This window comes from Bubalus bubalis, chromosome 19 (genome assembly GCF_019923935.1).
Source record: "Bubalus bubalis isolate 160015118507 breed Murrah chromosome 19, NDDB_SH_1, whole genome shotgun sequence".
In the NCBI taxonomy this organism is placed as follows: domain Eukaryota; kingdom Metazoa; phylum Chordata; class Mammalia; order Artiodactyla; family Bovidae; genus Bubalus; species Bubalus bubalis.
Window position 1 is genome coordinate 3,419,554 of NC_059175.1, and position 477,513 is coordinate 3,897,066.

A 477,513-nucleotide genomic window follows, 5' to 3' on the forward strand; every position below is an offset into this window, starting at 1 on the left:
TGCTTGGGGGCCGTTTGAAATAGAAAAATCGCCGTCAAAAATGGGACAAGTGAAAGTAAAGTCAAAGTCGCTCAGTCGTGTCTGACTCTTTGTGACCCACAGATTGCAGCACACCAGACCTCCCTGTCCATCACCAACTCCTGGAGCTTGCTCAAACTCTTGTCCATTGAGTTGGTGATGCCATCCAACCATCTTATCCTCTGTTGTCCCCTTCTCCTCCTGCCTTCAGCCTTTCCCAGCATCAGGGTCTTTTCCAATGAGTCAGTTCTTCACATCAGGTAGCCAAAGTATTGGAGTTTCAGCTTCAACATCAGTCCTTCCAATGAATATTCAGGACTGATCTCCTTTAGGATTGACTGGTTTGATCTCCTTGCAGTCCAAGGGACTCTTGAGAGTCTTCTCCAACACCACAGTTCAAAAACATCAATACTTGGCAGTCAGCTTTCTTTATGGTCCAACTGTCACATCCATACATGATTACTGGAAAAACCATAGCTTTGACTAGACTAATGTCTCTGCTTTTCAATATGCTGTCTAGGTTGGTCATAGCTTTTCTTCCAAGGAGCAGGTGTCTTTTAATTTCTTGGCTGCAGTCACCATCTGCAGTGATTTTGGAGTCCCCCCAAAAAAGTGAAGTCAAAATCATTTACTCGTATCCAACTCTTTGGGACCCTACGGAGTGTAGCCCACCAGGCTCCTCTGTCTGTGGAATTCTCCAGGCATGAATACTGGAGTGGGCAGCCAGTCCCTTTTCCAGGGGATCTTCCTGACCCAGGGATCGAACCTGGGTCTCCTGCATTGCAGGCTGTTTCTTTACCATCTGAGCCACCAGGGAAGCCCTCAAAATGGGACTAACATGGCACTAAATAGACCAAAGAAAGAATACTTATTTATAGTGTGAGAGCTGAAACCACAAGGCAGAGGGCTGCCTTATTAGTTCTCAGCCATGAATGTGACCAGTGGACGACTCACATTTTTCATTGCTCTCTACATGTCCATAAATGCCACAGAAGCGCTGTGAGTATTAATTTTGAGGTTGCAAATAAATTTTGAGTAAGTAAATTTGCAAATATGAAATCTGCAAATAATGGAGATGAATTGCATTTTTTACCATTGCTTGCTCAACATCTCTTTGTCCTGTTTCCATCTGCAGCAGAGTGAACATTAAGGATGAGCATACAACTACACATCCAGTCCCAATGTCCTGGGGGCTTGGCTGCAGTGACCAGTCCAGAGAACAGCACGTGGCCGGAGCACAGTCAGTCAGAGCCCTCTCCTGGGATTTTTCTACTGGAAGTGGGAGGGAAGAGTCTTGGATTTGGGGGAAAGACTTGGAAGGATGTGACTCTGGGCTGCTGATGACCATGTTCCTTGTTATGTTGGCCTCCTGTGGTGGGGAAGCATGTAACTGAGGTAGGGAGAGCATGAGAGAAAGAGACCAGGAATTGTCAAGTCTGGTTTTCCTTTACCTCTGCCCTCAAGTCCCCAGAATCCTTCAACAAACCCTCTTTCTTGCCTCTTACAACAAAGAGTCCAGAGTAACACTGAGCAGGAGCGTCTACCTGGGCTGGTCCCATCCCCCTTCCTTTCTATCATGCTCTTATTTCAGAAGTGACATCCCATGACACAGAAATGCTTAGAGTTCCCTGCACATGCTCTGCAGCTCCTTACCCCCACATTGGCTCAAGCTCTTCCCTCTGCCTGGAACCCACTTCCTTCACTCCTGAGCTCCGTCATCTGGTCCTTCTCTGCCCTCTCAGGCCAGGCTGTCAGCCTCTCTCTTCAGGGGCTCTGTTGTACCCAGAACAGAGTTCCATCTCCTTGGGTTTCCTGCAAAGCCCAGACCCAGCTCCTCTCTTAGTTCAACACATGACCTTGAACTTACCGATTTATAGAACTTGAGCTCCCTGAGGGCAAAACTAGTTCATTCATCATGCAGCTTGGGCCCAGTGCCCTGAGGGTACCCAGTGGAAGTGTGGCAAACTGTTGAATTTGGGGCCTGAAGTGCCAAATCCAAGACTCTGTTGCTCCTTCTTTCCTGAGGCTAAGTGAATGCTGCCGAGTTAGGGCCCTCGCAAAACCCCTCATATCTGAATGACAACTTGCAGCTCAAAAAGCCCTTCGCACGCGCATGATTTCATAGAAGGCTCATGAGAGCCCTGGGAGGCAGCTGTATCGTGTGTGCTCTCCCTTTGAAGAAACAGGCTCACGGAAGGAAAGTACTGCTGTCCAGCACACGCAACTAACCGGTAACGGGGCAAGACATGGAGTGCAGCCTCCGGCTTTAAGGCCAGTGAGCTCTGGACCACGAGGAGCAGTCGGACCCTTCTTTGAGTGACTGTTTGTTTGACTGACTGATTGATGAAGAATTGGGGGGAAAGTGCCACATGTGGGAGAGGAGAGTGGCCTGTCCTATGCTAGGGGAACTCATGGTGTCTTGCAGAAAGAAACACCTCTTTTTCACTAGCCCCAGTCAACAGGTACTTGGTCAAAAACTCAACAGAAAAAAATATATTCAACCTTCAGGAAATATTTTCCACATGTCTTAAATACCTGTAGGCCCTGTCCCATTTAGTCCTCACCACCTAGGTGACCAGCTCATGGTTTTGCCAAGAATGTCCCAGGTTTAAAACTGAAAGTCCTGGTAGTTCCCTAGTGATCCAACAGTTAAGAATTTGCCTGCCAGTGCAGGGAACACGGGTTTGATCCAGGAAGATCCCACATGCCACAGGGCAACTAAGGCTATGGGCCACAGCCACTGAGCCCATCCGCCAGAGCCCAGGAGCCACAACTACTGAAGCCCGCGTGCCTAGAGCCCAAGCTCCGCAACAAGAGACATTCCTGCAGTAAGAAGCGCACACACGGCAGCAACAAGTAGCTCCTGCTCACAGCAACTAGAGAAAGCCCCCACAATGCAACAAAGACCCAGCACAGCCAAAAAACATTTTGTAATACAAAAACTAAAAGCCCTACATCTCAGGAACTCCTTCATTCATGGACAACCCAGGAGGGTTAGGTGGTCCTCACACCTCGTGACAACGACCTCCAGGGCAGGTATTGCTCCCGTGTTACAGATGAGGCAACTGAGGCTCAGAAAGGGAAATCGGCGGGCAAAGGTCACACAAGTAATGAGCAGAGGAGCCAAGGTACAAGCCAACATCCCTCTGATTCTAGAGCACTTCCCAACCCTCAGCAAGGCCTCTCCTATCAACCATGTAACCAACCAGTCAGTCATCCGGAATGGATTAGCAAAATTGAGGCGTCATGCAGGAAGAGTGGGTGTCAGGCCACAAACACGACACAGCGTCTAAAAAGGGAAACAGTGCATCTAACCACCATTCCTTGGGCGTACATTTCTCAACTGATCTTCACTACAGTTGTGTCTCCATGGGGCTTCCAGATCAGCTAGAGGAACAACAAGCTTGACAGATGTTTTCCCCACTGAATTGGCCCATGATTTGACTGTAACTGTGTCTGTACCCGATGCCAAAACAACAGGCCAATTAACCCAACTCCATTGGCCAATACGATGGAAAGAGAAAATAAACAAAGATGGTCGTCTCAGTGAGATGACCCAGTTGAGAACTGAATCTGGCTCGTTAATTCACCACACTGACAAGCAGACTTGGTTGTATCAGGTCACCTTAAGGCCCTTGGCAGACTCAGCCTGAATTAATTAATTGAACTAATTCAAATTAATCAGTCTTATTGGCAAGATCTATCAGTGGCCCCTACCTTTTCAACTGTAAAAGACTAGATCAGCTTGATGATGGGAGTTGTACACTTTCCACGTTATGTAAGGACTGCCCATGCTAAATGCTTGCTGGGAATCATTACTCTCAAAGTTCATTATGTAAGAGGCACTAGCTCATGCATTATGAGCAGACCAGGGCAAAAATGACATTTAAGATATTACACAAGTTTTAGAACTAGTGGCTCTACAAATAAACAGTGATTTTTAAAAGAAATGGGAAAAAAGAATTTATAAACCCAATAAAGATGCAACAGGGGCCAGTGAAGATGAAAGGAAAAAATTTAAAGCTGTGGTGAGCCACCTTCTCAAGCCCTCGGAACACTCAAATCCGGAATAATTCCTCACACAGAAGAATGAAGGGGTATATTCTTAGAAATGCCAACCAACAACTTACCCTCCCCTCCTGCCCCACCCATCACCACCACTGAGCTGTTTGGATTCCATGCGTGAAGTAAGATGAAGCCAGCAAAGAATTTGACCAAAGAGGAACCCAACTGTCCATTCCTTCTCTGGCCTTTTAAGCAGACTCAACCCAGATACTTATCCCAGCTGCCCGGGGCATATTATATACCTTCCTTGCTTGCTGCACACCCAGATCACACCAGCTTACCCATTAGAATGGCCAACGATGGGTAAGGTGTATTAAGCACTGACCATATACCAAGCCCTGTTCTAAGCACTTTGTATACATTATCCTACATAATCCTCACCAAATTTAAAGAGAACTCAATTTAAAATTGAGGCACAGAGAAATAAAATGACTTTTCCCCTGGTCTCACAGTGGCGAAGTTGGGATTTGAAACCCAAGGTCTGATTCTGGAATGTTTTGTTTTGAATACCCGTTCTCCACCCTCCTGGACTTTCCAGTCACTGGGGCCACATCTGGCTTCCAGTTTCTGCCCCAGGTTCTCCTTATTTGGGGAGCCCCAGTTGGGAGACTGAGCTGGGACTGAGTGTGCTAGTGTGACCACACGGTCAACTGGGTGTGTATAGCTGCAAGAGAGAGGAAGTTTTTGTAAACAGCAAAGAATCAAGGCTCAGGGGTTTGCATCTGTTTCCTTTCAAGAGAGAAGCTAAAGACAGAAGCCAAAAAGAGCTAGGTGTATATGTCAAATGCTTCAGAGAGCAAATAAAAGAAAACCCAATTCAAATCAGCTTGAGATAGTCATTTTATCATTTCATATAAGAGCTTTCTCCTTGGAAGGTAAGTTATGACAAACCTAGACAGTGTACCAAAAAGCAGAGACATCACTTTGCCAACCAAGGTCTCTACAGTCAAGGCTGTGGTTTTTCCAGTAGTCATGTATGGATGTGAGTTGGACCATAAAGAAGGCTGAGCACCGAAGAATTGATGCTTTAGAATTGTGGTGCTGGAGAAGACTCTTGAGAGTCTCTGGGACTGCAAGGTGATCCAACCAGTCGATTCTAAAGGAAATCAACTCTGAGTATTCACTGGAAGGACTGATGCTGAACCTGAGATGGCTCCAATACTTTGGCCACCTGATGCGAAGAACAAACTCACTGGAAAAGACCATGATGCTGGGAAAGATTAAAGCAGAAGGAGAAGGAGATGATACACAATGGAGTATTACTCATTAAAAAGAATACATTTGAATCAGTTCTAATGAGGTGGATGAAACTGGAGCCTATTATACAGAGTGAAGTAAGCCAGAAAGAAAAACACCAATACAGTATACTAACGCATATATATGGAATTTAGAAAGATGGTAACAATAACCCTGTGTACGAGACAGCAAAAGAGACACTGATGTATAGAATAGTCTTATGGACTCTGTGAGAGAGGGAGAGGGTGGGAAGATTTGGGAGAATGGCATTGAAACATGTAAAATATCATGTATGAAACGAGTTGCCAGGTCAGGTTCAATGCACAATACTGGATGCTTGGGGCTGGTGCACTGGGATGACCCAGAGGGATGGAATGGGGAGGGAGGAGGGAGGAGGGTTCAGGATGGGGAACACATGTATACCTGTGGCAGATTCATTTTGATATTTGGCAAAACTAATACAATTATGTAAAGTTTAAAAATAAAATAAAATTTAAAAAATATATATATATTAAAAAAAAGAAAAAAAATGAGATGGTTAGATAGCATCACCAACTCAATGGATGTGAGTTTGAGCAAATCCAGGAGATAGTGAAGGACAGAGGAGCCTGGCGAGCCACAGTCCATAAGGTCACAAAGACTTGGACTCAACAACTGAATAACAAGAACAAATAAGAGCAAGTGTTGTGGAGGGTGTGGGGTAGGTATTTCAAGTTCAATTGATTCAGTGACTCAACATATCATCAAGGACTTGGGGTCTTTCAGTCTTTCCATCCACCATCCACAGTGTCAACTTCATCCCCAGGCTGGCTCTCCTGTGTCTATGAGAAGACTGTCAGCAGCAGGCAAAGCTATCATAGCCTCACAAGGTTTGCTGGGAGAAGAAGAGAGCCTGGCTCCCTATGGCCCTCTCAAAACAGTAAGAAACCTTTTTTCTCAGAACACACTCTCCCCACTCTGCCTGGAACTCATCCTGGCCCAAACACAGAGTGAACCCCCAAGGAACATTGACTGGATTGGCCCCTTGAAGGTCTTTGGCTATGGGAGCTCACAAGACATTAGGTCATCATTCAAACATCTTGATCTCACAGAGGTCATCAGTGGCACTGATGCCGGCCATGCACTTGCTCGATAGGATTTTGGGACAACAAATATTACTAAAGGAACAAAAGAATCATCTAAAAGAACTGCTTGTGGGTTCACACAAGACACCCCAGGGGATTCCCAGAAATAAACAGGGAGACATTGAGGAGCCCAATGTCCTACACTATGTGATTGTAATAAAAGTCTATAAAAGTTGAATGCATTTGCACCATGAAACTGGAAAACCCCAGAGAAAAATTAGGTTCCATTTGCTTTAATGACCCTTTGGGATCTGCTTGTACCCTTCTACCTGACCCTCAGCCCTCTCCCAGATGTATCTGTCCCCTCTGGCTCTTTGCATCAGAGCACTTGGCAAGAGACACCCTCCACTGGCATGACCTGTTCCAGATGGTCAATTATGCTGGCTGCCCAGTCAGGGGAGAGGCTCAGACATCAATCAACCCAATTTATTCATTAACTTGAACAGCCCAAGTCGTGTAAAAGGAAGTTGGCTTAAGTAAATAAGTTTCTAGTCTGGCTCCAATCATTCCAATAACCCCATTTCCTCTCCCTTCAGCCTAATAGTCCTCTGCTTGGATCTACTCAGGTAGCACTTATTAGGGAAAAGTGAAGCCCAGAAAATGACACTTGTCCTCAAAACAGGTCAGCCTCCCTGCATATTTCTTGACAATCATTCAACAGGTAAGGAGAACCTCAGCATCAGACATTGGTAGATCTGATGCTATCTGCAATGCTAAGGCACTCACTCCTATGCTTGCTGATGGCTCACAACTGAGACCCACCCTGGGAGTTTCCCTTGACAAAGACTATTTTTGACCAAACTTTAATTAGCTCCCCTAAACCCCCCTCTAGACTAGACCTAGGCTTTGGGCCTCCATGTACATCCATGCTGAGTCTAGTCTCAGCAACAATTCTGCTAAATCAGTTAGCAAGAATCTGCCCCCCAACCCGGCACTCAATATCTGATCACCCTTGATATCTGCTCAAGTTCTTCATCCTTCACTTTGGTGTATATAAGTCTTTGGCCTGCTTTAGTAAGAATCCTTCTAGGCCAGTTTAGCAAGAATCTTCTTACCCTTGATGTCTCCTCTCAGTCACTTCCCATCCACTAACCTCCTTACCTTCTCCTGGGCTATAAACCCTCATTTGTCCTTATATTCAGACCTAAGCCTGATCTCTCTCCTATTGCAATAGTCTTGAAAGTCTTCTTTGCCTTATAAAAAATTTCAGAATAATGTTTTTCTTTACCACATTCAGCTAAAGGAGACTGTCTCATCCAGTTACACCCCCTCTGCACAGAAGCCCACATTAAATGGTTGGTAGATGCAGGGTTGCCAAGGCCCCAACACCCATGCCTCAATTCAGGATGCCTCTGAAGGGCCATCTCAGCTTCAGAGTCCCCAGAGGGATCAGCTGAATCCTCTTTTGCACATGCATCAAAGTTCATCTTTTCATCCATCCAGTCCTGCTTCCCTCTCTACAGGTGCCTACTAAGGGTAGAAAGGGACTGTATTCTGAAGGACCCAACATGGGCAAGAAGGGATCACACACTGGATGAAGGGGACAGGATATAGTTGAAAAGGGAAGAGTTTATCAGTATGGTCACACGCCCTTCGTACACTGGATCTGACACCCTGGCAAGGACCCAGGAGAAAGCACTAAACGTGCTGCTCAGCTGCTTTTAGAATGTCTGACTCTTAGCAAAGTAGAAACGCTAGGGCTGCCATCGTAGATGACGGGAAAGGGGATCAAAGGACTTGGAAACATGGGCTGGATACGTTGTCCAATCTCTTCTGCAGGTGAGCCTAGAGGATGCATCTACCGATGCAAGAAATAATGTACTGGTGACAGGGAGCACAGTATCACTGAAGTCCAGGGTGGCGTTCTCCCCAGGGCCAGGGCTGATGGGAGACACTGTTGCAGGGCTCCGTGAGAGCAAGTGGTTCACGAAGTAATCAAGGCCAGGTTGTGGTGCTAAACCCACAGAAGCCAGGTTGGAGCAACATAGTAATGAGTAGCAGGGTGGGGTGGCAGCCACAGGGGCCGGCCTCCAGAGATCTCAGGAAGATGGGAAATAGAATACAGTGCCCCAGGGGCAAAACAGATGGATCCCTAAAAGGATGTTTCTCAGACTATATACTTAAAAGAAATTAAGGAGGATTGATCAGGAAACCAAGGGAAGCTACATCAATAAAAAGTCACAAGCTACTGCCCAGTATTCAGACCTGAAAGCTGTCAACTAAAGGAGAGTCCTCATCCTCAGGAGGAAGGACCCAGGCACATGGCAGCAAGCACAGAAGTAATGAATTCCCCAACCATTCCCCAAAGGGAACTGTAACCATTAACTCAGTAAAATATCCAGACATTCCGAAGACCATGAGACACCAGATCGGAGTTGCAGCCACATCATAGTCCCCAGTGACAGTGGGGGGCAGAAGGGAGCCAGGTCACCAGAGGAGGCTCGGTCCAGGTCAGGTCTACAGTGAACCCACCTGGTGGTCATCTTCCTGGTCCTCAAGTGTTAAGTGGAATTTTGGTTCCCTAATGTGTGGAGCCATCCTAGAGAAGAAATACGCTAAAATTGCCCCCATCCCTTTGCCAAGATATTAAATCACAAACAATATTATATCTCAAGCAGAGTCTTTCAGAAGACACCCTTAATGACCTAAAAGAGCAGGCATGGTGGTCCCTAAAATACTTCCATTTAATTTACCAATCTGACCCCACTCCTGCAGAAACCAGATAGATTCTAGAGGATGACAGTGGACCAAACTCAATCAAGAAGTAGCTACCATTGTTGCTGGCCCAGGTGTGGTATCCCTGCTAGAGAAGACTAACACAGTTCTGATTCATAGTATACAACCCGGCTCTGGTAAATGTATTCTCTTCTCTCCCTGTCAAGAAAGAGTACCAAAAACAGACTGCATTCCCATGGAACAGTCAACAGTAGAAATTTACAGTCTTACTCTAGGGACATATTAACTCTCTCATCCTTTTTCATAAAACAGTCCAAAGGGACCTGGACACTCTACAGAGCATCCCGCTTATCAACGACAAACATGGCAGATATCATTATATCAGTGACATCGTGTTAGTCAAACTGGATGAGCAAGAAGTGATACGTATGTTGGAGGCCTTGACATGACCCTTAAGCTCCAGAGTGTGGGAAAGAAAACTTGCAAAAATTCAGAGATCCTCTACATCATTGAACTTTGAGTTTTGCGGCTTAAAGCAGGCAAGAATAGATACACTACATAAGGGATCATCCCATCCAAAATAAAGAACGGCTGCTAAGCTCACCTGAGCCCCTTACAGTGAGCAGAAAGATGCACCAAGGAAATGCAACCAGCCTTCCACTCATTCATTTATTTATTCATTCGTCCACCAAAAACTTGTTGACAACTACTCTGGGTGACCTGGCTGGGCCTGAGGTTGAGATGGGGTGAATTGGGAATTTCTGATGGTGTCCCGACCTGGGCCCCAAAATGCTTGGATCCTGCCTTTACTACCACCACTATCCTCCCCCAGAGGGAACGCAAAGGAGCAGAAGCGGATGAGAAACAGAGGAATCATTTGAGAAACAGCATCCCAGGTGACTCTATGAAATGCAGAGCATGCTCAAGTTCAAGGTCAAAATAAGGCCACCTCTCCTTCTCCAGATTCTTTTAGTTACCTACGCTCTTCAAAATGCCCTCCTGAAAACACAGGGAACACTCAATAAAAATCCAGACTGTCTTGCAGGACAGAGGGTTTCCTCAGGGATCATGAGAGTTCATGAAGGCAGGTTGGGGTTTTCCCCTGAATGGTGGATATTTTTGAAGCTGCTGTGTGGTGTGCACACGCCCTATCCTCTCAGGGTGCTCGGCCCCCAAGCGCTCCACGCCCTCTCCACGCGTTCTGCTCGGCGGTCACTGAAACAACAAACATCCCCCTGTTGTACACAGGCTGCCTCCCACAGAGCTCTGCCACTTCCAAAACCATCCAGCAAGGCTAGTGGCACTGGTCCACGTGCTTCCAGGTTTCAGTGGGGACAGAGGCTGAAAATTGGTCTCTTGAAGCACCCTTGGCTGAACTGAGTGAGTTCATGAAAAGAAAAGAAAAAAAAATTCCCATTGGGCAGCAGTGTGTCAGTTCAGCCGACCTTTTCCAAAGTAGGGTAACCGTCCTTATGGAGTAAAATGGCCCAAAGCAAGGGAACACCAGGTGGTATAATGGAAAGTACAGAGGATTTGGTGTCAGAAGGAGCCAAATTCAAATCCTAGCTCTGTCTCTGTGTGGTCTTAAGCTATAAGAGCCTCGGTTCCCACATCTGTAAAGCAGGAATACTAATTGACTTCTCTGATGGATCAGAGGAGAGTACAGCCATGAGGTGCCTGGAACTCAGCGGACTGTCTTGGAGTCCCTTAACCATAACTGGATCGGCTTTCATAGGATCAGAGCTTGTCAGAGTTGGCGAGGACCACGCAGAGCTTCAGTTGAATATTTAATTCTTACAGCCCCTGAGGCTTCTGTCTTATGGCTGACCTCATCCAGAATGGGTAAAGAGGTCTCAAGAAGAGAAACCAAGATAATATTTTATTCAAAAGAAAAATGTGAGAAGGTGTCTTCTCCCACCCCAGTTTCTGAGATTTTGCCATCATCTGTGCTTGCTGTAGGAGTCTGATATATGGACCATGGCAGGAGAGTGTGACAGAGGAAGGATGGAGAGGCTGGCCCTTGGCAGCCAAGCAGGGATCCATGACCTCCCCCATATGTTGTCCCCCTGAGCCCAGTGCAGGGGTATAACTCAGAGGCTGCATCTGCAAGATGGTCTGGAAATGCTTCCAAGGAGAAGAACACGGTGGAAGCAGTAGCTCTCTAAATCACTTAGGAACAGCTCATTCCCAAGTAATACAAAACTAATGAATTAAGAGAGCATGTCGGCCCCTGAAACTGAGAAGTCCAGAGGCAGGATAAGTTTCAGCAAAATTAGTTAGTGAAACTTACTAACTTACAGTGGTGAATCCAAGAGGTTTGTTTCTTTCCGTCTCTTCCCTCTGCCTTCTGCCCAGGCTGCCTGCGCTCAAGGCTGCCTCCCCTCTCGGCCACAGGGTGGCTGCTAGTAGCGGTAGCAAGGACATCCTAGTCCACTGAAAAAAGAGAGCTCCTTCAAGACAGCCTCTGTGCAAAAACAAACAACCAAAGAAAAAAAGTGGGGGAGAAGCTTCCTTCTCAGAAGCCCCCAGCAAATGCTTCCCTGGGACACTCGCCAATCACAAAGTCCAGGGTATTGAGCTGTGAGCACAAGCCAGGGTCCACCTCTGGGAGTGAGGACTAGGGCTGCTTTCCCCTGAAGTGCAAGAGATACGTGTGGACAGCACCCAGTTGAAACCTGGTGAAAACAAGATAAAAGGGGAGTGAAAGCTGGGAAGCCAATAGCAGCCAATGCGAAGCCAACACCACCAAAAGCTTTGCCTACCCCGGATATGGGCTTTCCAGGTGGCGTAATGGTGAAGAATCCACTTGCCAATGCAGGAGACTCAAGAGATGTGGGTTTGATCCCTGGGTTGGGAAATTCCATTGGAGAAGAAAATGGCAACCCTCTCCAGTATTCTTGCCTGGAAAATCCCATGGACAGAGGAGCCTAGTGGGCTACGGTCCATGGGGTCACGAAGAGTTGGACACGACTGAGCACAGCACAAGAGCAGCAGCCCAGATAGGCATCAGTTCTGATTCTTCCAACACGTCTGCTGCTCTCCATTCTCCTGATGGTAGACGAGTGAATCTGATAAGATCATCTTTCTCCAGTGTAAACATGGCTCCTTAACTGACTAATGTCTTAGTTGAAAAAGTCTGTGGTCACCCAACTCCCTGGAATCACTGGTTTCCAAACTTTTTACCAAAGAGCACTTTTGTCCGTGGAGCAGTCAAGGAGGGTGTTTTAATTGCAGCAGGAAGAGAGTGCCTAGGGAAGGAGAATGCTGAACAAGCTAGGCTCTGGATCACCCTCTTCTAGTCTAAGCTCACACATATAACCCTGGCACCACCTTAAAATGAGTTTCTAATACCTGTTATTATTTGCAGACTTGACCTTGGGCTTTGACCCTGCCCCACATCCTACATAGATGTCAAAGCCTTCAACCTCTGCCTTCAAGAGTTCAGTTTCCTTGAACTTTCTTGTGGTCCAGTGGTTAAGAATCCACCTTGTAATACTTCGATCCCTGGTTAGGGAACTAAGATCCCACAGCCCCTGGGGCAACTACTGAGCCTGCGAGTCACAAAAAGAGGGAAGCCCCCATGCCATAAATAAGACCCAGTGCCTGCCTCTGCCATATCCCAGCTGTGTAACCTTGGGGAGATCACTTTATCTCTCCTAGCCTCAGTTTTCTTCTCTAGTAAATTGCAAGAACAAGCCACAGTTTGGACCAACAAAAATGCAGCCTATTAGGGCACTGGGTTGACTGTTGCATTTGTAGACTCTCTCTATTTACTATCCATAATGGCTGGAAATGCTTGACCTGCTCAACACCCATGTTAACTATATCCAGGCTCCATTTTTTTTTTTTAAAAGCTCTTTATAAAGGGAATTAGAGGCCTCTAAAGACAACACTTGCACTAAGTGGACTATGAGTGGCCCCAGGCTGGTTCCCCAGAGCTCTGTAATTTTCTACAAACTCTCCAAATAGGATGCTTAAAGCTAAGTTCCTACTCCAAAGCTGGGTCTGCTTACAAACATGCCTGCCCCTTGGAACTGCATTCTGGGACTGCTGCTGAAAGCAGCTTTAAAAGCTGACTAAGCTGTGCAGGCCTGGGTCTTCTCACTGCTCCTTCAACCTCCTGCCTTTGGAAGCCGGGCTGGAAGACTCCACCAAGGCCCTGACAATGAGCAGAAAGCGACCTTAAGAAAATGTATCCAGCCATTCTCTCACTCACTCATTCATTCACCAAAAACTGTTGAAAGGCACTCTGGGCAGCCTCCCCTGGGCCTGAGGTTGGTGTGGGGTGGAGGGGTGTAAATTGGAAACTGTTTGATGGTATCACCATAGGGGACCCTAGGAATGCCTGGATCCTTCCTTTTACCACCACCATCACCACCCTCCCCCTGAGGAAACCCAAGGAGCAAGAACAGAAGAGAAACCAAGGAAGCATTTCAGAAACAGTATCTCAGATGACTTTTATAGGCAGAGCACTCTAGACAAAATCTGAGCTCCAAGTAAGGCCACTGATCTCTACTCCAAATCTTCTTGTTGTTGTTGTTGTTGTCAATTTTTGGAATGCTCTAATCAACAGGATGGAAGTATACAAATGAATTTCAAAATTAAATCAAGGCACCCAAGAGGGAGATCTAATATGAGAGTACCTACAGCTCACAATGAGAAACCGGTCAGATGGAAGAAGGCCAGAGTCCAAAGCAGAGAGTGCGGAGGGATGTGTAAGAGAGGACAGGCCCTGGGACCGGAATATCAAGACGTGCTCAGCTGACGTCTTCAACTTCCAGATGCCCCAAGGCCTCAGTTGGTGGTTTGGGACAAACATGGTATTTGGTCACAGAGAGCAGCAATAGAGATCGGCTGTATCTGGAGTGGGGAGGGAGGTGAGACATCTGGGGAGACTGCAGACAGTCTGTGATAAAGCAGATGGAAGTATGAGGGCACGGGCACTAATAAGGCTCTGTGTCCCCTTACAACAGGCGCCAAACCGCAGCAATGCACTATGAAAAATAACTCAAGTCACTACTTGAGTGGAAGATATGAGGTAGCTACGGGAAACTTCTGCGGGAAAGGTCCAGCTTATATGGAGAAAAATACGCATTCAAGCACTGGATCATCTATAGCGCCACGTTCAGAGCTGGTGGAGGAAAGGAGCTCTTTCTGGGTGACTTGCAGAAGGCCATCTTTTCTTTACGGAGAGGACTGAAGCATTCAGCTCTTTACAAAGTTCTGTTAGCCTTCATCTTGTCCTGTTTCGCCTTGTATTTGGAAGCGTCCCTGGGCTCCCCGCTGGGATTGCTCCAGTCGTCAGCCTCAGCTGTGCTCTTGTAATGGCACCACGTGGACTTGTTAAAAACCGGAAGTCTCTCAAATGCTTCACGTGGAAGGGCCTTCAGATAAATGACAGCATCAGTAACCACGCCTTCCATAGAATAGACTTTTAGATCTCCTTGGAAATATCTAGCATACAGACGAGAAATTGGCAAGCTACAACCAAATCCAGCCAACCGGGCGGCTTGGGTAAGCTCCAGCTCGGTCTCAGAGTAGTTGAATACATGCAGTGAAAATGGCAATCTATTTTTCGGACTGGAACCCACCACCTAGGTCACTTATCTTAGTGGATAAGTCTTCTTTACCAGAGTAACCAGGGTTTTAACAGCTGGGTACCCTCTTTTCTCTCTTCATATGGTTCGACTGTTGTTCTCACTGAGTTCTTGAACAACTCAAACAGCACGAGAAAGAGGTGTGAGGGCACATAAACTACCTGATTAGATTTGTTTGGAGCTTTGGCACTGAATTCTTCAACTTCCAACTCTGGAGCTACCAGATAATATAGCTCACAAAGCATTTTGGCAGTTTCATACACATCTTTCACAAGGCCAGTGACGTTGCACGTGGGATCAATATTCCCAATGTGTTTCAGATGTGCAGGGTTGGTGTCACTGCCAAATGGAAGTGTGTGCTGGTTAATAAGCACGTGGAAAGAGATGTGGTTGGTATTAAATTGGTCCAGAAAATACTGGGTGTTACTGCTAATGAATGGCTCAAACCCAAACTTCTCCTTGTACTCAATCACTCCTTGGACCATTGTAGGGGCCACATCATTGTGTTTATTTCTGACTTTAATTAGGACTTGTAGAAAGTTATCCAAGACCTGTGGATCTTCAGGGCTCTGATTTTCATATTCTAGAAGTTCAAGAAAACTCTGCATATACCAGCTCTGAACCAATTCCACTGAAGGGTGGTTAAGCAAGTCCTCCAGCAGAAGATTAACTTCTCTCATTGTGTTAGCCAGGCGCACAGGAAGCTCCTTTTGTAGGAACATGTATGAAGTTTTCTCACACACATTATCTCTCCCTTGGGGATGCTAGCTCCAGAGCACCAGCAGCAGAAATCTCCTGGAACCTCCTGATCGGCAGGATGTGGACCTCTTACCATTCCTAAGCCCAGGCTGTCCTGGAAACCCAGCCAGGCTGCACAGAGCTACCCAAGGCCTCAGAGTCCACAGCTGAGGGATGAGGACCCCCAGACCAACAAGCCCACCTAACGCCAACTTTGGGGTGGGTGGGAGTGTGGGCAGGTAACTGTCCTTGTCACCAGATTAACCATACCCAGCCACCCTGGCCCACAGGATAGGTGTCTTGCCCTACTCCAAATCTTAATATTAAAACCATCATACTGGGGACTTCCCTGGCAGTCCAGTGGTTAAGACTTTGCCTTCCAATACAGAGGGTGAGGGTTTCAATCCCTTCTCAGGGAGCTAAGACCCCACATGTCTAATGGACTAAAAACATATATATATATATATATATATATATATATATATATATATACACACACACATATGTATATACACATATGTGTATATATATGTATATATATATACACATATGTATATATCAGTTCAGTTCAGTTTGGTCGCTCAGTCATGTCCAACTCTTTGCAACACTCTTTGCGCAGCACGCCAGGCCTCCCTGTCCATCACCAACTCCCGCAGTTCACTCAGACTCACGTCCATCGAGTCAGTGATGCCATCCAGCCATCTCATCCTCTGTCGTCCCCTTCTCCTCTTGCCCCCAATCCCTCCCAGCATCAGAGTCTTTTCCAATGAGTCAACTCTTTGCATGAGGTGGCCAAAGTACTGGAGTTTCAGCTTTAGCATCATTCCTTCCAAAGAAATCCTAGGGCTGATCTCCTTTAGGATGGACTGGTTGGATTTCCTTGCAGTCCAAGGGACTCTCAAGAGTCTTCTCCAACACCACAGTTCAAAAGGATCAATTTTTTGGCGCTCAGCCTTCTTCACAGTCCAATTCTCACATCCATACATGACCACAGGAAAAACCATAGCCTTGACTAGACGAACCTTTGTTGGCAAAGTAATGTCTCTGCTTTGGAATATGCTATCTAGGTTGGTCATAACTTTCCTTCCAAGGACTAAGTGTCTTTTAATTTCATGGCTGCAGTCACCATCTGCAGTGATTTTGGAGCCCCAAAAAATAAAGTCTGACACTGTTTCCACTGTTTGCCCATCTATTTCCCATGAAGTGGTGGGACCACATGCCATGATCTTTGTTTTCTGAATGTTGAGCTTTAAGCCAACTTTTTCACTGTCCTCTTTCACTTTCATCAAGAGGCTTTTTAATTCCTCTTCACTTTCTGCCATAGGGTGCTATCCTCTGCATATCTGAGGTCATTGATATTTCTCCCGGCAATCTTGATTCCAGCTTGTGTTTCTTCCAGCCCAGCGTTTCTCATGATGTACTCTGCATAGAAGTTAAATAAGCAGGGTGACAATATACAGCCTTGACATACTCCTTTTCCTATTTGGAACTAGTCTGTTGTTCCAAGTCCAGTTCTAACTGTTGCTTCCTGACCTGCATACAGATTTCTCAAGAGGCAGATCAGGTGGTCTGGTATTCCCATCTCTTTCAGAATTTTCCACAGTTTATTGTCATCCACACAGTCAAAGGCTTTGGCATTGTCAATAAAGCAGAAATAGATGTTTTTCTGGAACTCTCTTGCTTTTTCCGTGATCCAGCAGATGTTGGCAATTTGATCTCTGGTTCCTCTGCCTTTTCTAAAACCAGCTTGAACATCAGGAAGTTCACGGTTCACATATTGCTGAAGCCTGGCTTGGAGAATTTTGAGCATTACTTTACTAGCGTGTGAGATGAGTGTAATTGTGCGGTAGTTTGAGCATTCTTTGGCATTGCCTTTCTTTGGGATTGGAATGAAAAATGACCTTTTCCAGTCCTGTGGCCACTGCTGAGTTTTCCAAATTTGCTGGCATATGGAGTGCAGCACTTTCACAGCATCATCTTTCAGGATTTGAAATAGCTCAACTGGAATTCCATCACCTCCACTAGCTTTGTTCATAGTGATGCTTTCTATGGCCCACTTGACTTCACATTCCAGGATGTCTGGCTCTACATCAGTGATCACACCATCATGATTATCTGGGTCATGAAGATCTTTTTTGTACAGTTCTTCTGTGTATTCTTGCCACCTCTTCTTAATATCTTCTGCTTCTGTTAGGTCCATACCATTTTTGTCCTTTATCGAGCTCATCTTTGCATGAAATGTTCCCTTGGTATCTCTAATTTTCTTGAAGAGATCTCTAGTCTTTCCCATTCTGTTGTTTTCCTCTATTTCTTTGCATTGATCGCTGAGGAAGGCTTTCTCATCTCTTCTTGCTATTCTTTGGAACTCTGCATTCAGATGCTTATATCTTTCCTTTTCTCCTTTGCTTTTCACTTCTCTTCTTTTCACAGCTATTTGTAAGGCCTCCTCAGACAGCCATTTTGCTTTTTTGCATTTCTTTTCCATGGGGATGGTCTTGATCCTTGTCTCCTGTACAATGTCACGAACCTCATTCCATAGTTCATCAGGCACTCTATCTATCAGATCTAGGCCCTTAAATCTATTGCTCACTTCCACTGTATAATCATAAGGGATTTGATTTAGGTCATACCTGAATGGTCTAGTGGTTTTCCCTACTTTCTTCAATTTAAGTCTGAATTTGGCAATAAGGAGTTCATGACCTGAGCCACAGTCAGCTCCTGGTCTTGTTTTTGTTGACTGTGTAGAGCTTCTCTATCTTTGGCTGCAAAGATATAATCAATCTGATTTCGGTGTTGACCATCTGGTGATGTCCATGTGTCGAGTCTTCTCTTGTGGTGTTGGAAGACGGTGTTTGTTATGACCAGTGCATTTTCTTGGCAAAATGCTATTAGTCTTTGCCCTGCTTCATTCCCTATTCCAAGGCCAAATTTGCCTGTTACTCCAGGTGTTTCTTGACTTCCTACTTTTGCATTCCAGTCCCCTATAATGAAAAGGACATCTTTTTGGGGTATTAGTTTTAACAGGTCTTGTAGGTCTTCATAGAACCGTTCGACTTCAGCTTCTTCAGCGTTACTGGTTAGGGCATAGACTTGGATTACTGTGATATTGCATGGTTTGCCTTGGAAACGAACAGAGATCATTCTGTCGTTTTTGAGATTGCATCCAAGTACTGCATTTCAGACTCCTTTGTTAACCATGATGGCTACTCCATTTCTTCTGAGGGATTCCTGCCCGCAGTAGTAGATATAATTGTCATCTGAGTTAAATTCACCCATTCCAGTCCATTTGAGTTCGCTGATTCCTCGAATGTCGACATTCACTCTTGCCATCTCTTGTTTGACCACTTCCAATTTGTCTTGATTCATGGACCTGACATTCCAGGTTCCTATGCAATATTGCTCTTTACAGCATCGGACCTTGCTTCTATCACCAGTCACATCCACAGCTGGGTATTGTTTTTGCTTTGGCTCCATCCCTTCATTCTTTCTGGAGTTATTTCTCCACTGATCTCCAGGAGCATATTGGGCACCTACTGACCTGGGAGGTCCTCTTTCAGTATCCTATCATTTTGCCTTTTCATACTGTTCATGGGGTTCTCAAGGCAAGAATACTGAAGTGGTTTGCCATTCCCTTCTCCAGTGGACCACATTCTGTCAGATCTCTCCACCATGACCCGCCCATCTTGGGTTGCCTCACGGGCATGGCTTAGTTTCATTGAGTTAGACAAGGCTGTGGTCCTAGTGTGATTACATTGTCTAGTTCTTTGTGAGTATGATTTCAGTGTGTCTGCCCTCTGATGCCCTCTTGCAACACCGACCATCTTACTTGGGTTTCTCTTACCTTGGGCGTGGGGTATCTCGTCACAGCTGCTGCAGCAAAGTGCAGCCGCTGCCCCTTACCTTGGACGAGGAGTATCTCCTCACCGCCCTTCCTGACCTTCAATGTGGGATAGCTCCTCTAGGCCCTCCTGCACCCGATACACACATACACACACACACACACACACACATATATACAGAAGCAATATTGTAATGAATTCAATGAAAACCTCAAAAAATTTCCACATCAAAAAATCTTAAGATAAAATAAAATCATCTTTCCAGGCAAGAGTACTGGAGTGGGGTGCCATTGCCTTCTCCGTATCAATGTATACTGAGAATAAATAGAAGAAAGAGAGGGGAAGATGGCAGGAGGGAGAAAAAGAGAGAAACCATGAGAGAGAACCAGGCACCAAGTGAGGCCCCAAAGCATCCTTACCACGCATAGGGATGGAGAGGAAAATAAAGAAAAATAAGAACACCCCTGATCCTGAGAGCCAAGCCTTGCTTATTCAGAAAGGAAGTGATGGAATTGACCTGGTGGACAGGCAAAGAAGAGCATTCTAGGCTCACAGAATAGCATGTGTAAAGATACCATGGGTGAAAAATCAAGGCAGGTCCAGGAGACTCAAAAGGTCTGGGGTGGCTACAGCAGAGGTGCCAGAGAGAAGAAGAGATAAGAAGAGGAGGTCTACAGGGGCCAGATTGCAGAGGATGTATCATAAACCCTACTTCTGCTATGGTCCTCGGAGCATGCTTTCCTGTCTCTACACTTTGGGTTTAGCCATGTGACTTGCTTTGACCTGTGGATGCTAGCGGACATGAAGAGAGCCAAGGCAAGACGTGTGCTTCCAAGATTAGGACTGCCCCCCTTATACTCTGGCCTGTCACCATATCAAGAATATGCTCTAAGCAATGGGTGATCTAAGAAGGCAGAGACATATGGAACAGACCTGGGACTCAACACACAGCCTGGAGTCAAGCCCAGTTGGGCCCAGGCAACATCTGCTACATCCCAGCCAGCCCACAGATGCATGAGCAAGACCAATAAATGCTTACTGTGGTACACCACTGAGAATTTGTGGTTATTTGTCACACAGCAAATGCTACCCAAATAAGCCTTGTGTACTTAGGGAAGACACTTGGAATTTACCCTACCTGCAGAAGTCATTTAATAATCTTATGCAGACGATCCTCTCACAACCTTCCCTGCTAAAATACGGAGTATGAAACTTATCCCCCTCAGTTCCTAGGGCAGTGCTAGACCTGTGGAACATACACACTGAATCCTTGCTGATAAGCTGACAGGATCATGTGCTTTGGTGAATGCAGGTTCCTCTGTCTGAGAAAACTTCGCCCATCTCAGCCACTTAACCAATACATTTTTTAATATTACAAGAACTTTGCTCACAACCTTCACGGAACCTTCCCCAAGCTGGATTAGAAGCTCCAGAAGACAAGTGCACATGGACAAGCTCTAGAATAGACCATATACTAGGACACAAAGCAAGTCTCAATCAATCTAAGAGTATAGAAATTATTCCAAGCATCTTTTCTGATCACAGTGGCATGAAACTCAAAATCAACCACAAAAAAAATAAATGAGAAGAAAAAGATCCAGCAGATATTACATTATTGATTTGGCTTCTCCTTTTCTAGACTGAAAGCCCCTTTAGAGTGGGGATGATGTCTTTTCTCTTAGGTCCCCAGAGTCTAGGACATGGTCTGGATGGAGTTGGTGACTGGTCAGTGTGTATTGAGTGAACAAACAAATGAACTTCCTAACAGCTCCCAGCACAAAGCCAGGCCAGTGGCCCCCATGCAATGAATACTCAGTTGCCTGGCTGCCAATGTTTGTCCTACTTAATTCCCTCACCTGTTATTTCCTTCTTTTCTCATTTAGAATCACAAACTCCCTCCTGTGTGCCACTCAGTTTCTCTTACAGTAACCTCTTTATTCCATCTTAATAATACTTAGACTATGGACAGAGTGACATAAAGGAAACCCGTGAGTCAAAACATCTATGGTAGGAAAAATACAGGTGACCTATAAAGTACTTCACCAACTTTCCTGAAGACTTCATGTTTGGACCTTATAAATCATGGGCGCCTGTCCCACACAGGCTAAGCCAGCCGTACTGCAGCAAGCTGCCATCTTTAAGAGGCCTGGTGACACAACGCCTTGTTGATGCAGAGTATTTATACAGAATTTCCCACATCAATCTTGGTGTAAAAAAGGAGGTGATGTCATCAAGCTGTGAAACAACTATCATCTGTAGAAAATCCTAGGCAGTCTCTCGGACAGAGTCATGGTTGCTTATTTCTTCAAGAGTGTATGAATTGTAAGATGAACACTGAAGCTATGCTATAAAGACCAGGCGCTGCATAAATAGTCCTCCCCTATGACCCAGGAACCATTCCCCTTCTAGGAATCTGTCCTAATAAAATCATCAGGGAGGTGCAGAGAAAGATGCACAAAAATTTATGTTCATAGTTTGATTCCTGGAAAAAAAATAAAAATAGCCTCTATTTAATACTATAGGGAGGTGGTTAAGCACACTAGATCACAGCCACAAACATAGTCTTTTGCAGCCATTAAAAATGGTCACTGGTTCCTCTCCCTTTTTCCTCTGTCCTTGATTAATTCTGTCTAGAAGCCATTAGCTGCAGCTGAACAAGGCAGGCAGCTTCAGAAGGTGAGAGTGGGGAGCTCCAGAATCCGAGTGAGGTGAGAGGTGTCTACAGAGTGGTGGCAGTAGCAGGAGTGGGCCTGCCCAGCATGGTGAAGCATGTAGGGGGTGGTCTGGCACAGGTTGCAGGTGAGATGTGGGAGCAGCGTGGCATGGGCTTCAGAGCTCGGGTGAGTGGAGGAGAATGTCCTCAGAAGCAGTGGCAGGGGCTGTGGGCCAGCACAGGGCATCAGAGCCTGACAGAGTGGCAGGGGAGGGGACACGTACCCCAGCACACCAGGTTAGAGCCAGAGTGATCAGGAGGTCGCCCACATGATTGGAGGGTGAGTAGCAGCGTCAGGGACAAGACTGCAGGAGCATGAAGAAAATAAGCTAAAATAAAATATTTTAGGTTTCTGATTACTAGAGAAGAACATTATAAATATGGAAAGGCAGAAATCTGGAATCAACCTGTGGTATTGGATTAGAGCAATCAGTGTGAACTTATGGAGAAAGAAAGGTAGATAGATGACAGATGATTAGATAGGTAGATGACAGATAATTAAGCATAAGTGTGTGTGTGTACATATATTCCCAACTCTGTCTTCTGAGAGCACCTAAGAGTAAAATAGCTCAAGACAATGAGCACACCCAGCAAGCAGATCTTGGTTTCTAAACATCACTTTCCATTAAAAGGAACAAGGGGTCTGTGCAGAAATGGCTGTTCGAAGACATAATTTGCTATAGGCCTGAGCATTGCTGGATATTCTTAACTTGCTATGCTAAGAATGAATGGATCCGACCTGACCACTCCTTTCCAGGCCCATCTCAGAGTTGTGTTTGCAGTGAACAATCTCCAGAATGAATAATGTCTCCCTCCAGGATGAAAAGAAGTCTTGCTTAGTACTTGCTATAAAAGCAGTGGATTTTTCCTAAGCTCAGTGTTCTTCAGCTGTAATGCAAATGCCATGCATCTATCTGGGCCATTTCACGTTGCTTCAGTTGGACTTGGGGGGCAGGAAAACAGATTCAACTATGCTGGTGCTCATGTTACTTCCTGTGTCGTGAGTAATAAAGTCCTTTGTCTCTGACTCAGGCGTCTCATGTACTCTGCCAGTATCCATGAAAGAGAAACAGGCTGTTATTACTTGAAAGTAAGGTAAAATCAAATCCCAGACCCAGTGATTACTGATTCCAAGGCTGGGCCAGGGAAAGTATGAGACACGCCTGGAATATCTTTTACCGATGAAAATGAGAGACTACTCAGAGAAAGATGGCAACATCAAAAGGACACAAAATGCAGCTCGAAGGAGTTCTTATTGGTCAAATCTGGGACAATTTAAACGTCAAAATAAATAATGATAGTAACAGATTATAACCTATTGAACAAGATAGGAACCCATGACTTTATACTAATATAAGTAAACAAAACAGACAAAAGATGTACAGAAGTGTTAGAGGACTTGTGCAAAATGCTCCTCCCTTTATAAAGGATAGAAGATAGGAACTCTTTGGTTTGCTTGCTTTTAAGAAACTATTCTCCACTTCCCAATATTTTGAGGGAAAATACATAGCCTCTTTCCTTAGGCCCTGAGGTCTGGATGAGAATCTCTGTTTCAGGTGTGGAGCACATGATGCTTTCCTGGCAAAGCAGGCCATGCTTTTGCCCATTGGAACCAATTCAGAAATGGGCACTTGACCTAGCCTGTTCAATCAAGGCGAACCTCAAAAAGGTTTGTGAGAACAAAAAAATTCTTGCTTTTCCCCACTGGGCTTGAATTTGAAACAGTGTGATTTTGGAGCTTCTCAGCCATCTGGTCACCATAAGGGAAGACACTGGAACTCTTGGGGAAACCATTCTGAACCTGTGAATGAACACTGGTGCCATGTCTGGAGGCCCAGTAACTGGTGAGCATCCTTGATATGTATGGATGTTTTTTTTCCATGCCACCAAGCAATCAACTACATTCAATCCTGACACTACAAACCTGGTGAGAGCATCTGATCCCACAGAGAAAGGGCTCAGCCCTACAAAACTGCTCCAATTCTCATGCCATTTTCAAGTCCGGGCTGTTACCTGTGTTTCCGATTAACTGGCTATAAACTGGAGTTTCCCATGATGCCCTCCTCAGGTTCCAATGATTGGCTAGAGTGGTTCACAAAACTCAAAGGAATATTCACTTGCATTTACCAGTTTATTATTAAAGGACACAACTCAGTAACAGTCAGATGGAAGAAATGCACAGGACAAAGTGTGTATGTGGGAAGGGCACTGTCCTTCCATAGCCTCTCCAAGTGCACCGCTCTCCCAGCACCTCCACAAATTCACTGACCTAGAAGCTCTCCAAACCATCCTGTAGAGTTTTTATGGAGGCTTCATTATACAGGAATTTGATTAAATTATATAGGTTTGTAAATCATTGGTCATTTGGTAACTGAACTGAATCTTCATCCCCTCTCTATTCTTTGGAGGTCATGGGATAGGAAAGTTCTAACCCTTTAATCTGCTGGTTGGTTCCCCTGGGCAACCTGCCTCCAACCTTATTTGACCTAAGTGCCTTGTACTCAGTCATGTCCAGTTCCATGGACTGTACCCTGGCAGGCTCCTCTGTCCATTGAATTCTCCAGGCAAGAATACTGGAGTGGGTTACCATTTCCTCATCTGAGGGAACTTCCCACTCAGGGATCAAACTGCCATTAGCACCTTTCCACAAGTCACTCATAACATAACAAAAGGCACCTTTCCAGTTTCTCCTTTAGGAAATTTCAAGGGTTTTAGAAGCTCCATGCCAGAAATGGGGAGGAAGATCAAAAACATATTTCTTATTATGAATCACAATATCCCAATATGTTTACAGTCTCTTCATCCTTATGAAGTCTTCCTACAGGAGAACTCAGAAAACTTGCTTCTCTAGCCTCTTTGCACCTAGTCACAGGCCTGTATTCTGCATACCACCAATAAAATGTATTTATGCAGATTTTGAATATAAAGTAGCCAACCTAGGCAAAGAGAGGGTTGCTCAAAACACACTTTCCTGGTAAAGGTAGCAGTAGAGGCCTCTGGTTGCCTGACGGTTGAAAGGCCACGTTACTGGCACTGTTTGAGCCTCAGCACTGGTAGAGGCATTAGCTGCACCGAATTTGAAATCCTGACAGCAACGCACGCTACAGCACCCAGCGCCCGGTCATCCCAATGGCAGCAGTTTTCCCATCTTACTGATTCCCCAGAACTTTGAGGACATTACTTCTGCCAACTTAGCCTTGACCCCAACTCTTCCTCCTTGCGACAATTCTAAATTTCCCAGTATCCTTTAGTTAATCTCCTTTTCTGCTTAAGAAGATGCATTCAATCTCTGTTGTACACAGCTGAAAGTCCTGCCTGATTCTTTTTAAAAATATTGTTACCAGGAGTGGGGTAATGGTAGTAACAGAACTTGTAACTTAGGAGACGAAGGACCTGCTCGTTAGTGACTGAAGCAGATGACTTTTTACGCAGTGGCTAACATCTGGTCAAATTGTCTGCTCTACCATAAGACTTCATGCCAATTGAGGTTATAGAGACAGAAGAAATAGTAGGAAAATTCCAGAATAGTCATCCATACTGACTGCTTCTTGCCGTTTTTAATAAAATCCTAAAAGAGAGAGATGATCTCAGGCAAGGGCGAGCCAGTCTGCAAGCAGGTGGAAGGGATACAGCTCTGCTGAGAGAGGCACTGTCTGACTGTGACCCAAAATCTCAACTGACCAAGAATCCCATAATTTGAAGCTTTATAAGTGGAAAAGCCCAAGTAACAACAATGAAGCTACAGCATTAGCAGAAAATTAGATCAACATCTCAGGTTATTGTCTAGGGCTTCCCTGGTGGCTCAGCTGGTAAAGAATCTTCTTGCGATACAGGACACCTGGGTTCAATCCCTGGGTTGGGAAGATCCCCTGGAGAAGGGAACAGCGGCCCACTCCAGTGTTCTGGCCTGGAGAATTCCATGGACTGTATAGTCCGTGGGGTCACAATGAGTCAGACACAACTGAGCAACTTTCACTTCCAGGTTATTGTCCAGAACCTTCCCTTAACAGTTCTCTGTCAAATAAAGATGTGTGTGTGTGTTTGTGTGTGCATGTAGACTCACTCAATTGTGCCCAGCTCTTTGCAACCCCATGAACTGTATCCCATCAGGTTCCTCGGTCCATGGCAAGAATACTGGAGTGGGTTGCCATTTCCTACTTGAGGAAATCTTTCCCACCCAGACACTGAACCTGCATCTCTTGTATCTCCTGCATTGGCAGGCAGATTCTTTACCAGGCACCACCTGGGAAGCCCTTGAAGGAGGAGCATCAACCAACATGCAAAGATCAAACAAGAGGAGGTGTCTCTCCACCCAAGATTACTATTTTTAATATTGATATATTTGGCTGCACCAGGTCCTAGTTGCAAAATGTGGGATGTTCATTGCCTCGTGTGGGACCTTTGGGTATGGCATGTGAACCCTTAGTTGTGGCATGTGGGATCTAGTTCCCTGACAAGCGATACGACTCTGGGCCCCCTGCATTAGAAGCAGAGTCTTCGCCACTGGACAACCAGAGAAGTCCCAAGATTACTACTTTTAATGGCCCCAAAGAATCACCCAATGAACTTAGGACTAGAGGGTTAGTCAGAACACAGAGAAAGAATGGGTAAGAGACGGGACTATTTAGGCTTAAATTGATGCTTTTGAACTGTGGTGTTGGAGAAGACTCTTGAGAGTCCCTTGGACTGCAAGCAGATCCAACCAGTCCATTCTAAAGGAGATCAGCCCTGGGTGTTCTTTGGAAGGAATGATGCTAAAGCTGAAAGTCCAGTACTTTGGCCACCTCATGCGAAGAGTTGACTCATTGGAAAAGACTCTGATGCTGGGAGGGATTGGGGACAGGAGGAGAAGGGGACGACAGAGGATGAGATGGCTGGATGGCATCACCGACTCAATGGACGTGAGTCTGAGTGAACTCCGGGAGTTGGTGATGGACAGGGAGGCCTGGCGTGCTGCCATTCATGGGGTCGCAAAGAGTCAGACACGACTGAGTGACTGAACTGAACTGACTACACATGTAAGCCTTACATGCTGTGGTTACTCACACATAAAAGTCCCTGAAATTAAAGACTGGATTTCTATCACATTTTTAAAAATTAATTTCTTTTAATTGGAGGCTAATTACTTTACAATATTGTAGTGGTTTTGCCATACATTGACATGGATCATCCATGGGTGCACATGTTCCTCATCCTGAACCCCCTCCCACCTCCCTCCCCATCCCATCCCTCAGGGTCATCCCAGTGCACCAGCCCTGAGCACCCTGTCTCATGCATCGAACCTGGACTGGCGATCTGTTCACATATGATAATATACATGTTTCAATGCTTTTCTCTCAAATCATCCCACCCTTGCCTTCTCCCGCAGAGTCCAAGAGATTGTTCTTTACATCTGTGTCTCTTTTGCTGTCTCGCGTATAGGGTCATCGTTACCATCTTTCTAAATTCCATATATATGCGTTAGTATACTGTATTGGTGTTTTTCTTTCTGACATTTTTGAGGGATACATATTTTCAAAACAATCTGAGCCTGGCCCTATGATAACCTGGAACTGTTAAACCCTAAAAATAATCTTTGGAAGTCAAACTCTCACAAGAAGAAATAAGCCACTAAAGCTGTGAAGTCCCCAGAAAAGACCGCACCTCAATACCTGCCTCAGATGTAACTGAGATAATAGGCAGCATCCTCTCACAACTGGACCAGATGAGTGGGTTGCACATAATCACTTGGATTCCTGGACTTCGAGATGGATGCAGTAATTGACTTTAGACTTTGGATAGAGTATATGTCCAGAAAGAAAGGTATGTGTGGAGGTTGGGTAACTAAAAGGATGAGCTACAGCAGACATTTTTAATTGGCCACTCAACAGCCGCTGACAACTCTCTTCCTCTTCATGTCCCCCTAGGGGCACAGCTAAAAACTATTTGCCTTTCCAATCTCCTTTGTAGTTAAGGGTGTAGTGACCCAGCTCTGACCACTACAATGTAAGGGAAATCATTGGGTGGGGATTCCAGTAATGATTTTTTAAAAGAGACAGGCTCAGCTGATATAAGTAAGGCAATTTAACTTAAAAAAATACATATCAAAAATATTACATACAACATTAAAGTCTCCTTTGACCATCCCTCAACTTTTGCCTCTTACCCTCCCCTCCTCTCTTGTTATCAGGTTGGTAAACCCCCTGCCAGACCATCCTCATGCATTTGAATATATTTGTATTTGTATACATTCAATATATATGTATGTAATTATGTGTATGTTGTTGTTGTTTAATCCCTAAATTGTGTCTGACTCTTTTGCAATCCCATGGACTGTAGCCTCCCAGGCTCCTCTGTGCATGGGATTTCCCAGGCAAGGATACTGGAGCGGGTTGCCATTTCCTTCTCCAGGGGATCTTCATGACCGAGGGATTGAACCTGCATCTCCTGCATTGGCAAATGGATTCTTTACTCCGAGCCACCTGGGAAGTCCCTTAATAGTGCATAAATAAAATATAATATTGCTGGGGTTACATGTATGGAATTATATTGACAGTATCATTGTATATCTTGCCTTTTTCATTCAACAATATGCCTTATAGATATTTTCTTGCCATACTTATAGATCTACCTCATGCTCTTTACCTGCTTCATAATTTTCCATAGTACAGATGCTCCACAATTTAGCCTTTTTTTTTTTAACTGATGGACAGTGAAACCATTGAGACCATTTCCAATGTCACTATTTACTTCTTAGAAACAACACTGAAATGAAAATTCTTGTCCAAGGCTCTTCGTGCACATGTGCAAGTATTTCTCTAGGGTAGATACTCAGAAGTGTAATTGCGGGGTCATAGGCTATGCACATTTTTTATTTTTATGTCCTTTTAAAATTTTAATAGATCCTGCCAAATTTCCCTCCAAAGTGGCAGTACAAATTTATAGTCTCTCAGCAGTGCATGAGAATTCCCCACACTCTCAACAACTTTTTTTTTCCTAATCTGATGGGTAAGAAATGGCTTCTGGTGTGTTCCCTTGCAATTTTCTGATGAGTAGCGAATTCAGCTTTGTTTTCCTGATTCTTATCACAACAGGGACTTGTTTTGGCCCCAGAAGCTCAGTGGGTGCAGGTCAAGGATCTGCATTATGTAAAGGAAGGGTATTTGGAGTGGAAAGCACCAGTCAGGTTCTCGTGTCTTTGCTGCAGGAACTCAGGGAAGTTCATGTATCTTCCTGGTTCACAGAGCGTGCATGCAGGCTAAGTGGCTCCAGTCATGTCCGACTCTTTGCGACCCTATGGACTGTAGATCGCCAGGCTCCTCTGTCCAGGCAAGAATACCGGATTCTCCAGGCAAGAATACTGGAGTGGGTTGGCATTCCGTTCTCCAGGTTCAAAGAGCAGTGTGACAATTAAATGAGACAACACACAGAAGGGATTTAGCCCAGGGTCTGGCACAGCAGAAGCACCCACTAAATGGCAGCTATCATTATTATTATCATGACCTCCATCTCCACTCTGCTGAGGCGTGATAGGTGGCTACTGACATGGCTTCTGGTGACCCCACACCTCCTGGCATTTAGCTCCCCCACCTCCACCCCATGTAATCGCTTCGTCTTGAATGTGGGCTGAACCTAGTGAATCTTTGCACTTACTGCAAAGATTACAGCGGAACTGATGATCCATCACATCCATGACTAGATTATGAAGGACTATGGTTTCCATCTTGCTAACATGTTCCTACTGCCTTCTTCCTTTGTACAATTCGATGAAGCAAGCATCCGCACAGGAGGGACCACATGACAAGGACGGAGGGCACCCTCCAGCTCTCAGCCAGTGAGACAGAAACCAACAGCCCTTGGGGAACTAAAAGCTGCCAACGACCATGTCAGCCAGCTTGAAAGGAGACTGTTTCCCAGCCATTCCTTCTGGTGACTTCAGTCATCGCTGACACCTTGACTGCTAGTCTGTAAGGGACCCCGAGCTAGAGGACCCTGCTAAGTCACACCCAGACTCCTGAACTGTAGAAACTATGAGGTAGTAGATGCTGTGCTTTTAAGACACTGAGTTTGGGGGTAATTTGTTACACAGCAGCAGATAAGTGATACGTGGCATTAGTTTCTTGAGGACCACCTTTCTTGGTCAGTAGCCTCTCTCCTAAAGACATGAGAGTCATGCACATTTAACTGCAAATAAACCTGCCCAATAGTTCTCTAAAGCAGGAAGATGTTACGAGCCATTTCAAAGACAAAGCTTCCGGGCACGTTCACAGCTGGTAGCTTGGTTTGCCACTCCATGCTTTCCAAGGCGGGAGGTGATACACTGTGACAGGAAGAGCAAGACAGTCAGATGGACCTGGCTTCAAGGTCAACTCTGCTGCTCCCTTGCTGGGCCACCTCGGGCATGTCACTTCTCCTCTCTAAGCCTCCATTTCCTCAACCATTAAGAGGTTTCAAAAAGAAACCTCTTTTACCATAGGGATGCAGAGATACATGATATTACCAAGCAGCCAACACGCAGTAGGCATAGAATTATTACCCTTTTGTCCCGAGACTTTTGACCTTGAAATGTTTGCCCCTTCACACCCAGAGAACACACTGGAACCTATGTCACTGTAATGGTCAAATCCCAGCTCTGCTGAGAAGGGAAGCCCAGGTTTTTCATCACAGGATTAAGAATAAAAGTGGATGTGGTGTGGGAATCCATTCGAGAATGGACAGTATTGTAAGACAGTGTTATCAAAATGTTCAGCCCAAAAGGGAAAAAGAGAGAGAAAAAGAGAAGGATTTGGAGTGTTACCTACAAGGCCAAGAGTTTATTTTTTCTTTTAACTTTCCAGTTAATCTTTTCACTCACCTTCTAGGTAATTAAAGGCTGAAAAGTAAAAGCCTGCTGGCCTTGGAGGGACCCTATCTGGGGCACTTTCCTTTATTTTTTTCCAAAAGAAATACTCTCTCTAAAACCACAAACCTGCACCTGTTTCCCCTGATTTAAAGGCCCCCAAAGTGATGTTTTCAATTAGTAGATGCCTTTCTTTCTAAACTTGATCTCAGGCCAACGCTTTATAACTAAAACCTTTATTTTCTCTCACAGCCCTCCTCCAGACAAACAGATAAGAAAGAGAAGGAAGCATCCGATGTTTCTTCTCTTTTGTTAGCTTTCTAACTGTGAAAGTTGAAGCTTCTCCTTCAGTGGAAGCATGAATCCTTTGAAACGAGAGCAAGCGACAGCCCCAAGCCAATTCCGGCCAGGGTTCAGACAGCCTGGTCTCAGGATGGCTTGGGAAGGACTGGCGGCGAAGCCTTGAGTTTCAGCTCTGGCCAAAGCCCGCTTCTGCCTGCTCCCCTCCCCAGCCAGAGCCCTGTCTAGACAGTCAGCCCCGTAGATTATTTCTGTTTCAGCCCAGTTCCTCCCTTCACCTGCACTGCAGTGATGGGGACTCACTGGAAAGGACTAGGGCCCTTCCAAAAAGATTCTTGCGTTCTCTGCCCTCAGGATGTTTCAGCAGGGGGAGGGGAGGAAAGAGGCATTCTCTGTGTTATGAAAAATGGGTACAGAAGAGGAATGCCCATGGGGGTCATACCTACCAGCTCCTCTGTGGGTGAAGGCAGCTTTGAAAACAATTAAGGCAGGTAACTTTTTCATAAAGAGAGTTTTTTGAGAAGTGGCAGTTGATATTTGCTTTTTTGGCTATTCTGCATTCAATAATGTGATCAGTCCAATGCCCCAAGGTTGGCATTCTTGCCACAGAGGTGGAAGGGGCAGAAGTCCCCTCCCACCAACCGGAAGCAGAGCACAGCCCTCTGGATATGGAGTGACCAGAGTTAGCAAGTAATAGGATGCCCAGTTACATTTGAATCTCAGATAAACAACCATTTTTTGTTTGCTAAAAAAATATTTATTATCTAAAATTCAAACTAACTAGGCATCCTTTGTTTTCTCTCCAACGCCTCCTGGAAGGAATGGCCCAAAGGCACAGAGTAACAGATGGCTCATCGCGGCTCTAGCAGGGTTAAGAGTCCAGGAGGGCACGGAAGACCCAGAGCTGGCAGCACCGTTGGTGATGACAAGTGTGCCATGGCGATAGTGCCAGCGGCACTGTGTGACGGGAGCCACCACAGGGTGGGGTCTTGTCTCTGCCTCAGTTTCCTCCTTCCTGCTAAGGCACATCCTCCCACCTTCCTCCTGATTCTCAGAGCTAGCTGATAATCAACCAAGGAATTCCTTTTCTGATCATGCGTTTTTAACTATAATTTTCCAAAAGGTATCTCCTGAGCTTAAAAAAAAAAAAAAGAAGTTCATGCTCTTATACTGTCTCCAGGCAAAATCAGGCTGGGGGCAGGGGCTGAGACCCCACCCTATGTGACCCCAGCCCCTCAGGACGGGCTCACCTTGTCTCTCAGGTGGGCTGGTGTCCCACTCCACCGCCCCTGACTTGGAGAGCTGGGCCAGGCTGCAGAAAGGCTTGGGGCTGGCTCTAGCCACCTTCTTCACCACTGTTTGTGAGTTCACAGGAAAGGGGTCATTTATGGGGTTGGTTTGAGTGCAATTGGGCACAGCCGTCCCAACTCTGGCTGCACTTTATTCACCTCCGAAGGCCAGGTCTGGCAGGGCCAGGGCAGTTTCTGCACTCAATCCTCTGCCAGTAAAGAGCCCCTCAGGCCCTCTTTTGACTGACAGCTGGTCCATCAAGCCACTTGGTAAAGAATTCAGCAGGGCATAGTACCTACCCAAAGGGAGGGGATCGTGCCCCTGCTGCTCATTGCTGGATTATTCCTGGAGGCCCCCTGCAGCCACTGGGGACCTGTCCTCCACCCACAGACTGTCACCCCTCCTCTCCTTCAGCCCTTTCCTCCCTGCATCCCCCTGTTTAAGCAAGAGGTTTGGAGTGGCACAAATTCTGGTTTAGCCCTGGATGTTTCACTCTTTTAGTATGATCTATCACTGTCTCTCTCTGAGCCTCAGTTTCATCATGTGTAAAATGGGGGTAATAAATGGACCTAGCTTACGGGCCACCTTAAAGATGCAGTGAAATGATGCAAGCGAGGTGCTGAAGCAACACCAGGACATCCCCTAGTCTCTGCTCAGCTCTGGCCAAAGCCCGCTTCTGCCTGCTCCCCTCCCCAGCCAGAGCCCTGTCTAGACAGTCAACCCTGTAGATTATTTCTGTTTCAGCTCAGTTCCTTCCTTTACCCGCTCTGGAGCAAAGGGAACTTACCCACCCTGGGAGGCAGCGTTAGTTACACAAGCCAGCTGTGATGGACTTGTCTTCCTCACCTGGACCACAAGCCCACAGACTCGCCCCTGTAGGAGCCACAGAGGAAAGTCTCAACCAGTGCTGGACAGCCATGAACTGTGATAACAGTGATCATTGCTCCCATTTATTTAGTGACCTATGTCCCAAGAACTGCAGTGGGGATCAAAATAAAATAAAATGATGGAAAATAAAAGAAGTTCACGAGGGTCAGTGCTTCCTCTCAGTCAGTGCTCATGCTCATCCCATGAGGTAAGTACTACTGTTATGCCCAATTTACAGATTAGGAAATTGAGGCTCAGAGAAGGTAAGTGACATGTGCAAGATCACTCAGCTTAGCCCATAGTCAAACTAAGAATCAAACCTGACTCCAGAGCCCCTCCCTTTATCACTATTTGGTTTCACTCAAGCTTCATGAGAAGGCTGTGCAGTACAGGTTATCTGGCACCGTCTTGCCAATGATGAGGATAAAGGAGGCTGAGTTAGGAGAAGTCACTCACTACAAGTCACCAGGTTGACTGGACCCACAGCTCCAAGGAAATCCTGGTATTTATGAATCCACAGGCGGTGGTGCCCTCATCTTGCTGCCAGCAAGAACACCTCTGAACACCCCTGGAGAAGGCCAAGGACTAGTACGTGGCAGGTGCCTCAAAAACCCTCTTTCATAGAAAGAGACTCCAAGCTTGACTCAGCTGTAATGAGAATGGGAGCGACAGAAACCACGGGAAAGTCAGGGCATCCACTTCAGGGTCAAAAAGAAAAAGTGCTGAACTGGTCCTCACCTTATTCTATTCCTTTCTCCTCATTTTTTGGATGTCTGGTGGGGCCTGCCTGAGCCACAGCCCCTCTTGGTTCAGTCCCCACCATGAGAGTTCAGGAAGCCAAACTCAGAAGTGGCTTCCACCTGAAATCTGCTGCTCCTTTGAGTTCTTGTCTGAGCATCCTATGAAGAGACAGTCAGGCTCATTCTTCACAGCTCCATCAAGGGCTTTTTAAAATGATTTCTTCCTTCTTGAAAGCCTTTAAACCCAAACTACTTTGTTTTTGCCTGCCAGCACCACGGCCTCCTCTACACATTAGGAATGCTGCTGGTAAAGGCACTTTCTCCAGCTCTGTCCTACGTGGCTTTGGAGACAAGGTGAATTCCTGCCTGACTAGGAAGAAGCTGATGCCTACTCACCTCATTGTATTTCTGTATTTGCTACCTCTAGATACTGGAATGGGTGCAAATACAAGCACTCTCCTTGCAAGCTGTAATTTAATTAAGGGTAGAGGAGAAGGCAATGGCACCCCACTCCAGTACTCTTGCCTGGAAAATCCCATAGATGGAGGAGCCTGGTAGGCTGCAGTCCATGGGGTCGCTAAGAGTCGGGCACGACTGAGCAACTTCACTTTCACTTTTCACTTTCATGCATTGGAGAAGGAAATGGCAACCCACTCCAGTGTTCTTGCCTGGAGAATCCCAGGGACGGGGGAGCCTGGTGGGCTGCCATCTCTGGGGTCGCACAGAGTCGGACATGACTGAAGCGACGCAGCAGCAGCAGACTATCTTCATAGTTTACTTGCTGGTCCCCCTGTGTATTACTCAGGAATTAACAGAAAGTAACAGAAAATCAATTCAACAAGTTTAAGAAAACAAAGGAGGGGGATGGGGTTAGGTATCATTGGTTCATGAAACTCAACAGTCCAGGATAGTATCAGTGCAGTTTCAGGCACAGCTGGATCCAGGACCTCAAACAAGGTAGGACTCAGTCTCTCTCTCTGCATTTTTTTTTTTTTTTTTTTTTTTTGGTCTAAAGCCACCCAGAGTTGGGCAAACTCTGGGAGATGACGAGGGACAGGGAAGCCGGACGTGCTATAGTCCATGGGGTTCCAAAGAGTCGCACACGACTAAGTGACTGAAAAACAACAAAAAGCCGCCTGGTCTATGGCACTTTGTTAAGACAGCTCTACCAAGCTAAATACAACCCTGTTCTCAGGTGGAATCCTCTCGCAGTGACAGTATGGCCTCTGCAGCTCCGGTTTACATGCCCAACTCCACAACCTGAAAGAATCTCTTCCCCCTAGCAGATCTAAAATAACAAACCAACAAAACAAAACCCAGAATTGAATCTCATTGGCCTGACTGGCATCACGTGTACCCTCCTGAGCCAATCCCTGTGGCCAGGGAGACAGAAGAGGCTGCCTGGTCAGTTCTGAATCTTGTGCCCACTTGGCCTGAGAACAGGGGGAGGGGGGCACTGCCCTGGGGAAGGGGAAGGCAAAGGGGAGAAGACTGCTATTGCAGGAGGTGCCAAAACAGCAGGCGTCGACTCTAATCTACCGCCACCCACAATCCATCCTCCACAGAGCTGCCTGAGTGCTTTCTTCATATCTGATCTGACCATCTTACTCTCCTCCTTCAATAAAGTGCCATTATTTTTCCCTGCCTGCCTTTTCCATTTGCTGCCTTGGGATGGACCTCTCCAGATGCACCAGAGTACTTGATAGGCACCCTCATTTTTGGAGGCCTGTGTCACCGCTTCCTCTACCTCAAAAAATCCTCACTCCATCCTGAAGACCCAGATTTTAAAAATCACTCTCTCTGGGAATCCTTCCCTTTTAAGCAGACCCACTTCATTTCCAAAGCAGAGCTGGATTCCCAAGTTACATGAAGCTAGCAATGTTTACATGCTTTGTCTACTGATGTTTCCCAGTTAGTGCAAGTGATAGTCACTCAGTCGTGTCCAACTCTTTGCAACCCCATGGACTGTATTTCTACCAGGCTCCTCTGTCCATGGAATTCTCCAGGCAAGAATACTGGAGTGGGTTGTCATGCCCTTCTCCAGGGGATCTTCCCAACCCAGGGATCAAACTGGGTCTCCTGCAGTGCAAGCAGATTCTTCGCTATCTGAACCACCTGGGAACATCCCCAGAGCTGGGTAGGATGATGGTAAAAGTCTGGACAGATTGCTGAGGTGCAAATCCATTTGCTATGTGACCTTGGCTAAGTTAATTTATATTTGTGTGCTTCCATTTTCTCAGGACCTAGCTCCCAGGACTGCTGACAGAAATGAGTGAGTTAAGACATGAAAGATACTTGGAACAGTATCTGCTACTAAGCCTAAGAAGCTTGATCACATTACCTCCTGTTGTTAAAACATATCCCTGTTGGGAATGACCTGTCCGTTCTCCCCACAGAGCCTCTGGAGGAGGGATGTCTGTGCAACACACTGGACCCCTGGCGCTCTGTAGGTGTGCTGTTTCCCCAGCACAGAGAAGGTGCTCGGAACTTCAAAACTCAAATGCAGAAATGAGAGAGTGAGCAAGCAAGTGCCCACACACAGAGCAGGAGAGACTCCATCGGCGACAGTGAGTGGACCAGCATTCCACCTCGATCAGCAGTCTGTACAGATCCCCCCCTGCCCCTGCAAGGGCTCACCTCCGAGCAACCCCAGCCCGCTCCTCCAAGCCACTTTCCTCCCACCCTCTTCCCCCTACTTCATTCAGCCCAAGTTCAAGTGCAAACCACCAGGACAACCCAAAGAACGTTCATGGATAAATCACCTGATTACTAACCAGGTCCACCCACCACACCGTTAACCACTATTTTCCCTAAGAAAAGTAAATAGCACCTCCTCCCCACCACCTGACCGTGAAGCCATTAAACCCAGGAAGGGCGTGTCGCCACAGCTGCCCAGAAACAACTTGAAAGTGGAAAAATACGGTGGATTTGGTGATTCAGTGGTCGTGAAGATAGCCAAAATGTTTGGTTTCAGCCCGGACGGAACCTATCCTCGTCCCTACTTGGTCCCTTCTAGGATCAGAGCAGGCAGAGCCTCAGAAGATACCTGGACAGGTTGGAAGCTCTGAGCCCCCTGCCTCCCCACGCCTCAAGTTTACCCAGCATTTGAGCCCCATACTCCTGGGACTGGCCCTGGAAGTGCCCAAAGGTTCTGACCCAGGCAGGCGAACTTGAACAGCGCCCCCTAGAGGAAGTCAAAGCTGGGCTTGAGAAACCAGGGAGCAAGGCCCCCAGCCCTTGGGCGACACATTTGGCTCCGGCTTCTGGCAGCTCAGGCAGAAAGAGAAACACATCGGGCTTGCATAGTTTTCATTTTCCAACAACAGAAAGCATGTTCAAACCTCGGCAGAGACAACATTTTTACTGGAACCAGGCTGCAGAAGGAATGTCTTGGGGCACTGTGGTTTACAGGACAGTGGGTGACAGGGCCGTGGGCTCTGCGACCGCAGCTGCATTGCCTTCGTGTTGGCTCTTCTACTCTTAGAGCAGACACCTGCTGAGGTGGCATGTTGTGCCTCCCTGGGCTGGGGCCGGGCCACTGAGAGGGCAGGGCACACTTCCTGCTGCCCAAGGCTGCCGGGTCATCCTCCTTTAGCACTGAGGATGCCCGTCCTCAGGTTAGCACCTCCATCAGTGGCAGGAAGGTGGCCCCCTTCCAGGGCCCGAGGGTGGGCTCCAGTCTAACACTCAGAAATGCACTGTCAGAGGAGATGCACGTGCTGACAAAGCAGGAGACCTTACCGGGAAGGGTGGCCCCGGCAGACAGCAGCAGAGTAGGGGAACCCAGGAGAACTCTCTGCCACGTGGCTCGCAGTCTCGGGTTTTATGGTGATAGAATTTGTTTCTGGGCTGTCTCTGGCCAATCATCTGACTCAGAGTCCTTCCTGGCGGCGCACGCAGGGCTCGGCCAACATGGATGCCAGAGAGAAGGATTGTGGGAGGCGGCAGGACGCGTGGCCTCTCCTTTTGACCTTTCCACGTTCTTCCGCTTGGTGGCGCCCTGGTAGTTCTGTGTTCCTTACTGGGACCTCCTCTAGGAAAATACCGCACACAGAAGGTCACTGTGGGGTCTGGCTGGGGTGGGTGGTTTCAGTCAGTGTGCTTCCCCAAACACATCCACCCATCAGTGACGCCGAGACAGCAGTGTTCCTCTGAGGGCTGCGGGGGTCTTCCTTCCTCACTTCTGCAAAGTCATGGTTTGGAGAGAAGCTGTTGCCCACTGTCTCCCAGCAGCCAGCCTGCCACTTCATCATCTCTGCTAACAGAGTCCTGGTTTGGTGGGGTGTACCCAGCCCTAGGGGACACATGATGGATCTAAGAAGCCATGACACCTCCATTCCCCTATCAGATCAGATCAGATCAGTCGCTTAGTCGTGTCCGACTCTTTGCAACCCCATGAATCGCACACGCCAGCCCTCCCTGTCCATCACCAACTCCCGCAGTTCACCCAGACTCACGTCCATCGAGTCAGTGATGCCATCCAGCCATCTCATCCTCTGTCATCCCCTTCTCCTCTTGCCCCCAATCCCTCCCAGCATCAGAGTCTTTTCCAATGAGTCAACTCTTTGCATGAGGTGGCCAAAGTACTGGAGTTTCAGCTTTAGCATCATTCCTTCCAAAGAAATCCCAGGGCTGATCTCCTTCAGAATGGACTGGTTGGATCTCCTTGCAGTCCAAGGGACTCTCAAGAGTCTTCTCCAACACCACAGTTCAAAAGCATCAATTCTTCAGTGCTCAGCCTTCTTCACAGTCCAACTCTCACATCCATACATGACCACAGGAAAAACCATAGCCTTGACTAGACGAACCTTTGTTGGCAAAGTAATGTCTCTGCTTTTGAATATGCTATCTAGGTTGGTCATAACTTTCCTTCCAAGGACTAAGCGTCTTTTAATTTCATGGCTGTAGTCACCATCTGCAGTGATTTTGGAGCCCAGAAAAATAAAGTCTGCCACTGTTTCCACTGTTTCCCCATTTATTTCCCATGAAGTGGTGGGACCAGATGCCATGATCTTCGTTTTCTGAATGTTGAGCTTTAAGTCAACTTTTTCACTCTCCACTTTCACTTTCATCAAGAGGCTTTTGAGTTCCTCTTCACTTTCTGCCATAAGGGTGGTGTCATCTGCATATCTGAGGTTATTGATATTTCTCCCAGCAATCTTGATTCCAGCTTGTGTTTCTTCCAGTCCAGCGTTTCTCATGATGTACTCTGCATAGAAGTTAAATAAACAGGGTGACAAAATACAGCCTTGATGAGCTCCTTTTCCTATTTGGAACCAGTCTGTTGTTCCCTGTCCAGTTCTAACTGTTGCTTCCTGACCTGCATACAAATGTCTCAAGAGGCAGATCAGGTGGTCTGGTATTCCCATCTCTTTCAGAATTTTCCACAGTTGATTGTGATCCACACAGTCAAAGGCTTTGGCATAGTCAATAAAGCAGAAATAGATGTTTTTCTGGAACTCTCTTGCTTTTTCCATGATCCAGCGGATTTTGGCAATTTGATCTCTGGTTCCTCTGTCTTTTCTAAAACCAGCTTGAACATCAGGAAGTTCACGGTTCACATCTTGCTGAAGCCTGGCTTGGAGAATTTTGAGCATTACTTTACTAGTGTGTGAGATGAGTGCAATTGTGCGGTAGTTTGAGCATTTCTTTGGCATTGCCTTTCTTTGGGATTGGAATGAAAACTGACCTTTTCCAGTCCTGTGGCCACTGCTGAGCTTTCCAAATGTGCTGGCATATTGAGTGCAGCACTTTCACAGCATCATCTTTCAGGATTTGAAATAGCTCAACTGGAATTCCATCACCTCCACTAGCTTTGTTCATAGTGATGCTTTTTAAGGCCCACTTGACTTCACGTTCCAGGATGTCTGGCTCTAGGTCAGTGATCACACCATCGTGATTATCTGGGTCGTGAAGATCTTTTTTGTATAGTTCTTCTGTGTATTCTTGCCATCTCTTCTTAATATCTTCTGCTTCTGTTAGGTCCATACCATTTTTGTCCTTTATCGAGCTCATCTTTGCATGAAATGTTCCTTTGGTATCTCTGATTTTCTTGAAGAGATCCCTAGTCTTTCCCATTCTGTTGTTTTCCTCTATTTCTTTACATTGATCGCTGAAGAAGGCTTTCTTATCTCTTCTTGCTATTCTTTGGAACTCTGCATTCAGATGTTTATATCTTTCCTTTTCTCCTTTGCTTTTCACTTCTCTTCTTTTCACAGCTATTTGTAAGGCCTCCTCAGACAGCCATTTTGCTTTTTTGCATTTCTTTTCCATGGGAATGGTCTTGATCCTTCCTGTACAATGTCACGAACCTCATTCCATAGTTCATCAGGCACTCTATCTATCAGATCTAGGCCCTTAAATCTATTGCTCACTTCCACTGTATAATCATAAGGGATTTGATTTAGGTCATACCTGAATGGTCTAGTGGTTTTCCCTACTTTCTTCAATTTAAGTCTGAATTTGGCAATAAGGAGTTCATGACCTGAGCCACAGTCAGCTCCTGGTCTTGTTTTTGTTGACTGTGTAGAGCTTCTCCATCTTTGGCTGCAAAGAATGTAATCAATCTGATTTCGGTGTTGACCATCTGGTGATGTCCATGTGTAGAGTCTTCTCTTGTGGTGTTGGAAGACAGTGTTTGTTATGACCAGTGCATTTTCTTGGCAAAATTCCATCAGTCTTTGCCCTGCTTCATTCTGTAATCCAAGGCCAAATTTGCCTGTTACTCCAGGTGTTTCTTGACTTCCTACTTTTGCATTCCAGTCCCCTATAATGAAAAGGACATCTTTTTTGGGTGTTAGTTGTAAAAGGTCTTGTAGGTCTTCATAGAACCGTTCAACTTCAGCTTTTTCAGCGTTACTGGTTAGGGCATAGACTTGGATTAGTGTGATATTGAATGGTTTGCCTTGGAAACAAACAGAGATCATTCTGTCGTTTCTGAGATTGTATCCAAGTACTGCATTTCAGACTCTTTTGTTGACCATGATGGCTACTCCATTTCTTCTGAGGGATTCCTGCCCGCAGTAGTAGATATAATGGTCATCTGAGTTAAATTCACCCATTCCAGTCCATTTCAGTTCGCTGATTCCTCGAATGTCGACATTCACTCTTGCCATCTCTTGTTTGACCACTTCCAATTTGTCTTGATTCATGGACCTGACATTCCAGGTTCCTATGCAATGCATCGGACCTTGCTTCTATCACCAGTCACATCTACAGCTGGGTATTGTTTTTGCTTTGGCTCCATCCCTTCATTCTTTCTGGAGTTATTTCTCCACTGATCTCCAGGAGCATATTGGGCACCTACTGACCTGGGGAGGTCCTCTTTCAGTATCCTATCATTTTGCCTTTTCATACTGTTCATGGGTTCTCAAGGCAAGAATATTCCCCTATATTATATACTTATTTTCCCATCTCTTGTAACTAAGGCTGAACCTGTTTACCTAGTGCTGGTCAGAGAGATGTCTGCTATGCCTCTGGGAAAACTCTTTCCTCCCTAATAGGTGGAAAGCCCCTATTTTCAGCCTTGAACACCACCTGTGAAGACACGCGCTATGAGCTGTGGCAGCCGTCTTTGGACTATGAGGAAAGAAGGCTGGACTCTTAAAGGAAATACATGGAAGATGGCAACATAAAGAGAGAGAGTCCTTAACTCTACTCAGTACTCGTAATCATCTATAGGGGAAAAGAATCTTTAAAAAAACAGTGGTATATCCCCATGTATAACTGATTCACCTAGCTGTGCACCTGAGGCTAACACTACATTGTAAATGAACTATACTCCAACAAAAACATTTTTTTTTAAACAAAGAGAGTGTCCAGATGTTAACCTGGCATCATCGAACCCACTTGGGACCAATTGTCTCGCTGAAGGTATCTAGTATAAGATGTCTTTATTGCTTATTACTGCTACTAGTTGAGTATTCTCTCACCTGCAGCCAAATATATCCTAATTAGTACAACAGGTATACATATAACACAGGAAAATTCAGTCCTGGGAAGACCACAAGGGGTCTTGAAAATAAAACCTGCTTTGGAATAAAGTGATTCTGGCTTTCATCTTTCCTTTTTTTTCTAATTTGCTGTGTGTTCTTAGAAAGTCATTTTTACCTCTCTAGCCCCTGTTTCCACACGGGACTGGTGTAAAGACGACAGGGGAACACTCATGAGAAAGTGCTGGAGCCACTTTCTTCCTGGTTACCAAGTTGCTGCAAGTCTCTCTTGTTCACTACACTCCCTCTGGCTTCTAAAAGCAGGCTTAGAAGAACATGCGAGGCATCTGATGAAAAGGCATCCTTTTCTTCTCTCCTATAAAATGAGGTTTCAGTGGTATATTGGTTTACTAGGGCTGCAAAAAAAAAAAAAAAAAAGCACAGACTGGGTGACTTAAACAACAGCAATGTATTGTTTTGTAATTCTGGAGGCTGGAAGGCCAAGATCAGGTGATGCAATGGCTTCTTCTGAGGCCTCTCTTCTTGGCTTGCAGATGGCCAAGAACTTCTTCCTCTGCCTTCACATGCTTTTCCCTGTGTCCTCACATTCCTGGGGTCTTTCTGTGTCCAGATTGCCTTATAAGGACATCAGCCTGATTGGATTAGGTCCTGTCCTAATGACCCCATTCTAACTTAACTGCCTCTTAAAAAGCCCTGTCTCCAAAGACAGTCCAATTCTGAGGTCCAGGGGGTTGGGACTTTAATGTAGGAGTTTGAGGTGGGCACAATCCATCCCATAACCATTGGTTACTGCCAAATAACCCCTCATGGTTTCTTTCAGATCTTCCCCTCATTTGCGCTCTTCAATCTGGGAATGTCTCATGAAGATTATTTTGATAAATATTATCATAATATTTCTTTGACAAACACTGGAATAACCCTTTTGGACTTTTTTTTTTTTTTTTTTTTTTTTTGCAAAGCACTTTCCATACCTCTGATCCCACTGTCTCCTGGGTGGTTCTCGTTTTGCATATGACAAAACAAAAGCCTAGAGAGGTCAACTGACTTTCCCAAGGTTATTGGCTAGTAGTTGGATTGAACGATAAGGAGCCAGGTCTGCCTGACGCTGAGCGCTGGCCTCGTTCCGCTCTGTCTGGTGTATGTGTGTATGGTGGGGGTGGTGTCTTAAGGCAGTGTGGGTGATGGCAGGGACCCTGGGCCTCTTTGGAGGAAGCTCTGCTTTGAGACAGCCCCTGCCATCTCCCCCCCACCCACCCACCTTTCACTTCATGGCCCATCACACGCCCACTTTCCCTCACACGTGTGCTCTGGTTTTGACAGGCTGTGCCTCTGCCAAGAACACCCTCCTGTACATCGTCCCCGCCCTCAAGATTCCCCCAGAAATGCCTACACCCCTTTGCCTCTAATCTCACTGCATAGCCCCGACCTCGACTGGGTACAATAGTCCAGCCAGTGACGGGCGCCCTGGAGCCAGGAGCCTCTCCTGTGACTGCTGGATCTACCCTCGGCATCGCGCAGCCCAGCGCAGGCTGAGCAACCCTGCCCAGCGAGTAGGCTCTGAACTGAGAGAGGGCTGTGAGAGATGGCAGCCTGTTCCCCCTGGAAGGAAGGTTTGGGAGGAATATTTATTTTAGAAATCGGGGAAGGCAGAGTCAGCTGAGGGGCTGAAGCTTTGGGGAAGGGCTGCAGGGGATGAAGACCAGCCTCGGCGGTCACAGTTATCTGAGGGGCGGGTGGGGTTCAGCTTTTCAGAGACCTTCTTCCTTATCCTAGAAAAAGAAGAAGCCAGCTTCACCTCCTGTCTTTGAGCCAAAAGGAGAGAGAATCCACACCTGAGCATCCCACATGCTATGTTCTTGCCCAAGGAAGGGGGAAAGTCCTATTTTCCTGCCAAGAAGAAGGCCTCGCTCACTTTTGGTAGAGAAATAATGACATCCAGTGGACATCCAGGTCATCCTCAGGCTCTGGTGATGGCTTCCCCAGCCGGAAGGCCTTCCAGGGCTGGGTCGACAGGAGCAGTGAGTTAAGCACTAGAAAGCTGAGCTCAGATCCTGATACTACCTCTCAAGCTGTGTGACCTTGGGTAAGTCACGTTCCCTCTCTGGGCCTCTCTGTTTCCTCCATGAAAAAGAAGGGACTCTGAAAGTCCTTTTTGTAAGAGTTTAGCAAGCATGGGTCGCTTGTTATCATTAGGTTCAAGGCTGTACCACAAACTAGCCGGGCAAGCTTTGGAATCAGACAGCCCTGGATTCAAATGCCGAATCCGTGACTGAATGACCCGAAGCAACTCACCATATCCCTGAGCACTTATTTCTGCAAAACAGGTTCCCAGCTGTTTTCAGGGTTGTTGCCAGTATGAGGTCGTGCTGTGGGTGCACAGGCCACAGCATTCCTAGAATATGAGAAAGCAAACAGGCCCCCACCCAGGGGCACAGGAGGGCCGTGCAGATGGCATCACCAGCTCTTAGTGCCTGAGGAAAGCTGACGAGAGCTTCAGGTGCCTTCAGTCCTTGAGTGGGCTCCAGCTGAAGTTCAGAGAAGTTACATGACTCACCTAAGGATGCTCAGCCAGTTAGTGGTTACCTGCCTGAACTTTGGCATGCCCTAATGCTGCAGTATAAAATATTTCTTTTCTCTTCCCTTCTAACTAGCTCTGTGACAGGGGACAAGCGCCTCTACCTCTCTGAGCCTCAGTATTCTCATGCATGAATTAGGGCTGCGGGTCTCAGTTCTAAAAGTACCGCGAGCTGTGGTTTTCACCCCTGAGCACACCTGTGAGGTACGCACCATCCACACCGCCCCCCACCGCCTGGATTCCAGCCACCTGCCCTCCTGTCCTGGCTCTTACGGCAGCCCCTGCAGCAAGCCAGCACATCTGCCTGAGAACACCACGGAACCCTGCTCCGGAGCCGGGGTCCTGCCAGCAAAGAGTTTAAACAAACAGAACTGCGCAGAAACGAAATGGTCCGTTGGTTGTAAAGGGCTGCGCCTCACGCTTGCGCTCTCAGGTTTCATGATAATCCAAGTGATGGTTCTCCTGAGGAGGATTAGGAAGAAAATGGTTGGGGGTTTGGAGGGGAGCAGAGAAAAACAGTTGTGGACCCAAGGCAAGCCCTGCCAAGAAAGTGGCCTCAGAGGGTCACTAAATCAAAGATGGGGGGCGGTGGCTGAGGCGGAGGAGGAAAGGAAAAGTAGGGCTCTTTCCAACTCTTCTAGTACCTAAGTCAGACCTTCACCGGTGAGAGAGCTTTCCACTACATTCGAGAAGGACTACCAGCCCCCCACAGCTCAAACCCCACTGGGGTCAGAAGCTGGGAGGGGCACTTCCATAGGGAGGGGGGCAGCGAGCTCAAAGGCATTCCAAGGCCACGCAGGTAAAGCATGAAGAGTGTAAAGAGAACAGCAGACGCAGGATGGCCCTCACAAAGGATGCTCAGCCTTGGTTTGGGGAAGACAACAGCGAGAGATGGGGACTGGGGCGCTGGTCCCAGCTGGGACCGAGCTGTCAGCTCTGGCCAGTTTCTATCAGATGGGAACACAGGCCCAGCATTGCCAGTCTTCTAATTTTTTTGCAAGAGAAATAGGAAAGAATAAATTTTGTTTTTTAATGTGCAGGTTCTCAATTTTAAAACACTGGCAGCAAATTCAAGTTTGTTTTTTTTTTAAATACTACGTGGGCCAAACAAAATATATCTGTAAGCCAAATTTGACTCAGACCATGGGTTTGCAATTTCTGAAGTTTTGTGTCATGGTAAAGGCAATGGAATCTGTCTGGGTTCAAACCCCAGTTCTCCCATCTGCTGTGGGGTGAACTTGGGCAAGCGATCTAGCCTTTCCAAGTCTCAGTTACCTCATCTGTAAAATGGGTATAATAGCAGCATCTACTAAGATGGTATTTGAGAAAATTATATGAATTGATGTCACGGAAATTCCTTGGCACAATGCCCAGCACATGGTAAGCCCTCTAGAAATGTTAGCTATTATTCATAATGCACCCAGAGGGATAAAGATAGAACAGGAGGAGTGGGCCAAGAAAACCGATCAAGCAGGTGAACAGGGCCAAGTCTGAAAAAGCCAATCAACCATTTCCTGTCTTGCTGTGTCAGGAATGGCCCTTAAGAGATTATTGTCACAAACTGACAAGAGGATTTTAAATAGGTTGGGCAGTGACCCGAAAGGCGGTGGCCCTTCACTATTCCTCCTCGTCCTTCCAGAATATCATCACAGTGATCTCATGAAACCTTCTAGAGTGTTGTAGAGCAAAAGAAGGTTAGGAGGGTAATCTACAGAAGGCAAACCGGTGCCCCTGTCTGTGGCTCGGTCGCGGCCCAGTTTTGTGATTTTAGCTGTGTCATGGCTTCTCCCTCTGAGACTCCACTTACCCATCTGTAAAATAGGCTATAAGAGCTGCTCAGGATACCGGTGGGGATTAGGAACAACGCAGTGTAGCATCTGATGTGGCGCTCATGTACCGCCGATGGGGGCTGCATTATTGGCTGCTGTTGTGATAGTCTGTATGATTAATGGGGGAACAGAAGTGCTTGCCTGACCAGCATCCACTGACCCCTTTTCAGGTAACAGTCTTGGTTTTCCCGTGGGGAACCGTATGTTCCTCATTCCCAACTTAATGGTTCAACTGGTGCTGGCTCCATCTAAGGCTGCAGGGACAGGCGTGTGATTTGGGCGTAGCTGATAAGAGCTGCATAGTCACCTGGGCTGATGGGAACCAGACCCAGGCTTTCAAACTCTGAGGAAAGAGAAGCTCCCTTTACCCCCAAACTTGCTGTAGTGAGGAGCAGGCCCGAGCTGGGGTCAGCCATCTATCGCCACGTGGGGAGAGCCTGAGAATGCAGCCAACATCGAGGAAATCAGAGCAAAGAGTTGGAAAAATTCTTGATTCTTGATAACATTGCTTAAGCACCTGGGTCCAGCTGTGCCTGAGGCTTGCACTATGCTGGGTTATTCCATTACAGGAGCCAAAAAAAATTTTCCCATTTTTGTTTAGACCATTATGAATGGGGTCTTCTGTAACTTGCAGCCAAGAACCTCAACAGATACATGAGACTTAAAGATGAGTTAAGAAAATGCCCCAGAGGAAATTTAATTAGTTGGTAGTTCTTATAGGCTCTCAGATCATGCTCTGAGTCTGACAACACTATTCTCCTTCTGAGAGTGTGCTAATAAACTCTGAAAGCCTTTGGTCAAGCATTCCTTAAAGCAATGGTTCTTAGCTGGGACGATTTTGCCCCAAGAGGACATCTGGCATGTCTGGAGATGTTCCTGGTTGTCACAGTGGGGCAAAGGGGAGGAAATCTGCTTCTGACGTCTAGAGAGTAGAGGTCAGGTATGCTGCCCCAAATCCTGCAATGCACAGGCTAGCTCCCCTCCCCCAGCCAAGTGTGATCCCTTCCAAACATCAACAGTGCTGAGCTTGAGAAACCCAGAAGTAGTACATCATCCAATATTTTACTCCCACCGATTCTCCTCTATAACCATACCTTCCCTGGGGTCTTAAAGTACAACATACTTGAAGACAAAACCCAGGCTGGGAGGAAGCTTTATATATTTCATGATGTTCTCTGGAGTAGGTAAATGTGACTCAAACCCAATTCAGAGAAGCTGCCCAGAGTTTACACACAGGTTATACATCATCCCCTCCTAGGTCTGCAGCTGCCCTCCCATCACCATAACAACCACAGCTCACAACTAGCAGATCAACAGAATGAGCCGGCACCCTCTCTGAAGACAGAGCGTCTCATCCAGTGATACCTGCATGGCCTCCCACATCCAGCAGTAATGATCAAACAAATAAGCAATAATATAAATCTCACAAATCCAATAAAGAGGAAAGATAGCATTCCCTTTCTATCTGAGGAATATTTCTCAGAGTGCTACTCCTCTTGATCTGTTTTCTGGGTAAAAAAAAAAAAGATTTCAAAATCAAACCAGTATGGGAAACACGAAAGCCTTCATTACCTTCTGGGTAATAATAGCATGTGTTAGCATATTAAAGGCATATTAAGTCCTGCAGTTTAAAAAAACCTGTTTATCTTTCTTCAACATGGTATTCCCCAAATTCACATGAACACAGAATCCCCATTCACTTTACAATACTTGTTTAATAATTCACAGAATTACTGCCCCACAGGACACACATTGAGAGACAGTTCAAGGGAACTACAGAGAAAAGGAAATATGAATGAGATGTACAAGCAGAGCTGGGGAAACCAAGTCATGGTGGAAATAGACCAAGACCCCCTGTCCAGAGGACTGTGCCTTCAAACTTCTTTCTCAGTGTGGCTCATCCGAACCACATCTGCACGTCCCTACATTTTTATGGCTCTTCCAAAAGAGGCTTGAGGGCTGATCGATTGTGCTAGAAAGCACAGGACTGAGAGAAAAGTCAGACTCCAGTAGGTCCTGCAATGATGGGTGGGATTTGAAGAAACTACCATGGAAGAGATGATGTTGCTGTGTGAATGCCAGCCTTCCTGGAGAGCCTTCTCATGTGAAGGAAGATGGAGGGATTGGCCCCTTGTATCTTAAAATCTCCAAGTAATTTCAGGAACACATGATTCCTACATAACAGTCAGTTATATTGACCTGTCGAAATTTAACAAGGAGCAGGGCAGACACGGGGGAGTCAGGGAAGAGAGCATGGTGACCTGTGAGTGGTGATGGCAGCCACAACTAAGTGTCCTCCTAAAGGGAACCACCCACCCAAGACTGGGGCAGCCAATCACTTCACAGAGAGTGCTTGAGCAAGGGATGGCCACGGACTGGACAGAAGACGGGCGCCTGACCCAAGGGGAGCCCTCCATTGGCTGGATGGTGACCTATGAGGCAGCCAGTGTGAAAAACCCTGCCCAGTACTTTCAAGTAATTGAGCTGACAGACTCTGTCCTTCTGAGTTTTAAACAGGAAAAATATGGAGTGAGTTAAGAAGTTGGTGGCAGAAGAAAAAGATACAGACACAGCCCCGATAGAGTAAAGATGTGTGAGTTCCTGCTCTGAAGGGATCAAACAGCAAAGAGCCTGCCCCAAATCCTGACCTCAGAGACTTACATGCAGAGCCAGGAGCCCAAGCCCCAGGCTGCCGACCCAGAGTCCTGGCTCCTAATCAGTAGGGCAGCACAGGGAGCCCGAAGCCTGCTATTCCTCGAAGAGCCAGTGCCAGCCTCAGGCTGATGTCACCCAGGAAAAGGCACTGTTTTAGAGCCTGCAGTCAGGAGAACTGGGACCCTAATAGTGACGGTCAGTGTCCAAAGGCTGGCTGGGACCAGTCCTCGGCCAGAAGCCCCTTCGCCTCCCAAGGCATCTTGGGAGGACCATTGGGACTTCACAGATTCTGCAGTCCTGACACATTACAGCTAATGTCACAGCCAGGGGCTTGCACGGCTGTCCCCGAAATCACACGGAAGGCACTGCAAAAACACAATACAAAACCTTGTGCATAGAATAACAAGGTCACAGCGCTCTTGATGTGAAGGATGGGTGACTATTTGTAGGGGAAGGAGGTGGTCAAGGTTATATATTTGTCTTAATGAAGTCATGCCAACCATGATGCAGAGAAAAACTGACTTCACTTGCCTGAATTCTGCTGCCAACAACAGCGTCCTGGAGGCAGCAGGAGCAGCAGAATTAGATCACACGGCACTCAATTTCACCCCGGACTCTAGGACCTAAGCGTCAGTGACCAGTGTCTCGGCGGGAGTGTGAGAGCCAGCGAGACACACAGGCAGCCGGCAGGACCTCCTTGGCAACAACCCAGGAGGTCGCCTGTATGTCAGGCCGCCAAGCAAGGCTGGGGTTCAATTCCATCATACTCACTGAACCCCCTATTTGTGTTACACTGTCCACCACGCCCTTACATGTGTGACCCCATCTGTTCCCTCTGCAACAAACAAGTCTCTCGGCACGTATTAAAGCTACAGGATAAGGCTGCCTGTTAAGCCAGAATGGAGTGAACCTTGCAGGAAATTTAAAATTCAGGAATGAGACTTCCTGGTGGTGCAGTGGTTAAGACTCTGTGATACCACTGCAGGGGGTGTGGGTTCGATCCCTGGTCTGGGAACCAAGATCTCACATGCCGTGTGGCACAGCCAAAAAATAAAATGAAATTTGGGATTTACCATTTTCTTTATTCTTTTTTCCCTCTTACCTCCTGAAAGTTACTTTAAGAGCAGCATCATTTGAATGATGGAGTCTCTGCATTTAGACTTTTCTCTTGCCTCCTTCCTGGTGGCTCAGACAGTAAAGAATCTACCTGCAATGCGGGACACCCAGGTTTGATTCCTGGGCTGAGAAGATCCCCTGGAGAGGGGAAAGGCAACCCGTTCCAGTATTCTTGCCTGGAGAATCCCATGGACAGAGGAGCCTGGCGGGAACAGTCATGGGGTCTCAAAGAGCCGGACACTGACACTGAGTGACTGACACTCGCCTCCTTCGACCAGCTTGGTGGTTCTCAGACTCTGACTGGATGTCAGAGTCACTGCCCTGGGTCAGAGAGCACACGCTCTGCATCCTACACTGAATTCACATTTTAAAAGTTTTTAAGAGTCTTTGACGCTATGGTTTTTCACCTAAAGTGCTCACTTTGGAATCCAAGGACTGTGCAAAGGGAGGCACTATTGTACACCCTGAGAATTTTGGAATCCACAAGTTTGTTCATTCAACACACCTTTATCAGTACCTGTGATCAGGACTGGGATCACAGCGATGGCCAAGGATGGATCCTGGTGTGAAGGAAATCAAAAGCCCTCTGAACCCAGGCTGGGCTGGTTCATCTCGCTGAGCGCTCAGAACGGGCCTGAGAAGGAGGAGGGCTTAGACAGAAGAATCTGGTTCTTGATCATCCAATCACTGAAGAGCAAATAGGAGAATTGAATCCAAACCCTCTGATCTCCAAAGAGGACTCTTCTACCCTCTCCACTCTCCAGTCCTCAAACGTGCACAGTTTCTACATCTTAACATTTATTTTTGGCTGCACTGGGTCACTGTTGCCATGTGTGGGGTCTTCACCAGCTGTACCTAGGAAGGGCTACTCTGCTGAGGTGTGCAGCCTTCTCATGACGGCGGCTTCTTTTGTTACGGAGCTTGGGCTCTAGGTGCATGGGCTTCAGCAGATATGTCCGGCACTGGCTCGGTTGCTCCAGGACATGTAGAATCTTCCCTCACCAAGGATGGAACCCATGTCCCCTGCCTTGCAAGGTAGCTTCTTAACCACTGGACCACTAGGGAAGTCCCTTACGCGCACATTAATAGCTACACCACCAAGGAGAAAGTGACAAGGCAGGAAATGAGTCCAGGCATAGAGGAATTAGCTCACTCAGTGGATCAGGAAGGAGGTTATTGAAGAGCATGCAAAATTAGTCACATTCCCTGGGGAAAATGCAGGCACAGTGGCAGGAACAGTGGGCACTGGGTTTTGTCAGCCCAGCCTCCAATGTCCTTTGTTTGTGGACCTCAGCACCTAGGCTTTCTTTGAGCGTCAGCCTCCCTTCCCGTCTCAGGCTATGTGGTTTGCATGAGGCAGACCCCACCCCCTGGCTAAGGGTGGCTCTGTGATCCAGGGCTGGCCAGTCAAGAGCATCTCATTCCTCTGACCACAGCGAGGGGTTTCAGGGTGGGCACATGACCCAATCTGAGCCAAGGAGAGGAATTCTAGGGCCCTCGAGGAAGAGAGAGTTTGCCCCACCAGAGATATTAAGAGACTAGGATGTCCTCCAGCGGTTGCTAGGAGCCACTCGGCCACCTTACAGGGAGACAGCCTGTCTTCCAGTGAGACCATGAGAGAAGAGAGCCAGGCAGGCAGGGAGAGTCCCCAGAGCAGGGGGGCCTTGGAGGCCACGCCTAAAGGGACCTCATCCCTGGGCTTACGTGTGCACACTTAGTCCCTCAGTCGTGTTGACTCTCTGCGGCCCCATGGACTATAACCCGCCCGGTTCTCTGTGCATGGAATTGTCCAGGCAAGAATACTGGAGTGGGTTGCCATTTCCTATTCCAGGGGATCTATCTTCCTGACCCAGGGATCGAACCCATACCTCTTGTGTCCCCTGCCTCAGCAGGCGGATTCTTTACCACTAGTACTACCTGGTAAGCCAAGAAATCCCCTTCTGTGAGGAGGCCGGTTTGAATTGGGCTTCTATCCTCAGATCAATAGAGTGAGCAGAGTAGAATAGTCCTAGAAGAGGTGGCCATTGAAATTATGTTGGACCTTGACATTAATATTCGGCTGGAGATACAGAAATCAAATCTACTTTGTAAACTTTTCTTGAATACAATTTCCAGGTTGGTTGATCAGAAAGCAGGATAATAGACTCTTAAGAGCTTCCGCAGATGGACTGTTTCCATTCTCATTTTGACAAGGAAACGGAGAGCGGAAGGACAGGGGCCACAGAGCTGCGAGGAGCCCCGCAGAGGGTGCGGTGCTGAGGAAGCAGTCACGGATGGGGGCTGGGCGTGTGGAGGGCAGTGCCTAGATACGGGCCAGAAGGAAGAAGTGGGCAAGGCACCCGGCAAGGGGCCTCGGGCTGGGCAGGACTTGAGGAGACCCACTTTCAGGATGAGAGAGGACTGGGCTCACATCCTTGCTCTGCTGTTTCACTAGCAGGGTGATCTTGAAAGCCACTTCCTATTCTGTGCCTGAATGCCCAGGTTTATAAAAGGGGGTTCAGTCCTGCGCTGAACTGTAAGTCACTAAGCCCTCTGATTACTAAACCCCAGAACAGTCTCTGAAGAGAACAAACCGAGTTCCTGATGGGCCTCAGGAAGGTTACGTTTCCAGTCAGGGAAGTCAGGAAACACACAATTTGTTCATTATCAGCCTTCCTAAGTCATCTGGTAGGCTCCAGGGGGCAAGGAGATTTGTTTCACTACTGCCTAGCTCAGTACCCACCACAAGGTAGGCCTTCAAAAAATAAGTCTTGAATGAATACGAGTAAACTAATAAAACGGCAGTTACTATAGAGTAAATAGAATGAATACATGCTGTGGTAGAAAGTGACAAGGGATAGTTTATGACATGCAGAGGAGGCTTCCAGGAGAAGTGGGTGTTTGAGCTGGCTCCTGAATGGTGAGCAGAGAGTCATAGGAATAGCTGGGGGAAATGCATACCAGGGAGAGGGACCAGCACGTGCAAAGGCCCTGGGCTGAACTCATGACTGGAGAAAAAGCCACGCAGCTCGGCGGGAAGCTGACGGAGAGGCAGGCAGGGGCGGGATCACTGCCGATAACAAGGCATTTGACCCTGAACTGAACCCAGTGGGCAGCCATCAGAGTGCTCGGCAGGGCAGGGGTGTGAACCAACCTGTGCGCTCAAGAGCTCCTTCTGCCCACTGTGTGGTAGACAGATTTCAGCAGGAAAGACAATAATATACGTCACACATCTGGCGCATAATAGGTTCTCAGTGAACAAGATGCACCCTTCACTACCCCCAGTGCCACATCCACAAAGGCTGGATGTATCTGCTTATTCACTCAGTGGTGTCTGACTCTTGAAACCCCATGGACTGTAGCCCACCAAGCTCCTCTGCCATGGGATTATCCAGGCAAGCATACTGGACTGGGTTGTCATTTCCTCCTCCAGGGGATCTTCCTGACCCAGGGATCAAACCCCCATCTCCTGCATCGACAGGCAGATTCTTAACCCCGGAGCCTTCCCAATGTCCATTCCAAGCCAAGACTGTGCTCTTTATCCTCTGGGTTCAGGCTGTCTCTAGCTACCCTGTGTGTACTCTTGATGGTCACAGTAAAGCCAACAGACAGATTTGGAGGAAAATCCTCTCCCCTTTTTGGTTACAGTAACAGCCCAGGAGCCAGGGAGGGGAGGTGCAGGGTGGGGGCGGGGAGTGGGAGCCTTCTGTTCAGTGTTGAGCCGTTCCCAGCATACTTTTCAAACATTCGTTTGCTTTTGCCCAGTCTCCTCCGTAAGAGACATGCTTTCGGATGTGTTTTGAAAAATATTCCATATGCTAATGGAATGTCACCATCTGCCAAAGAAGGCAGAGCTGTTTTTAAAGGAAAAACTATTACAGAAATGAGGTATTCACAGAGGGGCACTAAAGAGCCCGAACGTCGCTGACCTGAGGCTGACCTGGGCCGCCTCGTGTTACCAACATGAAAAGGGAGTGAGAGAATCTGAGGCCAATTAACTTCTCTCTCTCCCCCTCCCACCCTCTTTTTCTCCCCTCCCCTTCTTGGAGACATGATGAAATTTCCTGAAACAAAAACTCGCAGTCCGTTCTATAAAACGCTTTCGCCTCTGGTGGAAAAAGCCCCGATGGTCCCTTTTATCTCCTCATTCCTGAGGTGCAGACCTGGCCCCGGCTGTACGTGCAGACGGGGCCGCGGGGAACGCTCCCAAGGCGCGAGAGAAGCGGGGCTGGGTGCGAGCGAGGCTCTCCCGGGCGCCCCGAGCCCTTGCCATCGGGTCCGGAGAGCGTGGCCTCATCTTGGAAGGAGAGGGAAGCGGGATTAGGTGTCCTGCGGCATGATTAGCGGACAGGCATTGTTGCCCGGAAGGCCTGGGCCGCTCGGAAGGAGGCAAGTGTTTGGAAAAGGTTTTCCAAGTTCTGGGCGCGTCCTCCTGTCCCGCCAGGCCCGCTGGTTGTCACACCCCTACCTTTCCGGCGGCTGCTTCTCCCTCGCGGTAGCTGCCTGTCCTCCTGGGCCCTCTTCTCAGGGCCCTGTGCTTCTGGGCTCTGCCACAGGCCTCTCTCTCCTCCACGGCCCGAGGCCCCGCGGCTTGAGTATCTCCCAGGCACCTGCAGTATGCCTCCAGCCGCTCTTCCACCCCCTCAGCCGGACGCCTCCTCCCCTTACCTGGGGGACCAAGTACCCCACCAGCTAGTTTGGGGCAGGGGGTGTGAGGGTCTCAAGGCCTTTGCACTTCCGCCCGCCCAGCCCGGAGCCTTGTATGGCAGACTCCCACCACCTATCATTGAGGTCCTGGGTCAGATGTCTCCCAGGCCACTGCGCCCTGTGTAATCTCTTCAGAGCATTTATCACGATCTGAATTTATCTTGTGAATTCATGAATGTATGGGCAGTGTAGCCATTGCTGTGTGTAGTCCATTTCTTCTTGGTGAATGTAAGCTTCCTGAGAGCAGGGACCACATCTTCTTACATCTGTTAGAGCGTCACCTAGTGGCGCTCCGGAGACACACCCACACAGAACAACCGGTGCCGTCGTCAGCTCCAGCTGCTCTTCCAATCAAGGTTTCTATCTCCTCGATACCATGCCAGGGCTTCCCCGGCGACTCCGCGGTAAAGGGTCTACCTGCGACTCAGGAGATGCAGATTCGATCCCTGGATTGGGAAGATCCCCTGGAGGAGGGCATGGCAACCCACTCCAGTATGCTTGTCTGGGAAATCCCGTGGACAGAGGAGCCTGACAAGACTACAGTCCACAAGGTCGCAGGGTCAGACAGGACTGAAGCGGCTGAGCACACGTAAGCAATACCCCTCAACACTGCTCTCAGCGTTCTGCCCCTAGTCCAGACCTCAATCCGTCTCTGGAATCTTGATGCTGGCCTTCTACCTGGACGTGTACAGCTCCAAACCCCACCAGGGGCTGCTGCCCACTGCCCCCAGGATACGGCCCCCACCCCACCCCGCTCCACGCACTCCCCGCATACTGCATTGCTGAAGGCACACCACGCGCATCTGCTAGTGACCACGGGAGAAATGCCAGGGACACACCAGTGAGCGGGGAGAGAGGTGTGCAGAGGGCCTGTTACTTCAAGGGGACTGCACGGCATGACGCCTGGCTCCTCAGGGCGACTGCTGGCATCACGGTGCCCACCAAGAGGAAGAGGCTAGGCAGTGTGCTAAGAGGTCAGTCGAGAGAGTCCAGCCAAGGCAGACTGGAATCAAGCCCAGGGCTCACCAGTGAGACACACCTGAGCTTCAGTTTCTTCAGCTGTGAAATGGTAATGGTATAATCACGCAGGTTACTGTCCAGATGAAAGCGCTTACCAGCAGGCCTGGTGCTCACCACTGGCGGTGATTTTTATTTGAGCTGTGGTTGGTATTAATCACTCTCTCCCCTCCACCACCCACTCCCCTCAGTCCCACACCTACAGGTACACTGAGGACATAACGCTGTCTGTCTACTTGGAGACGCTGCAACGAGCTGAGGATACTGGCATGTTGAGGTCTCCTTCTTTTTCCAGAAATATCCCTGGCAGATAGGACAGGCTTTTAAAGCTGAGTTATTCTTAATTAAAAAAAAAATTAACAAAAATAACTTGGTAGAAATATGATTCGGTTGGTCCATCTCCCTCTGTTCCATCCACTGAACAGCCCGAGTCCTCACCGGGGCCAGTCAGCGTACTTCCTAGTCTTTCCCCCTCAAGAGGCCCAGATAGGCCTCAGTCTGCTTGTGCACGTTTAAATTTGTCTCATATCACACCTTCCTAAACTCTAACCCTTATACTTTGCTCTGGAAATTCTGCACCATCTGTTTAAATGCCACAGTTGAAGCTACCAAAAAAAGCTGGCATCAAAAACCTGTTATGTACCAGGCACTGTGTTAGGCAGTGTAGATTATGTCATGTGACCCATAGCGATCTTAAAATACTGTCTCCACTTCCTAGATGAGGCAGCTCATGTTCACAGCAGGAAATGCCCTGGCCCAGGGGGCCTGCTGTCAATTAGCTACCAGAGGCCTGGTTTTGAACAAGGTCTGCCAGCCCCAAAGCTCATTTCTTTCCTCCCTGCCATCCAGTAGACCAGTGACCCCCCCTGGATGGTCTTCATCAAGATCCAAAGGCCGTGGTGTTCTAAGAGCATTTCTTCCCAATCATCAGAACTGAGGGGTATTTGGGAGAACAAACACAGCCCATAAGCACAAAAAGGTCCCTTGGATCCGGAAAGGGTGGAGGGAGTTTGAGTTGTAGTCACTGAGGTCTTCTCCCCCAGAACATCGGCTTTGAGCTGTTCCTAAGGCATGCCCACCACAGATTGTCTTTGGTGTGGTTACTTCCCGGTTCTGCCAGGCCAACCCACCAACAGCGTCTACTCTAAGAAATATAATCAGGCAATTCCTGGAGACAGGACAAGCAGACGGCCACAACCTGAAAGCCATGGAACAAGACAAATCCATTTACAGGACAGCCTGCTTTCCAGGTTGCCCTGGGTGCACAGAGGAAATGATTACTTCTTGAGCTGCACCACACTTCTACCACATGGCTTCACACAACCGATAAAAATTTTACAACACTGAATGAGGATTTCAGTGCATCTGCGCAAGTAAACACCTGAAGATGGCCCTGTTCTGTTATCCCACAGATGCTGACGGTCTATGAGGTGTTAGACCCAGCTCTGTGCAACAGAGTTGGCAGATGTTGGAGCTCCCAGAGGCTTCCCCAGTTAGAAGACCAAGTCGACCTTAGACCCAAGTCCTGCCTTGCTTTAGCACAAGCTCAATTCCAACACAAAAGCAGGCAGCTGGTGTGCCATGAAGCGTAGCAAGTACAAGCATGCCACCTCTGATGTTAAATGTGACTGAAGACAGTGGCTGCCAGCTCTTGGCTCCTTCCTCCTCCTGTCTTTTCAAACACTTCCCCCTTTTGGTCATTTTTCATTAACCAACCTGTATTGATACTGTGTGCCAAAAAGCTTATCATTAATTTGTTCCTTTTCCCTGGAATCTCTTTCATCCTTCCAGAGTTGTTGCCCTCTTGGATGCAATGCCTCAACAGGTCACTGCTAAAAGTGCTTCAGTTCAGTTCAGTCACTCAGTCATGTCCGACTCTGTGGGACCCCATGAATCGCAGCACGCCAGGCCTCCCTGTCCATCACCAACTCCCAGAGTTCACTCAGACTCACGTCCAGCGAGTCAGTGATGCCATCCAGCCATCTCATCCTCTGTCGTCCCCTTCTCCTCCTGCCCTCAATCCCTCCCAGCATCAGAGTCTTTTCCAATGAGTCAACTCTTCGCATGAGGTGGCCAAAGGACTGGAGTTTCAGCTTTAGCATCATTCCTTCCAAAGAAATCCCAGGGCTGATCTCCTTCAGAATGGACTGGTTGGATCTCCTTGCAGTCCAAGGGACTCTCAAGAGTCTTCTCCAACACCACAGTTCAAAAGCATCAATTCTTCAGCGCTCAGCTTTCTTCACAGTCCAACTCTCACATCCATACGTGACCACGGGAAAAACCATAGCCTTGACTAGACAGACCTTTGTTGGCAAAGTAATGTCTCTGCTTTTGAATATGCTATCTAGGTTGGTCATAACTTTTCTTCCAAGGAGTAAGCGTCTTTTAATTTCATGGCTGCAGTCACCATCTGCAGTGATTTTGGAGCCCAGAAAAATAAAGTCTGCCACTGTTTCCCCATCTATTTCCCATGAAGTGATGGGACCAGATGCCATGATCTTCGTTTTCTGAATGTTGAGCTTTAAGCCAACTTTTTCACTCTCCACTTTCACTTTCATCAAGAGGCTTTTGAGTTCCTCTTCACTTTCTGCCATAAGGGTGGAGTCATCTGCATATCTGAGGTTATTGATATTTCTCCCGGCAATCTTGATTCCAGCTTGTGCTTCTTCCAGCCCAGCGTTTTTCATGATGTACTCTGCATAGAAGTTAAATAAGCAGGGTGACAATATACAGCCTTGATGTACTCCTTTTCCTATTTGGAACCAGTCTGTTGTTCCATGTCCAGTTCTAACTGTTGCTTCCCGACCTGCATATAGGTTTCTCAAGAGGCAGGTCAGGTGGTCTGGTATTCCCATCTCTTTCAGAATTAAGATGGTGTTAATTCAGAGATAGCAAACTGGTGCTTGAGCAATTGACTTATGGGTCTCTTCATAATCTGGATTTTCAGTTCTTAAAAATTCAGATGAGGCATCACTATGTCTGCGTTCCAGCAACAGGTCATCCGGAACTGGAGCACGTTGTGTCCTCTAGGAATTGAGCTAGTGAAGCCTTCCTTTATCGATGAGGAAATGGAGATCCAAAAGGGGTATTGCCACACAGCTAATTAGTAACAGGATGATCAGCCAGATGGCCCAACCTCCTTTTTCCTTGTTAACTAGAAAACAAATAGGCTGAGATGGCAAAGCACCACTTAACCTGACTGTATATCCAAGGAGTTCTATGAAACTTGAGAATGTCCACTCATTCACAGAGTGAATTTCTTGCAGTAACATTGCCCATCAAGGATAAAAGAAAACTAGTGTTCGCTGTCTTGCGCTGACTGAGCACCAATATGTGATGGCAGAAGACAGCTAGAGGGGTGAGGGTCAGCTCTGGCACCGGAGCCTCTGCCCACTCCGCAGCACGGCTTGGGTTCAACATCTGCTGTTCGCAATGACTAGCCCAAATCACCAAGAACAGTTTATCCTGTTTAGTGTTTAGTACAAGCAGGGACATACAGACCTGTGATAAACAAGAGTCATTACAGGGAAAGTCAAGAAACCACATCAACCTCAAGGAACTAAGTGACTTGTAGAATATCATTATAACCAAATACTATGCAACCATCAGCAAGAATGAGGTAGAATTACATGTACTGACACAGGCTAATCCCAAGACTAGATGAAATAGGTGAAGTACAGCAGGCTACCCCAACTATTTCAGGGCACGGGGACAGCAGCTATGAAGCAGGTAGGAAGGCATTTGCGCGCGCACGCACACACACAGCCTTCTATGCACAGACTACTATCTGTCAGAGGCTATGCAAAAAACTGGCCAATAAGGATTGGAGGACTGAGAGTCAAGAGTGAAAGGGAAAACCACTGTGTACACCATCTCTCTATGGCTTGTAAATTGGCTTTCTTTAACCACAGGCATAGGCTTCCCTGGTGGCTCAGAGGTAAAGAATCCACCTGCTAATGCAGGAGACGTGGGTTCAACCCCTTTGTCGGGAAGATTCCCTTGGAGAAGGAAATGGCAACCCACTCCAGTATTCTTGCCTGGGAAATCCCATGTACAGCACTGTAGCGGGCTACAGTCCACAGGGTCGCATAAGAGTCAGACATGACTTAGCGACTAAACCACAACAATCATATGTGTGCTACCTATTCTTAAAAAAATTTTTACAAGAAAAATGAGTGGGAGCCAAGCTGTGTAGAATTACTCTAATTTCATCTCAAAAAAGTCCAAATAAACTGAGCTGACTAAAGGCTGGTGTGAATCTGGTTATCAGGAAAGCTCTGCAACTACTCAGGACTTCTGAACAGAATCCTGAAGATACTAACTGTATTCCTTCTGCTTTAATCCTCAGTAATGTGTCAATCTGCCAAAAGGAAAGACAATTTCATGTCCCTTAAAGGGCTGCAATTTAACTGTACATGCCCCCCAACCCCCTGGATTCAGAGGATTCACTCCCACTCTGAGCCCTTGGGCACATTTAAGGGACCATTCTCACAGTAAATTTTGAAGCAATTAAGCATTTGTGGGAAGCGAAGTAGCTGGGGAGGAGATCTGAACCAGCCTCCAGCTCCTGAGGTTAAAGTTGGCTTTCAGGAAAAGGTCCCTAGGCAGAGATAGGCATTATCTCATACCAGTTCTCACAGGCCAAAAACGAGTACTTTGCCTTTAACCTCATGGTACAGAGCAGATGTTTCTTTCTTTTTTTTAATCTACAAACTTTAATTGTATGTCACTGAATTACTGACAGCATGTTAACAGTTTTTTTGTGGGGGGGAGGGCGGGAATTTCTTAACAGAACATCATAGCATCGCAACCCTTTATCAATCCAGTACTGGCTTTGAATCAGTGGCTGCAAGAACAATCGCACGAAGCCAGATCAGGTGTACTGCATAATACTCATACTTGATTTATTGACATTACTTAGCAATTTATTGGACAAAGGTCAAACTTTTTGTTTTTTATTAAGCACATTCCACAGTACAAAGCTGTCATGAATAATATCTGTACAATTTAACAGTTTTAATAGCTGTTCAGACACAAATTTATTTCAAACAGATAATTGGCAAACATAATTAATTACAAGTTAGAATTCGACTATCCCAGTGCTTTAAAACATTAATATAGCAGTAATTTACAGTTGCTCAATTATGGTTAGCAAAATAAAGTCCAGAGTACGGCTGGGAATTACTACTATAATCCCAGAAAGTCGGAATTCCTTGGGTGCCAAAGTCCCCTGCTATAATTTAGTAGGCACAATTCAAAGGTTGTGTGCATATTCAAAGGCCATGATCTCCCAAGGAACAGGAACTTCTATATTAAACATGCAAAACAACAGAAAGTCCATCCGTTCAGAAGCACCGCCTCCTCCCCTCCCCCCTGGCCCGCCCCGGGCTCTCCTGCCCAGCCTGCTGTTAAAGCTGCAGGATGAAGAGCGGGTCAGTGAAGACAACTCGCATAACCACCCTCAGGCTCACACATCCACCGGATGAATGGAGATGTATTTTTTTATACTTTGAGACTCCTCAAAAATAGAAATTAACTTAATAATATGTACGAGAGAAGGATGTTATTTTTTAAAAGGACAAAGGAAAACAAAAAAACCAACCAACCCAATAAGCAATCACAGACACACACGTTGATCCCCACACCGTTCTTAATGCAAAAGGACAAAGCAGAGCCCAGGTACCTTCCCCTCTGGGGAGAGTGTGCTCTCACGGGAAGAGGTTTAGTTAACAGGAGGTTCTCATTGGTCCTTGAAAATGTTCGCGACCTTCCTTGATCTTTGGAAACAGTGGCAAAGGGCAAATCAAAACCTAATACTGGACAAGGGAAAAGGAGGGCCAACTGGACACCAGCATCCTTTCCATGCGGGCCATCGTGACAGTGCCATTCACACATTTCCGGCTGCGGAGCGCCTGGGGGCCAGGGGAGCTTGCTGGGGCCACGGCAGCAGGCACCAGGGACGACAGGGACGGGGTCTGTGGGCCTGAGGCCTCACACCTCCTGGGAGGACTCTTCCACTCAAGACGGGCCCCTGAACCAGCCTGACCTGGAACCCCGGGCTCCAACACACAAATGGGCCCTGCCACCAACCCGATCCGGGCAGGACGCACAAACGCCGGAGGTGGGACCGTCAGTGAGTAGGGCTGTCTCGCCCTTCCCTTTCCAGGGTTACTAACACACAGAGCGTGACCTGGGATGAGAAATCAGATGAATGAATGCCATAGGAAGTATCCACAAATACAGAGGAGTACTGATGAGGAAAAGAACAACAAAAACATTTAAGGTACCTCTCTTATTGTATATACTGCATGACAAACAAAACATTTCGTGTTCAACTTCAGAAATTACATCTTAAAACAAGATTCCCATTAAAGCACACACACTCACCCCACACACGCACAATGACAATGACGAAATGAAAACACTGTATGAATACTGCAGGAAGGGTTCCAGGTCATCCACATCGACCCCGGGAGCGGGTTCTTGAGCCCAGCCCATGGTGAAGTGCGAACACACTGTGGATTAGTGTCTCAGGCACAGGGGCCCCGACTCGAGCAACCTTGAGGTTAAACTGTTATGTACATTATATCTACATGCGACACAGTATTTTAAATTAGGAGGCAAGCACACGTGTGAAGGTGTTACTCTACTGAATACCAGGAGATGGTGGCGGGTACGGAGAACAGTTAACAGAAGAAGAGGAGCTGTATCACCTGTTGGGAGAGAATATAACCTGGCTTATAGTTCTTTAAATTAAAAGAAATTGGTACAGAAAGGAAGTATAATCCAAAAAAATATCAATCGATCCAGAGAAATGTTTCCATTGTCCAACATGTTCCTAATACAAGTCAGAATTCATCATGACTTGGACAGTCAAAAGGAGAATGCTAACTTCTGAAAAGGGAAGCCCTGGACATTCTGGGTAGGTGTTTGGCACCCAAATTTCACCGAAGAATGCTGTTCCTTAATATCAGACCAAAGTGCAAAGCAATATAAATTAGAGGCCAAGTCTTCTCTTGACGGTCGATTTACTTCTGCAAAACAGACTTTACGTTCCTCTCATATGAACAATTTACATTTGAAGCGTTAGATTTGTTTTCACTGGTAGGGGGAGGAAGTGGGCTTCTGTATTACTACTGAAAGTCGGTGAGGCTAAGGTATCCTTCTCAAAGCAGAGGCCGGAATCGGAGGTGAGAAATATCGGTACTTGAAGAGTTAGGCTGCTTTGCATCTACCCAGCATCTAGAACCAATTCCAGCTTCTTAACTCAGCTGTGAAGAACTCCCTTAGGCATTTGGTAGCCGCGTAGCCAGTAGTTCAAGACTAGGAAACCCTGAAAAAAAAAACACAAACAAACAAAAAAAAACAAAGGGAGCATGGATGGATATTCTGGTTAGATGTGAAGATATATATCACAGCCTATTCATCTCCACAAAGACACGTACATTGCTGTGCACACGTTAACACTGACTGTCAAATAACCAGCATCAAAACAGAGGCTGCAAACTGTTTTGAGCATACTACGTACCAGGGGTCACATTTATTTAAACCTCACAACAAACTTATGAGGGAGCAACTATTATACTCACTTAACAAAAGAGAGAACTGAGGCTCAGAAACATTATTTAGTTTAAAGCATTAGCCCTTATATCCTGGGATAAACCATAACGGAAAAGAATATATAAAAAAGAGTATGTTTATGTGTATAACTCAGTCACTTTTCTGTACAGCACAAATTATCACAACACTGCAAATAAACTAGAATTCAAGGGGGGGAAAAAGCATTAGCTTAAGTGACAGAGGGGGGATTCAAAGAGATGACTGACCCTATACCCTATCATTTTTCACACTGCTAAAAGTTATGCATGTAATATATGCTTAAAGTTACATTTTGTAATTAGCATCATCTTAAATTTATGCCACCCACAGCCCACCAGGCCTCTCTTATGAAAGATCAAGAGCCTTTATCTGTCACTGTAAAACAAAAAATATGTAAAGGCTAGTAAATAAAGTATTCCTTCTTTAAAAAAAAAAAATGCTGTGCTGGGATCTCAGCTGCAGCATGCAAGATCTAGTTCTCCAACCAGGGATTGAACCCAGGCCCCCTGCATTGGCAGTGTGGAGTCTTAACCACTGGATCACCAAGGAAGCCCCTAAAGTATTCATTCTAAATAGAATGCTAATAGTCAGGAATTACTCCTTTTTGAAATAAATCATTTATAAGAGGAAAACACAATGCAGAGGGGGAGGCAACTGAATGGTCTCTATTTTTTTTGACCATGAACTTGAGTGAGCTACCCAGGTGGCGCTAGTGATAAAGAGCCTGCCTGCCGATGCAGATGTATGAGACATGGGTTCAGTCCCTGAGTTGGGAGGATTCCCTGGAGGAGGAAATGGCAACCCACTCCAGTATTCTTGCCTAGAGAATCGCATGGACAGAGCAGCCTGGCGGGCTACAGTCCAAGGGGTTGCAAAGAGTTGGACACAACTGAAGCAACTGAGCACACATGACCTTGCGTGAGGAACATGTTTTAATCACAATCTCTACATGTACACAAACACACACACACTCCTAAGCAAAACATTCATGAAACAATACTTATCATTACTATGAACAATGCAGGTTCACACTTTAAATCCTAAATTTCACCCAAAGTCAAAATCCATTGAAATGATTTCACAACCACTAATTAGTTACAATCCTTTCCAAACACTGCACTAAACCATTGGCCTGGAAGATCTAAGTTGCCTTTAGGTCTAAAACTCTACGGTGTAAAATAGAAAGAAAGAAAAAGGGGTGGGGGTTGTTTTTTAAAGCGTTTGATTTGTTTTTAAAGCTTATATCCTATTTAAAGGCAATTTTCCTAAAAGGTTGGTAATTTTCACTAAGACCAAGAATCCTACTGTTTCTCAATAAATTCAAGACAGATTCAACTTCATCTGCCACTATTTTCCCCATGAAGGATACGAAGAGTACTTGAATTATTTAAAAAATATTAACACTCAGAGATTAGAAGTCAGCACTCTCAAATGCTACTAGTGGGAATGTCACGAGATGTAGCTCTTCTGCAGGGTAACCCCAAGTATCAAAGTCTTTAAATGTCATACTTTTCAACCTAGACACTGCAGACATTTCTAGAGTTCTATCCAAAGGTAATAAAGGGTTGGGCAAAGACTAAGCTGAAAGATTCATGGCAACGTGTTTTATAATAGCTAAAAGCTGGGAGGAAAATATAAATATATAACAGGGCCATATCCAAACAATCAAATTTTATTTTGCCATTAGGAACAATAATTTAGATAAACAGTGACCTTGCTAACAGGCAATAATTTCACAATAAAGGAGGCAGGGAGAAGCACAGTTATCAACCACAATTTTTAAAAGCCTGAAAGGCTACGTACAAAGGAGTTAATAATAGCAAACCGAGGAATTTATTCTCTTCTTTTGGCTTACCAACTTTTACTAATTTCCAAATAATGATCCTATATTGTCTTCTAATAAAAAAGAGAGCTACTGTATACATAGCTCTTAGAAGTCAGTAATTTTTTAAAAAATGACTCAGCGAATAAATCTACTGCTTTAATTTCCTGACATAGAAATACTCTTACCTTATATTTTAGGAGTAAATATCTTACTGCAAGGTTAAATCATCATTATGGTAGTGCTTTTTATTATGCATAAATCTTAGAGTATCACATGGTAATAATTTTTCCTTGTTACAATAAATGAAAAGAACTTGGAAAAGAGCAATGAAATTTATAAAGTTGACTGCCAAAGTTGTCAAAAGTAGTTCACTTTGAAGAGACAAACACATTTAAGGTTTCAATGCTTGTGCTGCTTAAAAAGCAGATAAGATTTTTCCACTGATTTGTAATTGTGGATCACAACGCAGTTGTTCTTAGGCTCCCAACAAGGGGGTGAGAGGATGGACTGGAAGAAGTAACACCTCAGTTTTCTTTCCACCAGAGCCAATGAGAGAGCGAGCCCTGGTGATCATTATTCCATCTCTCAGTCAAAGGAACCATGTTTCAGGGCAGTTTCACGAAGTCTATAAAAGTTGTCCAATTTGTGAATGTTTACTATGCTCTATAAGTCATCTATCAAATATGCCAGAGGGGAAAAAACACACTACAGACGTCTTAGATTTTACCATGTGCTTCTCTAGTAGAGTGGCACATTTCAAAACCACCAAAGAGATACATTTAAGTTGCTATATGATACACCTCCTCCTCTGACCCCATCCATCTCAGGTCGGTCACAGTTGGAGCTGTCCATGTTCTGTTTTGCGCACATCTCCAACACAGGAAAAATAAAAGCAGAGACACTGGGATACAACAAAAGCAATGCAGAGAGAGAAATGTATAGCTTAGAATGGAAGTTAAGAACGGAATCAACTTAACAAAAGATGTGCAAGACTTCGACACTAAGAACTGCCAAGACACTGCTCAAGAGAAACAAGAAGATTTAAATAATCAAGAGATATACTGGGTTCATGGATTAGAAGACTTAACATTTGTTAAAGATGGAAATTCTCCTCAAAATGATCTTTAGACTCAATGCGGTTCTGATCATAATCCTATAATCTTCATAGAATTTGACAATTTCATTCAACAATGAGTATGAAAACCAAAAGGACCTAAAAGAATCAAAACAATGTTTTTAAAGTTGACTTATTATACAGTGTGGTATTGGCAAAAGGATAGCTATAGATCACAGAACAGAAGAGAGGCCAGAAAAACAACTACAAACAAGTGGGAAACTGAGTTTTTGACAGAGTACTAAGACAATTCAATGGAAGAGGACAGTCTCTTAACCCAATAGAGTTGGAATGCCCAGATGGGTGTATACAAAACAAGAACAATGATATTCTTACCTCACGCTATATACAGAAATTAACTCTAAAGAGATCAAAGACCTAAATGTCAAAGCTAAGCTCTTACAATGATGCTCGTCCAAATATGGTAGTCACTAGCTACATGTAGTTGTTTTAAGTTTAAATGAAGTATAATTAAATATAATTAAAAATCCAATTCAATTCAATTTAAATGTAATTAAAAACTCAGTTCCTAAATCAAACTGGACACATTTCATGAGCTTAACAGCTACATACAGCTCATGACTACCAAAGTGGATAGTGCAACCGTGGAAAACTGACATCAATCTAGTGAAAGAAAGGTCAGTGTTCGCTAAGGCTGCGGTGGGTCCGGTTCTGACTCAAGGGCACAAGGGAACTTCGGGGGTGACAGAAACGTTCTTATCTGGACTGGGGAGGAAGCTGCAGGGGAATGTAAATTTGTCACACAGTATACTTTAAGTGGGTACAATCTGTTTTATAAAAATCACACCTCAATAAAAATGATTCAAAAAAAAAAATGGAGATTAGCAAAGGGAAAGGGAAAGGGCAGAGGGAGACGTGTACATATAGGCACCTGTGTATATGAAGACTATATCTAGTACTTTGACTATGCTAGTTTGGACAATTTATTCCAATTTCTTACTGAGTTACTCTCTTTATGTTTGCGGAAGGTGACTGTATGAATACACTGCAGTTTCTTATGCACACTTAATTATTTACGGTCAGATTCTGGTTGGCTGAGGAGGAAGGGCACAACGATGTCATGCTGGCCCCAGGAGCCACTTGGACAACCAATGCCAGTGAGCGCTCACGGTGCACTGTGTGGGGTCAGACACTGGGGCTCCAGAACAAGGAGGAGAGCCACAGCCTTGTAAGAGAGACAGGCGTGCACACCATTTCAATGCCAAAGAATAAACCAAGTCAGATCAGGTGAAGGAGAGAAGGTGGGGTGCTGGTCTCTACAAAGCCCTGACAACGCAAGCAAGGGGAGCAAGGGGCCAGAGGTCTGAGGAGTAATGAGGGAAAAGGAACAGAATTCAGTCTGGTTGGAGCACTGGGTTTTTGAGAGGGAAGAATGAGAGGCTGAGGTGGGGGAGGGTAGAAAGGACAGCAGGTAAGAGCTAGAGGGTGAAAGTCCTGGTAGCTGGTCCTAGCTAAGCCTTGTTCCTAAAGGCAGCAGGGCGCTAGTGCAGGGCAGAGGCAGGGCGCTAGTGCAGGGCGGAGGCAGGGCGCTAGTGCAGGGCGGAGGCAGGGCGCTAGTGCAGGGCGGAGGCAGGGCGCTAGTGCAGGGCGGAGGCAGGGCGCTAGTGCAGGGCGGAGGCAGGGCGAAGACAACCACAGGTGTCAGCAGGATCAAGGGTGGCCGGAAGAGGGAGAAGAAAATCCCATGAAGGAAGGAAGAAACTAGTTTTCATTCAGGTCCATTCCTCCTTCCTCATGTATTTCTTTTTCTTTGGGGGAAGGAAGGCTGAGCCGGGGATGAGCAAGCATTCAAGAGATCCTTGCCTTCTTCCTCTGTAATTTCCTGTAATTTAATAAATGTAAAAGAGTGTGGCATGTGAATTTCTCAACTGACTTGTAAGGAATCTATCCAGAGAGAAAAAAGCGAGGGAGATGGCCATTATCACAAGAGACAGCAGGAACACACTTGAGACCAGGATCAGCAATGATGTATGTGACTTAAGGGTCACTACTGTGGCTCAGCTCCTACAGCCAAGGAGGCACAGCCAACCCGTGGTGGCACTGAGTCCTCCTGGGTCCACGTGCGGTCCCGTCATCCTTCCTACTGACCGGCAGTACTCCAGCCACGCACTGCTGCTCAAACTGAGTTGGCATGAAGAAAAAACACACTGGCCATTCCTGATGCAGACCCCTGGCTTCTCACTAATAGATGGAATGGGGCAAGACCAGAGGTCAGCATACTTTTCTTAAAAGGTCAGAATGTGTACAGATTTTAGATGCTGTCAGCCACATGGTCTCTGTTGCAACTACTACTTAATACTGCTACTGAAGCACGAAAAAAGCCACAGACAACAGCTATGGCTGGGGAGGGAGAGCATATAGAGGACAGAAGGTAAGAGCTAGATGTTGAAACTCCTGGTTTCACAGGCACAGACATGACTGTTTCCAATAAAACTATTTATGGGCACTGGAATTTGAATTTTATGTAATTTTCACATGTCTTAAAATAATACTGTTAAGTTTTTCAAAGTATTTAAACTACAAAACACTATTCTTAAAGTGCTGTGCTAAGGATAAAGAAGACTGGCAGAGGGTCAAATCTGGCCTCTCGCTGTAGTTTGCTGACCCTTGAGTAAGTCAAATTTCCTGGAGCAGAAATAAGGAGTATTTGAAAAGATGTCAACTTAGTGATCTATAAACCAGTGATTCCCTATCTTTTCACCAACAAATGTCACAATTCTACACATGGACTTTCTTTACATTTCTAATATTCAATAAATAGAAAAATATACAATGATAAAAAGCTACTAAGCACTAAGTAATGTACATAAATATGAATTTCATTAACACAGTCTTTACATACGTGGTAGTACAATATGCACAACATTATTTCTTCAATCTACAAAGTTTAATGTGCACAGAATGCACAGGCCTCCTTGCGGAATTCTCAGTTGGGATTACTGGTCCAGATGAACATGATCATCAGTTCCAAGGACACAGCCAAGGAAGGCTTCTCATCCCCTATTAATGGATAACCTTTGTAATCAAAACATGCCATCATCCATGGTTAAAATGGCTCTAAGTCTGCCTGTAACCAGGGCAAAGAACTCTCCAGGGTACCTGCTGAGTCTAATGGATAAAAAGTGAGTTTTAGGGGCTCCCTCAACAAACACCCTTCTCTGACTCCTCCTTCAGGGAATGGTGGTGGTGGGTGGACTGTAATGGGAGGAAGGAGAGGTAGTTTTAAGAGTTTGGTTGATGGTGATTTTTTTTTTTTTAAACATAGAACTGAAAGACAGGAAAGAAAGAGAAAAAGAAGATCCTTATATTGCAAAACAGATTGGGGGATTTTTACTGGTATTACATTGATATGACCTGGGAAACAGTTTTAAAAACAGGAACCATAGTTTCTGGCAATATGAAAACTCACAATAATCAGGATTCTGATTCAGACCTTATTTTGATGTGACCATAAAGATACTAGAACTATACTAGAGTTCTATACTAGAACTCTGCAAAGCTGATGCCTCTAATAAAGACTAACCACCTTGGTTCCTATTACTTCCCCAAAGGGAAGGTGGACTCAATCAGCCAAGTTAAAAGTGGGGAAGTACTCACCTGAAATGGGCAAAGTGCAGACTGTTATCTGGAGATGTAAGTGTATGTTCTGGAGGGAGAACGGGTCTCATTCTGGGCACTGGGAGGCACATTTAAGAAATCCCAAATCAAAATTGTGTCATCGTGCGAGCTGCTGATGATCTGAAATTCATCAAACTGTAGCCGAAACACACGTCCAGAGTGTTCCTGGGAAACATATCAGCTTGATGAATAAAACGAGACCTTGACAATCCCTCCTATCTCACTACCAGGGAGCTGGCACAGCCAAAAATACAGCTCCTTATCCAGGTTTCCTAAATAAGTCTCCAGAGCTTACTGAGCTTTGCCCTTCACCCAAGGAACACATATTCTGCTTCTACTTCAAGGGTTTTCTTTAATTTAACTTTGTATTCTAGATTCTGGCCTATTAATATGTCAAAGAAGAAAAACTGCCTGATCATCTCGCAACAATATTTAATACCTATTCTTGATACATTGTAAAAACTAGGCCCAGAAGGGTAGTGTTTTTAACATGACCAAGCATACCTATCTCCAACCACAGCCAACATCGAAATCAATGGTGAAATACCAGAAGTATTCCTATTAATATCAAGAAGGAAACAAGAATGGCCCTGACTAAAGTTCTGCATGTTCTAGTCAATGCAAGGAGGGAAGAAATAGAAGCTAAAACTATTAAAAATAAGAAAAATCAATCCATATTTTCAGACAACTGTCTCCTCAAAAATACAACAAAAGCAAACAGATTATTAGAAATAATGAGCTTGGTGAAGTAAGCTTGCTAATGAGCTTGCTAAAATAAAATTAACATATAAAAACAAGTATTCCTGTATGCCAGCAATAATGCCTAGAATACAGATTGAGGGGAAAGTTCACCATAACATACAAAACGTGCTGTGTTGTAAAACACAACCCAGCCACAGACACCCATATTAGGAAATCTCCCAAACCTGCAGACAGGAAATACTCCACGCTCCAGGAGGAAGCCAGGCCATCTACAAATGAGGAGGCCTGCTTTCATATTTTAAGCTGTGGTAACACTCCCGAGGAAAGAGCTCACAGTGATATGAATGTACAATAGTCTCTGATTTTGACTAAACTAATGGAAGAGTCCACTTCGCAGAAGGAACGCTGTGAGATGTAGAAGCTTTCCCGTGATGGGCTCAGGGAGGTCTATCTGCAGGGGGCCAACTGCCAACACAGGGAAGCACTTCCCATTCCAACAGATCACATACCACCAATGTGCGCAGACACAACGTGCTTGCTGGGGCTCGGGGGTCGAGAGCAGCTTGCAAGTCCCAAACTTTGATTTTCCTAGAAAGGAGAATGAGATCACAATGGGTGGGAAAGTTAACGTTTTACACACTGTCAAGCATTTCCTTGACAAAAAGGAGTGCATTTGAACTGCCTATTTTAAAAGCTAGTGGGGAATCTGCTGATGTTTTGACAAGGTATTTAAACCAACTACACTTGCTTTGGAAGAAATAAGGGCCTACACATTCTCAGAATTGCTGAAATGGTGAAGAACTATTATTTGAGGGGATACAAGAAAACAACTTCATGTTATCTCAATTCAATTCCTGACTTGATAATCTGTGTCACCAAATTCATTCATCAGGGGGCTCTCTAGGGCTGAGTAGGTGCCGCTGACAGAAGCTAGGGCTCTTGGTGAAATTCCAAGGATACCTTTCTCCAAACTAAGCAAACGCTGAAAGTTAATAATAGGAGTATGAACAGACCAACTAACTCAGTGAAGTATATATAAGGTCATCTTGAAAGGTTTATGGTTGCCATTTGCTCATTTTAAAAGTCATGAGGCTTTTTAAAGAGGATGTGTTCAATCTACCAAAAGGGGAAAAATAAATTTATCATTGAACTCACCATACACATACAAAAAAGCCTGGTTTAATTTAGGGCTGGGACAAAGAACTGAATTTCCGCACAGCCTAAGCTACTCCCTTCAGTTTATGACAATGGTTAAAAGCATAAGCTCAGTTCATCCTTCTGGGCCTGAGTGGCCCCACACATCAAGTGGTGCCGCACCCGCCACCCACCATCACGAAGGAAACAGAACACCCAGCACGGGCCCCGCCAATACATGGCCGCTCATCAGCAGTACTTCCTGTTCCTCTTCATATAGTTGTGGCTGCGCCATTTGAAAATCTGAAACACATACCCATCATAGGCCCCGCTGACAATCCTCTTGTTATCAAACCGGATGCATCGGACCAATTCTTCATGTCCCTCAAGGACTCTCAAACAGGCGCCACATTCAATGTCCCACAGCCTTCAGTGAAAAACAGAGCTCTGTGAGCCAGCCTCGCACATGACCACACTATCCACACATCTTCGCCATCCTGGGAGCACTTATTTCTGTTTCACTCCTGCCACATTACACACATTCAAAGACGCATGTGTGTATCTTAGTCAGGTATTTTTTAAGAACTTGGGAAGAGGCCTTACTTTTCACTTGAAACTTTTAAAAACCATGTTGTTATTATTTAAATAAGACCAACAAACAAGAAATTTCAATTATATTTAGTTCCTAGGCATTCTAGTAAAGTCTGAATTGATGAAACCAAGGAGTCAAATGATCTGTGAAGGATTTTTCTGGGGGAGATGAGGATTGTAGGCTGTAAAGAAGAAGCATATGGGTGTAGGGGAGATGAGAGAGACAGCCCAGGGGGTAGGCTTCCAAGCCAGGTACTTGGAGCCTGGAGGCCATGAGGCCCGCTGTGATTAGGACCAGTGGACCAGCTGGTGGTCTCGTCTCCCGATTAGCTTAGGGACATCCCCTTCCTAAGACAGGCTGCAACCTCGGGCTACCCAGAGCACAGCAGGGATCTCTTACTGGGTGCATGTCTTAGAAACACGAACCCACTGACTACATACAGCCCTTTTCTCTATACGATTTATGTAGCAATTCTGGAAATAGAGTTTTTTTCCTATTATCATTGATATGTCTACATTATTTGCAAAAAAGAAATCACAGTAAACTAATATGCACAAACAAAGCTAGCAAATCTATACTGATGTTTTCTTAGCCTCCAGCAGCAGAGCCCAGTAGCTCCTGTCACACATCCAATGACTACTCTATTCTAAGCAACAGCTCTCAGCAATCAGTGAGGGTGGCTTCCTAATCTACTGTGAAGACAGCCAGTCAGCACTGCCCCTATGACTCCAGAGGTTCCCTTCCTTAAACTGAACAGCAATGCGCATTATTATTTTGCAAAAGCTAAGAGATTCCAATGAGGAAGTTATAGATTGTTTATTGCTGAAACATTACATAATGCAAAGCACAGAGAATGCAACAGAAAGAAGATTCAAATTCTCAATGGACTTTTATGATATCGTCACACTTAAAATGGTAAAGAAAACTCTTGGCAGTTATAGCTATATTGTATCTGCTTTCATTCTTTTTTTAAAAAAATAATCTTGAACCGAATCTGTATTTTGCTCAAACAGCCAGTTTGTTTATAAAAGTTACTAGCAGATGTTGGGATGGTGGAAAAAAGACCTGGGATAATTAAGTAGATATTTGAGGAAAGTTTTTAATACAATAAAAAGTATTTAAGGATAGGCATATTTATTAGAAAGCAAGGACAACGAGCGTTGGGGAGAAAAAAGGGAGATAAACGACTAAGCAGGAATTGATGACACTCCCATCTGCTGGGGAGAGAGGCAGGAGCTCACAGGTGAGGGAAGCAGAGCATCAGGTGGGAGCATGCTCTGTTCTGAGGCATTTGGGCAGTAAGCGATTCTGGGTGGAGGTGAGGTTGTAAAACCCTGTGCACTGGGGAGTCTTGGAGGAACACCCAGGACATACACAATCCGCCCACTTTAGTATGCAGAGCCAGATACACATAGAAAAATTACCTGAAGCTTGCTTATCAGAAGCAGCCCCCAAACCAAGTCTGCTGAGCATTAGGACTGAGAGACGTGAGCCCACCGGCTCGGCACAGCTGCTTCCACCCACCTTATGGTATTGTCTGATGACCCGCTGACAACCAGCCGGTCCCGGTACTGGAGGCAGGCAATGCCGCGCTTGTGCCCGTTCAGAGTGCGGACAAACTCACAGGTGCTCGTGCTCCAGACCTGAAGGCAATTAGCAATACTGTCAAGAATGGATGCGGAAAAGCTCTCGACAAGATACCTTAAAACACAAGCAGAGCTGCTAAGAACAACCAAAACACTTGATTAGGAAATATGCTGCGGGGGCTGGGGAACAGACTGGACAGCATAACATTCTCTCAGCTGTGGAGTGACAGAACTGGAATGAGGGAGCTGTGGAGCCTCCAAACCTTGAGATCTTCTCAAAGAGAACTTCTCCTGGAGGCTTCCAACATCCATTTGCCTAGAGGGAAGGGTTTGGGCCAGATTTTATGTTTTTACGCCAGCTGACATGTCAAACCCAATGTAACTGATGTGAAAAGGCTTCACCTTTCACATTCTCCTCTTTTCCAGCAGTTTCTCAAACAGCTCCATTTGTTTTGACACACCACTGCTAATATTATGTATGTGAAATAAACAATCCCCCTTTTGTGAAGCTGTCTGCAAGACTCAGATGTCCACAAACACACTTAACACAGGCCAAATGAGACGCAAAGCAGCCAATGTGCCCTGAACTATTTTATTAGCTGCATCTGTAGTTGAACGGGACGACTAGCTATCTAGAGGCAAAAGGGTGAAGTGGAATCCCCATGTCACACCTTATCCAAAAATTTACTTCATCATGGATCAACGACCTAAATGAAGGAACTGAAACTATAACCCTCAGAAGAAACAAGAGTAAATCTCTGTGGCCTTGTGCTAGGCAACTTCTCAGACATGACATTAAAAGTACAAGTAACAACAACAAATCGGTACACTGAATTTCATCAAAGTTAAAATTTCATCAAAGTTAAAAGTGTTTCAAAGGACGCTATCAAGAAAGTGAAAACATGGGCTTCCCTGTTTTCACTTTCTTCCAGTGGTTAAGAATCCACCTTGCAATGCAAGGGACACCGCCTTGATCGTTGGTTGGGGAAGATCCCATGGCCCACGGAGCAACACAGCCCGTGCACCAGACCCTGTGCTCTGCAACGAGAGAAGCCGCCACAAGAAGAAGCCTGTGCAACGCAACCAAGAGTAGCTCCTGCTTATGGCAACTAGAGAAACTCCACGTGCAGCAACCAAGACTGCCCCCATAGCCAAAAAATAAAATAAATTTAAAAATTTTAAACTTTATCTGATAAGGGACTTGTAACCAGAATATGCAAAGAACTTTTGCAACTGAATAATAAAAAGACAAATAATCTAAGCTTTGAAATGAGCAAAAGATTTAAGTAGATGTTTCTTCAAAGAACTTATAAAAATGGTCAATAAGTCCATGAACAGATGCTCAACATCATTAGTCATTAGGAAAATGGAAAGCAAAACTGCAGATATACTACTACTAAACACCTTCTAGGATGGCTATCATAAAAAGACACACACATACACACACACAAGTGTTAGTGAGGACGTGGAGAAATATCTGGGCTGATATTATGCAATCTGTTTTATAATAGGGCCCAAACCCTCTTGGCTTGCAGACACGGGTCTTGCACAAATTGGTCTGATTGAGTGATGAGTGAGTTGCCACAAATCCTAGTTTTTCAGCTTCCAGGCTATCCAATCTGAAGTTTGATGCAATCTAGTCTTGATGTGTGGAACTAGATACTAGAATGCTGGCCAGTATAGGTCATAAAAGGAAGGTTTCTGATGAAGTCATTTTGGAAAACAGTTTGACAGTTCCTCAAAATGTTCAACACCGAGTTACCATCCCAAGACAATTAAAAATATATGTACTTGCAAAAAATCTGTACACAAATATTTATGGCAGCATTATTTATAATAGATAGAATGCGTAAACAATCAAAATATTCATGAACCAATGAATGAATAAAAATGTGGACCATCCACACACAGAATTTCATTTAGTCATCACAAGGAGTGAAGCACTGTTGCATGCTACAAAGTACACGGATGAACCTTGAAAATACTACACTCAGTGAAAGAGACCAGGCACAAAAAGCCACACGTAATATACGATGACATTTACCTTAAACATCTAAAATAGGCAGATCTACAGACAGAAAGTAGATTACCAGTTGTAGTTGAATAGAGGAAGAGAATAGCAGTTGTCTGTTAACAGGCATGAGGTTTTTATGGAGGGTGATGAAAATATTCTGAAACTAGTGAGAGTCAAACACCACTATGAATATACTAAATCACTGAATGGTATGCTTTAAAATAATAAATCTTATGGTATGTGAATTATATCTCAATAAGGCTGCTGTAAGAATAAAAGGAAAGCTAAACGTTTTAAAGGTTCACAAGGATACTGGAATCAGCACTGCATTCACCGTGTCTGATGGATCACCCGGGACCACAACTGCTTATCACATGTCTGCCTCACACCACATGCTGAGCTCCTTGGAGGCAGGGGCGTGTCTTGCCCAACACTGCATCTTCAGCACCGAGCCCAGGGTCGATGATACGTCAGGCTCTCAAGGTTAGGTGAATAAATCAAACTTCAGCTCTGCCACTGACTAGCTGTGTGGTGGTCTCCAGCCCAGCCCATCTGTAACACGTGGCTCAACAAGAGTGCTAACAGGGCGGAGTGAGGCAGTGATGGGAGGCATCCACGCATGACACACGTCCCGCAGGGAGTTCTCTTCCCATGAAAAGGCCATCAGCAGTAACAATCTCCTTTCATGAGGCAGAGGACTGCCCGTGACCCTCTTCTCAGACCTTGCCTATGACTCTAGAAACAAAGACTGAGCATGCCTTGATGTCTCACAAGCACAAATGGAGAAGAATCGAGATCTTGCCAGATGTGAGGCTGGTATAAGTCACAGCGGCTTTCTCTATGTGCAGAAGGGATGGGAATAAACAGAGTTCTGACTGTGGACACACTCACTTTGATGGTCCTGTCCCCAGAGGCGGACACTATGTACTTGTCGTCAAAGTCCACGACGTTGACAGCAGCCCGGTGGCCGACAAGGACCCGGCGCAGAGTGATGTCGGTGGCAGAGGCCATGTCCCACACGGCGATGGAGCGGTCCTTGGAGCAGGTCACCATCAGCCCGTTGCTGAAGCGCAAGTGGAGCACAGCCTCGTTGTGGTGGATCAACGTGTTCAGAACTTCGCCTGTGTTCACATCCCAGACTCTAGAGCAGAACAGAAGAGCACAATGCTTAATTACTGAGACAACCAGGAAAAGACTCCAGAGTCTGTGCTCTGGGCCCACTGTTGGTACTAACCCTGACAGCAGGCTGGGGAAGTGTGGACTTCACACGTACTTGGTGACTGGGACCTGCTTAAAAGGAGCCCCCAGAAGCAATTTTTCTATCTGCAAAGAAATGTTCAGATGGTTTCAAAAAGGTCAATTCTGCCCAGGTATTCAGGGATGGTGTTTGCAGGCTTGTGCTGGTGACAAAAAAAATGATTCAAGAAATCACTGGGCTTTGCAATGAGCCCAAGATGACAGGGAAGATGGCTTGGTAGCTGGCTTTCAAGCATGAGGTTCTTTATGACCTTTGGCAAGCTTCTGAGTCTATTATTTATCCACTGCAAACTGGAGACTGTAAGTCATGGTGTCTCCTCAATCACCACACCAGTCTATTTACCCGACTGCTTTATGGACAAAGTCAGTGTCTCCAGCTCCTTGGGTTCTTAGGGGCAATCCGTCACGTCATAACTTTTCTGTAACCCCAAACTCCTAAGGATACAAGGTCATGTGGAGGAGAGGAGGAAGATTCACACTTCTGGGGCTGAGACATGATCTGTGTCAGCAGGAGTAGCCTGAAGCCCTGAGTCAGGCAAAGGATACAGGCGTGATGGTGACTATCTCTATCTCTTAGGTGTGCCTGTAAAACAACCCTCTTCAAGTCTCTGACTCACCCTAGGAGAGGCATTTCCTTTCCTCCACACAGCAGGCCTTTCTCCGGCTACCAGCAGTCCAGCTGAGGCTGTACTGTATTATCTCTAGGCTCTGGTGAACTCACTACACCAAAATCCAAAACTATCTGGAGTGAAAAATGTCCTTGTCCCAGGGGTTTAGGAGTAGATCCAAGTAAGGTTTCCTTTCTACTCTCAATCCCAACCAGCAATCTTAGCATCCCTTCTACTACAGAACACTGCCACTTCTGTCTTCATCACCTGGGCCTTGTGATGGCATCTGAGAACTGGAGTCTCCACTACTGGAAAAGCTACATATCAACAGTCTTGAATGACAAAACACAAGGCTCAAAATTAACTATATGAGTAAATTATTTGCCTCTCTGGCCTCAGTTTCCCAAAACTACACCTATATAAAAGAAGATACTATTTACCTATTTGGAAAGGTTTCTGTGAGAATTCAACAGGAAAACATCATACAAAATATCTGGCACATTATTTGGCACATTATTAAAAGTGCTGCAAATAGCTGCCTCCGATTCTTTCTAGTATCCATAGCTTACTCCCCATCACACTCCTACAATACCCCACCTCCTTCCTTACCCTCTGGAGCATGGTCTCCGGGGAAAAGCTAGCTTGATATGAGGTAATGTGCTTTTACAGGAAAGCAGGTGCCATCTCTGTAACGTCTGGTAGTGGGAATAGGACCTGCTTAACAAAGTTAGCTCTCCTGTCTATTTTGCTCTAATGCAGCTACACCAAAAGTGGTTTTTAAATAGAGCATACAAAAACATATACACGGTATGTGTGTACTTTATTGCAGAAGAGGGTATGAACCTCAATCTTCTCATGGAAGGTATACAAGTTCAGACTAGTGAAGCCATATCCTCACCTCACTGTGGAGTCTGAAGAGCCAGTCACAATGACACGTTCATCATACTGGAGACAAAGGACAGAGCCAGTGTGGCCCGTTAACACTTTCAAACATTCCAAGCTGGTTTTATCCCAAATCTATTGAGACAAGATCAACCACAAACAGTAATTTAGTATATCACATTCTGATACATGTTTTTATCTCACCTTATTTTCTGAATCATAAAACAAAACAAAGCCGTGTTCCAGTAAATAAGAGCAATGAACATCAAACAGGTGGTAAGTGACTAGGGGGAAGAGGCAATACTGAACAACTTCCACAACAGACGGACCATTCTGTTTACTTTGTCCCTGTTACTACTGTGTCCATTATACTCAGCAGCCTTATAAAGAGAATTTTTAGATAAACTCTGTGAAAAGAGTTGGCTCACCCTCTGGAAAACAATATGATAGTATCTATTAAGAGTCTTTAAGAACGCATACCCTTTAACCCATGACATTGTTTACGAAAAATTTAAAATGAAAAATGTTCAGCATCTTACAAAAAATTTCACAGTAAATTATGGAGAGTTTTTAATGAGAAAATACACTGCTTTATTAAGTTATGTTTTTCGAAAACCCAGAGTAAAAGTCACCCATGTAGTGACATAAACACTAAGTATGTTTTAAAGCAAAGATTAAAAGGAAGTAAAATGGTGACAGTTGGCTCTATACTCTGAGTGTTGTTTTTCTCCCTTCTTTTGATCTTTCCAGTGGTTTCCAAGTTTTTGAGACTGTTCACAAATAATGGGGACGATGGGAAGTGATTTTCTTTGAAGACTGTATTGTTAAAAATAGATTCTTGTAGACCTGTTTCTTGGGGCTTCCCTGGTGGTTCAGATTGTAAAGAATCTGCCTGCAATGCAGGAGACCTGGGTTCGATTCCTGGGTCAGGAAGATCTCCTGGAAAAGGGAATGGCTACCCATTCCCTTACCTGGGCAATTCCATGGATGGAGGAGCCTGGCGGGCTACAATCCACGAGGTCACAAAGAGTCACACACGACTGAGTAACTGACTAGCACTTTCACCTCTTTCTTCCCTTGTAAAAATACTATCATAATTTGCAGTGTTCCTAAAGTTAACTACAAATGGCCAATGCAAATTATGACAGTATGTTCTCACAAAAAACATGCATGCATATGTTTATAGTGGCTCTCTCTATTCATAATTGTGAAAAACTATAAACACAAATGCCCTTCAATAGGTAAACAGATAAACACACTGTGGTGTAACCATAAAGAGGAATGCTACCCAGCAATAATAAGGAATCAACTATTGTTAAATGTGACAATGTAGCAGAATCTCAAATGCACAATGCTAAGTATAGAAACCTAGACTCCAAAGGTTTTACTATGTGAGTCCATTTATAGGACATTCTCAAGAAGGCAAAATTATAGGGACAGAAAAAAAGATCAGTAGCTGTCAGCACCTGAGGAACCAAACAGGTAAACACGAAGCAGCAGGGCAAAAAGCCTGGGGGACGGCAGAGCCGTTCTGGGTCCTGGTCACTGTTACGGCTGCACAACTGTCTGTGCTTATCAAAACTCACAGAACTTTACACCGAAAGAGCATATGTAAATTGTAACCAAAAGTTTAAAAATCACACATTTTCTTAAATATGAGAAAATAAGCTACAAACCATATGAAAAAAAATGTTAGCGCCATTAAACATTAAACAGAAATTATCCAGTTTATCTACTGCTGAAAAGTGGATAAAAACAACACAAATTGCTCTTTCTTTTGTGTTATCAACTTAGCCTTTCACAGAATCCATAAAAGGTAATGACTCTTGATTTATGTGCAAGTTAGCAACACTTTCACCAGCTAGCAAAGTACCCAGGAGCCCTGTGATACTGAGGTATTCCCCACTTGCACCTACATACAGAATACAGAAGTGAATGTGCTTCGGGAAGGGAAGGACGTGAGAGGATCCAGGGGTCTGCCGTTAGTAGAGCGCAGACAGCTGCCAAGGTTGAGTGAAACAGACAAAAACCAATCAGGAGGAAATGGAGAGACTGTTACATCTAGTGTCTAACATGTAACCACAGTTCTAAAAATAACACACACAAAATACAGTCATTTACCTTAATGGAATTGTCTCGCAGGCCGCTGATAATTTTCTCGTCGTCATACTGTAAGCAGTAGACGCCTTTGCTGTTCTCAGAACGACACTGAATCCGCTGCAGGTTGTGCCGCCCACACCGCCAGTTAGACTCTATAGTCTGGGGAAAGGGGGCGAAAGGTGAGCTTCCGTCAATCAACTGTTCTATCAGGGTGCAGTCTTTGCATTTCAGAAACAGCACACCAGGGATACTCCATCTTGGTCTGATAGCTGTCTGTGGATAGGAATTAAACTCTTTTCCAAGTAAGACATTAGCCCAACAATATTTTTCCTCAAACGTTCACTGCTCATCTGGCAACTATCACAAGATTTCCAATGAGTGTGGGTTGGGCTTGGAAAAAATGGCCTAGATACAATTCAATATGCTTAAACAATGCTATTTGCACCCAAAACATACAAACAAATAGTAACTCACTGGATCATTCTTTAATGCCACTTAAAATATTTGGCAGAAGACCACCACTAACATAAGTATATACTAACAACCTGTGTATCTATGCAAAACACTGACTGTCTTGATCAGTGAGAAAATACACTGAAAATACCACATGCTGACTACTACAGAAAGAACTGTGTCATCCATTTCTAATCTTCCACAGATTGAAGCTCCTTCAGAGGAAGAATGGCACATTCCAGTCCTGATTTTCATTCTTTCATCATTCATTCAACACTTAGTGAGATGTTGGATACTCCAGGTACTGACTGACCGACTGTGCCAGGCAAGGGGATGAAAAGATTGACAGGAAGCATAGCTGGATACACACTAAATCATGTTTATTTGGTTCAATGATCCATGCATCTACCTTGGAAGGAAGTTCTCATTACTTCCCTTTTACAAACAAGGAGTTTAACTTGCCTGGGGCCACAAAACTAGTAACTGGATGAGCTGGAAACCACACCCAGTTCCTTCCTGACTCTGAGCCTATGGTTTTTCTTTTAAAATATGCTGTGTCCACAAAGTATAGAGGCAATGAACACAGAACTTAGATCAGTAACGACTCCACATAAAATATCAGTGTCAAACAAGATTAAAAACTGTAAGTGCTGCAGGACTTAACGGGTCTTATATAGTGCTATGGCCCGAGACCAGTGGGCAAAGTTTAATGAGGAGGTGGGCCATGCCCAGAACACTAGGCCTATCCCTGGCCGTGGATGTCAGGGATTTTCAGGATCAAAAGACACAATGTTTCCACTAAGGACAACCAAAGTATAAATTCCTGATTCTTGAAATTAGGGACAATAGGGACTACAATAATTGGTTATACTAGTTCAAAATACTTATCTGAGTAGTTAAAAGATTAATTAATTGCTTAAGTGAAGAAAGGAGATAAATCTCATGGTTATTCACAAAGTTAAGCACTTAATTACTGGTTCTTCTGACATCTAATAAACCACATTTCTTATTTTGAAGGCAACAGCTTCTGTATGCTCTAAAATGTTACAATTTACTGAATGTTATATGCAGGTGACATGTTTCCATAATCCTATGCCACGTGTTTTATACAGCTTATAATATTCATTTGATCATCATGAGTCTGAAGCCAAAATTATTATTCTCATTTTACAGAAAAAGAAATTGAGCATTGGCGATACGGATACATATATACTTAAAAAGAAAACGCCTTCTCATTTTTGGCCTCCGTACTTAGCACAGGAAGCCTGGAAATGCATGCCCTGTTCTCAGAGTTCCCATACATGGCCTTGAGAGAGGGCAGGATCACGTATTTCCAACAACCAGGGGGATGCAAAGAGGTGCCATGGAGGTCCCAAGAGCAAGAAATAGTTCATCTGTCCATCTTTTACCAAATGAGAGCTTCTTAGCCACCATCATCATCTCTAGTGCGTCTATAAAATGCCAAGACATAAAGCCACATTTCAAAAACAAACAAACAAAAATTTATTGCACTATGGCTACTGCTATCAAGGTAGACGAAAGACCTGTCTGTATAAGCAACTTTATAAAAAGGGATCCAGACAATAAAGAATCTCTGAAATTGAACTCAGTGCTGGGAACCATTTAGAGAAATGCTGTATTTTTAGAGTGACTAAGCCACTTCAGCATGCTAAGCACACCAGGAAAATTCTGACTTAGAAGGCAGATCTACTGGTAACAAGTCTTATTCATGACCAATGACTCCTGGCAGTGGTTACCAGTATTCAGGCTACACTCTTGGGGCCCAGAAAGTTGCTACTGAATGTGACTCCATATAAACCCAAAGTATTTCAAAGATGAATACATAACCTGTCTTCTCAATATATTTGGTATTATTTTTAAAATTCAAATCACCATTCTTAGTTTTAAAACATACACAATTGCTTTAAAATATTATTGAATCAGTAAATAGCTTTGCTACCCTATATTTCAATGAATAGAAAAAGCACATTTACTATCACTATTTTTGGGGGGAAAAAATGTTTTTTTAACTTTGGTATGGGAATCCTCAAAAGAATTTCCTACATGCCCTCCCACTACTCTAAAATGTTTTCTAGAACCCAGTGACTTGGTTATAGACTATTACTGTACTTCAAGTCCTGAGGACACAGCAGAGAGAAGCTGGGTATGGTAACACGATCAGCCGCGGTACCCCCATCCCCTGAGATGTCTGGACGAAGAACACTACCCAACATAAAGGGCCAAGCCAGACCTCTAGCTCCAACTCTCAAACAAGAGCCAGAGGCCAGAATCTCTCAAAAGCTCTGCTAGAATCTCTCAAAAGCTCTGCTTTCATTCTAAGTCAAGTAGATATTAGGAAATAGCTTAGCTTCTCAAACTGAGGAGGAGCCTAATTTTCTAGAATATATTTCCAAATTTTAAAAGAAAAATCTTACCAAATAATTTTTGATGGTCATTTTAGGAAGTTCCCATCTAGGGCTATTTTAAAAATTATTAGGTTCCTGAATCCCAAAACAAAAGCAGCTTGTTTCAAAATGCCAGGAAAGGGACACGACAGCAGAGCCGGGAGCGGACTGCTCCGCTGCACACCAACTCGGTGTGACTCCTAAGACCTCACTCTTCTCAAGTCTCAAGGCCACCCACAAAAGAAAGCAACACTCCCTGCTGACTGTGCCTGCCCCAAAATACTACCTACCACTATATGTGACGACCTCAACTCTTATTAGAATGCTTATATAAGCCAGGTCTTTTTCAGAAAAAACAGACCTTTTAAAATGGAAGGCAGCCCATTGTGGCAGAAAATACCTAGGTCAATTAGCAGTTCTGGCAAATGACCTGGGACTATTTGAGCTGTAGTTTTTCCTCTTCTGTAAAAATGGAAACTGTATACTTCCTCAAATCTACTGGGAGGAGCAAATGAGATTACGTGTGTAAGGTGTTTATCACAGTGCTACAGATGGCACCGGCGATGCTCTTCTGAGTGTGTAGAGAACAATGACCAAAGGAGTGGGCGGTGACCAGAAAAAGTCTCACCAAAGTGCTAGGAACTGCTGTCTCGGTCTAGGTTGATCTTCAACGCTGATCAGCCGGAGCCCTCCCAAACCATTCCCAGGAAGGGGTTCAGCCTTCAAATGCAATTCAACAATTACCTTAATGTCAGCAGCAGGAATACAGGGCATACACAGGTGCACCTTTTTAATGATACAGATACCTGCCTTTCACTTGGACATCCTGTAGTATGGCTACTGTAGAGGAATATTTCATGTTTTTGAGAACTTTTAAAATCCCCTTACCCTGTGCAAATTTTCAAAATAACTGGGAAAGTAGCCATGATACACAGAGTATACAGCAGCATTTAAATTGGCAATAGAGTGAAAACAGATGTCTGAGTATGAAGGAATAACATTATTTTTAGAAGCCTAAACACAACTGGGTGGGTGGGCAAGTTTCGGCATTTTCTGGTTAGGACAATGTTAATATCAAGTCTGCAAACCACAAAAAAGCTCCCCACTTTCCCTGAATAAAATGTGGTTTATTAAAAGGTGCGATACAACACACCATCATTTTACTAGTGGTCTGTTCCAAGGAGAGGGCTTCAAAGGCTTTAATCCAGAGAATTTAAAAAAAAAAAGGAAAAAAGGCATTCTACATGAGAGAGTTTGTCACTACTCTGAGATGACAAAGAGAAAAATCCAAGTTTAGGACATCAGAACTCTGACTGATTGAGCCTACTATAACAACTCCCATCTCCCTGTCGAGGAACGCCTAAGGGCATGGAAGGACAAAAGGGGTTTTGGACTAAAAATTTTGGTTCTGACAATTTGAGAAATGAATTAAATCACTGTGGCAAAGTACCTAACAGTAAGCTCACTATTAATAATGATGATGATGGTAACAATTAAGACTCTAGAAAGCAATGGCGATATGGTTGTTTCTTTTAGGACTGTGCCTCAGGTTTTCCAGGAATTCCTTCTCAATTCAGAGGCTCTCTAAACTCTCTCCCTCCCACCCTACCCCCTTCCCCTTTTCCCTTCTACCCGTGTGTGTGTGTGTGTGTGTGTGCGCGCGTGCGCGCGCGCGTTCACGTGCATGTGTGTGGCAAGAATACCCATGAGAGATCAAACTTTGCAAAAAGCTAAGAATTCTTATTCTCTCCAGGCTTCATTTCTTATATTCTCATTTCCTGAATAATAAGGCTTGGCTACACTAAGCCAGGTTCCCTACTCTTCTTAAAAATTAGCCAATTCCTCTTGGGTCAGTGCGGAAGGGCAAGGTCATCTGCTTGTCAGAGCCAAATATGGGGATGTATAGATGACAGGAGCCAGCACATGAGCTAGAACTGTCAAGGCAGAGCAAGAAGGAGAGAAAGCAGAAGGAGAGAAAGCAAAAGGGGCTGTGAACTGGCAACCCTGCAGAGTATGTGGGAAAAAAACCGACTCTAAGGTTGTGTGTGGATGGTATCTTGTGAGAATTACAAGCAATCAATAATCTATATAAATCACACAACACAGTTCATGAGTATACTGCAAGGGCTCAGAAGAGAGTACCTATAATTATTATAGTTTGCTTGTGAGGGCTTTATACCAGCCACGTGGTAACAGCCAAGCCTGTGAGTCTCCCATTTGTTTGATCCAGGCATCACTGAAACAACTCTTTACTTTGCGTGTCCACCCAGGAGAAGATAAAACACACTTATAAAGGAGAGGTAAAGAACTCTACTTTGATGAAGTACCAGTGATCTCTAGTGTAAAAAAAGCCGTACTGAGTGCAGAAGAACGTAAGGTTGATCAAACTCAACTACCCACTGCCTGTGTGATCATGGGCAAGCTATTTAATCTGGGTAAGCCTCAGATTCCTCAGCTTTAAATCAAGACAGGGCTTACCCTTTCAAGCACTGTCCAGAGTGTAAAATGAGAAAATGCATTATATAACGCTTAAAGTATCTATGACAAGTAATCACTCCATACGTAGTACATTATTTTTATTATTATTACTATGAGTGAATGTACCAAAGTATAAAACACCAACCCTTACACTAAGAGATCTAGCCCACAAAAATCTGGAGGAGACTCTTGTGGCCTACCAGTGGGTTTCCCTCAACCACACTCTAAGAACCACTGGGTAGACCACCGTGATGTAGGGGTTTTGCCCTATAGCTCCGTTTTCCCTCACATCTGCCTCCTCCACTAACTTTAAAATGTTATTTTAGCCTGAGGAAATGGTTATGTTAGGTGGTGTCACATACTGTCATGCCACAGAAAACTGAATTCATACTGTAGGTTATGACAGTACTCATGAGAATTAAAATAATCTATGTCACCAAATCTTCAACCTGATCAAAGTCCTTGCAGAGTTCCTATTTATTAATGATTGATCTTAGACATCACCCTTCTTATAATGAAGGACTTGCTAAAAATTATTCAAGGAAATTTGGAGATATGTTATAAAGAATAGTTGGGAGGAAAAAAGTAAAAAGTAATAGTTTCTAAGATATATGCATAAGCAGTCTTAGTAAAACTCCATAGGGGTAAAAGACAATCCCTCTTACCTGAAACACACACACCAATTTAAGGTCCAAGCTAACACTATGTCTCAGTTACTAACACTGTTGGAGCAATTTATTCTAAGCTTTGAACTGTCAGTAAATCAATTAATTCCTATATTTTAGGATGTGTCTGGCAAAAGCTTTAACTCACTTAAAGCTTTTACTTCCCTAAAAGGTTACTTTACAGCTCATTTTAGGGAACAGAATACTCAAGACAACAGCTTGCATTTGAAATAATGATATTCCAGTCACATTCAGATTTACCATTAACCAAACAGTTCCATTAGTTCACATCACATCTGCCTTAAAAAGAAGTGGGCGGCTACAAAAAGCACATGCTTCTCTATTAATGAATTCTGGCACGATAACTTTTATGCCTATCACCTGGGGGTGAGGATTACTTCACATGTGGGAAGCCGAGTGTAACTTTAGGGGTGATACAGCGCTGCCTAGCCAAGGCTGAACTCGCCAAGGAGGAAATAGTGAAGGAACCAAGACCTGCCAAAAACACATGTGAAAGAGTTAATGAGAAATGCCTGTGCATGTCTTTCCTGGTTCAAGGAAAAGGGCTAAATAATAAAACCGAACTAATTAGAACACATGAACAATATCAAACATCTCCAATGTCTCTCATCAAGTTCACAGAGTTTTACTGGTCTGGGGAAGTTGCACTCAAATCCAAAATGGTCCACGAGTGTAATTTGCTCTATAAAAACCACTTAACTATTGCTTAGAATCATATTTGAATCCTTTTAATGAAAAAGCATGGGAAATTTACAGAGGAAACTGAGGCTGTGCCTTCCCTGGTTCTCTAGAGGTGGCTCAAAAAGGTGAAACCACGTTTACCTGAAAAACTGGGCCTTGGATTTTGGAAATTTCATCAAATTAAAAAGGTAATTTTGGATTAAGGTTTCAATTAACTGGCAGCCTTGCAAAAGCATTTCACATTTTAGAAAAGTTAAGACTTTTTTTTAATACAAAAAGGGACTATCCAACCTGAAGAATTACACACTGTAATGAGCAGATCACACATTGTAACATATTTGCTCTAAGACTTCACCTTAAAAAAAAAAAGACCCATTCTATGATTTTTAGATCAACTGAACACTAAGCCCATAAAAAAGATAAATCATAAAATTACCTCTATATCCTGGATAATCTTTGGGTATAATGACCTATAAAATGAATTGGGAGGGCCATCTGTTGGTCTGTTTTTAAACAGGTACTGATCCCTGGCAAATAAAAACAAACAGATGTTACATTTTTGCACATAAAAGGGTGAATTTTATTTAAACATGGTGCTTACAAAGTTGTATCTTTCAAGTCTTTTGATTTGCATTGAGCTTTAACAGTTCAAAAGCAGGATTTCTGACAATTAAAAGTGCATGTTTGACATAAGTTCAACTTACAGTTCTTTACATGATCCCAACTTTTTATTTTCTGAATACCCAACACGATAATCTAGCCTTTCATTCTACAGTTCAATAAAAAGGGCTAATGTAGCTTTGTGAAAAATCTAACTTAGTACATATCAAATCTCTTCCTATAAAGGAAACACAGCCTAGCCACCACTCAGGCCACCGCCTGTGTGTCCTGGCTGTGGCACTTTCTCTGCGCCAACTGGGCCAGGCTACTGACATGTACGGAGCTAGAAGGCTGGATTTCAGAGACGGTGGGTTGTCTCTGAAAAATCCTGCCTGTTGTATACCTCCCGTCTTCAACCAGGATCGATATCTAACAGCAAAATGGCATGATCTGACTTTCTCATGACTCTCCCTTTTCTGTATCTATCTCTTGGTAATGGTATCAACGCCTTAGGAAAATGTGAAAGGAAAAGCATAAACATATAGCTTTGAAAAGTCAAACTGCTCAAACTGTAGAATACATCCAACACTTAATAAATATAAAGGAAATATGCATTTCAGAAGAAGTTATTCTAACAGCTTTAACTTTCCTCCTCTCAACTCTTGACCATGCATCTTTCTCTACTTGTTTAAAATAGGCCAACACATTAAGCCAGTATTTATAACTACATTTTTTAGTACTCAAACTGACCCTAGGTCAAAGAAACTGTCTTTCAAGGGAACAAGCAACCTGAATACTTACCACCCTCTTCTTTCTGAAAGTCCCTTCCACAGAGGATCAGTGCGCACCATTCGTTCAATCAGCTTCTTCCAAAGCATTCCTTCAGAGATCACTCGCTGCCATTCTTTACACACCAGCTCTGCTGCACACAGAGATCTGGCATCCAGGTAGGAAAGAATGTTTTCCGCTATGTGATCTAAGCCTTGCTCTACAAAATACAAAAAGCAATGAAGGAATAGAAAGGGAGACGGAAATGTACCAGCTACCATTTCCTTAAAGCTAAGAGAATAAAGAAATCCTGAACCAGGAAACATACTTGAGTAATATCAGAAGTTCCGCAGATACACATGTACATGAGTACCTAAACATACACACTTCTTTTTGGTTCTGATTTTTCAAGAAAAAATAACTGATATTATCAGTTGCTGGGTCTAAAAGTCAACCCTGGGCAGTTCTATATTTGTCAGATATTCTAACAGAATATTTATTTTCATTTTCTTTTACAGAACTTTATGGGGCAATGACACCCCAAATTTTACAGATGAGGCAGAGAGAGGTAAAAAGATTCATGGTTTCACAACTAGAGGACAGTGAAGTCACGAGTGGAACTCTGATCTCTTCCTCCGAAGTTTGCATTCTTTCCCCATTGATTTACTGCTTCTCATAACAAATCATCCCATTAATTCATGACCTATGTGAATCCCCTGGGGCTAAGGACACAGAAAGGTGGAACACTAACTTATATGAAAAAGCTTATGAAAAAAACACAACAATCTAAGAATTAAGTCAAGAGTACTCAGTTGTACTTTTGTCAGTCACTTTTCTCCACCTCTTTCTTATACAGGTAAAATCCTCAAAACCATGAACCACATCCTAAAAATTCTAACCCTTAGGAGATTTAATCCTACACAATGCAAGTATCCTTTCAAAGACAACCAAGATTCAGCCTTTGCCTGACACTCAAAGGCCAGACGAGCCCTGCGGTCAACAGTGTCGCCGCCTACACACCCCATCCAGTGGTTCTGGACACGTCCTTCTGCAGCCCCAAGAAATAAAGCTTTCCCCAGGTCTCCTCTGCGTTGCAGTGGGAACACTAAACATACAGTCGGAAAATTCCAATTTCAAGTCTAGGTTCACCACCAAGAAGTTCTATGACATGAAACAAATACTTAAAGAATACTGAAACATCCCTGCCCCTTGTCTTCTTTACCATGTAACATGGCAATGGCCAGTAACTATCCTTTCTCATATTACCTGTATGAATCAACAAAACTTTGTGATAAGATTTTAAAGATAACAAAGCATCATTCAAGGTTAATATTTTCTTTTTTCACCATAAACAGAAGCAGTATAGTCACACTAACTTGACAGGGTCTAGGTAAATCATTAAACTTTCAGAGCCTCAATTTCCTCATCTGTATAAAATGAGGATAATAATTTCCCTTATTTTGAAAATATAATGAGATGATGTATAAAAAATGCTTTACAAACTAAGGTTTTTTCCCCACTCTTGAGTATTTACACTGTTGATTATGGTTTACAGCCCTTCACATACTGGTTCCACTCTACACTAGATCTAATACTCGAGTCATGATCTGATAACAAAGACTAGCTACACTGGGGTCCCTGTATTTTCTTGTGCCTGTCATTATATCAAGAGATAAGGCAATCAAAGGTTACACTGCCTTCATCTAACAGCCATGTCACAGCAGACTCCTAAGATGTTAGTAAGCTGAACTGAAACCTTACGCATCTCCCCATAAAATGTCTATTAAAAACAATTCCCCCTAATTCTGCATTGGTATGGCCAGGTTAAAAGGGGAGGGCAGATTCACACAGAAGTCTACAGTTATCCTCACTATAGTTCACTTTCTAAGACCCTTGAATTCAGCCTCTACAATTCTGATTCCATCACCCAGAAGTGTGGACATTCCACACCAGATCTGCATGACGGGCAAATGTAGTCTTATTCCAAGCTGTTGGCAAACATGCTAAATGGGTCAGAACCAAGGACAGCACCCGTGATTCTCTATTTCCCTTCAGGCTATTATACATCCATTCACTAAATACAAAGGACCAACCCTGAGCCACCAGTTCCATAATCATCTGGATTGTAGACTATTTTCCAGCCCACATCTCTCTATTCAGTCCTCAAAGATACTTGGGGAAACTGCCCCATGAAGACACTGCCATCTTTACATTATCAGGTGAATCTGGTATGGTTACTCTTTGTGTTCCCTTGCTGGTGCTTACTACATAAAGTTGGCATTGCAATTTTTTGTTTACAAGTTGGCACTACCTGCTTTGTGTCCCTTTTTAAACATACACAACCCATGTTCACTTTGGAAAAACTTTGCCTATAAGAAAATATCTTTAAATCCCCAAACCTCACTGCTCAAGAGATAATGACCTTTGACATTCTGTACACTATATCCTTCTAGGCTTACATAATACTACATAGTCTTTTCAACAGCTAATTAACTTTTGATAACCCATTTGAGAATTTGGCCAGAATGAAACATCAAATTCAAAATCCAGTATCTCCCCAATACGCCGTCTCCCAGTTCTCTAGTTCTTAAAAACCAGGAAACTGGCTCCTCAGTCATCTCTGGGTCCTGTCACGCAGGAGACGACCAAACACAGCTGTACGAGGTGTATGTGCGCAAGCGCACCCAGCAGCTCTGCCCACTGGTTTGCAATTATTTCTCAATGTTTCACAATTCTGAAAAAAACCACCTCAGGTTCTGTCACTATCCTGGCACACAACATCTCTAGGTCTACTTGTTACAGGGGCTGTGTGTTTCCTAAATATCTTCTTTCTTTCTTGGACAATTTTTCTACCCTTCTAGTTTTAAAGCCATGGTTCTTAGTGGCAAAAGAAAATGGGATAAGTTAAATGAGGAGCGAAAACATGCTGTTTCTTCCTATCACCACTTCACCATGTATTCCAAGTACAGTATCCCTTCATTCTTCTCACTCTTGCTCCAAATAGTGGATTATTTTATTTTGTTTTTAACTCTCCCAAATTATGTAACCATTTTAGACAATTTCACATTATTCAGGGCTTGGACTATTTGATACCATTCTCAAAGATTCAGGCTACCATTCTGTTATCTCCAGGCCCCTTTCTTCCATCTAAGTGTATTTAAAGTGAGGAAAATTCACGGAGAATCACAGGGGGTTCTACTTGTGTCTCTCCACTGACAAGACTGACAAACTATTAATCTGAACTTCAAATTTCAGAATCTCTCTACCCTCTTTGACCGTATTTATTTTCACAGTCTCCACCCATGGCCTAATAAACTTAACTCTTCTCAATTTTCCTAATTCTGGGGTACTTCTCTGTCTGTCTTCTAGTTTCTACACTTAACATTAGCACACAGTCACTAAGGTTTATGCTAATTCCAATTATAAACCAAACTCTACTAATTGGTTATAAACACACCCCTAACCAACACACCTCTCAAATCCTCTGCTGAGAGAGAAAACAAATAGATAAGAACACATTATATGCTGTCTTTTCAGGCCTCAATGGCTGCCACATCTTCATGGTCTGAATATTAACTGGGAACGCTGCATCCAATCCTTCCACCTGGCTGGGTAGTCTATGAGCTGGTTCTAGGAAGCCTGTGTGGTTATACTTGAACCATTTAGGGCTAGTGATTTGAGAAACAATAGTAGCAAAAATAATTTCTGAATATTCTCATCAACTGAGTCAGAATATGTAGATGGTAGGCCCAGGAATCTATCTTCTTAAGAATTCAGTTCAGTTTAGTTGCTCAGTCATGTCCAACTCTTTGTGACCCCATGGACTGCAGCAAGCCAGGCCTCCCTGTCCATCACCAACTCCCGGAGCTCGCTCAAACCCATGTCCATCGAGTCGGTGATGCCATCCAACCATCTTAGCCTCTGTCGTCCCTGTCTCCTCCTGCCTTCAATCTTTCCCAGCATCAGGGTTTTTTCCAATGAGTCAGTTCTTAAGAATTATCACCAGATAATTCCTACATGCTGGGAACTTCTGCTTTATAGCAACAATATCCCTTTTAGTCCTCACTGATGTTCCCCTGCCTATGGGCGATCAGCAAGATTCTGCATAAGGAAACTCATTATTAGACACATACCTCCTACTCCTTCAAATGCCACTGGTCCAGTCTAGCAACGGCTCAGTGAAATCGGGGGATTTATTTCCTTTTGCTAATACTTTAAATTCACTCCATCTTTTTAGGGTGCAGCATGTTTCAGTCTCTTGGAAAATATACTGGCTATAGAGCCATATAACCTCGTGGAAGCAAATCAGTTTTCCTTTTTGGATCTCAGTCTTCCATAAAAGAAGAGTAATATTAAATGCTTAAAATGGATTATCTCCTATAATCAGCATGATAACCCTCTGAGATAGGCTATCAATAGCCTCATTTTATAGAGAAGGATCTTCCTAACCCTGTTGGGAAGGTTAATAAGAAGAGGTTATTCAGGAGTCAGATACAGAGCAGACATTTGGTAAACACCAGTCTCTCTTCTTCCCTCTTGCAGAAACTGCCTTAGCTGGTATCAGTGGTTAAGGAAGCTAAGCAGTACTCCCTTCCCTTGTTATTTTCTGTGGAGAAAACATGACATGCCTTCCCTGGCAAGTCGCTAAGTCTTCCCTAATAGCTTGGAGTAAATCTCATATTCCTTAAATACTGAAAGAACAGGAATCACACAACCTCTATTTGGGCACCTGGGAGTAGCCACTCCCAGGAGCCATGAAGACTTTATAACTTTCTGGTTTCAAGACTATTCAGAACAAAGAGGTTACTGACTAAGGTGGCCCATTTGCCTAAGCTAAAAAGTGCTCTGAGGTGTTACAACTAAGCATTTTCTTAAAGTATCAATGTCTGGCTCTCATTTACTCTACAGTGCTGAGACTCCCCCATCTCCCACAGCAACCCCCTCCCCAAGGCAATAAGAGGACACATTATGGCCTCGGAAAATGAGTCCAGAATACTGCACACACAGTGCTGAAGACGTGCTGCTGGTGCTAATTATACGCACCAGATGAAGGTCTGGAAATTTTTCAATAATAAATTAAAACAATTAAAAGGCAAAATTTCAAAGCTCAGTATGTAAATAACACTGCACCAAAATGAAACTCAAATGTGTAATGTCAGTTCAATGCCCTTGACTATAGCCAGTTTCAAGACAGCTGCTTAGATCATACAATTACAGAAACTTTTATTATTTTAGAAACGCATTTCAAAGAGCAGCTGCAAAGAAATTTTCTTCCCCACCCAGCCCTGCTGTCCCTCCCCCTCCCTAGTCACAAACCTAGTTGTAAAACCTGAAGTCAGAGACTTTCTTTCCTGACAGCAACAGCATGTCACTGGATTTCTTTAACTTGGAATATACTGACCTAAAGATTCGGACTAAAATGAAGTAAAATAATGCTCAGGTCACAAAGTCCAACATTTTGTTATGCCAACAGAGTGGCACACACACCTACCTAAATGATGTCAGGATGAATCAATTCGGAAATCAGTGGGTGAATAATTAAAACTTCCTGGCAGTAAATCGCATTGCCCCTGGAGAAGCAGGTGTTTCCTGCCTCTCTGGACTTTTTTTTTTCCCCCTTAAACTGTCATCCTCAGACTACCTACCAGATGCCAGGCATATTATGTACATTATCTTTAATCCTCACAATATCCTATTAAGTATTAGTATTATTCCCATACTGATAAGGAAACTCCAAAACGTGAGCCCACGTATCAGGTGCAGATGATGGGATTCAAACGCAGGGGCCGTAACATGCAACAATCGGCCTCTCCACTGCGTCACACTGGAAATCTGGTCCTGCATATTCTGGTACTTCCACAGCTCCCAAGACCGCTGATCTAATCTCTGTCCCATTTACAGTCTGTAATGGTTTATCATCCTTACTTGGGGGACAAAGGAATAAGCCATGGCCACAAAGCTAAGTGTTTTTAAAATTCTTAATTGCTCAGACACCTCACCAATACTTATCATCCTTCTTGAAGTACAATCTGTCTCTACTTCAAATGGTATAAATTTTCCCTTTAACAACAGTTCTTACAAACCACAAACTTAGCCTGCAGAAATTGACATTGCAGACTAAACATTTACCATGATTTTTAAAAAAGCATATCATAATTATCACTTTTTCCACTGAACCAAAAGGAGCCAGAGACCACAAACATTTTCCATTTTCCCTATACTGACAGGTACGATATTCACAGCAAGTATTAAAAAGTGAAAACTATAGACCATTTTTATAGAATTAATGGTTTTTACAATCAAAAGAAGTCTTAAGTTGACTGTCAATTTCAACAAAGTAAAAATTCAAACTCAGGATCATCTACAGTAAAAGCTAAACATCAAACTAGAATAACGATTAGTAAGTACTCCACACGTTATTAAATCTAAGCATGAACAAACACATGGACCTGTTTCTTCCCTAAAGCTCTTTTCTTGAGGCATGGTCTGTGCTAAGGAACTAATGCCAGATTTACTCCAAGTCTACGAGACAGCAACTAACACAATCAACTCGGCCAGCTTGTCCCCAGCTATTAGATTCATATGTATGATATATACTGACACATGTATATATGTTCAGATCAAATCCTGCTAAAACAAATAGCATTTTAACAAAAATATTTCCATGTCCCAGCCAATGGTCCATTCATTTCATATAATATTCAGCACCACAAAATTCCACTTTAACAGAGATATGGACAGTGCCTTAAAATTCGCTGTAATGAAAACTGAATTGTGTACAATTATACTAACCATATTTATATACATAACACATGTTCATCTGCTCTGTCTCTTCTCCAACTCTGCACACTCCCCAAGAGAAGGGGCTGCCTCTGAACTACACTCTGCATATCAAGAGAACTTCAACAGTGCCACCTCGTGGATGTTCTGTAAACACAAGCTGGGTTCTCTGCTATTCTAAAATGTTTGAGAAGCAAATTATAGACAAAAACAAAACAATCGAAAGCAAACAAGCAAACAGAACAGATCTGCTTGGAAAAATGGAAGCACAGCTTCATTTACTTAAAAGCACTTAAGAGGAACAAGTCCAGGGGTCAACCTGGGCTAAAGGGAAGTTGCTATATAAAGGGAACTCAACTCGGGGCTGTGATGACCTAGAGGGGTGGGATGAGGGCTGGGGCAGGTTCAAAAGGGAGGGGACACAGGTATACTTTTGGCTGATTCACACTTTTGTATGGCAGAAGCCAACACAGTACTATAAAGAAACCAACCTCCAGTTTAAAGTAAATTTATATATATATGAAGTGAAGTGAAGCTGCCCAGTCATGTCCGACTCTTTTGCAATCCCACGGAGTGTAGCCTGCCAGGCTCCTCTGTCCATGGGATTTTCCAGGCAAGAACACTGGAGTGGGTTGCCATTTCCTTCTCCAGGGAATCTTCCAACCCAGGGATCGACCCCGGGTCTCTGGCATTGTAGGCAGATGCTTTTACCGTCTGAGCCACCAGGGAAGTCATACATACATAAAACAAAAACGAGCCTGTCTCTTCTTGGTTTGGGTGCAGGCTGGGTCAGTAGAAGAGCCTGGATGACGGGGCTCTGCGTTCGAACGACACACACAGAGGAGCTGCAGCACACGCGCGCCCGCCTGGCTTACACGCACCCACGCTTCTCTCATGCGACTACAAGCGTCTCTCTCCTCGTCCATGCGCTTTCTCTTTAATTAAAAGTACAAGTCACTGAAATGGATTGTAAGCCATGTAGTCTATACAGAGTAATCTTAACTGCAAGTGATTTCAGCTTTCACACTAACTTTGAACCAACCCCCATCATCATCACACAATCACAATAACCAAGATGTATGATCTTAGGCATTTCATCCAATTTCTCTGATCCTTGGCTTTATAACCTATCTAATGAAAAAACAGCACGAAATGACACCCAAAGTCCCTTTCAGCAATTAAATACTATGATTCTAGAAAAAAGAGGGTTCCCAGAAATACTAATTCAAGAAATGAGGAAAAAAAGGCTATTATTTTCAGCACAAAAAGAACAGCAGGCTCAAATTTTCCTAAGCTAACTCTCAAATATCCTTCAATACTACCGCTGTAGAAAGTGAACTCACAAGTTCTGGAAGCAAGGTTAGAAACCACAGGCTGGCATGTCCCTTGCAGCCCCAGGTCTCAGGCCTGGAACACGAGCCCAGGGCCTGTTCACTGTGGGAGATGCTTAGACCATGGAGCTGTGATGCATTGCGCACGTGTGCCTGCTGAGTCTCCTCAGTCGTGTCCAACTCTCTGCAACTCGATGGACTGTAGCCCGCCAGGCTCCTGTCCGTGGGATTCTCTGTGGGCTGCCATCTCCTCCTCCAGGGGCTCTTCCTGGCCCGGGGCTGGAGCCCACATCTCTTATGTCTCCTGCACCAGCGGGCAGGTTCTTTACCACTAGGGCCAGCAATGCGCTGTAAATCAATCAGGCTAAGCGAGAAGCTACTCTTTGAGGAGCCATCCAGAAGCTCTCACAAAGGGGAGGGCTGGGAGCAATGCTACTGGTTTTTCCTTGGCTCTTTCTAGGCCAATCCTGGCATGGCAGCTGTTACTTCCAGGCTACCCTGACAATGTCAGAGGAAAGTTTTCTGGCCAGCATTCTCAAATTCTCTTCAAGAGTAAAACCTCTCTATTCTACCTGAACAAATTTAAAACCAAAAAATTTTAAAACGAGGGAAAAGAATTAACAAGTGATCAAAAAATCAAAGGGGGACGAACAGGCAGAGCACAGAGGGTTTTCAGATCCATGAAACAATTATATAGGACACTATAATGACAGATACATGTCATTATATATTTGTCAAAAGCCAGAGAATGGACAACATCAAGAGTGAACCTTAAAGTATGTATTCTGGGTGATCCTGACATGTCAAATGTCCCACTCGGATGCAGGATGTTGACAGTGGGGAGGCTGTGGGGAGGCGGGTGGTGAAAACTACTTTCTGCTCAGTTCTGCTGTGACCCTAAAGTGCTGTGAAAGTAGTCTATTCAAAGAAAACAATGAGGGGGTGAGGAGGGAGAGACCAGGGGGGTGAAGCACACATTCAAGCAGGGGTAAGGCAGTGAGGGAGAAGATGCAGAAGTGAGTTTCAAGAAAGTTACTGAGACACGCTATCAACTTCCCCAATGCTTTGCTGCCATTCCCTAAAAGTCACTTCAGATGTAAGTGAACATCTTAGATTTGAGGGCACTTTCCAAACACTGTAGGAAAAACTGTCCCGTATTAAAAAACAAATACTGTATTACAAAGGCAAAATGCAGACGGTATAGAGATCACATCAAAAAAATATATATAGCAACAGTACTAACTAGTAGTCAACACTATTAATCACAGAAACTGCCTACAGTTCCTAGATAGATGCTAAATTATAACTCCTCTTCTAGTACCACATATCAAAATACAGTGTGTATCCCAAAGAAAGGCTGTCTCACACTATATTCATTCACTCATTCACTTTGCAAACACCTACTTGGCTCCATCTAGGCTCTTGGGATGGGCATTCTTCCACTTTTCAGCTTTTTTTACAGACAAACATGGTTACCTGGTAAAGCGGTAATAAAGTCCCGCTGCAACATGGGCTTCAGGTAAGAGTTAATATGTCCATGCTGGTAATGACACATTCGTGAAATAAGGTGTTCCACAAATTCCACTTGATCTGATTCAGACCACTGGTCAAAATATTTAATACACAAGTCTTTTTCTTTTTGATAGTTTCCTTCTGATGGCCTCTTTCTGGAGACGATCACTGATGATGTTCCATTACTTATCTATTTTAGAAAAACAAAAGAGTAATTAGTTTGACAAGGAAAATGAATCTAAATAGTCTTCTCATCAGAAACATATTTTTGCCATGTGTATTTATACTTAAAATGCCAGTTTTATCCTAAAGCCAAACTCATTCCTTTATTAATTCAGGCAATAATTAAAAATGTATTCAGAGATCATGTACTCAGATTAGTCACTAAAGTAAATGACAAAGTCAGAATTCTTTGTAAAGTTAAATGGTGTCCTAAATTATCCTCCTCCAATGCTTATTCCCAAACCATGTTGTTATCAGTTAATTGATGCTGGAGAAGGCCATCTTAGAAAACCTGTTCAACTTGACTATTGACTATTAATGGTATTTTCCTTCCTCAGAGTTGAAAGGTAAAGATACACGCATTTACGCAAACAGCTCTCATACTTGTGCATGCATCAGATAACAAAAGAGTGTATTAACAGAGACCGCCAGGGGCCACTCTGGAATAGAGCCCTGAGCTAACGTCTAACAAGTTCCTGGATGCTGCTGCTGCTGCTGCTCTAAAGACTGCACTTCAGGGACCTCACACTCTCTGTAACAGAGAAACCAGAAAGCAGTTCAGTCTAAACAGCTTCATTTTACCTAACAGTTTCAATCGCCTCTGTATTATTTCCAGGGCTGCTAAACTGCTGACAAAATAAGTTTATAGACTTTCATTCCCTCTTTCTGATCACCGACTCTGAAAGTTACCCCAGGCAAACCACATATGCCTGAAAACGTCCTCATCTTATTTAGTCTGTTTGTGGATATCCCACAGACTCCTATACTAATGGCTGCATCTCTCATCAAATCTACACGGCCCGTGCATACAACCAGTACATTTTTTTAAAAACTGAAACTGCATACACTGCATCTGGACAACAATATCCAAAAAAATCTAAATCCCTAGACTGAAGCCACAACTGCTTCTGATAAGGCTCAGCAACTTCCCTGTTTACAAACAAAATAACCTCAATACTTTGGTCAAACACTGTCAGGCCATGTGTCCATCACTATTCTGACAGCCTCTTCATGTGTAACTAGAAGGAATACAGACAAGAGAATTGTGAAAACCAAAGAGTTGTGTCACAAACGTTCGTTAGTTCCATTAGGAGCTTGTCTCAGAAGTCTTGCATGGGAAGAACCAAGAGCTTCTGTTATCAGCATATCCCCTAACAAAGTAGACTGAACCCATCCCAGAAAGAAAACATCCTTTGTAAGTATCCAACAGAGTCTTTGACCGTCCTAAAAATCTTTCCTATCTGATGCAAGTTCTTTTCTCGACATTTATAGGTATAAACCTGGAAGGTCTTTATGTCCCTCCTCCTTCGTCTCACCACTTCCTCATCTAGTTTTCTCCCTTGCATTCTTTGGGTGGTGGAGAGCTCACTGACACCGGGCACCACCAGGGGGCAGCACTGGGCGGAGATTTTTGACGCTTGTACAACATTTGTATCAAACAGGACCAAAACAGCAGCATTCAAAACAGTCAGATGAAATGAAAATTATTTGCTGTGGTGAAAATCAGCTAGCATAGGAGCATCTTTGCTACTTTTACGCATACTAATGTTCACCATAATGTTATATTAAAGAAAATTTAGAAAAAAAACTACCCAGTTACAGGCAACTGGTTCAAGTGAATTATAATACATCTACACAAAGTACTATAAAGCGGCCATTAAAATTAGGTTTATAAAGTAAGATTTTAATAAGAAGAGAACATGTTTATGAAGTATCAGGAACAAAAGAATTTTATATAGCATATGATCACAATAATCTGCGTTAAGGGGTACACGCCAAGACAGAGTAAAGAATAAATATGAAAATGGTAAAAGTGCCTCATTTTGCGAGAGAAAGCTGTGTATTTTTTCCTTCCCCTTTTCTTCCTATATTTTTTCATAATAATTAGCCAAAATAACTACGTCCCTCACAGGTTAAATATAAGTATACGTCCCTAACAGGTTAAATATAAGTACAGTAGCAACTACCATTTGTGTACTGCTTTGTAATTCACAAAATATTTCCACACTCATTATCTCACTGGATAAGCAAAAGGGTTATTACTTCATTTTCAGAACGGTTCCTAGCCCTCTAGCCTCCCTAGAGCACTGGTATACCATTAACTAGTCTATTGAAAGACAGATGAAAAAAAAGCCTGAAAACTAAAGTGTTAAGAACCACTGTGAGTTGAAAAATCAATAGTAAAGTAAGAGAATCCTGTTGCAAAATACCAAACGTGAAGGAGGGAACAGAAGTCAGTCTGCGCACAGTTCCCCCTGAAACGACAGCATGTGCTGAACTCCACAGCACACTCTCCATTTCTACTTCTAGCCACCTGCTTGACCCAGAGATCTTCCTAGAATTGCTCCACTTTGGTACTTTTCATCTTAAATTTGTTGGGGACACTTAATTCTTGTTAATAACTAAATTACTCCTTTGCTTCAACTCAAATGAACCCAGAGAATATTTTCTTTATTAATCATTATTGTTTTCGGATTTAGATTTGTTTTGCCTGCAACTGTATCTTCATGAAAGGAAAATTATGGGTACCATAATGGTTGATGAAAAACATCAAATCATGAAATGTATATGCTCTCTATCTCCCACCTTACCAAAAAACTGGGGGATGGGGAGCGCCACTGGCAAACTAAAATAGAGCCAGGAGAAAAGGAAACTGAATTTAAAAGGAAAAGACAAACATTAAGAATGAAGTGGGGGGAAGGGTGGTGGCTGGGAGAAAAGGCCAGTGCGTACACTGGTGCGTGGCAAGGTTCCACTCTGGTGACAAAGGACACCACCACATTCGTGGCTTAGACAGTGGCCCCAAAGACTGAATATCTCTGGGCTGCAACCAACTTCAGAACCTTGGTGTAAACTCCCAAAATCTTGATAATGACACTTCCCTAAGGAGCAGACGATAAATTAGGGTGGATTCTGAAACTAGCAAAATTGCACAAAAGAAAAAAGTCCTTGGCTCTACGCTTCACTGAGGACAGGAGCTGAGGGAGCATCTTATCTGCAGTAAGTCAGGTGCTATCTTCTCTGTGCGCCGCCATTCCTACCTGCCAAAGAGTACTTTTCTTTGGGGACTCATCTTCATTTTGATCCTCCATAACTGAAGTGTTCTAAGGGGGGAAAAACAGGTTATTTGAATTATGCCGAGTTTTGCAAATCCTAAATAACTACACCAAAATGTAATTTTGAAAACCCAAATTAGAGTGTACCAATCAATACCAACCCAAAAGCTGTTTGACTTACGGCTAACACATGCCATTTTGGGTCAACAGGGGTGTTTTTATCTTTCATAAATAAATACAGTTAGTGGTTGGACAAAAGCAAGCATAAACCTATTTATGAAGGTAGGGTATACTGAGAAAACAGGCTGAATTGAATTATGGGAGTGGGGTGAAACTACCTCAATCATTGCTGTTACTCTTGTAACTCACGGAAAGAAGCCCCAGAGACCCACTAAGCTCCTGATGACTGCACAAAACATTTACTAGCATGTCTGCTATTCAGTAACCCACCCCAGCCATCAGCAATTAGAAGTGACAAAGCCCTGGAAGCCCCCTGCCTCTCTCTTTCCTCCCCTGATAGTCCTGTTTTTCAGGAATGGCTTTGCAGTCTCCCCTAGCAAGCATGGTGGGTGCCCAGCCTTTGCCCTTAAGAGGAGGATGCTGTTAGCCGGTAACAATCTGGCTTGCCTTGGGAATGCATTAGCTTTTGATTTTTGTGTTTACTGCACAAAGAGGCACTGTGTAATTATTCTTTCTGGTGACCCAGTCGTTCAATAGATGCCCATTAACTAGAGATTATACATGATTGGATTTTCCCTTTTGAAGCTCCCACCTAATAGCTAAATGGAAACTTAATGAGAAGGGGAAGTGGGAGAGTTGTACTCTGAAAGGAAGAGCAACTCATTTATGGATGGCAGTCTCTCTCTTCCCAAATCTAAAATTTCAAGATTGGGGTATATAATTTAAACTACAACATTTGTCCACAGTATTAGTCAAAAAGATCCTGTAGTTCTGTTGAGGTTAAGTGTTTACAAGACCCTGTTTATTGCCTATAGAGGATAAACCTCTCTCTTAAATTTTCCCTCTTTTTCCTTTACATTCTTCAAGTTGTAAAATGTTAAAAGACACATACAGTATTTCCAAACAATCCATCTGAAAACACCCAACGCAGGCGGTGGCAGAAGAATCACCGCGTGACACCAGTGGCCTCACAGCAGGGTCTGATCTCACAGCAGGTCTGATTAGAGATGCGGAATGGTGGAGTAGGAAAGTCAAAGGCTTTGCAAGAAAAGAGAGGCTAGAATGGGTGGTGGGGGAGGAAGGGGGGGAGGGGGAGAGGGAGAGGGGGAGGGAGAGAGAGAGAGAGAGAGAGAGTGAGTGTGTGTGTGTGTGTGTGTGTGTGTGTGTGTGTGTAAGAGAGAGAGAGAGACATCCTAAGCAGGTTGTTCCACGCATGGACAAAACAAACCACACAAAGTCATGGGCATCGAGAGTAGCAGTACAGTGGCTGGTGTGTATGGGTATTCAAAACCTGTTCACACTCTGCTACTTTCCCTTAAGTGTTATCTTCTCACGATTTTCTGACCTCAGACTCTGAAAGAAAGATTCCAGACACTTGCTTGCTGGATAGGGAAAAGCCATTGGCTTCCTCGGTAAAACCTTACAGATCACAGAACACCAAGGTCTGCAATGCAGAAGGAGGGCAGGAGGGCAGGGCTCCATATGTTCAAGTTGACTGTGAGTTAGAAAGGAAGGCAGTGTGCCCAAGTCGACTGTCAGTTAGAAAGGAAGGCAGTGTGTCCAAGTCGACTGTGAGTTAGAAAGGAAGGCAGTGTGTCCAAGTCGACGGTGAGTTAGAAAGGAAGGCAGTGTGCCCAAGTCGACTGTCAGTTAGAAAGGAAGGCCAGTGTGTCCAAGTCGAAGGTGAGTTAGAAAGGAAGGCAGTGTGCCCAAGTCGACGGCGAATTAGAAAGGAAGGCAGTGTGCCCAAGAGTCCCAAGCAGGTCTAGAGTGGTGGCAGTGAAAAATGATCCTGAATGGAAAAAGTGGGATGAAGAATATGGAAACAGAAGTAGTATTCCTCTCTCCAAGTATTTCCCTTTTACTGCTATCTTGAAGGACTTGTGGATTAATAAAGCTGGCAGGTTTCCACAGGGGAACAAAGCAAGTGGAAGCAGCGGGAAACGGGGAACAGTGTCTCAGTAGACCACGGGGGTGTGCCAGGTAGTCACAGAGGCATGGCAACGCGCGATGCCACCACGGCCTGGGTTCTGCAAGAGTGGTAAGAAGGAACATGAAGAGACAAGCAAGCCGAGCGGAAGATGGATGGAAAGAGACGTGCAGTGTTCTGAACTCAAAACTTTAAAAATATGGGAGCCTGAATCCGCCAGAGCTATTCTGACATAAGCTACCTTCCTCACTCTTTCATAAGTACTTTCCTCACTCAAGGAGGAAAAAAAAGACAGGCAGACCATACAAGAAACAACTATCTTTCCACTAAGAAAATTTAGTTCTTCCTTTCAGTCACTCCAAAACAGAGAAATAGTGTTTACCGAGTTGAGAAGGAAACCACCCCCCCCCATAAAAATAGCAACTATTCTCTTAAGGCTTGACAAAAGTGGATAAAGTCATACATACAATTTAGTAAAACCGTATTTAAGAGAGTACTGTGGGGGCTAGAATACACATTTTTTCAATTTCTCTTATAAGTCTTCAGCAGAAGATGTCAAAGGGAAGAATGCTGCAACACTGATCAGAGGATCTTTTCCAAAGAGCAGTCCAGGTGATACAAGAGATGCTCAGAGTGAAAAGGGCCCTGGGGTCTTGTGAAGCTTGAGAAACGCTGCAGGCTCCTGTGCAGGCTCTCCCCGCGCCACCACCTCCTTCTCCCTCCCTCTCACCCCACCACAGACACACACAGACCACAACGCCTTCAGCAAGACAGCCTTCAGCAAGACACTAACCCTTCACCAAGATACTAACGTGCTGTTAGTCACTCAGAAGTGTCCAACTCTGCGACCGCATGTACTGTAGCCCACCAGGCTCCTCTGCCCATGGGACTCACCAAGGCGAGATTCCTGGAGTGGGGTGCCATTTCCTTCTCCAAAGATATTAAAGGCTCTGTACATCTCACAATTTAAAAAAATCAGGTTAGATTAGTTTAATCCAGCTCCCCCTAATTTACTGGATATGGCCACCCACCTCCCTGCTCTGCTGTTCAATCCCTAACTAAGAGCTCCACGCACGGGCACACACTGGACTGGGCCGACAGCATGGCATGGTTCCTTCCTCCTCCCACATCGCCACATGAAGACTCTGGGAGACAAAGGAAATGCCCACTTTTGGTAAACACGACATATACCTTTCCTAGTCCCCATTATCTTTTGCCACCTGCTATATGTGGGAATTGGAGAAGGCCCTAGCACCCCACTCCAGTACTCTTGCCTGGAAACTTCCATGGACGGAGGAGCCTGGTGGGCTACAGTCCATGGGGTCACTAAGAGTCGGACATGACTGAGCGACTTCCCTTTCACGTTTCACTTTCATGCACTGGAGAAGGAAATGGCAACCCACTCCAGTGTTCTTGCCTGGAGAGTCCCAGGGACGGCGGAGCCTAGTGGGCTGCCGTCTATGGGGTCGCACAGAGTCGGACACAACTGAAGTGACTTAGCAATATGTGGGAATAAGAATGGATGGCAAGAGTAGAATTTTCTCAGAGCCACAGTTATTTTTTTCTTTTTAAATCACTTTGACTTTTATTTCTTAAAGGTTTAATAGATGAAAGGTCACAAGTTCAAGGATGAGGTAAGAATAAACAATGAGCCTTCCTTCCAGGAGAAAATAAAGGTGGCTTCCTATATCCAGCTCTCAGATTAAACCACGAGGTAAACCAATCTGAGACTTGAAATCCTCTTTAAGCCTCCGACACTTCTGGGAAAAGAAAGTTCTTGGAAATACCAACATGGCTTAATCACTTCCTACCCTCTCATCATCTCTTTCCTCCTACACCTACCAAGAAGCACCACATGCATATAAAACATGTCGACCTTCCTACTACCAACAGAAGATACAATCTAGTAAGAATCAGCTAGACTCTAAGGCAGTTCAACCTTAGTACTAGTGACATTTGGAGCCAGATTAATTTCCTGTTGCGGGGGGGCTGTCATGTACAATATAAGATGTTAAGTAGCGTTCCTGGTTTCTCCCTACTAGAGCCCAGTAGCAAATCCTCCCCAGCCCTAACTGTGATAGCCAGAAAGCATCTCCGAATGACTGCACATGTCAGGGGCTGGGGACAGGGGATGAGGGGCAACAGAACTGGCCCCTCCACGTGAGAGCCACTGCTCTAGGGCTATGAGCTCCTAAACTCACCTTCCTGGGAAAACACACTAAAAACACTGCCACCTCAGATCTGGCCTTTCTCTTCAGGCTTCTTTCCTTTGACCCCTGTGACAATATGTGATTTCTTTAAACACAGTTTAATCTATGATCAAGTAATTTATGGAGTACACACGTATCTAAATTCTGGGATAAATCCTGCTTGCCATTCAATTCCTATTCAGGAAAACTGATATTAGAAGTTCTTTATACTAGAGATTCTTGGGCTTCAGAGTATGCATGAGGGTGATAAATATCATGAAAGTGAAAGTGAAGTCGCTCAGTGTGTCCGACTCTGTGCGACCCCATGGACTGTAGCCTACCAGGCTCCTCCCTCCATGGGATTCTCCAGGCAACAGCACTGGAGTGGGGTGCCATTTCCTTCTCCAGGGGATCTTCCCAACCCAGGGATCGAACCCGGGTCTTCCACATCCCAGGCAGACGTTTTAACCTCTGAGCCACCAGGATGGCTTCATGAAGTCATACACAAAAGTATGTATACATTCCTCCAGAAAGATCCAGAGTTTTCATTAGATCTTGAAGGTATCTCAAATGTGATAAAATAAAGCATGTCTTTGACCAAACAGGAGGCCAGGGTGAATGGAGCCTAGCTTTATGTGTTTTGCTTTGATTTAAAGTTCTCCCAGGAATTTTTATGTCTGTCTCTGCTTTAAAATTACCGCTGAGGCACAATGCTGTAGTCCATGTAGTACCACCATCCTAGGGAAACGGCACCGATGCCACTGGAACAGACTCTGTCCCAACACGTGGTATTTCCAAACTACCAAACACCATGAGATCTAATGTCTGTTCCTTCCCTTATAAAACTTTCAGGAGAAGATGCCAAAATGAAAATGCTGCTCTCAAGCTACACTAGCCAGAGGATCATTTCCAAAGAGTATTCCAGGTTAACACAAGAGATGCTCAGAGAAAAAAGGATCCTGTGGCCTAATTATGTTTGACAAATGTGGTGTGTTACGTGAGTGATGCCGCACTCCACTCCAGAGATGAGGACACACCTCCCTAAGACACTGAGGTGAGCTCTGTGAAGCGACTGTCCTTCAACAAAAATAAGGGAATTAAGAAAAAGAGATGCTAAAGGTGCTGTAATATCTCTTAGTTAAAAAATGAGGCTAGGTTAGTTTAACCTAGCTTTCCCAAAGTTGTTGGATATGGCCACCCCCTTTCACAAAGCTCTTAATAAGAGCGCCACACAACCCTGACTAGGGCAGTAACACGGCATGACTCCCCTCCTCCCATTTCACCAGACAAACCCTTTCTGGGGGCAAAGGGAATGTCCACTTCGCTACACACAACACATTCCTCTCCTATTCCCAGTCATCTTCCCCAGTCTGCCACATGGGGTTGGTCTCTGTAAAGGCAAAGCAGGCTCTAAGCAGTGATTTATCTTTGCCAGTAGGTGCCACCAACTAACACAGAATATACTTCAGTTGGAAAATTCTCTACTTTAAAGAGTTACATAAGAGGAATCAACTTCCTACTTTAAAAATGCTACAAATTCTGCATTTTGGCTTCCTGATAAATGCTTATCAGTGTAAGATTCATATCAAAAACATCTTTACTCCTGAGGCGAAGCAAAAACAAAAACCAAAGCAAAACTAAAAATCTTACAAAAGACCTTAGAAAACATGGGGGCATTCTACCGTTTTTTCCTGTGTTTTTAAATTTTTGGATTTAAGAAATTAAGGGCAACAGATACATGGTGCAAAATGCTATCAGATAGCTTTATTTAGTCCCTGCAACAGGCTTGTTTCCTACATTATCTTTTGCTCTTCAGAAAAAATATGAAAGTAGATATTCCAATTTTACAGAAAAAATTGAAGGTCAGAGAAAGAAGTAACTGGTTAAGAGTTACCCAGTAAATAAGAAATGTGGGGCTCAGATCTAGGTCTGCTGTGCTCAGAAATAAATGAACTTTCTACACAGAAAAGTACTTCTCTCAGGTGTTTTCCAACTGCTGGCTGCAGCCTATGAAATCAATTTAATGGGCTGTAACCAGCATTTTTTAAATAAAATGAAATTGAATCCGGGCATTCCCCTGCCCACAACGGTAAGCATAACAAAAATCACACAAAAAGGCTAAAAGCAATAAGCAAAAACATTAACAGGAAAATTCAAATTAAAAGGAATGCAAAAGTCATTACTGCAAGGAGAGCAATATTCAAGTCAAACCAGTAAATCACACACAGGGCTTTAAACCTCTCTAAAAGGCAAAAATCTATAAAGAGGATAATGTGTACTTTTATATAATGAATAAAATTCCAAAAAGTACAAAACAATTACAAATATTGAAAAAAAAATTTAAACACCTTTTCATCTTCGACACATCAAACAGACCAACCAACAAACAACACTTGATTTTCCACAGAACATTTAAAAAAAAAAAATGATAGAGCGTCAAGCCAGAGAAGAAATCTCAAATACAGTCAGGAAGCAGGAAGAGATTATATGTTTGAGATCAGACCAAGCAGTAAAGTCTAGATTTAGTCTGCCAATTACTACTTGCGTAAACCAAAGATAAATACATGGAACAATGACTGTCACAGGCATATCAAACACCTTTGAGTTGTTACTGTTAATGCCAGGTTGGCCCCTAACCTAGCCTACACTTCTTCCCCTTAGTGTTAACCAACACATTGCTGGAAAATGAGGTCAGTGGAAAGCCAGAAGCATTCATCTGGAAAAAAGAGGGGACAAACTTGTCCAAAAAAGCAGCCCCTATCTTTCATACTACTCTTGCAACTCAGAAGGAAGTTCTATGCACCATGTATCTATCTACGCACTCATGTCTTTTTAATACAATGATTCCAGCCACCAATAAGTCCAGCTTAATCAGAAATGTTCTCCTCCCTCCACACAAACATTACAATGCAGGAACAAACTAGTGGTTTTCTTTCTACAATAAAAAGTAGTAATAAATTGTAAATGCATTGGGAGCCTGACATTACTGTTCACGATGTTACCAGTGTAGTACGCTTCCTCCCACCTTGCCAGACTACAGTTCCACTCAAGTTTTTAATGGCTGTTAGTAACATTACAGGACAAGATTATACTAAGGTATCTGGCAGAATAAATAAAGGCGATGTTTCTTCCTTTCCTCATAAACTTTATTTCTTAGGCCTATGTTATTAGATTTTAAATTTTTTCTTAAAAGTTACAGTAATTAAAGTAGTGTGGTACTGACAAAGTAAGACCAATGAAACAAAACAGAAAGTCAAGAAACAGATTCATTTACACTTACAATTTGCATATGATGAAGTCAGAATTTCAAATAAGGGGAAGAGGGATCTTTCAAGAAAGAGTATTAAAAATAAAAGTTAGGGACTTTTCTGGCGGTCCAGTAGTTAAGACTCCTCCTAATGCAAGGGGTGTCACAGGTTCTATCCCTGGGGAACTAGGGTCCCACATGCCACTGTGTGCGGCCAAAAAAATTTTTTAAACAAATAATAATAAAAAATATTAAATGCTACCTCATTTCATATACCAATATATACTATTGATAAAAAGAATCAAATGCAAAAAACTCTACAACCATTCCTAAGAGCAGCTACCAAACAGAAATAAAATTTAGATTTGACTTAAAAAAAATTTTAACTCAGGAATGTTCATTATCAAATTTTAAAGACAAATACATTGGGAGGAACATTTTGATATATAGTAAATAACTTACTATATATAAAGATCTCTTGGTTAGGAAACCAAAATTAATACTTTAATAGGCAAATAAAGAGTAACTACCAATATCACAAAATAAGAAATTTAAATGGCTGTCAAAAATGAACAAGTACAATAACAAAAAAAGATGCAATTTTTCACCTATCTTAAATTTGCAACTTTAATTCTTATATACTTTAATCTTTGGTAGGATTATAAATTGTTACCTTTCAGAAAGAGAGTATTTATCAACATGTAACTTCAAAAATTACTACATAACACTGGACATAACTTATAGCAATTTATCCTAAAAATTGTAAACCTACACAAAATTGTAGCTACAACAATTTATAACATGGAAAAATAGAAAGTAATGTAAATGTTCAACACTATGGTGTCATTTAAAAATATGATACAACAGGAGAAAATTTAAGTTCTTTCAAAACTTAACTAGTTAGGCTTTATTATGCTTAACTAGTTCAGCATAACATAGTGAAGAGCTTAATTCTCAAATGTAACCAGTACTCAGAACAACATAAAGTACATTACTAGGACCCCAAACACTGCCCAGTCATTAACGTGCTAAGGGTAACCTCTATTTTTTAAATATCATCATAGATCCATTTTGCCTGTTTTTTAGTTTTACATAAATGGAATCATATTGTATACTATTTTGAGTCTGGCTTCTTTTGCTTATGATTGTGATTTTGAGATCTTTAAGTAGTAGTTCATTCTCTTTCACTGCTGTATAGTATTTCAAAAAAATGTACTCATTCTACTGTAAATGAATGTGTGGGTCACTTCCACTTTTGGAATTTAAAATAACTGTCATGTCTTTTGGTGTATATAGATACATATTTCATTAGGTCTATACTAGGATAGAACAGCTAGGTTATAAAATATACACTACCACTTTTCTAAAGTAATATTACCCAGTAATCTATACCATCAGCAGTTTATGTGAGTTCTATTGCTCTTTACCAGCTATGGGTTTTGGGTTGTTTTTTTTTTTTTCCTGTTTACTTAATTTTAACATTCTGTTGGGTATATAGTAGTATCTCTCTGTAGTTTTAATCTGCATTTTCCTGGTGACTAATGAGGTTGAGGACCTTTTGTAAACTTAGTCATTTGGATAACGTCTTTTGTAAAGCGGAAGTTAAAGCTTTTCACCATTTTTTGGTGAAAAAAATGTCCCTTTAGTGGCAGTCTTTTCTTACTGATTTCTAGAAACTTTATGTATTTCAGAATGGAGTCCTTTTTTCAAATGTATTATTACAAAGATCTTCTCCTAATCTGTGAGTTAATTTTCCATTCTCTTTACAGTGTCTTTTGATAAACAGAAGTAATTAATTTTAATGAAAAGTAACTTATCATTGTTTCCTTGATTATAATTTGTGCTTTTTATGCCTTGCTTAAGAAATATTTCTTTTCCTAAGGTCAAAAAGCTATTCTCTCGCGTAGTAGCCTAGAAGTTTAATTTTAATTTTTATACTTATATCTAAAACTCATCTACACTGGCTTTTATGTACAGTAGGAGTCAGGGCTCATATTCTAAAACTTGAATGCAATGTTTTTCAAACTGCAGGTTGGAGCTCACAGTATCAATTTAAAGGATAACCAGCATTTTAAAAAAAACTGAAATATCTAAGAACAAAACACAGAGTATATCTGCTATTTCATCAATTACAATTAACATCTCTGAAATTGGGCTATTTCTTATAATAATGGCAACTTACAATTAAAAATGGTAGCACTTTTTCTGTATATTATTGGGTTGGGCCAAAATGTCTATTTGGGTTTCTCTTAAGCTCTCATATAAGATCATTCAGTGATGGAATACAATAGACTGGGGGCCGCTGTGTGAAAGCATATCTATGTGATACAGACACAAATACAGAAGGCAATAGCACCCCACTCCAGTACTCTCGCCTGGAGAATCCCAGGGACGGAGGAGCCTCGTGGCTGCAGTCCATGGGGTTGCGAAGAGTCAGACACGACTGAGAGACTTCACTTTCACGTTTCACTTTCATGCACTGGAGAAGGAAATGGCAACCCACTCCAGTGTTCTTGCCTGGAGAATCCCAGGGACGGGGAAGCCTGGTGGGCTGCCGTCTATGGGGTTGCACAGAGTCGGACACGACTGAAGCGACTTAGCAGCAGCAGCAGCAACACGTACACACATGCATATAGCATACAGACATAAAGACACATGCTCACATACATTAGGTCTAAATATAATTCTTGCTTCTGTGAAACACTGGAAACCCCTGAGTAAGGTGTTAGAGCGCACGGAGCTCACACTGCATGCTGCCACTACCTTTTCAGTTGTCTTTCAATTCTCCCAATTATATCAAAAGTATTTTCATTCTCTTTCACTGCTGTACAGTACTTCAAAAATTACATACTCATTCTAGTGTAGATAAATGTGTGGGTCACTTACACTTTTGGAATTTAAAATCATTCCGTCATGTCTTTGGTGTGTATGGGTATATATTTTGTTGTTTGTTTTTAACACAAAGAACTGGTCTCTTGTTCAGGTTACTGTAACAGTGTTTAGCTAGAATTTCATTATACATTTTGTTTCTATGGTATTTTTTTTTTTACAGTAACCAATCTCTACATAGTTTCCTTTTCTGATTTTTTTAAAGGAAAAATATTTTTAAAATATACAACAAAAGAACAAATGGTATGCAGATTTGTCCAAAACTGTGAAGGCTGTAATCTCCTGTCTAAAATTTGTGAAATACTATCTGAAAAGAATAGCGACATAAAAAAACCATGTAAACTATATTAAATGGGGAAAAAGGCAAGTCAAAATAAGTCTGTATGACCCATCTTTACAATGTTTTACCTATCAGTCTTTATTTAAAGAAGCACTAGAACAGTGCTAGAATGCTGACAACGCTACCCCTGTAACCCTCTGTTTTGCTTGTATACCCCATCTAAAGTTTCCTTAAGGGAGACACATTTCTTTTTAAAATAACAATGAACAGTGACTTTTTAAAAACGGAAACTGAAAAAGGCAAATGAGCCACACCAAGACCCCAGATACATATGCTCTAACTTTAAAAAACAGAAACTAGTCAGTCACTGAAACTTCCAGCAGAGTCAGATCCTGCAGACACACGTGACCTGTGTCTGCTTCCTGATCTATAAAGCTGAAGTGAAAACAGGTTCTCCCCGAGAGAGTGAGAAAACTTTAAAAGATAATCCTGGCACTTAATATGGGCTCCTTTAGTCAAATTTAAACTCCAAAGGACAGAAGTGTTTGGCTGTTTTATTCATTCTGTACTCTCAGCATTTAGAATAATTCCTGACACACACGCAGGGTAGTATAATAAGTATATACTGACAATGAATACTACCTAGAATTATTATAGGTATATCTTCCTATTACTTGTAATGACCAAACTGGTAATCTTGTTTCTGCTTAACTCACTTCCCATATTTTCCAAACTGTCTACAATGAGCAAGATTTCAACATGTAGGGCAAGAAACCATGAAACACCATTTCTGGCTGTCACAGGAAAGAAGCAAAAAATAAAATCTATTTTCAGAAAGGCAGTCACCCTTATCACCTCCATAGTATTCATTTACCTAGATAAAAGAAGAACACCTCATTAATTATTTGACTGTTTAAAAAGGTCCAAAACAAGCACAGATACAAGTCTGCTAGAATTTCCCTAAGAAAGCAGACAATGGGTGGCAGAATGTGCACTTTAATGCTTCCTAGGGCTCAGGAAGAGACTGTGAAGAGAACTTTAAAGCAAAACTTGTAAGGTGTTTCATGTTTACTAAAGAAAACCAGAAAAAGAATGTGCTTTAGAAGCAGGAACAGAAGAACAGGCAACAGACACTGAGTCATGAAGCACAGCGCCACGGAGGCAGTCCGTCCGCTGAAAGGTAAGGAGCAGGCCTTTAGAGCCAGGAGTCCCCACTGCAAACCCCAGGCTTTGCCAATTACTAACTGTGGGACTTTCGGTACGTCACTTGCCTTCTCTCTGGGACCTGGTTCCCTCTTTTATAGGGCAGGGATAACTCTGCCTACCTTGAAGGAAAAGAAATAACATGGGCAAACGACCTACAACGTAACGTTGCTCAGAGAAGGAAAAGGACAAACCAGAAAAACCTTTTTACTCTTTTGCTTCTACTATAAATTATTTTAAAAGAAACATGAAAGTATCTATTAATGATGTGAAGGGAAGTTAGAGAAATGCCATACCACATCACAATCATTTCTCATATTACTGTGTTAAGGGGTAACCTGGCAGACTCAGCAAAGATTTCAAACATAAAATCTACCCAAGAAATTGTAAAGCAACGAATTATAGTAACAGTAGCTACCACTTATTGAGCACACATTAGAAATTATATCAACTAAAACTAGGGAAACAAAACCAAAACCACCAAAAACTTAAGAGTAAGATGATGAATTTAACATAATATCCATCAAATTTCCAGCAGGTTTCATTCTACTCCCCTCCCCACCCCACCAATTGAGCTGATTTTAAAATTTTTATGAAAATATATAGAGTGAAGGCAATCTGGAAGAACTAAGTGAGAGAATTTACACTATGAAATATCAAGATCTACTATATAGCTCTTGTAACAAAGAGAGTATTATATAGGAATAAAGGTAGACAAAGGGCTTCCCTCCTAGCTCAGCCGGTAAAGAATCTGCCTGCAATGCAGGAGACCCAGGTTTGATTCCTGGGTTGGGAAGATCCCCTGAAGAAGGAAATGGCAACCCACTTCAGTATTCTTGCCTGCAGAGTCCCATGGACAGGGGAGCCTGGTGGGCTACAGTCCAAGGGGTCGCAAGACTCAGACACAACTTAGCAACTAAGCCACCACCAAATACTGTATCCAAACTCAAATCCACACATTATGAGTTCCCTTCACTAATTACCAAGGTAACACTTCAGTGCAGTGGAGGAAAAAAAATGCTCTTTCCAGTAAAAGACTATCAACTGGATATTCTTATTTTGAGCCCTACCTACCCTCTCAACAAGGGGAAAAAGTATATTCTACATAGACTGCAGATTTAAATGTCAAAGGTAAGCTTCTAGAAGAAACCATAGATCATCTCCATGACCATGGAATAGGTAAAGCTTTCCTAAACAGGATAAAGCATCTGCTAACAAGAAAGAAAAATCTGATAAACTGGATTATAATGAGAAATTTCTGTTCACTGAAAGCATCAATAAGAGACTGAAGATTAAAATGCTCTAAAACTGATTTATGGTGACAGAACAACACTGAACTGCATACCTGAAATGGCTGGATTTTACAACATACACAATACATCAATTTTTAAGGAATTAAACTTAAAAGAAAAAAAGGCAACCCACAAAGTGAGAAAAGATTGATAAAACATCCAGAACATTAAAAAAAAACCAACCCTCACTTCAAATCAATAAGGAATGCAAACACATACACTCAACCCCTCCTCCCCCAAAATAGGTAAAACACTTATATAGGCACTTCACAAAAGAAAATACCCAAATAAAGTTGTAACATGAAAATTCAACCCAAGGGCTATCATCCAGAAACAATAACTTGCATTTTGGTTACAAAGGTTGAAAACTATAGATTTATATATATATATATATTTTTTTTTTTTTGAAGCATGCTCTCTAGTAAATTGCTTTTCACATGTGTCAAGGATATCTTTTCATATCACTGTAGACCTTCATTTTCATTTTTAATGCCAACAGTTTACTTCATCCCATAATTTACTCAGCACAGGTAAGTAGTAGACATTAAACTTTTTACTGTCACATACAACTACAATTAACCTTTATGCTTACTTTGAATAATTGCCTCTTTTGATCAAATTCCTAGAAATGCTGGATCCATAAGAACTTGTATTTAATAAATGAATGTCTAAACTGAATTTCATTTCCTTTGTTTAATCATTTCTATTCATCAGAATAGAGTTCATATTATAAGTTATAAAATCTAATGGTCAATTCTCATTGCTTACATTTCAGAACCTATCAAAAAGACTTGAGCATTCTCTCCTCCCGGATATGCTTCAGTCACTTGGCTTCCAGGACTCTGCACTCATCTACTTCTCAGATCTCTAACACAAGAAATATTAGAGGTTTTCAGACACAAGGAAAACCAGAAGAAAACCTGAATCCAGTGAGGGAATGCAGAGATAAATGAAGAGGAAATGGTAAAAATGACAGTATATATAAAATAATATTTCTAGTTTTTAATTTCTTTAAAATGTGACTGACTACCTGAGGAGTTCAAAATGTTGAACCACCACAAATAAATGGAAAGTGATCTTTTAGCCATGAACTACAAGACTCAATATTGTTATGATGTCAGTACTACCCAAAGATTCTATAGATTCAATGCAATCCTTATCAAATTTCAAGAGTTTTTTGCATATACAGAAAAACCCATCCTAAAATTCATACAGAATCTCAAGGGACCCTGAATAGCCAAAATAATCTTAGAAACAACAGCAATACCATCTCACATTTCCTGATTTCAAAACTTATTACAAAGCTACAGTAATCAAAATAGCATGGTACTGGCATAAAGACCGATATAGAGACCAACTGGAGTAGACAGCCCAGAAATAAATCCTCACATACACAGTCAAATGATTTTTGATAAAGGTACCAGGATTATTCTACGGGAAAATAACATTTTTCTCAACAAAGGCTACTGGAAAAACTAGATATCCACATATCAAAGAATGAAGTTGGGCCCTTACCTGATAGCACATATAAAAATTAGCTCAAAATGGGTCAAAGATCCAAACATAACAGCTAAAACTCTAAACTTCTTAGAAGAAAAGATAAAGGAAAAACTTCACTACATTGGATTTAGCAATGATTCCTTGTATATGATACCAAAAGCTAAGACAACAAAAATAAAAATATATAAATCAGACTATATCCAAAACTTAAAACTGCTGTGCAAAGAATACAATCAACAGAGTGAAAATTCAACCTATGAAATGGGAAAACATGTTTGCAAAGCATACATCTGATAAGGGATTAATATTCAGAATCTATAAAGAACTAAAACTAAACAGCAAAAACAAATTAATTCAAAATGGGCAAGGGGCTTGAACAGACACTTCTCCGAAAAGATATACATACCAGCGGCCAAAAAGCTTATGGAAAGCTACTCAGCCTCATTAATCATTCAGTTCAGTCCAGTCGCTCGGTCGTGTCCAACTCTTTGCGACCTCATGAACTGCAGCACACCAGGCCTCCCTCTCCATCACCAACTCCTGGAGTTTACTCTAACTCATGTCCATCGAGTTGGTGATGCCATCCAGCCATCTCATCCTCTGTTGTCCCTTTCTCCTCCTGCCCCCAATTAGGGAAATGCAAATCAAAACCACTGTGAGATACCACATCTATCAGAACGACTAGCACCAAAGCAACAGAAAGTAGCCAGTGTTGGCAAGAACGTGGACAAACTTGACCCCCACACACGCTGACAGAGGTGTGAAAGGGGGCAGCTGCCATGGGACAGTGGACGGCAGTTCATCAAAAGAGTAAAGATAGAGTTACCATACGATCCAGCAAGACCAATTCTGCATCTATGTCCAAAAGAATTAAAAGAATCTCAAAGAAATATTTACACAATTGTGTCCATATACCAGCATTATTCACAATAACCAAAAGGTGGAAACAACCCAAACGCTCATTGAAGGATGAAATGCTAGACAAAGATGGTATTAACATGCAAAGGAATATTATTCAGCCTTTAAAAAGAAAAGGAAATTCTTATACGTGCTGTAACATGGATGAACACTGAGGACACTAAGCTAAGTGAAATAAGTCAGTTATAAAAAGAAATACTGTACAATTCCACTTATGTGAGGTATCTAGACCATCCAAATTCATAGAAACAGAAAATAGAATGGTTGTTCTTGCTCCGCCAGGGGAAATGAGGAGTGGTTAATGCACTGTATAACATAGAGCAATGTTAACTTTGTTAATCATGTTGTAATTATATTCCTAATACTTATTTATCTAATAACTTTGTATTAGTCTTTATAGCTTTTGACAACTTTAATCTTTTTTTTTTTACTTTAGAATATTTTAATTTTTTTAAACTTTTTATTTCTATTGGGGTATAGCCAATTAAGTGTTGTGAACAGTTTCACGTGAACGCCAAAGGGACTTAGCCATACATACACATGCATCCATTCTCCACCAAACTCCTCTCCACGTAACACTGAGCAGAGTTCTGGTGCTATACCGTAGGTCCTTGTTGGGTATCCATTTTAAATACAGCAATATTGACCACTTTAAGTCCCCCAGGCCGTACCTCCTGACTCTGTAACTACAAACCTGACGTTTTCTAAAAGTCTGTTTGTTGTGAAGTATAACTGACCTACAACACTAGAAAAATAAACAGCTTTTGAAATTATGTATTTACTCACATAAATATGACACAGTAGCAAAAATAGCAACAATATATCATGGACTCTATATCCTTTATAGAAATCAAATGTAAGACAACAAACAGAACAAGCAGCACCAAGGATGGAAGGAGGGAAGGGGAGGTATACGCTGTAAGGTCTTTCTTCCATGTACATGAAGCAGCATCTATCCCTTCAGGACAGGCTGTGGTAAGTTAAAGACGTGAATTGTAAATGCTACAACAAACATGAGGGGAAAATATTAACCAAACAAGGTTTAACTAATCAACCAATGGTAGAGATGAAAACGGAATCACCCCAAAACTAAATTAATCCAAAAGAGAGCATAAAAGAGTAAAAGAGGGGAAAAGAGCAGATGGAACAAGTAGAAAACAAATAACAAAGGGGTAGATTTAAAACTAAAATCTTCAATTCAGTCACTCAGTCGTGTCCAACTCTGTGACCCCATGGAATGCAGCACACCAAGCTTCCCTGTCCATCACCAACTCCTGGAGCTTACTCAAAATCATGCCCATAGCATCAGTGATGCCATCCAACCATCTCATCCTCTGTCATCCCCTTCTCCTCCCGCCTTCAATCTTTCCCATCATCAGGGTCTTTCCCAATGAGTCAGTTATTTGCATCAAGTGGCCAAAGTACTGGAGTTTCAGCTTCAGCATCAGTCCTTCAAATGAATATTCAGGATTCATTTAGGATTGACTGGTTGGATCTCCTTGCTGTCCAAGAGACTCAAGAGTCTTCTCCAACACCACAGTTCAAAATTTCTCCTGGCAATGTTGATTCCAGCTTGTGCTTCATCCAGCCCAGCATTTCACATGATGTACTCTGCACAGAAGTTGAATAAGCAGGGTGACAATATACAGCCTTGACGTACTCCTTTCCCGATTTGGAACCAGTCTGTTGTGCCATGTCCAGTTCTAACTGTTGCTTCCTGACCTGCATACAGATTTCTCAGGAGGCAGGTCAAGCAGTCTGGTATTCCCATCTCTTGAAGAAATTTCCACAGTTTCTTGTGATCCACACAGTCAAAGGCTTTGGCATAGTCAATAAAGCAGAAATAGATGTTTTTCTGGAACTCTCTTGCTTTATCAATGATCCAATCAATGGATGTTGGCAATTTGACCTCTGGTTCCTCTGCCTCTTCTAAATCCAGCTTGAACATCTGGAAGTTCATGGTTCATGTACTGTTGAACCCTGGCTTGGAGAATTTTGAGCATTACTTTACTAGCATGTGAGATGAGTGTGACTTGTGTGGTAGTTTGAGCATTTTTGGCATTGCCTTTCTCTGGGATTGGAATGAAAACTGACCTTTTCCAGTCCTGTGGCCACTGCTGAGTTTTCCAAATTTGATGGCAACATCATCTTTAAGGATATGAACTAGCTCAACTGGAATTCTATCACCTCCACTAGCTTTGTTCGTAGTGATGATTCCTAAGGCCCAGCTGAATTCACATTCCAGGATGTCTGGCTCTAGGTGAGTGATCACACCATTGTGATTATCTGAGTCATGAAGATCTTTTTTGCATGAATCTTTTGTGTATTCTTGCCACCTCTTCTTAATACCTTCTGCTTCTGTTAGGTCCATACCATTTCTGTCCTTTATTGGGCCCATCTTTGCATGAAATGTTCCTTTGGTATCTCTAATTTTCTTGAAGAGAGCTCTTATCTTTCCCATTCTATTATTTCCCTCTATTTCTTTGCATTGATCACTGAGGAAATGATCCATCTTCCAGAGGAGATGATCAAACACTGAGGAGATGATCATCTTCCCGAGGAGATGGTGGAGTAGAAGAACATGCACTCATCTTCTCCTGTGAGAACTCCAAAACTACAACTTGCTGCTGAACAACAGTCAACTGGAGAATGTTGGATCCTACCAAAAAAAGATACCCACGTCCAAGGGCAAAGGAGAAGCCCCAGCAAGACGGTGAGAGAGGCGAAATAGTGTTTAGAATTAAACCTCTTACCCACCAGAGACACTCAGAGGGCTCAAACAAACCTTGTGCACACCAGGACCCAGAGATCCCACAGAGACTGAGCCAGAACTGTGTTTCATTGTCTCCTAGGAAGGTACAGGTCAAGAGTGGCCTGCCACAGGGGTAGGGGCTCTGGGTGCAGCAGACCTGGGTATGGCATCAGCCTTCTTGAAGGAGGAGGTCGCCATTAACCCCACCACAAAGCCACCAGAACACAGGACTGGGAAACAGACTCTTGGAGGGCACAAACAAAACCTTGTGTGCACCAGGACCCAGAAGAATGGAGCAGTGATCCCACAAGAGACTGACCCAGACCTGCCCATGAGTGTCCAGAGTCTCCAGCAGAGGTGTGGGTCAGTGGTGGCCTGCTGCAGGGTCGGGGGCACTGAGTGCAGCAGTGCATGCATGGACCTGTTGAAGGAGGTGACATTATCTTCATTACCTCCACCATAGTTTGGCCTCAGGTCAAACAACAGGGAGGGAACACAGCTCCACCCATCAACGGAAAATTGGATTCAAGATTTACTGAGCACGGCCCCGCCCATCAGAGCAAGACCCAGTTTCCCCCTCAGTCAGTCTCTCCCATCAGGAAGCTTCCATAAGCCTCTTATCCTTATCCATCCTAGGGCAGACAGAATGAAAACCACAGTCACAGAAAACTAACCAATCTGATCACATGGACCACAGCCTTGTCTAACTCAGTGAAACTATGATCCATGACATGTAGGGCCACCCAAGATGCACGAGTCATGGTGGAGAGTTCTGACAAAACACGGCCCACTGGAGAAGGGAATGGCAAACCACTTCAGTATTCTTGCCTTGAGAACCCCAGGAATAGCATGAAATGGCAAAAAGATAGGCCACTGAAAGATGAATCCCCCAGGTCGGTAGATGCTCAGTATGCTACGGGATGTAAGTGGAAAAATAATTCCAGAAAGAATGAAGAGATAGAGCCAAAGCAAAAACAACACCCAGTTGTGGATGAAACTGGTGATGGAAGTAAAGTCCGATGCTGTAAAGAGCAATACTGCATAGGAACATGGAATGTTAGGTCCATGAATCAAGGCAAATTGGAAGTGGTCAAACAGGAGATGGCAAGAGTGAACATCGACATTTTAGGAATCAGTGAACTAAAATGGACTGGAATGGGTGAATTTAACTCAGATGACCATTATATCTACTACGGTGGACAAGAATCCGTTAGAAGAAATGAAGTAGCCATCATAGTCAACAAAAGAGTCTGAAATGCCGTACGTGGATGCAATCTCAAAAACGACAGAATGATCTCATTTCCAAGGCAAACCATTCAATATCACAGTGATCCAAGTCTGAAGTTGAATGGTTCTTAATAGCAACATAAAACCTTCTAGAACTAACACCCCAAAAAGATGTCCTTTTCATTATTGGGGACTGGAATGCAAAAGTAGGAAGTTAAGAGATACCTGGAGTAACAGGCAAGTTTGGCCTTGGAGTACAAAACAAAGCAGGTCAAAGGCTAACAGAATTTTGCCAAGAGAACACACTGGTCATAGCAAAGATCCTCTTCTAATAACACAAGAGAAGACTCTACACATGGACACCACCAGATATTCAATACCGAAATCAGATTGATTATATTCTTTGCAGCTAAAGCGGGAGAAGCTCTATACAGTCAGTAAAAACAAGACCAGGAGCTGACTGTGGCTCAGATCATGAACTCCTTACTGTCAAATTCAGACTTAAATTGAAGGAAGTAGGGAAAACCAGTAGACCATTCAGGTATGACCTAAATCAAATCCTTTATTATTCAACAGTGTAAGTGAGAAATAGATTCAAGGGATTAAATCTGATAGACAGAGTGCCTGAAGAACTATGGACGGAGGTTCATGACATTGTACAGGAGACACGGATCAAGACCATCCCCAAGGAAAAAGAAATGCAAAAAAGGCAAAATGGCTGTCTGAGGAGGCCTTACAAATAGCTGAGAAAAGAAGAGAAGCAAAAGGCGAAGGAGGAAAAGAAAGATATACCTGTTTGAAGGCAGAGTTCCAAAGAATAGCAAGGAGAGATAAGAAAACTAAAATCTTAGTAATTGGTTAAATGTAAATGGTCAAAATATTTCAATTAAAAGACAGAGACTGTGAAATTGGGTAACTACATATAAGAAATCCACTTTAAACACAAAGGCACACTGGTTAAATGTAAACGGACAGAAAAAGAAACATAACATCTCATGACTAATCAAAGGACACATCCAGAGTAGCTATGCTATCACTGGACAAAGCAGATTTTAGAACAAAGAATGTAACCAGGGATAAAGTGAGACACTTTCATACTGTTAATGGGATCAATTTATCAAAATGATACAGTAATCCTATATGCATATGCCCTTGAGTAACAGAGCTTTAAAATACATGTGTAAGAGAAAATAATAACATACTCAAAGGAGGAAAAAAAAATCCAAAGTTAGATGTGAACATTTTAACACTCCTCTCTTAGTTATGCATAGAACAAGCAGACAGAAAAGAGTACAGATGTGGAGGACATGAATAACACTATCAGATGACTTACCCTGACATCTATAGAACACTCTACCCAACAAGGGAGCACATTCTTTCCAAGTACAGATCAAACATTCACCAAGATAAATGCTATTCTAGGCCATAAAATAGGTTTCAATAAATTTAAAAGGGCTGAGAATATGTCCTGGATGACAAAGAATTAATCCAAAATTAACCTAATAGAAACACCCTGAAATCTGAAGATTAAACAATGCATCATTAAACAACAGGAGTCAAAAAAGAAATCACAAGGAAAATTAGAAAATACCATGAACTATATGAAAATGAAAACTGAACATATTAAACATTGTGGGATATAACTAAAGAGGTGCTTAGAGAGAAACTGATGTCACTGAATGCATTAGAAAATTAGAAAAGAAAGAAAATGGTCTTCAAAGCAATAATCTAAGCTTTCACCATAAAAAAAAAAAAATAGAAAATTAGCAAATTAAACCCAAAATAAGCAGAGGAAGGAAATAAGATGAGATCCAAAATTAGTAGAACAAAAAATAGAAAAACAATAAGGAAAAAAATTAATGAAACCAAAAGTCCTGTCTTTGAAACAGTCAATAAAACTGATAAACTTCTAGTCAAACTGCTAAGGAAAAAATTATACAAAAAAAACAAATTTTCAGTCTCAGAAATAAAAGTGGGATCATGAAAACTGATGCTGGTTCAGATGGTAAAGAATCTACCTACAATGTGGAATTTGACCCCCGGGTTGGGAAGATCTCCTGCAAAAGGTAATGGCAACCCACCCCAGTATTCCTGCCTGGAGAAGTCCATGGACAGAGGAGCCTGGCAGGCTACATCCATGGGTTCGCAAGAGTTGGACACGACTGAGTGACTAACACTTTGACTTTTGACAAACATTAAAGGAAAATAAGGGAATATTACAGACTTACAGTAATCTATTCCACAACTCAGATAAGAGGGACAAATTCTTTAGAAGATACAAGAATACTCATACAAGAAGAAATGGATAACCTCAACAGCTATTAAAGAAACTGGTTTCAGTGGTGAATTTTATTTAGTATTTAAGGAAGAAACATATCAATGCTACAAACTATTCCAAAAAGTAGATGAAAAGGGAACATCACCAACAATATTCTGAGGTCAGTATTACCTTGATAACAAAAATCTATCAACAATATCACGAGAAAAAAAAAAAAAAAGACCAATATGTGACTGTTGTGATCACACTGCATTCGTCTGCCACCTAAACACACTGTGCTTAAAACTGCTGAACTTTATCATAGATAAACTACAAACCAAAAAGTTAGCTTTTGAAAAAATTTAAGTGCTACAGAAAAACAAAGACTTTCCCACAAAGAAAACTCAAGGCCTAACTGGCTTCATAAAGAAATAGTTTCAACCATTTGAGGAAAAAATAGCAGCAATCCTTCCCAAACTTTTTTTGGATATAGAGAGGGTAATTCATTTTATTTCACTGGAGCTTCCCTGGTGGCTCACAGCCAGTGCAATAAGGCAAGAAAAAGAAATAAAAAGCATAAATACCAGGAAGGATCTGGATGTGTCATGATTGTCTAGAAAGAAAACCCTAGGGAATGTATAAAACAAGTAGAATTTATATGTGATGTTGGCAAAATCACAGGATAAAAAAAAAGAACAAAGCTACACAAAACTCAAGTACTCAGCATAGGAATATAACATAGGGAGAAAAATGAATACTTAGATCCCAGGACGCCCATATGTTCCTCCCATAAGCCTTCACGAAGAGCAAAAGTAATACAAGATGACTGCAAAAAGAAATGCAGGTAAACAACCAGCAGACTGAAGACTGACAAAAAACACTGAGAAAGAGTTCTGAATACAAACGAATTCAAAGAGGATTCAAGAGGCAAAGAAACAGTCTTCCAGGGTCACTCTTTAAGGAAATGGAAAGGCAAATGCAAGAAGCTATTCAACTTGATAAAGAACATCTCCCACTCCAGTACTCTTGCCTGTAAAATCCCATGGGCAGAGGAGCCTAGAAGGGTCGCTGAGGGTCTGACACGACTGAGCGACTTCCCTTTCACTTTTCACTTTCATGCACTTGAGAAGGAAATGGCAACCCACTCCAGTGTTCTTGCCTGGAGAATCCCAGGGATGGGGAAGCCTGGTGGGCTGCCGTCTATGGGGTCACACAGAGTCGGACACGACTGAAGTGACTTAGCAACAGCAATAGCAATGATAAAAAAATCTGATGCTTTCGTGCTAAGGAACAATGTCAAGATGTCCCCTTTCACCACTGCTTTTCAACATTATGGTAAGAGTCCTAGTTAATGTGTCATATTTGAGACAAAAGGAAATTAAAAAGTATACACATCAGAAAGAAATACAACTATCTTTGTTCACAGGTTACATGATCACTTATGTAGGGGGAAAAAAAATGACCAACAAATTCCTGGAACTAAAAAGCAATTACCGCAAGACTGATATAAAATCAACCACATTTATATATATCAGCAATGTACAAGTGGAAGTTAAAATTAAGATACGTTATTACCATTCATTTTGTTGTTCTCTGGTCACTAAGTCACATCCAACTCTTTATGACTCCATGGACGGTAGCCTGCCAGGCTCCTCTGTCCATGATATTTTCCAGGCAAGAATACTGGAGTGGGTTGCCATTTCCTTCTCCAAGGGATCTTCCCAACTTCATTTTTTTTTTTTTACTTTTTACTTTTATTTTATTTTTAAACTTTACAAAATTGTATTAGTTTTGCCAAATATCAAAATGAATCCGCCACAGGTATACATGTGTTCCCCATCCTGAACCCTCCTCCCTCCTCCCTCCCCATACCAGCCCTCTGGGTCGTCCCAGTGCACTAGCCCCAAGCATCCAGTATCGTGCATTGAACCTGGACTGGCAACTCATTTCATACGTGATATTTTACATGTTTCAATGCCATTCTCCCAAATCTTCCCACCCTCTCCTTCTCCCACAGAGTCCATAAGACTGTTCTATATGTCAGTGTCTCTTTTGCTGTCTCGAACACAGGGTTATTGTTACCATCTTTCTAAATTCCATATATATGCGTTAGTATACTGTATTGGTGTTTTTCTTTCTGGCTTACTTCACTCTGTATATTAGGTTCCAGTTTCATCCACCTCATTAGAAATCCACCTCATTAGAACTGATTCAAATGTATTCTTTTTAATGGCTGAGTAATACTCCATTGTGTGTATGTACCATAGCTTTCTTATCCATTCATCTGCTGATAGACATCTAGGTTGCTTCCATGTCCTGGCTATTATAAACAGTGCTGCGATGAACAATGGGGTACACGTGTCTCTTTCCCTTCTGGTTTCCTCAGTGTGTATGCCCAGCAGTGGGATTGCTGGATCATAAGGCAGTTCTATTTCCAGTTTTTTAAGGAATCTCCACACTGTTCTCCATAGTGGCTGTACTAGTTTGCATTCCCACCAACAGTGTAAGAGGGTTCCCTTTTCTCCACACCCTCTCCAGCATTTATTACTTGTAGACTTTTGGATCGCAGCCATTCTGACTGGTTCTTTCCAACTTCAGATCAGATCAGTCGCTCAGTCGTGTCCGACTCTTTGCGACCCCATTAATTGCAGCACGCCAGGCCTCCCTGTCCATCACCAACTCCCGGAGTTCACTCAGACTCACGTCCAGCGAGTCAGTGATGCCATCCAGCCATCTCATCCTCTGGCGTCCCCTTCTCCTCTTGCCCCCAATCCCTCCCAGCATCAGAGTCTTTTCCAATGAGTCAACTCTTCTCATGAGGTGGCCAAAGTACTGGAGTTTTAGCTTTAGCATCATTCCTTCCAAAGAAATCCCAGGGCTGATCTCCTTCAGAATGGACTGGTTGGATCTCCTTGCAGTCCAAGGGACTCTCAAGAGTCTTCTCCAACACCACAGTTCAAAAGCATCAATTTTTCGGCGCTCAGCTTTCTTCATAGTCCAACTCTCACATCCATACATGACCACTGGGAAAACCATAGCCTTGACTAGACGGACCTTTGTTGGCAAAGTAATGTCTCTGCTTTTGAATATGCTATCTAGGTTGGTCATAACTTTCCTTCCAAGGAGTAAGCGTCTTTTAATTTCATGGCTGCAATCATCATCTGTAGTGATTTTGGAGCCCTCAAAATAAAGTCTGACACTGTTTCCCCATGTATTTCCCATGAAGTGGTGGGACCAGATGCCATGATCTTCGTAATTGTGTCTCCTGCACTGGCAGGCAGATTCTTTACCACTGAGCCACCAGGGAAGCCCACCATTTACATTAGGATGACCCAAAATGAGATATTTAGGTATAAAGGTAACAAAAACTGTACAAAGTCTGTATGAGGAAAAACTATAAAACTGATGAAAGATATTAACAAACTAGAGAGTGATATTCCATATTCACAAATGGTAAGACTCATTATTATCAAGATATCAATTCTTCCCAACTTGATCCAAATGTTCTATGTAATCCCAACTGAAACCTGAGAGTTATTTTATGGATAACAACAAACTAATTCTCAAGTTTACATGAAGAAGTAAAAGACCTAGAATAGTCAAACAATTAAAGGAACAGAAGACTTCAAGAACCACTATTAGGTTGGTGTAAAAGCAACAACAGCTCTGCACTGCTGAGCTTTGCTGTTTGATACTGGAATACGTTCTTAAGTGAATGTGGTTATGTTATACAGCATTCTAATGCACACTTCTCGCTTTCTTTGCTAATGACTTGTTCAGTTCAGTTCAGTAGCTCAGTCGTGTCCGAGTCTTTGCGACCCCATGAACCACAGCACACCAGGCCTCCCTGTCCATCACCAACTCCCAGAGTCCACCCAAACCCATGTCCATTGAGTCAGTGATGCCATCCAACCATCTCATCCTCTGTCGTCCCCTTCTCCTCCTGCCCTCAATCTCTCCCAGCATTAGGGTCTTTTCAAATGAGTCAGTTCTTTGCATCAGGTGGCCAAAGTATTGGAATGACTTATTACTTGGTGTTTATTTTATATTTATTTTAGACTAGGGAAATGATGTTAAGAGAAAAAGCAAATTTGAGCAATTTTTTAATTCAAGTTCAAAGTGGATTGTAAAGCAGCAGAGACAACTCACAATATCGACAACGCACGTGGCCTAGGAACTGGGACACACGGTGCAGAGGTCAGCCAAGAAGTTTGGCAAAGGAGACGAGAGCTGTGAAGATGGAGGGTGCAGTGGCCAGCCATCAGAAGCTGCCACCAACCAACCAAGAGCAATCATCAAAGCTGATCCTCCTACAACTACACGAGACGCTGACGAAGAACTCAATGCTGACCATTCTAGTCGTTCGGCATTTGAAGCGAATTAGGAAAGTGAAAAAGCTCAGTAAGTGGGTGCCTCATGAGCCGACCGCAAATTAAAAAAAAAAAAAAAAAAAACATTTTCAAGTGTCATCTTCTCTTATTTTATGCAACAACGACCCATTTCTCGATCAGATTGTGACATGTAACAAAAAATGGACAACTGGCAAGGACTGAGAAGAAGCTCCAAAGCACTTTCCAAAGCCAAACTTGCACCAAAGAAAGGTCATGGTCATTGGTGGTCTGCTGCCCGTCTGATCCACTACAGCTCTCTGAATCCCAGCGAAACCATTACATCTGAGAAGTATGCTCAGTAAGTCAATGCGATGCACCAAACTTGCCTGCAGCTGGCACTGGTCAACAGAATGGGCCCAATCCTTCTCCACCAAAACGCTCGACCACTCACTGCACAACCAATGCTTCAAAAATTGAACAAACTGAGCTACGAAGTTTTACCTCATCCACAGTATTCACCTGACCTCTCGCCAAATGACTACCACTTCAGGCATCTCGACAACTTCTTTCAGGGAAAATGCTTCTACAACAAGGAGGCGGCGGAAAATGCTCTCCAAGCGTGCTGACGTCACTGAATCCCAAGGCAAGGCTTTTTATGCTACAGGAATAAAGCTATTTCTCATGGGCAAAATGTGCTGATTGTAATTGTTCCTATTTTGATTAATAAAGATATGTTTGAGCCTGGTTAAAATGATTTAAAATTCTCAGTCCAAAACTGCGATTACTTTTGCACTAACCTAATAAGAGAGCTACATTAATCGAGGCAGTATGTGGTACTGCTGAAAGAACACACAAATAGATCAAAGAAACAGAGAAAGAGTCCAGAAGCAAACATATTGTAATCAGCTGATCTTTGCAAGAAGACCAAAGACAATACAATGGAGCAAAGATTATCTTTTCAACAAGTGTTACTGCAGTATCATAGGAGAAAATCCAGATAACCTTGGATATAGTGATAACTTTTTAGATACAACACCAAAGGCACAATACATGAAGGAAGAATTGATAAGCTGCACTTCATTAAAATAAAAAACTCTGCTCTGTGAAAAACAACATCAAAAAAGAATGAAAAAAGAGAGAAGCCAGAGACTTGGAGAAAATATTTTCAAAAGACAAATCTGATAAAGAGACTGTTAGCCAAAAACACCCCAAAAAACTCTAAAACTTAATAAGACCTAGAGTCTGTCATCATAGTGAAGGCAGAAAGAGAAAAATAAATATCACATACTATATGGACTCTAGAAGAATGGACATGAGTTTGCGCAAACTCCAGGAGATGGTGAGGGCCAGGGAAACCTGACCTGCTGCAGCCCATGGGGTCACAAAGAGTCAGACACGACCGAGCAACCGAACCACAAGGAAAATGGCACGATGAACACATCTGAAGGGCAGGACACAGAGAAACACCTGTGGACACGGGGCGGGGGAAAGAGAAGGCAGGGACCAACCGAGAGAGCGCTGACATAAAGGCACCGCCGTGCTGAAACAGCCCGCTGGCGGGCAGCTGCTGCTAACACGGGCTCAGCTCAGCGCTCTGCGACAGCCTGCACGGGAGGGAGGGATGCCGCCAGGGCGGAGGCTCAGCGGGAAGGGGACACACACGCACTTCCAGCTGATTCACACTGTACAACAGAAGCCAGCACAGCATCGCAAGGCAATTTATCCTCCAATTAAATGAACTTTAAAGAACAACTTAATTTTAAAAATGGGCAAGACATTAACAGACACCTCACCAAAGAATATATACGAATGGCAGTAAGCATATGAAAAGATGTTCAACAGCATATGTCATATTTGATATAAAACAATGAGGTACCACTACACACCTATCAGAATGGCCAAAATCCAAAACAAGGACAACACCAAATGCTCTTGAGGATGTGGAGCAATAGGAATTCTCATTTACTACTGATGGAAAAGCAGAATGACGGCCACTTGAAAGTTCAGCAGTTTCTTAGGAAACTAAACATACTCATCATCTGATCCAGCAATCACGTCCTTCAGTATTTACCCAAATATAAACTGAAAACTTATGTCCACACAAAAAGTTGCTCACTCATGTTTACAACAGCTTTACTGATAACTGCCGAAAGTTGGAAGCAACCAGGATGTCCTTCAGTAGCTGAACAGATAAACAGAAACAATGAAATATTATTTGGCACTAAATAGAAATAAGCCATCAAGTTATAAAATGACATGAAGGAAATTCAAATGCATATCACTATGTGAAATAAGCCAATGTGAAATGGCTATGTATTATATACTAAATGATTCCAGTTACATGACATTCTGGAAAAGGTAAAACTATGGAGACAGCAAAAATAACAGAGGTTGCCAGCGGTTAGGAGGAGAAAGGGATGAAAAGGCAGAGCACACAGGATTTCTAGGGCAAAGAAACTATTCTGTATGCCACTATAATGGTAGACTCATGTCACTGAATATTTGTCAAAACCCGGAAAATGAACAAGAGTGAACCCTAATGTAAACCATGGACTCTCGATGGTGATGTTCGTCCATGGTGGTGGTGGTGGTTTAGTCACTAAGTCGTGTCCAACTCCTGCGACCCCATAGACTGTAGCCTGCCAGGCTCCTCCTTCCATGGGATTCTCCAGGCAAGAATACTCTAAGGCAGGATGTCAACAGTAGGGGAGACTGTGCCTGTGTAAGAACAAGCAATACATGGGAATTGGGAACTCTCTATACCTTCCACTCAGTTTTAGGCTAAAACTGCTCTAAAAATTATTATTCGGGAATTCCCTAGCAGTTCAGCGGTTAAGAGTCTGAGCTTTAAATGCTAGGGGCATGGGTTTGGTCCCAAGATCTTGTCAGTTGCACAGTGTGGCCAAACTAAAATAGAATTAAAAGTTTATTAATTAAAAAAAGGAAAGGAAAAGCTAAGCATCTTTTGCAAACTGTATGATCAACGGAAAAAGAAATGGCAGGGGAGAGATTTTAAGATCCTCTAGGATCAAAGAATGTTCTAAAACATTCAAAGGATGCAAAGCCCCTGTTCCTCAATCTCCTGCTCCCCACCCCAAAACAAGCCATCCAGTAAAAAAAAAAAAAAAAAAAAAAAATTTTATTACACTAGCAAAAGATGTCCTTAAATTAGGAATCTTATAAAATTAACCTCAAACTGCCAGTCCTGCCCCTCAAAATGCAGTGACATAGCAAATCTTCATCTACACATAAAAAAAGAAAATTCAGCTAATGAAAACCCCACACATGAAAAAAGAGAGGGCAGGAAGGAGAAGAGAACTAAACCCTCAAATCAACCTTTCTTAACTGGGGATCGTCAAGATAATTAAGCTCTAATGAGTGATTTTGGGTAATTGTTTTCTTAATTTTCCTAAGAATGGTACATAGATACTATCATTATAGTTAAGCACAAGAAAGTTAAATTTATTATATACCATGACTGTCTTAGTGCATTATGGCATACTGTACTTACAGAATGTGACTGACAAGAGTACTCCAAACTGAACTAAACATGCTCAAACAAACATTTGATGTTATTTCTTAAATGCCTTGAATATGAATTGAATGAATTTCTTAAATGCCTTAAATGTCTTGAGTCAAAACTCAAGAAAGAAAATGTACCAAAAGCAGAAATAAAATTTAACTCAGAAAAGAAATAAAAACAAGTCTATAACAGAAATGAAAGTAAATTATAATGCCCCCCAAATGATAAATTGAAATGAAAAATGTAGTAAGAGTCATTAAAGAAAAGCAGAAAAATAACCTAAGAGAATGACAGTAAGACAAAGAAAACACGACCGACAGTAGAGGCTGATATGGAAAAACGGGTGAGCAAGGTGCTGTAAAGGGTGAGAGAGTGAGTATCTCAAGCCTTGCAAGCCTCACACTTTGTACAACCGCTTGACTCTTCTGTTGCAGCGCAAATGCAGCCATAGACCATAGGTAAATAAGTGAGTGCGGCTGCGATCCAATGTAACATTATTTACAAAAACAGGGCTGGGTTGGGCCAGAGGGCCATGTGGCTAACCACATCCTGGCCTAATGGAGTAGAATGTCCAGAAATAGACCCAGGTACAGACAGAAATTTAGTACATGATAAAGTGGCATCTCAAATCACTGAGGAACTTCTTTTAAAAATTGAAGTATAGTAGATTTATAATGCTGTGTTAGTTTCTGCTAGACAGCAAAGTGATTCAGTTATACCTGTGCATACATTCTTTTTTATATTCTTTTCCATTATGGTTTAACTGAATACAGTTCCCTGTGGTAAGTATATATATACACACACGCAGCAGGACCTTGTTCTTTATCCACTGTGCATTAGTTTGCATCTGCTAAACTGAGGGAATTTTTAATAAATTTAGTAACTGGGCCAACTGCTCAGCGATTTGGAAAAAGGTAAAATTAGAACACTGGAAAAAATATTTACAATGTATGTCACAGGTAAAAGGACTTATATACCTAAATTTTTCTTTTAAATTGAGGAGGAAAAAAGTTATCAAAATCCCAATGGGAAAATGAGGAAAAGACACAAACAGACTTTTTAAAAGATATAAAAATGGCCCTTTAAGAATAGCTGTTAAGGCTTACTCATACTTAAAGAGATGCAAATGAAGGCTGCACATTTCTCACCTAACACTGAAAAATACTCCCAAGTATGAAAAGACATTCTGTTAGTAACTGAGTGGACCACAGGCACTCTTCTATACTTTGGGGGAGAAGACAAATGTGTGTGCAACCCTATTAGAGGAGAATTTGGAAACATGTAACAACACTACATAAGCAGCTTTACGTTTTCATCCAGCATTACCCTTGATCCTACACCAACCTTTTTCTCCAACAACCCCATTTCCAGGAATCTTCCCTGAAGATACACTATAATGAAATAGTATGAAAATACATAAGCAGCACAAGATAAACACATGCACTGGAGGACTGCTTGTTACTTCAAAACAAAAAAGCAACTACCTACAAGGCCATATATGAAATTTTGTATCAACACATGGCATGCAGCCTTAAGCAAGAGAAAGAAAGGCTTCCATGGGCTGATACAGAGTAATTTTCAGGGTACATTTTTAGGTGAAAAAAGCAAAGTGCAAAATAGCATCTACCCCTATGGTACTCTTTGTGTAAGAAATAAGCAGAAATAAGAAAATATGAATGTGTGTATCTATACCTTAGTGAATAAAGAAACCCAGGGAGGATAAACCAGAAACTAGTGACATCAGTTACCCAACGGAAATGGGATGGGAAGAATGGAGGAATGGGAACAGGACAGAAAGCATGACAATACCTTTTCGGTTTTACTCTTAGAACTACATTAAATGCTTTACATACTCAAAAAAGTTAAAACAAAATCAACAAGGATTGGGAACGAGTTGGAGTATCCACAGAAACAAATGTACCTAAACACATTTCAAATGAGTAACATAATCATTCTTAATGACGAGGAAAAAATTAAGTGACTTTGGAACTCAGCAGCTAGAATATAGATCCAAAAACAAAAGTTAATGGTAAAGAAATATTCAGTATGGTTAGTAATTTATTTTTCCATGATATAGGTAAGCAATTCTAAAACTACTGTTCATTCTAGAACTGACCACGTAAGTAAATATACCGTGGAAAACAGGAGTCACTGTTTCTCACCGTTAGAGAAAGGAGTTAGAAATATGAAAAGGGCTACCTTAGAATACTAGAATGAAATCTGTAAGACAGGACTAGAATTGAAGATATCACTGTGAGCTCATGGTTTTTAATACACAGAAAAAGAGGTATATTTTTCACAAGAGACATAATTATATATATATTACCTAACCCTGCTGGCTGAGAGCTTACAGAAGCAGTGATATCCCAATAGCACTAAGCACACTTACTGTGTGTGTGTGTGTGTGTGTGTGTGTGTGCACGCACGCGCACACCCGAACACTCAATCGCTCAGCTGTGTCGACTCTTTGCAACCCCATGGGTTGCTTCTCTGTCCATGGAATTTTCCAAGCAAATATACTGGAAGGGGTTGCCATTTTCTACCAGGAGACTGTCCCAGGGATTGACCCATATCTCCTGCGCCTCCAGCACCGGCAGGCGGGCCCTTGACCACTGTGTCCTTCTTCACTGAGAGAAACCAAGGCTCCTTACAGCACCGACTCACGTCAGGGCTGACCATGAGAAAACACAAGACGAGAAAAACGTTGTTGCAGCACAAAGTAAGGACGTGCTTAAAGAACTATGAGGACAGATCAAAAGGACACAGGACCCAGCTTGCAAGTGCAGTGACCAAACTGAGTAATCTAACCATCAAAATAAATAATCATAACAACAGATTAAAACCCACTGAATAAAACAAGAAACCACAAGTCTATACCAATAAGTAAATAAACTGAAATTCTAATGAAAAGAGGACATTTATACAGTTCAGTATGGCATCACCGACTCAATGGACATGACTTTGAGCAAGCTCCGGGAGCTGGTGATGGACAGGGAAGCCTGGTGGCCCAACCTGGTGTCGCAGTCAGACAAGACTGAGCAACTGAACTGATAGTTTCAAAGTATCTCTCCACAAAATATTTAGTAACAAAGAGAAAAAGGGTGACTTTATAGTGAGGAAAGCTCCTTATTATTACTTATTCAATAATCAAGATGGCCACCATTAGTAATGAAACAAATCAGAATCATAAAGAAAGCATCACTTTTGTGATTTCAAAGATTTCCTGCTGCTGCTGCTAAGTCGCGTCAGTCGTGTCCAACTCTATGCAACCCCACAGACGGCAGCCCACCAGGCTCCCCTGTCCCTGGGATTCTCCAGGCAAGAACACTGGAGTGGGTTGCCATTTCCTTCTCCAGTGCATGAAAGTGAAAAGTGAAAGGGAAGTCGCTCAGTCGTGTCCGACTCTTAGCGACCCCATGGACTGCAGCCCACCAGGCTCCTCTGTCCATGGGATTCTCCAGGCAAGAGTTCTGGAGTGGGGTGCCATTGCCTTCTCCGAAAGACTTCCTAGTATAAACTAAATCTAATCATAAGGAAACACATCCAAACTGACAGACATACTACAAAATGATTGATCTGTAATCTTCAAAAGTGCCAAGGATACAGAAGTCCAGAAAAAGCCTGACAATCTGTTTCCGACTGAAATAAATTAAAGTACAGCAATTCAAGGCAGTTCATTACTCTGAAGTAGATGCCTTTGCTACAAAGGACAGAACTGGACCTCTGATGAAACTCAGACACCAAGGACCAGATGGCAGAAACGTGTCAAATGCTAATTTGCTGATTTGACTCAATTAGGATTATGTAAAACATCTTCCTTTGTAAGAAATATACACCAAAACACTAGAACATGACAAACCATAAAGTCAGCTTTATTTTCATACAGTTTGAGAAGCAAAAGGTTCTTAGTATTGTATACTTATAACTAAGCTCAACACTGGCTCAAAATAAATAAAAATATAGTTTTCAATGGCTGGTTTGTAATAATTAATACCCAACACTTCAAGCTATGGGATTCCCCAGGAAAAAATATGTGCTGAAATCTTTTGTGCCCTTTTTCACCACTACCATCAGATGGCCTCAGTAAAGAACTCAATCTAGTGCTGACTGAGGACATTACAGACTCAGCATCTTCCCCAGGCCATCACTACCAGTTGACAATTAGGGGTTAATCCATCTCTTTCCTTGTGAACTCCACAGATCCCTCTGTGCAATGCTTCTGGCAAAGTTTTTACTTTGAAATTAATGAGGTGATAGTTTCTTCTGGTTCAGTTCAGTTCAGTCCAGTTGCTCAGTCGTGTCTGACTCTCTGTGACCCCATGAATCACAGCACGCCAGGCCTCCCTGTCCATCACCAACACCCGGAGTTCACCCAGACTCAAGTCCATTGAGTCAGTGATGCCATCCAGCCATCTCATCCTCTGTCCTCCCCTTCTCCTCCTGCCCCCAATCCCTCCCAGCATCAGAGTCTTTTCCAATGAGTCCAGTTCTTCGCATGAGGTGGCCAAGGTACCGCAGTTTCAGCTTTAGCATCTTTCCTTCCAAAGAAATCCCAGGGCTCATCTCCTTCAGAATGGACTGGTTGGATCTCCTTGCAGTCCAAGGGACTCTCAAGAGTCTTCTCCAACACCACAGTTCAAAAGCATCAATTCTTTGGCGCTCAGCCTTCTTTACAGTCCAACTCTCACATCCATACATGACCACAGGAAAAACCATAGCCTTGACTAGACGGACCTTTGTTGGCAAAGTAATGTCTCTGCTTTTGAATATGCTATCTAGGTTGGTCATAACTTTCCTTCCAAGGAGTAAGCGTCTTTTAATTCTTCTGGTTACCATTACTTTAATCCTTAATTTTTCATCTCTTGTTGTCTCCACAGATGAAGGATTTAACATTTGCCTTTTACTCTGAATTTAAAAAGGAAGCAAGCTCTAAGAGATTTTACAAGGACTTCAGTAAGCGACTCCTGGTTTTTTAGAGGGAGGGAGGAAGGAATAGAAAGCTCTTCCTTATAAAGAGTTTTCATATGCCACCCATCTACAAAAACTGGCAGCGGGTTCTGTGCTACCAGGTCACAGTACAGTGCATGGCACACAGCAGACAGCAAAAAATGTACAAAATGTATGGGCGATATGTTTAATACTATGTTCTAAGTATTTTCTAAATAATCCCATCCAAACTGCATGATCTCATTTTTCAATTACTATCAGAGCACCCAAGTAATTCAGTAAGAAGGCGCAGACTGGCACAGGTGTTCTGTGTTTGAAAATGTCTCTCAAATTCTTTCTCTTGGCCAAGTATATCCAGTATTATTAGCTCTTCTTTTAGTAGGCCATGGCTTAGCTGACTCAACATATACTCAAATTGCTCAGAGAAGAGTTGCCATTTGTGAAAAGGCCTGTGATTTTAAGAGTATACTACTGAGTTATACAAATTAGGCTAGTTAAACTTATTCAGAATAGCAATGTTCAATCCTAGTGAGGGTACAGTGAGATGCAAACCCTCTGGAAAGCAGTATGACAAGATATATACAGTATATCTCCTAGGAATATATCCTAAGTAATTGAAAAGGAAGGCAAAGATTTGTGCAAAAAGATGGCGATTCATTTTTAATAAATAAAAGTGAAGAGTCTAGCATTCCGGGAAAATGTCAAATTATAGGATGTTCATGGAATGTGGTCATTTCAAATCATGAGAAATTTTTAATAATATTAAAATATAAACACAATAAGCCTGAATAAGTGTACAAAGTATGTAAAGTAAAATAAAGCATATAATGTTATATAATTATATAGATATAATTCTCAAGGATGTAAAGCAATGCACAGATTAAAAACTCAAAGAAAATATGTCAAATTATTAAGAATGATATTCCCTAAATTATTCCTCATTTTTCTTTCTAATTTTATTCCAACATTCTACAATATGCATGCATTACTTTTATAATCAGAAAAGATTATTTTTTAAGCAAAACAACAATACAACAAGCTAGTCTTCAACGCAAAATCAATTTTTCCTCAAGAAACTCCTTCAATTCACATGAATACTTGAGTTCAAAGAACTCAGCGAACTAAGTCCGAAGTAGTTCTGGCTATGACAGCAAATACTACTACACCATATAATCGCAACAGTCCCTAGCGGAGACAGCCACTTCTTCTTCTCCAGTTTATTCTGCCTGTTCAGAAACTATTTTACAAACAGGTGAATTTATCACGCAGACTAAAACATGACCCTTTTCTTATGGAACTTGGGGTTTCGATGGGGAGAAAGACAATGGGGAGGGAAAAAAAACAAACACAGAATGTAATTTCAGGCAGTGCTAAGTGCCATGAAGAAAAAATAAAGTAGGGTAAAGAACAGAGTGAAAAGCAGTAAGCTATTTTAGACTGGGTGGCCAGAGAAGGGCTCTAAAGAAGAGATATTTGATCATGTAAGCTACTGGTGTAACAACATAAATAGCATTCCTATTACGTAATTGTCCTAGAAAACTCTATTTACAACTTAAAATGCACATAATCGTCTCTATGAAAATAGTTTCTACTTTGAGAGGCAGTAAGGTGTATTGGAGGGGCTTCCCACATGGCTCTACGGTAAAGAATCTACCTGACAAGCAAGAGACCTGGGTTCAATCCCTGGGTCAGGAAGATCCCCTGGAAATGGAAATAGCTACCCCACGCCAGCATTCTTGCCTGGGAAATTCCATGGACAGAGGAGCCTGGCAGGCTCCATGACGTCGCAAAGAGTTGGATATGACTTAAGAGACTAAAACCACTGAGAGACGAATACCACCAAACCAAAGCATACAGGAACCAAAGAGACTGTTTAAATTCTGGTTTTGCCCCTTACTTTTATGTGCCCTTAGGCAAATCACAAGCTTTCTTTCTCTCTGAATCTCCATTTCCTCATGTATAAAACAGACATAACGAAACCTAGTTCATAAAACTGTTCAGAGGATTAAAAAAAAAGTACGGGAAAAGGCTTAGTAATGTGACTGGCTAAGTGTTAACTGTGAGATCCCTACACACGTATGGTTCTTCTACAAAATGAGTCCTATGTACTGAATGATTCTTTGTGAAGAGTCAATACTAAAGCACTTCACTGTCACAAGTAGACATATACCATATTTTTATCTTCCCATACTGGGGACTCAAAAGTCCAAATCACCTCTGACTGTGATTATTAGATACTGGTGATACAAATGGTACTGGCTTGGTAAGATTGGTATGACGCTTACTCATGTCACACTCACTTTTCTTCATTTGGTCACGGGCTGCTTCTGTTTCCATTTGTATCCCTAACTCCAAAGTTGGCCTCTTTTCAGTCACAGTTGTAATGGTTAATTTTATGTGTCAACTCAGCCAGTTTGGTCAAGCCTTAATCTATATGTTGCTGTGAAGGTTATTTTGTAGATCTGATCGCATACTACCTTCCAAAATGTACACAGGGCTTATTTAGGAAGTTGAGGGCCATAGAGAAAACATTCTGCCTCCAGACAGTAACATCGAAATCTTGCCTGCATTTCTAAGCTGCTTGGCCACACAAATTTCAACTTTGCCAGTCCCCACAATCATGTGAGCCAATTCTCTAAAATAACTTATCTATCCATCTACCTACCTAGCACTAACTGGTTCAATCTCTCTGGGGAACCATGACTAATACACTGGTCAACCTTAGAGTTGCCCCCCTTGTTTCCTCTCTTCATTCTATACAGAAGACAGAGATCCAATAATATTAACATGTTAGCAGGATAAACTGCTCCTCTGGCGGTGGTCTCGTCGCTAAGTCGGGTCTGACTCGTGCAACCTCATGGCCTGTCACCCACCACGCTCCTCGGTCTACAGGATTTTCCAAGCAAGAATACTGGAGTGAGTTGCCATTTCCTTCTCCAGGGGCTCTTCCCAACCCAGGGGTCAAAGCCGGGCCTCCTGCACTGCAGGCAGTTTTCTCTAATGACTTCCCATCTCTTGTAAAACAAAAGCCTCCTTGGAGTGCCCTATCTCCCCCTTTCTCCATAGCACTTCTTACTACCTAAAATACCATGTGATTTACTTATTTCCTTTCTGTCCCCACTAAAATTTAAGTTCCAAGACAGAGTGGCTTTTTGTGCACTCCTGTATTTCCAGCCCCTACAATAATCCCTGGTACACAGTAGAAGCATCATAAATATTTGCTGCTTGAAGAATAAACAAATGAGTAAACAAAGTATGACTTTCTTTTAATGCATTCTTTGTGTTTTCCTATGCTTTCCAGTTTTCCACATTGGGTATTTATTTCTACTATCATATACTGCTGAGAATAATGTACATCAGAATAACTTTTTGGTGGTGGATTGGTCAATGTTAGAAAACCTTAAAAAGTTTATACCCTTTGATTTAGAATTTTTCCAATGAATACAACCTAAGAAATAAGTACAGACTAAAACTTAATAACTTTAATGTCCACCAGTAGGAGAGTGATTACGTTATTGTACATACAACCTAATAAGTATAGACTAAAATTTAATAACCTTAATGTCCATCAGTAGGAGAGTGATTAGATTACTATACATCCAGACAATTAAAACTCTATATAATTATTAAAAATGAAGACCTAGGTTTATTAATGTGAACCATATTGGTTAAAAATGGGGTTATAATTCAGTATATATAGAGTATAAGCCTATCTATAAACAAAATACACACACACACACAGAGAAATAAAATGTCAAGGGAAAAAAACAAAAGAATGGACACTAAAAGTGAGAATATGGTTGAATGATTAATTTCTTCTTTATACTTTTCTACTACCCATAATTTTTGCAATGAAAAAATGTTACTTTCATAGACAGAACAATAAGTATAAATCAACAGAAGTACATAAACCAGAATTCTTACAAACAATATAATAAAAAACTTTAGTATGAGGCATATTGTGTCATTTTTGTTGAAAAACTAAAAAGGCATTTTCTGATGTGGTCTGAATTTCATTTATCTACCTACCTATCCTTAAATTATGTATACTGTTAAACCTTATCCATCACATACACTGTTTTGGAAACCATAAATTAAAACTGTCAGTAAGACAAGGTGTCATTTTCACTTTGCCATAGCAGAAGCTCTCAACCATGGCAAATGTATGTGACTCCTTAAGTGCTGAAACGTATGTGCATGGTCCATGAGGTAATCAAGTGCTACTTGTTGGTGTTAGTGCTATATGCTAACCACTGTGCTGCCATTAGGACTTTCTCCAAAACATGAATTTACTGGCTACTGCTTCTGCTGCTTCAAATTCTGAGATCACCAAGTCACTCTGTTTTCAGAAAATATGACATGGAAATGATTTTTAAAAATACCCAACAATTTCAATTCATAGTAAAAAACAGAGGAAAAATCACTTCTTTAGAAAAATGCTAAAATAAATCGTTCTGTTTGGCACTTTGAAATTTTGAACTTTCAAGTTTATCATCACTAACAAGACACTTTGAAACCAGCATTATCTGTATAAAAGACAGCATGATATACTGCAGATCATGGCAACCCCACAGAAGTTAAAAACTGATGATGATACTAGGGAAGTGAAGAAAAACAAAATCTTGAAAGAGATTTGTATGAGTGGGCATTATCAGATTTAAGGAAATAAAATAATCATATGATTTCAAAGCAATGGAGAAAAGCTGGATCAGCAAATAGTATGCAGAAAACAGAGTGGCCATTTGGAAAGAATGTGGATCCCTGATTCAAAGAATTTACCAAAGTAAATTGCAGAAGGAACAGAAAGATTTAAATGTAAAACAAAGCCAAAGACCCCTGGAAGAATGGCAAAGGAAAAGAATGACTACGGTGGCCAATAGGTACATGAAAGGATGCTGCTAATTATTAGAGAAATGCCAAGGAAAACGACAATGTAAACCACCTCACACTAACCAGAAGGCCATCGTAAAAAGTCTACAGCAACAGGGTATGAGAATCTGCCTGCCAACACAGGGAACATGGGTGCAGTCTCTGGCCCAGGAAGATTCCTCCCGCCACAGAGCAACTAAACCCGTACGCTACTGAGCCCGCGCGCTGCGGCACCTAGAGCCCGTGCTCTGCAACGAGGCGCCACCGCAGCGAGAAGCCCGTGCACTGCAACGAGGAGCAGCCCTGACTCTACAGCTGGAGAGAGCCTGCAGGCAGCAGCCAAGACCCAGCACAACCAGAAATTAGATTATTTTCTTACAGTCTATAAATAACAAATGCTGGAGAGGGTATTGAGAAAAGGGGACCCTCCCACACTGCTGGTGGGAATGTAAGTTGGTGCAGCCATTATGGAACACAGTATGATAGGCTCCTCAGAAAATTAAAGTCAGCATACGATCTAGCAATCCCACTCCTGGGCGTATATCCCTACAAAACTATAATTCAAAAAGCCACATGCACCCCTATGTTCACAGCGTGCTATTCGCAACAGCCACACAAGGAAACAATCTAAATGTCCACTGACAGAGGAATGGATAAAAAAAGATGCGGTGCACACACAGAAGAGAATGCCACTCAACCATGCAAAAGAACAAAGTGCCATTTCTGGCAACGTGGAAGAACCTGGAGATTACACCAGGTAAAGCAACTCACAAAGAAAAAGACAAATGCCGCATGAAAACGCTTCTATGTGGAATCTAAAACACGACACACATGCCCCGATCTACGAAACAGACGCACACACAGAGCACAGACACGCGGCTGCCGGGGGAGGCGGGCGTGGAGGACACACTGGAGTGCGGGGAGGCGAAGGCGGGCCCTCACACAGAGGGACAAGCAAGGCCCCTACAGTGTAGGGGACCAGAGTCAACGTCTGGGACAAGCCATGACGGCAAGGAAGGTGAAAAAGCTGTGTGTGTGTGTGTGTGTGTGTGTGTGTGTGCGCGCGCGCGCATAACTGAATTACTCTGTACAGCAGAAATTAACACACTGTAAATCAACTATACTTCAATAAAAAATAAATTAATAAAAAGAAAAATATGACTATATTTAAAGTAAAAATCTCTAAGCATTATCAACCAAACTGAAAGGCCAAAGTCAGGGGAAAACATCTGCAATAAATGACAGGAGTTACCACATTTAATATATAGAGAGTTCCTAAACTCAGATTTTTTTTTAAAAAGTCATTTTAGAAAAATACAAAGTAGGCATGAAGAGATAAGTCATAGAAGACAAGTAGAAATGGCCAGTAAATACATACGTATTTTAACATTTTCATTCACAGGAATGGAAAAAAAAAAATTAAAATTAAACTATCCAATGCCAGCAAAGACATATAAAAAGGGAATCTCTCATCCACTGCTCTAAGGAGTGGAAACTGACCCAACTTGTCAAAAGTACAATTTAGCAACCTAAAGTGTTTCAATGTGCACACTCTTTAACTAAGGAAATAATCAAAGAAGTATCCAAAGACTTATCTACAATGACCTTCTACTCAACATGGATGTCTCAAAAACTTGAAAAAGTCTTGACAAAGAAGGAGGGTTTCTTAAAATCAGCAATATGTATATTAAATGGAATGTTATTCAGTGATTTAAAATGATGATAGAAAGTCTTAATTCACCATGTTACTATTTGTCATTTTTTATTATTAGTTTAATTTTGAGCAAGTATAGGTTATTTTTAATAATATTTTAAAAGTAAACCGTAAATATTTCTAAATGATATCCAGAGCTTATAGAAATAAACTAGATTATACAGTGGCCCACCCTCCATGGAAACAATTTAGCCACTTCTATCAAAATAAATCACTGTTCATTTGGTGACAGGTCACTGAGGCATAATCAGCAATTAAGACTCTATATTTATATCCATTGTATTGTAATTCAGAAAAAAACTGCTCCTCTCAAATCTATGGATGACAAAAGTTGGTGACATTTCCACTGGTAAAAAGAGTTAGGCTTTACAAAATCTGCAGACATGTCTGTAATATGATGATAAGTAAATAAAGGAGACTGTACTGTGGTTTTTCTACAGTGAGCCCATTTTCCCTATTTTAAAAAAATAAGAAAATCCCTATAATTGTACAGTAACAAATCCTATGAATGAAAAAACTGAAATATGCAATGCTAAACATTAACTGTTAACATTTGTTGGGGGGATGGATAGGAGAGATTATTACTTTTCTGTACATGGACGATTTAATAAAAAAACACTGATATTCATTGACCAAGCAACTGTACTTCTAGGAACTTATTCTACATACATAATTATTCAAGCCTAAAAATATACATTCATTCAAATACAGTGCCATGATAGAAAAAAATTGAGCCCCAAAATTACTTTAATAGGGAACTGGATATATATTTTTTTAAATGATAAAACCAACATAATGAAATATTTTTGTGTCTATTCAAAAGAACAGGGTTCACATGGTCTTATATGCTGATATGGAAAGATGGGCAACGTATCTTACTAATTTGAAAAAGCTATTAATTGAAAAGTAATATGTATAATATGGTCCATATTTGTAGTTTTTTAAGCTTCTATCTAAAGGATAACAGGAGAAACTCCTAAGTAACACTTTGGGAAGTGAGACCTGGGTTCAAAGGAAACATATGTCTTTTATAACTTTCTATATTAGTTGTACTATTTTTAATTCTTTGAGCCTTTTTTATGATTCTTTTTTTGCTAACATAAAACACTGATTTGTCATGCTCCTTTTTTTAAAGCTATCTCAGATTTGTTTAAAAATGCTCCAGAAAAAAACAAAGTTCAAGAAAGAGAAAGTTGGACTAAGAATAGCTTCATTTTGAAAACTGTTCACAGTTGAGTTGAAAGGGTCTCTTTACTTTTGTGTGTCTGGAAATTTCCATAGAATTTTTCACATAAAATCTTGCTAAGAGTCTTGCTATCTAGTACAGCTAAATCCAGAGCTATTCCAGGTGAGTAGAAGTGTGAGCGGCATTATGCTAAACCCTCTTTCATCCTTCTCATGATTCCAGTCACACTGTGGGGTTCCATAGGACATTAAAACACCACTCTTATAATCATTTTCATCACCACAATAATGAAGAGAACCTGCACAATTTGATGAATTCCTTCCTGCCCAACAGGCAGGAGGAAGAGAGACCTTAAAAGAGCAACAAATGTTCACTGAGTAGTGAGGTTACCAATGGATTTTTTTTTTAAAATAAACTATATTGAGTAAATTTTCTTATAAAGAGAGAAAAAAAAGGTTTTTAATGTTCATAAAATACTACACTTTACCATTGAAAGGTTATGTCAAGCCTTCCCATTATTGGCCCTAGAGTTCAACAGAATAATGAACAAGAAATAATAAAGCCCCAACACTTACTAGAAAAAAAAAGACACTGAGCTGGAACAGCCACATCTGACCTAAGGAGACAGCCCTGGACAAAACAAGAACCCCTGACAGCAGGGGCCATATCACACACCCAACCTTTTATCTTACTCTGATCCTGCCCTGGGCTCTGAGGCTGTCAGGCCAGACAGGGCACCAGGGGCAAGCAATGAAAGAAACCAATTTTCATTCCCTCAATAGCCAACCAATGGCAGGGTGTAGATGCTATCTCCCTCTACTTCATAAAACTTTGTGGGCAGATATAACCATCTTCATGTAAAGGATGAGGAAACTGGGGGTCAGGAGAATAGGAAACTTGACCAGTGAGCATCATATACCTATTCGGCACCAGACAGAAGACTAGAATTGAGGTTTGTCTGCTCCAGAATCACGATTCTTTCTACCAAGCTATGTCCCTTCTCTAAAAAATATTCTCTTATGTTGGCAGCTGTAAGTTCCAACTGTAGTGTCCTCCATTCAGTGTGGATCACTATACATAGTGAACAGAAAAGAAACAAGAAAGGCAGCTGTCAAAAGTTCTATTCATTGCTGCATAGCACTATCCACAGTGGGGCTTCCCTGGTGGCTCAGTGGTCAAGAATTCACCTGCCAATGCAGGAGATGTGGGTTCAACCCCTGGGTGGGGAAGATCCCCTGGGATAGGAAATGGCAACCCACTCCCTGGGAAATTCCTCTTCCCTGGGAAATTCCATGAACAGAGGAGCCTGGCAGGCTACAGACCACAGGGTTGCAAAAGAGTCGGACGCCACTTAGTGACTAACAACTACCCAAATGGAACTAGGAGTGAGGCACTGAAACTCGATTCTCACGATCCCTTCTGTCACTCCAAGTCATCATCATCAGTCCAACTCTTCAAAAAGGCGCATCCCTAGCTGAGAACTTGTACGTCAGTTCACTGCACAGAACCTCTACATCCAGGTGCATCAGCCTTCAACTTTTAATGATAAAAATAAAAGGGAATTTTTTTCAACCCCAAAATGGCGGTTGTCAGGTTAAGGTCACCACAGCATGCTGACCAGAACACTGGTTTTGCAGTTACCCACATCTAGGTTTTTTGGTTGTTAATATTTATTTACTTCTTGGCTGTCTAGGGTCTCAATTATGGGAACTCTTAGTTGGGGCACGAGGGATCTAGCTCCCCAACCGGTGACCGAACTCCAGTTCCCTGCATTGGGGTGCAGTGTCCCAACCATGGACCACCAGGGAAGTGCCCAGATCCAGCTCTTAACCTAGTTCTGCCACTTAAATAAATGTGTAACCTTAGGCAAGTCAATTAAGTTCCATAACTTCAGAAACAAAGAAGCCAAACTAGGTAACTTCTCCATAAAGAATTCAATGAGATAACCTAGTACCCAGAGCCCAACACTTAAAAACAAGGCGGGTATTTTACGACACCTGTAGTACATATATAGTCATAAATGATACTTAAATGATAATTATACAATCATATATAACACGTGATACACAGATACATGGTCTGAACTCCTGATTATATGATGTAACAATCAACTGGTTGAATCTGAATAACTGAACCAACTGAAATATTGATTTAGTTCAGCTTAGTTCAGAGGCATTCAGATATTCTAGTTCAACTGTTCCAAAAAAATGTTGAGGGTTAGTCACAGTTTTTAAAAGTATGTATGTATGTGTATATATGTAAGTGTGTGTATGTGTGCGTATATTTGGCTAACATCAGAATTTCATTACACACACATACACACCTGGACTTTGTGGTTCAGGCTGAATTTTTGTCAACAGGTCTGCTTATTACAATGAACTCCAAGACAGCAGGGACTAAATCTGCATTGCTCATCTTTATATACCCAGCACCAATATAGGCCCTGGCACATACCAATTGCTCAGTAAATATTCATAGAATTGAATTTTCAGAAAAGCCACTCAGCAACCTCACTAACTTTAAGATTCAGGAGGGCTCAGCTTGGTAAGGGGAATGTAATTTCCTCCCTCCAGAGATATTTGGCAGGTTTTTCTTTTTTTATTTTCAAATAATGACTAAATAAGCCATACACTGGATATCTCAGTAGCAAAGTTTTAACAAACAAAACTAAAATGGAAAACTCTAGAAATAGTAGCATTCCAGTGTAGAGGAAAGAAAATCAATTTTGGAATCACGCAAATCTTGAATTCAAATGCTAGCTCTACCACTTGACAGATTAACTTGAGTTGAATCATACATATCACCTCTGAGTCCCAGTTCCTACATCTGAAAAAATGGGAATAATACCTACCTCATAGGGTTGTCACAAAGCTAATATATATGAAGCCCTGAGTACAACTGGTGGTGAGTGGAGTTTTCTTTAAAACAGTTTTATTGAGGCAAATGAATGGTTTTTATTTGTTTAAGTGTTTCCTATTCCTTTTCCTCTCTCACAGCAGAAACTACAGGAACACATTATGCCTAGAGGCAACTACAGTACTAACTTTACCCCTGCTTTTCAAATGTTATGATAAATCAGCCAACAGGCAGGCTAGTTGGCTCAAGTTGCAACTGCTCCCTGGTGCATGCGGTCATTTTAAGGGGGCCCTTTCATGCAATTCCAGAGCTCTAGCATAGTCAACCAGGCTCTTCGGGTAGCCTGTTTCTGCTTTTCTAAGGCCTTCTTAAAATGGGCTTGCTGAGAATATGAATGCAGAAGTCATCTTTGTAACAAAAATAAGATGTAGCTTATAAGCAACAGGCATTCTTTGAAAAAGCCCCTATTCAAATTAAGTCACTAACTTTTAGTATTTGTTTTGGATACTGGAGGTAGACAATTAAAATAATATATAAAACCAAAGAACAGACAGAAGCAAAGTCTTCGAAGTTCATTTATATATGTTTACTTTCCTTTCACAAATGGAACAAAATAGAATGATCTAACTCCAATCAGCTGAGTGCATATTTCACTTTACTGTGCTGCATATTCTTCCATAAACTAAAGAAAATAAAAATCTAAATGAACAAAATTCCCCAATGCACCTCTGAAGATACTATTTGTTCCATTAACATTTCAGTGAATATCACTCAATATTTCACCTTATTTTAAGGTCTATTCAAGGCAACGTTTATATTTTTTCTCTTAAATGATTTTCACTGGGAGAAATGAGTCAAAGAATTAACTTATCTGGGTTTCCATTTTCAAGGTAGAAACCCTATTTGCTCCCTCCCACTCACCCCAACTCCAGAGAATTCACAATACTGCTACTAAAATATACTGAATAATGCCTTCCATTGGTCAATTACTTTTAACTGAATGCAATAAAAATAATCTGCACTTCCAGATGTCATTAACAACTACAATTCTTCGCCTGCTTAAATTTCTGGATAGAAACTGTATCAATCCACTAAAAAGCAACTATAACATTCAAGTAAGCATTTTCAGAAAAATAGAAGACAAAGATGTACACACTATTACTATAATGCAAATATCCGTTATTTAGCACCAAGGAGAGCACATGCAATAATCTCAGTCTGCTATTTCAAAAACATTTTTGTTAAAGTTATATCACATGCAGAGAAGCTGCTTTTCCAAGAGTAAATATGCATTACACTGGCGCATTACTGAAACACCCAATCCCTGGACCCCAAGAGTGCTAACTCAACTTTTCATATAGACTCTAAGACAACTGGATCTTATATTGACTTCACTCTCAAGTTAACTGTTTTCTAAAGAAAGCAATCTGAATCAATAACCACACTAGCGCAGCTCAGAATGTTCACAATCCCAACATGAAGGAAATTTTCCCCCTTTCTGGCTCCCCAATTCCATTTAAAGACTGTAAACATGAATAGAGAGATTACCTTGAGAACAGTAAAGTAAACTCATTCCATCAATAAGATCCCTCTAAATCATTTCCTGATTCTACAGTGTTTTCCTAAAACAGGGCAGTCTCAACAGGATGCCAGGAATTCAATACTGCTTTTTAAAGATATATCAAACTGTCTGGAATATACAGTGATGAAAACTGAATACTGCTACTGAAACCATACTAAATTAAACACATGCTTTCTCTAAACAGAGCTTTCCCAATAAAGTCACAATGTTTTCCGCCTTGACTCTCTTAGAATCCATCCCAACATGTGAGGTTAGCCCAGCTGCACTCCTGCTAATAGCTTTTATCGGAGCAACCCCTCCCACACCCCCAAAGAGTTTTACTTTTATCTGTGGAATTCTCTGCCAGCCTCGGCCTGGAAAACTGGGTGGACCCTAAGGACAGGTGTCAGCTCTGGTCTTTGGGAGGTGGCCCAAACTGACAGTTATTGCCAGCATAAAGCTGTGATCTTTATAAACTTCAATTTGAGGCTTTATACTGTTAGTGATTCCCTCTCCACTCCTTTATGGAAGGAGGGAGAGAAAGCAAGCCAAAAGGATGAGTTTCAAAATAGAAAAATCACCACTTTAATTATGAAACCCTCCCAACTCAAGAAAGAACTGTTAAAGGTAGCCAAATGGAAAATGTCAAGGTTTTGGGGGTACATGCACAACTATTAAACATGAGAATCACAGATTCAAGGTGGGGGTTGGGAGGATAAAAAGCAGGAGTGGAAAAAGAGGAGCAGAATAGGGCCCAGCCAAAGACCCATTTGCTCAGAAGGGCCCCTCTAGGTATGAACTCCTCCACGTAGGGCACCCAGGCTGGAGGAAAGCAGAGGGTTACACAGAACATTTAGCAGACTTAACATTGGATTAAACACACTACTGCAAGTTTCAACAAATGTTCATGGTATACGTAAAAAACACATTTACAACAAGAAAGAAGAGAGGCACCTGGAGACATCTGACACTGGGCATGCTCTGCAGGCAACTCAGTGCGCACATGCTCTCTACCAGGTTGGCGCAGCCTAGCCACAAAGACCTTGGCACAGAACACTGCAGGATGACAAAAAGGAAGGAAGAGAAGAAGCAGTTAGAGGCCGCAACAAATCACTCCTTCACACAGGCAACTTGAATGTTAGTCGGGCAGGGGGTGCACCCATGGCAGCTTGGAGGTCAGGGGTGGTAGTCCAGCAAAACTTACGGAAACCTGGGAGAGGGCCCACTTTCTGTCCTACGGAAAGGAGGTTTCTGCTGCCAACCACTAACTCCTCAGGGTACAGTGAGCAGAATCAAGAGGGAGAGAAAGATGTTTCAGTGGAAACCCGTTAAAGGGAACTGTAAAGTCTGAGGGCAAAACAAGATTAGTGGTGAGACTGCGACTCTATCATGTGCTTAGTAGCTCTGTTGTGTCCAGCTCTTTGTGACCCCATGGACTGTAGCCCGCCAGGCTCCTTTGTCCATGGAATTCTCCAGGCAAGAATACTGGAGTGGGTTGCCATGCCCTCCTCCAGGGGATCTTCCCAACCCAGGGATCGAACCCTCCAGCACTGCAGGCAGATTTACCCTCTGAGCCACCAGGGAAGCCTCAATGGTTTTTGGTCTATGTTGTATAATCACAATTGCCATCATTACATTACCTACTATGGGGCCGGCACTTTAAAAGTGTTCTCTAATTACCACACCACAGTGTCAAGAAACTGAGGTTCAAAGGTACGTCATTTGCACAAAGACAGCAAAGGAGGGGAAAGTCAGAATTTCAAACTTTGGTTGCCGCTATTAAGACCCACATTCATTCCACAAGACTATGATGCCTCTATTATAAAAGCTTTGATCACCTGAAACTTGATCATCTGGGCAGTTTCTGCACTTCCCTAGATAAAATCACAGGGCACCTAAAGACACAAGGCAAAAAGAGCAAGAAAGATGAGCGACAGATTGATAGATAAAGGAGACAAAAGAGCTGGTAAAAACACATCTGATTTTGAGTGTCACCCAGATCTCTGCCTTCGCAAAGGCAAAAAAAAAAAAAAACTTTAGAATAATCATGACTTTCATTTTGGACTTTGCTTACAATATTCATTTAACACAAGTAAGAATTAAAAGCTTATTTCATTTACCCATTCCCATTATTCTTTAAGAACTTGCTGGTTTTAAGGGAATTAAGTAAAAAAGTAAAATATAAACAAATACAATATAGCTAGTATTTTTAAACCATTAGATTATTTGTGGTATTCAATAAGTACTTTTTCAAACCTAAGGTCAATTAATTTACTCTGGCAAAATGAATAATCAAAAAAAAAACAGAACTGAAGCTGGGTGTTTGGGTTCAACCAAAATACTCCAGAAGTCTCAGACCCAACCTCATAAACTTGTTTATTCTAGCTATAATTAGGATGGTTAAATATACCCACTTTCCTGGGACAGTCCAAGTTTACACTGGTCTCAGCATAACTTTGACTCTCAAAAGTGTTCTGGTTTGGGAGGTAAATTCTATGGTTACCCCAACTACAATATAAACAAAGGGCACTATGCTTGAACTCAGGTAAGCCTGGGCTCCTTCCTATCCGCCATCTGTACTTTCAAGTTAAATCCCACCAATAATGTAATGGAGTATTGAGATTATTTGGAAAAGGCATTTAAAGAATACGAAACCAGTGGACTCAATGGAATAAAAAACTAAGCAGGTTTTTGGTAATGAAGAAAATACCATGTATTTCCAATAGTATGCTTCTTTTTCAAAGCTTCCCATAGCCAATATGGTAGAATTATATCGCTGATACTCAAGGCATACATATGTCATCACCCCAACACTTTCAAAGAGTGCCATAAAAGATGCTGAACAAATGTTTGGATAATATAATGACAATAGCTGCCATTTATCAAGCTCTTGTTATATGCCAGACAGCTGACATAGTAAACCCTCACAAAAACCCTTGTAAGACAAGTATGATTCCATTTTACAGATGAGGAAACCAAAGATCAGGAAAGCAGAGCTTGATCTGCTTAAACAGCAACTTATTGAAAGTGCAAGGAAACAAGGGCTAATTGATGTCAGAACTAGATCAAGAGGTTAATCCCGTCTGACTCTAAGCAAACATGTTTTCTTTCCACTACAACAAACTATCCAGAGATGCCTAGCGAAACATTTAGGGCATAGAAAATGCCCAAGCACATTACATGTGTATATATATATATGTGGATTGCATACATTATTTAATTTAAATGTCCAACATCCTCATAGTTCAATTTAAGTTCCCTTTTTGGAATCTCTGTAGTTATCCAAATCACAGAACCACTTATACCTGAGAACAGACTTCAAGGATTACACCTGTATTCAGCAACTAATACCAAATTAACACCAAAACTCATCTGCAAATCAACTTTCATTGATTCAGTAAAAACAGGTTCCTGCTGCAGAGTTCAGTATGTATTTACCTCAAAGGGTAAAAACCATGAAGGCATAAGGTAGGTAATGTATTCTGATTAGGTTCTGCTAATAACCTGAGATTCAAAACTTTAAAAAAAAGAGAGAGAGAGAGAGACCAATTTTCACATTCACTAAATCAAAGAATTTACAGTTTGTGAGATTTAGATTATGAGAACTGGACCAATTAGTTCAAACTTTCCCCCCACCCCACGACTTCAGAAGTAAAGAAACTAAATAAAGCCCAAAGAAGAAAAGTAGTGAGTAGTTTCCTAATCATCTAATGATCTAATTAATACTTATAAAAATATGGAAAACAACATAAAATAAACCTGAGAACCTAATTTCAAAATATTAAGTATTTATTACAGGTATTTTTTAAAGCTTGACATTGAACTTGTATATTCAGAAAAAGACTTTTAAAGACAGTTTCTAAGAACTTATCTTTATAACACCCATGGAAGACATTCTGGGGTAAAGAGAGTGATGCCAGTGTTTATAACAAATATTAGAACTTTCACAGTCAATTACCTTGAAGCTAAATAACCAACCACAGTGCTGAAAAATAGTTTTTACTCAACAGAAAATGCCACTCTAGGAAATACATCCATCTTTTTATAAAGATGCCTATGCCTGCTAGTCTAAATAAGGCTACTCTTAGGGCTAACAGTCCAAGAGGACACTGATCTATTTGTAAAGCATGGCTAAACATAAAAGTTCCATATTTATCAACCTAAGAGCATTAAAATGCAGCTTTGACCACAAGCAGTGATTGATTCTTGAAGCTGCTGATTCTAAATCTAGGGACCTGGGTGAAGACCCATGTTGACTACCGTGCAGTAACTTATTGTCTATCATTCTTATAGTGCAAAGGTCTCTTCCTTTGAGCTCCACAGAGGCACAACGCACACCATTGTCGCTCTCTTTTTCTTTTTTTAAAAAGCTTACAGTGGTCATATCTTTAAACTTTTGGAACACTACCTCATTGTTAAAATATGAGTACCATGGTACTTATCCATGTACCATGGGTATTTATCAATTTTAAGAAACACTTATTGACCTACTTATTAAGCTAACAACAATACAAACTAAGCCTCTTTCCTCCTGAGATTTCAGCCTGGAGCTCAAGAGAAGCACACTGGGATCACAATGAAGATGCTTACAGGGTACAAAACCCCTAAGAAATGTTCGTTTTAATGTTCACATTTAGCAACCAATACTCTAATTTAGGGTTGTCCACAAAGAACAGGAACTAATTCAAATGGGGTTCTAACAGTAAGAGCAAATAACCAATTAGATTGATTTATATTTATATGTTGTATAGCCAAAGAAAAGAACATTAATCAAGGAAACTGACAGTGTTTATTAATTTTGTCATACACACTGTATAATCAAAAACCAAAATCAGGGCCACCATGCTGAGAGACACTGTAATTCTGAAAGGACAAAAAGAATAATAGCTTTTGGCATTTTTCAAAAGCAAAGTTATTAACAGAGGTAGGAGAGAAATGTCCTAGGCTCTCTTCCTATTGCCATAGGAACCACAAATCAAAAGGGAAAAGTGGCTGCAGGCACCTTGCCTCTGATTGGCCGGCTTTTAGAAGAACTCACAAAAGCTAACTTTGGTCTGTGTCTAGATGGAATAGTTTTTGAATATCTTGCCCTGATTCCTTCTCAAAGAGGCAATTCTTTCACATGCTACTCAAAGGGGTATTTTATGTTAATTGTCTCTCTGATGTCACTCTGATCTATTTTCCATAGATCTGATTTAGGTTTTCCATAAATCTCTCCAATTTTTTTCTTTAAACTACTTTCCACAGAACCATTACCCACCTCTTCTGCCTCCTATCATCACGCTTGAGATAACTGAGTTGAGGCGCTTAAATTCTACTCCATTCAACAAAAAACTTATCTGAATTTATATCTACAGACAGAAACACAATTAAGACCTTCTCTCTCCTCTGGGAACTCATAGAAGGGAAATTTGAGAATATGCCATGTAAATACAACACACACACATGCACACATACACACAGTCTTAACACACTCAAAGGAGGAAGATGCCTGAACTAACCATAAAGGATGAGTAGGAAGCCGCCAAGGGAAAAAAAAAAGAGAGAAAGAGATACTCCAGGCAGAATGAATAACATAAGCAAAGCCGAATAAGAAATGACAGTCCTATGCAAGGAACTGGAATTAATCTAGCATGCCTAAAGTTTCTAGTTCAGTTCAGTTGCTCAGTTGTGTTCAACTCTTTGCGACCCCATGAATCGCAGCACTCCAGGCCTCCCTGTCCATCACCAACTCCCGGAGTTCACTCAAACTCATGTCCAACGAGTCGGTGATGCCATCCAGCCATCTCATGTTCTGTTGTTCCCTTCTCCTCCTGCCCCCAATCCCTCCCAGCATCAGAGTCTTTTCCAATGAGTCAACTCTTCGCATGAGGTGGCCAAAGTACTGGAGTTTCAGCTTTATCATTCCTTCCAAAGAACACCCAGGACTGACCTCCTTTAGAATGGACTGGTTGGATCTCTTTGCAGTCCAAGGGACTCTCAGGAGTCTTCTCCAACACCACAGTTCAAAAGCGTCAATTCTTCGGCACTCAGCTGTCTTCACAGTCCGATTCTCACACCCATATATGACCACTGGAAAAACCATAGCCTTGACGAGACAGTCCTTTGTTGGCAAAGTAATGTCTCTGCTTTTCAATATGCTATCTAGGTTGGTCATAACTTTTCTTCCAAGGAGTAAGCATCTTTTAATTTCATGGCTGCAGTCACCATCCGCAGTGATTTTGGAGCCCAAAAAAATAAAGTCTGACACTGTTTCCACTGTTTCCCCATCTATTTCCCATGAAGTGATGGGACCAGATGCCATGATCTTTTGTCTTCTGAATGTTGAGCTTTAAGCCAACTTTTTCCACTCTCCTCTTTCACTTTCATCAAGAGGCTTTGTAGTTCCTCTTGACTTTCTGCCATAAGGGTGGTGTCATCTGTGTATCTGAGGTTCTTCATATTTCTCCCAGCAATCTTGATTCCAGCTTGTGCTTCTACCAGTCCAGCGTTTCTCATGATGTACTCTGCATATAAGTTAAATAAGCAGGGTGACAACAGACAGCCTTGACATACTCCTTTTCCTATATGGAACCAGTCTGTTGTTCCATGTCCAGTTCTAACTGTTGCTTCCTGACCTGCATATAGGTTTCTCAAGAGGCAGGTCAGGTGGTCTGGTATTCCCATCTCTTTCAGAATTTTCCACAGTTTATTGTGATCCACACGGTCAAAGGCTTTGGCATAGTCAATAAAGCAGAAATAGATGTTTTTCTGGAACTCTCTTGCTTTTTCTATGATCCAGCAGATGTCGGCAATTTGATCTCTGGTTCCTCTGCCTTTTCTAAAACCAGCTTGAACATCTGGAAGTTCATGGTTCACGTATTGCTGAAGCCTGGTTTGGAGAATTTTGAGCATTACTTTACTAGCGTGTGAGATGAGTGCAATCGTGTGGTAGTTTGAGCATTCTTTGGCATTGCCTTTCTTTGGGATTGGAATGAAAACTGCCCTTTTCCAGTCCTGTGGCCACTGCTGAGTTTTCCAAATTTGCTGGCATACTGAGTGCAGCACTTTCACAGCATCATCTTTCAGGATTTGAAATAGCTCAACTGGAAGTTTCTAAGTGTGAGCTAAAGAAAGTTTAGAGAGATAGAGAGGGGCCAAATCACAGAGGTCTCCCCATACCTTTCTATCGAACTTGAGACTTCATCCTGTAGGACAACAGCTCTTACACTGTGTGCGGCAGCTCACCAGTTAACAGCCAATCCTTCCCAGGACCAAAAAAAATGGTGCAATTTTTTTTTTATTAAATTAACAGTGACTCAGTGGTAAAGAATTCGCCTGCCAGTGAAGGAGATGAAGGATACAAGAGTTCTATCTCCGGGTGGGGAAGATCCCCTAGAGAAGAGAATGGTAACCCACCCACTCCAGTATTCTTACCTGGAAAATCCCATGGACAGAGGAGCCCAGAGGGTTACAGTCCATAGGGTCACAAAGAGGTAGACATGACTGAGCATGTACAAGATTTTAATTTCCTGCAACTCAGTATACATACTGCTTCAACAATATGTGTCAGAGGAATAGAAGCAGGTCATGCAACACACTGGCAAGGGTTGGGTGAGGTTCTTAGGCTAAAAGGTAGGAGATAAAGTATAATATCAAATATCAAATCAACACCAAGCTAATTCAAGCAAGCATCAAAGAAAGATGCTGTTTTCTAGACCATGTGGGGAACATTTTCCACATGCAAGACAAGAAAGCAAAGAAGTCTGCTCAAGAGTAACTTAATGATAAATATAGGAAACTCAGAAATAAAGATATATCCATTTGAATGCAGAGTTCCAAAGAATAGCAAGGAAAGATAAGAAAGCCTTCCTTTCTCAGTGATCAATGCAAAGAAATAGAGGGAAATAATAGAATGGGAAAGACTAGAGATCTCTTCAAGAAAATTAGAGATATCAAGGGAACATTTCATGCAAAGATGGACCCAATAAAGGACAGAAATGGTATGGACCTAACAGAAGCAGAAAATATTAAGAAGAGGTGGCAAGAATACATAGAAGAACCATACAAAAAGATCTTCATGACTAAGATAATCACAATGGTGTGATCACTCACCTAGAGCCAGACATCCTGGAATATGAATTCAACTGGGCCTTAGGAAGCATCACTACAAACAAAGCTAGTGGAGGTGATGGAATTCCAGTTGAGCTAGTTCATATCCTAAAAGATGATGTTGTGAAAGTGCTACACTCAATATGCCAGCAAATTTGGAAAACTCAGCAGTGGCCACAGGACTAGAAAAGTTCAGTTTTCATTCCAATCCCAGAGAAAGGCAATGCCTAAGAATGCTCAAACTACCGCACAACTGCACTCATCTCACACGCTAGCCAAGTAATGTTCAAAGTTCTCCAAGCCAGGCTTCAAACTTGCAGATGTTCAAGCTGGATTTAGAAAAGGCAGAGAAACCAGAGATCAAATTGCCAACATCCTTTGGATCATCAATAAAGCAAGCGAGTTCCAGAAAAATATCTACTTTACTAACTTCACCAAAGTCTTTGACTGTGTGGATCACAATAAACTGTGGAAAATTCTGAGAGATGGGAATACCAGATCACCTGACTGCCTCCTGCGAAATCTGTATGCAGGTCAGGAAGCAACAGTTAGAACTGGACATGGAAAAACAGACTGGTTCCCAATAGGAAAAGGAGTACACCAAGGCTGTATATTGTCACCCTGCTTATTTAACTTCTATGCAGAGTACATCATGCGAAATGCCGGGCTGGATGAAGCACAAGCTAGAATCAAGATTGCCAAGAGAAATATCAATAACCTCAGATATGCAGATGACATCACCCTTATGGCAGAAAGAGAAGAACTAAAGAGCCTCTTGATGAAAGTGAAAGAGGAGAGTGAAAAAGTTGGCTTAAATTCAACATTCAGAAAACTAAGATCATGACATCCCGTCCCATCACTTCATGGCAAATAGATGGGGAAATGATGGAAACAGTGACAGACTTTATTTTTTTGGGCTCCAAAATCACTGCAGATGGTGATTGCAGCCATGATATTAAAAGATGCTTGCTCCTTAGAAGAAAAGCTATGACCAACTATTAAAAAGCAGAGACATTACTTTGCCAACAAAGATCTGTATAGTTAAAGCTGTGGTTTTTCCAGTAGTCATGTATGGATGTGAGAGTTGGGCTATAAAGAAAGATGAGCGCCAAAGAATTGATGCTTTTGAACTGTGGTGTTGGAGAACACTCTTGAGTCTCTTGGACAGCAAGGAGATCCAACCAGTCAACCCTAAAGGAAATGAGCCTTGAATATTCATTGGAAGGACTGATGCTGAAAGTGAAACTCCAATACTTTGGCCACTTGATGCGAAGAACTGACTCACTGGAAAAGACCCTGATGCTAGGAAAGATTGAAGGCAGGTGGAGAAGGGGATGACAGAGGATGAGATGGTTGGATGGCATCACTGACGACTTGATGGACATGAGTTTGAGTAAGCTCTGGGAGTTGGTGATGGACAGGGAAGCCTAGCATGCTGCAGTCCATGGGGTCGCAAAGAGTTAGAGATGACTGAGGGACTGAACTGAACTGAATGATAAAGATATGAAGTAAACAGCATAAAAGCCATATATGTTTTTATAAATATTATGAAATAACAGAGCTTAAAATCATGTAATTCCTTCAAATGAGACATCAAAAGCTTTTAATATTGAAACCATTGCTAGAGACAATGATAAGACAACTAATAAACTTTTAATCAGAGAAGTGACCATTAGCAGCTGGAGTGAAGCGTGTTGAAGAGAAGAAAGATAGGTCTATTACAGAGCCTAAGGACAGTCTCTTATTTTTATTTTACAACTAATGCAAATTTCTTTCAGCTAAGCTACAAAGAGTAGACTCAAGGGCGAATACTTACCTTCAGAAATACTTGCCTCAAGTCAATTTTTTTCCAGTAGAACTCCCACCATACCCTACCAACTGAATATAAAAGAGTAATGAAAATATAAAACAGGTAATGAAACGGTAGAATAAAGGAGTGGGAGCAAAGATCTATTTCACGGTAATCACTTGGTGATAACACACTCTCCATTGAAATCTCTATCCAGGAGTGGGAATTTGTCCTGAAGAATGATACAGAAAGTGGGCTCAAACAGATTATATAACTCCAGCTCTCTAAACCTGGATGTGAAAGCTACAGAGCATCCATTCAATTTCTGATGGAGGCGGTCCTCAACTCAAAACAAATAAAGCAAGAATTAAAATTAATCCAAATTAGGAACTATCCTATTGTCTGAATTCTCAGACTGTTGCTTTCCAAGAAGCTATAGTAGTTGTAATGAAAATAAGGCCACAGAGCTTTTAAGAGCCTACAACACAGACTTCTGCTCTGTATTATAATGTTTGATGGTAATCTATAAGAAATAGCAAACTCTCACCAAGTAATTATACTGTTTTTAAAACCAAGAATCATAATAATCAGGTCAGAGGATAAATGTTAATTCATAGTTCAAAGGTATTTTCCAAACCATTTTAAAGAACTGAACACTTATAATTTTTCTTTTATAATTTCTATTCATCCACATCTTCTAATGACCACCTAGTTCTAGTTTTTCTCTGACGAACACCTAGTATTCATAATATTGAGGTCCAAGCCTCAATATGTGAAAGGCTTTCTTCTCCTTATAGTGGTATTTTATTATAACAGAATTTGACAGTAACCATGTGACATATAACCAAGAATGTTAATGCTTTAACTGTACTGTAGAACCACGTATTTATAGATAATACAACATACTGTATTTTCAGGCTGGGATATATGTTAAGGGAAGAAAAGGGCATGGGGAGAAGAGGGCAATTAAATGAGAAAAGAAAAAGGGATAAGAATGTGGAAAACTGAAATTTACTTTCTGCCAAGTTTTAGAGGTTCAAACCCAACCAACTTATCATGGAATCAGAATTCAAAGCCAGAGCTCAAACTTTCCTTAAATTCTACTATTAAAACAAACACTTTTAATATCCAGACAATTCTCATCAGTCCATGTGGTCACAAAGAGTCGGCCACAACTGAGTGACATCGTGGACACACATACAACTATCTAAAGTAAGATGCTGTTTAGTCGCTAAATTATGTCTGACTCTTTGCAACCCCATGGACTGTAGCCTGCCAGGTTCCTCTGTCCATGGGATTTCCCAGGCAACAATACTAGAGTGGGTTGCCATTTCCTCCTTCAGGGAATCTTCCTAACCCAGTGATCAAACCCTCATTTCCTGCATTAGCCTGTGGATTCTTTATCTGAGTCACCAGGGAAGCCCCTAAAGTTAAGATACCAGAACCCAAAACTAAAATGGATCTTCACAGTAAAATGGATCTTTGGTAGGGAGATGAAGGGTAAATTTTCTTTTATAGCTTCTATTCATGCGTATTTTCTAACTTTTTCTCCAATGAACACCTAGTACTTATAATATTTTAAAACTACATTGTATAATTTAAAGTAATGCTTTTTGTTTAATTATATAATGAATAATGTAAATTATTATAAGTTACAAGTAGTAACTTGACAATTTAAATAAAAACAAATTCTCTTCCCAAGAATTAATTCAGTCTGTCTCAAATACCTGTGGTTTAAAATGTGTTAAAATGCTGAGTGCCAGAAAATCATTTTACCTAGTGACTTTCAGAAACAGCAGTGAGCAGCAAAATGATAACAGCTTATTTCCAAGTAATTTCAAAGGAAAAAAAAATCACTGTTGTCCACTTCACAACTACCACCCATAATTCAAAACTGTCACCAGGGTTTTTCAGAGCTCTTACAGAAGCTAGAGAGAGGAAGGATTAGATGAGGGGGAAGCAGAATCGCTATTCTAAGCAGCAAGACAAGAACAGGACGTAACAAAATAATCTATTTCCGGCATAGCCACATGGGTCCTCAGTTGTACCAGGACCAGTCTGAGGTTCAGTTGCCAAGAAAGAACAGATTTCCCCTAGCAAGTTCCAGGTCAGATCAGTTTGAACCCAATCCCAGTGGGGTTTATCCAAGATCCACAAAACCTGAGACAGGTGAGAACCAAATGACAATTAAATTAAGTACATCTGAGCCTTGTCAGTTAGCACCTTTGGTCCAATTAAGAACATTTTTCAGGACTAGGGGAGACGATTAAACTATAAATCTAACATTTCCAATTTGAAAATGTTAAATGGAAATGAAATTTACAAAAAAAGAATAACTTGGGAAGGAGATGCAAATTTGTATTTTCAGAGTACCTACTATGTGCCAGACAGGTATAGTTACCTTGATCTCATTAACTGTCACACCACCTCTGGCCAGACTGGTATTTTGGTTTTAAAGAGGAAGAAACTAAGGATCAGAGACATCAAACCACATGCCAGAGGTCAAAAGCAGCAGACGTGCAGTACTATCTGACTCCAAAATCCCCACTTCCTTTGCTGGACATTAAACTCCCTAAAGCAGCAATTTCCTCTGATTTATGTTCAAATATTATCTACTTGTTACTCATTTGTACTGCTTACAGGAGTGTAATTTGTATAACTCCCCGGTGGCAACTTATCAATACACATTTAAGACTTGGAAAACATGCACGTCATTGATTCAGCAATTTCATATGTGGGGAGTTACACTACAGGAAAAACTAAAGATATGCCCAAAAATACAGCTAAGAAAATGTTCACCACATCCCTGTCATAAGAGCAAAGGAAAGAATGCCTAAAAACAGACAATAGACTGGTTATATAAATTACACATCATCCAGAAGACAGAACATGATGTATCCACCAAATAAAAATCATTTTTATAGGAGTACGTTTATTGACCTAGAAGTAAGTTATATATGAAAAGAAAGTTATAAAACATTGAAGAAGTTTAAGAAATCTTAAGTAAATAAAGACTACAAAATCAGGACTTTCATTACATTATGATCTTATTTTATTTGATAACATATAACGCATATGGAGAAGGCAATGGCACCCCACTCCAGTACTCTTGCCTGGAAAATTTCATGCACGGAGGAGCCTGATAGGCTGCAGTCCATAGGGTCGCGAAGAGTCGGACACGACTGAGCGACTTCCCTTTCCTTTTCCCTTTCATGCATTGGAGAAGGAAATGGCAACCCACTCCAGTGTTCTTGCCTGGAGAATCCCAGGGACAGACGAGCCTAGTGGGCTGCCGTCTATGGGGTCGCACAGAGTCGGACACGACTGAAGCAACTTAGCAGCAGCAGCAGCAGCAACACATATAAAACATAGGATTAAATACAGGAGATTCTTATTTTACTCTTTTTGTCTGCCATAGTTTTTCAGATGCAGTCAATATACAACTGACAATGCAGTACTTAAGCTTCTCACACCTTTCTCCTCCACCTTTCTCTTCTCATACCTTTCTCCTCCAGAATAACTAGCATTTCCGCACTGTTAACTTAGGGTTCTGGTCCTAGCAACTTTTCCCTTGGGTCAAGCCCTTTCTCCAATGAAGGTGAAGAACAGGTGGGGTTAAGCTAGCTATCAGAGTTTGGTTACACTCTGAGGTAACAAAGACACAACCCTAATCTCTGAGGCTACCTAGCCAGAGAAAACTCTTCAGTAACAATGCTCTGTTTTACAAGGCTACAACTTCTGCTGCTGCTAAGTTGCTTCAGTCATGTCCGACTCTGTGCAACCCCATAGACAGCAGCCCACCAGGCTCCCGTCCCTGGGATTCTCCAGGCAAGAACACTGGAGTGGGTTGCCATTTCCTTCTCCAGCGCATGAAAGTGAAAAGCGAAAGTGAAGTCGCTCAGTCCTGTCCGACTCTTCACGACCCCATGGACTGCAGCACACCAGGCTCCTCCATCCATGGGATTCTCCAGGCGAGAGTACTGGAGTGGGGTGCCATTGCCTTCTCTGCTACAACTTCTAAATATCTGATAATCCAAACTTCATGACACCAGAGAGGACTTCCAGGTGAGATAACTAAAAGCTTGCCTTGTTTCGTAGTCACCATCTGAGAACCGAGAGGCACCTGGTCTTACCACACGCACCAGGGCACCAGCCTCCCCTTCCTCACCACTCCAACCCAGGTGCTCATGTTCCCCCTCCTTGTCCTTCCATCAACTCTCAGAAGCCAAAAAGCTGTAATCAGAGAATTTATGCAAGTACCCAGACAGCAAGATCTGACTGCCCTATAATATTAGTACTGAGCCAAAATCCTTACCCTACTTTCATGTAAGGGAGAGTGCAAAGTTTATTGTGTTTTAAAAAGAACATTAGAGGGAATTCCCTGGCAGTCCAGTGGTTAGGACTCCACGATTCCACTGCAGGGGGCACAGGTTCAATCTCTGGTCTAGGAACTAGATCCCAAAAGCCACATGGCACAGCCAAAAACCAAACAAACCAAAAAGAAAGTGGAAAATTATTCCCCCTGATATAATGAACAATCTCATTCTTTCTAGGAAGAAGTATCACTTTCAGAAACATGACTTAAGGAATGTTATTGCACCTACTCTCAAAGGGTCTGACTTCATTATAGTCAGATCACATGTTAATTCTATTTTAACTTTTTCACTTTAAACTGATTATTCATTCAAAAAGTTTACTGAACATGTCAATATACTAAATGCTTCAACAGACAACACAAGAATTCTTAAAACCAAATATTCTGGTATCAAAAGTATTTCTGGAAATAAAGCGGTTTCATTTCCTAGTTCACTAAAGGGAGAAAGAGGGCTAAATTTCTAAAGTATCAAATATTTTAAAGAAATACAGTTTCACTGCTTTCAAGAGTATTAAAACTTAAACTCCACCTATTATAATAGTATTTTAAAAGTCACTTTCAAAGATTTGCAAAGCTTCCACTATCTAAACTGCTTCCCATCTCATTACACCTACTGAAAGCTGGAATCAAACATTACACCATAAACAACCCCTCTAATACTTTCTAAACACTGCTCATTTCTCAAATACATACTTATTTTTAGAGACCTAACCATCCTCTATCCCAAAGAAATACATATTCCAAGTTGGTAGAGTCTCATGTTTAAAGTTTTATACACACTTGGACTGATTTAGAAAACTGTAACCAAAATTTTGCCTCAGAACAAAATGAACAGCATGAAAAAAGCTGTCCAAGCTGATACATATAAAGGGATTTATCAGCCTTTAAACATACAGTAAACTTTGCACTTGCTCTACTTTCTCATATAGTCCCCACTGTTCTCATATCCTAAGCTGACCTTGGTTTCAAATAAGAATGAAGTTCTGTGCCTCACAATCCACTGGGCTCTAAGAACAAATGAATGTGTCTTTCAGCCAGGGGCTAGGACTGCCTTAGTAAGGATTCCTGCTGCTTGCTGTAGAGCGGGGATGTCTTTGATTCCCTTCACGTTGTCTCTTTCCTGCAGGCAACTGGGTAAGGGGAGTTCTTACCGCTTTAAGTCAGAGATATCATTAAATTCTGGAGGTGAAAGGGACCTTATAGAGATCATTTTATTCATCTTCTTAAACTGTTATTCTAGCCCAGGTCCTCTAAATGTCTCATGAGATACTTTTGGTACTTGGCCCCTTGAAAGCACCCAGTCTCAAAAGCAGGTAACTGCTGTAAAACACATGATGCGGTAAGATTAACGTACACCTTACAGACTCTCTGTGCAGAAGTAGAGATGAACACAGGTGGACTACAAGACTCTGGAAGTTCCTACACAAAGGAAGTAATGATTTAAAGGCCCAATATCAGTTTAAGAAATACTGGACTTCTTTGTCAAAAACCATGTTCAGCGCCACTGCTTTAACTTCACGCATGACTCAGCTATATGCAGTTGGTCAAGATGTTCTATAAGGAACAGAACACAGATGTCACCATAATAATAAATTTTTAATTAACTGAGAAAATATAGAATTGAGAGGAGGATCAGAAGACAAATCTCATACAAGCATTTCTTGCTGCATTTAAAACAACCCATGATCCACATTTCTTTTAATCGATGAATTAAGTCTAAAGAAAAACAATGAAAGAGCCACTAAGATTGGGATATGAGCAAAAAAGGTTGAAAGGTGATATCACTTATACTTTGAAAATAATCAAATCCAAAAACCAAAAACTGGTCTATAAACCACAGGAAAACGCTTAAAGTAATATATTTTCCTGTTGAAATTGTACTTTATTTCCAAATAAACTAGGTGTTATAGTTCTAAAACAATTAAAGTAATACAACCAGTTGGTAAGATGATTTACCAATTTACAATGTAATGCTTTCAGGTCCTCACAGCACCTGTACAGAGTAGGAATTCAATAAATATTTGTTAAATTATCAAATAATTAATATGTAAAGTCCTGAAAGTTTACACACAGGGCAAAAATATGATTCAGAGGCTAGAGAAGAATGATGTTGTAATTTTACACTTGTTTTTTGGCCACATCACCTAATCACAGTAACTGATTCAGGAATAAGCACATATTCTAAGTTGAATCCAGGACTTCTGTGGAAGCCACAAGAACTCTCTTTCCCCTCTGAGTCTGAACTTGAGAAGAAAGCGGGAGCTGCCCTCAGCCTACCACAAAGCAGAGTACGGAGCTGGTTCAAGGAGGGACCACATTCTCTCTAGGGAAGAAACCTGAATCCACATCCACCTCTGGATTTTTCAAATTTTAAATTCTTCGCTTTGGCTTAACTCAGCCTTGAGTTTTCTACCACTTTCAACTAGAAAAAAGTCATAACAAACCTTAAATACTTAGTTAAATAAAACAGCAAAAGCCAAAAAGGTATGTGACATGGTCAAGATCTTAAGAGATAAGGAATACCCTGCCAATGAAGCATTCTTACAATTTATATTTATTTTCCTAGGAGGTCATCTTATTCTACTGCTGCTGCTGCATCGCTTCAGTCATGTCCGACTCTGTGCAACCCCATAGACGGCAGCCCAATAGGCTCCCCCGTCCCTGGGATTCTCCAGGCAAGAACACTGGAGTGGGTTGCCATTTCCTTCTCCAATGCATGAAAGTGAAAAGTGAAAGTGAAGTGAAGTCATGTCCGACTCTAGCGACCCCATGAACTGCAGCCTACCAGGCTCCTCCGTCCATGGGATTTTCTAGGCAAAAGTACTGGAGTGGGGTGCCATTGCCTTCTCCGTCTTATTCTACTAAAAATATTCAAAACGAAATGTTCCAAGAATATCTCATTCCTGCTATAATACAGATACTAGAGAAAGAAAAAAAAAAAAGTTACAGGATAAACTGAACACTAAGAAGAATGCAGAAAGAAAGCACAAGAGAAAAAAATGTGTCCTGATTTTCCAAGGAGGTCTGAAATCCAATACTGAGAAACTCAACCCTCCTCTTTATAGGCACTTCCTTCCAAATAAGCAGTGAGGTTGGCAGTATCAAATATAAGCACCAATTAAATAAATGGGCTTCCCCTGTGGCAATGCAGGAGAACTGGGTTTGATCCCTGGGTTGGGAAGATCTCCTGGAGAAGGGAATGGCTACCCACTCCAGCATTCTTGCCTAGAGAATTCCATATACTGAGGAGCCTGGCAGGCTACAATCCACGGGGTGACAAAGAAAGTGACCAACACTTTCACCTATTTCTTCCCTTGTAAAAATATAATTTGCAGAGTCAACACGATCGAGCCACTGAACAACAGAGGATGAGTTCTGACTGTTGTTTTACTTTAATTGATAGAGAAGCATACTAAAATCCTACAAATCTCTGGATGTGATTACCAATTTACAAGAAATTTAAGAACAAAATTATGTAGACCTATTAAGAACATAATTAGCAAAATCCAAATCCGGGGAACTTATACAGAACAAATGACCAGTCCGGTTTCTTCAATAAATACGTGGCAAGAAAAAAGATGGGAGAGGCAATTTTTATATATTAAAAGAGATTTGAGAGACTATTAACTATAAACAATGAGTGAACCAAGTCTGTCTCCAGAAGTGAAAAAACAAACTACTAAAAAAATGTATGAGAAAAATAAGACAAATTTCAATACAGGACAAAACGATATACCTGACCAGTCCCGGAAAAACTGTCACGATCACCAAAAGCGAAGTCTGAGAAACTGACATAGCCAAGAGGAGCCTAAGAACACATGACAACTGAATGTAAGGTATGATCCTGAGTGAAATCCAGCAGCAGAAAAAGGATATGAAATAAAAACTAAGGACAGCTGAATACGCTATGGACTATCGTTAATAATAATGCATCAGGATCAGCTCACGACCACACTAATGTAAGACGCTACCTGCTCAATTGTTCAGCAAATCTAAAACTTCTAAAAAATAAAGACAATTAATTTAAAAATTATTTGAGACAAGCAAATATAAACAGACTATTTGATATTAAAGAATTATTAATTTTAGGTATAATAATGGAATTGTGTGCTCTGTATGTGCATGTTTTTATCAGTCTTTTGTTTTTAAGTCTGTATCTTTAAAACAGATACATACTGAACTATTCATGGACAGATGAATGAATAAAGTTAAAAGGGTATTTTATAGCAGTGTTTCCCAAGGTTTAGTCTTCAAGGTGATTTCTGGAGACATGTAAAGGTGTTTTAATGTTCTAATAGCGACACACTTAATTTAAATACATATTGTAAAAATATACAACTAGCACATCGAACATGATTTCATAGATTTTAATTGCTTCAGTTTTCCTTAGGAAAAAAAAAAGTAAATGTAAGGCTAAAAAAAAAGCCTAGACAGAGGCAGGTTAAGATCCCAGGTTCACAAAATAGGACATTAAGCAAGCCACCCGTTCCAAGGTGTACAGCACCTGCTACCTCCAAAGTAGACACTAAATAAATGTTAACTATATCCTATTGATAAACAGCCAATCTAGAACTCCCACCAAACAGAAAAGACTGGAATTGAGGAGAATGAGTTAAGTGCAGAATGAGGGAGGGAAGGAAGCATGAGGGCTTGCAAAGGCAATCAGGGCAGGGGCAGGCAAGGCTTCCCCTCTCCTGCTCAGTCTCTCCAATACTGATAACCTGCAGCTGCCCACCTACAACCTGGAAACCCTGTTGCCTCAGAGTCTCTGGAGCTCTTTAGAGTTCCAAGCTGCCACCTAACACTCTTCAACTAAGGTGATGATAGCTAGAGGTGCAGAATCTAAGAAAGAGCACAAGGCTTTGCACAGATAGGAAGGGAGAGGAGAGAGGGACAGAGCAAAGAAGGTCCGAGAAAGAAACACTCACTCATTACGTGACCTCGAGCAAAAAATAATTACCTTCACCAGACTCCATTTCCTCACATGCTAAAATGTGGAAGCAAGTCTATCTTTCAAGGTTATAGTGATTAAAAAAGATTAAAAGATACAGTAGATGTAAATCTGCCATTTAACCAGTGTTAGTTCCCTCCCTCTTTACTTTGGCAGGGTGAAGGAAACCCTTGATGAATAAAAGCTGTTAGGATGAAATACAGAAAAATAGTAAAGAACAGCCTCGGGTTCTATCAGTTTTGAGCCAAAATAAAGGAGAGGAATCCTGGGGTCAGAAAATGTGGGATATGTTGGGAAACATATTATTAAAATGGCAATTATCAAATGAATTTCCTAGAGGAGATTACACGCAGCATTTACTAAAATTACCAGACCTAAGGAAGCAACTCTCAGTAAGAATGATCCTATTGATTTCTCTCTCTCTCTCTCTCTCTCTCTCTCTCTCTCTCTCTCTCTCTCACACACACACACACACACACACACACACAAGGAAACGGAGGGCGGGGGAGGAAAGGTTAGCAGTTTATAGCAGTTGGCAAATCCTTCAAAATGACAGCTGAAGTATTACTGAAATAAGACTTTCTGGATAGATTAGAAGTCAATGACAAGTCAATGACAGGTTTTAAAATCTGGTTTAGAGTCAGAGAGGGAAAGAAGGGAAGCTTTCTAATCTTCTGAAAGGAATTTCTGATGCCAAGAGCTTAATTTTCATGATCAAGTCACTTAAAACTACGATGATATTGAAACAGAAAACACCAAGCATTAAATGGAGTAAATGTATTCATTTTAAAAGTACATATCAACTTCTGATACAAGAGAGTAATTCTCATTTGCCCTCCTAAATTTATTTCTTCAATCAACGGGGCAACTAGTTGTACGGTACGCACTATGTGCTAGAGTCTGGGAACATGTTATGAACTGTATGACGTAACAGACACGATCCTTGTCCCCACAGAGATACCTTCTTAATAAAGGAGCTGACTGTCTAGTGGGGGATTATGCAATACATTCATCAATTATAATTATGTGAACAGCTGTGAAGAAAAAGAACTGAGTGCTACAGGAATATGACAAAGGGAATCTAACCCGTAGGAGTATATAGGGAGCCCAGACACAGTCCCTGAAGAAATAATGCTTGAACTCAGCTCTAAAAGACTAGCAGAGGTTAAACGGGCAAGAAAGGAATTAAGGATGACGCATCCCTGATAACAAATAACAGAAGTTAACACTTGTTAGGTCAAGACAGAACCTGGCGCACTGGAGGAAGGGGTGGGGGAAAATCACTGTGGCTGAAGCATGGAAAGACAGAGTGAAAAGGAGCACAGACAGACAAGACGCAGGAGGAAAATGGATGTCACGGCTGCAGTTTCTGACTATGCAGCTGAAATCACCAAAGAAATATACAAGTAAAAGACAATGGTGTCAGGACCGTAGCTATAGTGCTCTCCACAAATATAAGATGCTTCAAGGAATTTCCATTCAATAGAGAAAAACTGGACTGGAAAATAGGGTTTACTGCATGTAAACAAAGAAAATCTACCTGAAAAGTGCAAGAAATTCCCAGCAGAACCTCACTTCCTAGCTACAGCAGCAAAGGCTAGTAGAAGCGAGTGTCCCTGAAGCTGTCAGTGAGGCCAGAATGACGGGTCCTGAAGTGCTTCATAAAGGCACCTGCAGCCAGGGCAAGCCAGAGCAGGGACCTGGCGTAAGCCAGCTGCAGACAGTGTGCTGAGTAAGGCAAACGCTCCTGCAGCTGGCTTCCCATGAAAATGGCCATTTCAATCACAGAAGAGCAGCACTGGCCCGGCCACAACAAACTCAGAAGCTCCTCCTGGCGACTTCCTTCCGCCACTCCCCAAATGCACCTGGATGGAGAATCAGCAGAATAGAACTACAGCTCAACCTCAACAGTTCTTTCTTCACAAAGAAACTAATAGCCACAAACATAAGAAAAATGTGCAATATCACTAGTAATTAAAGAAAATTTTAAATTCTTTAAACCAAATTGGGATTTTAAACAATTATTAATACCTTAAAACAACATAAACATGAAGAAAACAGCACTTTCATAGAACATGGTCGGTGTGACATGTCATGTTCATATAAATAGGAGAAAGTGGGTAAAACTTTTGACTGTATAAAATGCACTTGCTCTTAAAAATGTGTACACTCTTTGATCCAACAACTCCACCTCTTAGAACTTACCCCAACGTAACACAGATTTGTTCAAAGATTAAACTACAAGAAAGAGCACCAGTTTTAAGTTGCTATAAATTAAAAATAACTTAAATGTCTAATAAATGAGTAGTTTAACTAGTTATCCACTTGAATATTCATGCATATTAGGCACCCCTTCAAATTATAAAGAAATACATGATGGTTCTGAAAGATGTCACAAATATTGTTGAGCTTTAAAAGTAGTTTGCAAATTAATTTTAATGTGAAAAACAAATGTTTGAAACATACGTTTGTATGTTTCAAAACATACAGATACGTATATGAAGGAAAAAAATACATATATGAAGGCAAAGAAGTATACCAAATACTAACAGTAGTTATAAGGGGAACTTTTAATTCTTTTTATTTCTTATTTTATATAATTTTTATTTTCAACTTTCTTATAATAAATATGGATTACTTCTGTAAAAAGAAAATAGATTTCTTATTCAACAGTTTTTCAACAGTTTTGTAATGTATGTGTAAATAACGGTACTAGGCTAATTGGATAACCATGGGAAGTAAAAATGAATCTTTATCTCAACTACAGAAAACAATCATTTGAGATAGTAGAACCATTACAAGTCTAGAAGACACAGTATCTTTAAGACTTTAGAGTAGGCAAAATTTTCATAAACAGGAAGTTACAAAAACCAGTAACAATGAAAGAAAAAAATGATTAACTGTGCTTAGTCGCTTCAGTCATGTCTGACTCTTTGCAACCCCATGGGCTGCAGCCTGCCAGGCTCCTCTGTCCATGGGGATTCTCCAAGCAAGAATACTGGAGTGGGTTGCCATACCCTCCTCCAGGGGATCTTTTCAACCCAGGGATCTAACCCAAGTCTCCTGTATTGCAGGCAGATTCTTTACCATCTGAGCCACCATAGAAGCCCAACTACGAAAGAAAAAAATAATTAGGCTTCATCAGTATTAAGTTGCCCATCAAAAGACACTGGAAAAGCCACAGAACAAGAGGTGTCTGCAATATGTGTATCTGATAAAGAACTCATTTCCACACTGTTATAAAGAACTCCCACAAATCAATAAGAAAAAGACAACTCAATTTTTATTTAAGGGTCAAAAGATTTGAACAGGCATGTCTCTAGACAAAATAGCTAACTGGTTGACAGGCAGGTGAAAAAATGCTCAATATCATTAGTCATTGAGGAAACTGTCGTGCTCTGGGAGCAGGCTGGAAAAGAATTTCCAGACATGAGACAGAATGAGAGGGAAATAAAGTTTATTAGAGTGGGAGACGCTGTTAGAACAGCAGGCCAGCTCAAAGGAGAACTGACGTTGAACAGGGGTCCTTACTCCACTTTTATACCCAGGGTACAAAGAGCAGGATGGGGTCTTGCAGGTCATTTGCTGATTGGATGAGGCACACATACTGGGTGGAGGAAAGAGTAAGGCAAATACCTTCTCCCTATGGGGTAGGAGTGGACACAGGTATACTGGTCAGGAGGGCCTGAAATCCATTAAAAGTTACAACTTGGGGTAGGGAAGGACGAGGGTCTGGTTTTTCTATTTCTGCATTCCAAGACCCTCCTTGGTTTTATCTGCTCTTTCATCCTTGGGTCACCACACAAGTGTAAATTAAAACCACTATGAGATACTATTTCTCACCTATCAGCATGGCTAAAATTGAGTGACAGTATCAAGTGCTGACGAGGATATAGAGCAACTAGAATTCTGATACACTGTCAGAGGAACTCTAAGAATGCACAGCCACTTTAGGAAAAGATCTGGCAGTTCCTTGAAAAACTAAACATACATCTACACTATGCCAGCAATTCCACTCTTAGGTATACCCAAGAGAAAAGAAATGTCCAAACAAAACTTTGAACACAAATGTTCATGTAAGCTTTATTACTAACAGCCAAAGACTGGAAACAACCCAAATATTCATCAGCAGGAGAATGGATAAACAAAACTGTTGTATACTCTTAAAATGGAACAATACTAAGCAATGAAAAAGAACAAACAACTGATATAACAAGAAAGAATCCCAAAAAATATGTTGGGCAAAATAAGCCAATCACAGTCAGAATACACGTAGTATATGCATGCTGTACCTGTCTCACCTATATGAAATTCTGAAACACACACAAGTAACCGACAGTTACAGAAATCAGGCGACCTGCAGCCAAGGATGCTGCTGAGGAGACAATGGCAATGAGGGAAGTTCTTTGGGGATATAAATGTTCTATCTTGACTGTGGTAGTAGTTATGTAAGTGTATACAGTTTTCAAAACTCAAAGAGTGTACCTGAAATGAGTACAGATTAACGGAGAAGGCAATGGCACCCCACTCCAGTACTCTTGCCTGGAAAACCCCATGGACAGAGGAGCCTGGTAGGCTGCAGTCCATGGGGTCGCTGAGGGTCAGACATGACTAAGTGACTTCACTTTCACTTTTCACTTTCATGCATTGGAGAAGGAAATGGCAACCCACTCCAGTGTTCTTGCCTGGAGAATCCCAGGGACGGGGGAGCCTGGTGGGCTGCCGTCTATGGGGTCGCACAGAGTCGGACACGACTGAAGCGACTTAGCAGCAGCAGTAGCAGCAGCAAGCTGATTAAAAAAAAAAACAAAAAACAGAAAAAAAACCACTACAATGTAGACATCCATACACACTCAACAGAATGGCTAAACTGAAAAGGACTGGCAAAGCCAAGGGGATATCTGGAGCGCTCCACGTTAGAGAGGGCATCTAAATGGACAGAAGGGCTTGGGAAACAGCTCCACAGATCTACTGAAACGGAATACAAGCCTATCCTCTGACCTAGTAATTTCACTCCAGGCATTTTATAACTGAGAGACCCAAGTGCTTATGTTCACCTTAGAAATGTTATTCATAATAAAAGCCAAAAATTGGCAACAAGCCAAGTAATGTGTCAACAATAAAATAAACATGAACTATATACACAATGGATTAATGGACCAAGGGGGGGGGGAAACTGTTATATACAACAAAATGGGGAGTTTCACAGATACAGACATGATGGGGGTGGGGGCAGAAATATAAGAGTATATATTAATACATGCTGTATAACTCAATCTATGTAAAATCCAAAAACAGCCATAAGTAAACAATAGTAAAAGAAAGAAAAAAAAAAAAAAAAAGGCCAGAATAGACATCTGGGAGGGTTTATTTCAAGGGCCTCTAGCATCTTCTCTATCTTGATCTGGGTAGTGGTTACACAATGCAGTACATACCTATGTTAAAAAGAAAATCATTGAGCTGTGCACTTAAGACTGGTGTTCTATACTATTTGTAAGTTAAATACTCACACGTGTGTGTGTGTATACACACACACACACACACACACACACACAGCTGCCCTGTAACCAATCTTTGTTCATCCCCTGAAGCTGGAAGCCTTTTACACAGTACCCAGGCGTGGTTCCCATTGGTGTACGTCACTCTCACTCCCGGGCTCCTCAAGCCCATGCTCTTCGTGCCCACCTCCCTCAGGTTATCTGAGCTGGCAGCGCCACTAAGTATCTGGGGCAGTGGCACTGCCAAGAGGACTGGATAGAGTCGCGCCCTAACCAGACAGGGGAGACGCCCAAATACTTATTAACAGTATGTAAGATTGTAATAAAGGTGCAACTTTAAGTCTACGGTGCAATCCCTTATTGACTCACTATCCTGTTGATTAAATTCTTGCTGAGATTGTGAAGAAAACTAAATACAAGCAGACAGCATTTGAAAAAAAGTTCCAGCATCACTAATACTTTGCTTGGAAGTTTAGTTCCCTAAAGTTTACAAACAACTTTCAGGAATAACGCCGTATCACAGGCTTTGTTGAAGCATGTTATTGTGCATATTACGAAACTCAACACAGTGACAATGGATGAAACTATTACTACTGTCTTCCAAAATTAACCAATAGATTAAAAAATATGTGGCTAACTTCCAGAAACCTCCAGATACTGATTTATGTGTACAAAGCTTTTTACAAACTGGACTTCATGTTTTAAGAGTCTGATTTACATTCTTTTCAGTACATAGACAGAAAGTCATATCAACACCCTCTACCCGTTCTGCATTTACAGTGTCTTACTTCCTCCTCTTCTGCGCCATCTGTTACTATCTTGTGAGTTCTTCCCTGAAACATTACAACAGTCTATTAATTGGTCTCCCTGCTCCACTGCATCCTCCAAGCTGACTGCCAGAGTGATCTTCCTAAAGCCCGGATGTTGCTCAAACTCTTCAAGTCACCTCTCATCTCCCATTACACCCACTACTCTCATCCTTCCTTTCCTACAGGGAGGACAAGTTCAAAAGAAAGTCTTACAGGAGCTGTGGTGAACTGGAAAGGACGAGCCTTGGCTCAAAAAAGCAGCCACGACTCAGCTCCAGTTTTCAGATAAACCAGTGTTTTGATGGGAAATGTCTCAATTTTTAAAAATCTATGTGGATCAAATAAATTACATCTGTGGATCTCTATCTACAGGCTACTTGTCTGTAACTTCTGACCTAAAGGATAACCCCAGATCTGATTATAATCTCTTTGCATCTGCAATCTACCTCAATTCCTTCACACAAACTACACCCCAACAGTCCACATAACCACTTACTCGTACCTCCTGACAGACAACACACACTACAGCCCACCAGCGACGACTGTTCACTCACTCGCCTTTGCTATGAAATCCCTCTTCCAACCCAGTACATCCACATCCACTCTGCTCAGGCCTCAAAGGATAACTTTTAAAATTGTCCTTTATAGAATCTCCTTTTTTTTCTAGCTTCCACAAATTGTATATCCACCTTTCATGATCCTTGGCAGTTTTCACATTGTACTACAGTTTTTAACATAAAAAAATTGCAAGATTCTGGAAACAAGATATACACCTGATGCTCTTCTGTATTCCCTACATGATCAAACAGAACCTGTTGATTATGTGCTTAATAATTAATGAATAGAGCTATTTATCTGCCTATATGCATGGCAATTAGTACTTCAACTAGATGGCCATTACACAGTATGATCCCTAGGATTCTGAAAATTAAAAGGCTAACAAGTTCAGAAAAACATCCCTGTAATATTAACTTTGACTCAGAACTAACATGAACCCATGATTCTTTCAAATACATATTTTAGTTCTGTCTATTGAAAAGATCTAGAAGCAACAAAACCCAATAGTATTGATTTTGGTTTCTAAACACCGTTCTCCACTAAAAGGAATCAGAGCTTCTTGGAGAAATGGTTGATTCTTGATATGTAGGCAAAGCAGAAGACCAAGGAGCACACCAAAACTGATGGACTCACATTGAAAAGGAAGCAGGAGCTACCCTGAGGGGCTCTTATTAGCCAAATCTGAACACCCATAAAGACTGTAATTGACTGTTAACACACTGAATAAATAAACATCTACGAAGAGTACAGTGATACACAAAAAGGAAGGAGGAGAAACAGGGATGGCCTCAGTGAATGCTAGCTAATAAATACAGACGAAATGACAGAAAGCCAAAATTTTGTAACTTATATTGTAATAAATGATTTCAGGCTCAGGAAGCTGAAACCACAGGGTGAAAAGCTATAATGTAACAGGTTATTTACAAGGTACCGAAATATTATTCCATAGAGTCCTTTCTAATAACAGATGATAAAACTGTACCTTAATGGAGAGATCTGAATGCTGCCACCTTAGACAAAGCATCAAATTTAGCACAGCTCATAATGGGATAACTTGTCATTTGAGGTGCCTCCCGACATGACTCAACCCAAAGTACACTTCACCTGTGATGAAGCACTCTTGTCAAAATGAGCTGCAATCAAGCCTCTCATATAACTTCCCGTTTACAGGAAGTCAGGAGCTAGAGAAGCAAGCTCAATAACACCATGAGGAAATGTTCAAACAAGTGAAGAATGTTGCACATCCTACAGGACAACTGAACTGGACTTAAAAAAAAAGTCAATCGCAGAAGACAGAAAAGGGCAGAGAGACTGTTAAAATGAAAAGAAATTAAAAAGACACCATAACTAAATACAAAGGGGTTATTTTGTTTGGAACCTGGTTTTTGTTTTTTTAAAGAAGGTGTGCTCGAAAAGACATTCTTGGGACAAGTGGAAAAATTTAACTGAATATTATATTACTGAATTACTTTCATTTTCTCAGATAAAAATAGTTTTTTGTGGTTTTTATTTTATGTATAAAATGCATATGACTGTATTTAATATTTGGTTATAATATGGAGATATATACTATATACATGGTACATGTATTATGTGTGTGTTGGCTTTCAGAGAGGAGAGGTTATTTTTATTCTTAAAAGGTACATGCTGAAATATTTAGAGTGAGGTATAGTGTCCGCAAGGTACTTTCAAATTGTTTAACATAAAAGAGTGCTTACTTGGGGAGAGGACACCAAAGGGAGGAGGGTGGGAAGGGAAGACCAAGGTGGGAGCAGAGAAGTGATTCAAATAAGGCAAAATGTTAGTAACTGTTGAGCCTAGGTGGAGAGAGTATACAGGGGTTTGTTGTACTGCTTTTTCCTCAACTCTCATATAAATTAAATTCTTCATAATAAGAAGCTATGAGAAAAATAAAAGAACAATTTAAAAAGCAACCAGTTTAGAAACAGTGTAATGCCGTTATACCGGTTACATCTGTCCTCCACTACCTTCAGGAGTTTGTCCAAATTCATGTCCACTGAGTCAGTGATGCCCTCCAACCAGCATCCTTTGCCGCCCCTTCTCCTTCTGCCTTCCATCTTTCCCAGCATCAAGGTCTTTTCCAATGAGTCAGCTCTTTCCGTAAGGTGGCCAAAGTGTTGGGAGTTTCAGCTTCAGCCCTTCTAATAAATATTCAGCATTACCCTTTAGGATTTTAAATAGCTCAGCTGGAATCCCATCACCTCCACTGGCTTTGTTCCTAGTAATGCTTCCTAAGGCCTGCCACTAAGTCACTTCAGTCCTGTCGACTCTGTGCGACCCCACAGACGGCAGCCCACCAGGCTCCCCCGTCCCTGGGATTCTCCAGGCAAGAACATTGGAGTGGGTTGCCATTTCCTTCTCCAGTGCATGAAAGTAAAAAGTCAAAGTGAAGCCGCTCAGTCGTGTCCAACTCTTAGCGACCCCATGGACTGCAGCCTACCAGGCTCCTCCGTCCATGGGATTTTCCAGGCAAGAGTACTGGAGTGGGGTGCCATTGCCTTCTCCTCCTAAGGCCTACTTGACCTCATATTCCAGGTTGTCCAGCTCTAGGTGAGTGACCACACCTTCATGGTTATCCGGGTCATTAAAACCCTTTCTGTAAAGTTCTTCTGTGTATTCTTGCCATTTCTTCTCAATCTCTTCTGCTGTTAGGTCCTCACCATTTCTGTCCTTTACTGTGCCCATCCTTGCACGAAATGTTCCTCTGATACCTCCAATTTCCTTGAAGAGATTCCAAGTCTTTCCCATTCTACTGTTTTCCTCGATTTCTTTGCACTGTTCATCTAAGGCCTTCTTATCACTCCTTGCTATTCTCTGGAACTCTGCATTCAGTTGGATATATCTTTCCCTTTCTCCCTTATCTTTCCCTTCTCTTCTTTCCGTGGCTATCTGTAAAGCCTCTTCAGACAACCACTTGCCTTCCTGCATTTTTTTCCCTTGGGATGGTGGAGACGCTGACACTAAAGAGAATGGGAAACTTTTCTTCTTACTGAATACTCCTTTTTGCACCTTATAACACAGACATATACGATGTATTCAAAAAAGTTTTTTGATAAGTATTGATTGTAGCTATGATGAAATCATCATATCTTCATGCTTTCATGATCAAAGCCTAATTACAGTGGAGTTACAGCTCACCTGAGAATTACAGTCTGAAGTCTGTGCATAAGGTGAAAATAGCATATAGTAAAAATCCGCCTTAAAAATCTCTTAAATATATGCCACACTGGACCAACACATCATCTCAATTATTTCTACACAGCTAATTTTCACACAAGCACTTGAACAGTTTGCTGTTTCTTCGACTGACTGACTAGTAGACGCTGAATAGCTGGTTTCTACTCAGGCCTCCTGCTGTGATGTTAGAAATGTGTCTTATCACAGTCAGATGAGAAGCACTCAGGAACTGAGACAGGTTGAGAGAAGAGCAAATTTCCATTTCCCATTTCACACTTAATCCAGAACATTCACTGTTTAGGTTAATTTCCCCTTGTTTTTGTCATTGGATGTAAAAAATGAATTTGACAAATCTACGAATGGACAGAGGAGTCCATTGGGTTGCAGAGTGGGACACGACTTAGTGACTAACACACAGGTAAGATGTGTAATGACAAAATGGCTCTTTAAAAATACATTTCAAAAACTGTATCCTTTTGAATGAAATAAATCATTACAGTGGAAAAAATATCACAATCCAAACATAATGGACTAATGTGAAGATTGGGAATAGGCTGTCAGAATTCCCAGATCAGTGTGAAAAAGAGAGAGTAGTAACACCTCTTGTTCAACATCATAACCTCAGCTGTAGCCCGTTTCTTTATATTAGCATTTCCAGGCACAGATATAGATTCCTCAAATCTTTATTTACTCTTATTAACCTTCAGTTCAGTTCAGTTGCTCAGTCGTGTCCGATTCTTTGCAACCTAGTGGACTGCAGTACGCCAGGATTCCCTGTCCATCACCAACTCCCAGAGCTTTCTCAAATTCACGTCCACTGAGTCGGTGATGTGATCCAACCATCTCATCCTCTGCCATCCCCTTCTCCCACCTTCAATCATTCCCAGCATCAGGGTCTTTTCCAGTGAGTCAGCTCTTTGCATCAGGTGATCAATGTATTAGAGCTTCAGCATCAGTTTTTCCAATGAATATTCAGGATTATTTCCTTTAGGATGGACTGGTCTGATCTGCTTACAGTCCACACTCTCAAGAGTCTTCTCCAATACCACAGTTCAAAAGCATCAATTCTTTGACAATCAGCTTTCTTCACAGTCCAACTCTCACATCCATCCATCGCTACTAGAAAAACCAAAGCTTTGACTAGATGGACCTTGGTTGGCAAAGTAATGTCTCTGCTTTGTAATATGCTGTCTAGGTTGGTCATAACTTTTCTTCCAAGGAGCAAGCGTCTTTTAATTTCATGGCTGCAGTCACCATCTGCAGTGATTTTGGAGCCCAGAAAAATAAAGTCTGTCACTGTTTCCATTGTTTCCCCATCTATTTGTTTCCCCATCTATTAATCTTCTAATTCCACTAAATAAAGTTAGCCACCACTTGAGGCTAAATAAAAATTCCCAAACCTTTCTTTCTCTGCTCTCTCTGGTGAGTTCCCAATCAATATTCTTACTAGATACTTCTCCTTTTAGAGGATTCACCCACAGGCAACTCAAATTCATTAACTGAACTCACTCCTTTCTCCTCCCTCCACACTCTCCAGTCTATTCTTCTAGTCTTCCCTATCTTGAAAAAGAGAACAAATATCCATTCTGGCGCCCAAAGCAAAAATCTAAAATTCCTGTTACATCCATCTTTTACTCCTATAGCCAACCCCCAAGTCTGTAGGTCCTACCACCTACATCTCTTTTAAGTCCACCCCACCTCATGCCCATTGTCAACACTTTGGTTTACCTAATCATTGCTTACTTGAACTAACTAGTCCCCTTGCCTTGAGTCTCTTCAATCCACCTTGCAGACACCTGAAAAGTTAACTTCTTAAATGCAAATTTGGTTACACCACTCTTTCTACTTAAGGAACAAAGGGCTCAAGAACAAGTCCCAAAACAATGATACAGTGAGCTAAAAACAAGCTCATTTAATAACATGAAGTAATACAAAGAGAATGTATCAGGCATTTTTACATGAGTATGTTCCTATTCTACCCCCACACTATAGGACCAAATTAAATAAGCTAATAAGTGTATTTCAGTAAAAAGAGGCCTCAGGGAAGCAAGGAAAATTCAACTGCCTTCTTAGAGACAAAAATGAACACAAAATGGATCCTAACAGTGATAAAAGTGCCTTAAGGAAAACAAAGAGCTTCCCAGATCTGTAAGACAAGACTGCATTCAAGCTGAATGTATTAACATGCCTAAAATGAATGCCATAATCAGAAAAAGATATGGGAAGTAAAAGCAAGCACAGAAGCTGCAAGAAGACAGAAAAATCATCCATCCTTAAAGTAAAAGATGGATGAGGTCATCTCAGTCTCAGGTCAGCAAATATATAACTTCCCTGGTCAAGTCCATGCTAACTAAACCACTTGATTGGCTTGAGTCTTCAGGTCCTTCTAACTAGTGTTTCTTACTTGAAAAACTTAAACTGGCATGTTGAGTAGGACCTAATAAGCAAATCTACCAATCAGAAAAGTTTACATTAATCACACCAACATGCACATATTATAAATTAATAAACTGGAATTCTGATTTTACATTATCAGTCTTGTAAGTCCAACCATGGGATGATAAGGAGCTGGCTTTCAGCAAGCTGACAAGATTAGATTTCTAAGAGTTAAGTTCAGAATCAGACATAAGATGAAGTTAAATTCTAAACTGTATTTGTGGCTATTTAAATTAAAATTTTAAATCCAGTTCCTCAGTTACAGAGCGTCACATGCAGCTGGTGGCTATCATATTGAACAGCACAGATAATGAACATTTCCACGATCCAGAGAGTTCTAACTGAACAGCACTGTTCTGGAAGATAACCTTAAACTCACCCTATTGTGAGTCCTCTCAGGAAACAGCCTGGTAGACAGTCTTGGATGACTGACACAGAATCCTAGAGCTAGACTATCTTCTACAGAAGGTACAAAATAGATACTCAACAACAATTGTTTCCTTTCCCTTTGTAATGATTTCATGGAATCAGAATACACAATTTTAGTCTTCAGGATTTCCACCCCTCTTTTTATCACTAGATGATACTCCACAAACTTGAGGCACAGACATTAGAAGCACATTCTCTAAGCCAAACTGCCTAGATTCATATCTCATCTTTGGCGCTTACTAGATATGAGGCCTTGAACATGTTATTTAAGTACTCTAGCCTTCAGATTCCACATATGCAAAGTAGAAATAAGGGTACCGACTTCACCAGGTTCCCATGAAAATGAGTTTATACATGCACAATGTTCAGAACTGCGCTCAATACAGAGTAAGTGCCCAGTGTTAGCTGCTCCTGCTTTTACTATCAGCATCAGCATCCTGAAAGCTCTTCACTTTCCATGTGGAAATGTGAAAAATGCTCACCCAGAAGAAATATCAACAAATATAAAGGAATAAAATAAAAGAAGGATCACAAAGCCATAGGGTCAGTCTATGATAAAGAATTTTTTTAAGATTAAAGGAAATGAGTACTCTGGAGTGCTTAAACACCAGAAAAAGTCATGAGTTTCCTGAAAATGTCTTACTTGTAAGACTGACAAACCTCAGGTCAAAACTAGTCTATATAATAAGCTACCGAGCTATTTAAATAACCAATGAAAACTAAGGAGGAACTGAGAAGATACAGGTTTGAGTTCACTAGACCAAATGATACTTCCCTGTATAAAGCACATTTTGACATTTAAATGTACAGCCTCTCCTAAGTTAGCTTTAGGTTCACTTGATAAACTGACCAAAGATCTTCTAATCTTTTCATTAAGAAGAGAGAGCATCAGATGTAAGTAAAATATCATGCCCAACAGCGACCCGTCAGGTGGTCTCCGAGTGGAACCCCACAGGAGAAAACCACACCTTGCTCTAACGGTATACAGACGACATGAAAATCCTGACATTAAGTGCAAACCTCAGCAAATGTAGCCAGATGGCAAGAGCCAGCGCTCTGGAGACACACAGGCTCCAGCTCCGAGCCTGGCTCTGCCACTCACTAGCTGCAAGTGGCTCTGCCACTCTACTTACTGTGCTTCCTTAAACTCAAGAGCTTCATCTTACTGTCTGTAAAATACACACGAAGCACAGGCCATCTAAATACGAAAAACGTGCAAAGAGCCTACAGTAGTGGCTGGTACTTAGTAGATGCTCTGTAAACAGTAGCTAAGTAGAGAAGACTCTCCAGGAGTCTTAAGAATAAAAGACCACTACTTTACATAGTAAAGACAAAAATTATTTTGACCAGGTAATAACTATAAATCATGAGATAATACAAAATAATCATCTGTTTCCCTTATCTTCCAACTTATTCCTCAAACAAAAGTCCCTTGTTCACTGAACTGAATTTCCTGTTAGGCTGTGACTACAAACTTTTTGGGCCTATTTAATAAAAATAACTACATTTCTTACACTGAAACAAAGTTTTGACCAGCAAATACCCAACTAATCCACACCAAAACAAAAACACTAAACATAAATATCTAACTTTTTTTCCTTTCTCTATTATATTGGAAAAAGAAGTAAAGGAATTTTAAGTTTCTCTCAATGAGTCGAGTTCTACATAAGAAAACAATACAAGGTAATTGCTTACCTGGACAATATTTTGTACTTCAGATCCACCAATCCAGAATGAATGGGGGTATTCCCTTTGAGACTAGTCTGAGAAAAGACAGCAGTCAAGCAGCTTCCAAGATTCTGTCCGTCTACTGTATCCAGCTTTCTTCAACAAAATCCCAAACATGCACTTCGGTAACTGTTGAAAGACAGAAAGCAATCCATACACCCACCATGGCACCAGCGGCAAAGGACAGCCACCAAGAAATGAAAGGAGGGGTCGATGGAGTGGCGGATCTGAAGCACAGAAAAAAGGTACAAGCCCTGAGTCTGCGGGTTCATACGAGAGGGTGTGCAGGAGCACTGCTCACCTCTGTGCTGAGAGATGGACAAGAAATTCCACAAAACAAAGAAGGAAGCATCCCTAACATTAATACTCAGTCATGACAAGTATGTAATTTCCAAATACATGATAAAAATTTCCTCTACTATCCATATAAATTGTCCCAGATCATTCAGCTACAATGAATTTTATCCATTTCCTAAAACCGTTCCTCTACAATTACAGAAACTTTGTCAGTCATAATTAATAGGGGAAGAGGCTCAAATATTTCCTAATAAAAATTTATTTAAGCACCTAACAAAAAATTTTTAAGTTTGCTACACATAAGACATCTACACATCACTCAAATCTTAAACTCTCAGCTACAATACAGGACATTTCAAAACATGTGACATAACTTTAAAAGTGAACTTCTGACTCAGTAAAGGCCAATCCCCCACAATGGCCAGTCACTGGGTACACCAAGGAAAAGAAAGAACATAATAAACAATTTACTAGATAACACCTTTAAACACATCAGCCCGGTCCACATTATATCAACATTCTTTTATTACCATACCAACTCTTACAATTAGACTATAAATTCTAAGCAAACTACAAGGAGGACAGGAAAAGGTATTCAACAGGATGCCACAGATAAAAAGTTAAAAATCCAAAGACTGTGAAGCTGCTTGCACATACATTTGCTACTTCCTCAACTGCCACACTACTGCCAAAATGCTCCTGAAGTGACCATGATGCCTGAAGGGCTGCTACTGGACCAGGCCTTATACATTCACTACTCATATTTAAAAATATGAGAAGAAAGAACTTGCTCAAGTCCCACATCCACTAGGGGGTAGAGCCCATGCCCTTTTCATAGAATACGGTGGCCTCCAAAGTCCAAGGACCAAAAAGACCACGATTCCTGGGGCAGAAGAAACCAAGCTCTAAGCTAACTGACGTCAGAACAGAGAACCACAAAAATACAAAACAGTAAGTATTTCAGCCTAGCTGAACTAAAATACAACTGAACTTGTTCAGCCATCCTGAGAGGGCTAACTCCCTTAATCTTGCCACTTAAAAGCACTTCAATATCAAAAACTCATTCAATTCTAAGGCCACAACATGAATTTTATACCCTTGCCCACACAGCCTGTGTGCCTAGTGGCAAAGATGTGTCTGTGACAAAGAACCCCAAACTCAGCTGAAACCAAAGAATTCCTGAATTCCAAGATTGGTCAATAAATAGTCCATAGGCAAAGACTAAAGATGTTCTGGTTTTTCATGTATAGGCAAAGCACTGAAGTGACTGAAGTACCAGTCTAAGAGTAACCTCTTCATAGCAAACAGGTGGAAATACCTTAAAACCCTCAACTTAAATCACAAAGAATAAGCGCTCAAGCTCTTCTCATTAGTCTAGAGCCTAATAAACTACAAACCCAATTTTGACAAAAAATGCTAGTGGGCTATGGCTAGTAGTCACCTGCTAGAGCAGTACAGTCTGATCTTCAAAGCATGTAACTCACTGCTACAACCAAAACACAGCCACAAACAATTTGACTAACAGACTCATTTCTGAGCCTCCTGCACCATCAGGCCTTTTCTTCCATTAGCGAGTTAACTTCCCCCCTCTTTCCTTCAAATAAACATTTACTGAATGCCTAATTGGTGGCAGGCCTTCCGCCAGAGAAACAAAGATTAACAGATGCCAGACCAGGATAGTAAGGATTAAGTTCTTCATGTCCTCTGCCCCTTCCTCTTTGAGTCTCCCAAGCAATCATTTCACAGAACCAAAACACATTTTATCATTAGTTCCCAAAACTGGTTAAGAGTTCTCAATTTAACTCTGAAATAATAATTACTTGGGTTCTTTTTTCTTAACAGAGTTCTCACTTAATTTTTTTTCTTCTGTGGACCAGTGGTTTGCTCTTAGAGAACAGTTTTCGATATTCATAGTACTTAGGTATTTGCACATCTCTCTATTCACAAACTTTTTTTCCACCTACATGTTAATGTCCCACAGTTTCTACTTCACAGCTTTCCATTCTGTGAAGGTCTTCATTGCTGACTAACCCTGAGAGGGAATCTCCTAAAAATGCTTCCTGCTGACATAATTGGACTCAGCAATCTTTGACTTTTGTTAATAAAATCCAGAGTAGATACGCTACTGGACTGTCAGGTCTACCTGGCTGGTGTCTCATTTGCCTACAAACTTCCTGTTAGGCAATTGTGATCAGCAGAAACTGAACTGAGGGTAACAAGCACATTCTTGACCAACAGGTTTTTCCCCTTTTGTCAACTAATTCAATGAACAACAATAGAACTCAGGAGGAAATCTTGTATCCAGTCACCGCTTACTCTGTTAAAGGTCAAAATCACCAGCAAACAAGAATAAGAATTTAAAAATTCTAATTTCCTTGGCTAAACTAAATTGATCAAACATAAATCACTATGCTCAGTGTTAGTATGAACAATTACCAGTCTCCTTCTACCAGGATACGTAAAACAGGGTTAAAGTGGGTTCTCTCCGTAACAGTACAGGTCTAATTATGTCTAATTGGTAGTTCTTAGTAATTGAGAGAGTATTTCCCAGATTTCCAAGGCAGTATTGACTCTGTATGATTTCATCATTTTCCCCAAAGAAGCCTCATTAAATGCATGGCTAAAAGCAACTGAATTTTAGGCCTCTGCAAAGCTTCACAATTAAGTACATGCACACATCAGGGACAAAAACTAAAACTTTTCTCACACCATCTGTCTTGACTGTACTTGACAAAATACGGTCCCTGTACTTGCGGGGAGAGTTAGCTTGGCAGACAGTTGCTGAGAGACAAGTCTTTGCAAGGTCCTTTCATACACATCTCTCATAATCCTCCCAACACTGAAGCGATACCTGCATTTTTTTTTAATTTTTACACACAGTGAAATCTTACCAGAGAAAGGTTAACTTTCTTCAGGTCACACAGCCAGCAAGTGAGAGTTACGATACAAACTCAGGTGTTTCACCCTAGAGCCCATGCCCTTTATGTTAAATCATGTGTCTCTAAGGTCACAGATCCTTAGAACTTATCACCATTTGGCAAGTTCACATCAACAGATATAAAAGGAATTTGGTTTCCTCAATATTCTGCTATCACCCACACTCTGGGATGTACATAAATCAATTTGTATATGTTTAAGAGTCTGTAAATAATGGTTAAAATGTCCATGAACAGAAGTTTGTGCTACACATACCACCCTTCTTTTCCCTTTAGCAGTCTTTCTCCCCTATCCATCCCCACTTGTCTTAAGAATTATCAAACAGAAATGTTAAAAAGGTTTCATAGCATGAAAAAAAAATCTAACATTAATTTAAATCAATATCTATTGCACACCCAAGCGCTAAACATAATGAAGGATTCAAAGGACAATCAGCTTTAGACATGATCAAACTTCCATGATACACAGGAAGGTCTGGTAAGTCCCATATGCATTAGGAACAAGTTATTATGAGAATTAGTGATATAGGTGAGAATTTCCAGAAAAGAGGATGGCTAAGATATAGGCAGACAGCAATAATACATGTAAGCAACCAACAGGAAAGCTCAACTCAACATTTACTGAACACCTACTACAAGAAGGCGCTGTTGAGGAGTTTATCATTTAACAGGGGGCACAAACAGGAAACTCTTAATACAAGCACAGAAGATGCCAAGTGCCACAGGATAAATACAAAGTTCCAGCACTCATTCATTTAACAATGATTATCATGTAGGCATTGCTATCGATATAAAAACAAAATTATATCTGCCACCATAATATAAATTGACATCAAGAAGAGGTATCTAAATTGTGTTCTGAGAGGAGAGAAGAGGACGGGTGTTCCATCAACATGGGTGGAAGAGAGGATTGCTGAGATCTCACCTAAATCAATTTGGCTGGAGAGCTATTAGGTCCTTCCCATTAATATCAGTAGCCTGAGACATGGGCTTAGGTCAGTTCATATCAGTGCTGACAAAGGAAATATGAAGAACAATGGTCCTCCACACTTTGGCTGGAATATAGAATAAGTGAGGAATGTGAGAAGAAAAAGCTGGAAGGGAGGCAGGAATCTGAATTGTGAGGACTTCAAATGCTTTCTTTCCCTTAAACTGTAAATATCACCAGGTGGAACCCAAGATCCCAGGCTCCTCACAGCTCAGGAAAGTCTGTTTCTAAAATTCATAGGACCAAACATAACAACTCAGAGGAATACACGTGCTGTTCTGTAAACCTATGAAATGGGCTAGCAATCCTCCTGTGCTACAGAGCTCTCTCAGTTTCCAGGAGACAGCAGTCAGGGGCCAAGAGTGCCAAGACGTGCGAGCAGGTTCAGGTTTATCCTTATCAAATCTGAAAGGACATCTAACCTACTCCAAAATCAGGACTAAAAATTGATAATATTTGAGCCACAAGCCTCTTGAGGCCAGTCAGTGAGGTCTATAAATAGCGTGTGATTTATTTCATTTGGACCCTACTTAAGCCTTTGTCTATTTAATCTGCATTTGGTAAAGCAGCACATGGCTAGAGGCAATGAGGATAAGTGATGGTGACAAAGACCCAATTTTTTAAAGGCGCCACTGAACAATCCCACTATTTCACTTAGAAAGCCAAAGGCTAGAAGGCGGCAGGGGGAGAGATGTAAAAAGAACAAAAGATAATTACTTCCAATAATGTCATTTAGTTTCTTTCATCTCTTTGGTCTTGTGGCCTGTCTGTACTTCAACAGCTCTAAAAATAGATTTGATATTATAAGTTCTTAATGAGATCCAATGTATTTTACCCATGTTACTACATTCAACAAGTAATATAGCCATTCAGAGGTAACCAGAAGGGAAATGATTCACTTAAGGTCACTTAGCCAAGAAGTGAACCAAGCAGCTAACAACAAAGGATAAACTGCCCATTACTTGAGTAAAGGGGGTAAAGGGTACTCTCACACCCACAGAGGAGGCAGGATTATCTTTCCCAAACCTTTAACATTAACTTTTGCTATTTTCTAACAGGCAGGCCTAATGATCATTTCTTCCAATTAGCAGGTCTGAGAATGCTTTCTAGTAATAAGGGCCTGAGCACAACATATACTTCCCATTCAAGCATTAAATATCATGTGATACATAATGCAGCTTTCATTCTTCCCAGTGAAGTCCACCACACTAGACAAAGCCTGGTGAACTTCTGTGTATTTCCAAATGGTTTACTCCTTTTCTAGCTCAGTAATATTAAGGCTAATTAAAACCAAAGTTGGTGACGGAGAGAGAAGCCTGGAGTGCTGCAGTCCGTGGTGTTGCAAAGACTCGGACATGACTGAGCAACTGAACTGAAAACCAAAGTCAGAAGTTTAAGAAGCAGTCCCACAAACTAGGTATGTATTGGGCCAATATAAGGCCATGAAAGTCATCTGATGGTTAAATTATTCACCATCAGGAATTATAAATTCAGTTGTCTCGATCAAGAGTTTACAGTCTATATTAAAGACTGAGTTCTACCTACGAGGTAGGTCAGCTGGAGAGGCACTTTTTGTGAACCTGGTCACAGGCAGGCGTATGAGTAACAACAGGGGTTATATTTTGAATATTTAATTATTCTATCACCAGTTTTATTTCCTAGGAAACTCAGAAAGTGCAAGAAAAAAAGGAAGGAGGAATCAAAATCAAAGAAAGTAGAGGGATGAAGATTAAGAAATTGGTGAAACCCTGTTTCCTTTCTTTGATAGAGCACACTCTGGAATATCAATTTAAAGTTATCCTGTTAACCATTAAGTACCGAACTGGTACAGGCAGCACAATCACAAATATTTGAGTACTGAAGCTGACTCATAAAAATCTAAAAATATTTCATGCTTTAGGCTTTCAAAATACCATCAGTTTAACCCCTTCCCCTCCTTTCATCATGTTATTTTGAAACCAGTGTAAAAAGTGTTTTTAATCTAGTTCTGGAAACTGTAATTAAAATGCAGTGAATACAGAAAGCCACGTGCAATTAGATTTTAAGGCATTATCATTCCTATTCCTGATACTGGATTTATTAAATCAGTTGTTAAGTATCTGTGCTATCTATAACACTAAAATAAATACATATATGTTTACGAAACAGATGCGTAAGAGTCTTAACTGGTAGCCCTTTGAGAGAATATCACAATCCGTATATGAAAAGCAACTTTTAAAACTGATCCAGATGATTACCTTATTAAGTGTTCTCTGTTAAATTTTCTAAGAATTCCACTTAATAATGTCCCTGAAAAGTCTGAAATATCTTTTCAGATCAGACAAGTACAATCATGTAAAATCAAAACACACAGAAAGCCAGTTATATTTAGGAAGAATTTTTTTTCCATATCCATTCAAAGACATTAAATGGATTACACTGTACTTTAATTCTTTTGAAAAAAAATTCTAGTTATTTTATTTTAGGCTGCGCCATGCAGCTTGTGGATTCTTAGTTTCCTGACCAGGGATAGAACCAGGGCCCTCCACAGTGAGTTCTACCCACTGGACCACCAGGGAAGTCCCTAGTTATTTTTTAAATGAATGAAAATGGAAGGAGAATTTAACAGCCAATTTCAAAGAGATACCAAATTACAATTTTTTGCTATGTCCTACTTCTCCTGTTGTAAGTAAGTACAGGTATTGTACATATGTAAGAATATGTACTATATGTGTCATTCCATTAGGATATTTTACCAAAATAACCCCTACAAAATTTGCAGAATATCAAAAGCTTGATTACAAAAGTTTGATAAGTTGTACTGACAAGTTACCTAATAAGTGAAAACCAAATAAAAACTCGTATCAGTATCCCTTAGAAAGCAACCACACGTGTGCTCGCTCGCGCGCGCGCACACACACACACACACACACACACAAATCAGAAACTACCAGAGCTTTTTTTTGCCCTCTAATTTCCAAGACTGCTAGAGAAGTGCAGTGAATTATGCAAAGGACAGCAAATATTAAGCTGCCTCTGTATTTACGCTACTGTACTTCCATTTTTAAAACATGCATATCAACTCCCCAGACACCGTCATCCACAGAAGCATGCGGCTATCCAGCAGACTTTCAGTATCACCATTTATTATTTATAGCATTAAATGGGGGAAGTAGCTCTGATGTCACCGACCCTACCCAGTGGAATCACTGACTCAATAAACATTTTCACACTGGAGAAAATCTGGCTAGGAAAACATTTTGCTGTGTTAAGTAGATTCTTTCATCTTTCTTCTCAACCCTAGGGTAGAAGAGGTTACTGTTTGGAGAGATACAAAGGCACTGTCAAGGTTTCCACAGGAAGAAAACCTGGGCATGTTCACTTGCTGAGGCAAAGACTTCCCCCTCCCAACTCTCCAGAGCCCAGTTTGATTTCCCTAATGTTCAAACTGGCAGTAACAGCTGCCATATTCTACTTTTTGCGCCAAATCATCCACCAAGTAGCAAATTTTTCGTTTCCACTAGCCACTCTCTCGTGGTCCTGTTTCTAAAAACCCATTCTGGATCCAAGTCCTAAGGCGGAAGGGGGCTGGGGTGTTGGTGGGTTCAGGGAGTCTGGCCTGGCTACCAAAGGTTTCTAAACAGAAGAGAGATCGCTTCCCCTGGGCCGTAGGCTCCCCCTCTCCTTTTTTTTCTAGAAGAAAGAACTGGCGGCAGTGAAGAGGACAGCCCCTCCCCCCTCCTCCCCAATTTCCCAAAGCAGCTGAGGAAAACGTGAAGTTACAGTTTCTCTTAACAGGGAGATGGAATCCAGAGTACCTAGGGCCTTGCTCTGCAAACATCTCTCTCGGCCGAGTAGGAAACCCTTTGTCCGAGAAGCCGGACACCACAGGGGGCCGGGAAAGAGGCCCCTTTCGGTCACAGCCTCCAACCCCAGAGCTCTCCACCTCCTCCCCCATAGGGCCGATGCCGGCACCATACAGCCCTAGGTCGAGACGAGGGTGCTGAGACCCCTTCCGGGATGCGGAGGCCACGGCCCTGTCGATCTACTCTGTACCCTCTCCCATCACCATCTCACTCGGCCTGAGTGGGGCTGGCAAGAGCGATGCAGGCCTGGGCTGGAGAAACAGGGAAGAATTAAAAAAATACCTTCTAAAGGGGGAACGGGATGCTAGAGTGAGTGTGAGCTAAGGCCACAGCCTGAGCGAGCGAGGGTAGTTCGAGGGACGGGCCCGGAGATAGAAGGGAGGGAGGGTGGGAGGAAAACCGAGTGGCATGGAGGGGGCCGGGCCAGCTCCGGCCTGCGAGCTCAAGGGATCCGGAGGAACCGCGCCGGGCCAGAGGCCAGGCAAGTCGGGGGGCCCAGGTCCGGGCCGAGGCAGCAGGGAAGGGCCAGGGCTGGCCTCGCGCCGGACGTTGAGGTGGGCAGGCCCGCCCGGGGCCGGTCGGACGGAAGAACGGACGGTCCAGCGGGCCGCACTCACCATGAGCTCGATGGTCTTGTCCTCAATCACCGAGTCGGGCTCCATGGCGGCCCCGGCGGCCCCGCCTCGCTCTCCCCGCGCAGCAGCGAACGGCCCGGGCGGAGGAGGCGACGGCGGAGGCGGCAGAGGCGGAGGCGGCTCTCGCACCCACTCTCGCTGCCAGCCCGCCCGGGCCGCCGGCAGCTCCGCCCTCCCCTTCGGCGAACGCAGTACGCAGAGCGAGGACTACAGCTCCCGGCAGGCGCCGCGGGCCCCGCAGAGCGTTGTGGGGACGAGAGTCCGACAGCAGGCCACTCTCTCCCAGCTGCTCGAAGCGGAATTCGGAGCGGAAAGCAGCATTGGACTGTGAATGCGAGACTTGCAAACCTGAAGACTTAAGGGCTCTCTCAAAGTAGGGCCTGGGCAGCGCCCCAACTACATGTCCCAGAAAGCCCTGCTCTCGGGTTCTCCTTCCGGCTACCTTCCCCCGACTTCCTGGCAGCCCGAGGCTACCCGGACCGGCACCGAAACTCCAAGGCAACTCTTCACTTGTCAGAGATAGTGCGACCGATTTCCGCACATGCGCGTTCGATGTCTGCAGCGCCCACTCGACGCTGAAGTAGCGGCGCTGCTAGTCCGCTAGCGTTTAGGATAGGGTGAGGTGTGGGCGACAGGTGGGTTCGACGTGCGACAGGAGGGGGTGGTCTTGGGGCTCAGGCGTGGGAGAGCGGCCAACGAACGGGAGAATCTCAGGCAGATGGGTAGACTCGGACAGTAGAGGCGTCCTAGAAGTGAGTGTTAGGAAAGTTAGTAGGGGAAGAGAAGGTTTATGGTCTATATGCACCACGTACCGGGAGGAACTGAGAAATGAAAGGGGATCTGTGTATATTCAGCCCCTTTAATTCATTTGTTCAGAAATTTTTAAACTTCCAGCCTCTGCTGGGTACCAGTGTGGGCACTGGAAATTCAACTCTGAACCTTACAGACAAGGCCTCTCTGCTCAAGGAGTTTAATTCCAGTGAGGGGAAGACAGGCATTAATCGCAGGAGTGACAGGTGCTAAGAAGGAATACAGCTGGAGACGCCTTCCAGTGAATTCGGCCTTCAGCTCTGTGTGAACTTTGTCAAGTCTGTCCGTACCCTCTAACCAAAGGGGAGCAAGGGCACACCAATAGCTGAACAAGTTGAGTTTACTACTGGGTGCAGGAAGGGAGGACACACACCGTCAAGAACTGTAGAGCATCTCAGAAGGAGTTGTCAGGTGGTTTGGAAGAGGGTTTAAGGAAGTGGGGCTTTATTCTGGATAAGATGATGTCAGGAAGTGGGGAAATTCTCTGATTGGGTATCCCAATAAACCTTACCTAGAAAGAAGGAATGCTAGAATGAGTCTAAAACTCTAATTGGTAGAGAAGCAGGAGTCCCTCATTAGCCAGGTTGGGGGATGTTTGGTCATTTTTTATGGTTTGGACAATGTATATGTTTTACCTGTATTCAAATGTAATTAAGGAGTGGTATTGCTTTTGTATTGATCTGTCATGATCACAGAATGGCTTTGTCTAACGTTATTGTTCTGTGAGATTATATTTAACAGAGGAACACAAAGCCTAGCTAAGACGGCCAGGTTTATCATCTAATTGCATTACTACCCGTCCAATTGTATCAGGCTGGCTTCCAAATGTCAGCCTTTCTCAAGTGTTTTGCATTCTCTGCACCTGTAAAGTGAAGGAACTAGATGACCTAGAAATCGTTCCATTTCCAAGGATTAAGTTATTAGAGTAATTTATATGCAGGCAGGACACAGTGTAAAGTTCTGTGCAGGTAGATTTTGAGTTTCATAGTCCTTTTCTGCTGCTTTCCACTGAAGGAACTGAAAGAGCACAGAATTAGAAAGTTATTGCTGCTAACCTGGTGTCTTATTTTCACCATACCCTTTGCCTCTCTGAGCCTTGAGACGTTCATTAGTAGAATAAAGGGGTTAAAATAAATGACCTCTGTTTCAGTTACATATTGCATCTTACAAACCACCTCCAAGACATAGTAGTTTTTTTTTTAACTTTACAATATTGTATTGGTTTTGCCATATATCGAAATGAATCCGCCACAGGTATACATGTGCTCCCCATCCTGAACCCTCCTCCCTCCTCCCTCCCCATACCATCCCTCTGAGTCGTCCCAGTGCACCAGCCCCAAGCATCCAGTATCACGCATCGAACCTGGATTGGCGACTCGTTTCATATATATTATACATATTTCAATGCCATTCTCCCAAATCATCCCACCCTCTCCCTCTCCCACAGAGTCCAAAAGACTGTTCTATACATCAGTGTCTCTTTTGCTGTCTCGTATACAGGGTTATTGTTACCATCTTTCTAAATTCCATATATATGCGTTAGTATACTGTATTGGTGTTTTTCTTTCTGGCTTCCTTCACTCTATATAATAGGCTCAAGTTTCATCCACCTCATTAGAACTGATTCAAATGTATTCTTTTTAATGGCTGAGTAATACTCCATTGTGTATATGTACCACAGCTTTCTTATCCATTCATCTGCTGGACATCTAGGTTGCTTCCATAAGACATAGTAGTTTAAAATAACAGCGCTTTATTATTATTTACATTGTGTGGGTTAACTGGACTCAGCTGGGCCTACGTAGTTTAAGCTGAGGTTACTCATGGGAACGCAATCGCTGAGAGCTCATTAAAACAGTTTCTCATCCTCCAGGGCCTCTCTTTACCAGTTTCTTACCATTCAGGCTTTTGTATGGTGACTAGCTTCCAAGAGGACAAGCCCCAGTGAGCAAATGCTTACCAAGATTTGGTTGCCCATATTCCATTGGCTAAGATCAGCCAGATGGCCAAGCCCACAGTCAGCATGGAAAGGGCCTATACAAGGTTGTGAATTCAGAGGCATGGTTCACTGGGGCCCACTAATGTAACAGCCAATCAAGACCTTTAAAGTATCAGCACTTGCCACAGGAACTAGCAAAGGGCTAGGGTCGGAATCACAAACTAAATACGAACCTCCATTATATATGTTTGTCCTGCACTTTTTTTATTGTTTCAAGTTGACAGTTACACATTTTCAAATCTGAATTTCTAACTTGTCTTAAAAAATTAGATTATCTGGTTGTATTGGATCTGCATGGCAGCAATATGCAGGGGTTATATAGAATTGGGGCTTCCTAGGAAGGAAAGTTAGAGAAGGCAATGGCAACCCACTCCAGTATTCTTGTCTGGAGAATCCCAGGGACAGGGGAGCCTGGTGGGCTGCCGTCTATGGGGTTGCACAGAGTCGGACACGACTGAAGTGACTTAGCAGCAGCAGCAGGAAGGAAAGTTATGACCAACCTAGATAGCATATTGAAAAGCAGAGACATTACTTTCCCAACAAAGGTACATCTAGTCAAGGCTATGGTTTTTCCAGTGGTCATGTTTGGATGTGAGAGTTGAACTATAGAGAAAGCTGAGCGCCGAAGAATTGATGCTTTTGAACTGTGGTGTTGGAGAAGACTCTTGAGAGTCCCTTGGACTGAAGGAGACCCAACCAGTCCAACCTAAAGGAGATCAGTCCTGGGTGCTCACTGGAAGGACTGATGCTAAAGCTGAAACTCCAATACTTTGCTACCTCATGCAAAGAGTTGACTCATTGGAAAAGACCCTGATGCTGGGAGGGATTGGGGACAGGAGGAGAAGGGGACGACAGAGGATGAGATGGCTGGATGGCATCACCGACTTGATGGTAATGAGTTTGGGTAAACTCCAGGAGTTGGTGATGGACAGGGAGGCCTGGCATGCTACGATTCATGGGGTCACAGAGAGTCGGACACGACTGAGCAACTGAACTGAACTGAGGCGGCTCTAGTGGTAAACAGCCTTCTTGCCAATGCAGGGGACCTACAAGATGCAGTTTCCATCCCTGGGTCGGGAAGATCCCCTGGGAAATGGCAACCGACTCCAGTATTCTTGCCTGGGAAATCCTATAGACAGAGGAGCTTGGCAGGCTATAGTCCATAGGGTTGCAAAGAGTCAGACACGACTGAAGCAGCTTAGCACACTGGCACGTGAATAGCAATTACCTTCTTTATGTAAAGCATGCACTCTATAGATTGCCAGTGTTCCCACTGCTCCCTGTTGCCTTATATCTGCATGCTTTACTTGTTTAAGTTGTACACTTAACCTGTATAGATATTTGATTTGAACCCTGGGCGTTGGAACTGTAATGGAGATAACTCAAGGTTTCTATCCTTTTATGAAAACCATATCCCACCTTAAGAGGAAAAAAATACTAATATTATTGGGTCAGATTCTAGGAGCTCAGTGAGATGAAAAAGTTGTGTATATGATAGAAATCATTCCCAAGCTGTATAAGAGGCAAGCTGAGCCAAGACCTATCATTGTGCTCTTTCCTCAAACAAGAACTCAGGTACTTACATATTTTTTTATTTCTTCAGGCTTGATGGCAACTGGCAATTAGATTTGTCATAGACAATGGCAGAAGACCTTGGGGTTTATATGACATGCCAAAAACAAACTTATACAGGTCCATGATCCCTCAGCCAAAACCTTGAGGTCCAGATATGCTTCAATATTCAGAATTGTTCAGATTGTACAAAGGCAGTGTGATTTACATACTGTATATATAACGTGATACTCCCAAGGGGTCTCGGACAGCATTTCATAATCAAATACATGCATTTTTCTGTAGCAGAGCCTGGAAGTGCCTATTAGCAATTTATAGCCTCTCAGTTCCAAATCCACCCTTCCTTTCCATGATTTGAAATACTGGAGTGGGACCTTGTAAATATTTGCCAGCTGACAGTGCTTAACTTTGTCAATAGAGAGCCCTAGAGGGAAACAGCCAAATGAAGGGTCATCTCTTCCCTGTTCCAGAATAGTCTTTTCCTTCTTGTCTTTATGGCACAGCAGCAAATGGCTTGCAGAACCCACGCACACGCGTGTGGTGGGAACATTCCAGAGAATGCTTGCAGTGAGTTCAGGGGCACCTTAGCAGGCACTTTCCTACTTACCAGCCCCAACGTGTAGCACCTCAGCAAACTTCACCATCCAGCGGGCCATAACTGTCCTCTCTCTAGTAAGGTTTGAATCTCATCCGAGCAGTGGGGGTGGGAGGATTCTTCCAAGTCTCTTCCTTCCCTTGAGTACTCTGCCTCAGTCTCAAAGGTAGTGGCTTCTCCCTGTAACTGCTACTTCTGTATTTTTCGGAGTTGTCTTTACTCCAATACCCTGTTACTAGTTAATTATTTTTTACATTAAATTTACCCAAAAGAGAGTATGGCAGATGTGAGGGTGTGTGATTTCCAAGACTAGGTCATGAGAGTTGTGGGTTCTTCCTTGCTCCCTCTATCTTGGATTACTCACTGTGGAGGAAGCAAGCTGCTGTGTCATGATGTCACTTAAGCAGCCTTCCGTAACATCCGTGTGGTAAGGAACTGAGGCCACCTGCCAACAGCCAGCTCTACCTTTCCAGACCTGTGAGTAAGCCGTCTTGGAAGCTGTCTCCTCCCACCCCAGTTGGTTCTTTAGATGACTAGTCCCATTCGAAACTTGACCTTGTGAGAGACCCTGAGCCAAGACCCACCCATCCAAGCCATTCCTCAACTTCTGCCCTGCAGAGGCTGTGTGAGATAATAAATGTTTATTATTTAAGCTGCTAAATTTTTAGATAATTTGATATGCAGCAACAGAAAGCTGAGAGTTACCCCCCCCCAAAAAAAAAGAGTTGGTTCAAATACTGAACTTGGCGAGTTCTCTTGTAATCAAGGCATCATAAACCCTTGGTAGGGCTTTGTGTCTTGCCTTTTCTTATAAATACTTTTGAAGGTAAAGAGTGGTACTTTAAAATGGTATATTTTGATCTGTGCTGACTTTTCTGAATTCAAATACATTGTAAAGGATAGTACAGTGAAATTTTGACTTAACTCATTCCCGACTAATGTAAAGAACAAAATTTTCTTGAATCTTGTGAAACCAAAGGAAAAAGAATGTTGGGAAGTATTGAAGGTAGGAGCCCCTTATTTTATCCACATGACAAAGTTCCATGCCTTATCCATCTATGTATAGAATCTAGAAAAAAAGATAGTTGCCATGATATCCATGCTGCTGCTGCTAAGTCGCTTCAGATGTGTCTGACTCTGTGCGACCCCATATGAGTACATTTATTTGAGCAGGAAAGACAAAGCCATACTTTTTCTAACTTGGCTGACTGGTTTGATAGCACCACTAACAGATGTTACTAATAGAGAGGTAAATCTTTAGTTCTGTAATTTTTATGAATATACATTTAAAGCACATAAGGAAAAATACTTCATCAATTAATTTACTGGCACATGTATTGAAATTAACATTTGTATCTTCCCCACCAATTTTTTTAACTTATCAAGTTACATAAGACCTCCAAGTGAAAGGGTGAGAAAAGGTGTAGAGTGGAGTACACTGTGCCACCATGGCAAATTAACTGTGTGTAATTCAGAATTCAATCAGGGAAACAGAACCAGTAAGATGATTACTAAGGCGCTTTTTGTACAAGATGGCCTCACATAATTGTCCAGTTTAGTTCAGCAGTCTCTGTAAGGTTGCAGTTTTTGTGTCGATGCTGGATTTTCAAGTCCACAGGGCAGGCAGTCAAGACAAGAAGACAGATATAAGGGTTGGGGAGAGCTGGCATAAAAGTCAGACAAAACCTGTGTCAGTTCTCACTGCCCTGACCTTGGTGGTATATATGTCTTGCAGAGCCTGGAGCCGTTTGTCAGGGAACTGAACACGCACATCTGCCCAGGAATTGGAGAAACTGGAGGAGTCTCTAGAGGAAGGTAGAGTGATTGCAGACCCAGCTATTCCTCACATGAAGGAGGTGAGTGAGCAAGCAGATCAGTGACAGTGTATGTGGGCTACAAAATGACTACAGTTTCACTTCCACCTTCCAATTCCTGGCATCTGGTGGCTCACCCTGATCAGAACCATATAGGAACAGAATTTGGAGAAATGTAGTTTGGCTTAGTCAAACTGAGATGTTACTCAGCTTCCACACCCTGGAAACATAGTGGCATCATATATATGTCTTGTTCATACAAGGTCTAATGGAGTCAGCTAGCCTTGCATCCTGTATTACTGTACGCCATCTAGAATCCATGGTCTCTGGTATTGCTAGGATAGAGGAAAAGCTCACCAGTTTATTCAGAAGCACATTATTCCTGCTCACTATTCATTAGTACCTAATCATGTGGCCCTAAGAAGTGGCAAAGGAAGCTGAATTTGATGAACACAAAGGAATTTTGGTAGAGGATCTGTGCTATACCAGCAAAATTAATATTCATTTCATAAATCTTGGTTAAGATTTTTTAGTATATTTCCCAGAAATTGAGAAAAGGAATTGAATATACAAAAAAATGAGTGAATATACAAAAAAAATCATTTTACTAGTCAGGTGGTTTCCAATACTTTGCTATCAAAAAATTGGAGGATTGAATTGAGTTTTAATGATAATTTAAGATAATTTTCCTAACAGACCACTATGTAGTATTTGGCATGACAACTTGGAAATAATCTTTAAAGTTGCATGCTATTTCTGTGAGAAATGTTCATTCTTCTATGAACAAGTCTTCTTAGTACTAACATCAGTAAAAATAAAATCTAAAAATGTATTTATATTTGACACTGAACCCTGTCTCATTCTAACAACAAGTAATATTCATACTTGGATATGCACGTTCAGTTCAGTCGCCCTGTCATGTCCAACTCTTTGCGACCCCATGAACTGCAGCACGCCAGGCCTCCCTGTCCAACACCAACTCCCAGAGTCCACGCAAACCCATGTCCATTTGAGTCGGTGATGCCATCCAACCAACTCATCCTCTGTCATCCCCTTCTTCTGCTGCCCTCAATCTTTCCCAGCATCAGTGTCTTTTCAAATGAGTCAGCTCTTCGCATCAGGTGGCCAAAGTATTGGTGTTTCAGCTTCATCATCAGTCCTTCCAATGAACACCCAGGTCTGATCTCCTTTAGGATGGACTGGTTGGATCTCCTTGCAGTCCAAGGGACTCTCAAGAGTCTTCTCCAAAACCACAGTTCAAAACCATTGATTCTTCTGTGCTCAGCTTTCTTTATAGTCCAACTCTCACATCCATACAAGACTACTGGAAAAACCATACCCTTGACTAGACCTTTGTCAGCAAAGTAATGTCTCTGCTTTTTAATATGCTGTCTAGGTTGGTCATAACTTTCCTTCCAAGGAGCAAGCATCTTTTAATTTCATGGCTGCAGTTGCCATCTGCAGTGATTTTGGAGCCCAGAAAAATAAAGTCGGCCGCTGTTTCCACTGTTTCACGATCTATTTACCATGAAGTGATGGGACCGGATGCCATGATCTTAGTTTTCTGAATGTTGAGCTTTAAGCCAACTTTTTCACTGTCCTCTTTCACTTTCATCAAGAGGCTCTTTAGTTCTTCTTCACTTTCTGCCATAAGGGTGGTGTCATCTGCATATCTGAGGTTATTGATATTTCTCCCAGCAATCTCAATTGTGCTTCATCCAGCCCAGCATTTCTCAGGATGTACTCTGCATATAAGTTAAATAAGTAGGGTGACAATATACAGCCTTGACGTACTCCTTTTCCTATTTGGAACCAGTCTGTTGTTCCATGTCCAGTTCTAACTGTTGCTTCCTGACCTGCATACAGATTTCTCAAGAGGCAGGTCAGATGGTCTGGTATTCCCATCTCTTTCAGAATTTTCCACAGTTTATTGTGATCCACACAGTCAAAGGCTTTGGCATAGTCAATAAAGCAGAAGTAGATGTTTTTCTGGAACTCTCTTGCTTTTTCTATGATCCAGCGGATGTTGGCAATTTGATCTCTGGTTCCTCTGCCTTTTCTAAAACCAGCTTGAACATCTGGAAGTTCACGGTTCACATATTGCTGAAGCCTGGCTTGGAGAATTTTGAGCATTACTTTACTAGCATGTGAGATGAGTGCAATTGTGCGGTAGTTTGAGCATTCTTTGGCATTGCCTTTCTTTGGAATTGGAATGAAAACTGCCCTTTTCCAGTCCTGTGGCCACTGCTAAGTTTTCCAAATTTGCTAGCATATTGAGAGCAGCACTTTCACAGCATCATCTTTCAGGATTTGAAATAGCTCTACTGGAATTCCATTACCTCCACTAGCTTTGTTCATAGTGATGCTTCCTAAGGCCCACTTGACTTCACATTCCAGGATGTCTGGCTGTAGGTGAGTGATCACACCATCGTGATTATCTGGGTCATGAAGATCTTTTTTGTACAGTTCTTCTGTGTAGTCTTGCTACCTCTTCCTAATATCTTCTGCTTTTGTTAGGTACATACCATTTCTGTCTTTTATTCAGTCCATCTTTGCATGAAATGTTCCCTTGGTATATCTAATTTTCTTGAAGAGATCTCTAGTCTTTCCCATTCTATTGTTTTCCTCTATTTGCATTGATCGCTGAGGAAGGCTTTCTTATCTCTCCTTGCTATTCTTTGGAACTCTGCATTCAATGGATGTATCTTTCCTTTTCTCCTTTGCTTTTCACTTCCCTTCTTTTCACAGCTATTTGTAAGGCCTCCTTAGACAGCCATTTTGCAGCGCAGGCGGCTGCGACGCTGCACAAGCGTGGCCAGGAGGAGCTACCCCACGTCTGAGGTAAGGAGCAGCAGCTGCGCTTTGCTGGAGCAGCCGTGAAGAGAGACCCCACGTCCAAGGTAAGAGAAAACCAATTGAGACGGTAGGCACTGAGGGAGGACATCAGAGGGCAGACAGATCGAAACCACAATCACAGACAACAAGCCAAGCTGATCACATGGACCACAGCCCTGTCTAACTCAGTTGAAACCAAGCCATGCTGTGTGGAGCCACCTAAGACGGACCAGTCATGGTGGAGAGGTCTGACAGAATGTGGTCCACTGGAGAAGGGAATGGCAAACCACTTCAGTATTCTTGCCTTGAGAACCCCATGAACAGTATGAAAAGGCAAAAAGATAGGACACTGAAAGATGAACTCCCCAGGTCAGTAGGTGCCCAATATGCTACTGGAGATCAGTGGAGAAATAACTCCTGAAAGAATGAAGGGATGGAGCCAAAGCAAAAACAACTCCCAGATGTGGATGTGACTGGTGATAGGAGCAAGGTTTGATGCAGTAAAGAGCAATATTGCATAGGAACCTGGAATGTTAGGTCCATGAATCAAGGCAAATTGGAAGTGGTCAAACAGGAGATGGCAAGAGTGAACATCGACATTCTAGGAATCAGCAAACTAAGATGGACTGAAATGGGTGAATTTAACTCAGATGACCATTATATCTACTACTGTGGGCAGGAATCCCTTAGAAGAAATGGAGTAGCCATCATAGTCAACAAAAGAGTCCTAAATGCAGTACTTGGATGCAATCTCAAAAATGACAAAATGATCTCTATTCATTTCCAAGGCAAACCATTCAATATTACAGTAATCCAAGTCTATACCCCAACCAGTAACGCTGAAGAAGCTGAAGTTGAATAGTTCTATGAAGACCTACAAGACCTTCTAGAACTAACACCCAAAAAAGATGTCCTTTTCATTATAGGGGACTGGAATGCAAAAGTAGGAAGTCAAGAAACACCTGGAGTAACAGGCAAATTGGCTTTGGGGTACAGGATGAAGCAGGGCAAAGGCTAATAGGGTTCTGCCAAGAGAATGCACTGGTCATGACAAACACCCTCTTCCAACAACACAAGAGAAGACTACACATGGACATCACCAGATGGTCAACACTGAAATCAGATTGATCATATTCTTTGCAGCCAAAGATGGAAAAGCTCTATACAGTCAGCAAAAACAAGACTGGGAGCTGACTGTGGCTCAGATCATGAACTCCTTATTGCCAAATTCAGACTGAAATTGAAGAAAGTGGAGAAAACCACTAGACCATTCAGGTATGACCTAAATCAAATCCCTTATGACTATACAGTGGAAGTGAGAAATAGATTTAAGGGACTAGATCTGATAGATAGAGTGCCTGATGAACGATGGACAGAGGTTTGTGACATTGTACAGGAGACAGGAATCAAGACCATCCCCAAGAAAAAGAAATGCAAAAAAAAAAAAAAGGTAAAATGGATATGCAAACTACTTTTTAAATTATTTGTTGATTTAAAAGATATAATTCTAATAAAATTCTATGTTTATCTTTAATCATTATTAAACTTCGAATGTACTTATTGTTTAATCAATTGTATTTAATAATAATTATCATGTTATTTTAACCCAGAAAGGTTTTTTTCTACTAATAGGTTGACCCTGTGGCCACAGAAAATACAAATTAGAGCATATAGAAGTATGATAGGATGATCAATAAAACACTTTTAAGCATTAGAACATGTTTGGGATAAAATTAGGATAAAATTATCTGGTGAAAATGGAATGGAAATACAAGTTCAGGGAGGAAAAGAAAAGAATATTAAATTTCCTCCTATTGAAAAAGAGCTTATTCGTGTGTATTTTTAAAGGTTGATGGTATAAAATTCTTATTTAAATTTCATTGAGAAGAGTATTGAAACAATTTTTCACTATCAACACACTGAAAATTCTTTTCATCTATTTATACTGAAAATTTTAGATACCAGTTTCAGTTCAGTTCAGTCTCTCAGTCGTATCCAACTCTTTGCGACCCCATGAATTGCAGCACGCCAGGCCTCCCTGGAGTTCACTCAAGTTGGAGTTCACCAACTCCCGGCGTTCACTCAAACTCATGTCCATCAAGTTGGTGATGCCATCCAGCCATCTCATCCTCTGTTGTCCCCTTTTCCTCCTGCCTTCAATCCCTCCCAGCATCAGAGTCTTTTCCCATGAGTCAACTCTTTGCATGAGGTGGCCAAAATATTGGGAGTTTCAGCTTCAGCATCAGTCCTTCCAGTGAACACCCAGGACTGATCTCCTTTAGGATGAACTGGTTGGATCTCCTTGCAGTCCAAGGGACTCTCAAGAGTCTTCTCCAACACCACAGTTCAAAAGCATCAATTCTTCAGCGCTCAACTTTCTTTGCAGTCCAACTCTCACATCCATACATGACCAATGGAAAAACCATAGCCTTGACTAGACGGACCTTTGTTGGCAAAGTAATGTCTCTGCTTTTCAATATGCTATCTAGGTTGGTCATAACTTTTCTTGCAAGGAATAAGCGTCTTTTAATTTCATGGCTGCAATCACCATCTGCAGTGATTTTGGAGCCCAGAAAAATAAAGTCTGACACTGTTTCCACTGTTTCCCCATCTATTTCCCATGAAGTGATGGGACCAGATGCCATGATCTTAGTTTAAGAAATGTGTAACTGCATAATGTTTGAAGATTTGAAGGGGGTGGTGATGTAAGCAAAAAGGGTTAAAGATTACTACTGAATATCACTGTGGTGACTAAAGAAAGGGTCTTGCTACTCTGAGTGCCAGAATCTGAAGCCTTCAATCTTGAATAAGACTAGACATCTGCCAAGAAGTCCTTGACCTAAATGTGAAAGAATTGGATTAGGATAATATACCTCCTCAGTAATAATGGGGGACTCCCCTGGTGGTCCAGTGACTAAGACTCCTTGCTCCCAATGCTGGGGTTCAGTCCCTGGTCAGAGAACTAGATCTCACATGCTGCAACTAACTAAAGATCCCACAACTAAGACCGTGTGCAGCCAAATAAATAAAAATAAATGTTTAAAAAAATTTAATAACCAAAGACATACCTGTTGAAATAACCATCAGATAGTCAATCCTTTTGTCCCACTTCTGGCTACCTACCCTACCACTGAAGACTGTTAAGAGTCTAACACCTTTTCAAAATCATTCAAAATCACTTTCCCCACCTGTGTTCTGGCTCTTCGCATTTCCCTCACAGCTCCATACTTGCTGGGATCACTCTTTCTGGCATTTCTTCTCCCATGCTGGGGAGGATGAGGTGGGTACTAGCAAACGAGGTGAGAAATGAGAACTGACAAGAGCAAAATTCAGCAAGTTTGATAAGAGTCTTTTTTTTACCAAAGCCTATCCCAGGCCTTTCTGGAGGCTCTGAACAGCTTCGAGTGTTCCAGGTATTAAATTTATCCTAAGGAATATCCTAAATTCTGAAGATAGATATAGATAAGATATAGAGTATAGATACAGAGGGATGAAGTTATATAGGGATTTCCTGATGAACTAAATTCTAGCTGGAAGAACAGAATTTATATGACTGAGGTTTCAGGCATGAATCCCAATGAGTTGTGCTTGTATATTCAAGTTTGGTCCGTTGCTGGCCTTATTCTGTCCCTACCACCTGAATGGAAGTGTTGTGTGTCTGCCTTTTGCCTTTTTTCTGTCTGCTAGAAGAACTTTGTAACCAGTTGGGGCTCAGAATTACCAAACTTGGAGTGAAGTGTCTGCACCAGGACCATTATCCATGTAACAGGATGTTAAAATACAACTCTTTCAGTCCAGAATTTCAGTTGTGGCCTCAAAGCCGAAAACAATAGGTGTCATTTTAATGCAAAGTCTTACATGAAGTTTGGAAGACCTGTGAAGAGATTGTTGGGAAAAAAAAAAAAAAGAAAACCCTAGGAAATGCCCTGGTGGTCCAATGGTTAGGACTCTGTGCTTTCACTGCTGAGGGCCCAGATTCATTCCCTGGTTGGAGAACTACACTTTCACAAACCTCACAGTGCAGGGGAAGAAAGACCAGTTCTGCAGCTAGTAGGCCCATCCCTGACTTTGAGGGTGTACAGGAGAGCTGTGGAGACTGATTGGCAGAGGTGTGAGAGGATTTAGAGACTTTTTCCCTCCCAGTTCTGCACAAGTACACCGATATGTGTTCCCTGAAGTTGCAAGATATGGGCACTGGTTCCTCATTCATGTGCGGAAAAGTAAGTACATAGGCCAGAGGCTGAGTGGGAGCAGCCTGTGGCCACAGAGGGAAATACCTGTCTTGGGAAGGCTCATACTTCCTGAGTTCTGAGGGACAAAAATGCGTGGTTTGTGGGGGCCAGCTGTAGATTTTGCGAAAAGATTGTCTTGAAATATTTGCTGACCAAGAGGACCATCTGAGGGGCCAGTGTGATCTCAACAGATGTGCCTTGTTGGGGGAGTACCCCACAGAAAGTCAGAGATTAAGAGAGGAGGGGGTTCAGGTATCTGACCAGAGGAGGTATCTCTCATCTGAGAATAACAGGAACCCCATGGTGGCCCATGAGAGCACTCTGCCATGAAACACCTAGGGCATACAGGTGCCAGATTACAACTGTGCGAGTCAAGACATCTTTTCCCCTGCCTCAGATAGGGTTCCTCAGATGCAGACCATGAGGCAAGGATCCTGTAAAGGGCTTTATTCAGGAGTGGTCCCAGCACTCTCCAACCCGTTAGAGAGGAAAATAAGAAGGGGAAGTTGTGCTTTCAGGCGGAGTTCCATGGAGAAGAGTTTGAGCTGCAGACTGATCCTGGTGTGGTGCTCCAGAATGTCAGTGACCCTCAGAGTCTCATGACTGGCAGGAAGGGAACTCGGCTTTCCTAGTCATGGATCAGCAGGCTGCCCCTCGGCGCTTCTGGCCTGTGCAGAGCGTCACCAGCACAGGGGGCTATCCTCCAGAGAGCAGCTGCATGGCCTTTGGAAAGAAAAGCACAGGAGGCCAGAGGAGGAGGTTAAGGGATTCTGGGTCTGAGCACTCACAGCACTTGCTGCAGATCACCCCACACACTCTTCTGATCCACTTGTTTTTTACATTAAGTTTACCTCATCACAACTTCAAGATTTGAATTGGTCACAGTTTCTAGGAGAAAGATTAGAAGAAGGATGTTAGAGGGATGAGCAACAGCTCTCACTGCTGCTGTTGGTACCAAGGCTGTAAATAGTAATTTGTCATCTTCCTCTCTCTGTTCTGGATTTCCTCCTTTATACTGCTAAAAAGTATAGCAGTATACTTAAATATATATATATATATATATATATATATATATATATATATATGCTGCTGCTGCTAAGTCGCTTCAGTCATGTCCAACTCTGTGTGACCCCATGGACTGTAGCCCACCAGGCTCCTCTGTCCATAGGATTCTCGAGGCAAGAATACTGGAGTGGGTTGCCATTTCCCTCTCCAATGCATGTATGCATGCATGCTAAGTTGCTTCTGTTGTGTCCGACTCTGTGCGGCCCTATGGACAGCAGCCCACCAGGCTCCTCTGTCACAGGATTCTCTAGGCAAGAATATACTTTATATATATACAGTATACTTTTTTGACTATACTGCTTCTGCTGTTCGAGGTGGCTTGCCTTGAAGGGTGTCCTAGATCTTCATCCATGAGAGGTCTGAGGCCCTGGATACTCATACCTTTATGAAGCTGGGCTTGCTGGGATTGGCCATTCACCATTACAGCTGGCCTGGGGGAGAGCACAGGCTGAGCTAGGACCTCTAAGGGACCATATTCGGCCCCCAGTTCTCACCCTTACTCACAGGAGAACCAAACAAAGTCCGGCTCTAGCTCTTCTTCAAAGTGATGTGTCACATCTGCCTGGTCTTTGCGTCTTCTGGCTCCGTCTCCGTCTTATTTTACTCCTATAATCTCAGTGTGTCCATATTAGCTTCCTGCGCTGCCACAACAAATGAGCACAAACCTAGTGGCTTCAGACAGCAGAAGCGTGTCCTCTCACCATTCTGGAAGCCAGAATTCTGCAGTCGAGGTGTGGGCAGGACCATATTCCCTCAAGGGCTCTAAGTGAGATTCGTGTCTTCCTCCCACTTTATTTCCCATCTGTCTTTTAGTTGTGGTACATAGGTGTGCATGACCGTTTTCGCCATCTGTAAGTGTGCAGCTCAGGGGCACTAAGTGCGCTCACACAGCTGTGCCACCATCCGTCACCAGAAATGTTTCCCAAACTGAAACTCCATGCCCATTAAATAACAGCTCCCTGTTTCCCCTCCCCGAGCCCCTGGAAACCACTATCCTACTTTTCCATCTCCGTGAATTTGACAACTCAAGGTACCTCATGAAATAGAATTATACATCATTTGTCCTTTGAGATGGGCTCTGTTCACTTAGTATATTCTCAAGGCTCATCCATGTTGTAGTATGAGTCCAAAGTCCTTCTCTTTTAAGGCAGGACTTAACATATAAGAAAGGAGTAAGTTGTATTCCCCTGGATTTGTGTGCCACATTTTTGTTTCTTTGTCCTCCCATCGATGGACACTTGGGCTGCCTCCACCTTTGGGCTTTTGTGAATGATCTTGCTATGAGCCTGTGTGTATAATATCTTAAGTCCCTGCTTTCGGTTCTTTTGGGTATATACTCAGAAGTGGAACTGTTGGATCACATGATAATTTTATTTTTAATTGTTTGAAGAACTGCTGTACAGTTTTCTGTAGCAGCTGTACCATTTTACTTTCCCACCAGCAATGTAAAGGGTTTCAGTCTCTCCACACTCGCACCAACAACTGTTATTTTCTGCTTTTTGATGATAGCTATCTAATGAGTGTGAAGTGGTGTATCTCCTGGTTTTGATTCGTATTTCCCTTATGATTAGTGAGTGACGTTGAGTATCATTTCATATTGCCATTTGCATATCATCTCTGGAGAAATATCTGTTCAATTCCTTTACTCATTTTTCAACCCAATTATTCTTTGTTTTGTTGGTGTTATTCTTGAGTTGTAGAAGTTCTTCATATATTCTGGATTTTAATTTCTTATCAAATATATGATTTAAAAATATTTCCTCCAATATTTTCACTCTGTTGATAGTGTCCGATGCACATAAATTATACATTTTATGTAAATATTTTTCATCTGCTGCCTGTACTTTTGGTGTCAAAGCCAAGGCATAACTGCCAAATCCAGTGTTTTGAAGCTTTTCCCATTTCCTTCTAAGTTTTATAGTTTTAGCTCTTACATTTAGGTCTTTGATCTATTTTGAGTTCATTTTTGTGTATGGTGTAAAGTAAGGGTTCAACTTCATTCTTTTGCCTTTTTTGCCTCTTCCAGTTGCTGGTGGTTCCTGGTTCCTTTTATTGTGGAAACATAATTCCAATTTCTGTCTCTGTCTTCACATGGCCTTCTTCTCTTTGTCTCCATGTTTCTCCTCTGTGCCTGTATCTTATAAGAAGTCCATCATTGGCCCACGTTAATCTGAGATGATCTTAACTTGAGATCTTTAACTTAGTGGTGTCTGCAAAAACACTTATTCCAAATAAGGTCACATTCTGAAATTGTGTGTAGAAATATTTTGGGGAGGTCACCATTCAGCCCACTACAGTGTCCATTCTAATCTCCTTTGCTACAAGCAATTTTATTAGCAATGCTTTTGTTCCTTTTCCTTAGAAGAATCTTTGACATCCTCTGCCACATCCCACCTAAAGCACTCCGTTCAATGCAGTTAGCTCCGGGTCCTGATCTACTGGCTTTTTATTTTTTTTATTTTTTTATTTTTCTACTGGCTTTTTAGCTGTATCTGTTCATTATTTTCTTAGTGGTTGTTCCAGGGTTTGCATTATACCTCCTTAACTTTTCAGTGTATTTAGAATTAATATTTTAACACCACCTAAAATATGGAAACCTGGCAACTGTATGGATGCATTTATCCCTTCCCATCTTTTATGCCATGCTTAGTCACTTCAGTCGTGCCCAACTCTCTGTGGCCCTGTGGACCATGGCCTGCCAGACTCCTCTGTCACAGGGCTTTCCAGGCAAGAATACCGGGGGGCCTTTATGCCATACGTGTCGTATTTACTAATACTATGTCTAAATACATTATAAACCTCACAAGGCAAAGCTCTACATTTTACCTTAAATAGTATTTCTTTTAAAAGTCAGAAGAAAAAACAATCTTTTATGTTTACCCAGTTATTTACCGTTTGTGATTCTCTTTATTCTTTTGTGCATATCCAATTTTCCATCTGGTGTCATTTCTTTTCAGTCTTCCTTTAGCATTTTTTTCAGTACCTCCCTGCTGACAATGAATTGCTTTGTTTTTTCTTTTATCTGAAAATGCCTTTATTCATTCTTGAAGGATATTTTGGCTAGATTTAGAATTCTTGGTTAAGAAGTTTTTTCTTTCCACACTTAAAGATGTTGGCTTTCTATTATATTAACTTCTTGGGAATCCTATAAGTAACTACCACAAATGTCATGGCTGAGAGCAACAAAATTTATTCTCTTGAAGCTTCTAATTAAAATGGTTTGATTTCCACCACCCCCCACCAAAAAAAAAAAACAAAACAAAAACCCACCTGCAGACAGAGAGTTTCACTTCTTCCTTCTTCCTTTGTTTCTGATACCTTTTTTAATTTTTCTTGCCTGATTGCTCAAGTAGGACTTCAGTGCTATGTTGAATATGGGATGCTGAGATTAGGCACCCTTATCTTGTTCCTGATCTTCAGACGAGAGGCTTTCACCACTGAGTATATTAGCTGTACACTTATCATATATGACCTTTATTATGTTTAGGTACATTCTTTCCATATGTAATCTGTTAAGAGTGTTTATCATGAACAGATGTTAAATTTCATCAAATGCTTTTTCTGTGTCTATAGAAATGGTGTGATTTTTTTCTTTAATGCTATTGATGTGATGTGTCATGTTAATTCGTTTGTGTTGAAGCAGCCTTACATCCCAGGTGTAAATCTCATTTGATAACAATGAATGAACCTAATATGCTGCTGAATTTGACTTGCTAGTATTTTATTGAGAGTTTTTGCATCTGTATCCATTAGGGATACTGAACCTAATGTATCTTTGTGTACTAATGTAACTTAATGTACCTAATGTGGTTTTCTTTTCTGATAGTGTCCTTTTCTGGTTTTGGTCAGTGTGATGCTGGCCTTTTAAATGAGTTTGGAAGTGTTTCCCCCTCTTCAGTTTTTTTAATAGGACTTTGAACATTTGGTAGAACTCACTGCTGCTGCTGCTGCTGCTGCTGCTGCTAAGTCGCTTCAGTCGTGTCCGACTCTGTGCGACCCCGTAGACGGCAGCCCACCAGGCTCCCTTATCCCTGGGATTCTCCAGGCAAGAACACTGGAGTGGGTTGCCATTTCCTTCTCCAATGCGTGAAAGTGAAAAGTGAAAATGAAGTCGCTCAGTCATGTCCGACTTCTAGGGACCCCATGGACTGCAGCCCACCAGGCTTCTCCGTCCATGGGATTCTCCAGGCAAGAGTACTGGAGTGGTGTGCCATTGAAGTTATCTGACTTTATCTGGTTGTGAACTTGGTTTTTGGGAGGTTTTTGATTACTGATTCCATTTCTGTTGAGATTTTGTGTTTTTTCCTGATTCAGTTTTATTAGGTTGCATGTTTCTAGCAATTTATCCATTTCATCTAGGTTGTATAATTTTTTGCTATGTAATTGTTCATACTAGTCTCTAATGATCCTTTGTATTTCTGTGGTATCAGTTGTAATGTCTTTTCTTTTATTCCTTTTTTTAAAACCTGTTGTTTGCGGGGGAGGTTGTTTTTATTTATTTTTTGGTTGTGATGGGTCTTTGTTGCTGCATGTGGGATTTTAGGCTTCTCATTGAGCTGGCTTCTCTTGTTGCAGAGCACAGACTCTAGGAAACGGGCTTCAGTATTGCAGAGCACAGGCTAGGGAGTTGGGGCGTGCGGGCTCAGTGGTTGTGGCTAACGGGTCCTCGAGCACTCAGGCTTCAGTAGTTGTGGCACAGGCTCCATAATTGCAATTCTTGAGCTCTAGATGGCAGGTTCAGTAACTGTGGCACATGGACTTCAGTTGCTGGTGAGCATGTGGAATCTTCCCAGACAAGGGACTGAACGCATGTCCCTGGCATCGGAAGGCATATCCCCATCCACTGCACCACCAGGGAAGTCTCTTTTCTTTTATTTCTGATTTTATTTGAGTTCTCTCTTGTTGCTGAGTCTAACTAAAGACTTACCACTTTTGTTTAGTGTTAAGAACAAAAAACATCTCTTCAGTTAGTTCAGTTCAGTTGCTCAGTCGTGTCCAACTCTTTGCGACCCCATGAATCGCAGCACACCAGGCCTCCCTGTCCATCACCAACTCCCGGAGTTCACTCAGACTCACGTCCAGCGAGTCAGTGATGCCATCCAGCCATCTCATCCTCTGTCGTCCCCTTCTCCTCCTGCCCTCAATCCCTCCCAGCATCAGAGTCTTTTCCAATGAGTCAACTCTTCGCACAAGATGGCCAAAGTACTGGAGTTTCAGCTTTAGCATCATTCCTTCCAAAGAAATCCCAGGGCTGATCTCCTTCAGAATGGACTAGTTGGATCTTCTTGAGTCCAAGGGACTCTCAAGAGTCTTCTCCAACACCACAGTTCAAAAGCATCAATTCTTTGGTGCTCAGCTTTCTTCATAGTCCAACTCTCACATCCATACATGACCACTGGAAAAACCACAGCCTTGACTAGATGGACCTTTGTTGGCAAAGTAATGTCTCTGCTTTTGAATATGCTATCTAGGTTGGTCATAACTTTTCTTCCAAGGAGTAAGCGTCTTTTAATTTCATGGCTGCAGTCGCCATCTGCAGTGATTTTGGAGCCCCAAAAAATAAAGTCTGACACTGTTTCCCCATCTATTTCCCATGAAGTGATGGGACCAGATGCCATGATCTTAGTTTTCTGAATGTTGAGCTTTAAGCCAACTTTTTCCACTCTCCTCTTTCACTTTCATCAAGAGGCTCTTTAGTTCTACTTTACTTTCTGCCATAAGGGTGGTGTCATCTGCATATCTGAGGTTATTGATATTTCTCCCAGCAATCTTGATTCTAGCTTATGCTTCTTCCAGCCCAGTGTTTCTCATGATGTACTCTGCATATAAGTTAAATAAGCAGGGTGACAATATACAGCCTTGTCGTACTCCTTTTCCTATTTGGAACCAGTCTGTTGTTCCATGTCCAGTTCTAACTGTTGCTTCCTGACCTGCATACAGATTTCTCAAGAGGCAGGTCAGGTGGTCTGGTATTCCCATCTCTTTCAGAATTTTCCACAGTTTATTGTGATGCACACAGTCAAAGGCTTTGGCATAGTCAATAAAGCAGAAGTAGATGTTTTTCTGGAACTCTCTTGCTTTTCTGATGATCCAGCAGATGTCGGCAATTTGATCTCTGGTTCCTCTGCCTTTTCTAAAACCAGCTTGAACATCTGGAAGTTCACGGTTCACGTATTGCTGAAGCCTGGCTTGGAGAATTTTAAGCATTACTTTGCTAGTATGTGAGATGAGTGCAATTGTGAGGTAGTTTGAGCATTCTTTGGCATTGCCTTTCTTTGGGATTGGAATGAAAACTGACCTTTTCCAGTCCTGTGGCCACTGCTGAGTTTTCCAAATTTGCTAGCATATTGAGAGCAGCACTTTCACAGCATCATCTTTTAGGATTTGAGATAGCTCCATTGAAATTCCTTCACCTCCACTAGCTTTGTTTGTAGTGATGCTTCCTAAGGCCCACTTGACTTCACATTCCAGGATGTCTGGCTCTAGGTGAGTGATCACACCATCATGATTATCTGGGTCATGAAGATCTTTTTTGTACAGTTCTTCTGTGTAGTCTTGCTACCTCTTCCTAATATCTTCTGCTTTTGTTAGGTACATACCATTTGTGTCCTTTATTGAGCCCATTTTTGCATGAAATGTTCCCTTGGTATCTCTAATTTTCTTGAAGAGATCTCTAGTCTTTCCCATTCTGTTGTTTTCCTCTATTTCTTTGCATTGATCACTGAGGAAGGCTTTCTTATCTCTCCTTGCTATTCTTTGGAACCCTGCATTCAAATGGATATATCTTTCCTTTTCTCCTTTGCTTTTTGCTTCTCTTCTTTTCACAGCTATTTGTAAGACCTCCTCAGACAGCCATTTTGCTTAAAGCATAGAGCTACGTTGTTTATTTGAGCACTTTCTTGCTGCTTCATGCAGGCATTTATTGCTTCTAAGAACTTCCCTCTTAAAACTGCTTTTTCTGTATCCCATAAAGTTTGGTATGTTGTATTTCCATTTTTGTTTGTCTCAAGATGCTTTTTAATTTCCCCTTTAATTCCTTCTTTGATCCATTGCTTGTTGAGGAAAGCATTGTTTAACTTCCATGTGTCATGAATTTTTCAGTTTTCACTTGTTATTGTTTTCTGCTCTCATGCCATTGTGGTCAGAGAAGATACCTGGTGTGATTTCAGTCTTCTTGAATATAGATAAGACTTATTTTTTTTGCCTAACATATGGTCTGTCCTAGAAAATGTTCTGAGAAGTGTTTGTATTCTGCTGTTGTCAGATAGAATGTTCTTTCTCTCTAATACATATGTGTGTATAATGTATTAGAGATATGTAAGATATAATGTATATAATATACATATGCTGCTGCTGCTAAGTCACTTCAGTCGTGTCCGACTCTGTGCGACCTCATAGACGGCAGCCCACCAGGCTCCCCTGTCCCTGGGATTCTCCAGGCAAGAATACTGGAGTGGGTTGCCATTTCCTTCTCCAATGCATGCATGCATGCTAAGTCGCTTCAGGCATGTCTGACTCTGTGCGACCCTATGAACAGCAGCCCACCAGGCTCCTCTGTCCACAGGATTCTCCAGGAAGAGTACTGGAGTGGGTTGCCATTTCCTTCTCCCTATATATAAGATATAATATATAATTATATGTAATATATAAATAATATATATAAGAGATATAATGTATAATGTATATATATAATACACACACACATATATATATATAATATAATTAGGCAGGTTCATTTGATCCTATTCAAATCTACTGTCTCCTTATTGATTCTGTCTGGATGATCCATCCAATAATGAAAGTGGAGTATTAAAGTCCCCTGCTATTATCATATTGCTTTCCATTTTTTCCTTTTAGATCTGTTAATATTTGCTTTATATATTTAGGTACTCCAATTTTGGGTGCATCAGTTCAGTACAATCACTCAGTCATGTCTGACTCTCTGCAACCCCATGGACTGAAGCATGCCAGGCTTCTCTGTCCATCACCAACTCCTGGAGCTTGCTCAAACTCATGTCCATCGAGTCAGTGATGCCATCCAACCATCTCATACTCTGTCATCCCCTTCTCCTCCTGCCTTCAGTCTTTCCCAGCATCAGGGTCTTTTCCAGTGAGTCAGCTCTTCGCATCAGGTGACCAATGTATTGGAGCTTCAGCATCAGTTCTTCCAATGAATATTCAGGACTGATTTCCTTTAGGATTGACTAATTTGATCTCCTTGAGATCCAAGAGACTCTCAAGAGTTTTCTCCAACACCACAGTTCAAAAGCATCAATTCTTTGGCACTCAGATTTCTTTATGGTCCAAATCTCACATCCATACATGACTACTGGAGAAACCATAGCTTTGACTAGACGGACCTTTGTTGGCAAAGTAATTTCTCTGCTTTTAAATATGCTGTCTAGGTTGGTCATAGGTTTTCTTCCAAGGACAGATGTATTTTAATTTCATGGCTGCAGTCGCCATCTGCAAGCCCAAGAAAATAAAGTCTGTCACTGTTTCCATTGTTTCCCCATCTATTTGCCATAAAGTGATGGAATGGAGGCCATCATCTTAGGTTTTTGAATGTTGAGTTTTAAGCCAGGTTTTTCATTCTCCTCTTTCACGTTCATCAAAAGACTCTTTAGTACCTCTTCAGTTTTGCCATAAAGGGTAGTGTCATCTGCATATATGAAGTTATTGATATTTCTCCCAGCAATCTTGATTCCACCTTGTGCTTCATCCAGCCTGGCATTTTGCATAATGTACTCTGCGTATAAATTAAATAAACAAGGTGACAATATACAGCCTTGATGTACTCCTTTCTCAATTTAGAACCAGGCTGTTGTTCCATGTGCAGTTCTAACTGTTGCTTCTTGACCTGCATACAGATTTCCCAGGAGGCAGGTAAGGTGGTCTGGTATTCCCATCTCTTGAAAAATTTTCCACAGTTTGTTGTAATCCCACAGTCAAAGACTTTAGCATAGTCAATGAAGCAGAAGTAGATGTTCTTCTGGAATTCTCTTGCTTTTTCTGTGATCCAGCAGATGTTGTTAATTTGATCTCTGGTTCCTCTACCTTTTCTAAATCCAGCTTGAACATCTGCAAGTTCTCAGTTCACATACTGTTGAAGCCTAGCTTGGAGAATTTTCAACATTACTTTGCTAGCGTGTGAGATGAGTGCGGTTGTGCAGTAGTTTTTGAACATTCTTTGGCATTGCCTTTCTTTGGGCTTGAAATGAATTTTGGGTGCTTAAATATTTACAAATGTTGTGTCTTCTTTTGGATCAACCCCTTTATCATTATGCAGTGACCTTCTTTGTCTCATTACAGACTTTGTTTTGAAAGTTACCTTGTCAGATTTAAGTATAGCTGTCCTCTCTTTCTTTTGGTTTCCATTTGCAAGGAGCATCTTTTTCCATCCATTCACTTTCAGTTTGTGTGTGTCCTTAAATCTGAAGAGAGTCTCTTATAGGCTGCTTAGATTGGTGTTGCTTTTTTATCTAATCAGCCACTGTCTGTTCTTTAGTTGGAAAATTTGGTTCATTTACATTCAAAGTAATTATTGATAGATATGTACTTAATGCCATTGTGTTAATTACTTTCTGTCTTTTTAAAAAATTCTTCATTTTTTTCTTCTTCTCATGCTCTCTTTTGTGATTGGATGGTTTTCTGTAGTAGTGTGCTTAGATTCCTTTATCTTTGGTGTATCTACTGTGGATTTTTGCTTCCTGGTTATCATTACTCTTACATAAAATAACTAATTTTATTAATGACAGTCTGTTTCAAGTTGATAGCAACTTACATTTGAATGTATTCTAAAGATCTACATTTTTATTCCCCCGTGATTTATGTTTTTGATGTCACAATTTGCACCTTTTTTATTGTGTATCCCTTGGCAAGTTATTGTAGTTATAGTTCTTTTTACTGCTTTTGTCTTTTAACCTATACTAGCTTTATAAGTCGGAGAAGGCAATGGCACCCCACTCCAGTACTCTTGCCTAGAAAATCCCACGGATGGAGGAGCCTGGTAGGCTGCAGTCCATGGGGTCGCTACAAGTCGGACGTGACTGAGCGACTTCACTTTCACTTTTCACTTTCACACAATGGAGAAGGCAATGGCAACCCACTCCAGTGTTCTTGCCTGGAGAATCCCAGGGTCCGCAGAGCCTGGTGGGCTGCCATCTATGGGGTCGCACAGAGTCGGACACGACTGAAGTGACTTAACAGCTGCAGCTTTATAAGTGATTAACCAACCACCTTTACAAGAATAAGTTATTTTAAATTTTACTGAATATTTACCTTTGAGGTGAGGTTTATACTTTCTTATGTTTTCTTATTATTAATTATACTCTTTCATTTCAGCTTAAAGAAGTCCCTTTAATATTTCTTATAAAGTCAGTTTGGCGATTATGAATTCTTTTAACTTCTGCATATCTGGAAAACTCTTTCTCTCTTCAGTTCTAAATGAAGACTTTGCTGAGTAGAGTATTCTTGGTTTGGCAGGGTTTTTTTTGTTTTTTTTTTTCCTTTCACACCTTTGAATGTAATGTGCCACTGCTTTCTGGCTTACAAGGTTTGTGCTGGAAAATCTAGTCATAGTCTTATGAGGATTCTGTTGTATGTAGCAAGTTTTTCTCTTGCTGCTTTTAAGATTCTTTCATTGTCTTTAGCTTTTCATACTAATTACGTGTCTTGATGTGAGTCTTTTTGGGTTGATCTTTGAAACTCTCTGGTCTTCTCGGAACTTGATGTCTGTTTCCTTCCCCAGGTTAGAAAAGTTCTTGGTCAATATTTCTTCAAATAAGTTTTCGCCTCCTTTCTCTCTTCTCCCTCTGAGATCCTTATAAGGCAAATGCTGATCTGCTTGATGTTGTCATGTTAGTCCCTTAACAACTTCTTAAAAGTTGTCTTCACTCCATTCTTTTTCCCCCTGCTCTTACTAGGTAGGTTCTACTGCCCTATCTTCAGGCTCACTGATCCTTTCTTCTGCTTCATCTGGTCTGTTGTTGGTCTCCTCTAGTATGTTTTTCAGTTTAGTTATTGTATTCTTCAGCTCTGCAACTTCCATTTGATATCTTCTTATATTTTCTACCTCTTTGGTGAAATTCTTACTTTGTTCATCCATTCTTCTCCTGAGATCAGTGAGAATCTTTGTGACCATTACTTTGAACTCTTTATCAGGGAAATCACTTGTCTCCACTTCCTTAAGATCTTTTTCTAATGTTGTGATCTTATTCTTTTGCTTGGAATATAATATATTCCTCTGAATCTTCATTTTTATTTACCCTCTGTGTTTTTTTCCCTTATGCATTAGATAAAACAGCTACCTCTGCCAGTCTTGAAGGAGTGGCCTTATGGAGAGATGAAATTCATTGTTCAACATTTTGCTCAAGTTCTTGGCTATCTCCCCAAACATTTGTGGTTGTCCAAGCAACCTACATTATTTTTAGTGGCTTCCTGTAGTTGAGGGACCTGCCAAGACCTATAACTGTCTCAGATGGTAAGATCTCAGCACTTGATTCAAGTTGATTGGAAGTCAGGTCCTCAGGCAGCAGCTTTTAAAGTATGCAAATATATGCCATCCTTTGGGACTGTGATTATTAAACCCCACTTGCCTCCAGAGCCAGCTGATCTAGACATGTCCCTGGGCATGTAAAAGTTAGGGCGCCAGACAAGTGTACAAGCTCCTTTCTGAGAGATACTGGTGACCTAAAGTGAGGGAGAGGGAGGACATAAAGATACTGCCAGGTCTTCTCTGGTGGTTCAGTGGTAAAGAATCCACCTGACAATGCAGGAGACATGGGCTTGATTCCTGATCCGGGAAGATCCCACACGCCACAGAGCAACTAAGCCTGTGCACCATAACCATTGAGCCTGTGCTGTAGAGCCCGGGAACTGCAGCTGCTGAGCCTACATGCCACAACTGTTCCCGCACACCCTGGAGCCCATGCTCAGCAACATGAGGAGCCACTGCGATGAGAAGCCCTTGCCCTGCAACTAGAGCGTATCCCTTGCTTACCACAGCTAGAGAAAAGCCTGTGCAGCAGTGAAGACCCAGCATAGCCATAAATAAATAAATAAAATAAAATACATAAAAAGATACTATCAGACTTCCCTGGTGGTCCAGTGATTAAGAATCTGCCTGCCAATGCAGGGGGCAAAAGTTTGATCCCTGGTCTGGGAAGATTCCACATGCCGCAGAGCGTGTTGGCCAGATCCTGTAATTTTCAAGGAATACCAGGAATCAGACTTTTATATGGGGTTTTCCAGTTTTTAAAAGTTGGTGGTGGACTCCTTTTGCTTCCCAGCTTGCTCCCCATCGTGACGCACATACAGAATGAGGATGTGTGTAGCACACGGTGGGCTCAGTGCACGGAAAGGCTGCCTGTGATCAGAGGCTTCAAGCACCCCAGACCCCGTCTGGCCATCGCGAGGGCCCAGGGGACCCATGTCTTGGCACCCTTGTAACCCATCTGCAGCTTCAGCGCTTGGCTGAGTGTAAATTTAAGTTAAAGCTAATTTAAACTTTTGATAAAACATTTGTGTTAGCCACTCAGTCATGTGTGACTCTTTGCAACACTATGGACTGTAGCCCACCAGGCTTCTCTGTCCGTGGGGGTTCTCCAAGCAAAGATACTGGAGTGGGTTGCCATGCCCTTCTCCAGGGGATCTTCCCAAACCAGGGATCAAACCCTGGTCCCCCGCATTGCAGGCAGATTCTTTACTATCTGAGCCACTGGGGAAACACATAAAAAGAGGAGCCACTGCAGTGAAAAGCCCACGCACCACAACTTGGGAGTGTCCCCCACCTGCTGCAACTAGAGAAAGCCTGCATACAGCAACAAAGACCCAACACAGCCCCCAAATAAATAATTTTTAAAATACTGTCCACCAGTCTTCACCCCAAGAGAGTACCTCAGCCAGCTCGTAGACGTTTGCCAAACCAGAAGCTGTCCCTCAGGCCAAAGCTTCAGGAGAAGCAAATAGGCCTCTCTTCACAGACTGAAACTGGAGGACTGTTTCATTCTGCTGTCTGCACTGTGCCCTGGAAATGGTAGCTGCTCAAGAACTGTGTCTGATTGTTACAGTCCCGTGGGACCCAGAAGCACAAGCCCCACTCCACTGGCCACCACAGTCAGATGATCCAGGCAGCAGCACAAAAACAGGGCACCCAGTATAAAACCGGGGTCACCAGATGCATGTACAAGCTCTCCTCTAGGAAATACTGGCCCTCTGGGCATGGCAGAGGGAGAGCAGGAAGATAGTGCCCACACTTTATGGTCTCTGGAGAAAACTGCAGCCAACCCTTAGATGTGTGTTTAATAAGAAACTTGTCTCTCAGGCTATGAAGATAAACTAATAGACCTCTTTCACAGAAGGACTAAGTGCCTCAGTCTGTTGCCTCTCTCCTATGCCCTGGGGTATAGCTGGTTAAGAACTCTTTAATCTGTTGTTACAGTCCTGTGGGATCCATGAGCATAAATCCCACTGGCCATCAGAGCCAGGCAACCTAGAGGTAACGCCTGGGTGGCAGCAGCAAAAATCATAGCAGCAAATGAGGACAAAAGCTGCTTTCTGGGAGTTACAGGCAGGCTGGAGCAAGGCAGGGGGAGATTGCAGACATGGCGCCCACCAGCCTCTCTCTTTAGAGAATGTCTCGGTAAACCCCTCCATGTGTGTGCAATTAGATGCCTTTCTCTCCAGCCAGTGCTTTAAGATAAGCAAATAAGCCTCTCTCACAGAGTGTCTGGGTACTTTTCAATCAGCTGCCTCTATTAGGCCCTGGGGTGGGGGAGTCTGTGAATGTGAGCCCTTCGGGAACAATTTCTCAGTTTGCTAAAGACTTGTGAGTCTCATGAAGGCAGGCCCAGTTGGCTTTCAAAGCCAGATTTTTGAAGGGCTCATCTGTCAGGTGCAGGTGTTAAATAGCGGGGGTGTTAGATGAGGGCTTCAAACCCTTCACTCCTCAGGGCAAAAATTGGCATTTTGAAATGCCTCCCAATTGTGGATCTCCAAGCCAAGGGCGAGGTTATGGTAAGATTGTGTCTGAGCCCCCTATCTGCTTTAATGTGGGTTTTTCCTGTTCACTTGATGTGTAGCCATTGCTCAGCTAGTTTCGGCTTTTTCCGGAGGAAACTGTTCTTTGTGTAGCTGTAGACTTGGTATATCTGTGGGAAGACGCGAGGTCCAGACCCTCCTGCATTGCTGTCTTTTTAATATTTACTCTATTATCTGGCTGCGCCGAGTCTTAGTTGTGGCACACGGGTCTTCATTGCAGCATGTGGGACCTTTCGTTGCTGAATGCTAGCTCAGTAGTTGCGGTGCCCAGGCTTAGTTGGCCTGTGGCCTGTGGGATCTTAGTTCCCCAGCCAGGCATCCAACCTGCATCCCCTGCATTGGAAAGCAGATTCTTAACTGCTGGACCACCAGCGAAGTCCCCTGCATCGCCATCTGGAACCCAACTCCAGTCAGATCTTTTTTGGAGCTTCACTTCAACCCACTCTGTGTTCTGGCCTCTACCTTTTCTGACGAGGTTAGTACTCATTCAAGTTGTTGTTCTCCTGTATGTAATTTGTCACTTTTTCTCTGACTGCGTTCAAGAATTTTTTTTATCTTTATTCTCAGTAATTTGGCTATGATATGCCTGGGGATGGTTTTCTTCATATTTATTTTGCTTAAGATCTGCTGGCCTTGAATCTTTAAATTTATATCCTTCCCCAAATTTAGGGCAATATCAATCATTTCTGCAAATATTTTTCTGCCCCCTCTCTGTCACCTCCATCTGGATATTGTCCTACTGGTCCCTGAGTCTCTGTTCATTTTTTTCCCTCATCTGTTTTCTCTCTGTCTTATTGGGTCATTTCTTTTACTGAGTCTTTCCTCTGTCACCTCCACTCTATCTAGTGAATTTTTTTACCTCAAATATTGTATTTTTTAAATTCTAGAATTTCTTTTTTAAAAATGCACATATAGTTATATATCAAAATATACATATATAAGTATATGTAGCTTCTTATTTTCTGCTATGTTCTCCTAACTTTTCATTCATTGCAAATCTGTTTTACTTTATACCATTAAATATTATTATAATAAACACTTTAAAAATCTCTGCTTGCAAATTTCAACATCTGGTCATCTTAAAATTGATCTCAATGGACTGTCTTTTCTCCAGAGAGTGGGTCACATTTCCCTGTTTCTTTGTATGTTAAGTAATTGAGAGAAGTATCCTGGATGTTCTGAAGGTCATATTGTAGAGACTAGATTCTGTTATATTCTTCTGAAGGGTGGTAGTGGTGGTTTTAAGCAGACAATTAATTTGGTTGAATTCAAACTGTGAATTCTGTCTCCTGGACATCAGCTTACATCTCAGTTCAGTTTTTTTTATTCTTAGCTGGGCTGCTATTGGTTGGCCCTGTGCGTGCATGGTTCAGGGGTCAGCTAGAGTTTGGGCAAAGCTTACACACACAATCTGGGGCTTCCCCTCTCTCACAGACTCCTTTCTGGGATACCCCCCCCTCCACTTTGCAGTCCAAAGTTTGTTCCCTGGTTTTTAAAGCCAAAAGACAGAATTTTCTTTCAGAGTTTGAGCTGGCTTACATAGCACCAGCTGCACCCTACCATCAGGCTGAAAGTCAGAAAAATTGGAAACTCACCTCATGCTGTTCGCTTCTTTCAAGTTTCAACTCCCCTCCAATATATACCAGCTTTTATTTACTCTCCAGTGTCTTCTATTTTTCAAATTGGTCCATTGTCTCCATGGTGACAGTTGTTACCTGTGGGAACTTATCATTCAGGTATATCAGCATACCCAGATGTTTTCCTCCTCCATCAGCTGGTGCAGAGATCCCCCTCTCCCCATGAAGCCCTAGGTATCAATTGAAGGAGCAGCATTAATGGGGCACAAAACTCATAGCCAAATTACTCAATAATAGATTGGACCAATATTCTCAAGTACAGCACGTGCCATCTCTGACCATGGAAGAGGACTGGCAAACACAGTGCTTGTTTCTTAGTATTAGGAGTCGCAATGACAAGGTGTAATAAATAACGATTCCTGTACCCTAAAGGGGATGTCCTGGCATAACATGCCCTGGATCATTAAGTACTAAAGAACTGTACTGGCAGAGTAAGATTCTTATCTCGCAGCCTCTTGGAGCACATGGTCTTACTGGGACATCTAGAGTAATCGCCTTTCTTGCTCACAGGGTACAGTTAACACTATGTATCCACATAATGCACCAGTGTGATGATATATGCAAGGTCCCGAAAATCAGGGTTCATTTGGATTGTGTTTTGACAGAGAACAGAGTTCACAGGAGAGCCCTGAGTAAGATGTCAATGTATACTGTTGTCCATCCTAGGCAGATGCTTAATTCTTTCTAATCTTTCATTCTGTTGGAATGTTAGGTCAGTAATGACACGCTATGTAAGAGAGGCCATGTTGCTTCCTTCCAGTATAGGTACCATGTCTAGCATAGGTGCAGTGTGGCTGCCACTTAGTTAAGTTTGCAGTAGTCCACTGTCATCTGCCAAATCTGTCTGGTTTTTGAAGAAAGCTGAGCACCGAAGAATTGATGCTTTTGAACTGTGGTGTTGGAGAAGACTCTTGAGAGTCCCTTGGACAGCATGGAGATCAAACCAGTCAATCCTAAAGGAAATCAAGGATATTGATTTCCTCAATGAATATTGATTCCTGAATATTCATTGGAAGGGCTGAAGCTGAAACTTCAATACTTTGGCCACCTGATGTGAAGAGCTGGCTCATTAGAAAAGACCCTGATGCTAGGAGGGGACAACAGAGGATGAGATGGTTGGATGGCATCACTGAATCAATGGACAGGAATTTGAGCAAACTCCAAGAGATAGTGGAAGATAAAGGAGGCTGGCATGCTACAGTCCATGGAGTTGCAAAGAGTTGGACATGACTGAGCAACTGAACACCAGTTACCACCCTTGCATCCTTTAAGTTTTCTAGGTTAGCACAGCATTCCACCCAAGAAGCAATATTGTTTGCTTGTTTTTTTAATTTTTAGTGGAGTGTAGTTGATTTACAATGTTGTGTTAGGTATACAACATAGTAATTCAGTTACACATATACATAAATCTACTCTTTTTAGCTTCTTTTCCCCTGTAGGCCATTACAGAGTATTGGGTAGAGTTCCCTGGTCCTTATTAGTTATCTGTTTTTCATATAGTAGTGTAAAGGCTCCCCTTCTGAACACGGACTGTGTCACATCTTTTAACCAATAGCAGGAATTCTACTAACTTGAACAAAAGTTTTTTATGCCGTAAGAGAATGCTTAAACATTCTTCTAAACAAAGGCAAATCACTAACTTGGGAGTTTGTCCGTTCTGATTGTAAACCCAAGTTTCGAGCATGTTGAGTTAGAGATGTTGAATGAACATTAGGACCTGTGAGCAATAGTAACAACGTTGGCTATTGTGGATTCTCTGCTGAGGCTGTATTGTTTGTGATTTATTATCTTAGCTGGGCTTCCCTGGTGGCTCAAATGGTAAAGAACCTGCCCGCAATGTGGGAGACCTGGGTTCGATCCCTGGGTTGGGAAGATTCCCTGGAGGAGGGCATGGCAACCCACTCCAGTATTCTTGCCTGGAGAACCCCCATGGACGGAGGGCCCTGGTGGGCTACAGTCCATGGGGTCACAAAGAGTCAGACATGACATAGTGACTAAGCACAGCTCATCTTAGCCAGATTTGAGGCGGCGGGGAGGAAGATAGCAGTTCAGGGGCTTTCATTTGGCCTTTTCTACTACAATAGTCATTGTTACGTAGGTCAAAGAACTAGTATGAGGGTTCTTCCAGGTGCTGAGTATATACAGCCTGATTATACATTTAGATGTCAAGGAAATGATTACCAGGTATGCCAGTGAAGACTTGGGGCCCACTGTAAGAAAGTCCAGAGCCAGGACTACATATATTACCTGACTTCCAGAATCCCTGCTCTAATGATGAGTCTTTGATGTGCTTTAGTTTGGGAACTTTTCATTCCTTCCTGATCTGTCACGGTCGTTCCATCATAGTTCCTCATGTAATGTGGATTGGCTTCTCCAAGTATCTAAAACACTATCTTACTATTAGGATCAGTTCCAAGGCCTCTTGTCAGGATATTACATATTGAGTCTTGGAAGAGTATCTCCATGTCAACAAGCACTCCGTTAACCACAGTAATATTCCATTACCCCTGACCCTGGTTCAGCAACCTCAGGGTGCATTTGCAAGCAAGCACTCCTGGCTTTTGCTGCTCTGTATGAGCCTGGTCCTGTCACTCCTTTGGTGAAAATTCTCCTCCATCCTTAACTGGCCAGAACTTCCTGTGTGGGTTGTGCCGAGACATAACCCTAGTTATTGGCCTAGTGTCCAGGAGGGGATATGGAGGAAGATTTTGAGTCAGGCAGGTATTGTTTTGCAGAAGGACATCTTACTCAGTTCAGGTCTTTGTGTAGTTTCTGCAAGGAGGGGGGCTGTTGTTTTCTTGCAAGGGGAAGGGGTTCAATCTTGCATGCCCAAAATGTTCAAATGGGTCTTATGGTTAAATATTCTCAAGTGCATCTTTCTGGATGTTTCTATCCCAAGTCTCAGGGTCCCACTCCTTCCCTATCGGGGGCCTGACATTGGTGTAGGAGACTTATAAAGGCTGTAAGCTTAGCTGTTGCTGAAGTTCTCCTATTCTTACAGTAGTCTTGTGCCTGGCCTTTAGCACAATAAACATTACAGTCTTTTTTAAAAGCTCCTAGAGAGACTTTTTGACTTTTACATCTCGCCTAAATCGGTAACTGTCTGCTCTGAGCTTGTCATTTTCTCTCTTCCATTCATCAATAACATCCAGCAATAATGAACTAATTCCATAGTCTGCTCTGTATTGCACAAGACCACGCAACCCCTTTCAGCTGTTTCTGATTCCAGTTTACCACAGGTACATATTTTAGTAATAGTAATGTTAGGGTGTACCAGCTGCTAATCACACTGTACTTAGCATTAGTGATAGCATCTGTATTGTCCCCTAACCAGCAAGTGATCAGATTCCAAACTCTCGACTTTAGAGTCTGTTTCCTATGACCACTACCAATTCCAAATGTCTTAGGGTTTTTCAGAAGTAACTATGAAATGGGACTTTGCATGTAAGTAATCTATTTAGGAAATGCTCCCAGGAAAAACTGGAAATGAGTAAGAGAAGCAGGATACAGGAGGAGAAAAGCAAAGCGAAAGTGTGACTTCAAACGAAGTCCCATGGAGGATAGCTTCAGTCTGGGCCACAGGAAAGCTTTGGAATATAAACTGTGCCTCAGAGTTTGTCCAGACTTGTTGCCAGGGAGCTGGCTTTCATACTGCCACGCCAGTCACTGGCTAAGGCCCATCTCTGGGTGGGACGATGTTAATTCCTGAGCACTTCTGACTCTGCTGTGGGCACAGTGGCTCCAGTAGCCCTTGAATAGGCCTTTGAAAAGTCTCAGATATGGCCTGGTAGAAGGCAAAGACACAGAAGCTGGGGAAGGAGCAAAGAGGGGCCTTTAAGGGCATCTTAGTGGAGCGCCAAGAGTATCCACTGTGAGTGTCTTACCTCTCCTTCCCTCCTTAACTCCCTCTTCTCTCCTCCAACCCTGGAGTGAGTGGGGAAGAAGAGAACAGAGTGGCAGAAATGAGGAGGCAGCAGATAAATTGGAATAGGCTAGTTATACTATAGTAATAAACACCCCTCAAATCTCAGCTGCTTATCACGGTAAGTAATCTATTTAGCGGCTTATGCCCCCTGGCCTGTGTGGATTGACAGAAGGCTGTGCTCCACATGGTCATTGGAGGCTACCATCTTGTTCTGCAGTATCTTAAACACACAGCTTCCTGGGTGGATTTTTTTTCTCTTTTAATTGAAGCATAGTTGATGTATAATATTGTATAGTTACAAGTGTATAAATAGTGACTCACAGTTTTTAAAGGTTATACTCCATTTATAGTTATTATAAAATATTTGCTATATTCTCCATGTTGTATGAGCTTCCCAGGTGTGCTAGTGGTAAAGAACCCACCTGCCAACGCAGGAGACCTAAGAGATGCATGTTCAGTCCCTGGGTAAGATTCCCCTGGAAGAGGGCACGGCAACCCACCCCAGTATTCTTGCCTGGAGAATCCCATGGACAGAGGAGCCTGGTGGGCTACAGTCCGTGAGGTCACAGAGTTGGACACGACTGAAGCGACTGAGCACACACACACCGTGTTGTACAGTATATCCTCAGAGCTTATTTTATTCCTAATAGTTTGTACCTGTTAATCCCCTGACCCAATGTTGCCCCTCCCCCGTTCCTTCTCCCCACTGGTAACTCCTGGTTTGTTTTCTATGCCTGTGAGTCTGCCTCTTTTGTTATATTCTCTAGTTTGTTGTATTTTTTTAATTCCATATGCTAAGTTTGTCTTCCTCTGTCTGACTTACTTCACTTTAGCATTGTGCCCTCCAAGTCCCTCCATGTTACTGCAAATGACAGAATTTAATTATTTTCCATTATGTGTGTGTGTATATATATAATTATACATATTTATGTAATTATATTTGCTTACTATATATAATTATACACACACACATTTTCCTTATCCATTTTCTTTAGCCACTCTGACAGGTGTGAGGTGATATTTCATTGTGGTTTTGATTTGCATTTCCATGATCGTCACTAGTGTTAAGCATCTTTTCATGTGCCTATTGGTCATCTACATTTCCTCTTTGGAAAAATGTCTATTCAGTTCTTCTGCCCATTTTTCAATCAGGTTGGGTTTTTTTTTGACATTTCATTAGCTGTTTACATATGTTGGCGAATAACCCCTATTGGTCATATCACTTGAAAATATTTGAAATATAGAGAATCAAATGATGCAGTTGGTGAGTATCATCCCAGTCATGCCTGTCTTTTTCACTACACGCGTCTTAGTCTAGTTCAAGGTTGATTTGGCTGAAAAAAGTTTCAATTAAATGTGAAAGTAAAACGTAGTAACTAGATTTGCCCCCAAAATTTTAGGACTTCCCTCATAGCTTGGTCGGTAAAGAATCTGCCTGCAATGCAGGAGACTCGGGTTTGATTCCTGGGTTGGGAAGATCCCCTGGAAAAGGAAATGGCATCCCACTCCAGTATTGTTGCCTGGAGAATCCCATGGACAGAGGAGCCTGGCAGGCTACAGTCCATGAGGTCGCAAGAGTCATATGTGACTTAACAACTAAACCACCGCCAAATAATTTTAGAAAATCATTGATATTTCCCAGAGATTTTTATCATCAAGGCAGGGGGAAGTGGTTTTACGTAGTACAGAAGATAAACATTTATGTGAAAGAATTAAGGTTCCTAACATAAAACTGAAAAAAAGCCAAAATGCCAAACTGTATAATAGTGGTTAAGTGGATTATGTATTGATACATTCACAGGTGGGTAGGTTATTTAGCCATCTAAAGCTATATTTACAGAGACCTTTCAGTTGTTAAAATGCTCATGATACAAGGGGGAAAGTCAGGATATACAGCTGTATATGAGAGGTTGCCCCCCTACCTGGGCTACCATAAAGACCCTGCCCACCACCCTCTGCTCCAGTACGTTTAGTTGCAGCAGTCACCTGTCTCCAGCACGGAGCTGCTGTCACACATGGCCTTCAGGATGAAACCGCTGTTTCTTTTTTATAGTTTACATATATCTTTTGGGGCTTCCCAGATGGCTCAGCGGTAAAGAATCTGCTTGCCAATGCAGGAGACTGCAAGAGATGGAAGTTCAATGCCTGGGTCAGGAACAACCCCTGGAGAAAGAAATGGCAACCCACCCCAGTATTCTTGCCTGGAAAATTCCATGGATCACGGAGCCTGGTGAGCTACAGCTCATGGGGTTGCAAACAGTCAGACATGACTGAATGAGCCCTTTGGTCATACCTGTCTCTCCTACTTAATTTCTCTCAGCTACCCACTTCATACTCAAATTTATATCCCCAGCCCAGACATTTCCTCTGAACTCCAGACCCCAAGGACTGCAGCCTGCCAGGCTCCTCTGTCCATGGAATTTCACAGGTAAGAATACTAGAGTAGCTTGCCATTTCCTCCTCCAGGGGACCTTCCTAACCCAAGAATTGAACCTATATCTCCTGCATTGGCAGGTGGATTCTTTACATCTGAGCTACCTGAGAAGCCCCCTCAGAATATACTAGCTCCTAATTTATTTAGCAAGTCTCTTCTGAGGAGCAGCACAGGGCATTCTGGCATATACAAAAAGGAATGTGTAATAATAACGGACCCGATTCCACAGGCAGGAGGAGATGTAAATCACCTTACCTTTGGCTGTCCATCAACTATTGTCATAGTACAGTCACGGTTGGAGAGGCCAGCTGGCCAAGTCAGAGTAGAACAGGCGGCACCGGTGTCTACAAGAAATTCAGTTCTCCTGCCTGCCACATTCAGGGTAACCTGAGGCTCCGTTTGAGAAAGGAGGATGAATCCAGTAGCATCCGGAGCCAGGGAGGCTCTTGGGCCTCACGAGTCAGTATGCAGATGTTCACGAGGAACTGGGGCTGGTCGAGGTTGCCCCTCCAGCGTCCCATAGGAAGGCAGTCAGGCCATTCCCCTTGCAGTAACCCTCCTTCTGATAAAAGGCACACTCGTTCAGGCCCAGTCGACTTCTTGTCATTCTATCTAGCCTCCTCAGCCCTCCAGGGTCCCCTTGAGGTGGTGGGTGTATCAGAGCAGCCGAAAGCTGTGTTTTATTAGCCTCTTATCCCTGGTGGCTCAGTTGGTAAAGAGTCCGCCTGCAATGCGGGAAACCTGGATTCGATCCCTGGGTTGGGAAGATCCCCTAGAGGAGGGCATGGCAACCCACTTCAGTATTCGTGCCTGGAGAATCCCATGGACAGAGGAGCCTGGTGGGCTACAGTCCGTGGGGTTGCAGAGTTGGACACAACTGAGCAGCTAAGCACATATCCTTATTGGCCTCTTCCATTTAAGTCTTGGTGGTTATAGACCTTGAAGGCCCCCTCTACCAAGGTTGACAATGGGGTTTGAGCCCAGCCTCTAGCTTTTGTAATTTTCTCCTGACATCATGAGTAACCTGGGTTCTAAAATGCATGGCCAGTAGTGTCTTTCCTTCTGCAGGCTCAGGGTCTGAACTGGTGTACTTCCTGACTGCCTGTCACCTGGCTCAGGAAGCCTGCCTGAAACAAGAGGTGGCCACTTGTCACCCATGGGGAAGCTGCATTTGGTGGTCCTGGAGGCACTCAGGTCCCCTCCCAGGAAGGGGACTACCGCCCCACACTGGGCACCGTGCATCTGTCACCAACCCTGGTTCTTGGCCTTCCTTAATCAACAGAAACTAAGAGGCCAAACAAATGCAGGCAAGGCTTTATTGGTGGAGGAAGGAGAACAAGTAACAGGTTCCCGTGCTCACTCCCTGGGGCGGAGGGGCGGGTTTGTGATCTGTGGTGAGGGTAGGAGTGTGTCCCGAGATCAGGTCAGAGGGATGGTTTGCATGCTCCTTAGCTGCTGGTGTGCGCAGGGGGCATGCTCATTGCCCTGCTTTTGCTCCCATCTCTTGAGAAGTGAGAATTGGGGGTTTTGTTTTGTTTTTTACCTTTTTGAATCTTGTTGTCCACGATTTGCCTCAACTGCTCCTGCATAGTTATTTTTAGTTCCTTACAGTTTCTCTGTATTCTGTTGCTGGAGGAGAGGTTTGTCCAGAAACAAGCACTGCAGCAGAGGCTTCCAGGCCCCAGCCTGCCTCATGTTTAGTTCTATCAGTGTCATTTTTAACTGAAGACATACTTGTTAATCAGACCTAGTGAAAACCCATGGTAGCAGAGTGAATGTACATCCGGTCTATAGCCTACAACCCTGCTGCACACTTTTTAAACGCTTTATCACATCTAAAGCCCAGACTGAAGTCTCTGGGTATCTAGGGGTCAGCTAAAGTCTTCCTCCCTGCCCTTATGAAGCCTACAGTATGCCCTTTCCTTCCTAAAGCCTCCAAGCTTCATGGGCCGATATTCCCATTTGATATTGTCTCTGTTCTTGGCTGATCTCTTGAGTTGCCACACTCATGATGTCATGTCCTTCCTCTGAGAAAACTCTTCCTTATCCTTCTTCCTGCTCTCAGGAAGCAAAGGTCCCTGAGCCTGGCTTGCAAGTCTGGCCCTGTTCTTCAGTCAGCCTCATGGCCCCACAAATCATTCACCCTCAACTACAGCCCAATCTCTGAATGTGTGTGTTTTGACTACATACAAGCTTGTTTTCCTAGATACAGCATCACCTCCACTGGAAAGTCTTCCCTGATTCTCCCAGGCTACCTCAGCCTGAGCGAACCTTCTGCCTCACCAGGACTGTTTCTCGGCAGGACGAACATTTTGAAGCCAGTGTCAGCGTCTTATTCATTTCAGCATCTCTAGTTCATGGTGCTTAAGAGGTGTCAGTTAATGTGGAATGATCTCATGGGAACTTGGGGAAATTCCCACGCATCCCTAATGCATCGTCTCCTCCACCAGTCTCATGAATGTTTTTTCCTAGGAACCTCAGTCATTTTCCCAGCCCTTAACGATCCCCCAGACACGTCAGGTTGACAGGCCTGTGGGGCACTGTGACAAGGGACCGCCACCTGCTGGTGAGAGTTTCCAGGCCAGTGACAACTCAGGACTGCAGACAGGAAGGGCCAAGGCATTCCACAGAGAGTAGAAACCCTGTCTCAGGGTAACATTCGCAAATGCACAGTGTAAAGCACATAGATTACAAGTGAAACTGACCATCATGAAGCAGAGGTGTCAAAATATTAGAAAATGTGTGTATTATGTAGATATATATATAATATGTATATTTGTATCTCGTTAAATAACAAAATCTAGTGATAGGTCCAGTAACTACTATAATTTCAAAATGATGAACAAAAATGATAACTGAAGATGTCTGCAACATCTCTAATGTGAGATGAAGTATCTGTGATTTCTACTGCTGACACACTCACAAGTCCTGCTGATGGTAGTGGTTTGTTGCCTATACCCATAAAGAAAGGAAATGCTGAAATTCAGTTAGAGCTTGAAACTACCTATCTTTCTCATTCAGGTACAATGATACCCTGAATTTTACCCATGGATCCCTTGTATGCGTACAACAGGGGTCCATGGACTCCAGGTTAAGAACTCTGAATGAGGCTTTAGAAGCATGGCCGTCGCTTTCTATATGGCAGAGAAGCCAGTGGTTAATTGTGTGTGTCTCTTGCTTGAGTGTAATGCGTGCGGTTGGTGGGAGAGGAGCTGTGGAGACGACCGTGGAGTTCAAGCTTTTGAATTCCATGGCATCACCAGGGCTGTGAGCTTTCACCCGACCTCCCCCTGACCCAGCATGCTTCCTCATCTATAAAATGACAATGCCTTCCTCACAGGTTCTTGAAAGGATTCAGTAAGTTAATGTGTGAAAAACTCTTAGGGGCCAAATGTTTGCTGTTAAATGAGAATGATATAAATGTCTGTAGAGAAAATACATCAAATGTAACTTTTTCAAGAACAGAAACCCCGAAGTCTGACCTGCTGTACACCCTGGGACGCACTCGGTGTACTCAGACAATAGTAAACCATGTCCTGGATAAGTCTGCCCTGCTTTCCCCACCCCAATCCAAGAGAACAAACCCAGATGCAAAGAGTTTCTCACCTTGTTATTTTATTAGAAGCATATTTACATTCTTGCAGTTAACTTTGCAGAGAACACTTCACAAAAGTTTTTTATATAAAGTTTGGAAACTACATAAAAATAACTTCTCCATAAAAGGGAAAATATAAGTTAGTTCTATTTACTCTGCTAAAAACTGCCTGAAAATGAGAAACAGTTCAGTCTGTCCCTTCCAGAGAAAACGTTAGCACAGAACACGAAGAATACTGCATGGGCTTCCTCAGTGAGGGGCCGCATGCTGGCTTAACGGTGAGCCTGGGAGACCCAAGCGGACCCCATCCAGAAAGGAAGGGGGAGCTAGTAGGGCTCAGGCGGTGCTGAGCAGAGGGCGGCAACTCCTTGAATGAGATTCCAACGTGAAGGACTTCCTCCTAAACCATGAGACCAGCCTCCCTCCTAACACTCTCTCTCATACCCCAGGCTACAGAAGGCAGTGTTGTAAACAAAGCCCAAATCAGCCCTGCCATCGGCCAACGCGAGACCCTTCGCCACTGCTGGCCTCGCCCGGTGGGGCCGCATCCGTGTCCTGCCGTTACACTGCCGCTAGTTCCTGTTTCCCCAGCACCCGTGCCCCAGAGAGAGGCAGAGGGGATCAGCACTTCCCTTATCTCACCTGTGGGAGGCCTGAACCCTGTCCTGGGTCAAATACTGAAGCAGGCAAGCCGAGCGCTCACTAACCTAAGAGGACCAGCACCTTCCCACGGGCCTCGGGCATCTTCACCGTGTGTGTTGTCTGTGGAACCACAAGTCCCTTTTTCTATTGAGTGATTACCCTCCTTTCCCAAAATCCAGTTACAAGAGTACCCAGAAAACTCCAGGGACTTGCTGTAGAAAGACAGAACATCTAACCTTAACCTATAGGGGAGGAAGAAAGAGGAACTCTTCCCAGAGTGTTAACCACTCATCACCAGCAAACTCATGCCCAGAATCAGTATGCCCATTTGACTCGTCTCAGTCACCTTCATATTTTTTTTTTTTTTAAAAAGCAGATGTTTTCCTAAGGAAGACATTCATTTATATCAAGTTAGACATAAAGGTGGGAAAAAAAAAGGTTTTCTTTGTAGATGAGTCAAATGCTGGGTTGAGGATTTGCTTTACCAGGTTATATACGCTCTAGCCTGTGGGGAGTGGAACCTCTTGGGGGCCGGCTGAGGCATCAAGGCCCAGGACTCCATCTGAGAGACAGAAGCTTTGCTTCTGTCTGGTTCCTGGGGGCAAGAAGCACTCCATATTTCTCCCTGATGTTTTTTCTCCCTGAACAGAAGGTGCAGTGCCTGTGAGCCTCTGTCTGAAGTGTGAGGCTGGACCCTGAAGTAGGAGGGGCACAGCGCAGAGGGAAGCGGCCTTCCCGGATCACCTGCAGACAGGATGGGCAACGCGAGACAGAGTGACTGGGCTGGGGAAGTCTATCCCTGAACATAGGATCCCTCTGTGGGACCAAAAAGGCATCACAGACTGGCAACTCAGCCAGTACCATCTGTGCCTTTGGGGCCAACACCCAGCACCCCCACCCCATACCAATGGCTCGCCCTAACATGCTCTGTGGCATGGGCTCAGCCGGCAAGTACCTTCCAACACACCCAGCACAAGAGGCCCAGGGCAGAGGCAAGCCTGCGTAGCACCAGCGGGCCCTATTCTGTGTGCATGGGAAGGGGGCGTGGACGTGTGTGCAGAAAGGGGGACTACAAGATGGCATGAAACCCCTGAGATCAAAATAAAGTGTTCAGGTTCTTCCCGTTCCACCACTGTGGAGGTGGTCTCAAGAGGAAAGCAAACTGGGGGAGCTGGGGGAACGGGGGTACCCCAAGCATCCGGCTGCAGACCAGGCTCTGCTGGAGCCAAAATGGCCATTAAGAGCCCTGGTTCTTGTCTTCCACCGCAGGGAACGGCTGAAAAGCCCCCGAGAATTACAGGATGAATGAACCCACGGGGACCTCGGCGGCAGTGCTTTGAGCTCACAGACAGCACAAGTGCTTGTTTGGCAACAGGAGGGGGCCTCACAGCCACAGAACACCTATTCCTCCTGGTCTGCGGCCCCACCGACAGCCCAGCTCACTGGGGCCCAAATGGAGCATGTACAAGGGTCAGGCAGCCCGTCACGAAACCTCGCCCTCCACAGTAAGCGAGCAGTCAGGGATGCCAGGGCCGTCAGGCACAGCCGAGGCGGCCCTCAGCAAGGGGCTGGATTCAAGTGGCATGGAAGCAAGAAGGAAGGGGGTCCTGAGTTACTTGTTCACAGAGCGGCCCTGGGGGGCTGTTAAGAAGCAGCATCCGCAGAGCTGTAGGGGAAGAACTTGGTGACCTTATTTGGGGAGGTGGGATTCGCACACTCTGACTCCTCGTTCATCTTGAAGAACATCTCCTGCTCTCGCTTTTTCTGGTTCAGATCTTCTTCCAGAGCCTAGGACAGAGGGCAGATGGAGCTCAGTCATATCACTTACTTAGGACACAAGTCTCCCCCAACCACTGGACCACCAAAATGGTCTTCTCTGGAAATTTCCACCCCCCGCCCCCCAGGCCTCAGTGCTCAGGTAACTTGGTCTTCCCTCTTTCCTTTCCCAGAGCCCACCACCCAGAAGGTAAGTACCACCTCCTCCTTCCTACTGCCCCAATCATGCAGGAGTTGCCTGTGGGCCAAGAGTTCTGCTTTGGGGAAATGCAAGTCTAGACAGGGCGCAAGGGAACAGCAGAAGTGAGTCTGCTGGCAGGGAGCAGCCAGATGACTGGAGAAAAACCTGAGGCACTAATAGAAGATGGAGGAAGACCTTTAACAAGAGCTGTCTGAGCTACACAGTGTTCCTAACCAGACTGCTGTCCTGCCAAGGCAGGGGGCTTTTCAAAATCTAAGCGCAGTCGTGCCACCCCCTGAGATTCTGATTCTGAAACTCCACTGTAGGACAGGGCTTCTTGACCCTGTAAAAGCATATCATGTAGCTCCGAGGGGAGCATCAGGCAGCCGGACACACGCAAGCTTAACAAGATAAATGGTGTCCTACCAGAAAAATGTCTTAAGTTCTCCAAAAATACACATCCAATTAAGAAAGGAAGCATGGAAACATATACACTAACATATGTAAAATAGGGGAGAAGGCGGTGGCACCCCACTCCAGTACTCTTGCCTGGAAAATCCCATGGATGGAGGAGCCTGGAAGGCTGCAGTCCATGGGTCGCTAAGAGTAGGACACAACTGAGTGACTTCACTTTCACTTTTCACTTTCATGCATTGGAGAAGGAAATGGCAACCCACTCCAGTGTTCTTGCCTGGAGAATCCCAGGGACGGGGGAGCCTGGTGGGCTGCCATCTATGGGGTCGCACAGAGTCGGACACAACTGAAGCAACTTAGCAGCAGCAGCATGTAAAACAGATAAAATAGACAGCCAGTGGGGATTTGCTGTATGACTCAGGGAACTCACACTGGGGCTCTGTGACAAGCTAGAGGGGTGGCATGAGGTGGGATGTGGGAGGGAGGCTCCAGAGGGAGGGGACATGTGTATACCTATGGCTGATTCATGTTGATCTATGGCAGAAACCAACACAACATTGTAATTATCCTTCCATTAAAAATTTTAAAAAGTTCCTCTAAAACTATTCAAGTATAACATTGAAATAATATTGCCGGGAGAAATATCAATGACCTCAGACATGCAGATGACACCACCCTTACGGCAGAAAGTAAAGAAGAACTAAAGAGCCTCTTGATGAAAGTGACAGAGGAGAGTGAAAAAGTTGGCTTAAAGCTCAACATTCAGAAAACTAAGATCATGGCATCTGGACCCATCACTTCCTGGCAAATAGATGGGGAAACAGTGGCTGACTTTATTTTTTGGGGCTCCAAAATCACTGCAGATGATGATCGCAGCCATGAAATTAAAAGATGCTTACTCCTTGGAAGGAAAGTTATGGCCAACCTAGACAGCATATTAAAAAGCAGGGACATTACTTTGCCAACAAAGGTCTATCTAGTCAAGGCTGTGGTTTTTCCAATAGTCACATATGGATGTGAGGGTTCAACTATAAAGAAAGCTGAGCACCAAAGAACTGATGCTTTTGAAATGTGGTGTTGGAGAAGACTCTTGAGAGTCCCTTGGACTGCAAGGAGATCCAACCAGTCCATCCTAAAGGAGATCAGTCCTGGGTGTTCATTGGAAGGACTGATGTTGAAGCTGAAATTCCAATACTTTGGCCACCTGATGCGAAGAACTGACTCATTTGAAAAGACCCTGATGCTGGGAAAGATTGAGGGCAGGAGGAGAAGGGGATGACAGAGGATGAGATGGTTGGATGGCATCACTGACTCAGTGGACATGGGTTTGGGTATACTCCGGGAGTTGGTGATGGACAGGGAGGCCTGGCGTGCTGTGGTTCATGGGGTCGCAAAGAGTCGGACACAACTGAATGACTGAACTGAACTGATTTACAAATAAAGGAAATCATACCAGAAGACCAAAAAAAGAAAAAAAAGGAAGAGTGCAGAGGAAAAAAGCAGGGGCTTTACAGTCAAATGGGATTCAGCTCCATTAGCAGCTGGGTGGGCCTCTGCGTGTTCCGTTTCCTCCCCAGGTCTGTTTCCTCTAGTGTAAAATGGCAATCTCACTGTCTTCCTGGCAGGGCACTTGCAAAGACTAAATTAGAAACCAATGGGCTGGGATTTCCCCCTCATCGTCCAGTGGTTAGGACTTCGTCTTCCAATGCGGTGGGTGCAGGTCCAATCCCTGGTTGGACTTGCACGAGATCTTATGTGCCTTGAGGCCAAAAAACCAAAGCATACAACAGAAGCAATACTGTAACAGATTCAGTAAAGACTTTAAAAATGGTACACATCAAAAATATATATATATATATATATATTTTAAAAAACGAATGGGCTGTAACTACTGAGTACTTCTTGCGTGTCACACACTATGCTAAGTGTATTACAGCTTATTTAATCTTCACTCTGTGAGATAGATACTATTATCCCCATCTTATAGATGGAGAAACTGAGGCTCAGAGAGTTTAGGTCACTTGCCCAAGGTCATTCAGCTACGTGGGGGCAGAAGCAAGACGGGTCTAACTTTAGAGTTCAGGTGCTGAAACTCTCCGCAAAGTCAGGCACACATGGGTTACTCAGTAAATGTGGCTTCATTATTACCTGCTTTCATTACAGAAGTAACCATTCACAGGAATGGACCAGCATTCTGTCTCTTAAAACTATTCTCTGATGCCCTGAAATAGTCTCAGCAAACTTACCCCCTTAAGCTCACATTCCTTCAACAGAACTAAATTCTAGTGAGTTCTACCTTAAAGGAAAGATGGGGAAAGGACAGTGTCTTCCCAGCTCCAGCTGATGGCCGTCATGTGGTATGATGGGCCCAGTGTTGCTAGAGCTCCTAAGGTTTCAAAAGAAACTGGAAATCCAGGTTTTTATGTAAAATTTCCTTAAACTTAAAAAATTGGTAACTCAAAAAAGTCTTTAAATTGCTGTCTGTTGGCCAAACCTCTCTGTAAGCCAGTTTCAGCCTGTAAGCTGTCAGCTACCACTTTTATTTTAGCACAGAAAGGGTTAGTAACTGCCTAGGGTCTCACAGCTAGTAATGGGGAAGCAAAGACTTTCTCCCATGTTTGTCTTACTTCAGAACCTATCCTCTCAAGCACTCCTCTCTTTTACCCCTACAGAACCTCTATGTCCTCTATATAACCCAGGGCAGTCGGCAATCCTTCTGTAAAGGGCCAGACTGTAAATATTCCAGCTTTGCAAACATTAAGGCTTCTGGTGAAACTGCTCAATCGCTGCTGTAGTATAAAGTCAGCCATAGAGGATATGTAAATGAATACGCATGGCTGTGCTCCAGTAAAACTTTATTTACAAATACAGGTGGTGGGCCACATTTGGCCCGTGGGAATAGGCCTTAAAACACCTGTTTTAAGGGAAGAAATGTTATCTTCATCTTATAGCCATAAAAAGCAAGGTTCAGGAGGAAAGGCTTGTCTGAGGCCACATTCTATGTTAACTATGACCCAAGCAACACCTTATTGAATTCACCAGACATTCTATACTTACTGAAAGAAAAAAATCTGAATTTTTCTAAAAATATTCCACAAGGTACCGTCATCTCCCCTGGCTCCCCCAACATGGGCCACAGCTCAAAGCTGCTGATGGAAATCCAAGAGTGTAAAAACATTTATTCTAGAATGAAAATCATCACCTCTGGGTCAGTGTTCCACCAACAACCCAGGTAAATGAAAAAAAATAAAAATGAAAAAAAAGGAGAGAATGCATCTACAAAGAATTCAGGAAAAGAGGCAGCCACCACCAGCAAAACCCAATACCAGCTCACCAAACACACACTTGGAATACCTCCCTAAGTCCAGGCACCCCCCTGAAGCAGTCTGGGAACTCATGCAGTTGCTGGAGGCAATGTCACCATTCACTTTCAGATTCTCTCAGGATGTGCAAAGCATACAGAACCACTGGGTAAGAGAACCAGGCAAACATTTACTTCTGATACCAGAGGGAACCTATGTCAGCAGTATTATTGATCTGAGTGTCAAGTATCACAAGTCCCAGCAGACCACATGTGGTTACAAGTAAGTGTGGACCTTTTAATCGGAAGGTCTGGGGCCTTGGCCAGCTTCCAGCCAGAAATCTCCATTAGCACAGGGAGGGAGGCCTCAACTCAAGGACTTCCAAGGCCACTCTGAGGCAGAGGTGGGCGGCCGCCTCCTGGCCAGACCTCAATTAGCGCATGTAGAGCTGAAGATGCCTGCAGAACAGACCTCAGGGCTTAAGGACAGAGAATCAAGGACAGTTAGGGCAGCTTCATCCTCAGAGTTTAGAATGGAAGGAAATGAGTCTGTCCCTGGCCTATACTGTGGGACTTTCCACGTAACACTGTATGATATTCCTATCTTCACTTTACAGATAACCACACTGAGGCCCTGTAGAGATTAATTTATCTGTCAACCTGCCAAAGCCATGGTAACCAGCTGTTTGGTCAAACACCAGTCCAGATGGCACTGTGAAGGAATTTTTTAGATGTGATTAACATGTAACTCAGTAGACTCTGAACAGAGCAGCTTAGCTGCCATAATGAGGGTGGGCCTCGGTCAGTCAGCTGCAGGCCTTAAGAGGCAAGCCTGAAGCCCCACTGAGGAGAGGACTGTGCTCTGGACTGCCCTGGTGCTCAGGACCACAGCATCAACTCTCTCTGGCTCTCCAGCCTGCAGTCTGCCCTGCAGGTTTCAGACTGACCAGCCCCAACCATCGGGTGAGCCAGTTCCTTAAAATGAACCCCCAAGTCTGTATCTCATCCATATCTGTATCTCCACCCGCACCCTAGGCAGGTACCGGTGGTCCAATGAAGCAGAGCCCTCCACAGGCCCACCAGCCCAGACACGGTTACCTTTTTGCGCGGCCGGAGCTTGTCCCGCCATTCCTTCAGGTTCTGGTTATGGCTTTCGTCCAGGGCCTTCAGCTTCTGGGTTTCGTGCTCTATCAGGAGGTGACACTTTTCATTCTGGAACACATTCCAGGCAGGACAGGTAAGAGGCGCAGAGGGCTGAGACATACCATGAGGCACGAGCACCGTGCGCTTACGTCTTCTTGATTATAAACCCCATTTATACAAAACTATACACATGAATACAAATGCACCAAAAGGTGCCTGGAAGAATAGTCCAGAATATTAACATTAATAGATTTTATTGTGTAATAGGATCTGTAGCAGTTTTGCAGCTTTCTTTGTGTTTCCTGCATTGTTTGAATTTTTCAGCGTGAACATATATGTCGTTTTAACAAAACAATAAAACCATTAACAATAAATATGTGCCCTAATTGTACCACACAGAGGCAACCACTACAGAATTTTAGATATATTTCCTGTCAGGCTCTGTGCTGTGTGGTGTTCGGCTCACCCTGTATATAAAATTCTGAAACGTGCCTCCCTCTTAACATTAGAATGTAAACAGTTCTACAAAGAATTAACATTTTTTATAATCATGATATTTGATTCCTGGTATCTTACAGTATGGCTTTATCTAATTTAAACATTCCCGTATTTTTGGCCAGCTTGGGTTGCTCTTAATCTTCACTGTTATAAATAGCATTGTCTTAAACATCTGTGCTGTATACTGAATAGTTTCTCCCTAAAATTCATTATGTTGAATCTGTAATGTCCAATGTGATGGTATCTGGAGATATGGGGCCTCTGGGAGAGAAGGAGGTTTAGTGAGGCCAGGAGGACAGGGCCCTCGTGGTGGGGTGGTTAGGAAGAGACCAGAGAGCTCACATGCCAAGTGCTCCATCCTGTCTCCGTCCCTCCTTTCCCCTCTCCTCTCTCCCTCCTTTTCTCTCCTGTCTCTCTGCCACGTGAGGACACAGCAAGAAGGCATCCACTCCCCCGGAACCCAACCATGCTGCCAAAGCTGATCTCTGGATCCCAGGCTCCAAAACTGTAAGAAAATAAGCTCCTGTTGTTTAAGCCAGCCGGTCTCTGGTATTTTGTTACGGCAGCATGAGATAAGATAACCTGTATGTATAAACATTTTGTATCTACGTAAGTCATATAACTTTCTGTGTCACATACCATCCCTCCAGGAGAGATCTGTGACAAGGGATAAGGGCCGTGGACCTGCCTGAGGCTTGCCAACATCACTGCTCTCTCTCTGAGGCAAGTTACCTGCCTCACAAAACTGAACCTGGAACCTCCCACAGGGACAATTCCCTGTTGGCTCCTCACAGAGAATCAACCCTGCGGTTTATCACGCATTTATAAAGCAGGGGGAAGGTGCCTTATCCAGACACCGCCACCCTCCTGGACTGGAGGAGAACTGCTGGGGGATTTTTACCTGGGGTTTCAAGCTCTAGGGTTCTAGGAATTTAGAAACCGCCTTGTGGGAACAATACTCATAGCCGCCCTGAGTACTTGTGGCCTGCCCAGAGCTGGCTGCTGCTCTCTACAGCTTCTCTCAGTTGATCCTCACAGTAACCCCATGAGGCAGGGGTGGGAACATAAATACAGAAGGTGAGCAGGCTGGCTAAAATTCACACGGCAACACGCAGCAGAGCCCCTGCCTGCCAGGCTTCAACACCTGCAGTGTTTCCTCCACACCCCTCTGCCCTTCCAGAAATTGCCGGGTGGATCTCACAGCCTCAAGAGTTTCCTGAGGTCACAGATGCGTGTGTCAGTGCATGTCAGGCAGAGCGATGCCTCGCTCCACCACAAGGGGGCTCCCAAGTACCAACTCCTGGGCAAGGGCCCTTAGGGTGAGGCGAACTTGATTGGGATTGGAGAAACTTAAAGAGGTCAAGGATCTCCCCAGGGAAGGGGTCACAGTGGGGCTTGGCAATATCGGGATTCCTTTTCCTGACTTTATGGGAAAATTTTGAGCTTCTTACCATCAAGGATAATGGTAGCTGTAGGTTTCTGTAGATACTCTTTATCAAGTTAAGGAAGTTCCCTTCTGCTAATTAACATAAAAAGGTGTCAGCCTCTGTCAAATGTGTTTTCTGTATCTACTGATGATATGATCATGTGATTTTTCTTCTTTAGCCTGCTGATGTCATGGATTACATTAACTCATTTTTGTATACTGCACCAACCCTGGGGGGTAAATCCCACCTGGTCATGGTATATACTTCTTTTTATGTATTTTTAAATTCTGTTTGCTAACATTTCATGGGGGATTTGTGTATCTGTGCTCATGAGAGATACTGATCTGTAGTTTCCCTCCTTGTAATGTCTGGTTTTGGTATTACGATTATTGGGACACCTTTTCCAAAGACACAGTGATGACCAAGAAGGCCAGCAGCATGCCCAATGCCAGGTCCTGGGCGTAGCACTTTTGGCTCAGCTCTGCCATCTCATTCACGAAGCCTCATTCCAGTTCTACAAAATAGGAGTGATCACCTTGCCCCACGCCTGTTTTATAAATGTGGAGCCTATGGCACGGGAGGGGGACATGATGTGACCAACATCACAGAGAAGAGCAGGATGGAAACAGCTCCACCCGGAGCTCCCCTGTCTGTAGGGTCCCCCCAGACAGCTGCGCGCCCCCGGGGAGACGGGGGGAGCACAGCGGGGCAGGGGGCGGTACCTGCAGCTGCTGCAGCTCATTCATGTTGCTCTCACACTGGGCCAACATGTCCCGCATCTGGTTCTCATGTTTCTGCTGCTGCTGCAGCCGCTCTGCCTTCTGCCTCTTTTCTTCCTGCTGGGAGAACTGCAACCAAAAACAAGTGAGGTCGCTCCCTCAGGGAGACGCCCCGAGGGGCCAGGGTGTACACAGGCACAGTGTCCTGCGCCACTCAGGCAGGGCCCCCTGTGCGAAGTCCTCCCAGCCCCCGCCTTCAAGGAGCCCACAGACAGGCGGGACACTGAGACGTGCTAGGACAGTGTGTGGAGGAGGCAGGAAGCACAGGAGCCCAGGGTCACCGACTCCACGCGCCCGAGCCACCTGGGTGACTCGTGAGTGGGGGTCTCAGGAGATGAAAAGGGTAGAAGCAGCTGCAGGGTAGAAGCCCAGGAGTGACGGGGAGCGTGCACCAGAAAGCAACGCCAAGCCTCCTTCCTACCCACCAGAGGGGGTCAAGTGAGGCTTCCAGTCCACTCCTCTCTCCAAGACTCGGCTGCATCTTATATTTTATATTCCTCTGAATGTGTAAGATTCAGGCCCCACCACACCTGGGTCTGGCCCCACTCCAGGACACCCCAGGCCCCCGACCTGCTTGATCTTCTCGCGCTGCTCAGCGGCGCTGCCCCCTCCGTTGATGTGGAGGCTCTTCTTGTACATGGCCATGCGCGTCTTGCCCTCGCTTCTCTGAATCTTGGGCAGCCGCGCCTTCTCCTGCTGCTGCCGCACCTTCAGCTGCTCGATCATGCGCTGGTTGTAGCGCTGCATCTGCTCGCGCTCCTGAGAGGGGCACCCAGAGGGGACAAGGTCAGCTGCTGCTCCACACACACAGGTGTAGGCAGAGGTCAGGGCCGCCACACGCCCCTCAGGAGCCCAGGACCTGCGTGGTCCAGAATGCTCAGAACGAGGCTCGCGTCATTTGACTTCTCTCTTAACTAACATTTTCTATTTTCACTTTTAAAATTACCATTAACAATGTTTTAGAGTCTTACCTTCTGAACGCCTTCTCATTTAACCAATTGGTAGCATGCTATCCTGAGCTATTATCTCAGAGCAAAATGTACATTAATGGGATGGTTCCTCATTATTGATAGGTGTCAATTCATATTTTTTAAAGTCTTGATAAATTTGAATATTTTCCTTCACCTAACACTTGTATTTCAAAACTTAGTACAGGCATCCCTTCTCCCAAGAAGCCTCCCCTGACTTTCTAGCCAGGTAGGGCATGCCACAGCCTTGGGCTGACTTCCAACACTGTACTTAGGTTAGGAGCTGTAATAACCCACACCAGATCTCAGTTTAACCTGTCTCTGTCCCCACTAAAGGGACTGAACCAAGACAATTGCACAGAAGTAGAGTGCTCCAGCCACACAGAAGGGGCCCTTCTCTGGGCTGGGGAGGTTAGGGAAAGCTTCCTGGCAGTAGCGGTATTTAAGTTGAGACTTAAACGTATTTTGAAAGACTTCAGACAACAGTAGAAAGCTACAGTAATCAAAACTGCATGGTACTGGGAAATCTATGGCAGTCCAGTGGTTAGGACTCCTGAGATTTCACTGCCAAGGGCCCGGTTTGATCCTTGGTCAGGAAACTAAGATCCCACAGGCTGTGAGATAAATAATAAAATAAATAAATAAATAAAAACAAGTCTATCCAAAAAATAAAATAAAAAGGCCAGTGTGGTATTGGTACAAAAACAGATATATGGATCAATGGAACAGAACAGAGCCCAGAAATAAACCTACACACCTACAATCAATCTTCAGCAATGCAAATCAAAACTACCATGACGTACTACCTCACATTTGTCAGAATGGCTGTCATTAAAATGTCCACAAATAACAAATGCTAGACAGGGTATGGAGGAAAGGGAGCAGTCCTGCACTGCTGGGGGGAATGTAAGTCAGTATAGCCACTACGGAGATCAGTACGGAAGTTCCTCAAAAAACTAAGAGCTACCGTATGATCCGTCAATCCCACTGTTGGGGAGACACTATGATTCGAAAAGATACATGCACCCCTATGTTCATAGCAGCACTATTCCAATAGTGAAGACATGGAAGCAGCCTAAGTGTCCACTGACAGAGGAACGGATAAAGAAGATGTGCACACGTACCCAGTGGAATACTACTCAGCCATAAAAACACAAAGGAATGCCTTTTGCAGCAGCATGGATAGACCTAGAGATTACCACACTAAGTGGAGTGAAAGACAAATACCAAAGGATATCACTTACATGTGGAATCTAAAATAATGGCACAAATGAACCTGTCTGCAAAACAGAAATGAACTCACAGAGACTAGACTAGCTGCCAAGAGCAGGGAGGGGGGTGGGGGGATGGAGAGGGATTGACTGGGGTGTGGGGGTAGCAGACGCAAGCTCTCACATTTAGAACGTATAAACAACAAGGTCCTGCTGTACAGCACACGGATCTATATCCAATCTCCTGGGAGAAGCCATAATGGGGAAGACTATAAAAAAAGACTATATGTGTGTATATGTGTGTGAGTCACTTTGCTGTACAGCAGAAATTAACATTGTAAATCAATTATAACAAAAAAAATTAAAAGTATTCTGAAAGAATGCATGGGAAAGATAAAGTGAAAATGGAAAGGAGGGCAGGACAAAAGAAAGGAAAAAGGGGGTAAGAGTGAGACATATACGTCAGGCGTCAGGGTCAGGGAGGGAGCTTCCATGATTCCTGGCCCCTGGATCTGAGGCAGGACGTTGCCGAGAACCTCTCGAGCCTCCCTGTGGCCAACCGGCTCCTCTCAGAGACGCGCAGGGTGGCCCCCCGGCCCCCCAGTGGCAGCCTGGGAACCGCGGGCTCGGAGCCTCACCTTCTCATGCTTGCGCAGCAGCTCGTGCCGCTGGAGGAAGTACTGGTCTTTGAGCTGCTGCTTCACCAGCTGGTGCCTCTCCTGCAGGTGATGCTCCTCCATCTCCCACAGCGCCGCCTCCCGGTCTGCAGCGGACACAGCACCCAGTGAGGTGCAGATGGCCAGAGCCCCCAGGCCCTCCCCTCCACTCCCGAGCCGGTCTCCACACCGCAGCTGGCGATGGCGCCGCCTCCTCAGACTATGCTGGCTGAGCCACCAGCTAGGAATTTCCTCAGCACCTCAGGGATGAGAGCCCCCCGAAGCATGGTACAGCAGGAGGTGTTTGGAGTGTCAGGACGTCAGGAGCCAGAGAAACCAGAGACCTAGGCTAGAACCCAGCCAAAAAGTCGGCTCCAGGCCCCATCTTCCACCTCTGCCAAATGGCATACCATGGAGGGAGGAATACCCTTGGAAGACACTATTACATTCTATCTGCACTGCGCCTGCGCTTCCCTAAGGGGCAGATGGGAAGCGCTCATGTGGAAACCCTATGGAGAAGGTATGACACTCTTGTCACTATATCCTACTTTTTTGGGGGGGAGGTCATTTTATTTTATTTTATTTTTTAATTTTATTTTATTTTTAAACTTTACATAATTGTATTAGTTTTGCCAAACATCAAAATGAATCCGCCACACGTACACATGTGTTCCCCATCCTGAACCCTCCTCCCTCCTCCCTCCCCATTCCATCCCTCTGGGTCGTCCCAGTGTTGGATGGGACCCTCCGCATCCCATCTATGCATTTTGGAACAATACCTGGCATTTTATCACTGGAAGTCCATTAGTGCTACAGGGCAGGGAGGTGGGGTCAGATGGAGAACCTCACGCCCTGCGAGACGTAGCTGGTCCTGCTCAGCCCACTGTGAAAGTTCCGTTTATTTTGCTTCCCTCCCATCCCATGAAAGCCAACATCTACCCACAGGACATCGAAACAGTGATTTGGCTTCCAAACCAATCAGAACCACAGTCCCACAAGTAGGATGGTTCTTACAGACCATCACGTGATAAGCAAAGGAAACAAGGGAAACGAACTTTTCCGAAACACCCGTGGCTCTGTTCAGGATGTCGGAATACCAAGGACTCCGTTTTGCTTGGTCCACATTAAGTACTGGGCTCACACCGTTTAACTGCCCTGACCATCGGAGTCCTGGCTGCAGTCCCCGGTATAATAATGAGCCAGAAACAGTACTTGGGTATCAGTCCTGTTTACATCTTTACGACAGACAGGGACCATTAGGTCCACAGGCACCAAAGTCCAGTTTTCACTCAGCCAGCTGCTGTAAATGGAGTTCAGACCACAGAGTTCTAGCCATTTGGAGCCTGCTTGCTTTCCATACCCCATAAAATTGTGCCCAACATCTGCTGCTGCTGCTGCTAAGTCGCTTCAGTCGTGTCCGACTCTATGCGACCCCATAGACGGCAGCGCACCAGGATTCTCCAGGCAAGAACACTGGAGTGGGTTGCCAAGTCCTTCTCCAATGCATGAAAGTGAAAAGTGAAAGTGAAGTCGCTCAGTCGTGTCCGACTCTAGCGACCCCATGGACTGCAGCCTACCAGGCTCCTCTGTCCGTGGGATTTTCCAGGCAAGAGTACTGGAGTGGGGTGCCATTGCCTTCTCTGGCCATAAATAAGACAGCCTGGGGGCTATATAAAGACCCCAAGCCCTGCGTCCTCCAGAGCACCCTACCCAGAGCCTCCCCAGCGGAGCTCCCCACGCTGAAGGCCGTCGCCCAGACACGCGAGCTCGCCCCGCCGAGGCCCGTCGCCCCGCACTGTTGTCTCTGGACAGTCCCGAGCTGGGAGGGGCCTGCCAGCACCAAACCTGCCCAAACCCCACCCCTCCGGGGACTGAAGGGCGTGGCTTCCAGAGAAGGTCTGCATCCGAGGCCCACTCGGCCGCTCGAGAGCGGTGCAACTCTGGCCAAAGCACAGCCGCCCTCCAAGCCTCGGCTTCCTCATCTCTAAAAACGGGCGTGATGAAGATACAAGATGAAGGCACACGGCTTGGCAGAGGAGACGTTCAACATGTGATATGGCTGCTCTGAGGGGCTCTGGATTCTGTCCGCACCTCACCACCCCACTGACCGGCTCACTGATTCTTTAATACAGTTTCCACCCATTCTACGTTGCTTCTTTTTCTCCTTCCTTCCTTGACGTGTGCCAGCATGTTAAATCGTGTTATTGATAATGGTATCTCTGCCTCAGTCTTGACTTCAGTGGGGGTTTTCCTGCTGTTTCGCCACGAGGCTGATGTCTGGTCTTAGGGTGGGGAAGTCTCAGCGTCCGTCCCGCCCAGGGCTGGGCCGTCCACTCAGGCCCGACGTGCACCCCCGCTCTCAGGCACCCACCTCGAAGGAGCTCCTGCTTCCTCGTGAGGCATTCGCGCTCCTTGTCGCAGATCTCCCGCCTGTTGTCGGCGGTGATCCTCTTCATGGCCAGCTCCAGGTCTTCCTTCTGCTTGGCCACGAACTCCCGGTCCTGTTAAGGTTGAGTATTTACAATTTTAGGGGTGAGAATTCCCTGGCGGTCCAGTGGCTAGGACTCCACTCTTCTCTCTGCCCAGGGCCAGGGTTCAATCCTGCTCAGGGAACTGAAATCCCACAAGACACATGGCACAGCCAAAAAAAAAAAAAATGTTTCAATAAAAAATTTATAAAATTTTAAGTGTGTTTTTGGTTTTGTTGTTATTTTCTTAGAGATACATATTGAGGTACTTACAGATGAAATGATATGAGGTCTGGGATTCAATTCAAAATAATACAGTAGAGTGGGGAAGTGAGCAGATAGGGGTTGATAATTGCTGAGGTCAGGTGATCTGTATATGGGGTGGTTGTTCAGCCACACAGTCATATCCAACTCTTTACGGTTATTATATTATTATACCTATTTGTGCCAATGTTTTTAATTTTCCTTAATAGTAAAAGTTAAAATTTAAATTTAAAATTTTAGCCAACAAAGGTTCGTCTAGTTAAGGCTATGGCTTTTTCTGTGGTCATGTATGGATGTGAGAGTTGGACTGTGAAGAAGGCTGAGCGCCAAAGAATTGATGCTTTTGAACTGTGGTGTTGGAGAAGACTCTTGAGAGTCCCTTGGACTGCAAGGAGATCCAACCAGTCCATTCTGAAGGAGATCAGCCCTGGGATTTCTTTGGAAGGAATGATGCTAAAGCTGAAACTCCAGTACTTTGGCCACCTCATGTGAAGAGTTGACTCATTGGAAAAGACTCTGATGCTGGGAGGGATTGGGGGCAGGAGGAGAAGGGGACGACAGAGGATGAGATGGCTGGATGGCATCACTGACTCGATGGACATGAGTCTCAGTGAACTCCGGGAGTTGGTGATGGACAGGGAGGCCTGGTGTGCTGCGATTCATGGGGTCGCAAAGAGTTGGACACGACTGAGCGACTGATCTGATCTGATATATGACGTAGATAACCAACAAGGACCCACTGTCTAGCACAGAGAATGATACTCAATATTTTGTAATAACCTGCAAGGGAAAAGAATCTGAAAACGAATATATATATACACACACACATATATATCTGAATCACTATGCTGTATACCTAAAACCAATACAACATTGTATACTTCAATGAAAAATACTAAATTAAAAAATTTAAAACTTTAGGAAACATGTTAAGAAACTAAAATTTGCACTAATCTTATCACTCATTGCTAGCAGCTGGTTTTGGTACATTTAAACAAATGTATCTACACCTGTTGTTTCAAAAGTTACTTTTAAAGACTTGAAGAGATATTTATACACCCATATTCATGGCCCTATTGTTCACAACAGCCAAGGGATTGGAAACAACTCAAGTGTCCATAAACAAATACACAGATAAACACAGTGTGGTGTACACATACAGTGAGATCTTATTCAGGCTTTAAATGGCAGGAAATCCTTATACACGCTACAATGCGGATGAACCTTGAGGACGCGGTAAGTGAAGTAAACCAGACACAAAAGGATAGGTAATGTATAATTCCATTTGTATGAGGTCAAATTTGTAGAGACAGAAAGTAGAATGGTGATCGTCAGGGACTGGAGGGAGGGTATCATGGGGAGTTCTTGTTTAATGGGTACAGAGCTTCTGTTGTGAAAGATAAAGAGTTCCGGAGATGGATCGTGGTGATGGTAATGCACAATGATGTTAATGTACTTAGAATCATTTAAACATGGGAAAGATATCAAATTTTATGTCAATTTTACCACAATTTGTAAAATTAAAAAGACCTTTCCATGTCATAATGTAACCTTCTATCAAAAATATATTTTAATGGCTGAATATATTTCATGGTATAACTACACCCTAACTTATCAAACCAATACATAACAGGTTGCTTATAGATTTTCTTTTAGATACTGCTGCTCTTCACATTCTGGTAGCTAAATGTCCTTAAGCCTCTGTGATAACTCATCTGTAAGATGAGCCCTCGAAGCAAAAAATCTAGGCCAAAGGATGGATTTGGGGGGCTGTTAATACATTTTTGAGGATCTTGATGCAATTGCCAGGTTTCCAAGGGCCAATCTGCTCTTGCTCTCAGGGGAGGAGGGCCTGTCTTCCCACCACTCCCCAGCACTGCATTCTTCCTCTAGTCACAGCATCGAGGACAGGTTGTAGGAAAGCAGGAGAGTCTGGAGTAAGATTCAGTCTGAGGCCTGGGACCCCACTGTTAACTGTGTACTGTCAACTCTCCAAGCCCTAGTTTCTTCCTCTCTGAAGGGAAAAACAAGTAGCACCTTTCCTGGTAAGCTGTGAACACTGAACTAGATAATATATTAACACAAATACATTTGTAATGGCAGACTCTAATGTTCTTTGCATTTGGGGACAGAGGAAGTGGGAGAAGATGGGAGCGTGAAGTGGGAAGAAGGCTGGTGAGGCTGGAGCAGAGGGGACTGTGTTCGGCTGGGAGAGGCGGACAGGAACCAGACCTCCAGGGCCTTGAAAGCACATGAGAAGGCTGATCTGTTCAGATGGGTAAAATGAAGGTTTATCCGTACAAAGGGCTTAAAGGCCAGGGCTTTGGAGGGAGGGTGTCATGATCAGATCTGGATCAGATTTGGAATTCGTGTTGATCACACCAACTGGTGTGCGAGAAAGGGCTGCAAGAGCTTCAGGGAAACCAGCTGGGAGGTTACTGAAGTAGTCCAGGCAAAAGACGACAGGCTTAGGGGTCACAGAGATGTTGACAACTTGATGGATCCAGAGAGAGTTTGGAGATTAAAAAAAAAAAAATCCAAACTCTGAGAAGCAGTGACGAACTAAGGGAAAAGAGGCACCAGGAATGACAAGGCCTCTGGTCTCACAACACAATGGAGGACAGTGACCCCTCAGAGCGTGAGAACAGGCCAAGGTCTGGGGGATCTGGGCCTGATATCTTTGATACTCCAAGCAGGCAGATGGATATACTGGGTTGGTCAAGGAGATGTGATGTACAAACAACCATAAAACAAGGCAGGAAGTGCTAAAGGCTTTGGGAGAGATGGAAATAAATGTCTGTGGTGTCTCGCAGAGATAGGAGAGCTCACTTCCAGCTGGAGTGAGGGCTATCAAGGAAGGCTGCGTGGGAGAGGTGATAAAGGATAACCAGGATGATCTGGTTTAGATATTCAGAATAAGGGATGGGGGGGTCTCCCTAGTGGCTCAGTGGTTAAGAATCTGCCTGCCAAAGCTGGAGACCCAGGTTCAATCCCTGGATCGGAAAGATCCCCTGCGAAGGAAATGGCAACCCACTCCAGCATTCTGGGAAATCCCATGAACAGAGGAGCCTGGCGGGCTACAGTCTATGGGGTTGCAAAAAAGTTGGACATGACTGAGCACAAGCAAGAATAAGAGATAGGTGAATATTCAAGGGGCAGGGCACGGACACAGACAGAGAAGTACTTGGGGCACCATTCAGGGTCTCAAACCTGGGACTCCCCAACCCCTCCAACCCCCCAACTCAGGGACAAGGACTCACGAGAAGCTGCTTTTTCTGAGTGTGCTCCTCCATCTTCTGCTTCATGCTCTCCTTCCGCTGCTGCCTGGGGAGCTTCTCCACCTCATTCTTCACCTGCACCAGCAACAGCAGAGAATTGCGGGGTCAGGGTACCTCCTCACACTTCATATCAAACAACCCTTCAATCCCAGAACTCCTGGGCCAGGGAGACTGAAGACAAGGCTCAGCTTTCTAGGCACTAGACCCCACCCTGCTCTCCACCCAGTGACAGAGGGCACCCCCTGGCCACCAGTCTGCTGCTGGCTCCAGTTTCCAAGACTCCGCCAGAGCAGGTAAGTGCTGTTTTTGCTGTTTGGTATCCATGCCCCTTCTTTTGACGACAGTACCTCAGTTTCATTTAGGGCAGTGTTTCTCAACCTCCTTTTAAACTGTTGTCCCCTCAGAAGCCCTTCTCAACATTTTTTCATAGTTACCAACCTCCATGAAATGTTAATCCCACAAATAACACTGTCAATCTGTTAAACTATATATTATCTAAGATGTTTTTAATTCCTTGGGGGTGATATCACCCTGGCTGAGAATGCATGTCTTAAGTAGCTCCCATTCAGTGTCTGAGGTTCAGGTATAACTGATGTCTCAACTCCAACTGACCCCAGGCTGAGCATAAGATCGAGGCTGTCTGTCAGCATGTTCCATGCCTTGGCATCAGAGACTGGTTCAGAGATGAACAAGCGGTCCTTGCCGGGCTAGTGAGAGCTTCAGGATGTTTGCTAAACTACTGGGGAAAGCCACTCTCTGCCCTTCGGGGTTGCTGATCTGGGAGGATGTAGGTCATGGTGGGCCACTCTGGAGGGATCTGCCCAAGACAGAATCAACTCAGGGAAGCAATGTTAAGAGATGAGGAAGGTGACATTTCTGGCTTCCTGGTCAGAGGCTAACAGTATTCTCAAGCCAACCAGAAGTGGGTTTCTGTCTTTGATAACACAAGAAAGAGAAGCAATTCATGACACTTCTCTGTAAGGAACCTAGATTTACTCAGACAGTTTTCTGTGAATAACTTATATCTTTATAGGCACCTGATATCTCAAAACATACACTCACTGACAGGTTCCTTAGGAGCAGCAAGTGAGGGTAAAAATACTGTGATTAAAAAAAGAGCATTCCAGGAGAGTTCTGCTTCTGACATAATGAGGTAAGTCAATACAACCTCTCTTTCCTGCTGAATACAGTGAAAAAATCTGGATAAAATACAAAAAGCAACTACCTGAGGACTGAAAAGTAAACAAAAGAAGGTGACTATATGACAGGGAGTCAAGACGTAGAGAAGGGCTGGTACTGGGGGTGAGTTTCCCTTTTTTCTTTTTCCTTTTGCTCTCCTAGCTTTGCCCCAATCCTGGACAGTGATGCTGTGAAAAAGTAGGTAAAACCCTAACAAACCTCATGTTTCTGGCCAGAGAACCAGGCAACAGTCAGTAAAATTAACAAACCTTTAGCCAGATTGACAAAGGAGGAGGAGGACGAGGAGAGGGAAAAGGAGGCAGGAGAGAAAGAGGCTACAACACAAACCACCACATGAGGAGCGAAGAGCAACCACCACAGACCCCACGGCCACAGAAAGGGCGCCAAGGGAGCAGCAGCAGCAGCCCAGCCCATTCGGCGAAACAGACAAATCCCTTGAAGGAAAGCACCAAAGCACATTCAAGAAGAAATGAAGAAAACCACAGCAACATTAAAATAAAACCACAGACCGATATATTTTCAATGAATACAGACTCAAAAATCCTCACCAAAATAATAGCAAATTCAATCTAGTAATATATCTAAAGGAAAATACATAATGACCAAATGGGCTTTATCCCAGGAATGTAAAGCTCATTCAATATGTGAGAATCAGTCAATATAATTCACAATATCAGTACTCTAAAGAAGAAAAACTATATGATCATATCAATATAGGAAAACCGTTTGCTAAAATTCAACATCCACTCATGACAAAATCTATTAGCGAACTAGAAATAGAAGGGAACGTCCTTAATCTGAAAGACAGCATCTACAAAAACCCTAATGCTAACATCATACTTTACTAATGTTTCCCCCTGAAGACTGGGAAAAGGCAAAGACGTCCACTGCACTGCTCCTGTTTAACATCCCACTACAGGTCCTTGCCAGTACGATAAAGCAAGAAAAATAAACAAAAAATATATAGATTAGAAAGAAAGAAATATGATAAACAATAAGGTCCCACTGCACAGCACAGGGAACTACATTCAATATCCTGTGATAAACCGTGATAGAAAAGAATATGGGCTTCCCTGGTGGCTCGGCTGGTAAAGAATCCGCCTGCAATGCGGGAGACCTGGATTTGACCCCTGGGTTGGGAAGATCCCCTGGAGAAGGGAAAGGCTACCCACTCCAGTATTCTGGCCTGGAGAATTCCATGGACTGTATAGGCCATGGGGTTGCAAAGAACATGAAAGAGAATATATATTTATGTAAAACTGAGTCACTTTTCTGTACAGCAGAAATTAACACAACATGCTAAATAAGTCAACTATACTTTAATAAAAAATTGTAAAATAAAATAGGAAGAAATAAAACTGTTTGCAAAATTGTTGTCTATGTAGAAAAATCCCAAGTCTATTTTTTTCAAAAGTCCTAGAACTGATGAGTTTAAGCGAGATCAATATATGGGGCTCAATATACCAATATTTTCCTATACTCTAGCTTTGACATTAGAAATTGACATTAAAAAATAGTATCTTGTACAATAGCACAAATGAACTAAATATAATTCTTACAAAATATATGCTGAATTTGTATGCTGAAAACTATAAAACACTAAGGAAGGATGTTAAAGAAGACCTAAATTAATGGATATATTATGTTCATAGAAAATAAGCTTCAATATTGTTCTGATTCCATTCTCCCTAAATTGATCCATGAGTTCAACTCAATCTCAATCAAGAATTCCAGCAGATATTTTTACAGAAATCAATAAGCTGATTCTAAGATATATATAGATGGGCAAAGGAACTAGAATAACCAAACTAATTTTGGAAAAAAGGAATAAAGTTGGAGGACTCACACCACCTGATTTACTGTAAAAATATATTTATCAAGACATTGTAGAATTGGTGAAAGGTAGACAAACAGATCAATGGAACTGCATATAGTCCAGTTATAGACACACACAAATATATGGTCAATTGATTTTGCATAAAGATGCAAAGGCAGATCAATGGAGAAAGGACAGTCCTTTCAGCAAATGGTGCTAGAAAAGTGGACATCCATAGGCAAAAACCACACTAGAAATGGTGAACCTCACCCACACGTTACACATCTAACGTAAAACTTAAAACTGTAAAACAGCTGAAAGAAAGCACGACCTTGAGCTATGCAAAGATATCTCAGATATGCCACTAAACACACAATCCGTAAAAGAAACAATGGTCAAGTAGACTTCATCAGAGTAAGTGCTTCTGCCTCATGCAAGACACCGTTAGAGGAACCAGAAGACAGGCCACAGAGGGGCAGCAAACATCTGCAAAATATGTAACTGACAAAGGACTGTATCCAGGATGTAAAAAGAACTGTCAGAATTCAGTAATACAAAAACAAAGAAATCACCCAGCTAATAAATGAGCAAAGGATTTAAACAGGTACCTTGTCAAAAAAGATATACAGACAGCAAATAAACACATGAAAAGATATTCAACATTAGTCATTAATGAAATGCAAATAAAAGTTACAATGCAATTTCACTTCCTATCAGAATGGCAAAAATAGAAAACATCAAACTGATGATACCAAGTGCTGGTGATGATGTGGAGTTGAGCAACTGGAACTCACGCATTGTTCTGGAGATGTAGAATAATACAGACTGTTTTGGAAAAGGTTGGCAGCCTCTCCTGAAGTTAAACATACACTTAACATATGACCCCAAAACCTACCAGCTATCCTTTATCGTCTCTTCTTTCAGTTTTCGGGTGTTTTCTTTCATGGCTTTAGGTTTGTAATCCAAATCCTGCCCCTGTATTCTTTAGCCTTCTTTAGTCTTAGATTAGGGTTTCTCAACCTTGGCACTATTGACTTTTGGAGCCAAATAATTCTTTGTTGTGGGGGTTTCCTATGCACTATAGAATGTTAATAGCATCTCTGACCCCTACCTACTAGATGCTATAACTAGTCCTTCTCCCCAGTCATGACAACCAAAAATGTTTCTAGATATTGCCAAATATCTACATGGGGATGGACAAAAAGAGTCCCTGCTTGAGAACTACTGTCTTAGACATCCTCATAAGATATCTCAAAAATTGCATTTGTGCCACTTCACCTTCCATATCCAAGGGCTCCCCTAGATATATGGTACATAATGATAATTTAGCACCTGTCTAGAGTTTGTCAAAATGCCATTGCCAGCCCCATTCAAGGCATCATACAGTTGAAAAGACCCACTAGCTTAGAAGGGTGCTTTTCAAGCTTGATGAAGTAGTTTTCCAGGACAGATGAGAAGCAGCAGTTTAGAAAGGGTCTGGAGGTTTCTGCTAAAGGCAGTGAACACTGTGAGAAGTGTTACGCCGCTCAATGGAGGGAGAGAGGAAAAGGCCATCCAGAGTCGAGCCGCATGGGGCTTGGCAAAGGGGCACTTGGACCTCCTTGTAAGAAGCTGCTGAGGGCAGGGATGTACCAGCACCACTCTGACTGAGGGCTATAAAGACAGGCTCCCTACTCAGTGTCAGAAATCCTGCTTTCTCATCCAACTGCCCATCTTTGGAACAGTCCCTGGACTTGTTTCCCATTCTCTCATCAGAAAAACTTATCTGGCTTTTAACTAAAATTTCCAGGGTCCTTCCAGGAGTATAATTCTGTGGAATTATAGAGATCCAGACTATTTAAGAAGTAGTTAAATCATGTTTAATGAGTTTTGCCTAGGAAGGCAAGGAAACAGGGTTCTGGAAAGATTCCCTTTAAGACTGAATCTGTTTTCACATTTAGGGGATCTAAGAAGCAAACTACAATCGTCAACTGAGTTTCTCACAGGTATTAAATGTACCGTGTGTATGGGCAATGAGAAGCAGACCATCAATTCCATCCTCACAAAATATATTTATTATATTTCTATGTGCAGACATGCACAGTACTGGGTTTAATTATGTGAAACAAAAACTAAGAATAAATATGTCCCCATTCAACTAGCTTACTAATAATGATTTTTCCTATATGCATACCTTCTAAGTGCAGGAAGGTCATTAGCATGATAAATATTTCATAATAATTGCTGTAACCTTGAGAGTCCCTTGGACTGCAAGGAGATCCAACCAGTCCATCCTAAAGGAGACCAGTCCTGAGTGTTCATTGGAAGGACTGATGCTGAAGCTGAAACTCCAATACTTTGGCCACCTCATGCAAAGAGTTGACTCATTGGAAAAGACTCTGATGCTGGGAGGGATTGGGGGCAGGAGGAGAAGGGGACGACAGAGGATGAGATGGCTGGATGGCATCACCGACTCGATGGACGTGAGTTTGGGTGAACTCCGGGAGTTGATGATGGACAGGGAGGCCTGGTGTGCTGCGATTCATGGGGTCGCAAAGAGTTGGACACGACTGAGCAACTGAACTGAACTGAACCATGAAAGAGGCCCCAGGAGGCATCTCAAGTTTTACCCTCTGTTATTTTTGTATGTTTTCTATGCCTGAGATCAAATCATGACCAGCTTTCTCACATTCGATAGGTGGTAGGGAAATGGACAGGGTGAACCCTGCCTTGCTCTGAACTGGTTAAAGAAAACTCCACACTGGGACTTCTCTTGTGGTCCAGTGATAAAGAATCCACATGCCAATGCAGATTTGATCCCCAGTCTGGGAAGACTCCACATGCCATGGGGCAACTAAGCTCATGTGCCACAACTATGGAGTTGGTCATCTAGAGCCGTGAGCCACAGCCGCTGAGCCCACAGTGCAACCATGGACGCCCACGCACCTGGACCCTGTGCTCTGCAACCGAAAGCCCACCACGAAGAGAAGCCCATGCACCGCAACGAGAGAGGAGCCCCCCCTCGCTGCAACTACAGAAAGCCCACGCACAGCAGCAAAGACCCAGCACGGCCAAAAAGAAAAGAAAGATATAAACTTCTTTAAAAAGTCCACACAGATCTGTGTATGGTGCCCCTCGCCAGCACCCACGTGTGGATTTCTCTGGTGCAGCGCTGGGCTGGCTAATGCACCTGCCGATATTGCAGTCTGCTCACCTGGGCATCCTACCCATTCCCACTTTCGTCCCTCACCCCTGCTAGTGCATCCTAACACCAATCCAAGGGCCACAGGCAGGCGGTCTCTACCCAAGCCGGCCATTCCTACTGGGCTTCACCTGCACAGAGGTGACCTTAGCAGTCAAAGAAGGCCTCTGACTATGAAGTAGGCCATGGCAGGATACGGAATCTTCGGACACTTTGGGGGGGTGTTCCATGAAGCAGAGCCTTTCACTGGTCCCACCAGCAGGAATCCTTAGACATAACAAGGATAATGGTAAGCATGACCCAAGGGGCCACCGTGCAGTAAGTGCTTACGAGGTGCCAGGTGCCTGGCGGGCACTCTGTCATTTAGTCTGCATCTAGAACAGCCTCCCGGGCGATCCTGTCATTACCTGCTTTCACATGTAATGACAGAGGCTTGGTGAGTTTAAGCAGCTTGCCTGAGGTCAGAGTCAGCATTCAAACTTGGGTCTCTGACCCCAGGCTCCACATAAGCACTCCTTATAACGCCATTCTAACAGGACTTGCTTTTCTCTTTACAAGCTGAAGAAACCATCACTCTCCTTTACGCACTCGGATAGACATGTAGCACATTCTCAAACTTCTTAGAACCATGTAACTCTTCCCATGTTGACAGCCTCTTACAACAAGGGCAAGTCCGAGGACAGGGGCTGTACATGATTTGCTCATCATTGCCAACGAGTAGAAGCTTTAAAGATATACACGGATGAACAAAACCCCAGCAATTAGCTCTGGGAACCAGAAGCAAACGCCAGCCTACGCTTTGCCTGGCTCCACCATGAAGCCAATTGAAGCCAGCAGCTCTGTTCCTGCAGGCCAGGTCCTGTCCACAAGAGCGCGTCATGGAAGGACAGGGATAGGATCACAGTCTTACTAAACAGCAGAGGCCAAAGGCACAAAGACATCAAGCTTTTTCTTTCTGTGAAACCTTTTTGAAGAAAAACACCCAGGAAATAAGAAAATTAAAAAAACTGAACCTGAGCAGAAGTGCAAGTATCAGACCCCACACACGGCCTCAGAATTTACCGACATACTGCAGGGAGCTCAGCTCGGTGCGCCTAGAGAGGTGGGTGGGGCGATGGCGGTGGGAGGGAGGGGATAAATGTACATGTACAGCTGAGCCCCCTCGATGTACAGCAGAAACTAAAACAGCATTGGAAAGCAACTCTACCTTGATTTAGAAAAGAAGAAAGAATTCACTGACAGGCTGAGACCGCACCCCACCCCCTCCACCAAAATCCTGCCAGCAACAAGAATTTTCAACTTTGTTAAACATCAGTGCCAGCAAAGGGAAGAAACTGTGGCAACCTCCCACTCCTTCCCATCCCAGGCCCTGCCTCCGCAGCCAGCTCTTTTTCCCACTCTTAAATCCCCATGACTCCTTCCCCACCCACATACACAAAGGGTGTGCATACGGGGCAGGGTGAGGAGCCAGGAGGAAACTGGAATTTACCTACTTCTCACCGAATGCTCACAGCATCTGTGAGAAATGCACAGTTAATAGCAATGAATCAAATGCAAACTCCTGCTTAGGAGTCACGTCTGTGCATGATTTGGCCCCTACCTGATTTTATCCCACAGTCATCTCCCCAGCACTTCCAAATCTCCTACCACTCTGACCATTTTTCAGCTCTTTGCACACCCCAAGCTCTTTCCCATACCTCAGGGTCTTTGCATATACTATTCTACCCTCCTCGAAGCATCCTCTTAACCAGAGGATGCTGGTTAACCAGCCTATTTGCTCTAACAGCAAGTATTACTATGTAACGGGCAACGGTTTTATTTATTTAATATTGTACTTTGTTTCTCTAGCTTCCCTGGAAATTAACAAACTCCTTGAGGGACCCTATCTATTTCGTTCATCACAGTGTCCCTGGTCAGTGCCACACAGGTAGGTACTCAACACAACCGTCCCTGAATAACTCTCACAATGACAGAAGACAGCCAGAACCAGGCCAGAACTCGAGAATATCATTGGTTTGGTTCCAGACACCCACAATAAGGTGAAGATTGCAATGAAGCAAGTCCCATGAATTTTCCTATGTACTGAGAGTACATAGGAAAAGTTACATTTACACTATATTGTAGTCTGTTAAAGTGTGTGAAAGTGAAAGTGAAGTCGTGTCCGACTCTTTGCGTCCCAATGGACTGTAGCCTACCAGGCTCCTCCATCCATGGGATTTCCAGGCAAGAATACTGGAGTGGGTTGCCATTTGCTTCTCCAGGAGATCTTCCCAACCCAGGGATTGAACCCGGGTCTCCCACATTGTAGGCAGATGCTTTACCGTCTGAGCCACCAGGGAAGTCTTGAAGTGTGTTACTACATGCATGTCTTAAAAAACTGTATATAACGTAAACATGTTTTATTGCTAAAAAATGCTAGTCATCATCTCAGCCTTCAGCGAATTGTAGTCCTCCTGCAAAAATAACCATCACCGATCACCATGGCAAATATAAAGTCTGAAATATTCAAGCATTACCAAAATGTGACAGAGACAGGAAGTGAGCAAATGCTGTTGGAAAAAATGGTACAGAAAGACTTGCTCATGGGAGGTTTGCTACAAACCTTCAACTTGTAAAAAGAAAACACAACATCTGCTAAGTGCAATAAAACAAGGGCTGCCTGTAGCTTGCCCAAAGCCTGGCAGTTAGCTTTGAGCCACAGTGCCCAAGACTGGGAAACAAGCCTGCCTCCCGAGCCTGTGCTCCCAGCACTGGAGCTGCGGCTGTGTTAGTACCAGCCCCTCCCCTCCCAACCCCACATATCTCAGCCCACGAGCCCGCCTCTCAGCAGGAGGTTCAGGACCAGGGTAAGTCAAGGCCTTTGGAAGGAAAGCTATGACAAACCTAGACAGTGTGTTAAAAAGCAGAGACATCACCTTGCCGACAAAGGCCCATATAGTTAAAGCTGTGGTTTTTCTAGTAGTCATGCATGGGTGTGAGAATTAGACCATAAAGAAGGCTGAGCACTGAAGAACTGATGCTTTCATACTGCAGCGCTGGAGAAGACTCTTGAGAGTCCTTGGACAGCAAGGAAACCAAACCAGTCCATCCTAAAGGAAATCAGTCTCGAATATTCACTGGAAGGACGGATGCTGAAGCTGAAGCTCCAATACTTTGGCCAACTGATGTAAAGAACCGACTCACTGGAAAAGACCCTGATGCTAGGCAAGACTGAAGGCAGGAGAAGGGGACAATAAAGGATGAGATGGTTGGATGGCATCACCTACTCAATGGACATGAATTTGAACAAACTCCGCGAGATTGTGGAGGACAGAGAAGACTGGTGTGCTACAGTCCATGGAGTTGCAAAGAGTCGGACATGACTTAGTGACTAAACAACACAAAAAGTGGAGGCACTCACCTCAGGCACAAAGGAGCATATATACAATTTTAGAAACTCAAAATTCATGCCAAAGAAACCATGAACAAAATAGCAAATACAGACAGGATCAAGTCCTATACTTGCAGGGCTCAGCCTCATCGCCTCACACTAATCCTGGCTCTATCGGATCCTGCCTTTATTTTAAATAGCTGATAATCTGTTCATCATGAATTTTTTTTATTTTTGACCCACCATGTGGCTTATGGGACCTTAGTTCTCCAACCAGGGATTGAACCTGGGCCCTCAGCAGTAAAAGTGCAGAATCTCACCGCTGGACTCCCAGGGAGTAACCCGTGATTAATATTTTACACTAATTTCCATTTTAAAACATTGCATCAGAATATTATTTATCTTGATTTAGGAGTTTTACTGTACCTCCTTAAATTTTGTGCCCTAGGCAAGTTGTCTCATCACAGCCAGTGGCCCCGATTCCCACAGGCAGCCACTGGATTCAGCACACGTCATGTCCGACACAGTCAAGTCTGGGCCCTGGGCTCTGCAGGCCCCGAAAAGCACCATGGGCTGCCCCTAGAAGCTGCTCCTACCATTCCCACCTGGAGATCGGGAGCAGCCTGGATTGGTATGCCCTGCCCTAGGTTCTACCCTCCTCGCTCCCATCCTTTCTTCTGAGGGCTCAGGAAAGAAAGTCTGGCCCAGCCTCCAAGTGTCTGGCTCCACGGGGGAGGCGTGGGCTGCTCTCTAGGACTCAGATGCCCTGCCCTGGGGCAGGCCTCCCTTCCCTTGTCTCAGGACCGTTACTTCTTTGCCACTTCCCTTTCCAGCTGGGGAAAGAGGGAGAAGAGGCACGTGTGTCCAAGCAAGGGAGCTACTCTTCTAGGAGAAGGGAGAGTCAGGCATGGAGGATGCGTGTGCACCCACCCAGCACTCAGCTCCCCCCCCGGGTGACAGCATCTCAGGTTTCCCTAAGCCGCCATCCCTTTCCTCCTCTCTGCTCTCTTCCAGCTCAGGCTGCTAAGCTCGGGGGAATATAGAGGAAGTTGCCTGAGGCCACAAGACAAGGGCCTGCCTGGAGCCAAGTGCACGCAGAGGAAGGCAGAGCCCAAAAGACGGAGAAGGGGCTCCTGATGGCACGGCTGGGGGATGCAGATCCAGACATCCCTGGACATGCACTTTTCAGGTACATAAGCTCCTCCAAATTCCCTCTATTGCTGAGGCAAGGCTGAGCTGGAGTTTTGGTCATTTGCAACTGAGAGGGCCCTCATCCTCCCAGGACACCCTGCTTCCACCCAGCACGTGTTCACCTCCTTCTTCATCAGCTTGAGCTGCTCCTGGAACTTGGCATAGTCCCGCTCCTGCTCCAGGCGAATCCGCTTGGCCTCCTCCCGGCGGCGCACCGCATGGTCTTGCTCCATCTTCTCTACTTGTTGCTTTTGCTGACGCTCCAGGTTCTCCAGCTCTATGTCAAAGAACTTCTTCTTGGCCTAGAAAGAGCAGAAAGGGAAAGTTAGGAAAGTCACCTGGGAGGGAGGTGGGGAAAGCCCAGAGGCTGTGCTCACACCTGGGCTTGAATCCCAGCTCCACTACCTCGCTGTGTGACCTGAGACAAGTCACCTAACCTCTCTGTTTCCTCAGGTGCAAAAGAAAGACCAGACCCCCGGCCTCGCAGTGTTGCCGCGTGGGGCTCAATAAAGGCTATGTCCGCTCCAGAGGTCCTCCCGTGTGTGAGCGCAGCACTGTGACCCAATGCCTAATGGCATCAGGAAACCAGAGGAACTGGGAAACTGTTGTGAATCATTCTCCATGCCCAATCATCCTCACTCAGCAACTTCTGCTTAAAGAAAATAAGGAGGCAGGAAGCCCTCTGGGGGCCCATCTTTCCTCACACTCACGTTGATTTCTTGTTCAAAACGCTTATGCATTTGCTCCAGCTGCAGCTCATGCTTGCTGCTCAGTTGGGTTTGATTCCGATGTTCTTCTTTCTGGAGCAGCCGAAGCTCTCGGAGTTCCTGGCGCCTGAAGGGTAGAAGGATGTGGACATTCCAGTCAGAAAGTATCCTCAGTGGTCACATACGTCATAGCTAAGGGCGTGGAAGGTGGGGGCATGGTGAGGCATCACATGGTCCGGGACAGAGGCGAGACGAGAACTTAGAACTCACACTTTATTTGACATTGATTGACAGGCAAAACATTAATAATCTTAGTATATAAAGAGTGCTTACAAATCAATAAGAAAAACAGGAATATCCTAATTTTAAAAAGCGGCACAGAGCATGAACAGACATGAAGCAAAAGACAAAAAGAACATTTTAAATCATCTATATGGGTATGAAATTCAAATGAAAAACAAATACATTTTCATGAAATAGGTAAGAATATAGGGGAAATTGATATCTTCCTACATTGCTGATATGTACAAATTGACACATTTCTGGAAGGCAATTTGTCAGTAAGGTTATGTCTTTTGACATAGGTCCACTTCTGGATACTGATTCTAAAGACAGATTCATAGATATACAGCAAAACTGAATAAGGATATTCACCCACTCCAATATCCTTGCCAGGAAAATCCCATGGACAGAGGAGCCTGGCAGGCTACAGTCCATGGGGTCACAAGAGTCGGACACAACAGTGACTAAACCACCACCCCCACCATTCATAACAATGCTATTTATAATAGTACAAAATTGGAAACAACTTCTATGTCTGTCAATATAGATGTAATTAAATAAAATGTCTATCTGATATAATTTTATTCAATCATTAAAAATGAATTTCTAGAAGGTATCAAATTACATGGGGGAAAAAAATCTATGAAAAATGCAGCAGTTCTTTATAAACAGATAGCGACTGATCTCTAAGTGAAAAAAGCAAGCTATTAAAGAGTGGGTCTATTATGCTACTGACCATCTGCTTGAAAAACAAAAAGGACCATATATGTGTGTGCACATGGGTCTGTGCAAGTTTACTTTCCTATTTAAACACTGTTTCTGGAAGGACTGCACTGTGAAATATTAACACAAGGAAGGGAGCCGGCGGCCAGCAGAGAGTGGGTGAGGGAGGCGTTGTACTTTCACCCTCTTTTCCGTTTCGAGTCTTGAACCGTGGCATTATATTACCTACTCAAAAGGTAAATACAATAAAAATTTGACCCAAACCACACAGTGTACCTTAACTTTGGAACACATTTATTGTCAACATGTGTATGAGTGTACACCCAAAAATATACTGGTGGCATGCACGCATGCTCAGTCGTGTCTGACTTTTTGCAATCCCATGCACTAGAGCCCACCAGGCTCCTCTCTCCATGGGATTTTCCCAGCAAGAAAACTAGAGTGCGTTGCCATTTCCTCCTCCAGGGGATCTTCCTGACCTAGGGATCGAACCTGAGTCTCCTGTGTTTCCTTCACTGGCAGGCAGATTCTTTACTACTGAGTCACCTGGGAAGCCCCCTGGTAGGATAAAGCCCAACTACCATGTTTCTTTCTGGGCAAGTCCATTAAAAATTGGTATGTATCCTTTATATAATCAGAAAAGAGATTAAAATGATGGCAGAAAGAACGTGGGCCTCCTGGCAGGGAATGGGGATCCCTTGGCAGCCTGTGCTCTGCTCTGGTCCAGCATCTGCGGGCGCATCATGGTCACCCCCACTGCGGGCCTGCCTCCCAGCTCTGAGCAGGCAGAGGTCCCCAGGAACTGCCCACAGCAGCTGCTGGAGGGGAGGCCTCCTGCTCTCAGAGGTCAGAGAGGCCTTGTCTGAATCTTAGCTCAGCTTGTTTTCCAGCCGGGTGCCCTCAGGCAGTCGCTCAGTCTTTGCACGCTCTTTCCCTGCATCTGTAAAATGGGGAGATAATCTCTTCCTCACAGGTTCTTTAAGGTTAAATGAGGTGATACCTGCAGTGTCAGGTGATGCTGTCTGACACATGGCAACCACTCCCCAAGTGGCAACTTCTCGAATGATAACGAGGAAGAAGAGGCAAAGGCCACCCAATCTCTGGGAAAAGCCAGAGACACTTTTTACAGCTGTGTAAGGAAGTGTCTCTGGGAGCCTCTGCATTTCAGGAAGAGAGGAGGCAGGAGGCGATTTCTGAGACGTGGAAATCCCGACACAAGAGGAGCTAAGGCTTAGAGAGCAATGACAAAAAACAAACAGAGTAAGGTAAGCAGCCAGCTTCTGACATCACCTCCTTGACCCACCAGAGTTCTCACAAGGGAGAGGCAGGCAGAGACAGGTCAAGAACCAGCTCCAGGAACTTTAGGGGAAACCAGAAAGAACTCTGACCCAGCAGCCGCCACCTGCGCGAGTGACTATCCGGTGATACTGCTCAAAACCCTACGTGGGACCCAAGCCTCCGGAAACGCTAGGACCCAGGTTCAACTAGGGACGCGTCAGAGTCTGACAGCCCGCAGCCCGGCTGGACTCACAGGGCCTTCAGACACGGCAGGCAAACAAGGGAAGTCTCGTTCTTTGCGAGCACCTCTTCTCCACCTCGGCTAAATCTCACCTTTCAAACCTGGGCAGCACCCGCTCCTGCGCTGAGGATGCAGGTGGGGGTCCCGCCTTGGGGCCACTTTAAGATGTGGTGTGGTGGAGCTGGAATTTCACCCCCAGGAACCTGAACTGCCCAGAGGGGAGAGGACAGAAAGGAAACCCAGCCCCGGAGTCTGAAGCTCGAGGAGTGACCGTGAGAACAGAAGGCCGTGTCTTCAGCCGAGAACAACCACGACCACCCCTCCCCAGACCCGAGCCTCCCCAGCACACACGGAGGACACGTGTGTGTGTGTGTGTGCGTGCACCCATACGCGTGTACACAGAAACTGCGGCCACCTGACACAAACAGCTGACTCACTAGAAAAGACTCTGATGCTGGGAAAGACTGAAGGCAACAGGAGGAGGGGGTGGCAGAGGATGAGATGATTAGATGGTATTACTGACTCAATAGACATGAATTTAAGCAAACTCTGAGAGACAGTGAAAGACAGGGAAGGCTGGCGTGCTGCAGTCCATGGGGTCGCAAAGAGTCGGACACAACTGAGCGACTGAACAACTGAACAAGTAACGTCACCAGTGCAAAGTCTGCCTGTCATCCCCCTGGCTTCGAGAGGGGAGACGCGCCCCGAGACATCCAAAACTCCTTCTATCGGGCTTTGGAATGTCTGTGCTTTTTTAAGATAAGAATGTGTTTGATGTTTCAGAAGTGTCCTCCAAGCCTGGTCTCACAGCAGCTTCGTGGCTCTGGGGCCTCTCTCCCTAGCTGCTAAGCCCCCACCTCCACCCCTGGGGAGCCCCCCAGAAAGCTTCTGGGTCCAGTGGAAGCTGGTAGAATTCTCACACAGACAGATCTTCTCACCTGGGTGACCTGAGGCAAGTAAGTTCCCACCAGGAAACACTGTTTCCTCATCAACAGAATGGCCGAAATAGGGTCTCCCGAGACCCTTGGACTGCACGGAGATCCAGCCAGTCCATCCTAAAGGAGACCAGTCCTGGGTGTTCATTGGAAGGACTGATGCTGAGGCTAAAACTCCAATACTTTGGCCACCTCATGTGAAGAGTTGACTCATTGGAAAAGACTCTGATGCTGGGAGGGATTGGGGGCAGGAGGAGAAGGGAACGACAGAGGATGAGATGGCTGGATGGCATCACCGACTCGATGGACGTGAGTCTGGGTGAACTCCAGGAGTTGGTGATGGACAGGGAGGCCTGGTGTGCTGTGATTCATGGGGTCACAAAGAGTCAGACACGACTGAGCCACTGAACTGACTGGGGAGGGCTGTCAGGGCGCCTGGGTGCCTTAAGAATGCAAAGATGACTCCATGCAAACAACTCTGCCACACACCCTCCTGCCCACACCAACCCCTCCCGTCTTCAGCTTTGCCTCCAGAATGCATGCTGAACCCAACCTGTCCGGCCACGCCTTCCCTCTGTCTGGCCACTGTCCCGGCCAGGGTGTCCCTGCATCCCTGCTTCAGTCCTGCCCCCTCTATAGCCCAGACTCGGATGACAATGGAGTCGGCTTTTAAAAGGGACATTACAGCTGGTCACTCTCCAGATGCTTCATTCCAGTTGTTTTTTGTTGTTGAATAGCTAAGTCATGTCTGACTCTTTGCAACCCCATGGACTGCAGCACACCAGGCTTCCCTGTCCTTAACCATTTTCCAGAGTTTGCTCAAACTTGTCCATTAAGTCGGTGATGCCATCCAACCGTCTCATCCTCTGTCGTCCCCTTCTCCTCCTGCCCTCAATCTTTCCCAGCATCAGGGTCTTTTCCAATGAGTCAGATCTTCGCATCAGGTGGCCAAAGTATTGGAGCTTCAGCATCAGTCCCTCCACTGGGGATGAAAACTACGTTTCTCCACCCCTGCACATGGACTGACGTGACCTGGACCCTGTGGGCCCTGGGGATGACTCCACATCCTCTCCCTCCAACTCCACACTCCAGCTCCACCCTCTCAGGTCCCTAAACAAGCCTTAGCTTTGCAGTTCCTGCCATGCTCTCCCGGCTCTGCCAGTGGCTGGCTCCTCTGAACCCTCTGCTCTGCTCAGGGGATTTCCTGCCAGGCAAGGCCCCCCACCCCTAGCCCAGTGGCCACTCTCCCATCTCCCATTATTCCCTCCACAGCATGAACTACAGTTGGGAATTATCTTGAGTGCTGTTTGCGAGCCTATGAGGTGTAAGTTCTACAATAGCCACAGCCTCCATTATCTGGGTCATCAATGTGTCCCCCAACCTGGTGAGGGGGTGTGAATACATCAGTGAACGGATGGCTGGAGGAATGAGTGGACAGGGAGCTGAGTGGGTGCGTAGGTGATGGGTGGGTGGGTGACTAGAAGGATGTGTTAGAGGATGGAGGGACGGGTGTGTGGATGGATGGATGAATGAATGAGTGGGTAGAGGGGTGGGCTGATGAGTGGACAAGTAAATGGAAGGGGAGGGAAGTGGATGAAGAGGTGGGTGGGTATATGGAGGAGGGAGGTGAGTTAGGGAATACAGGGTCTCGGGCAAAGCCAGCTTCTTTTAGTGTCCCTGATTCCACACTTAATGCTATAGACAGACAGATAGGTCTATTTTTTGGCAGCGTAGCAGGTGAGATCTTAGCTCCCTGACTATGGACTGAATCTGTGCCCGTACAGTTGGAGCACAGAGCCCGAAACACTGGACTGCCAGGGAAGTCTCAGACAGACAGTTCTTGCACCAGGAAGACCCAAATCTCCCGTCTCATCCCTACCCTGTTACGGCCGTCAGCAGCCCCTCCCAGCCTCACCTGAGGAATCGCATCTCCTCGTCCTTCTTCTCATCCTCGCTGATGATCTTGGAGGTGGTAATGCTCACCTCCACGCCGTCCACCACAAACTTGCGTGTCCTCTTCAGGGTCTTATTGTGCAGCCTTGAGTCCTGGCCAGGGAAGATCATTAGGCAAAGCTCAGCATTACAGCCATGAATCCATGGGTGGCCCAGTCTCAGCCCAGTCCAGGAAGGAGGTAACTGTCCATGGTTCCCAGCATGCCTCAAGCTTCTCAACCTGGAGGCCTGAGTCTCTGAGGTTAGGCCTCTTCCTCTCCCTGACCTCACCCTTCGGACACTGCTCAGGCTCTGCCTGCTGACCGCCAGCATTCTCTCACACACAGGGCACAGCAGCCAAGCGAACTGGGTTTCGACTCTCCTTCTGCACCTCCGGGCCCTGTGACCCTGGGCAAGCCCCTGGTCCTGCCCAAGCCTCAGCTTCCTCAACCTGTCAGAGGAGACGGGCAGTGCTTGCCTCCCAGGTTGTTCTGAAGATGCAATGAAGCAGGGGCGGGTGGAATTCAACAGCACCTGGGTCATGACAAGGGCTCAACACTTGATATTTATTTCTGACGGTTGCTATTGCAGACCACAATCTCCTATCTTCAATGCCAAAATCCAAGGAGCCTGGAAAACCAGAGTTCAGAACTATGTTGGCAGCCAAGCCTAACCTGACCTGAACTCCACAGGAGGCCACACCCCTCTGGAGCCACCCTGAGATTACTCATATCTTTGTCTTTACCTTTTCCTATGCATAATCATGCCCCTCACCTGTGATCGCTTACACAGTGCTGCCAGAACTCCTGGGGGCATTTAAACACCCTTTGAACATCCTCCATCCTGACTTAGATGAGCCTGTGGGTCTGCACTGGAGTCCTCATGGCATCTCCTTCTCCAACTCCTCCCCTGGCTCCAGAGGCCCTTCCTGGTGGAGCCCAGCCTGGCCTTTCCAGCATCTTCCTACGGCAGCCCCTCCTGTGCCCCGAGACTCAATTCAGGATGAGTCAGACTAGCAACCAGGAAGAGGCTAGCCGGAGATGGCGAGGGAGAAAGGCCTGGGTCCCGGTCACAGGGCCTCTGCAAGGGGGTAACAGACTCCCCGTGAAGCCAAGGGCGCTGACGCAGCCAGGCGCTCTTATCAGAGCAGCTGTGTTCCCTGACTCACTGCCAGCCCTCCAGTAAAGGGATCCTCTCAACACCCTCGAGGAGAGGCGAGGTGGACCAGACTTAAAAAAAAAAAATTATCTTTTTTTTTCTAACCCTTAGTGTCTTTCCAAGAAGAAAAGGGACAGAAACCCTGTCCTAAGACCCCGATGCTTCTTACACCTAAAAGCTGCTGCCCTTACTGCTTGTCCTGTTCTATTTGTCTGATATTCTCACTTTAAAAAGTTAGCTTTTAGTTTTGTGCTTGCCTTTAATGTACTAGCTTTAAATGTAATATGATCTAATCTATTCAATTTTTTGGTGTGATTTCTCTCCCCCACTCCACCCCACCCTCAAAAAGAAAAAAGAAACATCCTTTCTTTCTGTTCCCAAAGGCAACTGCAACAGCTGGCTGCTTCTCCTTTTTCCTTCTTTCATTTGGGCCAAAATTTTTGAGTCTCTGCTGTGTGGTTTTCAAACAAAAAGGTTGCAAAACATTTCCTAAATTCAGCCTTGGTTGGGGGTGAGGTTCTTGGGGCGGCCAATCAGGTGACCAAAGGTGAGTTCGCGAACATCTCATGATCTGTGGGAGCGGGCCGGGGAAGGGCCAGGCCTCCCTGAGAGAAAGAGGCCACACAGCCAGCAGCCAGGACACCGTGACATGCGGGGTCCAGAGCACAGAGGCTGAGGTCTGCCCAGCTCCCCACCTGCCACCTGAGGCTCTGTTTGCGGGCTGTACTCAGTGATACGGCTCCTTTTAGGCATTTTGCAGCACAGGCCTCGCGTTGAGCTCTCAGGTGCAGTGGCTAGAGTCGCTCACAACGCCGCTCCCCCTCAGAACAGCCATAAGCCCACTCCCTTCCGCTGACTCTATCAGCAAATGGACCACACAGCCGGTCCATAAGTCAGAGAGCTTTCACTTCCAAAATTCTCTCTCCCTAGTTTGAACAAGGCCTTTAACCAAACTCAATTTAAATAGAACCCCAAACTGAAATTAAAACCCAAACCTACTGCCTGACATGTCTTAACCCCAGACTGAACTCAAGATATTTGGGGGATTAAACAGCGATTCAAACAAAGGGCTCCTAAGAAAGAGAAATCTCATGAACCACTTAAAATGCAAGGCAGCCACCGGACGCTCTCACAACCCAACACTGAGCAGCAGTAACTTCTGCAGAATGCCTGCCCCGAGCCCGCAGCGCAAGAGGTGCGGTTACCTTGATGGACAGAGAGCCCGACTCCTTGTTCACGGACAGGTCTGCTGACAGGGAGGTGCCGAAGTCCGTGCTGCCAGAGGTGGAGACGCTGCCACAATCCGAGTCCCTCTTGGAAAGGCTCTGTGCCCCCGGGGCGGGGAGCTCCAGACTGCCATTGGTCAGCTCGCTGCGCAAGGTCTCCAGGGCGCTGCTGTTGGGACGGCTCTGGCTTGCTTTCTGGGACCTGCTGGCTGCTGGACTGAGGTCTCCACCCTGGTCAGCGGCTTGCTTCTCCTCGGACACCTGAATTCTGGCACCCATGGACACCGGTCGGAACTTCCGGAGGGGCACAGGCACCGCCTGGCCGTTCTCATTTCCAGGGGCCACATCCAGGGGGCTGGTGGCCGGGAGGGCCCCGTCCCCAGGGGGCTCGCTGGGCCCATTTGCACCGTCCTGAGGCTGGCTGGGAGGTGGCGGGGTGAAAGGTGATTCTTTGAGAAGTTTGTCTGCATCAATGCTCAGCTGACTCACCTCGGAGGAGTCTCGAGTGTGGTTCTCCAGAGGCTAGGAAAAAACAGACAGTCAAGGCCACTGTCCTGTGTGTCTCAGCAACAGTCAGAGACGCAGCGAGGCTGGACAGTCAGACACCCACAAGGTTCGGAAGAGGGCCAGGGAGGTCTCATAGGCGCCTCTCTAGTGACCCACAGTCCTCCCCACTTCCTGCTGCCCAACCAACAATAAAATTACCACTTGCTGTCAGGAACAGGTATTCCTCCTAGGAGTGGAGGCAACTGCGGCCAGCTAGACAGCTCGGGCCCTGTCTAAAGCGGGCAGCAGCTACCATGCTCCAGCCAATCATGAAAGCCTGGGAAAACTGGGTCCCCTGAGCCCAGACCTTCCAATTTTTCAAGACAAGCTGGAATCTGGAGTTTTACATGCCATCTCCCAATTTTTAGATGGCAACTAATTCAAATTTTTAAAAAGTCACAGAAAGGCCAAGCCAAACTAATCCAGAGGCTAGATTTCAGTCTATTAACCGCTATGTTTTCTATGTTTTGTTTTTGTGTTTTAGAGCTTTTGGGGGGTAGAAGTACTAAAAATGTTGTTATTGTGAAACAGAACAAGGATTTCTGTGGATGAAACATAAACGTCCCCCTTAATGAATAAAGTAAACATCCACGGAACCACCTTCCAGGTCAAGAGTGGGACACATCCCAGACCTGAGACCCTCCCCTTGTCCAGGAGGGTCTCCCTGTGTCCAGCCTCCCCTTAACATTGTCCTGACCTTGACCTCTAAGTGTTATAGGTTAGTTATAGGATTCACACACCAGCTCCGGCTCCTCCCAGGAATGAATTACACTTGAGGAAGTGCTATATCATCCTTCCCAAACAGACAGGTCTGGACAAGCCTCGCTAGGTCCACAGCACCATCTGGACAGTAAGTCTCCCCTCCTGGAGGAAGCTGTCCCCAAATGACTAGACCAGGGATCCGAAAGTGGCAGTTCAGGACAGAATCCAGCCCACAGATGTGTTTTGTTTGGCTCAAATGTTTTGTAAAAATTTAAATTAGCTTTAAGGCTCCCTGGTGGCTCAGAGGGCAAAGTATCTGCCGGCAATGCAGGACACTCGATTTCAGTCCCTAGGTTGGGAAGACTCCCTGGAGAAGCGAATGGGCAGTCCACTCCAGTATTCTTGCCTGGAGAATCCCATGAACAGAGGAGTCTCAAGGGCTACAAGTCCATGGGATTGCAAAGAGTCGGACACGACTGAGTGGCTAACACAAACGTTTTGTAAAAAGTTTAAATTAGCTTGAATTTAAATTTATACTCAGCCAAGCGCTGAAGCTGCAGATGGGTTACAAGAGTGCCAAGACATGGGTCCCCTGGGCCCTCGCGATGGCCAGACGGGGTCTGGGGTGCTCGGAGCCCCTCAGCCTGTTGCCTCTGATCACAGGCAGCCTTTCTGTGCACTGGGCCCACCGTGTGCTACACACATCCTCATTCTGTGTGTGTCACGACAGGGAGCAGGCTGGGAAGCAAAAGGAGTCCGCCACCAACTTTTAAAACCTGGAAAATCCCACAGAAAATTCCAATTCCTGGTCTTCCCTGAAAATTACAGGATTTGGCCAACACACCCTGCAGCCTCATCCCGGCCCTTGTGCTGTCTTACGTAACCGGTGGCGTGGGAGCCTGTGACCTCTGAGCTGGGAAAGAACAGGAAGGAACCTCTCCTGCGCCTCCTGGTGCCCTTCCGCCCCAGCTGAGGCCTGCGGGGACCCCATCCCTCCCCAGTGCTCCCCGGTACCCCCTGATCTCCTTACAGAGGCAGCCTCCACCGCATCCTCCTCATCCCCCTCATCTCGGCCATCTTCAATCTCCTCCATCACTTCAGCCTTGGCCTCGGCCACCAGCTCCCGCAGGGCCTTGTTGCTGGTGACGCTGCTGACGAAGGGATGCTGAGAGGGGCAAGACAGCTGGGTAAGAATCACAGCGGGCAAGGGTGGGGGTGGTGAGGAGGGGCACCCAAGGCCGGGGAAAAGGCGATCCCCCAAGCAAAGGGGGCTGGCAGCATCCCTCAGGGAGATGTGAACTTGAACTTGGTCAGGCAGACCCAGAGGCAGCTCAGAAAGTCCTGGGTGTGGTGAAAGAGGGCAAACACCAGCTCCGCTGCTCACTAGCTGTTTGACCCTGAGCAGGTCCCTTTCCCTCTCTGAGCTGTGGGCTCCTCACCTCTGCATGGAGAAAATCATAGCAAACCCACAGGGATGGTATGAGGGTGGAAGGAGATCAAGCACAGAGAGGAGTTTAGCCCAAAGTGGGAGCAAAAAATAATGTTTCAGGAGGGTTATTTGTGTTCGTTAATTTATTTTTCATTTTTATTTTTTTGGCCATGCCATGTGGCTTGTGCCATGTGGGATTTCAGTTCCCTGACTAGGGATTGAACCTGGGCCCTCAGCAGTGAATGCATGGAAACTTAACCACTGGACTGCAGGGAATTCCCTGTTAATCTACTTCTTAAAAAGATTTTAAAGGTGTAGTTTAAAAAATATTGGCTTCCCTGGTGGCTCAGTCAGTAAAGAACTGCCTACAATGTAGGAGACTGCTTGTAATGCAAGAAACCCAGCATATGCACAAAGTATAATATATAACATCTAGTATGCACATACAGAGTATAATATATAATATCTAGTATGCACATACAGAGTATACTATATAATATCTAGTATGCACACACAGAGTATAATATATAATATCTAGTATGCACATACAGAGTATACTATATAATATCTAGTATGCACACACAGAGTATAATATATAATATCTAGTATGCACATACAGAGTATACTATATAATATCTAGTATGCACACACAGAGTATAATATATAATATCTAGTATATACATACAGAGTATAATATATAATATCTAGTATGCACATACAGAGTATAATATATAATATCGAGTATGCACATACAGAGTATAATATATAATATCTAGTATGCACATACAGAGTATAATATATAATATCTAGTATGCACACACAGAGTATAATATATAATATCTAGTATATACATACAGAGTATAATATATAATATCTAGTATGCACATACAGAGTATAATATATAATATCGAGTATGCACATACAGAGTATAATATATAATATCTAGTATGCACATACAGAGTATAATATATAATATCTAGTATGCACACACAGAGTATAATATATAATATCTAGTATATACATACAGAGTATAATATATAATATCTAGTATGTACATACAATATAATATATAGTATGTACATACATATACACACACACACTTTATTGAGGAATTACACACAGAAAAGTTCACAAATCATTAAGCTCAGTGACTTTTTCCATATATACAGACTTAGTATAACCACCACCCAGCTCAAGACACAGAACATTTCCATCACTTCAGGAAGGTCCCCATCCCCCTTGCAGTCAAACCCACTGCCCTCAGCCGTCAAGCTCCAGAGACTAGTTTTGCTTGTTATTTAACTCCATCTGAACAGAATCCCAAAATACGTAGTCTTTTGTAGTTGGCTTTCTTCACTCAACACAACTAAGCTGAGACTATGAGATTCCCTTACCTTGTTGCATGTTAGAAAACGGTTCCTTTTCTAATTTTTTTAAAACTTATTTTTATTTATTTTTTAAAATTTTGTGGCCACAGCGCGTGGTATGCAGGATCTTAGTTCCCCAACCAGGGATCAAACTCATGCCCCCTACAAGGGAAGCAAGGATTCCTAACCACTGGGATGACTGCCAGGGAAGTCCGATTGTTCCTTTTTGGTTCCTGGGCAGCATGCTCTCGCGTGACAATGGCACAGCCGTTTATTCTTTCTGCGGCTGATGGCCGCTTCTGTTTTAATAAAGCTGCTATGGAAATGCTTGTATAGGTCTTGGGTTTTGCAAAATCTTGAGGCCAAGAGGTATATGTTATATTCTGAGGCATTTTCAGAAATGTCACATCTCTAAAAAGTGAAAGTTATTTCATGGTCCTTGGGATACACCCAAGCTTTTAAGGCCTCAGTAGATGGTAAACGAGCCTGAAGATCTCCCTACTGCAAGTCTGCACTGCATCAGGGTATGGAAAGGGACGTGGGAGTCCTCAATTTCCCACACTCACTCAGGGCCGCTGAGAAAGGCACAGTGGCTCCCTGTGGTCCATGGCTAAGTCTCTGAGCTCCCAAAGCAGGGGGCCCAGGTTCGACCCCTGGTCAGGGAACTAGGTCCCACATAACACAACTAAAGGCCTGGCGCGGCCAAATAAATAAAAATAATTTATTTTTAAAAAAAGAAAGGCATGTTAGGAGTGGTCATTAAGTTGGAATTTGCTCATTTGAAATTTGCAGGAAGGCTGCAATGAAACTCACTGTTCTTACTGTCAGAAAATTTATCAGTGGAGGAACAGTGAAAACAGGATTGCAGGGTAGTATCTAAATGACTAAAGAGAATAAATTGTCTAGCACCCTGAAAACACATTCACCACAGATAGGTCTACTACAGATCATTCTTATCTGCTTATTCGCTTTTATCTGTTTAGTTCATTTGTGAACGGCCAGAAGCAATACCTGATCACCCGGGGACCTGACTCTGCACACCAGAAACCAACGCAACTCACTCCTGTTAGAGAGCTCTGGCATTCAGACTGCTCTAAACCAGCTGGACTTCCTCTAGGTAGTACCAGCTTTGAAAGGCATGAAGAATTTAATTTCTCATCCTTCTCTCCCACACCCCTCTTCATTTGTCGATTCACGCCTCGGTCCCATGTTGAGGCCAGCAACGTGCTAGGTGCTGAAAAAGGCCAAACAAGCAGACAGGCAAGGTCCCTGGCCTCGGGAAAGACGAAGGGCATGTCACCAGATGACAAGAACATTTTTCAGATCAGGTAAGAGGACAGCACGAGGCTGGAGGAACATGGGCCTGGGCTTGGGTGCTGGGGTAGGGTGGGGTGGAGTCTGCTTAGGTCAGAGGGGCCCCCTTGGGAGGGAACACTCAAGGTGAGACCTGAGGGGATGTAAAGGGGCCACCGACCAGGGGAAGATCTAGGCACAGAGAATTCCAGGCAGGAGCATAAGCGAGTACAAAGGCTGCAGCAAAGCAGTGCTATAAACAGGGACCCTTCAGAGGTGTCACTCCAGTGGCCAAGCAGCTCTGAAAGGTCTTGAGTTGGATGTTAATAAGAGCTGACTCATTTGAAAAGACCTGGATGCTGGGAAAGATTGAGGGCAGGAGGAGAAGGGGACGACAGAGGATGAGATGGTTGGATGGCATCACTGACTCAATGGACATGGGTTTGGGTGGACTCTGGGAGTTGGTGATGGACAGGGAGGCCTGGCATGCTGCGGTTCATGGTGTCGCAGAGTCGGACACAACTGAGCAAATGAACTGAACTGAGGGAAGCAGGAGAGTATAGCAGTGAACACTGCGGGCTCTACACTTGAGACCAGGCTGCCTGGGGTAAAATCCCACTTCCAACAACTTGGACAAGTCAACCTCTCAGAGCCTCAGTTTGCTTATCTGTACCCTAGGAATAATAGTATGGATGGTCTAAGCATTGTAGTAAGAGCTCAAAATATGGCTCAAAAAATCATCTGCATGAGCATCACCACCACCACCCTCATCCCCAGCACCATCCTCATCCCCACCATCACCATCCCCACCACCATTATCATCACCACCAACAGGAGAACCACAATCAGAGAAGCCCGTTAGCACCAGTCTGCCCTCCCAGCCATTCCCATTCCCTCCTGCATCCCCACAGAGCACAGTGCTTCAGAACTGAGGATGAGAATCAGATCCCAAATGTTCCCAAGCTTCACATTGCACAACCTCACACATGTGAACTTGAGCAAGAAGCCACGGGACACTCCACTGCAGTGGCTGAAGCAGATGCAGCAGAAACAAATAATGCAGACACAGGCTTCTGGAAATACCAGGTTTCCATCAAGCCACATCACATATTGACCAAATTAGTGGTTCTTCAGCTTGGCCAGAAGCTGTGTTTTCTTGAGGCTGAACATCTGCTCCATGGCCTCCCTTGAGTACCCCGGAGTCTTTAGAAAGTGGAGGGGGAACTGTGGGGAAGAAAGCTTCTGATGAGGGGCAGGCGAGCAGGGCCACTCCCCTGGACCCCAAGCTCCTGGAATCCCTGGGCAAGCGAGGCTGGCAGACGGAGCAGGCCCTCCTGTCTGATGAGGCCCAGAAGACTGCTTTCTAAACTGCTCTGGGATACAAAGCACACATACCACCCCCACCACTGACCCAGCTCTGTCACCTCCGGGATGTGTTTAAAAGGAGAGACAGCGTGCAGCACAGGAAGGCGTGGGACCTTCCCCAGCGGCCAGCACGCTGTGCGCCACCTGGGGACAGGCTCATCTGGGCACAGGGTCCCTGGAGAGGTGCTCAGGTGCCCCCGAGAAAGACCCGGACCAGAGGGGACGCAGCACTCTGCTCCTTCAGGACGAGGACAGCTACTTTGTGCTGTCCCTGAGGCGAGCCCCATGATGCCACAAAGCTTACCAACTGGCACCCAGCATCCAGCCAGGACCTCTCCTGCCATCTGCATAGTCAACCTTCCAAGACGTTGAGCCTAGTTTTCCTCTGTGTACTTAAAAGTCATCAGCCAGGAACTTCCAGGGGTTAAGACTCTGCCTTCAATGTAGGCAGCATGGGTTAGATGCCTGGTCAGGGAACTAAGATCTCAGATGCCACACAGTGTGACCAAATAAAAAAAGAAAATTAAAACAAAAAAAGAAACCACCAACCGGGATATCCCACACTCCAAGACTAGCTTTAAAAAATGCCTAATAATACTTCCAAGTTTTCAGGTGTCAGTATTTTTCCTTCATTCTCCTTTCCCCACCTCCTAACTTTCCTCCTTCTCTTCTCTCTCTCTTTCATTCGTTCAGAGAGGCACCTTACTAGAGTGGTCAAATGAACAGGTTTGGAACCAGATGACCAGAAATCAGCTCTGTCGCTTACATGCTGTGTGACCTTCTGCAGGCTACTTGACCTCTCTGTGCCTCAGTTTCTTATCATTTGTTTGACGGAGATCCAAACAATACCTACTTCACAGAGTTGTTATGAAGATTAAATTAGTTAACATTCGCTAAACACTTAGAATCGAACCTGGCATGGGAAAAAGCTTACATAACAGTTTACTAAGTAAAAATAAATATATTTAGCAAATATTTAGTTGAAGGCCCTCTCCATACGAGGCACTGTTCTGGATGACTGGGGCGCACTGGTGAAAACAAAACAAAACAAAACAAAAGCTGCTGTCCCCAGGGAGCTGACACGCTGGTCAGGGTGACCAGCAATAAACCTGATACACACGTTATACACTCTAAGTGCTATGTGCCATGGAGAACTAAAGTGGTGCAGGAAGACTGCCCTGGTGGTCCAGTGACTGAGAATCCGCCTTCTAATGCAGCAGACACAGGTTCAATTCCTGGTTGGGGAACCAAGATCCCGCGTGCCTCAACTAAGACCCAATTCAGTGCCCCCCACCCCCGCAAAAAAATGTAGGACACAGGAAGGAGAATTAGGAATGTGAGGGGTGCAGGTGGTTTGCAGTTTTAAATAGAACACTTGGGGGAGGCCTCACTGAGAAGCTGCCATGTGAGCAATGATTTGAAGAAAGAAAAGAGGTGGAGGTGTCTACGGGAAGAGCAGCCCAGGCATAGCGGACAGCCAGCGCAAAGGCCCTGAGGCAGGAGGGCGCCTGGAGTGTCAGCAAGGAGGCTGGTTGGCTGGGGAAGAGTGAGGGGGTAAGAGAGAGACAGATCTGAGGGATCAAGGTGAGACAGGCAGAACTTGCAGGACCCTGCAGGTCACTGAGACTGGATTTTATCCTGAGTAAGATGGAAGTCTCAAGCGGCATGGACTCAGGAGGTATAGGGGCTGACTTGTGCTTTTCCCTCGGCTACAATGGAGGTGGTGAGAAGTGGTTGGATTCTGGGCATGTTCAGAAGGCAGGGATGATGGGACTCCCTGGTAGAATGGATACAGAGTGTGTGAGAAAGACCGGGTAATCCCTCTGAGAAGATGACTGCAAGGTTTGGGGCCTGACTGCTGGCAAGGTGGGGCTGCCATCAACTGGGATGGGAAAATCATTGCTAGAGCACATTTGGGGAAAGATCAGTGGCAGACTTGTTAAGTGTGAGATGCCTGTGGACACCTAAGGCGGGCAGAGAATACTAAGGGGGGTGGAGGGTAAACAATCGGACACAAGGGTCTGGGGTTGAGCAGGGCAGTCTGGGCTGCAGGCAAACTAGGCGAGCCCATCGAGGTGATGGAGACAGAGGAAAAGGCCCTGGCAAACCTCATGTGAATCAGCTGGAGAAGGAGAACAGCCAAAGGAGACAGGCTAGTGACCAGTGAGAAGGAAGGAAACCAAGAGGGCGTGGAGACCTGACATCAGGAACCAACAGCAGGAAGACGCGGGTCGCCTGCGACCGCTGCTGGGGCCCGCAAAACCAGCCCTGCGGCCTGAGCTGACCATGGCGTCCAGAGATGCTGACAACCTTGAAAAGTACGCTGTGCTAGAGCGGAGCAGGTTTAAGAGCAAATTCAACAAGTGTATACTATGCACCAGTGATGCTCCAGACGTCAGGTGGCTACAGACCTGCATCCACTCACACACTTCTGTGATGTGAGCACAATCCACCTCCTGCAGAGGAGGAAACAGGCTCAGGGTGAGGACCACTCCTTCCTGGCGGGTGAGCCTCATTTCAGAGCCTGGGGTACCACCAAGTAATGACAGTCCCAGCTAATATCCAGGCAAGCGAATGAATGGACCACAAGCCAGCAGGGGCAGAAGTCAGTCGGCTGAAGGCAGGATGCAGGGAACGATGAGGGCCAGGAGGAACCAGCAGTCAGGCAAGGGCTGAGGCGGGGGCGTGATCAGCTCTGGAGGAGGCGCTAGCTGGCAGGACGAGATCTGGGCTCGCGTCTGGCCACTCAAAGCCAGGTGACCTCAGTAGGCCTGTTCTCTTCCCTGAGCCTTGGGACCTCACCTATGAGGGTAACAATGCCCCACCCTCCCTAACTCAAGAGATAAATAGGGACATGGAAAAAGCTGACGGTAGCCTAAGCTCTGCAAGCAGTTTTATTTATGTGGAGGGATCTCTCTTTTCTTCTGCAACCCTTCTGTCTTAGCAAAGAGTCCTCTGGCAGGAAGGTTTTTTCCCCCAACTATGGAAAGGAAATTCCTGGCCCAGGCTGAGGCTCCCGCGCTGCCATGGGGGATGAGAGACAGCTGGTCTCTTCACGGCAGCGTCCCGGAGGCCGGATGTTCCAGGCCGGGAGGTGACTGTTCACAGGAAACAATCGGCCCGAGGAGCCTGGAGCTCTCGCATCTGAGGAGGACAGCAGGCCACCCCACCCCCACCGCCGGCTGCCCAGACCGTCCCTGCCCAGCGCCTCCCCACCCGACGGTGAGGCCTCCGTCACTCCAGCCGCGAGACTGCAAACACAGTGCAGAAACCCACAAGGGACGATCGTGACCCCAAGCAGATAACCCCGGTCTGCATCCCCATTTCTTTCCACTTTTAAACAATTTAATTCAAGGCATCAAACAGTCACCGAGCACAGCACCGCACAGTTTAGCTAAGCACTTTCCAGGATCTTCCACTTAACCCTCACAATGACCCTGTAAGGGGAGGGGGGCTGATTATTATCCCCACTTAAGAGTGGGAACAGGGTCACGGCGGGGTGAAGCCCCTCAAGCAGGGTCCCACAGCCAGGAAGCGGCAGAGCTGTGATCTGAACCCAGGCCTTCCCACCCCCAGGCCACACACTTCACCACTGTGCACAGAGCCCAGAGGGACGCCCTAAGCGCCAGCCCAGCCCCCGTGCCTGACTCACAGGAAGTCAGCGCTGGGAAAAAGCGGCTGCATGTGAAGAGAGCCTCCAGGGCGCGGTGGGGCGCGGTGGGGCGCGGCCCCCTCTCCTCCCACCACAGTCAGAAGCGGTCACACAGGGGGAAGCACCAAAGTGGTGGACGGGGTGGAGGGCCAGCCCCTGCCCAACCCCAGGCCCGCTTCCTCTCCCTCTCCCAGCAGTGTTGGTGCCCCCAGGGACAGTGGCCAGGCCACCTGGAGACGGCCGGGTGAGTGGTGCGTGCAGGTTTTCAAACACAGCTGCCAAGGCTCCAACACTCACCCCGTCAGCTGCGGACATCAGGACCCAAGGCATCGGCTCTGGACAAGGGTGGCTCACAGCTACTTCCAGTATTTCAAACAGCTTCAAGGAAGCCACCATCCACTTCCCCACCCTAAGGTCATTCAGCCAGCTAAGGGGATGCTCCCCGAGTCACCTGTCACCCTGGCTGGTCTCCCAGATGCCACGTCCAACAGCCAGAGAGACCTTTGTAAGAGTAACTCAGTGTTTCCCTCCAAACCCTCACAGGTGCCCTGTCCCAAACAGGGTGAAGTCCACGTCCTCCCAAGGTCCTATGTTACCCTCCGTGACCTGGCCCAGCTCTCCTTTGGAAGGCTGCTCCCATCATTAGCCCTTTGCTGGGAGCCTGGACTTGGAGGGGGTTCCCACCGTGAACTGATAAGAGGGGCTGACTCGGCCTACACTGTGCAAATGATGGAGTCCATGCGGACCACCTGCCCAGCCTTCTGGAGCCTGGAACTCTGGTCTGTGCCAGCAGAGGCTGCCCACGTGGTCAGCTGCCAGTGAAACCCTAGGCCCCGAGTTCTCCAACATGCTTCCCAGGGAAACAACACTTCCCACGTGCCACCAGGGAAATAGCTGGGGACCTCGGTGTGTCATCTGTGACTCCACAGGGAGGGGACTCGAGGCACTTCTGCCTGCCTTTCCCACGCGCCTTTTGCTCTGCATCCTTTTGCTATAATAGTCACAGTGGAGAGACTGACTAGATGCTTCGTACCCAGAGTCCTCTTGGGGAAGCACTGAGCCTGGGACTGGACACACTCCGTGCAGCTCTGACCTTGTCTCCAGCCCACCCACCTCCCACACCCCTGTGCTCACCCCAGCCCCCGCACCCAGGCCTCCTGCCTCTGCCAGCTGCACCCATCATGCCCCCATCCCAGGCCTCCACCTCCACTCTCGAGCACCACGTGTGGCCCCCCTCGCCTCCTCTGGGTGTTGGCTCACAGAGCCCCTCGCGTCCTCCTTTTATAGGAGAGCAGCCCCTCCCCTGTGCTGCTCATTGGCCGCCTGTCCCCCTCCCCCAGAAGGTTAGTCCCGTGCAGACAGGACTCTGGTCTCCCTTCGCCCTCCCTGCACAAGGGCTGGCGAGTATGGGTGCCCAGGGCACGCTGGCTATGACTGCACGGCTGTGCACAACGCCCCCAGGGCAGGGTGAGGATGAACCCAGCTTCCGGGTCAAGGCGGGCAGCCACCTGGGAGGGGGGACCACTCACCTCCAGGAGCTGCGCAGCGCTGGGCCGTGTCTCTGGGTTCTTATCCAGGGCCGTCTTCAGGAAATCTCGGAACTCTGCAGACCTGGGAGGACAGACAGGTGGGGGAAGTGAGCTGGGAGCAGGCAAGAGCCGAGAAGACTCCCGCATCAGGGACTCCGCTCTCCTGAGAGTCCCGTGCTTCCCAAACACGCCCCTCAAAGGACAAAGGGCGCCTTCATAAGCGAGCCGGCGGAGGCGACCTCAGGACGCCCTCTGGTCACTGACAGAGGGGATGCAGAATCAGAGAGGGGGCTTGCCCGAGGCCACGCAGCGGAACACAGCCGTACTGGGGCTTTGAGTCCCAACTCCCAGCCTAGGGTTGCGCCGTGTGGCTGCAAGGGCTCATGTGGGCTCTTATTCTTGCAGCGGGATCCGGCTTATTTGAGTTCCGCGGTCTGCGTGGAAGGAGAGCTGATGCTCAGAGCACAGAGGGAGGAAGGAGCTCTGAGGGCCCAGGAGCTCAGAAAAAACCTACCGACCCCCAGGCCTGACTGCTCCCCCGCTGTGGGGCCAAGCGGGGACAGCAGAGCCTGGCACCCCGCCTCCCCTCAGCCCACCTGCCTGGCCACCCAGGGCCGCTGGCCGTCCTGCAAACACCCCCGGGCAGGCCTCCGGGCTCCTTACCACTTAGAGGGCGAGAGCAGTGTGGGAGGGTCGGACTTGGCGATCTTGAGCAGCACCCGCATGGGGTTGAGCTCGTGGTGGGGGGGCTCGATCTGGGCCATCTCAATCAGCGTGATGCCCAGCGACCAGATGTCCGCCTTGTAGTCGTACGGGGTGTCCTTCATGGTCTCACACATCACCACCTCGGGGGCCATCCTGAACCGACCAGGGGACAACAGAGCGCTAAGACCCTGGCCTCCAAAGGCGCCTCCTGGAGGCTCAGGGTCAAGGACCAGCGCGAGCACTCCCAGGACCTGATGTGCGTTCCTTCCCACCCACTATATTCCTTGGGACGGTTTCCTCACAAAAGGACGCCTTCCAAGCAGCTTCACAGCCCAGTCCTGCTGCAGCTCCGATTCCTACCAGAAGAGGGCAGCAGCAATCCAGAACACAGGGTCCTGGGGAAGGGGCGGGTGGGAGCAGGGCGGAGGGGACCCGGGGAGATTGGGGGCGGGAGGGTGGGGAGAAGAAAATACATCAGCACAGAGAGGGGCGGGAGAGAAAAGGAGGAGGAGGAATAAAAGGGGGGAGAGAGAGAGAGTGAGTAATAAGCAGGCAAAAAAGGAACCCAACTCCATGATGGGAAGGGAGTAAAACAGAAAGCAGTTAGGTGTGAAACTGAGAGAGGCTTTTTCTTTTTGGAAAAGAAGGAACCAAAACGGACTGGAAGAGTCTAGGGAGATTTCATATAAGCATAGCAACAGAACTCATACTGTTCATCTTCCTGGCCCCAGCTCTAGCTCTGGGTCTGCCTGTCAATCTACACTTGTTGAATTTATCAAGAACCATTCTCCAGGGAATGTCAGTTCTTATTAGTGGAGCACTTTCTATATGCACCACCCCATTTAATCCTCACAATACCACATTATATAGGCACTATTATACCCCTCATTTCACAGATGAGTAAACTGAGGCACAAAAAGCTGGGTAATATGGCCAAGGTCTCAGCGCGCGCAGGCTCAGACCCAGCAGGCTGACTCAGGAGCCCCTGCCTGTCCTCTCGCCTCCAGCCCAGCCAGGGGTCACCAAGGGGACATGGAGGTGTGACGTTCAGTCCACCATCCCATTTCCAGAGGCTACACGACTCACCAGTAAGGCGTTCCTATGAAGGAATCTCGCTTCTGCAAAGTTTTCAGATTCTTGGCAGACACACCGAAGTCAGCTGCAAGGCAAGAATCTCAGATAGAGGACTGAATGGACATTCCTCCACCCACGGCCCTGGGGTGTGGACGCAGAGATTCGCGTTCCAAACGCGATACCATTTTCTGTCTAGCAAATTAGTGATCATTAAAAAATAATAACACCCACTGCTGTAAGAGGTATGCACCTTCCTACTTGCCAATAAGAATATAAATTGAAGAGGCTTTCAGGAAAGCAGTTTGGCAATAAATAGCAAGAACTTCTGAAATACCCATACTTGGGACATCCCTAGTGGTCCTGTGGTTAAGACTTTGAACTCCCAGTGCAAGGTGCATGGGTTTGATCCATGGTTGGAGAATTAAGATCCGACATGCTGCACGGTGCAGACTAAAAAAATAAATAAAATAAGACACCCATACTCTTCTGGTGCAGTAATCCAAATCTAGGAGTCTACCTTAATGAAATAATTTTCTTTCTTTTTTTTGGCAGCACCTTTCAGCTTGAGGGATCTTAGTTCCCCAGCCAGGCAGGGACTGAACCCAGGCCCTCAGCAATGAAAGCACAGAGTCCTAACCATTGCACCACCAGGGAATTCCCTGAAATAATCTTAAATATAAAAACATTATGGGTAATGATTGTTCACCAAAATGCCATTATAATAGATACAACTTAAAAACAAGCATCATTGCTTAGCTTTCATGGAGGGATTTTTAAAATTCTTATGTGCAGTATATAATACATTCTGTCTTTTCTAAAAAGGATTTAAGATTATGTATCATATATACAAACGTACACACAAGAAAAATGAACTAGGATGTGAAGAGCTGAAACATTAGAAAAGACCCTGATGCTGGGAAAGATTGAAGGCAGGAGGAGAAGGGGACGACAGAGGATGAGATGGTTGGGTGGCATCACTGACTCAATGGACATGAGTTTGAGCAGCTCCGGGAGATGGTGAAGGACAGGGAAGCCTGGCATGCTGCAGTCCATGGGGTCACAAAGAGTTGGACACGACTGAGTGACTGAACAACAACAATAAGAAAGAAGTATGTTAGTTGCTCAGTCATGTCCGACTCGTTGCGACCCCATGGACTGTATTTCCACCAGGTTCCTCTGTCCATGGAATTCTCCAGGCAAGAATACTGGAGTGGGTAGCCATTCCCTTCTCCAGGCAATCTTCCCAACCCAGGGATTAAACCCAGGTCTCCTGTACTGCAGGCAGATTCTTCAGCATCTGAGCCACCAGGAAAACCAAGAAAGAAGGTAAAGACTAAATAACTGAACAGATTAAGTGTGATACACACACATATGGTGGAATATTTTATAGTCATTAAAGTTTTAAAATATCTTATTCAATATTTCAATACTGAATTGTACATAATATTCAACTTTAATATACATTTAATAATGATAATAGATGAGGGCGACTAAGAGGTACAAACTTCCAGTTATGAAATAAATGACTCATAGGAATGAAATGTACAGTGTAGGAATATAGTCGGTAATAATGTAATATCTTTGTGTGGCAATAGATGGTCTTATAGCGGTGATCATTTTATAATGTGTAGAAAAATCAACTCACTACGTTTTACAGCAGGAGTCAATATAGTGCTGTCAACAAACAAACAAACTCACAGAAAAAGAGATCGGATCTATGGGGGGTTGGGGGAAGGAGAATTAGATGAAATTAGTCAAAAGGTACAAACTTGCAGTTATAATTTAAATAAGTACTAGGAATGTACTTAAATATGCTTAAATATAATTAAGCACAATAAATATATATATAAATAAATATAACATTATTATATGTTATATATAAGAGTTGTTAAAAGAGTAAATCCTAAGAGTTCTCATCACAAGGAAAAACTTTTTTTCTTTTATTTTGTAACCACACAAACGGATATTCACTAAATTTATCATGATAATCATTTCATGGTGTATGTAAGTCCAATCGTTAAGATGTAACCTTAAACTGACATAGTGCTGAATGTCAATTATATCGGAATAAAAATGTAGGGGAGAATAAATTAAAATTTTAAAATACCATGTGTGCTAAGTCACTTCAATAGTGTCCACCTCTGTGTGACTCTCTGGACTATAACCCACCAGGCTCCTCTGTCCATGGGGTTCTCCAGGCAAGAATACTGGAGTGGGTTGCCATGCCCTCCTCCAGGGGATCTTCCCAACCCAGGGATCACACCCACATCTCTTATGTCTCCTGCACAGGCAGGACTTCCCACCTGGGAAGTCTTAACAAATACTGAAATATTCAATGTTTAATAGAATATGAAAATATTTTATTGGTATATTTATATAGGCTCAACAGGAAAGGGAGAGGATGCATATTTGAATATATTGTATGGTTGGAATTATACCCTACCTCCCCACAAGAGCAAAACTACAGTTTGAATTATTGGAGGAAATGTACTAGCTTGCTTAAATTGTTGTCCATGGGCAGAGAGACGAGATGAGGTTTCTTCCACTTTTCTGAAGTTTGCCATTACAAAAGCATTTGACTTTCAGGACTAACAAAATAATACAATTTCTCTTTACACACATCCATCACCACCACCCATTGCTAAGGGAAGAAGCCAGCACCACAAAGAGGAATTTTCTCCAGTGCTCCAGCCTTCCAACGCCAAGTTCCACCTTGATTAAAAGCTGAACTCGGGAGGAAGCAACACACTGAGGGAACCACTGGAGTGGCAACAGCCAGCCGCCCTGAAAGCCGCCACCTGGGTCTGGAAGCCACGCTCGGCAGTTTCACTCAGACTCACAGTTTCCAACTTGTCGCTGAGCGACAGGCCTGAGCGCGAGAGAGCGGGGCTCCAGGTTCACCCCTTCTGTGTCACTGCCTTCTTTCATCTATTCATTTAAGTTCCATCTGGAACCACCCATGAGCTGGAGCAGAGAACACAGTGGGGAAAAAGCAAACAAAGTCCGTGCCCTCTGGCAACTTGAAGTTTAGTGGTGGAGGCAGCCGGCAATCCCATGAATACCAACTGTGTCTGTTCACAATCGTGTGACGTGATGGGGAGATGGGGGTGCAGGACTCGAGAGACAAGGAACGGGGGAGCCGGAAGAAGTCCAGCTAAGGAAAAACCCAGAAAATTATTCGGCGTGGCCATCTTACATGCTTATGCGTCCTACAAAAAGCTACATATTCAGCAGCGCTGCAAGGAGACGTTACACCCTACTGCTGATATGTGTATGCTCTGGTGCACAGATGTCATTCTGTTGTCACAGCACTACAGGGAAACACACAAATAAAAACTTAAATTCATTAAAAAATTTTTTTTTTCCATTTCCAGGCAATTCATTCATTCAACAAATATCTATTATGTGCCAGGCACTGTTCTAGGCACAGAGAGGAAACAAAACCTTCACCCTCATTGGCCTGTTTTTCTAGTGGTAGAAACAGGCCCTCCACACCATGGGACTCCTGGTAATGGGAAGGGCCATGCAGGGATAAGGCAGAGACAGGGCTGGTGCGTGCGTGGCTAGACAGGTCAAGGGCTAGGGGAGCATATTTCCAGGCAGAGGAAACAAGCTGGCTGGAGGGCCCAGGATGGGCAGGGCAGCATGGCTGGAAGGGGTGGTCTTAGATAAGGGGAGAGACAGGCAGGGGCCAGGACAGTTACCAAGCCTCCGAGCCTCAGTGTCCCCGCAGTGACACAGGGTGAGACTGTAGAAGTCACTCTGCAGGGCTGCAGTGAGGATGAAATGACACACCAAGGCGCTCAGCTCCAAGCCCAGCTCGTGGTAAGTGCTCCACCATGACAGTGAGTATTCCAGGGGGTACCTGAGCTGTACTCCCCAGAGTCTGAGGCGGGGACGAGGACGAGGCTGTACTGAGACCTCCTCCTGGGAATGGTCAGGACTGCTGGCCTCTGAGCCTCAGTCAGTGCTAACTGGACAAGAGCTACTTGGTCAGCTGAGGGAAGTGCTCACGGGACAGGTTGGCTACTGGGGCTGGAGAGCTGCTGCCTTTCAGGGTGGGAGCAGCAGCAGCTACAGGGTGAGATGCAAAGCCCAGGAAACCCAGGTGAGACGCCAGCTCTGCCCTGTTGGCCTGGACACGTCACCACCCCTCTGGACCCAGGGGTGAGGACGGGCACCCACGTGGGCCTGGCTCCCCATATAAACACCAACAACGGCTGACATGCCATCCCAGAACACCTCTGGGGAAGAGGGACTGCCTCTCAGACCCAGGGTGAGGCTTCCAGGAGAGACACTGGAGCTGGCCACTCCCATATCTCAGCACCCACTGGTCCCTTCCAAAGAAGGGAGTGGAAAAGCAGAAACCACCAGCTTTCAAAATGACACACAGTTGGTCCCCAGGGTCCTCCCTAAAACAAGTGCCTGCCAGCCTCTTGGGTGGTTGCTACTTCCGCTTCTGGGGCCCAGGCTGGGGGGGCGGCCCCTCCCCAAAGCCCAGGAACCTCGGGCTGTCCCTGGGCAGGGGGCAGGGGGGCCCCAGCTGTTTGCTCCCTGAATGGAGTTTATAAGCCATGTCCCCCGACAGGTAGACGGCTGCCCTCGGACAGTTCAAAGGGGATTTTCACCAGGCAGTCTCTGTGGTTGAAAACATTCCTCTCCCCCCTTCTCCTATTTTAAAACAAGAATCAGAGACAAAGCAGCAGGCACGTGGGGACTCTCTAAACTATCACTTCCATAAGGCAAGAGGCCATTTCTGCTTTGTCCACAGCTGTACCTGATGCTACATCTGCCACGTGAAACACTCAACAGGGCTATCAAATGAACAAGATAAATGAAGAAACAGAAAAAAAAAAAGACAAAACTGGGCCTTAAGACATATGTTTGCAGGCCTTCCCTGCCAGTCCAGAGGTGAAAACTCCATGCTCCCTGCATGCTGCAGCCAAAAACAAACAGTGGAAAAAGAAAACACGTTTGACAACAATTCTACCTCTGGAAATAAACCCCCAAACCAGACTTCAAATATACATGGAAGCTTTTAAAATATTATTCAAAAGAGTGAAAGACTAGAAATGACCTGAGCTGCTGCTGAACCCTGACTGGCAGATAGTTCAGGAAACTGAGGCTCACTCAGACCATGGGCGGAGGAGCCTGGTGCGCTGCAGTCCATGGGGTCGCTAAGAGTCCTACACGACTGAGCGACTTCACTTTCACTTTTCACTTTCATGCATTGGGGAAGGAAATGGCAACCCACTCCAGTGTTCTTGCTTGGAGAATCTCAGGGACGGGGGAGCCTGCTGGGCTGCCATCTATGGGGTCGCACAGAGTCGGACACGACTGAAGCGACTTAGCAGCAGCAGCAGCAGCAAACCATGAAATCACACGCAGTTCGTAAAAAGGATGAGCTTGCCTTTGTGCTAATTTGAAAGCTGGTCCATAACATGCTATTTCTTCCAGGGTGCTGACAGCCCAATGCACAGTGTGAAATGGACAGTGTAGACTCCAGTTATATCTTAAGAAGAACGACACGTGCTTACTGTGAACACACAGATGTCTATAAGCACAGAAAACGGTCTGGGAGGCCATCAGACTTAGTCGTGACCACCTCCCGGGAGTGGGACTTTGGTGGGGGCAGTGTACTGAGGTGGCCTTACGTTTTTTACTGTGTACACTTCATAGAGAGTATGCATTGCTTTTATGGTTTGAAAAGCTGAAATATATGTGGTAAGTTGGGGGGGGGTTGTTTTTGTTTTTAAGTAAAACCCGGTGGGGGCCAGGATGTGGTGAAAGAACTTCACACTCTGCGGGGGGGTGTGAACCGGCGCATCCAGCGTGAAGGGCACTCTGGCCTCAGGTATCAATGCCGCCTGACACACCGCACCCACCCAACGGTCCTGCTTCTGAGCAGCCCTCTAAACGGTGCGATTACAGACTGAGACCCACAGACACACACACAGGCCTGCCCGTCACCACACCGCCCAGAGGGTCGTGCGAGAAACCTCGCGAGACGCCCAAATAGCCAACTTCGGGGGATTCATAAGTTAATCATGGTTTGCACAAGCAATGGAATGAAAGAAAAACATGAAGTAACCATGTTTCTAAGGAACGTTTAAGGATATGAGGGGTTATCTGATATTATTCAATTTTTTTAAAAAGCTGACTGGAAAATATTTGTATATATTAATATATGTATATATACCATGATCTCACTTAAAAAAAAAACAACTACATGTTGATCTAATAAAAACTACTATTTACTGACAAAGCTGCTAAGCTGCTTCAGTCGTGTCCAACTCTGTGACCTCATAGACGGCAGCCCACCAGGCTCCCCTGTCCCTGGGATTCTCCAGGCAAGAACACTGGAGTGGGTTGCCATTTCCTTCTCCAATGCGTGAAAAGTGAAAGTGAAGTCGCTCAGTCGTGTCCGACCCTCAGCGACCCCATGGACTGCAGCCCACCAGGCACCTCCGCCCATGGGATTTTCCAGGCAAGAGCACTGGAGTGGGGTGCCATTGCCTTCTCCAATTGGGTGTGCAGCACTACCCAAAGAGGCTGACGTGTATCATTTGCCTTCCTCTAGATATCACCTTGCATCTCATCAGCATATACATTACTATATATTTATCATTTGTATCTATGACCCTTTGGGACAGGGAAAATTATTATCCTCATTTTACAGATGAGGACAATGAAGTTTAGAGAGATTAAGTAACTTGTGGATGGTCGCCCAACATTAAGGACAGATGTGCCGCTAAGTCTGTGTCCTTTACCACCCTCCGGTCCCACTTTTCTGAGCACAGAAAAAAGACGGGAAGGAAGCTGACAGTGGTACATTCTGGCAAGATCAGAAGGGACTTTAATTTCCTTCTTTGTGGGTCTTATTCCTAATTGTCTATAGGACTATATCTACCTATATAGTCGTTCTTAAATATATTTACTTATTACCAAGGCAATGCTGATTATCAAAAATTCAGACATTTACACAATAAAAAGTGTCCATAATCCTGGCAGTGATAAACACTTATGAAATTGTTGCATCTAGCTCTAGACTTATTGATATAAATAAAAATCACATATGTAAATAAAATCATAAAAAATTATATGTGTGTGAGTGTGTATACACACACACACACACATATGCTGCTGTATAGTCACTTCAGTCCTGTCTGACTCTTTGCAATCCTATGGACTGCAGCCCACCAGGCTCCTCTGTTCATGGAATTCTCTAGGCAAGAGTACTGGAGTGGGTTGCCATGCTCTCCTCCAGAGGATCTTCCCAACTCAGGGATCAGACCTGGGTCTCCTGCATCACAGGCAGACTCTTCACCACTGAGCTACCAGGGAAGCCCATACATATATGTGTATGTATATATATACACACACACACATACATTGGAAAAGGAAATTGCTCCGGGCACCAATGGCGAAGCATTGCAATAGTTCCAGCTGAATCAGTATTTAAGATATTTATTACAAAAAGAGCATGTTGCAAGAGGTGAGTTTAAATATAGTTCTTCCCATCACCTCTTGCAACACGCTCTTTTTGTAATAAATATCTTAAACACTGATTCAGCTGGAACTACTGCAATGCTTCGCCATTGGTGCCCTGAGCAATTGAATGCAAAACCATCAGTTAAATGGAAGGACCTCCTCTCCGGACAATGGAAAGGTCCCGACCCATTGTTAACCAGCGGTCGAGGATATGCTTGCATTTTTCCACAGGACGCAGATTCTCCAATTTGGGTTCCAGACAGATTGATTCGCCATGTCTCAGCCCCTCGGATACCGGATTCCCCGGCCGCCGCGACCCCGAAAAAGGAAGGGACCTCCTCTGCCTTCACTCCCCCCCGCCAGCACGGGAAACGCCGCCGGCGTCAGGACAACTGACATTGGAGATCCCGGATGAGCAAGGAACAGATCCACCCACCAAGCAGATGTCTGAACTTCACATACAGGATATTGCTCCCCCTGATCCTTTGCCTCACAAAAGGGTGTCAGGCCGCCTGACTCAGGCGACCCGGAATGCCTCCATACCCACTTGGGGACAAATAAAAACACTCTGCCACCAGGCACGGGGAATAGCTTCCTTACAGGGATCTCCAGCTTCTCCTGAGAAAATGTTTATTGCCATGCTTGCTTTGCTTTCCTGTCAGGTAAGCGCCTCTCCTATTCCAACCAAATATTGGGCATATCTCCCAGATCCTCCGACTTTCCAAGTTGTTACTTGGAATAATGAGCCTATACGGGTCAACACAGACCAACCTCAGCTCTTGGGAGGATCCTATACTTCTTACACTAGAGATAAATATCCTATTAACTTCAATTATACCTTCAGGGGATTAACAGGTGATTTCCCTGTTTGCTTTAACTTCCCCAATGACCCTAGAAGCTTTATTACCCCCACCAAAGAAGGATGTGTTGGGGCCTCTAAAAAAATAATTATAACAGATTCCTGGTCTTTATGTCATCGGTCAGCTTGGGTATTATTGGCTCGTATGCCTGGGATTCTTGACCCCTATGTAACCCTGCATTTCAAATCTCCACCAAAATATCCGAATTGTTATAAGGTTGCTCCTTCAGACAAAGTATGGAACACCATAGACAGTTGTACAGGGTATCCGACTTGGACATCTTGTACTTATGATTCAAGGACTGATTATAGGATACCAGGAGGTGGAGATTATACTATTCAGGACTGGAGCAACCCGAATCCAGGTGAGGATCCATTGGCCAATGATACATTTGAGGGCAGATTCGAGAATTTCCAGGGGGACTCCTGAGGCTCGATCCCATCTTTGCGTATGCCGAGCCTCCTTTCTCATGACCTTTGCCATGGGCGGAGTTCCTCACGCTGGCTCCCGGCAGTGATAGAATTCCAGTTGAGCTATTCCAGATCCAGAAAGATGATGCTGTGGAAAGTGCTGCACTCAATATACAATATGCACTCAGTATGCAATATGCCGGCTCCCCGCAGGAAACGGCAACCCACTCCAGTATTCTTGCCTGGAGAATCCCATGGACAGAGGAGCCTGGTAGGCTGCAGTCCTTGGGGTCGCAAAGAGTTGGACACAACTGAGCAAGCACATATATATACATATATATAAAATTTTCAGGTATTTGCTGCTTTTAAAAGAATGAAATCGGATTAAACATACTATTTTGCAACTTGTTTTTTTCCCTTTCACAGTATGTACATACATCTTAACAAAAGATTATCATTTTCTACAACTTCATTTTCAATAACTGAAAAAGATTCTACTGTATGACATACCATAACTTATTCAAGTAATTCTCTACCGGAGTAAATTGGATCATTTCTGATTTCTCGCTGTTACTAATATTGTTGCAGTGAATACCACTGTACATATCTTTCTATACATGTGTAAATAGCACACATAACTTTTATAATCAGAAAACTACATAACAGTATACATGCATAACATATCACACTCTGTGCACACACAGAGAGGCAGTGAACAGCATGAAGTTATATAGGAGACTCTCATCTGTCCCCTTAACTGCAGGCAACCACAAGAATCCAATATAAGAGCAGCCTTTTCCCAGACAACGCCAGGCCAACTAGAGCCAACCGCTGCCCAGCAGTCCTCCTCTCCTGGACCCTCCACCCCACGCCCAGGGGGTCCACAGTCCAGCTAGGTCAGGGCTCACCTGAGAGCCTTCCCGGTAGGCCTCAACCCAGGGTGGTGCCACCTGCCCCAGGAAGCATTTGGAAATAAATGGGCAGTCAGGCTGCCACAAGGAAGAACTGCTGTCGTTCAGTGAGCAAGAGCCAGGGATGCTGCCCTTCCTTACTTGGCAAAAACTGACCCATCGAAAAGGCTGGCAGCGACCCTGCAGGCAAACACTAGCCACAGGCCTCCTGGTGCAGACAGAGCAGTGGAGCCTCACTGAGGGCTTAGGACCTGCTGAAACCGGGGTGGGGATGGGAGAATCAAAGGCTTCCACCACCCAGCCCTGGGAGCCCAGGGGCCTCCTTCCTCTGGATCAGGGCAGCCAGAGGCATGCCTGGGCTCAAAAGAAGGAGGCGTCTACCAATAACCCATAATCTCTCTCATAATAACTACCAGGACATCTGTCTTCCTAGGAATATCACGGAAACAGTACCAAGCAGGGAAGTGAAAAGATTCTACGGTGATTTGAGACAAACTATTTCATGTTTCTGAGCCTCATTTTCTTCATCTAGTAAATGGGGTCATATCTTTTAAACTAATTAATTTTTGGCTGCATTGGATCTTCGCTGCTATGCACGAGTTGCAATCAGCAGCTACTCTTGGTTGCAACGCCCAGGCTTCTCTCGTTACAGAGCACAGGCTCTAGGCACGAGGCTTCAGGAGTTGCGACACGTGGGCTCAGTCGTGACTCACAGGCTTAGTTGCCCCTTGGCATGTGGAATCTTCCCAGACCAGGGATCAAACCCGAGTCCTGTGTCTCATCCACTGTACCACCAGGAAAAGTCCAATGGGTCATATTATACAACCAACTGTGAGACCGAAAGAACTGCTCTATTTTTCTATTTCCATTTTTGTTTTGTTTTTCAGGCAGCCAGATACAGGGGACCCCTAATAAGGGCTTTGTTTTCCCATTTAGTCCCCTCTGTCTTCGGCCTCCCACTCCCACTGCCTTCATCCTCTCTTCTCTCCCATAACTCTTCATTTTTCTAGTCGTTTCCCTTTCTCAAGTCAATTGCAAATTCAGTCCTTTGTTTTCCATCCACTTCCACCTCACTCACTCCCTTTTCTGAGTCGCTATTACTCCAACAGGCTGTGTCAGTTTAGAGTAGACAGCAGTTGTTTTTTTGGCAACTCCAAATCTTTTCTCCTTCTGGAAAACCTGTCTGGAAAACCATGTCCCCCACCCACAACCACACTGTTCCATGGTGGCAAGGGGGACTGTCACACTGATACATAAGCCAGCCCAATTCTCACAGAGTGACTACAAGCTGGGCCAATCAGAGAAGCCTGCTTGCTAGGCCTCCCCAGTTGGACCTGGAATCTGCATCTGAGCCACGCTGGGCCCATCAGAGCTCTTCACTGGGATTATTGACTCTGAGATGTGAAATGCTGTGGCTCAGTTTACTGCAGGAGGTGGTGCTGGGTAAAGTGAACACTTAGCCAGAAGCTGTGGGTGAGGGCTTGCACTGAGAGCCTAACCAACATGCACAGAAAGGCAAAAACCAGCGACATTCAGGGCAGCACTGTTTTCCAGGGTCCAACCACACATCTCCAGCTGCAAATATATAACTCGTATCTGTCCCAACAAGGTTCCGTATACCCTATACACATGTTACCCTGTCTGCCTTACATCACATGAGACCAGCTTCTATCATCTGCCACCAAGAGAGTCTAAGGAGGGTAGTGGTTAAGCACTTGGGCTCTGAAGCCAGTTGTTCCTCAGACTAGCTTTGTGACCTTGGGTAAGTTAATTAACCTCTCTAGGTGCCAAATCCTTCCTCTGTAGAATGTTAGCAGTAGTAGTCTGCGAGGATTCAGTGAGTTACATATTAAACACTGGCTCAGTGCCTGGTCGCCATCATAGAAGAACCAGGACTCCAGCCTGCTGGCGGCAGCAAAAAGGGATTTGGGGTTAGGGTCCAGGTGGGGGTGAGAGGCAGGTGACTGGTCCCTGCCAGGCCCACCTGCTAGGGCTCCTAAATATCAGGGCGCTTTTGGGAACTAGGGATCCTGCAGTGTCAGGCTGCTAAAGGAACGGCGGTGCTAGTTTCTACTACTTACTGAGCACCCACTATGTGTCGGGCTCTGTGTCAGGCACTCTGGTTTTTAGGGCAGTTCAGACCTCATCTTGGAACTTGAAAGACCCAAAAAGTTATGAAATTCCGCTCCCATCTTCAGAGAAGCACCTCTGGGGAGAGGAACACGATTCTCTGGAGAATGAGGACCATTCCTCCTCACTACAACACTGAGTCATTCCTCAGCCCAGGAAAAAACTCAATGTATGATTGTCCTCTCTGATGGGCTGGGCACCTATAGATGCTTTGCATGTAGTGTCTCATTAAATTACCATTCCAACTCATGAGGTAAGAACTATCAGCCCAGTCTGTCTGAGGACACTATGGTTCAAAAGGGTTAGCTGACTCATCCAAGGCCAAGGACAGATCCAGGACAAAAACACAGATCTTTGGACCTCAGAGTCCTTACCCTACTTTATATCCCAACTGTCTCAGACAGCAGACACTCTTCCTTTCTCTCTCTGCACAAAGGGATCCCCACCAGCCAGGGAAAACTTCTTCACACCCACCCAGAGCTGGAATGCCTGCTCTGCTTGGCAACTATCCAGTTGAGATTCAGAGGAAGTTTGAAATCCTAGACAGAAGTAAACACTTAACACGAGAAAGAAACCAAATGCCTAGCAGCAAGAGGAACATTACCCTTAGCTTCCCTGTAATAGTTACTTTGTGCTTTAGCTCACAGGTCACAACTCTGCAGGGAGATTCTGTTGTTACACCCATTGCACAGATGAGAAGACTGAGGCCTGAATGGTTAAATGTGTTTATTCAGCTCAGAAGTGGCAGAACCAGGATCTGAACCAGGCTTGTCTGTGTCTAGGGCCTACACTTTGCTCAGTTCACTGTGCTGCTTTCCATTTATTCCCGTTCCACTGAGAAGCACAAACAGTGTCTCCAGTGAGGCCACATCCTTGCCTGGGAGGCAGAGCTGCTGAGCAATTCTCTAACACAGCCCTGGGTTGCTTAAGGCCATGCAGGGGAGTGGGGGTGCCTCCAGGGGCCCAAGAAGAGGCAGACAGACTGCCACCCCACCTCCCAAGCTTCCTCCACTGCTTGCCAGACTGCAGATTCCCGGCCCCAGGGGGAAGGATGATTTTCCAAAACAGAACGTTAGGTCTCAGCAGGCGTCCACACCACAGCTCCCAGGGCCCAGCGGTAATTGTGTAAATACTCGCACATTCAAGTCCCCCTGAACTGTTCTTCCTCCTTAGTTGGCTTCCTGGTTTTCTCAGCGGCATCTGCCAAGTCACTGGGAAAGCTGATGCCCCTATCTGCTTACGTCCCATCTCTGCTGGGTTCCAGGTGGGATTCTGGAGTCTGCTCGGGAAGTCAGTGCCCCCACCCCCCGGACTGCAGGGCCGGGGTGGGGGAAACAGCATGGGAAATGAGGCCCCACCAGGCACATCCTCGCCTGCTGTCTCCACCCTGAGCTTCCCCGCTGATCCCTCAGGCTGCTGCAGACCCAGGCTCTGTGTGTCCTGCCTTCTCTGTTTGACACGTTCTTGAAGGCTGAGCCTAAGGTTTGCCTTGAATTCCCCAGGGCACATGAGACTCTCCCGTCCCAAGACTCTGCCTGACCTGGCCCTTCCTGCCTTCCCTCCACCTTTGACAGAGCCGGTCCACTAGCAGCTGGAGCCAGAGGGACGCGAGTCCAAACTCTGCTGCTTCTCGCCTCCGTGGACCGACCCTGAGCATCTCATGCTAGCGTGGGCTTTGGTGCCACACCATGATGGGTACAGTCCCCTCCCCTCTCCCAAGTGTCCCCTGGAGTGCTGAGTAAATGAGATCACATCTAGAAAGCACTCTGTCTAATGGCTGGCGTCTAGATGATGCTTCAGAGACCCAACACATATGTGTTATTATTTTTACCATCACTCCCCACAAAATACCCTACCGGGCCTTACTCGGCGCCTCTGCCCACAAGGCTGGACCTCTCTGCCCAAGCTGGTTTACCTGGCAAGTACCTACCTGCCTTTTCACAACCCAGCTCAAACTATCCTCTGACCAAGTCTCTAGAATCCTAAACACCCAACCCTGAGGCCCAGGTAGGGGAACAGGCCACCCCTCCCTGCACACCCGCACCCCAGCACCGGCTCCTTCCCCAGTCCCGATGCTCCCGTGTCTCCCCACTGGCCTGGGAAGCCTGCAGGAGGAGGACGGGGGTCTCTGTCCTGCCGTCCCCAGAGCCCAGCACAGGACAGGACTTGGCACACACCAGACACTTGACAAAACAGCAGGAATTATAGCTGGCTTTTCTGGAGAGCTTACTCTATCTTCTTATAACCAGTATCACAAAGCTCTGGATGAGCCTTCATCGTCACTTCAGTTATACAGATGAGGAAGTCCACAGGCAGCAGGTGAGGTGACATGCATATCCAAGGTCAAAGAGCTGGGCGCAGACTTGGATCTGAACCCAGGTCTCCCTGGCCTTCCCTGGTGGCTCAGACAGTGAAGAACATGCCTGCAATGCAGGAGAACTGGGATCGATCCCTGGGTCGGGAAGACCCCCTGGAGGAGGGCATGGCCACCCACTCCAGTATTCTGGCCTGGAGAATCCCATGGACGGAGGAGCCTAGCGAGCTACAGTCCATGGTCACAAAGAGTCAGACATGACAGCGACTAAGCACACACACACTCTCAGGCTCCAGGGTGCAAGCTCTTAGCCTCTCCAGCTAAGAGGATGAAACAGGAGGAAAGACAGCCAAAGCAGATGGGGGCTGGGCCTCAGGGTCCCACGGAGCCTTGTCTTCAGGAACAGAACTGAGTGTGGCCTCACTCATGCCTGGTTATGAGAAGCCCTCTCACACAGCTCACTTCAAGAGAGCACCAACCCTACCCTCTTGGGGACAGAGAACTTCTAACAGGCTCCCAGGTAATGTTGATGCTACCACTGACCAGGCTTTGGTTCCTGAGGGTTCAGAGCTGAGGTTCTCAAAGTGTGGTCCCTCGGATCGGCAGCATCAGCTGGGAGCTTATGAGAAACGCAGGTTCTTTGGCCCCCTCCACAGACAGAAACCCCAAGAGATGTACCCAGCAAGCTGAGACTCAGAAGCCTACCAGGTGACCAAGAAGTACTAAATCTGAGAACCCACTGGTCTTGCGTTGCTCATGTAAGACCTCCAGCTCTCGGCTCCCAGAGGTGGGGGAGCCGGGAGGTAAGCAGTGGCCTGGGCTCGGCCCCGCCTCTGTCCTCAGCAGGTCTGCTGCAGGCCCTCCCCGTCTCTGAGCTTTGGAGTCCTCAAAGTGGGGATGAAGGAGCCGTGCTGTTTCTGTGCCAATCCTGATTATTGCTGCGGTTCTCTATCACAGGGGCTCGCTGGTGCTGCAGGTTCTTATGGACATAATTAAAATGTTCCTTAAAGAGACGAAGGTAGGGACTTCCCTGGTGGTACAGTGGTTAAGAATCTGCCTTCCAATGCAGGGAACATGAGTTCAACCCCTACTCAGGGAACTAAGATTTCACATAACCCAGGGCAACCAAGCCTGAGCACTCCAACTACCGAGCCTGCCCGCCCTGTGGCCCGTGCAACTCAACCAGAGGAGCCCGCACACCGCAACGAGCACCCTGTGTGCCACAGCCAAGCCCCAGCACAGCCAGACACAAAGAAAGGAGGAGACGCAGGGAGCTGCTAGAGAAACCGCACACAATGACACTTCTGAGTGGGAAGCTCAGGGCTGAGCAAGAGGAGCGGCTGCAGGTGAATGAACTATTTATTCTCAGAGGAGGATGTCAGTAGAAAGTAGAGGTGAATGTAGTCAAGAGATTGCCATCTCTCTACTGTTAATATCACCCCCTAAATCCTCTCTATCCGCACATCCTTCTACGGACAAGGCAGGCAGAGGTAACTGGGATGACCCTCAGGGCCAAGGTCTGGAGGGTGAGACTGCACGCACTTTCTGACTTCCCCTTTAAACCTTCCTGCACTGTGTGCATTTTCTATAACAAACACACAGAGCTTTTTCATCAAACAATGAAAATCATTGCTTTAAAAAACAGCATTATAGGCATTTATACAATAGTGAAGGAGTAGATGCGGGAAGAGTTAAAAGCTATTGTCTCGGCGGTGGGGACAGGGAAAGGAGGTAGTAAAGCAGAGGACACAGACATGTGTTGCTGCTACTACTAAGTCGCTTCAGTCGTGTCCGACTCTGTGCGACCCCATAGACGGCAGCCCACCAGGCTCCCCCGTCCCTGGGATTCTCCAGGCAAGAACACTGGAGTGGGTTGCCATTTCCTTCTCCAGTGCGTGAAAGTGAAAAGTGAAAGTGAAGTCGCTCAGTCGTGTCCGACTCTTAGCGACCCCATGGACTGCAGCCCACCAGGCTCCTCCGTCCATGGGATTTGCCACGCAAGAGTACTGGAGTGGGTTGCCACTGCCTTCTCCCAGACATGTGTTATTTTGGTTTAAAAACGTATTAAAAATAAAAAGAAGTTCTGACACATGCTACCACGTGGACGGACCTTGAGGACATTGTGCTAAGAGAAATAAGCCAGTCACGAGAACACAAATGATTGCGCTTGTAGAGCAGTTATATGCAGAGAGACCTGGAGGAGAGAGCGGGCAGGGACGCTGCTTAATGGGCACAGTTCGGGCAGAGGACGAAGTCCCGGAGACGGGTGACGGTGGCGGCTGCCCAGCAGTGTGGGTGCACTTCATGCCCCTGAACTAGACACTGACAGATAGCTAAGACGATAAATTTTATGTTATGTGCATTTTGTGTGTGTGCTCAGTTGCTCAGTGGGTCCAACTCTCTGTGACCCCATGGACTGTAGCCTGCCAGGCTCCTCTGTCCATGGGGTTTTCCAGGCAAGAATATGGGAGTGGGTTTGCCAGTTCCTCCTCCAGGGGATTTTCCCAACCCAGGGGTCGAGCCCACGTCTCCTGCATTGGCAGGTGGATTCTTTACCGCTGTGTCATCTGGTAACCCTATGTATATTTTACTACAGTTGGAAAAAAACAAAGAGAAGGGATTCATAATGAAATAAAAAAATAAGGTTTCGATATATGCCCCTGATGTACTATTTTCCACCTGCAAATGGACCTCCATCTGTCACTTCCCCTCAAATTCTCTCTATCGGAAGCAGGAGCAAAAGGGGTTGGACCAGTGCCTCCTTGAGGTGCTGCCAGCCCGTGGACGAGATCATGGTTGGCAGTGAGCGGCTGACTGCGTGCTACAGGATGCTGGGCCCCCATCACCTCCACAGACCAGGTTCCAGGGGTCTCTCCCCACCCCTAGTTGTGACAATCAGAGATGTCTCCAGACAACTCTCCCCCAGTTGAGAACCCTGGGTTAGATGCAGCCACAATGGGAACTGTGCCCCGCTGGATGGGGACAGACCTGGAAGGACCTCAGCATCCCATGGGAGTGCGGACTCACACTCCCTCCTGTCCACAGAGGCTGGGCCCAAACCTCAGGTGGGCGGTGCGGGGCTCTGCCTTCCCACCTCGCCCGAGACGCCCCTTACCCAGCCTGATGTCCCCCTCGAGGGTCATGAGCACGTTGCCGGCTTTCAGGTCCCGGTGGATGATCTTCTTGCCATGAAGGAAGGTGAGGGCTTCCAGCATCTGGCGGCAAACCACCTGAATCTGGGGCTCGGTGAGGCCTCTGTCCAGCTCTGCAAACAGAGAGGAGAACATGTCAGTTCAGCAAGCGTTCAGTGCAGGCAACTGCAGTCAGGCTCCCGCAGGCACAGAAGCACACCAGCCACCAACGTGCTTGAGCCCTTACTGTACACCAGGTACCCTGCCAAGCACTTTACACACCACCTGCTTTGGGCTCACAGTAACCCTATGGGACAGGCACAGCTGTTACCCCATTTCACAGGTGAGGAGACTGATGCTCAGAGAAGTCAAGTCACTTGCTCAGGGTCACACAGTAGGGTCACAGATCTGAGACTGAAAACAGCCAGCTGGGCTTCAGAACTCAGGTTCACAAACACAACCCTTCTGAAGGGCAGAGACCCGTTCCGTGAGCAGGTCCTGAGGGTCAGGCTCCGTGCTAGGTGCAGGGTCTCAGAGAGGCATGGAAATGACGAGCAGTGCTTTGAACACAGTGGGCGTGGGGGCGAGGGAGGGCAGCAACCCCTTCTACCTGGGGAGTCAGGAGGCTCCCCAGAGGAAGAGGCATTCACACTGTGTCCTGAAGGAAGAACAGATGTTTGAGAGGAGAAAAGGTGGCTCCAGGGCATTCCAGGTCAAGGAACCAGCCAAAAGAGTGGCCTGGAGGCGACAGGAGCTGGTGCTGAAAAACGGTACACAGGCTGCTGGTGATGGTGGGGCACAAGATGTGGGAGGAGAGGGGCCATCGCCAAAAGCCTCTGGGGCACGAGTTGGAGCCACGGATGCACACGAGCGCACACACAGACACAACACACACAGACACACACACTCTACATACAACACAGTGCCCACTGAGAGATGGCAGGGCTGTCTTCTTTGAGCAGGTGGGGAGCGCAAACAAGAGTATTCCAGCAGGGGGAACAGCAAGTGCAAAGGACCCTCCCCTCCCCGCATGGAGAAGTGGAGGATACAGGTCGGCAGGAGATGTGGAGGCTGCGTTTTCTTTGAAATCCAATGGGCAGTGCAGGAGAGGTTCTGAGAGGGACAGAGATACAACCTGAGCTTTGCATTAAAAAATTCCTCCTGGCACAGCAAGTGAAGAGCTTGCAGGGGAACAAGAGTGGGCAGGGGCTTAGCTGGCAGCCACATGGTAGTCCAGGAGGGCTACGTGGTGGCCAAGGCTTCACAGAGGAAGGATTCCTGACAGGGAGGTGGGAATGACAGGGTGTGCAACTGGTGGGTGCAGTGGGAGGAAGAGCATGAGAATAGTCAAGGATGACATCCCATGCTCATTGCTTTGTGAGCCATCATGATTATTTATTTCTTTTAAAAATATTTTGGGCATGCCAAGGGGCAAGTGGGATCATAGAAACCCACACTCCTGCACTGGAAGCTTGGACTCTACTGCAGAACAACCAGGGCAATTCAGTTCAGTCGCTCAGTTGTGTCCAATTCTTTGCGACCCCATGGACTGCAGCATGCCAGGTCTCCCTGTTCATCACCAACTCCCAAAGCTTGCTCAAATTCAAGTCCATCGAGTCAGTGATGCCATCCAACCATCTCATCCTCTGTCGTCCCCTTCTCCTCCTGCCCTCAATCTTTCCCAGCATCAGGGTCTTTTCCAATTAGTCAGCTCTTCGCATCAGGTGGCCAAAGTATTGGAGTTTCAGCTTCAATATCAGTCTTTCCAGTGAACACCCAGGACTGATCTCCTTTAGGATGGACTGGTTGATTCTCCTTGCAGTCCAAGGGACTCTCAAGAGTCTTCTCCAATACCACAGTTCAAAAGCATCAATTCTTTGGCACTCAGCTTTCTTTATAGTCCAACTCTCACATCCATACATGACTACTGGAAAAACCATAGCCTTGACTAGATGGACCTTTGTTGGCAAAGTATGTCTCTGCTTTTTAATAGTTAGTCATGGCTTTTCTTCCAAGGAGTATCTTTTAATTTCACGGCTGCAGTCACCATCTGCAGTGATTTTAGAGCCCCCAAAAATAGTCTCTCACTGTTTCCATTGTTTCCCTATCTATTTGCCATGAACTGATGGGACCAGATGCCATGGTCTTAGTTTTCTGAATGTTGAATTTTAAGCCAACTTTTTCACTCTCCTCTTTCACTTTCATCAAGAGGCTCTTTAGTTCTTCTTTGCTTTCTGCCATAAGGGTGGTGTCATCTGCATATCTGAGGTTATTGATATTTTTCCCGGCAATCTTGATTCCAGCTTGTGCTTCCTCCAGCCCAGCATTTCTCAAGATGTACTCTGCATAGAAGTTAAACAAGCAGGGTGGCAATATACAGCCTTGACGTACTCCTTTCCCGATTTGGAACCAATCTGTTGTTCCATGTCCAGTTCTAACTGTTGCTTCCTGACCTGCATACAGATTTTTCAGGAAGCAGGTCAGGTGGTCTGGTATTCCCATCTCTTTAAGAAATTTCCAGTTTGTTGTGATCCACACAGTCAAAGGCTTTGGTGTAGTCAATAAAGCAGAAGTAGATGTTTTTTCTGGAACTCTCTTGCTTTATCGATGATCCAAAGCATGTTGGCAATTTGATCTCTGGTTCCTCTGCCTTTTCTAAATCCATCTTGAACATCTGGAAGTTCACGGTTCATATACTATTGAAGCCTGGCTTGGAGAATTTTGAACATTACTTTCCTAGAGTATGAGATGAGTGCAAATGTGCGGTAGTTGGAACATTCTTTGGCATTGTCTTTCTTTGGGATTGGAATGAAAACTGACCTTTTCCAGTCCTGTGGCCACTGCTGAGTTTTCCAAATTTGCTGGCATATTGAGTGCAGCACTTTACAACATCATCTTTTAGGATTTGAAATAGCTCAACTGGGATTCTGTCACCTCCACTAGCTTTGTTCGTAGTGATGCTTCCCTAAGGCCCACCTGACTTCACATTCCAGGATGTCTGACTCTAGGTGAGTGATCACACCATTGTGGTTTTCTGGGTCATGAGGATCTTTTTTGTATAGTTCTTCTGTGTATTCTTGCCACCTCTTCTTAATATCTTTTGCTTCTGTTAGGTCCATACCATTTCTGTCCTTTACTGCGCCCAACTTTGCATGAAATGTTCCCTTGGTATCTCTAATTTTCTTGAAGAGATCTCTAGTCTTTCCTATTCTGTTGTTTTCCTCTATTTCTTTGCACTGATCACTGAGGAAGGCCTTCCTATCTCTCCTTGCAATTCTTTGGAACTCCGCATTCAAATGGGTATATCTTTCCTTTTCTCCTTTGCCTTTAGCTTCTCTTCTTTTCTCAGCTATTTGTAAGGCCTCCTCAGACAACCATTTTGCCTTTTTGCATTTCTTTTTCTTAGAGATGGTCTTGATCACTGCCTTCTGTACAATGTCATGAACCTCCATCCATAGTTCTTCAGGCACTCTATCTATCAGATCTAATCCCTTGAATCTATTTGTCACTTCCACTGTATAATCATAAGGGATTTGATTTAGGTCATACCTGAATGGTCTAGTGGCCTTCCCTACTTTCTTCAATTTAAGTCTGAATTTGGCAAAAAGGAGTTCATGATCTGAGCCACAGTCAGCTCCTGGTCTTGTTTTTGCTGATTCTATAGAGCTTCTCCATCTTTGGCTGCAAAGAATATTATCAGTCTGATTTCGGTATTGACCATATGGTGATGTCCATGTGTAGAGTCTTCTCTTGTGTTGTTGGAAGAGGGTGTTTGCTATGACCAGTGTGTTCGCTTGGCAGAACTCTTATTAGCCTTTGCCCTGCTTCATTCTGTATTCCAAGGCCAAACTCCTGTTATTCCAGGTATCTCTTGACTTCCTACTTTTGCATTCCAGTCCCCTATAATGAAAAGGACACCTTTTTGGGTGTTAGTTCTAGAAGGTTTGTAGGTCTTCATAGAACTGTTCAACTTCAGCGTCTTCAGCATTACTGGTCAGGCCATAGACTTGGACTGCTGTGATATTGAATGGTTTGCCTTGAAAATGAACAGAGATCATTCTGTTGTCTTTGAGATTGCATCCAAGTACTGCATTTCGGACTCTTCTGTTTACTACGATGGCTACTCCATTTCTTCTAAGGGATTCCTGCCCACAGTAGTAGATATAATGGTCATCTGAGTTAAATTCACCCATTCCAGTCCATCTTAGTTCACTGATTCCTAAAACATCGATGTTTGCACTCTTGGCATCTCCTGTTTCACCACTTCCAATTTGCCTTGATTCATGGACCTAACATTCCAGGTTCCTATGCAATATTGCTCTTTACAGCATCGGACTTTACTTCCATCACCAGTCACATCCACAACTGGGTGTTATTTTTGCTTTGTCTCTGTCTCTTCATTCTTTCTGGAGTTATTCCTCCACTGATCTTCAGTAGCATATTGGGCACCTACCGACCTGGGGAGTTCATCTTTCGGTATCCTATCTTTTTGCCTTTTCATGCTGTTCATGGGGTTCTCAAGGCAAGAAAACTGAAGTGGTTTGCCATTCCCTTCTCCAGTGGACCACGTTTTGTAAGAAGTCTCCACCATGACTCATGGTGTAGGGCCACCCAAGACAGACCAGGGCAGTCTGTGATTATTTAGTTCTTGCTCCTGCCCAAGCTCCCTGGGCTGAGGCCAGCCCTGCAGTCCTGCCTGCTCAGCCCTCAGGCTGAAGGCTCCCAGGCTGGTGGGCAAGAGCACTGCATTGAGGCCTCCCTCTGGTTTGGGCTTCCAGGTCCCCCTGCAGCGCCTGGAGGAATCCCCACGGTCAGATCCCTCAGGCTCAGTAAAAACAAATATGCCAGCCAGGGTGGAGGCGCTGTCTGCAGTGTCCTGGGAAGCCCGGCTCCAGAGCAGGGCTCCTGAACCAGGGATCATTCTGGGTCCGTATCTCCTTCCCTGCAGCCTCGTCCTCGATCCCTGCATCTCCCCCAGCCGCGGTCCAAGATCAGAGTCTGTGAGGACTTTAGGGCCACACAGACTGTGCCTGAACTTGGGCACTGCCTCTTACTGGCCGTGTGATTTCTGGCAAGTCACTCTATCTCCCTACATCTTCATTATTGGTCTGTAAAATGGAATGAGGAGGACATGAAGGCAGGGCTCAGAGATAAAGCATGTTAATGTCTCAGCATGGAACACAATCAAGAAAAGGTGATGACCATTACGCTGGTCCTGAGATTATGCTGGACTGTCTGTAGCAAATTTTTAAATGTCAAAAGTGTACCTGGAAAAAAAAAAAAAGTACCTGGCTCATGTCTGATTTACTTACATAGATGAAACAGGAAAAATCAAAGCGAGGAGGAGGAGGAGGAGGAGGAGGATGACCTCAACGCCACCATTTTTTGAGCCTTTACAACGCACCAGCACAAGGATTGGGTGCGTTATTTCATGAAAGCTTTATAATGATCCAAAGAGGCAGACAGACATAACGCAATTAAAAAAATTTTTTTTGTTTTGATGTGGACCATTTTTAAAAGCCTTGTTATTAAATTTGTTACAATATTGCTTCTGTTTTATGTTTTGGTGTTTTTGGCCAGGAGCCATGTGAGATCTTGACTCCCCAACCAGAGACTGAACCGGAAGGTGAAGTCTTAAGCGCTAGATGGCCAGGAAAGTCCCTATGACACATTTTTAAAGTCCAGTTTATTGAGATACAATTTACATACAGTAAAATTCGCCTTTTTGGGTGTACAGTTCTGTGAATTTTGGCAACTGTATGTGGTCACACCAACAGTCCCACAGTTTAGATACAGAATACATACTTCTATCACTCCCCAAAATTCCCCACTGTCCCCCTTCCACCCCCCAACTCTAGCCACGAAGCAATCACTAATTAGATCTGTTCCTATAGTTTCATCTTTTTCTAGAAAGGCATATAATTGGAATCACACAGCATGGTGAATTTTTAAGGTAAATTTTTGATTACATAGCAATACATGAATACTTTCTTCCTAATAAAAAAAAGTTGCAACATTGGAGATGAGCCTAAGTCCCCTTTGAAATCATATCCCAACCCGAGCCTCATCCTTCTGCTCTGCAGGAGAGCTGAGAGCCAAAAATGTGTAACAGCTAGCAAGTCACGGCCAGCAGGATCAGAACGAGCACTGGCCTTAACAAACTAAAGCGGCCATACAGTGATGTGCTGGACGCATGCTCCCCTCACGCTGTAAAGGGGCCAGCCCAGTGCCCACAGCCACCAAGCCGAGGAACCTGGGATGGCCCTCAGGAACCCTGGGCCCTGAAACCAGGCTCATCCCTCTACACAGCTCTGCAAGGCGATGGGTGACAACCTGGGGTAGAAAGGCCCTCTGAGCAGGGCAGGCATCTGTGAGAGAGTCAACCCCTGGCCACAGAGCTGCAGCTGCGACCTGGCTCTCACTGGGCCAGCTCTCCCCATGCCAGCTTCTCTTATCCCACCTGGATTTCTAAAACAGTAATGGCACTGTTTCTTCAAGCTGCCACCATCAGAGAGCAAACCACCTGGGGCTGGACCAGTTAGTTCCATCAGGAGAACTGAGAGAAAATGGTTGGAGATCCCTGCTTTTCAAAGAACCTCTCTCAGGGGTCTCATTTTCACCTCCTACAAGTGCTGTTGGTTTCGGCAAGGGGGCAGCGCACCTGTCTTACATCCGGACAGCTTGAGGGAGCCAGTGATCCACTCAAGGACATATGGCTCTTTGAACGAGGAGTTTTGGTCTTCTGAGTATCCTGCATCCTCTCCAGTAACCCAACCCCTGCTCCCAGATGCGGACAGAGTGGGAAGGTACTCAAACAGGCCATGGGCATTACAGGGGTAGGGAAGTGATGGATCCCAGTGCTCAACAGAGCTGACCCCAGCACCACCGCCCTGCATCAAGGAAGACTCACCCAGGGGCTTCCCTGGCCGTCCAGTGGTTAGGACTCCATGCTTCCACTGCAGGGAACACAAGTTCAATCCCTAGTTAAGGAACCAAGATCCTGCAAGCCACTCAGAGAGGCCAAAAAAAAAAAAAGAAATGACTCACCCAGCATGATGGCATCCACAGCTCCCCCAGGACAGAACTCGATCATAATCTGCAGAAAATACAAGGCAAAGTAACATGAGCAGCAGTGCCCAGCCCACGAATCGGGAGCCTCTCCAGGGCCGGCCCTGATCAGATAGGTCTGCTAGCACCTGACGCATTTGCTCTTCGGCCCCTCTCCCTCCTGCCCAGGGGTTTGTCCAGTCTGCCCCCACACCCCTGGAACCTGACATCAGTTCTTACAGGAGGCTCTCACACCCAGGAATTACTTGGGCACTTCACTTTTCAAGGAAAAAAAAAACCAAGTCACCATGGAAACCCGCAGCTTCAGTGAACAGCCTTTTCAGCCAAGCCCACATCCTTCCCTTCTCCTCTGATCGGCCCTGTCTGCTCACTCACCCCCACCCGCCAGGCACCCTGCTTCTTACAATCCAAAGCCAGGTCTCAGAGGACACCTCCCAGCCACACAGAAGCTGGCCAAGTCCTCCTGGGACTCCAGCACCTGTCTGTTGACTCTTCTCCATCACCCAGAGCCTGGAGTATCAGAACATCAGGTCCTTGAAGCCCAGCTCAGGTAGAGAAATCAAAGCCCAGAAAGGAGCTGTAATTGACCAAGGCCACACAGGTTGTCTAGTGGCTCCTGAATGGAAAGCAGGTTTTCCTAACCTCCAGGTCATTCATGCATTCACTCAACACACATCCAACAGGTAGCAGGCCCTGGGAGAACCACCTGATACGGGCCTTCAGGCGCCAGCCCAGTGCAGCAAATTGGAAAAGCCAATCAGAGCCACAAGTGCCGGGGTGCTGACACAGGCCCCCTCCCCGGTCTACTCCCATCTTCACTCTTTCTGGCCCACTCTGGGCTCCTATCATATACAGGAAGACGTTTTCTCTTTTTTTTAAAGTGCAGGTAGAGATGGGTGGGGAAGGCAGAAAGTGACGCAAACTTCAAGGCACTCCCAGCATCTCCTCCAGCTCAGGGTCAGACACAGTGCCTGAGGGGTGCTCAAGAAGGCCTGTCGCTCTAAATAGAAAAGAAAACCTCAGCCGTGACCTCACTGGGCCAGGGCCAGCTCTCAGGCCAGAGCCAGCTCTCCATCCATAGGAGGGAGGAGCTGCTTCAGTGTTTCGACGAGGCCTCCTAACTTGTAGTTGACTTTCCAGAGGCTTCCTGGCACTGTAAATATGAGGATGTGGTGATGCCTGGTTGGACCCAAGTCCCAAGCCCACCGCTCACTAGTTGTGGCCTTGGGCAAGTCGTTTCAACCTTGAGAGCCTGTTTTCTCAGCTGTAAGATGGAGCTGCTGATGCTGTTCCTCTTAGCTGGGCCCCACCTCTGAGCTATATTTAGGGTACAGGCTACCCCTGGAGGTCAAGCAGGGAGCTCTAAGCTGAGCCAGGGACACCAGAGAAAAGGGTAAAAGGGAGGGGAAGGCTGTGGCACCCTCCCTCAGCCCAGGGCAGCAGACAGGCCTGCCACATGCTGGACAAGGCTACACGCCACGGGAGGGGGCCAGGCAAGGGACTGTCCGCCCGCTCACACACCACCACCTGCCAGGGAGGAAGCACAGGGCCTCTGACACTCCCACAGTCACTCTGGTCCTGCCTGGCCTTGAGAACGTCAGGCCTGCCCCAGCTCCCCTGGACTACCCTTTACCACCGTGCTGACTATCGTCCTAAATAAAAGTCATCAGAGATGCGTTAACATGCTGCAACCCAGTACACGAGGAAGTGGTACTTCTTTCTTCCACTCACTCGCTCGCTCGTGTGTTCACTGAACCAACCACCAACCAACCAGGCTTGTTCCCAGGGTCAGAGTGACCTGGACATGGGCATCAACCTCTTGAAGCTCTGCCTTTTAACAATGCTTAGCACTACAAAAGAGAACCCCAAATCCTACTAATTGCTAGAAAAAGCCAAGCCACAAGAGGCAGCAGTGGAAGAGAAGCCCAGCTCAGTCACCACACAAGTCACTTACGAGTACATGGCCTATAAGATGGTAGAACGGCATGCCCAGAGCCCACAGGAGTGACAGAGTCATCCAGGCCTTGATGGGTGACACGTGAGACTCAGTCAGTATGGACTGATTCTAGGACTTCTTTCTTGAGCTCAGGGGTTCAGGGTTTTTTTTCGTTTTGTCTTGTGTTTTGAGGCCCCATGAAAGCCACCCTCTCACCCCTCATATAGAAAAATGCAAACACAAACAAATGTCCGTGCGCGATTTCACTGACTCCTTCCATGCCCTCAAGTCCCACCACCAAACCCAGGTCAATGTTTTCACCAGCTACTGACTATGCAGCCTTGGCAATGACCTACCTCTCTGTGAAATGGGACGACACTACAGACGCCCCCAGAACCACTCTAAGGATCCGACGAGGTGGTATGTGTCAAGCAGCAAGCCCGAGCCTCACACACACAGAGGCTCAGGGCAGGCTCAGCTGTCTCCTCCTCTACTAGGGGCAGCTGAAGAGGGAAAGGTGGTGGGCTTGGCCTCGAGGCCTGGCATGCGTGTGCTCAGTCACGCAGTCCTATTCAACCCTTTGCGACCCTTTGGACTGCTGCCCGCCAGACTCCTCTGTCCATGGGATTCTCCAGGCAAGGATGCTGGAGGGGGTTGCCAAGGCCTCCTCCAGGGGATCTTCCCCACCCAGGGATCAAACCCACGTCTCTATGTCTCCTGTACTGACAGGCAGGTTCTTTACCACTAGCACCACCTGGGAAGCCCTTCAAGTCAGCTTCCTTATTAGCTATGTGAACCTAGGTAAGTCACTTAATGTCCCCATGCCTCGATTTCTTCATCTGAAAATGGTACTAATATTTTCTGCCCCCAGTGTCATCAGACAGCCAATGACATGTCCAATACAAAAGCTACAACAACGAATATGCACTTGGTGAATCTAGCAAAGGAAATCTCTAGGAAGATCACACTTCAGTTCAGTTCAGTTGCTCAGTTGTGTCCGACTCTTTGCGACCCCATGAATCGCAGCACGCCAGGCCTCCCTGTCCCTATTTAGGCTTCCTACAAAAACATGCCTTCCCAGAATTACAGTTCTTCAACACTCCCACTGCCAGTATCAAAACTCAGTATGAGAAGTGGTCAAACCTGGGCGGTTCCTGCATCTTTCAGTGAAACTGTCCCTTACCCAATGCCCTTACACAAGGCCCTTACACAAGGCCCTCATGACCCCTCCCCTCCCAGGTCAGCACTAGGAAAGTTGAAGCAGTCTGCTAATCTGGTTTGCTTCCTCTTCTGCAATTTGAGACCTCCATGATGCCTTGCACTTCCCATATTTTTTTACTTTTTATTTTCTTTGAGGCAAGGAATATGACCTTATTTGGAAAGCCAGCAGACAGAGAAGATGGCAGACTAATATCTCAAAATAGACATCTTCCATTATCATTATTATTCTGTGCCAGCTACTGGGAAGCTCTGAGTTTAGCTTTGGTTTTACTCCTATGAATAAATGTACCAACTTTTCATTCTAAACCAGGATTAAATCTACAATATTCTACAATTTGCATATGAACCCTGATGAAGTGTCTTTAGAAGATGACTGTCCTGGAATCCACACTTCAAAATGTGAAGCTCTTTTTGAAACAGCAGTCCTCATTTGGAGTTAATCATAGCCTATGTCAGAGTGATATTCTACTTTATTAACTTTCTGTAATTTTGCCCAACTGTACTTTCATATGTGGCAAAATACAGTTTGGTTTTTCTTCTTCTCCTTTTTTTTTTTTTTTTTGAAAGTGGCTTTTTTCGGTCCTTTTAGTTTAAAAAGTTTCATGTCTTGGTGCCTTTTATATGATGTAAAACAGAAAAATAATGTCTCTTTCATGACATGGTTCATATTGGGTTCCATTACATGGGTCTTAACACTTCACATTTCAGCTCTCAATCACAGGGAGCTTATAACATGAATTTCTTAGTGCTTTTATAGAAATGCATGAGGTTTAATTAATAAAATGATTACCTCAATAAATGTAATAATCACAATAAATAAAAAGAAAACAATCGTCTGAATGCCTTAGGATATTACTAAATAGCCTGTTTAGAAAAGAGAATGGAAAAATTACATCAATACCCACAGAAGGTTTCAGTTCAGTTCAGTTGCTCAGTCATGTTCGACTCTTTGCGACCCCATGAACCGCAGCACACCACGCCTCCCTGTCCATCACCAACTCCTGAAGTTTACCCAAACTCATGTCCATTGAGTCGGTGATGCCATCCAACCATCGCATCCTCTGTCATCCCCTTCTCCTCCTGCCCTCAATCTTTCCCAGCATCAGGGTCTTTTCAAATGAGTCAGCTCTTCGCATGAGGTGGCCAAAGTATTGGACTTTCAGCTTCAACATCAATCCCTCCAATGAACACCCAGGACTGATCTCCTTTAGAATAGACTAGTTGGATCTCCTTGCAGTCCAAGGGACTCTGAAGAGTCTTCTCCAACAGCACAGTTCAAAAGCATCAGTTCTTTGCTGCTCGACTTTCTTTATGGTCCAACTCTCACATCCATACATGACTACTGGAAAAACCAGAGCCTTGACTAGACGGAGCTTTGTTGACAAAGTAATGTCTCTTCTTTTTAATATGCTATCTAGGTTGGCCATAACTTTTCTTTCAAAGAGTAAGCATCTTTTAATTTCGTGGCTGCAATCACCATCTGCAGTGATTTTGGAGCCCCCAAAAAATAAAGTCAGCCACTGTTTCCACTGTTTCCCCATCTTGGTCTATTCTTGTATTTTCTACATTTTATTCAACTAATATGTTATAAAATTTCATATTAGAAGTACTGTTAACAAAAAGTACTGGCCTAAAATCACCCATGGCTACAGATGCATCTATTCATCTGGAAGGGGATGGGGCTGTGCCTGTCCACAGTGAAAGTCCCAGCAGGACCATGCCCAGAACACCCTTTTTAGGGTTTTCTATGTATAAGAGCTTGTCATCTGCAAACAGAAATAATTGTACTTCTTCTTTGCAATTTGCATTTCTTTTATTTCTTTTTTCCTAATTGTGCTAACTAGTGCTTTCAATACTATGCTGAAGAGAAGTGATGAAGGTAGGCATCTTTGCCTTATCTCAAATCTTAGAGTTTTTAGACTCTCACCATTGAATATGTTCACTGTGAGTTGCTCATATATGACCTTTATTATGTTTAGATACTTTTCTTCCATTTGTTTGTTAAATGTTTTTCTCATGGAAGTGTTGAATTTTGTCAAACATTTTTTCTTCATTAGCTGAGATGATCATGTGTTCTCCCACTTTTATTCTGCTAATGCAGTTTGTTATATTCACTGATTTTCATATATTAAACCATCCTTGCTTCCAAGAATAAATTCCACCGGTCATGGTGTATAATCCTTTTAATATGCTGCAGTGTAGCCAAAAAACCAACAACAAAAACACTCTGGGCTTCTAGACACGAACAACGAACAATCCAGTAAAAGAAAATTAAGGAAACGATTCCCTTTATAATAGCATCAAGAAGAAGAAAATACTTAGGACTATCTAGGAAAAGGGAATAAGATTAAGCCAAGAAGGTGGAAGATTTGTACACTGAAAAGTGCAAAACACGGCTGAAAGGCATTAAAGATGACACAAATAAATGGAAAGACATCCTCTACGCATGACTGAAAGACTTTGTTAAGACGTCAATACTACCCAACACAATCTACAGATTCAATGCAATCCCTATCAAATCCCCATGGCATCTTTTATAGAAACTGAAAAAGTTCATACTAAAATTCATATGGAATATTAAGGGAACCCAAGTACCAAAAGAACCTTGAAAAAGGACAGTTGGAAAAAATTGTTCCAAGAAAGTTGAAAGTCTCATACTTCTTGATTTCAAAACTTACTACAAAGCTACAATAATCAAAACAGCAAGGCAGTAGCACAAAGACAGACATACAGACCAAGGGAAGGAGATCCCAGAAACAAACCCTTGCACACATAGTCAGATGATTTTCAACAAAGGGGCCAAGACCATTCAGTGGAAAAAGAATAGTCTTTTCAACAAATTTTGTTGGGAAAACGGAATTACCAACATGCAAGAGAATGAGGATGGTCCCTTACATCATATACCAAAAGTTACTAAAAATGGATCAAAGACATAAATAGAAGAGCTAAAACTACAAAATTCTTAGAAGGAAAAAAAGTGAGGGAAAAGTCATGACATTGAATTTAGCTATGATTTCTTGGTTTTGACACCAAAAGCACTGGCATCAACAACAAAAAAATTAAACTGGACTTTATCAAATATAATAACCTTTGGACATAAAAAAACACTATCAACATAGTGAAAAGGCAACCCACAGAATATAAGTATATACGACACTTACAAGTCATATATCTGATAAGTGACTGACATCAAGAATATATTAAAGAAAATACTTTCACAACTCAATCTTGAATAGACACTTACAGATATACAAATGGCCAATAAATGCATGAAAATATGCTCAGCGTTACTAATTAGAGAAATGCAAACCAAAACCACAATTTAGACCTAGAGGGGCAGGATGGGGTGGGAAGTGAGAGGGAGGTTCAAGAGGGAGGGGACAAATGCATACTTATGGCTGATTCATGTTGATGTATGATAGAAACTGATACAATATTGTAAAGCAAGTATCTTCCAATTAAAAATAAATAGGTTTTAAAAAACCACAACTAGATATCACTTTTCACCCATTGGGCTGGTTACTTTTAAGAAAACAGAAAACAAGCAAGGATGTACAGAAATGGGAACACGTGTATTGCTGGTGGGAATGCAAAATGCTGTGGCCATTGCAGAAGACATTATGGAAGTTCCTCAAAAATTTAAAACTAAAATCTTAAAAATTAAAAACAGAATCAAAAATGGAATTGCCTTATGAACTGGCTTTCCGCTTCTGTATATACCCAAAGAAATGAAAAGCAGAGTATCAAACATGTTTGTATATCAAAGCAGCATTATTCACAATAGTTAAAAGTTGGAAACAACCCAAGAATACATCAAGAGATGAACAGAGAAACAAAATGTGGCACATCCGCACAGCGGAATATTATTCAGTCATTAAAAAGGAATGAAGCATTGACACATATGAATGAATCTTGAAAATATTGTGCTAAGTGAAAAAAACATCAGCCACAAAAGGCCACACATATCTGATTCCATTTCTATGAAATGTCCAGAACAGGCAAATCCATGGTAGACAGAAGATCTAACCAGTTAATCCTAAAGGAAATCAACCCTCAATATTCACTGGAAGAAGTGATGCTGAAGCCGAAGCTCCAATACTTTGGCCACCTGATGCGAAGAGCCAACTCACTGGGAAAGACCCTGATGCTGGGAAAGATTGAGGGCAGGAGGAGAAGGGGATGACAGAGGATGAGATGGTTGGATGGCATCACTGACTCAACGGACATGAGTCTGAGCAGCTCCAGGAGATGGTGAAGGACCTGGTATGCTGCAGTCCATCCAGACACCAAAAAGTCAGACATGACTGAGCGACTGAACGACAACAACAAGAGAGACAGAAAGATCAGTGGTTGCAGAGGCTGGAGGAAGGCTTCCAGGGTGACAGACTGTGGGTCTTAAAATATAACCTAAATGCTTTTCAGCTCAGAAAAGTGCTGACACTATATGCGAAGCCCTGTCCAAGGTCACCTATTCACAGTCTCTCATTTAATCCTTACACATTTCTTTAAGGTGAATACTGTTATTATCTCCATTTTCTAGGTCAAGGATCTCCTAAGTTTATCTGTAAAGAGCATGCATGCTTACTCACTCAGTCATGTCTGACTCTTTGCAACCCCATGGACTGTAGCTTACCAGACTCCCCTTCCATGGGGAGTAAGAATACTGGAGTAGACTGCCATTTCCTTCTCCACAGGATCTCCCTAACCCAGGAATCAAACCCTCATCTCTTATACTACAGGAGGGCTCTTTACCACTGAGCCATCAGGGAAACCTTTCCATGAAGAACCAGATAGTAAATAATTTTGGCTCTGCAGGGCTTTGACTCTGATGCTCCAGCCTGAAAGCAGTGGTGGACAGGACCTTATCAAATGAGTGTGGCTGTGTCCCAGCAAATCCCACGGGCCACGGTGATGGGACTTCAGGGTGTGCAAGAAGGTGGCAGGCCAGATGTGGCCCATGGGTGGCTCCTTAACACCCCTATTCCAGATGAGAAAACGGAGGCAGAGAGCATTTCAGTAACTTGACAAGGTCCCCAACTAATAAGAGTTGAAGCCAGGATTTGAACCCAGGTGCTCTGATTCACGAGCTCATAGTCTGTCCTTGGGCTCGAGTTCTTCCCCAATCATTTGGAGGACACTTAACATGTCACACCCATCCCTCATGGCACCGGAATATCTTTTTCATGAGGATTTAACCCCACCGGCCAGGTCAGAATCGCCCTCCCACCCAGTCTTGAGACCCACAGCAAGTACAGGCCGAGCTGGGATCTGATCCTAGGCTGCTCACACTAGCTGCCCTGCGTGATGAAGACAGGTCTGCCTGAGCCTGAATACGGGGAGCACACTCTAGAGCAGGAGGCGTTTGCTTTTCCTGGGCCCTCTTGCCAGGTGAGTAACCTCGGCACAGCTGGTCTCCCTCGTCAGCACTCACGAGCTCTTTGTGTCCCTGGAGACCTCAGCCCATAAGCACGCTCAGAGGACGCCCAATGGGAGACAGCCTGCAGTCACTGGCTTGGGACTGCTTGGCGCCCAAAAGAAACTGGAAACCTGTGTTCACCTGGATCCCCTATCAGTTTAGATTAAGCAGCTGTCATGGAGCGGCTTAAGGGTCACAGCCTTGCTACATGATCCTGGAGGGCCAGCTCACCTCCCCGATCATGCGTGCATTCATTCATTCATGGACTGATTAGGCACCTACCCTATTCCTGCACTATCTCAGCCATGGGAATTTGGCCCTGCACCTGGGCAGGTTCTCTCTCCCCGCATGGGCAGTGTCCTCTCAGAGTTGCCCTGGAACTGGTGACTATTAAAATCTTCCTTGGAGCTGTTGCAAATAGAGAATCAGCTCAATAATCCTTAGGACTGAGACAGCAGAATTTAAAAGCTCTCTCCTCCACCTGATCAACTCTTCAGGACGAAACACTGACACCAGAGTCCTGTGCCAAGCTGATTTCTGCCCCAGCAAGTAACATATACACAAAACCCACCGCCTCACCCACCGCGGGTTCACTATCCCCCGTCGCACAGTTTCACTCCATGCCCTCAACTTCCTTAGGACGTAAGCGGTTGCCTGATCAATTAACACAGGTCGGCCTCAGTTTCCCCATCCACGACAAGTAACAGGAACTGAGAGTCTTATTCTGTGCCCGGCCCTATGCCAAGTGCTTTGCATAAATTATCTTATCATTTGAAGTGGGTATTCCAAAGAATGCCTCTGCCTCACAGGATCTATCGTGAGGATTAAAGGTAACAGGGGTTAAGGTAACAGATGCCTGGCTCTCAGAACATTACCTGGCAAACAGTAAGTAAATGCTTGACAAACGCTACCCGTTATTATCAGTATCTGGTGATGCTTTATTCCCATTTTATATATGAGGAAACTGAGGCTCAGAGAAATTAAAGTCACAGAAATAGTAAGCACCAGAGCCAGGACCTGGACTGGGACCTCTCTGGGTGTCAAGTCAGCTGCACTCACCACCATGAAGGAAGAGACCTAGTGACCCCATGCCCCCATCCTTGTGCTTCAGGAAGGAAGCCAAAAAAGCTTGAGACATAGCCTCCCGGCGGTGGGGGAAAAGGCGCCTCTGCCTCCCTGCTCCAGCACTCGCTGGGCCCCAGGGGTCAGCTCACACATACCAAGTGAGCTTGCTCACCCGGAGATAAAGGGGCCAAGATGTCACAGCCCAGATAAGAGCAGGCTTGAACCACCCACGGGGTTTCGGACATTACCAACATGTACAGCCCACAGGCAGTAGGACCAAGCCTGACCATCCTCAAGAGCCAACTGAGGCATGCTCAAGCCATACCCTGGAGACCGCACGGGGCTCGATGCCTGGCTCTCCTCCTTTCCCTGGCCCTCCCCAAGGCCAGCAGGAGCTCTGGGTACACAGAGACGCTCAATGATTAAATGTTGGCAACACTCCTGCAACCGAAAGTAAATACAGTTAAAGGGCAACCCTCTCCAGTATTCTTGCCTGGAGAGTTCTATGGACAGAGGATCCTGGATGGCTACAGTCCACGGGGTCACAGAGAGTCAGGCACGACTGAGCACACCTCTTGCGTAGGTCTGGACAGTCCCGGACCTCCCCCTGTCCTGTGACTGTGGTGTCCAAACCCCTCTCCTGCTTTGAGCCTTAGTCTCCCCGCCTGGAATCTGAAGCCTCTAACAGCTGGAAGGCCATTCGCAACATTGACATTTGAGGGTCCAAGGTGACGGACATCACTTAATCATTAAATATTATTATATTTAATATTTATAAAAGCTCATTCATATCATACATTATAAGAGCCTGGACCTGATTCGTGAACAGTGTTTGCTGAACGAATTTATGAAGAACAAAGAAATATGAATGAAACATTTCAGTGGCCTTCAGATGCCCAGAAATCAGGGCAAAACTGCCAAGAAGATGACTCACATAGCTGATTCTGCAAAGAAAGCAAGCCAGTCCCTCCCTCTGCTGCTGCCCAAGAGAACAGAGATAATGACTGCCATTATTGAGAGCCTAAGGCATACCAGGCACTGTGCTGAGCATTATACAAGCATTCCTTTACTTATTCCTGTAAGCAATTTATTTCTCTCTGTTTTACAGATGTGGAAACTGAGGTTTGGTGGGGAAGGAGCCTCCCCAAAGCCACTAACCTCCTAAGTCCACAGAACGAGGGTAGAAACCCAGGTCTGTCCGAATCCCAAGGTCCAAAGATAGCTGAAATGTGCAGCCAAAGGCAAGCCCGTTCCCCTCTCGAGACTTGCTTCTTCTTGGGGAAGAGGGGTGGGTGCTGCCTCTTCACCCCTTCTTTCCCAGGTCTCCCTGCCCTGAGAGGCACAGGGACACCCCACCAGCACAGAAGACAGAGGCTCTGTTTACTCAACAGAGACCTGTAGAAAGAAGGTCCCCGAAACACAACAGTAAACCCAAAAATGCCTCCAGCTTCTCAGCAGCTAGTCCCTGGAGGTGGAGTCCGGAACCTCCACACCTCCGAGCTCCAGGCCAGACAATGCAGCCATTGAGAGGGGCGGCCCACACCCACGAGGCCTCCCGGCACGCCGGGCCTTGCTCCTCTGCCCCCAGCCCCACCCACCACATTCACAGAGACTCGGGGAAGGAATTCGGGTTCCCCTCGAGACTGGCAACTGAGTACTCCATGGCAAGAAGGAAGAGCACAGGGGATGACCTTGGGGTTCCTAAGAAGTGTGTGTGGGGGTTCCTGTCAATGCAAGGGGGAACCCCTAAGCACACCCCCCGGGCGGGGGTGGGAATTACTAGACGAGATAACCGAGACAGCGCCAGTGTACCGGCCCCAGCCCCAGGGCACCCCTGGGATAGAACTGAGGTGATTCAAATTGGGGGTGCCTAAGTCCTTCTGGCACCGTCTGGCCCAGAAGTCAGGAGCACTGACTTCAGAGTCACGTCCTCTGAGCTTGAGTCTAAACACTGCCACTGTGTGTCTTCAGGCGACATGCTTCACCTCTCTGAGCCTCTAACAGTATGTGCTCCCCTGTAAGTGGGGACAACACGTTCTCACCGTGATGGAGTCGTGGGCGAGTAAATGAGCTAGCACGTGGGGGAACAACAAGCACCAGGCCTGGCAGCTAGCAGAGCACGACAGACGACAGTCACCGTCGGCACGGGGACGACTACCACCGTCGCCACTCATCACACCAGGAAATCAGGGCTGGGACCAGACTCCAGGCAGACACGGACTGGATTTTCAGCCCCCAGGGGAGACACAAACAGATCTCTGTCTGCACAGATATTTTTGATCTCGACCATCTGTCCAGCCATCATTCCCGAAAACCAGGGGTGGCAGGGCTCCTGCTGCTAAAAAGAGGAGTAGTCCAGGGCCGTGCCCCTCAGAAGATGGACTCACAACCCACACGACCAGGAAATCAGGGTCACAGGAAGCACAGATACACCTCTGGGAGGCCTGCCTGCCTGGTAGGACACACATTCTTCAACTAAAATCATTCAAGGTTTGTGGCATGTGAGACAGTCCTCAAGGGGCAAGTAGAACTGAAACCAAGGGGAGCGGGGTGGTGAGGTGGGCACGGCAGGCAGAGATGGGGCTGAGCTGCTCACAGGCAGGGAAATAGCACAGGCTGGGCATCCATGGTGAGGTGGGCACGGCAGGCAGAGACAGGGCGGAGCTGCTCACAGGCAGGGAAATAGCACAGGCTGGGCATCCATGGTGAGGTGGGCACAGCAGGCAGAGACGGGGTGGAGCTGCTCACAGGCAGGGAAACAGCACAGGCTGGGCGTCCATGGTGAGGTGGGCACGGCAGGCAGAGACAGGGCTGAGCTGCTCACAGGCAGGGAAATAGCACAGGCTGGGCATCCATGGTGAGGTGGGCACGGCAGGCAGAGACGGGGCGGAGCTGCTCACAGGCAGGGAAATAGCACAGGCTGGGCGTCCATGGTGAGGTGGGCACAGCAGGCAGAGACGGGGTGGAGCTGCTCACAGGCAGGGAAACAGCACAGGCTGGGCGTCCATGGTGAGGTGGGCACGGCAGGCAGAGACAGGGCTGAGCTGCTCACAGGCAGGGAAACAGCACAGGCTGGGCGTCCATGGTGAGGTGGGCACAGCAGGCAGAGACAGGGCTGAGCTGCTCACAGGCAGGGAAATAGCACAGGCTGGGCATCCATGGTGAGGTGGGCACGGCAGGCAGAGACAGGGCTGAGCTGCTCACAGGCAGGGAAATAGCACAGGCTGGGCATCCATGGTGAGGTGGGCACGGCAGGCAGAGACAGGGCTGAGCTGCTCACAGGCAGGGAAATAGCACAGGCTGGGCATCCATGGTGAGGTGGGCACGGCAGGCAGAGACGGGGCGGAGCTGCTCACAGCCAGGGAGACAGCACAGGGTGGGCGTCCATGTTCTATTACATCCCCAGGGCAACTCCCAGATCATCTCCAAGGAACAAAAACCTGAGTAAATAAGGTGAGCCCAGGGTTTCGACCCTGGAGTCAGACACGCATGCATGCTCAGTCACTCAGTCATGTCCGACCCTGTGACCCCATGACTAGCCCTCCAGGTTCTTCTGTCCATGGTTCCCAGGCATACCTGGGTTCTAATTCTGGCCCTGACGCTAACTAACCCTGAACAAGGAATGACCTTGGAACAAGTAAGCGTAGAGCTCTGACCCTCAGTTGGAACTATAGAATCTGCCACCTTGGGAGTGACAAATGGGAAGACTTGGGGAAAGCCCAGGGCTTGGGACCTGGCACTCGGTGAGCGTGCTCCAACCAGTAAAAGCGGAGGCTGGACGCACGTGGGAAACTGACATGACCAGCCCGCTCTCAGAGACAAGGCCCCAGCGCCAGCAGCTGCCCCAGGAAAAGGGGAAGGAACAGTCTGAGAGCAGCAGAGAGCAGAGCAACGACCCTGGGTGCCCTGGGCAAGTCCAAGCATCTATCCGGCTACACACTCTACAATTTTATTTTTTTGTCTGCCTCCTCACCCCCACCCCACTGCCCCACAGAATGTGAATTCCTGAAGGGCAGAGCTTTGTATCTGTGCCCTTAAAGCTGCCTGGCACACAGCTGATACTCTGGAAACATTTGTTGGTGAACAAATAAACGCACGAGTGAGTCAGTGACTGAACAAGTGAATGAATGAACAGTGGCTGCCCCAGCTGCTGCGGTGGGAGGGGAGGTCAGTCACACGGGAGCATGGATGCAGAATACCAGACACAGGTAGGAGTTACTGCAATGGGGACACAGAGGCTCTGCCATGGCAGCAAGCACTGAAGGTCCCATCAGTGAGGACCCAGGTCTAAGGGCTCCGGAGACAGAGACCGGTGCGGGCACAGCCAGGAAGGAAGAAGCAGCCCCCGAGATCCAAGGAAGACGTAAGACTGCCTGCCAGCCTCCGGCTCGTCCCTCTGCTTCCCCCCTTCCCACGCAGGCGGGCAGTTACCTACTTACATCAGGGCCAGGCTGGGTTAAAGGCAGCGAGGCCGCCTGGGTGGAGGTGGCGGCGGCAGAAGGTGGCTGCCCATGGGCGACCACGCTCAGCCCAGCTCATAGATGCCATCAGGAGTATAAGCCCCTGTGGCTGGAGCTTCCAGTCAAGCCAGACACTTGGATTCTCACGCGAAAAACGCCATTTACAAAGGGTCACAGTTCTGCAGAACTCTAGAGAAAGCCTGCCTTCGGTACAGCCTGTGGGCCAGGTCTGCACGTTTAACTGCCATCTAGACTTTGAACAACAGACATGACGTGTCTGCTGGGTGCCTGGCATGGGGCTCCTACTGTCTTGCCAGCTGGGACACCCTGGGTTTCTAGTGAAGCCAACAGTATCGAGATCAGCGTCATCACCCTTAACGTCCAGATGGGGAAACTGAGGCTCAGAGACATACCTGGGTCACACAACAGCACACAGGCAGCCCGACCCCAGCCCACGTCTGGCTGCCTCCAAAGCCACTGCCTGATGGGCCGAGGGCAGGGAGGGTGTGTGTGAAGCTGGGGCGGGGCAGTGAGCAGTGAGCGGGTGGGAGGGGCACACAGGAGTGCCCCGGAGGGCATGACGGCAGGCTGATGGGCTCGGGGTGAACTAAGTGCTTGGGAACGTGGCAGGCAGATCCCCGGACCACAGAGTCACCCTTGTGCCTGTGAATGTGACCCAGAGACCCCAGCCCAGCCATCGCAACAGCAAGATTCCAGACAAAACCCCACGTTACTCCAGCCTTGCCGTCCACGGCTCCTCAGTTCTACCTGCTCAGGGCTGAGGGTCCACTGAGCCAAGGTAGAAGCTGGAGGGATTCCAAAGCCACAGGCCCCTCCCCACTAGACACTGCCAAGAAATGCTCTGCAGGATAACAGCTCCTCAAGCGGAGGAGGGGGGCCCAGGCTGTGTCCTCTGAACAGTTCCCAGTGGTTCCCAGGGCTGGTACCCGGAGTGCGGGGGCACCACAGCAGTGGGAGTCTGGCTGATCTGGGTTGGAACCTAGCTGGGAGCCCTGAGCCAATCTCTCTCTCTCTCTCTCGCTCTCTCGCTCTCGCTCTCGCTCTCGCTCTCACTCTCACTCTCGCTCTGACCCTCAGTCTTCACACCCGTAAAATGGGTTGACGACATCGCAATCCCATATAAATGTGAGGATTTGGCAAGTTAATCACGACAGGGCCCAGCGCACAGAGGGAGTGTCCGGCAAAGGCCCGCTCTCTGTGCTCTTTTGCTGATCCCTCCCTCTCACCTCCACCCCCTGCCTCCTGTCTCCCTGCCTGGGCCGCAGAACTGGTAAGGAGTGACAGCAGGCTTGCCCGGTGGGCTCAAGTGCCCACAGGCTCTCAAGCGCTCTGTGCTTCGCCGCTCGGTGGTGTCCGACTCTTTGAGTCCCCATGGACAAGTAGTGCTTTATGGAGTGCCATTATGATCACGTGTGTCCCCAAAGTGGACGCCCCTACAGGCCTAATGCAGAAGGATACAGAGGTCGACAACCGCCAGGGAACGCCAGGAGCACCAGGATCCCATGGGAAGAGGTGCTGCCCACAATTCTGCCGAGAAGGGACACCACAGGGCACCAAGCTGACCACAAACATGGAACTCAGACTTCAGAGATAACTGGGCAAGGGCAAAATGAGCCGACTTGAGCCAAAGGGCCTCCTTCAGATCACCCCTTCCGAGCCCCGGGCGCTGCGGGCCAGGAAGGAGAGGGGCAGGGAAGGGTCAGTGCCTCCAAGGGTCACAGAGAGCTGGGCCCAGACCTGGGATCTCAGGTCCAACTCAGCGCTGCGCCCTTCGACTGCACTGGGCGGCTGTCTACACGCATGCCGCGCTGCTAGTGACTTTCTCGTGCCACATTCTCTTTACAATTCTTGGATTATTTTAAGGCCAGATATGCAATCTCTGTTGGTGACCAACGGCTAGCCTCAGAGCCCAAGGCGACAAGCCACAGAGACCCTGGCCAGTGACACGAGGTCACGTGAACATGTGTGGCCAGCGGGCCCCTCCCACCCACACCCTGCTCTGTGACCCTGGCCTGCACTTCCTCTCGGGAGGAGACTCACTTTCAGACAAGCGGCCACATTCTGGAAAGCCTGCAGTCACTCCTTCAGACTCACCCGTGCAGACAACTCAGTGTACACGCACAGGAAGTTCACATATGCCTCACAAGCTTATTTTTGGATTCCTTACACCAGGAGTCCTGGTTTAAACACCACCAGATCTGGGAAGCTCAGTTATGGGCAAAGCAGCCCTGACTCTATGAAAAAAACAGTCATCTTGCACAATTTTCTGGGAAAACACAGTCCTCTTAGTTATCTGTACTTTCCTCATTTGATAGAGACAGACGATGAGAAATAGACCCTCTCACTTCTACTTTAAGAAAAATAGTGACAGATACAGAGAACAGACTTACAGTTGCCAAGGTGGAGGGGGCCTGGGGAAGGAAGGATTGGGGGTTTGGAATTAGCAGATGTGAACTATTACATACAGGATGGACGCAAACAACAAGGCCCTACCGGACAGCACAGGGATCTGTTAGTCAATCAATACCCTACGCTAAACCGCAATGGAAGAGAGTATGAGAAAGACTGCATATATATATTACCCAGTCATTCTGTACAGAAGAAATTAACACAGCATTGTAAATCAACTGCAGTTCGATCATTTTTTTTAAAAAGAAAGAAAAGCAGTGGTGTGCGCCAGTGACAAACAGCCCTCGGGCTCAGCATCGGGCACGTTAGGGAGTAGTGAGGCCTGAGGCCCATTAGAGAGCGAATCTCCCCCTGCGGGGCCACTGCTGCCCAGCCCCAGGCAACTGCTGCCACTTCTGCTGCTTGTTCTAAAAAAAAAGTCCAAAGGCCAACAAAACGCTAGCCGCAAATTTCTAAAACCATCTTGTGTGCCAAACAAAATCTGCGTGGATCTGTTCTAGCCCGACATCCTCAGTTTGTGACCGAGCTCACAGCCTGACTGGCTCCTCCCAACAACACAAGAGGCTGTGAGCGGGAGAGAGACAGTCCTCGACTGAGGGCGATTTGGTCCCCAGGGGACATCTGGCAACACAGAGGCCACGCACGTGTGCCCAGTCGTGTCCGACTATTATGAGCCCATGGACTGTAGCCCGCCAGGCTCCTCTGTCCATGGGATTCTCCAGGCAAGGATACCGGAGCGGGTAGCCATTCCCTTCTCCAGGGGATCTTCCCGACCCAGGGATCAAACCCAGGTCTCCAGCACTTCCGGCAGATACCATCTAAGCCACCAAGAATAGAGGCAGAGACATAGCTAAGCACCCTACAACATACAGGGCAGCTCCCCCTACACAGAAATTGATCCAAACCCTGATGCAGACCAGACAGAGTCCAAAAGGCCTGGAAGTTCCTCTGGGGAACATGACTGGATTGGTGGGAAGCTTGCCCCTCCAGCCTAGGGCAGCTGCTGCTTTCTCTGTGGTTCCATTAGATTTCAACAGAGGGCTCCACAGCCAAAGATGCTAGGAAAGTGCAGGTGGAGATGATGCAAGTTGACACATGAGGTGGGGTAGCAAGACCACTGGCCTCCAGGTGGTGGCCTCCAGGGAGAGGTGGGTCCAAACCCAGTCTCTGTCCCGCAAGTATTTCTGGACAAGCTGGGCCACCTCAGTAGTAAGAGGAACACCCCAACCTCTGGCCTTTCAGGCTTGGCCAGGCCCAAATGCACCAGCCAGACAGTGCCCGGGCCTGGGGCGTGTCTCCAAGTGGAGGTCCTGAGACTGGGGCACCGCACAGCCCTGGGGGAGAGGAGTCCCTCCCCTGCTCACCCTCCCTTCTGAGCCCAGTCACTGCTGGGCACCAAAGAGGCCCACGGAGACAGCATCCTTTCTAACGTGGAGTGCAGGGTCAGGGTGGCAGGCTTTGGCAGGCAAAGGGATTGGGCCAGAATGGAGCAAACTGGTTTATCTTCCTTTATTTCTATTTATGGCAAGTGGGCCCTAGTTTTCCATTTAGGGTAGTGAGATGAAAGTTTCTTTTTCAATAAATATATTTAACTTCTAAAAAGTGAGTCACCTTAAACAAATACTAACTATTTCAGAGGTAGCAGAATGAATGAGGTTTAGGAGAGGCAGCCCTACCAAGAGTGTTACTATAGCTCTTTAAGTCTGAGAATGACAAGGTCATCCCTGGGGGAGGTGGGGTGGGGAAATCCAGGAAGGCTCCCCCACTGTGGAGGCCTTCCGTGCTAAGCAAGAGTCACTGCTTTCTCTGGTGGTCAGCAAGGAGATTCCTGGGCTGATAAACTTGTGCAAAACTTTCTGCGCAGACAAAACTTGAGGGCATAGGGGCTTCTGAACGTGACCTGCGCCAGTCTCCAGGAGTGGAGGCCAGCCCTGCCGTGTGCACACGAAAGGCCTTTCCTTAGCCCGTGCAGATTTCATCATCCACCCTGACATCACTTTTCATCCTGTTGGTCAGTGGCATGATAAAGCCTCAGCAAGGTTCACTGAGTAAAAGGCAGAAAAGCCAGAAGAGAAGAGGCTTCCAGAAACCCAGTATGAAGACATAGCGGGAATGGAAAGAAAGAACCGTGAGAGGAGGGGAGAGAGAGTCAAAGGCATTAACTAAGCATCCACTCCGGGCCAGACACCGCTGCCCGTGCCCAACCTGCATACCTCACTCAATCCTTACAATGGGCTAGGTTTTGTTATCAGCATTCCCATCTTAGCGGTAAAGAGCTAGAGACTCAGCGGTCAGCTAAGATCGCAACTGGCGCTTCAAGCCAGGACTGGTCCCCACTTCCTCCACTGCAGGGCAGGGAAGAGGACGATGCATGAGATACACGTGCAGAAGAATCAACCAATCGAAGACTCAGACTAATTAATCCCACTGATGGCTGAGGAAGAGGGCAGCCCTGGCCTGCCTGAAACCGCCACCCCGCCGAGGCCTCCCGACACCCACAATAAGACCACAACCCCTACCTACCTGTCCTCATTTCCTAGCACCCCACCCCAACCCAGGCACAGTGGCCCCTCGCCCCCTCTAAACGTGATAAGCACACTCACCTCAGGGGCCCTTGCTGACCCCTGGATCCTCCCTCAACTGGGTCCTTCTCGGACAGGCCTCCCGCTGACCATGCATGAAAGGTGGCTTGCCCTGTTCCAAGTCACACCTCTGATTTCATATCCATCATGGTCCTTATGGTTACCTGAATTATGTGTTTATGCGCTTATTGGCTGACTTCCTCACCAGACTGTAAGCTCCTTGAGCACAAGAACTGTATCTCTTGTTCACCACTGAATCCCCAGCCCGCAGAACAGGGCCCGGCACACAGCAGGTGCTCAGCAATGTGCTCAAGGCCAGAGAGAATCTGGTCTCCTTTCATGTGGGTCTCTGCTCTTCTTCCTTTGCCATCTTCCAGCCACAACTTTTGTCTGGTCCTTTACAGGCTCCACTGGGTCCTGTCTCAGGGCATCTGAGAATACTTCCTATTCTCTCTACCTGGAAATTTCTGCTGTCTAAATTTCTGCAGGTCAGCCCTGCAGCCTGTCTTTGGGGCCTCAGCTAAAAGGTTACCTCGTGAGAAAGGCCTTCCTTATCTATCCCATTTGAAGCATCTGCCCCTGACCTGCCTGCCCCGCTCCCACCAAGAACTTCCACCACATTTCCCAGTCTATTTTTCTTTCACACACTTATCACTTGCTGAAGTCCTCTCGTTTACTTCTTTATCTGCTTCCATATTGTCTGCTTCTACCTCTAGACTCTGAGCCCATTGAGGCCAGGGATCTGGCTGGTCTTGATCATTTCCGTATCCTCTGGCAGGGATCAGGACTGGGCACAAGGAAGGAATTCAACAGACACTTGTTTACACGAATAAATGGAGAACCCTGTGATCTGACAGGGCTGCAGGCTTAATTCCTCCAAGATGACCCAAGCTTCTAGAGACAAGAGCCAGAGTCCCATGGTGAACAGGTAAGATCTCGACCGCAGATGTGCTGTCCTGTAGGAAGGCTGAGAGAAACCCAGGCTCAGAAACCAATCAGGAGCTTTTAGAATCATCACAGCTTGCCACGCAGGACTTCACAGGCACCTTCACTTCCTGGCCAGATTCTGCACAGGAAAAGCTTCCACCCTGCAAGCGACTGAAAGCTACAGAATTGTTTTAGCCAAAAACAAGGGCAACATCGCCCCGAGGCTACACTCTGTGGGCTGCAGGTACTCAGCTGCCTTCACTCTCCCTAGGGCAGACCCCACAAGGGGAGGGGCGCCTGCCTGGACCTCCACTCCTGCCTCTGCTCTGGATCAGCACTGGGGGAGCATGAAGACAGGGTCCTGACTACCAGAGGAGGGAGATACCAGGACTGACATCAGCACTAAAATGAGACGGTAGGATGAGCCACCACAAAGGAGCAGAGAGAAGAGGAAGAGGAGGTGCGCTCCACCGAGAGGTGCCTGGGAGAATAGTGTGGAAGGAAAGGTCCTGCTGACTCTGCAGATGACACTGCGGAGGGCTGCCTGGAAGAAGGCACTAGATGCAAAGACCTGGAGGTGCCACCGACAAGCAGCCCGAACGGCTGCAGAGGGAGGCCTGGGAAGATGCTGGCAGACAGACTATAACTGGCCTACGTTCCGGGTAATGGGTTTGGAATATATTCTGGAGAACTGTGGAAGGGCTTTTCAAAGGGCAGTGTGACATGAGCAGGGTCTCTCATCCACAGTATCTGATGTCTGTATGTCTGGCCTTGTAACTAATTCATTGTGTGACTTTAGCTGAAATTCCAACACTCTGGCCACCTGATTTGAAGAACTGACTCATTGGAAAAGACACTGATGCTGGGAAAGATTGAAGGTGGGATGAGAAGGGGATGAGAAAGGATGAGATGGATGAATGGCATCACCAACTCAATAGACATGAGTTTGAGTAAACACCAAAAAGCTGAGTAAACACCAAAAAAGGAAACACCAAAAAGTTGGTGCACCTTTAACCTAGTATTTGAGAAGGAGACTCCTCTTTTCCATATTTCCGTCCATGCTGCCCTTCAGACTGCCCTTCCTTCCCTTACCCCTTGGAGAACTCCTATGCATTCTTTAAGATCCGGTTCAAATGTTCCTTCCTCTAAACCCTTTTCTGACCAATGATGCTCCCATCTCACATCCTTGGACTTCTGGCCTAGTCCATTCTGACCATTTCCTGGTCAGCGTGGGTACTCTCACTCTTGCCCCCTCAAACCTGATTTATTTCTAAATGTGTGTCTCTCCCCCATGAGACTGCCACTGGGTCCCTATTACCTTCAGCAATGGTTCTCAAATGTCAACAAGCATCAGAGTCACCTGGAAGGCTCCTTAAACAGATAGCAGGGCCCCTTCCCAGAGTTTCTGATTCAGCAGCTCTGAGCTGGGACCTAATATTCAGCATTTCTAACAAGGTCCGTGGTGCTGCTGTTACTACTGTTCTGAAAGGCTGTACTTTGAGAACCGCTGATCTAAAAGACCAAGTGCAAACCTTCACCTTGGCATTCAAGGCCCTCCACGACCCTGCCTCCAACGACCGCCCTCATTTTTTACGACATGCTGATAGACCCACCAATCCTAGTATACCCATGATCCCAACATGTCCCAGCTCTCCCACCTCCATACCTCGGCCCAGGCTGACACTGCTTGAAATCCTCTGTCCTTCTCGATCCACCCAGTGACAGGGCACCTGCCTTGATTTCACAATGTCTAAAACCCAAATCAAAAATGAGAGATAACACCTTTAAAGGTCTCAGTTCAGTTCAGTCACTCAGTCGTGTCCGACTCTTTGCGACCCCATGAATCGCAGCACGCCAGGCCTCCCTGTCCATCACCAACTCCTGCAGTTCACTCAGACTCACGTCCATCGAGTCAGTGATGCCATCCAGCCATCTCATCCTCTGTCATCCCCTTCTCCTCCTGCCCCCAATCCCTCCCAGCATCAGAGTCTTTTCCAATGAGTCAACTCTTTGCATGAGGTGGCCAAAATACTGGAGTTTCAGCTTTGGCATCATTCCTTCCAAAGGAATCCCAGGGCTGATCTCCTTTAGAATGGACTGGTTGGATCTCCTTGCAGTCCAAAGGACTCTCAAGAGTCTTCTCCAACACCACAGTTCAAAAGCATCAATTCTTCGGCCCTCAGCTTTCTTCACAGTCCAACTCTCACATCCATACATGACCACTGGAAAAACCATAGCCTTAACTAGACGGACCTTTGTTGGCAAAGTAATGTCTCTGCTTTTCAATATGCTTAAAGGTCTACAAAGTAACAAATGTAGGCTGTGGGGGCAGCTACAGGAGAGGGGGGTGAGAAATGATTTTGGCCACAGCAGCAGCCCTGGATAAGAAAGTACCAGCCTGAAGTGACAACCTTGGGACAGAAAATTCTGGTGTATCTATTTAACCAACTTCACCACACTCACTGTCCAGTTACAAACTGTCCTTTTCCTCCAGTGGGTTCTCTAACTCTGCCACTCTCCAGCTGTGTGGCCTAGCAGGGGAGGCGGGAGCCTGACTTAGCATCTTCCTCTCTCACTTTCATCTATATGATGAAGATAAAGCAACAGCCTCAAAGAATACGATTAAATGACATAATGCGAGTCAAATGCACACAAAAGGCCCAGCACACAGTAAGCCTCCAATTAATATTAGCTGCTGTTGGCATTATCTCTGGACTTGGAAAAGCAATGAACTTGGTAAACAGCCACAAGCAATAATGGGAACAGATATATAACAGATGTTTTCCTCAATGCGTACGTCATGAGCAATCCAGTGAAGGCTGGCGGGATGGAGAGCTGGATGGATAGATGGATGGGCGTGTGTGTTGTGGGTAGGTGGTGAGATGGAAAAACTCAATTGTATGATATCAAAAGTGGCTCTGTGAGGCCAGTAGGGCAATAGATTTAAAAATCTTAAAAATTCTCCTAAAGAGATTCTCAAGCAAGAACATAAAAATTCAAAGATGTCCATCACAGAGTTGTTTATAACAGCGATAAAAAACAAGAGCAACGGCCTAACTGCTTAATAGTCAGAAGATGGAATTCTACAGAAAAAGAAAAGAGGGAGATGCAGGTGTTTCCCTAAAACATGAAAAGTCGTTCTTAATATATCTTAAACAAAAAGAGTAAGAGAGAAGTAGCAAGTCTGGTATAAGTTCATCTTTTACAAAAAAACCTGTGTGTAGATACAGAAAAAGTCTAGAAAATTTTATTATATTATTAAAAATGATTATCTTTGGTATAAAGATTCAGGTGACATTAATCTTTTGCTTTTCTGTATACTCCCATTTTTCTGATAACCATGTATTTAAAATTTTAATTTCTTAAAAGAATAAAAACTTTCTAAAAAGCAGATCCATGAATCAAGACAGAAGAAACGCATCGGTGTCAGCTGTGTGACCATGAGCAAGGAGCCTGCCTTCTCTGTGCCTCTGTTGCCTGCTCTTTGGAAAAGGGAGACCAGTCTCCCTGCCTGGGTCACCTTCCAAGGTGCCAGAGACAGTGAATGAGGAAGGGCTTTGAAATCTTCAGCTGATAGGCAGGTGATGGTGGTTTTATTGCCCCCAGTGATAACTAGAAGACTCCCCAAGGAGATGCTCAGAGAAGCAGAGAAGCTGGCCTCAGCTGGCAGGCAAACAGTTTTAGTGGTCAAAGGTATGGGCAGGGTAGATGGCCAAGTTTCTCATCCCCCTCGGACACTGGCTTTCCTCATTTCTCTGAAATGAGAGGGATGAACTTTGACAGTGGTTTCTAAACCACTCCTTTGGTTTTCTTAAATAACAGGATCCCTTTCTCAAATGAAACACAGATTTCCCCATTAAGCATCAGTAGCTCTGTTCCTAAAAAGCAGGCATTCTGACTCCAAGACTCAACTTGGTGTCTATTTCCCATTATTTCAAATGGGAAAACTATAAAGCATGACACAGCAACTCAGACTGCCCAATAATTTCCTAAAATGTATCTAACACATAATGACACTCTCCCTATACATGATAAACTATCATGACAGGAGGTCGATGCTTAAAACATTCCCTCCTGGGAATTCCCTGGTGGTCCAGTGGTTAAGACTCAGTATTGTCACTGCCATTGGCCCAGGTTTCATGCTTGATTGGGGAAGTAAGATCCCACAAGATGTGCAACCAAAAAAAAAAAAAATCCCCTCCTGACCACCAAATCATTACGGACAACCAGTTAACTGTGGTGCCGTGAACCTGGACTGCTCACGCAGATCCGGTTCACTCCTAGAGGCCCAGCCCCTCGACACTTGCTCCCTTTGCAAACCATCTACCGGTGGGTCTGACAGCTTTCCAATTACATCTATTAATTCATGAGACTATCTGCACATTCTTTTGTCACAAATGTTTGGCTGAGCTTGGGAGACATAAATATGATGCTTGATGGGTACAATACTGGCTGAAAATGGAGTATGGAAACCCGTAGCTTCTAGGAAGTTTGGGTTTTATAAACTGAGAGGCTGGAAGAATGTGCATGGGGGAGCCATTCCGCAGGGCAGGCTCTGAAAACCAGGGCACCCCAGAATTCCTCCAAGGGGGATGCTGAGTTGGGAAGGCGGGGCTTTGATGCATCTGCACTGTGCCTCTTAAAATACGAGGTTGCAGCCAGAGAGGGGGGCTGTTACAGGGCCCCCTTTAGTGCCGCCATTGAAAGGAAGCCCTGGAGCAGCAGCCGCAGCGGCAGTAACGATGCCACCAGAACAAATAATAAAATAGCTCGCACTCAGCGAGCTCTGACATGGGCCAGCTATTCTTCCAAGCGTGAATTAGCTCATTTCATCTCCAAAACAACTCAGTGCGCTAGGTCCTGGCATCATCCCCATCTTACAGCTGGGGAAACTGAGGCAAGAAGTTAATAACTTGCCTACGGTTATCCAAGCACAGCTGCGATTCGAGGCCAGGCAGTAGAGCTTCTGAATTCCTTTCTGCTCCGTAGCACTACGCTCAGCCCCAAAGTGGAGACGCTCTGCAGAAAGGGGAACACACTTTACCATGCCCCCAAAGCAGAAGTGGAGAGACAGCCGCGGCCCTCAGAACCGCGCAGGGCCCGGTGGCATCGCCATGGGGCCGAGGCAGCCTTACCCACAGCTTCCCGTCATAGTAGTAGGCGCCTAGGAGCTTCACGATGTAGGGGTGGTCGCAGGTGGCCAGGATCTCGATCTCCACGATGTAGTCTTCCAGCTCCTCCTCGCTGTTGGTCTCGATTACTTTGGCCGCGGCCAGGGCACCCGTCTCCTTGTTCTTGGCCTGAAAAGCGGAGACACGGAAGGTCAGCAGGCCTGGTCGGCAGGAAGCTGACCCCTGGGGCTAGCTCAGAGAGGCCGCGTTGGGGGGACACAGGCCGGATGTCCAGATGCAAATAAGGGGCCGCAGCAGAAGGTCCGCTGCTCTGAACAATGGCCAGTGCTCAGTCCTGATGTCAGCACAGGGGCATGTGAGGAAACAGTGGTCTGTGGTTAGTAACAAAAATTTTAAGTACAAGACACCTGTACTATGGGATAAATAAAAATACAAGAACAGCATAGATCTACAAACAGCCTGGAAAGATTCCTGGCTGTTCTGTAAAAGACCCAAGTCACTGAAAAAGAAAAAGTGGTATGATGCTTTTTCTATTAAAAAAAATGGAAAACTACTTTTTCATAAATGCTCACACATGAAATGTAAATGCATGGAAAACTCTGGAAAGATACTGCCTGACAGCAGGCTGGAGAGGAGCCTGAAATAGGGACAGAGACAAAGGACACTTTTACTCTCCCTGTATTGCTTTAAAGTGTTAAAAGAATGTTTCGTGCATTTATTTGCATTATGTCACATATATTAAAAGCAAAATTAAAAGAGTTTTTCGTGGATGCACTTCACCTGGTCCTAAAAAAGGTTTCTTATTTGATGAAAAAGAGAGTGAGAGAATTTCAGATCTGCAAGGATAGATATAATTCTCTAAAGACGGAAAGTAAGTGTTGAGGACTTGGAAGAACTGGTACCTCTGTGTACTGCTAGTGGACAGAAAAGCGGTACAGCTTTTCTGGAAAAGAGCTTGGCGGTTTCTCAAAAGGTTAAACACAGAACTACCGCACAGCCCAGCAGTTCCACTCCTAGGCATATTTGCAAAAGACCGGCAAGCAGGAATTTGAGCGGTCTCTGCACACCAATGTTCATAGCAGCGCTACTCACAAGAGCCAAATGGTGGAAACAACCCAAGTGTCTACCAGCAGATGAATGAAGTGACAAAACGGGGCACAGTCAGTCCTCCTGGACCCCAAGTTCCACATCCTCAGAGTCAACCAACTCAAGATCAAAAATATTCAGGCAAAAAAATCAGAAAGTTCCAAAAAGCAAAGCTTGAATTTGCCACGTGCCTGGCAACTATTTACATATCATCTACATCATATTTACAACTATTTACGTTAGCATTTACATAGACTTCGGTATCAAATGTAATCTACAGATGTTTAAAGTATACAGGAGGATGTGCACAGCTTATATGGAAATATTACACCATTGATATAAGAGACTTGAACACCCATGGATTTTGGTATCTGCGGGGTTGTCCCAGAACCAGTCTTCCTGGGAGGATGATTTACACGTTCAGTGGAGTACTATTTAGTCTTAAAAAGGAAGGAAGTTCTGGCACAAGCTACAACATGGATGAATCTGGAGGACATTATGTTAAGTAAGAAATAATACAGTCACAAAGGACAAATATCGCATAATTCCACATAAATGAGGTACCTAGAATAGTCAGTAAACTACTTTCATAGGGAAAGAAAGTAGAATAGAGGCTGCCAGGGGCTGGTTTCCAGCAGGAGTGAGGAGTTAAGTGTTTAGTGGGTACCGAGTTTCTCTTGGGATGAGGCAAAAGTTCTAGAAATGGATAGAGGGGAAGGCAGCATGAACACTGTGAACAGATCTAATGGCAGTGAATTGTACAGCTAGAATCTGCTAAAACAGTCTATTTTATGCTCTGCATATTTAACCACAGTTAAAACTGACAGTGAGAGAGAAATAACCGTGTAAAGTAGTGCAAGCGATTTCACCCACAGTGAGCTAGTGCCCAGGAGAAGGGGCAGAGCCCAACCGGTCCCCGGAAGCCTTGGGGTGGGGGGCACTCCTGGGAGCGCCCACCCACTGTGCCGCTGGTCAGGGGAAAGGGGGTCCCCAGTGAGAGAGAGCACACTGTCCTCCAACACGGGCCTAAAAGCCGGCGCTCGTCTGCAGCCTTTGAACAGCAGTCTGCTGGAAAGCGCATGGAAAACGGGCCACCCTAGACTTCACACCTCAGTGCTGCTCCGAGGACAGTGCCACACGGCACGTGCCAAACAGGACAGCCCCGCCACGTGAGCCGATGGGAACGCTGGCAGCTGCGCCACCCAGCGCCCTGCGGACGACAACGGGTGTTGGGGGCCGGCGTGAGGCACTCCGCCCATTGCAAAGGTCATGAGGAAGGAGGCTCGACATACGCAAAGGCGGGATCGAGCCTCAGGAGTCCCCCTGGAAATCCTCAAGCATCTACCCCCATAACCAGAGCCTGCCTAGTTTACTACTTTGTGCTCTCACCAACACCTCTGACTTTACGGGGGGCTGTCCCCCACCACCTCTTTCGGAGAAGGAGTTAACCTAGAGCTCCAGTTAATAATAATTCCTGGGCGTGATAGGAGTGTTTTAACCTACAAACTCCTCTGAAGGTTCTCTAGCCTGCCTGACAGGCTTGTCCGGCCACATGTGATTGCTCACAGCCTCCCAACCATGAGAGGCACGAGATGCTTTAAACCTTCTAAAAACAGGTTCTTTAGAGAAGTTAGAAAACCATTAGTATAAGTATAGTGGGCTGATTAGAAATTGTATTGGTGAAGGGTTTTTCATTTGTTGAGCCAATGTTTGTTGCTAAGTCTCCATATCCCCTGCCCTTACACACATTAATGAATATATAGAAGAAATAAGTATTAACCTTTGATATAAATCACGTTAGACCTTAGGCTAAGTAAATTCTTTCCTTAACTAAAACCCACTACACACTCACCCTATAGGAATGTAACTTTATTTGGGTGGCGTCTGTTTAAGAAGAATCACCCCTGGAGAAATAAGTGTCCTGGTTGACTGACCGCTGTCACAAGGAGAGGATCATAAATTGTCAGCAGGCCCCCTGGCCAGAAGATGATGTAACACCCCTAAGACCTCTGTATACATTTGTATGAAGCACCTGACTTTGATAAAAGTCAGGACTGCTGACCCCGCGTGACTTTTGCATAACATCTCAGTGTATAAAAGTAGACCATGGAAAATAAAGAATTGGGATCAGTTCCTCGAAAGACTGGTCTCCCCATGTCTCTCTCTCTCTCACTCTGGCTGAGTCTCCATCTGGAGCGCGGAACCCACCATGCTTACTAATTATGCCTGGGCTTCTAAGATCCTACCGGGGAGGCCTCAGTGTCTCCTCTCCTTTGGGAGAATGGAAGGACGCCTGCGGCCTACGTAAGTGGTGCAAACTTCTTGTCTTGAAGTTTTATTGGTCTCCCGCGTAAACCAAGCTACTCAGCCTCTTTTCTCCACTGAATTCTCCTACTGAGCTATCCTCATTCTATTACTCTTTATATCCTTAATTAACGTTTAATTAAGCAATTGTTTCCTGACCCTCGCCTACGCCGTCTCTCCTTCGAATACCCTGGATCAGCCAGGGCTGGACCCCAGCAAACGGGCACTCACGTCACCTCACACGGTGACCCAGTCTACGGACTAGAGAGAGGGACAAGGCTGGAACCAGAGGGGCAGTCCCAGAATCTGAAGCTAGGTCCTCTAACTTTCAGCATTCTAGCACTGCACACCACTCTCCAAGGTCCCCGTCACCCCCAGAATGCAGAAGCCTCTGAGACTAGATGCCCTGCCCACGGTACCAGCGATGCAGACACATCCACCCCCACCCGGCCCCAAGCAGCTCAGCGGCCAGCTGGGGACACCCATCTCTGCCGTCAGAGGTGAGACAGCGTGCCTACAGGGGGTGGGCATGGAAACTGGGAGGAAGGAAGTGATGCCAATAGGCAACTTTTATGCTCATTTGTAAATTTATTCTCAGTTTAGGTAAACGTTTCCATTAACTGAGCCACCAAGTCCGCAGGTTCCACACAGTGACAATAACGCTTTCACATTTCTCAAGAGCCCACTCCACATGGGACACTTGTCTACACTTCGACACGTGGTCACTCATTTATCTCCTCAACCATCCTGCCAGGTAGGTGCAACTGTTACCTCAGATGAGGAGACTGAGGCAGAGCCCCAGCAACTTGGGTGACGGGGCTGAACAGGAACACAGGCAGCCCCGCTCCCAGGTCAGCACTCCTGGTGGCCACGTGGTCTAGGGAACCTTCCACGTCTGGCCCGGGAGCTCGGTTCAGGGAACGGACTTTCATGTGGGGCCATTCCCTGAGGCCATCGTGGATCCTAGACATCACCCTGCTCACCCAGCCCTCCCTGGGTCAGGTCCTCCCCTGAACTCAGTTTTGAAAACTTGCTTGGAACGCCTTAGAAATTCATCAATTAAGCAATTAGGCTCTCTCTCGCTCTCTCTCTCAACAATTAAGCAATCAGGAGCGCGCGCTCTCTCTCTCTCTCTTACACACACACACACACACACACACACACACACTTAACCGATGATGTGCCTGCCCTTTCATTTCTTGTAGAGCTGATTTTTTCTGTCCCCCTAGAAGACCATCAAAATCCTTTCACAGTGCAGCACTCACGCTCCTCCTCCTGTCCAGATCCAGAAGCAAAGCTAAGGCCCACTCTGCTCATCTACAGAAAAGACAGTAGAGGGCTTCGCAAGCAGCTACAGCGAGAGCCAGGTGACTGAGGCAACCCCCGTGGCCACGCCCTCCTGGTCCCCTGCCACAGCAGCACAGGGAGAGCTAAGCTAGCAAAGGCTGCCTTCCCTCATCCATCTTTCACTCCTGAGAGCTGGCAAAGGAGGCTACAGTCACCTTTTCCTGGGTTTCCTTTAAAGGACTCCTCTCCTGCAGGTAGAAGAGGCCCAGGCAGGGGCTGTTTTCTGGGACAGCATTTAACCTGTCTTGCTCTCCACCCTGAAGGGCAGCACTGACCGCAGGGTCCAGCCTCAGGCGGGGCACCAACATCGACACTGAGAACGCCCGCCCCAGCACCTCTCTCTGATTTCACAGAGACCCAGAGCCTGCCAGGACAGGGCTGGCAACAACCACGGCACACGAAGTGACCTGGCCAAATTAAATGCTCTAATAGCCTGGTTAAGGCAGTGTCACCTGAAAAAAACGCACAACGTGGGGGTTGTGAGCTAAGTTTTATTTGGGGCAAAATGAGGACTATAGCCCGGGAGACAGCATTTCAGACAGCTCCAAGGAGGCCGGGGGAAGGCCAGTATGTATGTGATTTTGGTGAAAGAGGAGTACGTGCAATCAAGCACATATTTTTGGCAGAAGATCTCTGCTAGTCACGAAAAACTGATGTCACCATGAAAGATTTTAGTGCTTTTCTAGATACGAGAAGATGCAAGATTTTACTCATAAAATTGTCTCTTGGAAACATCTACCTGAAGACCTGTTCTGCCAGTTGTTCCCAGTGCACAGAGTGCCTGGTTTCTGATATCCACTCTGCACTCCCCCAGGGGATGCTGAAGATCAGCAGCTCATAATTGAATCCTCATAGAGGCAGAGGGCAAGTGCCAGTGTGCAGAAGGCAGCAGGAGTTTATCACCTGAAGGCCACAGAGGAGTAATGATCGCTGATCATAAAACAGTTAACACCGTCTGAGCACTCACTATGTGCTGGGACAGGCCTTAAATAGGATTTCTCACTTCATCCTCAACACAGCCCTTAGAGACAAATACCAGCATTCCCAGTGTACAGATGAGGAAACAGATTCAGAGAGTCACAGTAAATGCCTCAGGTCACACAGCAGATGGGGGCGGTGAAGGGTGAATCCAAATTCCAGCCTGCCTATCTCAGAGAGCCTGAGCTCTACACCACTTCTCAGCATGCCTGTCCTGGCAAGGGCCCAGTGTTCCCTGCACCACCTCCCTTTGCTAAAGATAAGCGACAACCACAGCCAATAGCAACCACTCACTGTCAGAGTGCTTGGTAGCTGCAGAGGACTAGAGAGCCAGGATTTAATCTGCCCAGGAGTGAGGTATCAGCCATCACGCCCATTTCCCAGATGAGCACACTGAGGCTCAGAGAGATATCAGGACCCACCCAGGACTGGGAGCCGCAGTGGTCTTACTCCCAGTTCAGTGTTCTTTACTACACTAGGCTGGTGGGAATCAGCTTATTCCCCATTCATTCATTCAAGCATCATTTACGGAGTGCCTATTATTTGTGAAGCACTTTTCCACTGAAGAATTTCTTCCTAAAGGTTGGAATTACTGCCCTTCCATAACATAATTCACCCTCCCCTGATCTTTCTTCAGAGGAGCCAACCCATTCTCATTCCCCATCCCCAAGCTGTAATGGGGCTGATCCCATCACCATATCTAGAAGCAGGTAGATGATTTATGCCGTCCAGTCAGTACACTGCATTCCGTCTTACCACGGTGATTGGTTCAAGCGCAGACATGTGATCAAGTCGGCCAATGAAATGCAATCTCACAAGACTGCCCTAAGCTCTCTTTCACTGCTAGCCTCTGGCATTGCCTACCATAGTCAAGCTGCCAGGTCATCATGCTCCCAGGGGAGCCTGAAAGCGAAACTAACTCCAAAGTAGCAGAGCTTAGAGAGGGTCCAAGAAGACACTGCTAGATCCCCTCAATTAATTTTTACAAGAGCATCATATTATTAAGAGCCTCTTTTTTCTTTCAGCAAAAATTGTTACTTTTAATCAAATAGGGTGAACAAGCAAGCAGTAGGAAAAAAGATATTTTGTAAACTCTTTCACCTAGAAAGAATTAAAGTATTCAAATATGCTGAGATACTAGTATACTAGCTATGTATATATACGTAGACATATACCATAAATGTGTACATATTAAATAATGCATAACATAGAATAAATCCATATAATAAAATACCTAACATTAAAACTATCCTGAATGTGTTTTATTCCTTGTTTGACATTTCAAAATGCATTTCTGAATTTTGTATCTCCTTTTGGTAGACATTAGGGCCATTATTTATCATTGCATTGTAATTAAGTCTGTTCAGGTTCACAAAACTTGTAGAGAACACAGTGATGGACATTCAGGTTTACTATTCGGTGAAGAAGACACAGTGACTGCCCTTAAGTTCTAACATGAGATTATAGGATGGAGCAGATGAAAGCAGCTTGGCTTCTCTTGGTCTGGAACTTGAGAATACATACATCTATAAGAGCCTCATTTTATATATGCAAGAAAACTGATGCCCAGAGAGGTGAAGTCATTTGCTCAAGGTCACAGAGCAGGTAAAATAGCAGGGCTGGAAGTTAAATAGAAGCCCATGTGACTTCAAAGTCCATGTTCCTGACCATTTTGCCAGAGGTTCCTGTAAATTCTGCAGTAGGAGAAAGGGGACATGATAGCCAAGCTCTCTCCAGAGTCTGATGTGAGGGCAGCTTGGGGAGTGGGTGGGTACTGAAAGCTAAAGGTTGTCCACGTGGATGGGACACAGTGGGAGTTGACAGACAAGAAGTCACATAAAGAACAAACGGCCATCTGTGGCCTCTGACGTCCGTCTCCCACCGACTGAAGCGAGACTGGGGTCCAGCGAAGGACGGACGGCAAGAGCCCCCACCCAGCCCGGCAGTGCTGGCCAGCGGTGACCAGCGCCTCGCCCCACACCCTGAGAGCAGACACACAGTGGCCACTTGTGTTTCCCGCCCAGGCACCTCTCCGGGAACAATCCTCCCCCTTGTGTAGCACAGGCGGCCCCAAGGAGGCGGGAACCACCCTTCCAGCAGAAGCCCCGCCCGAGCCAAGGGGCCCAGCCAGGGGCTGAGGGCTTCCTGGAAGTCACCCACACAGCCGCCAGCTGGGGACGGCCCCAGGCCGTCCCTGCCCTCCTGGCTGCAGGCTGACCGCTGTGTCCCGCCCTCCCCCTCCTCCGGGGAAAGGACTGATATCACAGAACACAGGGACCAGAAAGAACATCAGTCGCCCCTCTCAAACCCCAGCTCCCAGTCCCCAGTCTGCAGCTGGGAAAACTGAGTTTGTGAAGGTTATGCAGTGCCCAGAGTGCAGTCTGCGGTGACTGCATTATCTGCAGAACCAAACAGAGTAAACGAGAGCACAAAAGCTGAAGGGCCTGACTGGCGGGGGGTGGAGGGGTTCCTGTTCCCGGGGCCCCACTCACTTCAGGCCTGGGAGCCCATGGAGCTGCCTGGAAATGAATCCTAAAGCGGGGCAGCAGGGGGACTGGCCTGCATCCGTTTTCCTCTGAGGATTCACAGCACCAGTTGCTTTTGGGAACTGCCTCTCTTTCACTCTTCGTGCAAGAGATTCGTGAGGGGCTGAGCCCACCCGGTCCTGGCACACAGCCCAGCCCAGCCACTCAGTCTTGACCCTCTCAGTCACACCCAGTGGCAGGCCAACAGGGTTGTACCCAAGTGGTCTTTTGTTTTGTTTTTTTTTAAATTTTTTGCTAAACTTATCACCAAATACATCTTTTTTTCTTTCTCTTGGGTTGCTAAACTGTAAGATGGGAAGGCTAGAGGGTCTTGCAGCCCATCTTGCCACCCCTTTGGAGAGCCTGCCTGAGGATGAGGCCAAGACCAGGGAGGCCACAATGGAGGAAGACATACGCTGAGGGTCAGTGGGACACCTGGAGCCAGCCGATCCTGAAGCAGGCCCTGCCCTTAGACTCCCTTTTGGATGACTGTCTTTTGCCACCAAAAAGGAAATGAGCCCCCCAACTCTGGGGCTGTTCCAGCAGACAGCAGACACTTATGAAAATACTCCACCATGCAACACTTGTGTAATGAGAACCACCTTCACTCCCAACGGCACCATCATCTACAAAGTGACCTGTACTGAGGCTTCTCAGAGGGCCTGACGGATAAAATGGGATCAGCAACCCACATGGGAAATGCAGTTGCTAACAGGCCCCAGGCAGACAGATTCTTCCGCCACAAGACTCTTCCTCCCCAGAAGCAGAGAAAGTCACATTACACTTTTAAACTAACAAAAAAGGAAAAATGACAACCTCCAATGCTGGTAAGCAAACAAATGCTAAAATAGGCAAATTCATTACTGATGAGAATACAGACAGATTCAATCTCATCAAGATCAAAATTGGCAACAGATTTTCAGAGCCCAGAAGATACCTTTTAAGCCGATTAGCACTCACTCCTGAGAATTTAAGGCCAGGAAATAATTCCGAAAAAGACAACAAAGCAAGTGTACGAGGGTCCAATTCACATTAGTCCACAATAATGGCAAACAAAGAGGGAATAACCTAAATATTCAACCCAAGGATGATGGTTAAATTAACTTAGTGGGATATTAAGCAATCCTTTAAAATGATAAATAGGAAAATAATACAGTAATAAGAAAAAGATAATTAAGCCATAATAATAAGTAAATGAAGCTGGATGTTAAAATTATAGCTAAGCTATAACTGAATCTGCCTGTAATGCGGGAGACCCAGGTTCGATTCCCTGAAGAAGGGAACGGCAATCTACTCCAGTGTTCTTGCCTGGAGAACCCCATAGACAGAGGAGCCTGGCGGGCTACAGCCCATGGGGTCACCAAGAGTCGGACACAACTGAGCGATTAACACTTTCACACTTCACTTTCTGGACAAGGAGGTTCTGAAACACAGATTAAGGAATCCAAGTGGTTTCTAAAGGTGATTTTCACTCAATGGACATCTAGCAATCAGCCACAGGGGTCTTGGTGAGGACAGACTGGGGTTGAGGCACAGAAAGTGGCTCTTTCATCCAGAACTTGCTTTAAATGCTTCCAGGGATAAGCACCTGTCCTCTCAGGAACTCCCCTGAACTGCACTATCCAGGATGGTAGCTACTAGCCTCAGGTGCTGAAACTTAAAATGTAGTTTCCCAGTTACATTAACCCCAGTGAACAGTAGCTACCATACAGAACAGAGCAGATACAGAACAGCCTCATCACTGCAGAAAGTTCTATTAAGTGGGCAGCCCTGCACTTGAGGCTGCGCCTGGCAGAAAAGGCATTCTCATAGAGGTGAGGGAGCATCCACCGCACTCGAGTGTACCAGCTCCAGTCTCAAAAACACGCATTTCTTTTTCTAGGAACAAAAGGCTTGAGTGCAGACAGGGGGTAGAAGAACCTTGGGTGGGGATCAGTTGTGAGGTTGCCTAGCAACCTGGCTGGGCGGCAGGCGTGAGCAAAGGCTCGCAGCTGACCTGTCAGATGAGCAGCCACGGCCAGCGGGTCAGAGCCAAAGAAAGGAGCAGTCAAGGCGAAAAGTCTCTGTTTCCCTCGTCCCCCTGACTGACTCTGGACACCAAGCCAGGCCTGTGTCCAGAGAGGTTGAGGCCACTGGAGCCAAGGAGGGGCTGGTCTGCACCCCACAGTGTCCAGCTGGGCTGTCCCTGCCTGCACACAGTCAATCTTTGCGTGGTGACAACGGTCACCAATCGTGGGGAAACCTTCAACTCTCAATTAAGGAAGGAGGAAGTTGGGCCCTGGAGGAAACCAGGGTCACAGTGAAACCCGCCACGTGTAAGGGAAGGGCTCAACATCAACTCGAGCAGGGTGGCCCGCGGGCCACGGACAGGATGGGTGGCAGTCGTAGCCTCGGGCTCAGACGCTGCCACTGCCCTGGGCTGGCAGGCATGAGTAGGGGGCAGAGTGGAGCCACAGCACCGCAGCCCCGCCTTCGCGAGGCTTGAGTCCTTGGGGGCCAAGATGCCAAAGGGCCTGCCGAGGCCTCCTATGGCCTCTTGAGGCAGGATAAGAAGTATCCCACCTTAGCCAGCATGGGTCCACAAGAGACGCAAAGCCCTGCCATCTCCTCCTGTTGAATAGGAAACAGGCCCAGGTAGGGAGGGTGACTTGGCCCAGGTCACACAGCTAGGAAGTGGCTGCCAGGACTCCACTCAGGTCCAACCCTATGCCTGGTGCGCTTTCCCCTCCAGAGGACAATCTCCAGGAGCTCCTGCCCAGCGGCTGTGTACACCAGTCCCTTTCTCCCGTCTCCCTCGCTGCCTTCTACCGGAGACCCTCTTAGGATGAACCCTCAATGGCTCCCTGCTGCCGACGTGATAAAGCCCAAATTCCGGGGCCTGGCGCCCCTGGCCCTGGTGATCTGCCCCTTCCACTCTTCCAGGACCCCATTGCTCCCCTGCAATCCCCTCCTGCGACAGCCAATGCCTGAGGCCCCCTACTTCCAGGCCTTGCTTGATGCTCCTTCCTCCATGGGGAGTGCCTTCGCCATAGCCGTGTTTAACCACTCCACAGTCTAACTCAACCCCAGCCTGCTCCGTGAGATGTTCCCAGAACCCCAGCTCCCATCCTCTGCTAGAACTTCTTCACACCTTACTAGGGCTCTCATCACAGTCCACCTGGTGCCATAGTCCTTTTTTTATCTGGGGTCTTTGTTGCTGTGCATGGGCTTTCTCTACTCCTGGTGAATGGGGCTACTGTCTGCTTGCAGGGCCTCTCACCGCGGTGGCCTCTCTCGTTGCAGAGCACAGGCCCTAGAGCACGAGCTCAGCAGGCGTGGTGCACAGGCTTATTGCTCTGGGGCCTGTGGGATCTTCCCGGACCAGGCATCAAACCTGTGTCCCCTGCATTGGCAGGTGGATTCTTAACCACCATACCACCACGGAAGTCCTCCACAGTCCTTTGTGTTCACAGATTCTCTCTCTGACCTGACTGTGAGTCCTGCAAAGCTAAAGCCCATCTCTGATTCGTCTTGTTCTATCCCATACAACCTGTTCCAGAACAGCCAGTGGGTGGATGGGAACATGGGTGGTGGGTATATGAGATGAGAGAACGGCTGGGCAGATGGGAAAGTGGATGGACAAACAGGAAGCGGGTGGGTGTTATGGGCGTATGTATAGATGTATAGAATACTATACTGTGGATGGATGGATGGGTGGGAAAATGGGTAGGAGGGAGAGTGTATGAAAGGATGGGTGTGTGGGAGGATGGATGGATAAGTGGGTGGGTGGATGGGAAGATGAGCAAATGGGCTGACGGAGAGATGGACAGACTGACAGATGAATGACACACTGAGTAAGAGGAAGAATCAGTGGATGGGAGAAGAGAGGTACGAGAGAGAGGGATAAAGGAATGAAGGTATGCCTAGGGAGTAAACCATCATCAAATCTTCCTCTCTTCCCAAAGGCACCAGAGACTACCTTGTTGCTGGCTCCTATGAACACCAGCCTGCTGGGCTGGGCGTTACTGCCTTCACCTGGCACTGTGTACTTCTGGTTTTTAAAAGCCTAAAACCACGTTTATCTTGTTCACCAATGTATTATTAATAATGTTAATTATTAATATTATTATTTATGTTGCTCTATCTGGCCAATATGTATTTTAAAATAATAGATGGATGGGTAGATGAATGGATGGGTGGATGAATTGGTGTGTGTATCTCCTTGTAAACAGACAGAAGTAAGGCCCTCCAGGTATGAAAGGAAAGCGACAAGAAGTCCACTGTCTCCTTAACACACTGAGATTCCTGAATCTAATCTGGTCTCTGGTTTTGGAAGATAGGCCCTCTTTACCTTGGGGGAGCCAAAGCCTTTGGCTGGGCCAGGACATACACAGTTAATGACAGGAAACCACTTCCTGATCAATAATCGCCAGGCCAAGTTTCAGTTCAGTGAGAAACGAAACGGCTGAGTTTCAGAACAAGTGACACTTAAGGAGGGCCAAGAGCATGAAGCACAAAAGCAGAGAGTGACACGGCTTTAAAGACAGGCATTCAATCTCTCACTCCCTCGGGGAAGAGAACCCTGGCAGGCCCTGCTGGCACAGCAGGGAAATGCTGAGCCTCAGAACCCTTCTGGGCCAGCAAATAAAACAGTAAAACCCAAACAGGATCAGCCCTGAAGATACCACACCAAGGCCTTGGCCAAAAACCCACGCAACCTGGCCAACTTGGCTGGGGATGTGGGAGCTTTCGGCTCTCAGATCTTCCAAAGTGCTAGGGAACCCAACCCCGTGGACCACTGATAGAGGAAGTGGGATAGGTGAGAGGGGCTCTGCCTCCTGAGACTCCTGCTCCCACCAGTCTCAAGCTCCCTCTACTCAGAGGGCAGAGTGCTGAGCCACGGGCGGGGGCGGGCAGCCTGGGGTCACGAGCACAGGGGAAGGAAGCACCTTTATCCAGGCCCTGATGTGAAGAGCCGACTCACTGGAAAAGACCCTCATGTTGGGAAAGGCTGAGGGCAGGAGGAGAAGGGGATGACAGAGGTTAAGACGATTGGATGGCACCATCGACTCAATGGACATGAGTTTGAGCAAGCTCTGGGAGACAGCAAAAGACCAGGAAGTATGGCGGGCTGCAGTTCATGGGGTCGCAAAGAGCGGGACACAACTTAGCGACTGAGCAACAACATGCTCCCTGCACCAGGCCAGGCACTTCACTCAATCTCCACCACGACCTGGGAGTCACGTACTCTTATCAACCCTGTTTTCCAGTCAGTCCCAAATCTCAGAGGAGTTGAGGCTGCCCTGTGGTTTCAATTAACAATCTGTGTGTGCTGGTTTTTTTAATTATTATTATTCCAAAAGCATTATGTACCTTTTGGCTCTCTGAGCAGCACCATGGCGGTCACCAAGAACAAGTGCCTTATGAAAGGAGGTAAAAAGGGAGCCAAGAGGAAAGTGATTGACCCGTTTGCTAAGAAAGACTGCTATGCCATGAAAGCACCAGCAATGCTGAATACAAGAAATGCTGGGGAACATGAGTCACGAGAACTCAAGCAGACAAAATCGCACTGACAGCCTCAGGGGTTGTGTTTTGGGTTTTTTTTTTTTTAACATTGATTTTTATTTATTTGGATGTGCTGGGTCTTAGTTGTAGCATGTGGGATCTAGTTCCCTGATCAGGAACTCCTGGATTGAGAGCATGGAGTCTTAGCTACTGGACCACCAGAGAAGTTCCAAGAGTTGTGTTTTTGAAGTGAGCTTTGCTGATCTGCAGAATCATGAAGCTGCATTTAGAAAATTCAAGCTAACTACTGAGGATGTTCAGAGCAAAAAAACTGCCTGACTAATAGCCACGGCATGGATCTTACCCACGTTTTATAAAACGTGTTTCATGATCAAAACAGGGCAGACCGTGACTGAAATTCACAGTGATGTCAAGACTACCGAGGGTTATCTGCTTCACCTATTCTGTGTGGGTTTTACTGAAAAATGCAACAATCAGATTTGGAAGATCTCCTATGCCCAGCACCAGCAGGTCTGCCGGATCCATAAGATGATGGAAATCATGACTCAAGAGGTGCAGACAAAACTTGAAATATGTCATCAACAGACTGATTCCAGACACATTGGAAAAGACACAGAAAAGGCCTGTAAATCTCTTTATCCACTCCATGATGCCTTTGTTAGAAAAGTAAAAATGCTGAAGAACAGCAGGTTTGAATTGGGAAAGCTCATGGAGAATCCACAGTGAAGGCAAGAGTTCTGGAAAATCTCCCAGGGATGAAACAGGTGTTGAAGTTGAACAGGCTGATGGATATGACCCACCAGTCCAAGAATCTGTTTAAAAATCAAGACTTTTAATGGTGACAAAACATCTTACTCTTATTTTTAAAAAAAGAATTATGTACTCGTTAAAGAACATCTTCAAAATATAATGCTACCAAGAAGGAAATCAAACAAGGCATCGTCCCAGATATAACCACCTTCAGCATCTTGGAGTATCTCCTCCCAGGATTCCACAGTATGGATGTACCCAGATTTGTCTGGCAAGTCCACGCCAGCACTTCCCAGCTGTGTGGTCCCAGGGGACTTAGGTAACCACTCTGCCCCTCATTTCCTACTTGGAACAACAAAGATGTTAACAGTTCCAGCCTCATGGGCTGCTGTGAGCATTCAGTGAGTTAATGCGTCAAAGATGCTAGGAGCAGAACTCAGTCATAGTGAGCATTCCACAGTAACTCACTCATGCTTTTTTTTTTTTCCTCCCCACAAATATATTTTTGCATACTTCACAAAAATGGGATTTAACTGTATACACTGATATGTCATTCTCCTTTTTACTTGGCAATATGCCATGAACAGCTGCTCGGATCGCAAAACACTCTTCCACAGCATTCTCTCCAACTACTGCAGACTGAATGCTGGGTCCACCGCAGATCTAACCAATCCCCTGTCACTGGACTGTCTATCCTGGTCACATGTGCTGTATTCAAAAGCCTGAGACGCGATCTACAGACAGCCAGACAGGTCTCCAAACAGCAGGGCCACTGCACCCCTCACAGGTCACACAGGCAGGGACCCTGGATAGGTCTGAGATGTGAGGCCACGCCTGGGTCAGTTCTGCTGAGTCCTGGCTGGGTGCCCTTGGGAACTGGTCTGATAAGATCACAGGTGCAAAGACTCTTCGGTCCTGCTTGTGAGAGGGACTGTATTCTCCCCATTTTCCAGAAGGAAAAGAAGCTGAGGATGCTCAGAGGGATAACTTCACGAGCCCAAGTCACACAGTGAAGACATCAGCCTTCCTGCGACTCACAGGGTGAAGAGCGTCCCCAAGTCCGGAGCCTCTGAGGAAGGCTCTTGCAGGAGGCACGGGGCGGTTCCGGGGCCTTCCGAAGTACACCCTGCTGGCCCCAGGAGTCGGTCCTGCATACAGACTGGAGACTCAGGACAAGTGACAGAGGCTGGCACTGGCACCTGGGGTCCAGATTCCTCATGAACAGAAGCACACCAGTCACTGCTCCTCAGCCCCAGCTGTCACCTCAGAGTGGGGCTAGGGGTGTTAAGGGCACCCGAGGGAAAAGAAGGCTCGAGAAAGATCTAGGCCTCACCAGTCTGGCAGCAGAGCTGACCAAGAGGCAAATCGAAGGTAGAAGGAAACTCAAAGCCCAACAGAGAGGCATGCCAGCTCCGTCAGGGCGACAAAGCCAGCTCTGTGGGAACCTCCTCAGAGGGCCAAGAGTTGGGTCTGGGACGCCAGACACGCCAGGCCAGAGCTTTCCAGGAAGGAGGGTGAAGGGGAGCGAGGCAGCGGTGCCGGCTGCTCCCCAGGGCGTGACTGCCGCTCTTCCAGACACCCAGGGTGGCCCTGCCTACGCTGGGCCAGCGGGCCGGGCACAGAACTTGCCGGGCAGCAAACTTCCCCAAGGGGGGCCAGTAAAGAGCCTCTTTACTGAACCACGTTCATCCTCACAGAGGCAGGGCCTCCCTAGGGGCTCACTGGGCAAGAGTCCGCCTGCCAATGCAGGAGACTTGGGTTCCGGCCCTGGTCCGGGAAGATCCCACATGCCACAGAGCAGCCAAGCCCACGCGCCTCAACTACCCAGCCTGTGCTCCAGAGCCCACGAGCTGCAACCACTGAGCACACACGTCACCGCTCCTGAAGCCCGCAGCCCCTAGAGCCTGGGTCCACAAGAGGAGACCCCTCAGTAAGCACCTGGAGCAGCGCAGCTGGAGAGCAGCCCCCACTCTCTACAATGAGAGGAAAGCCCACGTAGCAACGAAGACCCAGCACAGCCAACGATAAATAAATAAAATTGTCTTTAAATAATAATAACCCAGCAGTAGATTTTAGGCTGATTCCCGAGAACTGAACACCAGCATCTACCCAGGAGCAGCCTCCAGCGTGACAGACAAGCGGAGCTGGACCAGGGGCCTCAGGGGACTCTGCCTTTGTTAATCCTCAGAGAGCTGGGCCAGGCAACCTGGTCAACCCGCAGAGAACCGGTGATGACAGTCCCATCCACTCTTCTTCCTCCACGCTGGGCGCTGTGTTAGGGCTGGCCACACATCTCCATCCTCACAGACTCTCTGAGGGAAGCACTACTTTGATCCTCGTTTTACAGCTCAAGATACTGAGACTCAAAGAGCAGAGGTGACTTTCCCAAGGTCAGACAGCACACAGCAGGGGAAGCCAGGAGAAAGCCTAGAACTGATTTCAGGGCCGGCACCCATCACAAGTGCTGGCTGGGGCGGGCGGGGAGCTAGGACTGGCCTTCACTATTCATCACTCACTCATGCAGCAGTTATTAACTCAGTATCTACTGCTACTGCTAAGTCGCTTCAGTGGTGTCTGACTCTGTGCGACCCCATAGACGGCAGCCCACCAGGCTCCCCCGTCCCTGGGATTCTCCAGGCAAGAACACTGGAGTGGGTTGCCACTTCCTTCTCCAGTGCATGAAAGTGAAAAGTGAAAGTGAAGTCGCTCAGTCGTGTCTAACTCTGAGCGACCCCATAGACTGCAGCTACCAGGCTCCTCCGTCCATGGGATTTTCCAGGCAAGAGTACTGGAGTGGGGTGCCATTGCCTTCTCCGAACTCAGTATCTACCACGTATCTATTATCCACGAAAGATGGACTGATTACTCCCTGCTCTCCAGGACTTTACATCCTCTGAAGAAAGAAAATAAATGAGGTGACGGACAAGAGAATCCCAGTTTGTGGCAGGGGCTCTGAAGGAAATCAGCAGGGAGCCACCCCTGGTCAGGAGGGAACAGGGGAGTGGAGACCCACAGGATGAGAAGGGGCCAGCTGTGCAGCCACACAGGAGTGGCTGGCAGCAGGACCGGCAAGTGCAGAGGCCCTGAGGCAGAGAGGCTGCGCTTCCTTCAGTTCCTCTCAGTGGCCCCCATCTTCCCTTAGATGGTGAGGTTGGCTTATGCTAAGTCTTCAGTCCCTCCACACCCTCCACCCTTAGGGCCTGGATTCTGGTTCTGGTACAGCCTGTTATTAAAGAGGAAAAAAAAAAAACCTATAGGAGAAGGAAGAAAAAAAATGTAGTAAAGGGGAAAGCAGAAAGAAAGGGGAAGAGAAAGAAGAGTGAGCGGAGGGGCGGGAGGAGGGGCAGGAGGAGGCAGCCCTGTGACACGCCCCCGCCCGCCCACAGGAGTGCTCAGCGCTTTCGGATCCTGGGGCACCAGCAGCCCACCCCCGCCAGAGCCCCAGGGGCACCCAGCTTCCCCCCACGCCAGCCCCTTCCCCTGCCACTTCCTCTGCTCGCCCTGCCCGTGACCGTCACCACTTCCTCCGCGTGAGAGGCCACCATCGCCGTCCTGGGGCTCAGATCCAGTGGAGGCTGAGGCAGGCCGGAAGAAGGGCCCATTCCTGAGCTCACAAATGTCAGCGCCACCAGAGATACCACAGCGAAGGCACCCTGGACCCTATCCTCCCGATAAGCCCCCTTGTCCCCCTCTCCAAGCTGCACAGCAGAAAAGGCACAGGCTTCTGGCCAGAGATACCTGGGTTTAAGTCCCAACTTTGCCATGAAGAGCTCTGTGATGCTGAGCAGGTCACTGTCCCTCTCTGGGCCTCTGCTTCATCAGGTGAGGCTACTGACAGGTCTAGTGGACTGTGAGAATAGTCTCCTAGAGTCCAGCAGAATAAACAATAGACAAGAAGGGAGGGGCACTTCCCTGGCAGTCCACGGTTAAGATTCTGCTTCCATTACAGGGGGCACGGGTTTGATCCCTGGTCAGGGAACTAGGATCCTGTAATGACACGTAGCAGGGTCAAAAAAAAATCAACTCCCCACTCATTTATCTTGTTTACATGCTAACGGCCAACACCCACATGAGGTTTTCCAGCATCCCAGACTAAGTGGTTTACATGGGTTATTTCAGACAAAAAGCCCTATAGTGTAGCTAATGAAACCACGGCATAGGTAAGTACTTTTCTCCAGGACCACACAGCCTGCAAGGGAGAGGGCTGGGCTTCAACTCCAGGACCACACCCAAGTGCCCAGACCACCTCTGGTCCCTGGCAAACAGGAGCTGCCCTTCCCATCTCACCCTCTCTGCTCTCTCCTGACCCAGCTCTCTAGAACCTTCCATGCCCACATACATCTGCTTCTCGGGTCGGTCACCTTCCATCAGTCACTTCCCTGCCTGGGGTCTGACCTGGGCTCCAACCACTGCTCTGGCCTTCCCTCCCACACGTCCACCTACTACCCCTGGTTCCAGTTACCAGGCCGTGGCCACTCTGGCCCAGCCTCCACTCATCAGTGGTCACCTTGGCCTTGGGCAGCCAGGACATCTGGATCTGGCATCCCCCAATTGTGCGGGCCAAGCACTCCCCATCCAGTAACTATCCAAAGATCACTCTCCTCTAATACTATACGAGGCTGATCTCAGGACAGGGTCAGACCCTGGCAAGGTAGGGCAGGCAGGACAGTAACCATGACGTCCACATTCCTGAACGTGCCATCCAAGGCGCTCTTCACTTGGCCCCCACACACTACTCTAGACCTGGCCCGAACTGGCCAGTTCCCCAAAGCCAAGCCCAGCTCCCAAATAATACACTGACCACAGGACTTGAGGAGGCAAATGAAATACGTACAGCGGGTCAGGGAGGGCACACCGTGGTAGAAGACAGTAGAAGCCAGATATATGCTGCCCAGTACCGAGCCAAGGCCACTACTGAGCATCTGAACCACGGCTGGACCACAGCAAGATGCAGTGTAAAAGCCAAATACACAGATTTTAAAGGCTTTGCATGTAATGAGAACTTTAAATATCTCTTTCTGTGTTGATTACATGCTGAAATGATAGCACTTTGGATATATACTGGGGTAACCAGTACTATTAAAATTCACTTCTCCTGATGTTTTTCCTTGTTGGAGTGCGCCTACTAGAACACTTTAAGTTGTGTGCATGGCTCCTGTTACATTCCCCTTGGACATTCTCCTCACTTCCAGCAGACATGACCCTGCATGAGTGCATGCCGGGCCATATCAGCATATCTGATCAGGGCTTTTATGTGAACGCTCATGATTTCAAAATGCTGGCAATCACTTCAAATTTGGTTCAGCCATCATGCGAGTCACACAAACCAGTCCACAAGCCCTATCACACTCAAGGGCCACCCGGGGACAACTTGAGGCCTCGCTGCCTGGCTCTCTCCTGGCCTGGGCTTCCTTCCCTCTGTCTGTCTGTCTGTCCTGTCCCCACCTCACCCGCCCTGCCCAGCGGAAGCTGTCCCCTCTCACCGCCAGTCCCATCGTGGTCCTGATACAACTCTCTTGCCAGGCAGAACCTTCCTTTCCTCCCGCATGTGGCCTTGAAAGCATCAGGTTAGGTGGGTAGCTGGCTCATCCTGTGTGCCTACAAGCTACTGATCTGATTCCCCCAGCTGCTCAGTGGAGTGAGCGTTGGTCTCAGCCCCACCAAACACATGGGGAAACTGAGGCAAGCCATTCACCTGACTTCATACAGCGGCTAAGTAGGGCAGCCAGGATTCAAAGTCAGGTCTGCCTGGCTGCCAGGCCCAAGTCTTGCATCACACACCTGTGACAAACACAGGTGCGCATGGCTGTTTGCGGAGCTGAATCCAGGCACATTTGTTTGTAGGAGGCAGCAGCGCTCCACAGGAGCGCTCTTGCCCCCAGGGGACATGTGGCCTTGCCCAGGCATTTTGGCCGCCTCAGATGGGGGCAGGAGAGGCAGGTGCTGGCAGTGGGGTCATTTTGTAGGCAGAAACCAGAGATACTGCTAACATCCTACAACACACAGGCACCCCCATGACAAAGGAGGAGCTGCCCCAGATGTCAGTAGTGCCAAGGTGGGAAGCCTGGCACAACGAACAAGCTCTTAACACTGAAGTCCTTCTGTTTGCCCCCAGCTTAGCTGCAGTAACTGGTCGGGACCTTCTTTGTTTCATAGCAAGAGCATCAGCAATAATGAACCATCTTCCTTTCCTGCCCACTTCCTGGGTGGGGATCAGGTGCTGAATGTATTACACCTTTCTAAGTATCTTATCCTTCAAATCATCGCCTCTGTTTTATAGATAAGAGTCTGGAGGCTCAGAAGGGGGAGTCACTTGTTTGGAGGTGCAACCCAGATCCTCCTGAGCCCCAACTGCGTCCTTTAACGTTCCTGCTCCACGCCCTTGGCAGCAGCTGGGCCTGGGAGTGACCCATCCCAGGCTCTTTTCTGGTGGCAGCCCCTGCAGGGAGCACAGGTTCGATCCCTGGTCAGGGAACTAGAATCCCTCATGCCATGCACCAGGGTCAAAAAAAAAAAAAAAAAAAAAAACGGGGCCAGTGGTGGGGGGTGGGGGGAGTCAACTCTCCACTCATTTATCTTATTTACATGCTAATGGATAACACCCATGCAAGCTTTTCCAGCATCCTGGACTAAGTGGTTTACACAAATTATTTCAGACCCAACAACAGAGATATTCCCCTAGTCCAAGTAACTTTAGGAAGCCAGGGGACACTGGGTGGAGGTGAGGGCTGGCTGAGCAATTGCTTAGCTGCTCTAGACCCAGACGGTGCGAGGTCAATGCAAAATCTGCCACTTTAGACCCCGTGGGCAGGCGACATCCCCAGGAAGCTCGGGTAACCTTGGTTTTCGGACCCAGCCAGGAACCCACTCACAATAGCAAGGACTTGTGTTTAAAAACACTAGGCTGAGCGGAAATAAGGTTACAGCCTGGGGGCAGAGCTCTTTCCGGAGGCGAAGGGGAGGTGCACAGGGATGAGGGAGACCTGGGCAGCCCCTGGAGGAAGCGGAAACCCAGGCTTTAAATTCAGGCAGAGTCGAGGTGAAAGGAGCTGCCAGGCTGGGGAGGGCGGGAACCTCAGCTTTGTCTGAACTGGGCGGCGGGGCAGGATGTGGCCCCAGGGTTAACAATGGCTCTCTGAGCGGAGGGTACCTGAGGTCCCCACCCGGAGGGCAGCCACTGCCAAGGCCCCGGGTTCCCAAAGGACTCGGGGGAATGGCCCTTAGTGAGGGCGAGGGGGCAAAGGGGCTGCTAGGAACTTATCTCATTTTCTTTTAAAAATCACGCTCAAAGAAGCATCACTCCTTCCACAGAATAATTCCCTTCCAGGAGTTAAGCCTAAAGGATGATTTAAAATATACAGTCAGTTTTGCTATAATGCTTACTTTTTAAAAATGTCAGTTTTGTTCCAATACCACTGATGTATCAGGGAACAATTTTATCAAAATGCTAAATTCACATCTGCTTATGTGTTGTCTGCCAGAAACACGAGGTAAACGCAGAAAACTTCACCCAAGTGACCCAACGCAAACGAATACACACAGAGGGCACAGGCCCCTCAGACGCCTGTCAGCAACCTTTGAGACACACCCGTCCCATATGGGGGTCCAATTTGCCACCTAACTTCAGAGCGCAGAGTCTTGGCCACTGAACCGCCATGGAAGTCCCCATAATTCTATATTTCTTATCCACAAAACTTGTATAAAACTCTGCTACTTGTTTTTTTAGGCAATCTTTATTTCTTCTAGTTTGTTGGTGAAGTTTTTGAGTGTTGTACCCTTATCCCCATTTGCTCACAAGGCTTCTGATTTTTACTGCATGAATCTGCACAGTTTAGGGGTTTTTAGGAAGGCATTTACATTACAGCAGAACTGACGGTATCGTGTAAAGGGTTTAGCACAGCGCCTGGCACATGATAAGCACTTAAATCAATTTAACTTATTAACAGTAAAAAAAAAAATTTACGAGGGGATTACTTACATATCCAAAAAGATTAAGATCATGGGGACACTGAACCATCCCAGAAAGTATGTATGAAGCATTTAGAATAACACGTGAAGAGGTTTTAGGAATGAAAGATGGCATAAAACACTGTAGCTTTGTAGATTACAACCTTACATTTTAACCAAAAAATTTTTTTCTCCATAAAAATCAATTATGGGCTTCCCTGGTAGCTCAGCTAATAAAGGAGACCCCAGTTCGAATCCTGGGTCAGGAAGATCCTCTGGAAAAGGGATAGGCTACTCACTCCAGTATTCTTAGGCTTTCCTGGTGGCTCAGCTGGTAAAGAATCCGCCTGCAATGTGGGAGACCTGGGTTCAATCCCTGGGTTGGGAAGATCCCCTGAAGAAAGGAACAGCCACCCACACCAGTATTCTGGCCTGGAGAATTCCATGGACGGTAATAGTATGTCCATATTTAAACAAATATTTTTTCTCCATAAAAATCAATTAAGTCTGGAAGGAAATATATCAAAATGTTAACAGCAATTGATGGGACTTAGGGTAACGTTTTTCTTTTTAACTAAAAAAATTTTGTACTGTACTCCTAATTTTACAAAATCATAAAACTTTTGAAAGCTTAAGGACAACATAAGATGACAACTAAAGCAATCTTCAGGAAGCAGAAGAAAAATCTCAGCCTGTTAACCCAACTCTTCAGGTCCACGGGCTCCCTGCCTCTGTTCAGCATTTGAGGGCCTGCTTCACCCGCAGCTATGAGAGTGGGCACACCCGGTAAAGGCAGATTGTTCCATTCAACACCACACCAAACGCTTCCCTCTCCATCCTGTCTTCAAAGATTATTTCCAAGGGCAAGAACTTTTAAACTATATAGCCTATGACTTTAACTTTGTATCTAGTAATAAACTAAAAACTATTTCCCTCTGAAATCCATCTGAAATCGCTTTAGGAGCAGGTGAGAATGAACTTGACTTTGCACAAAATCAATCTTACCTACGTCTTTTTCACCAGAGATAAACTGGTGGCTTACCAGAGAGAAAAGGGGAAAAGAGGCTCCATAGTGGCACTAGTGGTAAAGAACCCACCTGCTTACGCAAGAGAAATAAGAGCTGTGGGTTCAATCCCTGGGTTGGGAAGATCCCCTGGAGGAGGGCATCAGCAACCCACTCCAGCTTTCTTGCCTGGAGAATCCCATGGACAGAGGCGCAGAGAGGGCTACCGTCTATGAGATCACAAAGAGTCGGACACAGCTGAGCAACTTACCACGCATGCACGCACACATCTTGACTGCTAATGCTTAGGCTTTGAGCCTCAACAAGACACTCAACAGGAAATCTATAATTGGCATCCTCTTCTGACAAGTCTTTGACAAATTGGGATTCTCGTGACTTCTTTTTTTTTAATATTTATTTTATTTATTTGACTGTATCCGGTCTTAGTTGCAGCACACAGGACCTTAGATCTTAGTTGTGGCATGTGGAATCTAGTTCCCTGACCAGGGCATGAACCTGGACCCCCTGCATTGGGAGCGTGGAGTCCTAGCCACTGGACCACCAGGGAAGTCCCTCTCGTGACTTCTTACACCAGGGAAATCCTCAGGAAGGCCATCATCACCTAGGCTGCCAGAAGAAAAATCTGCTAGTTCTAGGACAGGAAGAGGAGATGCTGCTAGCTGGCTGTCACTTGCCCAGCTCACAGCCGGCTGGTTACCAAGGCACCGTGTCGAAGGAGAAGTTCTGCTCCGAGATAAAAAACCTAGATGGAACCTCTGTCCTGTGCTGCTGAGATGGCCATGCCAGGGGACAATGAAGTAGGGAATAGAATCTTTATTAAATCTTTATTAAAGCAATAACTGCTTCAACTTCATCTCTAAGGGGCTGAGTAAACAGCACTTCTCCAGGGAAGGAGATAGGGGTCACAGAGATCTCTGATCTAAGACAGATCTTCCGAAGCTGCTAACTAAGCCCAGAGCCTTGGTTCTAGTCCATTCCTTTCCCTGGGACCCAGGATTCCTGCACGTAACATGGGGATGGGTTGAAAAGTCACACACTGAGGCCAGGCGTGGAATCTAATAAATTGTCCAGGTGTATCAGCCATCACACAGCTCTCCTGGTCTAGCTTTGCCTTCTCTTAATGAGGAGAAAACCAAGGGTTCAGAGGTGGTGGGGAGGGAGCTGGGGTACGGTCAGCTCACAGCTTTGAGCACTACACTCGCCTTTAAAAGGGTCCATGTGTTCTGGAGAACCAGCAGACAAAATAACTTGTGAATCAGATGGGCTCCTCTGGAACTTTCAGAGCAGTAGGGGAGTTTTACCCAGCTAAAGCAGGAGGAAATGACAATCGAAACTGACAAGGGGAAATCTTACCAGCCTAAAAGCAAAGTTCTGCATTTAGATTTGAAAGAAAATGAACCATATGAAGCCAGGATCCATTAGGGGACAGGGACAAGACTAATTGAAAGCCAACCCTGAACAGAACAAACATCTGTGAGAGCCAACAACAAGCGCTGGAAACACCAGCTGAACCTTTTGGAGCAAGTGAGGGACATGATGAGCTGCCCAAGGGTGCAGCTGCCCTCACAGGGGTCAGAGCACACCTGGAGAGCAGGCTGTGTCTGGGGGAGGCCAGAGCTTTGGTGGCGTGTCCAGGGGTGGGGTGTCCGGGGGTGGGGTGTCCAGGGGAGGTCTGGGGAGGTGGGGGGCGCAAGACTGAGGACAGTTTCCTGGTGCCTTAGAGGGAAATGGCAACCCACTCCAGTGTTCTTGCCTGGAGAATCCCAGGGACAGGGGAGCCTGGAGGGCTTCCATCTATGGGGTCGCACAGAGTTGGACACGACTGAAGCGACTTAGCAGCAGCAGAGGGAATAGGGAGCTTTGGGAAGGGTAAAGAAGATGTGCCAGTGTAGAATGTGCTGGCTGCCCTCGCCTACACGCAGAGCCCTCAGGCAGAGAAGCGCAGCAAGTCCAACAGCTGAGAGCCACGGGTGTGGGTGTCACGGCCTCTCCAGCCACAGAACCTTTGCTCCAGTGGGGGTTCCACCCTGTAACAGGAAGTGCCTGCTTAGAAGGGAGGTGGTAACAAAATAGACACGGGGATGGGCCTGGGTGGCCTCAAAATTGCCTCCACCCGTGTTTCTCAAAACTTAAAGTGCTTAGCGATCACCTGGGGATTTCTTACAACGCAGACCAGAGTGGGGCCTCAGACCCTGCATTTCTAATAAGCTCCCAGGTGATACTAATGCCACTCCTTCAGGGACCACAATTTGGTAATTCAGCTCACCACCACTTGTAGGTCAAAAAGAGCAAGTCTTGACCAGGAGGACTGAGAGAAGCCCTATCTGTGGTCCAAGCTACTAAAAGGGAAGTCCTGGGATCAGAGTGGTCCACAAGCTAAAGAATCCCATGGAAGGTGACAGTGTCTCATGAAGGGGGTGTCCTCCTCGAGAACATGTGGGTTTTTCTGAGTAAAGGGTTTCCTGGGAGGAAGGAGATAGGCGAAGGGTGGCGTCAAGCCCTAAGTGTTTTTTGGGCCCCCAGCAACACAGTTTCTTCTCAGGACTAAGAACCAGACAATGCCTACAGCAAACGTGTCTAGAATTAATCAGCTCTGCCCCACCCACCCCTCCACAAAAGCTCTCTGGCCTCCTATTCGTCTAGGGGAAAGGTGACTACAGACTGGGAGACTCCCCAGCAGTGACTCATCCACATGCTCAAATCTGACCCCCGAAGCGCAGGATTCCAGAGGCCCTAACCTCCCGCTCTGCCGGCCCCAGCCTCCATCTCCAAGCCTAACCTCTCACTCCGAAACCCCCTACCCCCACCCCCGGTCTCTGTCTCTGGCTCATCTTCAAGTGTGTCCCTAATATCATCGGACCCAACCCTTCCAGACGCAGCCCAGTTGCTCTGTGCCCATCGCCTCGGCACCCTCACAGCATCTGGGTGGACTCCCCTAAAAAGTATGCCTAGTCTCGGACGCTAAAGTTCTATAAGCGCCCCTTTGTCTCCCCCTGCGGCGCCGAGAGCGGTGCTGGGCGCACAGGAAGTGCTCGGAAAAAGCTTGGGGGGAGCCGCCGCGCCGTCAGGGGCGCAAGGACTGAGCCAGGCTGAGTGAGGGTACCCCCTACCCCCGGCAAAGAAGAAGGGTCAGCGGGACGGGAGCCCGGGACTCCGAGTTCAGGACCGGGCAGCCCCTCCGCGTTCTCCCGAGCCGCGGCCGAGACTGACCAGGGCCAGTGCCCCTCCCTTCCGGAGCGGCTCCACGCGCCCCGAGTCCCTCTCAGCGCCCTCACCTTGTAAACCTTGCCGAAGGCACCGTCGCCCAGCTCGCCCACGATCTCCCACACCTCGTTGGGATCCAGGTCCCGGCGGACATGCTCATATTCGCGGGACTTTCTCTTCTCGAAGGTAGACAGGCGCAGGATGCGGCGGAAATTGGCGAAAGCCATGGCTGGGGACACGCGAGCCGGGGGACGAGGCGGAGGGGCTGGAGGGCGCCGCGGCGCTCGCGGGCTCTCCGCAGACCGGCCCTTCCCCGCAGCCCGACACGGGTCAAGTGCGCCCCGGGCAGCTCGCGGCTGGAGCACCCGGAACCGCGCAGGCAGCCGCGGTCCCCGCCCCTGCTCGGTCCCTTCCCGGGGCCGCCTCCCGGTGCCGGCCCCGCTCGCGCCGCGCCCCCCGCCCAGCCGGCCAGCCTCGGGAGGCGTTCCGGGGACCCGGCTCCACCTGCCGCTCCCCGGCAACACCCGGAGACCCCCTAATTGGCTACGGGCGCTCCCCGGCTCCGCCCGTCGCCGCAGGGCACTCTGGAAACTGTAGTCCCCCGCGCGCCGCACGCCCGCAAGCAACCGACTAGGCTTTGGAGAGTTTAGGGGACCCTTCGGCGAGAGCGTCCCGGAGCTGGGAGACCCCCAGAGTCACGTGGCTCCCAATATTTCGGCCGGAGCGAAAGGGGAACCAAACTGGCTATTCGCGAGCGCCCACTGATTGTTGTCCAAAGACCAAGAGGGCGAACCGACATTAATCACTGAATCCGCCCTGTAACTTCCCGGCAAAGCTGCTCTGCCCCCGCCCACTTTTCAGGTGGGGGCGCCGGGCAGGCTAGGCACCAGCCCCCTGCTACACATCCTGTTGGCTGAGCCGGTGCGGTTTCCTCGGCGCGGTGCTGCCTCCTAGCGCGGGAGATGCCCGGTCCTTGCGGCAGTGGTCAGTCCTGGAGACCCAGGCTCCCCGGCTCGCTTCTCGCCTCCCAGGGGCTCTGCTCCCCGAGATCCACCAACCGGCCAGGATTTACAGGGCTAGGAGAAAGAGCTCCTTGCCGACCTCCGTATCACATGCATCAGGATGGGTCTTCAGATATGTTTGCAAATTAAGTAAAAACTTTCTTATTCTTAATTTCCCAATTTTAAAAAATAAGCTCATTACACAGGGAGGCCTGGCGTGCTGCCGTCCTTGGGATTGCAAAGAGTTAGACGCGACTGGGCTAGTAAATAACAACATACATAGAATTAAGTCTTCTTTGACTTAAGACCATCATTCTCGATCCTGGCCATTTTTTACTTGCCGCTGTTAACTGTCTCTAGGGCAGTTACACTTATATCTAAATCTAAGTGGGTTCCAAACGGTGGGCAGCATGTAAAGCTTATTATGGTAACTCTCCCTCATAAATAGAGCCTCAGCGAATGTCACACTCCAATAGTTCCCGTTCCTACGGAGAAAATTCATGTTGAGGTGTTTTTACCACTCCGGAGCAGCAGGCAAATACCAAATTGGAAAGACAGCTGCAGAAGCCTGGGGTGCTGGTAGTGGTCTGCATAAAGGGTGCCCTGAGTAAAGACTGAAATGTCTCCACTACTTAGTGAGTGGTTGCAACTGTAGAAAGTCTTAATCACCAGAAGAAGCAGACACAGCACGACTGGGCGCTCACACAAATAAACCTCCCAGAACAAGCCGGAAGGCAGGTCTTTCTCTGTTTTAGTCCACCTGACCAACTCGGTGAAGCGGGTGGGAGGACAGTGGGGAGGCTCTCCCATTGGGAGGAAGGGGCTCTGACTTAGGTCAGTCTAGGGGTCTGGGAGTTGGAGGCCCAGGTTATCCCCAGGTCCAGCCAAACCACAAGGACTCTGTGAAAGCTCCAGAAAAAAATGAAGTAAGAAACAAAAATGGAGAGCTTCACTCAAAAATGTTATAAGTGAAACAAACCAGACACAAAAGACCACACGTTACATGATTCCATTTATAAGAAATGTCTAGAAAAGGCAAATCCATGGGGACAAAAAGCAGGTTAATGGACTGAACTGAAATGGACATGAGGGGTCTTTTTGGAGTGATGAAAACATTCTAAAACTGGATTATGGTGATGATGTAATAACTTGGCAGATTTAGTAAAAATCACTGAATTGTATACTTGAAATGGATGTACTTTATGATATGTAAATGATATTTAAGTAAAGTTGTGAGAAATCAAACAGAGAGGTTTAACAAAACCAAGCTATATCTCTGAAATAGAGAATAGACAAGACTGGTCAAAGACACAAAATGAGTTACAGAAAGAAAAATAGTCCCCAAGACAATGAAAATGAAGAGGGACATAGTATTAGGTACCATAGAGATTTTGAAATCACAAAATGACATTTTAAACAATTTTATGTGAATATAATTTGTATGAAATGGGTAATATGAAATAGGTAATCATGTAGAAGAAAATACAAATGGTATACAAAATTATAAGTGATATATAAAAGATACATAATTTCAATAAGAAATAAAAGCCTAAATAAGCTAATAATGAATAAAGAAATGAATCAAAAATCTAAACTCTGCCCCCACTGAAAGACATCATGTTATGTGGTTTTACAAATAATTTCTCCTTTTATATAAATACTTTAGGAAGATAAAGGAAATATTTCATTTTTCTAAGATGAGTTTTACTACAACTAAGTAGAGATAGTAAAAGAAACTTGTGGACTACTTTCCTTTAGGTAATAGATGGATTAAAAAAGATACTAGCAGGAGGGGACACATATATGCCTATGGCTGATTCATGCTGATGTATGGCAAAATCCATCACAATATTGTAAAGTAATTATCCTCCAATTAAAATAAATAAATTTTAAAAAAAATAACAAAATACTCACAAGATGAAACCCAAGGTGAATAAAAACACCATTACCAAGAAAGTTTTATCCAGGAATAAAAGAATGGTTCTATGCAGAAACAAAAGCTATTAAAGTAAGACACTGCATTGACAAAGAAAATCACATAGTCTCAGTAGTCACAGAAAAAGCATTTGACTGTTTTCTTAGGTTGGACTCTCCCGGAGACAAGGATCTGAATACAAATAGTTTATTTGGGAGGTGATGTTGAAGCCCGTAAAGGGAGCTGATTACTGCTATGGCTAACAGGGCTTAACCCACTTGGGTGTTCTGGGGATCAGGATACAGCACGCTGCAGACTCAGCCGAAGAGTCAAGGAAACTGGGGAATTTTTCTCTAAGCCTCATCTGTCCTTGACCAAGGGCTGCTCCCTAGGGCAGCGCTGCTAGCCTGCCGTGCTTGAAAGCCCAGAGAACATCTCTTAAGTTGAGAGATGTCATGGCACTTTGTACAGCTTCTGCTATAAAATCCTCACATTTCTTATTTCTTCTCCTTTTTCCTATGGCATTTGCTAGAATCTTTAGCAAACGATTTTACTGTATGTTTAACAGTGAAAATAGGAATCCTTGTCTTGGTCCAGTATTTAATGGAAAAGAGTTTAAAGTTTCTCCTTTAAGTATGATATTTATGAAAGACTGTGGCAAAAGATCCTCACACATGTGTGCTCAGTCACTTCAGTTCTGTCTGATTCTTTGCGACCCCATGGACTGTAGCCCACCAGGCTTCTCTGTCCATAGGATTCTCCAGACAATACTGGAGTGGGTTACCATGCCTCCTCCAAGGGATCTTCCTGACTCAGGGAGCGAACCCACGTCTCCTGCATTGCAGGCAGTCTCTTTACCCACTGAGCCACCTTCCTGCTATTTCTAATTTGCTAATAACTTTTTCTCATAGCTGTAGAACTTTATCAAATATTGTTCCTGCATTTACCATATAAGTTAATCTTATGATTAATTACATGAGTTTTCTCACCCAGCCTATAGTCATGGTAAATTTCAATGACTAAATACTCTTGCATTCTTAGAGAATCTTTTATCTTCCTCTAGAAAGGCTAAGTAACACAAGCCCAAGGTCACACAGCTAATCAGTGGCAGAGTTTGGATTTGAACCTAAGTAGTTTGATGCCAAAGTCTATGCATCTGTTTGTGTAACTACTGTGCCCAGTTGCCTCTTGGTCATAATGTATATTTATACATAGACCATTGACTTTGATGGGAAATTTTACACTTTACATAGATTTTTATGTCTACGTGCACAAACCAAAGGCACCTATACTTTTCTTGTGCTGTCTCTATCTGGTTTTAAAATGAGAACATTTATTATTTTTTTTTTAATTTTATGGACCAATTTAAGATAGGAATTATCTATCTGTTCATTTTAAGTTTGGTACAAAACCTGGTTTTAAATTTGCAAATCTCTAATTCTTAGAGTTTGAGCATGTCTTCATAAGTTTGTTAGATGTTTGCATTTCAAGTTCTTTGTTGGTTCATATTGCTGGTTCATATTCTTTGCCTATTTTCCTATTAGATTTCCTTTCTCACTTTTTGACTGTAGGATTTTAAAAAAATAGTTTCTTACTGAGTTTAGACACTGCAGATGTCTTTCCAATTTATCATAAATCTGTTAACTTTCCAATGACTTTTGTTGAGCAAGAATGCTTAATACTGATGTAACTGAATTTTTTGTCTTAAAAAAATTTTTAAGTCAACTTCATTGAGGTTTTGTTTATATTTAATAAAACAAGTTCAAAGTTTTGACAAATATTTACATCCAAGTAACCATCACCGTGGGCTTCCCAGATGGTGCTAGTGGTAAAGAACCCACTGCCAGTGCAGAAGATATAAGAGACTCAGGTTCAATCCCTGGATCGGGAAGATTTCCCTGGAAGAGGGCATGGCAACCCACTCCAGTATTCTTGCCTGGGGAATCCCATGGACAGAGGAGCCTGGCTACAGTCCATGGTGTCACAAACAGTCAGACATAACTGAAGTGACTTAGCATGAAACCATCACCAGAGTCAAGGTACAGAACATTCCCCTCGTCTCAGGAAATTTCTTTTCCTTGATCATAAATGAATCCCCACTCACCAGCCTCACCCCAGGCAACCACTAACCTGTTTCCTGCCACCATATACTGGAAATGTCTTTCCTAGTTCATCAGATGAATGGAATCATACAGTAGTGCTATTTTAAGTTTGGTTTCTTTTCACTCAGCGTAATATTTTGAGATTCATCATGTTGTTATATGTATTTGTGGTTCATTCTTCCTAAATGTTGAGTAGTATTCCAGTGTATGGATATACCACAATTTGTCTATCCATTCAACTGTTGATGGACATTTGCAGTCTTATGTTATCATGAATAAAGATGCTACACATGCTTATGAGGCTTTGCATGGATATGTATTTTCATTTTCCTAGATGCACCTAGGAGTGCTATTGCTGGATCATACCCTAAGTATATGGTTAACTTCATAAGAGACTACTCAAGTATTTTACAAAGGATTGTATCACTTTACATTCCCACAAATGATACTGCTCCAATCATATTGATATCATCAGTTCTTAAAACTCCAGCCATTCCAGTGAATATGTAATGGTACCTTACTCTAGGCTTTTGCCCTCAAGACATTTGCAGAATCCTAAACTACATGGGAAAGAGGCCATGAAGCCAAACAGAAAGCCAATAGGCTCATAAACTAAAAGGCTAAGCAGAGCCTTGTGGTCTCCAAATAAAATTTTCCATAAAATGGTACTATGGTTCTTTGGAGAAGTGCTTTCTAGATCTAAGACAGGAAATGTCTATCCTTACATCAGTATCTGTGCTCTGTCTTGAAACAGAAAGTACAGATGGCAAATATGCACATGTAAACATGCTCCACATCATTAGCCATCAGGGAAATGCAGATAAAAACCACCCTATCCATTTGAATAGGCTAAGTTATGCTTCAGTAAAACCTTCACACGATTAGGATGGATTTCTTACTGACTGTACAGAAAGCTACAAAGAATGTCGCCTCTATCCTCGTGAGAAAAAAGATGGATGCTCTACAAAACTTTTCTTGAGAGTATCAGAGGACTGAGGTCACAAGGCAACCAAGGAAACTGAATGCTAAAAAGAACAAGCAAGGAGAGAGGGGGCACCCAACTATGGAACCTTAGGCAGAACACGGCTGAAAACGGCAGTGGCCACACAAGTGGTAGAGAGGAAAAGTAAAGCTCGAGCAAATCATTAGAGGCAAAGTGTGGGCTACCGTGTCAGTGTGGGTTAGCTGGAGTTCCCAGATACAAGGCACAATCACACACATTCGCAAACTCCTTCCCATGCGTCTCCAATGGGTGCTTGTGAGAAGAATTGGGGGCAGGGCAGCAGACTGGAGAGTTCCAATTCTTGCTGATGCAGGAGTAAGGGAGGAGGTTGGTGGCTGCCAGGAGATGAGTATAAGGTCTCATCTACTTCCTCAGAAGTAGCAAAACCCTTCAAAGCAATAGCTTTCTGCTGCTGGGAGAGGAGAATCTGTCACTCTCAAGCCCCAGATGAAAATCCATGGTTCTCACCTCCCAGGGCAAGGGAAGATCCTCTATCTTTTTGTGTAGTCACTGAGGAACTCAGGCTAATAGGGAACCATCATCTATTTTTAAATTTATTTTTTATAGGGGTAACTTTGGTTATGACCAACCTAGACAGCATATTAAAAAGCAGAGACATTACTTTGGCAACAAAGGTCCATCTAGTCAAAGTTATGGTTTTTCCAGTAGTCATGGATGGATTGAGAGTTGGACTATAAAGAAAAGCTGAATGCCAAAGAACTGATGCTTTTGAACTGCGATGTTGGAGAAGACTCTTGAAAGTCCCTTGGACTGCAAGGAGATCCAACCAGTCCATCCTAAAGGAAATCAGTCCTGAATATTCATTGGAAGGACTGATGCTGAAGCTGAAACTCCAATACTTTGGCCACCTGATGCGAAGAACTGACTCATTTGAAAAGACCCTGATGCTGGGAAAGATTGAGGGCAGGAGGAGAAGGGGACGACAGAGGATGAGATGGTTGGATGGCATCACCATTACTCAACAGACATGAGTCTGAGTAAACTTAGGGAGTTGGTGATAGACAGGGAGGCCTGGTGTGCTGCAGTCCATGGGGTCGCAGAGTCAGACACAACTGAGCAACTGAACTGAACTTTGGTTTATAACATTAAATAAGTTTCATATGTACAACATTATGTTCCTATTCTGTGTACACACAGCATGCTCAGGGCACCATCATCTTGAATGTTACTGGTTACTATGGCATTGGAAAGACAGTTAGTTCTGATATTTTGGGAATTGTTTGTTACAGTACCACAGTAGTTAGCAGTCCTTACCCTAATTAACACACTAGGAAAACGCAGTTAAATTTTACACCATTTTTTCTCCCGTGCTCTAGCAGCAACAGATCTTCCCCTATATAGCTCCTGGTGAGTTCTGACGGCACCCACAGCTAGCCTCTTCATATGACATTATTTTTAGCATTTTTTTACAGTGAATATTCATTTAGATCTACTCACACATATTCAATTTCTGGTACTTCTCATTCCTCCCTGAATGTCTGTGTTTCCATAAGGGATTATTTTTCTGTGTTCGAAGAATTCCCTTATGAGTGTTAATTTTCTCAATTTTTGTGTGTATGGGTTTGTTAGTTCCTTCCTTCTGTCATAATTATATTGCATTTAAATTTTATCATTTTGGGGACCTCTCTGGGAGAGGTCCAGGGGAGAAGGCAATGGCACCCCACTCCAGTACTCTTGCCTGGAAAATCCCATGGATGGAGGAGCCTGATAGGCTGCAGTCCATGGGGTCACTAAAAGTTGGACACGACTGAGCGACTTCACTTTCACTTTTCACTTTCATGCATTGGAGAAGGACATGGCACCCCACTCCAGTGCTCTTGCCTGGAGAATCCCATGGACGGAGAAGCCTGGTAGGCTGCAGTCCATGGGGTCGCACAGAGTCTGACACGACTGAAGCGACTTAGTAGTAGTAGTAGCTGGTGGTCCAGTGGTTAAGACTCCATGCTGCCAAGGCACAGGGGCACGGGTTCCATCCCTGGTCCCAGAACTAAGATCCTACATGCCGTGTGCCATGGCCAAAAGATAAATAATAATACTAAATTATATCATTTTTAAAGCCTTTTAAAAAATATTTATGTATTTATTTGGTAGTGCTGGGTCTTAGCTGTTGCACGCAGGATCTTCAACTCCTTGCAGCATGCGGGATCTTCAGCTGTGCGTGTGGGATCAAGTTCCCTGACCAGGGATTGAGCCCAGGCCTGGTGCATTGAGAGTGCAGAGTCTTAGCCAGTAGACGGTCAGGGAATTTGCAGTTCCGACACTGTTGTCACTTCACTCCACGTTGTTTACTTGGATTGAGCCACGCATTTGTACTACTTTGTTGCTCTGTGTTCTTCTTACATCTTGGATTTTCTCTCTGTGATCATTCTCTGACTATTTTAAGTTGATCCTTTAGAATTTCTTTTGGAAGAGTCCGTTAGTGATCATTCTTAGTTGTTTGGGGTTTTTGTCTATTTGTTTTTGCCTGAATACAGCCTTATCTCATCCTGTTTTTTTTTTCTTTTCACTACAGAAAATTTCAAACATATTCAAAGTAGAAAGAATAGTATAAGGTAGTACTCCTGTATACTCATCAGTCAGTTCATGTTCAAACAACCCTAATATATGTATACGATTACCCATGAGCCTGGATCATTTTGAAGCACATTCCAGCATCTTATCATTTTGTCTTTTTAAACAACCTCATCTGTGGTCACTTCTAATATTCTATCCAATCAGTGTTCATAGTTCTCCATCATCTCATGCTTTTTGGTAAGTTGTTTGTTTTTGTGGGTTTTCAAATGCACAATCTATAAGGGTCCTAATATGTCCATACACCGTAATTGGTTGATGCGATCTGAAAGACTAATTAAACTGTCTATAGATCCCTCTTCCATCTCTTTTTCTTGTAAATTTTTATTGAAGCAGCGGAGTCCTTTTCTTTTAGAGCTTTCCATAGTCTGGGCTTTATTCATTGTGTCCCAACAATGTCATTTAACATGGACCTGTGCTGTCTTCTCTATTTCCCTGATTTATATTTTCTGTAAAATGGTCAAATTCAGGTTTGATTTCTCGCCTCATTCTTTTTAGAAAGTAAAATTCACATAATATAAAATTAGCTATTTTAAAGCGTACAGAGACTTCCCTGGTGGTCCAGTGGTTAAGAATGCAATGCAGGGGACACGGGTTCCATCCCTGGTCCAGGAAGATCCCACATGCGGAGGAGCAACGAAGCCCGCGTGCCACAACTACTGAGCCACCACACTGTAGAGCCCATGCTCCGCAGCAAGAGAAGGCACCCCAACGAGGAGTCCACGCACCACAACCAGAGAGGGGCCTCGCCGCAGCTAGAGAAAGCCTGCGCAGCAACGAAGACCCAGCACAGCCAAAAATAAGTATTTTAATTTTTAAAAGTGTACAGTTCAGTGGCACTTAGGACACTGACAGCGCTACTCATCTATCTCCTCTGCAGGTGTGAAACGTTCTCATCAGCCCACTGGGAATCCATAGCTGTCACTTCCCATTACCCTCCCCCCTGGCTCCTGGCAGTGGCTGATCTGCTTGTCTATGACTTTGCTTCTTCTGAACACTTAATATAAATGGAATCATATAACGTGTGACTTTCTGGGCTTGGCTTCTTTCACTTACCATAAGGTTCATCTACATTGTAACATGTATCCTTCCCTTTCATGACAGAATGATATTTCGCTGTATGAATGTACTACGTTTCATTTGTCATCAGTTTATGAACATTGGGTTGTTTTCACTTTTTGCCTATTGTGAATAGTGCTGTTACAAACATTTTGTACAAGTGTCTGTTTGAATACTTTTCATTTATTTTGGATATATTATCTAGGAGTGAAATTGCTAGGTCATATGGCATGGGGTCGAAAAGAATCAGACACGACTGAGTGACTAACGCTAAAAATAATGGTAATTTCATGTTTAACTTTTTAAGGAACTTCCCTTCAGTCTTGAAAGATGATTTTACTGAAATCATCTTTTTTCCTGAAATCATAATTTTAGTTGGCTAGATTGTTTTTACACACTGAAACATTATTCCGTTATGTTTTGGTTTCCATGTTGTGAAGAAGTGGATTGTTAATCATCAGTCCTTTGAAAGTAATCTTTCTTCTCTGATTGCCTTTAAAATCTTTGTCTGTGGTAGAAGATAGTTTCACTCTGATGTGTACAGATATGTATTTCTTCTTCTTTCAGCTACTTAGGACTTCAAGGTTTTGAGAAGCGATATTGCATGGCTAAAAAGCAGTGACTATTAGCAGGCTATCTGGGTTCACATGCTGACTTCACCATTAATTAGCCTATTGACATTAGGAAAATAACTTTTCTGAACCAGTTTCTTTTTTTATGTTTTTATTGATATAGTTGATGTACAGTATTATATAACTTACAGGTGTACAACATAGTGGTCCACAATTTTTAAAGGTTAGATTCTATTTACAGTCATTATAAAATATTGGCTAGGGAATTCCCTGGTGGTTCTGTGGATAGGAGTCTATGCTTTCACTACTAAGGGTGCAAGTTCAATCCCTGGCTAGAGAACTGAAATCCTGCAAGCTGCGAGGCAAAGCCAAATATATATATATATATGTATACTATATATAGAGAGAGACATGTAATATATAATATATACTCCTTGTATAATATATCCTTGTAGCTTATTTTATACACAGCAGTTTGTGCCTTGAGCCTGTTTCTTAATCTGTAAAATAGGTATAATAATATTTGCCTCTTAGAATTCTATGACTAGTCTTCAGACTAAATGAGTTAGTATATTAACACAGAACAGTGCCTGGCATGTAGTTACATAGCTGTTCACTTTGATAATGATATGAGCACAGTCTGTGGATGGGTGTCTTTCACTGACTTTGGAAAATTCTCGTTTTTTATTTTTGGCTACCCTGCTTGGCTTGTGGGATCTTAGTTCCCCGACCAGGTATTGAACTTGGGCCTCCAAAGTGAAAGCGCCAAGTCCTCACCACTGGTCAGCAGGGGGAATTGCCGCAATTTTAAATTTTTATTGACTGTTTCCTGTGATGTCTGACCTAGGAAGATCTTTACTACCTGAGCTTTTCTCCACCCAACATTCTAGTTCTGAGGCAGAATTCTCTGTTCTACTTCAGGTTGCCAGAGTCTTCGGCTTAAAGGGCTCCATAATGAAACTGAAGCAGGGATCGTTTCTGTGGTACCTTTACCTGGACAAACTGTACTGCTTATTATCCGTGAGAAATGTGAAGGCCTTGGTGGAGTATTTTCACCTTCTTGACGTGCACCACAAGAAAACCTTGAATGGTCAGTACTTCCGTAAGTGCTTCTTCTGGTCATGACTTGGTTTTTAACGAATGTGCAGGAGAACTTACAGAGCCAGAAACTAGTTCATTTACACAGGGATTACATCTTCGAAACGAAGCACAGAGAGACCCCGCCAGCTGAGACTTGATGGCAGTTCAGTGAAGCAGATAAAACAACAAGCTTTGGGATTAGATCTTGGCTCCACGCGTTATTCCTTGGTGACTTGCACAATGTCATCATCCTCTTTTAAGTCTAATTTTCTTCATCCGTAAGTGAGGCTTCTAATAATGGAGTCCACCTCACGGTTGGAAAAGAAAGATAACGAGGGACTTCCCTGGCAGTGTAGTGGTTAAGTCTCCACGCTTCCACTTCATGGGGCGTGGGTTCAGTCCTGTTGGGAGCTCAGATGCTTCATGCTGCACGGTGCAGCCAAAAAAAAAGGTGATGAGATTAGATAACATATGGAAAGTGCTTAGCACGGTGCTCGGCACGCTCTAAGGGTTTAATGTGTTTGTTACTGTTACAGCTATTCCTGGCGGCTGACCCCTCTCAGGCCTTAACCCTCAAGAGTCCCTTAGCAAAACTTGCCCATAGACTGGGAGAATTGAGTCAGATGATCTGCAAGCTCCCTCCTAATTCTTGGTACTTGTTATTGACAAGTGTTGATGAGCTCAACCCTGCTGCTGAGTGCACAGCACTTTAGGGCTTTCTGTTTGCTTGGCATTTGTTTCTCTTTGGACCTGGGTGGGCTTCCCAGGCGGCGCTAGTGGTAAGGAGCTCGCCTGCCACCGCAGGAGCTGCAAGAGACGTGGGTTTGATCCCTGGATCGGGACGATACCCTGGAGAAGGGAATGACTAACTATTCCAGTATTCTTGCCTAGAGAATCCCATGGACAGAGGAGCCTGGTGGGCTACAGTCCATGGGGTCACTGAGAGTCAGACAGGACTGAAGAGACTTAGCATAAATAAGGTATCGTATTCACTCATTGTAACCTGAGGGAGAGAAGTATCATTTATCAACAAGGAGTTTCTTCCATAAAAAATTTTTAAAGAGCTCATTCAATCCTTATAAAATAATAAAGATACCTTCATTTATTCATACTTTCATGCCTCAGATTTATACACAGCATGTCACCAAATCTTCCCAATAACCCAGTCCTAGATAAGACAACTGTAGGGCACCTTGATGTAAACAGAAAAGCTGGCCCCAAACCCCAAGGGTTTCTAACTCTAAAGCCCATAGTCTCACCAGCGTTTGCTGAGCAGTCTGATCTCCCTGGTAACTAAGTCGCTCCCTGCTGATGCAACACCTGAGAGATGAAGTCATACTCGGGTCTTCTGGTCACCAAGGGACCGGATGGTGACCTGGAGGAAGGCACAGGCTTGAGCTTTGCCTGCCAGGGATGTGGTGACATCAAACCCTGGATGCTTGGCCTGGAGTCGGCTGATTGAATAATAGTATCTGTTGATTACCTACTGAGCCTTACCGTAAAGCATTCCTCACGAAGCAAGGACACAGGCATCACCATGTTTGCACATGGTGTGTTCCCAAGTGCTCACACCTGGTGGGACATGGGAAACCCTCAGATCATGACACTGTGTTGACTGGTTCATTGTACCCTTAGTCCGCTTCAGCCAGGACTCCAAACCACACAGACATGCTTTACAGATTTAGTGGAGCCATGTCTCGTGCAGGAGACACATGACCATTAATGTAATTAATGTGTATGTGTGCGTGCTCAGTTGCTCAGTCATGTCTGACTCTTTGTGATCCCATGGACTGTAGGCCACCAGGCTCCTCTGTCCGTGAAATTTTTCATGCAACCATACTGGAGTGGGTTGCCATGCCCTCCTCTAGGAGATCTTCCGACCAAACATGGGTCTCTTGCCTCTCCTGCATTGGCATGTGGGTTCTTTAGGGCTTTAACGCTTCAGGGCTTTTTTGTTTGTTCATTTATCTTTTGATTTTTGTCTCTTTTAGGACTGGGTATAAATAAGGTAGGGCTTCCCAGGTGGCACCAGTGGTAAGAAACCCGCCTGCCAATGCACGAGCTGCAAGAGATGTGGGTTTAAAGCCCTCTGTAATCAGTGGGCAAAAAGAAATCACATGTAAACAAAGTTACACTTGCGAATCTCTGAAATCTTACAGGTGATCTGTACATACAACCTGTACAGCCACATACCACTGTGTGAACACATCACCATGTTTGTTTCTTCCATCTAACATTCCCCGAGACAGATGATGAGTGAGTGGAATTTCAGGCAAAAACCTTCCCTGTCCTTTAAATTACAGTGGTTTTTTTTTTTCCCTCCGATTGTATATGACTGCAGATGCATTAACTAATGTGCAAAAGATACAGCTTCACTGTAGAAAGAGCAAGGCTGTGGAGTCAGATGGACCACATATGAAGTCCAGCTCTGCCACTCCAAGTGTGGTCCACAGAACAGCAGAGGCCACATCACTTGGGAGCTTGTTAAGATGCAGACTCAGTAGTCCCAAGCCAGTTTCTAATCACAACCGCTGTGTTTACAAGATCCCCAAGTGACTGGTATGCCCATTACAGCTCCAGAAGCCCCAAGCCTAGCTATCACCCAAAGCTTATTGTGAAAGGCTGTGTAGCTGCCTGGGCTCCGCGACATGCAGCACTTAAGCGCCCAGCACCTAAGGCGCCTGATGCTAGCTCCTTCCCCAGTCAAAAGCATTTATGTTACGTAAGCATGAGGCACAGTGATACTTTTATAGAAGAGGAATGATTTTTAAATTTCTCTTTTTAATTCTCTCAAGTGAAAGACCCAGGTGAAATGTCAGCTATTCCAAGAGCGTGTCCTAGGTCCCCAGTGAGAACTAAGCTCTTCTATGTACGAGGAGCACTTTGAGCCTATTATTGGTTATGTATGCACATCGGTCTGTTCCATCGAGCACATGAGCTGCGCCCAGGAACCAAGCCCTGTCCACTCTCCCCTTCTTCACAAGTCCAGGTGCAGTGGAATGTGTAGTGGCAAAGCCAGAAACAAAGTATTATCATTACTATTGCCGCGTCAACAAGCTTGCAACAAGACCACCATTTCGGTGGCTCCCAGATGTCGAACATTCTGGAACTGTTTCAGAATAACCTGTCTCATCTCCCTGCCGACAGATGTGCTGTTTTACCACTTCCTTCATCATGTGACTGACTTGACACGGAACCAGATCACAGTTGTGTTCAACATGCTGGACTGGAATGCGGTGGGCGAGATTGGTTTTGACCAGTTCTACATGCTGGTGTGCATACTGCTGGCGCAAGAGGCAAGTAGCCAGCCAGGCTCTGGGGCGTCTGCCACCATGTCGCTAATGGCGGCACCAAATTAAGAGTGTGGCACAAGTTTTCTTCTTTTCACTGGAAACAGGAAGAAGAAACAGGGGGAGTACTACTTTTGGTTCCTAAATGGTCCATCTATAACCTAGGAGTTTCGAAAGGTTACCCAGCTTCCCTCCCACTTTGCCTTTATAAAGAACAAATCTCATCCTGTCACATCTCTCCCTGGCATGCCCTTCCTTGTTTGCCCCTTCTAGCTGGTGGGTCTTAAATAATCACCAGTAATCCCAGTTGCCTCTCTTCCTCAGTGATCCCTTTCCTCAGAGAATATTCTGAAGGGGATGAATGAGCAAGACAAGACCTGCTCGTCTTTGGGTACCCACCTTACCTTGCACACACTCCTAGAGTGTATTCACCTCTTTCCCTTCCTTAAGGAAAGGCACCTCATGTCTTCATCATTTTATCGCCAGCGCTGACATTTTCTTACGTAGATTTTCACTGAACACAAGGAAATGCATTCTACTAATGAGAGTTCCATCTAGCAGAACTAATCACTACAGATAGCATCAGTTCCCCTGAGGGCAGATGCTGAAGCAGGATCTGATACACTGACCACAGCACCCTTCCGGCCCTGAGCTGCTATGATTCTGCCCTTTGCTTTTAGCTCTCTAGGGAGTGGACTAGTGAATAGATGAGTCTTGATGTAGCAAGCTTAGAAAGTAGCACCGACAATACTATTCCTTTCCTTATGTTTTTCTCTCAAAACAGAACCATTTGGAAGAGCAATTTATCTTCCGCCATTCCCGGCCTGTTTTTGAGTTGCTTGACCTGGATGGGGAGCTCAAAATTGGCCCAGACAACTTGCACATGTACAACTTTCTCTTTAATATTAAAAAGCAGCAACTCAGAGACCTCTACTATAACTTCGACATCACAGGTGACCGCGTAAGTGCAGGTCCCTAGCGTGTGGCCTGGCAGCGTGTGCTCCGTCGTGTCCGACTCTTTGTGACCCCCTGGACTGTGGCTCACCAGGCTCCTCTGTCCCTGGGATTTTCCAGGGAGGGGTCACCATTCCCTCCTCTAGAGGATCTTCCCGACCCAGGGAGTGAACCTGCATCTCCTGCATTGGCAGGTAGACTCCTTACCCCTGAGTCACCTGGGAAGCTGTGGCCTGGCAGCCTCTCTGTCCAGAGCTAGAGGACTGTGTCCTCTGCCTACAGTGGGACAGGGAAGGAGGAGGGAAGGCGAAACCTGCTGGAGCACTGTGTGCTGTGATCACCTGCTGTGATCCCAGTCACAGCACGAGGATCACAGAAAACCTGAAATGGACAGGCCTGTGGAAGAGAGGGTTGTAACTGCTACATCATATAATGTGGATATAAAATTACAGAAGTTTAGAGAAGGAAATTCTGTTGGAAGTTTAGTTGAAAGAAGGAACTATTTTAATATGGCAGGAATTGGTCTTAAGAGGAAGGGTTATAGATTTTAATAAGTAGAAACGAAGAAATTCTTAGATGGGAACACATGAGTTAATTCCAAGAGAAAACAGTGCATACCTATTTCAAGTCCATTCAGCGAATGGCCTAGTCCAAGTCCATGCTGACTAGCAAGTGAGAGCTAAAGTCTAAGCTTTAAACAGATGGACCGCACCGTGAAGCAGCTCAGATGGCAGCCTGAACATGTCTGGACTTGAGGCAGCAGAAGTAAGAAAGTGGCCCTGGTGCCCTCTGAGCCCACAGTAGGCTGTCTCTGGCTCTAGACCACAAGCAGACAGGGATCAGTCCTCATTACTGGGCCTCTTTAATCAAGTTTCCAAGGTTTTAAATGAGAAGTGATTACAATCCTGCTCCCATCTGAAACAAAGTATCAAATCCTTTCTGAAATAACTTTCCTTTTTTCCTCCCCAACACAAGCTTCTTAATTACAAAGAATTTAAGCTGTTTACTATCTTCTCCATGGACAAATATCAGGAGAGTCAGAAAGCAGAGAAAGAGAAGAAGAAAGAGAAAGCTTTACTCAAAAAGAAACTGTCACAAGTGAACGAGAGCCAGAGAGAGAGTCTTCTTGGAATAAAACCATTTGAAAGTATAAGTAATTACAATTGTTAGCATGTCTTAAAAATAAACTTGGCAAATCTAATACAGTTATGTAAAGTTTAAAAAAATAAAAAAAAAAAAAAAAAAAAAAAAGAACATCAAAGTGAGAATCTCTGATTTTTACACGAGGGTTGATGTTCTTCAACCCACAGATTCTTAACCGTATTAACCTTGAGGCCTCACATGACTCATAGTCATGTAATCACTTCTCTTTTTTGACATGTCCCAGTTCTGCTGTTGGTTTTCAGACCAACCCTGTCTACCAGGTCCCTGTGTATCAATTACCAGCTCTTCCTGGAGCTAAGCAGTGGAAAGACAATGCTTTCCTAAGATTTGCCACAAGTGGTCCAATACTTTCAGAATTCTATTCTCCCAATCCTTAAGGCTAAAAACAAACTTCAGAATGGAAATGCGCCTCCACGCGTAAGGGAAATTGACTTTTAAGGATATGGGGACTGTGTTCTTCCTAGAACTTGAATTGCTCTTTGATGAGTTAGGTGCTTAAGCAATTATACCAAATCTACTAGGGTAAGATAATTATTACATGTCCTTGTATAATTTTAATTTTTTGTGTAATGCCTTGAATAATTTTTAAGTGCTTTTAGCATGGGATTTGTGAATCCTCCCTACCGGACTGTACTGTGATATTAACTACCATTCAGTAAGTGCTTGCTATGGCTCAGGCAGGGGCTTTAGACACATGGCTTTTTTTATCCTCCTAACCTTGTGAACTGTTACCTACCTAAGGTTCTTAATGACTCACAGTGGTAGGACCAGAGTTCAGACTCGAGGTCAGTTAGACGCCTGTGCTTAGAACAACTTGATCTCACTCACCTCAGTCCTAGCAGATCCTGTTTAAGTTTTAAGGTGACATTTCACTGGCTCAGAAACCCCTTCTGCATAATGCTAATTACATCTCCTTCGACCACAGATTTGAGGGACAAGTTTGGTGACTGGAGGAATGCAGCTCATTTCCTATAAACCAAGGATTTCTTAAGGATACACCACATAATATAACTGACCACAGCATTCAGAGTACTTAATAATCATCATTACTTTGTCAACATGCAACAGACAAGAGTACTGCTTATCAAAGACTGTCATTCATTAAGTCAAAGTTGTAATAACTGAGATCATGTTAATTACACTATGAACATCCTTTATATTTACTCTAATAGTCATGAGATTTTAATAACATATTGATGAGTAATGTTTGGAAACCAAACCTTCTCTCTTCCCCAAAATGGTACTACGAAAACTAAATGGAACTAGCAAAAGACCAAAACGTCCCCCGAAACACATATTTCTTGGTTTCTGGTTTATACACAGGGATAATGGGATTGATCTCAAAAACCATTGTGAAGACCAGGAAGATGGGAAGCATCTCACTTAGAACAATGCTATTCTGCTCTGATTTGGTGAACAGTTAATTCTCCAAGGAGAACACCCTCTGGCAAATAGGTTTGGATACTACTACACCTGTAAGAGTATTGTGCTGAGAGACTAGCAGTATCTGGCTGGAAAAGGACAGCAAGAGATTAACCGTCATTTCAAAGGGCCTCGCCACACCACTAGGCTTACCTTGGGATGGGTTTCAGCCTCTTTTCACGCAGCCTCAGTAGCTTTTGCTACCAGCCTTACGACCTGGGTGCGGTTCTGGAAGGAGAAACTGTGGGGTCTGAGGAAGGGAAGTCTTCTCTTTCCCATTTTCCCAGGGGAGCACTCTTGAAATATATAAAGGGTAACTCAACAATGGTATATGTCTTTTTTTCCCCCAGGCATGGTCTCTAAAGCAATGAAGATATCATACCTTTTATTGTTTTAGAATGGGGAGCAGGAAGGAATGACGGACAGCCAAATAATAGGGTATACTAGATTTTAATTTGGGTTAAATACATTTTAAACTGAAGTTCAATTAAAATTTCAAATTTTTAAATAAATTAATATTAAAGTTAATGAATGAAGTTTCATGAATGAGCAGGTAGTAGTCTTCCCCTCCTCTTTGGAAATCATCAGGGCATGTAACTGTAATATCATAACTATAAAAAGTATCACAACCTATTAGATTGAAAAAAATCCTTTTAAGAGCGTTTTTATAAACTGGTTGATTCTAGACTGGAATCAGGAGACTGAGCATTTAGTTCTGGCAGGTCCAAACTCAAACTCGGCATAAAAATTAAAATTCAATTTCATCAGTAAAGTGGCACTTTTTTGGGACCAGGAGTACAATAGAGAAAACAATCTGTCAGTGCCCATTACATTATGTGACTTTAATTTTTTTAAAAAATGTGTATTTGCAGGTATGCATGTAGATGCTTTAAGTTTCATTATCTCCACAGTGAGTTAATCCACTGTGCTATTATGGGTAGAGTTCAGACCAAGCACGTTTAGATAAGTTTTTGGATGGCAGTAAAATGCTATGTCACAGTTTCGTTAGCATTCCTTGGTCAGCAAAGTGTATGTTTCCTAAGGGGTCTCAGCAGTGGGTGGAGGAGCAGCGCTGGAGGGACAGGAGAAACGCAGGTGTGGCTGCAGATATGACTCCAGCTTCAGCCCAGGGCTGTGGGACTACAGGGCCACAATCTCCATCAGCTGCAAAGGGGAAAGAATTTTAGAGAAAGCTAACTCTGCCACATGAAGTAACATCTCTTGCACTAGTTCTTAGCCAAGGACTGCTGCTGCTGTTGCTGCTAAGTCACTTCAGTCGTGTCCGACTCTGTGCGACCCCAAAGACAGCAGCCCACCAGGCTCCCCCGTCCCTGGGATTCTCCAGGCAAGAACACTGGAGTGGGTTGCCATTTCCTTCTCCAATGCATGAAAGTGAAAAGGCAAAGTGAAGTCGCTCAGTCATGTCTGACTCTTAGAGACCCCATGGACTGCAGCCCACCAGGCTCCTCCATCCATGGCATTTTCCAGGCAAGAGTACTGGAGTGGGGTGCCATCGCCTTCTCCGTGCTAAGGACTAGAAAAGGCCAAATCAACTTGGCGAGCACCTGCTGAGAGGGGCCGTTATCCATGTCCTGAAAATTCTTCTATAATCTCAGAGTGGGTAAGACCTTAGGAAGAAAACCAAGAAGCCATAAAATACAAGACTGATAGATCTGACCATGCAAAACAAAATTTTTACATGGTAAATTACACAAAAACAAATGATAATAGATGATAGAAAACAACAAATCCTATATTAAGGGCATTATATCCTTAATATAGAAAAAGATTTACAAATTAAGAGGATAAAGACCAAAATGGATTACAAAAACGGGCAAACATAGATAATTCATAGGAGGAAAAAAAAAACAACAAATAGCCTTAAAATATACAGGACAATGCTAAGTTTCATTCAAAGAAAAAACACAAACTAAAATCACATGACACGGGTTTCCACCTAGACTGTCAAAGATCAAAAAGTTGGTCAGGGTAGCACTAAACTGGTAAAAATTCATCTGGAGGGCCATTCAGCACCTGCTCTCTGTATGTATACAACGATCTAGCAATACCCCCTCTGCAGCAGCGTATTCCATGGTTGTACAGACACAAGGATGTAACTACAGAAAGGACACTTCACAGGAGCACCGTTTACAGTACCAAAAGTCTAGAAAGGCCCGTGGTACTCCCAACAATGGAATGCCACTCAGCTATAAAAGGAATGAAGCAGATCGAGCTCGAGTTATAGGGAACAATCTAAGATTCACCCAAAATCAAATGTCTAGAATAGCATATGTTATTTATGAAAAAGACAAGGCAGGATGGGTGAATATACTCACACACACCAGAGCAGTGCTTCTCACATTGGGAGCAGCAGTAGCAGCATCACCTGGGAACTCTCGGAAATGCAAATCTTTGTAGCCCCCCGACTCAGACCTACTAACTTGGAACCTCTGGGAGAGGAGTCCAGCAATCTGTATGTTTTTTAAATCTGTGTTTTTAATAAGCCTTCCAGGTAATTCTGATGTATGCTGAAGTGTCAGAACCACTGTGCTAGAATATCACTAAAGATATCCAGAAAACTGGGAACAGCTGTTGCCTCTGGAGAGAAGAAATGTGAGATGAAGCGCAGGAGGCGAGGAGAGACTCTTTTATGTTCGGATTTTTCCCATGTGGACGTATTGCCTATTTTAAATAAAAATTCAACGATCAAAACCTGCCACTTCCATCCAAAGTGGATAATCCTTCCAAAAAACTGAATGATGGGCTTTGGTTTACAGCATGATTCTTAAAAGAAAAAAACAACCACCTACTGAGACCAGGGTTTCAAGGCAGCAAATACTGCGTATCTATAAATGCCCGTGTATGGTTTGATAGAGCAGAGTCTGGGTTTGGTGATGATGAACTTGTTATTTACTGACCTGGAAGGTTTTTAAAAGGGGAAAAACCTTTTTAGAAGTTTTATCAGAAAGAAGCAGATTGCCCTTACTGTGGACAGTAATAATAGTTAAACACCCAGAATAAAGGCAAAGACAAAGAGAAAAATTGAACTTTTTTTTTTTTTAAAAAGCACAAAAACCCTACATACTAAAATTGTACACATCAAGTATTGGTCCAATCTTATATCAATCTATTTACAATTAAACAGCACCATGGTTTTCTCACCTAGGTTAGTTAAACATGCCCAGAAAATTGTTATTCAAGGTATATGTTCCTTTAAAATAAAATAAACTCTTAACAGAGCTCAAATCCTCAACAAACAAAAAAACTTTTACCAATCATAGATAATTATATCACCGAATTTACTTAAGAAAAATAGATTTGAACATTTTTTTCCCTCCAGTTGACAAACTTTGAGAGATGCTGCTGTTTAATGTGGCACACAAATTAAGAAACATTTTGATGATGGGGCATTATTCTCAAACACCCTCACGTACCTCCACCTCCACATATAAAAATATTCCTTTGGAATTAATGCTGCTGTCCCCTCTTGAATTTAGATTCAATTATCAGCAAAGCTAAATTAAATGTAGCCACAATCTTTAAAATGATTGCATAAAAAAGAGAAACAGTTAAAGCTCTCAGAAACACGCTACATTACAATTATAGATATTGTATCTAATCAGGCTATAAGAAATTTAATAACATTTTAAACATAACATTTAAACTAAACAGCAGTTTCAGCCTGCCATTGAAATTAATAATGGTACTTCACATCCAAAATAAGTGTGGAGGTCTGATTATTTCCCATTTGAGAACCACGTTAAGTGCCTTCTTGCCTCTGCTTCTCCATCTCATGGATTCCTAGAGGTTCAGAGATATTGTATGTGCTAGCCCCCTTCTCACCTACGGAACCAACTTTGAAAAGGCTCCGAATGAAATACAATCCTTGGCAGCTTTATTCCAGTCATTGTACAGAAGAATCGGGTTATGCCATGGAATTTTTCAGTCTTATCATCTGCAGATGCTTCTTAATTTGCCTCTTTGCTATGAAAGATGAGAGAGGAAAATTCTCATCCACCACAACTACAGGTAACAGTGAGCTATGGTAAGCACTGAAGTATAAAGCAACGTATCATCATTAGGTCTTACTGCCAATGTTTAAGTGATGCCAGGAAATTTTTCACTAGTAAATTTTCACTAGTAAATTATGACTTGAAATTTTTTTTCTTAAAGATTGAAGACAGGCACAATTCTCCTAGGCACACACAAGAATGGGTTTTCCTTACACCCTTCCTGCAAACTGGGGGAGACAAGATAATTACTTTATTGATTCTGTGCATTCCCTGGCCTAGTATGCATGCATTTGGGGCACAGCTAGCTCTGAAAGTTCTAAGCAGAGTAGGTAGATCAATGAAGGTATTATATAGTACTGACCTTCTAAGCCTGGATATGAAAACAGCTTCGTATATAGACATTTCAGAATACTTATGCAGCAAGAGGACAATGGACTTTTCAACTAAGTATCAGTTGAAAATCAGAGATCTGAATGCAATGACGAAATTATTGCCTAGTGTTCCAGAAAGATGCCTGCCACCAACGCGCTAGAAAGGCACCAAAATTTAGTGTGAACGTAAATAAGGAGCTCAACCTATGAGAATGGGAGTAGCAATACTGAAACACAACTTGCCAGTCTCTACGCCTTTATGGCTGAATATGACTTGAGCTAAGAACTAAGACCAGAAAAGTTATTGAACCTCAAGTACTGCTCTGTTAGTTTCCATTTCAAAAAGCTCAAGTTTTATAACTGTTATTGATGATTTATGGAAATTACATTTGAGAATTCTGTATTCATAGGTGGTTGGTGCTGTTCTTCATGGGTGCAATCTTCTATTTACAGTCCAAATCATTTAAATACAGCCATTACATAGTTGTTGGGTATTTTAAAATAGAAGGTTATCTATTTCTTAACTGCCTCTTGAATTAGAAATTGCAATTACATGAGTCTCAAAGGCTGGCTCTTTGTGTTTTATTAATTACTTTTGTTGGTCTCCATCACAGATGGAATTTTTCACTGATAATTCCTCAGAACTAAATCCATTCATACGGAATTCAGAGCAGTGAAAACAGATTTCACGCCATAGAGTAGGAAATGAGAACAATAAAAAGGGGCATGAAGGATTCGGGGACGGCCAACAGGACTAGGTCAGTTCTCAACTGGTGTTGGGTTCTGCAGAGGTTGGCTCATTATAACCTGTACGACATAGTCCTTTGGGATCTTCAGCTCTTCCAATCTCATTTTGTCAGTGAGAGGTCTGCCAGAAAAGAACCACCGCTGACTAGCTGGTTCCACTCCTTCCGCAGCATGCAGCCGTCTTTTCATGTGGTACACTGTGTCTGTGCTGCGGACCACAAGTTTGAGGTCTTTGCCAGTGGAGAGGCGCAAACGGAGCTGAGATTCATACCCAGAATTGGGCGGTGGCTCAGGAATATCCAGAGTCTCTATGTCGCTCTTTTCCTCTATCATGTTGATTGGTGGTGCCAAGCAATAGACTGGAAGCTGGTATCTATTCCCCAGTTCATCATAGCACTCTGTAAGTGCACCTTCAGAAAGAGAAGAAATGAAAAAGGGTTTAACCTAAATGAATGCATTTTTCTTTACATTGTGCAAATGCTCAAACATCTCCCTGGCTTGCCACTTAAAAGGGAAAAGAATGTAAAATAAGACCAATCTGTGTCAGCGGTCAGCGACCATCATCATGGGTGGCCCGTGGCCAATTATCTGAAAAAGTGCAAGTGTCAGTTGCTCAGCTGTGTCTGACTCTGTGCGACCCCATGGACTGCAGCCCGCCAGGCTCCTCTGTCCATGGGATTCTCCAGGCAAGAACAGAGGAGTGGGTAGCCATTTCCTTCTCCAGGGGATCTTCCTGACCCAGGGATCAGACCTGGGTCTCCTGCGTGGCAGGAAAATTCTTTACTGTCTGAGCCACCGGGGAAGTCCCCAATTACCTGAGTAAAGTTTATCAAATGAACCAGGACCCTAGCTCCTTACCCTCACACTTCTAAGTCATTTCATACCTAATTTACACTTTCATTAAAAAGGAAAAAAAGCGCACAAAATTCCAATTTACTAATATTTCAATGCTCAGACCAAATTAAGGGGAAATTCAAACTGCAGTGGGCTATCTTTTTTAGGAAACGAATCAGCTAACCTTAAAAAACAAACAAACAAAAAAACCAGATCTCTAAGCCCAATTCGCCACAGTAGCATCCCAGAATGGTTCTCTTAATGCCCAGACTTCCTTTGCCAGAAGACCTCAGTCCAAAGAAATCACAAACTAGAGATGACAAGCTTACCAGCTGCCACTGGCTCATGGCTTATATATGAATCTCATTAGCACAATTACCACAGAAGTGACTGAGGTGTTTTATTTACCCTAATTATTAGTCAATCTGTTACAGAGAAGCTACGGGTTAAAAAGGAAGAATAAAAGAAGTATGAAGTTTATAACCCACTGCTCAGGGCAGGGGATAAAAAGTGTTTGAGGTTTAAAAGAAGATATTCATGGTTAATTTCTTTATAAACTGCATTGTAATTACCAGAGCTTCCCTTGGGGAACTTGAGGGCATACTGAATGAATGCTTTATTGTAAGGTATTCATAATGTGTCCTTTGTTCAATATAGATAAAAACCAAAAACATCTATATTCAAAACACTACACACAGGCTAATGAACATGGGAAGTGGGACACTGAGAAATGGTTATCAATGAACAGGTGAGTTAATAAACTGGTCTCTGTGGTCACTATCAACAGGCTGAAAATACAAAGAATTCCACGTGAGACTGGAACAGTCGCCAACGCACCAAGCATTGACCTGGGCCTGCTTTCTAAGTTACGTACGATGGGCTGGGGTGAGACCTCAGCCACCAAGTATCAATATACGTGAATCGCCCCTTCCTCTGTGTTTAATGTTCAGCCTCTGTACTGTTCACTAATTAATCTGAACACTGCTATGAAACTGTAGAGATGGACATGTTTCAAGCCCAGCTGTGATCACCAGCAGTTTCCTAAACTAGCAGCCATCACACTGTAGTATGTTATTTATAAAATCAGTTGTGCAAGCTTCACTGTGTACATACTTGATATAGCCTTGTTCCAAGGCAAAGAAACCTACCAGTGTCTTTCAGATGGCCTGACCATTAGGAAAACTAGCAAAGAAAAGGTGGAGAGTTCACTACAGACTCATCATCTCTCTCAGGAAAATACCTTCAGATACACATCCCACTGATACCAGCCTGACAGGTACAAGAGCATATATTTACATGCGTGCATGCTAAGATCCTTCAGTCGTGTCTGACTCTGTGCAACTCCATGGACCGTAGCCCGCCAGGCTCCTCTGTCCATGGGATTCTCCAGGCAAGAAAACTGGAGTAGGTTGCAATGTCCTCTTCCAGGGGATCTTCCTGACCCAGGGATCAAGCCAGAGTCTCCTGCATCTCCTGCGTTGCAGGCGGATTCTTTACCACTGAGCCACCGGGGAAGCCCATATATTAACATAACTATTCTATTAAAAAAAAAGTTCTCTTAGACAGGCACCATTCTACACCTTGTTTTTGGTTGCTTTTTTTGACCACGCAGTATGACATGCAGGATCTTAGTTCCCTGACCAGGATCAAATCTGCGCGCCCCCTGCAGTGGAAGCGGGAAGTCTTAAATGCCAGGGAAGTCCCAAGAGACCAAGCTAAATCACTACTTTTGGAATCAGGAGACCATGACGATACTCCCAGCCTTGTTATTAATTAGGTGTACAACCTCGAGCAACATTCTTTAACCTCAAGCACTTTTCTCAATTAGCTAAATGAGGCAGGATAAAAATGACCTGTAAATTGGTTTCCAGGTTTATACACACTGCTTCATATTCATGCACCACAAGAGATAAAGAACAGGAAAGCAAACCAAAGCTGTCAAACTGTGGGCAGAATCATGTCTTGACCGAAAGGCAGCCTGCATTTCCAGCCTCCCAAAAAAGGAGGGCGCAAGGCGCTGTGGCAGCGTCTTGTCCTGGGCTGAACAGCCGCGCAAGCCGACCTCACGACAGACGCACAGCCTGCCAGGCACTGTGGTCTTCCCAGATCTGAATACTCACTTCTGCATCACAGCGGAAAGCTGAGTCTTTCCCCACCTGCCCTTCGGCCCAGAAAGTCAAGGGTTCAGTTTTCAGATTCAAATGGGTAAGAATAAAAGCTCCATGGAAGAGGTACAGCTGGATGGCATATCTTCTTGCTCCAGCTCAGGAAGCCTCACATCTATAATGCTGGAAATAAACTATCCAGACTTTACTGCTGAGAAGCTCCTATATTCCGATATTTTGGGGGAAAGGTAACTTCAATTTATCTAACATGAAATTTTCTGGTTTACTCTGTCCTTCACTCCTGCCAGTCGAATTATATTGCAAACTGAATTATAAATATGTTCCATTTTTAGATTAAACTAAAAAATAAATATGCCAAAAATTCAGGCCATGAAGTCAAATATTATTTAATTATATTTTTAGACTAGTTTTATGGATTACCCTCTACCCACATTAAATATCTGAGTCCATAAAGTATCAAAAAATTAATCAATATAGACCAGAGCTGAATACTACCCCAGAGTTACCTATACAGAGCAGAATGACTCCTCTGTAGGCTCAAACTGTTTTGAACAATACATTCCCAAATCTGCCACCATTTTACGGCCCTGTGTCTTTTTATTAAAGACAAAACTAATGGTGGGCTCTGTCACTCGGCAAACACCTAGAAGTGTCAGGGTGTGTCACTGGCACTGAGCACAGAGGGTTACAAGAAAGCCAAGGCTGCCCTGATCCCCAGGAGCTTATAGTCAAGGGAAGCAGACACAGTGTAACCACCAAGGATTTAAATACAAATTGATACACTGAGAACCAGACAGAGGAGCCAAGATATCACACAACAGTGATGGGACTAGAGCTGGTAGAGCCAAGACAGAAAAAACTCTATAAAAATAATGTGTTCTAAGCATGACACAGGGAGCTTCTCTGGTGGCTCAGGCAGTAAAGAATCTGCCAACAATCCAAGAGACCTGGGCTCAATCCCTGGGTCGGGAAGATCCCCTGGAGAAGGGAATGGCTACCCACTCCAGTATTCCTGCCTGGAGAATCCCATGGACAGAGGAGCCTGGGAAGCTACGTACAGTCCACGGGGTCACAAAGAGTCGCACACGATGGCACAGCTAACACTTTACTCCACTACAGGCGTGACACAATACAAATGAAGGGCATCCCAAGAAATATGAATTATACGGAAATAAGAATTAATATAAGTATGGAATAAAAAGTGGCTTTGCTGAGGTGAATACCTCAGAATACAGAATCAACTGTGTGAAATTACTAAAGAGCAACAGTGAAAATCTAATAGAAGGCTTAGGGAGACTTAATACTATAGAACATTTCTAAAGGTGGCTAATACCAGTCCACGAGTCACGCCTACAAATACTGAGTGCCTACTATATGCCAAGCAATATTATGCCAGAGAATAAGACAAAGCCTAAAGATTCTTTTATTATTTGCATGAAACGAGAGTGACTGACTGGAATTAGGGGAACCAGCTAAAATGATTGCCTAACAATGGAAAGAAATGGATCTGAAAGAATTGGTAGTAATTAGCAGGACCTAATGATAGATTGCATGTGTGCTCAGTCGTGTCCGACTCTCTGCAACCCCATGGATTATAGCCTGCCAGGCTCCTCTGTCCATTGAGATTCTTCAGGCAAGAATCCTGGAGGGGGTTGCCATGCTCTCCTCCAGGGGATCTTCCCAACCCAGAGACTGAACCCAGGTCTCCTGCAATGCAGGTGGATTCTTTTACCATCTAAGCCACCAGGGAAGCCCAATGATAGTTTAGGAAAGGCAAATCACCTAACTAGGAAATGAGAGTGATAAAGAATTCAGGGTTACAAGATTCTTTGCTTAGTCTTAACTGCTGCAGGTATGGGGAGATACTTCAATTGAGTTATCTGAAGGTAACTGAAGAGGCGTATTGAGAAAAAGGTAAAAGCAGTGTGTATAGTAATAATCTTGAATGTACGAGCTTAAACATAAAAGCAAACACTTAAAAAGAGGGCTTACTAGCTCTGTCTGAGCACTTCATATACAATGACATTTAATTCTCACAATGACCCAGTAAAGTAAGTTTATCATACTCATTTTACAAACGGGAAAACTGAAGAAGAGAGAGGTAAGCTTGTCCCGGGTCAGAGAGTAACAGAGTAAAATAATCTGATTCCTGAAGAAGTAAATGCATGGCACACGGATAAGGCTTCAGGGCTTGTGGCAGCTCTACTGGACTCTCAGGTTAATGATGCGGCTGGGGGAGGAAGAAATGCTCTTGGAAAAAGGCAGAGGACAAATACAAGAGGGATGAAAAGCCAAACGTGAATCACAAGGCGCAGTGCAGCCCAAAAATACATTTGCCAGAGCTGTTAGTGACTGAGCAAAGGAGGATACAGAAGAGGAGGCAAAAGGAAGTGCTGACTAAGAAGTTTCAGTGCTCTGAAGCCACCACATGTACTGACAAAACGGACATATTGCTGTCAATGTTTCATCTACAATATTTGAGAGGAGAGTGTAAAAAACAGAATATGGTGAGACGATGGATAGTTTCCCTTAAAGAAACCCTGTGGATAAACACAAAAGGGAAGGGACCACTCTAAAAGTAGGTAATTAGGATTTTTTTTTAACCTTTCCAAAAATCACTCCTAGCTGGGTTTGCATTTGCAATTTACAAAAGGTTTTTAATTATCACCCACTGACCACTGAGGGTGCAGTTCATCTAACAATTCTCCACTCGTTCTAAAGATGTGCTAGCCAGGGTTGCTTAGATTGCTCACCGAACGTTCTTTGTGGAAGTACACCCGTCTTTTATTCCTCCTTCTCCTCACAACATCATTATAGGCCTCAACCGAGTTCTAGCAGAGAGAGACAGATGGCCACAGGGATAAATGCCACCAGGCCACTGCTTCCCCCGGTCAGGAAGCCCCGAAAGCGCCCCAGGGCAGGAAGAAAGCTGCCAAGACTACCTTCTGTCCTGATTTCATACATAATTGTTTGAAGTTGTTTTTATTTATCTTCTATCTAGATGATTGGCTCAGATGTTACATTTTCCTTGTTTTCTATGGTTGCTTTTAATTTGGCTGCAAAATATTTCACAAGAAAATTATAAAGAGAGGACTAAATTAAATACCAAATAATAAAAATAGCTTTCTTAAATGTCATAACATCTAACACTTTACTGTTTCTCAAGCAGTCTTTGAGATTAAAAAAGACATCATTGTAAGCATTCAAAGGCCTCACTGGTTTTCCTCTATGTTTAAGACCAACTAGGTCTTCAAACTTTTACCATGTGAGACTTGCAGTGTTACATGATCAAATTTGAAAATCAAAGTTGAAAATCAGTTTTTATGTAAGGAAGCTTTTGAGGATATTACAATTTTTGTCAGTCATGGGTGTTTACATGTCAAAGCTGATCAAACTGTATACTTCAAATATGTGTTCTTCAATATACCTTAATAGTGTTGAAAACATTTATCAATAATATTGAAAACATACTGGCAATCTGATAGAAGAAATCTCCCTCCCAAAATTAATCATGAAAGCTGTGTGCTAGAATTACAAGGCTTGTATCACACTTGGGGTTTCTTCCAAGGATGAGAAAGGATGTCTTTATTTTTGACTTCGCTTTTCAAACTGACCAAGAAAGCATGAACTCTTCAAAAACCATGACTTCCTAAAGCAACAGAAGACCGACACACAAGTGTCCTGGACACAGTTAAAAAGGAAAAGAATCTGAAGTAACAAAGAATGGGAAGGAAAGAATACTGGGTTAGACCTGTGGCTCAGTCTGTCAGAGCAACAGAAGCCTGGAAGAGCAGTGCATCTGACAGGACCAACAGTAGCTTTGGAGCTGCCACACCAGAATTTTAATTTGGATTCTAATCTTAGACAGTCTGTTTCCTCAAGGACTACAGTATCTACCTCACAAAGTTGTTTTAAGGATTAAATAATAAAACACACACAAAACTGACTAGTACATATAATGAATTCATAGAAACACTCAATAATATCTGGATGAAGGGTAATTTTGATGGCCCTTTTGACACTGTGGTGTTACAGAGGACCTTGTGAAGCCTAAAGCGGGGGCGGGGGAGCTCACCAATAGCAGTATCACAAAGGACGAAACAATTTCATCATGTTTGAGTCCACTGCTTTAGGCTTCACAAGGTCCTCTGTAACACCACAATGTCAAAAGGGCCATCAAAATTACCCTTCATCCAGATATTATGAGCAGTCTTTCAAAACTAACAGATTACAGGCTCCCTCATGCAAACTCTTTAGTGGGAATTAAATTAAGCTTATGTCTGGTAATCAGGCTCTAGGAGAAGCAGGTTCTGGTATCTTATCCCACCAAATTAGCTATTAAGACCGGGATTCAGAAGCACCAAGACTATCTCTTCTAGCAAGCGTAAGTGAAAAGTGACTTAGTCTGGATGCATTACCAAAGTCGTATGAAGGTTAGACCATGACTAAGAGCTTGTGGAACATTTGGCCACATTTCTAAGAAGACACTGATCTTTTAAATCCAGATCCTTAAAAGGACAGAGGAATAGATCAGCAGCACTTGTATCTGGTTTATTTAGCTGACCCGGCTTTACAGAAGTAGAAGTTGAGACAGCAAAAGAGACACTGATGTATAGAACAGTCTTATGGACTCTGAGAGAGAGGGAGAGGGTGGGAAGATTTGGGAGAATGGCATTGAAACATGTAAAATATCATGTAGGAAACGAGTTGCCAGTCCAGGTTCGATGCACGATACTGGATGCTTGGGGCTGGTGCACTGGGACGACCCAGAGGGATGGAATGGGGAGGGAGGAGGGAGGAGGGTTCAGGATGGGGAACACATGTATACCTGTGGCGGATTCATTTTGATATTTGGCAAAACTAATACAATTATGTAAAGTTTAAAAATAAAATAAAATAAAAAAAAAAATAAAATAAAAATGCAAATTGCATTTTGGAAAAAAAAAGAAGTAGAAGTTGAGGTAATATATGTCTTGAGACCACATCAGAAATCCTTCTTTCCCTCCATTCTCACCACCCAGAATGGAAGAAAGGAGTTCCTCAGAGACAAGCCTACTGAGTCAGGGACAAACTCCCACCTCAGTTATTTTAGGGACTTTGTTGCTTTATTTGAAGAAAAAAAGGGTGACAGCAGCTGAGGAGCAGATAAAGCTACATTGTGTAACTCCAAATCATTTTTGTCTTTTTGAAGATAAAAGAGAAGAAAAGGATACAACATTTAATTTATGATAAATCAGCCATCAGATCCTTTATTAAGACCCTGTTTCATTTCCAGATACAAGTCTGGTAAAAATTCCCTCTCTCTCCTGTATGTACAGGAGGTTCATGCTTCTGTTCTTAAACTTTTATCTTCATGAATTAAGTTTATTAAATGACAAATTCTTATAGGGACCTTTAAAGGACTCAGAATTCATGACTTGCTTCTTAATGGGCCTCTAATACACTAATGCATTTCCTGCCTGTCCATGTCTTAGAGAATCCACTCGTTTCTCTTTACTAGTAATAGAACTATATAATTTTAAAGTACTCTGTATAGTGTGGGAGGGACTTAAAATGGTAGATATGGAATTAACACTGGAGATTACTTGTGCAGTAACTTCATAGAAAACACAGATGAAATGACTTGATCTTGTAATTTAACTGCTTTAGTTAGTCAGATCTACGACTGGAGTTTAAAACCCAATTTCATGACTTCTACCTCGGAAAAATGACATAACCTCCCTGTGCTTCAGTTTTCTCAGCTGTTTAAAATAGGGACTGTTGCAGGTGATTATTACAGGATGAAAATTAAATAATATCAATTCAAGACATGAATTGGTAGTATTTTATTATTTCTGATTCTCAGTCCACGATTTTTTATCATGTTGGTTCCCTAAATACAGAAATGCTCCATTAATGATACTTATAAACTCATTGGTTTTTAAAAATTTAAACTACATTATATGTAATTTAATTTATTCACATTTGATATATTTTGCAGTAAGAAAGACCAGGAAAAAGAAAAAAAAAAAAAAAAAACTGGACAATTCCTTTTCCACCTGTATTTTAAAGGTGATTAAAAAAGAGGTATGTTTTAAAGAATACCATTTTCTACTTTTCATATCCTGAAGCATGAAAAAGGACAAAAGAAATTGGCCTTCAAATGTTCATCTGAAGAACTGGTAATGTTTAGTGATGAGAAAGAAGTAAGAATAAAGTTGGGGTTAAGTCTTTAAGTATGAGAAAAGTGTTTGGGGAGTGGTGAACAGCTCCTCCTCCTACAGAAGGATGGTTAAGAAGGGAGCTTTTTTGGCAAAACTAATACAGTTATGTAAAGTTTAAAAATAAAATAAAATAAAAAAAAAAAAAAGAGGAAAAAAAATAAATAAAAAAAAAAATAAAATTGACCAATGTCAAAAAAAAAAAAAAAAAAAAAGAAGGGAGCTTTTACATGTGAATTACAGGGAGTTGGAAAACATACTAATTGTAGATGCCAAAGAAAAAAAAACCTTTCTAGAAGTCAGGGAACCTTCCATGGAAGGCAGGGAAAGGAAGCAGGCAATTTTAAAAATCCCTGTAAATCTTCTAAATAGTAATTTAAGAAACAGCATTAAATCCTCCTCGTTACAAGATAAACATATATTGTTTCTGAACAAGCCTTCACTGAAAATATCTGAATAACCCAGTATGAACCAGACTCTGTGAAAAATGAAAATAAAACCACCACCCTTTTTTTCACCCTGTTTATGCTAATTTGGGCAAGCCACTTAATCTATAATCTGGTTTCACAGGCAAAATACTGTTTGGGGGAATTTTAGGTAGTGAAAAAACAGTACTCAACTAGAAAAGGAAAATAAGCTCTAAGAAATTTAAGACCATGAGTAAAAAATGCTGTGTCAATAATGAAAAATAAAGCTCTTCTAGAATGGGGAGGCTGTGGAAAAGAAGCACCAGACATTAGAATCATCCAGGGAGCTTTTTCCACAACAGTAAACTATTACACATGTTCATACCATCCTCTACCTGAGTCATAATTTCCACAGTGAAAACATACCTTCATATATAAAATCCCCAGATAGTTTTAGGATACCAACTTCCCTCTTCACAATCGCTACTGCCTTTTGAGAAAAACAAACTAAAGACTTCTCACTGACAATAACAGAGGAAGATAATTTAAAAGCATAGACTTATTTTATGCTTGCACAAGGCAGGAATATAATGAATATGACCTGCTGACTGGAATTAAGATAAAACAAATGTAGTTATGAAGGGAACCACTGTTAGAAAAAGAAACGAAAGAGAAAATACAGGAAAAAGGTTTTTTGTTGTTTCCTTGAAACACAAAAATAAAGGCCATGGAAAAACACATAATTTTTATGCACACAACACTGACACTAAACACAACAAACCAAAACAGCACAACCCTTGCTTACTTACAAACACATTTACAAAGACATTTCCATATGGCTTTTAAACTTTAACGAACTTTTTATATTTATACTGGGAAGATAATATGAGTACAGGTGCGATAACAAAAAGATTATGGGAAGAGAAGAGAGGATGAGATGAAAACAAAAAAGGAGATGCTTTAGAAAGGAGCATATATCCTAGGATGTCTTCAGGCTGTCAGTCTATGGTCAGTTCAGTAAGCGTGTGAGCAGCACTGACAGCTGCAGACGAAGGGCCCAGGCACGCGCCAGGTGTGCGCCGCCGCCACGCTAACCACGTCCTCACTCTCGCTGTCTGAGTAATGAACCTATTGCTGCCGCTGCTACTGAATCAAGTCCACCTCAAAATTCCATCAGGCATATGCCCAAGAGAAGGGTATTCTAAAAAACCAAAGAACGATGTCACCAGTAAATATTACATCCAGAAAATGACTGAAATCTATAATTTAAGATTTTGGTGCAAGGAATTTACTTGTTAATGTCAGAGTTTAAGAAATACAATCATCCGCACTACTATTTATTGTGTTTTGGACCAGGTAAGCAACTTACACGTGTTATCACTGCATTTAATCAATACAACCACACTCCAAGGCAGGCACTTATATCCATAATTTATAGATGAGAGGACTGAAGCTTACAGAAGTGATTTGCCCAAAGGCACATAGCTATAAGTAATACAGTAAAGACAAGCAATAAGGCTAGGTCGCATACCAAAGCCTGAGCTAAACAAGAGCTAAAGCCGATGCAATATTTTAAACTCAAAATATAAAGTACTGAATACTTTAAGACTTTATGGTTTAACATAACAAAATGTGTCAAAGATAAAATATCAATTACATAATTACATCTAAAAGATGGAAGGGATTTCACCAATACCACTGAGGAGGTCTAGGTAAAAACATGTTACAACATCCTCTGGATCATGGAAAAAGCAAGAGAGTTCCAAAAAAACATCTATTTCTGCTTTATTGACTATGCAAAAGCCTTTGACTGTGTGGATCACAATAAACTGTGGAAAATTCTGAAAGAGATGGGAATACCAGACCACCTGACCTGCCTCTTCAGAAATCTGTATGCAGGTCAGGAAGCAAGAGTTAGAACTGGACATGGAACAACAGACTGGTTCCAAATAGGAAAAGGAGTACGTCAAGGCTGTATACTGTCACCCTGCTTAACTTATATGCAGAGTACATCACGAGAAATGCTGGACTGGAAGAAACACAAGCTGGAATCAAGATTGCTGGGAGAAATATCAATAACCTCAGATATGCAGATGACACCACCCTTATGGCAGAAAGTGAAGAGGAACTAAAAAGCCTCTTGATGAAAGTGGAGGAGGAGAATGAAAAAGTTGGTTTAAAGCTCAACACTCAGAAAACGAAGATCATGGCATCCGGTCCCATCACTTCCTGGGAAATAGATGGGGAAACAGTGGAAACAGTGTCAGACTTTATTTTTCTGGGCTCCAAAATCACTGCAGATGGTGATTGCAGCCATGAAATTCAAAGACGCTTACTCCTTGGAAGGAAAGTTATGTCCAACCTAGATAGCATATTCAAAAGCAGAGATATTACTTTGCCAAAAAAGGTCCGTCTAGTCAAGGCTATGGTTTTTCCTGTGGTCATGTATGGATGTGAGAGTTGGACTATGAAGAAGGCTGAGCGCCAAAGAATTGATGCTTTTGAACTGTGGTACTGGAGAAGACTCTTGAGAGTCCCTTGGACTGCAAGGAGATCCAACCAGTCCATCCTAAAGGAGATCAGTCCTGGGTGTTTATTGGAAAGACTGATGCTGAAGCTGAAACTCCAGTCCTTTGGCCACCTCATGTGAAGAGTTGACTCACTGGAAAAGACTCTGATGCTGGGAGGGATTGAGGGCAGGAGGAGAAGGGGACGACAGAGGATGAGATGGCTGGATGGCATCACTGACTTGATGGATGTGAGTCTGAGTGAACAGTCTGAGTTTGTGATGGACAGGGAGGCCTGGTGTGCTGCGATTCACGGGGTCGCAAAGAGTCGGACACGACTGAGCAACTGAAGTGAACTGAACTGAAGGTTTTAGAAAAGGCAGAGGAACAAGAGATCAAATTGCCAACATCCGCTGGATCATCAAAAAAGCAAGAGAGTTCCAGAAAAACATCTATTTCTGCTTTATTGACTATGCCAAAGCCTTTAACTGTGTGGATCACAATAAACTGTGGAAAATTCTGAAAGAGATGGGAATACCAGACCACCTGATCTGCCTCTTGAGAGACCTGTATGCAGGTCAGGAAGCAACATTTAGAACTGGACATGCAACAACAGACTGGTTCCAAATAGCAAAAGGAGTACGTCAAGGCTGTATATTGTCACCCTACTTATTTAACTTATATGCAGAGTACATCATGAGAAACGCTGGGCTGGAGGAAGCACAAGCTGGAATCAAGATTGCCAGGAGAAATATCAATAACTTCAGATATGCAGATGACACCACCCTTATGGCAGAAAGTGAAGAAGAACTAAAGAGCTTCTTGATGAAAGTAACAGAGGAGAGTGAAAAAGTTGGTTTAAAGCTCAACATTCAGAAAACTAAGACCATGGCCTCTGGTCCCATCACTTCATGGGAAATAGATGGGGAAACAGTGGAAACAGTGTCAGACTTTATTTTTCTGGGCTCCAAAATCACTGCAGATGGTGACGGCAGCCATGAAATTCAAAGACGCTTACTCCTTGGAAGGAAAGTTATGACCAACCTAGACAGCATATTAAAAAGCAGAGACATTACTTTGCCAACAAAGGTCTGTCTAGTCAAGGCTATGGTTTTTCCTGTGGTCATGTATGGATGTGAGATTTGGACTAAAAAGAAAGCTGAGTGCCGAAGAATTGATGCTTTTGAACTGTGGTGTTGGAGAAGACTCTTGAGAGTCTCTTGGACTGCAAGGAGATCCAACCAGTCCATCCTAAAGGAGATCAGTCCTGGGTGTTCACTGGAAGGACTGATGTTGAAGCTGAAACTCCAATACTTTGGCCACCTTATGCGAAGAGCTGACTCATTGGAAAAGACCCTGATGCTGGGAGGGATTGAGGGCAGGAGGAGAAGGGGACGACAGAGGATGAGATGGCTGGATGGCATCACTGACTCAATGGACATGGGTTTGAGTGGACTCCGGGAGTTTGTGATGGACAGGGAGGCCTGGCGTGCTGCGATTCATGGGGTCTCAAAGAGTCAGACACAACTGAGCGACTGAACTGAACTGAAGTAGCTAAGCTATAAACTGATGGTGAGTTAGAGTATATGACAAAACATAATTTAAAAGTCCATTCAACAAACATTATTGGTAAGTTTCAGATATGAACAAGGGAAATCAATCAAGGGTACCAATGATAATACACAGGAAGTTATTATAGAACTTTCAAACAGAAAGCTTAAGAAAGTCTATTTGATTCTTTCATGCTAAAGTGGAAAATATTCCTTAACATAGAGGGGAAGAATAGAAGCTCATTTAATATTCTCAAATTTACCAGAATAATTCTCCTTAATCTGTCAGTTGCGGGAGCTGCCAGGATCATGTCTCTTCAGTTCAGGCAGATAAAAGCAGAAGTGGGAGACTTGAGTTTTTAGAGATTGAGCCCATGTGTAGGCCCCACTTTAAATGAAACAGAACTATGATACCTCCATGAACTTGTAAACAAGGCCATAATTTATTGAATGAAATCAGATTTTCCCATAGGTAACTATGGTAAGTACAAAGTACGGAAGTTAAAGTTCTAAGGTTCTGGGTCTTGAGCTTCTAAATTAAGACAATCACAGATAAACAACACCCCCAACTCCACTTGTAAGCCTTAGAAATACAAATATATTCTGCTTTAAATAGAAGATAAAGGGCTTCCCTGATAGCTCAGTTGGTAAAGAATCTGCCTGTAATGAAAGAGACCACGGTTTGATTCCTGGGTTGGGAGGATCCGCTGGAGAAGGGATAGGCTACCCACTCCAGTATTCTTGGGGTCCCTTGAGGCTCAGCTGGTAAAGAATCCGCCTGCAATGTGGGAGATCTGGGTTCAATCCCTGGGTTGGGAAGAGCCCCTGCAGAAGGGAAAGGCTACCTACTCCAGAATTCTGGCCTGGAGAATTCCATGAACTATATATATAGTCCATGGGGCCACAAAGAGTCGGATACGACTGAGCAACTTTCACTCACTCACTCACAAGCATTAAAAAGAGGATGATAAAATCAATTATAAAGGAAAGCCCTTCCCTTTATATTATATAAAGATAGTATCTGAAGACAAATTATAGAACTAAAAAAAGTAATGGAGCAAAATGATGTGTACTTCAGTCATGTAAGAGGTAAAGAATTCAGAGATTATCCATGAAAACAGCAACTTAAGAGTCATATTAAAATAGCATTCTATTATAAATTTTTCAAAAATAGAAGGGATCATTTTTATACCTGTGTAGAAAAAGTGATCTATATATAGTGGGTGCCAATGTTACTAACCCAAGACAATCCTAATTAGCTTTCATTAATAAAAGAATAAGATAGCTATGGAATATATATAAGGGGATCCAACCAGTCCTTTCTGAAGGAGATCAGCCCTGGGATTTCTTTGGAAGGAATGATGCCAAAGCTGAAATTCCAGTACTTTGGCCACCTCATGCGAAGAGTTGACTCATTGGAAAAGACTCTGATGCTGGGAGGGATTGGGGGCAGGAGGAGAAGGGGACGACAGAGGATGAGATGGCTGGATGGCATCACTGACTCAATGGACGTGAGTCTGAGTGAACTCCGGGAGTTGGTGATGGACAGGGAGGCCTGGTATGCTGCGATTCATGGGGTTGCAAAGAGTCGGACATGACTGAGCGACTGATCTGATCTGATCTATTTTTAAAAAGTTTCTTAGATATACAATTAATTCAAAAAAATTAATGGAGATTTGGAAAACTGGGAAGGTTACTAAGTTGAACATCCTTTATTTGAAAAGGAATCAAAGGACATAAAGCAGATAATTAAACAGTGGAAAGCACTGCTCCTTTCAAAATGTAGACAAATAAAGGAAGATACTGATCCATAGCTGTGTTTCTCTTCAGATTATATGAATCTTTTCCCTTTTACTAAAGATTCCTGGGGAGGTGAGGGAGGGGAGAAAAAATAGGAGGATACTGAAAAAGAAACAACCAATAAAAGTATAACCAAAAAAAGAAATAGAAAAGGAATATATAGGAGCAAGAGAGACAACTTAGAAAAATATTAACTTGAAAAAGTGACGAGAAAAATTTATAAATACAGTAAACAGAACAAGATTATAATATAAAATTAACATCTGAATCTTAGTATAGCATGAAATTTGTTTCTAATCCAGGAGACTAAATATGAGGATATGCATGTGTCCAGGATATATGTGCCCCTGGAAACATTCAAAGCTTATGGTGGTTCTTAGAGTCACATTCCTAAGCAAAGGAGAGAGGTTTCTAATAATGCTCAGGGATACAATCATAGAATTGTCCTTAAAAATACATGAGACTCACTTCCAAGTTTAGGTTTGCTCATTACGCTGAAAACAGGCCTCGATGAAGAAGGATAATGACTAAAGGTGAGTTCACTGACTATGGCTTCTGAGATGTAATCTGAGATTACTTCTCTAGTGCAAGCAGGAAATCAGTGAAGTAGAACCTCCAGAAGACTGGGGCAGGGGGAAGCCTTGATGGAGAGCTAGATTATATGGAAGTTAGAAAATACAGGTTTAGGGACTTCCCTGGCGGTCCAGTGGCTAAGACTCCATGCTCCCAATGCAGGGGGCCCGGGTTCGATCCCTGGTCGGGGAACCAGATCCCACATGGCACAACTAAAAGATTCTGCATGCCACAGCTGCTAAGTCGCTTCAGTCGTGTCCGACTGTGTGTGACCCCATAGACGGCAGCCCATCAGGCTCCCCCGTCCCTGGGATTCTCCAGGCAAGGTTCCTTCTCCAATGCCACAGCTAAGTGCCACTAAATAAATAATAAATATATATAAAAAAGAAAATACAGGTTTATTGAGTGTTCTCTTTCTTGAGACCAAAACACACACACACACACACACACACACAAACACAGAGTAAACCTATCTCTAGCTAAAAGAAGCAAAGAGGAATGCTCCTCTTCACTACACTGAAGAAAAACAGTTAGAACAACGCATAGTAGGAAAATGACTACTTTCTATTTGGTTTCTGGCCGTTGGAAACGAGCTGATGACGCTCTGCTTTGTTCGGGAAGATAACCAGACCTACCGTGCGGCAACGTTATGTTTGCGCCATCAATGATCGCTTGTGCCAGTTCATGATCATTGCTTTCAAATGCAAGTGCTGCAGCCTTCAAGGCATCCCAAATCTCTTTACGGCCTTCAAAAGCTGGTGCGGTATCCCAAAATTCATCTCTTTTGCTGCGCAGCTGTCCATCTGTCATGGGATAATCGCTTTTCCATTTAGGTTTCTCCTTTTTCAAAGGCTGGTTACGACCTAAAGCAACTGAAGAAAAATAAAAGGCTGACATCAAAACCAAAATTTATAAAAGATGTATTAATAGTTATCTGGTCATTCTTCTTTGATTCTTTCATCAAAATTATAGCTAGAAGCTGGCCTACTGGCTAATTCTTACATTCTGAAATTCCTCTAACCTATTTTATTTTAGATCTACAAGGGCAAATGGAGACATTACGTCAAATCTTCCAGGGCAAGTTAGTACCTCTTTTTCATTCAATCTGTCTCCTCCAAAGGATGATTTTTAAAATTACCTAGAGAAACAGTAACAAGTGTTCCATCAGTCCATCAGTAGTGGCAGGATTTGAAAACAGTCAAAGAAGGGACTTGCCTGGTGGTCCAGTGGCTAAGACTCCATGCTATTAGATGCATGGGGCCTGGGTTCGATCCCTGGTCAGGGAACTAGATCCTGCATGCTCCAACTAAGTTCACAGGTCGCAACCAAAGATACTCCATGTGGCAACTAAAAAGACCCTGTGTGCAGCCACTAAGACTTGGTGTAGCCAAAAAACATTTAAAAATTAAAATAAAAAAATAAAAAGTTAAAGGGTGCCATAAAAGAGAGGTGAGGTTCTAGGAGAAACCAAATCACAGCAGTGGCCTGAATCTCATGATCCTGTGAAGCCAGAGAGCAGGAACTGAGAAATCTCGCAGAGGGAAAAGACTGCTCTGTGGTGTCCAAAGGAAGGACAGCCGAACCACGAGATCCACAAGGAAACCTGACCCTAGAAAAGCTTCCTCTAGGAACCTGTTCTGGACTTGAGTCTAGGAACCGTTAAAACCCTTCTCTGAGACTCAGATACTGAAGCTACTTTAGAAAAGCATGAGGGAAAGAGGTAGCTGGTGCTTTACTTTCTGGAGGGACGAGGGCTGAACCGGCGATCCTTGATACTGCACCAAGGGAGAAACCCCCCACTACAAGGAGAACTACAACAACACTCCAGTTTCAGTTCAAGAGGAGAAGAAAACGGAGGGTAAGAGTTCACTCCTTTTCCTGCTCTCGGTGGCAGCATGGCTCCTTCGAGAAAAGCAGTAGTGCTACCATGATGCTAGAGTGAGTCTGAAGGAGCTTCTTCACAGCCAGAAACTTACCTGGCACATGATCACTGATCGCAAACTGACATACAGAGACACTCTTATCTTATACAGTGCCATAGGTGAGAAGCTGTTCAACAGATGGAACAACAGGTAAAAATAAAACCGAGGCTCCATGGAGTATTGGGTTAAGAGTGGGTTTGAAATAAATGACAGAGGGTAGGAAGCAGAGGGTGTATGTCAAAATTCAATGTTCTATATTTAATTACAGGAAGACTAATAATTTAAAAGATATTACTCTCAAAATGATTCTAAAGAATCCCAGAAATTAACCACTCCCTCACTGGCCCAGGGCCAAATGAATTTTGGATTATTCATAAAAGAAATAAAATGACTCTAGCCCCTAGGCAATCTCTACGTCCTATACCAGGCTATATTCCCAGATGACAGAACCATTTCTTGCTGCAGAATGTCCCTGGTTTGACACTTGGACTAAACCATGATCTCTCTACACCCTATCTGGCCAGTGTATCCCAAAGCAGCACATCAGGTCTCACCCTCCCCCCTTCAGACTAGCACGCCGTGCCAGTGCCAGCTGTTTTCCTTTAAAACATTCAGTATTTTCGTTTTTAATGTTTTAACTGAAGGATAACTGCCTTATATAATTTTGTGGCTTTCTGTCATACATCAACAAGAATCAGCCATAGGTACACCCATGTCCCCTCCCTCCCTGCCCCCACCCTTCAGCCCGTCACAGAGGCCCTGTTTGACTTCCCTGAATCACACAGCAAATTCCCACTGGCTGCCTGTTTTACACATGGTACTGTAAATTTCTATGTTACTCTCTCCATACATCTCCCTTCTCCCTCCTCTCCTCCCCCCATGTCTACAGGTCTGTTCTCTATGTCTGTTTCTCCTTTGCCACCCTGAAAGTAAATTCACCAGTGCCATCTCTTTAGATTCCATATATATGAAAACACTCAGTATTTTGACCCATTGTATTATTTGGCCCTCTAATTTGTCTTAGTGAGATGCAAACCAGTTGAGTTCTAAAAGAGTGTGTACAGAAGAAGGAAAACTGTCTATTAAGTGGCAGAGCTGAATACAGAACCCGTCTCCTTACTTAATGAACGAGTATTTACTGAGTGTCCACTAAGGATAACACTATATATGTTATATCAGGTGTTCATATCAGGTTCAATTCAAATGTGAGAAACATAATTTATACTATTGACTTTTCCCTGTATCTTCTCAATAATACAGACAGATGCAGATTAAGCATTATTCCCCAAAAGGTGTTCAGAATATGTCAGATAATGACATTCCACCCCTGAATGATTCCACAATAAGGTAAAATTGAAGATAAATTTTATTTTCTGCTACATTAACCTTTAGATGAGTCAGAAACAGTTTAGAGACAACACTCTTAGTTTACTGAGCAGAGAGTGGAAGATAAGGCATCATAGATACCTAACTCAATGCTCAAATAAATACTTATTTGAGTAAAAATTAATGTCTACTTGAATAGTTCCAGAGAACTGTCTAATATCATATGTATTAAATGTACCAGAGGGAAAGTCGGTATAACTCTATCACTGTGAGAGAATAACAAGGCAAAGGTAAAGACAAAAAACCTCCACAATCTTGGTACTTAAATGAAGGAAACGAAAAGGCTCTCAAAGAGAGGAACTCAACAGAAAAACTATCTTGTAATAAAGGTGGAAAACAGTTTGCAAAAAGAAAGTAAAATGCCTTCCTTACAAATATAGGGCTTTATTTTACCTCCCCCTATCTGTAGAAGACATACGAATAAAGCCAAATAAAAAGGACAGATGATACATTATGCTGCTTAGGGATAATCACTGTTGTAAATGCATTTTCAAATCTATGCTGTCAACAGTTTCAAAGTAATTACTTTAGGCAAAAGTAAATCAGAGAAAATAAATGCTTGTGACATGTAAGTAAAGTTTACTTTTATTTCCATCTAGGTCTCTGCTTTTCCTATATTTCAAACTTAAGTAATAAAGAATATCTGCCTATCAAATGGGCTTCCCTGGTGGCTCAGATGGTAAAGCGTCTGCCTGCAATGCGGGAGACCTGGGTTCGATTCCTGGGTCGGGAAGATCCCCTGGAGAAGGAAATGGCAATCCACTCCAGCACTCTTGCCTGGAAAATCCCATGGACAGAGGAGCCTGATAGGCTACAGTCCATGAGGTCACAAAGAGTCAGACACGACTGAGCAACTGCCTATCAAATGTCCACTTATAACACAGAAATCGACTTAGCAACTAAGCATGTTTGCACCAAGTCAACCATTTTCAATTATTAAGAAATAAGACATCAAATATATATATTCAATTAGATTACATTTTATACTCTGAACCTTTCAAATTTATCTTGCTTCCCACAACTTCAAACTCCTGATGCCAAGAGAGAGATGCTCAGTATCAGTTACAGTATCTGGAACTAAGCACTGTGCTCCAACAATACATTTAAAGACAGGAAACAACTTATTCCCCAAATCTTTGTTTCTAAACCTTTAAATTGTAGGTGACCAATGATACTAAGTTTATTTAATCCCATGGTTTAACATACAAGATACCAAAGATTAATAAAGAAATCGAATTTTTTAAAAATCTAGGTTATTTTAGGAAACATCCCTTTTTCCCTATCATTGCACATTTACTTTCAAAACTTTGCCAAAAACTCACCTTCTCAGCAGCCTCTTGATCTACTCCTTATCTTTCCTTGCAACCTTTCAACATTTCTTCCCACGATGTGACAAATAAATAGATCTAACATGTAAAACCCCAAGAAAGATTTGCTTCTCAGAGCTAAACAGCAATATAATCTTAAATATTTTTATCAACTGAATGCATTTTGCAAGTCATCTGGATACTTTATTGGCAAAAAAACAATGACATCCAGAGTGAAATATGTTTATAATTGTTTGCCTGCTTTTGGTTCCTCTCTGAAAACTGATTTAATATTGGGACTCTTCAAATAAAGGAAGGAGAGGCCATAAAGCATAGGTACTGTAGACATCAAGATATGACTCAAGAAATAATAGCTTTAAAGGCTGTAAACCTAAAGAATCAGTTTTCCTAGCACAACAGGCTGAGGGAAAAAACTGAATATGTAAAAAGATCACCATCAAAGGGAAAAATGTTGTTTAAAAGAATTCTGAAGACTTTAAAGCAGCATGGAACAGAACTAGGATAATGTACCTATTTTAGATTGATTAGTCTTAACATCATGAAAATGAAGGAAATTCTCCCCTCACTTCAAGAATTAAGAATAGATCCTACAGAACCTTCTGTAACAGACTGTGCTAGCCTAAGAGGACAGTTGTAAAATATTTTATTCTCATTTGAATTTAGAATACTCTATATATACACATATACACACACATATATTCCCTAAAGTAACTAACTGCCAAAATAAAAATAGGGATATGGGGCTTAAAATGCCTCAAATAAGAGCATCAACAAGCCAACAGTCAACATCATACCCATATCTGCTGTACTGTCTTGAGGATTTAGAGGTGGAAGAGATCTCAGATGGTATAAGCCCAGCTTACTATTAACATTTGACAGAAAACCTAACAAGGATAAATACACTGCTGAGGGTCACAAAGAGCTAAGACTAGAATCCAGATGACTAGCTTCAAAGGCCAGAGCTCTTCTCACTACAGCACTCCATGTCTTACCAGAGCTGCCAAGTATGCTTGCTTTTACAGAAGTACCATATCAATTATGAAGGTTCACGCAAAATAAAGCATGTGCCAAGCTGTTTTTCTAATAGCATGCATCCATCTCTTCCAAGCTTCACTATGACCAATGCAATGGCTCTGGTAGGACAAAGGAAAAGCTAACCAAGAAACTCCACCTCTCCAAAAGAGAATCCCACAGGGGAAGAGGCAGTACAGTTTTCTGGTCTGTCAGTTTCAATTTACAAAGTACTCAGTACCTATACAAGATCAGGCACTGAAGATCACATGCGTGCATACTTAAGTTAGATACACCACTTTCTATGCTGCAATTTTATAATAAATAAAAATGAGAACTTTGACTATGTTTCTATCCTCAAGTTTATAAAAATTAAGCATCTGGAGCATAATTTTAAAGGCATATATGATCATTTCTAATGTGTGAGCTACCTTTATTGAGGGGGAAAAATCAACATAATTTTTGATTTATCAATCAAAAAATAGAGAAGTCTATGAGTCATAAGGACTTCTCTGCGCTGTGTCTCAGAGTTTAACTCTCCTTACAATAGCTTGAGCACACAAACAGGCAGCAGGAAAGTCTAGTACAGTGAAAGCCGCTCAGTCGTGTCCAGCTATTTGCGACCTCATAGACTACACAGTCCATGGGATTCTCCAGGCCAGAATACTGGAGTGGGCAGCCTTTCCCTTCTCTGGGGGATCTTCCTGACCCAAGGATCGAACCCAGATCTCCCGCATTGAGGTGGATTCTTTACCAGCTGAGCCACCAGGGAAGCCCACAGGAAAACCTAACCGCAACATAATGTTTCAAGGACTTTTTAAATGAATCATTAAAGATGTTGTAAAAGCATACAATTAAATCTCTCTCTCTCTCTCTCACACACACACACCCCTTTAAAAAGGGGTAACATTACACAAAGTTGGGGAAAGAATATGGTCACCTAACACCAGCACACTGTACCTTTTATGTGATACTGAAACTTTCAGATGGTTCATTCTACTCGGGGAGGGGGATGGCTTCATCCAGTATTACATTCTTCAGAATGCAGGGACCTTCTCTTCCCTCACTTTATGGACAGTTTGGGGGAGGGAAGCAAACACAAGTCAAGGATGCCCACAATGTCCACTACTATTTAACACTGTATTGAAGTGCTAGCCAACACAATCAGGCAAAACAAAACAGAAGCATAAGGGCCAGAATGGAAGAAAACCACCTCTAATTGCAGATGATATGATGGTACGACTGGAAAATACGAGAAAGTTGGTGCTAAAAAGAAATAGAAACTAACATGGTGGCAGAACATAAAATGCAAGCCTTCTTATATACATAAAACGTCCAGCTAGGAGACGCAGTGGGCGAAAAGGCCCTGTTTATAACAGAAACATAAAAGAAAAAATACTTGGAATGCAACACCTCAGAAAGGCTTTTAAAACTACTGAAAGATAAAAGTAGACTTGAAACAATGAAAACAATCTCTTGTACTTGGACATGAACATTACAAGGATATCAATTCTTCTAAAGTTAATATCCACATTTAATACAATTCCAGTGAAAATAATTTTTAAAAACTTTTTCTGATACTAGATGAGTTGATTCTAAAACACATATGGAAAAACAAGGAGGAACAGTTAAAAGAATCCTGAAAAATAAACATAAGTGAGCTAGTCCTATAAATATGCACATTATAAAAGCATTACAATTAGAAGCATGTAAAGCACATGACTATTTAGATCAATAGAACAGAATAAAGTTCAAAAAACCCATGTATGCAATGGATATTTAGTATATGATAAATATTTTATCTTAAATCATTGGAGAAAAATGGGAATTTTAATAAATAGTATCAGAACTGGACAGCTATTTACAAAAAGATAAAATTGGGTCAATAGTTTAAATTGCACACCAAAATAAACTCCACAGGAATCGGCATGTAAAAATTAATTACCAGTACTAGAAGAAAATACAGATAAGTTTCTCTATAACCTAGGAATAGTGAATGCTTTTCAAAAGAAATGAAAAAAGACTGACATTTAATCTTATATAAATTTTTGTATGGGGGCAGGAAGAGTCAAAACACAAATGACAAGCCTAGAGGAAATAACTGCAACTTTCTGTCACAAAAGGCTGATTTCCCTCATAGTGAAAACTCTTAAAAATGAAGGAAAAAAGGGAAAACTCTGTGACAGAAAAATGGGCAACAGATGTGACCTTATATTTGAAAGGAAAATAGGAAATGACATATGAAAAAATTTCTAACCTCAGTTATGCTGTGTGCTTAGGTGCTCAGTCGTGTCCAACTCTTTGCGATCCCATGGACTGTAGCCCACCAGGTTCCTCTGTCCATGGGATTCTCCAGGCAAGAATACTGGAGTGGGTTGCCATGCCTTCCTCCAGGGGATCTCCCCAACCCAGGGATTGAACCCAGGTCTCCTGAACTGTGGGCAGACTTTATTACCAGGGAAGCCCAAGAATACTGAAGTGGGTAGCCTATCCCTTCTCCAGTGGATCTTCCTGACCCAGGAATCGAACCAGGGTCTCCTGCGTTGCAGGCAGATTCTTTACTAGCTGAGCTGCCAGGGAAGCCCCCCAAGCCTCAGATATAAGAGAAAGCAAAGTGAAAACTATGCTAGAATTATTTATCTGGCTCTTAGAAAGGAAATAATCAGGAATCGGACAACACATTATGCTACTGAATTGTGCAGAAATAGATATGCTTCTACACATGCTAAGAGTCTAAGGTCCCATAGGATTATCACTTAAAGGAATCCTAGATGGAGGGGGACTCTGACAACATCTAAGAAAATCACTTATTCATTCACTCATTGAGCCAGCAACCCTGGTTTTAGGATTCTACTTTCAAGATATACTTCCATAAATATGAAACATAAAAGGTTATATCCTACAGGCTTATTTGTATTAGAAACAATCTAACAGATACTATCATACATCCACACGATGAAGTACAATGCAACTGTACAGAAAAAGGAAAAGCCCTATGAACTCAAATGGAGAGATCTCTAGAATATATAAGTAAAAGCAAGAAAGAGAGCAGTACATATATACATTTTGTTTAGGAAATATATATGTATGTATGTGTGTGTGGTAGAAGCAACAGAGATAAGAGCAAGACTCTTTATATAGATTTGACTTATGAAAAATTTTAAGTATTTTACATTTGCAAAACGAAAGCGAACCAAAAACAGAAGCAGCAAGCCCAAACACTGAACAGAGAAACTAATCTAACTGTATCACGTATTTAAAGTACCATACAAAGAATACAGTGATTTCAAGCTCATTTTGAACATGATACCATGACCATACATTTTTAGTGGGACAAATCCTAAGGAACAAGAGACACACCACAAAGACGTCTTAAACCTTTTGGGAGGTGTCATGCCATGCAGCTTGTGGAATCTTAGTTTCCCGAAGGGACTGAAACCAGGCCCATGTCAGGGAAAGCCCAGAGTCCCAGTCACTGGGCCACCAGAGAATTCCCAAGACACCTTAACCTTTATTCTAGAGACTAAAGTAAACTAAGAATTAATGAAGAATACCAATTACTATAATTTTAAAACCTATGATACTTACTGCAGGATGAAGCAAGTAAGGAACAGTATTATTATCAATAGAAAGCAAGATTTTTTATTAAAGAGAAAATAAAATATAAAAGAAAAAGAAAAAACTTAGGTTAATTTTGAATTGGAAATACCAATAGGAACTTATAATTTAACAATAAAAAGTATTTTATAGTTCTGTTGACTAAAGGGACTTACAAACAAGGACAACCCCGTAGCAATGAGCATACCTAGCTCCCAGATCTTAGTTTTAAACACCATTCCCCCCTAAAAAGGCCCTATTTAGAGAAATAAAAAGGGCTATTTAGAGAAATGGCTAGTTCCATGGCCAGAGCTGGGAAAATTTAAAGCAAAACTGGTGATTCATTTCTTATACGATATACATGTTTCAATGCCATTCTCCAGGTTCGATGCAGGATACAGGATGCTTGGGGCTGGTGCACTGGGATAACCCAGAGGGATGGTATGGGGAGGGAGGTGGGAAAGGGGTTCAGGAAGGGGAACATGTGTACACCTGTGGCAGATTCATGTTGATGTATGGAAAAACCAATACAATATTGTAAAGTAAAAAATAATAATAATAATAAAGAAATGATAAATGGTTAAAAATATAAACAAAACAAAACTGGGACAGCTGCCTGTTAAGAAGGCAAGAAAGTCCTCAAAAAACTAGTATATTAATGAGATCATGTCAAAGGCACAAAGGAGAGGGTCTGAAGGGGACAACATCTGCATCAGTTCTGGAGCATCAAGAATAATGACCGTGGGACTTCCCTGGTGGTCCAGAGGCTAAGACTGCACTTCCAATGCAGAGGCCCAGGTTTGATCCCTGGTCAGGGAACTAGATCCTACATGCTGCAACTGAGAGTTTCACATGCCACAGCTAAAACAGATGCCACCATGAAGACCACAATGCCACCATCAGACCCGGTGACTGCCACAGTGAACGCCACATGAAGACCCGGTGCAGACAAAAAAAAAACAAACAAATAGTTTTCAAAATGACTGAAACAGACTTTAAAATACTAAATCAGGGACTTGCCTGGTGGTCTAGTGGTTAAGACCCATGCCCTGCCCCCACTTCCAGTGGAGGACACAGGTTCAATCCCTAGTCGGGGAATTAAGATCTTGCATTTTTTCGGCACAGCCCAAAAATAAAATAATTTTTTAAATACTGAGTAAATAAAAATTCTAATATTAACACTAAACGGGAAAAATAAGAGGAAAAAAAAGAGAAATACTAAAAGGGAAAAATAAGAGGAGAAAGACTCTTTCTTACCGAAGAATGCTGGTAATAAAGGAAGAAAAGAATGACATATTTAAAAGAATCATTCTTTACAATTCCTTACCTGACTCAGGTAAGGATTATTACTAAATATACTAAAACATCATGGCAGGACATACAAGGTGTCAGAGGACCAGCACCAATATTGTGAACTGCTAAGAAGAAATTCGACAGTAGACACCTGACATTCATTACCTTAACCAAGCGACCAAACCTGGTAGCTTCCTGAGGCATCGCAATATGAAGCACACAAAGATGAAGGATTCTTATCCAAAACGTATAACTTGAATCTAATTAAACTTCTAAACCTAACTTCTCATTTACAGGAAATGAAAAGACTAAAGCAGTAAGTTAAAACATCTTCAGACACTGCCAATCATTTCCTGGAGAGTAAAACTGTCCCCTGTTGAGAACCACTGGTCTACACCAAATGAGATGAAATACGAACTTTGGTTGGAACCCAGTATGGAAAAAAGCTATAAAAGACAATATGGGGCAACTACATACATCTAAATAAGGCTAGATAACAGATGTCATTAGGAAATTACTTTCAAATTTTCTTAGGAATGATAATATTATAATGACACAGGAAAATAGTCTTATTCATAAAGCAGAGGCATGATGGGGTTTTCAGGAAGTGTTACGTGTTATGATGCCTACAACTTTCAATTGGTTCAGCTATTAAAATGGAGAGTGAGCATGTCTATACATATACACACATACAAAAGAGGAAAATGTGTATTCAGCAAGAAGCACTAAATTTACATGGGGAGTATATGTGTATTCATTATATTATTTTTTCATGTTTGAATATATTCACAGTAAAAATTCAGGGGAAAAAACACAAACCCTGAAAAACAGAAAGACATGAATACAATACTCCAGGCACTTCAGTTCTCAACCTGGTATCACACCTTTTGGATACTCCTCATTATGGTCATACAGCTGTGGAAGTTCCCCATATTATATTTATCTCAGTTTTATTTATTTATTTATTTTACTTCACAATACTGTATTGGTTTTGCCATACACCCATATTTGATTTTAATAAAAGATACAGGAATTATATATTTAAGATGCTAAGCATATAATTCAGAAGCTGAATCCTTGTGCCCCAGCTTCCGAGTTCTACCGGGGCAAGGCTTTTAGGCACATGCCTAGTCCTCTTATACAGTCCCATGTTCAGATTCCAAGGCCTGTCCCTGAGCACTGGGACCATCTACAAAACTCAAAAGCAACAGAAGCACTGAACAGTTATTTTCTTAAATTTTCATCTATGGGTTAGTGCTTATTTAGAACAAGGAGTTAATAACTGAGCAATATTTAAAAGAACATTAAATAATAATGAGAGAGTCAATTTACCAGGAAAATAACAGCAATAAATGACTATGCACCTAACAACAGGACTTCAAAGTACATGAAGAAAAAACTGAATTAAAGGAGACAGACCATCCTACAATCACAAGTAAACACATTAACAGTTTCTATTAGTAACAGATAGATCAAGGAGCCAGAAAATCAGGAAGAACACAGGAGACCTGAACATTATCAACAAACCGGACTTAAATGACATTGTAGGATGTCCCACCCAACAAAGAGAGAACATACATTCTTGTCAAGCGCATATACAGACCACTCACCAACACAGATCACACAAAGCTGAAAAGAGCAGAAGTCATACAGTGTGTTCTATAACTACAATGAAATTAAATTAGAAATCAGTAACATGAAGATACCTGGAAAAATCCCCAAATAACTAGAAATTAATCATGAGTCAAAGGGAAATTAGAAAATAATTTCAACAGAGTGAAAATGAAATACATCAAAACTTATGATGCTGCTAAAACATACTGATTGGATGAAAAATTAGAGCATTAACATGTTTCTATTAGAAAAGTTTCAAATCAGTGAAGCAGGCTTCCACCTTAAGACTGAAAAAACAAATTAAACTCAAAGAAAAGAATAAAAAGCAAAAACCAAAGAAACTGAAAACAGAAAAACAGAAAAATCATAAAAGCAAAATCTGGTTCTTTAAAATATTAAACTGATAAACCTCTCAGGCTGATCAAGAAAAAAAGAAGACAAATACTACCAATATCAGGAATGAAAGAGGTCATCTCACTACAGACTCAGCAGACATTAAAGGGATAATAAAGGAATATCCATTCATGAAGAAAAGGATAATTGGGTTAAGACTTCCCTGGTGGCTAAGATGGTAAAGCGTCTGTCTACAATGCGGGAGACCTGGGTTCGATCCCTGGGTCGGGAAGATCCACTGGAGAAGGAAATGGCAATCCACTCCAGTACTACTGCCTGCAAAGTCCAACGGACAGAGGAGTCACAAAGTCGGAAAGAAGTCACAAAGAGCTAATTTGATAAGCTCTCTATATATTGTCTACATGATAAGATACTACATTTATTTTTCTTTAAAAACCCCAACAAAGAAAATTTCAGGTTCAAATGGTTTCATTACTGAATTCTATCAATATACAAGGAAGAGATGATACTAATTATTCCAAGTACACGTGTATACCTGTGGTGGATTCATTTTGATATTTGGCAAAACTAATACAGTTATGTAAAGTCTAAAAATAAAATAAAATAAAAAAAAAAATTATTCCAAGTAACTTTCAGAAAACAAAAGAGCTCAGGAGGATTTCCCTAGTGCTACAGTGGATGAGAATCCACTTGCCAACGCAGGGACACAGGTTCGATCCCTGGTCTGGGAAGCTTGGCATGCATGGACCAACTAAGCCTGTGAGCCACAACTGCTGAAGCCTGCGTGTCCCAGAGCCCACATGCTGCAACTGCTGAAGCTCGGAGCCTAGCGCCTGTGCTCAGCCACAGGAGAAACCACTGCAATGAGAAGCCCACACCCGGCAACGAAGACACTCTAATTCATGAGATCTAAACTGCACTGACAACAAAGCCAGAAAAATATAAGAAAATTATCAACTATCAACAAAACCAAAAGTACTATAGACACAGAGATGACATAAAGACCTTATCAGTCATAACAGCACTCAAAGAATTCATCATCTACATACCTGTACTAAAGGAAACATTAAAAAGTCTTTGGGCAGAAATAAAATGATAACAGATGGAAACCTTAATCTACATAAAGGAATACAGAGTACCAGAAATGGATAACTACATGGATAAAAATAAAAGACATTTAAAATTATTATTCATACCTCATTATGAGTGATATCAATCGGAAAAGGCACAGTAAGGACTTCCAAAAATCTTCTCCATTAATGCAATGAGAACATTGGCAATAACTCAAACTTAAGTACTCTGGAAATTAACCAAAGACTTGCAACAATCCAGGGAACATTTATTTTTTCTTATTCAAGGAAAACAGCTACTGTATGTGGTGTTTTAGCATGTATTATACCCATCCTCCTCTCCCCAGCTCAGGGGCAGCCCTGAAAATCAACAGATAGCAATTACAATGAAAGCCACCAGTTCAGCAGCCACAGGAGAGGTCAAAACAGGGTTGGCATGCATTAAAAGCCCCATTTGTAGAGAACTGTCATTTTTTGGCCTATCTGAAAGTTCTTGTCCTTATTTGACCTGACGTAAGAGATAACCCAGTATGAACACCCTTTTCCTGGGTGCATTTGTCAAAAACAATCAGCAACAATTGCTTAACCATGAACTTGCATGGGGCAGTGAAGAATTTGGAACAAGAAACTAATCAAAGCTGGGAAATGAGATGCCCAGAAAATCTGACATCTTATTGTGAATCTAAAAGGGTACATATATGTATATAACTGTGTACATACAGGGCTGAACATACATATGTTCAGGAAATATCTGAAAAGGTCCTCAGCTCTCACTCCTGACTGATATTGAGGCTCTGAGCACATGGGAAGTAGGAGTTAAGGAAACTGCCTGAGTTTTGAAAGTAAGCCCTAATATGAACACAGAGCCACTTAGCAAAGAACAAGAGACTTACTTGTTCTAGACTATTCAGGAAATCTGTCCAATCATTAGCTCACCACTAAGCTCATTAAGCAGATTTCAGTGGCTACATCTAACAGAGAATATAAACTTTACAGAATAAGTTCAAGGAAAGTCAGTAAACAAAAGGCAACAACAATAACAAACCCTAAGGGAGAAGGGAGACTCTGATTTCCAGGGTTGCCAAATATTAAGTGTCCAAAATTTATTAGGCATGCAAACAAACAAGAAAGCATGGCCCACACACAATGAGAAAAAAAGCAAATAGAAACCGTCACTGAGGAAGCCCAGACATTGGACTTACTAGGCAAAAATTTTAAATCAGATAGTTTAAATATGTTCAAAAACCTGTATGAAACTGCATGTAAGGAACTAAAGCAATGAGAATTATGTTCCAATAAAAAGAAACTATTTGTAAAATTGTGGAATTGTAAAAACAAATGAAAAATTCACTAGAAAGGCTCAATAGTATATCTGAACAGGCAGAAGGAAGAATCAGTTAACTTTAAGATAGGTCAACTGAGATGACCTAGTCTGAGGAACACGCAAGAAAATGAACACAGCCTCAAGTGGGGTACCATCAAGATTACCAATATACACAAAGAGAGCCCTAGAGGGGACAGAAAGGAGTAGAGAGAACACTGAAAGAAGTAATGGCTGAACTCATTTGATGAAAAACCAATCCACACATGCAAGAGGCTCAACAAACTCAGAGATCACTACCTAGACACATCATAATTAAGCTGTCAAAAGTCAAAGACTAAGAATCTTGAAAGAACAAGAAGCAACTCAAGACATAAAAGGCACCCTCAAAAAGTTTAACAGCTGATTTCCCATCAGAAGGCAGTGGGGCAACACAGACAAACTCACGAAAGGAAGAGTGTGTCAACCAAGAATTCTATATCCAGAAGAGAGCATCCTTTGAAAATTACAGAGAAAATAAAAGATTCCCAGGTAAACAAAAACTGAAAGGACTTGCTGGCATCACACTAGCTCTGCAAAAAATTCTATAGGGAGTCTTCGGGTATTAAATAAAGGATACTAGACAATAACTTGAATATACATTAAGAAATAAAGACCATCAGTAACATTACACAAGTCCATGTAAAAGGCAGCATGTTTATTTTTTCTTTGTAACTCTGCTTCCTATTTGATTTTAAATACAAATGCATAAATAATAATTAAAAATTTGTGTTGATGAACATACAATGCTTAAAGATGTGATCTGTATATTAATAACAGTCCAAAGAAGGGAGGGAGGGAATGGAGCTGTATAAGTAGCATTTTATATGCTACTAAAATTAGGTTAGTTTCAATTAGAACTGAAATATTATAAATTAAGATATTAATTATAACCTCCAGAGCAATCATTAGGACGATGACTCAAAAATATATAGCAAAAAAAAATGAAAAGAGAATTAAAATGATACACTAGAATATATCTAAGACAAAAGAAGGCACTAATGGAAGGATGAAAGTAAAAAAAGAATAAGACATACAGCAATAAACAGCAAAATGGCAGGTATAAATCCTAAACTACTAGTAATTACATTAAATGTAAAGTATTCCAATCAAAGTGCTAAAATTTGCAGAATGGACCAAAATATACAATCCAACTACATGCTATCCACAAAAGAGACATTTTAGATTAAAAGACATATTTAAGTTGAAAACAAAAGGATGAAAAAGATATACCAAGCAACCTGTCATCAAAAGTGGAATGGCCATCCTTATATCAGACAAAATAGACTTTAAGACAAAACTTTTTACTAGAGACAAAGGACATTTATAATAAATGGATCAATTCATCGAGAAGACCTAACAATTAAACACATATATGCACCTAACAACAGAGCCCTAGAATATATGAAGGAAATACTGACAGAACTAAGGGAGAAATAGTTCTACAATAATAGAAACTTCAATAATCTATTTTCAATAACGGATAGAATACCTAGACAGCATATCAGTACAAAATCAGAGGACTTAAACAACATGAACCAATCTAATCTACAGACAGACAGTTAACCCTTGAACAACATGGGTTTGTACTGCTCAGGTCTACATACACACAGATGCTTTTCAACAGTACTATATGGCCTGAGGTTGGCTGAATCCACAGACATGGAGAAGTCACAGATGCAGAGGATCAACTTATAAGTTATACAGATTAACCACAATTTGTTCAACACTTGTACATATATAGAACACTCCACCCAGACTAACAAGTTAGGCCACAAAACAAGTCTCAGTAAACTTTAGATGAAACCATACAACATATCTTCTCTGACCATAATGGAATAAAGTGAGGAATTACTAACAGAAAGAAAACTGGAACATCCACAAGTAAATGGAAATTAAACAACACACTCTTATACAACAAATGCACCAAGTAAGAAATCAAAAATAAAATGAGAAAATACATTAAGACAAATGAAAACAAAAACACAAATAACTCATGGGATACAGCAAAAGCAGTGCTCAAAGGAAAATTTGGAACTCTAAACATCTACATTAAAATAGACAGCAGATTTTACTCAGTTACCCAAGTTTATACCTTAAGGAACTAAAAACAGAAAAGCAAAGTAAACCCAAAGCCAGCAGAAAGAAGGTATAAATAAAGACTAGAGTGGAGATGAACAAAGGACAGCAAACAGATTTAACAAAACCAAATGCTAGTCCTTCTAACACCCCACTCCAGTACTCTTGCCTGGAAAATCCCATGGATGGAGGAGCCTGGAAGGCTGCAGTCCATGGGGTCGCTGAGGGTCGGACACGACTGAGCGACTTCACTTTCACTTTTCACTTTCATGCATTGGAGAAGGAAATGGCAACCCACTCCAGTGTTCTTGCCTGGAGAATCCCAGGGATGGGGGAGCCTGGTGGGCTGCCGTCTATGGGGTCGCACAGAGTCGGACACGACTGAAGTGACTTAGCAGTAGCAGTCCTTCTAAAAGATGAACAAACTCAACAAACATTTAGCTAGACTTTTTTATTCTGTTCTGTTCTTACAAAACAGAAGTTTCAAATAACTAAAATCAAAAAGAGCAAATATTATTACTGATCTTACAGATACAAAAAGACAGAATATTAGAATACTATGAATTGTTGTACACTAACAAATTAAATAATCTAGGTGAAATGAACAAGTTCCTAGAAACACAAAATTATTAAAACTGGCTTAAGAAGAAACAGAAAATCTCCACAGACTTATAACAAGAGATTGACTCATTAAGCAAAATCTTTCCAACAAAGAAAAGCCCAGGACCAGATGGCTTCACTGGGGCATTTTACCAAACATTTAAAGAATTAAGACCAACTCTCAAATGCTTCCAAAAAAAGAGAACAGGAAGGAACACTTTCTAACTCATTCTATAAAGCCATCATTCCCTAACCAAAATGAGACAAATATAAAAACACTACAGATCAATATCCCTTAAGAAGATAAATGCAAAAATGCTCAATATAATTCTTGCAAACTGAATCCAACAGTACACTAAAAAGATTATGCACTAAGACCAAGTGGGATTTATCCCAGGAATGCAAGACTAATTCAGCATAAGAAAATCAAAATAATATGCCATATTAATAAAAACAAAGGAGAAAACCCCACAAACAATCATCTCCACGACTGCAGAAACAGCACATGACAAAACCCAATACTCTTTCATGATAAAAACATGTAAAGCTAGGAATAAACAGTAAATTCTATGACATGATAAAGGGTCTTTATGAAAAACTCACAGCTAACATCACACTCAGTGAAAGCACACACACTGAAAGCACCCTCCCCACACCAAGATCAAGAAGACAAGCTAAGACACTCTTATTGTTGCTGTGAGAGTGTGGGAGAGAGCGAGCGAGCGAGCGAGCGAGAGAGAGACGCTAAGTACCGGTGTGCTTCATCATATAACCAGGCAAAAAAAAAAGTTAACTATTCTTTGGGAACTTAAAACTTTTTATTTCAGCCATGTTTAAATTACATAAGAGAATGTACAAAAACATATTTAAATATTTGCAATGATGACAATCATTAAATATGTGCACTACATACAATGGAAAGAAACTAGCCTTATTTCAAACAAGGAATTCTACGAGAAATTAAAAATGTTACAGCGTAGTTATCACTGTGCAAGATGGTATAACTATAAGGTAATGAGACTGCATACCAAAGGTGTGCAAGCACGAGTGCTCAGTCGTGTCTGACTCTGCAACCCCAGGGACTGTAGCCCGCCAGGCTCTTCTGTCCATGGAACTGTCCAGGCAAGATTACTGGAGTGGGTTGCCATATCCTATTCCAGGGGATCTTCCCAACGCAGGGATTGAACTCACGTCTCTTGCATCCCCTGAATTGGCTGATGGATTCTTTACCAACTGCGTCACCTGGGAAGCCATATACCAAACACAACACCTAAATCAAGTTATGTATAATCACTATGTATTTATACAGATGTATTGAGTAGGTACATGTTGATGAGTCACTCTAAGGCCAAAAAATAGACTGAAAGGTATAATATCCCTACTGGAGAACCAAATACTCACTATACATAGGAAGTCCTACAAATAGAAAAAGAAAGGAAAGCAGACAGACATGTACGCCCAGCTCATTAGTACAAAAGAAAACAGAAGGATAAACCAGAAACCAGGCATACTGGTCACTTACAGAGGGTGGGTGAAAATGGAATGGAAACAATGGAAGGATGGGTAAGAGGTAGCCATGAGTAAGGGTTACACTTCTCAGTATACCTTTTTGCCTAGTTCTAACCTTTAGAACTATGTTACCATCACACAGCTTGTCAGGTGGCTCAAACAGTAAAGAATCTGTTAAGTAAAGACCTGGGTTTGATCTCTGGGTTGGGAAGATCCCCTGGAGAATGACACGGCAACCCACTCCAGTATTCTTGCCTGGAGAATCCCATGGACAGAGGAGCCTGGTGGGCTACAGCCCATGGGGTCGCAAAGGGCCAGACATGACTGAGGGACTAATACTACCATCACACATACTCAGATAAGCCAACAAAATCAAAAAGAGGTAAAGCTAAAAAAGAACACAACTAGAAATAAATGAACTTAACTGTATTTCAAAGGGTTAACAAACTACATTAAAAGGGCGTGTACCTAACATTTGAACACAGTATTTTTTTTAGTAATTTTATCCTCAGGCTACAGATATAAAGAACTGTAAATGAATACTGAACTCTAGTTAGTAGTTTTGTTTCCACAATGAAATAAATTAGTGATTCCAAACTATTTTATGTGTATCCTCAGATTGAGTAAATAAGTAAATATTTGTGGAAATTAGGAGTCACATTTCTTTTAGAAAGAGAATTGTAAATATATGAACAGGCAAAGTCTAGAATAAATCTTGTATTAATACTATTAGACTGGAATGAGAGCCATCAGTATGAACTCATTTTTAATATGTAAAAATATATAGATGCATGGCCCTGGGCTCAGCTGGTAAAGAATCCACCTGCAGTGTGGGAGACCTGGGTTCGATCCCTGGGTTGGGAAGATCTCCTGGAGAAGGGAAAGGCTTCTTTCCCCTCCGGCTCTACTTCTTCCAGTATTCTGGCCTGGACCATGGGGTCACAAAGAGTCAGAGACGACTGAGACTTTCACTCACCATGTAGATATCATATATTCCCATATCTTCTATATAGCTGAGGGCTGCTGCTGCTGCTGCTAAGTCGCTTCAGTCGTGTCCGACTCTGTGCGACCCCACAGACGGCAGCCCACCAGGCTCCCCCATCCCTGGGATTCTCCAGGCAAGAACACTGGAGTGGGTTGCCATTTCCTTCTCCAATGCATGAAAATGAAAAGTGAAAGTGAAGTCGCTCAGTCGTGTCCGACCCTCAGCGACCCCATGGACTGCAGCCTTCCAGGCTCCTCCATCCATGGGATTTTCCAGGCAAGAGTACTGGAGTGGGGTGCCATTGCCTTCTCCGAGCTGAGGGCTACATAGGGGATATATGTATTCAAGCTCTTTCCACTTAGACGACCTACAGGCAATGTTACTCCAGTACCATCAAACACACTGGAGTCTAGATTTTTACTTCTGAATATCATTCTCCACTAAAAGGAACTAGGGGTCCCTAGCTGATTTCAGGACTCTCACAGGTAAAATATAATATGAGCCTGGAACAACTTGCTATGCCGGAAAACAAAGAAGTATTCAAAGAACAACAAAGTCATGTCAAAAGAACACAGAGATCAGCCTGGAGGAGCTCCCGCTGGCCAATGTGGTACAATTTGAGCATCAGAGTAAGTAACAATAGCAACAGATTATACACAGAAAACCATGGAAAAACACAGAAAACCATGAGTCCATACCAATATAAATCAGCAAACACACAGTTGAGATGAGAGAGCTCTTTCTTAAATTAAATTATATAAAAGAAATAGTGAAATTAGAAAAATCACCATTTGACAACCACCATAATTATTTCAGGCAAGAACTACCAATGGATGCTAAAACTAGTACCTGTTTGATAATAAAAAAAAAATATTTACATAGATCCAATCTTCATACTAAATACTTATTATTTGCAGAGGAAAAAATAGTAACTTTGCAGGGAAGCAACTTGGTTGGCACCACACGTGATTAAAGTTAACATCAACAAAAATGGGAAAAAAAGATATCATGTGACTGCTGGCATGCCACACTAAGGACACAGTCTCACTTTCGCGGTGCGCTGCCCAGACCACATAACCATGGGGGAACCTGCGCAGGAGAAAACATCAGACAAAGCGCAACTGATGGACACTCTGCAAAATAACTGGCACATACTTTTCAAAATGCCAAGGTCACAAAAGACAAAAAGTCTCCAGAACTGTACTAGATTACAGCAGGCTAAAGAGATATGACAACATAATGCATGATCCTAGACGATTTTCTTGGAATATTAATGAAGACAATGATGAAATCTGAATAAAAGCTGTAAATATTAGCATTATATCAATACTCATTTCTTGATTTTGATTACTGAATTGTGGGTAGGTGAGAGAAAGTCCTTATTCTTAGGAAATACACACTCAAGTATTTCAGGGTAAAAGGGTTTACTCTGTGCAACTTTTTTGAATGGCTCAGGAAAGTTTAAGTATTTACATACATGTATGTATATATAAAGGACTTTCCTGGCGGCTCAGTGGTAAAGAATCTGTCTGACAAAGCAGGAGCCATGGGTTTGATCCCTGGGTTGGGAAGAACCCCTGGAGAAAAAAATGGCAACCCACTCCAGTATACTTGCCTGGGAAACCTTATGAACAGAGGAGCCTGCCATGGGGTTGCAAAGAGTCAGACACAACCTAGTAAACAAACAACAACAACAATATGTACATATCAAGAAAATATAACAAAGCAGATGTGATAAAATATTAACATGTGGGCGAACTGGAACGAAGCGTATCAGAACTTCGTACTGTTTCTGCAACTTTTCCTTAAGTTTGATATTATTTTGAAATAAAGTTAAAAAAAAAAAAAAAAGGACTTGTGGCCCTTCGATAATCCCTTGGATACAGGCTTGGATTTGGCAGAGCAGCCACGGTAACTCAGATCTCCCCCGTGCATGCTCAGCTGGCTGAGTCATGCTCGGCTCTTAACCACCCCATCGATTATAGCCTGCCGAACTAATTCAGATCTCACCTGGCCCCAAAGACACAGGACACCTAACGGTGCTGATCATGTCTAGAGAGAATGAGATGCTCTGAGACTTGACTTGACCAACTCAAAAATTCTTCAGGAAAAGGAAAGTTCCTGTAAGCATTTAGAAAACCCTGCAGGGAAGGATTCCTACTAGTCTAACCATTACATTACTGGTGAAGGTAGCAGTTTGCCAAAAATGTTGCTTTTCTCAGAAAAAATAATAGTCAACAGAGAATGCACACTGTTGTGGTCCAGCCACTGTGCACTGTGCTCTCTATATACAGTCCCACTCATCCTCTCAATAACTCTAGTGTAACCTCCACCTTAAAATGGAGAAACCACCTAGGGGGAGCATAAGGGAGACCACAGTAATAATATCTCACAGGACTGTTAGGAAGATTTAATAGGGTAATATTTCTCACACAATTACAACAGTTTCTGGAACATAAAAAACTATATCTGTGTCTGTTAGATGAATAATAATAATAAATCCCAAAGATCATACAGCTAAATGGTACAGCTGGGATTCAAACCTAGACAAACTCCAAGGTTTATATTCTCAGCCACTAGGATTATACTTGAGAAGGCAATGGCAACCCACTCCAGTACTCTTGCCTGGAAAGTCCCATGGACGGAGGAGCCTGATGGGCTGCAGTCCATGGGGTTGCAAAGAGTTGGACCAGACTGAGCAACTTCACTTTCACTTTTCACTTTCATGCATTGGAGACAGAAATGGCAACCCACTCCAGTGTTCTTGCCTGGAGAATCCCAGGGATGGCAGAGCCTGGTGGGCTGCTGCCTATGGGGTCACACAGAGTCAGACACGACTGAAGCGATTTAGCAGCAGCAGCAGGACTATACTGCCTCATGGCTTTAAGAATTACTAAAATAAATGTTCAACCTGGTCTCAGACTTTCACCTACAAAGTAAAACTACATGATCAATCCATCTCTAAGGTCTTGGGCTTCCATGAGGTTTCAAAGGTGTGAACCAGTGCTTAAGATAGCATAGCAAGTCGACACTGACCTGAAGTGCCCAAATAATACACTATTTCCTAATCAGCATATACCAGTTACCAAAGCAGGCTGGTAACTGTTCCAAGCCCAGTTCCAAAATTAGTACTAAGTGTCTCGTGAGAAAAGACATCAGCAGTTCATACAACTCTTTATTCAAGATTCAATCTGAGAAGTTTCCTTTGCTTAATGTTTATAAGAGCCTGGCAAAAATATGGGTAAACACACTTCACTTGAAATTGTGTTCATTTGCAAAGTCCTTCTCCTTGAATGGGTTTCTAAGTGTAGTCAAAGCACTCGTGCTTCTAAAAACATATAAGAACACAAGAGTGGGTGCCACAGAGCCATAAAGCAATGATATTTTGGCTTGTCCAAGATTTTGCCACAAAAGCCATAAAGCAGAACCGGTGCTTAAACATCAATTCTATCAACGTATAAAGAAAATAATACTCAAAGTAACAGAAACACTACTAGAAAATGTATTGCCTCTGGGTTAGATTCATGGGAAAATAGATATTATCTTGGATGTCATTTAATCCTTTTAAAACTGCATCTATGGATATCACCATTACAAAATCCCAAGCTTTATTTTCATCTTATTTAACTGAACTGTTCAGAAGTACTGTCAACAACAGAAAAAAATACTATATTCTTGCAAATGCCCCTACAAGAGACTTGAGAAACTTGCCCAGTTATATCAGAGTATTCCTTTGCTACCGTTTACACTGCATCTCCTCACATTACATTCCCAGTACATCCCATGACTTAAATTCAGTCACTATGGAGAATAGTATGGAGGTTCCTGAAAAAAACTAAAAACAGAACTACCATACGACCCAGCAAATCCCACTCTTGGGCATATACCCAGAGAAAATCATAATTCAAAAGATGGTGTACCCAGTGCTCACTGCAGCGCTCTTTACCACAGTCAGGACACGGAAGCAACCTAAACACAGAGGAACGAATAAAGAAGATATGGTATATATACACAATGGGCTATTACTCAGCCATAAAAGTGAATGAAATTGGGTCATCTGTAGAGACATGGATGGAACTACAGACTGTCATACAGACTAAAGTAACTCAGAAAGAGAAAAACAAATATCACATAATATCACTTATATGTGGAATCTAGAAAAATGATACGAGCTTATTTTTAAATCAGAAATAAAGACAGTGATGTAGAGAAAAAAACAGAATGCATGGATACCAAGGGGAGTAGGGGGGTTTTAAACTGGGAGGTTGGGACTGACATGTATACTACTGTGTACAAAACAGAAAACCAACAAGAACCTACTGTAGAGCACAGGGAACTCTACTCAATGCTCTGTGACGACCTAAATGGGAAGGAAATCCAAAAAAAGAAGGGATATATGTATACATATGGCTGGCTGACTGCGTGTTAGCAGAAAGTAACACAACACTGTAAAGCAACTACACTCCAATAAAAAGCTTTTTTAAAAGTCCTGGGATGGGCACCTCTCACATCCTTGTGATGCCTCTACTAAATAAACCCTAGCTTTTAGACCAGCAAGCTCAACTTAGAAAAATACCGACAACCCTTCCTAAACGAAAAGCTGACGACGACACTCTCACTTTAACCCAAAGCTAAAACATCAATAAAGTTAAATTCTAGACGTTGTAGCTGACCTCATGAAGCACGTCACAATTTCTCTAAACACGTATGAATCCATTTTTATTTCACTCTCTTTCGACTCATAGCCATATACTCTGAGTCTGATGCGATGTACAGCGAAATACTTATAGTAGGTCATAGAATAAATTTTTTTTCTTAGATATGCTTTTTGACACTTAAAATTTTTTTCAGTTTTTGAAAAGATTTAATAATGACCACAAATTAGCAATGTTATAAGTAGCTTTTAGATTGTGTCAGGAGCAAATTTAAAGATATTATAAATCAATTTTTTTTTTTTCGCTAAGTCACTTCAGTCATGTCTGACTGTGTGTGACCCCATAGACGGCAGCCCACCAGGCTCCCCCGTCCCTGGGATTCTCCAGGCAAGAACACTGGAGTGGGTTGCCATTTCCTTCTCCAATGCATGAAAGTGAAAAGTGAAAGTGAAGTCGCTCAGTCGTGTCCGACCCTCAGCGACCCCATGGACTGCACCCTTCCAGGCTCCTCCATCCATGGGATTTTCCAAGCAAGAGTACTGGAGTAGGGTGCCATTGCCTTCTCCAAATCAATACTTAACTATATTAAAATTGTGTAGCATTTCCCCCCAAGATTTTATTACAAAAATAACTTGCCAATGATGTTCATACTTCCTATTTTTTTTAATTATTTTTTAATTTATTTACTTATTTCTTTGGCTGTGTCAAGTCTTAGTTTGGCACTTGGGATCTTTGGTCTTCGTTGCAGCAGGCAGGATCTTAGTTGCAGCAGGCAGCTCTCTTACTTGCAGCATGTGGGATCTCTTGTTCCCTGACCAGGGATCAAACCCAGGCCCCCTGCATTTGGGAGCCTGGAGTCTTAGCCACTGGACCACCAGGGAAGTCCCATATGCTTCCTATTTATTATTAAATCAGAATAATTTCTCAATGCAAATGGAATTTTACTCTACATCTAAATTTTCTTTAATCCTCCTCAATGTTTCCTCTGAAAATGTCTTCTTTCCGCCTTCTTTAATAAACGGTGAAACTTTACTTTCATACACGTAAGACTTTCAGTACACATCCCTGTCCCAAATTGAAAAACCTACCTCCATCACTAAAATGTAAGTTCTGTCCCTATTTATTATTCCCTCCTTAAAATGGTTAAGGATCATCTGTGACAGAAAAAACAAAAACTTTTATTCCAGTCATTTGCTTGCCCTATGCAGTTATGTTGTAATTTCTAGACAGTAGATATATTGCTGGTATACAGAAAATGAAAATACACACAAAAATCTGTTTTCTACCCCACAAAGGAGTCAATACAAAAAGATAGTCTCCTTCTTGCTTCCAGGAGTATTCATTACATTTTATTACAGGTAAACAATTTTCCCAATTCTCAAAACTCCTGTTATAGCTTAAATATCTTATTCAACATTCATTCCAGAAATACTGGGCATCACTTTATTGTTTTCTCAAGTTTCTTATGTCCTACTTATTATAAGTACTGACACACCTCAATTTTTCACTTCATAATTATGAGGGATTAAAGGGCATATAAACTATTCCGAGTCATTTGGGAAGAGAGACGTATTCACACAAGATGCAATCATCACAAACCAAGAATCAAAAAAGCCAAATTCACAGAAGGGTTTGTTCAACAGGCCATGTGCGTTAATTTTCGGCAACAAAACAATGATCAAAGGCCCAAAGCTTTTTAATCACCACCAAGTTAAAATTTTTATTTCCAGGGTAACTGAAGTCCAAGGCAAATTGGTGACTGTCAGAAAAAGTACAAGCTGTGATAATGAAGCTGTATTACTGGACCACAGGTCCCCTCCTCCCCACTTTTAAATGAGACACTCCTGGTGGTAGATGGCCTCAGTTCCTTTTATCAGCTATAAACCATGTGTGCGAGTTCAGTAGTGTTCAACTCTTTGAGACTCCTTGGACTACAGCCTGCTAGGCTCCTGTGTCCATGGGGATTCTCCAGGTAAGAACACTGGAGTGGGTTGCCATGCCCTCCTCCAGGGGATCTTCCCAACCCAGGAATAGAACCCATGTCTCCTGTATTGCAGGTGGTTTCTTTACTGCTGAGCCACCGGGGCTTCCCAGGAGATGGTTCCAAATATCCATACACTGATATTGTTAAGTACAGATAGTCATTAACATATGGGTTCCAATCTTCATCCTTAAATTGCTGGATATGCCAATCAGAATGAACTTTCATGACACCTCTCGGGAGGTGTCACCCCTCAGGAGAATCACCACTTTGATTTGAAACAGATAGATATTTTAATACTCCACTAATGGTGATTTAAGATCACAGGCCTAGAAAGACTTTATTATGCTTTCTCTAAATTAGACAAAGTCTTCTTTTTCTTGTACTTTAAGGACCTCAAGGTAACTGGTTTCCCCACAAAGCTCAACTGCTAAACTCAAGTCAAGCTGAAGTAAAACTGAATATTAAGCTGAAAACATTCAGTCTGGGATAGCAAGCAGAGGTAATGATGAAAAGGAAGATAACTGAGTAAACGGGCACAAAAGAATTTTAGAAAAGATGATCACTTTTTTCCATTTAATCCTGTTAGATAATTAAGATTTTAGTTTGAAATTTCTATCTTGTGAGATGCAATATAATTTGTTGACTAAAACCAAAGGCAATTTCTCAACTCATTTTTCACTGCTGCGATCTCCATTTTGGAGTATGAACATGAGAGTCCTTAAGAACCACGTTTCATTAACTTCCCTAAACATGGAGAATCCCAGAGATGGGGCAGCCTGGGGGCTGCCGCCTATGGGGTCGCACAGAGTCGGACACGACTGAAGCGACTCAGCAGCAAACTGTGTTTACCGCCATGAAAGAGAACGCTCACACATAAACTTCTGCGGCAAGGAAAGAAGAGTCAACCAAAACCCTCACCTTCAGTGGAGAGAATACTGAATTAGAAAACAGAAGACAAAACTTACAGTTTGGACTACTCTTTTTATTCCTTAATCAGATTAAAACTTCCCTGTGCCTCAGTCTTCTCTCTTCTAAAATGGCAATATTAATATCAGACTTCCTCAAAGTCAAAGCTTCCTTGTAAGAATCAAGAAAATGTATATGAAGATTTTTTAAAAAACAAAATTACAGCCAAGAATGTATTGAAATCATGGTTCTTCTCGCATAGTTGTTGTCTCTGTAAACCTTAAACCATTGTAAAACCATTATTTTAATGACTTCAATAAGATCTACTTATTCAACATTACGAACCAACAACCTATGCACCCCTGTGCCAGACCCTGTTGAGATACTTACATACAGATTCAAATATGTCATACAGTATACTCAATGCACGTTTGCTGTGCAAATAACATAGTCAGGAAGGGAGATTTTAATAAGTAAAAAGTAGGACAACGAGCTTCCCTGGAGGTCCAATGGTTAAGAATCCACCTTGCGATGCAGGTGGGACACCATTCTATCCACGGTCGGGGAAGACTGCACATCCTGTGCAGCAACTAAGCCCCTGCACCACAAGTACTGAGCCTGTGCTCTAGAGCCCATGAGCTGCAACTACTGAGCTCAGCACTCTACAGTCTGTGCTCTGCAGCTAGAGTTGCCCTTGCTCCCCACCACTAGAGAAAGCCTGCATGCAGCAACGAAGACCCATGACAGTCAAAAAATAAAATAAATAAATCTAAAAATTTAGGACAAAAAGCTAAAAGCTGTTTGCATTGCTTAAAAAAAAAAGTATTTGCATTGCTAAATATCTCATAATATCAGGCATGTGTTACAAAATTATACATTATAAAGTTATATTTACATTAATGACTATCTCCACCCCAAACACAATACTCTTTATTTACAGTTTTTATATGGAGGAATGTGGTTTAGAAAGTAAATAAAGGACACACAGTTCCAACTTTCAGAGTGAAATCAGTCTTTAATAAAGTACTTTAAGGAATCTCCACTGGCTCAGCAGTAAAGAATCCACCTGCAATGCAGGAGATGCAGGTTCGATCCCTGGGTTGGGAAGATCCCCTGGAGAAGGAAATGACAACCCACTCCAGTATTCTTGTCTAGGAAATCCCATGAACTGAGGAGCCTGGTGGGCTCCAGTCCACGGGATCGCAAGAGTCAGACACGACTAAACCATCAGCACTACAACCTCAGTAAGGGACTGGAACTTTTTTTGGCTTACCCAGAGGCTCAGTGGTAAAGAATTCACCTGTCATAGAGGACACATGGGTTCGATCCCTGGGTTGGCAAGATTCTGTGGAGGAGCACATGGTAACCCACTCCAGTATTCTTGTCTGGAGAATCCCATGGACTGAGGAGCCTAGTAGGCTACAGTCCACAGAGTTGCAAAGAGTCAGACATGACTGAAGCAACTGAGCATGAGCAAAGTACTGTAAAGAGCACTTCTACCTTACAATTTGTTCCTAGGCTCTGCCCTCCTCCAACATCCTGCAAAATATCTGCTTCAAAACCCCCCAACACCTAAATTCAGAGAATTCTTAAAAGGCATCTTCATTATTTCCTGTTATACTTTATAGGCTGCGTGCAAAACCTGGATTTCTGCTGCATTCAATTCTTGAGAATCAGCTCAAGAACAACCTAACATAATACCACTGGTCTGGGTGGCTTTAAATATAATTAACCCTCTTTTCATATACAAAGAAATTCAAATCACTAAGTTTGCGAAGGATGACAGAATAATACATAAATAAACACAAAATAAGTGGGGAGATTTTAACAAGCAAATTAGATCACTCCCTCCTTTTACCAAATAGCCAAATAAGAATCTATCCCAGAATTATTAGTAAAGTCTCTAAAGATAATGGGAAATAATTGTACATTACAATAGTTTTTATTACTATAAATTTCACCCCCAAAAGCAAATAACTAAAGCCAAGTAGAAAAAAATTTCATCCTCCAAATGATAAAACAATTTTAACTATTCATTCATTATTTCACTTATTTATTCAGTCAGCAGCTACTGAATGCACATGTACCAGGAACCATACAAGCAACTAGGCATACAGTAAAGAAGAATCAGAAAAGGCCCTGGGCCTCAGAGCTTACAATATTGTGGGAGAAGAAAGAAATAAACAAACAAATAATTTCCAAAAGCAGTATTAAAAAATGAGGGAGATCATGCTACTTTTAAGAACTGTAATATACTGGATGCTTGGGGCTAGTGCACTGGGATGACCTAGAGGGATGGTATGGGGAGGGAGGAGGGAGGAGGGTTCAGGGTGGGGAACACATGTATACCTGTGGCGGATTCATTTTGATATTTGGCAAAACTAATACAATTATGTAAAGTTTAAAAATAAAATTAAAAAAAAAAAAAGGCACCACAAAGCAAATATTTACATTAAAGCAAAGGCCCTAGGTGGGCTTCCCTCATAGTTCAGTTGGTAAAGAATCCACCTGCAATGCAGGAGATCCCAGTTCAATTCCTGGGGTGGGAAGATCATCTGGAGAAGGGATAGGCTACCCACTCCAGTATTCTTGGGCTTCCCTTGTGGCTCAGCTGGTGAAGAATCTGCCTGCAGTGTGGGAGACCTGGGTTCAATCCCTGGGCTGGGAAGATCCCCTAGAGAAGGGAAGGGCTACCCACTCCAGTATTCTGGCTTGGAGAATTCCATGGACCATATCAAGTCCATGGGGTCACAAAGAGTTGGACACGACTGAGCAACTTTCACTTCACTTGACTTCAAGCTTTATTTACTAGATACAGAGATCCGCTGCCATGCCCACTAGGATTCATCTCAATCCAGTCCATTTTTCATAAGCAAGAGTCAGACTCTCACAAACATGGCAGACACCAGACCTCACCTACCAGGTCCTTCTCAGCATCTCTTTTGATTCTAGTTCCTCCTGCATAAACCCCAAATACAAGATCTCATCCAACAATCCCTTTTCTATGAAGCAGTCACTGTCTTGAACTTCCAAAAGTTAAATATAATACTAGATTGCCACAACTGTAGGCAGAGTTGAAATATTTTATACCCAAGACAGAAAAGAGAAGTGAAGCCATGTCAAAGGCAGGGAGAGGCAAAGGCCTAACAGTAGCAAGGTGCACTCTCAGCTTCAAATGAACTGAGAGGTGAAGTTCACACCTTAAATGATCAATATCTTCACTTACAGAGTGCATTCTAAGCCAACAGTTGCTCCAGAAAAGAAAGACCACCCTGAGGGCTTGTTCCCGACCCTTTTAATTCCAGTGAAGGCAAATCAGTTAGTGGGAGTAAGTGAACCAACTTCCAGATCTGTAACCAGATGGTAGTTAGTGGTATAGCTACAACAAACACCATCTCCTTCATCCCTTCACTATTTTAATGTTTTATCTTGCCTTTGTTCTCTCTCAAAGTTAGCATCAAAATTAACTTGGATAGCACTGCATTCTTAATACAGTACTATTCCTTCAGTATAGAAGGCACTGAGAAGGCTATGGCACCCCACTCCAGTACTCTTGCCTGGAAACTCCCATGGATGGAGGAGCCTGGTGGGCTGCAGTCTATGGGGTCGCTAAGAGTCAGACGTGACTGAGCGACTTCACTTTCACTTTTCCCTTTCATGCATTGGAGAAGGAACTGGCAACCCACTCCAGTGTTCTTGCCTGGAGAATCCAGGGACAGGGGAGCCTGGTGGGCTACCATGGGGTTGCACAGGGTCGGACACGACTGAAGCGACATAGCAGCAGCGTTCTTTCAGTAATCCTGTGAAACTTCAAATATGTAATACAATGCCCAACACAGTGCACCTATCCTGAGAGTATATAAAAATTGATTGAAATTACATGTGTCATGTAAAGATTTTTTCTAGGATCTAGTCACATGACTTTTTAAATTGGTCCCAAAAAACTCAAGAGACAGAAACAAACACCTGTTTCAGCATTCCAAAATGTAATTTAAACTATCTTGTAAAATATTTTTTTGCTATTTTTTAAGAACCCTAACAAAAAGTACCACACATTTCAAACATAAAGACCCATCATGAAACATGTTAGCTTATGCTGCTGGGTCAAACTGATCTTAGAGTCACTGGAATGCTTCTCTTGTCTACTCTATGCATATATGAACTTAAGGAAATTTTTCTAACTGTGTCACTGATTGGGAAAACCACAGCTCTGAATGTGCCTTTTATTAATACATGCACATCCATGTTCACTCATGTAACACAGCTTTTGAACTGTGGTGTTGGAGAAGACTCTTGAGAGTCTCTTAGACAGAAAGGAGATCAAACCAGTCAATCCTAAAGGAAATCAATCCCGAATATTCATTGGAAGGACTAATGCTAAAGCTCCAATACTTTGGCCACCTGATGTGAATGGCTGACTCTTTAGAAAAGTCCCTGATGCTGGGAAAGACTGAAGGCAGAAGAAGATGACGACAGAGGATGAGATGGCTGGATGGCATCACCAACTCGAGGGACATGAGTTTGAGCAAGCTCCGGGAGATTGTGATAGAGGAGGCGGCCTGGCAGTCCATGGGGTTGCAAAGAGTCGGACGCAACTGAGGTGATGAGGGAACTGAGGGAGCTGAGCTGAACTGACTGAGGGAACACGCTAATCCAGTACACGGATGTCTAGGCTTCCTAATGTCACAGCAATCTCATCTGTTCCGTATATGCTCTCATCATAAAGTTAACTGAAGAAGGCTCAGTGAAAACAAAACAGAAACTCTAATACTGTGTGACATGTTATCGTCTGAGTTCTGAGCACAGCTGCTGATAGTGTTAGCAAGTCAAACTTGAAAAAAATCTTCTACAGAACTTTATGAGACTCTAAATCATTTATTCTTATTTTTTAGAGACTATATACAATCAAAATAAAAAGAAATCAAACGCTGAGACTGATGTTACTGTTCAATGTAAGATATACCTAAAAAGAAGATTCAACTGTTTAAAATGCTGGAGCCTACTGATTTCATTAACATGCTCATTTAAAGGTAGCAGATACAAAGAGCAGAAGTGGAACCAGAACTAAAGAATTCTGACTCCTAAATCTTTTTATTACATGACATGGTCTTATTTAACTAGGTTCTTGCTCTAGAATTAAGTGAGCCTACTATTAAGACAGTTATCATTTTCTCCCTAAAACTGTTATAAAGTCAAAGATGTGCTTCACACAATGTTAACTGAACCTAAAGTACTATGAGAAAACTGAGGTCGCTGTCCCCAGGTCCAACGTGGCTTATGCTCTGAGGAGATAAGTAAATGTACAAAAATAACCAGGACAGATTTTTGGGGAAAAGGGAGAAGGGAAGTGGATTTAGTACCATTTATTTATTTATTTAGTACAATAATTTAGTATTATTTATTTAGTACAATCTTGCAGTTTTAAGAAGCACAAGTTATAAAGATCTAATGGTCAGTATGGTTACTGTTAATAATACAGTACTTTATACTTGAAAGTTGCTGAGAGGAGATCTTAAAGATTCTCACAACAAGAATGTGTTAATCATTTTGATTCTGGTAACTGTTTCACAATGTATATGTATATTATATCATGACATTGTATACTATATCTGTCAATAAACAGTTGTCAATTAGTCCTCAATAAAGTTGAGGGAAAGGAGGAGGGAGGAGAATAAGCACTGAAGAACAGTGCTACGATGTTCAGGATGGCAGGATTAGTCCTGGGTGGAAAAGAAAAGGCTCATACTTATTCACTGATGAAAGATTATCCCAACGTTGGAAGTTAAGACAGCAGAAAAGCAGGAAAAGCTTGGACTTTGGATCTACTATAGCCTAGGAAGTAAAGAATCATACATATTCTGTTAGAATTAGATCTAATTTCCAGTTACTCTTTCCCTGTGATACTTTTGTCACACAGACCACAAGCATGGAAACTATCTGAACAAATGCAAAGAAGCAATCTGACCTTGCTTATACCTACAAGTCAATAAATGCAAAAGCTATCTGAAGGGTTTCTTGTAATGTTAAAATTTAATCAGAAAGGCCCAAGAGTCATTAATTCATTATTTTTTAAAGTTGTGAGCAAATGTATCATTAACACTTCACGTTCAAGTAAAATTTACATAAAATTATCCCCCACATGTAAATATTTCTTGTTCTCAGATAACTCCAATAGAAATTTCATTTCTAAAAACTGAGCTATAATGGAAACTTCTACAAGCTTTACTGCAAACATGCAAAAGTATGGCATTACAATATCCAATGTATACTCAGCAATATTTAACCTCTCGGGTCAATATATGGAGTATATTCCAAACCAAATTTGATTCTTGCTAGCTGCAAGTCAAAGGAGCTGATGCAAAATGGAATACATGCTTGACTGTTCTTGGCCAACCACATGCATATTTAAGTACATACGCGTTAGTAAAGTCTCAACCTATGGTTCTTGAACTACCAGTGAATCATGAGGAACTTGCTGGTAGCCTAGTACTGCCCAATAAGCAGAAGCAGAAAGCTGGGTAGGGATGGTGAGGGGCGGCGGGAAGAATCAGGTGCAGTGGTCCACCAAATGAAGATAAACCATTCAGGTGGTCTGCAGTAAGGAAAAATGAGAGAATCACTAAATCAGCAAACTGATCATCATGCCCAATTAATATGATCATGTTGCTTAACAAAACCAACCTAATGCTTTCTTGGAACGAGAAGATTGTGTTTCAGTCAAAAATCATGAGATAACTAACTCATTACATAAAAGCAAAAGTTCCTTACTACTGTTATTAACACTCAATAATTATTCTCACTGGAAGACTCACCTGGATATAGTACTACTAGCAAGGTGCTGCCAAAGCTTTGCATTTATAGTAAGAAAATTAATTTAAAAATCCACTGATTAAAATTTCTCCCTAAGAAAGACAGGTGTCATAGACTAGGGTTATCAAAAATCAAAGGAATAACAATTCCTATATTTCTAATGGCTTAAATCTGTTCATACTATGTAACTCTAGCCACTGATTCCTAAATATAAAATCAGAGATGAAAAGGATAGCTCATTTAATAGCCATAATAAGACTCTTCGTTTAAAATGTCTTTCCAACATAAGTTCCCAGAGAATCTCATCTGGGAAAAAACTTCAACCCTCTACTTAGTAGAAAATTGAAAACAAGTGGGACAAGCCCAATGGGAGGAAGCAAATGAGGCAGGGGCTACCACATACCACATCAGTTTTTAATGTAAACTGGAGTGCTTAATTCTCTTGTCAAAGAAGATTCAGCTAGCCCCATATGGCGGTATTTTCCAACTGTCGCTTCCCATCTAATTTCAGTTCTCATACCTACTGAACCTATGTAGCTACACAAAGTACCACTGTATTTCCAACCTACATTTTCTTGCTGTATATTTTCCTTTTGGTTCTTTCCACACAACTCCATTCCTCCTAGCAAAATCAGCCCCCTTCTGCTTTACATCAAGTAAATGCCTCCTATTTCACAGTATGTCTCTCTCCAATTGGTATGAAATTTTATGCATCCTCTCGTGAAGCCCCAGAGCTCACCAACCCGGAAAAACATGAAAGATTTTTACTTCTACTGTCACACTAGGGAGAAAACGAGGAGACTTAATCTTTAGTCCCAGTCATGTTTGATTTGCTGCTGCTTTTTTTTTTTTTTTTTTAACCATAGGCACAGCCCTAAGAGAAGCAGCAAAAGAAAATTCAATGAACAACCTAGTGAGATGACAAGTGTAAGTAATACATGAAACACTGGAAATATAGAAAGAATAGATTTCCGTGATATTCTTGAAGAAAGTAACTGATGTCTTGTAGAGAATGTGTGTCTGTTCTGAAGTACGCCAATCTCAAAGGGGCTGTTGGTATATTCTGGAGTTGGACGCCCAAGAAGTCTGTCTTATATTAGGATATGAGTACCAAACTACGACTAGAATTTCCACAACCACACTAGAATGAAAAGTTCAAATGCAATTAGATCTATCAGTTTCACAGACAGACCTGTTTCCCAGTAACTCAACAAAATTCAGTATACTAAGTACTCACTACAGTCAGGTCCTGAGAAGTGATTTCTCATTTCTCTACTTTGTGAAAATTTTATGACTCAATTTTTAGTACTTTCCTCCTCTTTTCACTTAACTTGCAAGGAGATCCAACCAGTCCATTCTAAAGGAGATCAGTCCTGGGTGTTCATTGGAAGGACTGATGCTAAAGCTGAAACTCCAATACTTTGGCCACCTCATGCAAAGAGTTGAATCATTGGAAAAGACTCTGATGCTGGGAGGGATTGGGGGCAAGAGGAGAAGGGGACAACAGAGGATGAGATGGCTGGATGGCACTACAGACTCGATGGACACAAGTTTGAGTGAACTCTGGGAGTTGGTGATGAACAGGGAGGCCTGGCGGGCTGCGATTCATGGGGTCGCAAAAAGTCGGACACGACTGAGCGACTGAACTGAACTGATAGCCTTCATTCCGGAGAAGGCAATGGCACCCCACTCCAGTACTCTTGCCTGGGAAATCCCGTGAATGGAGGAGCCTGGTGGGCTGCAGTCCATGGCATCACTAAGAGTCGGGACACGACTGAGCGACTTCACTTGCACTTTTCACTTTCATGCATTGGAGAAGGAAATGGCAACCCACTCCAGTGTTCTTGCCTGGAGAATCCCAAGGACAGGGGAGCCTGGTGGGCTGCCGTCTATGGGGTCGCACAGAGTCGAACATGACTGATGCGACTTAGCAGCAGCAGCAGCAACATAGTCTTCATTCACTTTTACACCTTCAGCCAATTTAGCCAGCTGACTCCAAAATCCACATTCATAATCCTGAACATTTAGGAGTTCCATATCTAAACTTCAAAATGACGTCTCAACTTAAAAATTCTTCTGTCAATTAAACTTTAACATACTGAAAGGTTGCTTTCTCCAGACAACTCTTTCTTATTCCCCAAAATCTGACATGCCACTTCAGTATTCTTGGTTTACCCAGGTTCACAAATATGGGATTATTTTCCATATCCCCACATCCAAAAAACCAACTCTTGCTATTTTTTCCCCCTAATGTATTCCTCTCTTGTCTCTTCCCACTGTAAGCAATCCTTTACCAATGCTTCTTGAACTTGAACGTGCATGGGAACTGTTGGAGAACACTATTAAAATGCAGATTCTGACTCAGCAGTTTGTGGCCAGGGCCCGGGAGTCCGCATTTCTAATGTGGCGCCTCCCACCTGACGACAGCGCTGCTGGCTGAGAACCACACCTCCTAGCAGCAGAGGTCACTTCGTGTTCCGTGCTCTCTCAGCACTTGCACAATTTATTCAGTGGTGTTTTTTATCTGTTTAAATAGTGCTTTTTAGTTGCCTGATACATGCACATTTTATTATGCTTTCCTAAAAAAGCATTCTGACATACGCAAGAAATAGGATAATGATTCCTTTTTTTGGAACAACAGCAACCAATACAAAGTTGGGCATACCGTGGGTACTCAATGGTTGTTGATTGTAAAATGCTTCCCCAGAAAAGACAATACTCATCTCTTGATTAAGAAACTGAAATGGCTTTATGGATCACCTGTCAAATTTTAAAAACAATTTCACTGCATATCAACCCTTTCATCAGATCTGACAAAGGAAATAAGCTTAAAACAGCTTTCTATTCATAGTTAAAACAAATGTTAGTTATCAGATTTGTAAATTATTGGTTATATATTTATTCTTTATCCATCAGCGACTAAAAATAAATTTAAAACTGAAACTGTAAGCACAGGCAACAAAGGTACAAATAGATACACTGAACTTCATTAAACTTTTGTGAATCAAAAGACACCATCAAGAGCATGAAAAGACAACCTATAGAATGAGAGAAAATATCTCCAAGTCATGTATCTTATTGTTGTTGTTCAGCCGCTCAGTCATGTCCAACTCTTTGTGACCCCATGGACCACAGCACGCCAGGCTTCCCTGTTCTTCACCAACTCCTGGAGCTTGCTCAAACTCATGTCCTTTGAGACGGTGATGCCATCCAACCATCACATCTTCTGTCATCCCCTTCTCCTCCTGCCTTCAATCTTTCCCCCATTATCAAGGCCTTTTCTAGTGAGTTGGCTCTTCGCATCAGGTGGCCAAAGTATTCAAGTTTCAGCTTCAGCATCAGTCCTTTCAATGAATATTCAGGACTGATTTCCTTTAGGATTGACTAGTTGGATCTCTTTGCAGTCCAAGGGACTCTCAAGAATCTTCTCCAACACCACAGTTCAAAAGCATCAATTCTTTGGTGTCCACCTTCTTTATGGTCCAACTCTCACATCCATAAATGACCACTGGAAAAACCATAGCTTTGACTAGACAGACCTTTGCTGGTAAAGTAATGGCTCTGCTTTTTAATATGCTGTCTAGGTTGGTCATAGCTTTTCTTCCAAGGAGCAAGCGTCTTTTAATTTCATGGCTGCAGTCACCATCTGCAGTGATTTTGGAGCCCCAAAAAATAAAGTCACTGTTTCTATTGTTTCCCCATCTATCTGCCATGAAGCGATGGGACCAGATGCCATGATCTTCGTTTTCTGAATGTTGAGCTTTAAGCCAACTTTTTCACTCTCCTCTTTCACTTTCATCAAGAGGCTCTTTAGTTCCTCTTCACTTTCTGCCATAAGGGTGGTGTCATCTGCATAACTGAGGTTATTGATATTTCTCCTGGCAATCTTGATTCCTGCTTGTTCTTCATCCAGCCTGGGATTTCGCATGATGTACACTGCATATAAGTTAAATAAGCAGGGTGACAATATATAGTCTTGACGTACTCCTGTCCCAAACTGGAACCAGTCCATTGTTCCATGTCTGATTCTAACTGTTGCTTCTTGACCTGCATACAGGTTTCTCAGGAGGAAGGTAAGGTGGTCTAGTAATCCCATCTCTTAAAGAATGTTCCAGTTTGTTGTGATCCACACAGTCAAAGGCTTTGGCATAGTCAATGAAGCAGATGTTTTTCTGGAATTCTCTTGCTTTTTCTATGATCCAACGTTGGCATGGATGTTGGCAACTTGATCTCTGGTTCCTCTGCCTTTTCTAAATCCAGTTTGAACATCCAGAAGTTCTCAGTTCATGCACTGCTGAAGCCTAACTTGGAGAATTTTGAGCATTACTTTGCTAGCATGTGAAATTGTGCAGTAGTTTGCACCTTCTTTGGCATTCCCCTTCTTTGGGATTGGAATGAAAACTCACCTCTTCCAGTCCTGTGGCCACTGCTGAGTTACCCAAATCTGCTGGCATATTGAGTGCAGCACTTTCACAGCATCATCTTTTAGGATTTGAAATAGCTCAGCTGGAATTCCACCACCTCTACTAGCTTTGTTAGTAGTGATGCTTCCTAAGGCCCACTTGACTTCTCATTCCAGGATGTCTGGCTCTAGGTGAGTGATCACACCATCGTGGTTACCTAGGTCATGAAGATCTTTTGGTATAGTTCTACTGTGTATTCTTGCCACCTCTTTTTAACATCTTCTGTTTCTATTACGTCTATACTGTATGTCCTTTATTGTGTCCATCTTTGCATGAATTTCTCTAATTTTCTATGATTTCTAATTTGCATGATTTCTCTAATTTTCTTGAAGAGATCTCTAATCTTTCCCATTCTACTATTTTCCTCTATTTCTTTGCAGTGATCACTTCAGAAGGTCTTCTTATCTCTCCGTGCAATTCTTTGGAATGTATCTTGATAAGGGTTTAATATACAGAATAAAGATTAATATACTCCTACAACTCAGTAGCAAAAACAAAGCCCAAACTCAATTAAGAACAAAAAGGCAAAGGACTTAGATATTTCTATTAAAAGAAGATATTCAAATACCAAATGAGCACATTAACATCACTATTACAAAATGCAAGCCGAAACCATAAGATGTCTGTCACTTTACACCTGCTATAAAAGCTATAATTTTTAAAATGGGAAATAACAAGCATTGGTGAAAATGTGAAGAAACTAAACCCTTGTATGCTGCTAGAAGAAATGTAAAATGGTGCAATCACTGTGGGAAAATTTACCTCTAAGAAGTAAACATAGAATTAACATGATCTCTCAATTCCTACGTTCTCCTAGGTATATATCCCAAAGCACTGAAAACTGGGATTTACTCTCTGTACACTAAAGTTCATAGCTGCATTATTCCCAATAGCCAAAAAGTGGAGACAATCCAAACGTCCTTCAACGGATGAAGGGATAATCAAAATATGGCATGTACACACAATAGCTATAAAAAGGATTACTGATACTTGGTACAACAGGATAAACCTGTAAGACCTGTTAAGTAAAATATACTACCAACAAAACAATAAATATTGGATGATCCTACTTATATGAGATATCTAGAATAGGCAAATTCAGAGACAAATCATAGATCAGAGGTTACTAGGGGTTAGGAGGAGAGGGGAGCAAAGATATTGCTTAACAGATCCAGAGTCTGTTTGGAGTGATGAAAAACTCTGTAAATACATAGTGATGTATCGCATGCTGTGGATATAATTAATGCCATTGAAGTATACACTTAAAAGTGGTTAAAATAACAAGTTTTATATGTATTTTACTAAAATAAAAAAAAAAATTAAACTAGAGGAAAAGGAAAAAAAGTCAGCATTCTTTATTTTAGCCCCAGTTTAAGCTCTGACTCTGCCATGTTAAGCAAGTTATTTAATTTCTCCCAGCATCAATCCATCTATAAAATAGATACTATCCACCTCCCAGAGTTGTTGAAGACTAAGTGAGAACATAATCACAATACCTGTTACACAATAAATACTGGATTAAATGGTAGCTGTTATTACTCAAAAAGCATTGTTCTCATCAAGTAGGTGTTAAGACTGCTATAAATGGATATCCAAAAGAACTCCACGATATTCTCAAGACACTCTGAAATAAAGAAGTCAATGTTTGAGATTTCCCTGGCTGTCCAGTAGTTAAGAATTTGCACTTCCACTGCAGGGGCATGGGTGGGTTGGATCCCTAGTTGGGGAACTAAAATCCCATATGCTGAATGCAGCAGCCCAAAAAAAAAACCCAAACAAGTCAATGTTCAGTATTCAGAGTTCTCCTCCTGTAAACCTAGAAACTGGTGACCACCTTGGTCAGTACTCTCGGGATATCACTGAAGGTACAGAATAAATGACTTACCCAAAGGTGAGAACCTACTTTCCACTGACACATCACTACTTTCACTAAAGGATCGAAATATGAAAAGGGAATCGGCTGTCTTCAATGAATTTCATTTTATTGTTTTTTTATTCATATATTTCTTATTTTTAAAACTCATCAGAGATTTAATTACTTAGTAAATGCCACAGGCCACAGTCTTGTCTAGAGGACCTAACTGCCAACCTCAGCATCACAATGTCATCATAAGGTGGAGAACTATACAAAATATGCTGTCTGAAAATGTCAAAACAGCTGGAAATTCTAGGAGTGTGGAAGCTTGGAGAGCATTGTTAAATAATCTTGCATAAGTTCTATAATATAACTTTCTTGATTAAAATTAGGCATTTAAAAAATGGTCAAAAAAGCTGAAACTCAAAAATTGAATTCTAGGCAAGGTATACCAGAAGATACAGCAACTGATTCCAAAACAAAGTACTGCACCTAGAATGGAAGTTATTATCAATATACACATTTATTTGCATACTTAAGAGACTTAAGATTCAGAGGGAAAGGGAAAGTACAGTACCTCAAATGGCCAAAAAAGTTTTTTAAGTCATTTTACTAAGTCTGCTGATATTCAGAAAGTGAAGCCATCCTAAAATGATGATGTTTGCACAACACTGTGGATGTAATTAAATCTGTCATGAAAATCTTAAATCTGTCAAGAAAAACATTGGGAAACTGTGTTTTACTCCATGCTGAAAAAAATTTTTTCATAGCCCAATATGTCCAGATTAAAACCACTACTGTATATCCGAAAAGTGAAGGATCTGTGCCAACACCCTTAGGAAAACGTCTTTCCCTCCCAAACAAAATTCTACTATAATAAGCTAGTAACTATTTAACAAGTTAACCTGAAACACTCACCTGGGCTAATTCCTTTAAATCACAATTAACTCTTTAACTTTTATGACAATAATGGAGAATGAAGGCCTCCACAAATTAAATTCTAGAAATAATCCTTTTATCCCACACAGCTCACTCCTTCACCCCAGTTACATCAGGGTCACGCCTTCTCTCCAGAAATAAAACGAAGGTTTCACAACAATTTTTCTAAACTTTACTCTGAAAAGGTAAAGCATAGCTTAAAACTCAGAGAACTCAGTTCTCAAAGAAGCTGACACTATAACTATCTAACTAGGTACCACTGATAATAATAAACTACCAAAAGCTAATACTTCTTGCTTTTAAAAGCCCGTGCTAATAACGTCTGGCTGCTTACAAGTCACACCACCAAAAGGCCTTAAAACCATAAATTAGTTCAAGTGCACTACCAACAACAGAAAAATGTTGAATCAGAATGTTAAAACGAGTGTGAAAAAACTTAAACTACGTATAACTTTAACTACGTATAACTTAAACTACGTATAACAAGCACACTATCTATACTTACCAAAAAGTAATACTACCTGTATAGTTCGGTACCATTAATGATCACCTCACCCACAGGATTTTGACCCTCAGTTTGATCTTAACCCAAGGTTATTTTAAATCACGCCCCCTTTTATCTTCCTGCTTTGTTTACTGCAAATCTCATTGTTAACGTGCCACTGAGTAATTATGCTATGACTTGAAATGCACTACAAAGTACCGCTTTCCGTGGACAGTTTTTTTTCAAGACGCTTTGCTGAGCTCTCAATTTGCCCAGGATTTAGTCATACAGGATGACCATACATTTTAATGAAGTAGCATGGCTAAACATCATGTAATCAGGACATTTATAAGTCAAAAGTTAGGTGTACATGGAGTTTAATGAGGCAAGCAACTGGCCCAAATGCTAGCACGTTAAGAAAAAAGTTGTAAACCCACCCACCCCAACGATTTAGTTTAGGAACTTACACCCCACATTTCTGTGACATCTAACATAAGGTTGGAACAAAACCAACACTGTCACCTTTGCTATTCCTAAAAGCTGTTTCTTCTTTAACTAAAACATTCTGTCCTCTACACAAGGTATAGAATGGGCCCAGCAAGAGGTCATATAACTAAAAGCAGAATTAACTGGATTACTCTTCTCCTATACTACAACACTGATTGAATTAAAATACCTCTCCTCAGCAAACATATTTACAATAAAGTACAAGTGCGTTCCGTGTCACAGAAACTTTTAAACTACGGATTCTACTGGGGTAACAGCATTTGTACTTTTATCCTACATATTTTCCTTTACGTAAGATGGATAGGAATTTGACTAGCCCACCCCAACAGTGCACTGGCCCAATAACCCCAGGCTGGAGCAAGAAGCCACGTTTTACTCCGGCAGACCATTTACCCACCCCTCGTTAAAATAATGCTTGTGGCCACTTGAGACTTCCCCAGCCGAGTTCCAGAAACTTGCAGGTTTAAATGGCCAAATTGGAACCAACCAGGGCAGCTGTCATCTGAAACTCAGGAAAGCGGAGACCAGCCAACTCTGCTGAACAAGGCCGGGTTCGGAGAGATGTGGCGGGGCCCGTCGGAGGGAATACATTAGGCTCCCCTCCCCACCTCCCCCCCCACCCCCATCAGTTCGCTTTCCTGCAACCCCAGCGCCGCCATCCTGTTCCTGAATAATTAAACGGGCTGGAGAGGGAGCGAGGGAGCCAGAGACAGTTTCTGGTCCGAGTTTCCCCAGCCGAGGCGGTGGGGTCGAGAGGCCGTGGGCTACCTTCCCGGAGCGCGGAGTGCTTTTCTGGGGCGGGGGGCTGGGGGGTCAGGGAAAAAAGGGGGCGACCCGGCGGCCGGCCGGAAGCGGAGCGCGGGGAGTGACGTGGAAGAGGGGATGACAAAGGGGCGCGGGGGCCCCGGCCGCGAGGCCCGCAGGGGCCGGGACAGGTGGCCAGGCCCGGCCGGGAACAATGGGGGGCCGAGGCTGCCCCCTGGCGCTCACCTACCTCCGGTGCCCTCCGAGTTCTCGTTGAGGCTGCCCGAGGAGTCGTGCTGGGCGCCCACACACCCGCCCATGGGGGCCCCCGGCGCCTCGTCCGCCACCTCCGGGCGCTCGTCCGGGCCCGCCGCCGCCTCCGCTTCCTCAGGCGCCGCCGCCGCCGCCGAGCTCCGGACCAGCGCTCCGCTCCGCTCGCCCGCCGCGGCCCAGCCTCCGCCCCCCTCTCCGCTCCACCCACCGCCTTGGCTCGTCCCCTTCCTCCGCGCCCACTTCTACCTCAGTCCCCGGGCCGCCCGCCCAGCAGGCCTGGCCCGCGCGCCGCCCTCGCCTCCGGCTCGGCCCCGCCAGGCTGGGGTTGGCCCATCCCGGGCGGGCCGCGGCGCCCACCTCACGCCTTCACAGCCCCGCGCTCCCGCGTGCAGGCGAGCCCCGCGCCGGAGCCCCGCGTCCGCCAGACCCCATCGGCCCCCGCCCCACGGCGCCGCCCTCCGCATCCAGGCCTGGGCTCAGCGGGGCCCTCCCGGAAAGGCCGGGGGGCGGGGCCGTGGGAGGCCGCGCGCTGATTGGCTGCGGGCGGGGCCGCGGGCGGAGAGGCGGGGCAGGAGGCGGGGAGGCGCCGAGGGGATGCGAGGCGGGCGAGAAGGGAGGGGGCCCCCAAACCAAACCCGAAGGAAGGAGGCGCCTGGGGGTTCCGTCCCCGGGAGAGGCCGAGAAAGCGGGAGAGGAGGAGGGAGAGGGAAAGACGGGAATGAGCCGAGAAAGCGATGGAGGGGGAGAGAGCAGGACAGACGGAGTAAAAGTGAATAGGGAAAGTGGAAAGGGGAGAAATAGAGTTTCTGACTCCTCGGGCGTCCCCTCCTTCTGGTAGAAGCGGGTCGGGGGCGGGCGGGGGTTGCGCACGGCGAAGTAGTGATGGAAGGCTCGCGGGCGGGGTCCCACTTACCCGGCGGAGGGGTGCTCCTGGCTGAAGATTGAAGTCCCAGCACCTTTTGGATTTGTGTAGAGTCCAGTGGGTTGCTATCCCAAGTCCCAGCTTCTCCTTGCCTGCCCCATCCCCCTGCCCCCCTGCAATCTCTGTGCCCCATTACTAGACGTAGAGGCTGTCTTTGTGGTTGCAAACTGGACTGAGATTACAGAGGCAAGGCATCCGGGGCTGCGAGAGATAAGCTTGGACCGTAGTTCAGGGGGGCGTGGGTTTGTTTCCTTCTCGATTATTCAGACACAACGCTACTTCTCAAGATCCTGCCTTTAAGGGTCCTAAATCGTCCTTAGAACAAATTGAAATATAAATAAGTAAAATACCCCGCTTTTTCTAAACTAGAATTTGGTACACTGACCACGCCCGACATTCTTGGCCGTTGCTCTTCCAGTCTGAAGCCAAATTGTTAATGGTCCCTTTAGAATTGTGCTTTTTGCCAGGATGCCTTAAAATTTTTTATCACCTGGCTTGGGTCTTTCTAAAGCTTACTTCTGCCTAAGAGCTGTTTTAACTATCTGCTCCATTTTTATAATCAGATTTCTTTTTTTAACGTCCTGGGTCAGCTTTTGCTTAGCATTAAAGAGAAATTTTCAAGTAAAATACCTAGGAAAGTGGCTCTATGCAGCTTGGAATTTGCATTTAAATATATTTTCATACACTGCTGGTGGGAGTGTAAATTGGTTCAGTCTTTTTGCAAAGCAATTTGGATTGCAGATCAAGAGACTTAAAAATGTTCATACCCTTTGACACAGGATGGGAATGTAGCTCACACAAACCGTCCAAATGGAGGCAAAGGTTTCAGTCCTTGTATTCATTTGACAATCAGATTAAAACGAATGTCCAATAAACAAACGAAACCCTATACATACATGAAAACAAAGTGCCTTGTGAGAAATAGAAGTCTGCTATATTAAATTTATACTGACTGACAAATGAGTGTTGTCCTAGCTACTCATGAACATTCAAAGAGCTTATATACAAGTGACATCTTCATGAGTTTTCAGAGGGTGCTCTGATATTCAGGTACTGTGTCATAAAGTCTTCTATTTGATCATCCTCAGCTAAGTATTCGCATAGCCAGACAGACATCACTTCATCACTTCCTGGAAGGAAAGAAGCTGCATACTGATAGCTTCAAAGGGATTGCTTTGTCCTAAATTTTGCTCTAAACCAAGAAACCAAGTCCTGTCGGATTCTGCAGCCCCATGCACCATAGAGTCCATGGAATTCTCCAGGTCAGAATACTGGAGTGGGTAGCCTTTCCCTCCTCCAGGGGATCTTCCCAACCCAGGGATTGAACCCAGGTCTCCCACATTGCAGGCAGATTCTTTACCAGCTGAGCTGCAAAGGAAGCCCAAGAATACTGGAGTGGGTAGGCTATCCCTTCTCCAGCAGATCTTCCCACCCCAGGAATCGAACTGGGGTGTCCTGCCTTGCAGGCGGATTCTTTACCAACTGAGCTATCAAGGAAGCCCAAGGAGCACCGAGGATTTGGCAGCTGAGGGGAGAGAGCAATGCCATTGAGAAATCCTTAGCTGTGGATGTTCTCCACCTTGCTTTTATCTTAAAACAGAGACACAGATTCCCAGGAGATAGTAATAGGGCTGCTAAGGCCTGGATCATCGAAAAAGCAAGAGAGTTCCAGAAAAATATCTATTTCTACTTTATTGACTATGCCAAAGCCTTTGACTGTGTGGATCACAATAAACTGTGGAAAATTCTGAAAGAGATGGGAATACCAGACCACCTGACCTGCCTCTTGAGAAACCCATATGCAGGTCAGGAAGCAATAGTTAAAACTGGACATGCAACAACAGACTGGTTCCAAAGAGCAAAAGGAGTACGTCAAGGCTGTATATTGTCACCCTGCTTATTTAACTTCTATGCAGAGTACATCATGAGAAACGCTGGGCTGGAAGAAGCACAAGCTGGAATCAAGATTGCTGGGAGAAATATCAATAACCTCAGATATGCAGATGACACCACCCTTATGGCAGAAAGTGAAGAGGAACTAAAAAGCCTCTTGATGAGAGTGAAAGAGGAGAGTGAAAAAGTTGGCTTAAAGCTCAACATTCAGAAAACGAAGATCATGGCATCTGGTCCCTTCACTTCATGGCAAATAGATGGGCAAACAGTGGAAACAGTGTCAGACTTTATTTTTGGGGGCTCTAAAATCACTGCGGATGGTGACTGCAGCCGTGAAATTCAAAGACGCTTACTCCTTGGAAGGAAAGTTATGACCAACCTAGATAGCATATTCAAAAGCAGAGACATTTCTTTGCCAAGAAAGGTCCGTCTAGTCAAGGCTATGGTTTTTCCAGTGGTCGTGTATGGATGTGAGAGTTGGACTGTGAAGAAAGCTGAGCACGGAGGAATTGATGCTTTTGAACTGTGGAGTTGGAGAAGACTCTTGAGAGTCCCTTGGACTGCAAGGAGATCCAACCAGTCCATTCTGAAGGAGATCTGTCCTGGGTGTTCTTTGGAAGGAATGAGGCTAAAGCTGAAACTCCAGTACTTTGGCCACCTCATGCAAAGAGTTGAATCATTGCAAAAGACTCTGATGCTGGGAGGGATTGGGGGCAGGAGGAGAAGGGGACAGCAGAGGATGAGATGGCTGGATGGCATCAGGGACTTGATGGACGTGAGTTTGAGTGAACTTCGGGAGTTGGTGATCGACAGGGAGGCCTGGCGTGCTGCAATTCATGGGGTCGCAAAGAGTTGGACACGACTGAGCGACTGAACTGAACTGAACTGAAGGGCTCCACAGAATCTTGTTTCTGACCCGTACTAGCTATATGACCGTAAATTTCTGTAGAGCTCAGTTTCCTCACCTGTAAAACTGGGCCAGTAACAATGCTGTAAACGCTGTGGGAACTCATTAACTCTCCTCTTTACTCTGCTCTAACATGACCTGTCTAAACTTACTGCATGAACCAATCCACTTAAGATATTCTATAGAAACAGGCCTTCTGTGTGTGTGTGTGCTTTTCTAGTTTTTAATAACATCTTTATTAAGATATAATTCACATTCCATGCTGCTGCTACTGCTAAGTCGCTTCAGTCGTGTCTGACGCTGTGCGACCCCATAGACAGCTGCCCACTAGGCTCCTCTGTCCCTGGGATTCTCCAGGCAAGAATACTGGAGTGGGTTGCCATTTCCTTCTCCAATGCATGAAAGTGAAAAGTGAAAGTGAAGTCGCTCAGTCGTGCCCGATTTTTAGCGACCCCATGGACTGGAGCCTACCAGGCTCCTCCGTCCATGGGATTTTCCAGGCAAGAGGACTGGAGTTGGGTGCCCATATATTTCACCAATTTAGAGGGTAGGATTCAAGTAAACAGTGGTGCCACTGTGGAAAACAGTATGGAGATTCCTCAAAAAATTAAGAATAAAACTGCCATATAATGCAAAAATTCTACTTCTAGGTATGTATCTAAAGAAAATTAAAAACACTAACTTGAAAAGATATATGTACCCACATGTTCATTGCAGCACTATTTACAATAGCCAAGGTATGGAAACAACTATAGTGTCATCAATGGATGAATAGATACAGAAAATGTGGTGTATATATACACTGGAATATTATCCAGCCATTGAAAAAGATTTTGTCATCTGTGATAACATGGGACTTGAGGGCATTTGCTATGTGAAATAAGTCAGACGGAAAGATAAATACCATATGATCTTATATATATGTGAAACCTAAAAAAAAAAGTCAAACTCATGGAACAGAGGTGGTTGCCAGAGGCAGCAAGTAGGGTGTTAGCACAACGGGTGAAGGAATCAAACAATACAAACTTCAAGATATAAAATAAATAAGTCATAGTGATGTAAGTCACCATAAATCATGCATGATGGCTTTAATTAATACCATATTGCATATTTGAAAGTTGCTAATGGACCTTTCATACAAATGGAATCATATGAAGTTTTTTGTGACTGGTTTCCTTCATGTAGCATAAAGTTTTCAAAGTTCATGTTATAGCATATATCAGTACTTCTTTCTTTTATGACTGAATAATATTCCATTGTGTGGATATACTACATTCTGTTTCTCTATACATCAGTTGATGAGCATTTAGGCTCTTTCCACTTTTGGCTATTATGAATAAAGTTGTTATGACATTCATGTACAAGTTTTCGTGTGAATGTAGGTTTTCAATTGTTCTGGGCATATACCTAGCAGTGAAATTGCTTGCTCATAAGGTAACTCTAAGTTTCTGAGGAATTGGCAAACTGTATTTTCCAAGTAGATTATACAATTTTATATTTTCTTTAGCAATTTATAAGAAGATATAAAATGGTGCAGCCATTGTGGGTATGTAGAATATCTCATTGAGATTTTAACTTGTATTTCTCCAATGACCAATAATTGCTTACAAAGGTCCATAGAGTCAAAGCTATGGTTTTTCCAGTAGTCATGTGTGGATGTGAGAGGTGGACAATAAAAAAGGCTGAGCACCTTTTTTATTAATGCCTTCAAACTGTGGTGTTGGAGAAAACTCTTGAGAGTCCCTTGGACAGCAAGGAGGTCAAACCAGTCAATCCTAAAGGAAATCAACCCTTGGATTGGACTGATTCATTGGAAGGACTGATGCTGAAGCTGAAACTCCAATACTTTGGCCACCTGATACGAAGAGCTGACTCATTTGAAAAGACCCTGATGCTGGGAAAGATTGAGGGCAGGACAAGAAGGGGACGACAGAGGAGGAGATGGTTGGATAGTATCACCGACTCGATGGATATGAATTTGAGCAAGCTCCAGGAGTTGGTGAAGGACAGGGAAGCCTGGCATGTTGCAATCCATAGGGTCACAAAGAGTCAGACACGACTGAGTGAACAACACCAAGAATATCTCATTGAGTTAGTTGCATTTCCCCAGTGACTGATAATGTTGAGTGTCTTTTCATGTACTTACTGATGATTTGTATATCTGCTTTGGGGAAAATGTCTACTGAGATCATTTGCCCATTTAAAAATAGGATTATTTGTCTTTTTATATTGAGTAATAAGGGTTTGTCATATATTCTGATAACACATCCCTTAGCAGATATATGATTACAAATATTTTCTCCCATTGTGAATTATTTCCTAATTTTGTTGATAGTGCCCTTTGAAGCATGAAAGTTTTAAATTTTGAATAAAAGTGTATGTGACTGGGACTTCCCTGGTGGTCCAGCGGCTAAGACTCCACACTCACAATGCAGAAGGCTTGGGTTGGATCCCTGGTCAGGGAAAGATCCCAGATGCTGCAACTAAGGGTTCGCCTGCCACAGCTAAAGATCCTTTATGCCGTAAAGAAGACTGAAGATCTTGCATGCTGCAACTAAGACCCGGCACAACCAAATAAATATATATATTTTTAATCACAATTTCTCAGAAATTCTGATTCAGTAGGTCTGTGGTGGAGTCATGGAACCAGCATTTTTAATACAGGCATCCGGCATTTCCTGAGGCAGTTTGGTCCACAGATGGAATTTCAGAGAACACATGTTCTTGACAAAACTTGATTCTCCATATTCCCTGCCAAACTGTTTTTACTTTAGTCTTGTTCATCCTCTAGAAATGGCACTATAGTCCATCCAATTTTCCAAGTCTCAAACTTGAGAGTTATTCGTGATTCCCCCATGTTCCTCACTTCTTGCACCCAGCCCGTTATCAAATCCTTTATACTCTATCCATTAAATATATTCTGAATCTCTGCTCCTTTTCTCTGTATCTGTTGCCACCATCATCTCTCACTTTGGCTACTACAATATTCTCCCAACTTGCCTTCCTGCACTCTTTCTTGCCTCCTCCTATAATTCATTCTCTAGTCAGCAGCCAGCATGATCAAAAAAAATTTTAATGACAAACCTGCACGTACTTAAAGTGTATACCTTTATAAGTTTAACAAATATTTGCACCTTTGAAACCATCACCACAATCAATATATTCAGTCATCACCCCCAAAATTTCTTCATATCCCTTGGTAATCCCTGGGTGCAAGACATGAGGAAGACAGAGGAATCACTAATAACTCTTAAGTTTGAGACTTGAAAAATTGGATGGACTATAGTGCCATTTCTATAGTCCAATTTCTGTAATCCTTGTTTACTGTATCTCCCAAGTCACCTGTCCCCAGGCAACCACTGATCTGCTGTATGTCACTACAGATTACTTTGCATTTTCCAAAAGTTTCTGTAAATGAAACCATACAATACGTACTCTCTTTTGTATGACTTCTTTCATTCAGCATAATTACTTTGAGATTCATCCAGATTTTAGGGTTTATTCCCTGTTTTTGTCATCCTTGCTCAGCATGTGTGCTAAGGCGCTACAGTTGTGTCCAGCTCTTTGCAACTCTATGGACTGTAGGCTCCTCCTCTGTGCATGGGACTAGATTAGGACTCTGCACATTTACCACCAAGGGCCCAGGTTCAGTCCTTGTTCAGGGAAATAAGATCCCAGAAGCTGCCTGGTGCAGCCAGTTAAAAAGAGAGATGAAGAGAGAGTAAAAATAAAAAGCAGAGTCCAACCCAAGGATCCAGCCCAAGTCTCTTCTGTCCCCTGCATTGGCAGGTGGGTTCTTTACCACCGTGCCACCTGGGAAGCCATGTCCTTGTGCAGGGGCCATGCTAATCTTCTTTGTAACATTCCAGCTTTAGTATATGTGCTGCTGAAGCAAGCACTAGGGTTTATTCCTTTCAAATACTGAGTAGTTTCCCCTGGTAGGGAAATGCCAGTTTGTCCAATCCCTTGTTGAACTTTGGGGATGTTTCCAGCATTTCATGATTACAAGTAAAGTTGTAAAGTCTATGTATTGCTAAGTCACTTCAGTCGTGTCCGACTCTGCGACCCCAGAGACGGCAGCCCACCAGGCTCCCCCGTCCCTGGGATTCTCCAGGCAAGAACACTGGAGTGGGTTGCCATTTCCTTCTGCAATGCATGAAAGTGAAAAGTGAAAGTGAAGTTGCTCAGTCGTGTCTGACTCTTCACAACCCCATGGACTGCAGCCTAGCAGGCTCCTCCGTCCATGGGATTTTCTAGGCAAAAGTTCTGGAGTGGGGTGCCATTGCCTTCTCCAAAGCCTATGTATAGGCACATCTTTTTCTTTTTACTGGCTAAGTGCCTAGTAGTAGAATGAATGGAACATATAGCCATGTTTTTATGTTGCTGTTTTTTTTTTTAAAAAGAAGCTACCAAACTATTTTCCAAAGTGGCCTTATCATTTAGATTCCCCTTAGTATTATATGAAAACTCCAGTTCCTCTGTATCATCACCAACACTTGGTTTGGGTCAGGTCTAATAGCTCAGTTGGTAAAGAATCTGCTTGCAATGCAGGAGACCTGTGTTCGATTCCTGGGTCAGGAAGATCACCTGGAGAAGGAAATGGCAACCCATTCCAGTATTCTTGCCTGGAGAATCCCATGAACAGAGGAGTCTGGCGGGCTACAGTCCATGGGGTCGCAAAAGTTGGACACGACTGAGAGACTAAGCCACCACCACCACCAATAAGTGTTTAGTGAGTATCTCTCTGTAGTTTTAGTTTTTGCTTCCCTAATGACTAACAATGTTGAACATCTTCTCCTGTTATTATTTACCATTTGTGTATCTTCTTTTGTAAAGTGTATGGTCAAATCTTTTGCCCATTAATGGCACCCCACTCCCGTACATTTGCCTGAAAAATCCCATGGACAGAAGAGCCTGGTAGGCTGCAGTCCATGGGGTCGCTGAGGGTCGGACACGACTAAGCGACTTCACTTTCATTTTTCACTTTCATGCATTGGAGAAGGAAATGGCAACGCACTCCAGTGTTCTTGCCTGGAGAATCCCAGGGACAGAGGAGCCTAGTGGGCTGCCGTCTATGGGGTCGCACAGAGTCAGACACGACTGAAGTGACTCAGCAGCAGCAGATGCTGAGTTTCTTATTCTTGAGCTTTGAAAGTTCTCTATATTTTCTGGATACAACTCTTTTATCAAATATTTAATTTGCAAATTATTCTTTGCTTTATATTTTTACTGTCTCTCCATCTCTTTTTTAACTGGCTGCTCCATGCAGCTTCTGGGATCTTACTTAGTTCCCTGACCAAGGATTGAACCTAGGCCCTTAGTGGTGAGTGTTCAGAGTTTTAATTGCTGGACCACCAGGGAATTCTCTTTATTCTCTTAAGAATGTCTTTTGAAAAAACAATTTAAAAATTTCGATGAAGTACAGTTTATCAATGTATTCTTTTGTAGATCATGTTTTTGGTGTCATATTAAAAAAATTTGCCTAAATCAAAGTTAAAAAAACTTTCTCCCTTTTTTTCTTCTTGGCCCTTTATAGTCTGGGCTTTTACATTTAGGTCTATTATCCATTTTGAATTAATTTTTGCATATGATGTGAGATATGGATCAAAGTGTGCTTTTTTGTGACTTTGGTTTTGAATATAAATATACATCTATCAATATTTAGCAACATTTGTTGAAAGACTCTTTTCTCTGCTCAACTGCCTTTGTACCTTTAAAAAGCAACCTAAATGTCCCTTGACAGATGAATGGATAAAGAAGATATATAGATATATATGTGTGTGTGTGTGTGTGTGTGTGTGTATTACATATATATACACACAATGGAATACTTCTTGTTGTTTAGTCACTAAGTCACCTCTGACTCTTTGGTGACCCCATGGACTTACAGCTTGCCAGGCTCCTCTGTGCATGGGATTTTGCAGGCAAGAACACTGGAGTGGGTTGCCATTTCCTTCTCCAGGGGATCTTCCCGACCCAGGGATTAACCCTTGTTTCCTGCATTGGCAAGCAGTTTCTTTATCACTGAGCCATCAGGGAAGCCCACAATGGAATACTACTCGGACTTTATACTGTTTGCAGCAACATGAATGGACCTAGAGATTATCATATTAAGTGAAATAAGTCAGAAAGATATCATATGATATCACTTACATGTGGAATCTAAAATATGATACCAATTAATTTATTTATAAAATTCAAGAAGACTCAAAGACATAGAAAACAAGCTTACAGTTACCAAAGGGGAAAGACGGGGAGGGATAGATTAGGAGTTTGGAATGAGCAGATACAAACTATCATATATAGAATAGGTAATCAATAAGATCCTACTGTACAGCACAGGAAACTATATTCAATATCTTATAATAAACCATAATGGAAAATAATATACACACATATATGTATATGTACATATATGTAACTGAATCACTTTGCCATATACCAGAAACTAATACAACATTGTAAATCAACTGTACTTCGATTTTTTAAAAAAGATTTATCCATATATGTGTAAGTCTATGTCTGGACTCTCTACCCTGTTTCATTGATCTATTTGATGCTGATGACAACATCACATTCTGCCTATTCTGTAATAAGTCTTGAAATCAGATTGTATTAATCCTTCAACTTTGTTTTTTCCTTTCAAAGTAGTTTTGACTATTCTTTGTTCCTTGCATTTCCATGCTAATTTTAGAATCATCTTTTCAATGATTTTTTTAAAGCAAACAATACCCTGTAGTGATTTTGATTGAATTAACATTGACTCTATAAATAGACTGGGAAAATTGACACATGAACAATACAGAATCTTTTGAAGCACGAACACAGTATATATATTTTTTGTTTATATCATTTTTAATCTTTAATTTCCCTCAATAATGCTCTGTAATTTTAAGTGCACAGGTCTTTTTCTTTTTTTTGGCTGTGCCACGCCACTTGTAGAATCTTAGTTCCCTCACTGGGGACTGAACCCAGGCTCACGACAGTGAAGGCACCGGGTCCTAACCACTGGACTGCCAGAGAACTCCGGAAATGCACAACACTTGTATATCTTTTGTCAGATGTATCCCTAAGGACTTCATTTTCTGATGTTGTCAATAACAATAGTGTTTTTATAGCTCCAATTACTACACGTTAAAGACTCTTGAGAGTCCCTTGGACTGCAAGGAGATGCAACCAGTCCATTCTAAAGGAGATCAGTCCTGGGTGTTCATTGGAAGGACTGATGCTGAAGCTGTAACTCCAATACTTTGGCCACCTGATGCGAAGAGCTGACTCATTGGAAAAGACTCTGATGCTGGGAGGGATTGGGAGCACAAGAAGGGGACGACAGAGGGTGAGATAGCTGGATGGCATCACCGACTCGACGGACATGAGTTTGAGTGAACTCCAGGAGCTGGTGATGGACAAGGAGGCCTGGCGTGGTGTGATTCATGGGGTGGCACAGAGTCGGACACGACTGAGCGACTGAACTGAACTGAACTGCATGTTTGTTGCTAGAATATAGATATACAATTGATTTTTGGATGTTGATATTGTGCAATCTTGCTAAATCATTTGTCAGTTCTAGTTCTTTAGAGATTCCATTAGATTTACTAAATAGACGCTCAGGTTACCTGTGGATAAAGAGAATTTTACTTCTTCTTTTCCAATTGGTATATGCTTTTGTTCCTTGACTAATTTTATTGGTGAGTAGGCATGACAATCTACAAATATCCTTACTTGTTCCATTCAACTTCACCATTAAGTATGATGCTACCTCTAGGATTATTTTTAAGTAGTCTGAAAAAATATACATAGCATGCTATTTATCATTTTAAAGTGTACATTTCAGTGGCATTAAGAGTATTCATGTTTTGCAAACATTATTACGATCCAGCGGATGTTGGCAATTTGATCTCTGGTTCCTCTACCTTTTCTAAAACCAGCTTGAACATCAGGAAGTTCACGGTTCACATATTGCTGAAGCCTGCCTTGGAGAATTTACTAGCATGTGAGATGAGTGCAATCGTGTGGTAGTTTGAGCATTCTTTGGCATTGCCTTTCTTTGGGATTGGAATGAAAACTGACCTTTTCCAGTCCTGTGGCCACTGCTGAGTTTTCCAAATGTGCTGGCATATGGAGTGCAGCACTTTCACAGCATCATCTTCCAGGATTTGAAATAGCTCAACTGGAATTCCATCACCTCCACTAGCTTTGTTCATAGTGATGCTTTCTAAGGCCCACTTGACTTCACATTCCAGGATGTCCGGCTCTAGGTGAGTGTGAGTGATCACACCTTTGTGATTATCTGGGTCAGATAAGATCTTTTTTGTACAGTGCTTCTGTGTATTCGTGCCACCTCTTCTTAATATTTTCTACTTCTGTTAGGTCCATACCATTTCTGTCCTGTATTGAGCCCATCTTTGCATGAAATGTTCCCTTGGTATCTCTGATTTTCTTGAAGAGATCTCTAGTCTTTCCCATTCTGTTGTTTTCATCTATTTTTTGCATTGATCCCTGAGAAAGGCTTTCTTATCTCTCCTTGCTATTGTTTGGAACTCTGCATTCAGATGCTTATATCTTTTCTTTTCTCCTTTGCTTTTCGCTTCTCTTCTTTTCACAGCTATTTGAATGGCCTCCTCAGACAGCCATTTTGCTTTTTTGCATTTCTTTTTCTTGAGGATGGTCTTGTTCCCTGCCTCCTGTACAATGTCATGAACCTCCATCCATAGTTCATCAGGCATTCTATCAGATCTGTCTATCTGTCTTAGTCCCTTAAATCTATTTCTCACTTCCACTGTATAGTCATAAGGGATTTGATTTAGGTCATACCTGAATGGTCTAGTAGTTTTCTTCAATTTAAGTTTCTTCAATTTAAGTCTGAATTTGGCAATAAGGAGTTCATGATCTGAGCCACAGTCCACTGCCGGTCTAGTTTTTGCTGACTGTATAGAGCTTCTCCATCTTTGGCTGCAAAGGATATAATCAATCTGATTTCGGTGTTGACCATCTGGTGATGTCCATGTGTAGAGTCTTCTCTTGTGTTGTTGGAAGAGGGTGTTTGCTATGACCAGTGCGTTCTCTTGGCAGAACTTTGTAAGCCTTTGCCCTGCTTCATTCTGTACTCCAAGACCAAATTTGCTTGTTACTCCAGGTGTTTATTGACTTCCTACTTTTGCATTCCAGTTCCCTATAATGAAAAGGACATATTTTCTGGGTGTTAGTTCTAGAAGATCTTGTATGTCTTCATAGAACTGTTCAACTTCAGCTTCTTCAGCATTACTGGTTGGGGCATAGACTTGGATTACTGTGATATTGAATGGTTTGCCTTGGAAACAAACAGAGATCATTCTGTCATTTTTGAGATTGCATCCAAGTACTGCATTTCGGACTCTTTTGTTGACTATGATGGCTACTCCATTTCTTCTAAGGGATTCCTGCCCACAATAGTAGATATAATGGTCATCTGAGTTAAATTCACCCATTCCAGTCCATCTTAGTTTGCTGATTCCTAGAATGTCGATGTTCACTCTTTCCATCTCCTATTTGACTACTTCCATTCATAGTTTACAGCTTTTATTTTTAATCAAAAATGGTTTGCTAAATGCTTTGGGATGGTTACATGGCTTTTCATTTTTAGTTTATTGGAGAAGGAAATGGTAACCCACTTCAGTATTCTTGCCTGGAGAATTCCATGGACAGAGGAGCCTGGTGGGTGACAGTCCATGGGATTGCAAAGATTTGGACACGACTGAGTGACTAACACTTTATGATGGATTATACTGATTAATTTTCAAATATTAAACCTTGGCTAAATCTGACTTAATCATGATGTTTGTCCTCTTTATATACTATTGGATTCACCTTGCTAAAATTATGTTTGGAATTTTTGCATCTATGTTTGTGAGGGATATTTGTCTATATTTATTTCTCTTAACATTTTTTTTTTAGTTTTGGTATCAATGTGTGCATGCACGCTGTTGTTACTCAGTCATGGCTGGCTCTTTGCAACCCCATGGACTGTAGCCTATCAGGCTCCTCTGTACATGTGATTTCCCAGGCAAGGACCCTGGAGTGGGTTGCCATTCCCTTCTCCAGGGGATCTTCCTGACCCAGGGATTGAACTTGCTTCTCCCCCACTGGCAGGCAGATTCTTTACCACTGTGCCACCTGGTATCAATAGCATTTCAATTTTTTGGAAAAAATTTTCTATATTCTTACCTGGAGAATCCCCATGGACAAAGGAGCCTAGCAAGCTATATAGTCCATGCGGTCACAAAGAGTTGGACAACTGAAGAGACTTAGCATGCATGCATGCAGAGTGGTTACTGTTGTGTTACACCAGTGGAATTGCTGGAAATCCACTCCCCAGGACTGGCTAGAAATCCATCCTATAGGGTGCTAGAAATTGTCTCACCAGAGCCATTCTGCTCTGAATACCTGAGAGAGAGTGCCTGGGGAAGTTGTTGCTTGCTAGGTGTTGGCTTCTGTGTGTTGCAGGAGCCTGATCTTGGGGAAGCTGCTGCCATTGCAGGAACCTGGTGTTGAAGCAATTGTGTATCCTAAAGGAGCTGCATGAGAGAAGCTGTCTGTGCTACGGGAGCTAGGCAGTGCACAGGCTGCGTGCACATCACGGGAACCTGGCCCTAAAGTTACCCATGTTACAGCCGCCAACGGGAATTCCTCCTGCGGTGTCTGCCCTCTACCCTTAAAGCTAAACATCGTGCTTACTGGCAAAGGCACAATATTTAAAGGGCCCACATCCATTTTCACAAAGCAGGCAATGAAGGGTGATTTTAGATTTGAGATGCAGTAATTTGATAATTGGCATAATTTTCTACATGGAAACCTTAAAACCTTATATTTAACAATGCTTGGGTATAAGAGAATCACGTAAATTACAGAATTGCTATATGTTTAGAATCTATGGTATATTCCCAAGGAAAATACATATAGCCAGTGAAAATTTATAGTCCTAAAATCTATATCAATACAATTAAACAATAAACTGAATTAAATTAATTATTTAAATTTCCCATTTAAGTTAGAAAAAGAACAAAAGAAACCACAAAGAAAAAATAATAAAGATAAAAGCAAGAAGTAATGAAGTAGAGAACTAGAAAACAGTAGATCAAAATAAACAAAAATTCAGTTTTTTCGAATAAAGTCAGAACATAGACAAACCACCAGGAAATTTAATTTTTAAAGTGTGTAGGAGGGAGAAGGCAAAAATATGTAAGAGTAAGAAATAATAAGAGAAAAGTAGCTGTTAACACAGAGGAAGTCAGAAGGTCATAAAACAGTTCTTTTAGTTCCATAGTGTCATGCAAAAATTGTAAACTTAATAAAATGAATAATGTCTTATGACAATATAGTAGACCAAAATTGACCACCCCTTGAAGATAAAAAGTTTAACAAATCAACTTGAAGGATGAAATATAGAATGCTATAAAAAAAAAAACAACTATCCCATATCAAAATACCAAGCTGAGATGTTTTCACAAGAGAATTCTACCAGATATTTAAAAGACTGTCCTATTCTATATAAATCATTTCAGAGCACAGAGAAATGAAGGTCAACTTCGAAATTCTTTTTATGATGCAGGTTAACATTGATACTACTAGTTGATTAAATGCCACACACAAGATAAAATATAGACTAATGTTGTTTACAAATATTGATTTAAAAGTCCAAACTTTAGAACACAGAAAATTAAGAAAATTATAAACCACAGTCAAGTAGTGTTTAAAATAATGCAAGTATGGTTTGCTGTTGCTGCTGCTGCTGCATCGCTTCAGTCGTGTCCGACTCTGTGTGACCCCATAGACAGCAGCCCACCAGGCTTCCCGTCCCTGGGATTCTCCAGGCACGAACACTGGAGTGGGTTGCCATTTCCTTCTCCAATGCATGAAAGTGAAAAGTGAAAGTGAAGTCGCTCAGTCGTGTCCGACTCTAGCGACCCCATGGACTGCAGCCTACCAGGCTCCTCCGTCCATTGGATTTTCCAGGCAAGAGTACGGGAGTGGGGTGCCATTGCCTTCTCCACAAGTATGGTTTAACATTAAGAAATCTGTTAATATAATTTGACATATTTGTGTCTAGGAAGAAAAATTATATTGTTATTCCCATAAGAACTAAGAAGAAAAACCATGTAATTATATGCTTTAACCATATGTGATTTAAAAACTTTAACAAAATTCAATTTTGCTGAATTCCAAACAACAAACAAAAGCTAATGAAACAACAAAAACCTCTTAAGGAAATAAGAATGGATACTGCCCTAACATGATAGAGCATATATATATACCTTAGTCCTAAAGTCAGTATCTTAAATGGAAAACACTAAAGATCAGGAGTAAGGCAAGGATACCCACTAACTCCACTAATGTTTAACATTGCCTTGAAGGTATGCTGCTGCTGCTGCTAAGTCGCTTCAGTCGTGTCCGACTCTGTTTGACTCTATAGATGGCAGCCCACCAGGCTCCCCTATCCCTGGGATTCTCCAGGCAAGAACACTGGAGTGGGTTGCCATTTCCTTCTCCAATGCATGAAAGTGAAAAGTGAAAGTGAAGTCGCTCAGTCTTGTCTGACTCTTTGCGACCCCATGGACTGCAGCCTACCAGGCTCCTCCGTCCATGGGATTTTCCAGGCAAGAGTACTGGAGTGGGGTGCTATCGACTTTTCCAAATTGAAGGTATAGGCCGATGCAGTTAGACAAGGAAAGTCAAGATAGGCATAAGAATTGAAAAAATATATATATAATTGAAAAAAAATCAAATATAATTAGTTCTCTCTGCCAAAGATGTGATAGTGTACCTGTAAACCCTAGGAAATCAATGATAATATTAAATCAAACAGTAAAAGAATTCTGAAGGGTACAGCAAATAAAATTAACACACAAGGAGGTGAGTGATCAAGATGGCAGAGTGGGAAGACCCTGAGCTCACGTTCTCCCATGGGCACACCAAAATTACAACCTACAATGAGATCGAACTGAAGACTAGCAGAAAAGACCTCCCACAGCTAAAGATATAAAAAACAACCACAATGAGACAGGTAGAAGGGGTGGAAACATGGTTTAGTCAAGACCCACACCCACAGGTAGATGACTCACAAATGGGAGGATAATCACAATTGCAAAGGTTATCTCCAAGGAGTGAGAGGTCTGACCTCACACTGGGTACCCCAGCCCAGGACTCGTGCACCCAAAGGCCCAGACCGTCTGGTTTTGGAGGCCAGTGGGACTTATGTATGGGAGAGCTGTGAGGCTGTGGGAAACAGAGACTCTGTCCCTAAAGGGTGCAAACAAAATCTCACAGATTACTGTAGAAGCAGTAATCTGAAAAGATCCTGAATCAGGCCCACTTGCTGATCTTAGAGAGCCTCCTATGCTAGAGAGGCAGGAGGCAAGTGGGAACTCCCCCTGGGCACACACATGCTGGCAGAAGACATTTTTGGGAGCTCGATACACCACGAAGAGGCTGATTTCAACAAGAGCCATATTGGAGTCCTCCTCCTGTCCTGTTAGCATCGGGAGCTTATTCACCCACCAGCTGGTTGGCAACAATCCTGGGACAACCCAAGCCAAGCAGCCTGCTAGTGGAAATCCAGCCCTACCCACCAGCAGGTCCAGAACCTGGCCACCAGGAGGTCAGCACCAGCCCCAAAACCCACTGGGCCCCACGGCCAGTCACCAGGAGCCAGCCCTGTTCACCGGTGGGCCAGTGCCAAAACTGGACCCCGCCCAGGCCTCCCCAGACCCACCTGCCAGTCCCGTGGGGACTCAGCCCCACCTAATCAGAGACTCCACCTGAGGCAGGACCCAGTAGCCAAAGAGAAATTAAGGAAACAATTCCATTTATAATTTGCAGCAAAAAGGATAATACCTGGGAATAAATCTAACCAAGGAGGTAAAAGACCTGTACCCGGAAAACTATTAAGATACTGATGAAAGAAAATGAAGACAACATAAACAAATGGAAAGATATACTGTGCCCATGGATTGGACAAATTAATGTGCTAAAATGACCCTATGACCCAAACAATCCAGACTTAGTACAATCCCTATCAAAATGCCAATGGCATTTATCACAGAACTAGAACAAATAATTCTGAAATTTGTATGGAAATTCAAAAGACCCTGAAAGCTTTAAAAAAAAAATCTTGAGAAATTGATAGGGATGAAAATATTACGTTTCCTGTTTTGTTTTTTCCCTTTAAAAGGGCATGTTGTAGCAAAGAGAGAGACTAGTTCCTCCAGCCTGCCTGATTGAGACATCATCTCTACTTCCTGAGGGTTTCTAACCCCAGGTACCTGATTTTATCTTTTCATGGAGGGTGAAAGTTCAGGGAAATGCAAGGAATAGATAATGTGATGGAGTGCCATATTATTCATTTATACCTGGGAAGATAATTATCCAGTCCTGGTCATTTGTGCCAGAGTCTCCCGCCTAGTGTCACAGGTGGGTTCTTTAAAGAGACCAAATTCAGAACGTTGCTTGTTAAGCAAATAATTGAAGCTTAAGTTGGATCCTTAGGAAGATCCAAGGCCAAGGATCTTCCTAAGGAATATTTCTGTTAACCTGTTTTCTTTCTTTTCTTCCTCTAGTCTGCAAATAAGCAGATACACTTTTCTCTGGATAAATGGAATCAATTCTGAAAACCAGAATATCCTGTCCCTTCAAAAGTGTGGAAGAGACCTGATTAAAATCTTGTTCTCTAATTCAATTTTCTGGACTCTATCCCGAACTCTCTGTATTATGACTAGACAATGGACTTATTGCAATAGCTGAATGAAGGTTAGATTTGAGTAAGTGTAGTTTGCGCTTGCCAACTGAGTGCCGAAGAATTGATGCTTTTGCACTGTGGTGTGGGAGAAGACTCTTGAGAGTCCCTCGGACTGCAAGGAGATCCAACCAGGCCATTCTGAAGGAGATCAGCCCTGGGATTTCTTTGGAAGGACTGATGCTAAAGCTGAAACTCCAGTCCTTTGGTCACCTCATGCAAAGAGTTGACTTATTGGAAAAGACTCTGATGCTGGGAGGGATTGGGGGCAGGAGGAGAAGGGGACGACAGAGGATGAGATGGCTGGATGGCATCACTGACTTGATGGACGTGAGTCTGAGTGAACTCTGGGAATTGGTGATGGACAGGGAGGCCTGGCGTGCTGCTATTCATGGGGTCGCAAAGAATGGGACACGACTGAGCGACTGAACTGAACTGAGTATTCATTCATTCTTCTCCTAGTAACAGTGCAAGACCATCCCCATGGAAAAGAAATGCAAAAAAGCAAAATGGCTGTCTGAGGAGGCCATACAAATAGCTGTGAAAAGAAGAGAAGTGAAAAGCAAAGGAGAAAAGGAAAGATATAAGCATCTGAATGCAGAGTTCCAAACAATAGCAAGGAGAGATAAGAAAGCCTTCCTCAGCGATCAGTGCAAAGAAATAGAGGAAAACAACAGAATGGGAAAGACTAGAGATCTCTTCAAGAAAATCAGAGATACCAAGGGAACATTTCATGCAAAGATGGGCTCAATACAGGACAGAAATGGTATGGACCTAACAGAAGTAGAAAATATTAAGAAGAGGTGGCAAGAATACACAGAAGCACTGTACAAAAAAGATCTTATCGGACCCAGATAATCACAAAGGTGTGATCACTCACACTCACCTAGAGCCGGACATCCTGGAATGTGAAGTCAAGTGGGCCTTAGAAAGCATCACTATGAACAAAGCTAGTGGAGGTGATGGAATTCCAGTTGAGCTATTTCAAATCCTGAAAGATGATGCTGTGAAAGTGCTGCACTCCATATGCCAGCACATTTGGAAAACTCAGCAGTGGCCACAGGACTGGAAAAGGTCAGTTTTCATTCCAATCCCAAAGAAAGGCAATGCCAAAGAATGCTCAAACTACCGCACAATTGCAGTCATCTCACACGCTAGTAAAGTAATGCTCAAAATTCTCCAAGGCAGGCTTCAGCAATATGTGAACCGTGAACTTCCTGATGTTCAAGCTGGTTTTAGAAAAGACAGAGGAACCAGAGATCAAATTGCCGACATCTGCTGGATCATCAAAAAAGCAAGAGAGTTTCAGAAAAACATCTATTTCTGTTTTATTGACTATGCCAAAGCCTTTGACTGTGTGGATCACAATAAACTGTGGAAAATTCTGAAAGAGATGGGAATACCAGACCACCTGACCTCTCTCTTGAGAAACCTGTACAGATCAGGAAGCAACAGTTAGAACTGGACATGGAACAACAGACTGGTTCCAAATAGCAAAAAGAGTACATCAAGGCTGTATATTGTCACCCTGCTTATTTAACTTCTATGCAGAGTACATCATGAGAAACGCTGGGCTGGAAGAAGCACAAGCTGGAATCAAGATTGCCAGGAGAAATATCAATAACCTCAGATATGCAGATGACACCACCCTTATGGCAGAAAGTGAAGAGGAACTAAAAAGCCTCTTGATGAAACTGAAAGAGGAGAGTGAAAAAGTTGGCTTAAAGCTCAACATTCAGAAAAATGAAGATCATGGCATCCGGTCCCATCACTTCATGGCAAATAGATGGGGACACAGTGGAAACAGTGGCTGACTTTATCTTTCTGGGCTCCAAAATCACTGCAGATGGTGACTGCAGCCATGAAATTCAAAGACGCTTACTTCTTGGAAGGAAAGTTATGACCAACCTAGATAGCATATTCAAAAGCAGAGACATTACTTTGCCAACAAAGGTCCATCTAGTCAAGGCTATGGTTTTTCCTGTGGTCATGTATGGATGTGAGAATTGGACTGTGAAGAAGGCCGAGTGCCAAAGAATTGATGCTTTTGAACTGTGGTGTTGGAGAAGACTCTTGAGAGTCCCTTGGACTGCAAGGAGATCCAACCAGTCCATTCTGAAGGAGATCAGCCCTGGGATTTCTTTGGAAAGAATGAGGCTAAAGCTGAACCTCCAGTCCTTTGGCCACCTCATGTGAAGAATTGACTCATTGGAAAAGACTCTGATGCTGGGAGGGATTGGGGGCAGGAGGAGAAGGGGATGACAGAGGATGAGATGGCTGGATGGCATCACTGGCTCAATGGACATGAGTCTGGGTGAACTCCGGGAGCCGGTGATGGACAGGGAGGCCTACTACTGCTACTGCTAAGTCGCTTCAGTCGTGTCCGACTCTGTGCGACCCCATAGACGGCAGCCCACCAGGCTCCCCGTCCCTGGGATTCTCCAGGCAAGAACACTGGAGTGGGTTGCCATTTCCTTCTCCAATGCATGAAAGTGTAAGTGAAAGTGATGTCGCTCAGTCATGTCGGACTCTAGCGACCCCATGGACTGCAGCCCATCAGGCTCCTCCACCCATGGGATTTTCCAGGCAAGAGTACTGGAGTGGGGTGCCATTGCCTTCTCCAACAGGGAGGCCTGGCGTGCTGCAATTCATGGGGTCACAAAGAGTCAGACATGACTGAGTGACTGAACTGAACTGAACTGAACAGTGCCCTGAGTTCACTTTGAGGAAAAAATTGCTCCCAGCCATGAGTCAGTCCATTCCATCCCCCTCTCCAGGGTAATCCCAAGACCCAGACTTAGCCAATCAGTGCAGAAAACCATGAAGGGGTGGTTGTGTCCATGAAGGAATGGACATGTGACCCATTTTGGAAAAATTAGAATCAGATTCAAGACGTTTTTCTCACAATTGTTTAGAAGAAAGAATCTTTTTTTTATTTTCTGAACATGAATTTGGAGGACATAAACTTGGAGCTACCTGGAGCCTATATCAGGGGAAAGATTGGGGCCACTTTCCAAGAGGAGAAAGCCTACCCAACAGGCAAGCCAAGACTGAGGAAAATACAGCTGAGAAGCCAAGCCCTGAAAGCGATCTGAGCAGGATCCGTGTGTGCGAGCTAAGTCGCTTCAGTTGTGTCTGACCCTTTGCGATCCTGTCAACTGTAGCCCACCAGGCCCCTCTGTCCATGGGATTCTGCAGGCAAGAATATTAGAGTGGACTGCCATTTTGAGCTAGATCTACTGCCTGAAATCTTCAGATACACAAGTCAATTCATTTTTCATTGTATTCCCTGTAAGTCTGTTTGAGTTGGGATTCCTTTGCTTGAGAATAGGAACTAGATTTTATCTCTCTTTGTCTCTGAAGCATCTAAAGCAATCCCTGCTGGCACCCTCATGAAGAACCTTCCTTGTGTTTCAAGGTAAAAGGGTTTAGGCCTTATCTTGGACAGGTTGAGGAATCACTGAAGGACCTTCAGCAGCAGACACATGCGGTGTTTTGTGTATTGGAGCCACAGGTGGAAAGAGTCTTGCAAAAGCAAGCAGTGATGAACATGATCCTCTAACCTCATAGCCCACCTAGCTGGAATTACACGCCTGCTGACGACAGGAGGCTGGAGCCCTACCTGAGTTATAAGCCCCTTCTAGCGCTATGTGAGTATAGGGGTTCTGTTTGGTAATTCCCCCAAATGTCTCCCCTTTTACCAACTCTGGCTACTCCCACAAGGAGACTTTGAGGTGTCCACGAGGCAGGACTGCACACATCGAGAGCCAGCAGTAAAGCACGCTTCACTCTGCAGGGCAACATCAGGCACTCATTAAAGGGATGCGCTAGCTGTGGGTGATTAAAATCTAATTGAAACAAGCATCCTGTGAATGGCTTCCAGAATTCAGGCAAGAGAAGACTGTTAAATGTTTGAAAATTATTTTATGATCAAACATCCCCACTCCCTTTTTTCCCAGACAATCCTGTGGCAGATTGATGTTTATCCTCTATTCTTCTTTTACTCTCGCCGTTGCTCAGTTACCAGTTGTATTATGGTATGACTGTAACGGACCAGTTTATATTCTTTCTAGATGTGATCCTTGAGAGCAGCCAGTCTTATTCAGGTTTCTTTTTCCAGCTCTCCCCACACTCTCCACGGTGTCCTTAATGCCAGTTTGCTGAATTGAATTGGTGAAACTCAGTCTCTAAATAAATTTGATCCAAAAAAAAATGATCAAAGATATGCGTGTTCTCTGACTCCCTATGACCACTGCCAGAAGCTCAAACTGAACGAAGCAAAATTCAAAAACCAGTCATCAGTTGCCTTTAGGAACAGCTGGATCCAGATTTTCAGCGTCCCCCACACTCTCTCTCTCTGTGTCTTTTGCCTCAGCTTTCCTTTGCTTTAGGCTTCATTCTTAAGCAAGCTCTGTGCAGGAGATGACAAGGATGGTCACCAGCATCTATGGGCTAAATTCTGCCAGTTTAGCAAGACCAGTAGGAAAAAGTTTCTCTTTCTCAATATCTCTGGCAAAGGTCCTGAGATCAAGTCTCATTGGCTTGGCTTGGGTCATGTGACCATTACTAAGCCACTTGTAGCCTGGAGACTGGATTACACTGATTAGCCTGGTCTGAGTCACATGGCCATTCTTGGCACCAAGAAGTGAAGCTTCATCCAAATCACATGGATCGAGAGTAGAGGAAAGTGTTCCCCAGAGAAAAATGAGGGTCATATTAACTGAAGAAAGGAAAATAGCTAAACCTCGCAATGTGCATTATATACAAACATTTGATAATTCCTGTGTGCGGTTCTAACAAAAACAATAATAATGATAGCTACCATCGACTGAGTATTTACTATATCCTAGCGCAGTTCTGGAGACTTCCCAGGTGGCTCAGTGGTAAAGAATCCACCTGCCAATGCAGGAGACGCGGTTTGACCCCTGGGTCGATCCAGGAATGACCCCCTGGAGAAGGAAATGGCAACCCACTCCAGTATTCTTGCCTGGAAAATCCCATGGACAGAGGAGCCTGGCAGGCTACAATCCATGGGGTCTCAAAAGAGCTGGACACAACTAAACAAAACACAACGAAAACAGCACCAGCACCGTTCTACCCGTCTAACATCTAGTGACATTCAATTCTTACACCAGTTCCCTGAGGCGGGTGCTATCGCGAGCCTCACTTCACAGGCAAGAGTTCAAGTCTGTCTAAACTCCAATTAATTATCAGGTTACATTGTCTCCAATTAAGACAACACAGGTCAGAAGTATAGGAGAGTATTTGATATTTTTTCCCCCTTATACCATCCAATCTGGCCCTTCATGCGGCAAACACTGAGCTCTGTAACAGTCTGAGTCTTCTACCAGATACTCAAAAAAAGTAACAGGAGATCCCTGGTCCAGAGGGGTGCCGGTCTTGTCAGGGAGACAGACACAGAAACACAGGATTGTCTCCCTGTGGCTCAGACAGCAAAGAATCTGCCTGCAACGCAGGAGACCTGGGGTGATCCCAAGGTCGGGAAGATCTCCTGGAGTAGGAGATGGCAACCCACTCCAGTATTCTCGCCTGGAGAACTCCACAGAGAGAGGAGCCTGGAGGGCTACAGTCCGCGGGGTCCCGAAAGAGCTGGATGCGCCTGAGCAGCTAGCCCTTTCACTTCCACACTGCACAGTGTGCTAAGTGTCTGAGCAACATTCTCTAGAATGAATTTTTCTTTTGTTTCCTTCCACACAAAGGGGTTTTAAAATCTTATTATGACTCAGTAGTGTTATGAAAAGAGGCTCAAAGAATTTCAATTAGAATCAAAATTATTTGTACCATGTACCTCAACAAACATTCTTAGATCCAGAAAAGAGTGATCAGATGGGGGGTGATCCCGGTCAAATAGGGAAAATGCTGCTCCCCTGCTGTCTGCTTCAGAGTGCTTTGTCCACCCTGATGTGTCCACCTCTCCCCAAACGTCTAGTCCATGTTCTGGCTAGATTGTCCTGTTTCCCCTAATCACAAAAGCATCCTGATTAATCCAGTGTCATTTAAGTGTAGGAAATGGCTTGTGGGGTAGTATTCTCATATATGTGAAATGACATCAAAATTACAGTGTACAATTATTACCATTTCCAGTATTCTTACAATTCTTGTTTTTTTTTTTAATTGAAATAGACTTGATTTAGTAATCCTCCTGTATATACATCTTCATATAGTTCTTTTAATGGAGTATACAAATCTCATTTTGATGTTGACTTGTCTTTAACACCTCCTTGAAAGAGTGAAAAGTGAAACTGTTGCTCAGTCATGTCAGATTCTTTGCAACCCCGTGGACACTAGCCCGACAGACTCCTTTGTCCATGGAATTCTCCAGGCAAGAATACTAGTGTGGGAAGCCATTCCCTTCTCCAGGGGATCTTCCTGACCCAGGGATTGAACCTGGATCTTCCACATTGCAGGCAGATTCTTTACCATCTGAGCCAGCAGAGAAGCCCCAACACCTCCTTAACACACGCTAATCTCCTTTTAGCAGAGAGAGACACAGAGAGAGAAATCCTCAGGACCCAGCTGGAGCTAAATGACACTATTTTGCTTTTACTGTGTTTACTTTTGTTTTATTTTATTTTAAAAATATTTATTTATTTAGCTGCACAGGGTCTTAGTCGAAGCACCTGGGATCATTAGTTGCAGCATGTAGGATCTAGTTCCTTGACCAAGGATCGAACCTGGCACCCCTGTGTTGGGACCGTGGAGTCTAAACCATTGGACTACCAGGGAAGTCCCTCATTGTGTTTCCTTTTAGAGTTCGCTTTTATGAATGGAGAACTGTATAGGCTTTCCAACTGTCATGTTATAGCTTCCCTTTAAAGAAACATATTTGACTTTTGAGTTTATCAACTTCAAGTAAATTATGAAGAAAATGCTGATATGGGGGATGTGGACAGAGCAACATTCGTGAGGGTGCTGCTCAGCTCAAGTTCGGGGAACAATGTCCTTATCTACTGAGTTTGCTGCTGCTACTGCTAAGTCACTTCAGTCGTGTCCAACTCTGTGCGACCCCATAGACGGCCTCCTACCAGGCTCCTCTGTCCCTGGGATTCTCCAGGCAAGAACACTGGAGTGGGTTGCCATTTCCTTCTCCAATGCATGAAAGTGAAAAGTAAAAGTGAAGTCGCTCAGTCGTGTCCGACTCTTAGCGACCTCATGGACTGCAGCCTACCAGGCTCCTCCATCCATGGGATTCTCCAGTCAAGAGTACTGGAGTGGGGTGCCATTGCCTTAGTTTTGGCTTTTCAGGCAGTTTTTGATAATCATCGCCCCCAGGCAGGTTTCCCTTCCCACTCTGTGCAAAATTCTCTTGTAATTCTCCCCACAGTTACCTGTAGTTAACTGTGGTTAGTTAACTGTGGTTTGTTAACTGTCTACAGGGCAGTCTTTCCGGCTAGACTATAATTTGCCTTATTCATTTCTTTGTCCTCAGCTCCCAGAGCAGGTCCTGGACTAGGCTGGTTATTCCTGTGCTCTTGTTTGTGAAGATGGAGGTTGCAGGTTTGTCCCGATGGGATCAAGACTCAGCTGCCTCATGTCAAGGCAGCCCCGCCGTTTGGCAATCTCTGTCATGAATCTGCTGGAGTCAGTGGGGACATGTAGGAAGGAACTTCAGCAGGGCACACTGGATCCCGAGCGGTAAGGGAACCGCAGCCCAGAGTGTGTTCTTGGCTGATGTTACGGACCCACTATTAGGGGGGAGGGGCAAACTTGGACTCCGAAGGGGACGCATTGGCCCCATAGACTGGATGAGAGCAGTCTGTAACGGAGTGTGGCTCTCCTTTCTCCTCGCCACCAAGCCACTTGCTAGTGTGCCCCTGGGCAGCTGTCTTTCAGCTCATCTAGAAGGGACACTTTGGTTGATGTGGGAACACCTAGCTTTCAGTGAGCGATGAATTAGGAATTCTTATCCGGTGTGTGTGTGCGAGTAAAGGAGGGCAGGAGATGAGGAGGGAGCACCTGAACATCAGACCTTGGTCTTGCATGAGTCCCTAGTTCCCAATTCTGAAAAGCACTTTTGGGAATCCAGGCATTCTCTTTCCACCCCACCCCCACCCCAAACTTTCATCCCTTGGCTGAAAAACTACTATTTTTTTTTTTAAGGTAATTAAATACAGGCAGAACTTAATTGAAGCACTACCCATCAGGTGACCAGAACTAAAAAACTTATGAAAAGCAGGAGGTTCTTGGAGGTATTTGCTTTTATAAACAAACCCTTTCTGCCTACCCTAGATCACTAGCATGGAGTGTGTTTCTGAGAACCTCTACAGCGCATCCCCCGTGGCACATCTGGTTTTGATTGATAATAAACCCAATGAGCAGAGATGCACCTGGAAAAAGGAAGTCTCCTAATTGGCTTTGACCCACTTGCCAGTGGCAGGAGTGATTAATCATTTTGTTTCTCCAACTCTGCTTACTCAAATTCTCTCAAGGGGCCTGGGGCCTGGCCCAAAGGAGGCCATTGAAGCCAACATTTCTTTGACATCTGCGGGTTTATCTTAAAAATGCAGGTGAGTTTTATTTTCTATAGCGTAACATTTTCTTGCTTGTTTCAATATGAAAATGAGTAAAATAACTTCCTGGTGAAAGTGCTTAAATCTCTACTCCCAACTGTTTTCCTATCACCAACTTTTGGATGAAAATCACATTCCAGAAGCAGCTTGGGGTATCTCTTAACAGACTGCTGCTGTGTGCTCCTTGGGAGCCAGCCCCAGGGTGAAAGTGAGTTGCTAGGTGATCGCACCACTTTTCAAATGTCTTCCAGAACACACACAGAGCTTCTGTATGCCCTTCTCCACTCGTGGAGGGTGCTTACAGGAAGTGGAGAGGTTGGTGGTAAAAAGATTTTCCAACTGGAGACCATTTGTCTGCTCATCCTCAGGGCTTGGCACAGTTAAGGGGAAGCTTAGGATTAAAAAGGAAGACAGTGTTTCTTAACTTGGATATACCACTTCTCTATGAGGGTGTTTAAATTTCGTGTTTCCATTCTGATGATATTTTTTAAAAGATGGATAGGCATATTCTCGATCATCTGAAAGTTGGCCTCAATGATAGTTCTGTTAGCAAGTGAACTGTGGTCCCAGGCTAGTACTTTCAATTTCATGGGCCACTAAGAAAAAAACCAAGTGTAACTACATACATGTCATGGACTGAATGTTTGTGCCCACCCCGCTATTCCAGTATTGAAATCTAATCCTTAGTGTGAGCGTATTTGGAGATGGGGCCTGTGGGAGGTAATTAGGACATGAGGGAGGGACCCTCAGAATGAGATTAGTGCCCTTATATTAAGAATAGAGGCCAGAAAGCTAGCTTACTGTCCTCCTGCCATGTGAGCATACAGTAAGGCAGCAGTTGCAAGTCCGGCCCTCATCAGAACCTGACAATCACTCTGGTCTCAGACTTCCAGCCTCTAGAAATGTGAGAAATAAATTTCTGTTGTTTATAAGCCAGTCAGTCTACAGTACTTTTTCATATTAGTAGCAGACTAACTACCACATTTAGAGTGGACGAACAACAGAGTCCTGATGTACAGCGCAGGGAGCTATATTCAACATCCGATGGGATGTCCCGGGAGGCGGTAGTAAGAACCTGCCTTCCGGTGCAGGAGTCTAAATGTTGGGAGCCTATAAGAAGTTTATTATCTTTAAAATTAGTGGGTACAAATTCAAATTTGAGAAGTCATTCTTAAACATAAGGAACTCCATCTCAAAAATGTGTTCCATGTTCACCCTCCTCATTTTTATTCAACATAGTATTAGAAGCTCTAGCCACAGCAATAAAGGAAAAAAAGGAAATGAAAGACACCCAAATCAGAAAGGAGCAAATAAAACTGTTACTACTTCCAGGTGACATAATACTATATATAGGAAACCCTAAAGACTCCACCAAACCCCTCCCCCAAAGCAAAAAGCAAACAAAAAAACCACTACCACCAAAACCATTAGAACTAATAACAAACGCAGTAAAGTTGCAGGATACAAAATCAACACACAACAATAAATTGCATTTCTATACACTAATAACAAACAGAAAGAGAAATTAAGTCAAATAATCCTATTTATAATTATAGCAAAGAAAATAAAATACATAGGAATAATTTTAACCAATGAGGTGAAAGACCTGTACACTGAAAACTATAAGATGCTGGGGAAAGAAATGGAAGAAGACACAAATAAATGGAAAGATACTCCATGCTCACCGATTAGAAATATTAATATTGTGAAAATGTCCATACTACCCAAAACAACCTTCAGGTTCCATGCAATCCCTAGCAAAGTTCCAATCTTAAAATTTGTATGGAACCACAAAAGATGCTGAATAGCTAAAGCTATCTTGAGAAAGTAAAGCAAAGCTAGAGGCATCACATGCCCTGATTTCAAACCATATTACAAAACTATAGTAATAAATGTAGTATGATACTGGCAATAAAAACAAACACACAGATTGATGGAACAGAATAGAGAGCTCAGAAATGAGCCCATACAGGGTATACGGTCAATTTGTTGCTGTAGTTCAGTTGCTAAGCTGTGTCTGACACTTTGCAACCCCATGGACTATAGCAGGGCAGGCTACAGTCCTCCACTGTCTCCCAGAGTTTGCTCAAATTCATGTCCATTGAGTTAGCGGTGCTATCTAACCATCTCATCCTTTGCTGCCCTCTTCTCCTTTTGCCTTCAATATTTCCTAGCATCAGGGTCTTTTCCAATAAGTCAGCTCTTCCTATCAGGTGGCCAAAGCACTGGAGCTTCAGCAACAGTCCTTCTGATGAATATTCGGGGCAATTTCCTTTAGGATTGACTGGTTTGATCTCCTTGCAGTCCAAGGGACTCTCCAGAGTCCTCTCCAGTAAATGATCGAAATGTTAAATTTTGTGTTATGTGTATTTTACCCTCACCTTTCACTGTGGCAACCGTTAAGTTTGTTTTCTAGGTTTATGAGTCTATTTCTGTAAATAAGTTCATTTGTAACATTTTTTTAAGATTCTGTGTGTAAGTGATATCACATGATATTTGTCTTCTCTGACTTTTAAGTATACAGTTCAGAGGTATTGCGTGCATTCACGCTATGCAAACAATATACAGTGAATACACACACACAACATACAGTGAAAGTAGCTTAGCAAATCCATGTCACAGCAGCAAGGACGGGCCTGGTTTTCAATCTTCTTCAAGCACACACAGCAGCTCTACCTGCTTCCCAAGGTGCACAAGCGCTGCCCGAGGCATCCTGATCCTTCCCCAAGAGGTACTTCCACTGGCTCTCCAAGTGAGTATTCTTATGGCCCCGAGATAAACACAGGGAGGAAAATCAGCAAACCTGCAGCTCTTGCAAACTGAAGCCCAACTTGGCCTGTTCACTCTGCCAAAGATAGTAACTAACACAGTGTCCAAGCCCGAGTTCTCAGGTGGATGCATCATGGTGGAGCATAAATTTATCTTAATACAGTGAAATGCTGAATAGCCATTAAACTCTAGAATCGACAGCAGCATTTTCCAAAGTGTGTTCTGTGAGATGTCCATAAATGTTATGTGAAAAAAATTCTGTTATGAGATACACTTTGTCACACTGAATTAAACAGGTTAAACAGCGTCTTTACTGCAGTCTTCTGAGAGCCGTGCTAGTGTGTGACCCAAGTGGGATTCCAAGCAGGGAGGCTTGGAGAACACTCATGCAAGTGTTTGCCAAATGAACCTGACCACACAGGATCATGCTTTTTCAGGATCATGTGAAGGACTGATGTTTCATAAACCCACTTTGGAAAAACTTTCATTTAGAGAAAAGTAATAAAGTAGGAAATGGATATACACCTAGCCAGGTGTCAGCAACCTGTAGCCTTTGGGCCTACATCCAGCTGCTTGTTTTTTCACAGAATTAAGAATAACTTTTACATATTCAAATGGTTCCATTTTAAATAGTTATGTAAGTCCTTGAATAATATTCTGGTTTTGCGTTTTGGTTTCCAGAGCCCCGTATATTTACTATCTGGCTCTTTAAGAAAAAGTCTTTCAACTCATGTACTAGGTGATAAAAATACTTAAAGAATGTTCATTGTTTTTGACTCTTCATAGGAGCAGTAATGATTATGATGTCCTGTTAGAAGTGCCTACTATGTGTGAGGCACATCGTTGTTTAGTTGCTAAGTCATGTCCAGCTCTTTGCAACCCCATGGACTGTAGACCGCCAGGCTCCTCTATCCGTGGGATTTTCCAGGCAGGAACTCTGGAATGGGTTGCTGTTTCCTTCTCCAGAGGATCTTCCCAATGCAGGGATCAAACTTGCATGTCCTACCTGGCAGGAGGATTCTTCTCCACTGAGCCACCTGGGAAGCCCTGTGCAAGGCATGTATTATTCCATTAAACGTCACAACAACTCTGTGAGAAAGGGATTATGGTCCGCATTTTACAGATGAGAAAATTGAGTATCAGAGAAGCATGGTGGGGAGGAGACAGAACTCAAAGCCAGGTCCAACCCCAAAGTTGGTCATGGTTCCTTTGTCAGTGGGTCCGCGTAGTCCAGGGGGACAGAGAAGACAAACCACTGGAGCACAGAGGAAAACTAGATCTTTTCATTTCATGTAGTTTTAATTTATCCTTCACTTTAAAATTTGAGTATCTATTTTATTATACTATGTCATAGTTATTATAATAATCAGCTAAAACTAGCCTAAATCAGTAGCCAGTAGACAGTTTTTCAGGACCCTCAAAATTTGTTCCCCTTTCTCCTTACCTGAGTTCAGAAGTAGCCAAGAAAGACAGAGGGATCCAGGGACCAGAGAACAAAATGCCACCTTTCCCCTTGAGAGAGCCGTGGGAGAATCTGCTTAGGTGAGGTGTGTAGTGGTTAATGGGCTTCCTAAGGCTGAATTTCGGAAATAGCCATGTCCCTTGATCCAGTCACAGGCAGCCCTGAAAAGCACAGGATGGCTTCGGGGTGGGGGGGGGCCTGAACTAGTAAGCCTCCCACTGACAGAGGAAGAGGGGAAGGGGTACTCCCTGAAGACATCTGTCCCCACACAGGAGGGGGGGCTGAGCTACAATGCCTGGCTCCTGCACTCCCAAGTATCAGTCTTCTGTATCATTCCCTCTTCTTCTATAGGGAGAGGGAAGAAGGGAGGGCTGGAGCAGTATGCTAATGGAGCTCTCCCTTCCTGTGGGAAGGAACCCCAGGCACGGGGTGTGAGAACTTGCCACCTAACAATATTGTATATCGGGGGTCCCCAGCCTCCGGTATGTACTTCTTGGTGATCTTAAATGGAACTGATGAAGTAATAATGGAAATAAAGTGCACAAGAGATGTAGTGTGCTTGAATCATCCCCAATCCCCCCCGCCCCCCCCCCGGCCCGGCCGCCGTCCATGGAAAAATTGTCTTCCACCAAACAGGTCCCTGGTGCCGAAAAATAAAGGGACCCCTGTTGTACATGATATATCTATTTAGTGATATATGTTTTTATATTATTATTATTGCATTTGTGTGAAATATTTTTCTATCAATATACCATCAGGTATACAATGAAAACCATCTGAAGAGCACTATTCTATACTAGACTGTACACGTGTGTGGCTAAAGCTCCCTGCAGTTGAAAGTGAAACAGAGACCACAGTTTATTGTAGGATCTGGGCCTCCTGGGTCTTAAGAGGAGATGAATCTCGACTTTACTGACTTCCTTTTGAATGCTCTGAACACTGCCACTAATTTACAGGTCTCTGAAGGAAAACTTGTTTATGAGCTGGAAAACAAATTCCATTTCCAGGGGCTGTTTTCTGAAGTTTCCTACTTGAGTGGTGATCTTGCTACGGGGAAATCCACTTGGAGAGCTCCAAGTTAGACCAATAGCAAATAGGAAGCCTTGAAGTTCATGGGGTCCATTCAAAGAAGTATTAATACTTTGTAATCACAATGCTGTGAGTAACAGCACTGAAGCCTGGGCTGCAGGGAGGGGTGGAGTTCCAGCTGGAATTAGGAGTGATCAGCTTGAGTTCAGAACTCAAGGTAGAGATGAAATGTAAAGTTTGACCTTTTCCAGCATTTATGACATGAAATAGTACTCTTGCTAGATGCTTTGTGGTTTCAGTCTAGTACAGTTGAAGAATTAGCTATAAATAAACCCCCTCTCAGATAGTCAGACTACATGTTTTTACACAAGGAGCTTCAAAAAGTTCTGCAAAAAACAGAATAAAACGAAGAACCCCCACACCAAACAAAAACAGAATAACTTAATTTTACCAAGCAGTTCTCAAATGAATGTGTTCACAGGACACTTATTTCATTATGCGTCGACACTCGTTTTGGAGAGCACACTTTGGAAAATGCTGAATGGAAAAATGATAGATTTGGGGGTTGTTGGCTTTATTCTATTAAGGAGCTATAGATCCAAGGTCATCCTCATACTAGCTGTGACAATCTGTGAACAATTTCTCAGACTATTAATTTCCTCATCTATACAACGGGTATAATTCCTACCTAGAAGAATTGCAGTGAAGACTGAAGAGATAACACGTACAAGGTAACTAGCCAAGGCGGCACTAGTGGTAAGGAATCACCCACCAAGGCAGGAGACACGAGAGGCGTGGGTTCAGGTCAGGAAGACCCCCTGGAACATGAAATGGCAACCTGCTCTAGGATTCTTGCCTAGAAAATACCATGAACAGAGGCGCCTGGTGGGCTACAGTCCATGGGGTTGCACAGAGTCGGACATGACTGAGCATGCAGGCTCGCAACCAGCCAGTAGCATGTACTCAACAAAAAGCAGGCCTTTCGTCTTAATTGCAGCATTAGGTTTTGGAAACAGAAAGTAGTTCTTGAGTATGATTTTGAATCCAGGAAAGAATTACATCAGGATAAGAAATGTGCCTAGATTAGCATTTGGGAGGAGACACATTATGGGGTAAAGTCAGTTTTAGGGTCAGACATGCCATGTACTGGCTATGCGAGACCTTCAGCCAGTGTCTTCACCTTCCTGAAACTTAGCACCTTCACAGGCGTAAAATGCAGTATCTACTTCACGGAGCATTCTGAGGATGAAATCAAAGTGTAGGCAATGTGCCCCCAGGCCTGGCACACAGCAAATGCTCAGAAAAATAATGTGACATGATCACATTAGTATGAAGCACCATTTTTGAACACTTATACAATGCCACGCAAGCAGCTGAGTTTGGACATTTCTTCACAGTGCAGCATGCAGACCATTTCCTCACAATGTACTTAAAAATTTTTTTATTTGGCTGCACTGGGTCTTAGTTGCAGTACGTAGGACCTTAGATCTTTAGCTGTGGCACGTGAACACTTAGTTGCTTCATGATCCCTGACCAGGGATCAACCCCAGGCCCCCTGCATTGGGCACGCAGTCTTAACCACTGGGAAGCCCCACAATGTACTTTTAAAGGATGCAGATTCCCGCTGATTCTGACCTTCAGGGGCTGCAGCCCAGGCACGCACACTTTGGCAAGCCCCCTGACTAAATCTTCTGGTCACCAAAATTTGAGAACTTGTGACTGGGAGGCATGGGGGTTGCAAGATGACGAGGTATCACACCTGGAGCAGATGGACATGAACTAGAGAAGGAATGGGAAGAGTGGCCCCTTGATATGAGCTTTACCCCCGAGTTCACCACGACCCCTTGGAGTGTTTGCAGCTGTGGGTGAGCAGGCTCGTGCTTGGCATGGCATTCCTGCAGCAGGAGAGGACTGGTGAGTGTGCCAGTGCCAAGGCAGACCTGAAGGAGGGGAATGGGTAAGAGACCCCTGAGAGACAAAGTCGTAACTCCTGACCAGTTTCCATCCCAAGCCATGAGGCTCTGGGGCCGCAGCGCGCCTGCCCTGGGAAGCCACGCCATGGTCATTAGCAGTTGTACTCTTGTGACTAAGCCCGTTGGTTTGGGAGATTTGGGATAAAATGCTCCTTGGCGGGGGAGGGGAGGGGAAGGAGCAGGGGGTAAACCACATAATGACTTTTCTTATGGGAACAGAGTTTAATATATGAACAAAGATGATTCTTATGGTGCACCAGAAGATCACGGCTTTAGACTGTTTCCTCCAAGGCGGGATGAATACTGTATATAAACGCTCCCCCTTGAAGTTCCTCTGTGCAGGGG

General features: G+C 44.0%; 4 protein-coding genes, 5 long non-coding RNA genes and 3 pseudogenes across 14 annotated transcripts; 4 read left to right on the forward strand and 8 right to left on the reverse strand.

The window, feature by feature from the left end:
• Positions 1–14,067: 14,067 nt before the first annotated feature.
• Positions 14,068–61,724, reverse strand: LOC102411033 (annotated as a pseudogene).
• Positions 60,732–191,689, reverse strand: FBXW11 (F-box and WD repeat domain containing 11). 5 transcript variants are annotated; one of them, XM_006053697.4, is made up of 14 exons: positions 191,272–191,689; positions 149,681–149,782; positions 101,861–101,923; positions 98,562–98,787; positions 89,008–89,194; positions 88,043–88,133; positions 80,925–81,062; positions 78,820–78,938; positions 76,948–77,197; positions 73,981–74,099; positions 72,181–72,291; positions 71,240–71,318; positions 70,008–70,193; positions 60,732–63,184 (listed from the first exon to the last, which is right to left on the reverse strand). In XM_006053697.4, exons 1-13 carry the CDS (start codon positions 191,314–191,316, stop codon positions 70,032–70,034), a joined length of 1,692 nt encoding a protein of 563 aa, XP_006053759.1. In that variant the 5' UTR covers positions 191,317–191,689; the 3' UTR covers positions 60,732–63,184; positions 70,008–70,031. The 5 variants fall into 5 exon arrangements, with proteins under 5 accessions (XP_006053759.1, XP_006053762.1, XP_006053761.1 ...); XM_006053700.4 differs by lacking the exon at positions 149,681–149,782 and adding an exon at positions 182,556–182,717 and having other exon boundaries at positions 191,272–191,683; XM_006053699.4 differs by lacking the exon at positions 101,861–101,923 and having other exon boundaries at positions 191,272–191,686.
• A 96-nt stretch (positions 191,690–191,785) lies between these two features.
• LOC123330613 lies at positions 191,786–200,887 on the forward strand. The gene is made up of 3 exons (XR_006546639.1): positions 191,786–191,924; positions 198,001–198,121; positions 200,828–200,887. It is a non-coding gene; the product is annotated as an uncharacterized LOC123330613 (long non-coding RNA).
• Positions 191,906–192,598, reverse strand: LOC123330614. The gene is made up of 2 exons (XR_006546640.2): positions 192,473–192,598; positions 191,906–192,035 (listed from the first exon to the last, which is right to left on the reverse strand). It is a non-coding gene; the product is annotated as an uncharacterized LOC123330614 (long non-coding RNA).
• A 4,691-nt stretch (positions 200,888–205,578) lies between the features above and the next one.
• On the reverse strand, positions 205,579–219,244 carry LOC123330550. Its single transcript, XR_006546552.1, has 2 exons — positions 219,109–219,244; positions 205,579–205,869 (listed from the first exon to the last, which is right to left on the reverse strand). It is a non-coding gene; the product is annotated as an uncharacterized LOC123330550 (long non-coding RNA).
• A 12,598-nt stretch (positions 219,245–231,842) lies between these two features.
• STK10 (serine/threonine kinase 10) lies at positions 231,843–360,669 on the reverse strand. Its single transcript, XM_006053696.4, has 19 exons — positions 359,977–360,669; positions 333,238–333,402; positions 308,045–308,093; positions 300,982–301,131; positions 283,763–283,835; positions 282,635–282,829; positions 281,972–282,053; positions 272,367–272,501; positions 270,068–270,610; positions 267,688–267,818; positions 262,317–262,440; positions 261,729–261,908; positions 250,831–250,923; positions 247,210–247,339; positions 244,821–244,945; positions 242,574–242,762; positions 241,947–242,072; positions 239,255–239,368; positions 231,843–234,272 (listed from the first exon to the last, which is right to left on the reverse strand). The coding sequence occupies exons 1-19, from the start codon at positions 360,130–360,132 to the stop codon at positions 234,129–234,131; spliced, it is 2,904 nt and encodes a 967-aa protein (XP_006053758.2). The 5' UTR covers positions 360,133–360,669; the 3' UTR covers positions 231,843–234,128.
• LOC123330620 lies at positions 272,384–280,135 on the forward strand. Its single transcript, XR_006546646.1, has 3 exons — positions 272,384–272,523; positions 275,116–275,460; positions 277,484–280,135. It is a non-coding gene; the product is annotated as an uncharacterized LOC123330620 (long non-coding RNA).
• On the forward strand, positions 346,850–347,799 carry LOC102407840 (annotated as a pseudogene).
• LOC123330621 lies at positions 357,500–359,956 on the reverse strand. Its single transcript, XR_006546647.2, has 2 exons — positions 358,968–359,956; positions 357,500–358,728 (listed from the first exon to the last, which is right to left on the reverse strand). It is a non-coding gene; the product is annotated as an uncharacterized LOC123330621 (long non-coding RNA).
• A 10,412-nt stretch (positions 360,670–371,081) lies between the features above and the next one.
• EFCAB9 (EF-hand calcium binding domain 9) lies at positions 371,082–377,612 on the forward strand. Its single transcript, XM_045163675.1, has 5 exons — positions 371,082–371,239; positions 374,377–374,525; positions 375,304–375,480; positions 376,449–376,626; positions 377,563–377,612. Exons 1-5 carry the CDS (start codon positions 371,104–371,106, stop codon positions 377,610–377,612), a joined length of 690 nt encoding a protein of 229 aa, XP_045019610.1. The 5' UTR covers positions 371,082–371,103.
• A 3,485-nt stretch (positions 377,613–381,097) lies between these two features.
• On the reverse strand, positions 381,098–443,994 carry UBTD2 (ubiquitin domain containing 2). Of its 2 annotated transcripts, none has more exons than XM_025270846.3 (3): positions 443,829–443,994; positions 399,823–400,059; positions 381,098–383,600 (listed from the first exon to the last, which is right to left on the reverse strand). In XM_025270846.3, exons 1-3 carry the CDS (start codon positions 443,968–443,970, stop codon positions 383,203–383,205), a joined length of 777 nt encoding a protein of 258 aa, XP_025126631.1. In that variant the 5' UTR covers positions 443,971–443,994; the 3' UTR covers positions 381,098–383,202. The 2 variants fall into 2 exon arrangements, with proteins under 2 accessions (XP_025126631.1, XP_025126632.1); XM_025270847.3 differs by lacking the exon at positions 443,829–443,994 and adding an exon at positions 442,893–443,112.
• Positions 443,995–450,463: 6,469 nt separating this feature from the next.
• On the reverse strand, positions 450,464–450,536 carry LOC112580737 (annotated as a pseudogene).
• Positions 450,537–477,513: the final 26,977 nt, after the last annotated feature.

Coding starts and splice junctions, on each gene's coding strand:
- FBXW11 (XM_006053697.4), bottom strand. CDS start 191,316: ATGGAGCCCGACTCGGTGATTGAGGACAAGACCATCGAGCTCATG. Junction 88,134..89,007: donor CTTTCAGAAAGAAGAGGGTG/GTAAGTATTCAG, acceptor TTTATTTGCCAG/GGATCAGTACCTGTTTAAAA. Junction 81,063..88,042: donor AGATTATCCAGGATATAGAG/GTAATTTTATGA, acceptor CCCTTTCCCCAG/ACTATAGAGTCTAACTGGCG.
- STK10 (XM_006053696.4), bottom strand. CDS start 360,132: ATGGCTTTCGCCAATTTCCGCCGCATCCTGCGCCTGTCTACCTTCGAG. Junction 308,094..333,237: donor ACTATGACGGGAAGCTGTGG/GTAAGGCTGCCT, acceptor TATTTTCTGCAG/ATTATGATCGAGTTCTGTCC. Junction 242,073..242,573: donor AGCGCGAGAAGATCAAGCAG/GTCGGGGGCCTG, acceptor TTTTGGTTGCAG/TTCTCCCAGCAGGAAGAAAA.
- EFCAB9 (XM_045163675.1), top strand. CDS start 371,104: ATGAAACTGAAGCAGGGATCGTTTCTGTGGTACCTTTACCTGGACAAA. Junction 371,240..374,376: donor CCACAAGAAAACCTTGAATG/GTCAGTACTTCC, acceptor CCCTGCCGACAG/ATGTGCTGTTTTACCACTTC. Junction 375,481..376,448: donor TCGACATCACAGGTGACCGC/GTAAGTGCAGGT, acceptor CCCCAACACAAG/CTTCTTAATTACAAAGAATT.
- UBTD2 (XM_025270846.3), bottom strand. CDS start 443,970: ATGGGGCACAGAGATTGCAGGGGGGCAGGGGGATGGGGCAGGCAAGGA. Junction 400,060..443,828: donor CAGGAGCACCCCTCCGCCGG/GTAAGTGGGACC, acceptor ATTTTTCTTCAG/TTGCTTTAGGTCGTAACCAG. Junction 383,601..399,822: donor AAACATAACGTTGCCGCACG/GTAGGTCTGGTT, acceptor CTCTTTCTGAAG/GTGCACTTACAGAGTGCTAT.